Genomic DNA, 498,059 nt, shown 5'->3' with positions numbered 1-498,059 from the left:
CAAATTCCCACCCTCATTTAGGACACCATCTAGCACTCCTTGAGCTTCCTGCTCCTCAGCAATTGTTCTGCCTCATATTGATGTACTGGATTGTAGGATTCTAGCTGGTCAGACTAGCCCCAGATCAGGAAGATCAAGGCAGAAGAGAGGAGCCAGACCAGGCAGATGACGGCACCAGGCAGAAGTTAAAATAAGGCACAGAAGGGTCTGTGGTGATGACTGCAAATACTCAGGTCCACTTTACCCATACTGTCTGGTCACATAGCCTAAAGGGAGATCAGACAAGCACCATGGTGCTTTTGTATTTATTCCTCTAAAGATCTACTACCAAGAGGAAAGTGGATTTGTTTTTGTTGTCCATCTCAGGCCTAATATATAAAGGGTTGAGGGGAAGAAGACTATCAGTCCTCAAACTCATACTTTTCCCCTGTTACTTAGCATACCATTAAAACAGGGAGCAAAGGTTTTCATTATAAAGGCAGAGGCTGATTAAATACAGTGGCGTGAGATGACTTTGTGTCAAATTGCAGTTGATGTTTTAGATCTGACGCATTGTGATGGAGAACCTGTAAACTAGGGACAAGGACTGCAAAATGTGCTTTTAAAGTCAGGCTTTGGTGCTTGGGATATGAACTAACATGAAAATATCACATGTTCTCTACTAATTCCTCAGCTTTAAAAATGAATTTGCTTCAGGTACCTACCATAAAATTAAGAGCAAAGTGTAGTTGTATGCAAATGAATTTGTTCATTTGAGTCTATCTTTACTCCCAGATATTTTCTCTGGTTACTTAATTTAGTTAATTGAGGTATTTTGAGATAGGATCTTTCTCTGTAGCCCAAGCTAGGCTTGAACTCGTGAGAATCCTACCTCAGCTTTCTGAATGCTGGGATTATAGGTGTGTACCTTTGTTCTAGTCTCTCCTCTGGTTACTTTAAATGTCTTTTGTCTTCTGGGCCATCGGAAATGGGACTATAGGAAACTTATCTTTTGTACTTGAACCTCTTGACAAGGTTTGGGAGCAGAGTGGGAGTGAGGAGTAAGAGATATTGATTCCATGCAGAAGTTTCTGAAAACAAAATCCATATAGAACTAGAATCAAGGCTGAGTGCCAAGAATCTGAACTTGTAATATGTGCTGTCTGTCATTCTTATGCATGCTAAAATTCAAGAGGTCCTGAAAGAAAAAAAGAAGACATACTAGGTACAAAGTAAGGACTAAGCAGTGTTCAGCATCAGGGAAGGAAAGTGAATGTAGACACCTAGGAGGTTGGATGGAAATCCATTCCTTGAAGAAACCAAAGCTGTAGTTCTCTGGTCTGTATAGATATAATGAGATCAAAGTATAAAGCAGGATGGAGGACTGGCCCTCAGCATGCAGTCACTGAGACACATCACTCACAGCTCACCTTCTCTCAGCACATGTACAAGTCCATTTATTGCCTCAACCTTCTGATGACTCACAGGCCAGGTATAATTGAGCTATCATGTTTCTTCAGACTGCCCCTCAACATCCCTGCTTTTATATTCCATCTCATAAGCTGATGCCAGAAGAAGACACTAGCTATTATAATACTCAAAGCAAAGTGCAAAAGGAATGCATCTAGAGTAGCTCAGTGGGATCATTTGTGAAGTCACAGTCACACTTACCATTGAATGTCCTTTATTTCCCCATCCCTCCCAAAACACACTTCATGCCAAGTTAAAGTAGATTGTTAAATATAATGCCTTTGATGTGAAAGACAGTATCTTAGTTCTGTTTCTTTAACAAAATACCTGAGGCTGGATACTTTATAAAGAATAGAGAATGCTGGAGGAAGGAGGATGAGCAAATAAAAGTCATTTTCAGCTATATTAGCAAGTTTGAGTCCAGACTGAGGTATACAAGACACTGTTTCAAACGACTTCCCCTTCCCATAAACAAAGAGAAAACTTAAAAACAAGAACAAATTTATTTTGCTTCATGGTTCTAGAGTGTTGGTAGTTTAAGAGCATTGTACCTGCATCTACTTGATGTCTTTTGAGAATCTTTTTGTTGCATCATAGCATGGCAGAGAGCATCATGAGGTGAGACAGAACAAGTGAGTGAAAGCTTGCTGAATTTGGATCCAGAGCACTCCCCTGGATAGCCCATTAATACTGAATAGATTCATTTACCCAGCAGGACAGAGCCCCAAATACCGTCAAGATCTAAATTTGCCTATTAGGAAATGAAATTTAAAGGAAACATTTGAACCATAGAAGTTGATGGTTTTAATAAATCTGAGTTTTAAAATATATTCATTATTTTGCCTTTATAATCAAAGCCTTAACACATTTCTATAAAATTATTAAAGAGTTGAATTGCAGCTTATATGTTGTTACCTTCTATGGACATTAATGAATCATCTATTCATTTCTATTTTTAGGTTCATACTTTATAACCAAAGCTCCCCTCATCCCCCATGTTGCAAATATTCTTTTGGAAGTATTTGAAAGCACTCAGGGACTGTCCCAGAATGCACAGGAAGATCCTTAATGCTGGTGGTGTCAGATACTGGAGGGAAGCAATGAGAATTTTTTTTTTTTTTGGTTTTTCAAGACAGGTTTTCTCTGTGTAGCTTTGAGCCTTTCCTGGAACTTGCTTTGTAGACCAGGCTGGCCTCAAACTCACAGAGATCCACCTGTCTCTGCCTCCCAAGTGCTGGCATTAAAGGTGTGTGCCGCTGCCGCCGGCGGTGGCGGCGGCGGCGGCGAATTTATATCCTAAAATTGAGTCCCTCTTTTACTCTTCTTGCCCTCCAGGGCCTCCTTTAGCATAATCAGACTAGACATCTGATAGTGAAATCTGGACTATCTGACCTGCTGATTCTCTCTTTCAGTGTCTTGTGGAAAACTATCTTGATGTGGTGGCTGTCTCAATGACTGGCAGTCTATTCCAAAGGATACAGACCAGGAACACTCAGACCACATTATCATGAGGTAGTCACAAAGGTTATTGGAGGCATAAAATACCAGAATCAAGAGGCAAGAATTGGAGAAGGTTAATCCACTTGGGATGGGGTGCAAACACATGTACCATATGGATCTTGTGTTTCCAACAAGGAGGCTGTAACTGTAAGGACAAGAAGTGAGACTATGGAATAAGGCAGTCAGCATACCGAAAGCACCTGGAACCCATGTACTGATGTTTTACTGGAAGAGGCCTGGCCTGAGGCTCGCTTACATAGCTTATCAGTGCTCTAGGCAGTCATCTTTTATGTCAGAATTTCAGGGACAGAATAGGGTCACAAATAAACAAGCAATTTAGAAATAGCACACTGTTGGCCCAGAGGTAACATGATCAATACATTGGTTATGATGTGCTTTCCTGTTTCTTTCTACCTATGAGCCACAGTCTACTTTGTTTCATCATTTTGTAATATATTTTATTTATTCTAATTTCACATGTCATTCATTCAGCTTACTGACTTCCTATTTTTAGCACATGTTCTAAACTCTGCCAGTGCCTTACAAATTACTATGATCTATAGTTAATGTATCGTATGCGTTCTATACATTCTGTTTGCATTTTTTGTCCTCTGTGGCAGAGTTGAATGGTCTACATTGACAGAACAAGTGTACTATCAAGAGGGGGATGAAAAGGTGAGGATTAGGCTTAGAGACACAGCAGAAATTACTGACAGAAATCCAGGCCCAAACATTATTCATACAGATTACCCTATTCCAAACTTTGTTTGCTGTGTAGTCTCCTCTCTCCTGATCTGACCTGACCTTTTAGTCACTTGTCACATTCATGTGTTGGTTCATCTGCCCTTTATAACACATGTATCTCATACCACCTGTATTATCATCTTATTTAATTCAGCTTTCAGAATGTCCTATTAATTTTCAGGCAAATCCTCCTCCTCTATTTCTTCAGAATTGCCCTAGCTATTCTTGGGTCATTATTCTTCAATGTAATAATAATTTCATAAAAGTTATCCTCCTTGATTGTTTTCTTCCCTCTCTTTCCTCCCTCTCTTCATTCTTTGTTGTTGTTACTGTTTGTTTGTTTGTTTGTTTGTGGCAAGGTTTCATTATGTTGCCTAAGTAGCCTTCAAATTTGAGCTCCTACTGCCTCTGCCTTCCCAGTGCCAGGATTACAAACCATCACACTCTGCTCCTCTCCTTTGAATTATGAACAAAATTATTGCACAGATTAATTCAGGGAGAACTGAATTTGTCTGCCCAGTGAACCAGTTATATATATGGTTTGAGTCTTTGCTAAAGTTAATGATTTTCTCTGTTCTAGTTTATGTTTCATCAGATTTATTCCTCAGTAATTTGTGTCTCACTGTGTGTGAATGTAGCATGTTGGGGTGCCAAGCATTGCCTCTGCTCCTTTCTCTTGTCTCTTGTAAACTTTTCAGAGATCTTCCTGGTCTAACTTATCACTGTCCATGAATGTTTCAAAACTATTGCAAACACAACCTTCTGTTTAATTATTTTTTGTTGCTAATGTATGAAAACACAATTTATTGTTTTAAATTAATAATTAATATTTTAATAATATAGTTAATTGGTTTTTAGTCATTTGTATCTTAGTTTTTTGATGTCTAACTCAGAAAGGTTTTCAGATTCTTATATATTTTTATATAAATATGTATCTCATATATAAGTGTCATAAATATAGCATATATAAATATCTTATAAGTAAATGTACATATAAACTTTAAGTAAGCTGGAGAGGCTCCTATGCTGTGAAAACACCATCTCTTGTACTTGTATAGGTGAAACTGTTTATTAGAAGGGATATCATTAAAGACAGAACTGTATTAACGTCCAGAAAAGAGACCATAAAAGCAATACCTCATATTTCTCTTATTTTATCCAACCATGAGCCCAGGGCCACCCTATCAGTTTGGCCTCTAAAAACAACCAATTTATGAGTAAGATAATAAGTGGCCTCTGAGCTGGAGTCACACATATAATTTTTTTTTTTGGATGTATTAGGTCTGGGTCATTGTGGGACTAATCTTATGAAGGATGAACACAGCTTGTCCAAATGTTAGTAATGAAGGCAACTTGGGTGAGGCTTGCTGATTCTGGGAAGCAGCCCCCAAAGACCTGCTTTGTGTGAATGCAGCATGTTGGGATGCCAACATTGTCTCTGCTCCTTTCTCTAAATCTTTTCTAAACTTTTGGAAAATCTTTGTGATGGTGCAAGTCTAACTTAGCATGAATGCTCCAAGACAGCATCTGGGTTTCCATTAAAGCCAGGGGCTCCAAAGAGATTCTTGGTGCCTGAGGTCAGGGGACAATCAATTCAAGAAGACTCCAAGATGAAGAATTAATTCAAGAATACAGAAACTATTCTTTATAATGTCAACAAGGTAGATTAAGACAACAATTTACCTTACTAGAGAGAACTGGAATCCTCACAAGGGGCTCAGTCTTCTTACATCCTATATTGTATCCAGTTCCCTCCCCAATAGGCTATAAAGGGCAGGGACCAATCAGCCTGTGTCTGCAAATTCAAAGGAGGAGCTTTCATGACTAGTGTATTATGGAAGCATTAAGCCGGCTGTTTTAAACTTAGCTACAAAGGAAACATCTGTTGAACTGTTCTGACTTCACACAGAGAACTGCTCTATCAAATTAAAACACAGTGCTCAGTCCACTCCAGGATTTGGAAGAAAAGGGTGAAACAAAGCTTTCCTTCCTTCCCCTCCAAGATGGGTTTACAGCCTGCAAGAGGCTACCTTAGAGACTGAGAATAAGCATGGCTCAGAGATAGCCAAATTCCTGTGAAGTTCTGGATGTGCCCAGTGTAGCAACTGTATCCAAAATGTCCCCACCCTTGGGTTCAAGTTTTGCACACTGCTCAGCTGGGAGCCACCAGGGGATTCATGTTGGAAGAATAACAGCTGAGTGCAAGGACCCCTCCCTTAACAGTGCAGCTGCTGTACTCTGAGCAGAGAAGGCATTCTTTCTTCTAGAGGTAGCAAAAGAATTCCCCTTATCCCAAGACATGTCAGCTTCCTCTTTCTAGATTGGGGTGTGTAGGGGATTCGGAGACATAAATCTCCATAGCAAAAGTATCTTTCTGAGAACACAGAGCAAGTTTCAATTCACCCATCAAAGGCTCAGGGTGGTTTAAGTAATGGGGGAGGCTATTTTGTAACGAATGATGCTCAGGTTATATACTGCACAAACCAGAAGATTCAGAGAGACTGGAATCTATGTCGCTTCACATCTCACTTGGAGGGGAGGAAAAGAAGAGGAGGAACAGAATGTGTTGGTGACTGAGGGGTTCCCAGTTTTTATTTTGGAAAACTGACTAGAATATTCACAGGGCAGTTTTATGTTCTTTCTTTCTCCCATTTTCTCTTCTTATTTGATTTTTTCTTTCTTTCTTTCCTGTTTTTAGGCAAGATCTGAGCCAGAAGAAGAAAACTTTTTGTTTTCCAGATTGAGCAAGAAGTTGCCAGGAGAAATGACAAGGAGAAAAGAATAAAAGAGCCTGCACAGATCCATTCCCTCCCTCTCTGGGTGCATTCCCAGCATACAGTGTCAAAGCAGCAGGGTTTGCAGGGTGTAAAATAGGGATGCCAAATTGCATAAGTCTCTAAAAAGATCCATATGTCTGGGCTGAGGCAAGCCTGGAGCCCAGGGTGGAGCCGATAACATCATCTGTTGGACAGGAGCATGCTCTCTTTCTCAGGGAGGATTAAATGTCAGCTTGACTACTTAGACTCACCATGACCCAGGTTGGGAACTTAGGGTACATTTGGAGTAGGGAGGAAAGAAAAAGATCAAGGAGCAGAGCAAATAGAGAGATGAAGTTTAGAAGCTAGCATCTGGAACTTTGGGTAGGGACGCAGTTTAGAAACTCCAGGGCACTTTGGAGGGAGTGGTTGTACAGAATGCCAGGCTGTGTGCCTGTTTTGTGTGAAGTCTTGACTGCTGAGTCCCACAGTAAGCCTTCCAGAGCCAAAGACGAGCTCACTCTCTTCCCTCCTGTCTCTAAGCTCCAATTGCAGCTTCCCCAGTGGTGGAGAGTGGCAGATGGTGTGCAGCTGTGGGACACATCTGGCCTTGTAGGAATTAGAGGAAGACACAGTGGCCAGTTGTAAATTCAACAGCTACCCCAGAGGCCTATCTCCAAAACAAAGGAGTGGTGCCCCAACACTCTACCCTTATCTTCTACCAGGAAGAATCCATGTTTTTCCTTAGTCCTCATGCCTCCTCTCCACCCCAGCTTCAACTGGATCAGGGGGATATGATTCTGTGACAGTTGCCAAGCAGCTGCTTCCCAGATGTGTTTTCTCCAGAGATGGAGTATGCAAGCTAGGGAGAGCTGGCAGGATAGATAGAGTACCAGAGCCAAGCCAGAGAGGATTCGCTGAGGATAAATGTATGGATTTGGAAACTGACCATCAGAAGACCTGACAGCAAAGGCCTAGGAAGAGCCTAAAAATTCTGATTTCCTCTACAAAACAGCCCAAATGTATGAAATGACATACACGTGTGTCCCTGAAACATGAAAAAAGTATTGCTTTCCAGAATTGGGGGAGGGATCATCTGGAGCTGCCTTTCTCCGTCTCTTCATTGCTGAAATATCCTTGGCCTGTACTATGGCTCTGATTCCCTTAGCAGGCAGAGCAGCATGATTTAAATCAAAATTAACTATTGCATTTTCTTGCTGAAAACTCTTCATCGTAGCCTGCAAGACCTGAAAGGACTGGACTCCCACTGCCTCTCGCCCTTGACTATTCCTATCTTCACTATGCTAGCCTCTTCTAGTTCCTAAAAACTTACCAAGTTCCTTTCCAGCCTCAAGTCTCTAACCCTTTACCCAACTGCTCTTTCCTGCTCATTCTAAGCACACTGGCACCTTGTCATCTTCTGTTCTCCTCTGTCTTCTTTCTAGAAGCTCATTCGTGATCCAGTTTTACCGTTATATGGTCACATTTTTATTGCCTGTCTTCTCCATTTGACTGTAAAAAAACATGGAGAAGACATCAGGTATACTTGGTACCTTGGTACAGCGTAGACTAAAATTAAATACCCTAAAACCCAGGTGAGAAAATGAATGTTTTCATATGCTTCTGAGTGTTTTCCACTCTATGGCTTTAATATCAAGGACTGTGGTATATTACTGTATCTATTTCATAAAAGCAAACTCTCTTTTTTAAACCTCAAGAAGTAAATTTAGGAGAAAGCCCATTCCAAAGAAGCATGAAATATTGTGCCAGTTTTCCTCATTTTACAGAGAGTTTATGGAAATGTGGTTATATGCAGCCCCTGTCCTGGCTGGCATTTAGAAACATCAGCCTAATGACTACCTGGTAGAGTTCTGAGTGCAACTCTGGACATCCACAGTACCTAAATACCTGGACAAATCAGGGCCCCTCCTTGGGACTCAAAACTGATATTCCCATGATGACACAGGGTTCTCTGGAGAAACACAGATTGTTTCAGACCCCTAGCTCTCAGTGCACCCACCCACTCCTGATGCATAAGATGAAGGCAGAACTCTGCTGTCTAGAGAGGGAACTAGGGGGTAGCGCCATCCCCAGCCACAAACTACTTCTGTTTGGGAGAGTGAGGTAGCCATTTCCTTGTGTGAGGGGCAGCCAAGGGAGAGGGGAAGCAGCCAGAGTGGGTGGCTGATTCCGGTCTCTGACCCTTGGGGCAGTGCCTGCAGCTCCTGCCAGGCTCCCACACCTTGTCTAAGAATAGCTGCACTCTTTCCTGCTGGTCTGCAACCCTCTGGAGCCCAGAGGAAAGCATGCTAACTGTCTAGCCCCAGGCAGGGCTGTCCCTTCCGGCCATTCTCTCCCCCGCTAAGGATCAAAGGGCTGCCAGGGAGTTCAGTTCTAATTTCTGATGTTGCCACCCAGTAATAGTGTTATAGTGTGCAGGCATGCTAGAATTAAGGCCATTTTCTGAAAGGTAAGAAGCTATAGGCCTTGAACCTGAGAGCCAATGCTGGAAGGATTTGTACTAGAACAGAAAGCAGGTCCTTCAAGGGAAGGATCTCTCCTGAGTGGAGCCAAGACAAAGCCTGGAAACCTACCTACACTTCTAGCTAAAGCAGCAGATAAATACTACCCTTGGAGAAACAATTAAATGACCAGTACATCCTGGTCCTTAAATGAGAGATTGTTCTATTCTAGCTCCTAAGGACCATTGTATACCCTAGTTATTATAATTTATCACCAAAATGAGGCTTAAAAATTGCAGTAAAAGAGGATTTTGCTAATAAATATGCCAGGATGGCAAACATAAATGACTATCTGGTTAAACCAAGTCTTCCAGTTGTTCTAGCTACTGTCAATTGCTGGGCAGTCATGTTCCCATCTGTGTGGATGTCTTAAAAATGCAACATAAAAGGGAACAGATTAAAAAGTACCAGAAACTGAGGCACCACAGAAACCTGGAAATTATTGCCAAGCTTTCTTGCATTCCCGTGGGTCACATCCCTTTTGCATCAATCAAGTAGAAGAAAGTTAATTATAGATCTAGAGGAGTTAAGCTGCAGCAGGGGTGGGAAAGAAAGGAGACTGTTTCTCAGGAAGTTCCCTTGCTTGCTGGGAAGGAGAGTCTGGATGGAGAGATAAGCTGAGCCCAGAGGATCATAGCTGTTGCCTCTGTCCTTCATTTGCTGAAGTTGAAACCCTGGGCTATTGGTAAAACACAGACAGATCCCTTATACACCTTTCATGGAAAACAATCTTAGCACCCCTCAGTTACCCACCCACAATCTGCATAATTCATTTGAGTCATTAAGTCAGTGCCTGTGGATCAAGAAGCAAGGAAGGAGCAGCTGCTGTGTAAAGTCAGCTTCCGGAGCTGTATAAACAAGCAAGGCCACAGTCCTGTCACTCCAGGAATGCAGTTTAGCAGGAAGTCACAGGGCCAAGTGATGTATGACAAGAGGGAGAAAAGATGTGCTTTAGGGAACACTGTTCCAGAACTTTTCTAGAGCACTGAAGGCTTTTAGAACCTCCCTTTAAACACAAGGCAGTTGTCTGTATAGGAGCATATTCCTGAGGTTGTGAAGTTTTCTGAGAGGCCCTGGCAAACATTCATAAACATCATAGGTTGGAGAATCCATTCCCCTGAATTCAAATTCTAGTTCTTCTCATTCACAAATTGATTGTCCAACAAGTTTCCTCACTCTTTGGGATCTCCTAACCTACAAAAGGTGATCTTCATAAAGCATCTACTTCATAAAGCAGGACCCGAAAAATGTAATATATGAGCAACTCATTTGATACCATGTGGAAATGCAGATTTTGATTTCATAGATGTAGTATGTAACTCAAAGTTCTGCATTTGTAAAGCCTTTCCAAGCAATGCTGATGCTACTGGCCTGACGATCATACTTTGAACAGCAAGGTCATGGAACACTGGAAATGCTCCTATTTGTTAATGTGCTTATTTTTCAGAATGTTCTGCTCTTCTGACTTGGTCAAGAAATCCTTGGAAACCAGTTGCTACATACATGCCACACAGAAAGGGCCCCATCTGGATCCCATATGCATAGTTCACAGAATAGCTCATCTCTCAGTCATTGAAACCCTGGCATCAGGCATTTAAATGAAAGGATTTGTACATTGTTCCACCTCCCAGCTATTCACATCTCAGACAGTGGACAGCAGAAACTATATTTCCTGCTGGGTTCTGACCCACACACTTCACGAATGGATGCAGCGCTTCTTGTTTTATACCAGCAAGCTGTGCAGTGTTTTATTACTCAGCAATTATTAATTCAAACAGAAGCAACTTTCTGGCTTGAGGAAATATAGACATAATATTTTAAAATTAAAGTTTATATTGAAACTTTATTCACTTTCCATAGAGTCCATTATTCATTAGTTTTTTTAAAGTAAGCATCATTTATCAATACTTTTCTTGTAACTAAATTTTAATGCTGAGGTTAAGTATATCATTAGAAGAGGAGGAGTGAATAGAAAAAACATCAGGTCTGGCACATTAGTTCTTCTCTGTTGCTGTGACAAAAGTCCATGACAAAAGCAACATAAGTTAGGGAGGGTTTGTTTATGCTCATAGTTTGAGGGTACAGTCCATCATGGCAAGGAAATCGTGGCAGCAGGAATGTGAGCTGGCCACACTTACAGCTGGGACGCAGAGAGAGATGAACACTGGCAATTAGCTTTCTTTCTTCTCGTATTCAACCCTGGACCCCAGCCTATGGCATGATGCTGCTCACATTCAGGATGTGTCTCCACTCTTCAGCTGATGCTCTCTGGAAATGCCCTTACCAACAAGCACAGAAGCATTCCTCCTAGGTGTTTCCAGATCTGATAAAGTTGACAATCAAGATTTGCAATCACACCTTTACCATTGCAACTTTAAAACTGATTAGCTGTGTTTTCTCAGGAAACTGGGTTTATTTTTCTACAACTTAGTTTTTTTGTTGTTGTTAGTGATATGATATTGCATAAGGGCTGTGGGATATATTAAATAACTAATTATCAGACATAAGTAATAGCTGCTACCATTATTTTTAGAATGATTTCTTGAGTAAAAACATGCATTGGGTCCATGTAAGAATGGAACCAGAGGAGTCTATAATAGGCACACATGAAGGATCTTGAAAGAGCTGCACAAAAGTTAAATCTCAAAATGAGTAACAAAGAACTAGGTTAGATATTCTCATATTTCAGATTTCCAAACTTTCCAAAATCTGTTGGGCACATGTTTATGGAAAAAACTTTTTAAATTAAATTTTCTAAAATTTGAGTTTAAGTTTAAAAGCCAAAATGTTAATATTAATATCTATTCTAAAGGTACAGTAATTAATTGAGATAATGAATTTTGGAACAATTACAGATAAACTAAAGAATGAGATGGAATAGAATGTAAAAAACACACCCATGTATACCTCACCTGAGTTATACAAAAGTGACAACTCAGACTATGAAGAATGCGAAAGGGGTATGGAGGGGTAAAGGGAACAAGAAGAGTTATCAAAACCAAGGGACAAAGCAGCTTCCAAGAAGGGAGCCATCAAATCAATAACACCAAATATAACAAGTGTCCATGATCTGATAAATTGCTTTGAATTAACTTTCAGTAGATTGTTGATGCTTTAGATGAGCCCCCCTAGCAAAGTGGACCAGGAGCCTATTGTTGTTAGAGTGATGCAATAGAGAGAGGATATTCAGGCTGGGCGAGGAGGAATTAGGCAAGGAATTGACAGTAGGTACATAAGGGACAGAAGTTCCTTATTTCTGTTAAGAATAGCAGAGTCTTCAGCATATTTATAAGCCAAGAAGAACATGAAAGCAGAAAGAAGACACCTTCCAGAGATCTACATCACTACTCTCCAGAAACAGAATAACATTTTAGCTAATATCGATTGCTTCAGGTCCCTTCACCCCCATTTATATATCTAAGGTAACCTTTGTTGCTTAAAGATGTATTTTGAGGTATTTCAGGTATATATAAAAGAGGGGTAGCCGGGCAGTGGTGGCGTATGCCTTTAATCCCAGCACTCGGGAGGCAGAGCCAGGCAGATCTCTGTGAGTTCGAGGCCAGCCTGGGCTACCAAGTAAGCTCCAGGAAAGGCGCAAAGCTACACAGAGAAACCCTGTCTCGAAAAACCAAAAAAAAAAAAAAAAAAAAAAAAAAAAAAAAAAAAAAAAGGGGGGGGTGTAAAAGAGTAATATGAAAAATTTATGAACCCTTCACTAAGGTTAAGAAATGCAACATACCATGGTTCAACTGTGGCTGGGTCTGTGCTGAAGTCTGAGTCCTGCATTGCCACCAAGGTCACATAAAGGTCCAAGGTTAGGGCTGCAACCATTCCCACCTGAGAGGCCAGTCCCTTTACCCAGAGCCAAGATGTCACCAAGCTGCTGCTGAGGGCCACATCTGTGTCCGTGGTCCAGCTACAGCTGGGGTCTGTGTGGATGTCTGTAGCCTGTGTCACCTCAGGAGGCCTTAGGAACCATGTGAGATAAAATCAGAGGGTCATGCTGAGCTGGCCACACCCTTCACTGGCCCTGGGAAAGCTGGCTTTGCCTCTCGCTGGACTCTATAGCAAGAGAGCTGGCCCCTGATGCCAGAGAGATTGCTTCCACCCCTCACCACAGGCCAGGGTGAAGCTACCCTGGGGGAATGCATGTAGGGGAGCTAACTCCACCACCTTGCCTGAGGTGGGTGGCCCCTGGGGGCTTGGACTGACCAGCTGACTACCATCCAGGCCCACAACTGGGCTTTGGGTTGACCCACCCTAGCATCTACCCCATCTAAGACCTGCTGGAGCTGGTAAAGGGACTGGTGCTGTGGAATGATACCCTGGTGGCAGCCACAGGATATCCCCGAGGAGTTCCAGTGAGGATCCAGTGATGATGGTGTACCAGAAACAAGAAGCCTTGAACCAGACTAGTGACTCATTGCAATAAACACTTGCCAGTAAAATAGAGGGACAAAGAGGTGTACTATATGGCAGACTGAAGCCTCCATTGCCACCAGGACGAATGAAGAGGTGTTGGAGAAGCAGGAAAGAAGAAGAAGCAAAGATATTTTCCTGTTGAAGTGGTTTTTTTTTGTTTTTTTGTTTTTGTTTTTGTTTTTTTGCTTGCTCATATACTTTGATTTGTTTCCTTATGTGTGGCAGAGTGGGTGGGGGTGCGTATGTGGGTGGTAGTGGTGGTGGCAGGGATAAAGGGAGGATATGGGGGTACTGGAAGATGAAGTGCATGATGTGAAACTCTCAAAGAGTCAATAAAGTTAAAAAAAAAAAAAAGAGCTGGGCGGTAGTGGTGCACGCCTTTAATCCCAGCACTCGGGAGGCAGAGCCAGGTGGATCTCTGTGAGTTCGAGGCCAGCCTGGACTACAAAGCGAGTTCCAGGAAAGGCACAAAGCTACACAAAGAAACCCTGTCTTGAAAAACAAAAACAAAAACAAAAGAAAGAAAGAAAGAAAGAAAGAAAGAAAGAAAGAAAGAAAGAAAGAAAGAAAGAAATGCAACATAAAAAGAGCAAGGAGTATATGAGAGGATTTGGAGTGAGGAAAGGGAAGGAGAAAATGTTGTTATTATATTATAATCCCCAAGATAAAAGAACTAATTAAAAATAATAAAATAAAATCCAGAAATTAAAAAAAATTACAGCATTACCAATACAGTGGAGATTCCTTTGCCCTCATTTCTGAATGATTCCTCCTTGTCCCTCTACTTCCAAAGGTAGTCACCCCCTATGTTTGATGTTTATTTGTCTCAAAACCTCCCCACAACCCACTCTGAGTGTGTGTGTGTGTGTGTGTGTGTGTGTTATGAGACAGGATATTTCTCTGTTACCCAGGCTAACCTGAAATTCACTGTGTAGTTCAGCATGACCTCAAACTTGTGTCAATTTTCCTGTCTCAGCCTCCTGAGTGTTTGGATTACAGGTGTGAAGCATAGCAAACGGATATTCTGAAAATGTTTTTACACTTACATATATTTGTGTGTGTTTTTAAGCATTTAGAAGAGTGCGTATTTTAAATAAACAGCATGGTACTATACATGTTCTGTAGCTTGATTTTCATTTGTCAGTGTTTCATGATATTTATTTGTTGACATATATACATACCTCTTATTCATTAATCTTTAGTGGTGTGTGGCATTTTGATATATATGTTGAAATGTATCTTCTTTTTCAAAGTTATTGTGTGTTCCTATGCATATGCTTGTGCGTACACAAAGGCCAGAAGTGTGTGTCTGATGCCTCACAGCTAGAGTTACAGGTATTTGCAGGATGCCAGAGTTTCTATGATAGGATCTGAACTTGGGGCCTTATGATTGTACAACAAGCACTCTCTTTTTTTAAAGTTGCTTTCGTTTTTTTGATTTTTCAAGACAGGATTTCTTTGTGTATCATTGGGTGTCCTGGATCTCGCTCTGTAGACCAGGCTGGCCTCGAACTCACAGAGATCCACCTGTTTCTGTTTTCTGAGAGCTTATATTAAAGACATCCACCACCACTGCCTGACATTTTTTGTTGTTTTGTTTGTTTTTGTTTGTTTTGGGTTTTTGTTTTGTTTTGTTGTTTTTCAAGACAGGGTTTCTCTGGATAGCCCTGGCTACCCTGGAACTCACTATGTAGACGAGGCTGGCCTTAAACTCAGAGATCTGCCTACCTCAGCTTCCCAAGTGCTTGGATTAATTGTTTCCTGTTTTGAGACTGGGTTTCTTTGTGTATCCCTGGCTGTCCTAAAACTCACTGTGTAGACCAGGCTGGCCTTAAACTCACAGAGATTTGCCTGCCTCTGCCTTCTGAGTGCTGGGATTAAAGGTATATTCCACCAGGTCCAGTACAACAAGCATTCTTACCCTGAGCCATCTCTCCAGCCCAGATACTCAATTCTAATTGGGAAATAGTTGAGTTAAAGCATATGACTTTATAAATTTACAGTGAAAAAAATCACATATATGGATATTGTTAGCATTCTGCCGTCACTCCAGTTGCATGGCTACACATGTGCAGTTCAGCAGCTAAGCAAAGGGTCTTGCATCTTATATCATCAGTGAGTGCTGGTAATTATGTGTGCACAGCATGGTCCAGCAATGAGCACATGTGTGGCATAGCTCCATAAGCCCACCTGCACATTGAAAAGCAGGACACAGACTCCTCCCCTTCCTCTCTGTCCTCTCCTCCCCCACTATCTCTACCTTTCTCTCTGTATGTTCTCTGCACGTGCTTCTTTCCTAGGCCTGGTTCTTTTGGCCCCCACCACCCACACCTCCTCCTAATAATGGTCTGATACTGGGTTTTGTTGTGGCTTGTGACCTTTCCGCACAATAACCAGTGCCGCTTATCTTTAAAAAAAAAAAAATTGGTGCTGTGACTCAGATTTTTAAAATAACAGATATCCCAAACATACTTACAAACTTCCTGTTTGCTGAAATTATTCTTTAACAATTTCACCTAGACCTGGTTTGTCTCTCTCCACTCTTCATGGTTTTTTAAAAGATTGGGTCTCATGTAGACCATGCTGACCTCAAGATTGTTATATAGCTGAGTATGGCCTTGAACTCCTAATCTTCTCCCTCAATCTCCTGAAAGCTGGGATAGCAAGTATATGTCACTACACTTGATGTTGTGCCTAGATTACAGGGACTCCCAAAAGACCACCATGGAGACAAAATCCCATATGTAAATGCAAAGAGCCTTTATTTTCAAGCTCAGAGCTTGGACTCTCTGTCCAATGTAGCAGTGAGAGCAGAAAGCCCAGAGCTCAGGCAGGGTAAAGGTTTTATCATAGCAGAGGTTGGAGTGAGGGATTTCCAGGGTTTAGAACCCTGATTGGCTGATGTTTGTTTAGGGTACAAGGAATGTTTGGAATGTTAGGTATTTCCCCTTAGATGCAGGCCCCACTGGGTCTTTTCCTGGTTCCAGATGATGCTTGCCAGAAGCTGTGTTTAGGCCTCTAAGCCTGTCATGGCAGCTGTGTGGTCAAGCTGTTTTGGCTCCTGCGCACCCCCCTACACACACACACACACACACACACACACACACACACACACACACACACACACTGGCTCTGTCATTTTACCTGTAACCATTTTGAGAAAGAAAAAACTACTAGTTTCAAAACTATGTCTGTCCAGTTAAGCAAATTAATTAACTTTTATATGAAGTTAACATTGAACTTAAAGTTTAATTAACTGATAGGAAAGCAGCTCTTTCTCAGTTGGCAATCTTTTCACATTTTTCTAGTTATTTTTTATGCAATTTATAATGGTATCTATTACAATTAAAGTGTTGTGCATGTGGACTCATGTAAAAAGGCAAAAGTGATTTTATCGATTATATTATGAAAAGTCTTTATCTCAATTAAAAATCTTTAATTTAATTAGCTAAATCAAAGGTAAGCTTTCAATTTCTTAGAGTTATAAATTTGGCTCATTTAGACATAGTAAAATATTACAAATGAAAACGTAAATCACACTGTCTTTTTTTGGTCTTTTATTTTGAAATATTCAACAAACTTTCCTTTATAAGAAAATCTTATATTAGAATAAACAGGCTGTAAATCTTTGTAAAGCTCTTTCATGACTCAATAGAAGAACATTGGCAAAGAAGTCATGAAGCTATTAAATTCATTGTCTCCTACTTATTTCAACAGTTCTGTAACCCTCAAATGACTCATTGCTTTTGCATGTATACAATGAATGATTTAACAACAGTATCCAGGGCATACTTCATGGAGTCTGCTTCAACAAACAGCATAAATATTTTTCAAATGTATCATAGAGTGAAACAAAGAAGTAAAGGAAATACTAGTCTGCCTTTGAAAATGCCAATAAATATGAATTTTGACTGAACTTAGCTGGAAAAGTGTTTGCTGGGTTAGAAATTGATTTTTACTATTTCTCCAAAATTCTTCTTTGACAGGTGTAGAATATTTAAAATAACTGCAACATGAATTTGATAGTGAATAAAGAAATGGGTTGTAAATTAAACATTCTTTGGATTGAAACATGTCTAAAGTACTTATTGAACAATGTATTTTATATCTTCTCACTTATCTAAGTTTAAAACAAAAATACAAAACAAAACAGAAAGCCAAAAGCCCAATGGATTTTTGTTATTGTTCAGCTCTTACATTCTTTTTTCTTGAGCATGCATATACAAACGTGTGTGTGTGTGTGTGTGTGTGTGTGTGAGTGTGTGCGCTCGTGCATGGCCTGCACATGTGTAGGCATGTAAACAGAATCTAGAGGAACTCAGAGGTCATTCCTCAGGTGCTGTCTATCTTTTTTTTTTTTTTTTTTTTTTTTTTTTTTTTTTGCCCCCAGAGCTGAGGACTGAACCCAGGGCCTTGCCTGCTTGCTAGGCAAGTGCTTCTGTGACGGCAATACAGACCCCATCTTGGGGTAGGGCCCGCTGTACTGTGTTCCAGGAAGGACCTCAGGAATGTGCCATGACAACTCAAACAGATAGATACAGGACAGCATGCTTCTGCAGACATTCTGTCTGTGGTTTATGGCCCTTGAAGATATCTAGATAATCCTGCTGAGCAATCCAAATAATCCTGTTCAATAGGTTGTGGTTTCCCACCAAAAGTACAGTCCAATAGTTTCAAATGTGGCTTCATGAAGAAAGTCTGGACCAGTGGTTTCAGGAAATCACCTTGCCCCATATTCCTTCTACCCAATCCCAAGTTGCCAATTCCTGGCTTGTGGTTTTTCCCTGTAAAAACTCTGTACATCTGGGCCTGTGGCCACTGCCACATTTCCTTCTATCTGCAGTGCAGTGGCCCAGGTTGAACCTTACAATAAAAGGACCCTTATGTGCTTGCATTGGAAACTGGCTCCTTGGTGGTCTCTAGGGGTTTTGGGAAATGGGTCAACACTTCACCACTAAGCTAAATCCCCAACCCCTGCTGCCTACTGTTTTATTTCTTTCAGCATGCATCTTTCCTTATAAAAATGTGTAAGTATTTTATATGTACATGTGTGAAGCAAAGCACTTTAACATCTGGCCAAAGAGACAAACTTGGTTCTTGTTAAAACTTTTACATCTTTAAAATAAAAAAAAAATGAATTAAGTTATTGGGGCTGGGGAAATAGTTCAGTGTTTAAGAGCACTTGTTGCTCTTGTGGACCCAGATTTGGTTCACAGAATTCACATGGTGGTTTACAACCTGCCTTAGATTTGCTTTGGCAGGGGGTTCAGGTCCCAAAGAGGATTTGTGGAGTTGGTGGAGGGAGGGAGCAGGATGGGATGGGGATGACAGACACAATCTGAGGGTGAATGAATCGGGATGACTGCTAGCAGCCTTTAATTGAGAAAAGATTACAACTTTTATACTGTATCATTGCACATAGGATTAAATGGAAGACAAGGGGCATGTGAAATGGGGTGTGGCTTGAGATCAGGAGTTCAGGAATCTAGCATTGACCCTGACAATAGGCTCCAGTCGTGTGTTAATGAAGGGCCACAAGTTTCCTAGAGATAAGAATGACTACTTTATCAAGCAAGAACTTTCCTCAAGCTCCCAAGGGAATGGAGACCCTTATCCAAATGCCTGGCCTTGGGAAAAGGACTTCTGTGGAGCAGACCCTATATTGCAGTTCCTTAGTTTTACTATGGACCTGTTCCCCTCAAAAAGCTCCCAAAAGGGAAGGTCCTGATGTCTTACTCTTTTCTCATTATACAATACCATTCTGATTTCTCTGTATTTATTAACTGAACTCTTACCTTTAATGGCCTCAGACTCTAGATCAGAATTGTAGGCATTTCATCCTTGGGATCAGGTGTGTCTAGTAAATCTCTAACATTCCTGTTCTTGGTGTAATTAGGAGGGCACAGTGGAATTCCTGTTTCCGTGGTATTGCAGATTTTTTTTTCCAAATAATTATTTCGTTTAGAGGGGCTACCATTGTACACATTTTTATTCTTTACCAAAGCCTGCAAAGCTTTCCCAAAGGGAAATGTATTAATTTTGAGAATCATTAAAAATAAAGGTCAAAGGTGCTGCTGGACAAATGTGGTTTGCGATGTTGAAATGCTGGAACTTTGTCAAGCAGCAATGGTCACCATGCAGTCCACACCAACAACCATCTGTAACTTCAGTTCTAGGGTTTTGGCACCAAGTTGATAAGTATTGGATCCCTGGTTGCTGGATATCCACTGCCACCAATGTAATAAGCCAATCAAACCAAATTATTAAGCCCAGGTTTAATAAACAGAGCAAGGCAACTCCTGGGTGACTCTTGGGAAGGCAGGGAAGAGAGCAGGAGAGTACAGGCAGGCAGGTCTGGCAACCAGGTCTTAAGCAGCCTTAAGTGTGGCCTTGAGCAGCCCTAAGGGAGGAGCCGACCATTGGCGGGCTTTCTGAGGGGAGGGGTCTGGAATGGGAGGAGTGAGACCTGAGCGTGGACTGGAACCCCTAGCTGGAGATCCCCAACATCCCAATCTTTTTGGGTATATATGGATGCTGGTAGGGCTTCCACCTAAACAGGTGCACATATATAAATTGAGCAAAACACACCTATAAAAGTATCTTTAAAAATAAAATTTTTATATTTTTCTTTAGATATCCAATTTTAATAAAAGATTTTATCATTTTTTCTTTGATTTCTGAGAGTTTATCAAATTCACTGTGCCTTTGCTGAAAATGCCTCTTAATAAAATACATTTTATTATTATTGAACAAAATACACAGAATTAGCTGTCTCATTTTATTCTACTCCAGCAAATTACAGCAGCCATTCATTGTGGAATTTGCAGCATATCTCTGATCTGTAACACGAATCTTAATCGGTCATATAAATAAATGAAAAAAAGAAAAAACAGAGCCAGATATTGGGGTAAATTCTGAAAGATCAGAGAGGCAGAACAAGCTACAGTCAATCTCACCTCAACAACTCCTCATCAGATCCTGTTTCCTCAGACTGGAAGCCTCTGAGTCCTCAACCAAAAGTGTCTCTGCTGAACTGCTGCTAAAAAGCCTAAAAGCTTAAAAGCCTCCAGTTCCTGGTCCTCACACCTTATATACCTTCCTGCTTCCTGCCATCACTTCCTAGGATTAAAGGTGTGTGTCTTTCCCAAACAAAGACATGAGTGCTCAAGTGCTGTGATTAACCGCATGTGCCACCATGCCTGGCTCTATTTCCAGTGTGGCCTTGAACTCACAGAGATCCCCATGGATCTCTGCCTCCGGAATGCTAGGATTAAGGGTGTGTGCCACCCCTGTCTGGCCTCTATGTCTAATCTAGTGGCTGTTCTGTTCTCTGACCCCAGATAAGTTTTATTAGGGGACACAATATATTAGGGGACACTGATTCTTCTTCCCTTTTTCTTTCTTTCTTTTTCAGTTCTGTGAACATGGAATGTGTACAAGTGGAAGAGAAGACAAATTTGGCTTATTTTTTCACAAATGCCATCCATTCTGTTTTGTTAGACAAGGTCTCTTATTGCCTTGGGTCTCTTCAGGCACAGTAGGAGCTAATCAGGGATCCCAGGGACCTGCTTGTCTCTATTACCCCAGAGCTGAAATTACAAGTGTTTGCCATTCTATTGTGCTTGCCCTTTTCTACATTTTTATATGGGTTTGGGGGATTAAATTTAGATCTTCGTGCCTGTAAACATAAGGCATGCACATTAACAACTAAGTTATCATAACATCATAACATTATCAGCTGTAGCTATACAATTCTGCATCCGTCATGTACTTTGGCTTCAAAATTTAAATATGATTAAAATAATGTTTTTCATTCTTATGATTACCAGTTATTATTTGTATAGATGTCACTGTACCAGACTAGCATATTAAAAATATAATGTTATAAAGTAAAGAAATAATTAAATAATTGAAGTCAGTCAGTATGTAGACATGTACTAAATCAGTGATGTACATGTAACACTAAAAATAACATGTGCCCCACCATGTACACAATAAGCCACCATATGTGACAAGTGTTAAGCAAGATACATGTCCTGCAAAAAGGATTAAGATCTTTGGAAAAATATTTACACTACTTCAGTATTTACTCATTTTATTGTTGTTGTTACTGAGACAAGTGCTAAATATATAGTCTCATATTGGTCTTTACCTCGTCATTTTCTTCCTTCAGCATCCCAAGTGCTAGAATTGCAGTGTATATCATCATGCTCAGCTATTACTTCAGTTTTTAAAGTAAGTAAGAACATGGTGCCACAACAGTCCTAGCCATATTTCAAGTACTTCAAAGCAGGATGTGGCTGGTGACACCATATTGGAACACGCAGCCTCTGGTGGTATGTCAGTTAGATCTGATCATCTCCCAGTTTCATCCAAAGCCTGGATTAAAAAGCTTTAAGTTCCTTAAATAAATATTTTTCCTTTTAAAAAACATTTTTGATATTATAATTTAATTACATTTGTCCCTTGCCTTTCTTCCCTCCAAACCTTCCCAAAAAACCCTCCCTGTTTTTCTTCAAATTCATGGCCTCTCTCTCTCTCTTTTTAAAAAACTAATTGTTATTATATATTATATACATATGTATATTGTATACATATATTCCTAAATATAACCTGTTTAGTCCATACAATGCTACCTGCATGTATATTTTCAGGGCTCACCCATTGTCACTCTACAACCCATTGGTCTATTCTTCCCTGGGTAAGGCTGCCTTTCCCATATCTAGCTTTCCTCAGTTGTCTGTAGTTCTTTGTGTAAGGTTGAGGCCTTGAGGGCTTCTCTCCATCTAATTTTAAATGAACATTTTTAAACACACATGAACAGATGTTTTAAAAATATGGTTAACCTATAATTAATTGATGGTGACTCCTCTAAATAAGGATGCAGTAAAGTGAAATTTAAACTAACAATTAAAATATCTTAACTTTCACAAATTTGACTTCTATATATTCCATGTTTTTGTTTATTACATAGTATAGTAAATAAGAGTTCCATGTAAATCATTACTTAAGCTCAGTGTCTGGAACCTGATAAGACACATGCCTGCTTGATTTTTCTCTGTGACATCTGATTGCCAATGATTTTGAGCCAAAAGAGTATGGTGCTGTTGTCTTGAGCTGCTGCTGCTTAAGATAGGGGAGGGCTAAGAGTGAGCAATGCCTGAGGGCTGAGGCTAGACTTCCAAGCTGGCAGAGGTTCTTATGCCTGTTCCTTCCCAAGGCCTTGATTGCATCCCTTCGCTGTCTGAGTGGAGAGTGCTCACAAATTGGAGTCATCTTTTCAGATTGGTATCTTGCTATGGGCACCTTCCCTGGAACCACATGTGTAGGGAAAGCTAGATGCAATGGAGGGCCTTACTCAATGGATTGAAGAGGAACTCTAATGAAGTAATTCACTTGAAAGATAGAGAAATTTCCTTTCTCTAGGCAGTTCTTTGTGTTTTTTTGGTCAGGAACAAGGGTGTGTGTCCTCACCTCTCTGGCTCCATGGTTTACCAAGCCTTGAGCCACTTCCACAATCACAGCTGCTTTACTCTGGCCAGATGCAACTGTTAAAGATTACCATGTAGTGTAGGCAGAATTTTCTGTTCTGCCAGCTGCTCCTAAATAATCACATGGAGACTTAGTATTAATTTTAAAAGATTGACTAGTAGCTTAGGCTTGTTATTAACTAGCTCTTACACCTAAAATTAACCTATTTTTTTTAATCTACGTTCTACCATGTGGCTCAGTACCTTTTCTCAGTGCAGCATGCTCATCTTGCTTTTCCCCAGACTCTGCCCTTCTTCATCCCAGAACTCTTTCCCTGTACATAAGTCCTGCCTAACCTCTTCCTGCCTAGCCATTGGCCATTTATCTCTTTATTAAACCAGTGAGAGCAACACATCTTCACAGTGTACAAAAAGATTTTTCCACAACAATGTAGCCAGGTATAGTGGTTCTCAAGAGACAGAGGCAGGGAGACCACAAGTTAGAGTCCAGCTTGGGCTACATAGTAACACTTCATCTCAAAATAACAATAGATTGTCATATGATCTAGATAACTATAATTTGAGTTATAACTATAACTATAATTTGAAATCTCTATAGAAAGTAAAATTAAGGGATTTTCCCTTTCAAATTTTGATTTCATTCTTACCTTACAGTATATAAGTCTATGTTCAACTCTAGTATGTGGCTATTAATCATGCCAAGACTCTTTCTATTATAAGTGAAAAAAAAGGAGTTGAAAAAGTAAGAGCCAGTGTTTATGAGGAGCTTACTATCCCTAGGAATGTCATGAATCTACAAAGCAGCATTAGTTTCAATGCTTTTTGCCTATAATTTTGAGATGATGAATCTGAAGCAATAAGAAGACAAATAACTTGCTCAGGACACAAAATTGATGTTCAAGCCATCCTTCAGGCTTTAGGGTTAGTCATCTTTCCTTTCGCATACAGATGTCATATATGTCTACACAAAACATGTCTAGTTTTTTACTTTCATGAAACTCTTTTGAGCAGGAATCCTAGTTATCTACACTGCCTGTAGTCTACTCACATTTGTTTGTAAGACTGACACAGTACTTGTGCTATTTATTGGTATTGTTGCATTAAATGAATTTTCTTTTTTCATTTACAGTTTGAAGGTTTTCCTTCCTGCTCTAGAAGGGCTCACATATAATACAATAAGAGACAAGATAATTAACTGTGAAGTCCTGCAGCCTACATGGGAGGATGCAGTAAGAGAAGGCAATGAAGACAATGGAATGGAGCAGATACATGGTGATAAACTGACTATACACTTTTTGGGAGCCCAGACAAAAGCTTAAGATGTTGGATTGCATAGGTTTCATTTCCTGACAATCAGAAGAATAAAACTCTTCTGCCGACAGCTCAAACAGGAACTGATTGCATGAGTTCTAGAAGGGAAATTGAACAACATGGAAAATATCTCACTCTGGCTTTATTAGACACAGAAGAGTCATTTAGATACTGAGTTGTCATATTATTCTGAAATAAGAGCAGTGGCCCTTATATACTAATCTGCTTGTTAAATCCTTTCCACAAGGCTGAAGAGACACAGCATCACACTTCCTCCAAGGCCAGAAATTAAATGATTGGAGCCTGGAGAATGCAAACGGGTAATTTATGTGCGTCAACTCTCTCAAATACCAGATGCTGAAACAATCACCAGGCCCATATTAAGTATCTATAAATAATGAGAAAATTCTCTAAACAATACAGAATTTTTCTGAACTGTTTGTCTAAATGAGAGCTACATACTTTTAATATGTGATAGGAAAAAATAAACATGTCATTTGAATTTTCAGTCCTGGATTTGTCATCTTGTCCAGACAGACTGAGCACCTCCAACTTCCAGTGAGACTAGAGCCACAGGTCAGGAGAGGCAGTAACTACAGTCCAGGAAAGGCAACAGAACAAAGAATAATGGATTGTGCTGTGCATAAAAGTCTAGGAAGGAAATGGCATTGTTATCTCCATTCTGCAGGTCAGAAAACTGAGGCATAGGGAAATCAGATCCTAAAAGTATCAAATCTTCTCTTCCCTGATGACAACACTGGTCCCCAAAAAAACTGTAAACTGTGTTCCAAACTATTGATTAAAACTAGTCTGAAAATGCATGTGATCATCTAGGTATACCTTCCAAAGAGATCCTCTGTATTGCCATTGCCTGTCATTTTTTTAAAAAAGGAAATCTGTTGGATGTCAAAATAAGTAATATAAAAAAGTAACTTAGATAACAGAATGGTTCCATGTAGCTAGATGAAGTTGGGTGCTGTGTTCACATCTATAACTCCAGCACTTGAGAGGCTAAGCCAAGAGTTCAGAGAGTGGGAGGCCAGCCTGTAATACATAGTAAGATCCTGTCACAAAAACAGGCCAAGCAAAAAGTTTTTAGAAGTTTTATTTTCTCTTTGCTCCACTGGACACCTGGAGAGTGAAGCTGTTCTCATAGGACTGTTCTGAGCTGCTAAAGGAACAGAGACTCCTCTGTTGAGTCAAATGATGTCAACTTGACCAGGTATCTTTGATGATTTTACATGGTAGAGGAAACCTATTTTCTTTTTTCTTTTTCTAGTCTAGTAGTCTTAATAGACCTTAGTCTATACATATTTAAATGTACACACATGCAAAATAAAAGGTCGTTTTTTATTTTACAAGCATATACTGTTATTTTTACTACCTTATAATCTGAATACTATGAGAAACAAATACATTTATATGCTGAGAAGACGCAACTGAAAATAAATTCTTGTGGTAACCATGTACTTTTATTTGTTATTGGTGTATATTAATTATATCAAATAACAGGATTCATTGTGACATTTCATACATGTATACACCATATTTTGATTATCTTCATAAACATACCACCATTTAGCTCTTACCTGTCTTCTCTTCTGATCTTTTCTAATAGTCTCTACTTTCATATCATTTCCACCTCCAAGGAGTCTACAGATGAGGAAAAAACATGTACTACTTTGCTTTGAGTCAAGATAGTTCAGATGCTGATTTCTAGCTCTGTCTATTTTCCTGCAAATGACATAATTTTTGTGCTCTTTATGTATGAATAATATTCCATTGTGTTTTATTTAATTAAACATGGTATATTGCCACTTTACTTAATATATCATGTTTTATTTAGCCATCTATTGATGGGGATCTAGGTGACTCCATATCTTGACTACTGTGACTAATTTACAATCCTACCTACAGTAAATAACAGTTCTTCTTTCCCTCACGTGCTCACTAATGTTTATTCCCTAGGAGACAACATTCTGACAGGTGAGTAGAAATTTCAGTGTGGTTTGGATTTCATCAGAGTTTCCCTGATGGCTAAAGACAGTCAACATTTCTTCATATAATTATTTGCCATTTGAATGTCTTCTTTTCAGAACCATTTTCCAGTTCATTGTTCACTTACTGATTAGATTTCTTTTTCTTGGTGCTTTTTTTTTTTTTTTTAGTTCTTTCAAGATTCTTTATTAGAGCTACATTCCTAGACAAAACACTTTTGTGTATGTGTTTGCATGTGTATTTATTTGTGTAGGTAAATGCTCATATGTGTTAGAAGCTAGATGTTAACTTTGGGGGTCATTCCTCAAGAGCCATCCACTTTGTTTTCTGAGGCAGAGTTTCTCAGTGGGAGCTAGGGCTTTGTGATTTGAGCCCCAGAGATCTTCCTGTCCCCATATCTCCAGTGCTAGGATTACAGGCATGTGCTGCCACACCCAGTTTTTTTTTTTTTTTATATGGGTTCTGGGGATTGAACTCAGGTCTTCATTCTTACTTGGCAAGCACTTTATTGACTGACCCAACTTCCTAGTCCACAAAGTGCTTCTTAATACTAATAGTAGGACTAGGAAAATGGGTTTAGTTGAAAAGTGAGAGGTCTAGACAGAAGAGATGTGATATAGGAGCACTGGTGAAGCCAGTAATGACAGGAGCTCTAAGTTTAAATCATTCAGGCTGTACCACTATCAACAACAGCAGGAAAGTTAAGAACCATGCTTGTAGCTGAGCAGTGGTAGCACGCTTTTAATCCCAGCATTCCATAGGCAGAGGCAGGTAGATCTCTGTGAGTTCAAGGCCAACCTGGCCTACAGATTGAGTTCCAGGATAGCAAGTGTGACCCAGTGGTGGTGCATGCCTTTAATATAAGCATTCGGCAGGCAGAGGCAGGCAGATCTCTGTCAGTTTGGGTCCAGCCTTGTCTACAGATAGAGTTCTAGGACAGCCAAGGTACATGGAGAAATCCTGTCTCAAAAAAACAAAAGAAAAAAACCAAAACCAAAACCAACCAAAGAAACAAAAACATTGTGCTTGTTTTGGCAACACATATACTAAAATTGGAATAATATAGAGAAAATTAGCAGGATAGCCAGAACTACAAAAAGAAACCTTGTCTGAAGAAGAATGAGAAGAAGGAGGAGGAGGAGAAGGGGAAAGAGGAGGAGGAGGAGAAGAGGAAAGAGGAGGAGGAGGAGAAGAGGAAAGAGGCGGAGGAGGAGGAGGAGGAGGAGGAGGAGGAGGAGGAGGAGGAGGAGGAGGAGGAGGAGGAGGAGGAGGAGAACCAACAACCATGCTGGTTTAAGGGTGGTATGGGGACAAATGTGGATACTTGGGAACAGTATCATCATAAAGTGGATACTTGGGAGCAGCAGTGGTTCTAATAAACAGTCTCCCTACTTCCTTTGTTTGAGACCTGTGCCACCACTTACTATTTCTCATTAATACTGACAAATGTCAAGGGATCTTTAACCATATGATAAAGATTTGAATGGGATTTAAAAAGCATGATAGGATCTGATACACCTTTCACAATTAGCTTCAATGTGTTGAATTGTGGTAGGTCATCCATCCATCTATTCTTTTGCCTACTCAAGATCATTCAGCTGTGCAATCAGTCTGTGTTTCTGAGCCAATCACTGCAGGTACTATATTGTGAACATGAAGGTGGTTAATAATGCAAGATAGGGACAGCCTTATAAGAGACACAAGAACGGGGATAAGGGGAAAAGCATTATGAAAGATCATTAGAGAAACAGCTAACTCAGTCATGGTTAAGCACTTACATCTTTGCCAATGTTCAACACCAAGTTTCTAGAAAATTTAGGTAAGTGGCAACATATGTTTGATAAGGTATTTGATGCATAAGATGTATATTCTATAATGGAGTTTCTGGTCCCCTGAAAGGGTCCTTTTCCAGGGTTGGGCATTTGGGCAGAGACCCCTAAGGCTTGTCAAGGGCAATGCTGCCCTCTGGGCTCCCTCAGTCCCTGCTCACAAGTCACACTCCAACTCACAAGCCCCTTTTGCTCCTGTTCCCATTTTGGTCCTGGGGATCTTTCCCCTGTTGCTTTTCCTTGCCTTCTCAGGAGACAACTTAGCAGTTTGATACAAACTTGTTTTGTTTTTACCCCCAAAATGGCTATTTTGGTTTCTTTACTGAGCCCATTATCCATGATTAAAAAGTTTTATTTTGATACTGTAGTAGAGCTTCAATCAAAACTAAGCATACTTGTGCCACATTAACATCTCTGGCTTCTTGGGTCTGTGATGCCACTGTGGGGGCTCAGCTGTCACTGTCCTTGCTGTCCCCATGTGCACCCAGTTGGCTCAGGGAGAGGCCCAGGTGTCTGGGGTGCAAAGTTGGCTGCCTTCCTGCTAGGGGTGGGGTATCTACGGTGGGCATCCAGACCTGCTCTGAGCCCCTGTTAGCTTCTGCCTTCACCTTTGGCACAACCAAGCCTGCCAGCTGTGCCCTGCTGCCCACTGCCTCTGCCTTCCTCTTGGCCTTCAGCACCTTGTCCAGGATGGCTGTGGGGTTGGGTCTTGATGTTGCCTGTGATCGGGAAGGGGAAGCTTTGTCTTCTGAGTCGAATCCTGCAGAAGCCTGTGGTGGCGAGGTTGCAGGCTCGCGCTTGTCTTCCTCCTGCTGCTGTCACTGCAGCTCCTGCGACAGGCGGTGCTGCAGCATGGCCTCAAAGTCCAAGTGTGCCTGCTGCTGGTTCAGGTCCTTCAGCTCCTGCAGGTTTCCCAGCACCTCCATCTCCAGCTTCGAGTCCTTTGTGCGGTTCTCTAGAACCTGTATGGGTTTGGTTCAGCTCCTCAAGCTCACCCACTCCTGCACACGCTTCTTCTCCTCCTCCAGGAGCTCCTTGGCCTGGAAGTTGCATGTGGCCCCATGCTCCATGGTGTAGTCTGTGTTCTCTGGGTTTGTCTTGAAGGTGATCTCGGTCAAGCACCACGTGCACTTGATATAGAGGTGGAAGATAGGCAGGCCCAGGTAGGCTTCGTTCTGGACTGTTTCCTTGCATGCGTTGAACTTCTTCCCCTTGTAGATGTATTCTCCACATGTCTTACACCTCAAGTTGAAGGGGGGCCATCAGCCTAGCCACGTACTGCTGATCCTTGGGTAGCTTGAGTTTTGGGATCTTTGACAGGTCGAAGTCAGGTGGGTAGCATTTGTTTAGAACTTTCCGTTCTGACATCTCTGCTTCCTGTCCTTCGCATCAGGAAAGCAGTTCACTTTGGTCCTCTCCGAGTTTATCCAACCAGGTGCCGCAGTTCTCTTGATGTCACTTCCTTGGCTGTCTTACTGGCTTTAGTTTGCAGGCTTTAGTGTTCTCATTGGCTACAATCTTTGTCAATCAAGGTCACATTTTGGTCCTTTCCTGAGTGCCAGTAGACGAGGCAGTAAATAAAGGTTCTGGGAGTCTCTGGATCGTGTGTGTGTGTGTGTGTGTGTGTGTGTGTGTGTGTGTGTGTGTGTGTGTGTCTGTGTGTGTGTGTCTCTGTGTGTGTGTGTGTGTGTATGCCGGGTCAAGAGAGCATGAGAGCACACAGCAGGTATGGTAACCAGTGTTGTGGAATTATTATTTTAAGGTGTGTTACTTTTGTTTATGTTGCATTTAACTATGTGAAACTGTATTTCTGTGCTTGTCTAAAACACTTGATGGTCTAATAAAGAACTGGCCAATAGCAAGGCAGGAGAAAAGATTGGCAGGACTGGCAAGCCCAGAGTATATAGAGAAGAAAACTGGGAGAGAGCTAGCTAGCAGCCAGAGAAGGAGTAGGACTCCAGGGTCCAGCCACCCAGCTACACAGCAAGCCATGGAGTAAGAGTAAGATTTACAGAAGTAAGAGAATGATAAAAGCCAGAAAGGATAATTTAAGATAAGGAAAGCTGGCAAGAAGGAAGTCAAGCTAAGGCCAGGCATTCATAAGTAATAATAAGCTTCCATGTGTGAATTTATTTGGGAGCTGGGTCGTGAGCCACCTAAAAAGAGCCAAAAAAACAAACAACAACAGACCAGGTCTTAAGTAACCTGTAGGCAAGGTCTTGACAACCCCGGGAGGGGCTGACTCTTAGGCGTGGTGGGGTCTGGGAGGAGAGAGGGGGAGGTGGGGCTTCCACCTAATCATCCCAGAGTCCTTGGGTATATGGCACAGGCAGGGCTTCCACCTAAACATCAGTGACCAAGAAACTTTCCTAGAAGAGATGATGACCAATTGTTGACTGGGAGCACTGGGGAAGAACCAGCCTAGCAGCATGACAGGAACTTTTCAGGAGGAGTTGGGAACAGCTCAACATTGAGGTAAATAAGAAGATACAGAGAGAGTTGGGAGTAAAGGCAGACAGGAAGGCTGGATCATGATGTGTGTGAGTTTTATTCAAGGCCATATGGTGTGTCTCATGAAGGACTAGAAAGATCTCTTTCCCTGAAGTGTGAAGAATAAAGTGAGCCTGAAGCCTAGCTTCAATGACTGCTTAGTTGCTTTCAACTACCTGTAAGAACTTCGGCTTATACTTCAATTTGAGAGCATCTTGGGAATTCAGACTTTGCTCCAGAGTCAGCAAGGCAGACCTCTGTCTCAGATTCTGTCTTCTGCTACTTTGTTAGCAGTGCTCCCCAAGGTACTAACTGACCTATCATAGCCTTTTATGGCTTCCTAATGACATCCTTTCACAACTGTGATTATTTTCTCCATTCCACAGAGGAGGGAACTAAAGCTCAGAAACTTGAGCACCTTCCAGAAAGCACAAGAATGGCAGAGTGAAGATTTGAACCCAGGCAAAGTGACTAAAAAGTCTTACACGTGGGTTTATTTCTCTGATATGGATGTTCCTTATCTAGTGTTTGAAAGATGGAGTTATAGGTAGTTTTGTAGGGAAAATAATCTTAGCATTTTAGAGTATGCCATTTAAAACATTTTAATTGTTATGCAACCGTCACTGTCATCTATTTTCAAAACTCTTCCATTATCCTAAACACAGTGTTGTTATCCCTTTGAGCAGTGTCTTCTTATTTCCCTCATCTCTCTGATGCCAATGGCTGCCTTTATGTTCTCTCTGTATGAATTTGCCTAATCTAGATATTTTATATAATGACATATGCCATTTGTCCCTTTCAATATGCTGTACTCTACCTAATATAATGTCAGGATTCATTTATACTGTAGAATATATCTGAATTTCACTCTTTGTATGACTGAATCATCTTCCATTATATATATATATATATATATATATATATATATATATATATATATATATATGGTATACTTTGTATAACCATTCACCAGTAAATGGACATGGGTTTTCCCTCAACCTTTTTGCTGTTATAAGTAATGCTGTAATGAGCATTGATGTAATGTTAATCCTGCTTACAATGTTTTTAGGTATCTACCTCAGAGTAGAATTGCTGGATTGTGTAATGTTTCTATGTGTTTTTTTTTTTTCTTCAGATGTGTCTTCTTATGTTCAGGCTGGTCTGGAACTCCTAGGTTCAAGCATTCCTGTTTTCTGTCCTCTCAAGTAGTTGGTATGTGTTACTACACTCAGCTATGTTCAGTTTTTTTGAGGATCCTCAAATCATAGAAGAATGGAAACACAAGTCGTTAAAGATGGAAAGATTTTTGGAAGGTTAGCTCTCTTTCTTTATTGGCTTAAGAGGAAATAACAATTAAAAAAATAGTTACCAATTTGAGCACTGAACATATACATCAGCCATTTCTAATGTGACATTACATCTAACCTTTCTAAAGTCATATGGAGTGTTTACAATCTCAGTTTTACAGATAAAGATACTGAGAATATGCCTGGCCCTCACCAGTGACATATGGCAGACTCTAACTTAAAACTCTAACCAAGGGTCTTGCTGGAGGTATGTGATCATGTGGTTTTACTTGCTGAAGTTGGTTCTTAGTTTTGTATAGAGAATGTTGTGTTCTTGTGAAAGCTCATCATTGCTTCTTTATATTTATTTTCTATTTTATTGTGTGTATATATTTCATTACTTGGCTTTATATTCTAACATGTATCTTCATTGTGAACAATGTAACAGGCAGGAAACAAAATGTATTTGTGTGTGTGTGTTGTGGTGGGGGGCAAATATTATCATGCTGATATTCCTTTCCCAACTCTCTTCCAAAATCTTTCCCTGTATAGCAATGGTAGTGCATGCCTTTAATCCCAGAAAGTGAGCCTTTAATCCCAGGGAGTGATGGCAGAAAGCAGAAAGGTATATAACGTGTGAGGACCAGAAACTAGATGCTTTTGTCCTGGTTAAGCTTTTAGGCTTTTGAGCAGCACAGTTCAGATGAGAGGCATCCAGTCTGAGGAAACAGGACCACCTGAGGAATTGTCAAGGTGAGGAAGCTGTGGCTTATTCTGCTTCTCTGACCTTCCAGCATTCACCCCAATACCTGGCTTCAGGTTTGATTTTATTAATAAGACTCTTTAAGATTCCTGCTACACTATGATATGATCTATAATGAATATTCTCTAATCTGGATGCTGTTAGGACTTGGAAGAACCAATCTGTCATTTTGTCCTTCATGGGTGTGCTTATCACTCATCTCTTGTCTGTTTTCTTTTTCATAGATTCAATTTCCAAATTCGGGCTCTACCATGCCTGCAGCCTGTCTTTCCAATATTCTCTTCTGTTTAAGACCTCTCACACACCATTGTTTAAGCACAAGCATATTCCATATGCAGCCAAGGATAACATCTCCAGGACTTCTGCTTCTCCACTGCTTTTTAGGTAGGTGTTTGATTTCACTCATTCATTCTATTTAATGTCCCTTTTACACAACACATTGTGTTGTAGCTTTCTTTTTCCTTTTATATTCTAAGCAATTTAGTTGATCATTTGGGAGATGATATTGTTTTTATTTGTTTGGCTTTTACATTTTGTTCTTGGTGATGTTGAGAATTAGTCTATCATGTTTCTTCATCTGCCCTTTTCACCTAGAGACTGAAAGTGGACTGAATAGAACATATAGCCCTTGCAGCTTGTCTCAGATGATTTCTCTGAAAGGTACTTTTCCTCTCTGCAGGAGTCTAGATGCTCAAGTAGGGAATTTTACTGCTGTGGACCTATCTGTTTGCCCTAAGTGACCTGTTAGTTATTCTGGGGGGGGGGGGCAGGGGAGGGATGTAACTAGCATTTCTATCTACCATGGATTTCAGAAAGAACATTGAATTTATTGTCTGGCCTGAGTTTGACTTAAGTGCACTAAATAAGCATTATCATTTCTATTTGTAGATGAAGAACTAAGGTGTAAGAAAGTGATTTCCCTAGTTATACAAACTAAGCTACAGGGTTTTAATTTTTACGTGTGTGTGTGTGTGTGTGTGTGTGTGTGTGTGTGTGTGTGTGTATTGTATTGTTCTTGTTAAGATAAAATCTCATTATGTAGCCCAGACATGCCTTGGATTTCATGACCCTTCTGCCTCAGACTCCTAAACTCAGACATTAAAAGCATATACCATCATGCCCAGCCATTTTTCTTATGTTTTATCAACATTAATGTATAGTCAAATTATTTATGGCTTCTAGTAATCATATTTTGATTTAAAATATTTATAAATAAACTAATGGAAAATAAGAAGAAACAAATATCTGGAGAGAACAACGTGGGAAGATGAAAATACATGGATTTCAAATCCTCAGTCTGGACTGTGCACTTGTCTCCCAGTGCTGCCTAAGAAACCACCACAGGTGTAGCAGACTAAAAAGAACATTTACTTTATTTTATTTTTGTTCAAAGCTCTGTAGGCTAGACAGATTTTTAATCTAGAAGAATGTGTCTCTGTTCCCTGCTCAGAATATTAAAGCTGAAAACAGGATGTTGACCTGGTTGACTCTTCCCTTGAAGTGCTAGGGATGAATCATCTTCTAACTCATTCTTGTCAGCAGAATTCAGTTAGTTGTGGCTGTAGGACTGAGATCCTCATTTCCTTGCTGGTTGTCAGTTGAAGGCGGCTATTAGGTCCTTTAAGCTACCCTATTTCTTGGTACGTGCTCCTCCATCTTTGAGGATGGGACCTCAATTCCTCATGTTTCAAGTCCCCGAGCTCCCTTTCTGTGACCAGAAGGAATATTTTGCTTTTAAAAGGAGAATGACTAGGGTAGGGTCATGTAAATAACCTTTCTATCTTTTGTGTTTTTTAGGTGTGTGTGTGTGTGTGTGTGTGTGTGTGTGTGTGAGTACATATGTGTAGGTGCATGTGGAGGCCAGAAGCCAATAATGGGTCTCTTCCTTAATTTCTCTTTACCTTTATTTTTGAGACACGGTCAGGCTGGCTGGCCAGTAAACCTCAGGGGTCTGCCTATCTCAGCACTAGGATTGCAGGGGAGCCGTTGTACCTGACTTTAACATAAATGCTGGGGATCAAACCCATGTCTTCAGGTTTGTGGAGTAAGTACTTTACTGACTGAGCCAGATATCTTCCTAGCCCCTAATCTTCATATCTTAAGGTGAACAATGCCATTTAAATAACATAATGCAAAAAACAGAACTCATACTGAGTTCTGGGAGTTATGTATCATATGAATGAAAACTGTTGCTGGAGGGCTTCTCTCCAGGTTCCACCAAGCCCCGCAGTCCCACAATCCATGTATAAAATAATCACTCAGATGCTTATATTACTTATAAACTGTATGGCCATGGCAGGCTTCTTGCTAGCTGTTCTTATATCTTAAATTAACCCATTTCTATAAATCTATACCTTGCCACGCAGCTTGTGGCTTACCGGTGTCTTTACATGCTGCTTGTCCTGGCGGTGGCTGCAGTGTCTCCCTCCTTCCTATTTCCCCAATTCTCCTCTCTCCTTGTCCCGCCTATACTTCCTGCCTGGTCACTGGCCATCAGTGTTTTATTTATATAGAGTGATATCCACAGCAGACAACATCTGAGCACTCTGTTTTCCAGAAAATGCTATTCAGAGACACACAGGTTCCATTACACCCCACTGTCTTAGGTCACACCAAGGGCTGGGTACCATTATTGTAAGATCTGTCTAATATCTCTCCAACATAATTTATGGCTTGCTCCCTGAGCATCACTGCAAATGTCCATATTGGACTAACTGAGGCTCTCATCTGTTTAATAGTTCATTCCCAACTTTAGATCCAAGAATTCTAAATCTGTCTTTCATAGCACTCCCATCAATCCTCCTTCCTCGACCTCCCAAGTGAAGGATTTGAGCCACTATGCCTAGCTTTCCCATATGCTCTCTTAGAACTTTATTTTAGGAAACATTATGCTGTAGCTGTTGATTGTATTCTGCCCCCAGTTCCAGTTCTGAGGCTCTACTTACACATCCTGACACAATGCTAAAGGTTTCATAATGACTAAAACAATTCTTAAAGCATTTCACATGACACACATGTGGAAAAATCATCTGTAGTATGCATATTTTGGACAATACCAGTTTGCTTCCTGTGTGGGCACATGGGTGGGTGGACCTAAGTTGGGGATATTTTCTGAGGCTATGTGCAAAGGCTCTGGCTGGGCATCTCACTCTTGGGTGTGCAATGTATTTACATCTCAGAGAGCTTGGTTTAGCTTGGCTATTTTATTGCTCCCCTATGAAGGTTCTGCTATTGGGTCTGTCTTTTGTATCTGCTGACAGCATTCTTTCCTTCTAACAGAGCCTTCTCAGACCATGGCTTCAGAGGCTGAGTAGGGTTGGCCATGTACCATATCCAACATCCTGATTCAAAGACAATTAGTCCCTAGAACAAGCAGGTTGTATGAGGTGGGCTGGTATGAAAAATTCACTTATTAGAAGCAAACTGACTAATGAGTTCTCTTTCTTGGAAATCTGAATTGGAAGTTGTAGAAAGAACCAACCAGTTGGTGAAAGAGAGAACAGCAGACATAAAAGTGGGGCATCTGACACGAGAGTAACTAAGCCAGTTTTAGTGATGAAGCACTACTAAGGTTTGAATGTGAAAAGTTCTCCACAGGCTCCTATGTTAAATGCTTTTCTGTAGCCTATGATGCTGTTTTGGGAGGTTCTAGAAATTACATGAAGTGGAGACCAGCTGGAGGTGGGCCTTCAAAGGCCATTTCTGGCTCAGTTTCTCTCTGCTGCTCTGCTTCCTGCATGCCACAAGGAAGCTTCTTATACCACATGCTTTTACTGCCATGATGTCCTTCCCAAGCATGGGACCAACCAACTGTGGACCAACTCATCTGAAACCATAAGTAAAATAAATTTCACCTCGTTTAAGTTGTTCTCTCCAGTTATTTTCATCACAGTGGTGCTAAGTAATTAACAAGGCTCAGAACAAGGAACTTCCAAGAGGTAGCGACAAGATGACCCAGTGTGGAAAGTTGCCAGGAACTCCAAATCTCCTGATCCCTTTTTTCTCAGGCAGACTTCTCTTTCTGCTTGCATATTCCAGTGAGAGTCCACTCTCACTGAGTGAATCTAATTGGATATTTTGATCTTCAATTAGCAGAAAACCCAACTACAAGTGGTCTAAATATGGAAAATGTTTTTATCTCAGGTGGCAAGACAGATCCTAGGAAGTCATTGAATCTTGTGGCTCAATAATGTCACAAGACCCTCATGTGTTTCCTAACTTTCTCTCTGATCACCTCAATGTTATGCTTGTCTATCTAGCCTATATCTTTCATGATTGTAGAAGACTGCAGGAAGCTGGGCAGTGGTGATGCATGCCATTAATCCCAATACTTGGGAGACAAAGGCAGGTGGATCTCTTTGAGTTTAAGGCCAACTGTGTCTACAGAGTTAGTTCCAGGACAGCAAGGGCTGTTACACAGAGAAACTCTGTCTTGAAAAACAAACAAATAAACAAAAAGCAAAAAAGAAAGAAAAGGAAAAAAAAGACATTGAGAGACAGCAAAGGAACTTTCCTGTGCCTTATTAAACAGGAAGAAAAATACTCTATCAACTCCTCAGCATGTTTCTCCCATGGCTCCTTGGGCAGCATATGTTCATGGTATCCTATATTTATTCCTAACCACTCACTGGAGCCAGTGAAGAAAAATGAAGCCTCCCTGAAACCTAGGTACTCTACCCAGAAAAATGAGCCTACTGTCAGCTGAGACCAGGCAAGGAGCAGGGTCTATCTGTACCACTCACCACCTTAGGTACTTGTGGTGGTTTGAATGAGAATGGCCCCCATAAGCTCATATACTTGAATGCTTGGTCACCAGGGAGTGGAACTGCTTGAAAGGACTACAAGGATTAGGAGGTGTGGCCTTATTAGAATAGGTGTGGCCTTGTTGGAGGAAGTGTGTCATTAGAAGTGGACTTTGATGTTTCAAAAGCCCATTCCAGTCCCAGTGTTGTGCTCAATCTCCTCTCCTCCCCTTCTCTTCCTCCTCTCTCTCCCCTCCCTCCTCTCCCCCTCCTTCCCTTTCTCCTTCTTTCTCTCTCTCTTTCTTTCTCTGCCTATGGATCAGGATGTAGCTCTCAGCTATTGTTTCAGCATCATGCAAGCAGCCATGCTCCCCGCCATGATAAAAATGGACTAAACCTCTGCAACTGTAAGCAAGCCCCCAACTAAATGCTTTCTTTGCTAAGAGTTGCTTTCATCATGGTGTCTCTTCATGGCAACAGAACAGTGACTAAGGCAGCACTGAACATGATGTTCCCTTTCAGGAGATAAGTTGGTTGTATATGTTTTGTTTGTTTTTCTATTTGAAAGAGTCAAAGAGCATGCTGGTTATCGTTAGTAAGCTGAGGTCTTTGGCAGATACTCTTAGTGTTAGGACCTGAGTGGTTACACAAATGCAGCATTTCATGGAATCCTAAAAGTCCTCATTACTTTCTGATATTTTATAGAATCCTAAAGCTTTGCATGAGTGTAAATTTAACAGGAACTGAAGAGGAAACCTGTCTTATTTACTGTGAAGAGACACTCTGACCAAGGCAACTCTTATAAAAGAAAGCATTTAACTGGGGACTTGTAACAGTTTCAGAGGTTTAGTCCATTATCATGATAGCATAGCTGAGAGATATATCCTGATCCACAGGCTGAGAGAGAGATCCTGGGCCTGACATGGGCTTTTGAAACCCCAAAGCCCACTTCCAGTGATACTTCCTTCAACAAGGCCATATGCTGTGGGATGTTCTGTATGTGCTGTGGGAGCCCGTTCTTGGGTTCCTTGTGGCTTTACCCAGCAGGTCCGCATAGAGGATGATTAGGACCACGGGCCTGAGTGCAGGTGTCTGAGATGATCTGCACATGGCTGTGCTGGGGGATGGTCTGTATGTCAAGTTGCTCTGATTGGCCAATAAATAAAACCTGATTGGCCATGGCTAGGTAGGAAGTATAGGCAGGACTAACAGAGAGGAGAAATAAAAGAACAGGAAGGCAAGAGTCACTGCCTGGAGCCGCCACCAGGACAAGGAAGATGTAAAGTACCGGTAAGCCACGAGGCAAGGTATAGATTTATGGAAATGGATTAATTTAAGCTATAAGAACAGTTAGCAAGAAGCCTGCCACGGCCATACAGTTTGTAAGCAAAATAAGTCTCTGTGTTTACTTGGTTGCGTCTGAGCGGCTGTGGGACTGACGGGTGACAAAGATTTGTTCTGACTGTGGGCCAGGCAGGAAAACTCTAGCTATAGCCATATCTACTCCAGAAAGGCCATACTTCCTCCAGTAAGGCCACACATCCTAATCCTTCTAATCCTTCTCAAACAGTTCCACTATCTGGTGACAAGCATTCAAATATATGAGCCTATGGGCTCATTCTTATTCAAACCAACATGTGACCTATAACATTGTTCCTAACCTTCCAGCCTTTCAGTTCATTTCTTGCTTTCCTAGGCCTGTGAAGCAGTGTGCCAGCAGCCTGGTGGATGCAGGACCTACCTCTAGTATACACAAGGGCTTTTCTAGAATAGTAGCTTTCAAAACTTCCTTGTGCCTCACAGAATCACTTGGAATCTCCTTTGAACAGGAACTATGGGTCTCTATTGCTAGAAAGATGCTTTCTCACAGGTTTGAAGAGTTTGCTGCTATCCAGGATTACTGATGACCAGTCTCCCATATGAGAGCCTAGCTTTCATTTCAACTTGGATGAAACAGCCACTGCACAATTTCTACCCTCAATAAAACCTGCTTCACTGGCAACCACTCTACTACACAGCAGGGCTGGCTGGCCAAAGACATAGAGGACTTTCCTTCCCAGGAACCTTGGAGGTTGCAAAATTGCCAGGAAGACAGAAAGAGAAAGCTTTGGGTCTTAGATACTAACTAGGTGAACTGCCATGGAACCCCAGGCCTTTTCTGTCCTTTTGCTTCTTCTATCCAGAAATAAGTAGTTTAGTTACCAGCCCTGAAGGCTACACAGGAAGCCTTAAAGATAAGGAGGAGACTGGTTAAAAGCACCAGTAAAGGCAAAGCTCCAGAGACCTAGAGCCCTAGTCACAGTAGAGGTGGATGGGGGTGGAGTGGGCAGAGCTGTGTAAGAGTCTGTCCTGTGCTCCCTGTTAGTACACATGCTCTGAAAGCAGGTGCAACCATTAGAAAGCGCACTCCTAACTAAGCACGTAGGTATGCCTGTGGTTTTCTTTCACAAAAAAAACCACCACTGTCTGTTTCCTTATTTCCTGGTTCCTCCCACAGTCAACTCCGGATCCCAGCAAGGGCTGAGAAGCCTAGAGATGACAAATGGCGAAAGGAAGCTGGTGTCTTCCTGCACTGAAGGATGCAGCAGGCTGCTGAGCAGTGTCCTGGGAAGCCCTGACCATCTTTCCAGAGCTTCTGTAGAAGACACTAGGACTACTAGACAGCTCCAAACATTGTTCATAACCAGTGTCAGCCTTGGCCAGGTGCTGGCAGCCTTGGCTCTGTGTGAACCCTGTGGGCTGTTGGCCAGAGCAGCACGGAGACCTCTTCCTTATGTACCCACTTGTAAAGCAAGGGCTGTGACTCTGTGTTTGTGCCCAGCTCTGCCCTGTGGGCTCCCTAAGCTCGGGCTCTAGTTTGCAACGCACACACTGCAGGAATCACACAGAGAGCTTCTCCACAAAGCTGGAGCGCCCACCACAACATTGCCCTCTGTGCCCATGCAGGAGTCACCACAGCGGAGGGCAAGAAGGAGGTCCCAGATTTACTCAGCGCCTTTACAGTTGTACATGAACTCTGCACCCTAAGGTTACACTTGACCCTGGCGCAGGCGAGTAGGGGGCAGGCCAAGGAGCAGCACTGAGGTCTCTCTTCTGTTTAAGTGTTGGAGGGGGCTTGCCTGGAGGTCCTCTCCTGGCAGGGGACTTGGTTCTCTAGTGAGGAGAAAGACCTTTGGAAGAATCTTTAATCTTAGTTCCACCCGCCTGCCGTGTACCAGCTGTCCAGTTTTAAGAAATCCACTCCCCCTCTCTGTTTTCTTGAATATAACTAATTATAGCTACCATTCGAACTCTTAATTATTTTCCATGTACTTCACATATATTATTTTTATCTACACAACGATTTTGCAGGCTTGGTGTTATTGCCCACATTCTGCAGATGGAAAAGTAGGATTGTGCCCAAGGAATCTGACTTGCCAAGCTTATAGCACTGTTAAGTGGGGACACATGACTTGAATAGTCTCTGCCTGTAGGCATGGTAGATACTGTCTCTCCGGGAGAACACTGACAGTGTCATTCTTTTCTGCCCTGTCTTCTGGCCAGGTCCTGACTGACCACCCCTTGTGGAGATCAGAGTGCAAGAGGAAAGGGATTAGACTGGTGAGCAGTCAGTCTCACTCACCTTCTGCCACTGGAATGGAGGGTTCACTTCTCTCCTGTCAGTTCTATGGCACATTTACCAAATTGTTGAGGAGGAAGATATAGATCACTGTCGTGGAGTTTCCTGGCCCCGCCTAGACAGGCAAACATTTTCTCATTTCAGAATGGAAAGAGAGGAATGGACCAAAGAGGTCTATAGATGACTCTAAGGTCCTAGATCCCAGTCTTACAATCATTAATAGGAGGCCAAGGGTGCCTCAGTTTTTCTTTATTTTTCTTTAGTGTGTCTATTCACTTCATAGACAAAATGTGGAATACTGGGGAAAGGAGGGTGTCAGTGAAATCTGAGTGCTACTCTTGTAAAATCAAATCTGTTAATATTACCACCAGTCTTGCCTGGCCCACAAGTGGTAATACTCAAAGTGGATGATAGACAAATACGTGCTGTGGGCAGTGTAAAGTGCCTTGGAAATATAGATGAAGGTATTATTCATACAAGGATCTGGAGGAAATAGGAATATAAAGATGAATGCCATTTTGGAAACTTTCAGATTGGCAAATGAAACAAGAATGGCTACTCAGGAAAAAGGAGAACATTTATGCACCACTAATGGGAGTGTGAATAAATATAGTTATCATGGAGAACATATGGAATTTCCTTTTAAAAATTAGAAATAGAACTACCATTAGATACAGTCACTCTACTATTGGGTTATTATCCAAAAGATATTAATTTGTGAATCAGACAGGCATCTGTGTTATGATATATTGCACGGAGGACCCCGAGGGTATCCTGCATGTGCAGGGAAACATGCTGGCATGCTAGGCAGATGTAGCGGCAGGCTGGCAGGTGACCCTTAAAATGAGGTTTTTACATCAGGATGCAGGGCGGTGCCAAGGGGCAGGTCAGAATACTAACATTGGCTTCCAAGAGACAGGTTATTAACAATCTGCACATCTTGTTTATTACAGCATTATTAACAATAGCCAAGATATAGAGTCAACCTAGATGTGTAAACAGATGAATAGATAAAGTGAGGTGGATATATACAGTGCATGAAAGAATTACAACCTATAAATGTTACAGCAACATGGATGGAAATGGAGCACATTCTGTTGAATAAAATTAGTCAAGCAGAGAAAGTCTTTCCTTCCTTGGCTTGTTGCTCCTTCTTTAAAGCTAGTGTCTGTGTCTAGTTCACAGAGAATTACTGTACTATCTGTAAGTTCCTGTCCCTACTCTAAAGCTGTGTCCTCATTTTTTTTTAAGGGGCTTGTACTGGTTCATTTTGTGTATCAACTTGACACAAGCTAGAGTCATCAGAGAGGAAGGAGCCTCAGTTGAGGAAATGCCTCAATGAGATCCAGCTATAAGGTATTTTCTCATTTAGAAAACATTGAGGGAGTGTTCAGCCCATGGTAGGTGGTGCCATCCCTGGGCAGGTGGTCCTGGGTTCTATAAGAAGGTAGGCTGAGTGGGTCAGGGGAAGCAAGCCAGTAAGCAGCACTCCTCCATGGCCTCTGAATCAGCTCCTGCACTCCAGAATCCTGCCCTGCTCGAGTTCCTGTCCTGACTTCCTTCAGTGAAGAACAGCAATGCTGAAGTGTAAGCCTAATAAACCCCTTCCTCCTCAACTTTCTTTTTGGTCATGGTGTTTTGTCACAGCAATAGAAACCTTCACTAAGACAGGGCCTTTTAATTCCATCATATTGGGAGCATAGCATGAAGGTCCTTGTACCTACAGATCTCCAGAAAAACCAGGAATGTTGAGCATACAAAATTGTCTTTCCAATGGTAAAGATGAAAAACCTCTTCTCCCATCCAGAAAGCTGATAATTGGAGGTGATTAACTCCTTGGTGATCTGTGTAATCTGTTGGGCCAGGTCATATCAAGCTCTTACAACAAGACAGAAATGGCTAGTAATCTAAATGACCCAGATAGCCAGAGGCTGCCCCAAACTCTCACAACCAGGACCAGGGGTGGTTAACAGCTCAAATGACCTCTAAGCTATCTGTATGACAGAGACCAGGACAGACTCTTAGGCTCTTAAGCTAGTACATGTATCCTATCTCTAGAACCCATATTCTTGGAGGAAATGACATGTACACCGAGTGAGTTTCAATGTAATTATGCTTTCTTGTGCAACAGGGATTGTATTACACCAGGAAACCCCCCCCAGATTATACTGGACTTAAATATATTGGGAATAAACCACCTGTTATTAGACTCCTTGAAGTCTGATCCAGGTTGACGAAGTCAATCTACACCAGGTTTTCATTCTTATCTCTTTGCAGGGCTCACTTCCCTGTGTGACACCTTCAGGGACTCTCTCAATATCAAGCCCACATAGATACTCAAGAGTAATATTCCCATCTAAAGAGTCTTTTAAACTTTTTGTTAATATTCCTTGAGATTTACACATATATTACCTTTGATTATGCCCACCCCTGTCCCTGCATCTCTAATCTCTCAGGCTCTCTTAGCTTCATATACTCATTTTTAATTTTTTTTTATAACCCACTGAACCCAATTACAACTTCTCATAAGTATATGGGTGTAGGGCCATCTACAAAGACAGGGCAATGTTCCAGAGGCCAATTATCTGAAGAAAATTGACTCTTGGTTGGTTTCTTCAGCAGCTATCAATTGCCAATAGCTATGAGCTAGGTAGGGGTGGGTGGGACCTCAGGCCATCTCAAGATTTTTACTGCAATCTCAGTTATAAAGTTCCTTGGGCCTGATAAGGTAACATAGTCACAGGTACTAGGGACTAGGACTTGGACTTCTTTGGATGCATACAGGTGTGGGATGGGGTGGAGGGGGTGTGGGGGGTGTCGAGGGGATTCACATCAGCAAATCCAGAGATTCAAATAAATATTTAAAAAGAAATATATCTGGGTGAGATAGCATAGATTTATAATTCCAGTAATTGGTAATCAGAGACAGGGGACTGTGAGTTTGAGATCAGACTCAGACTGGGAAGAAAGAAAGGAAAGAAGGGAGGGAGAGACAGAGAAAGAGAGAGAGAGAGAAGAAAGAAAAAACAAAAGAAAGAAAGGAAGGAAGAAAGGAAGGGGAAGAGAAAAATAACAACAAAAAATTAACAACAAAAACAAGAAGGAAAACATATATAAAATGGTGAACTCTCCATCTTCAAATAAGCCACAGTGTAGCTTTCTCTATAAAGATTTTTTATTACATTTATATAACCAATAAAAACAGACTTCCTGCTATCAGGGAAGAAGCTATGGGCATCATCACACAATTAGGTCACACATGAGAGGAAGAAGAAACACTCTAGGTTGGGAAGTTATAATCCTATATGTGCCTCACTGAGGACTAGCTACAGCCTTTAGAAATTATCAGTGCCGAATAATTGTTCACAGCTCTTCAGCTGCTCTAATCTACAGCACTCTGGCTCCACGGACTTCAAAACATTTTTAAGAAATTAAACTGCATTTTGTAGAGAAGTTTCAGGTTCACAACAAAATTGAGCAGCAAGTACAGAGAGTTTCCATATACACAAGGCCCACACCCACACCCTCCTCCACAAAAAACATTTTAGAAAGCAGAGTTCTTGGCTTCTTTTCTTTTCCAAAATTAATACCAAGATAAAAAAAAATTCAAATGTAGCTGCTCTGACTGAAGTGGCATTCTCAGTCTCTCAACCTCTGTCAGACCCTAGTGTATGCTTTGAAATGTCTGTTTTAAAGTTCTTTCCATGAGTGAAATGTAGAGAATAACATAGGTTAGAAAGTACTCTCTGGACTACAGAAGTAAGAAGAATATGTTGGAAATTATTCTTCAGGCTGCAGAAGCAATAAACAATAATGTTCTGCCAAGAACTGGAAAAGAACAGGCTTCCATTCTGAGACTTGGTTTCCCATCTCTGCCACCAAGAACAGGCTCCTCTGTGCTATGAATCAGTTTATTTTAGCTACAAGAGCGAAAGCTGGAAAACTACAATTGAAACGTGCACCCCCACCTCAAGGTGGGTTTGATCAACTCACAAATTTAATGGGTTTCTTGTCATGCATTCCTTAGATGCTGAGGATAAATCAATTAGTTGTTTTGGTGGAAGAAGAGGGCCAGAGAAACAGAAATAAATGGTGAGCTCCCCTGGAATTCAGTGTTGGAAGAGCTTCCAGGAGAGGTACAGCAAAGGCCTGCAAAGTTTTCTAGAAGAAATGGTGTTTCAGTCAATATTTTAAAAAGCTAGCCCATTATAAAGGTTGGGTAGGCTGGGATCCTGGAGTTGAATGATCAAAACCAGGAGATGGAGAACAGCTAAAATAATTTTTGCGTTTTTTTTTTTTGTTTTGTTTTGTTTTGTTTGGTAAGCTGGGAATAAGTGGCACTTTAAGAAAAAGGCCCTGGCTTCAGTAGTACCAAAAGGCTAAACCCAGTGTATTCTAATACACCAATTAGAGTACTGGTAAAGAAGAGAAAAGGAAATTTATCTAAAGCGTTAGGAAGAGGAACAGATAAAGGGGCCAGTGACCCCCATGTCCATCTTCAAGATACTGACAGGAGCTTTAGGTTTAAATAGGAGAGGCACTGGAGCAAGAGGGGACAGATACTCCTCACTAAGCAGTCATAAAGATGTAACTTGGTTGGCCATCCTGGAATTACAACTCATTGGCCCCACATTTAACTCATCATCTCAGTTCTGGTTCTGAAAGGTGATCTGAAGAAATTGTTAGGGCCGATATCACTTGAGGTGAACAATGTCAGTCCTACAAGGTGATTACTTCTGCTCCAAGATGCATCCTCATCTGGGGGGATGAAATTTTCTGTTTTAAAAGGATTTGATTTTTTGGGAATCCAAAGTAACTGTAGTTTGAACAATAACTTCCTTTATGCCTTTATTCTCAAAAGACGGTGAGACAAATTTGGTACAAGACTCCTTGAATGATTAGCAAGCCTAAGCTAGATCCAGCAGGACTCCTTGAATGATTAGCAAGCCTAAGCTAGATCCAGCAGGAGATGGAGACAAAGTGAAATGAGAACAGAAATTCCAGGCTTTTCATTCAGCTTTCAGCTACTTTCTGGGCCCTGTTGAAGAGGTTTAACAAAAGCATCTTCCAAGTCCCTGTTTTAGGGGCAGATGTTGCCAACAGACCTTGAGACATATTTAACTGTGGGCCTTCTCTAAGAGCCAAGGCAGCCACTTGGGCTCCTAAAGGATAAATGGGAGTCTGATTTACTCTTCCCTGCTTTCTCCTGAATGATTGACCTTGGGTCCCTGAGCCTCTTTTCCTTGCTGTGACCATGAGCTATATAACATTTGCAGTCTCTGGGGTGGTGGGATTCTGGGGGCAAAAGATTGGAGTGACTTGCTCATTCAGAAAAAAAGACCATGGGTGGGTCTATAAAGGGCTTTCGGTTTCCAAGAGCCTCATGAGGTTGCAGACTGAGGTTGAAGGCCTCAGGGAAGGAGTGTTGAGAGTTGAAATGGAGTCCAGAGCCAAGGGCCAGGGTGGGGTGATCTGATAGCGGTTGAGGGCTGGTAATGGGGCAGCTGAGGGCAGGGATGGGCGTGCTGAGGACTTGGACTGGAAGTGAAAGCAAGAACCCACTTTGAGGGCCAAATTGGCTTAGAGCAGCCTGGAGGGTGTACTCCCAATCCTCACGCCTTAGTTTCAGCTCTTGGCTTTTTGGCTCCTCATCTGGAGCCTCTGGACCCCAGATGAGGGATCTTGGCTTGAAAGCCCTCAATCTAACCACTGTTTCCTCCTGGGACCTCACTCAGCGTCACTTCTCTGGAAAGCAACTGCTGGCTGCACAGGCCTGTGCAGGAGGTGGAGGTGGGGGACTTGTGCGCAAGCGCAAACTGCAGCGCCGGGTGGGCACTGTAGCTCACGTGCACTCTCTGGTGGCTGCTCAGAGCCATGACTTGTGGCGGAAGTGAAGATCTGCTTCAGGCGTCCAGCCAAATGCGGTGATTTTCCAGGTCCACACAGGCCAGGAGGAGAGGATTACAGGAAAAATAGACAAAAGTGCCAGGCAAACCGCCCTGTTCTGCATTGTTTGGGAGTCAGGTGAGAACAGTAACAGGAACCACCCCTCGCCCCTCCCAGCTTGGGCGAACCCTGACCTTGAAAGGGCACTGGGCCCAATAGCTTCCCATTTTGGAGGGCACTGGGGACAATAAGTCCAGATGGAGACTAGAGCTGGCCCGCGCTCCTCCCGGGCAGTGTACAGAGTACATGTCGTCTCTGCTCATTTTCACGAAAGGCATAAATAACATGAGGAGACACACTGCCCAAGATGGCCCAGGGCCTGCCCATGCTTAGCAGAAAGGTCTCCCCAACCATATGTAAGGCTAAGCTAGGAAATGTGAACCCACTAAATGATAATTACAAGTTGAGTTCATTTTTCTTCCTTAGCTAGTGCAGCTGAGGGCTCCTATCTCCAGACTCTTCGCTGTCCTTGCTTGATCTTCTTGGGTCCCACCCTATTCTGTCTGAAGCAGTCACTTTGGAATGTGTTTCCTCCAGCCTGGTATTTGAAGATTAGTCCTTAACATTATCACTCACCTTCTGTCCCTTTTCAAGGGTATGTTGATTATTCCATTTTTCCACCTGAATTCTTGAGTGCTGTCTGCTGAGAAATGGTCTCTTCAGGGCCTTCCCATTTTCATGTTATCTCTGGTCCAGACTATGTCCCTTGATGGCTGTCATCCAGTCCTCCAGGAGGACCTTTTTGTGTGAATTTGGGACAAAAGGAGAGCAATTTCAAAAGTGACAAGACTGAAAGTGGTCTCATCACTTTTGTAGAAATCATGCATTACATTCAGAGAGACCCCTTTCTCTCCAATATTGGCAGTGGCCACAGGTGCCTGGATTTTTGCCATTTATCTGCATCACAGGCACTGTGGGTGTGTAAGGCTCATGGGATGCCCTCAGTATGATGACACAATATCTCATGTTCTTCAAGAAATATCTAAGGACATGACCTCATTGATGAGCTGGCACAATGTTCATATTGCACAAAGGGATACATTGAGATCCAGATAGAAGGGACTGGCCTGATCACTCAGCAAGCTTGTGATACAGCTGGAATTAGAGCCCAGGTTTCCTGATATCCACTCCATTCTTTTACTGAGTTTTGGAGGCATTGAAACTTGGAAGATGTTTGCCAGTTATATAAGTCCACTCAGATATCATTAGTGGCTGTACCACAATGTGCTAGGTATAAGGCAACAGATATGCAGTTATATATAGTGAAGCTTCAATCACTGATGAACTCATATACAGTGGTGGTCTTTTAAGATTATGATGAATCAGTTTGGGAGGCAACTAGGCAGTGGGACCAAGTCCTGTGCTCATTGCATGAGTTGGCTGTTTGAAACCTGGAGCTTATGCAGGGACACTTGGCTCAGTCTGGGAGGAAGGGACTGGACCTGCCTAGATTGAGTCTACCAGGTTGATGGCAGTCCTCGGGGGAGGATTTGCCCTGGAGGAGGTGGGAATGGGGGCTGGGCTGGGGGTAAGGGGAGGGTATGGGAGGGGGGAGAATAGGGGAACCCGTGGCTGATATGTAGAACTGAATGGTATTGTAAAATAAAATTTAAAAAAATTAAATTAAATTATAAAATAAAAAAGAAAAACATAAACAAAAAAAAAAGATTATGATGAAACTGAAACATTCATATTGGCCACCATAGCCATTTAAATGTCATAGTGCAGTGTGTCTGTCACTCACACATTTGTCAAAAGGTAGTAAATAGATCTATCTAACTACCTTGTATAAAAGTATAATGCACATTACTAAGTTCAATGCATAATACTTGATAATAAATGATTATTTTATTGATTTATGTATTTATATTACTTCTAATTATTATTTTAGAGTACATTCGTTTTTAAAAGTTTACAGTTAAATAGTACACCAGATTTATCAGCAACAGTTTCATATACCATATGTTCACTGCTCTCATATCAAAGGCAGCATTAAATGAAGACCTACTGTAGTTGTATGTTTTCTCTGGTCCTGCCTGGCTCCTGTGGCCGTGCAGTCCCACAACCACTTTTAAAATAATCATTCAGAGACTTATATTATTTTCAAGCTATATGACCTACTGGCTCAGGTTTCTCACTAGCTAGCTCTTACATCTTAAATTAACCCATTTTTTATAAATCTATACTTTGCCACATGGCTTGTGGCTTACTGGTACTTTCCATCTTGGTTCTCATGGTGGTTAGCGGTGTGTCCTCAGCTCTCCTTTTCCTTCTTCGATCTCCAGCTGGAATGTCCTGCCTAACCTTATTCTGCCTCACCATTGGCCAAACAGCTTTATTTATCAACTAATCAGAGCAATATATATTCATACAGAACAACATCCCACAGCAAGCTACCCCATCTACATTTATATGAATACATTCTGTAATATTTGCTTGATGACAAAATGCATTTATCATGATGTGTCCCTGCCATGAAGCAATTTATGACAGTACATAAGGAGGATCTAGCTCCAAAAGCTTGTCACTCAGTTAGAGAAAACATGCCTCTTAGCATCTTTACATGTACTTCTATCATTTTTTATGTTCATTGTTTCCTCTCCCTGTCTTTTTCAAAGAGGAGGCTTATAGAAAACTAATCCTGAAATGATGCAAATCTTTTGCCAAAAGATATTTAAATCCACCTGCTGCTACTCACTTATTGATGGACATTATCCAGTGGCCTTGGGGAGTCCAGCCATGGCCTGTAATAAGAGAGACAACTCAGCATCCACCCTCCTGTGAATAATAGAACAAAAGCTACCAGTGCCTGCCTGCAGGATCAAAGCACATGGGCAAACACTGTGTCTCTCAGTTAAATAGATCCGCAAAAGGCACTGGAGCAGCGAAGTCATGGAGCTTTCTGGGAGGGAAGTCTGGGTAGTAGACAAACATGCTGGAAAGAGGATTTCTGTACTCTACCAGATGCTTCTTGGTGCCACTTTCTTGTGGACTTTCCCTGGAATAGGAGGGCTTATCCCTCTGTCCTCTTTCTATATCATCTATCTTAAAGCCCAGAGAGATGGAGTGGATGGAGACTTAAGATCTGTGACTTAGGCACACCAAAAGTTTCTTAGGGCTTAGTTTTCCCATTTGTAAAGAAAGGGAGAAATATTGGCTCAAGCTTCCTGTTCCTGTCAATAAGCCCATGTCTCTGGGAAGAGGAAGACTAGATCAGTTACTTTCAGGCCCCTGTCTGATTACTGACTGACAAGTAGAATGATGGCCATTTCTATTCTGGGTCTTAGTATGAAAATGCCCATTTCCTGGGAAATTTGGAGATGGCAGATCAGCCAATTTAGTTATTCTTTCTTCCAGCCTGATTACATTTGGCAGTAGACAACCTCGGAATAATTCTAAGGGCAAATACATTATTTTGATTTTAAATCTGAAAACAGTTTTTAAGATACTAAAGTTTGAAGCTGGAGGTTGGGTCACTGGTTATGAGCACTTGTTACTCTTGCATAGGGCCCTGGTTTGATTTCCAGTACCCACATGGCAGCTCACAACTGTCTAAACTCCAGTCCCAGGGTACTAGATCCTCTTTTCTGGTATCCATGGGCAACAACCATAAACATAGTGCACATGCATACATATGTATACATGCAGGCAAAACAATCATACTCATAAAATAATAAAAATTAAAGATTTTAAATCTGTGCCTCTGAGGGTGTGTATATGAGTGTTTTGCCTGCATATTTTATGTGCACCTTGTGCTTGCTTGGTGCCCACAGAGTTCAGAAAATTGTAACAGATTCCCTGGAACTGCAGTTGAAATGGTTGTGAACCTCCATGTGAGTGCTGGGAATGGAACCAGGTCCTTGCAAAAATGGCAAGTACTGTTAACTCCTGAGCAATCTCTCCAGCTCATGTTGACTATCTTTTAAAATGCTTAGTGGAAGCATTTAGAAACTTTTGGTGAGTTAAGTGTATTGCTGATTTCTCAAATGAGATTTTGTTCTTTATGTGAATTGTGATAGTTCTTTCTGTATTTTTGGGTATGTGCCCTGTGTCACATATATGAATTGCAAATGTTTTCTCCTGGTCTGTTGCTTGCCTTTTCTTTGATCTATTTATTTACTTAGACAGTGTCTTACTGTGTAACCCTTGCTGGCCTTGAACTCATTATAAAGACCCCGAGGGCCTCAAACTCACAAAGATCAACAACCTGCCTCTTCCTCCCTGCTGCTGGAATTAAAGGCATTCATCACCACATCGGCCTGCGTTTTCTTCTCCTTCTTCTTTTTCTTTCTTTTTTTTTTTTAATGTAATGCCTTTTCAAGACTAGAAGTCTTAAACCTTTGGTGAAGTCTGTTGATTGATAGTTTATATTGTGTCTGTTTTCTTTAATTGCACTGCCCCTCCCCATAAAAAATTGCTTATCCTAAGGTCACTAATATTTCTCCTATATTTTCTTATAGTTTCAGGTTTTATGTATAGATGGATGAGGCATTTTGAATCAGTCTTTGGTACAGTGTGAGATAAGAACTCAGTTAACTTCTTTTTTTTTTTTTTTTTTTCTGTAGGGATATCTAACTGCATTATTAACCTTCCGGAAAAACAGTCATACTTTATCAAAAATAGAGGGCTAGTCTTGGTGGCACACACTTAATTCAAGCAGAGGCAAGTAGATCTCTGGGAATTTGAGGCCAGTTCAGCCTACATGAGTTCTAGGTCAGCCATGGCCACATAATAGTAAGATCCTGTCTCAAATAAAACAAAAATAAATAAAAATTTGAAAATTGATAATATATTACTACAGTTCTACTCCTTGGCTTACTGCTGTGTTCCATAGATCTGGCTTTGCACTTGCTTCAAACTGCTTTAAGTATAGTAGCTGTTTACTAAGTCTTGAACTTAGATGATAGGAGCCTTGATCTAATTTTATTTAACATTTGATATTACTCTGTAAATTGTTTGCATTAAGTTTTATGTTATTTACCTGAGGTGAAATTATCACAGCCCAGCCTCCAGCTTTGGTCTTCTCATTATCGTGGGTATGCCACAATGTAGCTTCCATTACAATACAAACCTTAGAATAAGTTTGTTAATTGTCCAAAGAGAATTTATTTGGGATTTTGTGGGAGCCCATTCTCAGGTTCCTTGCGGCTTTACCCAGCAGGTCCGCATAGAGGATGATTAGGACCACAGGCCTGAGTGCAGGTATCTGAGATGGTCTGCACTTGGTTGTGCTGGGGGAGGAGGTCTTTTGCTCCACCCCTTGGCATCTCTATAAAAACCCTGGGGCAGAGACAGTCGGGGCCTGTTGGAATAGGTTCCAGGCCCTCTCGAGGCTATCCTTTATTTTCTATCTGTTTATCACCACAATATTCTCCACAATAAATCTTTCTATCTAATATTTCCTGCTGCTTGCACTCAAGAAAACTCTGGGGAACTGTGGGGGTGGTGGGTAAATGCCCCACAGGATTTTAACTAGTCTTATATTGAAGTTGAAGATCAGTTTGGAGATCTTAAAGATATTGAGTATTTTGTGCCTGAACATAGTGTATGTCATCACTTATGTAGATAATTCTTTAAATTTCTCATTGTCATTTTATAGTGTTCAATTTGAAGCCTTTTTGTTAAATTTATTCTTAAGTATTTTATATGTTTTGATGTTATTGTAATCCTTCTTCTTATAACATGTATGCTTTTAATTTCTTTTTCTTGCTTTACTATAGAGGCTAGAACTTCAGTAGTATATTAAATAAAAATTTAAAATAAGTATGTGGTGTACTTCAGTGGTCAAATCTTTTCCCAGCATGCTTAAAACCTTGTGTTCTATTGTCAGTACTACAAAGAAAGCAAACTAAATTTTTTTTTTTTAAATGCAGGTATCCTAACCTTGTTTCTGATGCTGAGAGGCTACTGTTATTGTCCTTCTTCCTTGACTAAGCCTGTGTGTAGGAAAACGTTGCTGTGGGCCAGCCATGATATGTGAGTACAAATGAGTGTCACTGCAGTAGCTTGAATGAGAATGTCTCCAATAGGCTCATATGTTTGAATACTTAGTTCACAGTTGGTGGAACTGTTTGGGAAGGATTAGGAGGTGTGTCACTTCGGGTGGGCTTGGAAGTTTCAAAAGCTCACATCATTACCATTTAGTTCTCTCTCTCTCTCTCTCTCTCTCTCTCCCCCTCTGACTCTATCTTTGGTTGTTGTCTCAACATGTAACCTCTCAGCTACTGCTTCAGCACTATGTCTGATGCTGCTCCAATGTCCTCACCATGATAGTCATGGACTTATCCTCTGAAACTGTAAGCAAGCCCCAGTTAAATGGACAGAACAGATAATAAACACCACATTTAGCTCTTTGTGCTCTGCTTCTCAGCAGCCATAGCTGTGGGTTCCTTCAGTCCTCTCCTAGGAGAAAGTGGGGTCTGAATGCATGGTAACATAAAGCAGGCTGAACAGAGCCTAACACACTGCAGCCTCCAGGTGCCCTGCTGACTTACATTTCCCCCTCCCCCATCTTGTAGTATTTATGCTTTTGGCAGTCCATCCTGCTTTATTTGTCTCTCTTACCAAGTACATACTCATGTAGACACAAGCACTCTTACACCCTCAAATATCAGAGACTTGAAATCTTGGAAGAGGGTTGGAGAAACACACATGCCAGTACACTAGAGGATAACACTAGAGAAGGGGAGCCAGGCATGATGGTGCACACCTGCGGTCTCAACAGTTTATAACTTACCAGTGCTATGGTGGCACATTGCTTCATTTAAAGCCCACAGTTGTATACTGTCTTTTAACATAGATGCTGCCTCAAAAAATTATCATAGATAATGTGGTAATATGGTGTGAATATGATTTGTACTTTTTGAATCTCATGCTGAAACTTAATCCTCTTGTAAAATGTTAAGAGGTAGGGCCAGATGGAACTATAAGGAATTAAAGATTAGGACTCTGCCCTCATGAGTATATTAACCCATCCACCTGACTAATAAATTAGTGGATTAATAGATGTGCTGGATAGTTTTTTGTCAACTTGACACAAGCTAAAGTCATTTGAGAGGAGGGAACCTCAATTAAGATAATAAGATCTGGGTGCAGGTAAGCCTATAGGGCATTTTCTTAATTAGTGATTGATGGGGAAGGGCTCAGCCCATTGTGGGTGGTACCATCCCTGGGCTGGTAGTCCTAGGGTCCATAAGAAATCAGTCTGGACAAACCATGGGGAATAAGCCAGTAAGTAGCAACCCTCCATGACCTCTGCATCAGCTCCTGCCTCCAGGCTCCTGCCCTATTTGAGTTCCTGTCCTGACTTCCTTCAGTGATGGACTACAATGTGGAAGTGTAAGCCAAATAAACCCTTTCCTCCCTAACTTGCTTTTTGGTTATGATGTTTCATCATAGCAATAGTAACCCTAATTAAGACAATAGGTATCTCAAGAGTAGATCTGCTATGAAAGTCAGTCTGGCCAGGTCTCTGGAGCCTTCTTTATCTCTTGCCATGTATACCATATACCAACTCAGGATTCTGCCAGAAAGAAAGCAGACACAGCCCTTGGTCTCAGGTAGAAACAAGAGCCTAAATAAACATTTTTATTCATATATTGCCTAAACTGTGAAACAGAAAATGGAAAAGATTGGCTTAAATAAAAGAAGAGCAGCTGAAAAGTAGATTATTACTGTGTAATCCAGTATATATTGAGATGTGGGAGACTACCACTGTCCTCATCCTTCCTTGATAAACACCCAGAATTTGTGAGATGAGGTGTGAGAATGGGGATGGCGCGCCAATCATAACTTATACTAACAAGTCTTTGTTGGACAAAAATGCTACTCATGCTACCAGGCTGTCTTAGTTAGGGTTCCTATTGCTGTGAAGAGAGACCAAGGCAACTCTTATAAAGGAAAACATTTAATTGGGGCTGACTTACAGTTTCAGAGGTTTAATCCATTATCTTGGCAGGAACTGTGGCAGTGTACAGGCAGACATGGTGCTGGAGAAGGAGCTGAGAATTCTACATCCTGATCCAAAGGCAGCAGAAGCAACTGTGTGTCACAGTGAGCGTAGCTTGAGCATAGGAGACCTTGTAAACACTGCAGCTCAGATGGTAAAGATATACTGGCAGTCAGGAGCCAAGGAATACCACAAAGTCACTGTAAGCATTGAAGCTCTGCTCCAGAAGTATTACAGCTCTGCTCCTGAAAGGTTTCCCCAGTGCAAGGATAACAGCTCTGCTTTGGTGGGGACTGGTTTCCAGGTTTCCCCAGCAAAAGTGTTACAGCTCTGCTCATCTAGCAGAAAGTTTTCCCAGAGAAAGTTGTTACAGCTTACAGCTCTCTGCTCCAGCAAAAGTGTCACACTGCACAACAAACCTCACTCAAGAGATTTATCAGAAGGGAAAAATCCAGGAGGGTGGTTGCCTCTGCTAGGGTGAGAAGCAGCAGCAAACTGAACAGAATGCAAGGCTTATATAGGGTTTCTTTGGGTGGGGGTGTGGAGCTTTTCAGGGTTGAGATTTCCATGATGGGGATGGTGGTATTTCAAGTCCTGAGCATGATGGGATTCTGTGGTCAGACTCTGAAACAAGCTCAGGGATTGGTGGGATTTTGTGGCCTGATCTTGGGGCAAGCTCAGGGACTGGTGAGATTTCAAGTCCTTGGCTCTGGTCTTGGGGTCAAGTCAGGGTCAGGGTGCTTTTCCTTGGCCTAGGTCTCAGGTCAAGTCAGGGGCAGGGTGTGCTTTTCTTGGCCCTTTTCACCCTTCAGACCCACCCACACATTGTGATACACTTCCTCCATCAAGGCCATACCTACTCCCAACAAGGCCACACCTCCTAATAGTTCCATTCCCTATGGGGGCTATTTTCTTTCAAACCACCACAAAGGCCACAGAAGTCTTTGGCTTTTCTGAAAGGGTAGAGAGTAGGTCTACTTTCAGGCACAGCTGGGTTCAGAACCCCAACCACATCATCAGGACTTTCTATGTTTTGAACATAGCAGCCTCCAGTAGTCTTGGGCTTTTATCCCATCAGATTAGCAACAGCAGAAGAATAAAGTTGCTTCTCCATTAGCTTTGACAAAAAAGCCCCAACAAAATATCTGATTGTTGGGTGTTGGGTCGTGTAATCATTCCTAATCCAATTATGTGTCACAGGACATGACATACTCTGATTGGTCAGCCAGAGTTCTGAGCACATCCCTGAAAGGTAAGTAGCTATCTCAAGCAGCCCACAGGGAAAGGATCTTTCACAGAGAAGAAGAGTAGTAGGGTTTCCATAGCACAGCAGCCTGCTGCTTGCTAAACTCCAGGCAATATTGACTATGTGACATTCTTGGCTTTTGTAACATTTACACAACTGAGAGCTTGAGGATAGTCTGGACTGCACTTGGGATGGAGAGGGTGTTCTTTTCAGTAGTCACTGGGGCACTACTTCTCTGTGGGAGGTTGCAGAGTATTCCCTGAGCCTCATTTATTATTTTAGTAACCAGTGTAGGCAAAAGATTGTCAATATCAAGTTGCCAAAGTCACCAGGAAGAGGGATCTCAGTGTTGACAGTTGTCCCTTCTGAAATGCTGTGACCATTCTCGTGGACTCAGAGCATTGACTCCAGAGGACAGAACTGGAGCCAAGTAGGTGGCTAAAGGCCATGCATTACTGGTTGTTAGCCCCCAACACCTTATGACAAGTGCAAATAAGACTACAGAAATCTTGAACATAGAATTCAGAACTGTGAAATGGTGCTTGGGTAGGGCCCTTACTTAGCAAGCAGGAAGCCTTGGGTTTGATCACTCTTTTAACACTATACTGGGTATAGTGGTACATACCAGTAATACCTGCACTTAGGAGGTAGAAACAGGAAGATAATAAATTCAAAGTCATCCTCAAGTTCCAAGGCTGGCTTGGCCTGCATTCTCATTCTCTCTCTCTCTCTCTCTCTCTCTCTCTCTCTCTCTCTCTCTCTCTCTCCCCCCTCTCTTTCTCTCACCCCCCCCACGCACCCACACACAAATGATAGATGATAGATAGATAGATATGTGATAAATAAATAAATTTGAAAGGTAGATATTAGGGATGTACCTAAAAGTTTTAAAAATACAACCCTGGGGGCTCATGATGGATTTGCAGGGAAGTGCAGGTACTAGCTTTGTGAGGAGTCTGGAGTTGGAGGTGAAGGGGGTGAGGGGTTGAATGATGGAGCCACCACCTGTGTGGAAGGGTGGTCTTCTTTACTTTCAGTGTTCACCCCTAGGTTGAATGGCAGGCCTGCACCCAGTGGTTGCTAAGGGGCCTGCTGCTTGGGATTCTATTTCTACCTTATGAGTTCCAGATCCAGTCATAGAATTCTACCATGCATGCATGGATAAAATAATCATACCATTAATACAGGGGGCACTTACTATGTGCCAGTCATTGTTCAAAGTGCTTTACTGTACCTCACAGCTAATAAGGACAGCAGTGAGATTTGGATTCATGTGCCAAAAGAAAGAATACGATACACACATTTTAAGCCTGAAATCAGAACATTCCCCATTTACTTGAACTCACCATATTGTTGGCAAAACTAGAAAGCCTGAACATCTGAGAATAAGGATCATAATAGGGGACTCAAAAAATAAATGACCATTTGGGCCTTTCTGTCTATCCTGCCTCTAAGGCTGGTCTTCTGGCCACACTGGGAAGTGCTAAGGATTGTGCTATCTAGGGGATAATTACTCACCAGTGTGCCCAGTTCCCTCTTCCCCTTTTTATTTTCTCTGGTTATTGTAATTATTTGAGAATTCACAGAATAATCCATCACCAAGTCCTCCAGAACAAATTGAACATCAGGTTTATAAAACAACCTAATAAAGCAGATGGCATCACCCACTGGTAAACCTCTTCTGCACCTCCTACTCCACCCTATAGTACTTCAGTGTCTCAGGAAGCTGGCCGAATATCCACTTACAGGCAGATTAATCCTGAACACTATAAACATGGGAAGAAAATTACATTTCCTTCTCTTCATAATTGGTAAGAAGGACACATTAATCTAGAGAGCCTGGAGGAAGGACCCATCTGCTTGTCCAGACCTTTGTGGGGGGTCTGAGAAACAGGGAACCTGCCCATCTGTCTGGCTGTGTGTTTACCAGCCTGTTACCAGTGACTGAAGCTGGGTACCTGCACCCTCAGACAGCAGCCCACTCTCCATGAGCTGAGGGAGATCAAGCCCCACATTCAGGAATCCAGGCCTGCAGTTGAGACTACCACTTCCTTCTTTCTTTTACTTTACAGGATCTGTGAGATTTGAGAAGTCTGTAAACACATCTCTGAAGTGACTCTGTAAGTTGGCCTCTTTGTCTACTCACTAACCTTTGAGAGGGTTCCAGAAGGAATTCACTCAATAAAATTCTGATTTAATTTCCTCACTGCTTTCTACTATAGCTTTTCAACGTTTAAAAATTAAAAATACTTTTAAAATATTTAAAATAACATTTAAAAATGCTTCCTCTCCCTTTCATTACTTGGGGCAGCTGTGAAGTATTATCTCTTTGAAGGCTTGTCAGAGCTGTCAAGAAATGCTTTACTGGCCAAGCCCTTTCTTCAGAGGCGTGGGGTAGAGGAGGGGTTTCTGAGAAAATTCTGGTTCAGAACTAAGGATCTCCTAAACAGACATAAAGCTGACTGGAACACATAAGCATTGCCCCTACTCCACCCTACCCCACCCCACCCTGGGCAGTCTCTGGCCATCAGGCTTGAGAAGACGTGAGGTAGAGATGGAACGAATATGGTAGGTGGGCAAATTTACCCAGAGTGGAAGAGTCTAAGGGCAAGTCCTGGCTGAATGAGAAATGGGACAAAGGAGAAAGGGAAGAGCTTGTCATCTCCCTCTGGCCTTGGGATCCATCTCCTTAGCATCTGTCGTCCTGTTTCCTCCAGAGCAGAGTCCAAATGCTGGCCTCTAGGCAAGTGGGGCACATTCCTGGTGTGATTATCTAGCAGGGTACTTATGCTCTGAATAAACAACAGAGTGTACTCTCTGGTCAATTGTGCTTTACAGTGTGCAGCTCAGCCACCCTGGGCTGCACAGGAGCTTCTCTGGGAATCTCAAGATGTGGATGAAATGGGATATTGTGGACTGAACTGAACTCCCTAGGCTATTTCTCACTACTGGGACTCCTTAAATGTGTCACAAAGGTTCCAGTCTATCCCTGGGCCTTAGGCTGTTTGTACAATTACTGTCCCTTCCTGGAGTTTGAGCAGAGCTGAAATGGGGCTGAAATGGGGCTTCCCACCATGTCCATAAGAGCCCTGAGATAGCTGGGCCACTCTTTGGCTTCTGTAACTAAAGAACTATGGAGAATGCTGAGTTATGTTAAACAATGCTTTCTCCTGTCTTGTAGGTATATTTTGCTTCCCCCTTTTCTCTGGAATGAGTTTTCTCCACTTCTTTGCTTTTTCCATCTCATCCTCTATATTATAAAATAAGCATTAATTGTGGGTTTAATACAATCCCAGTGTTACTATAAATATTAATTTTAGTTTCTTGCTTTCCTTTATTAAATAAATCATTAACTTCTACATATATATTTAAATTGACAATTACAATTTTAAAGGAGAAAAAGGATTAGCAACTCTGACCCCAGGGTCCTTCAAGCTTAAATGTAATATCATTCCATTTCATTGACTGGTTCTAATAAAAATTATTAAAACATGAATTATAAAGTAATGATATGTAAATTATCTAGAGAAACCAACAAAGCACTTAATTTCAGCCCTTAAATGTGGCCATTAATGTTGGATGTACATCTATGGTTTGAAGGGTTAGTCTTAATAGGTATAAGTTGGAATGTTAAAATGAGGAATTTTAATGCATTCTTATCTGAGTCTCAAACTACTTTAACCGATTAACTTGTTTCTGTCTGAATCAGGGTTTTGCACTCTTTGACTAGAGAAAGCTGAGTATTTAGTCCGTCTCTTCGTCTTCCCAGAGTTGCAAAACATGATCAGTTTTCCACATGTTGTCCAAAGACCAGGAGCTGTTTGTTGCCTTCTTATTTTATTATTGTTATTATTTGCTTTAATTTACAAAGTTCTGTCATTCTTAGAAGATACAGGAGAAGTAGATAGTGCTATTTATGATCTTGAACAGACAAGGCAGAGTGAGACTATATACCCTCCTGAAGATATCATTAAGACTGAGACAAAACAAAGCCAACTAGCCAAAATGAAAAAAAAATTCTTTAAATGTGATACAATATGAAAGAGCACTAGGGAATGAAGAACCTGGCTGTATATGGGTTACCTTCTCATATTTTTGACCCCTATAAATACTTTACAAAAAGTAAAATACCAAACATGGTTGATCACTGTCCTGCTTAGAGTCAGTTGTCAGTTTGACACAGCCTGGGGTCATCTGAAAAAAAAACCTTGATTAAAGAATTGCTAGATCAGTGGCCTGTGGGCAATGGGAAATTTCGATTGTTAATTGATGTAGGAAGGCCTGCCCATTGTGGCTGTTACCATTCCTGGGCTAGCGGTCCTAGGCTGTTTAGGAAAGCAAGCTAAGCAGGAGCAAGTGAAAGAGCCAGTAAGCAGCATTTGCCTATGTTTTCTGCTCTGAGTTCCTGCCATGACTTCCCTTGATAACGAACTTTAACCTGGAAGCTGAAAATAAACTCTTTTCTTGCCTAAGCTGCTTTTGTTAAAAGACTTTTATCACAGCAAAGGAGAAGAGACTGGAGTAAGAATCATATGTATCACAATTATACCCATATTTAACCTTTCGTTCAATAATTAATATACTTTGAAGATCTATGAACATACAGCAAAATATTTATGAAGTTACCTACTATAGTGTTATTTATGATATAATATTAGGAACCATCTGCAATTCATGTAAGCATAACAGATTGGCAGAATAAATCACTGTTTATCCATACAAGTAAGAATATTTCTGTAAAATGGTCAGATTTCCAGAATATATTTTCAAGTAAAAGCCATAACATGTTACATTATTATAAGAAAGATGATCAATTAAAATCCATAATGGTAGCTCTGATATTTTGTCATAAGTGATACTATAATAGATAACTTTATAACTTTTTTATTCCTTGCCAGAGAATGCTCTTCAAAGCTTTTGGACTTTTGCCAGTCTTGCAGATATCAAATGTATTGTTCTAGGTTTTCTGGCATTTTCTTTATTCTATTTCTCTTTATATATTTTATATATAAAGGCCATTTGCCATCTTTCCTTTTGTTGTTGTCCCTTAATTTTTATGAATTGTTTACACAGTAGGGGTATTAGCTGTTTATATTATGGTATACATTGAAATTATTTTCTCAGAATATAGTGTCTTTTATTTACTTTGGTTATAGTGATTTTAGCCATGAACAGTAAAATTTTAGATGTAGTTATATTAATCAAGATCTACTCTTGAATTTGGATTGTAAGTCCTAATGAGAAGATGTTCCCAATCAAGATGTGAGAAGATTCTCTAATACTGCTATGATTTCCTTCACACATTGAAATCACTAATCTGTTTGCAGTTTACTCAGAGGTGGAATGTAAGCTTTGATTCCAAGTTTATCCTTTTCCTAATGATTATCTGCATCCTTACTGAAAATATCTACATTTCCTCCAGTAATTTGAGATATAATAAACTTTTCATATAATAAACTTCCTGTTTGCTCAGTTCTATTTCTCTTTCACCTTTTTTCTGTTCATTTGTCTACTAATGCAGCACTCCCACACTCTTAGTTTGAGAGAGAGTTTCTGCATCTTTTTGGTCAGATAAATCCTTTGAGAGCTTGTTTGGCAGAGAGTGCAACCTCTGCTGCACCCTTGTCTGAAGACAGGTCCTCCTTTACTTGGGGCAGGTCATCCTCTTCTACGGAGTGCGCATCTTCAAGAGAGACACATATGGAGTGATGAGAAAAGAAGGAGACAGCACCTAGTCACCCAGATCAGCCAAGTCAATCTTGAAGAAAATAGGGTGATATGTCATAACCAGATCACCCTCACATCCAGATAAATCCCTTTATGAGTATTGTAATTCTACGTACTGAGTAACTATTTCTGTTAAATTGTTTTATGTTTTCATTTACTTCTATGTTACTTTTGCATTTTTTTGATTTTCATTGGAAAGTTCAAATTTTCTTGAAAGTTTTATTTTCTGTTTTTATTACTGAGTTATCATATCTAATTTAAGACCACACTTAAGTTTCTTTAACTTGGTATGTCTAAAGTTTGTAGTTTATGGTTATTAATATTCTTAAACTTTTTCAAACTTTTGTTTGATCCTTTCTTTTTTAGACAATAATAAACTTTACTAATACAATCATTTTTCATCATATTTCTCTTGAACTTTCCTAGACTTATTGTTTTTTATTGACATATGTCTAAGAGTTCGCTCAATGAGATTTTATATGTCAAAACTTTTGTGACCTCACATGCCTCAAAACATCTTTGTGGCATTCAATAGCCATTCCTCTTGGCATTCTTGGATGTAAATAACACTTTGGCTGAATATGAAATTCTGGGTTCAACATCCTTGAATATTTTGAAGCTATTTTCCCCTGATTTTCTATATCTAATACACTGCTCAGAAGTTTGGTAAATTATGTATTTAACCCTTTGCACAGTGTTTTCCTTCTGAAAAATTTTAGAGATTTTTTTTCTGTATGTCTCATCTTTTTTGGTCTTACTAAGCTGCTTTTGTTTGTTTGTTTTAGTTCTTCTTGCCGCTCATCGAGGCCTTTTGATTGGAGAGCTTTTGTCTCTTATCCTCCTTATTCGATATTTCCTGCCTTCCATTTTCTTCACTTTATCTTATTAGACTCTTATTCTTTGGAAATCAGGGCTAGTACTTACTTAAAACATATGACTTTTTTTCTATTTTTCATCTCTTTAGTTTCTGTTCCCATCCAAGAAAGTTCTTTTAGTTTTATTTAAAACTCAGTCCATTGTTTCCAATTACCCTGTTTCACAAAAGGCAAATGCTCAGTTTGTCTTCTTTCTTTTACAGTAGTTTTATTCTTTTGGGTCAGCTTATCTTGACCTGCAAACTTCCCTCAAAGGTCTCAGCTGTTTTGTATGGAATGAGTGGACTCTGAAATCCTAGCTGGGTACTTCCTGGTGAGCGTAAACTCAGGGAAGAATGAGCTCCAAAGCAGAGCATGTTGAAGTCACCTGGTTTGACACAGCCCCTCTGGTTTTTCCAAGAATATGCTGCCTGCTCCTGATTGAGGACTACATCTTAGTGGCTACTTCCTTACTGTGGAGACCTCTGCCTGGAATCTTCATTTGAAAGGAACAGACTTGTCAGTGGACCTTTATAGTAGACCCATCAGCTTTGTGAGTTGATAGGGACAGTAAGAATACTGAATGACTGAGTTGGTACACAGGGGAGCTAGAAGACCACAGTTGATCCCACTAAAGATAAGAATATCAGTATGACAGCCCAGCAGGTAAAGGCACTTGCTGTCATTTCTGACAATTTGAATTTGATCTGTGGTGTCCACATAGTGGAAGGAGAGAACCAACTCCTGCAAGTTGTTCTCTGATCTCCATATGAGCACCATGACACACCCCCAAACCCACATAAATAAATATAATAAAAAAATAAAAGGTAGAATATTAGTGAAGTTTTAAAAATTCTTCAATAGTGTTTGAATTCTATAGGTTTGAGCTATGATGCTGCTTGCTTATCTCAAACTGCATATATATGTGTACATGTGTGTGTTAGTGTGTATGTGTATGTATGTATGTATGTATGTATGTATTTGTATGCGTGTGTGTCAGTGGGTGCATATGTGTACATTTGTGTGTGTGAATGCAAAATTACTAATGTAACCCCATACTGCCCTAACATTACTTTGTGCCTGCCTGGTCACTTCTCAGTCTTCTACCCCCAACAGCCACATTCACCTTGGTGAGACTTCTGAAATTGTCCATGACTTTGGCCATGGCCTAAACATATTATGTAATGTCTGGAAGATACCACTGAGCCTGGCCAAAATAAAGCAGATATTGCTAGGCCACTCTAAATCCCTCACTAATGTAACCTATTCTGTTTCTGGTGCCTTTTTATCTCCTTGCAATTTCTCATAGTTTTATCTTTAGATTCTCAGATCTGTGACTTTTTTTGCCATTATTTCCCCAGGATAAATTTATAAGAGACATACAGCTGAAGTGATCATTTACTATCTTGCTAACTAATGGTGATTTATTCTTTCTGGGTAGAAGCTCAGCATTTGTGATGTTTCTCCCTGTTTCTAGTCCTTAGGCTCCTGGTCATTTGAGTTTTGCAGGAGAGGTTCAAGACCTTGTGAACTACCAGGAGAAGGATGTTTTGGATCCATGCCCTTCCACATGGGACAGATCTGGACTAGTGCCCAGCCTCTCGGTCCACTATGGGCCTGTCTGGCTATCTGGGACATTGTTCTGGTCCTCACCATTAGAATCTGAGGTCCACACTTGGTCCCTCCAAGGTCCTTGTCATCTCTGTAGGTTGTCATTAGGTGGGACATGTATCAAGGAAAGAGCCTCACTGCTACAGTGGCTGCTCTGTGATGGATGCCATCTGGAATGTGACTGCCTATGTGCTGTATTTCTCTTATTAGACTGGATGCCCACTCTCCCCAACCTACACCTTAGGGTATAAAGCCATCTTTCCAACATTCTTTATTTTTCTTTTTTTTTTTTTTTTTGGTTTTTCGAGACAGGGTTTCTCTGTGTAGCTTTGCGCCTTTCCTGGAGCTCACTTGGTAGCCCAGGCTGGCCTCGAACTCACAGAGATCTGCCTGGCTCTGCCTCCCAAGTGCTGGGATTAAAGGCGTGCGCCACCAACGCCCGGCTCTATTTTTCTTTTTTAGGCTTCATTTAAAACATACATATACATACACACATATTTCTTCTTTTTAAAAATTACATTTGTTTTGAAATTACATTTTTTTTTTTTTACTTATTTGAGGAGTAGGGAGGTGAATGCCACAGCATTCTTGTGGAAGTTGGAGGTCGGTTTGCAGGTCCCTCTTCTACCATGTGGGTCTAGGAGATCAAACTGAAGTTTGTTAGGCTTGGTGACATGTGCCTTAACCTGATGAGTCATCTTGACAGCCACCAACATTTTTATTTCTTCACATCCATTTAGATGTTTCTATAGTGTTTCTTTTCACCCAAGTCCATAGAGTTCTGTATAAACTCCCATTAACGCCACCATTCCCCTGCATCAGAAATGTTTATATTCCTGTCTACATGGCTAGGGTGTGAGCTCCCTTAGGGTGACAACCGAATCATACTTTTTCCTTGTACTGCTTGGTGTCAGGCCTTGGGCTCAGCATAAAATAAGCACTAGATAAATATGTTGAATTACACTGAATATTACAAATTAAAAAGAGACAAGTGCTTTAAAAGAAGTGTTTGGGGGTAAAAGACATTATTTCTGACACAGGGATGTGGAAAAGTTGCTTAACACAGTCACACTAGTACGTTTGGCCTGCAGAAAGGGAAGGGCTCTTGAGAAGGGAGGCAGCAGAGTGAAAGCATATGCATGAGCAAGCTCTGTTCCTTTTCCAGACAGGAATTGTTCCTCAGGCTTCTTTCTAAACTTTTTCTAGGTATAATGTCTGGAACTTGAGTGGTGCTGAGAATAAACTGCGTTGAGTGGAATAAAAATTTCTGTGTTCTCTTACATCCCTGGAGAGGTAGGCAAGGAGCTGGGGTGCCCAATGGTCCTAGATGACATTATAATTATAAAGAAAAGGCCTTTTCTTATTTTGGTTGAAGACACATAATCCAGTACTTTACAACTTTTAAGTCAAGGTCTCAGCAGGAAATGAATAACACACCAGGAAAGATAATTGAGAAGAATTTAAGTGAGGAAAAACTTACACTGAGGTGGCTGTTAAAGAAATTTAACCAGGGACAGCAGTAAGGCATCTCTGGATATGTAAAGTCCTGTCCCTGGGCTCATAGTGACAAAAGGGAAAGAATTAGCCTACCTAGCCTACTTCCCTGGGAGATGTAGCCAAATCATGTATGTGCACTTGTGTGTGCATGTGGGAGGGTGACAAGTCTTCCAGCCTCTTTCTCCTCCTGCACTCTGGGGTCTCTAGCTAATGTTTCCCAGCAACTAAACCCAACTGGAAATCTCCAGGGTGCAGAACAAGATGTGAAGAAAAGATTTTCGGATGTGGAACATCTGGTTCATACCATTGTCCTATTCATATCTCACAGTAGTCCAGTGAAGATGATTTTAATTGTTCATACATGTGAGTAAGACCAGAAAAGTTACTTTTCTAAGGACCAAATGGTACTAAAGGAAGACATATCTTTATAGGAACAACTCTTGTTGTTGCTAGTGGTGGTGACGGTGGTGTTAATGTGTGTGGCTCAGCAGTTAAGAGCATTTGTCTTTTTTTCCAAAAGGACCAGGGTTCAATTATTAGCACCCACAAGGTAATGCACAACTTCTATAATGCCAGTCTCAGCGCGCCCTCTTCTGGCTTCTGCAGGCACTGCATGCATGGAGTGCTCCACCACCTAAGCAAGCAAAACATCTACACATAAAATAAACTCATTTTTTTTTAAATAGTGACAGAGACAGAGCTAGAGATAGAATGTAAGCTCAAGGGTGAGAGAGAATTGGATACACAGCAAGACAGAGTCTTCTCTGCCACTATGAGAAGGGATCCAAGAAGTTTCTGGCTGGTGTTTGGGGATAGAAACTTGATCCTGGGGCTGAGACACAGAGGAAACACTAGGATGCCAGGCCTAAGAGAAGAGACAGTGGTGGGGAGGTGGGCTGGAGTAAGGAGTCATGCACTATATCATTCAGGCTGTCTTTGACAACCCTACTTCTGCCTCCTAGGTACTGGGATTACAGGCATGCATGGCTCAGCAGCTCACTTTTGATACTGTACTTCACCTCCATGAAAGCTACTTTTCAAGGTTCTTTACCATGTGGATTTGAGCCTTGTATATGCCACTGAATGTTGTACCTGAAAATCTGCTCATAATTTTTCCATTGTCATGGTTCTTTGATCATGTCTTGTGGGTCATGTATCAAGATTTGAAAAATGTGACTTAGCCGAGTTATTAGGTTTTCTAAATGTTGAACCATTTTAGTATACAAGATAGTTAAAAAACAACAACAATAACAAAAAACCACTGACCTCATCAAGGATAATTTCAGTATTGATAAGCTGTCAGGTTGATGGTGGGGAACTCATATTTTCCAAAAATATAATTTTTTTAAATACAAAAGTGTTAAGTAGTAGCATGGGCTACAAGTCTGCCAAATATTTTCACTAAAGTGACAGACTAAGTTTGTTTATTTTTGAGATAATTTCTACCAAAGACACAAATCTAAAGGACTAAAGCTCATCAATCCAGCCTTCAGAAAGGAAGGAAGTTCCAAGAAAGAAGTGGCTCCTGCAGCTCAAGGCTAGTGGTTCCCTGAGGTGAGGACTGACTTACTGTTTGCAGTAGAAATGTCACTGGTTTGCTTCCTGGTTCGTCACACGGCATATTAAAAAGATGTGTATTTGAAGGCTGAGATTTAGTTAAATTAATTATTTCCACTGATGCATAAAAGGCATTCATAAATAAAAATGGCTTAAAAACTGAATGTGTGGCAAGAAGAGGAGGAGGAAGAAGAGAAAGAAGGAAGAAGGGGGAGGAAGAAGAGATGATAACTTACTATATAATTTGTAGGGTGCTGACAATTTTAGTCATCACCTTTGAAACCTCAGCGCCAATGTCCATGCAGCAAAAAGGAGAAACACTGTCATATGATGATTAAAATGTTTTTACCCTGTGAATCTCTAAGTTGATCCAGGGAAGCTGGGGTGTATAGGAGCCACACAGAGAAGCCTTGAGTTAGAAAGAATTAATAGGGTGCAGGACTGCGAAGGCAGGTCTCTCAGAAGGGCTGTCTCTACCTTACCTTTACCAGTGGCTGGGCCTTTTCCACATCCTTTGGGGTTCACATATCAGAGGTGACGGTGTCAGAGTACTAGAATGGAGCCATCACCTCTAGAGCTTGTTTAAGTTTGGGGACACAGCCCTAGTGGAGAGTAGGGCTGAAAATGAAGCAGATTGTTTAGTGTAGATGTGTTAAAAGACAGATCTCCAGGGCCATTGAATGGACTGTCCTTTTAGAAAACCCTTCAGGAGGCAACTGGCTGTAGGTGTGCTAGGTAGCTCTCTGCCCTAGCCCTGTCTGATGCTTCAGGGCAGCCTCCTGGAGGCTTGGAGTTCAAAATGATTCCTGCTTAGTGACTCTATGTGGGAGGAAATTCATAGACTTGAAGCCAATGTAGATATTGATTTTTGAGGATTTGGGCTTGGTTCTATTTAAATTTAAAATTCAACACACCTATTACCTGTTTTTTAAAGTAGAATCCTCATACATACAACTTGAATAGAATCTTACGTCTGTTGACTCAGGGTTCCTACCTTTAGGTTTGTTTGGTCCATTTTTTCCTGCCTCCTTCAGAAACTCCTGACACTTCCCTCCTTGGAATTAGATAATTCAAAGCCTCTGGAAATCATTATTGTTCTATTCCTAACCCCAGAAACATTGCTCCATTTCCTTTGGTGCTGGTCCAAGTTTGGACCCATGGTGTGCTGAGTGTTATACTGAGGACCCTCTCTCTTCTTTTCTGTTTCTAGATCTTGCAGTAGAAGTCCCTATTTTCCCCCACCTTCTCTTCTAATACCCAGACTTCCAACAAGCCCTTTGTTACTGCTCACCAATCCATAACTTGTCTCTTTTCTATCTTTGCACCTTGACCACCACCCTGGTTCAAGCCTCCTATGCCTCCTGATATCCTACAGCAGGGCCTCTTTCTGGTCTCCTTCCAGCAACCACCTGCTAGAGTACAAGTTGTATGAAGGCAGACCTTGCATGGAGTAACCAACACTCTCTGCAGGGCCTGGTACAATGCCTGTCCCAAGGCATGTATTCACTGCTTAGTTTTCAATGAGTGGTTGGGTAGAGTAAGTGAAGAAATGTTTGCTCTTATGCAGCTGAAGTTATTGTGGTTTATTAAATAATGAGTCCATAACCTTAGAATTTCACTGTGAAAGAGGCCACGTGGAGCTGTAGCTATATGGGTCACTAAAGCCTATGCTCTTTCTACTGTGACTGCCTTTCACACTGAGCCATATATGCACTCTTTATTTTTAACCTATGTGCATTTTTTTATTTTTAAATTGACAGAATAATTGCCATATTTATGAGTACAATGTAGTAATCTGATATATGTATACAATATGTTATAATCAAATGAAGATAATTAGCATTTCCATTTCCTTAAACGTGTCATTTTTTTTTTTTTACCGTTGAAAGCCTTCAGTCTCTTCTTATAGTTCTTTATAAAATATGTAATACATTATTGTAAATTACAGTCATCCTACTGTGCTGTAGTGCATTAGAGCTTCTATTTTGGTGCTGTTATCCAACCTCCTACCTCACTCATTTCCCCTTCCTTTCCAGCCTCCAGTCATCACTGCTTGCTCCGGTTTGAGCACAGCTTGTCTTCTCCTCAACTCTTGTTGAAGGTCAGTCCCCACTGTGAGTTATTAATAGGATGGAAACTGTTAGGTGATTGCTTGCCTTGGAAATGGCTATGTTAGTGCACAGGAGTGTCTGTACACAAAGAAGTGTGTGTACGTGTGTGATGTCTGTGTCTGTGCACACTCCTGTGCTCCTGAGGAGCAGGGGGAGGCATGGCGCTCTGTGTGGGTGGCAGGCAGGACCAGTGGAGTACCTATGCTTCTGTGGGAGTAGGGGCTGGAACTAGTAGTGTCTGCTCACTCCTCACTTGACTCTTCTCCACCTCTAACAATTCTATATGCCACCCTCCTATGCATCATGAGCTACACAACAAAAGAAGACCAACAGCCCATATTTTGTCTTCTGTCCAGTGACTTCCCCTGACCCTCATTCCATGCACACTCTGACAGCCTGTTTGCTGTGTTAGACTGGCTTGCCCATCCTTGAAGCCCAACAGAAAGATTGTCCCCACTTGACGTTTGCAAATCCTGGACTGGTGACAATGTAATCCCCTTTTCAGAATCCCCCCTCCCACTCTATTGCCACTTTGCTTTGGCAGGTGTGAAATATTAATTGCCTCACTGGGGACTGGGCTTTTTCTGTCTGTCATATCTGACCAGAATATCATTCTCTCTTGCAAATATAATTACTGGGATGGGAGGGGCATGGGGGTGCTGCTAGGTGGGAGGGAGAGTCAGGCATGGGAGGACTATTGAGAGAGGGCTATGGCATTTTTTCTTAATCACCTCTCGTCTGTCTGTTAATTAGGAGCTGTGCTTTGCTACATGCTGTGATATTTTGGTTAATTATGAAAGAGAAAAGGACAAATTTGTCACATCTTTTGTTTTTGTTCCTTTAGTCTTACAGTGACAGTGGTGTGAAAACTGATGGACTGCTCAGGCAAAGGCACCAGATGCTGTCACCAAGGGGGCAGGGCTGGGGACTGGAAGGGCCCATCAGGCCAACTGGTGGCTCTGGACTGTCTGAGAAAGGTTTTGGAGTCAACTGGAGATTCTCATTCTTGACTGTGTATGTGGTAGGGTTGCCAAGGGACTCAACAGCAAAAGAGAAGGTGCTCAGACTGCCATGTACACTGTGTAGCTAGAGTTTTCCTGCCTTGTCCACAGTCAGGACAAATCTTTGCCACCCACCAGTCCCACAGCTGCTCAGACCCAACCAAGTAAACACAGAGACTTATATTGCTTACAAACTGTATGGCCGTGGCAGGCTTCTTGCTAACTGTTCTTATAGCTTAAATTAATCCATTTCTATAAATCTATACCTTTCCACGTGGCTCATGGCTTACCAGCATCTTTACATGCTGCTTGTCCTGGTGGTGGCTGGCAGTGACTCCTTCTGCCTTCCTGTTCTTTTATTTCTCCTCTCTGTTAGTCCCGCCTATACTTCCTGCCTAGCCACAGGCCAATCAGTGTTTTATTTATTGACCAATCAGAACAATTTGACATCCAGACCATCCCCCAGTACAGCCAAGTACAGACCATCTCAGACACCTGCACTCAGGCCCGTGGTCCTAATCATCCTCTATGCAGACCTGCTAGGTAAAGCCACGAGGAACCTGAGAATGGGCTCCCACAGGACATACAGAACATCCCACAGCAACACTGTCCTTTCTACTCTGATGTCCAAGGTAGGGGCTGGCCTTGAGTTAACACTCGTGCCAAGGAGATTGAAACTAAGATTAGTAGTCCAGCAGACAGGAAGCTGTGAGCCCTCCTATAGCTCTGAGGAAGTGGAGCCATGTTCATTGAACTGAGTATGTATAGTACAGCATTCTTTGAGAATGGCAAAGGGCATAGGAGCCACCACCCATTGTAGGAAGATGGATCATTCTCCCCACTGCCAGTGAGCAGTTAAGGCTTATGTGTGTCCCAAATTGTATGTTACACCCCACTATCACTGGATGAAGAGTCCTCATCTTTGGGCTCAGAGAATCACTAGGTTTCTGCTGTGTGATTAATTTTATGTGTCAGTTGGACCAGTTTATGATGTAAGAGATTTTTCAGTCAAATACCAGTCTAAATGTTATTAGGAGGATATTTTTCAGATTCAATTGGTCTTAATAACCAGTAGACTTTGAGTAAAACAGATGACCACCATGGGTGGGTTCAACCCAATCAATTGAAGCCATTAATAGCACAGATCATGGATTCTGATGATGGCATTCTGCTTCAAACTTGAAATTACAGAGACTCTGCCCCATTATTCCACCTGCTGGCCTGGCCAACAAATTCACTGTTTCCCACAAATACATGGACCAACTTCTTAAAATTAATATCTGTCTGTCATCTTTCTATATCTGTCTCCAATTGGTTCTGTTTTTCTGATAAACTTTGACTGACACAGACTTGCTGTAGCTCTCAGGCCCTGGTGTGGTCTTGCCTCTTTACTTTGTGTCTCCTGTACTAGAAAGTAAGGATAAAAGCTGACCTCAGCCCTGAAACCTACAGCCTATATTGTGCCTAGTACAGAGTCAGCCTGTAAGTCCTCAATACATATTTGTTGCATATTGAGAAAATTCATTTGGGAAACAAGAAAGACTTACATCCCTGAACCAACACAGACATTTCCTGACTTATAAAGAGCTTGCATTACAAACATTCATCTGAGTTAGTTGTCTGGATCTTTTTCCCATAACAGCAAGGATATCAGTGCTGGCAAAGCTCCCGGGCCAGTTGCCAGAAACCTATTTAACCACAGTATAGATTAAGTACTATGCACTTGCCATGAAAAATAGAAAACAACATTCTTGCAAGGCTAGTAATTAAATAAGAAATATCATAGTATTAGATAAAAATAGGTAAAAAATTATTTTGAGTGTTAGAGCTTGAGAAAAATAGTTAGAAAAGGCTGAACAAAAAGAGACCAATAGAAGATCTGAACAAGACCTCCTAAACATTTTCAAGGATCCTGGAAGTCAGTGGCATGGACTCTGTTCTCTTAGTTCAGGGCTTTGCCTCCCCTCCCATACTGCTATTTGATCTTAAGGGAGGTTGCTGGTTTGTTCAAGTATTTAACAAGAATGAGTAAAGGAGTAATGGGGTGCTTGGGCAAAAGTTAGAACGAGGGAGAGAGCGAACCATACAGCTCATTTGTGTGGGATGGCTGAGAGTGAACTAGATTGAGTTGCAAAGGATGGCAGTGGATGTCAACTCTGACAGGTGTGGAGGGACTTGGAAGACATGATGAATCATCATTTCTCCAGGTTAGGCACCAGGTGGTGCTGCGATTCTGCTACAGCTGAGATATGGAGAGGGCAGACTTTGAAGGTGGGAGTATACAGTGAACTTTTCCCAATTGGGGGCTGATCCTGCAAAGACTTCTGTAGTTCTAAGGATCCAAATGAGTAATGTGATCAGCATGACCATCGATGCAGCAGAGGGAGTGTGGATGGTAGGAGAATTGCTGAGGTGAACTAGGCCTGGCTTCTTGTTGAGCCTGAAGGCAGAGTGACTTGTTACTAAAAGGTAGGTCTGAGCCAAGTCTATGAAGGGGGCAGGGGATGTTCTGTTTGATACAAAAGAAATAACTTCATGGTATTGAATGAAGATGCTAGAATGGGGATGATGTTTTTCTGTTGGTTTAGTGGCTGCACATGAATCGTCCGTGGCCCCACAGCTCCCCAGTCAGTGCCCCACTGGTCACTCAGGCTGTGATCTGTCAGGGTTTCTGGTCCCACAGCCATGTCTCATGGCTGCAATATGTAGGTTTAAATTAAGTCTCTATCATTCTATTTATCAATAAGACTTGGGAGTCAAGGGCTGTGGTGAAAACCTGCTAGCTCAGAGAGGTTGAGTAACAACTATCTGACCTTGCTTTTTGGGTGGGGACCCTTCAAGAGACACATCTCTTCCCTTGTCCCAAAACCAAAGGGAAGCTCAAACTCTAGTCCCCACCATTTCCTTCCTGTGCATCTTCTCTATCCATATTCCTGGCTTCTCTGTGGCTAATTCTGGTCAGCTAGTCACTGGCTCTACCCCCTATTCAAGGTAAACTTTATTGACAATCTGGAGTGTCACAATATGATCAAATATCCCACAACTTGGGGAGGTTTTTTTGTTTTGTTTGTTTGTTTCCCAATGAGGAGGAACAAGATGCCACATTTTGAAACTCAAATGCCTTCCCAAGGCCTGTATTTAAAGACTTGGTCTTCATGACCCATTGTAGGTTCAACAGATATCCTCTCATGACTTGGGCGAGGTGATTAGGAGACCTGCTGTGTGACTATGACTGCATGGGGCAGTGAGCCATTTGAACTCCTGAGGGTAAAGTAGCCCAATTCCAGAAGAGTCTAGAACCTGTGCCTATTCATATCTTTTTATCTATATATACTACCAAAGGCTTGTGTGTGTGTGGAGGAGGCATACACACACATGTGCAGATGTATGCTTCTGGGCACACAGGTAGCAGCCATGGCTCTTCACCTTATTTTTTGAGACAAGCCTCTCACTAAATCTGAACCTGGGCTGGCTAGCTGGCTGGAGAATTCTCAAAACCTGGCTGTCTCTGTTCCCCAGTGCTAAGGACACAGACATTACAGCCATATCTAGTTTTGACATGGGTGCTGGTAATTTGAACTCTGGTCTTCTTGCTTTCACAGAAAGTGCTCTTACCCAGTGAGCCATCGCCCCAACTCTATAAAAGACTTCATTCTCTGGAAAAACCACAGATACTACTACCACTGAATTCTCCACTGAAGTACTATTTTCTTCAACATTCTGTTTGTTAGAACCAAGTCCCAAAGTCCAGGCCTCACTCAAGGAAATGGAGATTTCATAGAGCAAACAGCAGTAAAGAACTTGTGAGGTTGTGGTAGAGCCTTGACATAATTAAAATTTTTTTTCAGGAAAATGATTGAGACCATCCTGAAATGCCATTTTGATGGGTTGGATATTGGGCAGGTTTATTTCACTGTACTAACAAAAACAGGATATAGGAGGGAAGCAGAGAGCACCATGGGGATCTAGAACTAGAGGCATTGTAAAAGGCAGAGAGGTCAATCTTTTTCTATGGCCAGTCACCTACTCCTGTTGGCTGAGTGGGTCTGAAACTGAGTGTGGAAAGCCTGATAGGGGCATGCAGAGAAAGCTGTGACAGTAATAGGAGAGGTGAAACATAGATATGGGAGGAGAAGGGCTCAGTTAGTGATGAATTTCAGGATATTTTCTGTAGGGACAGGATCAGGAAATCAGATAGCTATGAGGACTCATTTTGTTTTGCTACTTGGCCCTGCTTGTAACAGAGGAATGGCCAGAGTACAGATGTCATTTCTCTTTGGTGAGAGCTGTTCTTTTGAATTGTGTTGGGAGCTTATTTCTAAGCTGATGCAGGAGCAATTGCAACTTCAGCTACAGGGCTGCATGCCAGCACAGCCCAATTTCCTGGTGCACTGATGGTGGTCTTTACTCAGTCAGCATTCTCTGCCTTCCCTGTTCCCCAGATCCATGAGTCAGTCATCAACTGGGTTTACTTTAGTTCTGGGTTTGTCAGTAGCAGCCACAGACTGAGATAGGAAGCTAACATCCCAGCTTTGGATGCACTGAAGATTGCATCTCCTGTTTTCTCTCTTCACATCCCAGATTTAGCAGTTATCTGAACTGGGAGTTCCCCATTTCTGCATAGGTAGATTTGGATAACACAGGTACTTGGGCTGGTTAGGACTCTCTTCTAAGTCATTTATTGCCTTAGGTGAAGTGTGTGTATGTGTGTGTGTTTGTGTGTGTGTGTGTTGTGTATTTATTGTCTCTTTCAATATTCCCAGATTTATTAGATAACAGTTATCTGACCTGACTTCAGTTTACTCTTCCAAAAAGCCTTCTTGGGTTAATTTTATATCAACATAATTTGAATTTAGTTGAAGGAACTGTGGTTCTGTGATACACTATACACCTGACTGAGTTATTTAAGTGTGAGCATTCAGTCTCCCCACCCAGATCATAAGCTCCCTGAGGTGCTGCTCTCATACCCACGTCTGCATCACTGACAGATAATAAGGCTGAAAATGAAAGATGAGCTTTTTTCCAATTACATGATTCCCAATGGCTCTGTATGACATGGGAAAGATTGAAGAGTGAGTCTAATTTCTAGTGTTTTCTTGTCCATCTTCCTACCTCAAAATGTGTGTTCTGGGATCAAGGATGCATGAAAAGATGTGTTTCTGATCTTGACCATGTGGCCAGGTCTCCACTTACCAAAATAAGTTATCAGGAAACAGAATAGTCCTTCTTCAACCCCCAGCTCTACAGAAAAAGGCCCTAATGATTCCAGAGACTAGTATCTCAGGACTATCAATGCCAGGATAGGGTGGGGTAAGGGGAATTTTTCTACACAAGGCCTTTTCTTTCCATTTATCCCCTGCATCCTTATTTGCATTCTGCAAGGAAGTGACACATTCTAGAAATAACTTCCCCCATTTCATTCCATAAATTTAATTGTTATTTCTGTGTTTGTGAAAGATAAAGGATTAGGGCAACGCTTCACATTACAGCACCATTTGTAAATGCTAATAATTATTTATGAAATTATCCCAGATTTTATAGCATGGGAGATAATAACTTAAATTGATGTATTAAACATGCACAATCATTATTTTAAACAACATGAAATGCACCTCTGTAAAATAATTATTTCATAAATATGAAGAAAGCATTCAGAAGTGGCACCTTAATTTAAGACTTTACAGGATTCATAGCACCCAAATCCCCAACCCTTTTTCTTCAAGACAGATGAAGTTTCTTATCTGGCTGCACTGTTCTTTCCTGAAGTGAAAATGAATTCTTAAATTAAAAGATATATTATCAAGGTAATTTTGGCAATGTGATGAAGCAGTGGGAGAGGAGATAAGACACAGGAATCCTGAGACCAGAACAAACTGAGAACACCTTATCTCTTCTCAGCTAACACCCCTCCACTTTCCCCACCTCCAACCTCCAGAGGCCAAGGGTATGGCATCACCAGCCTCTGGGATCTCTGCAGGGACTAAGGAGACTCACTCATTATTCCCCTTCAATGTCAGGGCTTGGACTGCTTTGAGCAAGGGAGACATCAAGAGAGAAGACCCAGAATTCCAGAAATAAAGGAGAGAATCAAGAGGGGAATATCAAATTTGACAAAGAGAGAATGGGAGAAAAATGCAGAAATTGCCGTCTGTTGTTTGTGTAATGTTAGTTGGCAGACACTGTCATCTGTAGATGGTGCCCTCTGCTGCTCACTTTTAGAATTTCAACACCACACATTCTGATGCCATCTGTGGATGTATTTGTACCAGCACCACTAGTAAAGCATTATTTAAGACTTATGCCCTGTGCTAAAAGTCTTAAAAATGTGATACTTCTTAATCCTAACAAAAATCAGAATGGTGAAAATGAGTTCCAGGCAGCTCCCTACGGGAGAAGTGGCCCAGATTAGAGGTGGGTTTTCCCAACTCAAAAGATCTAGATAAAAGGTGTGTCTGTTGTATGATATTTTGTTTGTGTTCTGACAAATAAAGCTTGCCTGAAAGATCAGAGAAGCAGAACAGCCAGCCACTTGTTACCTTTTGGAATCCTCAGACCAAAAGGGGAATGGATCCTGTCTCTACGAATCCTCAGACTGAATGGGCTCTGAGATCCTGTTTCCACCTGCCTTATATTCCTGTGTTTACCTCACTAGTGCTGGGATTAAAGGTGTGAACCACCACCAACTGGCTCTGTTTCTCTTCTAGACTGGTTCAATCTCATGTAACCCAGGGTGGCTTTGAACTCCTGATCTTCCTACTTCTTCCTCCCAAGTGTTGGGATTGCCTGGCCTCTGTGGTTAACTAGTAGCTAGCTCTGCCCTCTGATCTCCAGGCAAGCTTTATTTGTCAGAACACAAACAAAATATCACACAACACATGTCTTGCTACCTCAAAAAACTGGATTTGAAGTTGATCTTCTTAGTTCAAATTAATAAAAAAACCCTTCACAGGCGTGTCCCTCCATTTTTGGGTTTTATTTAATTCCAGATGTAATCAAGTTGACAACTAATAATGGCCACCACAGGAGCCAATACTAGAAGCTTAAATATTATAAATTTCTAAAACCCATACAATCTCAGAGGGCATGAGCTGAAAGGATTGCTCAATTTAAGGCAGAGGCAAAAAGGATGATACAAGCAAGTTTTGTCACTTGCTCGTGAATTGCAGCTCGTGTCCTCAATTTCCAGCCTCCCCTTTATCTGCACAGCACTTTTTCTATTACATCATACGATAGAGTTATTGATCATTTGCCTCCTTCCACTAGAGTGGAAGTGCCTGGCAACATAGTTTGTGTCTGCTTTGTATACTGTCTGTACCCTGTGGGAGAACGCCTCAGACATTGTAGTTACTAAACAAATTGGTGTTAAATGCACAAACAAGGACCAAGGGTACAGCTACTGACAGGGCCGGTCTGACATGTAGAAGGCAGCTCATGCACAAAAATGGTGTGCTGCTTGCTTGAAATTGCAACTTATTATGAGGAAGGAAGTGAGTTTCTATTTCCCTGTAAGTAGCACCAGCATTAAAATTATTGAATACTGAAGTTGTAGCAGAACAATTATTTTCCTCAGCTGGGGCAGCATACAGCTCATTCTGCTTACATTCTGCCTTCTTACCCACCCCATGTGCCTCAGTTTATTTGCTAGTTAGTCTTCTAGTCTCCATGATCCATGGCTGCTGTCTCCACAGGGACTCCCAGCTGAGCTAGTCTTCATCTGCCCAATGACTCTACTTCTTTCAACTGTGGCTTGAGATGATAGATCCAGATCAGGGCTGAGGGCAGAGGTAAAAGGAGACTAAGACAGAGAAAGCAAGAACTGCTGAAAGCTGAGGCAGCAGCCTTGAAGTGAGCCTGTGGCCTGCAGTGGGAGCTGGGAAGGATTGACCGGAGTGGAGGGGGAGCTCCCAAGACAGCTTCTATAAGGCCACCTGGGAGGGAAAGCAAAGAAGATCTCAAGTGAAGATGGGTGTGGAGGAGTGCGGGGCAGGGAGAGTCTCATCTGAGCTGCGGAAAATGCAGAAGGCCTCCCCCTCACACATACACCATTATCATCTCATTATTGAATCAGTTTGTCCAAACCTTGGTCTGCCTGTCTCATTGTCTTGTGCTATTGCAATAAAATACTACACCCTGAGTGGCTGAACAGAAGTTTATTCCCTTCAGTTCTAGAAGCTGAAACTATAAGGTTAAGATCCTGGTGAGCTTTTGGTTCTTGGCTGATAAACCTTCTCAGTCAGTAAGATTTTTTTCCTTCAGTACTGCAGACTAAACATACTATGTTTATTATGTATGCTATACAATATTCTTACTCATGCTATACAAATATTCTACTACTGAGCTGCCTTTTCAGCCTTCCTTTTATTTATTTTAAGACAGGATCTTACTAAATTGCCCAGGCTAGATTTGAACTCATTCTATTGCATAAGCAGGCTTCCCCCTTGAACTTGTGATCTCCTGTCTCTGTCTTCTGAGTGACTGGAATTGCAGGCCTCCATATCCAGGAACAGCTTCTTTTCTCTTCTTGCAAAGATATTGGCCATATTGGGGTAAAGAACTGTACTTCTGACTGAACTTTGCTTTTACTACCTCCTTACAGGTCCTGACTCCCAGTGCATGAATTTAAGAATAATGTAAACCATTAAATTCAGAACACTATTGCTATAGACTAAATGCTGTATAAATCAACATTTATATTTTTAAATCTTAAACCTCAAATGTAGTAGAATTAGGAGATGGGGATCTTTCACAAGTATTAGGTCTTCAGGATGGAACCCTGATGAATGAGATGCCCGTCCTTCTAAAAGAGACAGAGAGATTTTCCTTACCCACCCTCCATGTGAGATCACACTCAACAGGAAGCTAAGCCTCACAGGCTCTAAGTCTGCTGCCATATCTTGAGTTTAGGCTCCAGAGTCATGAAAAACAAATTTGTGTTGTTGATGACACCCAGCCTGTGGTATCATTCTACCAACCTGAATCTCTTAATACATCTGCCTAATTGGAGTCATTCCTTCTTATGGTTCTTCTTGGCCCTGGGCCCAGAGCTTTTGACTCAAACTATCTCCCTTTTAGCCTGAGCATAGATCTTTTTACTGAAATCAGGGTGTTTTTTTGTTTGTTTTTTTTTTTTAGGTGTAGGGCTTGGGCCAGCAACATTAATACCACCCAGGAACCCAGTCACAAACACAATATCCTGTCTCATGCCTCCTGAATAGGTATGCTAGGGCTGGGTCCCATCTCTCTGGGGGCATAACAAGCCCTGCAGTGACTCTGATGCAAACAGAGCTTGAGGGGGTGGGTTACTTCTTGAGTTTGTAGGTAGGTTTCCTTGAGAAATTTTCATTTCTGGGCCTTGGCATCACCCTAGTTGCTAATAAAAAACGCTGCATGTCACCCTCAGAGGTTTTGATGTGAGCTCTAAAGCAAAGCCTGATCATCTGAATTTCTAGTGAGTCCCAAGTGATGAAGTCTCCATGGCTGGTTCTGGAAGCACTAATGGAATGGATTCTTTTGCTACTTTTCTAAAAAGCTGCTTTCTGACTGTGCAGAGCCATCATTTTGTGTCTGAAATGTACTTTTTCCTTGACCTGGACTTGACTGTTCCTTGTCCCACCTACAGCTTCATTGGGTTGTTTCTCTGCCCCTACCATAGCTTTAGCAAAGGGTGCCTGCTGCTCTGTAGACAGAGCCTCCTAAATGACTGGCTGTCCCTCTAATCAGGCTTACTGGAGGAGGAAACTTGGCTAATATCACCCAGGGTCACTTTGGCTTTCTGTCATTGACCAGGCTATCTCTATTCTGTACTAAGTCTGACCCTCATCAGGGCACAGCCCAGCATCTGATTTTGGTTCTGTTCCCTTGCTGTTATGATGTGTTGTCATAACTATACTTTCTGTTTCCTAGCACCTGACTTCACACACACACCACTAGACATTTCTTTTGTTAAAATTGTTTTTTAGTAAACATACAACTTAAGAAGTTTCTGTGTGGTATTTTCATATATATGTATCAGTTTACTTTGGACAAATATTTTAATTTTTACTATGGAACCTATAGCCAGGATTCTACGACATCCTGAGATTGTCAGGCTTTGCCAACAATTGCCTCATGCTTCCCCAAATTTCTGAATATGACCTGCTAGGAGGTAAGTCCTTGGTTTAATGTCCATTTGTATCTTCCTCCTAAGTACAGCCTAAGGGTTTATGGAACCAACTTCTGCCATTCTCCATACCTACATCTCTTCTAGCTGGCTGGACAGTCCCCAGTACCAGCCCAGTTTTTACGGGCTGGCCCACCCTGGTAGGTGTTTCTGGCCTCGTGGAGTCTGATCTTTGAGCCTGTCCATCCAGCTACTGTCTTTCTTCCAGGCTGCACCATGCAATGGAGTAACAGGGCTGAGCTGTTTCTGGAGTGGTCCTGGCACTGAGAGATGGAGAGTCACTATGTTCCACATTTTGTCATTGAAGGATGGTTTGAATTATTGGCCAGGCTTACAAGTCCTTAGGATAAGAGACAGGTGGTGAGTTTTTATTATGTTGTTATCAATTATAGGGGTCCTTCAGAAATTACTGACTGGGATGAACAGATTGAAGAATCCTGTGGTTTTTGTCCTAATTTGTTTGCTTTTGGGGGTGGACCCAATGCTTGGGAACCATAGTGATTAGCCCAGCTGCAGAATTGGGCAAACATATCACATGGCTGTCACTGCTCCAGGGGGCAGGGCTGCTACTAGAGCCACTGGCTCTGATGAGGGCTTTTGTCAGCTTAGATCTGTGATAGTGGGAGCAGATGCAAAGAAGCCTCAGGGGTTGACCACTCAGCAGTTCCCTCCCATCCTCTCCCTTGTGGCTCTAAGAAAGAGGATTTAGGAAGGTAGAGGAACAGGGATGGCATGGCCACAAGCGGTGTGGAGGCTCATTTAATGGAGAGGTTGACGTTGGGGTTTGGTTCTCACTGAGCAGGGAAAGTGGAGATAAAAGAACATTACAGCCACATGCAAAAAGAGCCTATGCATGGTCTCAGAGCTCTGGGGAGAAAGCATCTGCAATTTGCCAAACCAACCTGAAAATTAAAAATATGGCCCAACACGCATGCTGAAGCTCTGGGTAGGAGTGTGTTGGCAGAAGTCAGAAAAGGGAAAGCTCTGTATCTACTGGGAGAGGGTCTGTATCAACCACAGGTACTGCCAGGGCTGGGGCTAGTGGCGTGCTCTTCCCTTATGTAAGGCTTATCATTTTCACCTGGAGGTGCATGTCTAAGGCTTGTCTCTGGAGTCAAATATATTGAGAGACATATACATCTCACAGCTTTCATAGAGGCCCCTGATTAGAAACTCAACACATTTTTAGAGATGATCTGAGAATTGGACTATAGTTATCCAAGCTGTGTACATCTTCCACCTTGACATCTGCTGCTACCAGAGAAATGATAAACCATGGGTTAATGAATGAGCTGGAGGTTCTGCAAGTTTCTCACTCATTAAAGAAGTTTACTCTGCACATGGACATCCATCCTGCAATACTTACATATATGCATATGTGTACAGGTATATGTGTGTAAGTGTGTGTGTGTGTGCACATGTAAAGGACAGAGGACAACTTTTGGTGTTATGCCTTCTACCTTAAACTTTTGAGATAAGGTCTCTCAAATGGTCAAAAGTTTACAAATTAGGCTAGGCAGGCTTGGTGAGTCCCAGAATTTGCCTTTCTTCTCTGATTCCCCAAGTGTGTACCACCATGCTTGGCTTTTTTTTTTTTTACATGGGTTCTGAGATTCAAACTCAGGTCCTCATGCTTGGGCAGCAAGCATCTTACCAATAGAGACGTTTCCTGAGCCCTGTAATAGTCCTTTAAATCAGGGCTGCTTGTGTTATGGCTAGAGAAACTCCATTTTATGCCAGGCATCCATCTTGGCACCCACCAGCTGTTTGCTCTGACTCTATTCCCTGGAAGATAAGTTCCCAGTAACCCTGACTCAATGACCCCCACCCAATATCTACAGCTATAACTATCCACTTGTTATGGTATGACTACTTGCTTTTTTTTTGCTTCTGTAACTTGCTTGCACACATAGCCAAAGATTGTTTTGAGTTTACTTAACAAATTAAATTGGCAGAACAGAACAGTTTTTGCTTGCTTGCATAGACATTGAAGGTCTTCATATGGTTTTCCCCTTTAAAAGTCCTTCTCTATACCCCTCTTCAATCTCAAAATTGTCTCAGAAATTGTTCATCCTGCTAGCAGCTAATCAATAAATCTTTTAATTATGATTGGTTTGAATCTATGATCTTTCCCCAAGGATAACAAACTCCAAAACACTTAAGCTTTTCCCAATTGTAACCCTTTTGCCCAAGAAAATTTTAAATGGCTTGGAGTACATGGATATATAAAATAGGTAATTAAATCAAACATTGACCAATAATAAATAACACAGAAGTTACTTTCAAATAAGTTTTTGGTATCCAATTTTACCATTTATTAAATTGGAAGCAAAATTGTATACTAATGAGATGGATATATTTGTTTTATTTTTATATAATAATTAAATCTTAGCTGCATAGGTCATACCACACAATGTAGATCTTCAACATCATTCAAAGTTGATCAATTTTTTCAACTTTTTAAAACTAAAAATAGAATCTTTTTTCATACAATACATCTCAACCACAGTTTCCCCCTCCACTCCTCCTAGGTCCTCCAACCTCCCCTCTCTCCCAGATTCACTCCCCCTCCATTTCCTTTTCACAAAAGAGCTGGTCTCCAAGAGATGACAACCAGACAGGACAAAACAAGATACAATACACAAAGTGAAAGCCTTCATATTGAGACTGGACAAGGCAACCCAACAGGAGGAAAAGAGTTCAAGAGCAGGCAAAAGAGTCAGAGACACCCACTCCACTGTTAGAAGTCCCACAAGAACACCCAACTAACAGCCTTTAACATATACTCAGAGGACCTGGTGCAGACCCATGCAGGCCACATGTTTGCTGTCTTTGTCTGTGAGCCCACCTGAGCCCTGTTTAATTGATTCAGTGGGCCATGTTCTCCTGCTGACTCCTACAGTCTATCCCCCCTCCACTCTTCTGAGGGATTCCCAGTCTCCGAGGGGAGGGACCCAATGGAGACCTCCAATTTAGACTCTCTTTCTGTGTATTATCTGGCTGTGGGTCTCACCGATCTGCTTCTGGAGGAAGCCTCTCTAATGACAACTGGACAAGGCAATGATCTATAAGTATAGCAGAATGTCATTAAGGGTCATTTCATTTCTTTCTTTCCTTTTTTTTTTTGTTATATTTGGTTCTATTGTAGGTCTCTGAGCTATCCAGTCCCTGGTTCCTGGCCATCCAGGCAGCGTATGCTAAGAATGCCACTTCGTATAAATATGTAGTATAAAAAGGAAGAAATGACTCTAAGAGTCATTTAAGAAATTGTTGGAAATTCTGTCCTAATCACAAATGAAATTTCATTTAATAATTTGTATTAGTTGGGCTTCTCTAGAGTAACAGAACTTATAGAATAAATCTCTATGTATATATATATATAGAAAGAGGATTTATTAGAATGACTTACAGGCTTCAGTCAACCTAATCCAACAATGACTGGCTGTGAATAGAAAGTCCAAGAATCCATTAGTTGCTCAGTCCACAAGGCTGGATGTCTTATTTGGTTGTCAGTAGATGCTGGAATCTTGAAGTAGGCTCCACTGCCAGTGAAGGACTGGACTTGCAATCAAGGCAAGGACATTCAGGCAAATAGCAAAAGCTTCTTTCTTCCATGTCCTTACATAGGCTTCTAGCAGAAGCTATAGCCCACATTAAAGATGTGTCTTCCAGCCTCAAGATCCAGATTAAAGGTATGTCTTTTCCCAGATCAAAAAATCTTGATTAAAGATATATCTTCTTGCTTCAAAGATCCAAATTAGAAATAGACCTTTCCAGAAAAGGCATTTGACAAATCCAACACCCCTTCATGATAAAAGTCTTGGAGCAATCAGGAATACAGGGAACATGCCTAAACATAATAAAGGCAATTTACAGCAAGACAACAGCCAACATCAAATTAAATGGAGAGAAACTCAAAACAATTCCACTAAAATCAGGAATGAGGCAAGGCTGTCCACTCTCCCCATGCTTATTCAATATAGTACTTGAAGTTCTAGCCAGAGCAATAAGACAACATAAGGAGATTAAGGGGATACAAATTGGAAAGGAAGAAGTCAAGCTTTACCTATTTGCAGATGACATGATAGTATACTTGAGTGACCCCAAAGATTCCACCCAGGAACTGATAAAGCTTATAAACACCTTCAGCAACATAGCAGGATACAAGATCAACTAAAAAAAAAAAAAAAGCCCTCCTATATACAATGGACAAAGAAGCTGAGAAGGAAATCAGAGATACATCACCCTTTACAATAGCCACAAATGACATAAAATACCTTGGGGTAACACTAACCAAGCAAGTGAAGGACCTATATGACAAGAACTTTAAGTCCCTGAAAAAAGAAATTGAAGATGTCAGAAAATGGAAAGATCTCCCATGCTCATGGGTAGGCAGGACCAACATAGTAAAAATGGCAATTTTACCAAAAGCAATCTACAGATTCAATGCAATCCCCGTCAAAATACCAACACAATTCTTCACAGACCTGGAAAGAATAATACTCAACTTCATATGGAAAAACAAAAAACCCAGGATAGCCAAAAGAATCCTGTACAATAAAACAACCTCTGGAGGCATCACAATCCCTGACTTAAAGCTCTACTATAGAGCTACAGTAATAAAAACAGCTTGGTATTGGCATAAAAACTGACATGTGGACCAATGGAATCGAATTGAAGACCCTGTCATCAATCCGCACACCTATGAACATATAATTTTTGACAAAGAAGCCAAAAGTGTACAATGGAAAAAAGAAAGCATCTTCAATAAATGGTGCTGGCATAACTGGATATCAACATGTAGAAGGCTACAAATAGATCCATATCTGTCACCATGCACAAAACTTAAGTCCAAGTGGATCAAAGACCTCAACATAAATCCAGCTACTCTGAACCTGCTAGAAGAGAAAGTAGGAAGTAGTCTTGAACGCATTGGCATACGAGATCACTTCCTAAATATAACACCAGTAGCACAGGCACTTAGAGAAACAATCAATGGGACCTCTTGAAACTGAGAAGCTTTTGTAGAGCAAAGGATACAGTCAACAAGACAAAGCGACAGCCTACAGAATGGGAAAAGATCTTCACCAACCCCACATCTGACAGAGGACTGATATCCAGAATATATAAGGAACTCAAGAAATTAGACATCAAAACGACCAACAGTCCAATTAAGAAATGGGCTATAGAACTAAACAGAGAATTCTCAACAGAGGAAACTCAAATGGCTGAAAGACATTTAAGGAATTGCTCAACATCCCTAATCATCGGGGAAATGCAAATCAAAACAACTCTGAGATACCACCTTACGCCTGTCAGAATGGCTAAGATCAAAAACACTGAGGACACTTTATGCTGGAGAGGATGTGGAACTCGGGGAACTCTCCTTCACTGCTGGTGGGAATGCAAGCTTGTACAACCACTTTGGAAATCAATATGGCACTTTCTTAGAAAATTGGAAATCAATCTCCCCCAAGATCCAGCTATACCACTCTTGGGCATATACCCAAGAAATGCTCAATCATACCACAAGAGCACTTGCTCAGCTATGTTTATATCAGCATTGTTTGTAATAGCCAAAACCTGGAAACAACCTAGATGCCCTTCAACTGAAGAATGGATAAATAAATTGTGGCACATATACACAATGGAATACTACTCAGCAGAGAAAAACAATGACATTGTGAGGTTTGCAGGCAAATGGATGGACCTAGAAAAAATCATCCTGAGTGAGGTAACCCAGACTCAGAAAGACAAATATGGTATGTACTCACTCATAGGAGTATACTAGATGTGGAACAAGGATGACTGGACTGCTACTCACATCACCAGTGAGGCTACCTGGAAAACAGGACCCCAAGAAAGACACGGGGATCACCCAATGATGGAGAAATGGATGAGATCTACATGAACAGCCTGGACATGAGTGGGAGCAATGAATGGCGAGGGTCGAGGGAAAGAGAGCGGGAGATCCCACCTGGATCAAGAACAGAGAGGGAGAACAAGGAATAGGAGACCATGGTAAATGAAGACCACATGAGAAAAGGAAGAAACAAAGTGCTAAAGAGGCCCACATAAATCCACAAAGATACCCCCACAAAAGACTGCTGGCAATGGCTGAGAGACAGCCGGGACTGACCTACTCTGGTGATGGGATGGCCAAACACCCTAATAGTTGTGCCAGAAACCCCATCCAAGTACTGAGGCATCTGGATAAAGACATCCATGGCTAGGCCCCGGGTGGAGCGCTGGGAGTCTAATTAGCGAGAAAGAGGAGGGTTTATATGAGCAAGAATTGTTGAAACCAAGGTTGGATAAAGCACAGGGACAAATAGTCAAGCGAATGGAAACACATGAACTATGAACCAAAGGCTGAGGGGCCCCCAACTGGATCAGGCCCTCTGAATAGGTGAGACAGTTGATTGGCTTGATCTGTTTGGGAGGCATCTAGGCAGTGGTACCAGGTCCTGGGCTCATTGCATGAGTTAGCTGTTTGAAACCTGGGACTTATACAGGGACGCTTGGCTCAATCTGGGAGGAGGGGACTGGACCTGCCTGGACTGAGTCTATCAGGTCGATCTCAGTCCTCAGGGGTGGCCTTGATCTGGAGGTGGTGGGAAAGTGGGGTGGGCTGGGGGAAAGGGGAGGGGGCAGGAAGGGGGAGAACAAGGAAATCTGTGGCTGTTATGTAGAACTGAATAGTATTGTAAATTAAAATAAAATAAAATAAAAGAAGTAGACCTTTCTACTTCAAATTAATAAAAAATTCCTCACAGGCATGCCTTTCATTTATGGATTTCAGTTAATTCCAGATGTAGTCAAGTTTACAAATAAAAATAGCCATTACACAATTTTCATTAAAATTTTTAGATTTATTTATTTGTTTGACTGTGCATATCCCACAGTGCAGCAATGGAGGCTATAGAACAACTTCTGAGAGTATGATCTATTCTTCTACCACATGGGTTCCAGGGATCCAACTCAGGTTTTCACACTTTGTGGCAAGTGCTTTTACTCACTGAGCCATCTATTTGGCCTTTATTTTAAAATGGTTTTAAAGATCATTTTTTAAATTTTATTTGTATGAAGGTCTGGCTACATGTATGTATGTACACCACATGTGTATCTAGTGGTATAAAGAGGCAACAGACCTCCTGGAACTGGAATTACAGAAAGTTTGTGAGCTGCCATGTAGGTCTGGGAACCAAACTTGGGTCCTGTGTGAGAACAGCAAGCTCTGCTAACTGCTAAGCCATGTTTCCAGTTCCCCATTTAACGCTTCTTCTTCCTCTTTTTTTTTCTTTTCTTCAAAGACAGGTTTTCTCTGTATAACAGCTCTGGATGTCCTGGAACTCGATTTGTAGACCAGACTGGCCTTGAACTCATAGAGATCTGCCTGCCTCTACCTCACAAAGCATGAGCCACCATTGCCTAACTCATTTAACTTTTTTAAAAATAAAAGTCAAATATTCTAATACTACATAATCCAAATATATACTGATTTGAAACTTACATGCTGAGGAATGATGGTAGGAAAATGTTAAATTCTGTTTTTCAGAACTAACTATTGGGTTTTTGTAAGAACAGAACATTTTATATGTAAAGTAAAAGCACGGCAGTTCATAGCATACAGTAGTCTTCAATCTGAACTGCAGGAAGTGTCCAGTGGTGTTGTATAGTGTGACAGACATATGCAGTGCATATTATGTGTTCAGAACCAAAATTGCAACATGGGCAAGCACTGCTGCAAACATCCTGGATTCATATGTGTTTGATTTTAGTTGGTTTTTGGTTGCTGTGTCTTTAGAAACGCTTTACTGTTGTCATTCGTGTGTGTGTGTGTGTGTGTGTGTGTGTGTGTGTGTATGTGTGTGTGTGTGCACTTGTACTCATATGTGTGCATGCATGTGTCCTTTAGTATAAAAAAGCTGGCAGTAAGTGAACCTGGTTTGCCCACACTTTAAGTCTTACTTTGGGGCCTCTAGATGCCATACTTAATAGCAGACAGCCTAGATGGTCCTTTCTGTCTTGGTATTCAGTCACTTGTATAACTCTTTCTCCCTCTGAACTGAGCTTACTGATTTGCATCTTAAAAATAGAATATAGAGGAAGTAGTATCATATCACTTCCAGATTATTGTCATTATTATTATTATTATTATTATTATTATTATTATTATTATTATTTTCTCAGATAAGGTTTCCCTGTGTAGCCCTATCTGTCCTGGAACTCACTTTGTAGACCAGGCTGGCCTTGAAATCAGAGCTCTGCCTGCCTCTGCCTCCCGAGTGCTGGAATTAAAGGCATGAGCTCTGATTATGTTTTAAGGAGAGTGTAATGTGCTTTGGATCTTTGACTTCCTGGTTCTTTCTGTCTTTTTCTTCAGGCATCATCAGCCCTGCTTGAGTATCCCTAAGCAGCCCACAGGGGGAGTAAAGCCCTGCAAACTTTTCATAGTGAGAATTCAGAATGAGATTGTTCCTCACACTCCTGCCCCATCTAACCTCTGTAAAGAGTCCCAGCATGGTCTTCAGTTTGAATCAACCTCACGAGAGATTTTGGGCAGGTAGCATGAGGGAGGGGCTCTAGAAAGCCTGTATGGAGCAAGCCTACACCCTTAGAATCTTCTGGTCTAAGGTGAGGAATAAAGATGCCATGTGGGGTTTTTGTCTCTCCAGTAGCACCTAAGGAACCCTAGACACAAAACCACCTGCAGAGTTTAGGCTCAGAGCCCACTGGAGATATGCATGGATGCCACACCTGCTTGGAGAAGCAGCTATTTCAGTCCCCACAGCCCTAAGCCAGCATATGGGACATCCTGTTAGCCTTTTATCACTGCCATTGATCTTGGGGAACTACCTCAACAACTTCAAACTTTATAATCTTGTGTAAGAAACCATCTCCTGAACCACACACATCCTGGACCTCTAACCTGCACCTGGTCTGACTTAAGAGCAGTAGCAAAAAATGAACTGTGTTACTTGTACAGGAAAGTTTAACTAGACACTCTGGCGAGACTTTCAATGAAAGCTAAAATAACCTTATCATGAGAAAATTCATGGCACAGTTGCCCTTCACCCTGTTCTCACAGTTCCCCTATCAATCAGGACTTTCCTGCATTTGTTCGCTGATGGATGGCAAATGGTTGGCTCATTACTTTGTGAAAACAAGCTGTTGTTTTCAGATATTTTTCTTTCCTTGTCTTTTTCCTACCCTGCCTCACTTAAGAGGCTGCATTTTTTAAGTCCAGTCAGTGTGTCATTCATTAGTATTATTTGTGGAATCTGAGTTCCACTACTAGGCTCTGGTAAATAGCTTTGGAACTGAGAGAACATTTGGCTTCATTTTCTCTGTTGTCTTGGTCTAAATAGCTCAATCCTTGAAGTAAATCAGAGGCCAACCTAAGGTTAGGCAGTTGAACCAGAATTTAATTCATCGGCTACTAATGACTCAAATTAAGTTCAGTTTTTCTGTGTGAGTTGGGGAATGCCCAGTCTAAGTAGGAAATTGCACATGGCATCCTTCACATTCTGTCACTGAGAAAATACCACACTAAAGGATGAGTTGACTGCTAACAAGAGTTGAACACTTTGCATACAGGAAATGTATGATCAAGATGGACTGCAAGGATAAACTAAGATTGTCAAAGCACACTGGAGGCCTATGTGTTCATTCTTTCTACTCACTCTCTCTGGTTGATTTCATGTATGCTCATACTTCATTCATCATCTATGAATACTGATACTTTACAAAAGATTTTTCCAGACCGTGAGCTCCCTGGAGGTCTGGACCATGCAGTTAGTAGTTCAGTGAACACCTGACCCTGAATGTCCCTTAGAGACTGAATGCTCTTCATGTTTAAAATTGAGCTTGATGTTTTCTGCCCAAAGTTGCCCCATACCCCATCCTCTCTTTCCCATTTTCTGGAAGCCCTTCTCTTGACTCAAGCCAGAATTATCGGGGTCAGACACTGTTCCCCCTTTTCCCTCACATTAGACTTGTGGAAAGTCACCACAATCAGTGAGTTCCATGTCTTGTTATCTCTGGAGGAGGACTCTTCTTCAGTCCCCACTGTCACTCCTTTTGTTTGTCCTGCATGACTCCTTACTGGTCTTGGCTACCAAGGTGACATGTGGCCAGCCAGTGCATCCTCCACCCCTGCCAGAGAGACTACTGTGAAGAGCCTATTCATAGCACTTAATACCTAGAAACCTTCATTGCCAGTGAACCGCTCAGTCTATGAGCATGGCTAGCAGGGCTCTGCCTGGATTGATCTGGCCCTGCTTCCCTCTCCAGCATTACAGGGTATTTTAGCTGTTCTTATACATAATTTCCTTCCCCTGAACCCTTCCTCCATCTCATTACTTTGCATGGGTCACCTCTGTGTGCTCCCAAATAGCATAGATGCCATCTGCTCTGAAAAAGTTTCCCTACTCCCAGGTCTGGCTGTGTCTTCCCTATGTTTTTGCAGTTCCTTGTACCTGCTCTACTATCATAATTGCTTGCTTCCCTGAGAGCAGGGGACAGCTACAGTATTGCAGGCCTTGAGACAGTATAGTATCTAAGCTCCAGGGCAGGTTAGTAAAGAAGTGGTTGGCCAGTACAGAATGTTGAAAGTCTGCCCAAGGGAAGTTTCTACCTTCTACCTGCTAGGTATATTACACCTACTAAAAAACCCACCTGCCTAACTCACCCACCAAGGAAAATCAACCCTTCATTAGAAGGGATGCCTGTCAAAATTTGAGGCTCTGAAGACCTATGTTTCAGCCCAGTTCTGCTTCCTCATAGGAGAAAATCTTGACTATGTAAGTCTCAGTTTGCTCCTCTGCAAAGCAGGGATTGTACCGTGTTCCAAGTAGAGCTGGTGTGAGGAGTGCCTGAGGCCATACTTGTTAAAGTGCCTCCCTCAGTGAACAATGGGCAAGAACTCAAGGTTGCCTTCTTTTCTCCCACAAAGCCTGTACTGGGGCCAATGAACTTGTGCTTTCAAGAATGGGGCTGACAGAGCAGACCTGATAGGAGCCTTGGTTGTTGAATATGATAATAATAATGTCATTTATTAATATAAAAGCCCACTAATAGAGGCAGCACTTTTAATTAGCCAACACAGCCATAGCATTAATTTTTATCCAGAGTTATTTAAGTCTAGAAGCCTTCCTCCCTCTTCTGTTAGCACTTAGCTACAGGGCGATTGAGAACATTTGTAATTGGATTTCTGTGCAGGACTTAATTATAAGGAAACAATAAAGTCCCTGAAATGCAGCAGGTTCTACTCCACTAACTATTATTTTCCAGAGACACACTCAGGCCAATGAACGCACAAATTCATCTAAATTATAATTTTTAAACTTAACAAAGCTTTGCCACCCCCTTTCCCCGGGCCCACTAGAGGAATCTGCTAGGAGTGCAGACTCTCTAGGAGGGAGGCACAGAGGCAGGTACTTCATTTCTGTAATCAAGTCTCTTGCTCCATGGGCCACTAAACCGTTTCCAGGCCCCCTGGGATCTCGGAAGTATATGTTCTTCCCTTGTCCAAATAGCTTATTAATAGAATTGGCTTATTTATATTTCACCCAGAAAAATCCCAAAGTGATACAGCAACAGGGAGATATAGAGCTAATTAGTAGTTGGGCTTTATGTAATGGGGGGGTAGTTATTAATTTACTGCCTTTTACCAGTAGTGGAGTTGATTCAGAGGAAACGAGGGAAAAAGAGATGCATGTGTTTCAGACCACCTGAGAAAACTCAAAGAAGCAAGGTTGAACTGTTCGTGCCTACAGCACAGCTGCCCAGCCTTTTGGGAGTGGCAGCATTAGGCCTTCTCTGGTCAACAGAAATGCTGTGGAAACACAGACTGTTCACACTCATCTCTACATCACAGTGGTCACTTCTTTCAGCCAGTCTGTGCATTTGTTCATCTGTTCAGTATTTGTTGTCTTCTCTCTCTGTCAGGCTTTAGACACACAAGGGTAAGCATGACAGAACAGGTTTCTCCTGAACTTCCTTGCCAGCTCAGTGGGAAGACTTGTCCATGGCCATCAGCCAGATTTTGTGCTTGGGCAGAATGCAGATAGGACTTTGGTAGTTCTGACCATGCCAAAGTCTAGGTATATTGCTTTCTTTGGGGGCGCTAGACCTGTGGGGCTGTAGCTTCCTTCAAAGCTCCCACTATGAGAGGCTGTGCACCCTTCCAATTATGTAGGGTTAGAGGAGGAAGAGAGATCACAAAAAGCATGACTGAGTTTAGGACCTGGGAGTAGAGGGTCTGCTGAGATGTGGGTGTGGGAGATGACACCCTGCCATCCTTGAAGAGTGGCTATAAGAAGCAGAGCTCAGGAGTAAGGTTTGCCTAAAAATGACATGCTGGAGGGAGGTGGAATTGATGGTAGAGAAACAGTGTAGCATGCATGAGGTCCTGGTTCATTTCCTACCCTGCATCACAAAAAAGAAAAAAATATTGGTCATTAATTGGTAAAAGCTGGGGGTTAGAAATAAAGAAAGAAGCAAAATGCACCCATGACCCCACTGTCTTATTCATATCAGATTAACATACTGTAATCAGCTTTACAAATTATTACCAATCCCTTAGGGACAATTTTAAAAGAAAATATAATATCCCATTTGTGGATATGCTATAATTTACTTAACTTTCCATATTGGCAGATATTTAATTTGTTTCTGCTTACTACTTAGAAACAAAAAGATGGAATTTTTGCTTATCCTTATTTTCACTTGCTCAGAACTGAAGTAGTATGATTTCAACAAAGAAAATGGGCATTTAAAGATTCTTAGGACTTACTGTCTTGTTGTACTGCAGAAATAGTGCAAATGATTATGAAGGTAGAGGTGTGTGAGAGGCCTGTTTCTCCCTAGTCTTTGCTCTGTGTTGATATTTCCAGTGTTTATTATTTGCAAGGGCAAAAATCATATTTCATTATTGTGCCTTTTTTCCACATACATTGATTGCACTAAAACATTTCAACATTGCTTTGTAATAAACCATCATTTGTATTTATTCCAATAGCCTATTCTTGTTCTTTGCATATTTGAGGGGGTTAGTAGGTTTTTTTATATTTATAAATGCTATTTCTTATTTTAAGACTATTAACTTTTTGATGTTTTTGTTGCAAACATTTTCTCAAGTTGATTTTACTATTTATTTTTACTTTCTAGGATGTTCTTTTATGGAGATGGTTCCAAATTTTTATGCAGCCAAACATAATTTTTTGTGATTTCTCCAATTGCTTTGCAGCTTAGAAATATAATCTCCATGCTAAGATAGATGTACAAATTTATATTGTACTCTATGTATTTTATGGTTTCATTTTTTAAACTTTTAATTCTTTAATTCATCTCAGGTCTATTTTGTTTTACATTACTAACTGAGGATTTAATCTGATTTCCCCCTGGAATAGCTACTCATTCATCCTAGAAGTTTATTAAAGAATGTTGTCTTGGATGCCACCTTTATAACATGATAATTTTTTTTAATGCAAAGTAGACTATTCTGAGCTATTTTATTGCATTCAGTTGGTTCTTCAGCTACAAACATACTTTTATTATTGTACCTTTATATTTCCATGTATTTTAAAATATGATAGACATGTTTATATGTGAAATGTAATATTTTTATGTTTTGGGGGAAAGATCTCTTACAATTACTTTGTTTTTAAGGGGGAAAAAGACTACTCCTGATGACATGTCTTCCAAAGGAACCTTAGAATTATCTTACCTAGATCCCAGTTTGTGGCGCAGGGGGTAGGGTGGGTGTGGGAAGTAGGGGGTTGGGGGGTTGGCAGGGTGGGGGATGGGAGAGTGGAGGGTGGGGAGGGACAACTCTATCTGGGGGTCTGGTAAGGGACTGGTTTAGTATGTGTCTTACATCCTGAAGTCACTGCATCTTAGTTTGATCTGGTCTTGTGATTAAGAGACGGCAGATAACAGTTTTGGGTGTTTCCTTTAGGGGTTGTTGTTTTTATAGGTTAATTCTGATTTAAATTGAAATTTCAGTGTACACTATTAAATGAGATGAGGATCGAAGGTGATTCTTTTTCAAACTGCCTCTTCTCCCCAGTTTCTTCTCTTTTTAATAAAAATGTGACATGTATTAGCATAAAAACAGATACATCGACCAGTGGAACAGAATAAAGACTCTAGAAGTAATGCTGGTCTTTGTCCAGGGTTTTAAGAACACACAACCAGTGCTTATCTTATATGTGTGTCAGAATCTACTTTAATCTGTTTAGTTCCACCATTGTGTTATAATCTTGTCTAACGTACACTACTTGATATTGCCTGGTTTTTTTTGCATTGATATGGGTATGGCCACCCCATCTAGATGGCCCCTGGAGTTACTTCCTGCTTCCTCCCCAAACAGGATTCATTTCCTGAATATAATCAGCACTGTGACCTAAAGTTTTATTATTATTTTTTAAATAGCTTACTTTTATTTGCTTAGCTTTCTCTCATATGGATATATATACATATATATATTACTTTAAGTATATTCCTCATACATTTTATCTTTCTTTTTCTCTTCATTCTTCTCTCATGTTTATTGCTTTTATTCCCTATACAGTTTCTTTTCAACTTTCATGTAATGTATGTATGAATAATTCTACATAACTATATAAAATCTTGGAACCATGAAAGAGAAAATATTTGTCTTTCTTAGACTAGTTAAATTCACTAAATATGGTTGTCTCCACTTGCATCCATTTTCTGGCAAATGATGTAATTTTGTTAATTATGACTGAAAAATTCTATTATATACAGATCAAATTTTTTTTTAATTTACTCATCTATTCTTCTGAGTTTGTACTCCTAGGTTGGTTCTGTAACTTGGCTATTGTAAATAGTGTTATAATAAACATTAATGCATTGATGTGCTACTATCTCTATGATCTTCTGACTTTAAGTCTTAGAAGCTATTTTGTGTCTGTATGTGTGGGGGTCTAACTATACAGCCCATGCTGCCTTCTAACTCACAGCTCCCCTGCCTGTGCTGGGGCTACAAGAATGTGTCAGTACTCCTCACTTACAGTCAGATGCTTTTTAGTGACCCAGGGAACTGACAAGCAGTTTAATGCCAGGTTCCCAGATTTGTCTTCAGAACATTCTTATGCTGGCTCTGCCCTTTCCTCGTTCAGCTCAGCTAGATATGCTTTTATGAGAGAACACTAAGCTCATATTCCCCCAGGGAAGAATGTGAGGCCAAGCATTTCAAGGGTGATGTAGGGTAATAATTAGGAACTAAAGACCTCTGTTTTTCTTAAGTGCTTGCTTGGTACCAGGCCTGCCATAGGGTATTATGTACATCACCTCTAATTTTCAGTGTCGCTACTTGAGTCAATACTGATTGCATTTAATAACAGAAGCTCTCCTTAGGGGGAGTAGGAAATGTACAAAACACTACCTAGCTCCTACATGGCAGAGTCCATTTCTCAACCCCACTATTTGAATTTCAAACCTCTGTGCCACATGTGGTTGGAACTCTGGGCATGTCCCTCCTCCAAGTATTCATCTGACTGTGGATTTATCACTTCAAGTGAATGTTTGGGCTCCTTGAGCTTTGAGGATTCTAACCCCCACTCTCCTTGGTGTAGAATCTGGTAAAGTCAGGTTTAGATATTCGAGGCTGTTCACCTGAACCACAGCCCAGGTCATTTCACCACCCAGACAAGTGAGGTCAACAGTCTTCACTGACGTGGAAACTCTGCCTTCCATCTCTTCCTCCTTCCTGGCTACTGTCTATCCTGCTGAGTTCCACAGCTGAGTGTGTATTGGGAGATCACTTGTATGGTAAGGATGGAAAACAGAAGTAAAGGCCTGGTTGGAATAAGGGAGAGGAAAAACACATTGTGTAATAAAGAATCTTGTGGAGTTGATTACTTCTGTCCAAGACAGTGGCTAAGATGACAAAAAAGCTAGAATTAAAAAAACTACCCCTCATTTATTGAATACTACTGATTATAAGTTAAATTTATCTGTCATTTTGGTCAACAAATTGTGTGCACACAGTCACATTTCTGCTCATGTAATCATTGGTTACACTGAAGCTTGCTTTTCTCCACTTGAAGTTACTATGTGTTCAGAGAGCTTTATTAACATAATTCTCCTCATTCAGATTTTTAATGAACTGTACATGACATCCCCAAAGGGTAACAATCCATAGTTTAATTGAAAGTCATATTGAGAGTAGTATTGAGTGGGCATGAGCAGACCAAAAGCAAAGGATCTGGTCATAGGGAGGGGAGATAAACTATTTCCTCTTAAATTAATTTATTGTTATTTATTTTTGTTACTGGCAGTGCGTATGTGTATGACATGTGTAAATACAAGTGTGTGTGTGTGTGTGTGTGTGTGTGTGTGTGTGTGTGTGTGTGTGCACCAAGATACACACATGGAGGTCATAAGACAGGCTTGTGTGGCAGGTGCTTTTTTTTAAACCTGCTGAGTCATCTCACAGGTCCCATTTATTTTTTAATAATACAGTTTTTAAAACTGACAAGAAGTGCCAAAAGAATAGAGACATTTTAGGCAAGCTTTTTATTACATTTAAAATCCATTATGTATTGTAATAGCTCAGAGAGGTGCTCACTAGTAATCTAGAACTGCTGATGCACAGGTTTACAAACTTGAAAAGTAAGTGAAGTACTCAGAAAATTGCAGATATAATTTAAGTAGTTAACTGAACACTTGAAGGAGACTGGCTTCAGGAAAAGAATTCAGCCCACTCTCTCCTAGTGAGTTTGCTCCAGAGTTTTTGGTAGCACCATTGTCTATGTTCTTAATCTATCTCCTACAATACTCATAAATCTGCAAATGTCGTAGAAGACAATTTGATTTAAGAGATTTGGGTTTGGGGACATGGGAAATAGAATAGTATAAAAAGTTGTTTTTAGAATCTTCCTTTGAAGAAGATATAGCCTGAGCTAGGGATTGAAGCACCCTAGTTCTGACCTTAGGTGCTTGTTTTTGCTTGTTTGTTTACTTTGTATTTTTCATATTTTGAAATGCTTTTGAAACAGATGAGGAGGATCTGTGTCATCTTGGGGCACTGAGGCTAGAGTTAACACTGTGAAGTATTGTTAAATACTAAGTAATATAAATGCTTTTAGGATTGCTAGTTCTGCGTTGAGCTTTCCATAATCTTGATTGTAAACACTCTTTTGGTGCTGAATATGAATGATTAAAAATTGTCAGTAGGAAGTCTTTTTATCAGACCTGCCTCATACCTGGCAGCCTTGAATGAGAAACTGTCCTTTAAAGTAGTTCCTTTAAGGGCAATTGGACAAACTGCCTTCATGGCAGCCCACCAGCTTTGGACATATTAAAATCACACTGAGAAAACTACAACCACAGTTGAAAGTGAGTTCTAGTCATTGAGATGCAAAGCCAGGCTGTGGTCAGGCAGTAACAGAAGCTAGTGTTATCTAATTGCCCCATCTGACAGTGTTAACTCACAAAGGCCACACTATTGCTTTTGTAGAGAAATAGACACATCTTCATAGCCATGGTGGAGCAGAGAAACCTTGCTCTGGGTTTGCATCTCAGAGAGAAGCAGAAGATGACTTAATGTTAGCAAAATGGGGATATGCTTCTTAGACAAGCCGCGCTATTGAACACAGTGCATTATTTCCACCCAGGCCCTGGCACTGTACTCTCCTCCCACTTTGGGGGAGATGGAGAGGAGAATGAGAGATGATGTGTAGGGGTATATACAAATACACTAAAATATTAGGGGTTGTTGAGTACTGGGTAGAAAACCTCAAGAATTATTTATTTGAACCTGTTGTGGTAGTATACACCTATAATCCAAGTACTCAGGAATTCTAGGCAGAAGAACCATGAGTTCCAGGCCAGACTGGGTCACATGATAAAATTCTGTCTCCTTTTCTTTTTTCTCTTTCTTTTTTTTGGACTGTATAACTTTTCTACAACTCTAGTATATACTATACATGTGCATATATAATTATGTAAGAATATCTCTACACTAACATGCTCTTGTTTCATGAGTACCAGGTTCCTTTGTGTGTACTGGCTGTCCCTACTGGACTGAAGGTAGAAGTCAGGAATACCCTGCTCACCAGAAAATCCTCCTGGTTCTGTGGTCTAAAGAAAAGGGCTGGAAACTTCTGTGTGCACTTGGCTGTGCACAGTCACCAGTAAGACGGTAAAAATGTCAAATGCCATTAGATAGCAGGATAAAAACAGGAAAGTAAGAGCAGAAGGGAGGGGCATATCACCCTTAGTTTAGAGGGAGTCCAAAGATTTCTTCCCCTCAGCCTCATTCCAGAACCGTGGAAGTTCTCCTGCTTCTGAGCTCTATTTCCTCTATTCCCAATCGAGGGCTGTCTTTATATTCCTCCACTGGGCTGGGTCATAAAGTACTCACCATCTTCTACTTTGTTCACTTTTAATTTCTGAAGCAAAAATGAATTTCAATTGACTTTTCTCAATGCCTAGCTGAAAGTCCTAAGTCTCTTTCAGAATCATCTCAAGAGCAGTGGGGGCAAGGGCCATGCTTCTCTCATCCCCATTTCATCCTAGCACTTAATCCACGATTGAGTGTGCTTTTAGGAAGGGCTGGTCCTAGGGGGTCTGTTTTCAGAACTGACTCTGGAAGCAGCCCAGCCTCCCTAGAGCAAGCTGTATTCTGAGGTCCTGGGGCTAGGGGGCAGTGTTCACCCACTGGTATGACTGGAATAGACCGTGCATGCAAGTGTATGGTGAAGATGGCTAGACATTAATGAGCGCTGGCTCCACGGAGTTTTCTCAGATTCATTCAAAACAACTCAGTTGATCTTTCTGAATATCTGCTTCTTATATAGTTCCAAAGTTGTTCTGTACCTGTGTGGCCAAACAACTATGTTTATTTGAAAATTTAAGGAGATTTTTTTTTAAATCCAGTAATCTTTATTTATATATAACAACAGTACAAATTGTGTCCTTGGCTTGCAAAATAGGAGTTTCATATTTACAATAGGTACATGATAATATATTAGATAACAAAACCCCGCTTTATTGGAACATTTTAAATACTTCATTTTATTACTATCTTGTAACACCTGTAAAAACAATAAAACCAGACAACCAGCATTGTACTTTCTTAAAAATAGATATAATACAGATTCCAGTGTGTCATGAGGAGGGGTCTGAGTAGGAAGGAATGAGGAGAGGCAGCTGGGCTCAAGGCCCTTGTGCCTGTATAAAGAGCTTGTCCCTTTCCCATACATTCAGGAAATTTGGTCCTGTTTGGTGGGGACCAAACTTCCTTATGCTTGAATGCCAAAATGGAGACCAAGAATGTTAGAGTGATGACATTGACTTATTTCTAGAAGAAGCTTCTCAGTTCCTTCACCGGGGCCCTATGGTACAGGCAGCATAGAGGCAGCTCAGTCTAGGGGGATGGTATGGGAGAGGAGAGTGACTTGTGAGTCTGTGCAAGACAGGAGAATCTCTAGTTTGCTTATTGTGTTGAGGCCTGTCTGACAGGCACTGGCTTTGATCATCTCTTAGGACATTCCCTGGAGTGACTAGAAAGTGCCAACAGAAACTTTACCCTTCATGATAAGCATCACTGGGCCTCAGATGCTAAATCTTCACTCTAGGAAATAAGCAGAAAAGATAGAAGGAAAAGAGATGTGGAGTTATGAATATGATGCCACTGTCTTCTCCAAGAACATTCCTGAGACAAGGCATCAGGAGGACCTGACTGTCTTTTCCAAGGCCCCCTCCCATCATAAGATCTTCCTCATGCCCTGGGTCCCTGGAGCCACGTTGCATTTCCTCACCCTCATAGCCCTCTGTATCTCAGGTCTTTCCTGTCTGTGTCCAGGTTGCAGGACTCTTAGTCATGACACAATGTGGTTGGAACCCTTTTTAGAGCAGCTGCTGGCAGCACATGAGATTACAGATGTGGCAGCTGTGCAGTACCTGGAACTGGGTGGCTAGGAGCCTCCTGCCTTCTCTGCTTGTGTCAGACCACGTGTGCAGCCACCATTGCTTCTATCTCATGATCAGCAGGGCCAGGGGCCTTAACTACTCATTTTTATCCTCATTTTGGTGGAATTGAAAGGACAGGAGCTTAAGCAACAAAGTTGTGCTGACTAAAGAGCTGGTGGCAGTAGAAATGAGAGCAGATCTCACTGCTAGGGGGCCTGCTCCCAGGATGAGGTAAGGTGTCTGGGTGGGCCAGCCTTCTTCCTTCATGGCGCCTCATTTTCTATGCACCTGGTGCTTTCTTCTGGGAAAGGTGGGAAGAACAGTCCTGCTGTATTGGTGGCAGAACTAGCAGCTTGGAGAAGATGCATTTGCTGGAAGATGGATCTTCTTGGCCTTATTCACCCTCTTTTTCAGAAGCTCTAAGAACCTGGCAGATGATTACTACTTATGAACATTCTCCAAATGAATTAATGCAGGACACAGTCCCCTCCTTTTGTCAGATCACAGTGTGCCCATGACTTGAATCAGTGCACTCTTTAAAGAGAAGGGGATCAGAAGGGGTTTTGAGAGTCAAACCATGGAAAGAGGTAGAACATCAGACACAGAAGTGCCTGACCCACACAGAAGGCAGGAGGTGGTGCCAGATCCAGCTGAAGGATGTCTCCCTATAGTCCTCTAGAATTCTGTCTTCAAACCTTCTACAATCCTGTTCCTTTCCTAGAGAATTAGCTTTTGTGTAGATCAATGAAATAAAGTAAAGCTGGGTAGGCCTAAGAGAGACTTCATGCCAAAGATAAATGGCTTCTTTTGGGGAAGGGCTATAGCTTTAATACTTTTTTTTTCTTTTTAAACAAAAGGTCAAAATATCCTCAAGTTGGATAATAGCAAGAAGAGTGACCAATCAACCTCCTCTCATCTCCATTCCCTAGGGAATAGACTCTATTAATTAATAAAAACAAAGAGCTAGTGGAAGGATAGGTAGAAAGCTAGAATGAAAACAAGACTCTGCAATCACTCACCATCCTGGCCTGGCCTGTCTCCCGCTGAATTTTCCTCCTTAATTCTTTTTTTTTTTTTTTTTTTTTTTTTTTTTTTTTTTTTGGTTTTTCGAGACAGGGTTTCTCTGTGTAGCTTTGCGCCTTTCCTGGAACTCACTTGGTAGCCCAGGCTGGCCTCGAACTCACAAAGATCCGCCTGCCTCTGCCTCCCGAGTGCTGGGATTAAAGGCGTGCGCCACCAACGCCCGGCCCTCCTTAATTCTTAACCATGCCCCTTGACTACTTCTCTTTTCAGCCCAAGTTGTCCAACTCGTGGAACCCTTAGTAAAGTGGCTAGACCACCCTTCGTGCTGGCCCTGCTCCCTTCAGCTACACTCCTTGAGTTGCTCTCTCCCATCATTCGCTCCATACTCTCCAAACATCTTCAGTGAAGCATGCCAGAGGCAGTGAGTGGATACTATCAGTGGCTGCTGTGAGAGACAGGTAGGCACACTAGGGAAGGTTTGGGTGCTATTGAAAGATGTCAAACATTTTGCTTTTTTGCTTCTTGATGAAATGACACTCTGGACATCAGCCTGAATGGTAGCAGCTGCTCAGAAAGCCTTTAACTGAACTGGAATGGAAAATAAGGTGGGCTGGAGTTTGTCCTGGGTAGTGCAGTCTTCTGTTCATATTCTTGTTTTGACTACATCACTTCCTTCATTCTCATAAATTACAGGCTCTAAGATGATAAGCTTTGGGTGCTGTGAAGAGCAAACACTTTGGCTTAGTGTGGAAGGCCAGTCACTAGTATTTTTTCCAGGCTATTAATATGACCCTGAAAAACTTTAACATGAGTAGATTATCAGAAGAAAAGTGGCCTTGGCATGGCTGGTTGTGAATCATCATAAAATCAGCAAGTTTCCTGAGTATTTTGCTGAACACTTTTCTCTCTCCATTGTCAGCTGCATTCAGGGAAGATACAAGCTGAACAGCCCTGACAGCATCTGCTGTGTGTGAGACAGCCATCTGAAGACATGTACATAGACTGGAAGCCACCTTCTTGACTTCCTTTCCTGACTGTGCTGGGAGTCACATCTGGTCAGTAGAGTCTCAGAAACTGGAATTAACTGGAGGTATAAGTTGAGGCCTGGGTTAATTGTGAAAGAAATAACCCAGGTCTGGTCTCTCTCAGGGTAGCTGGTCTTATTTCCCAGCCCTACAGCCTGGCATTCCTGACCTCTTGAAAAGCACAAGGCAAGAATGGGAGATCTCTTCGGCCTTTTCCTGTGCCAACTTTTGCCTTCCTCTTGTCCTCCTACTTTGAGACAGATGCTGCTTGCAAAGCTGTTGGAGTTGGCTGCTTGGGGACATACCAAGGCAGGAGGACTGAATTCCCTGAGGGCTTACCAGCTGAATTTCTTGTCCCGCTACCACAGAGCTTGCCTCTGGACCCAAGAATGGAGCCTTGGCCTCTGCTTGGAAGATATACTCAGGAAATCTGGCCATCTATGGCATTCAGTATCAGGAGACAGAGGGACGGACAGGTGCCCTCTAAGGAAGCTATCCACTTTCAAATCCATGGATCCATGACAGACAGAGATGGCAGAGATGATGGGACACCAGTCATTTCTACTCAGGCAAATGCACTGTGCTCAGATGGTCAGGAGCTTCTGGATATGAGTGAAGGTTGGCCTCCCCGCTCCAGGCACAAGAGAAAAGAAAGTATAATAATAAATACTGCTGCATCTTAAACCTATACTCTTCAAGTATTGCTTACTGTAAACAGTATTTGAGTTTATTTTCTTTTTAATTGCCGTAAACTGGTGGGTGGTTGGGTGAAATCCAAAGTCAAACACCTATGTTCCCCATTCAAAGGCCTGGTTTGTACAGCCCCTGTGTGACTGGCTTATGACAGAGGCTGACATGGGGCTCTGCTCAGAGTTCTCAGGGAGGAGGTGGCTGGTCTGGGAGAGGCTCACCTCTCCCATTTCTGATATCAACTCTAGGGAAACCAAAAATGAAAAGTACCAGAGACCAACTCCTCATTTGTTGAGGTTTGGGATTAAATGAAACAAACGAAAGATGTACCCACAGTTACGGGTCCTCAGTGGGTCCATTCCTCCTCTCAGGAGGTGAGGATACACAAGGGTGCAGCATGGAAAGTGGCTGCCTGTTAAGGTGGAGCTGATGAGCTTTCACGATTCCCACAAAGGTCAGCAGTTCCTAGGCTCTTCTGGCTGTGGTGGGATCCAGGCCTTCCTGGCCTGTTGGCCAAATGTTCAGTATGAGCTTGTGGTCCTTCTTCCCTCTCCTCCTTTTCCTTTTAGTTCAAAGGAGAGGAGGACATTTCCATACTGTTTTTTCTCAGCATCTCTCAGGCATTTTCTGACATTGAGAAAGAGATGTTACAGAAGGAAGGAGAGATGTTACTGAGAAGGGGGCAGAAATCAGATTAAACAAAAGTTGGACTGGTTGGACAGGGAGGCTTTATGTTTTGTTTTATTTCTGTTTTTTCCCTTTTTCTTAAAAAATTAAATAAAGTTCTCATTATTTCCCAATATACATCAAGTGAGTTTTCATGCAAAGCAGCAGTCACGGAGGCAGAACCATCAGGTTCAAGCCTCTCAGCTTGAAGGGCTTCCTCCTCCTTGTCCGTGGTGTCCTGAGCTCACACTGCGATTGGGTGGTGTTCACTGTCCTTCTGGCAGGAACTGGCTGTGACAAAACGTGGCTGGCATTGAGAGAGGAGCCTTTCCCTCTCCCCTCATGAGGTTTCAGTAGGCAGCCAGCTCTGGGGCTTGATACCCTTCTCTTGTCCCATCCTTCGTTTTGAGACACCAGTGTGATAGCTTGTCTGGGTCCCTCTTCCAGGAACAGGAGGTTCTCCTTTCAGCTCTCGATGGACATGGCATTGATGAGATGCTCCACCTTGTAGGCCAGTCGTTGCCGCCGGGCCTGCTCATCCTGCTCTAGTGCCCCGATGAGCTGGGGGGCAAAACAAAGGCAGGTGAATCAAGACTCAGCCTCAAAGGCACAACTTTCTGGAGTCATCAACCCAGCACCTATCCTTCAACCTTTCCATTCTGCCTTTAGGAATGTAATGTCAAATAGCTGGCATAATTAAATGAATAGATCTATGCATAGTCATGCTTTAGTTAGCCACCAGGACACTTTCTAAGAAAAGAGTCCTTACGTGATTTTTGTCAGCAGGAAAATAGCTCAGAGTACTCACACTCTGAATCAAGTACAGGAGAACACATATGCAATGTATGAATCTGCTTTTACAAGTAGGAGTATGCTCTAAACCAACAATAAAAGTGTAGCATAGTAAACACAGTTTATGCACTAGTTACACAGTTCCTTACTACTAAGAGCACAGACTGTACCTAGTTTTGTAAGCTGCATAACCAGCAGTTTGGTAGAATCATTTACGAAGCATGGCCATAGATTCATGGGTGCTCTGAGGTCACACAGGAATTTTTCAGCTCTATTTACTCTGGTGGGACCACTGTCATATGGGTGGCATGCCACAAAATCATCATGCAGATCACACATTTACAGACACATGCAGGAATATATGCATGTACATAGAGCTCTCATGTGCTCAAAGCATATGTAACAGCTACTGTGGGCTACTATTATTTTGCTACTACTTTCTTTAGGTTCAGTGCTAATGCATGGCCTGTCACCTTCCTGGTTAAGTTCTGTTCTTGTCAAAGTCCACCAGTCTATCTGAAAAATGATTGACAGGATCTGTCCAAGCACAAATGGATAATTCTATTTATTATTTAAGAAAGAATAAAATTAGTTATACAATACTTGAGTGAGAAAAGATAATTTACAGGGAGGAATTCAATGAATCAGGGGAGGTTGGGCTGTCTTGTAGAGAAAAGATGATGATTTGGGGTTCAATGACTATGACTATGCATTGTGATTTTTAAAAGTGACCCCTATTGTTGTTTCAGACCTTGATCAAGCTGTGAGTTGGTCTCTGCCCTTGAGACCCTGTCTTACCTCCTCACTATACTTGCTGACATAGGAGTAGATCTCGTTGAGGGCACTCAGCATATTGAACTCTGTGGCATGCAGGCGGGACTGCTCCGCGAGGTAGGCATTCATATCTTGGTCACTAATGGCTGGAAGCTTGGCAATATCTGCATAGTATCTGCCATGGACAGGACAGGCACATGATGAGGGTTGAGCAAACCTCTACCAATACCAACCCTGACCCAGGTCATGAGAACCAGAGGTCCCCACTGCTCCTTCTTTTCACCTCGTCTCTACTGTGGCCTCTGCCTCAAGCTGAAGTTTGAGTCTAGGGTGCAATCCAAGTTTCTGCAGGACAGTTCAGCCAGCTAAGAGCTGCAGTGTCCTGGGTAGTTAAGACTCTGGCAAAACTCCTTGTGTTCACTTCTCAGCTCTTCAACCTGCTAGCTGGTGACCTTGGGCAAGTTACATAGACTTTCTGTGTCTCATTCCCTCATTAGCAAAATAGGGATTATCATAGCAGCTATTTTACAACTGTCCATTTGGACATTTCTGTGAAACAACATACAAAATCCTTATAACAGTAATTCTTACATGCTCAGTAAATGTTAATATGTGTGATATAATAAAAGGTGATAATTATCAGACTTCCCAGGACACAAATTCTCCTTCCTTACCACAACATAGGGGGTATGAGGTCCTGGTCCTCAGTGGTCATGGACAGTCCTGGTCTTCAGTGGTGTCTTAGATGCCCACAGTATGTGTCTTAGGGGAAATACTGACCTTTCTACCCAGTTCTTGTAACTGGGGATATCCTTGGCATAGAGCAACTTATTGGAAGGTGAGTCTTTGCCCAGACGGTGCTCTGATGTGGAACAGGAATCCATGAAGGTCTGGGCTACCACAGAGAGGCAGGCATCTGTGATGCTGCCCTTGTGGATGTCAAATACAAACTGAGGGTTCTTGATGACATTCACCCAGAATCGCAGAGGGAGGCTGTAGGAAAAGGCAGAGTACCCTGAAGAATATACTTTGACATTGCCCCTTACTAAAACTCTTCCCTTACTGCTGAATGGTAGAGCAGATGTTCCATTCTAAAAGAGAAGGGAACGAACTCAGAAACTGGCCCAGCAAGGGCTGGTTACTCAGCTTATGCTGTTCCTGGCTGTAGGACAAAGCAAAGGGACTTTGGTCTTGTCACACCAGGGCATTGGTTCTGCTCCCTAATAGCTGAGGGGTGGGTGTGTCTAGGTTCTGCTTCTTCTTGACAAGCTTTCCCAAGGCCTCAGTGCTCCAGGGAAGGTCAACTACAGAGAACACAATTTTCCCAGGGCTTCAGACAAAGCCATCAAGCTCCTAGAGTGCCTCACAGTCCTCATGGCCACTGGAAGGAAGTAGGCAGGCAGTCCCAAGCACTGCTTCAGCGGGAGCACCACACACCCTCTGGATCCAGTGGGCCATTGAGCCACTTCCTAGGGCTGGGTCAGAGGACAGGCTCCTCATGGAGGGTATTTCTTCCAGGGGTCCCCTCCAGGGCTTTCTGTGTTTGGGCATGGCAGAGGGAAGGGAAGGAGATGTTTTTGGCATTCTGGGAGAGAATGGCTCACAGTGGCTCTGATTTTTTCCCAAAAGGAACCTAACAGCAGTTAGGAGACTGCAGAGGGGAATAGCCTTTGCTGTTTCTGTGGTCATAAGGCAGTACGAACATTGCCCCCCTTCAAAACCAGGACAGCTTCCATAGCTACTGTTTTGCTTCTTTCCAAAGTCTGTGTTCTCCAGCTGCCTTCTAGCCTTGACTCTTCTGATGCTTGTGTGACATGAACTCTGTCATGGGCTTGCCTTTCTAGCCTAAGTACTGTCCTTAGCTTTCCCTGTTCTTTTCTTTACATTCTGATGACTTCATCATCTCCACATTTTCCAAGTGCCTTTCTAATGCTAGACATTGGGAATGTCAGTGTCGGTCCCCTCTCAAGCCTCTGTTTGTAATTTTTGTTTGTCCTCAACCCACAATCCTTTCTTGAAACCTAGGAGGAGCCACCTCAGCCAGCATTGTCACAGCTCTTCTGTCCTGTCCTCCTCTGGCAGTGCTGGACACGTTTAAGTTCTTTCCCTTGGATATTTGCTCTATGAAGTGTGAGCCACGTGACTCAGCTTAATCACATTATCTCACTGGGGGAGGAGGGTGCATTACTGTTGCTTGAGTCTAGCCAGAAGGCACAGAGAATGTCCCCCAACTTCCATTCCCAGTACTGGGCTGGATATCCTACAAAGCTGAGGGGATGCCATGGACTTGCTTTGGTGGAGCTTACTGCATGTTCTTCACCTACTGCCACTGAACCTCTCCATGTCACTCCACTGTGACCAAAAATTGCAGATGAGGAGGGCCCAGTGGCCACAACACCAAGAGAATGAAGGTCTATTCCAAGACCCCATTGGCTCTTTCAAAGTATTTTGCTGGTTGCTAGGACTTTTGATTTCCAAATAACAGCCTGAGCCCATCTGTGTCAGCTCTGTTTTCTGGGGATTGCTGACTCTAGACAGCTGCGTGGGCTTCCTGCCCAATCCAAATGCCTTCCCCCTTTGTCCTAGAGGAAGCCTTCTTGACTCTGGCTCTTGGATAAGCTAGTCTTTAACATAGTCTGTGGTCCAGGCTCAAAAGCTGGGGGTGGGGTGGGGGTGGGGCTCATGCTAGGGGCTATCGGGGGCTGCTTCTCTCACCACTAATCTGGATGTGGAAGTGTCTTGAACAAGGATCATGCCTTCAAAACATCTTTTCTATTGCTTCTGTGGTTAAAAACTTGGCAGCCTTGAGGATGATGTTGACTCTGCAGTGTGTGTGTGTGTGTGTGTGTGTGTGTGTGTGTGTGTGTGTGTGTGTTTGTGTTATGTGTGATATGTTCCAGGACCCTCAGATCACCCAGTCCCAGCTGAGACCCAGCTACCTCCCATCTCTAGTCTCTGCTGGTCCCCAACACCCAGAGTGCTGGGCCTCCCCAGGTGGCACCCCCATTGAGCTCCCCTGGGGTTACCAGTTGCTTTTCCAGGTGTGCCGCACATCTGTGTCGTGGATACTGTGTCTGTCTGCCTGCTCATCCAGGAAATCAAACATGTACTTGATGGCTAGGGGGAGAGCGCTACCCCGGTGCACAGTGCTGAACAAGGTCTCAAACAAGTCGTCCACAAATTTCTGCAGGGTGCCCTGTGGGAGTAAGGGGGGCAGTGAAATGGTGGGTGGGTACTAGAGGGCAGCAGAAGGCATGCCAGATGGTGTCTTGCATCCATCCTACCTTGGAAATTTGTCTGAAGTGCAAAAGAGTGCAGATGGAGGGGCAGGAATGAGGTAGGTACTGTATGGGATATTGTGGAGTTGGGAGGGACTGACAAGTCTGGGAATCCACAGAAGGAATCTCTCTTCTAATCTGTGGCAGCATGCCCTGAAGGGATGGGCTCAGGGCATTTGATGGGAGGATAGGAAGTGCTCTGAAATGGGATTTCCTAGAATGAGTGAGAGGGCTCAGGCTGGCAGCAGAGTCTACATACAGAGGGTGTTCAGGGAATCGGACCCCTGGTAAGGGCTTGGGGGAGGAGAAGGTCTGACAGGAAGGATGCTTTAAGGTGTCAGTGTCAGGAGCATAGGCTTCAGATCTAGCTTCAAGAGAACCCAGGAACAGCCATGATCCACAGGCTTCATGGATTCTAGAGTCATCGACAAGCCTGGACCTGGGTCCAGACACACTTTGGGGACTAGTATAACTCCTGACTTTCTCTGATGTCTTTTGGTTATCTCTTATTGATATACTGGGCATATTTAACAAAGCAAGAATGGAGACATGAGTCTGATAGAGTTGTTCTGGATCAATCCGGGAGAAAGTCTGAGAGCTTTAAGCAACTGTGTTCGAGTCCCTGCAGCACTGCAGTGGGATCAGTGAGGAAAGCATTTAGAATCCGGCCTGAGCTCTAAGGTAAAGCATCCTTGAAAGCTTGGTTTGTTCTCTCCTGGGAAAGCTAGAGTGTGCTGCCTTTATCTCCTCTCAGCCTGAGATGCAATGGGTCGGGAGGGATAGTCTTTCCTTAGATTGATGGTTGAACTAGGCCTTTCTGTTATCTCTCCCACGGGACTAGCAAACAGGTATAAAAAGCAGAGATAGTGGAAGCCAGCAGGAGAATGGGCAGGAAGCACCTGTAGCATAGGTGTTTGTGCCAAAGTGTAGGGAATAGCTTGGCTTGGGTAGTGCAGGAGTTACCTTGGTGGCTAGAAGCCGGGTCAAGTAGATCTCAGATACCATTTTGCTGCCCCGGTCACCCTCTTTCTGGTCACCATGGTCATGGTTCTTCACCAGATGCCACACTTTGACACCACTCTCCAGGTCTGGAGTGATCATGGGGACCCGAGATCGGAGGCTGTCTGGGCTTCCTGTGTACCTGAAGGATGAGTCTGGAAGAGGGTAGAGGAGGCCAGAGTGAGGCAGGCCAACCTCCTGCTCGAAGCATCCTCTAGGAATCCCACCCAACTGCTGCATCTTCTTAGAATAAACATGCTTCACCTTGAAAGGACTCTTGGGACTATATATTTCATGAATAGTTTTAGGGATCCTTAGTTAGACAGAGGAGCCTACAATCTATTTCTAGAAAGAAGATTTAGAAATTTTAAGAGCTCAGACACCCATGAGATTTTGGGAGTCCCCTCTCTTCTGATGTTTCTAGCAATGAACAATAATCAAGTAAAATGTCGACTATATATATATACACGCACAGGCACCCTAGAAAGTTAAGATAGTAAGGGCTCAATTTGTAATGATTCTCTTTGTAGTTAACAGGTCCTGAAATATATTTTCTGAACCCTTTTTTGAGCTACTGTTTTAGTCCTATAACTTCTTTCAGGTGGGCTGTCTAGTGCCTTTGAGTGTACATGGAACCAAAACAAACAAAATAAGAGAGAATGAATCATGTTGCCCCAAGGAGACTGAGAGTGGAAAGGAAAGAATGATCAATTTTGTGTACAAACTAAGACACTTTTGAGAAAAGAGCTGTACTAGGCTACTCCAACTCCTTACTGGCCATAGACAACAACGAAAGGGCTTGTGGTGCTACCTGCTACCTCTTCTCAAAGGAGACACATGGCCCTTAGGACTCCTTAGGAAGGAGGCAGGTGAGCCAGTACCTTTGTGTAAAGGTGTGGCAGCAACAGGGGCTTCCTGACAAGGGCAGGAGCAGGTGTTCCCTGAGGGTCACAGAAGCCTAGATCTTGAGTTTCCCAATTGCATTCTGGCTGCTTACCATATCTGCTAATGGATGTCCGGGAGATGCTGGCAGAAGCGGGGATGTTGTAGGAGGAGGTCTGCTTGGGTACCAGAGCAACCACTGACCTGTCTGACACCTAAGATGGGCACAAAAGGACAACATGGTGGAATTCAGGTGTCTTGAGAAGTTAAGTACTTCTAGGGAGTGTGGGGTTAGTACAAGTTCAGAAATATTACCACAACCATTCATGCCTTTTATGTCTCTAGATCACCTGACATGTAGCCAGTCTCAACTAGGCATCTGAGTTCTCTCTCTCTCTCTCTCTCTCTCTCTCTCTCTCTCTCTCTCTCTCTCTCTCTCTCTCACACACACACACACACACACACACACACACACACACACACGATTTCAGAATACTAGTTTGAATGAAAGACTATAAATGATGTCATTAATTAGTCTTATATTGATTATACATTGGGCTAATTCTTTTAAGCTGAGTTAAATAAAGTACATTGTTAACATTATTTCAACAGTCTGTTTCTGCTTTTTAGTGGAGCTAATGAAAAATTTAGAATCACATGTGTAGTTAGCATTCTATTTCTATTGGACAGAAGGGTTAGCTCAGCATCCCATCATCTCATGTTATGAATGACTATTTTCATTTTACAGATGAGAAAACAGAAGTGGGGGGTGTGCTAAGTCACTGCTTCAAGCTCTTGTCATTAATATACTGAGGAATTGATATTTTTCTTCAGACCTGTACGTCTCCAGAGTACACAGTCTCCTCATTATATTTCCTGATTTTGGATTTTATTACAAGTCACATTGGTCTAAGCCCCATCTTTCCTTTGGCTCCAATTTCCTCCTGGCCTGTGTTGTATTATGTGTTGGCCACCTTGAATAGTTTCACCAAAAGGACATCTGCCCTTGGGAAGCTGTGAGAAAGATGGCACATTGCCCTGTCCTCTGAGAAGATGCCAGGCCTAGCACCGGCAGTTGGGGGAGGGCTGATGAATGAGGAGCCATAGAGAAGACATTTGGGGCCATCTTGATTTAAGATTGCCCTCCATCTAATAAAAACGGAGAATCCCCAGAATTGTGGTGATCCAATTAAACCCCTAACGCAGAGGGAATAAAACAGCTATAATAATGTTATGGGCCATAAAACATTCCTATTAAACCATTTTTTATTTTAACAATTTTTATGAACTTTGTAAGTTTGATTTATAGCCTCACCAGCCATAAAACCATCTTTCTGGGCCTTAAATTGTCAGTTCTTCTCTCTCACCAAAAAAGAATTAAATGTTGAGAAGTCAAACTATAAATGAACATTAGTGTTAACGAGATTCCCTGATAGCCAGCTTTAGTGGTGGTGTTTAATTTTACCCTCCTTATAAATCCACAGAAGCCCAGGCAGATTTTTACCCCTTTCCTGGTTAATTAAGATGATTTTCTTCTGCAGGGGTCCAGGCAAGTTAGCGAGAAGGCAGAGCGGGCGAAGCTCTTGGGTCCTGAGCCCTGTGCAGCCACCGTCCTTCCCAAGAGGTGCCAGCGTTCGCCTCCTGGCTGGAGAAGCTCTGGATCTGCCAGTTATTTGTACTATCAGCACTTAATCCATGACTGAGGAGAGGTAAGGGGCATTACCCCTATCTCTCAAGAATTCTTGCCACCAGCCACCCAGAAATGCTCCTCTGAAAGCTGGGCAAGGGTGGGAGTTTATACACCCAGCGAGGACAGATGACAGTATTTATGGTTTGTTGTCATCTATAGGGAAATTCATAAGGTGACTAACATGACTAATTCCAAGGTTGGTTACTAAAGATCCCTTTCCCCCTTTGTTTCTCTGTCTCTCACTCTCTCTTACTCTGTCTCTTTCTCCCTACCCCACCTATTTTATTTTGTTTTGTTTCTCTCTTTTAGTCAATAGGTGGTATAAACCCAAGCTCAAAATACCTGGCTGAATCTGACCTCAGCTCTGCCACCACTTACCAGTGAAATGACTTAGCCCCTCTGAGCCTTGGTTGTCTCATTTGTCACTGAGAATAATAATCATGTCTGGTAATCACTGTTGTGATGATTATTAAAGAAATTAAGACACATAAAGGCTGGTGAAGTACCTGGTACCAAGTGAGCACTCAGCATGTGTTGGTATTCATGTTGCCATTTGAATAATAACACCATCTTCATCATCTCTCAAAGGAAGGAAGATTCCCTGCTGCCCTTGTCACTCAGAACTAGAGTGTAGGAAGTGCCTGGCACTCAGTAAATATTTGAGGAATGAAGAAATATATGAACAATAAATGACATGAAGGAATTGGAAGTGTTTTGTAAAAGGAACACAATAAGAAATGGATATTCTAATCCTATTGGAAGTCACAAGATGGGTAACCCAGGAACAATCATTAAGGTATCAGAGATGGATGAAAGCAAAGGTCCTAAGCAAGCCCTTCAGGAACAGAAGATTTGGTGGCACAGATTTAGTCTCTTTTGCACTTTCTCATTCACCTCTAATTGGTTCATTACAATTGTTCTGGATGTACTTACCATGTAAAGATTGTTGTGTATGTGTGTTTACATGTGTGAATTAACATGGAGTGATTTGATTACTCCTGTTTGTATGTAAGTGCAAATGTTGAGTTTGTGCACTTGCTTCTGATTCTTCCAGCTACCTTCATGCCTTCCCTTGTCATAGGTGTTAGCTCCAGTGAACAGATGAATAGCTCAAGGTTGGGAGAAATTATAGAATCCCATCACCACAGTGGGTGTTAGGCTACAATACACCTTTAAAGCCTCAGTTCTTATTTACACACCTTCCCTCACTTGGGGCTGAGCTCTAGGTGCAGCATAGAGGATGTGCTGGGAGGAATACTTTGGGGTATCCCCAGTGCCCCGAGACTCTTTTGTGCTTTGAGGCACTTGGCCAACTCCAGGGCCTCCCAGTGGCTGGTCATTGGTAGCTCAGCCTCGCCAGTCAGTCAGCCCCTCTGCAGGCCTCTCTTTGTAAGCCAGGCACATAGGAGGATATTATTAATCAAACAGTCCCTTGGGTCTTATAGCCTGAGGCACTTCTTCTGGTTGGCTTAATTTTCCTCGGTGTCTCTCATTTCTAGCTCCTATTTTAGTACTTTTCCTGAATCCCAATCTGTCTACCTGTGCTTAATCTTACAGAGACCCCCAAGCTGTGAGTGGTTCCCATGGGACAAAAGCAGGGTGGAGTAGATGCTTATATTCATTTGCTGGAATTTTTATGATTGTTCATTTCATGTCTGGCAGTATTACAAACATATATTCCTTGTCACTTTCTATGCTGAATCTAATCTACACACCTGCTGGGGTATCCCATACAGGTAAAAAGAAAGTGCACTTAAGTAACATTTCCAGCTACTATGGATCTTCGGGGCTGAAGACAAGTCTGTGCCCTATTCTGCTACAAGCCAGAGAGCCAGTGGCATTAGGAAGAAGCCAGAGAAATGAGCACAAGGCACCTTTCTGGAGCCCAGACAGTTAGATCTATTCTGAGAGCCCATGTTTTGTAAGTTCCCCCAGTTAATCAAATGGGCAGCCACAGTTGAGCGTCCCTGTTCCAGACCCACAGAAGAAGAAAATGGAGAGAGGAAAGTACTTTTTTGGCTTTGGAGGCCTTCTAACAGAGAGAAAAGGGGACATTCTTGGGGATGAAGGCCACAGGGAGGGCCTGCCCTCACCTGGTAATGCATCAGCGTGTTAAGCCTCTTCCAGTCACCCTCTATCTTGGTGGTAATGTCTTCGTCTTGCAACACCACTCTGGCAATCCGACCTTGGCGCCACTCTGGGTAGAAAGGATGGTATGGGCGGCAGTGAGAGTGGCGGGGGCAGTCAGGGTCACCCTGTCTGTGTGTCCTCTAGAGATCTAGTAACCTTGTCCCCATTGGCTGATGTCAGTGTGGAGCTTAGAGACATCCAAAAGGGGGGCAGGGTGAGGCTGATGAGTAAGAGACTCACATCTGAGTCGACAAAGCCTAGGAAAGAAGAACTTCTCATGGCCAGAAACTAGTCATGCTCCAGTGGGAGCTGTGTACAAGGCAGAACTTCATATCCCTTTTCCCTAGCCATCTCTCTGGCAAGCCATGTTTCCCTCTTGCCCTCCAATTCCAAGGCCAGGCTTCCTACCCAGGTCCATGTCCACAGCCCTTGGCCGCTGGGAGTAGGGAACGTTCTTATATACTGCATCGAGGATCTTCTCCTTGACTTGAGTGATGGTGTCACAGTTTAACACCTTTACCGGTATCTCTGGGCTGTTCTCATTGTCAGGGTTGACACAGTTCAGGATCTGTAAGTAGGGGATCAAGGGTGAGCTGGACATACTTGGGAAGTAGTGTGGGAAGAAGCTGAGGCCTCAGAATCTTCTTCCAAGGTTTGCTCTCCTTATGAGAAGAATGAGGTTCTCTGTCCTAAGACTTGGTTTTCTCTTCTTCTTCCTGTCATCTAATGTGAGAGCTGAAGCCAAGATATTAATCCTTTCTCAAAACAAAACAAAACAAAACAAAAAAAAAGGGATGCTACTTCCTAGATGGTTTGGCGAAAGGTAATCTTGGGTGTGAGGCACTTGAGAGGGTTCAAGATAGATCCATGGGCATCAAGGGCTGGCCTCACATGTCCTCAAAGCTTTTACACTAGAGACCTACACTTGCTTTCTTTCCTTGCTGATTATGCAGTCCCTAATGGTGAGTAGACTTTTCCTCCCTCATTATCATCTAGGGTAAACTGAGGCACATGCAGCTCTTTTGGCTCATCAGTTAAGATGAGGGAAAGGTCTGCCTTGCTCTTCATATACTTGATATGCCCTTTGGATTGCCCCAGATTGGTCTCTAAGCCTCTTTTTGGTAGATGGCCTCATGGGCTAGAAGGCAAAGTAGGGACAATCACAGGTGGTACCGGGGCTGGAACCTGACTTTTGGCTTCCTCACCAGGGTCTTGTATTCGATCTGCTGCCGGATGAGTTTGTCTTCACTCAGGGAGTAGCGGGCCTCACCAGTGATAGCATCGATGGGGCCTTTCTCCATCTGCTGCTTGATTGCACAGTATAGCATGAAGAGCGGCTCCCCAGCACACTCCTGGAGGAATATCAGGGTAGAGAGTTTAGACCCTGCCTGAACCTTCCTTACTACCTCTGCAGCCAGAGGAGAGAACCCCAGACCTGCTTTGCTTAAGAGCATCCACACCAAGGAATCCTTGTTTCTGAGGGACAGGTCCCCATGCTGTTTCTAAGGCCAGGGTGTGTGGTTGGCTCTGGCCCTGCTCCCTCCCTCCCTCTTACCTTCAGGAATTTATGTAGAAGGAAAGCAAACCAGTTGGTCAGCATCTTCTCGGCCACAGACTCAGTCCTGGAGAAGGCAGAGGGGTGGGGGCCACCCTTTACACAGGGGTCTGGCAGTAATCTAGGCTTGTCTTGTGTGTAAGAGAGCATATGGCTAAGACTGGACCCTGGCAACCCAACCAAACTCCAGCAATAATTGGAAGTGGATTAGCCAGGAGTGAGCTCTTTCCCATAGGTGATGGGAATATGCCTGGGGGTCATTTCCCAGGATTCAATTTTCTGAGACTCTAGAAAGTCAGGACATTTCATCCTTGCTGCTCTGTGGTACCACAAACTGTGTTGGTGACACCTAATGTGGGTTGCAAAGGCTTATCCCACAGGCTGTGAGGATTAGTTCTCTACTCCCTCTGGTCTCATGGTGATGAAGAGAGTCTGTTCCTCTGTGGTTTTTGCATATTCAAGTATTCTGTGGTGCATTCCTGATACTTGCCTCTCCAAATACTCACAGGTTGCCGCTTGTTCAAATCTGGACTATATTATTTACTGGCTGTATAACCTTGGGCAAATCATTGGCTTCTCTGGGTTCATTCTCCCCATCATTACATGTACACAGTCATAATATTCACACTTTCAATTATTAGAGTTGGATGGGTTAAGATATTTAAAATGTAAAAGATAACATCTGGCTCCACAGTAAAACACTATGTAAATATGAATGATTAGTGCTGTGGTTCATGTGCTCTCTAGGCATGCAGGTAGAGAGCAACGCTTAAGAGTTTAGCCAACAGGGGGATCTGTTTCTGTAAGCACCGCCTCCTTCCCCTCCCCCACCCCAGGCTGCAGGTCTGGGAACTTGGGAAAAAACAAAGCAAAGCACTGTGACAGACCTTGTTGATGGGGATGCCAAGGGGTATTTTAGCTCCCTACACGTGGTGCAAATTATACCCTCTGGCTGAAGCAAACCCCAGGCATTTGCCAGGACTGCTTAGCAATCAGGGCTGGTAGAGTGACAATGGCATGAGAAATTGCAGCTTTCTCTCTGGGCCCTCCCAGCACCCTCTCCCAGCATTGTGTTTGAGATTAGCTCTAATTTAAATACAACAGTTCTTAATGAAAGCTTCCAATGCTCAGACTGGCAGGATGGGGGCTCAATGCTTATAAAACAAAGCCGCCCCATGTGGGGCCTGAAAATCCAAGACCTGTGAGCAAAGGTACAGGAAGAGCCTGAGTGGAGGTGACAGATTCAACCCCTGCTGCTCAGAGCCCTAGATCTGTGCTAGGCTCCCTGTGACCTCAACTGAGGGTGGGTGCAGGAGACAGAGGGTCTCTAAAATCTGTGTCCTGCCAGAAAAGTGGCAACTGAGGCAGTTGGTATATGCTAGCAATTCCAAATCTGCTCCTCATCTCTAGCCCAGCATATCTATCAGATCTAAGTATGACGATAGAAATGGTTTGCCAGTGCTGTCCAATATGATGGCCACCAAACACAGGGTGTCTGGACACTGGGAATATGACCAGCAAGATGGGGAAATTGAAGTGTACATTTCATTTTTGTTAATAGTGGCTACCATGCTAGGGCACACAGCTCTAGAAGCAGAGGCAGGAACACAGTCTAACAAACCACAAAAGGCAGCACCTTTGGTGTGAGGTCACAGAGACAAGCAGAAGGACTAGGGTTCATGCTGAGTCCCAAGACATGCCTATGCACATGGGGTGGAAGCCACCTCATTTCCCAGGACCAGTGGAAAATCACATTCCATACTGGGCTGATATGAGGACACAAGCATCCCTGCATGGAAGCCATTTCCGGGAGTGATGATATCCAGGGCCTATCTGACAAGATGTCCTGTCTGTAACTGCCTTTCCCCTGCTTCGGGTCAGACCTGCGAAGAAGCAGCTTGGGATGGTTCTTGTTCTCCAGGTTCTTGTCGATGAGGTCAGACAGTAGCTGCTTGAGGACATCTGTGGCATACTCCAGGCGGCCCTGAAGGCCTGTCATGATGAGAGAGGCCACATTGCCACGATCACGCATGGAGAAGCTGCGCTGCAGTTCCAGTGTGCGGATGAAGGTCAGCAGGAACACCTTGTTGTTGATAAGCTGGGCGAAGAGTTTCAAGGCTTTCTCCACATGCTGCTGTCCATTTCCCTGTACCTGGGGTATGCAGGATGACCTTCAGGGAACAGGCTCTGGATGTCCGTCCACCCAGGCCCTTAAGACCTGATGGTGATGATGCCTGCTGTAAGACTCTCTCCATGAGGGCTGCAGTCATTTTATCCCCCAACTCAGATTTCCCCTGCTTATTTATTTCCCTTCAATTTCTTCTTCTCTTGAGTAAATAAACCAGCAAATGTATGAATAAGCTCAGGGTCATTCTTTTTTCAAACCTTCTTAAATCCATGCTAGAATTAGGAAAACTTTAATTAATTAAGCCACTAATCAGAAAATGGCAATGAGACCCTTTCTGGTGATCCTAAGGCTGCTATGCTATTAAAACTACTGGCTCTTTTCCCTCTAACCCTATTCCTGCTCCCTGGATTTCCTGGGAAGCCTGGGCCTGCATCATTAGACAGGCAGTACCTCTAGCTCCCTCAGAACAGGGTGGTCCTCGATGCCTGGGAACAGAACTCTCATGGCGTAGGTGCGGTAGTCCAGGTAAGGGATTCCTGACCGGTCCAGGTCACTGGTTAGCTCATTGATGTCCGTCTGAAGCTCTGCAAAAGCTGTGAGGGTGAGTGAAGACAGGGAAGCTCAGAACGTGCTCAGGTGGGAGAGGACAGAGGGAAAAGCTTCTCTGAAGGAGGAAAAAAGCTAGGGAGCAGAGGTAGCAGGCCAGAGGGGTGTGATAACAAAGTCCTAGGCTGCTGCTGTAGGTTGTTTACTATAGGATTTTAAGGATCTCCCAAAGGCATGGTCCCCAACTTACCAGAGGTGGTAGAAATTTGAAGAGGTGGAACCTGAGGGGGATGTGCTTTAAGGGGATGGTGGGACTCTGGATCTCCCTCTTGACTTGGCTACATACTTTAACCACTGTATGCACCCTCACCACAGGCCTAGTAGCAACAGGACTGACTAATCACACACAGAAAATTTCCAAACCCAGCTAAAATAACTTAAAAAAATATGTGTGTATATATGCAGGCAAATAGACATGTGACATCTTCAGAAACACCATCTACCCCCTTTGAGACAGGCTCTCATTAGCCTGGAGTTTACAAATTAGGTTAGTGAGCCTTAGAGATCCTCCTATTTCTGCTTTCCCTGTGCTAGAACTATAAGCACATGCCACAATGCCTGGCATATTTTTATGTGGGTTATAGGCATCAACCTCAGGTCCTCATGCATGTGACTGAGTTATCTTCCAGCCATCCTCTTTTCTCTTTACTAGGTGATTAACTCCTTGATTTGTTATAGTAAATGGAATCTGGATAACATACTATTTTTATGTCTTCTATGCTTATCTGTAATTTTTTACTTCTATATTTGCAGATGTGGCTAAAATGTAGAGAAGAGAACATTATGATGTAGGCCCTTTGTAGGTGTCAGAAGCAAGGGGAGACATGCTGGAATTCAGGAAAGGTCAGAATAAGCAAACTGATCTCTTTCCCCTAGGAAGGAGATGAACCGAGATGAGAAAACCCTGGAGGGCCTTGGCTGTCAAATGCTTGCCCACAGGCAAGTCCAGGCAGTGAAGGGCTCCCAAGTGTCTTCCTGGCTTGCCAGGTCAGGGGTGATTCTTCAGGCTTGGTGCTGTGGTATGAGGAAGGTGGGAGGATTCTGATCCATCTCTTCCAGTACAATTTTTCCCCATTGTCCAACACTTGCCTGCTTGTGAAAAGCCACTTGCAGCAAAAGGAAAAATGTTTTGATTCCTAATTGAGATGTTTACCCAGACAGCCTGCCAGGTCCTCAGCCCTAGAGAATGCCAGGTATACTTGTCACCCTGTGGATGTGTCTGCGTGGGAGATGAGAGAAAACACAATCTCCACTCCTACACAAATTCACACCCAAGGCTGCCAGCAAGCATGGCCTTTGGAGCATTTAGTCTACAATAGTGATAGGAAACAAATCCTAGGAGATGATGGGCCAGAACGGAGGCGGGGCTCTCCTACTTTCTCTGCTGCAGCTTTCATATAGTGCAAAGGTACCCCTGTGACCATTAGTAAAGGGATCGGCACTGGCAATTAAAGAATCTGGTCTGAGATAGTAAGGCCTGAAAACTCTGACTGTGATGGCATAGTAGTCCTGAGGGGGAGGCAGCTGGCCAAGCTGTGGGCTGAATTGGGGTAGAGCAGGGACAGTGAACAATGCCAATGAACCTGTTTCCTCACTCATGAGTCTCCCCCTAGGTCTTCTCTAACCCCAGGAACAGGGAAGCTCCTAGGAAAGAGTAGAATATAAAGGCTTGTGGGAATAAGGTAGCAATAAAGTCAGGGTTTTTATGTAAGGAGGGCAATGAGGTTAGGGAAGAAGGAGGATTCCAGGAGGTGAGGATGCACTTGCACTCACCTTCCTTGCACTCCAGTGCCACCCTGGACTCCAGGTTGTCCATCTGCATTTGGAGCCGCTTGAGTGTGAGGTCATTTTCCCTAGACTTGCGCTTGTAAGCGATGAGGACAATGATGACGATGATAAGGAGGAGGCTTCCACCAGCTGCTATGCTGATGATGGCTGGCAAGGTCAGCAAGCTGTCGGAGATGACACTCACCGAGCCAGGTGAGAACACCATCCCGCCCACGTGAACCTGTGCATTGTACACATAGACACACACACAGTGCACAGAGGTGTAGAGCCCTGGCACGCCATCATATCCTACAGTATCACAGTTCAAGGAATGACAGGACAGACTACAGCAGTACAGTTTGTATTTGGATACTAAGTGATTCTTGCCTTGGGATCTGTCTTCCTATTTATGTGTTCTCAACTGCTATCCACTTTGATGTAGGACATGGAGATGAGGAAATATGGAGGGCATGAGTCAGGGAATGAGATGAAATGGAATCTTTCTTCATGCTTGCATGGTAAGGCTGGGCAAAGGAAAGAGACAGAAGAGGGTTCACTCACCATAACCTTGTGTTGCCCAGTGAGGTTGGGAGGCTCACAGAGCAGCTGCGTCTCAGACACGGTGACCGCACAAGGCGTCTCTCCAATCATTACTGTGTAGTTGAGTTTGGCCCCTCCAGAGGCAGGAGGACAGAGATTTTTGCCCTGTAGAGAACAGGTGTCTTAATGAGGAGAACTGGCATATGCAAGCAGAAATTAATTGACTACTTAAAAAGAGATAAAGGAGACAGGGTGGGGCAGCAATGCAAAAACCAAAAAATGTCTGCATGTCTGGTTTTTAAAGGAGACTTCAACCAGCCACAGGTTAAAGAAGACAAAAAAAAAAAGGCAAAGGAAAGTGAAAAATGGCAGTAGCAGATGTTTGGGGAAGGAGGAAAGGAAGAGGAATAAAGATGGAGGGGAGGACACATGGGGCTTAAGGAGGGGTGGGGTGCAACAAAACTCCTGGATGCAATCACCTGGAGATCTGGCCTCTTAAAGAGGGAAGGACCTGCAGCACTCTCTTCCCACCACTATTCAGGCTTCTCTCCACTCCTGTTTCCTACCTTCAGGATGATGGGTGAGCCTGGCTTCTGATCCAAGATTCCAGTGGGGCTGAGCAGTTCAAAAGTTGGGTTAGGGTAGTAGATGAACTTGGTGTCATTATAGACGAGTAAGGATTGGACATTGTTAAAGAGAAATCCAAACTCATCTGGCCGTTCCACGGTGTCCAGGCCTGGACGATAGTCACTGGTCAGAGAGGGCGCCAGACAGGTGAGGGTAGTTGTGTTTACCACTGTACACACCTAGGAGGCAGAAAGCAGCATTCTGACCACCCGGTGGGTGAAGGTAGGTCTATCATCTCCTCTTACCCTCTGTTTGCTTGACTTCCTTCACTACATGTGAAGCCCTTAAGACCAATGTGGTGATGATGCACTTAACCCCACTCATTTATTCATTAACACTCTTTGAGCACCTGTTTTCTGGCAGACACTGGGCTGAGAGTCTGGTGCACAGAATGAAGTAGTCTCAAGGGACAGCTCTGGATTAATTAAACAAGCATTATAAGCTAGTCCACAGAGAGCCTGAGGCAGCACAGGGCATGATACTGTGAAATGCATGAATGGATGAGGTACACTCTGGTGGGAAGGAGCAGATGCTCTGGAAAGTCTGTGAGTTTGCTTGGCCTGAAGCAGCATTCATGAAAGATTTCCTTCAGAAGTAGTGCAGGCCAGAGAGGGACAGTGCAAGAACAAGTTTCAGGGGAGAAGATAGTGATGAAAAGGTCTGGGGTTGAGGATGTAAGAATGTTGGAAGAAAAGGACAGCTACAGTGAGGGAGTATGTGTGGAGTAGAAAGCAGTGAGATGAGCATTTTGCACCTTGCATAGTGTTCAGCTAATGTTTCAGGACAAAATGATAAGGAAACAGGATCCTGCCACTCAGGGTCTTTCTTTTCTCTAGCCATGTACTCCTCCATCTGCACTGGGGTAAAACCTTAGAAGTGACACTGAGTTCATGCTATCCCTTGTCTCTTGATAGATCTCTGGTCTGCTATCAAATTCTATTGGGCATGCCCCTGCTTAGCACAGTCAGTTATTCTCTCCTGCAGTGGTTGGTTCTGAGGCTAAGACAGCAGCCACCCAAAGAAACTACTAACAGACCCACAGAAGAAGCTTAGAAAAAAAATGCAGATTCCAACTTGCCTTCCCACTTTTTACTCTGTACCACAGTTAGTTCAGTTTCACTGTGGGAGCTGGGTTGTCACAGGAACAGCCTAGGACACCTTCAAGAACTCTAATACATCCTGCAGGTCGTGTGTGTGTGTGTGTGTGTGTGTGTGTGTGTGTGTGTGTGTGTGTGTGTGTGTCTGGTCAACATATACACACTCAGGCTTTATGACCAGAAAACAGGTCCCTATGTGAAACAGATGACCTTAGCATAGCAAAGAGCTGATATGCAGAAGTGATGTCAGAACTTCAAGAATAAATCTTAAACTTCCCTAACAAAACAGCTTCTAGGTGGCCTTTCTGCTGTGTTAGGGATCGGTTCCCATTCTTGTCCTTTTCATTATACACTTCAGCAGCCCCTTTCCAATTTAATGCCCATGTCATGGTGCAGGTGGGGATACTGAGGCATAGGAAAAGCAGCAGGTGCTGTGTATAGTTAAGAGTTGAATTCCTAGTTCTGCAGGGAAGACTCTCAGCTCAGTGTGATTCTCCATTGCTGTGGCATCTTCCTCCTTATCATCCCAGTTTCTCTAGACACAAAGGAGGCTCCTATGTGAATAAGAAAATCAGTTCTAAACAAGAGGCCTGTGTGTGTTGCCTGCCCTTCTGCATCACACTCTGCTTGTCAACATCCCTATGCATTTTGTGGTTTTGTGCCAGCCTTCCTCACTATCTACTGGGAGCTTGGAACACAAGGAAAAAGATAACTCTAGGTAGGGTGAGGCTAAGCTGGGGCCCAAATGGACCAAAAAAGCAAAGTGCTTCCTTTCCCCATCCTGTAAACAGAGGCACAGCACAACACCGTGGGGCTATGTTCTAGGGACACTGCCTTCCCCTAAGCTTTCTATCCAGGCCTCCTAGCCTGGATACTTCCAGGCAGGTCACCATGTAGGCCTAGCACCCTACAACTCTCCAGAGGGTAGAACTATATTTTAGTTCCTGGAAATACTGCAGTCTATGGTGTGTAGTAATGGTGGCAGTGAGGAGATAGTCCTTAAGATGTAGATAAATCCAAAGGGAGGGGAGAAGGGACCTCACCTGGCCTGTGGCTTTTGCAGGATGTCAGGTAAGAAGGAAGCTCTTGCCCTATATTTTCTCTTGGAGGACAAAAGCTGTAGCTTTTAGGAGTCCCTTGTCTGCCTCATGCCAACATCATAGCATTCTCTCTATACTATATTTACATCTCATTTTATGTATATTTGTGCCTTGTCATATTGATCCTGCTACCTGGAGAGAGACTCATTCATAGTTTGGCCAATTCCTTGAGGCAGCAAAAGCCTTGCTACCAGCCAGCATTCCTTGCATGTAGAAACCAATGACAGAGCCAGTCCTACCCCAAACTACCTCATGTCATACTGCCCACATGCCCTAGACATCCCAAGGGGCTGTTTCTGGCTACTTGGTACAGCCAGAAACAGCCCCTCATGCCATAGAGACAACTGACATACACAAACCAATCCTCCGGCCCTGTGGCACCTGTCTTTCCTATGGAGATCAAGAGAAGCTAGAGCCAGCTTTTTCTTCTGCCCCTGTCTGAAGGACCCAGTTTTTACAGGTTTCTGCCTTGGCACGGGGCTCCCTTCTCTTAAGAATTGATCTGTGAGTTGTACTCTGGTTGGTCATGTTGGAATGATAATAAAATCTGTATTTTAAACCTGTACTTATTTATTTATTTATTTATTTATTTTTTTTTTTTTTTTGAGAAGAGATGGTTTATCTTCCCTGGGTGTGAGTTCAAGGTGTGTATTCCTAATACTCCAGGCCCCAGAAACTTAACAGAACAGCAGTGACTGGGAGCTCAGAGAAGATTTAGCTGTCAGTAGGTAGACAGGGTCCAGGCTCTTCCCATGATTCAAATTCCATACTTGGATGTAGGGAGCATGTGTTTATCTAGCCAAAAGTGCTGAGTATCTCTAGCATGATGGGAAGTAAGGCCCATGAACATTTCACATGGTCAAGTTATGAAGAATCTGGGTAACCTGAAATCTAGCATGAATTTGCCTCAAATCACCTGTGACAGGGGGCAAGCCATCTACCTATTTGGCCTTAGTCTCTTTGATATGCAAGGAAGGTATAGGACCTGATGATCTTCAAGACATTCTTGGTCCAGCCTAGCATTCTGTCATTTTGTGCACCTCTGTTTTCCAAGGAAGATTCAGCAGGCTGGATATGTGTTAGGGACAAGAGGAGAGGCATCATTTTCCTTTTTTCATCTCCATCTCAGCTTCATCAATATCCCAAAGGTCACAGAGTAATGGCAGTAATTCATGTAATAATAATGGTTACCACAGCATTTTCTGTACTATAATTATGAATACAATAATGTTCAGAAAATGCTTGCTGAAAGAGTGAGAGTGTGCTGCAGGAACAAACTGAAAACTTTTTAATAACTTATCAGACATTCTATTCTCATCAGAATAAAAAAAACTTTTTAAAAATCACAGAAATCCATAGCTAAAAAGAATACAATTATGCAGCTATGCAGAGGAGTAAAGAAGCTGTGATCATCTTGCCAGCAGGTCAGAATTCTGGCTTCAGTAGCTGACATTGAGTACAAACATTATGTCCATGGCTGTCCTGCTCTGAAATGGCAAAACAAGCCTTTCATCCATTCACCTGTGAAGAACACAGGATCACAGAAGTTAAAGGATTTGATCAGAGCCATACAGCTCATAAAGGCAGTGTCTTATTTCCAATACAGAAGTTTCTAAATGTGGTGGAAGAATTTATTTCCATCTCCTACACTGTTTTTCATTTAGCCTTTAAGTGAACATTTTCACCGAAGTGAGCATTACCCTTTTGTGCTCTATCAAACTCAGCAGCCACACTTTTAGATCCTTGCTGTATTGTCTTCTGAAATTATGCTGCTATTACATTAGTTTCTGGGAGGCTCAGCTGTTTGGAACCATGACTACAGGGTCAGGTTTTCGGTCAACTTTCCTGTCTAGTGTTCAGGTATCCATATGCCTTATTCCTAGCTCCTGGCCTTGGAAGATGTGGACAGAGAGCCATGGTTACTGAGGCTAGGAAGGGAAGACCAAAGGTTACTCACATTGACAGATTCTTTGCCATTAAACTTGACTCGGATCCTTGGCTCCTGAATGACATCCAAGTTGAAGCCTGTGATAGTTAGGGGTGTGTGGCCACTGGGAACAGGAAGAAGCTAGGTTAGGTTAAAACCCCCTTAAATTTGGTACAGTGAGCTTCAAAACCATTGGGATACTCAATATGAGCCACCTTGGGCTATAGGGCTTTTGCAACCTCATCTCCCTCTGGGTGAATTTTGTTAACCTCACCTTCCTCCAAATATACTCCACCAACCTCACTGTTTGCCAGATGATGTGTCCTGACCACCTCATATCCCTCCAGATGTACTTCACCAATCCCACTCACCTAGTGATGCTCCACTCTGGCTCAATGCGTTGGACCCGAGGGTCATCTATGTACTCAAACTGCAGACTGCTATCTATCCGGGCTCTGTCGACACTTACAGAGACAGGGACTGGTCCCAGTCCATTGGATGATGGGGGTGAAACACATACAATCTCATTCATTGACCTCCTGATGCGGAAACAGAGAAGGGTTAAGGGGGGCATGAGCTATCTTGAAAGGCATGTTCCTTATCCCATGTGTGGCCATGAATGACACATTCTGCTGTTTTATTGTTTCCTGTGCTACAGAAATACCCTTTACCAGTGCCCATCAGCATCTTCCTTTTACTTTAGCTGGATTAGGAAGGGAGCACAGTAGAAACGATACTTAAAGAACATGGGCAGTGGGAAGGCTTTACAGGATTTTGGAGAACTTTTTTTCTGGATTTTTCTAGACTCTGACTTTAGTCAGGTTATCAATACATGTTCACCTAATACCTGTCCTCTGTTGTAATAAACACATAGGGCTTGCTCTTGCAGAGTTTATAGTGAAAAACCCTCACATGGGCAACACTGGGCAAACTGGGGCCTCACCCATGGATTCCTTCAGAATCCTGGAGTCTGCATCCTCAGGGTTCATGGAAATGCCTGACAATATTAGATTTTGTTTTGTTTTAATGCTCAAGACAAATTTGTGCTTAACTTGCTGAGACCATGTGTTCTTCCATGTGAGTCCTCCATGAGTTCTAAGTCCCTATAATGAAACTCAGCCTGGGAAGCTACTGGGATCTTTCATCATCTGTTCTGATAGCCCTTTCCTCCAGTTCCCTTTAGATCTACCAACCCCTCTGATCTATGGGACATAAACTGGTAAATGGCCTACATTTCTAGCAACAGCTGGTATGTTTGGGCCAAGGAAAGGATCAATGACAAGAAGGTAATGGGCAAGTCAAGGCAACAACAACACATCATCCTTCAAGTTTACCTTACCCATAGAACTCGCAGGTCTGATTGCCCAGGTACACTGCCACACTGCTCCCAGCACCAAGGTAATGGCCTGTGATGGTCACCATGGTACCTCCTGACTCTGGTCCCCGGATGGGGCTGAGTGACAGCACAGAAGGGTTCTTTGAGAAGTAGAAGAGAAACATTCACAGCTTAGGTCAAAGGCTAGACCTAATGGTAAGAAGGATAATCATCATGCTGGGAGCTAAGGTACTTTTCCTGTCCTTTGTAGTTCCAAACATCACTGCTTTGTCTGGAGGGTTTGTCCAGGGAAGGTGAAGGGCTCCCATACATTGGGGTTAATTAACTCCCTGGGGAGTCTTGTCTTGTATTCATAACACTGAAGGGGAAGCTGACATGACACTGACTAATCTATCAATTAGTTTGAAAATTGAAAACAATTTGAAAATGCTATTTAATATAGAGCCTGTCTTGAATTTTTCGGCACAAAATCAATAGGGTTGAGTAAAATGTTCTTGCCTAAGTTGGGCAGCTAATTGACTATAGCCTCTATGAATGATCGATATATATGTCCTTCCCTAAGCACTGAGGACTCCTGGTGCCTCCAGTAAATGTTAAACATGGCCATTCTCTGATCCTTATTGGTAGATGAGAATATCACTTGCTAGCACACTCTCTAAGTTGTACATTAAGCTTAAAAGAAATCTCTGGCCTATGACATACCAATGAGTTGACCTAAATAAGAAAGAATTGCTTCTGCTTAGTGAGCAGTGATATGGAAAGTATTTTTTGTTTGTTTGTTTTTGTTTTTGTTATTTTGTTAGATAGTCTTATGACAGCTCAGGTTGGACTTAAGTTTGAGTGAGACCCTCCTGTGAGTGCTGGGATCAAAGGCATACAACTCCACACACAGCTTGGGAAGTGCATTTAGTTTAGTGAGTGGGTTCTAATCTGTACCAGCTCTTCACTATCTATGGCCCTGAGATGGGTCATGGGATTTTTCTGGATTTCAGTTTGCTCCTTGTCCATTGAGAAGGGTATGATGAGCCTAGGGGCCCTCCCAGTTCTGATATTTACAACTCTCTCCCTATCTTATCTTTTCTCTTTGCTTTCCAGGTCCCCTGGGAAGGAAATGAGGCACAGTGGCTGCAGACAGGCCAATCTGAGAGAGAAAAAGTACAAGGGAAAATGTAGCAGTGCCAAAATGAGAACACAGGCCTGGAAGTTCTAGACAAAGTAGTAAAAGACTTTTGAGAAAAGAGAATTTTGCGGCTTAATGATTTTTCAAAACTCTTAGCAAGGCTGGTTTGACTCCATCCACTGTTGTTAACACTTTTTAATGAGTACTCAATATGCAGAGTTAGGTAAGTTTTAGAAAAGGAACTTGAGGGCTTCAATGCAATGTATTGATTCAGGATGAATTGAGCCTAGGTAGACTCCAGGGTCTCAGAAGCAATTTATTGATTTGGCATGAATTTAGTGCCAGCCTCACAGAAAGCTTTGGTATCAAAACTGCCTGTTGTCTGAGCATGATGAAATGTCTTTAGGGCTGTGTGTACATGCACATGTCACCACACTAATACACAGAACTGCCAGTTTATATGTTCCTTTTCCTAGTCTTGTGCATAGAGGTACATCTTTGCCAGATTACAGTGACTCTTCTAACTCTGCCCTTAAATGATCTCATCAAAAACCAAAGCATATGGATAAATATTAACTAGTGTGTCCTCATTAGGCTGGAGTTAGACCACAATGTCACATTGGAGGAACAAAAGGGAGCCCAGTCTTCAATCTAGAATCCATTTTCTATGCAAGGCTTAAGTTTCTGCCTTATTTAGAACTCTGAACTATGGTTCTCTGGGTCTCCAAAGTCTCTGGTTTTTCATTTGTTTGTTTTAAGTCATATGACTATTTAACCCCACAAAGACAGGCTTCTAAGCAGGGAAGCCAGGAATTCCCTTTGCTAGTTACCATGGTCTGTCTGGCTGGGAGGGGCATATGAGATTTTCCTAAAGTCTAGAAAAGATGTGTGTCCTTGCTGGCCCTGTGGCCAGGCTCGGTCCCAGTACTTACCACAAAAGTATATTGCTGGTGGGAATTTGTCATGAACTCTTCATTGCATTCCCCAATGCACAGGCGTACAGGCCCAGATGTAGTGCCCATAGGGGCACGACCCATCTCACAGACGATCCTGAGGAGACAGCAAACCTTCCAGTGAAAGGCTTGACAAGGCTGCAACCCCTGCTCATTTGCTCAGCAGTCAGTGAGTGACCCATGTCAAAACAGTGATCACTGTCTTGCTATAGTATTGGACCTTGAGAACCCATGTGACCATGGGTATAGTGCTGGCTGCCTGGGCTTTGTCTTATCTGCACAGTGAGAGGTTAGATGTGATTATATATAAAAAGCTGTGGGTGCCTCTGATATACCATGTAGCCTAATTCTACTACCATTCCTGTGAGCACCTAGTGCAGCGTCTCACCATGGATCATTTCTAGGATTGGTGGAATAAGACGAACAGTGACTGAGGGGCAGTACTTAGATGGTGTTTTCTGCTATGCAGCAAGCCAAGAGCACAGGTGAGTGATTATTTGTCACACTGGCTGATTCAGCTGTAGTCTCTTTCCTGCAGTGAGCTTTCAAAGGGGCTAGATAATCTAGTGAGATAATGTGAGCATCCAAACAGCATCTTCCAGCACAATGACAGAAGTGCAGGCCTATGGAAGTGGGTGAATAGGTGGTAGTGGCTGAGTTCATTAGTGCCATGTGACACTTAATCAGGGCTAAGCATACTCAGTGGGTGACATGGCCTTGGTGAGAAGTCACATCTCACACTGGCAGGCAGGCTGGAGGAAGATGCTCTGTCCTTTCTCTGCAGGCCAGATCAATACCCCCCTGGTGATTTCCCTGGCTCCTGAGATAAGTTACAGAAGAACATTCAAACACTGGTCCTTAAAGTCACAATGCCTTACAGAAAGGGTGGGTTGTAGGGGATGAGTAGCATTGAGGAAATTAGACTTTGGGGGGTCCTTGCCTGGGGTCAGTAGGAGAGGGTCCTATCAGTCTCAGCAAAGGAGGCCAGGAAAGGACGAAAGAAAGCCTCTTGTTGCCTCCCGACACCATTTCAGATAGCAAGAGCAGTGTCCATACTAAGCTTGCTTAGTGGGAAGTCAGGAAAGCAAATCCCCTCCCCACTAATCTCCTGTATTATCCTGACACAGTAGGAAGACCTGTGTTTAACAGAGCCATGCTTATCTGAATAGTTTCTCTAGGAAAGAAGGTAACTAAACAGAGATTTCATTTCAATGTAATAAAACTTGCATGAAACAGATATCACACACACACACACACACACACACACACACACACACACACACACACACAGAGCGTGCCACTGGTCTCCATCTCCTTTTTAACAGTTAATCCTCAATAAGTACTTTGACTCCTGGTAAATATTTACTTAATATACAATAACTATCTTATTATGTTTAGCATATAGGATACAATAAGAAAGCACTCCATGGAAGAATGTTCTTCCTTTACTTTATCTATGAATAAATAAATTAATTATGAACCCACATAAGCATGACAGTAACAATCAATTAGCTTTGGCATTAGGAGCATCTGAGAAGCTTAATTTAAGGTGCTGTGTTTGGTTATTTTCATGCTGCTACTTGCTTGGAATGGCAACTCAAACACTGTTTATTTATTTATTTATTTATTATTATTTTTTTTTGGTGCTGTACCTTGCTTTTGTTTTGGGCTCCCTAATTTTCTACAGCCCACCCTTTAACCCCTAAAAGAACTCTAAAGAGTCAGCTAATTCTTAAGGCAGTGAGTGTGGGGACTGGGAATCAGATGAGCCTTCCCATTTCTTCTAACCAAGGGCTGATTCTTTCCTCATTCATGGCCCATGTACAATTTGTAGGAGAGATCTATCACAAGAAAGTGAGGAAGAAATTATTGTAGGCTTGAAGTTGTGGAAAAAGGAAATTGAAGGACCTGTTAAGGTTATAGGCAAGACTGAACTCTTGTTCTCATGCCTGTTTCAGAAAGGAGAAGGTCTGGTCTGCCTGTTCAACTGTCCATAGAGGGCTTAGGAATTGGCTGGGCTTAGGAATGTCTTTCTAGGTTCTGAACATTTTCTTGCTTGGGGTTCATGTTCCAAAAGCTAAGCTTTATTTATGGAGTACCTGGGAGAAGAGTGATAGAAGGAGATGGGGCCAACCCAAGTGTCTGAACTGAGTACCTGCAGTTGGCTCTGAATGCCATGCTTGAATGGGCCTGAAGCATGCTGTCCTCTTCTAGCAGCTGAGCTCTGTCTCACTTGGAGTGTGAATAGGGAGAGGCTGGGGTCAGCAACAGCCTATGTAAAAGGGTCTGCATAGCCATGTCCGAGAAGTTAGACTGGAGTTTTCAGGAAATCAAGCAGCATTGTGGGTGGAATGGAACTGTCCCCCTCTTTTCCTCTTTCACTTGTGAGCCCCATAAGGCAGGGTGGAGAGGACTTGAGTGTTCATAGGACACCTGTCTTAGCTTAGGGAGATGAATTACAGAAGAAGTAAGGGTGCTGTAGAAGTGAAAGGGATGTATAGAAGAATAAGGATTGTGCCACAGTAGAATATATAACTTAATGACAAGAGCTATAGCTGTGGATGGCAGAGGCAGCCTACAAGATGGGACCCCATGCAGCATCAATCCTCTGCCCCAGGAAGGGTCTTATTATTTCAGACTTATAGACAACCAAGATTCAGGGATGCTACATGGCTTACTTATGGTTACATTCCAGGAAGTGGAGGAGCCCTGATTAAAAGATAGGTGAGCTTCAATCTCAAGTTTGTGCCTTTGATCACTCCATTTTGTGGACACTGGCTTGCTTATTTTCTATCTATCTATCTATCTATCTTGGACAAAAACTCACTACATTTTCCAGGCTGGGCTCAAATTTCTGGGTTTAAGCAGCACTCCTGCTTCAGCCTCCCAAGTAGCTGGAACTATAGATATGTGTTATCTACACATTTGTCTCAGATGTTGGATTTAATAGAATACTCTGGATACTCTAAGGGAGGGACAGCACAGGCATTGTGGTAGTGACAGATTTTTGGCAAATATGGGAGACAACCCCACTCATTTCCTAAGGCTCTGAGAGTTAGTCACTTGCTGTCTCTTCTTCGTTATGGACTACCACAGGCAGTAGGCTATATATCACTTTCTCCCCAAGCCTCATTTGTATTTTCTGGTTTAATTTCTGGGAGGCTACCCAATTTACATGTCCTTTGTGTTCCTGGTAGCTCCTAGGCTCCCTATGTATTTATTAGGAGGCAATGACTAGTGATAATAAAATTTTACCCTTATAAAATGAGTTGGGCCAAACAACTGTCCAGTTTCCACTTGAAGATTTGACTATTAATTGACAGAGGGCTTCTGGAATCACATTAGTGCCACCAATAAGCTTTCTAGTTGCGTGTGGGGGGAGTGTTGCAGATTCTGAGTCATATTGCCCTAGCCTCCTGAGGACTACTTGGGGGGACTGTACACATCAGCTATTTTTAGTTTACAGATGGACCAGGATCAGGGAGCAAAGTGACTTGCCCAATGCTATTCAGTTCATTGGCAGCTGAACTATAGCTTGCCCCGCCCCCCCAGGCTCCTAGCACCAGCTCAGTTTTCTCATTATCCCCATACCACACCATCTCCCACAGACATGCATAACTGGTGGCTCACTTCCTGAATGGGAATCACAGAGATCCAGCACCCATCCAGCTGTGTTTGAGTTCACAGATAGAGCAGATGAGAGAGAGGTCAGATGAGAGCAAGTCCTTGTCTCTGGAGATGCTGAGTTGAAATTTGGACCTGCATTCCACTGCTCAGAAAATTTCCTATGGCTAAATCATCTTGCCCTCCATAGACATGTGGGGTGTTGATTGCAGGACTAATCAGGGCCTTTAAACCAATATTAACCTAATTGTGGAATGATAGATGGCAGACACAAGCATATGGTGAATCATTACTGCACCTGCTAATTCTGCTTTTGCCCAGGATTCTGTACAGAGCCCAGTTAGCCAAATTCATCTTTTGCAGACATCTGTAACGATTGCACCTGCTGCTCACTGCCCAGGATGGAGGCTTAATAATGTTAACGAACTCTGAAACCTTAGGAGTGGTAATGAGCCTGGCACAGCTGGAAACTAGCTTGCAACCAGTGAGGCTTGGGGTGGTTGGGTGTTGTTCACTGCTTCCTGCCTATCCTGTGCCTGAAGCAAGGAAAGGGGCAGCTTTCAGGGGCCACCATCAACCTCAACGTGCCTGCAATGATTGCCTCCCCAAGGTCTTTTCATAACCACACTTCCAGTTCATCTGGGTACTTTCTTCCCCACAGCCCTGGGTAAAGAAGTAGACTTGACTTCATAAACAGAACTAAAGGTTCTTGCAGTCCATCAGATGAAGGTCAAAGACTAAACAGCTTGCTGAAGTCTCAGGGCTGGTTAGTTAGCAGAGGAGCCAAAGTCAAAACAGTTTAATTCAAAACTTGGGCAAGTTTTGTGTCTAGCTGCCTTGAAGTTCACATTCCTCACCCTAAAGTCTGAGTCTTCCAACAAGACCCCCAAATGGGACCATGGCAAGTTCTTGAGGTCTAGGTGGATTTGGGGTCTGTGTGGCCAAGTGCCTGGTTCATCTTGGCAGGGCACAGAACTCTAGACCATGGGACCACGAGGCTTCCTGCAAGTGGTCCTGGCTCCCAAAGTGGTTACCTTCTAATGTGGTTCCACAGAAATACTTAGGCCTTCCTGGTGGCCTTTCTGTAGGCCTAGCCACCATTTCTTCAAAGCTCATTCCTTATGAGCTAAGGTTGTCAGTGAAGAACAGGACCTGGAGAATCAGAGGGATCAGGCCAGCTTTATTTCCTCCTCACCTGTGGCCAGTGGGAATTTACCCCTTCTGCCACTGACCCTTCCCTGAGCTATGCTAGAATCAAGGCCCTTTGAGGTTCAGAGCCATGGGTGATGGATGAATCATGGAGCCAGGCCTGAGCTAGGAGTTAGGAGATTTAGGGTTGGATTCTGCCATAGGGTTTACTTCCCAAGTGACAGGAGAAAAATCATTTCATGTTTTCCCAACTTTTGCTCTTGCCAGCTTTTACAATAATTTACTTGTCAGAGGTTAGAATAATTAAAAAAAAGAGATAGTGAATGGGAAAGTGTTCTTTAAACTAAAACTTGCTGATGGAAAATAAAGTGATGTCATTTTTATGGCTGCCATTGAGAACTGGCTCTGGAGAAGCCTGAGGCTGCAGAGGAACAGGGTAAGAGAGGAAAGCCCGAGTTCAAGTCAAGTTATTATCAACACACAGAACTGCATACTCAGTGGATGAAGGAGACCTTGATCCAGTGTCACATGACAAACCATGAAGAATGATCTGGTGGCTCTCTTCCTTTGTTCCTCCTCTTTCATCCTCAGCTTCTGGCCTACTTCCTGCCCACCAACTCACAGACTGTAATTCCCACTGCTTAGGAACACACCACATTGGAACATATGTCACTCCTGAGCTCACCCGCCTGCCCGACACGACATGCCTATTTTCTAATTTCCAGCTGACATTTCCCTTAGTGAAATAAATGAATCTGCTCCAGTGGAGGCCCTGTTCAGATTAAGCTGCTGTCAGAGCCCCATGCACGAAACAAATTGTTGCCCACAGCCTACCCTGTAGGATGCATTTCAATGGGGGCCAGTAGGAAGGGCCAATAGGTCCCAGAGGGGCTTTCAACATTCATGCCAGCTGGCAGGCAAAGACTAAATGAGGGCAGCATGGGCACCTGGCACCCTGATGCCTGAGGGGACTAGGAACAGGGAAGCAACTGGAACAAGGCCCTCTGAGGGCAGAACCACTCTAGAAAGGCTTCTTAGGGAATTTTCCACTGGAGGAAGTGATGTGAAAGATGCTTGGGAAAGTCCCAGAGAAGGAAGTACAGAGACTGTCCATTCTAAAGCTCACACGGACAAAGGCCAGCAGGGTGGACTCACTGCTCAGCGATGATGTATTCCCCTGGAAGGGGTGTGCAGGGCACTCCAGCCACCTGCACATGGTGAGCGATCTCAGAGAAGTCCAAGCCCAGGTTCACTCCATGGATGGTCACACGAGTCCCTCCTTCAGGTGGTCCTGATACTGTCAAAATCTGTAGGAGGGAGGTGGAGTTAGCCACTGACTGAGTCATCCACAAGAAAAGAACAAGGTTCCTTTCCCTCCCCAAGAGCAGGATGCTTAGGAACTATGATGAGACTCCTAGAATATGAGTGTCTTCTATTCTTTTCAGCTTGTGCAGAATACTGATCTATTTTACACCACTCCCTTGATCATTTACCCATCCATCCATCTACCTATCCATGCACCCATCCATCCATCTATTTAAAAAAACTCATCACAAAAGAGTTCTGAACTCTTCTAAGAACAGCACTGATTTATGTACATCTCTAATTCACTAGCTGACTGACTGTGATCAAGTTACATAATCTCTGTGAACTTCAGCTCTTTTTCTGTGAAGAGAATATTATTATGTTTACTAAGCTTTAGTGAGCATGGAAAACCTAAACAGAGTTAGTTCTTGAAGCTCTGTGTATACTAGGAGGCTTTGCAACTATGACAGTGTTGTTACTATGTGGTGATATATTGTGTACCCTAATAAACTTGCCTGAGAATCAGAGGACAGAGCCAGCCACTAGATTAGAAACAGAGCCAGGCAGTGGTGGCACAAACCTTTAATCCCAGTACTGGGAAGCACACACACCTTTAATCCCAGGAAGTAATATGGCAGGGCAGAGAAAGGCATATAAGGCATGAGGAACAGGAACTCACTCACTTTAGGCTGAGGATTTCGTAGAGGTAAGAACTAGCAGTGGCTGGCTGCTCTGCTTCTCTGATTTTTCAGCTTTCACCCTAATATCTGGCTCTCAGTTTTTTATTAAAAAAACCATCTAAGATTGGAACATTATTGCTACTTCTGTGCTGGAGCCTGTAGGATACAATGGTGAATATGATGCAGATTTGCCCTCAAGGAACTTATAGTCAGGAAGGAAGTGATAACAAAGACTCTCTAAATAATTCTAGTTTGGGGTTTGCAGTGGTCAGAGAGATACAGGGAAAGCAGTGGGCACTTGGGCAGATGGGAATTGGATGTGGCTGAGGGGAACATCACAGATTCATAGTGGTTACCATTGTTTCTCACAACACATGTTAGAGCCACGAAGTGACTTTAGATTTTACAAACCTTTGCTGGCTTCCTGCTAGCAAGGAGCATTTATTTATTTATTCATTCCTTAATTTCAGTTGCCTAATGGTGATTTATCTTGTTTTGCTTTAACCCAAAAAGAAAGCAGTGGCAGAATCAGATCGCCAAAGAATAAACGTCTCTGGAATCCAGTAAATCCCACTGAATACATCCATGCTTTGAAGTCTACAGTTACCTGAAGTGGGCAGTAATTAGCTAATCGTGATCCTGAGTGAACTCAGTTCCAAGGAAGAGAGGAATTCATAATTGTCAACCTAGGGGTAGAGGTGGGAGTGTCTCAGGGAATTTTATTCTAAGAGTCTCATTTTATAGTGAGAAGAATGAGAGCTATAGATGTTAGGGATGGATGCAAAATCTCAGGCAACTTGTATACAGCAATAAAAAGGCCTCTGTTTCCACTGCATTATAAGAAAGGAAAGACTTGATTGAGACAAGAGTTCACTCCGATCCCAGGATTGTGCCCCTGGACAGAGACACGTCTTTGTGTTCTTGGACACTGAACAAGTTCTTCCTTAAGACTGCACATGCTGGTTATCTTAGTTGGGGTTTTTATTGCTATGATGAAACATCACGACCAAAAGCAAGCTGGGGAGGAAAGGGTTTATTTTGATCACAGTTCTACATCATCAAAAGCAGTGAGGGTAGAAACTCAAACAGGGCAGCAACCTGGAGGCAGGAACTGATGCAGAGACCATGGAGGGGAGCTGCTTACTGGCTTGAACCTCATGGCTTGCCTAGCCTGTTTTTTTATAGAACCCAGGACCACCAGCCATAATGGGCTGGGCCCTCCCCCATCAATCACTAAGAAAATGCTTTACAGGCTTGCTTACAACCGATCTTATGGGGGTATTTTCTCAATTGAAGTTCCCTCTTTTCAGATGACTTTAGTTTATATCAAGTTGACATATAACAATTCAGCACAATTGACTCCTGTTAGGGCTGGAGCAGCAGTCAGTATGGGTGAGTCTGGGTGGAAAGGGCACTCCTCCTCCTCCTCCTCCTCCTCCTCCTCTGATGATGATGATGATGATGATAGTGATAGAGATATCCTGAGTCCTGCTACCCTCTCAGACATGGACTACCATGGCCTAGCCAGCAAAGAAGAAATGGAGTGTGGGTAGGGATAGTTCTCCCTTTCTCACTCTGGTGGCATGCTGATCAGACTTTGTTTTAGTGTGGTAGTAGCCAAGCTGGGATTGACTGAGTCTGCCAACTTCCCTCCCATTTCTATGGGCCTTCAGTGGTGCTGCTTCCTGAATTTTTCCTGTAAAGCCCTAAGAACACTATTCTGGGGATTGTTTTCACTAAGGTCACCTTATCTGTGACTCTGAATCCCTTTTCTTGGAATAAAATATTCAACCTTATAAATAAAACTAAACATATGGAATAGCTCAAGGGAGAAATCACCAAGGCATATCTATGTGTTGGGAGAGATGAAAGAAGGAAGGACAATGTGGAAGAGAAAAAGCTCCCAGGAGTAGGAAGCCTCTGTGACTCTTCTGTCTTTGGAAACTGAAAAGTCCAAGCATAGTGTGCTCTGGATATTCTGCTTGGCCCTAGCACAGTTTGTCAGAGGTCAAGGATCCTGCTTTGGGGGATAGACCATTGGCATGGGAGGTAGGGGAAGGAGCTGCTTTGCTTCTACCTTTGCAGTAGAACATCAATAGAAGAGAACACACTTTTAGCTCTGACTGGGTTTCCCGGTGTTCCATCCACCTCCACCCCAACCCCAGCACCTGCATGGCAGGAATCCACCCACTCAACGGGTTGGACAGAACTGTGCTGGTTGGTTCCTTTCCTCCCACTTTTATTTAAAAAAAAAAATACATTCTTTTGCTCACTGCAGTTAATTACAACCTTTCAGGAAAAAAAAACCTGTGAAATGAAATCTTTCTGGAAAGCCTAAAAATATTCTTGTCTCACAGGTAGCACATGCATACTTTGCCTCTGGAAGGTTTCATAGTGCAGCTCCCCTGTTGCTCAGTCATGATAGCAGTCTCTTCCAACATGGAGGGTTAGTTAGACACAGGTTACAGGTACTGGGCTGTGGGGTCAGTCTGTTGGCATAGAGTTGCTCAGAAGTGTAAATCAGCATAGAGAAGCCTTTTGAGTAAATTATGAGCAAGTGTTATAATCTTGGCATGAAGGTATACATCAAAGATATGTGTGAGTCCAGCTATCAGTTGCTGGTATGCAAATTGGAACTTTCCTAGATCATCAGACCAGATCCTCAGGCGTGGAAAGTGCTGGGGAAGCTGGGTATTCAGGAGAGTATTTTTATGGACTACCTCTTATATTGCCATCACTTGGAACAGGTGGCCCGATAGTTCAGAGTAAAGAACAGGTAAGCAGTACACAGCCTTGGACTTAAAGAAATTCATAGATTATAGTTTTGATTGAAACAAAACTTATCTGGAAAGGTTGGGATTTCCAAAATATAGATGAGCTGGTGATCATCTGATTTTGAGAGGTGTTCCCAAGGCCTCCATTACTGATAACTTACAAATCTTTGTTGTCAGCTCCTGAGCTTCAGTCATATATCCAATTGCTATAGGACATCTCCACTTCTACCTGCATGCCCACCAGGTGCCTCAAGTTTCACAATATCTAAAAATGAACTCTTAATTTTTCTTCCTTCCACCAAGGCCCAATTATCCTCCCAGATTTTCTTTCAAGGTAAATGGGATCACTATGCTCCTGGCCAGAAATTCTGCAAGCATCTTCAAGAGTTACTTGTCCTTCACCTGTCATGTATAACTAATAAGGTCAAGGTCCTTTTAATTCTCACTACCATGTGCTAAGCAGGCTTCATTATCTCTCTCACTATGACCAAAAGGGTCTCCATGTTCCTCCATGTAAGTCTCACAGCTGCCAGGGGGTCTAGCTACTTGGCTTGGTGGTTGTTATCATTACTGAGGCAATGTTCCCCTGGATTCTGTTCTCCCTGATTCCTTCAGCTGTATCTTCCATTCTATAATATGCCCTCTGTGTCCTACCAGAGATTAGTGGTTCCTATTCTAGATGCACTTTAAAATCTCTGTGTCAGGGCTGGAGAGATGGCTCAGTTGATCAGAGCACCTGTTACTCTTGCAGAGGTCCAAAGTTTGATTCCCATTACCCACGGTGGGTGGCATACAACCTCCTGTAACTTAACTCTAGACCTGACATCCTGTTATGGCCTCTGTAGGTTCCTGCACACACACACACACACACACACACACACACACACACACACACCAAAACAAAACAAAAGCTTAAAAACTCTCTATGCCTTTCAATACATTTGCTTTGCTTAAGTTCAAAAGTCAGAGAGGGTCAGGTTGGCAGTTTGTGCTTAGAACAAAGCAAAAGAGGAAAGCATCCTATATAAGCCTGTCTATCAGAATCTTTCCAGATGTCTGAGAAGAGGACAAGGCTATGATATCTATATGGTTCCTCCCCAGAACTAACTGTGCAGGGTGCAGGAAGGAAGCTTGATGGGAAAGATTTGGTCTTCAGAGAAAGAAAGAATAATGCACCTCCACAATAACATTTCAAACTAGGCAGCCGGCGAGTTCCCAGGCTTTTCCCCAGTAAGACTCTGTCCTTAGGGTTTTTCTTAAAAGTAGCATGAAATTTCAGGATGCCTAGGACATCACTTCATAAGTCTCGATGCTATTGGTATCCGAGTCTGGCCTTTTGTATGGGTCTATAGAGGTAAACTGCCTAAGTGTCCAGTTATTGCCTGCAAAAGCCCAGGAAAGGTCTTTCTAATCTAAAAGGAGCAGTGGGACTTCAGGGGAAGGTATGAGGGTGGTAAGAGGGCAGCAGGGTAATACTGAAGCCTCCACGGATGCAAAATAAACTCAAACATGGCTCAGATGTTGGGCATATTTGCCTATCTTGGCTTCCAGCTTCAGATGGCTTGTGTATTTCTGACTGTTCTGGGATAAGAAAGTGAGACCTTCTGGTACCCAGGCAGTGTCCGCAGCAAGAAGAGATCAGGTAGCCTCTGGTGTCTGGCAGACCCGAGTTTTGGAAAGCAGCTCTGATACTCCTGAGCTATGTGACCTTGAACATCCTCATCTGAAAACTGATAATAATGCTGGCCTCAAAGGGAGGATGCCAGGATTAAGTTAGCTAATATTTGGAAAGCTCCAGCATGTTAGTTCAGGGATCAGGTCATAACAATGTATAATTTCCTGCTCTGAGCTTCCCTATACACAGGACTTGCAGATGAGAAGAACACAGTATATAGGGATTGTTGGAAAGCTAAAAGATGGTATGCATTTTCCTGCTGATCTGGAAGGAGAACTTGTGGATCAAGGAGTCCATAGCAGATGCTGAGTAACCATGTGGGAGAATACCTGAGAAGTTTCTTGCAGGTCAAGCTTGGCCAAGAGTGGTGGTGCTGAGGACAGGACCTTGAGGACCACCTCAAAGACAGGATTTTCACTGACCATTTCACCAATGGCACATTGACTATCTTGGGACAAAGATGACTGTACTTTTCTTTTTCTTTCTTTCTTTTTTTTTTTTTTTTTTTTTTTTTTTCGAGACAGGGTTTCTCTGTGTAGCTTTGCGCCTTTCCTGGGACTCAGTTGGTAGTCCAGGCTGGCCTCAAACTCACAGAGATCTGCCTGGCTCTGCCTCCCGAGTGCTGGGATTAAAGGCGTGCGCCACCACCGCCTGGCGACTGTACTTAGCAACCTAATATTTAGCGTACTGGCTAGCTCAGACCAACCATCAACAAATACCCCCAATTCCCATTACTGAGAAATGCTGGTCTGTATAGAGTTCTAGAACAAATTGTGTTCTTTAACTATGACTGGAAGAAAGGGATGCCTAAGTGTTGTTTGGGAGTGTTCTAGTGTATTCCAGCTCTAGTTCTAGCGCAGGCACTCAGAATTCTTTCCTATAATCCTCTTAAATTTAATCCAATTTCCAATTTGACCCTTCATTGAGTGGAGAACTGAGCAGATACCTCCTCATCAAACATCTTTCAGAGACTGAAGATGGAACTTACACCCCCTGGCCTTCACCTCTGTAATGTTGTCTGCACCTCCTCTGAAGAGAGTTTTGGAACCTTTTACTGGGAGGGGTGGGTATTCTCTGCTCTGGATCCTGGTGTTTCTGTCATCTTCTCGGGCAGAATGACCTATACAAAGCTAGGGTTTGAGTGAGTGCTTAAGTAATCAATGTGCAGTCAGGAGGGCCTGTGATTACATCATTTCTCTGTGTGTCATACACACCATTAATGAGACTTGCTGTGGGCAGCACCTAGCAGAAGGTAAACCTTGGGCATATTTCCTATGGTTTGTGTTGTTTTTATCCTTGAGGTTTCTTTCCCCATTTAGAGAACTTTTGCTACAGGATTCTCTCCTTTGTGTGTGTGTGTGTGTGTGTGTGTGTGTGTGTGTGTGTGTGTGTGTGTGTGTGTGTGTGTGTGTTTTCTTTTGGTCAAGTTCTCATTCCTGTAACTCTGGCTGGCTTTGAACTTGTTAGAGATACTCCTGTTTCAGCCTCCTGAGCACTACTATCACAGGCAGGTGCCACCATATCTACTCTATATTTGCATTTTAATGGGGCTTTAAGTTATCCTGTCACCTTTTCTTAAGATGATTGGTATCTAGTTGTGGAGGGGAAAGGTAGCCTGTGCTTTGCAGAATCTAAGAGAAACACTTTGGGGCTCAGCCTAATAGCAATAAATCCTATCTATACTCTCTCAAACATGAAGTGGCTTAGCCAAGCCCTTGCCATGCACCTATTGATTAGCACATGTTAAGCCAGGATAATGGAGACTGCAGGGTATTATAGAAGAACACTAGCATGTCTTGGGGACAGCTCAAGGTCTCACAGTAGATGACTAATAAGAAAGTTCTAATTTTTTTCTGGACCTCTAAAACTTTTTGAACCTTTGGTTTGGTGATCCACTTCTCTACATGCTAAGACCTACCTCCACAGCTGTAGTCAAATGGAGCCTTGGTGAGCACCCTAGAAACACTTTAGCTCGGTTTCTAGTCTTTTTGGACTCTGTCCTGTTTGTTTTCCTTTGTGGGTGCCATGACCTGGAAAGCAGCACAGTGCTGTTACAACTGCCCTCTTTCTTGCGGCCACTAATTGAACATTTCGAGGGAACTGTGCCACAAGCTGCTCAAGGGCAAGAGCAGATGCAGCTGATTAATTACAGCTGGGGAGATCTAAGGGGCTGATGAGGAAGCAGAGTGGGAGGTGCTGGAGGTCTTAGGGGCTTGGCAGCTGAGGGAAGTGATTAGGATGCCACATACAACCACAGATGCAGGCAGGGCGTGGATACGGCCTTGGAGGGGCAAAGTTTGGGCCTCCCTCACAGTCAGAGGAGCTTGACAGAAGATTCCCAAAGCTTGGCTTGAACTCTAGAAACACTGTCTTCTTTAGGACTATCCTGGCTTATAGGGACAAGGAGTAATAAGACAAATTGTCCATCACCTCCAAGGAATGGGAGATTTCTCTGATAATGATGCCTGCTGTTTCTTTACTTATAAAGTGCTCAAAATGAGACAGAAATTTCACCCAGGACTTTATATATTGTATCCTACGTAGGGCTAAAAACAAGTTACTAGGGCAGAGCTGTTATTATTACCATTTCACAGGTATAGAATAGCATTCCAGAGAGGTTAGATAACCAGCTCAAGATTGCACATGGAATGACAGAATGCAGTGGATCTAGCCAATTGTGTATTTAGTCTTCATGTAACACAGTCTGAGCTAATTGTTTCCAACCCTGCAGAGACCAAGTCATCAACTATGAGCATCTGCCTTAGTCTCTGATCAGCACCAGTCTCTTTCTCTCAGCTGAGGCTGTGCCTCCTGTTTCACTAGGAGCCCTGTTGTTGGCTTTGATGTTCACCATCTTTTCTTCTGCTCTCTCCACTTTGTGTTTCCCACCATCCATCTTCTCCCTGTCCATACTCCTAATTTGGCTTGCCCCATACTCTCTACTCATGTATGCTTGGCCTCCCAAGATGATGCTGAGGGTGGGACTTCTGGCTTTCTTCCCATCTTAGCAGTGGCTGGAAGAGCTTGGTTTGGCTCCTTTCTCTCTTCTGTCTCTATATAAAGAATAATATTGTCGTGCTAGAAACCCCATCCAATGACTGAGGGAACTGGATGCAGAGATCCATGTCCAGGCCCCAGGTGGAGCTCCAGGAGTCCAATTGGTGAGAAAGAAGAGGGTTTATATGAGTGAGAATTGTTGAGACCAAGGTTGGATAAAACACAGGAACAAATAGCCAAATGAATGGAAACACATGAACTATGAACCAATGGCTGAGGGGTTCCCAACTGGATCAGGCCCTCTGAATAGGTGAGACAGTTGATTGGCTTGATCTGTTTGGATGGCATCCAGGCAGTGGGACTGGGTCCTGTGCTCAGTGCATGAGTGGCTGTTTGAAACCTGGGGCTTATGCAGGAATGCTTGGCTCAGCCTGGGAGGAGGGGACTGGACCTGCCTGGACTGAGTCTACCAGGTTGATCACAATCCTCGGGGGAGTCTTTGCCCTGGAGGAGATGGATATGGGGGGTGGGTTGGGAGGAAGGGGAGGGGGGGCGGGAGGGGGGAGAACAAGGGAATCGGTGGCTGATATGTAGAATTAAATTATATTGTACAATAAAATAAAAATAAATTAAAAAAAAGAAAGACAAAAAAGAATAATATTTGTCTAAGTGAGCTTAAGAGACAACAAGGATGATGCCCAGGTCAAACATGGGCGGTGTGTGTGTGTGTGTGTGTGTGTGTGTGTGTGTGTGTGTGTGCTGTGGAATATTATTTAACTATGTAAAGATGTGCTACATTTGTTTATGCTGTGGAATATTACTTTAACTGTGTAAAGATGTGTTACATTTGTTTATGCTGCATTTGTTTAAGGATGTAAGGATGTGTGTTTAATTATGTGAAGATGTGTTGGATCTGTTTCACCATGCTTGCCTAAGGTACCTGATTGGTTGAATAAAGAGCTGAACAGCCAGTAGCTAGGCAGAGAAAGGGTAGGTGGGGCTGGCAAGCAGAGAGAATAAATAAGAGGGAAAACATAGGCTGGGGGAAGAATGAGAGAGAAAGAAGGAGGAGAGAAAGAGAGAAACACCTGGGACCAGAAGCCAGGTAGCTGCAGCCAGCAGACATAAGAAGCAGTAAAAGTAAGATATACAGAAAGAATGAAAAATAAAAAGCCCCAAGACAAAAGGTAGATAATAAGAATCAGGTTAGTTAGTTAAAAGAGCTAGCCAGAAACAAGCCTAAGCTAGGTTGAGCATTTATAATGAATGAGAAGTCTCTGTGTCATGATTTGGGAGCTGGTTGGTAGTCCAAAAGAGGGGGGAGGGGCTCTGGAGTCAAGCAGCTGAAGGTCAAACAACTGATGTAACGTCCAGAAAGTTGTCACTGTTTACAACCTTCATCTTTATATTGGGTTTAATAAGAACTATCAATCAATATTGCATTCAGTGAGTGTAGCTATTATTGTTCTTATCACCATCTGAGAACTAAAAAATTCATGCAGAGACAATGCTAGCTTAGGGCTGAAGGAAAAATGGCTTTGCTTTTTATGAGCTTCCTAGGCAGATGGGCAATGCCCTTGGCTGGGACTTGATTCAAGTGCACATCCTGCCTTGTGGCATTTGTTGCTGTCTCTCTGTGACCTGTGCAGCCCTCGCTATAGTCTTCATGGTGTCAATCTCCTTTTCTGAGGTTACAGGAGGAAGGATAGACTGATGTCAGAACCTTGTGGGTGGAAGGGAGAAGTATTCCCACCTGTGTATTAGATGCTCTGTGTCAGAGATTGGGTTATAGGAGCAGAGAGATGGATATGTGTTGGTATATAGCCATCTCTTCCTTCCTGTAGCATTGTGTACTCTTGATGATGCCAACTGTACACATGCAAATTTCCATTCTACCCTGGTCTCCCAAACACATTTAGACACTGAGTCCCTGACAGCAAGTGATCATGTGCTTTTCCATGTTTGTGCGCACACATGTATGCATTTATGCATGTGTATATGTGTGATGCATGCATGCCTACAAGTACACATTCTTCACAATCACTATAGCTGACTGAGGAGCTCTGCAGGAATCTATGGCTTCAATGGTGCCAGCTTTCCTGCCTGGGGTGACTCCTTGCTAGCGCTGTCTTAGCTGATAGTACATTCAAAACCTAATTGTTATCTCAGCAGAGTAACTCCATTATTCATTCTGACACCATCCCCCGTTAGCTGTTTGTTGCAGTGATGTTATATTAATGAGGCCTGCAAATAAATGAACAGGAGATCAGAGTGCTGGCTTGTTTCTCAGGAAAGCTGGCTGACTTCTTTATTGGTAACTTTCCAATGAGTCACTCCAGCGCTGAGCAGGTGGATTTTGGTCTTTCTTAAAAATATGTGGTGCAGCTGTTTGGCTAAATACTTACAACTGTCATAGCTTTCCAAGCAGTTCCATAGATGCATTAGCATCTGAAAGAGTCCAAGTAAAAACAATATCCTTGAAATTTTTTGGCACATGGAAAGCAGGGGCAACAGGAGGGATGGGTCACCTCAAACTAGTACAATATCAAAAATTATTTATCCTTAGTTTTGGAGGACAATATATACTGTTTTATACTTGATTTTTCTATCCCAGTTTCATACCTGAGATAGTTAAATAGAATTTCTATTCCATAAGCGTGGACTAGTGAGGCTGGAAAAGTTACTGAGGTTGAAAATTTTAGTAAGTGAAATTTATACAGTGGTCAATGAAACAATTGCCTGGTGTCAGAACATCCTTACTGGGAAATGCAGCACACAGCATGTGGTTTTAGAAACACATAGGCATATTCTTTCAGATTTCAAGTGTGGTAGGTTTCCAGTCTGCCTGAGGTCCCACCTCTGTGACTCCTTCTGTCTCTCAAGACTTCTGTGCCTTGCTTAGCCTGATCTCTGTCCTAGCCTGCAGGTGCACACCATCTGGGTTCTATCCTTTGGGTTCTCCCACTAGATAGAGATGCCTCAGAGATCAGATCTCAACCCAAGGAACCTAAGATTCACTTCTACCAATATTGCACTGGTGGACAAAGACCAAAAACAATTCCATGTCACATAATACTTGGAGGAGGCATTAAATAAATGACTATGCCTAAAGGGAAAATTATGGTTGCTTTAAGCTCACATACACCCCAAATTCTCAAATTGTTTCCCACACTCATAGAAATGAGGTTGAACTTGATTATGTGTAGGAAGAAAATTAAGTACCAAAGGGTGCTGAAGTACTCAGTAAGTCTGACATCTGTTGGTGTCTTTCAAGAGGGTCTGACATCAGATGGGCACAAGATACCCTCTGCTGCAATGACAACAAAGGCCTAGTTTTCAACTTCTGTATTGTTGCTAACCAGATGTGTGACTTTTGTAAATTATTGACTTTTGCAAGCACCATTCCCCCAGCTCATACAATAATTACAACCAACTTGTTAGGAGGGTAAGAATGAATGGTCTACAGAACATAGTCATATTAAATGAAAGCTATCATTATTGTCAAGCCCCAAATTAGAATTTTGTCTCCTGCTTGTCTGAGGTGGTGTCTTCCTTAGCTCTGGATACACTACTCTGCTGTAGTTCTATTTTTAGAGAGGAGACAGTTGCCAAGGGTGCGGGTGAGAAGTTCCTTTTCTAGGCTCTTTGGAGGGAGCAAAATGGCCCATGGTGAAGGCACTTTCCAATATCATCCAACTAGCCAGTGCTCAGGTTGGGGCTGTGCTGGGGGAAGCTCTGCCTTTCCAGGTCTCAGTCAATCCTGTGGCAACCTCCAACTCAAGCACAGTGTCTGGCACACAGTGGGAACCAACTAAATATTCTTTGATGAGAGAATTTATTTCTCAGTGAGCTGTGACAATCTTTCTTAGAATTCTCATTTTGATGGGCTAAATACTCTCCTTTATATGTTGAAGTTCTAATTCCTAGCATCACCACAGATACGCAGAGAGAATGTCATCATGTGAACACGAGGAAGAGGTGACAAGTATATAAGCTAGTGTGTCATCAAAGCACCAGTATCTGGAAGAGAGGCCTGCTGCAAATCTTCCCTCATAGCCTTCCCAGGAACCCAGACTGATCCACACCTTGATTTTGGGCTTGTAGCTTCCAGACACCTGAGAAAATATATTTCTGTTATGTACACCCCCTTGTTTGTGTTCCTTTTTTAGGCTACTCTAGGAAACTAAAAGCAGAGACCAGGGTGGGGGACCTTCACTGCATTTGTTTCAGAGCCCCTTTAAATCTTCAAGTTTCTTTTCCTGAGGACATAATTCTCTTTTCCCTTTCTGCTGAATCCTGACAGTTCACAGTTTCTTGGAATACATCTCTAGTTGGGGGAATCATAATAATTTCATCATTGAGGTCCCAAAAGGCTCTGAGGTCCAGGCTGGGGAGAGTATAGACATGGTTGGGTAGGCATGCTGTAGGCTTTCTAGTCCTCAGCACATTTGTTCCAGGGGTTAACATGTGCACAGAATCCTGGGTGACAGCTGGAAACAAAAGCAACCTTGCAGGCCCTCCCATGGGAACAGAATAATTATGATGCCATGAGCTGGTGAGAAGGAGCAAACAGTGAGTCCTGAGGTGGTCCTAACCTCTATATGCAAACTGGCAAATTCAACAGGCTATACAACTTGTCCTGCATGAAGCATCTATAACAGATGGATCTTAAGGTATAGCCCTGGTTGCTATGGAGAGTAGGATAAGGAGGGTTAGGGAAGAACACAGCTATTCATATAACTGCTCATGAGCTCACTTCCATCTTTACAGTAGAGAATCTTTGAGGTCATCTCATTTATTTCTCTGTTCACATGCAGAAGAGCACCACTTGAAGCCATGCTTTGTTTCCACAGTTGGACATAGACCATCACAGATCTTTTTTTTCTCTCCGTTCTACAAGGATCATATAGTTAGTGGCTTGGGTTAGCTGCCTTAAGTGATGGTACTGAGAACAACATATTTTCTGAAGATAAGGGAGATATGTGCAACGATTTTCAATACACAGAAATCCTATAATTATGAGATTTCAAAAAAAAAAAGAGCTATGCTAGCACAAAGGAATCATCCAAGGAAGTTGAAAAAATAAGTTGATTCCTCTTAAAGATTACTTTAAATAAATTATTTATTCTTGCAAAAATTATGCCACAGAAAAGAGATTGTACTCTTTTAGGAGGGGGTATTTTATCAGGAGGTCTTCAGGGTTGTTTTGGTGATGTGAACACTAGTTTTTTTTTTTTTTTTTGGTTAAGGTAGGAGGATTGACTAGTTTTCCTCATTGAGAAGCTACTGTTGTTCCCATTGCAATTAATAATCTTGTGAGAAATAGCTCGAGATTGTGTAAGTATTCTATTTCTCATCAACTTTTACCTCATCTTTTCATCTAAGGATCATCCTTGCCTGAAACAGTTACCGCTATGCACATTAAGATTGTGACTTTCAGCTGGGAGCTGATGGTGCATATCTTTAATCCCAGCACTCAGGAGGCAGAGCTAGGCAGATCTCTGTGAGTTCAAGGACAGCCTGGTCTACAGAGCGAGATCCAGGACAGGCACCAAAACCACACAGAGAAACCCTGTCTGTCTTGCAACACCCCCCCCCCCCCCGCCAAAAAAAGGAAGAAGAGATTGTGACTTTCTTTTTTCCACAATTCTTTCTATATTTATTAGTTGAGATTCCAGTGTGAAGACATATCTCCCCTCCTATTAAATGTTTGTCTATTCACATCAGCAAGAACTGTGGATTCTTATTTCCTTCAGATCCCTCTTCAGGTTGGTTTCTGTGCTCTTTTTCTTTTAATGGTTCATGCCCAAAGTATCCAGCCTGAATTAAACCATTAAACATTAGGTAGATCCAAATTTAGGGACACTACAACATAACTGGCCTAGACTCTTTAATACCATGAAGGTCACGGAAGGGCATTATTAGGACTATAGATTAAAAGACTAAAGGGAGAAGATAATGTCATAATGGAACGTCACACTGGCTCCCTGATTAGACCTTAGATTGGATTTTTGACCAAAGAAAGGATGTCACTATGACAACTGGGAAAATACTAATAAGGCATGTATGTCAGACGACATTACTGGATCAACATTAACTGATAATTACATTATGCTTCTGTAAGATAACTTTGGAAAACCTGGGTAAAAAGGATATGAATGTTCTTTGTAGTATTTTTGTATCTTTTTATAAATATGAAATTATTTCATAAGTAACCAGTTAGAAGAAACAAAATGACTTACAGGTAAAGGAGGGTCTGGTGGGGGTAAGGGATACAACATCAAAGAAAATAGGACAGGTAACAGTCTAGTCATTACAGGCCTGGGTACTCCCTGCCATTTGTCCTATCTAGAGTGATGTCCCTGAGCAGGTTTGGAGCTAGCACGGGTCTGTCTCTTCCTAAAGATGCCCTTTTATATCTCAACATCCTCAACATTGAAAATTACCATTAGGGTCTTGGGACACCTTCTTTTGCTGATACATTCACTGGAAAAAAATCAACTATAGCCTAATTACCTCAGGAGGTTAATTAGTCTCCTGTAATTTGGGTGCCCTCTGTGAACCCAGCAGCCTGTCCTCAGTCTGTGAACAGGGTGGGTGGTAGAGGCAGAGGCTTCCCTGTGAGCAGCTAGCCTTAGGGTTTATAGAAGCTCCAGCCAGGCTGAGAGCAAACAGCCATCAGGCTTTGCAGTCTCAGAGCCTGTGGAGGTAGAAGGTGCTTGATGATGACAGAATCTCTCTGGATTTAAGCTCCAGACACCACAGGCACTGACAGCAGAAAGACATATTGCAAAACATGGAACAATAAAAGTTTTCAGGCTGGACAATGCCAGAAACCACTAAAACAGATAAGGCACAGTGCTCCAAGGATGTCAAGATGCTAGCTGTATGAGGGCAGGGCCTGAAGTGTGCCAGTATGTCAGTCCTCTTTCTGTTTTCTTCCATCAGAAAAGTCAGCGGGCCTGGTCACTGGCCACATCTGAATGTAAGCTAGTACTAAAGCTACTCCCTGTTTGTGGGCAGGGTCTACACCTGTGTAAGCTTATCCTGTCACAGAACAACACCATGAGGTAGCACTTCTCTCCCCTCCACATCAACTACCTCTTCTCCACAGACACCCACATACAAAATGGCACACTGCACTTCCTTCCCATGGTCTTGTGTTCAACTTCTGTGGAACTTTGGGGCCTCATCTTGGTGATTTGGGGGTTGAAGCACTTGGCACAGTGTCCTCTCACGTGGAGGTGGGGGCACAACTATCTGGTCTATACTAGCAATGGGCTGGATATTAATTAAGGTGAAGCACCACTAATTGTATATTCCTTTGGTAAATCATGAAGAATTTTCAAGTATCTTTGTATTGAAATCTGAGTTTAAATGCTGGTGGTGCCTCTTATCTGCTGTATGAATTTAGGATTAACTTTTCTCCTCTGTGAAATGGAGCTGAGAAAACTTGCTACAGTTGCTGTGAGAATTAAATATATCGAAGTCAAGCATGTTAAATAAATATCTGCTCTCTGTTCAGTCCATCTGAAGGCTACAACAGCCCTTGATCTTGAGGTTTTTGTTTTCCTTAAACTGATTAGGTCGGAAAGGAATTTAAGAAGTTTCCCAGTATTCCATGAGACAGGGAAAAGGAGCACAGCTTTGAGGGGAAATGATGCAGAGACAGGGACAGTGCATCAGCTCCGGGAAGATGAAGACAGGAACAGTTTCTTTCTGATATCATAAGCTTTGCAGACCACCATGGAACCTGCCAACGCCTTTGTTCTTAATAGAGAGTACACAATTTGGATTCAAAGAAAAGTAACAATTATTGACTGGGGAACAGGTGACAGCAACCAGAGTTAAATACAACCATGCCTCTCCAGACCACTCACACCCAAGCAGTTGTTCTTTCTCTCCCTATCACTAATTCATCTTCCTTTGCAATGTGCTATTTTGGAAACACCATTTTTTAAAAATATAATTAATTACTTTATTTACTCTCATGAAAATGCACAAAACAAATTGGGACCAAGAAAAAATCCTGAGAAATGGTATGTGGCTAACATATGGCCTGTCTCCTTCTCCAGTTTCCAATTTTGCACCTCTGAACTAGCTGTAGTTCCCCAAATAGCATCTTTAATGAGAAAAGCCAAAACTGCTTTCTGAAATCTTCCTCTACCGTGGAGTCAATGTCTTGTCCTTGCCTGGCTCAGCCTCCCTCATATGCATGGGTATACAGACATGTATACACATCATGCACTGCATTGTGGCATGGGCCATATTCCTGTCACTTATGCATGTTCCTAGACACACACACCAAGACCTTCCATATCTCTCCACCAAATATACCATCTTCAGGAATTCATCCATAAATACATTTTTTCAAAAGTCCCTGTCTGTCCCTATCTCTTTTGGAAGTTGGAGACTTACCTCTGTGATTTGGGGATTGGAGCATTTGACATTTTGGCTGGACCAGTCGAGCCAGGGGCTAGAAGTGCTGGGGCAGTGTTGGTGGAGGGTACATCTGCGCTCATCACTGCACCAGCCACACTCGAACTTGTGGTCAGCCTTGAGGCAGAGGCCACAGCTTTCCCGCTGGGCTGCACACTTGTAGAGATGTACTGCAAAGAGAGGGAGCTGTCATGGATAGGACTGCAGAAGCTCATCACATACCCTCTGTTTGTAGGTGTAACAGATCTCCCCAACCACAGACAACATCAGGGATCACCACGACAGCAAGAGTAAAACATGGAGAGTGAATAAGGTGACTGACTAGGCAATCATCAAGAGGTACAGTAGAAAATAATAGGTTAAAGGTTTCTGCTTGTAGACTGAATCATATCCCTGCTTTAATTGTGGCTTCTCTACTTCCTATCAGTGTGACAAAGTATTTAACTGCTCTGATTCTTGTTTATCTATCTCTAACATGGAGAGAATGGTTGGTTTGGGGGAGGTGAGTGAGTATTCAGCAATGCCTGTGATACACTAGATGCTATATACACACACCTATTATCTTCTCTTTGAACTCTAACAGTATTCTTAAGCTACCATCTCTCACAAATTAGAGAAATGGACTCATTTCTTCATTGCAGGTAAAAATGAAGTAAAAAAGAAACATATTGACTCTCCTAGCTTACTATGGGTACTGGTCTCAAGCCCGAATCCTGATGTAAACCTTGTTGTGCTGCTGATGGTGGGTCCTGAAAAAAGAAGAATCTTAGTTGGCACCCTGGATTAAAGAAAGTCCAGGTGGCTGAAGCAGGAGGCATGCTAGCAAGGAAAGTATAACACAGCCCTATCACAGCCAGTGTAGATGAAGAATGTGTCCCCAGAGAGGACAAACTAGTTCTTGATAGGTCACATGATCATTCTGCAAACCTTTTGCTTTGCTTTTTCTCTAACTGACTTAGAGGCCCTAGAGGAACTAGCTATCAAGCATAGTTGTGGCATGAACCCTGGGTTTAGTCCTTTCTTGTTAGTACTGGGAATTCAGAGCTCCAAGCAAATTCTCCAGATGAATATAATTAGCTCATGGATTCAGCATCTAAAAGAAGATACATCTGTATATGTATAGACAGATATTTTGTTATCATTACTTAATAACTAACATGCACAACTCTCTTCCCCACAATTATATTCAATTATACATTGTAAGTCATCTAGAGATGTTTGTGGTTAGGTATAAATACTATGCCATTCTGGAGGTTCCTGAAAATAATCCCATGGTGGATATTGAGCAATGACTCAGAAAGTCACTTTTCAGCTTGTCTAGCCAAGTTGTCCTAAGCTTTTTGACCTGTCTTTGTGCCTCTGCCGGAGGTCAGGTACATTCCCCAAGGGAGATGCATTTTTCATTCTTCCATGGCACTCCCTGATACCTCTGTTCCATCCAGCTTCCTGGTTCTAGCTGCACAGACCATTCAGCATCCTAAGTCTATGTACTCTTATGCCTGTGGTCCCCAAGGCACTGGACAGGTGAAGGGAATCTGAAATTGAGCCAGTACTTGCAAGGCATTTATAAATCTGGATCATGTAGTCTTTAGCCATGAGCTTTGCAAAAATCCTCAGCAAAACCTTAAGCAGTGGTCTTCCTTTCCTCTAGGGTCTGCGTGAAGACACTAGGATGTAGTCTAAACTTGCATGGTTCAAGTAGAAGCACCAGAAGTGGAACTTGGTTTGCTGAATTTGGGAACCTGAATACTTAAACACAGTAGCCCACTGAACCCAATTCATGTACAGCATTCTCAGACATTAAGGATCTAGTAGACACAAATGTGAAGGCATGAGGAGGCTGCTTGTGCACCTACAGAATCTTATAGATGTAACAATCTGGACCTGGACATTTTCCTCCAGGTTCTGGGTGCAACCTCTGGGATCTAACTGATCTAACGTGGCAAGGAAAATATCTCTTATCTTCTAGTGGTGAAAAAGATCTAGTCTAGGAGCAAGCAAACACAGACTACCTGTACTGAAGTCTGTCTTGCAATGTAGGTTGCATTGACTTTAACAGTGTACCTCGGACAAGAAGCTGTCTGTATTCCATAGTAGCTGAGGCATCTGCAAACCCTATCCTTATATTAACTGCCCTCCTGGTGCCCAGGGGGTGACCCAGGAGTTGAATCAGAGGCTATGATAATTCCATTTACTTGAAGCATAATAGGATATATGGCTCTCAATGGGGGAAGGGCTTCAAATCCCACTCAGAACCCAGCAGCAGTGGCAGTAGGTCCTCATCTTGTTGTGTACTAAGTTGCATGCCAGCTCTGAAGTCAGACTGTCTTAGCACTTAACTATATGACTCAGCTTCACCATCTATAGGATGGGAATAATAATAGCATACATTTAGAGTTACTAAGTAATAAAAAGAACTCAAATGAATTGTTTAATGAATGCTTTATATGATACATGTTCAGTAGTTGAGTCATTCTGAAGGGCTGCCCTGAGGGTGGGCCTGCCAGGACCTGCTTTCTGGATGAGTGCAATGAGAGCTTACAGGTTAGGAGCCTTAGAGTTTCCCTCTTGCTCTAACCCAGCCCCCTCCCCTTTCTGAGCTTCTTTGCTCCAGATGTGAGCCTGAGTTAGCATAGGAATCCCTCGCCAGTCTCAGGACTACAGTGCAGACGTACAAGCCTTCTTTGTGCTGTGAAAGTGACCAGGGCTGGGAACACGAGAAGGAGAGCCTGCATGAAAGCAGCATCTCCATATCTAGGGAAGCTAGCAGGATGCTCTGCCTGCTGGTCTCCTAGGTCAGGTTCCACAGATACTTCAAAGCTACTAGGAGCCAGAGAACAGTGCAGAAGAACGGGCAGCTGCTTGGCGGATGCTCTGGCTGTAATAAAACAGGGCTCCCAACAGGACTCCTTTGATGGCTTCAAATGTTGCTTTAGGAGTCTCTGAAGAGCTCTTCTGGCAGAGGGAGCGTGCTATTCAAGGCACAGCAGCAGTCGGCTCTGATCTCCCGAACCCCAGCCTTTCCCAAGGTCATGAAAAGATCAAACTTGCACCCAGAAGCAGCTGCTTACCTTTCAGGTCCTGAGGGTTGTCAATGATGAAGTTGCCATTCCACACCACAGCGAAGTCCACTGCTAAATTGCTGATGTCCATCCCATCATACTGGTACTGCAGGGAGATGACAGGAGCACACATCTCTCAAGGCTGTCTCTCATAGTAAGTCAGACTGCAAAGCAACTCCTCAGGCTGCCCAAAGGGACCCTATGTCATCTTGTCCCTGACTTGTAGTTAATAAGGCTACCAGGAGCTTTCCTAAACCTCTGGCTTAGCCTTCAGTTCTTTCTGAAATCTGAAAAAGCTCAGGTCTCCATCTCTACCCCTTTCTCCTGCTGAATTCATCAGCTCTAAACACACTTGCTGAAGACCCTCTCTGTATATTGGTTGAGTCTGCATCTCAAAAGGAATGTTGCTTTCTCCCTACAACTGCCACCCTTTCAGCTTACCCTTGTTCATTAAGTCTAGTTCTCATTCATCCTCCCTGTGTCCTTTCTTATGTCCCTCCCAGTCCCCCACACCCCCAGCCTTGGACTCCTGATGCTGCCATTTTCTGTCTTTAGTGTGGTACTTTCCAGGAACTACAATGCATTCTTTCATGGGTGCATTTATCCTCTTTAGAGTCCACTTTTGGGGACTCAAAGTTAATGTCCTCACTGGTCTCTCACACCTAGAGCCTATAACAGGACATGTGGCAACAGTTGTGGAGTGGCTGGTTGGTCTCTCAGGTGTATGGGATGAGTTTTTGATGTGTTTGTGTGTACAAATGTGCGTATGTGCATAATGCATATGGAGGCCAGAGGTTGAGGCTGGGTGTCTTCCTTAATCATTCTCCCATTTTCTGAGATTGGGCTGGAGTTCATAGATTTTGCTAGAATGGCTACCAAATGGGCTCCAATGATCTTCCACCATTCCACCCCCAGCACTGGGATTATAGTTGAGTCTTTGTGACCAGCATTTTTATGTGGGTATGGGGGATCCAAATCCAGGTCCTTCAGCTTGGGTGGCAGGCACTCCACTGACTGTGCTATCTACCCAGCCTTGTGCTTCCCCTCTGCAGATAGGTTTTATTGGATTAGTGTCTAATAAAGAAAGTGCTCGCATCTTCCTGGGGATCTCAAAGCACAGCAGAAAAAAATCCCTAGAGAGGCTGAGTCTTCTGTTCTTCGGACATCACAGAGGATCTTCAAGCCCTTCACAACCTCCTGGGTGGCCCCGTCCTCCCTGCACCCTGTTAAGTCTCCTGGGCGGCCCCTCTTTATGGCTGCCCATTTCTGGTCACTTAGCTCTGGAGGGCACGCCACCATTGCTCTCCTGCCCAGCCTTCCATTGCCTTCTCCTTTGTTGTGCTCTCTTTCTCAGCCTGGCTTCCTGCACACTTGGCACCGATTACAAATTCTATCAAACGCTTGTGACCCCAGAATCTGACAGCTCCCTGATAAGAGGCCCAGATTCTCTTTATCTCTCCCAGGCGAATTAGCTTCCCTCAACACCTTTGTCACATCCCTCATCTCTGAGCTGACCCCCCACAGTCAGAGACAGGAAGTTGGCAGATAAAAAGATCTTCTCTGGGCTGGAATTATAATTAAACACCTCCTGCTTTCTGTCCACCATTCTGGGCAGGATTAACCCTTTTGGCTCCTGAAATGCTGCATCTCTTCCCTCTCCTCCCACCCCTTTCTGCCCATTCTCATCCCAGTGATGCCCACCAGTGTTCTCATATATTGCATGTTGATAGGGTGTTGGTGGGGTTGATTCCTTTTAGCAGAACTTTCCCCAATGGCAAAAATGTGTTCTTTAACTTCAGAAGGAACCTCCAAATTTCACCTTCTGCCATTAAGTTCCCTTGAGAGTTCTCTCCTCTGAGAACATGGCTCACTGGCTCAGGGTGCTTACAGGTTTCTCTGTCCCTGGTAATGTGGCACTGCCTGTGATCCTACATGATCTAAGGTCTTGGCATGTGTGTGAGTTGCTTACCGAGCTGTTTTGGCACTGCACACTGGAACTGTTGAAGCGCAGGGCAGGGACTCGGTGTACAGCCCCTTGGATGTTGAGCACACACTCATAGCCCCGCTGGCCAGACTGGGGCTGGGGAAGGTTCCGGGCCTTGAGGGTGATTGGTTTCACTTCTCCAACTGGGATCAGAATCTCCTCCGTGGGCACAAGCTGGGGACAGTCCTAAGTGAGCAAGCAGAGAGCTCCATTAGTTCTCAGAGTTAAGCCCGAAGAGGGTAGAACCTAATGCCAGTCAGGAACTTCCTGTTTTCAGGTGGGTAGCCCATAAGAAGAGCTGCACCTTATTTAAGAGGTATGTTGAGTCAGTAGGGGATGAAATCTTTTCTTCCTACTGGGCTTTGATATTGTCAACACTATTCCACAAGGCATCCTAATCTTGGTGGTGTGTATTACAATTTAGGAATTAACTTTCAAACATCCTTATGGCAAACTGTGGGTTTTATCTCTGGAGACTAAATGAAAGAGCCTCCATGGGTTCATGTCCCCAGCTCAGACACCCCACCTCTGGTTTTATCTGGTTCCCCAGCCCCTTGGCCCTTTACATTGTCTGATGCCTGAGGCAGCAGTTATCTACAGCCTCAGCGTCTCAGTTCCAGCTGAGCCAGGCTTTCCAGGAGGGGGATCAAGTACCCACCCAACCCCCCAGATACGCTCTAAATCCTTGCTCTGGCCTTTTATCTCATTTCATTACCATGTGTGAATGCTATGCTGCTTTGGGAAACAAAATCCAAATAGGGAAGTGTGGTAGGGAGGGGCCATGAGGAGGATGCACGAGAGAGGAGAAGAGATCAGTTTTCCTCCATTGTGTCTGGAGGCAGAGGTCCAACATAACCAGTCTTGTTGCCTTCTCTGCCCCCTACAGGGGGGATGTGGAAACTCTTCACATGGAAACATGTCTAATATCCAGGGATCAGTTAGGGAGTTCTTGAAGGAGGCTCCACCTTCCCTGTTCTCTGGATACTAGTTCCTAGAGGGACTTTGGGAACATGTTGGGGCTCATGTGACTACAAGAGGGTACTGCTGGTATTTGCTGCCTGAGTTTCTGCAAGGTATGGACAGTCTCAAATTCCAGATAGCAGAAGCCATCCCTGTTGGAAGCCTTGTGTAACACAGGCTGTTGAGCAACTGTAATCTCTACTGAAGATCTACAGAGCTAGTCAGCTCCTTTGTGTGGACATACACAGTCCTTTTTTTTTTTTTTTTTCCTTCAGATTCCAGCTGTAAACCTATTATACTCTGGTCTGTATTTGCCTCTAAACCTGTTCATTCTTGTAAATCAAAGTCTGGACATACTGAACACATAGTTCTGTGGTGCCATTTCTCATACTAACACTAAACCTGGACCTTTATACATGCGTTTCTCCCTATCAAAGACTAACTTCTACCCACCACTGCCATCTTCTTCCTGCCCTCTGTTCTACTTCAACTTAATCAGATAGCTGAGCATTAAATACCCAGCTTTCCAACTTGGCTCAGGAAGGCTGGACTGGCCCTTTCCCACACTGGCTTCATGTAGAACTCTAGGTATTGCCCATGTTTGCACTGAATCTGCGGGGCGACAACTCCTGTGGATTTGTTTTTCTTGCTGGGCTGTAATCTTCTGAAGGACTGGACCTGAACTTTTACCCCACATTCCAAGTCTTCATCTTGTGTCAGATGTGTAGTGGATACTTAGCCATTGTTTGCAGAAGGGTGAATGTAAAGAAGAAAATAAAATAATAGACAAAAGAATTCTGTAGTTTCTTTTTCATTTTAAGTTTGGGGGCTGGTAAGAGATAAGGGAAACTTAAGAAGCAATTTGATTCCCAAGCTAGGACTATAGGTGGCCACGGTTTCTGGAGCTCCATAATTTCCTAAAGGCACAGCCTTATCTATTGAGGAGTATGACCATTTATACAGAGCTGAAGCCTGGGGAATTTCCTATTGAATCCTGTCTGGGAGGACTAGAAAGACTTCCAGGGTAAGTTGGCCACTCCTGCCTGCCAGTCACTGCATAGGAGGATTTCAGTATGCAGCATTTCTGAGAGGGACTGGATCAGAAGGAATACCAGAACAGATGGGTCCTAGTTCAGGTGCCAGTTGCTCAAGCTGCCGACTCACAAACCTGCTCTTTAGAGCTCTTTTACTTTCATCACCTGCAGGCACATTTGACAGAGTCTTTCACAGACTTATACCAGGAAACCCAGGTATCCCACCGAAAAGAAGACCATCCAGTCAGCAGCTAAAAATCTAGCCAGAATCTAACAGGTTAGAATTTATGATAGAAGTCTGATGTATAATGCTGTGGGGTGTGTGTGTGTGTGTGTGTGTGTGTGTGTGTGTGTGTGTGTGTGTGTAGGCTTAGAGAAAGAGAGGAGAGACAGACAGACAGACAGACAGACAGACAGAGAGACAGACACAGAGAGAGGAGATTAATTCAGATTTGGAACTATAAAAGACAAATTCTTGTTTCTCTAATGAGTTCAGAAAACAAATTTAAATTTCAGGAGGCCTAGACTCTTAAAGATATGCTTTTGGAAGTATGATGTCTCAGGTCAGCAAATAAGACTGTAGAATCCTTTAAACCTTTGATGACAAAAATTTTCCCATAATTGTCCCTCAGTATCCATTGATTCCATCAGTCAAGGACCAAAGATATTTGAAAAACAAAAGTTATACCTGTACTAGATATATACAAGGACTCCACTGTGATTATCTCCCAAATAAATAAAGAAGCTGCTCATACAGCATTGATACAGAGTGACAGATTCTGAGTAATCTAAAGATCATTTAAGATATAGGACAGAATGTGTATGGTTTTATGAAAATATCACATGGTTTAACAGAAGGGACTTTATATCTGTAAAAGGTTCTGGAACTAGTCCTTGTCCTCTATGACCATGGAGAGATAGCTGAATATACTCAATGTATATCGAGCTTAGAGGTTGGCAAGCCATGGGCAGAAGTTATTTATAAGTTACAGTTTTTCAAAGAATAGAATTTTAGAAAACTTCTGCATGCTCTTTTAGGTCTTTTAAAATTAGTTTTAAAGATGATGAATAGGCTCTTTCCTAATACCTAAACATGCTCAAGATTGGCCTAGTAGCAAAAGGATGCATTGGGCTTTGTTTATTTGGCAGTTGCTCTGGGGCCAGATAGAAAAGAACTTTTCTTCTATTTCTAGGGTAGAAAGAAGTGGTTGGCGTTCCCAGCACACAATTTGCATCTTTGGCAACAAAAAGGATGTAGACCTGGTCTGTGAGATGGATCCATGGGATAACTGATGAAGGGAAGGGGTAGAAATGACAACGGTAAGGCCAAGGGCAGAGGCAAGAGAATCAACAGCCAGGAAGTCTCAAGAGTTCTTGGAACTTCAGTACATCTGGGGCTTGGGAAAGTGACAGGTTCCATCTGAAGCCATTCTTGTGCCACTTGTTTCTGTACACACACACACACACACACACACACACACACACACACACACACACACACAATGGAGTGAGAGAAAGGGAGAGGAGGAGGAGAAAAGGAGGGAGGGAAAGAGAGAGGAGAGAGAGAGAATGTTTTTGTCCTAAGGACAAAAAAACAAAACAAAACAAAACAAAAAACAAAAAAACCCCAATAACCATAAATAACTTTTTTGTAGAATGTTAAGATATTTATTAACATTCTTAAAATACTGTTGGCCCTTGTTGACCCTGAAGACTTCCCAATAATAGCTTTAGGTCATCTTATCTCCTCTGTCTATCCCCCAGTAGAGCCAAGTCTTCTCAGTAGGTATTTCAGTTTAAATGAAGGTGAACAGATGCCCTGTTTGGGAACATCCCAGGGCTGGGTAAGAGGTAGGGCCACAGCCTTGCAGCCCACTCAGGTTGGGATCCCCCCTGATTTTGTGCTGAGGACGTGTTAGCTCTCAAAAGGACTTCTTCCATGTGGAAATGGCATTATCTTCACCCACTGGACTTCAAAGAGTGAGAGCAGCCAGCATCCTGGGAAGCTAATCGGATTTATTTGGTTCTATCTTTCCCTTGGGATGGGTGTAAAGAAGATATTTATATATCTACATCTCACTAGGTCTGTTCCAGCTGTGGAGGGAGATGAGCTTTCAAGGCTGATAGCTGTACATATTCCTGTGCACACTACCTGCTAACACTGTGTTGCAGGGAGATAGAGGTCTAGGTAGTCTGTCAGAAAGCTGGAGGGCTTTAAGTGGGAGAGGGCACAGTGAAGATGAAGCTTAGCACCTTCAAAGGGCTGGAGAGATGGTCCGGATGAAGTTCTGCTTCTTCATGTACAAGATGGTTTTAGTAATACCTGACAACTAGATTACATAAAAGAGGGTATGCAGTGATTGTGTGGTAACAGGCTGGGTTAACAACTGTTAATATGATTACTGTGTATTGCTTGTATATGTACATATGTGGCAGAATCAGAAGATTCTAGCTTGTTCAAAGGTACTTTAGATTGAGTTCTGACATCTGCATTTGTCAGACCATCAGAGGAATATTGAGCCTCAGTTTTGTCTGTTACAGAATCAGCTTAATAAATAGTCAAGAGTACATTAAATTTATTCACTAATAAGGTAAATATATGTTGGCATGCATACATGAAAAATACCCAATAGATGTAAGCTACTGTATTCCTGTTTCAGACTTGCATGTGCTGTGGCTCAGCTTATCAGTTCTTCCTTGTCAGGCCCAAGCATATTGGCCCAGAAGCTTCTGAAAACTGGCCCTTCTGACCCTTCCATGGGAAGTACTTCCATGTGTGGAGATAGATTTGTGTTGGTCCAGCCACAACTGAACCCTCATAACCAACAGCAAGGGGTCAGATCAAAGTCATGCCTGCAACCATAACTGTGGCCATGGAGACCAACATGCTCACAGGCCCCAATTTTCTGAGAGAGCAAATTAGTCAGTTTTTTCTGGATGCTGAATTCTCCACAGCCTTGGGCAATACCCCTAAATTGTTGGCATTCTGGTTACTACAGATGTCAAATAAGAGTTATATGAAAATGCATTCAGCTTAGAGAATCAACTGAAATGCCATCTGTCAATGGTTCTCAATCTTCAGCTTCATCTGGGATTGCACCCAAGAATTTGAATTTCTAGCAAGTTTGCAGGTGATGCTGATGGCACAGTCCTGGGAAGGCACACTGAGAACTGTGCCACAGGTGCAGAACTATGAACACATGAGGCGTGACCGTTGCAGTGCTGCTAATCGGTGGTGCTAATTGGCAGTGCTAATCAGTGATACATTGCTTCTGCAAGTATACAGGCATGAAATTTTGATTCAAAGTTGGAGGAGGAGCTTGATGGAATTGGAAAAAAAAAGATATTCCAGTAATCCCCAAATGATATATAAGGATTTACAATCCCTAAAAAAACTTGACCCAAGCTGGACACACACACTTTTGTTATTCTTTAAACTTTGGGGAATAGGGTCCCCTAAAGCAGAGGTTTGAACAGAAAAAAAAAGCTAAGCCTGGAAGCCACTGACCAGGAAGGAATGTGTTGTAAAAAGATTCAGTTGTATTTTAGGACTTTGAGAAAGCGGCCCTAAGCCACTGTGTGGGGAAACTGCCCTCCACTTCCTTTGCTGAGTCAAGCCAGCAGGATGGATTCTGGGCTTCCCTCACAGCCTCCATTCAGTCCTGGTGCTGTACCATAGCCAGCATGCATGAGGACAAGAGAGCAGCTCCCTACACAATCTGATGGGGAGATAAAGGGGACAAGAACAATGCTGCTTTCCAACCCAAGGCACAGACACCAAAGAGAGAAAAGTAGACTGGGGTTTGCCCCCAAGATCTTTTGGTGATCACTAACAGGGAGGCAGTGGCTTCTCTCTAGCCAGCTCTCTGGGACTTTCAAATCTCTCACTTGCTGCCCAGCAGCAGCCATGCTTCAGTGGTTCCTTGTGGTGAAGGGGGCTGGGCCTGCTTCCAATTAGCCCTCTGGGGCTCAGCCCTCAGGTCTCTCCACCATAGTTTATTTGTCTTGCTCCCTGTGACAATCTGCTTGCCCTTGCTCCAGCTGTAGGTCACTCAGGCTTGGCTCTGGATTTCTATCTGCCTGCTAGGGTGGCCTCCACTGATACAGAGTTGCTCTTGTCCTGATCTGTACCATCTGTATCATCTCCCTGGGTTCCCAGTTTTCTCTTCCAGTTTATGAAGGAACTTCAGAACTTTAATAGCCATGGTGAAGGTCCATTTCTAAGACAGAAAATGCTAAACTTCCACTGTCTAGATCTTGGCTCTTCTGTAGTGGCTTGCTTCCCATGCAATTCTTTCATTGGCCCCTAGGCTGTGTTAACCTCTGTCCCACTACCAGAAAGAAGACTAGTTTCAAACTGCCACAGAATCCCAAGCCTGAATTAATAACCAGTGTCCATTAAGATCAGTATAGCATTCCAGCAGGAGGGAGATATATCTAGAAAACTAGATACTAGCCCTTTGCTTGACTGTAGACTTACTGTGCTTCAATAGAACATTCACTTTCACTCTCAGCAGTATATGAAAACTCCATGGTCACTCTTTAATATTTGCAAGTTTTTCCAAAATACTGAAAAGGGGGAATTCTCATTCTCTCTCTCTCTCTCTCTCTCTCTCTCTCTCTCTCTCTCTCTCTCTCTCTCTCTCTCTCTCTCTCTCTCTCTCCTCTCTCCCCCCCTCTCTGTGATTATACAAGGTCTTAATTGTCTAGTCCTAATTGGCTACCCTTGGGCATGAAAAACACTAGACAAAAGGGAAATCGAAGAAGCAGCTTCATGGAGCTGAGGCATATTGGGGAAATGTGAGAGAACTAACCTTAGTGAATAATTACTAAGTGGAATATTCAGAGTAAAGGTGAACAACATGATATTTCACTGTGTCAATGACAAAGGCTGGTCAGACTTTAGGGAAGGCACTTCAACTAGATAATATAATAGGACTTTTGGCAATGCTTGGTGCTTTTTACCCGTTGGATTTCTCTGTCTCCAAGGCCACCCACCCAGTAATACATCAGAGTCAAAGAATCATTGAATTTTAGAGTTGGAAGAAAAGTTGGCATGAAAAGATGGTTGAGAGTGAATGTTCTATTGAAGCACAGTAAGTCTACAGCCAAGCAAAGGGCTAGGCTCAAAGAATAGACAGCATTCATTACACTCTCTCGGAGCATGGAGTCTGTTTGTTGGGTATGCTTCCTCTGAGCTTTTAGTTTCAACTGGCAGTCACCTTTACACTCTTGAATGTAGTCTTAGCATTGGGGGGCCATTGGTTGCTACTTTCTTGAGCTTCATAATATCATTTATTTATAACATGAAGAATCTCTGATAAGGTGACCAAGATAGGCCAGGACAAAAGATGGTTAAACCACTGGACAGACCATCTGCAGTGCAAAGGGGCTGGTTGTCTGGGATTGTTGTCATGCCACAGATAACCTTCTTACCTCTGAAACATTGATCCTGCCTTCCTGGAAGGAACAGGTGGTGGGGTCGTGTGTGCAGAGGTTTCGGTACTTGCACCAATGGCAGCGGAAGGCGCTGTTGACACAGGACAGGCACCTGCAAGGAAGAGACAGTAAGAGGGTCATGCAGGCCTGTCATGAAAGAAGGCTGTTATCCTTACATCCTCATCTCACTCTTGGGAGGGTAAACTAGTGGAGCATATTATAATACTGAGAATTGTAGATTCTGCATCTGAGATGTTCATGGGGCCAGGCAATTGGGAATGAACTGGGACTTCAGTGAGAATTTTTTTTTTTTTTTTTTTGGTTTTTCGAGACAGGGTTTCTCTGTGTAGCTTTGCGCCTTTCCTGGAACTCGCTTTGGAGACCAGGCTGGCCTCGAACTCACAGAGATCCGCCTGCCTCTGCCTCCCGAGTGCTGGGATTAAAGGCGTGCGCCACCACCGCCCGGCCAGTGAGAATTATTTAACCTGTAAAACAGTAGCAGTAGGTGTGCTAGTTTATATTTCTAGGAATTTTGCAAGCTAGATTTTCAGTCTGATGGGCTGAAATTGGCTATGGTGGAAGTATTTAAATTATAGAAATTGGTAAATGCTATGCATTATATTTTTAAAAATTTGATTGCTGATAGTTAATGCCATCACACCATTGCTTATCAGTCAGGGTAGCTATAAGAGTGCAGAGGAAGAAATTAGGCAGATCTGATTATAGTCTTGCTCCTGCTGCCAACACCGATGTCAGTTTGAGTAAGTCACTTGCATTGTACATTAAATTTTTTTCATCTGTCTGTAAAAAACATTCCTGTGTGGTCCACAGGACTGTTTGGTGTCAAGTGAGATAATAAATAGGAAATGGTTTTGGAAAGAATCATGTTAAATGTGATTATAATTTTGAAGAAGTTAAATCACCTATTATTTTAACCTCTTGAATAACATTAGAGTATTAGTAATTTGGTTCACATCACCTATGTTATTGAGCTTGGGAAAGTTACAGTATTGCATTTGCTCCATATCTCTAGTGGTCCTGGCATGGAGCAATAGCCTATGCCTATGGGATAAATGTTCTTTCCACAGAGAGCACTTCCTCCTCTTTGGGTTCACCTGGAGGCTCTGTGTATGTGCAAACCACTCTAATGGAAACATACTGAGAGTTCTGGCCTTCCTCCTCCTCAGCTTCTATATATAACAACTTAGTACAGTTCTGCTTTTCAGAACTGTACCAAGCTGTTAAGAACAGAAATAGGTCTGCAATCTGGCGCCACCTGGTGGGGTTCTTATTAAGTCTGGGTGGTAGGGGCTTCCATCCAGGGGTCTCAGACTAGTGTAAGGTATGAGGTGTGTGAGGTGATTTGGCCCATATATACCCCAGAAAGGATTGTTTTCTAGTCATGCACACCCCAAGTCCAGTCATGTCTAAAATCACCTTGTTTCTGAGTTTGAGTCAATGCTATTTCATGTACTGCATCAATGATAGATTCTTGATACTATCGTATGATTCAACAAGTAAATAGTGAATATCAACCAGGGTGAAAGAAATGGTGTTTGTTGGACCCCACTAGGCTCTTCCACTGGCTGATTTTGTCAGTCATTGTAGCACTTATTATCTGTGGGCCTCAGCTTACCATATTAAAAAGAGGGAACTGAACTTGATACTCAGACTTTTAATCAAATTCCAGGAGTAGAGAAGGATAAAACAATGTTGAGCAATAAAATAGAATCTTAGCTGTTTAGGAGGCCTGCTTTTTTTCTGCTAAAACTTGCTGCCTGTGCCAATATCTTCCTTGCCATAGAAATCTATCACTGAATGTGGTGACATCACACTGGATTGCCGTGGTAATACAGGTACTCTCACAAACAATAGATTCTGTTACCACTGCTTTAGATTATGAAGGTTGACAGGTCCTCCCTCCAAGAAGCCTGCAATTCCCAAGCAGGTTTATCTGGGATTGGGATATAGTGGGTAGTGATCATTTTTACCCAGTTCTGCTTTAGTCTCCTTGCCCTGCCTTTGTTGCATCTGGCCATTTCTACCTCTTGTTCCTCTTGTCTGTCTTACTCATAATATATATTGAGGAGGAATATGTTGCACACTGAAGTTAAAGCCTCTTTTGCATCTTCCAGCTCAGGCCCTCTCATTGGATGCTGAGAGAGGTTGCTGTCCTTATGTCTGTCCTCCTTTGTGCGGATATTGGACTCCTCCACACTCACTGTCAGTCCCTGCCTTCAAAGCCACTGCCAATTGGCTGAAGTGAAGACCTCTTCTTACAGCTCCTAGGTCAGGACCCTTCTCTTGCCATTCTAGCTTTAGAACTGGAGGTAGAGTGTACTGAGGTGAGGCCAAAGGAATGAGATAAGGAGCTGTGGTGAGTGAGACTGCCATTCAAATGAGCATGTACTACTCCCCCTCCCCCAGAGAGACTTTAATGTGACTACTGCACAAGTCTTGCTCTAGCAGGAGGAAGTGGAACCCTATACTCATATCCAGACCCAGGCAAGGATCCTTCTGAGGCATGCTTACAGTTGGTGGGCACTGCAGTTATAGAACTTGAACTCGGTGCTGACAAAGATCTTTCCTGTCTCCTTGGATCTCAGCTGCAGCTCTAGGCCAAACCAGTCTGCAAGAGAGGACAGAGTGTGAACCTGGGGTCCAGTGAACACCCTGAGGGGAAGACCATGTCATAGAGCCTCCCAGAAATATAGATAGAAAGGCTGCTGAACATGCTTTGCCTCTGAAAATCCCTCCCAGACTATCCCTCAGTAACAGATTCCATGAGTTCCTTGGCTTGGTTAGGCATACTCAATTACTGAAAGAATTTCAGAATATTAGCAGAATCCTTAAGCCAAGTTTGGTGGAGAGAGCTCAAAGTAATCTATTGCCTGAATCTCACCTGTTCCTAGAAGGGACAGGAAGTGGGCACAGTGCACATTATACATTCTCAGCCCAGGAGGAATGAACATTTTCCTCCTTGAATCTCACTTAGGGCATACCACAGTGATTTCAAACTCAAACAGTTATGTAAGCCAATATTAACATCTTGTATGTGAAGACTGGTCAGGTAGCTTCATGTCTGTATTTGTGACTCCTATGTTTACCATGACACCAATGGCTCTTTTTGCATATAATCCTTACCTTGATCCAGAGGGATAACAGGGACATCCTTGGGCCCAGGTGAGATGCAGATGACTTGGCTCCCAGACACCTGTCCCTCCACCTCAGTCAAGTTCCCAAAGGCACAGGCGATACCCTCAGAGAGGTTGGGGGCATCATTCACAACCAAGCTGAGCTGTGGGGAAAGCAAGAGCTCAGGAGAACCAGGCCCCAGGCAAGGTTCCCTGCCAGGACCAATTGCTCAGGGATCTCCTTGACTTTGTCTATAAGAGAAGGGCATTGGTCTAGTGATCTTTCATTTTTGATGCTGAGCAATTAGAATAACAAATGTTTGTGTGGTGTGTGGGGTCAATGGTTTTCATAAAGATTGTTACTGTTAATCTTCAATCTTGTCTAGCATCAGAAAGCACTTGGTGTTTAAGGAAGTAAGGGGATTTGTACTAATATGCATCTTAGACCCTGCTCTATCTGATATGGAAATTAATTGCAAAGCACATATGCAAGTGAGTCATAAGCTTGAGACTTAATCCAGGCCTTAGTTTGTGCTCCTTGTAAGCTTCATCAGGATGGTGGAAGACAGCAGATCCTTTCCCCAGCTACCACTCACCCATTTATTTGGAAGCTGTATTCTCCAGAGCTTCTGCTCCTCTATTCCCTCTGTGCTTTCTACTTTCCAGCAGTGCCATGGTGTGAGGCAGGAGGCTCACAAGATGCACAGGGGATCAAAGAAGGGTCACTGATGGCTAAATAATGTATGCCACCTAAGAACTCCATCTAGAACAGCAGTCTCTGGCCTGGCTAAATTTGCAGAGCCTCATTTTAGTGATAAAACAAAACAAAAAACAAAACAAAACAAACAAAAAAAAAAAAACACTAGACTTTCAGAATTTGGAAAATGTTCTGAATTCTGGCCACTTTTCAATGAGTTTGTCCTCTACTTCCACAATAGGCACAACCTCCCTGATTGTTTCATTAGCATCACTGGAGCCCAAACCTCCTGGTGGGTATGAATGAACTGAAACTATGGAAGGTTCATTAACTAATTAACATTCATGAATGCTCATAAAACCTTCACAATGAAATTTCAGTCAGGGCCTAAGGACACAGAATATTTTGGGTTGTATCTTGACAGGTGGCTGAGGGCTATTTTTACTTTGTTTAATATTCTCTTTAAGCATACACTTTGAACAAGTCTCAGTCTTTCTTTAATCTCTCTCCTGCCCACCAAACACAATGGCAAGCTAAGGCTTTCTTGAATAATTAACAAACAGAAGACTAAAATCATACTATGTCCTAAGAATGTGTTGTTAGGTATTGTACCATAGGGTTTTTTTTAATTATTATTTTTTAAGCACTGAAATTCTGATTAATATGTGCAGGTATTAAAGAAGTGTGCTCTGTGTCCCCATCCTCCCTGCTGCATACTCACCAGCCGGCTGTGATCTGACACAGAGATGCTGCTGGGGTGCACCTCAAGGCTCATGCACTGGCTGATACTGGCAGCGAACCGATTTGCTTCCCAGGCCCGTTGGCATTTGTCCCTTCGGGAGCACCTATATGAACACAGATTCATAAGAGGTAATGGTGCCACTGTCCCTGGGTAATAGAGATTTGCTGCCCCAGCACTGTAGCCTATTGCTTTGTGATGATTTTCATTGTATTCTCAGGTGTCCACTATTACATAAAGCTAAAGATATATCAAGGATAATTTCCAACCTAGGTGGTGGTTAGGTATAAAGAACACCATGCTAGTACTAGGGAGATGCTCAAGTAAGTAAGTAAGTAAGTAAGTAAGTAAGTAAGTAAGTAAGTAAGTAAGTAAGTAAGAAGTTTGGGGTACTTGAGAAGCAGGGCTGTGAATATGAACTCTGCAGCTAGAATGTTAGGCTCTAATATCAGGCCTGTTACCTGATAGCTGGATCCCACTGGACAAGTTACTTAATCTTTCTCTTCTGTTTCCTAAACCTTAAAATAGCAAGGATGATGATAATACCCTATCTTGTAAGGCTATTCTAAGGTTAAAGTGAATTAGTACTCAGAATGCAGCCTGGCATTTAGTGGATGTATCCCTGTGCTAGCCCTTGTGATATTGATATTAATAATAATGATTAATAACATTATCACACACCTCCAAGGTGTTAGTAAGCAGGAGAGGGTCTTAGCTGTGAGATAGGACCCATGTGATCTTTGGCTGGATTAATGGCTCTTTAAAGGAAGATACCATGTTTTATTCAACAAAATATTCTGTCACAAGGTATATTTTAAATAAATGTTTGTGTCATGAAATAATACCTTAAGTCAAAGAGACAGACAAAGCATGTGTCCAGGGCTGCCTCTGTCAGAAAGCCCATGTGGCCATTTCTCCTGACATCTTCATCTTTGGCTCCAGGCTCCTCATTCCATGCTGGCAGGTAAGTAATGTGAAGCTTGGGGCTACCTCATGCTGTGTTTTATGGATCAGGTTCAGTGCTGGTGCAGCTCCAAACCAAATAACCAAACAGGACATAGGACTACTGTAATCCACAATCAAGCAGTAATTCCTACCCTGACTCCCCAAGCTCCTCCCTTCTTCCTCTCCAAGTACATAATGGATCCAAATATGAGTGCTGTCAAAGGAAAGAATTATGGAGGTTTAAGTGAATCCTTACAATAGCTTTAAAGTAGGCTGTTGACTAGAGCCTTTATCTCATTGACTCACTGAAATGGTTCTTTTTATCTTTTCTTTTTTTAATCATATTATTTGTGGCTACAACCCTAACAGAGATATAATAGTCTGGGAGACAATAACACACTTGCAGGGGCAAGTCACACAGAAGAGACAGGAAGGTTTCAGTTCCCCTAGGACCCAGAGGCTCTCAGTCATCAGACCATTGCATCAATTCTCTACTTCTTTAGAAGAGCTGGCTTTAAGGCCTGGGGCTGAAGTTGTGGGTCCTCACTGCCCTGCTAGCTGGGCAGTATGGGAGGGTAGGTGGAAGGAAAGTCAAGAGGGTCTGCTGAAGATGACAATGTCAGGTAATGAGAAACCTGAATATGAAAGGTGCAGCTCCTGTCCCCATGCAAACTTGGTAGGTAGAATGGCTAGAAGGTGCGTGTAGTGGGAATTCACTTCGCCCATGACCTTGGTAGAGGCAGTGCTTCTTATCTGCCACTTAAAAAGGAGGAGAAAGGGGGTCGAGCTCTCTTGGGCGGTTAAGACCTGATCAGGTGGCATGAAGCAGCCTATGATCGGTCCCCAGCTTTCCAAGGACTTTGCAACTGGATTTACCTTATCCTGTATCAGTGAGTCTGTTTTCCCCATAGAACACCTTTATATATATATATATATATATATATATATATATATATATATATATATATATATATATATATATATATACCATTGAGGCTCTCGTTACAGGTGTGAACCCAGGTAGGTGGGGAAGATTCTCTGAAGACAAATGAGGAATTCAGTGGGCAGAGGAAATTGAAGCTATCTTGATGGGACTCAGTCATTCTAGAAGACACAGCTGGCCTGGACCAAAAGGAAGATGAGGTTTTCTAGGGTAACTGAGAGATGGGTTCATTATTGATCCATCCATAGTTGCAGAGAGAAGTTGGTGAAAACAGTGCTCTTGCTGTGAATAAATAATAACCCCAATCTGTAATTCTATTGTGTTCTTTCTGTATATGCAAAGTGTAACAGGCACTGAAGCCTGGAGGATGAGGCAGGGAGGGAGGATGGGGAAGGAGGCAGATGGCACAGGTAAAAAGTGACTACTGCAGAGTGAGAGGGCTTAAAGCCTGGGACCTTCTCACAGAGCTGTGAGTGAGCTGTCAAATTCCTCAGAGAAAGAGCCTGCAGATTGTTGGGTCAGCCTCACTGAAGGCAGACAAATTCATTGGCTTTTCCATTCCTCAGCAGAGTGGCTAGCTCTGGCATCTTGACCACCTGTCTGACTTACATGAAAACATACTGTCCAGGTTTTGTTGAGGTTGCTTGTGTAAAACTTTTTGAGAAGTCTCATGCTTCCAAAAACCCAAGCAGGGACTCAATCCTTTGTCAGTGGGCTTAAATCCAGTCCAGATTTTGCATCTGTGAAGCCTCCCTTCCCTCCCTCCAGAGCCCTCCCAACACCTGCTGCAGAGGCTGAAAGCCAAGAGCTATTGTGCAGGACCCTGAACTCTGGCCCTCTGCCTCCGCCTCCACCCCAAACCCAGCACATTTCATAGAGACGCTTTGGTAGCTGGCGTGGCGCCATGGAGTTTCCAACACTATTGGGCAACAGAATCCCTAGCCAGGCCCCTGCTTTAGGGCTTTCACCCTTTTCTCTTCCTCTGGGCTCTTCGAATTAGGAAGTTTAAGTGTGATTTTGCATTTCTATTGAGCTGTTGTTCAATGGTGGGGATGTATCTGAATAGGGATATGAGGCCAGTTGGATGCAATGCAGATTTCTTGGAATCATGAAATAATGAGGCCAGAAGGGTCCTCCTAAGGGTACAGAGTCCTTAATAATTATTTTGATTTGTGTTGCCTTTTCTTTATTTCCAAAGCACTTATTATTTCATTTAGGCTTTGCTATTCACCTGTGAAATAGGCACTTTCCTTGTTTAGCAAAGGAGAAACATAGACCTGGAGTTGTCCAGGCACTCACCTAGGGTCACACAGCAGCTAGCTGGAGTGCAAATTCCAAGTTCTTTGCTTTACCATCTGGTCTTTATGCCCTATCCTAGCTTCTTGTCCAGCCACTGCAAGAGGCTTTTGGAAAATTTAGGGATTCTACAGCTGCCCTGTGATTTCTCACAATGACATGAGAACATAATCATGTGTTTTCAAAGTAGCTGAGAAGATGAGCAAAGGACTGAATTCAGGAAGCAAACTGTGTGGCCTCTTCCTGTCTTCCACATTGTGTCTCATTTATAATCGCTACTGTTCAAAAGAGGGAAATTCCTCTACTGTCCAGTCCATCATACCAGGAAACCTCCCAGTCTTCTGCATCCTGGGACCACCTCTGGAATACCACAAACTTACATGTTGTGCAGGGCACACCAGCCACAGTGAGGATCCCCTGAGCTTAGACACTCTCCACAAGTTGTGTACTGTTCACATGATTCAACAGGGACCCGGGTGACCTGGCAGAGAGAGGAAGGTCAGGTTGTGACAAATTGAAGGTGTGTTTCAAAACTCTCCTTTATCCATGCCCCCTAAGGTGTTCCCATCTCATTTTGGGTTGAGTCTGAAGAGGGTAATCCTAAACAGAAAGTGTCTGAATGGTAGCTCAGGACTCCTTTAGTTTACCAAAGGTAGAAAGGAAATCCTCTAGCCTGTTCCTTCTTTCCACCAGTGTCTTTTTGAGAGCCCAGCAAGTCCCTGGCAAGTGTTAAAAATGGTTAACTCTGCTGAAAGGCTATTGAGTGGCACAAACTCATCTCTGAAGAGCTTTCAGCTGGGCTTGGGCTGAGACATCCTTCCTGCACAGCACACATGGGGTGGGGGGAGAAACTTTTCCCATCAAATAATATTCATAGCATGGCACTAGCACTTTATAGCTAACCAAGTGTACCACCTGGATCCAATTATCTCATTCTCTGAAGTCTGCATTCAGTTTCTCTAGTAAATCTCCCATTCTTTGAGAAGTCTGGCTTAATGGGAACCTCCACAGAGAAGCGCTGCCTGTTTGATTCTGCTTTGCCTGACTAGTGGGAATTTGCCCTGCCACCCCCCAACCCCCGTAAAGCACAGCTTTTGAAACCCCTCCTGGTTTTCTGGAGGGGCTTGGCAAGGGCCTGAGCTGTGTGTGTGTGTGGACACCACTCTCCTGCACCTGCCCAGCACATGGGACAATAGAGGCCAGGCAAAAGGGCTAGATGACTGAGTTTTCCATTTAACAAATCTTAGGTGTCTGTTGTTGGCTAGGTAAGAGGCTTCTGAGTTGCAAAAATGCATGCTGGGTTGGAAATACAAGCTTATTTACTGTGCCATATAGGACAACCACCTGCTAGAAGTGTGAGCCCAGGTGAACACATGACACTTGTCCAATGATAAAATGAACATTTTGCCACTGGCAGGAGACAATGATGTGAGGGGAACATGTTTACAAAATCCTTCCCAGAGGGTCTGAATGGATCCTAACGTGGTAAACTCAGTGAAAGCTTATTGAATGTCAGCTCTGTGGTGGCCTTGATGTTCAGCAACAGAGAATCCACTGCAAATGGCACAGATTCACCCAGAGCAAAGCCCAACAGTCCACTGGAATTGGCAGTCCCCAACTGATATTTACTTTGTATGTTGCTCAGCACTGGAGTCAGGATTGGTGTGAACACCTAGTGCCTTGGGAGCTCAGATGTAGGGGCATCCAGGCTAATTTGTCAGGAAGATGGAGACAGAGGTTATAGGCGAGTCTTCAAGGATAAGAATGTATCCAGCTGGGCATGCTGACACATGTCTGGAATTCTAGCACTTGGAGTATTGAGTATGAGCTGAGGTAGGAGCATTATCTATAAGATACCTAGCCTGGGCTACCTAGTGAATTCCAGGCCAGCCTAGGTTACAAAGTAAGACTCAGTCTTATAAAAATAATAGGAATAATAGGAGAAGAAGGAAGGAGAGAAGAAAGAAAAGGATGATGAAGAGAGGAATCATTAGGTGGAGAGACCCAAAAGACTTTCCAAGCTGAAGGATTATCATGGGCAAAAGCAGTCATGGAAAAGTTCATTCTAACTTGAACTTGCAGGCATCTTTTCTCATTCATTCACCCTTAGTGCATCCATAACAATACAACTGAGTGACATGCTCAGCTTTAAAATCAAACCTCTTCAATAAGGAAATAAAATGTAGGGAAGGTAAGCATAAAATCTGGAAATCTGTCTTAAAAAGTAGATACTTTAAATGTAGGTTGGGAATTAATTATTGCTTTAAAAACCTTAAGCATAATATACCTGAGGGTTTGGGTTGATTCTAAATCATCCCTGTGTGAACTAAGAGGGTGATGTAACAATTAAAGAGGCTAATGATATCATGGACTACCAAAACAGACTTACAGTGTCAGCATGAGGAGCCTTGACATAAGAAAAGCATAATGCTTCCTGGTACCACCTTCCATCTTGCTATAGGAGCAACAGGATTCTAAACCATGCCACCAAGTCCAGCTTTACATGGATTATAGGGATCTGATCTCAGATACTCATGCTTGTACAGTGAATGCTTTGCCTACTGAGCCATCCAGCCCGACACTTGTACATTTGCCATTTGAAAGACAACATCCAGCTATCACTATAAAAGAATAATCCTTGAAACTTGCCCACAGTCAGCAATACCTACAAGAAGCACCTTTCTGACAGGTGCCTCCTAGAGAAATAGGTCCCAAGCCCAGGCCTGATGATTCTCAATCTCTCAGGATATCTGGGACCCCAGTGCCCAGTAGGTGTCTGTTGGACCCCTCTGGTCTATTCCGAAAGGTCTAAGAGCAGCAGTCTAGTGCCCATTCCCTTTCTTGGGTTTTGGGCTCCTTGTGAGTGATGTCTGCATCTGGCTGGAAATTAAAACAACTGTCTGCATTGCATTCGGCCCGTCTGTCAAAACACAGCCCGGCTCTCAGCAGCTGGGAAAGGGGGCCCTGAATGAAAGCAGTGTCTCCAGCAACAAAGCCCACTTTCATGCCAAGTGCCATGGAGATAGTGAAACCCTGTTCTTCTCCAAACATGAAACCAACAGCACAACTATTTTTCCTATTTCCTGGGCCCTCCTGGTGGGATTTTTTTTAAAAGGCAGAGTAAAGTGAAACAGGAAACTTAGAAAGAGGGCAGGCTCGAGAACTTGCATTATTCTTTATGATCTACTAGCTAGGCACAAATCAGAGGAACAGCTGTCACAGTGACTGGAAGGAGACCCTTAAAGAAAGAAGCGCTCGTGGACCTTCCCTGTCCCTACCTTCATGTAATTTTAGTTTCATTCAGTTCCATTAGCTAGCACTTGTTGATCTGATGCTCCATATAGGCTGGTAGTACACATTTCAGGAGAATAAAAACAAACAGTATTGCAACACAGCTACTACTTCAAGCTGTACATGAGCTGTTGTAAGACCAAAGTGCTGTATTCTAGGGTTAACAAGAAAAAGAGGCTGAGGGATTCTGAGGAAAGAAAGACTTTGGTATTTATACTGACTGTCTAATAGGATCACCATTAGCCCCATGTGGCTGTTGAATATTTGAGAGTACTAGTCCAAACTGAGGTGTGCTATAAATACCCAATGAATACTGATCCTGAAGATTTAGTAAAGAAAAGAAAGCAAATATCACACTAGAAATTTGATACTGACATCTTCAAAAATTAATATTTTGCATATAGTAGGTTAAATGAGATCTTCTTGCTGTTTGAAATATAGCTACTAGGGAAGTGGCAACCAAGCCTGCAACTTCTGTCTATGGCCCACATTTGTTTTCTTTCTACTTGTGCTGCCAGGAGGTTTTTGTGTGAATCTGTCATGGCCTGAGTCTTATAGGATGAATATCTTTAACATATTTCAGAAGGACAGACCCACAACCCAGGAAAGCAGAATCCCTTAGGAGCCTGTATGAGGACAAGGTGGTAAGAGTATGAGTTAGAAAGGTGGTCCTGGTACACTTGGGAAGGCTGGGGAAGAGTTAGATTATCTCTGAGCTCTTTAGCCTGTTATTCACAAGCCAAAAGAATATCTTTCATAAATAGGTGGCTGGGAGGCTACCAAGGAACTGTGGTTCTCAATGCATGGTCCTTGAACTGCAACCATGTTATCACCTTAAGGTTAGACAACAAAGTCTGGGTCCACTCAGGCAGAACTGCCACCTCTCCAGTTGGTTTGCAGCTGTGCTGAAGTTTTAAAGCTTCTTAGGATATCTTTAAATGGCAGGTCTTGGGGTCAGGAAACCCAGGCCCCCAACCAAACTGCCCTTGGGCTATGCTAGGAAGTAATGTTTTAAGAGCCTGGATGCAAACAAAAGAACTCTAGGGACCTCTTTAAGCCCAGGGAGAAATGGGCTTACCCCATTAGATTTTATGTTTTATTTTAGTTGTTTTGTTTGTTTGTTTGTTTGTTTTCAGAGAAGGTCTTGCTATGTAACTTAGGCGGGCTCTAAAATTTCTTTCCTCCTGCCTCTGCATGCTACCACACCTAGTTTAAGAAATCAGGTTCTTTTAAGTCCTAGTCCCTAGAATCTTCAAATAACCAAGTTCAATCAAACCAGGGGAGTTTGAAGAAGCCCTGTGTGGAGCCCCAGGTGGCAGTCTTGTACTTGCTAGGACCAATTGGGACCAGGCTTCAGGCCATAGGAGAATGGGCATTTTCTCCTAGAGTGGCCATGATATGTGGAGGGCAGGGCTTTTCTAGGGCTGATTCAGAGTTTAATGAAATACTCCTTGATTCTTTAATCTGTGTTTGCTTAATATTTCATTTTAACTAGGCCAAAGCCCCTCCAGTGAGTGCTGAGATCTGAGATTCCTGGGTTGTCTTAGGAGATCCTAGATGAGTTGCATGGGAGAGTTCACATAGAAGGACATCATCTCCTGCCTCTGCCTGCCCACTGCCTCCCTGGCACCCAAAAACTGCCTCTGACTGGGTTCCACCCTCACACTCCACATTCTTTCCTGTTCGAGCTTATGTCTTATAATTACACTTCTAATGACTATAACTGTCCTATTAAGTCATTTACTTAAGAAATACTCTTAATTAAAGATGACTCATGTTCTTGGCTCCTATGGTCCAGGGGCCCTGCATCCTTGGTGTCTTCCGGGACCTTATTTAGTAGGGCTAGACCCATGTAAGAATGAATCAATGAGGTGCATGTGGGATCCTTTACCCCAACTCTCTTCACTCAGTACATTGGGCACCCATCAGGGACATCCTAAGATTATGATTGGCTATGGGGACAAGTCTCTGGGGAAAGCTACTGGAATCTGCCTTGTTCCTGAAGTTCGTGAAGACAATTCCTGAGGCAGGATGACTCTGTGACCTTGGTAGAACTGTCACTCTCACACTTGACAGAGGCTCTGATCAGTTCCTGTCCACAGAGAAATGCATAAATCTCCAGATGCAAGAATTCCCAGAAAAGACAGAATACTAGTGCTCATTCCTGTATGAAGACCTGGAAAGAGCAAAATGGTTCTGATACCTGGAGGGACCTTCCAGAGAAACACCTGACTTGAAAGTAGAAACCCTCTAGGATATAGATGATGCCCGAATCCTCGGGTCTCTGAGGCGATAAGTGAGCCTTTGGGTCATACTACTTTGTGAGACAAAAGGGGTGCATTCTCTACCCTACTAAAGCTCATAGTTCAGTGGGAACCAAGACTCATTGCAGTGAAGTAGATGCTAGAAGGTAAAATCAAGGCATAGTAGTGGCTGGGAGGCCACAGCAGTACCTCACCACTTGCTGCAAGGGTAGCAGCTGGAGTTCAGTGTTCAGAGTTTTGCAGGATTCCTTTGGGATCATGTAAGTGAGATAGAGAGGAGGAGGGAAAGGATAAGGGAAAGCTGTTCCCCAGACACTGGGCATCTAATCCTCTGCTTCCCTGGAATTTGCTTGCCCCCTGCCAGATGGGACACCTGTCCCCACATGTGTGCCCTGCTATGACACAATGAAAGGAACACAGGCCTTCTCCATGGCTGAGAGCCAGGTGACAGCGTGGGAGGTGTCATAGACAGCTTGGCTGGAGCATGCAGTTGGCCTAGTCAACAACCCTCTGGTCCCCAGAGCCAGGGGCAAAGCACACAGCAGCTGAGACGGATAGAACTGGCTCCCTGGCCTCTCCTTCCCTTTTGCCATTTGTAGCAGTCCTTCCCTACAGATTGTGTTACTCAAAGTTTGCAGGATTTCAGCTGAGTCCATTTTCTTCTCTTTCCCCATCCCAACCCCGACTTTGAGAAATTATCTGACAGTCATTGATATGCAGGCGATCACACATTAGAGAATGATTTCCTGGGTGCTGTGTAGATAAAGGCCCACAGCACAGTCATAACAATACCGCAAAGGGGGTTCATTCACAGGATGATCTCATTTGATCTGCACAACTCCCCAGAGATCAGGCCATTGGGTTTTATCATATATTATGATCCACACTAGATCCAACAGAAAATTAAGGTTCCAAAGATCTGTCTTCACTGGGTCTCACACTGAGTGGACTTTTACTCCCCTGGGACAAGCTGCATAGGCTCCTGCTATGGGTTAGAAAAGGTCAGTTCCAGAAAAGAGAGGATGGCCAGATCTGAGGCAGAATCAGAGTAGGTCCAGGAGGTTGGAGGCAACCTGCAGCAGGTGCTCAATGGTGCTAGCTGATGCGTACTTTTTTTTTTTTTTTGAGGCTTGTTTGATGTCTTGTTGGCACTGTTGCAATTTGTTGCAAAAACTATGAAGAGCCCAGTGAAGATTATACCTAGCAGCTAAGGATCTGTCCTGCTTTTACACCTGATGGTGACCAAGGTCCTTATAGACACCAAAAGACTGCTAGTGGTCAGGAAGGCCCAGCCTAGCCTCTAGCCCTGATTCTCTCAGGTACACATGGGATAGCCACTCTTATGACCAAACTCTTGACCTACATTGTACTACAGTCTCCTTGGCCTGTTATGTCTCCATCCAAAAATAACCACATGTCTCTGTTTTCATGTGCAGGGACAAAGCTGATTGAGTACTGGATATCCAAAGCTACCCAGGGGTAGGGTAAAGGTATGGATGTCCCAGACAGATATGTCTCTTCCTTGGATCTGTTCCTCACCACAGGGAAGAGGGGTACTGGGGACTCCCACTGGTGGCTCACAGATTGCTGGATGACATCACCTTGCTCTGCGCTTAGGAGTTAACACAGGTTGTACAATGAAATAAAGCAGCAAAAACAATATACCAGTAGCTTCTGCTGACCTAGTATCTACTGCATGCCAGGCACTTGGCCTGTTACCTCATTTATCCCCTACACTCACCTTGTAGAGACATGCTTTTAGTCTTGTCTTCCCATTAGAAAACAGAGTCTGAGATCAGGTAACCTGTCAGGGTCACATGTCTTGTAGGTGGCAGAAACTGAGTCCAGTTCTGTCTGCCTCCCACATAAAGACAGAGGACAAAAGCAAGAATTAAAGGAAGGTTCTCCTTCCAGGCTGCTCCATTTCTGGCTTCCAGCACATCCTTCCTGCATGCCTCTCTGCTCCTTTGCTTTCCTGCTCCCCTGCCACCCTCCAGAGACAGGGTACTTTATGTAGCAGCCCTGGCTGTCCTGGAACTTGCTTTGTAGATGAAGCTGGCCTCCAACTCACAGAGATCTGCCTGCCTCTGTCTCCCAAATGCAGGGATTAAAGATGTGTGCCACCAGTACTCAGCTTACTTTCCTGCTTCTTTTTTTAAAAATTTTTCTTAAGATTTATTCATTATGTATACTGTATACAGTGTTTTGCCTGCATGTATGCCTTCAGGCCAGTAGAGGGCACCAGATCTCATTACAGATGGTTGTGAGCCACCTTGTGGTTGCTGGGAATTGAACTCAGGACCTCTGGAAGAGCAGTCTGTGCTCTTAACCTCTTAGCCACCTCTCCAGCCCAATTTCCTGCTTCTTAACAAATGTTTTAGTTGGTGAATCAGAAATCAGACAGCACAAAATGAGATAAGTTAAAGAGGGAGATAAATTGGGGAAGAAGAAGGTTTACTGCTGAGGTATTTTCTAAGCTGATCATAACCAGAACCATAATGGAAGAGCCATGAGCAGATCCTACCCATATGAAACTCCTGAGAAAGATCTGTCTCTTAAAAGAATGCTTTGATTTATGTCTGGCCTGGGATTTGAAGTGTGGCTCTAGGCATTTGTGATGACCATATCAAAGTGGGGTAATACTACCAGACCAGATGATCTTGGGAATTCCCCAGCAGCCATCTTTCCTTCCAATCAACATCCACTAATGAAAAGAGATCATTATTGTTTATCCTCATGACTAGATCTTTTTCTTTACAAATCAATAATCATGTCCAGATATCTTTAAAATTTCATAAAGCAAATGCCACCAAGGCCCTGCCTATCCTGTAAATTATGAAACTCTTGTGAACATTGCCACTAAGAAAAAGGAGGTACAAATTCCAGCAACCCAGAACTGGTCTCAAGCCTCTGGCCACAGATACAGAAATACACAGCCTCCTGACCCAGAGCTGACCTGAGGCCATGTCCTAAGCCTCCTGACTATCTCTAGATCTGAAAGTAGAGTGCAGTTCAAAGAGAAAATCTATTTTTAATGACTTGGGTGAGAAGGGTAGAGTGGCTGAGTAATTCAGAGTAATTAAAGCTATCTATCACTCAGAGAGAAGTACAAAGTTGGTTGAGATTTTCAGAGACATTTCCCCCTCTTTCATAAATTCCAGCAGAGGCCCCATAGAAGTCAAGATGGAAAGAACACAAGTACCAAGCCTCTAGCCTCAAACAGTACAATTTAACCTTCTCTGAAGTCCCCTGAGCCCTTCTCTGGTATTGCAGCCAGGAAGGCCTTGGCTTCTCTAGGAACTCTCTCTAGAGCAACACACCATGTATGCTGGTTAAGAAGTAGTTAGAAGACAGTCTCATTTCAAGTTCAGATCCTGCTCTCATTACCTATGGGGTACGAATCTTATACATCCTTGAGCCTTAGTTTCCTTCCACACAATGGAGATAATAGTATCAGTTCAATTTTGAGACATATGTGACATCTCTTCACAAATGGCCTTGTACACAGTTGGTGCTCAGCAGTGGTATCAGCCAACTCATTCTCCAACAGCAATCCTCTTGAAGGTGGCAGCATGTGTCAGGAGGCCGTGGCTTTGCAGTGTTGCCAGTGTCTTTGAGCATTCCACCTGGCCTTTCTGGGCTAGAACTGCTTCTCTACCTTAAATGGGGAATACCACGCCTGGAAAACGGTGCATCCCCTCCAACCACTGATTCCTGATATAATCCCATCATTGAACTCATGTCTAGGATCAAAATGAAAATGAAAATTAAACTAAGCCTCCTATGGGTGAAGAGAAAACAGGTAAGGGAAAACAGAGTGAGTAGAAAGGCAAAGGGCAAAGCACAAGCCCCAGCGTCTTTTAATACCACACTGTTTTTTCAGCAGGACTCCTGGCTGGAAACAATAGGGAGGTAGAAGTGGGGCCCTTTCTAGTTTAGAATTCTGGAGGGATCTACAGAGAATCAGTAATGCTGGTGCTGTGTTGTCTCCATGACAACAGTGGATTTATTCAGTTAGGGAAAGCAGGTGGGATAGGAAGCGGGATGAGAAGGATTGAGGAAAAAAGTACCCAAGAAATAATGCAAACAGATTTTCTACCTGGGAGCCAGATGCCTGGGATTAGCAATGTCCTAGTTCCATATAGGGCTAGCATCAACTCATGACCAGGGAGGGGAAAGGCAAGTGGGAGGGATGAAGTAATGAGGTAGCGACACCCCCTTTACCTGGCCATTCCCCTCCTTGTGCTCCATACTGAAGCCTTGCCTAGAATTGGCTCCAGTGAAGCTCCTGGTCATGGGGTCCAAGTCCAGCTTTATCACATTGAACTCAGCTTTATCTATGTTGGGGTCCTTCCCACTTAATAGGCTCTGGGCTCTGGCCTTGCCTTCTTTATTCATGGACTTCAGTCACTAGGAAAGGATGAGAGAAAGGGAGGCTATAAAGCTAAATTTGTCCCCAAATCACCTTTAAAGGAGAAACTGCCTATGGCCTTTGGTGTAGGAAGGTGAAGTTAGTGGTCAGACATGCCAAGGAAAGGACTCCAAGGCTAGTCAGGGACCCAGGGTAAAAAACGTCTCTGTAGGTGACTAAGGAGAGGCAGACTTGGGTGTCTAAAATCAGCTCTTTTTGACAAAGGTCCTGGCATACTTCTCAGCCACGTTCCAGTTTCTGCCTCTAGGTGCCTAAGCTGAATTTCTTGTTGTGACATTGGCACTTGAAGTTACTGTTACACACATGTGTTCTCAGAGGATCCTTGTTTACAAATCTTCCAGCCCTGTTCCATTCCTGGGATTAGCTTTTAGGGTTTGAAGGAATTCAGGCTGAGGTTCCTAGCCTGTCTTAACAGAGAAAGATGATCCTATCAGATAATAAAAATGGAAGCAGATTTTTCTCCAGCCTAGTCTCCCAGGACTCTAATGTATTCCCCACCCACCTTTCATGTTCATCTTTATATACGGATGGCTCCTAACTTACAATGATGATGATCTAATTTCACAATGATACAGAGGCAGGGGCTCTCAACAGACACCATGCTACACTTTCCAATTTTGATCTTAGCTACACTGGTGATATACAGAAAGCTTTTCACAGTGTGGAGAGGGCAGCAAAGTAAGTTTCCAGTTAGATGTGATTGAGTATGGACAACTGGTATTTCACAGTGGAATATGTTACTAGTGGTATATATATATATATATATATATATATATATATATATATATATATATATATATATATATACATACATATATAGTGATATCTATATGTATATATATAGTGATATCTATATGTATACATATAGATACATAATGTATTCTTTAAAAAGACTCATCTATCTACAAAAACACCCATCTGTGTGTCCACCAGCTATTCAACATCTCATTACAAGATAGTTCTGTGTGAGATGGATTTTGCTCAAAGGCAGGCTCATGTGGGTATCTGGAGAACATTTAAGGTAGATTTATCTAGGATCTTCTTCCTTCTCTTCCTTCTCATCTTCCCTCCTCTGCTTGTTCTCCTCTTCTTCTACCTCTTCTTTTTTCTTCTATTGCCTCCTCTTTCTCTCCTTCCCTTTCCTTTGCTTTTTTCATTTTCTTTCCGTTCCATTTCTTTCTTTAGATGAGAGAACAGGATCTCTCTCTCTGCATAGCCCAGACTGGTCTTGAACCTGTGGATAATAATCTTCCTGTCTTAATCTTTCAAGTGCTGGGATTACAGGTATGAACCAATATGCACAGGACTACATGCAGTTTTGATTTGGTACATCTTTAATCTAGGATGAGCCCATCACAAGTCCAGAAGCATCTGTATGTCTGGGTCTCTGCTTCCTTTGTCTTCCTCTGAGGCATTCCCTATAGTCTACTTTAGCTCTTTATATACTAGAATGCTGTATATGAGTGCCTGCTGGGAAGTGAGTCATATGTGCCCAGCAATCCAGGTTTTATTTTAAGCTCCTCAAGTATACTCTCTCTGCTAGAGACCACCATGTTTGGCTGAAATCCCCTGGAATTTCCCTAGGATCCATGAGGTGACAATGTTTTCAACAGCAGAAGCACATGCTGTCATAGAAGGGACAACGGTCACCGTTAGAAGCATCAGGCTCAACCTCAACTCATTACATGCTCAACTATGCTGATTGAGTCACTGACCCTCTCTGAGTTTCTGTTTCCACATCTGTAAATATTATTGGATACTAAAATTAAAACACCCATCAAGGTAAGTTACATGGTGGCAGAATGTTTGCAGTTGCTTGGGATTCAGTTTTAATTCCATTTCTTGTCCAGGGTCCCCTGACACAGATTAATAACATAAAAGGTAGAAGGAATAAAAAGGAGGACATTGTATGAGCTCTTGGAGGAAGCCCTTGGAGTGTATGCCTGGCAACACTTCAGTAGGACTCCTTGGAAGGTTTGAGTGTTGGGACAAAACAGGCAGGAATCAAGTAGGCAGGTGACCAAGGGACAAGAGGAGTTTGTAAAGTCACTATTCTCCCCACCCACATGGAAAGAAAGGCTGACTTGGTTATATCTTTAAGTCCCTGAAAATCAGGAAACCTTCAGAAAATCAGGGCAGAGGGAAGTGTTGTCTGTAGGAAAATCATCCTACTTGGTAAGAACTGAAGTTATAGATGCTGTGGGTACCCCTAAGATCACCAAGTTCCCAGCCATGAAGGAATCAGAGACACTGGCCAGTTGGAGACCATGGAGCTCTTTGTGATAGTCTCAGCAGTACCTCCCTGATCTCTCCTGACCCTTTCTCTGGAGAGTTCAAGACCAGCAGCTCAGAAGTAGGAGTAAGGTGTGAAAAATAGCCATAGCAGGTAGGCAGGGAACATACACCAGGCCAAGTCCTAAGGTGGTGTGAATAGGGACAAATGTAAACTCCCATCAATCCAGCTTAATTCTGGTCATGAACTGTCATCTTAACCTTGAACAGACATTGTGTTTAAGATCAGACTTAGGGTTAAGGGTATCTTATTACCCCAGGGTGAGCTTCTTGCTGTTCAACCCTATATGAGATCTGTATGACTCTTCCAAGATGTACCCTCTGAAGGGACAGTGGGAGTAAAACAAAGTTACATTCAGATGTATCTCACAGCATTCTTAGTGGCAAGATAATAATGCTAACGATTGCTGTTCCTAATGCATATGGCCATGAGAGCCACAGGAAATGAGTAGCAGCAGGGCATAACATTGCTCACCAGACTTGGATCATGGATCAGGTGGACATAGCTGTTACTTCTGGGTCCTGCTAACTTTGTAATAAAATGACTTAATATTGAAGAAAGTTTTGGGTGTCAACTCTTAGCTGGTTTTGAGACCCAGTTCTCAGACTACAGGATCTTCCAACAAATGAATGGCTTATACAGTCTTTATCCACTAAAGTGACTGGAGATTTTCAGAATTAATCCTGAGTGGCCTCTTGCCTCTTTTGCCTCTGTCTTCTGGAGCTGTGAGTGCTAGCTTTCAATAGGACACCTGCTCCTGGAAAAATGAAAGCAAGGCTGAGATGAGCTGACGGAGGTCAGGAGCCTTCTGGGTGCTACCTATGTTCATTCATTCAGGTCAGGTCTGCGTGTTCACAGGTTAGTTTTGCAGTATCTCTTGGTGGTGGGGACTATTAGAAAATCTTTGTGTTCCTCACTTCTTTCCTGACTTTTGTCAATGGCTAGTTGAACTGTAATCTATGTTTTCAAGCCTCTGGGGATGACAAGGAGTAAAGGAAGCTTAGGAGACATGGGAGACAAAAGATCCCCCCCCTTTAAAAAAGTACTTAGGAAATTAATTAGGGAAAATAATCACCAAATCACCTGAGTATTTTATTTGGTGCATGCCGGGTCTAGTTGAAAAAAAAGCAGAATTTTAAATAATTTTGGAGTCATAACTGATGTAATTAGGAGCTCAGTGAGCACTTAGCATTGAGCTGTGCTTATTAAAATTACTGTTTTAATCAGAACATTGCCAGAGAATCATTAATAATACAATGGCTTGATTCCCTGGAACTCTAATTAGACCTGGACTTTAAACCACCCAAGTGTAATCAGGTTCAGTCTGGCCATGCACCACGGGTGATGCATTATTGTTCGTGGGCATGAGAGACTGGAGTATCAGTACTGCTACGTAGTGACTGCTGGGTGCTCAATTTTGGAACAGGAGAAGGAGCTGGGAGGGCTAAAAGGTGGTGGTGATGACTGACATCTGTAATGGCAGAGAGAGACCCCATTCCTTGCTGGGACAAATTGAACACACTCCTCTAAGGGGAACAAGTGCTAGTATTGGGACTAAATAAGAGGCTATATTTCTGGTGCTGCCTTCTCACATACAACCTCTCCTAGCCGCAAGACAGCTCTGGAGAAGAGTGCAGTAAATCCATTCTTCACTAAGCTAATATGAGAGGTTAATCTAGTAGAAGACTGGCCATTTCTTATTTCTGTTGTCCAAAACTCTGTGTCACCTGGCTTAGTTTCTCTAGAACTTCTTCAGATTTTAGAGACATTTCCCCACAATGAAGTCTAGAGTTGGAGAGAGCTTGGTGGATGTGCCCATGTGTTGCTAGACACCTGGTGGAGCTGGCCTTTTGGGAGAGAGGTCTCTAGTTGGGTATATGGCTCTGAACACAGAGCCTGGGCATCTGCACCTTCAGCTGACATGTCACCCAGAGTATCACCAGAACTGATAGATTTCTGTGTGGCATATTCTCTGAAGATGGGGTGATGGAAAACAAAGGAAGCAGACAAGTGCTTTCTCTTCTGGATCATACTAACTAATCAGAAGGACACAACAGATGTGAAAAAAGACTGGAATACTTAAAAGGCAGATGCTACACGGTGAAAATTAGCGTTAGAGAGGGCATGTGTACTGAGTGGAGATCAGAGTGGGTGAGGAAATGGTCAGAGTGGGGTAATGCTAATTAGAGAGGGTGTGGCAGTCAGTGGTCGGAGTGGGGTGACACTAATCAGAGCGGTGGTGGCAGTCATTAGAGGAGAGTGGTAGTAACCAGAGAAGAATGGTGGAGGTCAGTGTGGAATGACAGTGATTAGTTGGGGACACTGATCAGAGAGATGGTGGCAGTGGGGTAGTACTAACCATAGAGGACACAGCACTTTCTGAGGCAGGGTAGGGGATCTAGACTTCATCTGCAGAGGCTTGGGGTAGATCGTATTCTTGGTATCTTTCACTAAGTATTCTCCTGGCTACTTAGCTTACTGAGCACCACAAAACTAACAGCATACGTTTGCACAGTTTGATAAAGGTGACTCTTTAGGTACATTAAGTCCTATGATAGGTGAGGGCCTATTTTAACCCCATTTCCATCTTAGCCCAAACTCTTATATACTACACAACTGAGTCATCATATCTTGCAACCCTAATCCTAAATCCTCTAAAGAAGTAGAATGCAGAAATGTAATTGGTGAGTACACCAGAGGTTCTACCTCATTGACCCAGAGGGAATATTTTTACTGCTAAATATTATGGTGCCTTCCAAGAGGAAGTGGGATGTGCAGAGAGTCAGGAGTCAATTGTGGATTTGGGAGCAAGGAAGCATTCAGGGAATAGTCTAGACATAAAAAGGGGTTGGGTGCAAAGTGTTCTGAGTATGAAAACACCACAGGCCAAAGTGAAAATGGGTTGTGAGGCATGTTCTGGGGAAAGGAGCATGCAAAAAGGATGTCCTTGCTTGCACTTCTTTTCTTGTTGATTCCTTAGGAATGTATAGTTCAAATAATAATCAAATAAATGAATAATTATAGGATTGTTCAAAGAAGAGGAGTCAAGGGGGCAAGCTTTCCAAAAACCAGTATGCTGGAATGGAACTGTCCATCCTTGTAGAACTGATCAGGGGTTCTGGGTCATCAGTGAGTGGAACTGAAATCCAATGGACCCTCTAGCACCAAGCTGTCCAGCTCCCTCCCCTCAGCATCCCTCCATGAGTCAAGTGGGTGTCAATAAATAGTGGAAGGCCAGCTCAGAAACAGTCTCTGTGCTTTAGAAGCACATAGTCAGATCTTAATTCAAGAATGCTTGTGTTTCTAAAGAAAGGTTACCATATGTTAAGGCTTCTGACACACCCACATATGCACTCCATGTATTCAAGATGGTATACAAACACATATATATCCCTACCACATACTCACAATATACAACTGTGACTATACATACATACATTCATACATACATATATATATATATACATATATATATATAATATACAGCACATACCTCCACTGACTTACCCCACCCATATTCATGTCACACACACTCAGCACATACTGGTGTGCTGACTAATTATTCTACCTTGTCATGCAAGCATAAAATTGTGAGAAGAAAAGAGCTACTAAGAGTTATCTCCCTTGGCTTGTCCTGAAGAAGGATTGGATTGACCAAGATTAACAGAGGAGTTAAAAATGATAAACAGATTTTTAAATGGGCTTAGAGTCTTAATGAAAACCACAAGGATATATTCCATAAATGGCCATAAATATCAGACCAACAGATGGTACCCTAGGTACTGCAGTCTTGAACCCCACCATATTTGTTTATTAGAATAGTTCAACAAATAATGTAACCCAGTCCAGAAACTTGGGGTCAACAGAGCTTCAGAGGATGTATACTGAGGACCAGCAAGCAGGCTTGATTCATTCTTGCCCTGGGGCAGCTGGGTTCTCTTAGTCATGTGAGTTTGCTCACTAAGTCTCAGTGTGTTCTATAATTCTGTATATGCAGTGGATTATTCCCTTAGAGGGTTGTTGTGAGGATTACAATAATATCATAGCTGTCTATAACTTAACAATACTAATGATGTATTGTTATGGCTACTTTTAATTTTCATTATCATTATCATCTCTCTCTCCCCCTCAGCTTCTGGGGGCAAGGAAGGCCCATGCCTTGTACACATTGCATGGTGTGATTGGCAGGGAGCAAGGAAGAAAGGAGATGGGACAGAAAAAGAACAGGAGAGCAAGGAGTGAGAATGAGGACAGCAGATCCCACAGAGGCCACACACAGTAGCCTCTCCAGTGTGGATGTGTCCTCTAGGCAGAGTGTGCCAGGGGAAAGAGAGGCCATCAGGTAGCCAGATGGTTAGAGCACAGTCTTCTTAAGATCTACCAGGATTTTTATTAGTATAAAGTTCTCATGTCGCAAAATTCACTGACTCAAAAGTGTTTAGTATATTCATGTGAATAAAATAAACAATGCCACAATTAATTTAGAGTACTTCCTTCAGAACTTCCCCAAAGGATAGCTCATGTCCATGAGCAGTCACTTCCACTTTCTATGTCTCTAGCTTCTCCATTCCAGGAAACCCATTGGTTGATTTTTCTGTCTGTCTCTTCTATGTACTTCCTATTTGTGGAACCATCCAACATGTGATGGGCTTCTTCTCACTTAGCACGGTGTTCTTTTAAAATTCCACCCATAGTCTGGTAAATATTAGTAACTTATTACTTAACTAAAATCCAAGAAAGTGCATGAAAGAGCTTAGTACCCACTTATGAGTGAGTTTCATTATTCAGGCTACCCAACTGTTCACCCCAGAAGCCTCACTGAATCACAGTTGGTCATTAACTGGCCAGCTTAGGGATCCTGCAGCTGGGGTCTTTCATTTTTTACCACAGGGGAAACCAAAGCACTGTGAAATGATTGTGTCTTGTGTGTGGGCTGTTTATAGCCTATGCACACTTTTCACAAAGAAAGAGCAAAATGGGCTGTAATGTGAGACTGCCTGGTGTGGTTTATGATTTAGATTTAATGTTGAGAGACAAATAAAATTCTCTTGGTAGTCTGTCCATATGTCTCTCTCTTAGCTCTTAAAAGTGACAATTCCCAGCTCAATTTTTACAGTGTAAAGTCTGATTCTCCTCTAATGGTTATCTGTCATTGCTTATGCTTAAAGTAATTTTATGTGCTAAAGCTGTAGCTTCAGGATGCAAGAGGCAGAAAGCAACAGCTCTGGACCAAGGTGGTGTGGAGGACACCTCAGCAACTGGTTGGAAAGGACCAGCAATGCCCATCACAGTTGTTCAATAATGGAAGCGGCATGAACTTGTTCCTTAGCAGCTCTCCTGAGAATTACAGGAATGGCAGGATATCTATTCCATCCACATGTGAGAGGCACATGAAATAGGAAACATTTACAGGCTGTGTGCAGCCTCATTTTCTACGATGAGGTCTATCAGCACTGCCCATGTGGCCACTAGATGTTAGTCTAGGGCCACAGGTAAAAAGAAACTGAAAAACATGAAAAGTAGAAACAGAGATTGCTCTGACTAATATATATGACTTAGGCAAACCCAGCTAAAGATGATTGAGAATATGCTTCCTGTATGTGTGAGGCCATCTTTCATTACTATAACTTTCAATATTGATTTAGCTTGAATTATAGGGAGAGGAGTTGCTGGTAGCTAATCCAAGACAGTGCTACTACTCACAGTGGCTTGGAGGCTGTGGCCATGGCAGGATGAGGCGAACTGAGTAGAACTCAGGGAATGGCCTGCAAGCACACAGTTTGATGAATGCCAGTCACTTCCTATCTGGGGTGTCCAATAGCTAGTACCTGCAGCCATCTTAAGGGATTCCATGAGAGTCTCACAACCATATTAATTTTTAGAAGCAAATTCCTTTCAAAAACATAAAAATAACTAACTATATCAAATGGCCTTTTGGGGAGGGTCTTATTTCATGAAATAAAACAATACAATATCACCGCTCTAAAAAGGTCAGGCATGATTAACAATGCCCCAGGCATCTCATTACATCCAGAGTGTCATTATGTGCTTGCATCCCAGGGAAACACCTATCCCCACTTCTGGACCACGGGAGCAGCAGCAGAGGCCTTTTTCCACTAACTAATGGAAGCCCCTGTCTAGTCTCTAGGCTGCCTGCTCAGAAGGCTGTTGCCAGTACCCAGGGGCTCCCTTATGCACCCTGTCTAGAAGAGCACCAGTCAAATTTCTGTTGCTCCAGAGTTCCCCCTTGTCTGGAAATTTAGTCTTGGGTGCATCCTTGGCAAACAAGTAGGTAATCTCATAAGGGAAATAGGAGTCTGGAGAAAGTGGGGGTGCCTAAGGTTCCTCCATTTATCTAGACATGCTCCAATTTGTACTGGGAGCATAAATTTGCATGTTGAATCCCAGAAGCACCAAATTGTACAATATTAGATAAAATAAAATTAAATTTTGTAATCCTCCATGATCATATTAAAACCCAATATTCTCAGCTTGGCACATGGAATAGGTTTGCCCACCTGCCTTCCTACTGAAATTGTTTCTCAAACCCTGATTGAGTCTTCCTGTACAGCTGGCAATGTAAGAGGTTGGGGTCCTGGCCTATTTGATCCCCTATTTGCCTAGAGCCTAAAAGGAGAAGAATACAAGTGTATCGAGGTCAGAAGGCAGAAGACTGTGGTTATCCCAAAGAGCAGACTGAATGGTTTTGAGTTCTGCCTGGTGCCCAGGTAGAAGACAAAGAGGAGGTAGCAAGCAAGTACATTGCCTTTCCACAAGATTAAAGCCCTGCATTTTTCTTAGGCTACTTTATGTTGTTCCTCTTCTAGGAAGGTTGGTAGAGAGAACTCCATGAGCTAAGATGGTCAGCCACTGTGACAGCATAGGACACAGGGACTTGAAGCAAGGCACATGAGGATGGGTGATTTCTAGGTGATGTGAGGTGGAGACCTGGCTACAGCAGAGAGTAGGAGTTCAGCTTGATGCCCTAAAGAATCTTCTAGGTCTTGGGAAGCAACTTTCACCTCACCAAGCATGAGGGTTGATTTTTTCCCCGGGTCTTTTGTGATCTTAGGCATCTCCTGTGGTTCTAGACATGGCATCAGATATGGGATGTGTAGGTTTTGTGTCCTTTGAGGATGTCTATAATAGTGGGAGACATTTCATCAGAGCTAACGTTTCTCCCATTTGCTGTATGCTAGGCGCTGTTTCTAAGATTCTTTTTATACCATCCTGTTAGTCCTCAGTGGAACCACTTCTCAATTACTTGGACCTATGAGACTAGGCAACCTGGGGGTGGCAGAGACAGGTCTCACATATACCTAACAAGGCTGACTTGTCCTGCTGCTGTCCTCCTCATCTCCCTATTTCAGGAATGAATCTTGAGAATGAAGCTCATAAGAGCTACAGGCACATCATGTCCTGGGCCCAGGGACAGGTGACCTTTCTAATTCAGCACCTTTATAAATCTTCCATAATGAAGTTAAGGGGGGGAGTATTAATGAATAAATGAAGGTTAAATCATTCCCTGCAGAAAACTGATGCTAACAGTCAGATCCAAGAAGAGAGCTTAAAAATCCTGAAGCTGACTTGCACAAGGGTTTTAAAACTCTCTTCCTCAGATGGGAAGATGGAAGTCTTGCCAATACAGGTAGTAGAGGCCAAGAGAAGACCTAGGTAGATGGCCTGAAGAGTAACAGTTTCTTGGAAAATGTTCTTAAAGCTGATTTGGGACTGCTGTAAAATACACACACACACACACACACACACACACACACACACACACACTCCTGCAGCCAGGTCTATCTGGCTCATCCCTGGACTCCTGAGGACCTCTATGTCATGTTTTCTTGTCAGTACAGCTGTTACTTCATGTCCTTGACACCACTGACTATCACTACCTTCTATTGTCTGATCCTTGGTTGCATACATCAGTCCAAGTGGCTCAGAGAAGTAAGGCTAGCTCAAGAAGTAAAGAGACAGAGAAGCAGAAATAGCCACAGCAGATCAACTCAGTGTAGAACTGATGTGAGAGTAGATGCAGAAGGCACATGAATGAAAGGGGAGGGGGGTACCTTGTGAAGCTTAATAGAGAAATTCCAGGAGGCAGGCTGGGAGGAAGATGAAGAAGGCTGTTGAATCCTTGAGTAATGCTGGAGCACATGGCTTGCTAGCCTTTGCCTCACTTTGCATCCTGGGCTGTGGGACAAAATAAATGGCTCTGGTTCACCTGTTCTGCACTCATGGGCTTTAGGAGTCTGGTCACGATAGCAGTGATGCTCAGAGGACATAGAACAGCTCACCCACTCTGCAGCCTGGTAAGGAACAGGATTCAGGAAGACAGCACCAGGCTGCTGAGGGTGGGCTGGGCACTGGCAGAGAGACCCAGAAGAAGAGACTCATATTGAGCAGTAAATCAAAGGTCAGGCTGATTCTTCTTGGCACCCAGGAGATGGAGCAGGAGAGCTCTGCTGATGGCAGGCTCTGACAACTGGTAAATGAGCTTCTATGGTTATCTGTTTTCCTTCCTTAGTCTTGTCTCCTAAGACATAGGCTAGAAATAGTTGCAACTGGCAGATGACTTCAGGATAAAAAATGAGTAACTTGTTAGTCGGGGACTTAGTGGCTGAGGAGGAGCAGCTCAGGAGCGAACCAAGGAAACAGGTAGGCCTGAGTTGCATCCATTCTATAGGCTTAGCTTATGCTGTCTCAAAAATCCTATATGGATCAGCCATTTCATTTCCCAGCAACCAAAATGGTGACCATTATCACTGTCCCCACTTTACAGAAGAGAAAACTGATGCATAGAGGCTAAGCCAGGCCTTAGGGAAAAGCAGAATTGCAGAGCCCAGATCTGGATACAGGATGACCTGCCTACAAGGACCTTCCTGCTACCATAGGAAGCCTTCTTGCATAACAGCCTTCTTTCTCTGTTTCTTTGGCTTCCAGCCTACATCAAGCACCTAATAATTAGTGAACATTGTCATCTCCTGGGGAAACAGAAGCAGTCCAGCCAGACAAGGTCCCATTAACCATCAATATCACTGAAAGAAGGAACTACAGGCAAAGGGGAAACATCTTTATCTTCATCCCATAAACTGGCATGGCTAGAAGCCACTCTTATCATACAGTAAGGGACAAGGCTGAACCTGGGCTGTTTCCTAGGTGCCACCAGCTGATGACAACTGGTGTTCTCCCATCTGGTGGTGAATTCAAACCCCAACCTGTTTACAGAGAGGAGCAGGAAGTGGGGACAACTGGCAGGTGTGGGCAAGGAAGGTTACCTGATGCAGAGTGGCAGATGCTCAGGGAATTGAACCACAGAGCACCAAGTAGAGACCCCAGGTTCCTAAACTGGGCTCAGAGAAAGAACAAAGGGCTGGCTACAAAAATAGAGTCAAGTTTGAGTCTGAAACAGTGAAAGCCAAGCCTTGGAGGAGAAATGAGAATCCACACTACTCCCCTGCAATAGCACAGAAAAAAAAGCCTCCTCAGGAGAGATACTGCTGCTCATTCATGCAGGGATAGTCATTGCCCTCACATTAGTACTCACCAGTATGGACATGCTCACACTCAGGTCAGCTTCCAAGCAGTGTGACCTTTGAAAGAATTCATTTCACAATGGGGAAACTAAGGCTGTAATTATCCTTGACTCAGCCACCCAGATGATTCACAAGGCAGATGCATCATCTTCTGCCATTTCTCTACCTACATTTCCTTGAATTCCTTTACAGACCTGAGTTTGACCCTAAACATTCTCTCTTGGACAGCCCTTGAGAGACTCATTGTGTGTAAGCAATATGCTAGACTCACAGGTATTTGTGAAGACAAGCTCCAATTTTTATGTGAACTTGTACAGCTAGCTACTTGTAGATGAGGAGTGAGGTCTTGAAGAACTCACTGGAGATCAGCTTCCTACCTCTTAACGGCATCATTCATAGGGCCTGGATCAAAGTTCCAGGAGTGTCTCTGAGCCTACATCACTTTGAATGAGAAGCTTGTGTGGGTAGATTATGCTGTTCCTGTCCCTGGTTTCTATACAGAGTCCTCTAATGTACAGCTTGCACACCTACTCTGGAGGAGGCCGAGGACTGCAGCTCTACTTCTTTCTCTTTTACTCCCTCTCTCTTTGGCTGATGAATGTGCTTCTCTCAACACCTATGAAACTATCTTCACATCACTGTCCCAGCCATTGGCAGATAGAAGTAAGTTTTTTTTTGTGACAGGTTCTCTGATGTTGCCCTCTCTTATGTTGATCAGAACAAATAAGACTGTTGGTATCTAACTGAAGCCTAATTGGAAATCCAAAGTGGCATTAAATGTTATGGTCTAAATCAAACACATTCAGTTACCAAAACTAAATATTGAGAGCAAGAGTGTCAGTGTCAGGAAGGGCTGAGCAGGAGAAGGCTGAGTTCTGGGCTGTCATCCCACCCCTTCTCCACCATGTGTCTTGGTAAGGCCTTCCTGAGCCATAGGACTCTAGCTGGGACCAGCAGCTGAGTGAATCCTGGCATATCTGTTCCACTCCTGGGTGGTACCTTAGGAGCTGAGTGAGGCTTAGCTGCATTATTTCTTGTATTCTGCACTTGCCTTCCTTGCAAGGGTTTCCTTTGTTGAGTAAGCCAGGTTGAGGACAGGGTTGGAAGGATACACAGGGAGTCATGAGATCACATTGGGGTCTCTGAATGGCATTGGTGGGGATGGGAAGGGCAGCAAGTCCAAAAGGCTTTACTGTTGCCCAGACTTGCACCTCACTCATAGCTCTACCCTTAAGAACCCTAGGAGCACCTTGTTTACATCATTAAACATCCAGGGGCTTACATTCCTTATTGGTCTGACATTGGTGATTGTCTTTCAGGAGAGAGTATTCTTGGAAGGACACTAGTCTGCTATACACTACACAGGGCAGTGGCACCAAACTCCTTGGACAGGATGCTTTTTTTTCTGTCCAGGGGTATTTCTTCTGCTGCCCCTTGAATGAGTCTGGGCTCTGGAACGATATTGGCATTCTTTAATTGGGTTTTTAAACAGACTCCCACCTCCTTGAGAGTGCCAGGTTAGGAGGGGCCTGCCTTTCCTAGAGCCTGGGGCACTTGATGGAGAGATTGCAGGATGGGAGCAGGCACAGCAGGGGGCACTGTATTCAGCACAGTGAAGGAGCTTCCACTGAGGAGGCCTGGTGCAGAGGCCCAATGCTGCTGTTTGCCAGCTTTGCTGCTCTGGGCAAATTAGCAAGCCAGACTTAATTTCAGTTTTCTTATCTATAGAAAAGTCTGGGAAAATAATACTCATTAGCTGAGGTCATGTTTGTAAACTAAAAGAAGAAAAACATTGGCATAAATGTTAGATTTCAACACATCTTTAGTAAAGCAGAGCTGAGAGGCCAGGCAGCCAGTAGAGTTTACTCTATAGGTGTGGTTGTAAGTTGAGTCTTGCTCTGCAGGACTTGGCCTGGTGATAGGCATGGGACATAACCATAAAAACATAATTACAATGCTAACATGTATTAAGCAGGCATGCCATGCCAGGTGCTTCTCTGAGTGCTTTTACGACATTAATTCATTGAATTAATTCATTGAACACTCAAGCAGAGTCCACAAGTATGCCTGCCCATTTACAGATGAGGTTACTGAAGCAGAGAGGTGAAACAGCTTGCTCAAGGCCTCAGTGCAGTTAGTGGTGGAGCTGGACTTAACCAAGTTCTTGATGATAACTGCTCATAGTAGGTGACTGTCAGCTTCTTTAAAGGTATATTCTTTGTTTTCAAAGCCACTTCTGAGATCTAGGCCCCCTTTTCTGTGAAACAAAGGGCTGCCCTTCTCTAGATAATCTCTAAGGCTCACTAGTTCTGGATCTGTGTGTCAAGACAAAGAGATCTCTTCTGGAGACTCTAAACCTGAAGGAATTAGTGAGAGCACTTCCTGAAGGGCTCAAGTTGCTTCAATCACTGAGCACCCTGCCCACATTCTCTCTGTAACCTACTTTCATTCCACTCCTTACCGTAGAATTTGATGACCCTCCCTAGGGTAGGTATCCTGTTTTTTATCTCTACACAAAACTGATACTTAATAGCACTGTTGTTATAGTGAAAAGAACAGGAAGAAATCATAAGGAGACTATCTCCAGGGCAGACCTATTTATAAGATATTTGCTGGACCATTCCTTAGAAAGACAGCCTTGTCCAAATCTGCATATGCAAATGACTTACCAGTGGACAAAGCTATGCATTATACATGGTAGACAGTTAATGGTCTACTGAATGAAAGAGGCTGTATATGCAAATGATATGCAAATCTCTCCTAGTTTAATTTGACTCTTGGGAACATCTTCAGTGACTCTCTGGGGCCTAGGTTGTTTAAATTTTTTAAATTAAAACTTTGTACACACAACCAGTGCTTCCTTTTGCATATGCTGAATGAAGCCATGGTCAAGTAGGTAAAGGAATGCTGGGCTGAGCCAGGTTAACTAGCATTAGCCCTGGTTTTCCTTACAATTCAGATTATAGCCAGGGCAAGCTAGTCCTTTCTCTTCTCTGGGCATCTGGAATTAAGATCCAGTAATTTTCCCTCCTCCTGTCCTTGGAGGATCACTATGGGCAGTCAGGGTGTCAGCCATCAGCAGTTACTAGAAAGAGAAATCAAAGCCCCTGCCAAAGCTCAGAGGACAGTCCCCAGGTCCCTGCTCATTTAGAGCAATGCAGGTTTTTGGCACCAGTCTGTCCAGCCTGAGCATTGTGTTTAATCACTTCTTTCCAAACCAAAGGACTTTAAAATAAGAGGCTGGAATTCTCTCTCTAAAATACAGCAATCCAAGTGTCTGATTAATAGGGTAGGTTAGCAGTTCTTTTCCCTCAGGTGAAAACATTTATTTTTAAAAAATGCTCCAAGAGAATATTAATAGCCAACAATGATCAGGGTCAGCTTCTGGGCTCCTTGATGCTGGTGATGAGGGAAATCAAAACCCGGGGGGAGGAGGCCACTGCTGGCTCCTTGTACTGTGCTGCTGGAAGCAGGATTCTGCCCTTTCTTTGGGAAAGACACTGATCTGAGTGAGACTCAGCTCCCAGGCCACATGGGGTTCCATATCCTTAAACAGAAACATGTGTGCACCAAAGGCTTGGATTGAAAGTGACACATTCTAACCCAAAAGTGCAGCAGAAACTCTCTTATCCTCACTTTCCTAATCCTCAAACTCCGTAATTCATCAAGTCCCTCAGGCTCAACTCTCTGGCAACCCCCAACTCTATTTTTACGTTCCCCCTGTAGCTGAGCCAAGGCTCTCAGGCCAGAAAAAGGGGGATGCCTATGATAGACACCATTTGCCTTGTAAAACCACACTTAGGCATGCTCTGTCTACACTCAGGAGTCTTCTCTCCTGGACTAAACAAATAACCACAACCAAAATTAACAGTCTGAGGTGTCAGGGTGCAGGGGACAATGAATCTGGAAGTGTCTTCAGTTTTTGTTTCCCTTACAAGGTACTTGGGTAACTTAGGGGACTTAGAAATTCAGCCACTTTGGCTACAGGCTTACTATCCCAAGTGTGAACATAGCTCTTTTGAAAATGGTTATTTTCGGTCCTAGAACCAGCTTTGTAATTATTCAAAGGGACTCCTCCAGACCAGTGAAAACAAAATTGGTTCTCTGGTGAAGCTGGCTGAGTATTGCCATCTCATAAGGTAGGAAACTGCTCTGACCTCCAGGTTCTTTCCACACACACACAGGGAAAAGAGTATGTATGTTGGGGGAATATTGGGGGGCAGAGATGGAGACAGGAGAGCTAGTTCTCTGCCCCCATTGGAAGGGGGTGCTTCGTAGTCTGTGTCTGATAACCCCAGGGTGAAGTTCTCATTGCCCTACCACTTGCAAACTTCTTAAGACAGGGTGGTGAACCTGTTAATATCCTCCAAGTATGCAGAGTAAGGAATACTTCTCCGTGTCACAGGGGAGAGCTATGCCTGAGAGCTGGGACAATGTTGTCACAGGAAGGTCCATATTTTGACTAGGAATGTCCCTTTACTGTGACCTGCTCCTGACAGAGTCCATTTTCCAGAGGCACTTTTAGGGCTAAAACCGATGTTTTTAGCCTTTTTTTGGGACTCACATAACCTCAGCCAATAAGCAGCTTGATGGAAAACCATTAGTGTGTCCTCACACACTTGTGCTGACCCTGGATCTAAGTGCTGGATGCTTGCAATACTAAAAGTACCCATAGAGTATTTCTCATCTGGGATCAGAATAGGCCATCTCTCAAGTCTTGGCCAGCTCTGGTGTTCTGTGGCCCATGGCCCTGGCAGACAGGGAATCATGCAGTTGATCACTCCATAGTCTTGTTTCTTAAATTGTATCTATGGACACACAAAAATCTCTGGGGGTGATGGTCACTAGAGAGGAGGCAAGTAAAAGAGATGAGGAGACTTCCAAAGCTAATCCAATTTCTGTCTTATTTGTGGGGGCTTCTCATTCTCAGAGTCAACAGCTAACATGTCAAACATGTTAGAGACTGTGTCAGAAACTGTATTGGGATTGCCATGTTTTAAGGATGCCCAAAGCACATGTATTGATGCCAGTCCAGTCAAAAGTCCAGACAGTCTTAGTCCCTTGTTTATTTTTAAGTTTCATGTATGTGTGTGGTGGTGGTAGGGGTGTAATGCATTTGAGTACAGTGCTGGTGGAGGTCAGAGATGATATCAGATTCCCTGGAGCTGAAGTTATAGGTGGTTGTCAGCTGACCATCAGGAGGGCTGGAAACTGAACTTAGGTCCTATGCAAGAGCAGTACATACTTTTCGCTGAGCCATCTCTCCAGACATCCTACCATCATTCTAGTTACTCTAGCAGTTTATGTCATTCCCCAGGCTGTGAAAAGATGTCTGTGTTATCTCCATAAAGTTTGAGGTGGTTTGTAATATAGTAAACAGAACAGTGTGCCAATACCACTGGTATATATAAGGCCACTTGGATTGGGTCTGAGTGTTCACAGGCAGAAGAGGTTTATTCTGTCTTTGTCACTGAGCTTGGGGCTTGGTTACATACTTGGAGAGGCCCTTGGAGGTTCTCTTCAAAACCAGGCGTTCATACATGTGGCCTATGGCATGAGGATAATCTAGCTGGAAACCTCTCCCTCCTCTCCACAGATGCTTATATTCTGGCCTCTTGGCCTCATATATAGGCTGCCTCTCGGTGTTCTGAGAGAGGGACTATTTAGTCTACTGGGCACATTGCTGGCTTTTAAAAATAAATAACAGGTTATGAAAATGCAGCCCAGTTTGGCCAGGCCAGAGTCTTCTGGTGGTCCACTGAGATGACGACAGGTTGCAAGCTGTTCTTGGGAGCAGGGGTTTCCCCAGCCATAGTTTATAACAAACACTCTGGTCCTCTCTGAAGTACCAGGAAGTTTTATTAAAAATACCATTGACGATGAAAGTCCAGACTGCATGTTGGAGACACACAAGGCACTTTACATCTGTTATCCTCAGAATACAGCTTTATTAGACCTAATACACAGGTAAAACAACTGAGGCTTAGAAGAAAATTACATAATTTTCTAAAGTTACGTAAGTGGCTGTGCAATGGTGGTGTCGTTCATATACACCAAATCTTAAACTCCATGGGATTTGTCCTCTCTAGGCCTCCAAACGAAGAGTAGAATCCCAGGCCCCCCGCCCTCTCCAAACATGTCACCCATCTCTAGCCCTCTGCTCTTCCCAAGGCTCTCTCCAGCCTGCATGGAGCCATTCTGCACGGTGACTCTCCTTTTCCATTTCACCCTTCGCTGGATCATTTTATGCCTCTATTCCCTCTGCTAATTCAATCTAATTAAAGTATAAAATAGAATAATTGCTTCCATTCCTACACTCTTTTCCCATCTACCCTGAGGACAGAGTGGTATTCCCTTTCTGGGAGTGGCCAGCCTGACAAGCTGGGTTGGAAGCAGGCTGTGCCTCTTCTTTTCATCATCTTACTTGCTGTTTTACTTGGCTCCCAGCCTAACGTTCCCAGCCTTGCTGACTGACTTCCATTAGACACTGAGGGTCTGGGAGCAAGTGGTATTTCTGTTCATGACATCTGCTGACTTACTGCTGAAGTTGGGGTAGCTTTCTAGGGAAGAGCTAGCCTTCTCTTGATGGAACACCTGGGCAATTAACAGCAGGACTAGATTTTTGTTTCCAAGTTTCCTCCTGGGACTGGCCAAGCCATAGATCCATTAAGAGTACATTAACATTGACTTGTTAGGCAGTGGCACTAATGACTCAACACTTCTTACTAGTACTATGTCTTAATTACATTTAGTTAATTGACACACACACACATATACATGAGAGAGAGAGAGAGAGAGAGAGAGAGAGAGAGAGAGAGAGAGAGAGAAGAAAAGAGAGGAGGAGGAGGAGGAGGAGGAGGAGGAGGAGGAGGAGGAGGAGGAGGAGGAGGGAGAAATATCTGAGTGCGAGATTGGATGGCTCTAGCTTTGCACAGAGATGGAAACCTCTCAAGGTAGAATTGGAAAACTGATTCTACTCTCACATTGTCTCAAGGATATAACAGGTACCACATCTTTGGGAAAGGGTGAGAGAACAGGAAGATAGAGGGAAGACATAAGATTACATTGCCCATATGCAAAGGGTCTAGTCCAGTCCCATGCAGGTTCCACAGCTGTTGGTACCAGGCTTTGCTGACTCCACCAAGGGAGAATTTACCCTTTTGGAGGAGGGGATGAGGGGTGGGTGGGTGGGTGGGTGGGAAAGCGGGAGGAGGAATGAGAGGGGGATCTGTGGTTGGTACGTAAAATGAATAAAAAATTTTTTAATAAAAAAGATTACATTGCCCATAGTGTATTACAAAGTGAAATTATCAAAAGGATCCTTCCCATCATGTCCTATGAAATTTGGATATGTCTTGAGTGTGCTTCACAAGCCTGACAAGCTATAAAGTACTGTAGGGGCTTTAAGGGGACTGATAGTGGTATGTAATTAAATCATTGAAGGTGCTGTCCTTGGGGAGATACTGGTTCTTACAAAAGTGCTGTTAAAGAGCAACCCTAGCTCCGTCCCCAGCTCTCTGGCTTCTGGTCTTATCATGTGATCTCCCCTTCTCAAGCATGTTCATGTCATCGATAATTCCTAAGATTCTGTGACACAGGTAAGTGGTCCCTACAAGAAATTAGACCATGCTGTTTTGACTTTGGCCCACAAACATCTTCACTTTATAAGTTACCTAGTCTTAGATATTTTGTTACAGTAACAGGAAACATACACTTTCTTGGCCCATGAACATACTCTCTGATTACCAAATTCCTATTCAGTATTGTGATCATGGATAAGGGAAGATACTTTTTTCCCCTGAGACAGGGTTTCTCTATGTAGTTTTGGTGTCTGTCCTGGATCTCACTCTGTAGACCAGATTGGCCTCAAACTCATAGAGATCCTCTGCCTTCTGAGTGCTGGGATTAAAGGCGCGCACCACCACCACCTGGTGGGAAGATACTCTTAGGAGCACTTGGCTGCATCCATCTTTCCTTTAGAAAGATCTTGCAATCTAATGTCAAGCTTATCTATGTTGCTACTGAGTACATTATTTGCAGAAGAACATGAAAATTGATCTATGTATGAGATGTGTTCCAAAACTGAGAAAATAAAATTCAAATTATAATGAAGTTATCTGAAAAAATAATTTAGAAAATTATTAATGTATTCTTCAATAAACACTTTAAGTAGCAGAAGAGACACTTCATGACAATAACCTAATTATGGTCATTTCATCTATTATGACAGTGGTTCTCAACTTTCCTAGTGCCGAAGTCCTTTAATACAGTTCTTCATGCTGTGGTGACCCCCAACCATAAAATTACTTTCATTGCTACTTCATAACTGTAATTTTATACTTTTATGAATTGTAATATAAATATCTGTATTTTTCTGATGGTCTTAGATGACCCCTGTGAAAGGGGTCACAACCCACAGGTTGTGAGAACCACTGTATTAGAATATCAGTTCTGTCCTCCCAAAATGACCATAGAAATCATACAGAGTTAAATGAAAAAAGAAACAATCATCCAAAATTCACCAATAATTGATGAAAAGGTATTTTTTATTCATGATGTAGACACATTATAAACTGAGCAAAAAAACACCAACGAAAAATTACCAGAACCCCAGGGTTATTCCTAAAGACTTCACAGCACAAGAACTATCCAAGACATATAGGAAAAGAATAATATTGAAAACTATAAGAAAAACACAAAGTATCAAGGAAGACATATATTCTGTTGATTCAGCAATAATAAAAATACATTTATTTCCAACTTTATTTTTAAAAGTCCCAAGCCAAGACCTTGCTAAGTCTTGCTAAGATCTGGGAGATGCCAGAATTAGACTGACACCTCTGTCTTGGAAGTTTACCTTCCCAAGTCCCTGAGGAGTTAATAGACCAGCCCCCTAGGAAACTGTTGGTAGAGTCAGGACTAGAGGCTCCAGAACCTGGGCCTCTTGGCTCAGGCCAGGCCAGCTATCTCTCACACGCCATTTTCTTCATCCTAATAACCACACCTCTATGTACCTAGTAATGGGATTATAGAGAGTGAGGGCTAGAGGTGCCATATGGAGTCACATATGGGTATGTATGTGGCCTTTGATGCTGAATAAGAAGAGAGTCTTCATTTGTTATCTCAACTGATCTCACACTTTTCTGCATGAGATACACTAGATTAAGTGACTTGTACAAGGCAACTCAGCTATAAAATTGTGAGATGGGACCCAGGACTTGGGGCTTCAGAGATATCTCATTATTTGATTCACATCCTTTAATTAACAAAGGCATAAGCTAAGGTTGTGGATAATGTAAAAAGTAATGGCAAACACTGGGAGAGAAAACAGGCTGCCTGACTTTGTTCTTACTGATTGTCCTCCTAGCACACATTAAACTGTGTCCTTTACGAGGCCATACTGAGTGTCAATACTCTGCTCCATGGCCTCAGACAGATGGGCCTCATGAGCTGCTCCTGGCCCTCAGCCCTGGATTACCCCTGCTGAAGTCACCTGGCTGCTTCTTCTGCATGATTTACAGCTCCCCAGGTAACAGGCTTCTGAGCTCCATCACAAATCCCTCTCAGCCTCCTGACTGCCCCACTCCACTTGGTACTGGGAGCTCCTACTAATATCTCACTTGACCAGATTCAGCCCCATGGCATTAAACCCAAAGGCTTCCAGTTTCAGCTCCCCATGGCTGGCTGCTACTCAATCTGTCTGGTTCTGACTATAACAAGAACAGGGCATCTGATGCAAAAGACAGGAGGAATGAAGGAATATTTATAAATGAGATACGTGATGTGGCTAGGGCTGATGCTTTCAGATATGGACCAAGGGCTCATTATGTACTTGAAGCCTACCCAACAGCCTCATTTCTGACCCAGCCTCTCTTCTCAGCCACCTGTGCAGTGCGAGAAATAGGATCCAGGACTTGAGCACATCAGGCAGGCTCTCTGCCACTGAACTACACCCCTTTCTGCCTGCATTTTATCACATTATTTTCAAAAAGCATCCCATTTAAGAAAGATATGCTGCCGGGCGGTGGTGGCGCACGCCTTTAATCCCAGCACTTGGGAGGCAGAGCCAGGCGGATCGCTGTGAGTTCGAGGCCAGCCTGGGCTACCAAGTGAGCTCCAGGAAAGGCGCAAAACTACACAGAGAAACCCTGTCTCGAAAAAACCAAAAAAAAAAAAAAAAAAAGAAAGATATGCTACCTTTTTTTCCCCCTCACCGTAAACTCTCATTGGTCATTGCTATTTTTACCTTGGTTTTCATGTGTCAATAGGCTCAGGGAACCCAAGTGTAAGTTCTTGCCCAGATCTGTTTGGTCCTTAGGCATACAGAGTGTCTGAAAATACTACCAAAGCAAGGTCTCTTCATCCCGTGTGGCCACCCTTTCACCTGGCTCTATCTCTCTGTCCCTCCATTTTGCTGTCTGTAGGTAGTTTTGCAGAAGCATCTGGGTGTTGGCCATATGGCTACAGGGTGTTATATTTTGGACAGGAGGATTTGATGAATTGTGATTGTTCTTAAAATGTAGTGCTTGGATTTGAATGAGAAACATCTACTTTCTTATTTAAAAATAACCCTTTGGGGTTGGGAGAATGGCTCAATCAGTAAGTGCTTGCTATATGAACATGAGGATCTGAGTTGGACCTCCAGACCCATGTAAACAAAAGAAAGCTACACATATATAACCCCAGTAGTAGAGAGCATAGTGAAGCTAAACCCTAGAACTTACAACCTGTCAGCCTAGTTATTTGTTGAGTTCTAGGCTAGTGAAGGACACTGTCTTAAGAAATAAAGTGGATGGTGCCTGAGGATTGACAAGAGATTGGTCTCTAGCCTCCACACACACATAACACATGCATATACACATATACCTCCATCCAATAAATACAAAGAAGTTTCTGCCTTAAAAAAAAGAGAATAGGAAAAAAATGCAAGCACCCATAGAAATGTATCTGATGGTACAGATCTCTGGGGACATGTCTCCCTCATTAGATTGTAATCAATTTAAGGGTAGCAATCAAGCCTCATTTGTTCTGATATTTTCCCAGTACTTTGTTCCCAATAATTATCTGTCCAGTAACCCTTTTCCAAGACCCATTGGCTATTTTATGGGCTAATAGGCCAATGTTTATTTCTAGGACTGCCTTACCCACTCTGGGTTGGCAAAGCTTCCCTCAGTTCTAGTAAGTTCTCAACTGGATCTGTTTATGCCTCAATTGCAGGGGCCACACGAATAAAGGTAGAAAAGACAGGTGGGTTCAAGAGGATCTGGATGTAATTCGCATGCAATTAGCATATGATTTGTGTCACCTATTCTCAAGAAGTAATTTTCAAGTTAGAGCTGCATCACTGCTTTCCTTAATGCCACCATGCACCCATCCCCTTTTCTTCATTCCTGCTCAGCCCCTCATCTGTCATCCCTTGATCCAGATTCTTTATCTCTGAAAAGAGAACACACAGAACTCTGGGAAGGGTGAAACTGACCAAGGACACTGGAGTCTTTGAGGAACATTCAAGAAAGACATAGGAGATACCTAGTGAAGGGGTGGGTCCTCCAGTGTGGTTGTCTTCCCAGTCAGTAAGCATAGCCTTAGCTCTGAGACAACCTCTTTCTTTTTTGTCCTCCTCAGGAAAAGGGTAATACCATGGCTGCTGCTGATCCATGGTTATCTCCTGATCAAGAGGATAAAACAACCAGCCATGCTTTCTTAGAAAATTGGGAATCAATCTCCCCCAAGATCCAGCTATACCACTCTTGGGCATATACCCAAGAAATGCTCAATCATACCACAAGAGCACTTGCTCAGCTATGTTCATATCAGCATTGTTTGTAATAGCCAAAACCTGGAAACAACCTAGATGCCCTTCAACTGAAGAATGGATAAATAAATTGTGGCACATATACACAATGGAATACTACTCAGCAGAGAAAAACAATGACATCATGAGGTTTGCAGGCAAATGGGTGGATCTAGAAAAAATCATCCTGAGTGAGGTAACCCAGACTCAGAAAGACAAATATGGTATGTACTCACTCATAGAAAGATGCTAGATGTGGAACAAGGATGACTGGACTGCTACTCACATCACCAGTGAGGCTACCTGGAAAACGGGACCCCAAGAAAGACACGGAGAAATGGATGAGATCTGCATGAACAGCCTGGACATGAGTGGGAGCAATGAAGGGCAAGGGTTGAGGGAAAGAGAGCAGGAGATCCTAGCTGGATCAAGAAAAGAGAGGGAGAACAAGGAATAGGAGACCATGGTAAATGAAGACCACATGAGAAAAGGAAGAAACAAAGAGCTAGAGAGGCCCACAGAAATCCACAAAGATATCCCCACAAAAGACTGCTGGCAATGGTCGAGAGACAGCCGGGACTGACCTACTCTGGTGATGGGATGGGATGGCCAAACACCCTAATAGTTGTGCCACAAACCCCATCCAAGGACTGAGGAATCTGGATGCAGATATCCATGGCTAGGCCCCTGGTGGAGCGCTGGGAGTCTAATTAGCAAGAAAGAGGAGGGTTTATATGAGCGAGAATTGTTGAAACCAAGGTTGGATAAAGCACAGGGACAAATAACCAAATGAATGGAAACACATGAACTATGAACCAAAGGCTGAGGGACCCCCAACTGATCAGGCCCTCTGAATAGGTGAGACAGTCGATTGGCTTGATCTGTTTGGGAGGCATCTAGGCAGTGGTACCAGGTCCTGGGCTCGTTGCATGAGTTAGCTGTTTGAAACCTGGGACTTATGCAGGGACGCTTGGCTCAATCTGGGAGGAGGGGACTGGACCTGCCTGGACTGAGTCTATCAGGTCAATCCCAGTCCTTGGGGGAGACCTTGATCTGGAGGAGGTGGGAATGGGGCGTGGGCTGGGGGGAAGGGGAGGGGGCAGGTAGGGAGAGAACAAGGGAATCTGTGGCTATTATGTAGAACTGAATAGTATTGTAAAATAAATAAAAAAATATGGAAAACAAACAAACAAACAAAAAACGACCAGCCATGGCTAAGCACTTCACCTAGTTTCCTTCCTCTGAGGATCTGGTAAACCCCATCATCCCTTCTTCCTTTTCTTCCCATAGTTCCCTCTTCATACACATGGAGAAAAAAATATGAGCTGAAGAATAATTCCTTCCCTAGGTCTAGGAAGATAGGCTTGCTCAGTTGCTACTTTGCAAAGGATTGAGGCTTCTCTTGTGGGGTTTCCAACCTTTGTAGGTAGTTTCAGCTTTCCAGAACTGACCAGCTCCATCCTGCATCCAATCTCAGATTCAGGACAAGATTTGATTTCCTTCTAGGGCCCCATCTCAGTCCTGTCTTCCAGGAGCCAGCCCAGCCTGAAGGCCTAGATTATTTACACCTCTTTGGCTCCCATGAGCAGCCAACTCTGTGGGCCTAGGAGCAGTAAATCTACCTCCTAATCACACCATGCTGTGGGGCTCAGTCTAGCTTTTTCTTGCAGGGCTTTTTATCACTCATGCAGACAGGGGCTGTGGCCTAGAGAGAAGCCTCCGGGAAGAGGCTGGGCTTGCAGCCTCCCTCTACCTCTCTGCAAATGCCATAGGGCTCTGCCTTTCTCAGAAACCCTGCACAGTAAGCTCAGAGTCTCTGTCGTAGGACAGAATAACTTCTGACCACAGCTGATAGGCTATCAGAGGTTTCCTAGAGTTTGGAAAGGAGAGATGTGTATCAGCACTTACCTGTCTCTCAGACATGACATACAGGTAGAGCTGATTGATAGAGAAGGCCATGTCCCGGAGGATGGGGCTCCCATCTTTGAACACAGAGACCATCTCATACTGGACCCCTCCATGGGGGGGACCATCAGCTCGAATCTGCAAGAAAAACAAATTCCCCTTAGTACTGACACTCAGCCTTCTCAGTGACCATCTGCTTCTACTTGGAGGGGTGGCTTACAAAAGACATTTGCTACCCCTTCAGGTCATTGCTTTGAAAGAAGTGCTACTTATGTTAAACTCTTAATCCATTCTCAATCACTCTCAGTGTGCAGGGCCTGAGATTTCCCTCCTACCCTGTTTCCCCCTCTCCCTCTTTCTTCCCCCTCCCTGTCTCCTTTTTTTCTCCTTTCTCTCACATATTTGGGGCCAGGATTACACTGTGTAACCCAGTCTGTGCTCTAACCCACGATCCTTCAGTTTTTCCAATTCTTGGATTACAGGCATGCATCATGCATCACCATGCCCAGTTTTGGTCTGGGATTCCTAATGGTGGTTGAATTGTCTTTGAATGCATATGAAAGAGCCTGACTGTCCCTGTGCAGTTGTTCCTGTGTGCATTTACATCTATTTACATTATTTGTGATGTGCCTATGTAAGTGAGTGTCAGTATCTATAGATTGGAGAGTCAGTATCTATATACAATACCCTTGTCTTAGGCTGACATGGGGGGGGGGACAATTATGCAGATCATCAAAAATCTTGTTGTCATCATTGGGAGACTGAAGATTTCAGGCCTTGTAAATCTTTCTGCCCCTAGATGTCAGTTGGCTGTATTTGTAAGTTACATAGGGAGATGAAGTATGCTTTTTTTTGTCTTTTGTCCCACCCCAGGACAGTAAACAAAAAGGACCTTAATGTCATCATTTACCTAAAGCTCCTCTGCCCAGGCTACATACTTGAGCTTATCTTGTGAGTTTTTAAAAAATGTGAATTTCAGAACTGGACCCATGAATCAGAATCTTTGAGAGTATGGTCCATACCTAATGCTCTTATCCTGCCACACTCAGAATTACTTGGAGGGGTTGGGAAGTGTGTGGCTGAGCCAGACCATAGCCTCTGTTTTGGTGGGAGATTCCCAGTAATGCTGAGGCTGTTTGCACAGAAGGTGGAGAAAGACTAATCTGGCTGATCCCTATATGTCCTCAAGGAAAGAATTTCATGTAAGGAGTTGTTGGCAAGGAGTCCTTGGTGTGAATGGGCTCCATCCACAGTTCCATCCCATATCAGCAGCTTGCCATTCACCCCCTACCCATTCTCCTACTCCAGCTCCCCTGTCCCGTTCTACCTACATACCTTCTGACTCAAGTCTTGCCTCCCCTGAGAAGGCCCCTGCCTTCTGATAATTAATTACATCAGCTGGTGCCCTTTTTTTCTATTAGACATGTATCCTAAGATTATAATCAATTGATTTGTTCACTGTATCTGTATTAGCTAACATGTATTGACTTACTACTTGAATTGTTCTTTAATTGCTTCCAATATGTGTAGAGTCATTAACATTGTGAAGGTGGATATGTGTTTTCCACTTTCCCTATATCCCTCTGAGGACCTGCATGAGGCTTAGACACAAACTGTGATAGATACAGGGGAATGCTTGAGAAACACCTTTGAAAGGATATGAACTATGATCCAGCTGACAGATAATTCTGATTCTTTAGTGAGATCCAAAAATATTTACAAGATAGGTAGAATTGCTTTGTTTTCTACACCTTTCCATTCTCTTCTCTTTAACTGTTTCTTTTTTCTATACAAGTAATCCTCATACTCTGAGAGTTTCTAAGGGTGGGACACCATGATGTAGTTATTTCAAGGGTTCACCTTGGACCTGATACTGCAGTAACATGGAAAGAGAGTGAGCAGAGGAGAATTCAGATCTGCCTGGCTAGGTGGGGAGGGTCAGCTACAGTATTTACTAGAGAGTTGAAGGAGTGTGATGCCAACTACCATTTCCACCTCTGCACTTCCTGAGAGTGGCATAATGAAGGGGCCTAAGATTCGTTATGGCATGTACCTGTTGGGATGGGCTGGAGGTGAGGGTAAATAGACCATGAGCCTATTGAGGCTGGGTGCCCAATGGCCTGAGGCCTTTTACCTGGATCTCAAGGACAGGAACTGGGTTAGGGTCTGTCCTGGGATCCTATGCTTCCACTGCTTTGGCAGGTAACCTGGGAGCTCTGGCTTGAAATTGCAGGGGTTAGCTCAATGGAACTAAGAGTATTCTTTTAGCCATTGCTATTCATGGTTCTTCCTCTGTGGGTTGACTCTTCTTTCCACTATGCTCCACCATCACCCCTTTTCTATCACTTTAGTAGTCTCTCTCCATTAAAGGCAGTTAATTTGACAACTGTTACCAAAGCTCTTCCTTCCAGAGGTGAGATGAGGATGGGCATTTACTTCATATGACTGACGAAAACACTGAGTTAGTCATGATGTTACAGGGCTGAGATATCCACTTCCTAACCTGGAGATTTAGGCAGTAGGAAGAACTAATCACTAGTCTCTACATGGTATCACCCCCAACAATTAAAAGGAGCCTCTTTACTATTCAAATCAGAATTCTCATTTGGATCAACAGGCTTAAATTTCTAAAAGCTGTCACAAAAAAATATAGCAGCTTTAAGTTACAGAAGTTGTTGGGCCTGAAGACAGACATGATCATTATATGACTTCCTGTTGACTTGGCTCAATTTTGTCTCCATGACATAGAGTACTCTGACTTTGGCTCTTGTATGAGTCAGCCAAGTGTCATATCCAAAAGGAAATTTCCCTACCCTCATACCAATTCTTCTCTCAAAGAGAGCTGTCTCCAGTTCCACTCAAGAGCTGCAGAAGCAGTCCCTTCCCTTTGGCCAGGCCTTGAATATCCTGCCTCAGGAAGCTTGTTTGCCCTTGTCAACTTGAGCAGCCACCTTGCCCATTCATCTGAATTGGCTACAAGCCCCAGAGCAATGTCTGGACATAAAGTCAGAAGAAGAAAGAATAAATACAACATGTCCCCACCTCTGTAGTCCCAGGGACCAAGTAGTACCATGCAAGGCAACAAGGTGCATCACACATGAAGTTATGTTCCATGATGGCTAGTCCCTTACCTTCCCACTGTACTGGAGACCTAGTGAGATGCTTTGAAAATTTCCTTTCTGCCACCATAATCATTTAATGAACCAGAGATACCAGAATCAAGTCTGTATAACTCTCAAATACCAATGCAAAAAAACAAACTAGAACAGAAGATTCTGAGCAATCACCTGAACTAAGCTATAGTTCATTCTGTCCAAATCCTAGAAAGAAAAGTATTGGTCAATAAATCAGCACTTTCTTAAATACCCATCTACTCCCTGTTATCAGCCACAAGCTTAGGTAACCCTTCAAGAAACTCAAAGAAGGCCAGAGAGACCAGAAGGAGGGGAAAGGGGGGCAGGTCTGCTGGAGGTAGGAGGTTAGCTGGCAGCAAATGCCTTTCCCCCTGGAGGTGGCACATTAAGTGGGCAGAGTGTGGACCTGGGACTCAGGTTATTCCCTTCTGACTTTTGATAAGGCACAGAATACTTTTAGGGGAGTCACCTCTCTGAGACTCAGTGAAAACAAGAATAAGCAATCTGCCCACTCAGTATCTGACACAGAGAATCACATTCTTAACTGCCTTCTGAGGTTCAAGACTTTGGGCCTTGACAGTTCAGGGATGCATACATTTAACACAGAGACTGCTCATTAGCAAGCAGGGGAGCTCTCACCTACAGAGTTGTCCTCCATTGATACCAGGCACAAAATGGCTAATGGCAGGAAACTGCTGGGGTATACCAGGACAAAAGTGGGATTTTAATATTTATTTATATTTTATGTGTATGCGTTTTTTGCCTGCATGTATGTCTGTATATCCTATTCTTACAGTGTCCAAAGAGGCTAGAAGAGGATGTCAGATCCCCAGGGACTGGAGTTATAGGTGGTTATGACCTGTCATAGGGGTACTGGGAAATGATCCTCTATCCTCTGCAAGGGCAGCCAGTGCTCTTAAATGCTGAACCATCTCTCTAGCTCCAAAAGTGGGATTTTAAAGCCAAGCAATTTGGTCTATTCTGTGGTGTCCCACAAAGTGGCAGCTTTCTTTAGTATTGTATTCCCAGGGACAGGTTTAAATAACCCAAAGGATACTAATAAGTTAAAATAGACCATTTTTATAATCCAATCAGAGTAGACCACGTAAGAAGTTCTTGACATCCTGTCAGTGGAAAAGCTGAGGTGGGAAAGAAGAGGGAGGTAATATGGCAAGGTAAGACATACCACCAGCTCATGTTTTCTAGTAGTACAACATCTCTCCTGAGAGAGCTCAATCTCAATGGTCATGTAGACATTACTAGGCTGTGCTGCTTGCTCAAGGTTCAGAAAGCATATAATTTAAAACTCAGTTTACTATAGTAAGAGACAAAATGTACCTAAATTCACGCAAGGACACTGACAGGTGCTTCAGTAAGAACCCTTTCCATAGGGACACCTAACTGTAGACACCTAATAGCCCAAGAGACTAGGCTATCCTTTTCAGGTTCTCAGTACAAGGTACTCATTTTGCTTCACATTTAGGTATAACCTTGCCTGAAGGTAGGACAACATACTTGGTATATGTCAGATTGGTGCTGTTGACCTGGTAGATTATTGATAGCTACCACTTGTGTAGCTCTTAAAATGTGCCAGTTACTGATTAAAACATAATAAACATGAACTAATTTATCCTTACAGGTTCCTCTGTTGTCAGTCCTAGTTTAATTCCCATTTTATAGATGATAAATCTGAGGCTAGGAGAGTTATGTGACCCCCATGGTCACACAGGTAAGGGGATTCATAGAGCTGGAGTCCCACCATAGGCTGGGGTGGGAGGGGGCTTCTCACATGAGTGTCAAGAGGACAGCATAGCTGAGCAGAGTAGATGGAAGACCTGGAATCCAAGTGTTCCCTACCTTCTCATCTTTCAGGCCTTCCTCAATCATAGTAGACTGTTACCTATTTTCTAAGGGACAAAATAACTCAGAATCTAATTGGAGGGATTTACTTGGGGACCAAAATTCGGTTTAATACAGCTGGCTTTGGGGCAAGAGTGAGTTGGGTAGGGCTCAGGGGAAATACAGTGTCTGTTCTTGGAGGGCAAGGGGCAGGGAAGAAAAGACTTTAACACTATTATTTCTTTCCTCTGAATCATAGCTGTTCTGAATAGAAATGAATGGCAACCCCTTTCCCTGAGCATCCCATTCAGACCAGCATGCACAGCTGACTGGCTTACCTATGGTTCCTCAATTCTTATGTATCAGTCTCTTTTCTAGTTAATTCTATCACGGAGTCTGTCTGTGAGGTTTAGCAATCTGTTAGTAGCAGAAACAATGGTCATGATAGCTTACAAGAGCTATTGGTCAGCAGTAGGATTAGGGATCATCTAGGAAGGAAAATGGGTTTGACAGACATTGCTGGGGCCTAAGATTCTGGTGATGGCAGAGTCTAATCCCAACTTTCGTATTAACTGGTGTGTGGCTTGCAGCAAGCCATTTTATTTATTCATATAATAGTTTCTGTAGCTGCCAGATGAGAGTGGCTACTCTTCTCTCTCAGCACAAAAAGGATATCATGGAAATGAAAAGAGTTATTAGCTAATATTTCCAGTACTACCCTCTATTTATTTATTACATGTCTACCATGAGCCAGACTGCACTAGGGAACAGAGGAAACTGATAAATGATATTGCATTTCTTCAGAGAGCTCAGGTTGGGGACAGGAAAGCCCAAGTCATCTTCACAAACTAAAGATGGCAGCTCAGGATGGGGTGGCCCATCTGCCTTGAGGGGGGCCCTGAGGAGAGGCTTTGTGGAGGAGATGAAGCCTGAGCACAGATCTAGGGTGGGAATTACTTCTATGGCAAATGTGAAGTGTACTACAAAAGTGAAGGTAGCATCACTGGGGTTGAACCCAGATCTTTTGAAAATCTGGTTTCTAGGACCTTAGCACTTAGGAGAGGAAGGGAGTTCAGATGCAAAGTGATTGAGGTGCCATAGTAACTTGAGCAGACTCACAGCATCTTCTGTCCTAAGGTTATTACTGGCTGGCTCTGGCTCAGAACTCTGGGCTTGCACCATACACACATGTGTGTTATGTTGTGTATGTGTAGCGTGGTATATCTGCAACTGTATGTGAGTATGCACAGGCAGTGTATTACATAGTTGATATGTAGCATGGTGCACATTTGTATCTCTGTGTGATATGTGTCATATATTTGTATGTGTGTAGTATGGTGTAACTGGTGTGGTCTACGTGTATTTGATGTGTGTGTGTCTTTGATTCTCTGTGTAGTGTCTCTATGTCATGTATGTATGTGTGTGGCATATATGTGTTTGGTGTGTGATATGTCTGTGTATATGATGTGTGTGTGTGTGTGTGTGTGTGTTATGTCATACACATACTTTGTATGTGATGTGTATGCCCCTCCACGTGTCTGTGTAGCGTTGTATATCCATGTGTCATGTTGTGTTTAATGTGTGGTATGTGTGTTTGGTACATCATGTGTGTTCTGTGTGTACCTGACAGGTGGTGTTTGTGTGCATATGTGTACCACACATGCACGCACATTCCAGTCTTTGCAGAGGTGGGTGGGGTGTCTGGTGCTGCTCTCAGAGTTCAGACTCTGGTGAGTTAATGAGTGCACATCTGCAGCTGTGCATTTAGTGCTGTGAGAGAGGATTCAAGCTGAAGTTTATTTTTGTAGGACTCCATGACCCGAATTATTTATAGATTGAAGTCTTTGGTAATTCAGTCTCTGAAATCTTCCCTCCCTCCTACACATACAGTTACACACACACACACACACACACACACACACACACACACACACACACACACACACACACACACGAGAGGGTGGCAGCAGATCCCAGAGCACCTTGCAGGTCTCAGCTCTGTCCTCAGAGCTCCAGAAAGGTAACAAAGTGTGCAAAGTCAGAGCTCATTGGGCCGAGGCTCCCTGAAGGATAGTTATGTGTCTGGCCCCAAATATTCTGATAACTGGTGGGGAATTCAGCAGCCTGTGGGTTACACTGAGCCAAGGGAAAAGAAAAAAAGGGGAGATGGGGTCAAGAATCCCTCGTCTATGAAAAAGGAGGCAACTAAGACATCCTGAGCTAAGATGCCTGCTGTAGTATATGCACACTCCCAGCACTGAGTATCAGTCAATCACAAAGGCTTTTTACAGTGGAGACTGCCATTTTCTGATATAATTATTTCAGTTTCTGTTTCTGTTATAAACTTCCCAAGATATTCAATGGAGAATAGGAGGTGTAGCAGAGGGGTTCACAGGGCTAGAGGCATCTGGATTTGGGGGTGGGGTGGGGTCAGGATATGATGGGCTTCTCCCTAGGATGCAGAAAAGAGTTCTTCAGATTCTGGCATCTTGGAACAGTCTGACTATTAACAGCCTGGCATGTAAGGTAGAAGTCAATAAACATTTACTGAGCATTGCAATGAATAAGGTAAATATGCAGTCTAGATTGGAGAAAGTGGCTGAAGAGTGGATAGAACACTGAAGGCCAGGGTTTTGGTCTAAACTGGGTCTTCTCTGCTCCTCCTGGGCCAAGGGAGGACGGCCAAACAGTCGCTGATAGACGCCACTTCCAGGATGAGATGTGGGCTCTGTTCTCTCCTTTCTATGGTTAAACTCAGATCTTGCTTCCTAGAAGCAATGAGGTTCCCATCCTGGGGCCTTTCGCTTGAATGCTCATGGGAGAGTGACATTAAGACCTGGCAGCAAAAAGAATCTATATCCTCGGTTCTATCCTCTTCAATGGGTTTGAACTACAAAAACCAGAAGGAAACCAAAGCAAAGTCCAGTTGAGGGGCTTTTCTAAGGGCCCAGCCATGTACCTTATACAAAATGCTACAACCCTAGAGCTGGGCAGGTCTGAGGAGTTAGAAACAAGAGACACTGTCAGGCATAGGAAGTAGTAGAGTGTTCTGGGAAACATTAAGATAAACACAGCAAGAGTCAGCTGAAGCATTAAGCAGCCACAGATGAAATCACATTATGCAGAGGCAAAGCTATAATTCACACAGTGCACAGAATTGGGAGGGCTGAGGAGGGAAGGAGGGAAGGCAAATTAATAAAGAGTAATGAGGAACTTCTGCCAAGACCAAGGAGTCTTTGTTTACCCAAAGCTCATGCAAGAATCTCTATTCGCAGTACCACACACAGGTCCTTTTCCTGGGGATGCCCAGGCATTTTGACCAAGAAGTGACTCTGGGGTCATGTGGAGGGCAGGCCAGCGTTCCTCAACAGGTGTTGGAATGGGTGGATAGCAGGGTTAGGTGTAGGCATATTGAGAAAGGCTGGTTTCCTTTCCCTGAAGGAGGTAGGACAAGGAAGCCAGCACTTCCACATACATATGCTTTGGAATAGCTTTCTCTCCTTATTAATTAATTTAACCGTATTTAAATTAATTAATTAATTAAACCGTATTTGTATCTATTCTATCTCATCCACAGTGTTAAAGGTTGAGGGTGTGTGAACATGAATAATCTCCCAAACTCCATGAGGTAGGCCCCCTCCCACTTTACAGGGAAGAAATGTTAAATGTATATAGCTGATCACAGCTAGAAAGTGGCAGAGCAGAACCTAAAGTTGGTTGGGCCTGGTTCTGAAACTCTCTTCCACTCTGCTCCTCTGTGAGGTCTTGTCAAACAAGAGGGGACTGCCTTCACTTGGACTAGAAACTGTCCTACACAGTATAGTGCTGAGGACCTCTGGAATGCTGTTCAGGGAAGGATCACACAGCTGTTTCCTGCACGGTGGCAAAAGACTATCTGCAGTTTTGAAAAAGAGCAAAGGGTAGGGAACTTAAAAAAGGTTATTACCTTCTAAAATTAACTCATTCTTTTCAATAGTCTGTGATTGCCCTACCCTGCATAATCTGGAATGGTAATCTGCTCTCTTTAACACCAAAGGTGGCTTTTGAGCTGCAGGATGGAAGTCTGGGGCTTTGAGCACTATGACCTGACCCAGGGCCTGTGTCTGGATGCAGAGTGACCACCTGATATTTTAAAAGAACTCTTAAAGCAATATACATGGAGTGTGTGTACCATGGTGCAGAAAATGTGTGTGACCAAGAGAAATGGAGACTATATTCACACATTGTATGTCTCGTCTCTTTGCTAACTACTGGGTCTGGGTTTTTATTGCCTCTTATCTCTGCAGCTGCAATAACCTGAGAAGTCTCCTTGCCTCCAGCATATTCATTCTCTAATCTATTCTACCCAACACTGCCAGATTAATCTTCTTAAAACACGTATTTGATCCTGCCTTTTCTGTATGCAAAATTCCTTAAATTTCAGATGTTTGTAATTTTCTTTCTCTTGCTTGTCTCTGTCTCATAATTAAAAAAAAATGTTGAGTGTACATCACTTTTGGGATATTGAAAGAAATCTCTCTCTCTCTCTCTCTCTCTCTCTCTCACACACACACACACACACACACACACACACACACCTTAATTTTCCCCATTGATAGAAAAGTCTTCCCAGTTTGTCACTGGAATCCAGCTAACATGGTGTTCTACCCCTTTCCAATTACATCCCCAGCTTTTTTGTCTTTGCATCTTTATTTTACAATTTGGTCTACCTTTAGGATACTAATCTTCTTTGGTAATCTAAACCCAAAGCTACCTCCTCTTGCACTGATAGCCCTTCAGCCCCATAGCTGCTGGTGTGTCTCCCAGTGAAGTTACATGTGTTTAGTACAGGTCTTTCCTCAGATTAAGGACCTAGGGAAGATACTAGGCTGCATACATCTCCAGCCTTTCCAGGCTTGGTACTACTGTGTACCCTGCCAGCTCCTCCTGCACTGCTTGCTAGCCAAAGGCCTAGGTCCATCTGCTGAGAGTGGTGGAGGTGGACCCAAGTTCTGGGGGAGAAGGAATGGACTGCTAGGGCCTCTACAGGGTCTGTGCTGGGGACCAGAACATTGAGGCAAATGGACCCATCAAAGGATGGCAGCATTCTGACTCTGACCCTTTTTACTTCCTGAAAAGGAGTAAAGTGAAGGGGTGGCTATAGTACTTCACCCACAAAGAAAGCAGCTGAGCAGACCTGCCCACTTCTAATCTGTGCTTTAGAAAGAGCTGGCTTTTGTGCCAAGCACTAAAGCATCCCCCCCTCTGCCCCTCCCACATCCCCATTCCCCCTACACTTGCTTCTCTTAAAAGAGCTCTATACCTCTCCTGGGGCTGCGATCATTAACTGAACAGCACTTTGCCTCTTGGTGCTTTTGACAGTTTGGCAGTGAGCTGGGAAGTACCAGAGAAGCTGCAAAGAAGCATGAGAAGGAGGCAGGGGTATGTTCAATGGACCAGCCTTGTGTGTACTGACTCCTAGTTCTGTATCTGGCTACGTTGGTTCAGGACATACTAGGAGAGAGTGTCTGAGAGAAGTGGGGTCATATGGATTCTCATCTCAGCCCCTTTGGCTGTTCCCTGGAGGCTGCAGGGCACTGACCTGCAACCACTCCAGACAGAGATTCCTTTAAGAGAGGTGGGAATAAACATTATTTTGTCTGATATCAGAACTTCCTAGGGACAATAATGGAAAGGGCCTGAAGGTTGAGGGCTGGGTAGCCTGTGAGGATGTCCAGGCAGGAGAGACCTAAACCATGACTATTCAGCAGCACCCAGGGCCTGGGTCTTTTTCAAAGAAGGAAATAGATGGATCAAAAGGAAGTCACAGATACCTATCAAGTTATAATATAAACAGATCTAATGTTGAGGGGGAGGTGAGTTCTGGCTCCTGAGGAACCATCTATGATAAAGTATCTCCAGAAATGGCCTTGGTAAGTCCTAACTATGAGGAAGGAGATGGCTCAGAAAAGGAAGTAGGTTCCCAGCTTCCCAGAGAGCTCTGCACCTCCTTGCTTTTCTCATGGCTCATCCTACTAACGCTAAAAGCTGTCATGGGTTGGGTACTGAACCAGGCACCTTACACTGACCCTCACTTTACCACCAAACCCATATCACACACCACCAAAGCCTCAGTCTAGGGTTCAGACTGGGGAGGCAAATGGCCACAAGTCATAACCAGCCAGTCCTAGCAAGGACCTGAACTTGAGGCAATTTATTAGTCTCCCTAAAAGATGCTAACCTTTGTCTTTTGTGTGATGTTAACATCTTATTCTTTCATTTAACATGATTCTGCTGCCATCTTAGTCTTAATCTAAGTGCCAACATAAATTATAAATTTCTAGAGGTAGACGTTGAATCCATATAGTTCATTTTATGCAACTTTTAGCAGCATGCCAAGCTCAGCAGGGTACTTTAAAAATTGCATTCTATCCTTGATCAACTTAGAACTCAGGAAAGTCACAAACTGGGACTACAAAATCTTTTTTTTTTCTTTTTAATTTTTTTCTTTTATTTTTACGTGCATTGGTGTTTTGCCTGTCAGATCCTAGAACTCGAGTTACCAACAATTATGACCTGCCATGTAGGTGCTTGGATTTGAACCCCGGTCCCCTGGAAGAGCAGCCAGTGCTCTTAAACATTGAGCCATCTCTCCAGTCTTGGACTACAAAATCTGAACATGCAAGTTCACTTTTCTTTATGGTCTTATATGCTTTTATTGTTTGTTACTCTGTGAGAGTACTTCCTTGAATACTGGTTGTTGCACAGATCTCACAGCTTTGGTACTTAATGAGGGGTTAATATTAAAAATTGACATTTAAAAGAAGACTCTGAATTTGGATGTTAAACTCTTGTCCTGGATTCTGTACAAGGCCTCACATGATCATATATTATATGTAGAATATAAAGTCTGGGAATAGTCTTTTCTGGAAAATGGGAATGAGTCCTTCCACCAGAGAGAAGAGTTTTTTGGCTGCCAGGAACCTCAGATCAAATCTAACCTTAGTCCTGAGCCTCTTTTAAACTTAGTAGTATATTTCCTTCTCTGTCTCTGTGAAGGAAGGGGCGTGGATGTTCTAGTTCTAAGTTAGGTATTGCTATGTTGTCCAGTATTTTCTTATAAATTACCTTAATTCCTTTGAAAAAAAGTGAGGTTGAAAATGTGCAAATAATAATGCTCACATCTTCCCTTTACACTGATCCTCACCTACAGTGTTGCTTTGGCTCAGTCTCGGTCTCTGGACTGGGCATGTGTGCAAGCACCCTTTGTAGGCAGCATTCACCCAGTGGGTATTTCTTAGTGAGGGCCTGTGATGGTTTAAGGATGAGCAGGTGGCTTCAAGAGGTAGGAAAGAATTCTCCAACTGGCCTGGTCTCCTCCACACACTGACAAAAGCCTCAGGACTAACTATGGGTCAGCCTTTATTGAATAATCAAGTTTTTAACAGTAAAAGTTCTGGGTGCATTTGTAAAGTAAAAGAATGAATGAATGAATCACTGAATTAATGCATTTATGAGCCAAGAGAGTCTTCTCAGAGAGATGATGAAGGCTGCAGGGCAGAAAACCCTTTCTTTGGGCCACAGAAGACACCCAACCTCGATCATTGAGGGCTGGGCTAGCACCCTGTTTTTGCCACAGCCAGGTCTCCAGCATTTGGCACCTGCACCTTGTGTTGCAAAACTAGATCAGTATGCTAGGCATCAGAGGAGAGCATGTGGGGAGAAACAGAGAGGAAGGCAAAAAGGAGGGAGGAGGCAAGCAGGGTGCAGCTTCTGCTTGTTGACTTCCTTCCAGAAGGGCAACTAACAGGAATGCTAGCCTGCAAAGTTATGGGGGTAATAGTGTCTACAAACCAGTCTTGGTTTACAGGTCACCTCCTTCATTTCCTCCTTGTTTCTTTTTCTCCTCTGTTCCCCATCTTCCCATTCTCAGTCCTGGAAGCTCTCCTTGCTCTGTTTTTGCTTTTCTTTCTGTGTACCTCTATCTCTGTCTGTCTCTCTCTCTGCCTCTTCTGTCCGCCCACCCCCACCCCATATACACATCCTTCCAGATCACCAAGAAAGATGCTCTTTTCAGTGATATACCCACATTTGTCTGGAACTCAGCATCAGCCATGGCCAAGAGAAAACAGTCTCAGAACTCAGAGCATTCCCACCACCCACACTGACCTCTCCAACCGAGACTTTACTTCTAATTCCATTGGCTTTGCTGACATCAGGTGGGCTAATTATTCCCTGTAATTAAAAGGGATAACCCCCCCATTCTTAATCTCAGATAATTATCTTTCTGATTGCCTGTGCTGGGCAGGAAACTTAGTGTTTGGAGAGGGATTTGGGGCAGACAGATTAGACAAACACTATTCAGGAAGCTGTACTCTGAAAACACACTGTTCCCAACGAGTTTGTTGTTAAAGAGATTTGGGATGGGCAAAAGGGCCTGGCTTCCTCTAGGTGGTCTGAGGTGCCTTTCACCTCATGGGGTTTTCCAACAAAAGGGTAGCTTGGTTTGGTTTTTAGAATCCTCCCCAAAATGACAGAGCTTGAGCTCACTTTCCAGTAGTTCAAGCCAGTTTATGGTGTTCCCTAAGCAATTCCTTCCTGTTCTCTGCTGGATGAGGAACCAGCAGCCCCCAGGCATACCCACTCCCACATACTGGATAGGTGTTCAGAAATTAACAAAATACGACAATTAACAATAAAATGGTCATGATTCCTTACAGCCAAAGCCATGGGATGATGCAAAGAAAGTGGGGAAATCCCTGCTTGGAAGCTTTAAGGGATGACACCCTGGAGCTAGCTGGCAAAGCTAGCTCTGGGCCCTGTAACAGGCCTTATGTTACAGATCTGTTATCTGTGTTCTCTGCCCTTGCTGAGGAGTATTTTGGTCATGACATTTTGTTTGTTTGTTTGTTTCTCTATCATCTAATTTTCCTTCCACGATCCTCATGTTCATCCTGAGAGGAAGGTGACTTCTCACAAAGGAAAATAGTCCTGGAAAGTCAGAAAACAAGCCATGGCAGAGCCAGTGCCAGGCTGGGAGCAAACGGTCCTCCCTGACCTTCATGTAGTATCTTGTCCTCTAGTTCTTGGCTCCCTCTGTCTCAAGAGTTTGGGCTTTTAGGTGTTGGGGTGATAGGCAATGGAGGAAATTCAGATTGCCAACAGCTGGGGGCTAGTTGACTTCTGTGGGCTGAGAAAGCCTACTGCTAATATACCGGCTGGCTATCCAGGTTTCTTGCTGTCATGGAGCTGGCATTCAAGGGCCCTAAAAAACTAGGCATGGCTTGGACTCTGTTGGCATTCCTTTTCCTCCTGCCCTATTCAAAGTCTTCAGATCAGATCACAAAGGAAGGGGCAGGACCTGAAGCAGGGACTGTGCGTAGGGCCTGAGCTCTCAAAGCAAGGAGGGGGCAGCCGGGGCTGAGAGATGGCACCTGGAGGATTTATACAGCCTGATGGCTGAGGTTCCTGGCCCTGCTCCTCCCCTGCAGCTCCACCAAAAGATCAGTATATGGGGGAGGGGACCTGGTTATGGATGGATTCCAGATGGGCTATCAAGTTTGCCCACAGTCGACTGTAAGACTCCTCTGGTCTCAGCATCTCCCTCAGCTCTGATTCAGCTGCCCAGCAAAGGCCTGTAATGGAATGCCAGTGAAACCCAACCCACCACTCCCTAGTCTCCAGCTTCCACCCTTCTGCTACCAGGGACAGCACATGCATTTCTTCTGTCCCTCTCTTCTTCATTAACACAAACCTCCCAGAAGTAGAAAGGGATGGAGCTAGAATTTTGGCTGATAGCTGGGCCTCTTCTCTGAAGCTCTGACCCATATTTCCCTGGGATGAAGTAGCAGTATAAGGTTGTGGGTTCAAGTTCTGGACATTTGAGAACAAGGTGCCTGCCTGGAAAGCCATCAGATAGTGGCAGAAACTCCTCATGTTCCTTTCATTATCTGATCCATCTGGTTGGTAGTAAGCCAGGCATGGGACAGAAGACAGGAAGATACAAGAAGTGGTAGAACAAGGGACAGGTGACTCCTAGCACCCAACAACTCCATGTCCCATGGTGTTCTTTTCATTTACCATGTGGATGGCTATACTGAGGCTTAGGTGGTTTAAAGTAGACCTGAACTTGGTCTATTGTACCTTGCTTCAGACACAGTGAAGCTCTACTGTGTGCTGGGGACAGTGTATGCTCTGGAGGATGGCAGCAAAGGCAACATGGATCATGCCATACCAGCTGGTGCTGTGGGCCTGCTCATGTGAGTAATACATTGACTCTCAAAGAAGGCCCAGGAGGTCTTGAGATGTGATAGGTTTTGACATATCCTTACCCACTCACCACTGTTTAAATAAGATCACATTTTCTTTTTGCCTCATAGAGAAATTGATTAATTATTCCAAGCTGCATGAGGTATCACTACAAAATATCATGATAGGTATAACATTCCTCAGTTTCCCCTATGTTGTCAAAGTTGTTTGAATTAGGAGCTTCTAGATCCTTCCATCATAGTTTCCTTTACCCAGAACTAGTGCTCCTAGGCTCTAGGGTGTGCCCTGGCAGGCTTGAGGTACCCTGCCAGGATTGATTAGCTGGGATGAAATTTGCATTTTACTTCAGAAATTCAGTTTGGGATCTATGACAAAGAGCAACAGGGCTCCTACTTCAATGGCAAAAGCCCCTGAGGCCAGGCATTTGAACTAACCACAGAGGCCTTTCTCCCTTTTCCTCTACTTCCTCACCTCTCTCACCAGCAGGCTGGCTAGCTACAGCAAAGAGCTGTCTGAACACTCTTGCAGGAAAAAAGCTTTTTTTTTTCTTCTTTTTCTTCAAAGAAGATGCAAAGCTCCCTTCAGCCTCTCTGGAGAATCAGTGAGGGAACAGTCTGTCTCAAAATGCCATTAAAACATCTCTCAAATTAAAAACAGTCCTGGAATGTACAACTTCATGAGAGAGCAGCTCAATGATATATGAAAGTGCTCTCTGACTACCTACGGGTGTGGAGGGTGTGGGCAAGCGTCAAACACTCTCCCAGGGCTGGGTCCCCAGCTCTGTCCAATGATGCATGGTGGGATATGTATTTATTCAGTCTCCATGAGCCTCAGTTTCACCCCATTAATTTTAAAAAGGTAAAAGATTGTTTTTCTTTCCTACCTTAGTTTTGGTGTGCTTCAGCAAGAACTGGGTCCAATATTCTCAGAGACACTGGCCTTGCCATCTTCTGACTTACCTCGCCTGCCCTTCCTCTTCCTACACTCATGGTGCTATTTTAAGTTGAGGCTTCCAGCCAAAATCTGTACTTTATTAATTACATGTCAACTACTCTGTGCAATGTTTAATGCGCTTTCCAGATTGCATCAAGTCTGCAGTGAAAGCAGGCGCCTGACTGCAGCCTGGGTGCCCGGCAGGCTGGGTGGTGGGCCCACTGGAGCGCACTGAGGCTTGTTCTCTCCCCTTCTTGGTCTGAACTCTGTGTTCAGACCAAGCCCAGATTCTGCCTGCAGGCCATTTAAAGACCGTACAGCACCTCATGCTAAGCAGAGCACTCTGACGGACAGGTAGGGAAACTTGTCTCTTTAGGAAATGCCAAAGAGCTTAGGGCTGCTGAGACTAACCAATGCAGAGGGTTCAAGGTGGGACTGATTGGGAAGTGACCCAGAGATACTCTAATGAAGGCTGGAGACATGACACTGATCATTTGCTTTGCAAAGAGGAGATGGAAACAGCCTTTGTATTGAGCAGGAAAGGTGGGTGGGAGCCCCTCATGGTATGTTCCTGACAGACTGATTTCTACCTTTGTGATTTGTGCACATTGTTCAGCTTCTTCTTGGCCTCAAGTTCATTATCTATAAAATAAGCACTAACTACTCGTGAGCTCTTAGAAACTTCCTCATTTTATCTCCTTTCTTGGAAGGCTTTCTTGGGAGATACAAAGATGGGTTCTGCTGGCTTCCTGGCCTGAAGAAAACTATGACCCAGCAGGGAAGGCAGAAAGTAACAAGGAATAATGGACACGTATGCACCATCCCACATACTTGACCTGGAGGAAAACATTAAAGTCCCTAGCATCTCTGTGAGGTAGGTAGCTACTGCTGTTGTGATATATATAGAGAAGGCAATCACAGAGAAGTTAATTGACTTGTTTAAAATCATACTTCAAGTACATGGACAGAGCAAAATTTAGTAGAGCCTCTGATGTTCCTCCAAAGTCTAGGGCACTCAATACTACACATTGCAGGAAAGAAAAGAAAGAAAGAAAGAAAGAAAGAAAGAAAGAAAGAAAGAAAGAAAGGAAGGAAGGAAGGAAGGAAGGAAGGAAGGAAGGAAGGAAGGAAGGAAGGAAGGAAGGAAGGAAGGAAGGAAGGAGAAAGAAGGAAGGAAGGAAGGAAGGAAGGAAGGAAGGAAGGAAAGAAAGAAAGAAAGAAAGAAAGAAAGAAAGAAAGAAAGAAAGAAAGAAAGAAAGAAAGAATATATAAGACTTTGATATACAAGGGTAGCTCTTCTCAACCATTGTAACTAACTAGAAGAAATGTAGGATTCTGGGGGCAACAACTATTCTAATTGGGCCAATCTGTAAAGGCTTCACTGGGGAGGTGGGATCTGAGTTAAGCCTGGAAGGATAGAGACTTTCTTAAGCAGAGGTCAGGAGACTGGCATGATCCAGGGCTTTGTGGGGGGTTGGTGGCTGTGGAAGGTGGGGTGGAGACTATGGATGGAGAAGAGAACCTAACAATGAAAAGAGAGACCTGTGGTAATATATTGTGTACCCTAATAAACTTGCCTGAGGATCAGAGAACAGAGCTGGCCACTAGATTAGACATAGAGGTCAAGAAGTGGTGACACACACTCTTAATCAGTTGGGAGGCGGAGATCTGTCTGGATCTCTGTGAGTTCAAGGCCACACTGGAAACAGAGCCAGGCAGTGGTGGCACACACCTTTTATCCCAGTACTGAGAAGCACACATGCCTTTAATCCCAGGAAGTGATATCTGTGCAGAGAAAGGTATATAAGGCATGAGGACACAGGAACTCACTCTTTTTAGGCTGAGGATTTCATAGAGGTGAGAACTAGTGGCTAGTTGCTCTGCTTCTCTGATCTTTCAGCATTTACTCCAATATCTGGCTCCGGGTTTTTTATTACAAGACCTTTTAAGAATTTGAACAACAGAGACCAGCAAAGCCAGCAAGGTATTGAGCATGGCAGAGGTAGTATGGAAAAGGCCTGTAGGAGCAAGTGTAGGTGTTTAGCAGATACAAGTACCTTGCTCAGGAGTTGAGCTATATCCTAAAAGCTGCAGGGAGCCTTTCAAGGGTTTTTAAACTGTGGAAGCTAACTTGAAGGAGGCAGAACAGGAAAGCTAGTTCAAGGTCAGAACAAGATCATGAAAACCTCCTTGAGGTGGGCAGAGAGGTAGTAGGAGGTAGGGTGGGATGGCTAGAAATGATCTGCAGAAGACAGACAGACAGATAGGATCTGGTTATGAGTTGACTGTGGGCAATAAGGGTGAGACACAAGGAAGGAGTCACAGGAGTGAAGTCTACTGCTCCTGATGAGAGATGTGCACAGAAAGCCCAAGAGGCCTGAGGTGGAGCTTTTAAACCATGCATATTAGAGTCACAGAGAGTTGGACCAGCATGCACAACCTAGCTGAGATGTCACCTCCCCAGGAAGCCTTCTCTGTATAGCACTGGCTCCCTAGTTTCTGCTCTCATTCTGCTGGAGGGACTTTGTAACTCTTTCCAATGCTGGCCTCCACTGCAATAGCATCCTTTCCCCCACTATCCTGTGAGCTATTCACCCAGTGTCACACGGTGTCTAGCACACTTACACTTCTATGCCCAATACATGCTGCTTAGATGAACAGCTGCACTCAGCCTCTGCTGTGTCCTTCTGTCACCCTTGGCTGTTGGTGTCCTGACTTCTCATCACCACCTCCCAGGGGGTTTGCACCTCCCCACAGAATACAGGGAGGCAGATGCATTCATACGTTCACCTGTCCACTCTCCCCAAGCTTATGGCTTCTGACACTTCTGTACATTGCTGCTGGATGGCAATAATGAACAGTTTAGTATGGAAATTGGCCTTATCAGGAAGAGGCTGATTATATGTGTATTAGAGAGTATTGGGAATGGGATAGTCAGCCTTGAAGGCTCCAGGGGGAGAGAGCTCTCTGACTTCCCTTCCCAGCAAATCTACCATATTCCTTCCTTGCTCCCCATACTCTTCTCTGCTCGATTATTGACAGCATTCACCCTCAGAGAGGAAGAGGGAAAACAGTCTGCCCTTGCCCCAGAATTATTTCAGGATTGGGAGGTGTTCCTTGTTCCCACCCCAATCCAAAAGAGAAGAGAGACAGCTGTGCTTTCTCCTATAATGGGGGATTCGCCACCAGTGGCATCCTGGGGTGTCTAATTTTGACAGCCAGTTTCTGACATCATGTAAGAAATATTTGTCCCAAATCCCAGAGGATGATGTGGGATAAGAAAATGTAGGAATATCTGATACTCTAAGAAACGGGATGATTTGGCTCTTTAAAGCATAAGGGCAAGGGCAAGGGCAAGCATTGTGTTTTTAGCCCCAAGACAGAGCATGAAAGGCCTTTCAGAGTGGAGCTGACAGACTGCACATGTCCAGGCAGCCTACCTGCCTGGTCTCTGATCTCTGGGCATCACATGCAGTGAACTCCAGGAGGAGGGGGCTCCTAAGGACCACGCACTTAGCAGTCACCACCTGACTCTAGCGGCACTAATGGGTTCTGTTATCTCATAGAGACCCTTGTCTGCAGATCAGCAAAGCGGAAGGAGATGGCAGGTTAAAAATACTCTGTTAGCAGAGGCTTAGGTAGGGGGCTGTGTTATGGGGCTGTCAGGGAGAGAGAGAGAGAGAGAGAGAGAGAGAGAGAGAGAGAGAGAGAGAGAGAGAGAGAGAGAGAGAGAGAGAGAGAAACAACCTCAGGAGCAGGAACTGAAGCCTCTGGACCCTCAGCTTCTCTTTCACCTATAATTTGAATTAACCCAGTGACTGGCAAAGGACTGGGGGCAAGAGATTAATTCTGACTAGGCAGTTATAAACTGGGTCATGTGGCCTCCCCGCCACAGCTTGTTGTTGGTCATTAGTGTGGTGGTATGCCACAGGCATCTATGGGAAGCTGATTTATTTTCTATCTCATACCTCTTACTCAGGAAAGGCAGTGGGGCCTAAAGGGAGGAGACATTTATACACTCCCTTCAGAAAATATTTGCATTGAAGTGTGTGTGTGTGTGTGTGTGTGTGTGTGTGTGTGTGTGTTGGGGGCGTCTTCCACACACGGCCTTACTGCAGCCTTGCAGTGATAATTACTACCCAGGTCTGCATTTAGGGGAACAAGACTTTGAGAGTTTGAGACTACCCACAGAAGAGACAGTGGGGAGCTCCAAGAGAATCCTGGAACTTCCTGTTAGAGCTCATTTTCTATGTCTCTCAACCTTGTTCTCTTAACCCTTAGATCAGGGAGAACTCATAGGGCTCTCCCTACTAGCCTAGGGTAAGATCTCTCTCAACTCCATTAGTCTTCATATCCTACAGACACCCAGGTGCCATTCTTTTGTCTAGGGCTGGCCTATGGCTGGTCTAGCACTAAGCTGGCTATAGGATCATTTGTCTCCATGACCACGATAAGGACCAGAGAGAGGAGGGGAAGTTCACAGCTTTCATGTCCTTAGGTCAGGCTCAGGACTGAGGCCAGAGGAACCTGAGGCTTTGAGATGGGACTTTATACTTTCACATGTGGGCCAGGTCACCTGGGTCTCATTTTTCAAATGGAGAAAGCAAATGCTCCTCAAGTCAATGACAAACCCTCAGGGCCAACTGTTTCCCCTGTTGCTGAGAATGGTCCCCCTCAGACTGACTGAGGGCCATGAACTGAGAGCTGCTTTTTTGTATTCAGTCTCTTCTATGGTGGTCCAAGAAGAGACTCTGAAAAGGAAGCCCCCTACCTATCCCCCACACACCCAGCACACAAGAAAGATGGTAAGGCCATATTATATTTTTCATGTTGAACATAGAGCATGGAAAGGAACCAACCAGAAGTAGTGAGATTTTGAAAGAGAAAATCAAACCAGAGTAGCATAGGAGGCCAGCAATTCGACTCTGGAGTTTTATTCCCATTTATTTCTCTAAGGGCTTATGATCTAGGTTGCTGCCTAGAAAAGAGGCATTGGCTGGGGGACTCACTGAGCATCAGTAGGCCTCCAAAAGATGGGAAGGCATGGCTATGGACCTGTTGGAACTTGTGGGGGCCTGGAAAGGCCAGGCTCACTCATCATTTCAAATGTGCCTGAATACCTCCTGTACAAAGTATGGTGGAGGCAGAGTCGACTAGGGTGGCCCCTGCCATAGCACCTTCTATTGTGAGTGAATGACACAGATACCCATGAAGCTCAGCGACAAAGGCACATGAAACCTTCTGGAAACCTTTTGACTGCCTATCTGTAGTCAAAAATGAAAGACAAAGTACAAGGGTCTGGGGTTACAGAGAGGAAAACCAACCAATGTATATAGTCATATAAGGAGGTTTGCAGAGAACACAAAATAAGGGTTTATGCAGAGAATTAAGAATTAACCAAAGGTACAGGGCTGTTGATAGAGTTGGAGGAAGGTTAGGGATGCAGTTGGCATTGACTTAGGAGAGGTTCTCTTTCCCTTTTAACTCTATGGATGCTGACCTCTGGTTTTAGTTCCTCCCCTTATGTGGCCTATTCACACACTCTGTTCCCCACACCCCCAGTCCTCAGCAGAATAGGATTCTCTATGGTGCTCCTTCAACTCTGCATAGCACCAGAGTCTGCACCTGGGGCACTGAGTGAGAGAGAGTTCCCAAAATAGAGAGGGAGCTTGGGGCTATGGTGGAATGTGTGTGCTGACTCCATGTGTTTCTAGGTCACCGGGGAGCATCAGTTAAACAAAGAAAATGCACATATAACTTCCAAGCTTCTCATCTCGTGATGCTGATTTTAACCTCCTCTCTCACTACATCTTGTCCCAGAATTACTAATGCAGACTGTCCCAACTATTCGTTTGATAGAGCTTCTGAATGAAAAGAGCTCAGAGGGAGAGGAAAGTAAGCAGGGAGAGGAGAGTGAGGGAACTGTGCCCTTTCTCCACACCCACTCCTAGCAGAGTAAGCGCTAATACATTAATTACCTAAGTAGTTTTGAATGGACTCCATCACACCTCATTGTCTGTAGCTGCCATTCCCTGGAGGAGCTGTAATAGACTCAGTGTACACTATATAATTAAATAGCAACACATGTGTCCCCTGCCCAGTGCTGGGATGCTTGTTTACTTGTGCTAATGAGAACTGGCATGACCTTGCTGATGTGAGGCCTATCAAGGCAGGAGACAAGCCATGAATCTCCTAAAGGGGAGGGGCCCATACCCCAGCCCTCCCTTTTCTCATGATACCCACCCTTCCCCACCTGCTGCTCCTGGGAGAGCATCTCATACTGGACCCCCCAGAAGTTTCTGACACAAGCCAGGGTACCGTGGATCCCTTGTCTCTAGGGATAAAGCTGCAGTTGGCTGCATGTGCAGCATGATGATTTTGTTTCTGTTTCATACAAATTTTGGTTATTTAGCAGGCTCAAATACCAATTCCCTACTGAAATTCCTGTTGTTTAGCCTTCCTCCACAGGCTCAGCAGATGCAAATTCAAGCACTTGGCCACTCCCCTAGCCTGGCCCTTCACAAGATTGTGTTCTGGCTTCTGTGAGGCCAGGTTAATGCCACTGGGACAGGTTAACAATGCAGGTGTTCTGTGTCAGAAGACTTCAGTGCAAGCCCTAATGTTGCTGCTTACTGGCTGGGAAAACTTGGTTACATCCTCTCAACCTAGAGCTTTCATTGACTTCTGTCTCAGTAACTTTTCTATTGCCATGATGAAATACCATGACCAGGGTACCCTTTAAAAGAAAATAACTAATTGGGCTTATGGTTTCAGATGGTTAAAGTCCATTATGGCAGAGCAAAAGCATGGTGGCAGGAACTCCTGAGAGCTCACATCTTAAAACCCCAAGCAGGAGTCAGAGAGAGCATACTGGAAATGATGCAAGTCTTCTGAAACCTCAAAGCCCACTCTGTGATGTACTTCCTCCAACAAGGCCACACCACTCCTATTCCTTCCCAAGTAGTTCCACCAACTGGAAACCAAATATTCAAACATATGAGCCTATGGAGACCATTCTCATTCAAATCACCACTACTTGTAAGGAAAGTAGGGGCAACAAATACCCAGGGGATGTCAGGACTGAGCACATTAACTGTGGAGAATGGTACTTCTGAATGTTTGTACATCTGTCCCTCCTTGTCCTCTGCAGATGGGGTCAGGAACTCTGCCTAGGGGAGAGCACTATGTGCCCTCCCTTATTCTTGGCTTTTGGTTAGCAAGTAGACTGTTCTAAAGTAAGACAGATCACTGTAATGCATCTGTGTTCTGTTTTGTTCTCTGATTTATCCTGAACTTTTAGAAGAATGGCCAGCATGCAATAAATGCCCAGTAAATACTGAATAACCAAATGCCCTGTTTCTCTTACTTAATACTATCATAAGCCCTTATGCTGAGTACATGGGTCTTATTTTGAAGAAGTGTACATCAACTCAGAGAAGTAAATGTCTTGCCAGGTGTCTTAGTTTGTTTTCTGTTGCTGTGATAAAATGCTGACCAAAAATCAACTTAGGGAGGAAAGGGTTTATTTTAGCTTACAAGTTACAATCCATCACTGAGGGAAGCTCAAGGCAGGAACTGGAGCAGAGACCATGGAGTAATGCTGCTTATTGGCTTACTGGCTTGCTTAGCTACCTTTCTTATACAACCCAGGACTATCTGCCTAGGGGGTGGTACCACCCACATTGGGCTATGCCTTCTTCCTTCAATTAGTAAATAAGAAAATGACCACAGGCCAGTCAAGAGGAACCAATTCCTTGATTGAAATGTCTTCTTCTCAGCCTATTCTAGTTTGTGTAAAATTGACAAACTAACCAGCACACCAGGGCACATGACGGTCCTGGGACAAAAACTAAAGTGTCTGAATTGAATGATTTTTTTTGTTTGTTTTTGGTTTTTTATTTGTTTGTTTTGTTTTTTTCTGTTGTTTTTAGGAGTTCAAGAGCTGGGGGCATCTTGATTTATTAAAAAAAAAAAGGAGGGTGAGTAAAGACAGAAAGAAGATAAGCAGTGTGATTTTAAAGTATGCTAGACCATGTTATGGAGAGGTTAATGAGTTTGAACAGATCTTAATTGGTTCTATGTGGACAGATAGGGGCACCCCAGTGAGTCTAATTTCAACACATGGCCATAAAAGCAGGACTTTGAATTCTCAGTAGATACAAGAGGAAAGACCTCTGGGAGGCACGCCAGGCTCCCCCAGGACCATGGACTTCAGACTCTACCTCATGATCATTTAAAAGCTGCTTGTCTCTTCATTGGTTTGCTAGGCTAGCTTGCTAGTTTGCACTCTGTACAGCGAATTCCCTAGAGAGGGTCAGAGTTGTCCTCCCTAAGGACTGTGAGGTTCCTGGATGGAGGCATTGGTTTTTAGAACAGTTGGGTTGGGGGATAGATGGCCCCTCCTTTCAAGAACTCCCACTCTGATCTTTGGAAAAGGGTCAGATTGGAATGACAGGGCACACACACTCAAACACTGATAAACATGGACAGATGGATGGACACTGCAGACCCAGACATACATACTCAAACACTGATAAACATGGACAGATGGATGGTCACTGCAGACCCAGACACACATGCTCAAACACTGATAAACATGGACAGATGGATGGACACTGCAGACCCAGACACACATACTCAAACACTGATAAACATGGACAGATGGATGGACACTGCAGACCCAGACACACATACTCAAACACTGATAAACATGGACAGATGGATGGACACTGCAGACCAGACACACATGCTCAAACACTGATAAACATGGACAGATGGATGGACACTGCAGACCCAGACACTCATACTCAAACACTGATAAACATGGACAGATGGATGGACACTGCAGACCCAGACACACATACTCAAACACTGATAAACATGGACAGATGGATGGACACTGCAGACCCAGACACACATACTCAAACACTGATAAACATGGACAGATGGATGGCATAACTACAGGGCCTGGAAGAATTTAGATTCCAGATAGGTTGGTTATATATGGTCAGGAGTCTGGACCATTCATTCACCTTTCAGGGTAGAAAGTTAAACTCATTATGTTTTTTGGTCCTCACAGTGGACTGGATATGCCAGAGATATGTCCCAAACTAGATTAGGGTTGGATGTAAAAGTATATTTTGGGTGCACCTGGATGTGCTTAGGCTAGGGTCACTGTCTTAGAACATAGGCTGAGGCATGGAAGCCAAGGTAGACTGGGTCTGAGGTTCCGGCTGGGGCTCACAGGGGCAGAGAGGTTGGGATGGGATTCAGGAAGGAGAGAAAGGAGACAAAGTAGCACATGTGTAGGAGAGCAAAGGGACCTAGGTGAGCAGAGGAAGAGGAACCTGGAGCCTCTTTTAGTGCTGCTGCATCACAAAGCAAGTCACTTTCCTTTTATGGCCTTGGGTGTCAGAGGGTGGGGGAGGTGGAGGGGTGGGAAGAGCATTCAAGCCAGAGCGCGAGGGCTTCAAATTGAATGAATTCAACAATCTTTATGACTCTTAGGAAAAATCCGGAATTTCAGGCTGACCACTCCCTCCCCAATATCTGAACTGTGCTAGCCACTAATCATAGAAACTAGGATCTGTGCAAACTTTTTCAGCTACATGTGGGGCATGTGTGACTTCTCATCAGATATTCCCTGACTCCTCTCAGTCACAGCCCTTCATTTCCTCAAATGCAGATGGCTTTGTTTTCCAAACTTGATAGATGCTGACAGGTATATTGTTCCCAGCATCTCCAGACTGCCAGAGGCTGCTTAAGTCAAATGGTTTTCTTTCCCCTAATAACTCAGGTTTTTTTTTCCCCCTCTCTCTCTTAAAAAAAAAAAAAAAAAAAAAGGTCTTTTTAAAAAGTGCCTCTTTTTTACCTTAAAGAGACAGAGTGTCATTTATCTTCCTCTTTGCTCAAAGTCAAATGAACATTAAACAAAGCCCAACCTGCCTTGAAGCAGTCATTTGTGACTGGAGGTTGGGGAGGGAGAGGAGTCTGGTAGACCTTGGAGACCACATCCTGGGACTGGTGACTGACAGAGCTAGGCGAAGCAGGCATGTGTGAATGCTTTGCACAGTAGTCCGGAGGAGAAGCACAACCACCCACAGAGCAGGAGAAAAAGGGCCCAGTGAGATCGGACAGTAGCCAGGCACAGGAGGTGGGACTAGCCAGTGGGTAAAGGGACTGGTTTGACCAAGCACAAGAAAAAGGGACAAATCTGATGTTATAGCCAAAGCCCAATAGACCTCACAATGTGATTCTGACATCACAAGATCACTTTAGCCTTTAGGATTGCCCTCAGTGCTGATAAAGCCACCCTTTACTTGGTTAATATACTCTGTTTAATGAGCAACAAACCATTATTGGCTGATTCACCACCCAGTTCCTAAAGCACTATTTGAGTGATAAATATCCTAGTATAAAAATAGTCTTTGTTCTCAAGAATTCCACAATCTAACCAAGAAGAGACAGGAAAAAAAAAAACACCTAATAAGGCATGATGTCAGTGAGCTGATACCTGATGGAGATGTGAGTGTTGGGGCTCTGAGACATCAGTGTGCCTGGGGAAGCATGGCTCCTGGGTACTGTCATGGGGGGCACCATATCAGGCTGCAGTATGGTCTATTATCAAGATGGGCTACAATATGGATCATTGTAGAATATGCGGCAATGTGGACCATCTCAGCATAGATTGTAATCAGGACTGCCATCTGAAGATGGTTGTAAAATACACCAAGGACACATAGATTAAGTGAAAATAAAGTTATTCTGGCACTTGGTCCTAACTAGAGAACCATGAAGATGGTGATGAGCAGCTGCCATGCATAGCCATATCACTACCAATGATGGAACTTACAGACCAGTGAGATCTGATCATGCTTGGGAAGTCTCTTTCTATCAGAGGTGAAGGTGGTAAGGCAATCTTACTGAGACCTAGCTTTTACTGAATGCATATTCTGGAAAGCTATGACTCTGTTTCTGCATATCCCATCAAATCCTTGAAATAAATGTAATCCTTAAAATATGAGTTACCTTCTCATTTTAGAACTGTGAAAATAGAGAAACTACTAGTTTTAAGAACTTGCCTAAATTATATTCTAGACTGTTCTCTTTAATTATAAAATGATAACAGCTTTTAGAATCCTACAGATGAGGATTAAGTAAGCAAATGTGTGTGAAGTGGGCAGCACATTATCCAAAATATAGATGGTAATTCATAAATATTGGCCATTGGCATTGTGACCTGGGCCTGAGGAAATGATGCAAAGTATGTGCACAACCCTAAGACAAGCAGAGTTCTGGGTCTTTGTTAACTCACTTACTGTGTATGCTGAGGGATGAGCACTTAGAAAGGTAGATGAAATTCTTCTGCAAATAGCCAGGGATAGCTGTGTTGGGCTTTGTGAAACAGTGTGTTCTGCTCCTTTCCCTATTTTTACCTCACTACTTTGACACTGCCTTCAAAAAAACAATTCCAGTGTCCTTCCAATCGTTATTTCTTCCTATCTCCCCTGCACTGCCTACTGGACATGCCCCCAGCACTGCCCAGCTATGACTGGCATCTAGGGCTCACAAAGGTCTGAGCTTATCTCAGGCAGCTGATCGAAGCACGTCTTGACACTTACCTCACCATGTGGAGCCTGGCTTCTGAGTTCACTGGTTGCTGACTGTTCCATTTGCTACCACCTTCTCTAACAAATCCTAGATGTCTGACAGGCTGATTACAGCATACCTTTGGCCAACACAAACCTTGTCTATTGATTCTCATTCACAGATGTGGGACTGAGATTTGGGTCTCTGGCCTCACCCTGGAGTGTGGGGGTCCTTTGGGAGGTTACACAGAGCTACTGTTTGTATTCAGTGGAACTTAATAGAGGTATAGGAGGTAAGTTATTCAAGCTGACTAGATGCAAAAGAGTCCTCTAGCACCTCAAGTGAGACCAACTGACCTAGTGCTGTGGGCAGAGTCTGGTGCCTTAGGGTTTCTATTTCTGTGAAGAGACAATGACCACAGCAACTCTTACAAAGGAAAATATTTCACTGGGGCTGGCTTACAGTTCAGAGGTTTAGTCCATTATTGTCATGGTGGGAAATATGGTGGCACACAGGCAGACATGGTGCTGGAAAAGTAGCTGAGAGTTCCACATCTAATTCAGCAGGCAACAGGAAGAGAGAGTGATACTGGGCCTGGCTTGAGCTTCTGAAACCTCAAATCACCCTCCTATTCCCACCCCTCACCCCATGACACACTTCCTCCATCAAGGCCACACTTCAATAATGCTACTCCCTATGAGTCTATGAGGGCCATTTTCATTCAAACCACCACATCTGGTGAAGAGTTTAACAATAAACAGAGGGCTTTGAGCAATCCTGCCCTCTCTGAGTATAGCTGTCTTACTGGCTCATGCAAGAGGTGTTGCTCCAAATGGCTAAGAGCAGAACCCAGAGCCAAGCTCTCCAAGTTGGATTCAGATTGCTGGTGCTTATGGAAACTTCTGAGCAGCTATATCTAAAGTACTCAAAATATGAGCTGGTGCAGGAAGCATTAGTTGTGTTTCCCAGCATTGCTGCCTTATTTCTATGACATCAGGGACATGGGCTTGGTGAGGCTTCTGAAGAGCTCCTGAAAATCCTATGGTTCTAGTTTCCTGCACTGTGAGCCCTGGTTAGATTTTAGACTTATCTAGGATTTGCTGAATGCTTACCACATGTGAATTTATTATCTCAATTATCTTATTTAATTATCTTGAAACAAGCCCTGTGAGCCTCATGTTATATTAATCAAGAGACAAGACAAGGAAGGCTCAGAGAATCCCAGTGAAGTTCTCAATATTGCACAGCAGATATGTGGCACAGCCCAGGATCTCTCTGCAGTAGGACAAAAGAACAGATTGACCTTTGATACAGAGCTGTCTCATCTGCTGAAGATGCAGGGACAACTCCTTGCCTCCCACTATTCAGGCATATCAAGGGCTGGGCTAAGTGTGTGTGCTGAGTCCATCTCAAGGGTAAGTGGAGAGCTTGCCAATAAAAATGTTACCAGCTGAACCAGCATTAGCCAGCCATATTGGATATGAGATGAAGGGAACTAGCGTTAATCCTCTCATTACCAGCCTGACCTGCAAGAGGGCAGCCAGTTAGAACTCAGGCAACATCTGCTACTGCAGCCTGCTCAACTCTCATTCTTGGAAAATATTGCTTGAGCACAAGTATTCCATGATGCAGGATGTGACGGTGTGCATGGAAATATTGTGAGACTGTTTGCATCCATGCAGATATTGTATATAGGCACTATATATATGCAGACACTATTTTTGCATGTACATACATGGAGACACAGTGTGTTTGCATGCATACACTGTGTGCATATATGTAGATATTACATACATTTCATATGTGAAGACACTGTGTGTACACATGGTGACAGTGTACCCGTGTTCAGATACTATATGCATATATGCAGACACTGTGCATGCATATGTAGTCATGTATGTGAATAAAGACATTTCATTCATACATTTAGACACTATGTGTGTGCACTGTGGATAGTTGTAGATACATGTATGTATAGAACATTGAAACACATACATCAGAGAAAGTAGAGGACCAAAGCTTCAGCTTTTTGGAAAGAAGTTAATGGAGTGCATGTGCCATGTCTCTGAGTCAAGTGTCTCCAGGGAAGAGTCCTTGGACCAGATGCCAGTCTTACAGTTACCATGTAGCTGTTTTTTTTTTTTTTTCAAATGTGTCCATGGCTTGCCTAGTACTGCAAGGGCTGTGCCTACCAACTTGTCCTAGCTACTTTTAGCAAGGAGCTTGAAATGTGGGAAAGAAGGAGGAGGTGGAGACTTGAGAAGGCCTGGCAATTATTTGTATGGGGTGTTGGGGAGAGGGAAGACTCTCCAGAGTGCTGGTGCTGTTCTATTCTTGCAGAGGTGCCAGGGGGAGAGGAGGAGGAACACAGAAGGTAGAGTCATAAGGAGCCCCTGTGGGTAGAGGTAGGAGGAAGTAAACTCTTAGAGAAGGGTAGAGGCACTGTCCAGCTCCCTAGATGGTCATCAGCCAGATGTGAAGAGCATATGGAGGAGATGGACTAGCGAAGAGCGCCGAATGGAGGTTTTAAAGGAAGAGTGGAAAAGACAGGTGACAAAATCTGCATTCCTAAGCCATTCAGTGGCAAGTGAGAGGATTGTCCATGCCCTTGTTAGGAGGATGCCAAGATTCCAGGGGTTGACAGGCATTAAGCTGACTGGCCAGTAAGCCCCAGGGATCTGCCTGTCTGTCTCCACATCCCCAGTGCTGAGATTACTATCACGGACTGTTATGCCTGGATCTTTTATCCATATGTGTTGGTGATCAAACTCAGGTCCTCATGCTTGTAAGGCACATGTTTTACTGACAACTGAGCCATCTCCCCACTCCTTTGCTTTGAGTTTTCCCCTGGCCTATACCCAGCAGGATACCCTACTCTTTAGTAACCCTTCAGCTTCCTCTTTTCCAGGTAAACAAGCTGGTGTCTCATGGTCTTCCTCAGCGTCTTTGAGATACAAGGGGAGTTGGTTTTGGCTCCTGCTGATCTGAAACCTACCTGGTGCTGGGAATTCTCTGGCCAGGTTTGGCCTGTTACTGTTTTGCAAAACCTGGGACAGCTGGGAGCCAGCTGTGGTTAGTATGTTGAACACTAGTGGCTCCTGCTTGGCTTAGGAACAGATTTCCATGGCTGTCCACCATCTCTCTACAGAGGAGATGGCTGACTCAGCAGAATCTGGGAGGTGAAGGTGTAAGATAGGAGACCCTTCCCTGAAGAGGGTATGAAAACTAATGTAGTGCTGCATTGAGAGAGGGCTGAGGGGAAGATAGAGAAGTGCTGATGGAGAAAACACACTATGTTCTTACTATGTTCAAGCCTGGACCACTAATCCCAGCTGAGCATCTCACAGTGAGACAGGGTCTCAAGCATAGAACATGGCCACTCCATCCTGAGGAGGCACCTCCCTCTCCTCTGCTGCATTGCTTCAGCACTGGTAGGTCTTACGAACAAGGACACAGAGTATCTATAACCCCTAGGAAGGGATAGAAGTTACTGACTTGAAGGAAGGAGCTATAATGTGGCCTCAGAAAGATCCTATCAGGATAAAGAAGGTCCCTGAACAACTAGACAACTAGTGAAGTCTCTTGTCTCCATGGTTCTGCCCTTGGCCTAGATGCCTGAAATGGAGACCTGAAGCAACTATGTCTTTAACAGTAACCAGCATTCTCCTGGCAAATGGACTGGAAGCCTGAGAAGGCTGTTCATAGACTCACTGGGGGACAAGGCCCTGGGGAGCAGAGCTCAGCCTTTATGGAGAGTTAATAAAGGTAGTCTTCCTGAGAATGTGTAATAAAACCTGGCAACCAGAGAGTAAAGCCTTACAGTTGAAAGATACCTAGAGGCTTAGGTGGAGTTACAGGGTGGACCCAGGTTAACACTATTCATTGTATTTCTGTCCCTGTCTGAAGCAACTGTGCAGACCCTTTCCCCCCACTCCTGTTGGCACTTTTAAGTTTACAATGGCTTTAGTTTGATCTAAGGTCATAGTGACCACTAAATATACGAGGAACAAAGGAGCCCACCATTTCACAAGTGAGAAGGTGGAAGTCAGAGGAGGCTACCTCCAGAATTAGTTTCTATAGCATGTTTAATCAGAGGACAGGGCTAGATGACTAAAATTTATACTGAAGAAGGGTCCTAATACCTGAAACTAACTCTGGGACTATCCATAGATGGTGTCTGTGACCCCTATATTTCTCCAGGCTTGCACATGTCAAAAATCTGTCTTACCTTCTGAAGCAAGGAACTTAGCCACCCTGAGTTTGGGCTCTGAGACTGTATTACAGCATTGACTACAGCTGTGATGGGGTCAGGGACATAGGCTCCAAACAGAATGGAGTGTCATTGCCAGAGTGTTGATGGAGGCAGCAAGGCTTTGAAAAGATAATGTTCCCAGGTGGGCAAGACCATGAAGAGACTCTCTGTGCAAATAGAATGTGCTAGGGAGAGTACCTAGACTTCACCAAGAAAATACAAGTGAGCAAAGAGGCTAAAATCTTGGTGTGTCCAGAGTGTAGCCCATGCTGAATTAAAGGCTAAATCCTGGAGTTATCTTTCATAATTGCACATCTGAGTATGCCCTTACTTATTCAAAGAACTCAGTGGTTCCCCTAGGTTACAGACCTAGCATGTCTTTCAAGATTGCTAATAGCAGGGCCCTCAGCTAGCCTTTGCAGCCAGCAGCTCCTCTGTCCTTCAGGTCTGGGCTGCCCTAGCTCCAAACTATTTGTGGTTTATTGGACCTGCTGGGTTTGAATTCACACACAGTGCCTTTGCACAGATTGGCTGCTGCCAGAGAGTAGACTTCAGTTTATTCTCCAGCTCTAAACTCCTTGGGTTTACAAGTCATGCTCAAGTGCCTGATTTTCTTTGATGTGTTGATGACTTTCATAGGCTGTTATTCATTTCTTGTGCTTCCAGCTCTCAGCACTGGTACAGATATCTGTCTTGATGCTATCCTATGGTGCTCCTATTGTTAATACATGGTAAGGCTATGAGTCAGTCACCTTTCCATTTTCCCCAGCTAGCCTATGCAGAATCTGAAACAGGGCCTCTCTGTTCACTGGGTGCGAACCAGATAGAAATGCAGATTTTAGAACAAGACTGCCTGGATTGCTAGCTTGCCCCACCTCCTGCCAGCTATCCTACCTTAACATCTCCCTGCTTTTTATTGTCTTGTTTGGAAAGTTTGATAACACCCTCAGGGTTATTATGAAGATAAGGAAAGAATATATGCTGAGCTCTAGGGAAGTGGCCATGAGTAAGTCTCACAAGAGTGTTTACTACAATAACCACAACCTTCTGAATGAAAGTTGACATGGAAGTTGCAAGCTAGTCACATTTTTCCAAAGTGGAAAAAAAAAAAACAAAAAAACAAAAACTCAGAAAAAGTGCTACCTGGTCCAGGGACAGGCAATGCAGTTCCAACAAGTGACACTTTAGAACCAGCCAGCAGTTAGCCAATGGCCTGCAGAATAAGGTCTCTAGGCTAGCAGCAGTGGCCTCATCTAGGAACTTGCTAGAAATGTCAGTTCTCAGTTCCCACCCCAGGCCAGCATATTACATTAGAAACCCTGGGGTGAGGGCAGTTAAACTGTAAAGTGATTCTGACAATCTCTCAAGTCTGAGGACCCCTGGGCTAGATGCTGCCCACTTCTTGTTACCCACATGTAGAATGTGCCTTGAGATTTCTATTCTGTTACTAAAAATAATCATGAATTTCTCCTGCTGCTTGAACACATCCCAGGTAGAACTTGCTCCTGTTTCTGGGATATAACATAGATGCATATGACTGCCTCTACATTACACATGGACTTGCATGCCAGTACCTGTGTTCTTTTTTTTCTTCAAAGGGAAGGCAGAGAAAAGACAGACTATGGACACTGTTTTTGCCAAACAATCCCTAACCTTCTGGAGCAGAGGGAAAGGGAAGTCATTGCAAATAGCCTTGGAAAGCCTGGCTTCAAGGTGCATATAATGTGCATATGGGTGTCTGTTAGGTGTGAGGACAGTGGGCATGGAGATAGTGCCACTCTGCTGTGCTTGAAGCTCAACTAGAGAAAGGAACAGGTGGGGGAATCATGAGAGTAGGCCTGACTGTGGGAGGAGAGTTTGGCTGGAGTCCAGTGTACCCACAAAGGCTTATGTGGTGAGTCAGGCTGGCTGGCCCCCCGCCTCCTGGAGAAAGCCTAGAATGTCAACTGAGGGAGTAAACCCTCAGGGTGCTGTGTGCCCCCACTTTCTTTATAGAGGTCCATATGTGTAGAACTAGAAACATCCTCCCCCCACCTCACACTGCACCTGGGCCCTGGGCCCTCTTGCTAGGAACTCAATTTTGAGTGTATTGACAGGCACAATGTAACTCTGTATCTATGAAAGTGGGGGATTAGAAGAGTTCCTGTAACACTCTTTAAATATAGCCAGTTTAGGATGATATAGGGAGAGCAGTGTCCAGAGACCTGGCTAGCAGCATCATTGTTAGCATTATCCAGAAGCTTGTAAGGTTAGCATTAGGAGGTAAAACACCCAGACCCCATCCAAGACCTGGTCAATGAGAAACTCTGGGGTAAAATCCAGCATCTACATCATGTGTCTTGCAGGAGAATGATGAATGCCCACACTAGAGGCTTAGGGCATGGATTGAAGTCTTTTTCTTGCCTTGAGTAGAGGGGCACATGCTCCCTATCACAAAGGTTCCTCCCCCTTGCCCTAGCATTGACCCCTTCCATCCAGTATCCACACATGGTGATGGAGGGACAGGCCTGGGCAAGGGAGTTTCTGGTGACATAAATGGACAGCAGTACTGAGGGTAATAATGGGGAACAAGAGGTGGGGAGGCTGCCACAGCTCATTTTCTCTTAATACAAAAGCCCAGGGGAGGCCTAAGCCTCCTTGCCATTGAAACTGTTAAATTACAGGATGATGACCGTGATATTACCAATAATGATGATAATAGCACCAATCAGGCAGGGTCAGACAGGCACTTTTCCATCCTGGGTCATAGGGGAAGGTACTAGCTTTGGGGTGCTTGCGTCTGAGTTAGAGAAATCCTGGATTCTAGCCAGCCCCACTCCTATGCCAGGTGTGCAGCCGGGGCTCCCAGTTCCCTATCCTCTCCCCTCCTGCCAGCTCCACCCTATAGTCAGTCATCCCTGGGCTAGGTGATGACTGGGGAGGCAGCTGAAGCAGCAGCGACTTGATTCTCCTCTGCCTGACTATTCTCGGGGTCACAGAGTGGAAGTGGTCTGTCTTGGAAAGTGGAGGACAGCCCTGGCAGCAAAGGGAGATCTCCACTGCAGGCAGGTGAGGGCCCTGGAGCCCTGTTAGCCTCCACCAGTGGGGCAGGAGGATTCAGCCATCCTTAAGTTACTTGGGTTAGACTTTCCCTTGCTCTCTCCCTCCTCTACCCTCAGGCGTAGAATAGAGGTAGCCAGAATAGAGAGCCCTGATGTCTGGAGAAGAGATCTGGTATTGCCTTCTACCCTAGTCCTCAGCTGTCCACCCTGGTGCAAGAATATTGTTCTTATCTTTCAAGTGTTTGCCCTGCATGAAATACTTCCCCAAATGTTGCAGTTTCCAGAGGAGCAAAAGGAACTGATCTCTTCCCTCTGGCTGCCTCAGCCCAGCCCCCACTATAGGGCTTCAAACAGGAGGAAATTAGCACAAGGCCCCCTGTCATCACAGGCAGTAACTTGTGAACATGTGCTGAGGTTGTTTCTTCTGGACAACAGAGCTTTAGAGCAGCTCACTGGGGCTTGTATTTTCTTCTCTTTTAAATAACTGTGTATATGTTAAAGTCATTAAGGGTGGAAAGGGGATGGAATGGGGAGTAAAGGCCATTATATGGGAGGAAAAGAAAAATGACCTGTCTTCAGGCTGTCAGCAGAGGAAACGCCTCTGCATCAAGCGGAGAGGGGCCAGGCAGAGGCAGGTGCGGAAATCTCTTGAGTGCAGGGAGGTCAGAGAGGAGGCCCTCACAGTGACCATCACTCAGCTTCTCTGGGACCCACCCAGCAGTGGCCATGGCTAACTGTGAATGGACTGTCCCCTGTTCATGTATTAAAGAACCACCAACAGAGAAGATGTCTGAGCAAAAGTAGCAGAGAGATGATGTTTACAGCCCTTCTGAGTGTTGGGGCCCTACAACATACTCTGTAGTCACTTTTGCAGTGAACCTCATACACAGGAAGGTATGGTTATCACCCCTATCTCACAGAGGAGGAAACTGAGTCACTGCTTAGATATTCTTCCTAAGCCACACAATTTGCATGTGGTAGGATAAGGATGGAGATATAGGTTCCTGGCACTATATCTGAGTCTTTAGAGACTCTGCTGTAGTTAAGACAGGCTATGGGTTGGTGCCCAGACCCCACTTCATAGTAAGTGTGAGGAGTTAGTACAGGCATCCAGGTGTGAGTATAAGGAAGACTGTAATAAGGGGAACAGGAGTCATAGATAAAAAGAGCAAGTGGCTTGTGTAGGTCAGCTTGGGTTATGATGTCTCCCTCTATGAGCTGTGAAGGATGATGAGGCTGGTACCTTTGGAGCTCCAAACTCAGCCATGTGAGCATTCCTACCTAGCACATAGGAGATACTATCTTCTACACCTGAGTCTTTAAACTCTTCCCTTTAGGAGAAAAAGATAGAGGTATTGAGGGCCACCAGAGATATCAGAGCAGCACCTGCCACTGAACTCCAAGGACCACCATCTACTCTATGTGCCAGCTTCCTCACTCCAATCAGCCAGGCCAAACAAAACACTCTGAGGATAGGCTGTCTGTGGGTCCTTTCCTGGAGCCGAGGAGAGACGGACAGAAGTAGATAAGAAAAGGTGGTGGTGTCTACTCATCCTTCCTAAGGTATGTATTCTTGAGGGATATGTCTTTATTCTCCAGGACACATGTTCCCAATCACAGCTCAAGTGACAACTCTCCTTTGAGTGTTAAAGCAGCTTGGAAGGATAAAAGTCCAGACCAGGGCAGCTCCCTAGACTTCCCCCACCCCCAGCTCCTCTGCCAAAACATACTGTGAAACAACCCTTGACCTCTATCTCATACTTTCTCTGTTTCAGCTCCTGTCAGCCCTGTTCACTTCCCACCTCCCTGAGGGGTAGACAGCTCAGTAATTTAAGGATCACCAGCAAGAAAGTTGCAAAGGTCAGAAGTCAGGAGGGGATGAGAGGGGAGTTCTCCTTCTCTCCTGTATATGATGAGGCATTCCTCTTAGAGCTCACTTCTTCTTTATCTGCAGACCAGGCTCCTGTGAGCCTAAGACCACTGCCAGGGTAGCAACATGGTCTGTGGATGAAGGCTATGTATATCCTGAAAAAATAAATTTCAGAGTGCAAATGAACATTTTAAAGTTTATTCTGTTTTGGAGTCTTGCTAGAAAGGAAATGCTGCATTCGATTGCCTATAGTTCTTCAACTAAGGGAGTTCCTGATTGGTTATCCAATCCCAAGTGACCAGTCCTACAGACATACATATAGGCAACACTAAATAGACTGTGTGTGTGTGTGTGTGTGTGTGTGTGTGTGTGTGTGTGTGTGTGTGTGTACACAATAGTAAAGAAGAGGTCATTAATTTGGGAGGGAGTGGGAAAGACTTGGGAGAAATTGAAGTGTAGAGGGAATTGTGAAAACAATGTAAATACAGTATTTATGTATAAAATTCTCAAAACATTAAATAAAAAAATGAAAGGAAATGCTATGTTCCTGGGAGATCTCCAATTTAGGAAGTTCTTTCTATTATCTCATTCCCTTTCTGTTATAGCTGCTATAGAAACTAAAGCTAGTTTATTCTTTACCTCTCCTTTCTCCCCACATTAACTGTATAGATTAGTTTAGCTCATCTCAGTCCCAGAGCTTAGAACCTGGGAAACAGCAATATAAACCAGCAGGGAGAGACATGGCTATCTATCTCTTCTTGAGCTCAAAACCACCCAAAACCCTGTAGAGGTTGCACAGCAGCTCTCCAGAGCTTACAAATGTTATCTTCTCCATGCCAGCAGAGGGCCCAGAAAATGACACCTCTGACATTTAGCTCTGGAAAGGCCTTGTTATACAATCTCATCATTGTGCACATAGGGAAACTGAGGCATAGGTGCTATTACTTTACAAGTTAGTAGCTAAACAGGAGCTCTGTGCTCTCTTCTGCTGAAAAAATGAAGCAAAGGAGCAGGGAGTTTTTGCATCTAATACACTTGGCTTCCAGGCCATTCCTAAGGTGGGCAGCTCAGTCAGAGGTACTCAAGTGGCAGGCCTGGCCAATGAATGCATGTTCAAAGCATGTGGTCATATCCCTGGCTTGGGGGACAAATAACGGCCAGGGGGCTGAAATCAGAATAAACAACAGCTTCTTTCCCACCAGGCTTTTTCCACATGTGGAGTTCAGTCAGCTGCCAACCTCCTGGCCTGAAATAGTTGTTTTTTCTTCCCCATTTACCCAGAGGGACCCAGAAGAGTTGCAGTCTCAGGGGAAAGCCTATGCCATTCAGTCTGGCAAAGCCAGGGAGAGCTTTGCTAGGGCTCCTCCCTCCCCAAACTAAGGGTGAGGTCAGAAGAACAAAGGTCACAGATGGATCTGCCTCAGTTTGGGAGGAGGCACATGTGTTTTTATGTGCATGGGAGAGAGGCAGATTGGGGACTGGCATGTCAGACAGGGGAAGTCACCACTGGCTTATAAGCCAGACAAGGTTCAACTTGCATCTGAAGAAGGGCAGCGAGCCCTCTGGAGCCACTTTCTTGAATGTCACCAACATCTCATTTCACCCTCACTCTGTCTTCTGCTCTTTTTTTTTTTTTCTCTTCTTTCCTCTTTGACCTTCCTCCATAGGGAATGGGGGAGGGAGGAGGAGCAGAGGGAGCTGGAAACAGGTCTGCAGAGCCTCTTGGACTCTGCTGACCATCAGCAGCTGAGAGTCCATGTTGACAGAAAAGAAATGAGGAACAGAGGTGGGAGGCAAGCAGATGTAGGCAGCTGTAGCCCCATTCCACTAAGCTCCTGCCTGGTCCCATGCTGTGGACCTGGAGCAGAGGCCAGCTGCAGGAATGGTGTGGGGCATCCTGTGGGGAGCAGGGGCCTCACTCTTGAATACTGTGCCCCTTAGAGCCTTTTGCCCATGAAACAGATCACAGAAAGGGCCTGTGTGATGCTTGGGACTGGGAAATTGGGCTTCCTTGGAGGCAAATAGGGAAACTGTTCTGTGACAATTTACAAAACTATCCTTTCTGCCTGGGCAGCTGAGGGGTGGAGAGTACTTTATGAGGCTACAGTGGAGTCCTAGTTTTTTAAGTTGTTTCTACATTACACTCTGGGATGGTAACAGTGCAGCCACTAACCACACAAAGCTCTTTACCTTTAAGATAAATGAAAGTAAATAAACTAGGAATTTAGACCCTCAGGTGCATGGACAAATTCCAGTCTCCCAGTAGCCACTTATTTGAAACAAAGTTCAGCGCTTTTTTTTCTTTGTTATAGAAAGTTATCTAGGACAGTGCCTTTCTCAAAAGTTCTTACTAAACAATTAAGAGAGAAGACAGTTTACAGACTAGGAGAACATCTTTACCAGCTATACATCTGACAAAGGATTCATATTTATAATGTACAAAGAACTTAAAAAATCTAAACAAGAAGAAATCAAACAACACAGTAAATGAGCTAATGAAATGAACACACAGTTTGCAAAAGAACTATGAAATATCACCCACCATCAGGGGAATGAAAATTAAACTATAGTGAGATCGCATCTCACCCTAGTCAGAATTTCAATCATTAAGAAACCAGAAAATAAGAAATGCTGGCAAGCATGTGGACAAAAGAAAACCCTTATGCACTGCTGGTCAGAAAGTAAATTAGAGCCAGGCAGGCAGTGGTGGCGTAAGCCTTTAATCCCAGCACTCAGGAGGCAGAGGCAGGTAGATCTCTGTGAGTGCAATGCCAGCCAGGTCTACAGAGCTAGATCCAGGACAGGCACCAAAACTATACAGAGAAACCCTGTCTTGAAAAAAAACCAAACCAAACAAAACAAAACAAACAAACAAACAAACAAACAAACAAAAAAACAAAAAAACGAAAGAAAGTAAATTAGTACAGCTACTATGGAAATTAGTATGGAGGTTTCTCAAAAGCTAAAAATAAATCTTCTATATAAGACAGCTTATCCTACTGATTATTTACTCAAAGGACACTAAGTCAACACATCACAGATACAAGTACATTAGTGTTTACTGTAGCATTGTTCACAACAGCTAAGTCACAGAACCAACCTAGGTGTTTAGAAAAATGTGGCATATACACAATGGAATTTTTCAAGCATAAACAACAACAAAGTTATGTCATTTGTAGAAAAATAGATATAACTGGGAATAATTATTAAGCCAGTCTCAGAAAAACAAATATCAGATGTTTTCTTCATTTGCGATTCCTAGATTTTATATGCTCATGTATGATCAGGTATGTATATATGACATGAAAGTGAAACTGTCTATGGGGCAAAGGAGACTATCAGGAAAGGAAGGGGAAGAAAAGGGAAAACAGAAGAATGGGGAAATATGCTCAACACACAATATATACTTGTATGAAAACTTCAAAAATGATTTTAAAAAGAAAGTTCTTACTGGAGTCCAGCTTCTAGTTTTCATTTCTCCTAGATATTCCCAGTGTGCTCCTGAGAAATGAAGCACCAGTAACCCTGAGGATGAGTGTGGGTGGACTGAGATGAGGAGGTGGGAAAAGGGTATAAGAACCTTCTTTCTGCCAGCCTGCATGCTTTCTTTAGCCCACGAGTCTCTTTCCAATACTAAACTTTTCAACCCGCCTGGGAGGAGCTGAGCTGTGCACAGCAGAAGAGAAATTCAGCAAGAAGCTACAGCCAAACAGGTTTTGCAATAACATTTTGCCTCCCATCTACACCCCTGCTTAGAAAAAGTCAAAGAAAGTATAGCAAGCCCAGCCCTAGATAAGGTGGGTGTGGTATCATTAGCTAGCTTACTCATTTTGCCCCTGGCCTCCGATGAGGCAGTGTAAGCAGGAATGGGCTGGGGGACCCAAGCTGAGATGAGGCAGTAATGCTTCACTTGGTTTTGAGAATTGTTGACATGATGGAGATGGAATGAGAGATGTCAAAGACAGGTACAGGACACACCCAGCTAAGCTGCCTACAGGCAGGGACTACTTACCCACCCAAAAAGTCCCTTGGTGGAGAGAAAGCTAGGAGAGTGCTTACACAAGTGTGCATGCACATGCATCATGGTGTTCCAGGGAGATTTCTGGAAAGAATATTCCTTCCAATTTCTCAATAAGCCTCAGCTGTTCCTACATGCTCCAAGAGACCAACAGATGGTCTGGCAAAACAGGCTCCAGAGTTTCTAAAATCAGGGTCTGTCTGTGTTCCTCCAAGGTCAATAGTGCAATTGAGCCTTTTTCCCATGGGTGGGGGAAGAACAAAAATGAATTTGAGGCCATGCCTTTCCTTATTTCAGGCACCCCCACATTTTCAAAAATAGAATGCTTGCTCTTACACTCTGCTCTGAAGATGGGGTTACCCAGGGACCCCAAATTCCAGGCAATTCCCTTTAGGTTCCAAGACCCAACTGAATAGTTAAAGGAAAACTGGTGGTACCAAGCGGGGATTTCAGTAAGTAGGCTTTGTCCAGGAGGAGTACTAGGTTTAGGCCAAGGGCATGGCCACCTCTCCTGGTGCTCCCATTTCTTTCTCCCAGGGTCCGAGACGCTGCAGGGAGATCCCAGGTCAGGTTCCTATTTCAGAGGCTACTTCTCTTCCTCACTGCATAGCTAACTGGCATGCCTGGCATAAACATATATCCATGGAGCTCTCTATAAATATACAAATCTTTAGCTATATATATCATTTCTTCTAAAGACTTGGCAGGAAATCCCCCAGAAATCTTTTCCTTGACACAATAGAAAACCAGTGGAGTCATTGGTTTGATGGATCCTACAAACACAGCTAGAGTTGACCTTTGCAGAATTGCCATCAGGAACCCAAACCCTCCAACCCCTAGCCTCTGGCAAACACAACTTAGTTTCTTAAAGCTGCTACTTTATTCCTGTTGGTCTGTGTCTGAAGGATTTTTAAAAATCTATTGCTTTTGACCCATCACCTTAAAAAATAGCAGGCCTTGTATCTGAGTTCCAGCTGATACCACGAGGAAATGAGCAGGACAATGGAACCACATGTGGAGAGACTGGTGAAGGCAAGGGTGGGATCCTTTGTGGCTTTACAGTGGGTGCCATATCTTGTGGGTGGATGGATGGTAGCATATACAGAAGGTAGCTATCAAGTTTAATCACCATTAGGATCACAAGCAAGGATTTGGTAGGTCTCCTGATGAGGATACCATTGATAAATAGGGGAGGTACTAGGAATACAGCTCAGAGCTGGGAAAGTGACCTTGGCAATGGCTTTCAGAAGGAGTTATCTATTTTCTTTCAGTGCAGATTTTCACTGTCTTCATTGCCCTACATCAGCATTTGTTGGAATGAGGCCCAGGAAGGGAGGGTGTAAGGGCTGGGTTGGCTCTTCCATTTTCTTTACTCTCTCCACCGTTAACGCCTTGGGTGGGTGGACACAGCCCCTGTGACTTTTCTTGGAGGAATTATGATCCTAGCCACATGTTGACACAATATTTAATCCTGAAATGGGTTTTCTTCCCCTGGTTTTCAAAGTGGGAGTTCAGAGAAGGAAATTCATAAACAGAGGGTAGAAATGCAAATGTATGTATATATGTACATATATATATGTATGTACATATATATGTATATATAAAACCAAGAGAGAGAGACACAGAAAATGTAATAGGAGGAAAAAACCAATCAGAAAAATAATAAAATGCAAAGCCTGTTCCACTTCTGTGGCCTTCCTCATTTCATATATTTTCCTGTAAACTTGGACTGTTATCCTTGCTATGGAGAAGGCAGCAGGTGTCATGTCAGCTGTTGAGATAGCATTGAAAATGTCTTCCAGGAGGGTGACTTGGAGGCAGGGGGTGAGGGAAGAAGCAGGATGTAGCCCTACACCTACAGAGAAGTAGCTCAAGAAAGGAGTACAGCCAAGGAACTGTGCTGAGAGAATGTAGGCACACAAGACAGTTTTCTGTGTTTTTTGTTTGTTTTTAATTGATGTGGAATTATAAGCAGTTTGATGCTCTTGGGTAAGTCCCTGCACACCTTAGCTTGGCATCTCCAAGCTTTCTTTATTGCTGGTGACCATCATGTCAATTAAATAAAAGGACCTAGAGACCCTGGAGAGAGATCCTAGCAGAACTCAGGAGTGATTAGTCCTGCAATTATTCCACATCTGGAAAAGGTAATGGTTCTCAGACTGGGGGGGGGGGCAACAACCAAGAAGAGAAAGATGGTTTTTATTACCTAGCTCAGGAAGGTTAAATTCCATTCTTTAGTCCGAGGGAGATAGTAAGAAACTAGGCTCCCAATTTCAGAGATAACAGCAACAGGGCATGAATGCCTGTCAAATAAAATGCCATGATCATATAACATCAGAATATCTGTCCCACTCAGCTTCCACTCTCTAAAACTGACCTCATCAAGACAAGCCTGAAGAGCTCCCAGCCAGATCTACCTAAGAGAGATCACAACAGCCAGAGCTATGGAAAAAAATGTCAGCAAGGTGCTCTGCTCTCCTTCCTGCTCAGACAATGACCAAGATAGGAGGAAAGCTCTTGGCATATTTGTTCTCCATTTATGGGTCACTATCAGGTCATAGACTCTTTGGACATAGCCTGCTGATGGCTGATCCTGTCTCTAAGGCCCCAACAGCCAATATCCTTTCTTTTTTCTTTTTTTTGAGTCAGGGTTGGTGTCTTTTTCCACTATCACATACATGGCACATGCCATTGATGGGGAGAAGGACACATGATGCTGAGCAGCAATCAAAGTATATAATTGAAACTGTCTTGACCATAGGACACAGGGACAAGATGCAACAGTGGCTAGGTGCTATTCAGAAAGCTAGGGAAAATGAGAGCAAGAATACTGAACCCTTACTCCTATTCATTGTTGTGAGTGCCAGTCTGCTAATCAGAGGGCTAAGGAAAGAGTGAGCAAAAACATTAATTCCTTACTTTAATTAAGTGGTATTTGGGTCAAGTCTTTGTACATCTAATCTCATTATTTCCACCCCAGTGCACTACACAGAATGAAGAGTCATCAACATCCTATTGGGGTGACTTCCCCAAGATCAACCACTGTCTGGTTGGAGTCTTTGGCATCTGATCCCCAGGCTTCTTCCTGCTGCATGTGTCACTGCCCCAGCACCAGAATGTTCCCTTGAAGGGTGCACCCATGCCCTGTCTCTAAGGAAGTGAGAATAAGGCAAGAGGGTCTCATGCCTTCAAGTAGATTGTCAGTGCTGGAGGAACATGCCTGCTGGACTATGCTTTCTTCCCCCATTACTAGGGACTTACAAGTTTACACACAGGGTACTGAGAGGGCACGGTCTGAATAATGCACCAGAGAGCTGTCAGGAAGAACAGAGGAAGTACTGACTGACAATGCTGAAGCTTTGTTCTAGGCTACAATGCTAATTTACCAAACAATCCACTGAACTTTGTGTTCCATTGTCAACCTGGACATGAGATGCTCAGTGCAGGTGATATGACTGAGTGGAAAAAGAACTATGAAATTGTGTGCTCACTATAACATGTGAAGTTGGGACCTAATTCTGAGTGAGGTACCAAAGATAAGGTAATGGGGAGATGGGAGCTCCTTTCTGAGGTTAGAGCACAGCATGCCCTCCTAAACTGGGGCAATGGGTGAAGTGTGCTGGGAGAATTGGCCATATTTGAGTGGCAAAAGATCTGCATGGCTAGCTCCTTTCTCTTTCTAAAAATCTTCCATGAGGTGTGTATAGAAAAGGTAAAAGCAGAATGGTGAGGATAGCTGCTAGGAGAATGTATCTACATGAACTGTACCAGCCAGGTGATGCCAACTGATCTCAGGAGAAGCCTATAAAAGAGGTCAACCAACACAGCAACTCAGCTCTTCCACGCTATTTCTCGACTCTGTCTGGTTACTAAGAGTTGGGCTGTGATGACTCACATGCACATGGTCATCCTTGGGAAGATCGGGGTAGCTGTGACCTGAGTCACTGACTCACCACAAATGCAAGGCATATTGCTTGGCTTTGGGGTTGGCTCAGGTGTCTAGGTAGACTCAAAGCAGGAAGGGAAATTTACTAGTTACATTTACCAAGCCTGCCAGAATAGTGCACGGGCTCCTACTCACACCTCTAGGCCTGCAAAAAAGAGCCAACCTGAGGCAAAATGATCAGTTTACTAGCACGCTCTCTCTATCTATATCTGTCTCTCTTCCTCCATCCTCACCCATGTGCCTGTGCATGTGTGTTCTTGTGTGCTTGGGTACACATGTGTGTAGACATGCACATGCGTGTATGTATGCACTCATGTGGAGAATAGAAGACAATTTTGGGTGTTGTTCCTTAGGATGCTCTTTACATTGTTTTTTGAGACAGGGTACCTCATTGGTTTGGCACTTGCTGGTTTGGCTAGGTTGGCCAATGAGCCCCAGGAATCTTTTGGTTTCTGTCTCCCCATAACTGGGATTAAAGTGTACCACCATACCTGGCTTTTTCACGTGGGTTCTGAAGATCAAAGTCAAATCTTCCAGCTTGCATGGCAAACACTTTACTGCCTAAGCTATTTCCCCAGCCTTGTAAACAGCTCTAATTTCTGGAGCTCTCTCTACCCAGCATCACTATCCAAGAACATACTTGGCCTTGTTAGATTCTGTGAAGCAGCTCTGCAAGGTGGGTATAATCATTCTGATAGACCAAGAAGCCCAAACACAGTAAGATCACCTGATTTGTTCAATATTGTCTACTTAGCAGGTAATAAGGATAGGAACTACGCCAAGAATGTCCGATTCTAGCCTCAACCCTCTTTCCCTAGCACATTCTGCCTCTGCCCTTCCTGCCACCAGTCACGAGCTTCAGAAAGAGGCCATGCTTACTTCAGTAGGCCCAGAATCAGCATCAGCACAGGAAAAAGCCCGAGGCTGTCTGGGAACAGATTTTTTTTTTTTTATCAAGCATTTAGGATCAGGACACATATATCTACCTGATTCCCAGCCAGGTATGAAAGCTTTCTCTGTATGTAGGTCTGTCTCTCTCTCTGTGTATACATGTGTGTATGCGTATGTCGTATGTGTCTATACAGTGTGTGTGTGTGTGTGTGTGTGTGTGTGTGTGTGTGTGTGTGTGTGTGATGAATATTTGGTGGGAGGGTAAAATCTCCAGCTAAAAATCATCACTGATAACAAAGCCAACCTGAAGCCAAACCCAAACCCTCCAGGATTCTGTTCACTGCAGTGCATGTATGGAAAGATGGGGAATGAGAGGGAAGAAGGTGGAAAGGAGTATCTTTTTCATAGATAGTAGCATTTATAAGCTATGTGCACCTTCCAGATAGGCACTCCCCTCTCACTTATTACCTGATTCTTTTCTGACCTGGTGTGGCGATCTAGATGTCTAGATGATTGCTGGGTAAGCAGAGAGAGCAGGCACATGACTATCTTTTCAAACACAGGACCTACTCAATTGTCCAGTAAACATATCTTACATGAATGAATGGGAAACAATTTCACCTGGAGTCTTAGGTGTCTTCTCTGGAAAATTAAGTCATCTTGGTACCTATCCTGTGGGTAGAAAGATTTATGAGCAGTGCTTGGAACCACGGCTGGCACATGGCTGACACACAGAAGATGCTTGTTCCTTCGAGCGGGACTTCTAATCTTAGTGCTGTAGGTATTATGGCCCAGATCATTTACTGTGGGTGCTGGTGTTGTTCATCGTAGGAAGATGAACCCTGGCCTCTATCCACTGTAGGTCCGTGGAATCTTTTATCTAGGATATAACATACAATACTGCAGATCTTACCAATGTCTACAAAACCAGCCTCTGGTGAACCACTGGGTTGATACATGTGAACAATTGCTATTGAAAGCACAATGGCAGAGACTCATGGTTGAATCCTTTTTTCCCCCTCAAGTGAGTAAATGAACACGTCAAAGAACATACTAAGGAGTCAAGGGCACTCCAAGGCACATTCCCAGCTTTCTCTGGGATTTCATCTACTTTTTCAGATCCAGATTCTCACAATCTATATCTTTACAGCCCACAGCCACCAAAGATTTGACGGTGCTCTCCACTTGCCACATGGCAGACTCACGTAAGTCCAGCTGGTGTAACTTTTTGGCCTGATCTAGTTCCTTGGACCCAAACTTGGACAGCTCATTAGTCTCCCATCCTGCTTGTAAAACCTCTGATTTGGCTCTATAGCCAAATGCCTGACCAAGCTTCTATCTCTGGAAGGGACAGTCTTCAGCACTCAACTTGGTCCACAGCTCTTGTCTGGGACCAGGACCCTGGGCTCTATATCTGGCTTCTTGTAGGTTTGCCTTTTTCTCCTGAAACTGACATCAGTTTAGAGATGGGGAGTGTTTGTATGTGTGCCTAGATGTATGTGCAAATGCACATGCATGTGTTTATTGTGTAAGCATGTGCATACAAGTGTATGTGCACATGTATATACATGCATTTACACATGTATGTGCGTGTGTACATGGTTGGTAGTAAAGTGCTCCTGTTACCTGGGGTACACACTGTGTGATGATCAAGCAGGCCCAACTTTTTATTATCTGTCATTTGAACTTTTTCTTTAAATTTTATTTACTTTATTTTTAACAAAACCACCCTGTCATGAACCTTGAAAGCTACAGCAATGACCTTCCTGGTGAGATATACCCATTGGTGCAATAGAGACATAAAAGTTATCGAAGTAACCAGCCCCTTTCTGATTGGATTTAAGGCCCACTTCATGAAACTCATACCTGATATTGCCAATGAAGCCAAGAAGTTGTGGCTATATAGGCCACAGGCCCTAGGGGAGAACCTACTACTAATATTCTGCTAAATAGACATAGCATTAAAACAACTCCTAATGACTTATTGTTATATCCACAAAGTAGTGCATCTCTCAACCCTCAACAGAGAAGCTTCTAGGAATAGATGGCAATTAATATAAAGACTCCCCAACTGGTCAACCCTGGTGTATTGTCATACTCCAGGACAGGCCCCTCACCCAAGAGTACTTGGCCAACACAAACTGGACTCCATGGGGTTGGAGTAGATCTAGAAGGAACTGGGTAAGAAGGATAAACATGATCAAAATGTATTGTGTGAAACTGTCAGAATTAATAAAAACATTTTAAAAATTATATTCTTATCCTTGATATTTAAAACAGATGAGAACAAGATGCTTTCATTGAAGGATGGAATTGGGGAGATAATGCATCTTAGTTAGCTTTGTATTGCTGTGATAAAACACCATGGCCAAAAGAAACTTGCGGGAGGAAGGGGTTACAACCTGTGGTCCATCATCTAGGGAATTCAGGGCAAGAACTCAAGACAGGAACCTGGAGGCAGGAAGCCATGGATGAGTGCTTCTTACTGACTTGTTCCCCATGGCCTGTTCATCTTGCTGTCTTAAAGCACATAGAACCACAAACTAGGGGTGGTACCACCCAGAGTAATTTGGGCTTTCCCTCATCAATCATCTATCAAGAAAATGCAGCACAGGCCAATCTGGTGAGGACATTTTCTGAATTAAGGTTCCCTCTATCCAGACGACTCTAGCTTGAGTCAGGTTGACATAAAATGAGGCAACACAGAGTGGTCAATTGGCCACTTCCAAGACACAGTATACAAAAAGTATACTACTGACAAAGTATTTTAAGATGTTGGGGTTACAGACAGCTTTGAATCTGATTAAATTAATAAGCCCTTTATCCTAAATATTTTATATATAAATCTTGGCAAATAATTTTTTCTTTTGGTTGTATCATTGCCACATGAATTCTGGAATAAAAGTCAAAAGTAGTGGGTGTTCAGCTACTGTGTTGTGCTGTGCTGTGCTTAGGCCTTCCTGAAGGTTCCAGCTACTCAGTACAGTCAGTGATGAAACCCAGATAGTTCTGGCCTTGCCTCTTCCCCTTAAAAAGAGTGGAAGCTTAGACATGAAAGCACAATCATCATCTCTGTCAAATTTCTGCTTCAAGAGCTGTGGTGTTGATATTAGATTTACACTGACCAGGGACCTAGATGTGAGAGAATTATCTGTGTTTCAGTTTCCATACTGGCCCTATGCTCATGAGCTGATACATCTAGGTGATGATCATAGTGAAGAGAGTTCTCGTACCTGCCAACATTGGTGATGTCACTTGCCTACTCTGAACCAGTTTCTTCTTCCATAAGGTCATAGCCCACATGGTTATTAAGACTGCAAGCTGAGTTCAAAACAGATGACAAAGCCTTGAAATATCTCGGTGTAACTTGAACCCCCTCAACAAGGGTAAGGGTCTTTATCTTAGCCCTGAGACTATGACTAGGGGACTCATGCCCATTTAGTGCCCTCAGGCCTGGGAGCCAGGGAGAGAAAGAAAAGTCATTTTTATTTAAAAGTGGCAAATCTTAAGATTAAAAAAGGATGGGGCTGTAGAGATGGTTCCACAGTTAACAGCACTGGCTGCTCTTCCAGAGGACCTGGGTTCAATTCCGAGAACCCACATGGCAGTTCACAACTTTCTGAACTCCAGTTCCCAACACCCCCACACAGACATACATGCAGGAAAAACACTGATGCACATAAAATAAAGTTTAAAAAAGATTTTAAAAGGACAGTGCGGCATGCCACAGCTTACAAAACATAGCTTTGGTCTTGAAGTCATTTGCTTTGACTTCTGGGACTCCTTTCCCTCAACCTAGGAAAAACTGAAACCTTTTGACATGGTCTGAGATTGTATGTGGAGGTTTGGACCCTTGTCGGCTACAACATGCAAATCGATTTCCAAGTTGCAGTGATGGCAGACTGGAAGGACCTTCCTAGGATCTATAGACTGCTAATAAGCTTATCTGAGAGAAGGCCCAGTGAGAACAATTGCTAGCCAGAGTGGCCCAGGCAGCAGCCGACTGGGGATTTTATGCAGTGTTCAGGCTGCTAATGCTGGGGGCCTGCAGGCAGGTTTATGAGATTAAAGCTCAGTGCCCAGTAAATAATTTAGCAGCTTACTACAAAAACATACACAAAGTATAATAGCTTATCTTCAGCTGTCTGATGTGTACACACGTTTTAAATGCACATCAGTTTCCTCCACATATTTCATTTGATGTAGAGTCTAAAACCAAATAAGGAAAAGAAAGAGAACACTATCCCCTCTACTCCCTCTGAAACCCTGTCACCAAGATTGGACAATGGGAAAAAACCCTCATCCTATACACTAATTATTCAGGGTTCTGGTCTGGTCTCCCTCACCCCCACACTTTCTCTTGCCCACTCATTTTTCATTTTCTATCTCTGTATTTTGAGAGAATCTAAAAGCTCTCATCATTCATTCAGAAGTTGGCTTTCTTCTTCCAGGGGTGTCTTTTACAGAACAAAGCTGGCCCTGGGTGCTATCTCTCACAGTGTCACAAGTGACTTACTTATGTGTGCAACTCTAGAGCTGAGATAAATAAATATTACTACCACAACACTAGAGTCCAAGGTGAAGTTTTAATGATCCAGGAGAGGTAGTGATGGATTGGAAAGGTTTGGTCTTGGCTGTGAGAAAGAGAAGAGTACCGAAAGGAGTAATGGAAGAAGATGGAAGGAGGAAGAAGCTGGTATGGATGCTGCAAAGAGAGTGGGTGGAAAAGGGCAGAGAAATGAAAAAAGTTGCTCCAGCATGTAGAAGCATGGACAAGAAGTGAGAGGCATGCATGTATAGAGAGCATGTCTGTACAGCCCCTTGAATGAGTAGATAATTCCAAAGGAAATTCTTCTTTCCTAACTGTAAACTGTACCAGTTCTGATTAGTTAGAGGATGCAAGGCTTCAGGTCACCAGTATGAGGCAGAGTGGAAGGAGTTCCCTCCAGCCTTTGTGGAGACCTGGAGGGTTATATCATTCAACACTGTTACAGTGGCCCTGACTCTTTGTGAAGGGCATGGACCCTAGGACCTCAGGTCCACACATCACCAAACTCCTCCCTCCCCACATTCTGAACCTCCTGGTACTTGGCTTTGGCTGCCAGTGGCTGTGGTTTATCCCCTGCTGTTTACGGCCTGGGACAGGCTGCCATGAATAGCTCCCCAAAGAGTGGGGGAAATGCAAGCATCTGCCATTCTGTGAAGCTCTTTCTAGAAATGAAAAGGACAGTCATAAAATGTTCCGGGTGAGGTAGGGGAGGTGGGTAACATGCATCATAAAAAGTGTAATGGACTAATGCCGAAACAGACTGGCTGCAACCCAGGGGTGTCTGCTGAGCTCAGACATAAATATCAGGGAGGCACCAAGGAGACAGCCTTTTTATTTCTATGATTTGATGGTTGTTGGAGGTTGGGCAAGCTTTTCCTCTCTTTCTCTGTCTGTAGTCATTCCTCTGGGGATACCACCGATTTGCCTAAGACTGAAGCTGCCCACAGTTTACGACTTCTGAAGTAGCCACAATTAGATTACTGGAAAGATTGGAGGAAAGGGGGGAGGATTTTAGGGTACCTAATACAATCATTTAAGATAAGTCAAATTTAGGGATTCTAGCTGTACTATCCAAGACCTTGCAAGTGGCAAGATAAAAAAGCAAAGTGAGTAGAGCTATGTGGAACATAGGATGGAACACATGTGATAGGCACTGTGGACTTGTCCTGCACCAGGACAACTTCAAACATTAAAGGGATCAAAACCAACAGCTATCCTACAATTATCTGACAGAAATCCCATCTCTGCTCAACATCATGTATAAGGGGAAAAACACTTGTGTGGTAAATGATAAAATTGTAAGTATTAAGCCTGTGAAGATCTGATAATTTCTCTAAAAAAGTATCTCTAAAACAATTCTGTTTCCCAGAGGTTAATTAGCTTAGGCAAGGCCACATCCTCAGCAAATAGGATAAGAACTTGAACTCAAACCATGGTCTTCTCACAGTGACTGAAAAATACAAAGGAAAAAAATCAATAAATGATGGTTGGGAAGAAAAAATATTTTCAGTTTGAAGGTCAAAAGGGCATGGCTAATGCAGCCCTTATGCCACTGGGGCACATAAATATTGTAAGTGATACAGGGTCATCACACAGAAGCTATTGGGAAAAGTTGATAATTCTTGTGCATGAGTACTCAGGCAGAGGGTGAATGAGGCATGTAGTGTCTCTAGGGTAGAACTGTGCAGTTCTCAGTGAAAGCCCAGTCTCTCCTGTGACTCAACATGCTGCAAATCTACCTGGAACAAGGCCTCAAACATCCTCTTGAAACCCTCCACTGTGCCCAAAGGGCTTTTTGATATGAGATTTCTAAGTTACCTGTGTCCATGGATCTCCCTGGATGGGATTGTTGGAATTAGCTGTGAGTGGAGGAGTCTGTCCCAGTCATCCACTTGGAAGTGATACCCCCAGATGGGTCTACCAGTAAGGTATAGCTAATGATTTTCCAGCTAAGCACAGCTCTGACCACAGTAGTATCTCGTCTCTGGGTGATGTCAGGTTAGATTGAGATGAAGACCTTCCAGGGAGCTGAAGTTTGATCATGAGCAGCCTAGTTTACTTTGGAGTGTCATGGCTCAAAGAGAAGACACCTGGCTGCTACCTGAGCACTGTGTGGCATCGCTCTCTCCCCAGGTTCACCTTTGCTCACTGGCATTTCAGTAAAGGCCTAATACAAATATAGAATGTATAATTTTCGCATCACTCCTGACAAATCCCAGGTGTGTCCTATTAGTAGCATTCCAAGGATGCCATTTTCAACCATGAGAGAGACGCAGGACATGGTGGTACTTAGCTTAGGGCCCTATTAATAGCAATCCTAATTATAGGTCTGCAAATTTAATTCATAGCAATGATTAGTGTCAGAATCAAAGGCATCAGGCATCAATATTGATGGAATTGTGTAAGCCCCATAAACAAAGATTGAACATTCAGGTCCATCCCCTCAGCAGTGGTCTGCTGTTAACTATTGCATTAATGTCTCTTCCAATTTGCTAAATCAAAATGACTCCATTTCTCAGTGTCCTCTTCACCCACACTGAAACCTTTGCCCAGTCATCTCTGAATGGGTATGAGTGGCACATAAAGGAACCTAAATAATGTCTTTGAAGAAGAATGGGGGGGGGGCTCTCTGAAGGATGCATGGGTAACAGGCCAGGCCCCTTGCCCTACCCAGCAGCCTTTGGCTTTGTCAGTAGCTCTCTTTTGTGTCCCTTTCAGAAAGCTCTGAGCAAATAGTGATGCTTGGAGAAAGGCAAGTCAGCTAGAGATTGTATGTGGCACAAAAGGCTGTCACCCCACCCACTGTGAATCCAAGGAGGAGGCCTGAAGAGAGTGAAACAAGAGAGTGTGCTGAGCTGACAGCTGCCATGTTCCTGGTTTCCTGGGCACCTTTGCTTTACAGAATGCAAAATGTTTGTCTCCACCCCCTCCACTTCTTGCAACTCTATGAAAAGTCAAGGGGGAGTTGTGTAATAGTTTCCCCTGGACTTGAGACATTCTATCCTACAGGGAAGCTTCTTAAGCAGAAAGATATAACTCAAAATAACTTTAGGAAGTCCCTGAAACTTACCAGATTCACTAGCAAAGTTGCCTGGAAGAGGTTTAGACTAGAGTTACTTGGAAAGACCACTTTTTAACCTGTTGAGCTGCTTGTAAGCTAATGCAGTGTGTTCCAGGTTTCCCAACTTTTGTGGACTGTCACCCATGCTAGGATGGGTCTTGATAATGTAGCTCTTTGAATCATTTCTGTTCTTGTAAGTAAATCCTCACCCACACTCCTCTTGGACTTTGGTGGTACCTATATTTTGGTCTGCCATGGGATCCCTTTCTAGGGTGAGAAATACATGTAGTGTCTCTCTGAGAAAAGGGAAAAGTCTTGTCATACAAGACTGCAGCTGGAAAAATAGATTCTTAGAGAAGGTCAATAAAGTGTGAAATCCAGTGGTTAAAAGTACACATCTGGGGCCGGGCGGTGGTGGCTCACGCCTTTAATCCCAGCACTCGGGAGGCAGAGGCAGGCGAATCTCTGTGAGTTCGAGGCCAGCCTGGACTACCAAGTGAGTTCCAGGAAAGGCACAAAGCTACACAGAGAAACCCTGTCTCGAAAAACCAAAAAAAAAAAAAAAAAAAAAAAAAAGTACACATCTGGATTTATGGAGATCTGAATACAAATCCAAGCTCTCTGCTTTGTAGCAAAGAAACTCTGTCATTAACTTTGTTGGACCTCACTCAGTCTGTTCATATGTAAAATGGACATACTAATTTTTACCTGATAAAAGTTGCTGAAGCATAACTGAAAAGACACTCAGTTCAGGGCTTAGTATACAGGAAGTGCCTAGTTTATAGTAGACAGAGTTGCTGGCTTATCATGTATGAATGGAGAGTCCCACTGCTGTAACTTGTCAGGATCTCTCAGCTTTAGGGCAAACATTTGGTGGTTGAGAAGCCTTCCTGATAGACAGACTCTGGTAAGAATTCCAGACACGTGGAATGAAGGGTCAGAACAGCAGTTCACTCTAGGGCAGGCTACATGGTCAGGCCTGGCAAAGGCTATGTGGATCCCGCTCTGAGAATAATCCCCAGACCAAAGTTGGGTTCTGCTCAGAAAAATGTTTGCTTTCTAGTGAGAAGCAGCAGTCGATCTAATGTTAGATGCAAAGGAAGATTCTTTCACTGAGAGAAGGGCCCAAACCCAGACTCCAGAATTTCTTTGTTACTAAGAACTTGTGTGAGTTTGAGTAGACTACCCTAACTTTCAAGACCTGGTTAGCTTCTTCAGAAAATGGAATGATACATACATCACTGTCCAGGATCTCTAGATTAGACCTTGTTTTAGAATCTCCTCTAGCTGCAAAATTCATTTATAGTTACAAGAATGCTCCTGATATTACTTGATAATGTCAGCTTTCTTCTTGAAGGCCCTGGCCCCTCCACAGCTCCCAACTCGGTAGTCTCTACCCTTGTCTTTGTTGCCTACTCACAAACCCCAGAACACTCGAGCAAAGAACAATCTGATTTGTTACAGAACCCACTGAAGCTATGTCTCCTTCCAGGGACAGTAACAATACTCAGCTGGTAGCACTAGCTTTGGAATGGAATCCAGAAAAGTAGGAGAGTAGTGATTGGTTAGGATACGTTGGCATTAGTTCCTCAACTTCTTTTCCACTTTGAAGCCTAAAGGACTTTCTGAAGGCTGAGACAGGATTGGGATAGACTAGGAGGCTCAGAACTCCAGGTTCATTCTCTCTGCCTTGCATCTCACTGGACAGAAGGTATGCTAACAGGGAGGAAAGAAAGAGAAACCTAGCTATTCCAGGAGCCAGGACCTTTTCATTTGATCATTGTGGTTTTTGCAAATTACTTAAATATGTGTGGGGATCATCTATACCCTAAAATGTTTGTAATTCTGTCTCCGATTTCCACATCTTCCCTCGATTAGCCATATGACCAGAAGTGTACGGACTATTACCACATGCAACAGAGCACAGAACAACCCCAGTTCTTGAGCATCTAAGAACGATGATAGAAACAGAGAACTCAGACCTCTGAAAGAAAAACAGTGACAGTATAGGGGTGACTAAAGCAACACTAGTAGTGAGGATGCCAGTGGCAACAGCTGCTGTTCACTAAGCTCCCTTAAACTGCACACAAGGCTCCATGTCAGATATTCTACATCCCTCACTTCAGACACCCACAGCAATCTGGCAAGACAGACAATGGTGGTCCAGTTGAAGAAACTGCTTCCTGTGTGGCAGAGCTGTGTAGCACTACAATATTGTGGTTGGCTTGGGTGCAGGCATCAAGAGAGAACAGTGCTGGTTTGGTTAATTCTGCAAAGCAGCAGGCATAGATCCTCACTTCCTGCAGCTCCGCCCTAGGGAGGGCCAGCACATATTGTTTGCTCTCACTGGTGACTAATGTAGCTGGATGCCAAAGTCCAGTGGGATTAGATTAGATGGGTTCAGCTGGGCCAGTCTTCCAAATATTTTTTTTCCCATGACTCAGGACTAGGGGTCGGGGGCAGGAGTGTCTTCCTCTATCTGACCTTGCAAACATGTCACTAAAAGGAAGCCTGATCTGATAGTGTCACTACCTCCAGGGAAGCAGGGAAGAAGTAGGATTTGAGGGAAGTCTCAAAGATGTCCATAATCACAGAAGACTCTTCTGAAACAGTCACTATTAAGTAATCTTCATATACTATCTTTTTAATCCTTATGACAAATATCCAAAGTGTTTGTTGCTACCTTATTCTACAAAACAAAAGAAAAAGGCCACACTTTGTGACTGTGCCAAATTCTGCCCTCCCTGCTTCATGTGAATCATTTCCTTGACTTTATTTTTCCATCGGCACTTACCATCCACACAAGCTAGGGATCATGCTCACCTCTGGCTTCTGTCTGTCTTCCCACAGTAAGATGGAATCTCCATTAGGAAGAGGACTTTTGACACTAGCTTCTGACACATCTATTGCTATGATGGGGCACCATGATCAAGGCAACATATAAAAGAATTTATTGGGGCTTACAGTTCTAGAGGGTTAGAGTTCATGACCATCATGGCAGAGAACACAGAAACAGGCAGGCAGACATGGTGCTGGAGCAGTAAGCTGAGAGCTTACATCTTAAATACAAGCACAAGGTGGAGAGAGGAGAGAGAGAGAGAGAAAGAGAGAGAGAGAGAGAGAGAGAGAGAGAGAGAGAGAGAGAGAGAGAGAGAGAGAGAGAGAGGAGAGAGAGAGAAGAGAGGAGAGAGGAGGAAGGAGAGAGGAGAGAGAGTCAGAGACAGGGCCTGGCACAGACTTTTGAAACTTCAAAGCCCATCCCCTATGAAACCCTCCTCCAACAAGGCCAATTCTACTAATTCTTCCCAAATTATTTCACAAACTAGGAACCAAGCATTCAAATATACGAATAAGCCTATGGGCAGGGGTTGGGGGGTATTCTCATTCAAACCACAACATTTGATAAATACTATTCCAGTAACATAATTTCATGGAGCAGGGATAAGAATCACCTTTGCTTTATAAGGACAGGTCACTGCAGAGATCACATTGCTGTCAGGTTGTATTCAGAACTAGATCACAGGAAACTTACAGAATTTTCATTATGTATATTAGTCCTACCCCAAAGGGAAGGAACTGGAACAGTTGGTCTTTGGAAGTCCTTTCTGAAAGAGACACTTGTCCATGTCCCTGTTCATAGGTAGGCAAGACCTAATTGCCTAAAGGACATGTATGTATCTGGTGGGCACTTTCCTGAGGGTGTGACTTCTACACATTAGCACCTTGGCCTGTAGCAAATTCTATAGAACCTATTTGGATCACCTGAATGCTATGAGGTTGAATCATTATCTCCAATCTCTTGCTCCAAGGCACAGTTCCCTGGTTTCTAACATTCTTGTAATAAGTCCCAAGTTGCAAGGACTCATTCTTGGACTAGGAACAGCCAGCAGAACACTCTGCTTTATGCCTCAAACAGGAATCACTAGGATTGAACTGTACAAGCTGCACAAAAGATGCAAAAAATAAATAAGCCCTTAGCTTCCCATTTTCAGAAGGGTTCTGGGAGACTGGAAGCCCTTTCCCTGGGCCTGCTGGGACTCTGGATAGAGCTAAAACCCTCTGCCTACATCTGTCATGGCTGAGTAGGTTATACATATGGGGGAGGGTATCTGTAAGTATAACTTATTCCTAGTGCCAACCAAATGCCTCTTTTCCCAGCTTTGGGAAGACCAGTCCTCTGGACCCAAGGGGTCCATAAAACAACAAAACAAACAGTGAATTTGGTGGCAGGAGTCTGGGCAAGGAGCCAGTCTCATTACAGTGATGTGGCAGTGAGTTCCAGAGCCAGTACCCCACCCCTGTGATGCAGGCTCTGGGGAGGTCAGAGTATCCACCGGCCCACCACCACTCCAGATTTCACTCAGCATTGCTGGGATGCCTGGGGATGCCAGAGGACCAGGTCAGATGTGTCTAGTCTCAGGATAATCACCAGGGCTTCTGGAACTGCCTCCCCAGCTCCTATTCCTGGTTGTTTACAGGATCAAGGATTCATGCAGAGAGAGAAGTGAATCATTTCCACTTTGAGGAACCAGTGGCTATTGTTCTTGTTCCATGGGATTGGCAAGGAAGAAAGTCATGTTTCCCAGCTTTTCATGCAACTAGGCCTTTCAGCTGCCACCGTGACCCCACACCAGAAGGGGAGCCAAGTAATAGGCTAGGAACTCGGGTGTTAGGGAGGAAGTCTGTGTGAATGTCAGTATGGCCATGTGGGAAGAGGGGTGTATAAATCTGGACATATTACTTTTATCAAACCTCTGTGCACTAACTCTGGGCCCTGGGAAGGAATTCTGATCAGTTCTTTAAGGCCTAAGATGTTAATGCAAGAAGTACACATTTTTTCTGGCTTTGCTTAAGGGATCAGTTGTGAGATTACAAGAAGATGGGGTAGGGATGTCAGGGCTTCTGGTAGGTGGAGACTAGAAAACTTACCTTGGTGTATTCCTTAGAAAAGGCAGGAACAGTTTACCTTTAAAAACGTTGGGAATTTCAGGGGTTACTGTTAGCTAATTATTAAAACAGCCAGGGTCATCTCTAGAACTTGAACAGTATTGGTGAATTTGCAAAAGTGTTCCAAAGCTTAAAAATCAAAGGGTTGCTAGAGGAACAGTGGTTGCCTGGGTCTCTGCACCTGCCTACTACAAGGTTTCCATCTAATCCAGGTGAGGCAGATGGCTGTGTGTGTTATTCCAGGGTCTCTAGGCAACACTGGAAATGCTGTCCCCTCCTGCCTTACCGGCTAATGTCTCAGAGCACCACTACTCCCTCTTCTAAATACTATCAGCATTCTCTTCCTATAATCCAGTAGGAGTTCTTCTGTTTCCATAACACCTTATCTGCTGCCAGCCAGTGAACCTGCTCACCCATTATGAATACTGTCCTCTGCAATAGCCCCATCCATAAGAGTCACTCCTGGCACCCAATTCTATTCCAATTATTAAAATGGGACTTGGCAGAGTACAATCCAGTACATTTGAGGTTAGCTTACAGAGTTCCTAATGTGAAGTATTTTATCTGGCAGTGGGGTCAGATGCCTGGGGTATGTGACAGGCATTGCCCTCAATGGTTGAAGTGACTGGGTAGAGCATGTGTCACAACTATTAGGCAATAGACACGTTTTCTAAGAGGCCAGGGGCAGAGAAACAGCAGATTTTACTCCTGGTTACATCCTCAGTTCCAAAGACTGGAGGTTGAAGCAGAGTGCCACCTTGGCTTCTGCAAGGGCACATGGCAGTGTGTGGAACAGTAGGGTGGGCAGGTGGGCAGAGTTCTAGCAACTGTGAATGGTGGGAAGGAACCAGAGCAGCAGCATCCTGAAACTTGAGCTACCCCCCCACCACCACCACCACACACACACACTCCTGTCTTCCCTGATTTAGCATGGCCCCAGGTTCTGTGTCCCATTAACTTTGCTTGCACTGCATACTCTACTCTTCCCTGGAATCAGAAAAACATCTGAAATGAGTTTCTTGTTCCTGCCACCACTCTTCCTTTACCTGCTTGGGCATTGTTTCTTTTCTCTGGATTCCTACAGTATGCTCTAATCAAATCAGGAGGATGTCATGACAGGGGACAGTGTTCAGGCTCCAAGGCACCATACATTCCATCCCCTGTGTCTTGCCCCAGGCACCCTTATCACTTTGGCCCTGCCCTGCCCATACCCAACACCTCTTCCTGACCCTGAAAAACTTTCAGCCATGCTTAGGGCAGGCTCGACCCAGCTTGAACTGCAAAGTCCTTATCTAGGGTGCCCTGACCTTCTTGTCTTTGTTCCCATTCTCTGCTGTGGCCTGTCTTTCATTGTCACATTGTCTTAGTTACTGTTCCATTGCTGTGAGGAGACACCATGATCTAGGCAACTTATAAAAGAAAGCATTTAATTGGTGGCTCGCTTACAGTTTTGGAGGGTTAGTCCATGATCGTGTCAGGAAGCATGGCAGCAGGACAGGCAGGCAGGATGAGGGAACAATAGCTGAGAGCTTATATCTTATCCACAAGATGAAGGTAGAGAGAGACAGGCTGGGCCTGGCATGGGCTTTCTGAAACCTCAAAGCCACCCCCTAGTGATACACCTCCAACAATGTCACACCTCCTAATCCTTCCTAAACAGTATATAAACTAGGGACCAAGCATTCAAGAGTATAAGCCTATAGAGGCCATTCTCATTCAAACCACCATATACATGTTCCATTGAAGGAATCAGAGTAACCCATAGCAGTGACATCATGAGAAAGATTCTGTAGGTGGATGCAGGGTTAAAACTAGGGTTAGATTAGAGTTAGTCCTTCTACAGTACCCCTTACTGGATGCATCTAATGACCAGGTATTCATTCCCTAAAGTAAGACAGTTCGGTTATAACAAATCGTTCCCTATGTTATGGGAAAAGCTGGTTTTGCAGCAACTACATATAACAGCCTCTGCAGCCACAATGACTAAGCCTAATTCATCTTCTACAGGTTGATGGCTAAGCATGCCAACAAGTGAGAATCAAGTCTGGGCTCAGTCATGAACTGGACAAATCTCTTTACCTTACTTTGCCTTTATGTCCCATCTGCAAAGTGAAGTTGATAACAGCACTCACCTCAGAGTGGCTGCATCAGAGTTCAGTGAGTTAGTAGCTGCAAAGGACTTGACATAGCACCTAGAATATAATAGGTGCTCAGTACATTGCATTATCTGGAGAACTGTCTTTATCTACTCAATTTGCTCCTTTTCCTTGGGTTTTCATCCTTGTTGAACTCTATTTAACACAGCATGATTCCCACATCCTTGCTGCCCTTGTTTATCTCATACTTGGTTTCTTATACTCTGTTATATTATCTCTCTCATAAAGAGGAGTCAATGCTGCTCATGATCTGGAAGCTGTTCTTCTGCTTCTGTGGTGATGACTAATTGATTTTGCTGAAGCATGTACTACCACACAATTGGCTGGGCTCTAATCCTGAGTCCTTTTCTTACATTTCTCTTTGGGTTCAGAGCCATACTAGGCTCTAATTCACCTTTTAAAAGCATAACCTGGTACTCTTCCTCCTTATGAGACCTTGCAGGCTGATCCCACATTTATTGCTTGAGCTGTTGCTTGTACCCTGTGGTGAAGCTTTGCCTGTCTTTCCACATCCTGTAAAGCACAGCTCTTAGTCCTACATGTGCTGCACCTTGGCTTTGAGGTCTCCGTCCTATTCTCCCTGTTCTTTCCACCTGCTGGTGCCTCAGAAGACAAAGGCCTGGTCTTTGGGTTCCCTATGTGTATGAGCACCTAAGATCACATTGTGGTTATGCCACTTTTGGTGAGTTCACTTCCCCACTCAGGGACATCCTGTTCCTACCAGCCTCTGTAGATGAGGGCTGGACCGTCTGAGAGACGCCTGGCCAGGCAGGGAAGAAGTGAGTAGCTCTGACGCACCCAGATTCCCTCCCCTTGCCTGACTCTTAGCTATTTTTTCTTTATTTTCCTTCCTGTGTTGAAAGAGCTATGGGGCCTGGACCATGCTAGAATTTCCTGGGGACATTCCATAAATTCTTCATGGGCTTTCTCTCTGGAGAGGGTGGGGGTGAGTGGCTTGGTAAGTGAGAGGCCACTAGGAGCCAGGTATGGATATCAAGTACCCCAAAGTAGTGTGGGTGGAAGGGAAAGGTGAGCTGCTCAGAGGGAAAGAATGGTGATGTCATGAGTTCATAGCCAAAGGAATAGCACCTCACAGTAAGAAGACAGACATCTTGCAGGTTGGGACATGAAGTGGGTAGCTATGTCTACAGCCTTGCCCTTGAACTTGCTACCTCCACAGGGTTCCTACAAGGCCCAGAGAACTTGGGCTGTGTGTGTGTGTGTGTGTGTGTGTGTGTGTGTGTGTGTGTGTGTGTATGTGCATGTGTGTGAGACATGAAAAGATGTATACTGAGTAAGATGCATGAATACTAAGGGGTCAGCAGATGCAGTTACTCCTTTGAAAACTGGCTGGGCCATTCTTTTTATCTAATAATACTGATGTCTTAATTTAGGTCTAAGGTCAGAGTAAGTAGAGATACTAGCCCTTGATTAAACTCTGTAGCAAGTCTGGGCCTGAAAATCACTCTCAACCTCCATCCCCCAGCTCCACCGCTGCTTCTCAAAGTGAAGAGTGCCAAGTTTGGGGGTCAGGACAAGAGACAACTAGCCTTACATCTCTTTATCTGGATCAATCACTCTATTTCTCTAAGCTTCAGTTTCCCTGTGCAACAATGAGGGTAGTAGGCTAGATGATTTCAAGGCTTTTCAGAACACAGTCCTATTTTGCAAGGATGGTTCTACTTTGTTAGGCTTATCCTATGAATAAAACTTCAGTGATGGGCTTAAAGAGAATTAGTATGAATAGACCATCCTTTAATAGAGCTTCCAAGATAGTAAAGAAGACAGAGTCTGGACCAGAAACTGGAGATGAAAGAAAGATGGATAAAGTGCCAGGCACCAGCCCAGATGCTGCTTTTGCTATACCTTAGATAACCTTTGTACAATTTTAGAGAAAGGTACTTCCTTTGGCAGGCAGATTAGTAATAGAAGCTTCATAGGCAGATGTCTAAGAATGGCACATAGCCTGCCGAGGATTGCGTAGGTGGTATTCCAACTCTCCCCCTTGCCCAAGTTCCATGTGTCAGGCAAATGTGCCTAACTAGATGAGGTGAGCCTTGCTGAGCAAGGAGGTAGACAGCCTCAGGCATGCAAGCCGAGATGTGACCAGCAGAATATACCACTCCCCAACCTCAGGGAATACCACCTCTCTCAGGGAACAATTCTCTTGTAGGGAATGACTCCTGCCCTCCCCAGCTTTAGGCAAGAAAATGATAGGACCACAGTCACCCCTTCTTCCACATGCTGAAGCCAAGACAGGCCCATAGCTGTGGGGCAGAGTGATGGTCCAAGACAGAATCAAGCAGGAACATTTCCCAAGAGCTAAGAAATGGTCAAAGGGATTTGGAATTACAAAGACCAGAGAAGTCTGGAAAGTTATCTATCTTCTCATAATGCTTGCCACCTCCTCTACAACAACTTAAAACAAGAATATGGAAATTCTTCCTCAGATTCCCCTCCAGCTCTCTTTCTTCTACACTCCCCAACAATAACCTCCCAGGGCTCTAAATGGATTAGGAGGAAGGAGCCTGGTAATGTCAACATCAAAGGATAAGGAGCAGCCAAATCTTGTCTGTGCCTTGATCCACAGGTGCTAGGACTAGTGAGGGGTGGCAGGAGAGTAAGCTTGGGGAAAGGGGATTAGCTGGGACAGGAAATAATGCAGCTGTTATAATCCCACATAATGAACCAGACTGTGCTCCCTATCCACACCCTAAACACTCAACAAGCAGGTACAAGCTATTGGCTTCAGCCTCCCTCATAAGAGGGCCCCCTTGTTCCCAGTCCGAGACAGCCTGTTCTCTCCAGCTTGTAGGGATACCCAATGAGGCCTAGAAGATATCTCCTTTCTCCTGGCTGCTGAGATTTGGGTAAGAAAGTGGGGAGGGCAGTCTACAACTGCTGGAAAGATGGGTAGCTGGTCTTATACCTAGGCACCAATCATGTACCTTGATGCTAGCATCCACCACTACAGCTCTTAGGACCCAAAATCTGTCCTAGCCAACTTCTTTCAGTTTACAGCCAACAGCTGGTCCCAGGTAGAGGTCACAATGCATATCATTCACAATGTGGATAACAAAAACAACAACAGCAACAACAAATAAGTTCTACTTGATTTGGAATTTGAGAGTGGTTTTTATCTTTAGGCAAAGTACCTTCCCAATACCTTGATATTTGACAACATTGAAATGCACTTGTATTTCCTAGGTACTTACTGACTCATGGCTGGAGGAAACAACTTAAGGCTAAACCACAAAACTGATCCCTATCTTCTTCCTCATTCCATTCCCTTCCCCCTAAGAAAACAAGAATTTGCCTATAGCTAAATCTTTACTGACCACTACCTTCTAGAAGAAGAGAACTGAGAACTCAGTCAGGCTACTGATTCTTACCTTCTTCAGCTTGCCACTCTTAGTCCCCACAAAAACCACACTGTAGCCATTGTAAACATAGGAGGCCACAGAGGTCAGGCGGTCCCTGCTGGTGGTGTACAAGGTCAGTCCCTCTACTGGAGTGGAGCCTCCCAGAGGTTGGTTGATGTCCAGGCCACAGAAGTTATCATCAATGGGGACTGGCTGGAAGGACAGGAGAGAACTAGAGTGAATCACAGTGAAAGAATGGCAGGGTCACTTCAAACTACCCACCCATTGCTGACAGCCTAAGAATACCAGGCCTCAGAAAGGATCAGGCCTGGGATCAAAGGTCTAATATGTTAGAGACAAAGCTCATTGTCACCTGGCCCACAATGACATCTTGGCTCCCATGGGACCAGACTGTGAGTGACTAGCCATCTCCACTCTCCCAGAGTCACATGCATACCTTTTACCTTTCTGCCAGGAAAGCCAGGCTCAAGTTGTCAAGCTGACTGAACTCACCTTCTGGTTCTTTTCATGTCCCCTTACACCATGTCTGTGAAGATCTGTCTATTTTAACAGGGTTCCCTCAAAGGATATTCAGCCTAGAGGCAACATTGTAAGATTCCACAGGCGTAGAGGTTTCCTGTTTGTTCTTTGAGCAAGCTAGTGTTTCTTGGGCTGTAGAGTTTTTTCCTTGAGGCATGAGGAATTTTAAGCCACTAAACCATCACTACTGACATCCTGAGGACTCATTGAAAATGTCATGATAATATTGGATATTGTCTTTTGCTTTGGGATTTCTTTATTTATTAATCTTTAGAGTTCTGGGGGGGGGGGTGAATCTGGGGCCTCCTGCATGCTAGGCAAGTGCTCTACCACTAAGCTACTTCATCAGTCCTCTTTTTACTTTTTATTTTGAGACAAGGTTCACTAAATTGCTCAGGCAGGGCTTGAACTCGTAACCCTCTTGACTTAGCCTCCCCAGTAACAGATTGCAGGCCTGTACCACCAGCCTGTGATGGAAAATTTAATCTACATTAGATTCTTCATTTGGAATGATATACTTCCTCCCCCACACCTCTGGAAAGAATTATAGAGGATTAAGTGAAGCAATGTATGTAAAAAAGACTTTTATCAGTGTGTGTCGCTATCTCTTGCACGTTATAGGTGTTCAAAGAGATTTCTTCTTATTTCAGCCTTTTGAAGGGATTAGTGGTGGGCCAGGAGGAACTGTGTCACTTTGAAAGAAGGCTACCTTCAATAAGTGAGAAAATTTGCTGTATAGAGAATGAGAAGATTCATTCTCACCCTATGTTCTGGCTAAGTTCACTGGGGTCACAGCATCCTCTTCTGGAATTGTCAAAGGGAGATTGGATGGACAGTGTTGTGTTTGAATGAGAATGCCCCCCATAGGCTCATATATTTAAATGTTTGATTCCCAGTTGGTGGGCTGTTCAGGAAGAATTAGAGAGTGTGGCATTGTTGGAGGAGGTATGTCACTGAGGGGTGGGCTTTCAAGCTTCAAAAGACCATAGCATGCCCAGCTAGATGTCTCTCTGGGTAGAGGGGGCAAGAAGGGAGGGAAATGCATGACTCTTGAGGACAGGGGTTGCATACTGCCTGGCATGGGGCTATATCTTGATGGATGCTCCAAAACATCCCAGCTAACTGCCCAGCATGGAATCTCGAAGTAAAGGCTGCAGATTTCGGACCAAGAAAAACCTTAAGTGCTGAGGGAGCTGTTCCCACCTGGTTGGGAAAAGGCTTCTTAGAAAAACAAAAGACATAGCAGTGAGCATCACAGAAGCCTCCCTCAGTCTTACTTTTTCACCCTCATCAGGGAGGAGCAAACTGATGCTTCATTTCCTTAGAATAATTGGTTAATAAGTAAGAGCACATTATTTTTTTCTCAAGCTTGTATTCCCTCCTCAGTCCTGAGGTAAACTAGGACATGTCTCTGTGACCTTTGTACTTGTGGACAGCTGCCACTCCTGCTACTGGCGGGAGTGATGGTGCTAAAAAAAATACATGAGTATCCCATAAGAAAGAACACCAAGTTTTTAGAGTAAGAATGGCCTTGAGCTCTGGTGGCAGAGTCCACACTACAGCTTGGGAGTAAAGGAGCCATTGTATGCTAGTGCTAGCTCATGAGAGATGTCTATGTACACATCTACATCCAGTGATGTCACTCCTGCTTAAAGCCAGCCTGCATGACAGTGTTTACACCACAGGAACTGCCAAATACTGTAGAGCAGGGCTCTCCGTCTTCCTCTGGTTGTATGGAGTCAGTCGCTTACTATTTTCCAGCGTGTTACTGGACAGTGCCAGCAGGTATTTACTAGGCACTGCTCTCTACCCTTGGTGTTTCTCTTTCTCATCCTTGTTCTGTAAGTAGTAGCTGCTCAATAAGAGTTAGGTAACCTAGATTTTGCCCTGTCCTTACTGTATCAGCCCTTATTGTTATGTGCCCTCTCTGGGTCTCAGTTTTTCCTTCTATAAAATAAAAGAGTAAAGTTAGGTCATTGTCAAAATTCTTTATAGTTTGTTTTCATGGTTTCATATTTTTCCACCACTTTGTCCAGGGGCTGGTAGAGCTGCAGAGTTGTGACCTAAGCCAGTTTCTGAGGTACAGTAAAAGAAGTGAAAAGCCCTTGCTGGCAGCTGTGGGTTTCTCTAGATTCTTCCCGATGCTAGAGTCTTCAGAACTGCAAAGGAAATGATCTGTTCTGAAACTAAGCCCCGGGGTTCAATGGCAATTTCTTCCTCAATGTCTTGTCAGGTATTCCCAATGCCTGATGTCCCTTTTCATTTGCGTGGACAGCAAGTGACTGAAGTATGACTTTTCTCAGAGGCAGTTGCCCACAGATCCTGCATCTGGAGTCTGTGGGATGCCCTGAATTCGGACCCTGCTTTCTGGTTCACAACTATATGGATTTAAGCAGTTTATTTTACATTCTCTAAGCCTTTGTCTTTCTATCTGTAAAAGGGTATGATAATTAGTGCTTTACCTGTGAAGATTAGGTGAGATAATAAACTGCTCAAAACAGCCCTTCATGTGTAACTGATATTCTTGAATGATGGGTCCCTTCCTCATGCTTTTTGGGGGCAACAATGTTAAAATATTTGACCTGAGAGTTACATGTTAGTCCACAGACTATGGTAAAGTCAAGCTCAGGGCCATGACTTCTCTTTGATCTTTAAATTTCTTAAAGGCCACTAAATCATCTCTGGTCCTTAACGCTGAGATCCTTTGGACTATAAGAACCAGAGGAGACTACCATTTTGCACATCCAGTTGTTTTGGTGCTTGAAATGGCATTTCTCCAGGGGATGACAGGAAGACTTTTTTCCTATAAGGCAGTGGTTCTCAACCTGTAGGTTAAGACCCCAGGGGGTCACACATCTGATATTTATATTATGATTCATAATAGTAGCAAAATCACAGTTATGAAGTAGCAACAAAATAATTTTATGGTTGAGGGTCACCACAACATGAAGAACTGTAATAAAGGGTCGCAGCATTAGGAAGTTTGAGAACCACTGGTTATAAGGCACTTGTCCTTTTAGCAATCACCAGTGTTTCTGATGTCCCATGGTCACTAGTCAGGACTTGTCTCTCTGCAGCACCACTGGAGCACAGCACAGTGTCCTCTTCCTTTTAATTTTGGCTAGAAGGCAAGCAGGAATCAGCAGTTTCCTCCTGACAAGACCATGGGAACCAGGGTGGATGCTGCAAGGGGTTAACCCTTACATTTCCTCTCCACTTCTCTTGTTTGAGGAGGATCTTTGTTCATAAAACTTTAGTGCTATGAAGCAAACTGGAGATAACCTAAATCCAGATTTCTCATTTTATGAAAGTAAGATAATTGGCAAATAACTAGTCCTTCATTACTATGATTAGCAGTGGTAATCCTAAATGCTCATTTACTGAGTGATTATTGTATGCCAAGCATTTTATTTTCATAAGTTATTTATCCTCATATGACATGATCCTGATAATAAAAAAGATATTATTATTTCTATTTTAAAGATGAAAAACGTAGCTCAGATAACACATAACTTGCTCAAGGACACACAGAATATTGGTGGAAGAACTAATTTTTAATCTAATTGATTAGATTCAAATCTTGAATTCTTAACAAGTATGCTGTGGTACCTTCTCTCATGCTTGAATCAAGCTGTGATTCCTTGGTGTTCATATTATGCTTAGGCACGCCCCAAGTTCTCTGCACTTGATACCTCTCTCTGGAATGCGTTTTTTTTTTTTCTCTCAGCCACTGCTCCAAATACTATTCTCTCAATGGTAGATATTCTCTAGTATTGTTCTCTGCCCTGGTTTATTTTTCTCTACAGAAAATTTACCATTGGCAGGCAGTATCATTTTATTTGTCTGAATCTTATGTAGCCAGGCTAGCACTGAACTCACTAATGTAGCCAAGGATGACTTTGAACACCTAACCCTCCTACCCCCAACTCGTCCAAGTGCTGAGATTACAAGTGTGCACCACCACACCGGGCTAGGCTGTTTTATGTGTTTGTTTGTTTTGCCTCACTAGTAGTTAAGCTCTCTGAGAGCATGTAGCTTAGTCATGCGGCTTAGCAGGCACCAAAAGCAGTACCTGGTGCACTGTAAGCATACAAAGGCATGTGTTAGTATTGATTTAATGAATCAGCAAAATTATCTGAAGAATGCAATGGAGGCAAGACTCTGCAATTGGTAGTCATCACCTGATTGCCTAAAACCTATTCTTCTCCCAGGCTCTTATTGGCCCAGAAGCTCAGGATACAAGGGTACAGAGAAATCAGGAGCAAAGTATATGGAGGTTCCTTACCGCCTTGGTACACTGCACATCCTTTCCTAGCAGCCAGTTGAGCTCCAAGTTGCCCTCTCCATGGTAGCAGGACTGCAACCGCTCCTTGATCTGCAAGTTGATGGCCCGGATGGGGAAGGCACAGAGGGCAGAGTCATCGGGTGGGTGGTGGTACTGCTTCTGCCCCTTGGAGAAGATGGCAAATAGCACATCTTCATCGCTGCTGATGTTGAAGGCCTGAGCTAGAGCTTCCCCAGGCTTTGCGAGGTAAGCTGCCTGCAGGAGGCGGTATTCTACCCCAGCACGTGTGCAGCCAAAGGGCAGGGACACATAGGAGTGGAACTTGGGGTCATCCTTGCAGAGACGCACGATTCTTGAGGTATAAAAGAGGTCTCCAGCTGAGTTGATGGCCACACCCTCAGGGGTCTCTGGCTGGACAGTGAGAAAGTAGACAAAACCGCCACTGGCAAAGCCATAGATGTAGAAGATGTCAAAGTGGGAGACCAGGGCTAGGGTGTCCGAGGGGATCTTAATGAGGGAGGAGACAAAATCACTGTGAAGCTCATAGTCTAGCATGGCTGAAGACTCAGGATCACGGGGTAGCTTGCGGCTGGACAAGGTAGGGAAATAATCCTGCTTGCCATCCACAGCAGTGCCGATAAAAAGTTTGCCATCTTCCCCCTCAGAGCGCACAATCACACCATACATGGTGCCCGTCTTATTAACGCTGGACAAATAGTGCTCCTTCTTGTGTGATGGCTCCACCAGGATGAAGAGATCATCAAGCCGCAGGAGCTTGCAAACGCCCTGGTAGAGGCTGCCACAGGCAAGCAGGCGATTCTCAGAGTAGTCAATGATCAGTAGTTTGTTGACATTGTTGGTGAGTGTGAGCACCTCACTGCAGGGCTGAACAATAAGGGGTGGGTAGCAGGCCTTGTTGTCCTCTTCTGGCCCTGTCTTGTGAGCCACCTGGATTGTGAGGTTGCCTGTCAACTTGTAGACACGGTTGATGGCCCCCACATACACAGCCCCTGTTCTTCTGTGTACAGTCAAATGGTTGAAAGTCCAGTCACGGTTCTCAGAGTGGAAAGTGCTGAACTGAGGCATACCTGTGGTTCCACGAGCTAGCAGCAGCCAGGCCACTGAGAGCAGTACCACAGACAAGTTGTCAGCCTGCATGGCCCACAGCTGGGACCTCTTCTGCTCCATCCCGAGAGGGACAAGGCTTGCTGGGACAGCTCCTCTGTGTGCTACTCCACTTCTCTGAATCAGCTCTCACATGGTTCTGAAAAACATAAGGCAAGGGGTCAGACTAAAAGTAAGTTCTACATGAACTGTGTTGCTTGACCAGGATTCTCAAATCCAGCTGGCCCTATGGGTCTCTTTTGCTGCATTTCAGCTTTTCTATTTTTAACATATTTTCCCCTCTGAGGGATGCTAAGGGAATCCCATTATCATTGGTCTTTAGCCATTATGCTATATAATACGCTTTTGTTTGTATGCTTTCTTTACATTGTACAAAGCATCTCCATTTCAAGGCATCAATTTTATTTCTCAGAGAGGTTAAAACTCACTCAGTCAGTGTTGATGTCAGGACTGAAATGTCTTCCCCACATACTCACTTTAGGACCCCTTATTCTAGTATGATATGCCAATAACATTTCATCTTATCTCAGACTCCCTTTACCTCACACTCCTGGGATCCTATACTTTCTTTTCATGCTCTGATATCCATAGGAAAGGAGAAGTGTTGGTCACCTCTGGTCGTGTTCCTCATTGTCCCTGAGGGAAGGGTATTTATGGAAAGTATGCTATTCAAAAAAGACTGGATTCCTAAACCTGCCATCCCAGAACCTGAAAAACCCCCTAAAATGGTAGATGAGCCTATTCCTCTGTAGACCAGTCATAGCCCCTGCCTCATGAGAAAGGAATAGATGGGTTCTAGGAACCCCTAAGCTCTTTTCTCTGTTGAATACTTGGGCAGCAGTAGAGGAAGAGGATTAGGAGGGTCAGTTTTATCTGGTCGCTGCTGGAGAATTCTGGCTGTTCAATCATCTGTGAGTTTAGTTAGCCCTGGGCTTTGATCACAGTACTTCAAGTTCAGCCTCCACTCTTGAATGCTTTGATCCTGTCTGCATTCCAAGAAGCTGTCCAGTAAGCAGAAAGGACCCTTGAGGACACCCACTAAGACCAGCATGGGGAGATCCCAGGCAAGGGGACAGAGATCAGGAAACCAGTCATCCCTGGACAATCTTGCTTCCCATGACTTTTAGGATGTACAGCAGTTACTTGAAAGCTGCATCAGAAGAGGCAGCAGCCATTTAGCTAAGAGAGCCTTTCTCAAGCTAAATAGAGTGTCTGGGCAACCTTGTTGACAAGTACTGACAGAACTCTGGGTGCACTGACGACAGGAATGGAAACACTCCAGCTAGGAAGAGAATTTGCTCCCAGGTAGCTTAGCAGAGGCTTGCCTGTTCCCTCAACTCCCCAGTCTGGCTGGACGGGGTTATAACTAGTCTGACACCACCCCCACCCAGTTTTTCCTTGTATATTTAGAGATTCTCTTTCTTGTCCCTCCACTCTGCAGCACAGGTCTGTAGCCAGCACAGTGCCAAGGTGGTCTAACCTGACTCCGTTTCTCCAGGGGGATTCTGATGGGTGTTCTGGAGGTGATTCACGAGGTCCCAGGCTTCCTTGGAAAGAGGAAGGGCAGCGCAAGGCTGGGGCTGAGCTTAGCTACTCTAACACAGCCCTTCCGGCTCACAAGCAAAGGCTCCCAACTCGCCCAGATTTCAGTTTGAAAAGCAAGTTATTTTTAGCTATGTCCTGAGGCCGGTAGCAGGACGTGAATTCCTCAAGAGGAGCTGCAGAAAGGAAATAACAGAATCCTCAAACTCTCCAGCTAAATGGGGAATTGCAGGAGGCCACACTGCATGGTCTTCTCTAGAATATGGGCCACAGGTGGGCTCCCCTGGGACCACAAGCGGCTTAAGATGGAGGATGCAGCATGAGAACAGATTGTCCATTCAAGACAAGCTTTGCAGATGAGGCTGCCTGTCACCATTGCAAGTATAGGAGCTTGCAGGATAGAAGTGCTCTCTGAAGCACAGTGGCACTGCATGCTCCTGCCTTCCCACTTCACACATCATACATGCCTGACCCATGCACACCAGGAGGAGTCCAGAGAGTAGAGATTAGCATCTGAAGACACAGTCAGCCATCTCACTTCCCTCCTCCATGACATAGTTCAGTAGTAAGTGGCTTGAGGAACAAATCTTGGATGTTAGCCTGATCGAGTCCCTAGCTCTCTGGCTGTCATGGAAGTCAGTGTGGTATTGCAGGGGAACTTCTTAGCCTCACCACTGGTACCTGTTACAATATCACAAAGGCCTCTGATGGGAAATGGCATTGGAATCCCTGACTTCTCTTCTTGCTTATGTTTTTCTTTCCCATGGATGGGCATTATGTGGGGAGTGTTGATCCCCTTGGTCCCGTGGCAGAGCTTACTTGGAAGGTTAGCAATAGGGAAAAAGAACAGACCCAGGCTAATTTTCTCTGTCATATTGTTGCACAAGTCTCAACACAGCCTCTCTGAAGACATCAGGGAGGCTGCTGAAAGCTGGATTCTGAGTGGAAAAACTGGGCTAATAATTAGAAGGCCTGAGGTCACAGAGCAGAAAGAAGTACAGAGAATTCAGGAATACTGGTCCAATGTCTGTCACTCACAAATTTTATAGTGGGTATAGTGGTCTAGCATTTTCCTGAGTCTGTTTCCTGAGCTGTCATAATTAGCCAGTCTGTAAATTCCTCCTTCTGGATGAAATGATGCCTTGAGGCCCATCTCCTTCAGTTCCTAGAGTCTGGGTTAAGTAGCCACAGAGTTCCTTCTATACTGCCTGTGTAGCTGACAGGCTTTTCCAGCACATCTCTGAAGCAGGCCTGTTTTCTTTGTACCCCTCCAACTGCATGATCCTGGTGACTAGTCAGGAAATTCACCCCCAGACCCAGAGGCTACTCACCCCAGCAGCTGCTACTGGATACTGGGGTCCAGAGGAGACACTGTCTCCTGTGGTAAGGGATGGAAAGGTTTGATATCTTGAGGGCCACAGATTTATATGCCAAGATGGATGGAACCAAGATATGCTCTACAGCGGGTTCAATGGTCAAAGGTCGGGCCACCCAGGTGAACTCAGGGTAAGGAGGGCAGCTACCGTTGTGCCTGTGAAAAGCAGAGTGTGGTATGCTTAAATGCTGGGATGAAGGACTCAGATATTTGATTTTAAGCAGAGCTTCAGCTGTGTGCACCTGGTCAGAGCACCAAGTCACTCTGGGATGCTCTTTCTCCATCTACCTGAAATGGGCTTAGTCCTGGAACCTGCCATGCAGGATTTGCATCACTGCCACAATCCCTCAGCACAGCATCAACCATGTGCTCAGGAGGCCATAACCTTTATTACCAAGTGATATTTCCAGCTTCTTGCTTTCCTCTACCATATGATCAGTCTCAGAACAGATATTCCATCCTCAGTTTGGCGGAAGCCTGTGACACTGTACTTTCTCTGCTAGTGCCAAATAAGAGTTTTCTTTTAATAAAATGCCCCTCTTTGCATCACAGTATCTCTCTGTGTCTAGTTCATGAAGTCAGCTGTCATATTCTGGGACTTTTTTCTTCTACCAGTTTTCTTCTCCCTTCCCCAGTTCTCCATCAGGGATATACTGTCCTAGAATTCTGAGTCACCCACAGAACTTCCCCAACATCTTCCCCATGGATATTGTGATACCAAGTAGAGTTCACACTTGCTTCTGGGTAAAGCAGGTGCCACTAAATATTTTATTTGCAGGTCTGATGACACCATCTTTCTGATTAGGATCCAGGCAGCAGGTGCTGGGTGACAGCCACCTAAGGCATCTGATACCTTCCTGACCAGCTGGCATAAGTGTCAGTGGCAATCTAGGAAGGAAGTGAAGGTGAGTCATTTCCACCTCAGCTCAATGCAGGATTCCCTCCTCCCACCATTATTGCCCTTCCCATGAGCTCTAGGTGCATATGCCTCCATGTGGTCACTAACCTCCCTTACCTCAGAGGAGATGGTGGCAGTAGGAGTTAGAATTGCATAGAATTTTGTGATAGAGTCAAAGTGCATGCTAGATCTCATGTCACAGGACCCATGGGTAGTATCACCATCTCCACCTGCTCCATCCCTGTTGTAGCCTCCAGCATCACCATGGTACTGACAGGCCTCAACTGTTCCCACTCTCTCCATCACTGTCATCACTGTCACCTCTGGAACCATTGCAGTACTGATAGAGCTCCATCATCCAAACACCCTTGCTATCACAGTCATTGTTACCCCTAGTCACCTCTAGCACTGTAATATTGATAAAGTTTAACTGTCCGCATGTTTTCCATCACTGCTGCCATTGCCATCACTGTTACCTACAGTACCATATGGTGATAAAAGAGCTCAGCCTTCCATACCCTACCACGCATCACTGTTATTGTCATGTCATCTCTAGTGCCATCACGGTGCTGATAGAGCTCTACCACCCCAGATAGAGTTCACCATCCCAGCTTCTTCATCATTTTCATCATTGAAACCTCCAGCACCATCACAGTGCTGATAGAGCTCCACCATCTTCTCCCTACCCATCACCATCAACACTGTAATCACCACCACCATCACAGTGCTGATAGAGCTCCACCATCTTCTCCCTACCCACCACCATCAACACTGTAATCATCACCACCATCACAGTGCTGATAGAGCTCCACCATCTTCTCCCTACCCATCACCATCAACACTGTAATCACCACCACCATCACAGTGCTGATAGAGCTCCACCATCTTTTCCCTACCCATCACCATCAACACTGTAATCACCACCACCATCACAGTGCTGATGGAACTCACCTTTTGCATCACTGTCATCATTGTAATAGTATTTTCTGTCACCACAGTAGTAGTGATGCCTATATCGACCAGTCCTCAACTGGATGATATACCCAGCAAAACCCAGAGGATCAAAGGGGAGAGATGGAGCAGGATAAATCTGGTGGCTCAGGGACTCCCTCATCCTCTTTCTTCCAAGGCAGAGGATAATCTATTCCCTCTCTAGATCTCTTTTATAGTCGACTGGATTTGAAAGCTTTGTTTCAGGGTGGGCATTAAAGGACATTTTAAGGTTACTCTAATCTACCACTTACCTCTGTTTTCACATAAAAAAAAAAAACCACCACCACCAACAAAAACCCAACCAACCCCTACAGAAAGGAATTTACTTGTTCAGAATGATGCAAAAATCAATCAGGGACAGACTATCTTGTAACACAAAGTTAATATTTCTCCCCTCGATGTCGGAAGTGGGTCCTGGGAGCTGGTTATATTGTTTTACCTGGAGGCTGTGCTGTCTAGGAGACAGAAGGTATCTTCCAATGTTGGATCCAGCACATGGCAGAAGGGAATGTGGTGCTAGACTTGGCCCAAGAGCTGGTGCTGGGGACAGATCCCAAGAAGCCTAGGATGAGGGGTAGAGAGTCTAAAATATATGATTAGAATGGCCCCTGTCCAGCCCTGGACAATAGCCTCCTCTAGCCTAGTCAGGCCCTGGTAAAAGTCACACCCAGGAATGGCATCTAGTTTCTGTCTTGGGAGCTCTGATGTCTTCAGTGTCCCACCTCTTTAGGTTATAGATAATTCCACAGCTGGACCATATTTACTCTCAGCACAGAAAATTCCTTCTTCCAACAGAGTTAGAGCTGCAGCAGAAGGGACTGAAGTTTTTTGTTTGTCTGTTTGTTTTTTGTTTTTTAATAGAGGGTCTCTTTATATAGCTCTGGATATTCTGGAACTCACTACATAGACCAGACCAGGCTGGCCTTGAATTCGTAGAGATCCACCTGCCTCTGTGATCAAAGGAGTGTGCCACCACACCCAGCTGAGGTAGGATATTAAGGGGATAGCCCATCCCTAGGGTAGACTGCAGAAGAGATTGTGGTGGTTTCTGAAGTGGAGTATCATAAAGGGCTGTCAAGGGATACCCAGAGGCAAGGGTTTGGACCTGCGATGGGCTTCAGGTTTCAATGAATTAAAATCCAGGAGGAAGAAATTTCTGAACTAGAGATTTTGATATACATTCTTCCCAATCTTCCCTTGGCACAATGGGGTTAGTGCAATGGAAGGACGGAAGGGTGGCCTCCCTCATAGTGGGCCAAGCTCACATTCCAGCACCAACCTCAGAGCTAGTCCAGGCATGTTGGTAGCACAAGGTGAGCAAGAGGGTGAACTGCCCTGGGGACACTGATGGCTGAAAAGCCACAATTAGACTGAAAGAAGTTATCTAGTATTTAAATAATTATCAGATTGAAGGAATAATCATGGGTTTGAGCCGATTTTTCCCCCTACTGTCACCCTGATGGAGCCTATAATATTATTATTCAAATGGCCATGATTCTCACTGAGAAGAGACCATGGAGAAAGGGAGAATGGGGGAGGGGGAGGGATGTGATGGGGTGGGGAGAAGGCTCAATGAATCTCCTAGTGACAGGACTGCAGGAGGTACGATTAGTCTTTTTCTTATTTCAGCTGTCACTCACATAGAGACACCAAGATTGTTATTAGCGTATTTTATGCACAAGATTTAAAGGCAGAGGGGGAGGGAGGAGGGAAGAGGAAGAATTTCCTATAGAAAATAACAGGACCAAAGGAACAATTTAGATGTCACTGCTGTACCAGCTGCATGTGCTTCATTACTGGAATGTCATTTTCCTCAGAGACTCCAGTGTTATTCGAAGCTAAGTGGCTAGCCCTGGCCCAGAGCAGGGAGGAGAGGAGAGGGGGAAATCAGGGCTCTGATTTCTTCTTATCCCCTAAGAAGGTAGTCTGAGTGGTACTGTAGGCCCTCATGTGTATTTCTAGAAAAACTGAGGGTAATAGTAACTACTCAGCCTTTCCCTTTCTCCTTCAGCTTTACTTTCTATGAGATGGAGTTGGGGTTAAACTAGATCTAGTCTCCATAGTCAAAAAACCAGAGGCAAGGCAGGGAGCAACAATGGGTTGTCTGTCCAGCATGGTATCCTATGCTCTAGTCTTTCAAAGTCCCCTGGATTCCATCAAGCTGTGTTTCCCTGACACTGGAGAGAGGCTGAATAACCAGGCACCATCATGGGGACTCAATTCAAGCCAGAAGGATGGGATAATGGGTTAAAGTCCAATTGTCTTTTCAGCCAATATTCCCATGTTGAGGTCCTAACCTCAAAAAACTTCAAAATGTACCAAAGACTTCTAAATATATTTGAATGAAGAGTCTCTACTTCACTAACTAGGTCAATAGAAGGATAGAGGTTGGGTTCCAATCAATACAACCAGTATGTTCATTAAAAGGGGAATGTAGGAGGCTGGAGAGATGGTTCAGCAGTAAAGAGCACTGTCTGATGTTCCAGAGGATCAGGGTTCAATTCCCAGCACCCACATGGCAGCTCACAACTGCCTGCAACTCCAGTTCTAGGGGATCCAACACCCTCACATAGACATACATTCAGGCAAAATACCAATGCACATAAAATAAAAATAAATTATACAAGAGGAGAGGGGAATGTAGACACAAAGAGTGGCATGCATAGAAAAATAACTGAAAGATATGTAAGGATAAGACATTGTCTCTGATTGACAACAGAGGCCTGGAACAGTCTTCCCTCACAGTCCTTGAGAGCAACACCTGTGAAAGCTGGATTCTCTCAGTCTTCAGAATGCCCTAAAATATGTCATTGATCCCACCAGCCTGGAAATCTTTGCTACAGCAGATAGAGCCAACCAATAGCAGGGAAGAGTCATGGATTTGAACTTTTTGGCTTAGGAATTCTCTTTATTGTTTAAGGTGTGTGTGTGTGTGTGTGTGTGTGTGTGTGTGTGTGTGTGTGTGTGTGTGTGTGTGTGTGTGTGTCTCATGTTTATCACTGGGACAGGAAATGCAGAGACACACAGTGCTGAACAGGCATTCTGGAAATCTGAGGGCAGCAAGCTATGTCCTGCTTCCTACCTGCCCTAAGCTGTGTACAGAAGACCTACTGCTCTGCAGCAGAGTTTGGAATGAACCCCAGGATTTGCTAATCTGTGCTCTTTTGCTGGAGTAGGTTTTCCTCTTTGGGCCTCTCTTGTTCCCATCCTCCACTCCTACCTAGACAGTGCTACTGTTACTTGCCAGCCCTCAGAACATGATGGGACATGGTGACTCCCAGGGATGGTTGCTATTCATTTCCACTCCAGTTCTTTCTCACTGTAGATCCTGTCCCAGGACCACTGTCCCTGACACCAGGGAGGGTTTTCTGATGTTTTCTTTCCCAGGTCTCTCTGAGTGTTCTGACTGAGCCCTGGAAACCACACCAGCTCTCCTGGGGCCTTAGCAAAACATCCACTGTTTGTCCTTTCCTCACATAGGCTATAAAAGTTTGAGTTGTCTTTCTGACTTATGAAGGATCCCAAGATGTGCCCTCATTTGAGGGGTTGGTGTGGGATTGGAAGGTGGGGGTTCTGTTTCTTTCTGGGGGTACTGACTGGGCTAGCTTTGCAAAGTCAAAACAAGATTCATTACCCTGGGGCCAGGAGCAGGGAGATACACTGCCTGACCTTGCAGACCCGCTCCATATGTCATGAGCCTGTCAGAAATCTCCCAGAATTCCCTTTATTATCTAAAGGTCGCCACCAGGGCAGAGCTGAGAGAGCTACATGGTATTAACTAAACTACAAGAGCAATCAATTTCAAGCAGCTGCCTTCCCTGCCACCTAAACTGCCCCCCCCCCCGCCCCACTTCATAGGGCTCTGCCCTCTTCAACCCCCTTTGGGGAAAGGACAGGGAAAAGCCTGTCTTGGTATGCCTATCTCTTGCTGGATGGAAAGAATCAGGATACATGGGCAGGTTCTGAGGCTTCGGAAGCTGATCCTGGGGGTACATCCATCCTCTGGAATAAGGGTGACCAGAAAAGGTGGTCTACTGCTCCCTTGATCATAACTGTGCCCCTGTGGAAGCTATCTTAGCAGTGAGTTGATGCTCTTGTAAGTATTACTAGGTCAAAGCACAGAAAGAGAAATTCCCAGGGTCTTTCCAAAGGGAAAAAAGTGTAAGCATGGGATGATGCTCTTGCTAGGTCAAATTCATGTTAGGAGACATCAAACCCTAAGGGCCATAAACAGGATGATCACAGAAATAAGACCAATGAAGGAAGAATGGCCACTGCTGCGATTCTTTATTATTCACCAGCTATGTTTCCTGCTACTGGGAATCTTGTCATCTTAGGTTTGTGGACTGTCCACAGTTAGCAGATAAAGAAGCCAAATTGACCAGGCTGAGCACCTTGGGTGGTGTCCTCAGGTGGAAGACCCAACTTCACAGGGCCAGTGTGTTTCCCCCAGACTTCCAAGTGGATTACATTTCTAAAATTTACTTTTCATTTAAACCCTCTTGTCACAAGTCTTGGGAAAAAAAAAACAACTCACCAGAACATTAAGTAAAACTTGGTAAGTATTTTATCTGAAGACTACACAGTCCTCTTTAAACTTACCCTTAGTGGTCATTTATTACCTGTACCTCAGTTACAGGTAGAGTCTGGAGTGTTCTGTGGTGAAAGGCTTGATAACAGGCAGTCACCGTTCAGAGCAACCCAATATTTTCTAGTGGGGAGTGAGAGACAGTTTCCTTCTTGCCTCTCTTTATTGTATAGGAAAAGCCTGCATCTCTTAGAAGAATGAAACGGGGCAGGAAAGCAGGGTTACAAATCCCCCACTTTCATGATGAAACAAATTGCAGTTATTCTACATAATACTATATTATGCTGCCATTAAACATAATGTTTTCAGAGAATGAATGACATAATTTCAGTCCACACCAGCAGGAGAAGAGAGAAACAAAAGGTCAGGAAAGAATAAGCCAGAGAGAGTACCTGGCTATCACTTCATACTCTACCCCATTCTCTATTGACTTGACTAGAAGACCCATAGTTATGATCCCAAAGTTTGCCACAGCTCTTTCTTCCAAGAGGATAATGTTGCTACTTTTCCTCCCAGCCCCTTCCCACCAGAGGACCAGGTAAGGCACTTTTTGCTTCTTCTCACAGACCATTCTTTCTGCCCTTGGTGGCCTCGGGCCTGATGAATTCCAGGAAAAAGGAGCTTGTTCCATTCCTAATGCCTGTCTTTATGTTAGGAACAGTGGCCATCATCACTGCTGGTTTAGGGTGTCCACATACAGAAGCTAGGGCTCTCCAAAGTCCAGAAGGGTTGCTTCAACCCCTGAAAACCCAGCATTGCCTTCTCCAGGATATTATTTGTATAATAGTCATATCATTACCACCCAGGCCTTCCTCTGTACCAGACTCTACTGAAAGCCACCTGCATCTAAGACCCAGGCTCACACATCCTACAAAGGGTCCTGTGTCTCAGAGCTCTTGGACCATACTGCCAGGCACATGGGCAAAGCAAGGGACTCACTGTGGAAATACCTGGCACAACTCCCCACTGCTGCCCAGAAAGGCTTCAACTACTGGATGCTCACTCAGGTTCCTGCCTCTCCTGCTGGCTGCTCTGGCCTTTTTTTTCCCCTCCAACCTTTACTGCCTACCTCTCTGAGAGTGATTTCACTCCCAACAGTATTGGTAAAATTATTAAGGCTACTCCATGTAGTTAAAAGGAGATTTATTTAATGGTGTAACTTACAAATGAAGGAATAGGTAGGTTGAGGGTTCTGGGAAAGACGCAGCAGTAGTTTATCAATGTTCTCTGGAGAACTCTCCTCCTTACACCTCTAGCGTCCAGGCTCCCAGCAGCAAGAGGGGGGCATGTCCCAATCTCGGGTCTGCAGGCCCTCCCTTGGCCCCGCCTTGTGGGCGTGATAGTTACCAAAACCTCAGTGGGGGTTGGAACTTCCAGACCAAAGCTATGGCTACCCACTACATCTGCCATTTTTTGTCTAAATAAGAAGGTTCTAACTTAATACAAGACTATATACAAAGGAATGGTTATTAAATATTTTCCAGGAGTAATGAGGAATAATGACCTAGATAAGATGAAACTACAATCAATGCGAACAATATCAAGCAAAAAACACATACTAAAATGCAGAGAAGTCTAGAGTGTAGGTAAATGGTATGTTACAAGGATCATTCCAAAGGGTATCCTATCCTAAAGAACCTGAATCTAATACTTAATATGTTCTATCTAAGATATGTACTATACTGCTGTATAACTGCTAATCTTCAATCCCATCAAAGACCTGAGAAGGAATATAATGGTACCTCCCTATAACCCTTGGCTCAGTTTGTTTTCTAAGGAGCTCTCTTCCCAAACCTCCCTCCACATTCTGTATCACCCTATTCACCTTTCACAGCCCTTCCACTCATCTAAAGACAGTGGGAAAATCTGGTTTCAGCACCTACTACACCCATCAAAGTACAGTACTGACGCCTTTGTGTGTGACAACATCCGGTCTCTCCACTGGGATAGACATTCTTTGAGAGCAGAACTTATATCTGGTACTTGCTGGACTGCTCTGCAACACTGGCATGCACAGAAGCTTCCACTCAGAAATGCACTCAGTGTGATCCTGAACAGTGAAGAGAAGGAAATGAACAGTTTTTCTCAGCTGACACTATCCTTGATAGTCTTCCTGGAGAAATGGTTTGATCTATCTGTCGTGCTTGGTTCAAACATTTGTCAAAACTGATCATTTGGAGCTCATGGAGAAATAGGTGAACAGTTTAGAAAGGATTCCAGCTGTTGTTCACCTTGAACTTACGGATGAGAATCACTGGTTAGGTGGAGAAAACAGAGAGGAGAAAGAATGGATCATACTAGCCTGTGCAAAAAGTCTTGGCAAAAGAACTCTAGTGCTATAGGCTATAGAATAATACAAGAAGTATATATTGATAAAAAATATGGCAAGTTGGTCACACAAAGTGATCAAGAGCAGAATAGTGAAGGGAAGGTCCTCTAGGAAGGTTCAGAACAAAATATGTCCATGAGGAAGTTACAGCAACTCACTGTGGTACTTTCTGCAGAGAAAATGCATGGTCTTTGGAGACAGACGTGTTCAAATCTTACTGCCTACCTCTTTGAGATTATTTACATAATTAAATAAATACAATTATTTACAAATTGTATTGCTGATCTGCAGCACCAGCATCCAAGACCACGAGTTAGCCAAGAAAGAGTGAGCACATACTTATCACGGGTCTATTACTCTCTCTAACTGGGTTATCTTGCACATGAACCTTTGGAGGAAGAGAACCTTACTTTACTCTCTGTAAAAAGGTAAGAGGGTTGTGGTAAGAATCAAGGAGACAAGGATAAGAGGTGTTTTATAAACTCTCTAGCTCTAAGTTATTATTTTTTGTGTGTGTTTTTGAAGAAACATTGCCATCCCATTGGCATCAGTGGCTCCTTAAAGGTCAAGATGCTGCATTCCAAACTGGGTGAGAGGTTATCACCTAGCACTTTGATATGGAGACTAACCCTCTTGGACTTAATCAATGTTGCAGGTCCTATCCTTCCTGCCCTGTTGACAGTCTTCTGGTTGTACCATGTCTGGTTCACCCTCTCACATCCTCATGGCCTTTGAATGAGTCACGATGGAAGAAAGGAGGCAGAGGAGGAGCTGAAAGGACAGCCCACCAGGCAGGAGCTCACATTCCCTGACCTCTTCCACACAGTGTTTGCTCATTACATAAAAGAAATTTCTTTTTATCCTATCTCCCCAGCCTCTCTTCCCCAGTGTTTTTTCCTGAACCAAGAGCCAGCCTTAGAATAGGAGTCAACTCTTTCCCAAGGAAGCTGATTATACAGCCTGCTCCTTCTCACCTTCAGTTCCCATTATTTTTTTTCCTTTGAGGCTCTGGCTCTTGCAGAACAGATACTGTCAAGCCAGCCTGTCTTAGGTAGCAGACAAGTTCACATTCATATACCCAGCAGAGGAGGTAACATGAAGCTAGGTAAAAGTGATTAGTGGAGATGGAGGGATGGGTGGAATTCCTGGCAGAAGTCTGTCTTTTTTTTAGGATCTCATCTGTGCCAAAATACACAGGTACCCAACCTGGAGGATTCTTCACTATCTGCAGTGCCATCAGTTCTTGGTGGGAACAGGGAAACATACTTTGGATGCCTTTGAGGCCTTATCATTTCTAGACAGACATATCAAGGTCTAGGGCCATGGGAGAACTTGGGGTTGCAAGGGATGAAAAGAACTCCCTAGTGAGGAGCAGGAGAATCAGGCCCAGGATGATGAATGAGGTGTGAGAGAGAAGCCTGGAAAAGGGTAAACAGGCAGGAGGTAGCCTGAGGGATGGGGAGCTAAGGGTGAAGAGAAATAATGTGCCAGGGTCAAAGAGCAAAGAAAATGCCCCTGCCGTGACAGCCTCAAGATCCAGTGTATTATTCCCAGGCAATGCTTGTGCATGGATGCCGCTTCCCTCACTCCACATGTGTGCAAGTCAGCCCTCTCCCAGACACATTCAAACCCTTTCATAAAACCTTTCTTCTTATGAGTTGTTCCATTTCTCCAAGGAACTCTACTTTGCAAAGTGATTGCTGTTCCTTGAGACACATCACCCCACTCATATGCCCCTTATGTAAGTCTGTGAGGGCAAATGGCCTTAGCATCACCACTTTAGAGGTAATATGACTTGGGGATAGTCCAGGTTAACTGTTTTGGTTAAGGTTCTAGGTGTGCATGAAGACTTGGACTCTAGGCTTTGAGAGTTACATACACCATCCTGTTTATCCAATACCTGGAGTGAGTGCCAGCAACTGGCATTTCTAAGAAGAAATTACCTTCTCTAGGGGTTACCCTATAGTTCTGGGTAGGCAACATTGTGTCCAGAGTTGGGGATATCTGTAGTTGAAGCTTTTCTCTGGTCCTGCCTGCCCTCCCCGAAACCACAACCCCCGAGGTCCAGATGAATCTCTCTTACTTGTGGTCCTGCAGCCACTTGGACCCAAGTAAACATATAGAGGCTTATATTATTTACAAATTGTATTGCTGATCCGCAGCACCAGCATCCAAGACCACAAGGTAGCCAAGAGCGAGCAAGCACATACTTATCACAGGTCTTAAGGGGTCCCCATCTCGGTCACAGCAGTTACCTGCTGCCTACTAGGGGTGGTGCTTCAGGGGTAAAGCACAGACAACCATGCCTACAGATACCTTGCTACCATCCTTTGGGAATGAGGATTTGGTTTAAAAGGTATCACTGAGTTGAATTCTTAGGAACCTCTGAGAGCTTCTGACCAGCCATCAAATGCCAGTTGGCCCAGATCTAGCTGATGAGAAGAAGCACTGGAGTTGCTGGGGCCTATAGAAAATCCCAGGAGCTGCATGGGTGTTGGTGGATGAAAAGAGTCCAGATGTACTAATGCATGCACTTGGAGACTAGTGTGCCAAATTCCCTTCCTCAGCCTGACTTTCCCTGTGGGCAGGAAACCTGCTGCCAGCTCCTTTCTGAAGACCAAGTCTCTGCAGCCAGCCTAAACTGGAACAGCTCCTGCCTACTGCCCTGGGGCTTCTCTCCCCATTCACCTCTCCTAGCTCTCAGCCCCACCTCCTGCTTTTCAATCTCCAGACATGGCAGATCACTGATTAATTCAAGGCTGTTTAATAACTCTTCTATTTCAACAAGAAACAAGCTGTCTTGTTTTCTTTATTTTTAACACTGACTCTCATTTTTTTGCTAAGCATCTTACTGTCATTTAAATTTCTCTGTCTCCAACCAAGCTGATAATAGACTGGAGTGAGCAGCTGCTTCAGTCTTGTTTATGACAATGATTAGAAGTTAGAGCCTGTGCTAGCTGAGAATTGACCAAACCTCAGTTCAGCAGCTCTGCCCCTGCATGTCAAGAGAGTGCTAATTTTAACATGATTAGTAGAACTCTGGCTCCAGGGGAAACCAGGGTTAATCCCAGCCCAGCCTTCCTATCACCCTGCTCTAAGGCCAGGTATGGTGGCAAAGTTGTGAGAACTAACTCTACTTACTTGGGAGTTATGGTCAGTAGCTGGGGATCAGTTGTTTGGACCTGAAAGTTCCCTGTATTTTTCAACAGTCTTTCCTCCAGTTAATTTACTGAGCAGCAAACAACAGACTCCTGCTTGCAGGGCCAGAAGTGGATAGAGAACTCAGCAATCAGCAAGCTTGCCATTCTATCCTGCCTTTCACATACTCAGAAACATTTCCCAAATATTCTATACATGACACCTATTTATTTTTTAATCCATTAAAAACAACTCATCACTGGAGACCTGGTCATCTTTTAACTGTAGCTTGGTTTCTCCAAATGATGCAGATCGTGTCCTCTATGGATGGCTTCTTCCTGGGTTGGATGGCTGATTCATGTCTCTCTTCTATTTTCCTGCAATATCTATAATTGTATTGTATGTGTGCACATGCTCTCTCCTACAACACTGTCAGCTCTTCAAGAGCCAGAGTGGTGACTTACCTTCTTTCTATCAGCCTATGGCACATATTCTGTAAACATTTGTTCAATCAAACTCAATTAGGCAGCACCATGTTCAAACTCCTTGCAAGTAAAGTATATTTCTCCTATCTGGATAGATCCTTGCTGAAGCTTTCATTTCTCTCTGGATCAAAATTTTGGCCCTTCCAGTGCACAAGCCAGCAGTCAGGGGCCTCAGCTTCCCTTAGTTCCCTACCCCCAAGGCTTTACATCACAGCTAGGGAACACTGTGACAACAATGTAGGGGGTATGTAGCAGAAGCCAGAGGTCTGAACCAGTCCTCTGGATTATATCTCCCATCCATCCCCATCTCTAAGGGCCAGACAGAGCTGCCTGGGAAAGCCTACAGATACAGAGGGCAAAACCTTGTGGCCTGACACTCCCTGCCTCTTGCTCCTCTGCAGGCAGATCCCTGAAGTCAGAGCTCTTGGCCTGTGCCTCCCAGCCAGCAATCTGCAGGCAGCTGCTGGGGTCATTGTCTCAGCCTCTTCAAGTTGTGAATGCTGAGTCTATAGAGACCGAAACACAAACAGTGCCCACAGTGCCTCTCAGGAGGGAAAGGCCGCCTGGCCTTGCCAGAGCCATTGACTGTGCAAATAGCAAGACTGGAGATGGATGTAGGAAAGCTGGTTGGAGCTATTGAAAAGAGGGGGAGTCTTTCTCCCCATACTGCTCAGTGCCAGTAGGAGCTGTGGATGTGTGTTAAAGGCCAGCAGATGGGCAGAAAAGAGGCGTGGTGAGTTCTCCCGAGGATACTGCCTCATCGTGAGCCGTGTGTCTAGCCAAACCCGGGAACAGAGAGTTGATGATGTCACTGAGTACAGGATGGGAGCAAGAGGCTGGAGAGAGAAGTGATCAGGTAGGCAGGTCCACTGGGAAGGGACAATTGGAGTGCAGTAAATAATGACTTGCTGTGTGATACAGGGCAATCTACTGCCCCGTTTGGTCTTAGGTTTCATAGCTGTTATTTGAAGTTAAGTTAAAACTATTTTCAAATACTCAGACACTTCCCAAGTGTTCTACACATCACATCTGTTTATTTTAATACATTAAAAATGTCTAGTAAAGAGAATTGAGGCATCATGTTATGTCTGTCCCCATCTTCTGAAGTAGGCCTTTGTAGTCATGTCAAACATGCAGGGATATCTTCTCAATGCCACTATCCCATGTTTTATACTCCAACATGGAATGAGGCTCCTGCCCAGCTGGGCCATGGGAGAGTGCACAGGTCTAAGAGGGCACTACAAATGATGGGCAAAGGCAAAGGATTAGACCCAAGCTTCTGGGCCCTCCTAGACCTGCCAACACTTTTCCTATTGTGCTTGCCCTGTGTACACTATTTCAGTATGAGACAGCACCTCCTAACTGCAGCCAGGCATTTGCTCTTTCCCTTCTGGAGGTTGACTCTCAGAACAATGCCAACTGACTAGGTCTAAGACAGTGTCCTTCTTTACTCCTAAGAGTTGAGGGTACCAAAACCCCAAACACAGCAAAGTCAGAATTCAAATCTCAACTCTCATATTTAAATGCCAACTATAAACAATGCCTATGGCCTCACTGCCAAGGCTCCCATGGATTTTGCTTTTTCCAGATTCCACTGAGTATCCAGATCTTATATTCTAATCCCACACATTTTCTTTAAGTAAGATCTTGCCTTTTCAAAAAATTCCAAATAAATAGAGAAAACTGGGGGTGAGGGGTACGTGAATAAATTGAAAACATCCCTGGCTTCATTCTGCTCTAGACTTTTAAAATGATGTTTCCAGTTGGCAGCAGTCATCATTTTTTCTAACTCTCTTAACATCATCTTCTTCTGCCTAGCTCTAGAAACACAGGCAAGTGAAAGCTCTTGAAAATTACAAAAAAACCTATCACAAACACAGAGGGAGACAGGGGTGCTGGGCAGGAGGGAGGAGTCAGCTCACCAGAGTGTCAGGCATGCTCTCATCTCCCTCCTGCTATAAGGGAACAAATGGAGTTATGGAGAAGGTCAACAGGTGAGAAACCCTCAGGAAGGGTGCAAAAAGTGTGAAGGGAAGTCCTTTGTTCTTCCCTTGTTCTTATGTGGCAGGAGCTGTAGGTGACACCACACTCTTCCCGGCCATCTGTCTGCCTCTTAGTAGGCCTCACACCCTCTATGTGAGGCTTCCTGGTGGCTTTCCAGCTACACATGTGGTTTATATTAGTCTATAAGAGCTTGAGTTGGAAACCTGGAAGGATTGCTACCCTGGGTCACTCAGATAAGAACTTCATTCTTCTGAGGAAACCTGGGGGTGTTGTCTGGTGCTGTAGGCTTCTGTCACTGACAGTGAAAGGACAAATTAGGAACCTCCAGGCAGGTTGAGGCTGAGGATCAGCCATCCTATCCTAGGTCTATAGACCCCCTCAAAAACAGCGGCAGACTCGAAGCAAGGATGCAGAGTGGGGTCCTGCTGGCTCAGGATGGATCTCCTGTCTACAGATGGGGAAGGGGCCTGGGTTCTACTGAGAACTGGTCTTCCAGGGAGTTCAGAAACTAGGGTCTTCTCCTTCAGGTATTTTTGTTACTTGGGACGAAATGTGAGGAAGGGGAAGCAGACATGGGGGACAGGCAGGGAAGGTGGGAGGTCAGAGGCCAGTGTAATATTTACCCAGCTCAGTGGAGGCCTTTCACTTTTAGAAGCAGGAAACAACTTCAAAGCTGTAACATCCCCTTGCTACTTTGCCAGCAGGCTGGTCCTCTCCACAGGCAGGCAGGGCTATAATGGGTCAGAACTAAGAGGCCAAGGTGCCAGCTGCAGTCCAAGGCCTGGACTTGAGTGGTTCTTCACAATTATCAGTCCCCTCTTCAAGATACCCATCCATATACCCACACAGATGCTCCAGGGCATAACTGCAAAGGCTTCTCAGGTCTTTTGAAGCTCAGGCCTGTTCCTCGTCTGGGACACCCCAGTGCAAGATCCTCTTACCTAAGGTTCAGGAAGAGTTCTATTTCCCATGGTGGGATGAGAGTCCTCAAGGGAGATGACATCTGCCCCCTTTTAATTCCCCTCTGCTGGCCCTCCTTGGCCTTCATCTTTACTAAACACTCAGCTTGAAATAGGGATGAGCAGTGAGTGACATTTCCCAGTGAACCACACTAGTGTTCACATCTCCAGCTCTAGGATATTGGGAAGGAATGCCACAGAAAAACCTCTCCAGACTTTGGCTCTGGGAAAACGGTGCTGTAGGAACTGATTAATAATTAACAACTCCAGGGCTGCTAGCCTAAAACCCATGGGAGAGGGGTGAAGGGTAAGGATGACACTAAGAGGAAGTCAGATGGCCCCTCTTAATAGGACCCTCAGGTAGGATTTCTCAGGTACCCACTAGTTTCTCCCAGGAATCTACCATGCAGTGAATGACACAGGGTACAAGCTCTGAGTGACACCCTTCCTTCCCTTCCTCTGAACCCCCGCCCTGTCATCTCTGACTGGTGCCTGGGGGTATGTGGCTTGTGCAGTTCTCTCCCACAGCTCCAGATGCCGTGGTTGTGGTTCCTTGAAGGTAGAAGCATTTGCTCTTCTATCCTTGGGCTGTGAGTTACCACACTCTTGGCAGTACACAAGTGATCGATCTCTATCTATTTAAACCCGAATGGATTCCAATTCCTGCTTTCAGCATCTGTGTGGTTCACCATAAGGGGCAGAAACAGCAGCTCCACGACTCAAGAAATGTTCTCTTAACACCCAAAGGAGAAACCAAAGCTGCAAGGTAGGCTGTCTACACACAAAACAGAAAGTCTGTGAGTCTGAGTCCTCACAGAGAGTAGAGAAGGGCAAAAGTAGGTCTGCCAGAAGGCTGGATGCTCAAGGCTCACAGAGCCTCTGGGGGGGTGTAGCTCTCTCTCTTTCTCTCTCTCTCTCTCTCTCTCTCTCTCTCTCTCTCTCTCTCTCTCTCTGTGTGTGTGTGTGTGTGTGTGTGTACATGTTGGGGGTCATAGAGGGGAGACAGTCATTTAACATATATTCAGTCTGTGCTCCAGGGCCCCTTCCTACCTCTGTTCTGAAAGACAAGTTGAACTTACTGCCTTTTCTCTCATCCTGAAAGTAATTTGAGGCAAGGAAAAGCAGGATTAAACTTTCATAACACAACACATTTATCTTATTTTGCTTCTTTCTTTCCTCTGTCCTCTCTCCCCTCCACTCTTGACCCTAGGTAAGTTTGAGCCAGAGGGAAGCTGAGATTAAATATCAGGGGATGGTATCAGATCTGGAGAGACACTGATCTCTGGTTCCCTGCCCATCCCCAAACTTCAATATTTTTCTATCCTCTGTTGGACAGTTATTATCTCAGTGGATGAGAGAAGCCTCTGCGCTCTGTGCGTGTTCTCTCTCAATATTGTCCTCTGTTGAAATGAAAGGGGGAATTAGAATTCAGAGACAGGCTCCCAGGGAGAGTACGAAGACAAAGATTAAGTCAGTGATACAACGTTGACATGCGTTTAGTTCCTGAAAGGTCTTTTTAAAAAAGTCTCCTCCAGAGCAGTGCTGCCACTGCTGGGACTGGCTGGAAATCCACGTTAGGGAGTGAGAAGAAGGGAAGGCCTGACAGGAACTTGGGGATGGGCCAGAACTTTACTTGCTGATAAAAAAAGAAAGGAAAGACACTCTTGGTGAGGCAGCCAGGACTGGATCGCCTGCTGTTTTGAGCATACACTCCTTCCCCTGGCCACCCAGACATGAACTGTGTGGGTCAAGCCTCTCTCACCCCCTTCACCCAGACAAGTCCTATGGGGCTGGCCTCTCATAGTCACGCGCGCACACACACACACACACACATACACACACACACACACACACACACACCTCCTATGAGGCTAGCTTTTCCTGAAAGCCTGGTAAACACTGCTTAATGAAGCCCACCCTTACCACTTGGCCTTTTCTCTCCTGACCCCACCCCTCTGTGCCAAACAGCAGTGAAAAGTTCCAGTTCTGCCCTCTGCCATTCCAGTTGTGGTCTCTGGGTAGTGATGGTTGGGAGTTTCTAAAGTAGCCTCCCCTCCCCTCCCTCGCCCCCCCCCCAAAAAAAAAAAAAAAAAAACAATCCACAAAAGCCAGTGTTTCAGGACAAGTGTGGTTTTCAAGAGTTCCCTCTAGTGGAGATAACCTGCTACTTTTCCTTCCTGGAGCCCAGAGCTTCATGCTCTGAGCCCACTGAAGGAGACTGTGCGTGCCCGAGGCTCAGTAGTTGGCTCTCAGCTCAGGTTCTTGGCTCTCCCACCTCAGTACACTGTCAGTCTCTATCATTATCTTCCCTCTGTCTCCTGTCTCTCTGTTTATCTGAAACCCTGTCTACATCCTGGCTTCTATTATCACCGCACGTGAGCCTTCATGCCTGTGTCTTGAGCTGCACTTTCCATCCTCCTCCTGCTTTTCTCTGGACTTCAGCAAGGCAGCTCTGAGGGGCCAAGTGCTTTGGAAAGACCTCCTATCAAGTGGCTTAACCTCAGATTTCCAAAAACAGCACTACAGGTCAGAGGCATTCAGAATCTCTTAGTGAACCATGCTTCAGTAGGAAGAACAAGAGGCTTTGTCCAAATTTCCTCTTCCACCTTTTGCTACCCCATTTCCAAGCGAACTCTGGCCTAATGGGTTGATCTATACTTCCAAAGCTACCTGTGCCCAGTTTGCTTGGAGTCCTGTGTGAACCCAATCCTCCTTATCAGTTCGCCCAGCCCTTGCCTGCTTCTCAGTCTCTGACTGCACAGTGCCATGTGAGCAGCTTGCACAGCTTGGGCAAAGGGACAGATAAAGAGAGGGGAGTGCTTGAAGAAGGAAAGCATGAGCAGGTGGGGCAGGTACTAGCCAGGGGCTGTAGGAAGACAGCAGGGAGGGGTAACCCCAACCACTCCGCTGGGAGAAGAGAGACATCTGGAGAACACCTGCTGGTTCTCAGGGTTTCCCAGAGATATCCTGCCACCCAGATGAGGGACATGGCCAGACCAAGTCAGGTTAATGGTTAACCAGCTGCTGGAGCAGGGAACTTTCTGGAAGAGCTCAGTTGTAAGCTATTTTCTTACCACCCTCCCTCCCTTCTCTCACTTTATACTTGAACTCCATAGGGACTCTGATCTCCAACAAAGAATATTCTCACCTCTATTCCTGCTTTCCAATTCAAGATGGAGCAGCGTAAAGTTGCACTGAGGTTCCATATGCCCAGATGCCAGGGAATAGAGCCCAAAAGAGTTTGGGGGCTGAGCAGAGGAGAGAGGGTGGCCCCTTCAGATCGGCCATCCCCCACAGGCTCCTTGGGACCAGCTGTTTGACCCCGGGAGGAACTGCCTTTCTTTTTGTCTCCATGGGGGTTCACCTTTAGAAACGACAAAAAAAGCAGGGGATGGCACACCCACCCCTCATTTACTCTAATCAGGCATGAAATCTTTGTAACTATGTGAAAAAACTGTTTCCCATAAGGGAATCAGTTCCATTCATCATTGTTTGAACTGAGCATATGCGATGGGGAGAGACAGAACACTCACATAGAATGAATTGATAACAGACAGCCCTGGGGGAGGGATAGTCGTGGGGGAAGGGGTGGTGTTGGGGTGCTGTACATATGAGCTGTAAAAACTCCATCCAGCCCCTCAAAGCCTGCTTCTCTTGCTTCCCTGTGGGCAGTCCTGGATTATTCTAGCTAACAGACTGTGTAACACAATGCTCCTGTCTCTTTATGATCTGCATGGGGTTGGGAGGGGGGTTGGCTCTGTGCTCCTTGCCTCTCCATTTGCTATGATGGACAGAAGTATATTGTACCCTAGTCTTTCTGTGCAGAGACAGCTGTGTAGCAATGCAGGAAGACAGCTGGGGAGAGGGGTCTGGAAACAGGAATTGCCTCCCCCACACCAAATCCTGTATCTTACAGAGGCAATCAGAAAGCAAGGTGGAACAGAAACCATACAGCTCTACAAACAGTGATGACTCCAGCACCACAAATATTTCAGATTGCCTGCGCTGGCAAGCTTAAAGCTCCTGCCAGCTGCTGTCCTGTGTATTTAAGCATGTCACTGGCTTCCCCTCCTGCTCCTGTGTCTCCTTGTAACATGCCCATGAAATAAAGATTAGCTGAATTATCGGGAGTATTTGTAATAGGCCTGGGAGAGGGGCCTAGTAGAGGCTATTCTTTGAGGCTTCTTAACCTTATTTTGAACATAGAACTCCTGCAAAACAGATGCTGAACTTAAGCATCTACCACATCTGCAACTTCTCTTGGTCAAGAATGTTGGAGGGCAATCCTTCATTGGCAGTCTGGAGACGGGGAGACAACATTCAGAGCTGCTCTGACAGGGACCAGCATTTCTTGGGGTGGTGTGGCTTTGAGCAATAGTCATATGATATCACTGTCTGTTCTTCCTTTAGACTTAGGCCAAAAGGTAAGCAGCTCTTCACCCCTGCTTGGATCCAGGGTGTGAGGGTCCCCTGTCCCTATGCCCTGCCAATGAAAAGGGTGCAGCTGAGACTTCCTTGCCAGGCTGTAGTACCTGGAAACCATTGAAGACTTTGTCATTTCAGGGCTTAGTGCTCTTCAGCAGAGTCTTCCCTGTACATGGGCCAAAAGCCATGTCCTTTTAATTGATTTTCAAGACTATTTGCCCCCATTCTAGTGCAGTTTTCTTAGGACAAACAGTAAGAGAATAGAGAGGGCAATCTGTCTTTATAGCCCCTCCTTTATCAACAGGTTTCTGGACAGGATTAACTGTGAGAAAGAGGAGACAGGTTCTTTAGGTATTCTTTAGGTAATACTATCTAGTGGCAGCAGAGGCAAGTTGCAGGATGGGTGGGGGCCTAGCACTAAGGGAGATGATGACAGGTAGATGACAGACAGGAAAACAATCTCCTGGGGTATGGGACAGATTCCACTCTGCCTCCTTGGTTCCCTGCCCTCTCTCAATTTTCCACTCCTAGCCCCCCAGCAGAGATCACAGGTAATTACTTCTGACAATGCTCTGTGAGAAGAGAAGTTAATGAATTCTTCTATCTTCCCGCCTGGAGGTCAGAGGATAGAGGGCTGCGAGCAACTCTAGGAGCTTTCTGGGGTGATTGCACAATAGTTGTGCATTTCAATTAGGAACAGCTGAATTCCTCCAGCCAGGGCTAAGCTCTTCTGGGGATACTGGTGCTCACTGGAAGGCCCCAACATTCAGAGCTGGTCCAGAGGGAAGAGTGAAGTTTCAAGATCTGGAAAGAGGCTCGGTATGACAGGCCTGCTATTGTATGGAATGTCAGAGAGCTGAACCTGACTCTAGTTCTCTTGAAAGTGGCCAGCCCAGTCCTACCTGTGGTCCAGCCCAGATAGTCGACTGTATAGACCTGGTCCGCTGCAAGGATGGACGTGTCTCAAAATGTCTAATCCTCCACAGATGAGCCTTCAGAAGACATCTGGTAGCCCCACTCCCCAAACCCACCCATCTCTGTCTGTTCTGCATATGGGTGGCTATGTTGTCTATGGTCTGGGTTCTCTACAGAACTGAACATTCTTGCCCTCAACAACTATGAGCTCTCCTTTCCAGACTGTGGTGATTGACCTGGTATCCCAAGTCCCCCACCCCAACCCCCCTCCTCTCCCTCTTATCTCTGCCTGAGCTGTTTGAAGAGGTAGCTCCTCCTAGGGCAAGGATCATGTTAAACAGGTGGACATTTTTGAGGTCCCTAGAATGACAGTTTCAGGGGACTCTTTTTGACCATTCAGATCAAGATGAACATTTATGAAGACTACCCGTGAGTAAAAGAAGCTAGAATTTTCTAAGACCCTATCACTTCGTGAGGTGGGGCAAAAAAGAGTACATAGAGGGAAATGAGCTTTAAGGAGCCTCTTGGACTCTGGACAAACTCCCACTTCAAACCAAGGGGGCCGGGCCCCAGCTGGGCACTATGCCATGGGGGATGGGGGCAGGAACATTTAACCACAGTGCTTCCAAACCGCTTTCAGGGCTTCCCGGAACCCGCGCAAACGATGCCTTCTCCTTCCCGATTCCCAGTCCACTGAACCACTGGAACCGCCAGCGGCCACCCGGGACCACAGCGCCGGGTGAACGCCCCCTAACCAGCCTCTGGCCACAGTGGCCCCAGACTATCTCGCTAATTCTACTGAGGCCCTCTCTGGGCTCCAACCGTGGGACAACCTCACCACCCAGGCGCTCCCCAGAGCTGCAGACCGCTGGCAGGTGCGCGTTGCAAGCGCGCCACGGAGCGCCAGAACCACCGGAGCCTCCGGAGTCGATGGCCCGGAAGCCCGAGCAAGAGACCATAGCTGCGAAAGTGGCGGATCACGCGCGGAGACTCGCCGCCACTGCCTAGCCGTGGTCGGGGCCGGGACCCCAAGGGGACCTGGGGAGGCTGCGCCGAAGAAGCCGCCGCGGGCGCGCGCTCAGGGAGAGGGCGGAAGGCTCCGCTTACCCAGCTCGGCGGCGTCTGTCTGTCCTTGCGTCTCCGCTTCGTCTGACTCGGCTGGCGGCTGCCCAGGGCAGCGCGCGCCCAGTCCCTGCCTGACCCGAGTCAGTCGGACAGCCAGGTCCACATGCAACCCAAGATCATTAAAATCCACGGCCCGCGCCGGCCGCCTGCCTGTATTCCTGTGGTGGCCCTCGATTAGGTCCGCGCGTCTTCTCCCCGGTCGCCTGAGCCCAGGGACCCGGACGCGAAGGGGCGTGGGGTCCGGCAGGGTCCCTCCGGGGAGGCGCAAAGCCGGCTGTCTTCAGGTTTCCCCGGCGCGACTTTCCGGGCTGCTCTGACATCAGCGATCCCGCGCTTCCTTCCCTTCTGCTCCCGGCCCGCTCGGCCCCATTTTCTCCGGGAACGGCTGCCAGCTCTGTCTGCGACCGGGCCGTACGCTCCCCGCAGCCCCGTGGCTCACGAGTCCACCGGATCTGATCGCTAGTCCTCGGCTGAAGGATCCCAGCAGCTGCGCCCGCCGCCCCCGCTCAGCTCTGCGCGGACAGTGCTGCGCGCGGCGCGGCTAGGCTCGGCTCCGGTGGCGGCGCCCTCAGCCGGCCTCCTATATTACCGCGCAGCTCATTATCATAGAGGCCGTGTTAACCCCCTCCCCGCCCACGCGCCCCGCCCGCGCAGACCGAATCCCCCAGCCTGTCCACTCAAGAACCGGGCTGAGCTACAGTGCTCTGGGCTTTCGCCTCGCTCAGCGGACACTGTCAGTAGCCAGGGGGCCAGAAAGGTGCTTCCAGGGTCTGGGGACTCAGGTTGGGGCCTGGTGAGCCAGCTGGCTCGGCCTCGGGAGGGGTTCAGAGTGACGAGGGCAACCCATCCCCTCGCGTGGCATCACCTGTCACCGAACACAGCCTACCCACCTCCCCTCTTCACTTGTGAGCTAGGGGTGAGTTCGGAGGGACCTGTCTTGCTGATGGGGTTGAGATAGGGTCTCGGATTTCGGAGGAGCAAATTTCTCTTCCTTATAAATTCCAGAAAGCCAGCGAGCTGTCAAAAGAGGTTTGAAGTTGTTGATAATTATTATTTCTACAATGCGAAGAGGAGCCTGGCTTTTCGTCTCCGGTTTCCTGCTCCATTGGGAACACTGGAGGTAGGGCAGGACCTGAGTCTGATAGGTGCTGTGGAGACCGGAGGAGCAACATCGTTTGCATTATCTAGACCCGCGAGCCTATCTCTTAATGGAGGCGGGGGTGGGGGTGGCTAAAATGTTAAGGCAACTTTAACAACCTCAGAAAACAGGATTTTCAATCCCGGGGTGCTTTGGTGCCCTCGCGGCCTCGATTCCCTGTCTCGTAGTCTGTATTTGCAGCAGTGGCCACGGCTTTCCCTTGAGGGCCTGAGCAAGCTAGCATGGTCTGGACCCCAGCATGGTCTCAGGGTCATCCATTTCCTTGCTGGAGATTGAGCACACAGAGTTCACTCAACACGTCCAAGTGTCTGACAAACGTCCCCTACTGCCCTCTCGTGGCCACGCTTTTTCAGTGGTATAAAAAGAAAAAAAGGATGTGGGATTATTGCCTCTGAAACCAACTGTTTTGTTGGCTGAAATTCTCAATAGCAGGGACTTAAAAAAGAAAGAGAAAGGAAATAACTCTCGTCAACTATCTCAGAGATACTGGATTATTGAATGTAGGCCTCATTTAGCTTTTTTTTTGGGGGGGGTATTGTTTGAGATAGGGTTTCACAATGTATCTCCGTCTGTCTCGAACTCATAGAGATCTGTTTGCCTCTGCCTCTCATCAAAGGTATGTGCCACCATACCATGCCTGGCTCAATTAGCTATTCTTAAAAAAATCTGGTTAGCTCATTTAAAAGCTCTTCTATTAATTAATTAATTGGTTTAAATTTGTGTCTAGTAAGTATCACTGGCTATTGCTGATTTTGTCCATTGGAGCCACAAAGAATCTGAATTCTGCAATGTACACTCATCTTGTCCTTTGAACTTATGTAGCATTTATTTTTGTTAATACTCCAGGTGATTCTCACATTTATTCTTCCTATATTATTGTTTAAGTCTGTATATAAGTGGGTCTTATCTCCCTACCCAAACAGTTGTGTTATCCTCTTATGTAAATGGACATTTCCTGTCCCAAATAACTGACTCACAGTTTGAATATGAATTATAAATGCTCAGTTGATGGCTCAGGTTTGTTACTAGCTAACTCTTACATTTAAATTAACCCATATTTCTATTTATGCTTTGCCACGTGGCTCATGGCTTGTTACTTCATTTTTTACGCATCCTGCTTGCTCAGTGGCTGGCTGGCATTTCCTGGACTCTGCCCTGCTTCATCCAAGCCCTTAGTTTGGTTGTCCTGCCTAACTTTATCCTGGCTTGCTATAGGCCAATCAGCTTTATTATTAACCAGTGAGAGTAATATATATTCACAGTGTACAGAAGGATTATCCCACAGCACTCTTATTTCTAAGTACACTAGATTTAAGGCACAATTGTTAAGGAAGATTAAAAGAAGACACTCACAGATTCTGGTACACGTTTGGCATGTGTTTAATGAGAAGAGCATCAGTCTGACCAGCCTCACATGAGACCATCCTTAGTAGGACTGAGGTAACTAACCGATAAGGCTCTCAGTTGGATATCAGGGCCCTTTAATTCTAAACCAAGTGCTACATAACTGTATGTTCAGGGGGTGGGGGTGTCTTATCTCTGTCTCTTCTTAGTGCCTCAATTTAATCTCATCTTGAGATGATTACAATACAATTTAAATAATTTCAGATACAAATCCCCACCCCCTGTGATCCAGAAATAAACCCTTAAATGAAGAATGAGGACACATTAAATGAAAGTGACTCCTCCACACATACCATCCTGTTCTCCACTTCTCATACTTGCCCTACCTGTCATGAATAAAGGGAGAGAAAGGGAGAGGGTGGGAGAAAGAACACCTACAGATAGATCACACTGCACACAGGGTGACATGATGCCACCCTACTCCCACAATACCACTGAGAAGCATTTGAAATTGAGCCAGTACAGGGTGTGATCACAGAAGCCTGATCTAGGGGGTGCTTGGATGAAGCACTCTTGTCTTCCCTAGACCTCAGCTCCCCATCTCTAAGATTTCAACTTGAAATCTCCAGGGAGCTAGAATGTTAAAACCAGATGTGATGGTGTTTAAAGATTTGATACTTATCATTAGTTGTGTGACAATGCTTCTTCTGGTAAGGGATGCAACACACATGTCTACTCACCCAGAAAGGGATCTAATGACAGACCAAAGTATGGAACCACCAAAGTCCAACTTTCGAACCAGTGGGTTTTATTGGGGTTACTTACAGCAATATGGGAGAGGGGTCACTTACAGAAGCAGAAGTGACTCAAAGATGGCTGGATCACCAAGTTCTACCCCAACATTGGTGACAGCTTGCAAAAACTGGGAATCCCAGAACACACTGCACTGCCTGTAGGCAGCCCAACAGGTTGGAGGGTGTCCTTTCCAAGTAACTCTGGTCTAAACCTCTCCCAGGCATTTCGGCTGGTTTTTGTTTCTTCCAGGCAGCTGATTTAGCCTCAGAGACTTTGAGTCTTCTTTGTAGCTCAGTTTCTTTCCATCTGAGGCAAGCAAGCTCTCAGCTTTCATTGCTTGCTCTGACAGGTAGGAACCTGGTGAATCTGGTCACATTCAGGGACTTCCTGAAGCTATTTTGATTTGTTTACCTTCCTTCTTAAGGAGCTTCCTGCACGATGGAATGCTTTTTATCTTGGAGCAAACTGTTACACAACATTAGTTAAGCATACTTTAAGAATTAAGACAATCAGTAGAACCCATTCCTGACACTGCTCTGGTGGCCAAGAACCCGAGACAAGATAGGCCATGGGTCTAGGTGAAAACCAAATAGTATTTGTTCTTCTCAAGGAACATAATAATAAAATTACCCCCAATGACACTCTGTTATACCCATAGATCAGTGCCTCCTTCAGCCATCATCAGAGAAGCTTCCTCCTGCAGTAGATGGGAACCAGCACTGAGACCTACAACTAGACAGTATGCAGAGAGGGAGACATCTTGGAACACAGTCCTAAATGAGATGTTTTTATCAAACCCCTCTCTTCAGAGCCCAGGGTGCAGAAGAGAAGGTAGAAAGATTCTAAGAGTCCAACAGGATGATGATACCAAAGGACCTGAGCACATTGACTCACAGAGACTGTAGTAGCATGCACAGGGCCTGCACAGGTTCAAGCCAGATGGGGTCCTAATGTGGAGAGGAGAAAATAGACATGCATTCCCATCCCTAACCTTAAGAAGCTATCTCTAATTGACATCCACTTGCAAAGGAAAAATTAAATTTCTCCAATGGAGCTTCATGGTATATTGACCATAAGGCCCCATGTCCAGCAGTAGATGGCCAACACAAAAGGAACTCAATTTTTTTTGTCTTACCAATCTTTTGCTTTTGTATCATGTGTTCTATTTTATGTTTTAATGGGTTTTTTTTTTTTTTGGTGTGTGTGTGTGTTTCTTGTTTGTTTTTTTTTAATTCTGGTTTTTGTTTGTCTATTTTTTGTTTTCTGGAGGTGGGGAGTTGGGAAGGGTTTAATAGGAGTTGGGGAAGAGGAAACGGTAATTGGAATATATTTTGTATGAAAAAATTTCAATAAAAAAAGAATTAAGATAATCACTTTAGGTTCCTGATTTTTACAGGTGACAGTAATGTCCACAGCCTCAAGCCTTTAAAGGGCTGAGCTGACCTATCTTGACCATCATTCATTTGGCCTCAACATATTTATTAAAAGCAACTTTATTGCCTGGCTGTGGTAGCACACACCTTTAATCCCAGCACTCAGGAGGCAGAAGCAGGCAGATCTCTGTGAGTTCAAGGCCAGCCTAGTCTACAAAGTGAGTTCAAGGACAACCAGGGCTGTTACACAGAGAAATCTTGTCTTGAAAAACCCAAACAAACAAAAACCCAAAACAAAAAAACAACTTTATTACATTTCTTCCTTCCATAGAACTATATATTGTACATAACTAAAATTGTAAATCAGAACATTTACAATTTTAGTTGATACATAACAACTGTACATATTTATATGGTGCAATGTGACATTTCACTATATGTTACATGTCGTGATCAGCATAATTAGCATATTGCCACCTCAAACAGTTATTATTTATTTTGCAACACATAATAAATTATTGCAACTGTAGTAGCCATACCATGCTATAGACTCTGGAGCTTAGCTCCCCCATCCAGCTGTAACTATAACTTGCTAGCCAACTCCTCCTTCATCCTCCTAGGTTCTGGCAGCCACCTTAGGACGTTATACATCTATGAGGCCTTTACATGAACCTTTCTGTGCCTAGCTTCACTTGCTTGACATAAGTGCTCTGAACACATGGACTATCATAAGCAAGAGGCTTCCAGTCTTTTTAATGGCTGAGTAGCATTCCATTTCTCAGTACATCAATAATGAACAGACTACACACGCCCATGTTCTGCTTACTGCCTTTCTGAGGACTCATTTTCTTGTATCTGTCTGGCCTTCTAGTGTTTCCTTGTCATCACGCCCAGCTGATGTCAAATCATAGACTATTGCATGAATCCTAAATGGTCTTATAATAAAAAAAACCCTGGAGCCAGATATTGGGATAAATGCTGAAAGATCAGAGAGACAAAGGAACAAGTCACAGCTACTTCTCACCTCGTTAACTCCATGAATCCTCTACTGAATGTCTGAGTCCTCAGCCAAAAGGAGTCCAGCCGAAAAGGGCTTTAGTTCCTGTCTCCTTACACCTTATATACCATTCTCCACCAAGCCATATCATTTCCATCCTAGTACTGGGATTAATGGTGTGTGTGCTTCCCAAATACTGGTAGCAAAGGCATGAGCTCTCAAGTACTGAGATTACAGGTGTGTGCCACCACTGCTTGGCTCTGTTTCTCTCCTAGACTGAATCAATCTTATGTAGTCCAGGGTGGCTTTGAACTCAGAGAGATCCAGAAAGATCTCTGCCTCCCAAGTGCTAGGATAAAAGGTATGTGCCACCGCTGCCTGGCCTCTATGTTTAATCTAGTGGCTGGCTCTGCCCTCTGATCTTCAGGCAAATTTTATTAGGGTACATAATATATCACCACAATAGACCTTGAGAGGACTGGCTAGTTCCCTTATTTCTATCCAGAGGGACAGTTATAGCCCAATGCAGTTTTAGGCGAGTGGCAGGTATTTAATAAATATCCATCAAATAAAAGATGTTCTTTGGAAATTGTTGCAAGTTCCAAGGGGTTCTTATCCAACTACTCCACACAGTGATCCTGAAGCCTTATCCTGGCTACATTGCTGTTCTTCTTCCCAGGTCTCTTTCCCTGTCACCATGTGACTGGCATTGATGAGATGATGAGAGAAGTAAGAGAGAACAGGAAGCTGTGTTCCAGGGAGGGACCAGCATTCCTATGAAAGGCATTAGCAAGGAAGCCTGTATGCAGGGGAAGAATGGTTCCAAAATAGGCAGCTAGCCCATTTCCAAGGGAGTCCTCTATGTCACAGCAGCAGCTTCAGCCCCACAAACAGATGCCAATTTGGTAGCCCCTTACATCATAGGAGGTATTTTTGGTCCTGGAAGCCAGCCACACTTTGGCAGGCTTTCTACATTAAGTCTGCTCCTTTGCAAGATGGGGGTGGCAAGTGTCAATGTTTAGCATGGGATTGCTGCCTGGAGAGAGAGAGAGAAAGAGAGAGAGAGAGAGAGAGAGAGAGAGAGAGAGAGAGAGAGAGAGAGAGAGAGAGAGAGAGAGAAAGAGAGAATCAAGGGGCCTGGAGTGGGATGGGGACTGGAATTAGGAACTATGTGTGGACCTTGGAGAAGGTGAGTGGGCTCTTGCATGATGGTGTCAATGGCCATCTTTGGGCAGCACATCAATTGTCTTCAGTCTTGCTTCTGTCTCTCTGAACTGAACCTGACATAGCACTTCCCATTTGACCTATCTCTGCCCTGAGATGGGTGTCATTTTTCTCCTGCTCAGATCCCAAGCCAGCAGTAATATGGCATCCCTGTGGGTGGGCCTTTCATGTCAGGAAGCTGTACTTTACTTTCACCCTGCAGACATTGTCAGGCAGCCATAGCAGAAGTAGCAGCATCCACCCCCCTCACATGCATACTGTTGGCAACAAAGGCATCCATCTGAGAGGCCAAGTCCCATGAATGGAAGTGAGAGGCTGCTGGGCCACTCTAGTGGAAGGCCACTGCCTGGGCAATGGGGCTCAGGGCCAGGGGCATCATAGGAGCTGGGCACCTGCTCTGGATTCTCAGCACCATTCATAAAGACTTCTCCCTGCCCCACTCCTCTCCTCCCTTTGTAAATCTTACTTTCCTGTGCACTTGAAACAGAGGCAAGCTTTTTAAAGCTCCAAATCAAACACAGTGGGCTTTCTCTCTCCTTTTTTCCCTAAACCTTCCATGAGCACAGCTCATGTCCCTGTATATTTCATCCTCTTTCCCAACCTCCTTCCCTCGTTTTCCCCCATTCATCTAAGTGCAGCTCTGAAAGCAGAGCATTCTCTGTACACCTGGACAACTTCCGTTAGAGCCTCCCAACAGGACCCTGGGAGTACAAGCCAGGTCAGAGGCTGCAGAATGGAGGATGGACTACCTCCTGGTCTTTGACCATAGAAGGTGAGGGCCAAGACTTAGGACTTGGCTGCTGTGTGTCTGGCACAGAATCTGAGAAGGATCCTGTGCTCTGGTTTTTGTTTTCTGAAAAGATTTCCCCCTATAGAAACTGATCATTCAGTCAGATATTCCCAGGATAGCTCTCTTGGTGCCTGTTTCATTTCCTCATTTGTAAAGTAGAAATATTCCTTCCCTGTGTATCTTGCAGGAATTCAGAAGAAACAACCAAGTTGCCGACTGTGAATGGACTTCTCACACTGGCAAGTGTTACATGAATGCATGGTGGTGTCTTAAAATCTGAAATTCTAGAGGTAAACTGCTTCCCATCTGCTACAATGTACTTCATTCTCTTGCTTGGTTTTCTGTGGAAAACAGCTTGGCTCACCCAAAATGTCCCTTCACATATGCTTGCCTACACTGTCTTCCTTATTCCACCCCTGGTGCTTTAGTTTCCTCCTCTAGTATTCTTCCTGGTGAAATGTAACCAAACAAAGAGATTCCTACTAGTCACCTTGCCTTGTGGGATCAAGAAGTATGTCTGTGCTGTAATAGTCCCTGTGGCCAGTCAGACCCTGCCCCTCAGTAAGCACGTTTTGATTGCATAGGAGGCAGAGGCCTGACCCTCATGACTGACAATTCCTGAGTTGCACCTTTGGAGTGCTTCCCTGCTCAGCTTCCTCAGCAGCTGGGATATTATGGGGTCACTGTCCTTGGGTGCCTAACCCATGTTAGGTGGCAGCTGTTCTCACCAGTCAGTGGGAACTGTGATCCAGGGCTCTAATGGGTAGGCCCCTCAGGAACCTCTGGGGCAGGGGAAAGCTAGATAGGACAAAGCCAACGAAGCAGATTTCTTTGAGACAGGAAACTTAGATCCAAGAGGAAGTGGTCATTTTTTTTTGCTTCTTCATTTAACAGGATATAATCCTTTCAGTTGTTGTTGTTACAGTACAGCATGGTACTGCATTGTCCACTCAGTACCATTCTATTGTTTAGAGTCTTACAACTCTAATGCCAAGGACAAGTCTTTCCACCCCACCTTACAAATGCAAAACAGATAGCAGGCAGCCAATAGGTGTAGTTTAGTTGACAAGAGTTCATATCTAGCACACACTAAGCCCTGCTTTCAATCTCCAGTACTGTATAAACCAGCATATCAGTGTACACCTACAATCCTAGCACTTCAGGCATGGAGGCAGGAAGACGAGAAAATCAAGGTTATGCTCATTACATAGTGAGTTTGAGGCTAGCCTGGACTATGTGAGACCTTGTCTCAGAAAAAAAAAAAATTAAGCAATACCCCATGGTTAATAAGTAGCAGGGAATAGCTAGCTATATGTGGAACCAGGTGTCTGACATTCATCTTTTTTTCTTCTTTGCTCACAGTTAGGTAAGAAATTGTGATGCAGATGAAGGAGCTATTCCAGGTTCAGGAAGTGGGAAGTCCTGGGCCTCATGCTCTCTTAACCTTCAGCTAGCAGAAATCCAGAGCCCTGCCACAGGAGGGCTCTAGCAGATTCATCCTGGGTCCAACAAAGCCTCAGAGCTGCTTTTCTACTGAAGGCGAGGACTGTCATCTAATCACAATAAAGAACATGTTATAATTGTTATCGTGATTATTATAAACAATCATACTAATGAGGTCAATTCACCCAGATACAGGGTGTGAGTGTTTAACAAGGAGGGTTGTTTGTCCCTGGCAGAGAAGTTGCAAACACATGCAGATCTCCAGTAGCTTAAGTCACCTTTGCACCACACAAGACCACATTCATGGCCTTTCAAAATAATGGGATAATTGGGGTGCAATGTGTGGCACCCCCACCCCTTAGAGTGAGTGTGCTAGCTTGTCTTTGTGGGAATCCACAGGGAGCCCAGTGAGCAAAACGCTAAGCCTGACTTCACCTTGATTACATCCCTGCCCTACAAACCCCAGAAGAACTGAGCTCTCACTCCTCCTAATTAGGGGAGAAAGAAAGACAGTAACTACAGAAGAATTTCCTCTGCTTCTGACTGCAAGCTCTTCTGGGACAGAGCATTCAACTCCCCCTCTCTTAGCTCCCAGCTCCTCCTTCCTGGCTGATATCTGAAGTACTCACCCAGTGCTAGGCCCTCCCTGGGACCAGAGCCCTGAGTGTGAGTAGAATGACAGACAGCAGGACCTGGTTGGAGTGGCTCCACTCTGCTTCAGGAATCTGTTTCCAGTCTGCCGTGAGGCAGTGCAGAGCTACAGCTGGGGAGGCAGCCAGACAGGTGGGGGCTGAGCAGGGCTGGGAGGTGTGTGGGGGTGCTGGCCCCAGGAGGCTGGAGAGAGTAAAGTCCCTCACCCCATGAGAAAATAAATAAATATCCCGCTTAAATAAATCAATACCCTGACACCCAGGTGCCAAGCACAGAGTCTGGCTTCAGGCTGTAAATTTAGGACAGGGTGTGAATTACTAGAGATTTAAAAAAAAAAAAAAAAAAAATCCAGAGGTGGCACAAGTTCTTGGCAAGAGAGAATCAAGCACATCATTACCAACAGTGTAAAATAGTTAATTGCTATGCTACCTTGTTGCCACATTTTCAGTTTTGTGGGTACCTAGAAAAGTCCAGTCTTAAGCCTCTCCTTTTTGCCAGTTAAATATCAAGCTCAGCACTATTCCTTCTGTGAAATGGTCTCTTGTAGGAGTGCTAGAGAGGTGGAAAGACAGACGGGGAAAGGCAATTCTGTTTCCATTCTTCAAGTGCAGCTTTCCTCCTTTTTCTTCCCTTGTTGTGGTAGCTCTGTTTATTGACTCAAAAATCAACACAAGTTGGAAGGCAAAGAGTGAACTGAAAAAAAAAAAAAAAGTTCAGCGACCCTAGACTGAGAACTGGGAGGCTAGGATGTGATTCTTGACTTTGCCATTGTCTGTGTGACCTTGCACAAGTCTCTTTTCTCCCGACACTGTCCCAAAAATCCAGGACTGTGACTCCATGCTCCTACTTGGTCGTGACCTTAGCCTTTTCACGGAGAATAGAGAAAGCATGCCAAACACTCAGAATATCTTCCTGTGGTGTTTGAGAAAGCTTGGTGCCTAAGATATGGAAAACAGAGTAAGGGCAGAGCTGAAAAATAGGGTCTTGCATCGGAATCCTCTCTAGCCGTGTGATTTCTCTCTCCTCTTGCCTTTGATAAACATTCCTGCACCAGGCACCACTGCTATGAATCTTCCTGAGTCATAGGAGGCTGCAGCTCCTTCGATCCATTCTGCTGACAGTATTGCTCTGTGTTTGAAGGGACCTGAATGTGGGGCCATCCAGTAACACATACCTTCTCCCCTCTTCCCACACCTCTTCTGAGCAGCCTGTCCATCTGTTTCGAATTCCTGTTTCAGCCTTGTGGCACGAAGTCCTGGGATGACTGAGGCCTAGCTCTAACTCTTGAGAGGATAGTGGACAACCTGGACCAGAGAAGATGCAGAGAACCTCAGTGGTCTCCCAGACACCACACCATCTAGTGGCCCAACTGGGATTTTTTTTTTCTGGCTCCAGAAAAGCCAGGCATCCTGGTGGCCTTCCTTCTCCCCTGTAGCTGTCAATGAGGCTAATAATTATTACTTCGTGTTAATCATGACAATGCAAGAACTTCAGCCCATTATTTTGAAATGATCAGCTCCAGTCAATTACGACTTATAATAGCAGAGGGGAGCATCAACTCCAGGGAGCTCCCATGTAAACCGGGAGTTCAATGAGAGAACAAGAATAAAGAAGCATGGGTTTAGTTCCATTTCCCCCCTGAAAGGGCCTTGTTGAGTAATTTCCCCTCCATGAACCACACCTCTTCATTATTTACTGTATCTTCTGGGGAGAATAAAACAAGAGGGACCCCTCCTCCTCTTCATGCCCTCTGCTGCCTCACCCTCCCCTCCCTGCCTCCTGTCAATTGTGTCTTTTTCTGGAATTTGGCAAACATAGCCACTTTCCTCCTGCTGTGCTTTCAGAGGAGCTGAAATGAATGTGGCTCTAGTTATTTTTTCCCCCTTAATCATTCTTTCTCTTTTTTGCTGGAAAGCATTTTCATGAAGCACAATCACAGAGGGACAGAATGTCCTGATGTTTGGGTGAGTAGCAAACATTCTTTTCTTTATTCTTCCCTTGAATAAAAATAACACTCCATAACCATAGTATTAGAGAGATGAAGGCCATCTTTTAATGCCTTTCATAATTTTGGTCTACCCTCAGGACCTGTTGCATTTCTCAAAACCCTTCCCTCAACCCTCTGTCCCTGAAAATGGCTAAGGTCACCTGTCTCCTCAACTTCTCTCATGTTCCTCTTGCAGTCTGGAAGGCATCTTCCTCTATGCACAGGTGTCTAGGGCTGGAAGCACTTTAGGACCTTCTCAAGGTTGCCTCACTAAGGATTTACCTTTCCAACCTGGGCTTTGATGTTCATCCAGTTTATAACTGGCTGAATGTGGTGGTGCAGGACTATAATCCCAGTACTTGAGAGGCAAAGGATTGCACACAAATTTGAGGCCAGCCTAGTTTATATAGCTAATTTCAGGCCAGCTAAGGCTACATAGTGAAATCCCTGTCTCAAAACAGCAAAAACAAAAAAAAAGTTCATACCTGGATTTTTTCCATTCTAAGTCTGGTGCAGAGAGAAGTCACATAATAAATGTTGAATCACAGTATCTGCTATTTTTAAAAAGCCATTTCTGAGACAAGAATAGTAAGGGTACTTGGGAAGGTTAAGTGGTTTGCCTATCATGCCCAGTAAGTAGCATCAAGTAGACTGGGACCAAGATGTTTTAAGTTCAAGACAAGCACAATTGCCCTCGGCTAAGCTGCTTCCAGCTACAGTCTTCCCTGACTCCACTTTCCAGGAGTCAATGTCCTTAAACCTTGGCACTTCCTTTTTCTTAGCATCTTCACTGGGGAAGGATTGGGCCTTATATTTCTCTTCTGCAATGAAAGTTGGCAATCAATCCTGGAAACAACTCATCCGCTCACTTGGTTTCTCTATGGAGCCCAACATCAGAAGGTTTGCTTTTGGTTCTGAGGGCCTGGGATGGTAAATGCTAGGATCTCTGTTCTTGTCTAAGGTGGGTTCTAGAACCATTCATCTCGATCCACTTATCTAGGCTTTTGCTCATCCAGAGGCTAAGGCAAGATATCTCCTTTGGGACATTATAGATACCTTAGGTTCCTTTGCTGCTCGGTCTCCTTCAGGGTGTGTTCCTACCCCTCAGCCTTGTTTAAATACAGCTCTGTCCTCCATTCTCTGTGGACTGATGAGGGCTCTAATTCAAAAGTGTGACACATTGCTTTGCACTTTTTATGCTTTCCTCTCCCAGGGCCCACCAGTGTGCTTCAGATGAGCTATACAGTCAAACAGACCCTCACTTCTTCTAGTGTAATAATTATGCTTAACAGCTAATGTTAACAATCAGCACAGTTATATGTATAGTAAGCTGCCACTGTCCAGGTTGTCATGTACTAAAAAGACTGCTTCCTTCACAGTGGTGTTTGAAGCAAGGGTCTTATGATGGTGTCTTAGTTAGGGTTACTATTACTATGATGAAACACCGTGACCAAAAAGCAACTTGGGGAGGAAAGGTTTATTTGGCTTACACTTCCACATTGCTGTTCATCATCGAAGGAAGTCAGGACAGGAACTCAAATGGGGCAGGAACCTGGAAGCTGAGCAAGCCATGAGGAGGAACCTGCTTACTGGTTTCCTCCTCATAGCTTGCTCAGCCTGCTTTCTTTCTTTCTTTCTTTCTTTCTTTCTTTCTTTCTTTCTTTCTTTCTTTCTTTCTTTCTTTCTTTCTCTCTCTCTCTCTCTCTCTCTCTCTCTCTCTCTCCTCTCCCTTCCTTCCTTCCTTCCTTCCTTCCTTCCTTCCTTCCTTCCTTCCTTCTTTCTTTCTTTCTTTCTTTCTTTCTTTCTTTCTTTCTTTCTTTCTTTCTTTCTTTCTTTCTTTCTTTCTTTCTTTCTTTCTTTCTTTCTTACTTTCCTTCCTTCCTTCCTTCCTTCTTTTCTTTCTTTCTTTCTTTCTTTCTTTCTTTCTTTCTTTCTTTCTTTCTTTCTTTCTTTCTTTCTTTCTTTCTTCTTCTTCTTTCTTTCTTCCTTCCTTCCTTCCTTCCTTCCTTCCTTCCTTCCTTCCTTCCTTTCTTTTTATTTGTTTTACATACCACCCACAGATCCCCCTCTCATTTCTCCTCTTGCTCTCCCCCACTTCTCTCCCCTGCCACCCTTCATCCTCTCCTTCAACAGGGTGTGTGCTCCCATGGGGGGACAGCTAAGCTTGGTACATTCAGTTGAGATAGGACCAAGGCCCTCCTGGGGCTTATCAGGGTTGAGCAAGGTGTCCGACCATAGTTAATGGGATCCAGAAAGCTGGCTTATGCACCAGGGATAGATCCTGATCACACTGCCAGGGGCCCCTCAAACAGACCCAGAACCTGATGGAAGCAGATGCAGATATCCATAACCAAGCACTAGGGCCGAGCTCCGGGAGTCTAGTCGACGAGAGGGAAGAGGGATTATGTGAACAAGGAGGGTCAAGATCATGATGGGGAAATCTACAGAGACAACTGAACCAAGCTCAAAGGAAGTCATGAACTTTAGACCCACAGCTGTGGAATCTGCATGGGACTGGACTAGACCCTCTACATATGGGAGTTAGCCTGCTTTCTTATAGAACCTAGGACCACAAGCCCAGGGATGGTACCACCCACAGTGGGCTAGGCCCACCCCCATCTACCACTAATTAAGAAAATGCCCTACAGGCTTGCCCACAGCCCAGTTTTATGGAGGCATTTTCTCAAGTGAGGTTCCCTCCTCTCAGATGATTTTAGTTTGTATCAAGTTGACATAAAACTCTCTGGCATAGATGGTTGATCCCCAACTTTGGGGCTCATTCCACTGTGGTCTCAGGAGCTCCTTAAATTCTAACTTCTTTAATGCCCTCAACCAGAAAATAGATCCAGAAAGGAGACATCATAGAGTAACAACTAAATGAGAAGCTTGCTGTAAGTAGTGTATTCAGCAAGGAACACTGATACTTACAAGACAGTCACTATCACTGCCACTATTATGTCTCTAGGCTCCAGTCAGGTAGGGTAAGGTTCTTCTAAAGACACAAGAGGTATTACATATTGATATAGTTTGGTTTTCATAACAGAACATTGAATGAGACAGGTCACCATGGTTTTGGTCACCACCAAAGGTACTCTCAGAATGTCCATGTCTTTGTTTATTACATCCTAGCTCTGGTTTTCATTCTCAGCTGGTACAGTGATTGTTAGAAAACAACTTCAGAACCACAGTGCTGGCATCAAATGACATTTTCTTCCTACCCATAGGTTCTGAAACTCTTTCAACAGCAATGTAATTGTCCTTGATTTCAAATGAGAAAAGTGAGGCCTGGAGGATGAAATGCTTTGATTAAAATCGACAATTGATCAGGTAGAGCCAGGGGAAACAAAGTCTGTTGCTTCTAGTCCATGCATTGCACATAGGAAGGCCACCCCTCTTAGATGTCTCTGGACACTTGTGTCCTTGTCCTCAGGGCACAGGGCATTTCTGCTTTGGACACTATTTTTTTCTTTTTTCTTTTTTTTTTTTTTTTTTTTTTTTTTTTTTTTTTTTTTTTTTTTTTTAAGAGCTTGCTGGCAATCTGAATCCTGTATCTCAGTCTAGGAGAAGATGGTGACCTTGAGAGTGGACTCAGGGTGCTTTACTACTGTTCTCTCTGCACTATCCTGGAAAATCTTGCCTCTTATGGTGTTAGTGTGTACCATCTGTGATGGGGTTGGCTTAACTAATTATGTTGGGTTGAACTAAGCTTCTTAAGTCATGGATTCTACTTGATAACTCTGGTACCTTAGTCTGGCTTATGACCAAGAAGTAAGCACATATGTAGTTTTTCTTTGTCAAAGGAAAAACAAAGGGAACATCACACAGCAGAAGTTGGCAGCTTTGGCCATGTGGTTCTGACTTTAGAGTCAAGGATACTAGAAATGGATTGTGGAATCTTCTTTCATGGATTAGGAAAGCTGCTGAAATCAGGTGTGTGTCAGGGGTGTCCTTGCATGGAGACTCAGAGAGGCAATTTCATGAAGGTGAAGCCTGGATTGTGTGGCCTTGTTGCAGTATGTGTGGCCTTGTTAGAGGAATTGTGTCATTGGGTATGGGCTTTGAGGTTTCAAGAGTACAAGCCAAGCCTAATCTCTCTCTCTCTCTCTCTCTCTCTCTCTCTCTCTCTCTCTCTCTCTCTCTCTCTCCCCTCTCTTTCTCTCCCTCTCTTCCTCTCCCTCTGTCTCTCTGCCAGTCAGGGTGTGGCTTTCAGCTACTTTACACCTGCATGCCATCATGCTCCTTGCCATGATGATAATTGTCGAAGCCTCCGAAACTGTAAGCAAGCCCCCAGTTAAATGTTTTCTTTTATAAGAGTTGTCTTGGTCATTGTGTCTCTTCACAGCAATAGAACAATGACTAAGACAGGAACTCACATGTAAACGAACTTCAGCTTTCTCCAGGAAAGCCCATCTGGGGTAGGATCTCTTAATAGGAGCTACTATGATTATCATCCTCCCTACTTCTCCTCTTAGCTGTGTATCCTGCTTGTTCATGATGATGCTGTGCACAAATGATACTAGGAAGATGTGTATGTACAAATCCTCAGCAAAGATCTCCTCTAATATAGGACTGCAGTTGCCTGTGATTGGCTGTGGTTGTAAGAATCCCTCCAGAACAGGGAGCTCTTCCTCCTGTATTTTGGCATGCTAGGGCTCCACAACAGATGACACACTTGGTGGATTAAAGGAACAGAAGTTTATTCTCTAGTAGTTCTGGAAGCCACAATCCAGAAATATGGTTCCTCAGAAAACTCTGGGAAGAATCTTGCTTGACTTTTATAGTGTCTGATGGTGGCCACAGTGTAGGTGTTTCTTGGCAGTAACCTCTTATAGTCACATGTAGCTGGAGTTTTCTCCAGTCCTGCCTGGGCCCACAGCCACTCAAACCCAAACAAACATACAGACACTTATATTAATTAAAACTGTATGGCCTAATGGGTCAGGCTTCTTGCTAGCTAGATCTTACATCTTAAATGAACCCATTTGTATAATTTTATACCTTGCCACGTGGCTCATGGCTTACCAGTATCTTTACATCTTGTTTCCTCTGTGTCTGCCTCATGACCCCTGACTCAGGCTTCCTGCTCCCAGCATTCTCCTCTCTCTTTATCCTGCCTATACTTTCTGCCTGGCTACTGGCCAATCAGCACTTTATTTATTAACCCATCAGAGCAACACATTCACAGCACACAGAGCGATATCCCCAGCACTCACATACCTGTTTTTCTTTTATATGGTGTTCATATGCCTTCCTGCTAGGATACCAGTCATCAGATCTAAGGGTACTCTAATGGACCAGGGTCTCATTTTAACCTGATCACATTCATAAAGACCCTGTTTTTAAATAAGGTCACATCTAGAGATGCCAATATGAAGTTGAATGTGCCCTTTGGGACAGTTCAACTGTACTATGCATCCATTGTGATAATCCACACTGGGGGTTCAGTGAGTGGTCATTCTTCATCCTTAGACTCATCCAATGAGCCAGTGTTTACCAGATTACCACTTTTAAAGAGTCTAGAATATATTACCAATAACTAAGAAAATTATTTTAGTTTTATAGTTATTTTAGCTTTAGAAGAATCTTCGTTTCTACCATGTTTTCTTTTTTAATTTAGATCTGATGGAAGCAGTGATTTCTCAGAAAGCCTCAGGGAGAGGCCTTTCTACCACTGATGTCTCTTCTAAAGGAGACACAGTGAGCAACTCCCATGGCCAACTCCCATCTCATCATAGTTTAGTTTGTATCCTAGTGAGAGAAAGACCCAGAAGGGTTTTTTGTTTGTTTGCTTGTTTTTTTGTTTTGTTTTGAGACAAGGTCTTACTATATAGCTCTGACTGTCCTGGAATTCACTTTGTAGACCAGGCTGGCCTTAACTCACAGAGAACCGCCTGCCTCTGCCTCCTGAGTACTGAAATTAAAGGCATATGTCACTATGCCTGTCCCAGAAGGTTTATGATTAGCATTAGCATAGGACTCTGACTGAATAGCCTCCTAGCCCTTTCTTAGGCCAGTCATATTTATGCTCATCAGTATGTCTGCTCACCCCCTCACATCCTTGCTTTTGTGTCCTGAACAGATTTTTGCTCTACTTCACAGGGAAAACGCCAGACAGGCTATAGGGAGCCCTGGAGAGAACAGAACATTGATATAGGTTCTGTCTCTGTCCCTGTCTCTGTCTCTGTCTGTCTCTCTGTCTCTGTCTCTGTGTGTGTGTGTGTGTGTGTGTGTGTGTGTGTGTGTGTGTGTGTGTGCTGCTTGAAATTCAAAGAGATCTTCTGGGTTTATTTTTTTGCATGCTATTACTATGGTGACCCACCTCCCTTGTACTAGTCACTTGTGCCAAGGGGATCTCTTCCAGTCTTTGCCTTTGGCTTGAACTGTGAGGAAAAGCACAGGGAATGTCTAGAAGTATGTGGAGCTGCACAATAAACCAACTCTAAGCCTCATTTCTATGGAGTCCATTGCCATCCCTGTCCACTAGGACACCAATTAAACTGGGGATAAGAGTGAAAAGGCAGACTCAGAGAAAGCCAGTTGTGCTGCTACGTCAGGGGAATCCTACCTCCAGCCTTTCTGTCCACCCATTGCCTCTCTTCACTGTTAGAAAATCAAGAAGAATCAAGCAAGAGAGCTCCTTTAAAGTTACTTGAGAAGAGGAGATAATCCTTTCCTAGTCCCCACCTTGCTCAGTTCGTGCTGGATGTGACTTCTAAGACAACTTGTCTGAGAAAGAGAATAGCCATTGTCCTTAAATTCAGCAAGCACAGTGAGATCAATTTTTATATTTCAGAGTTTCATAAAGGTGTTATTAGGCCAATTGCTTGAGACTAGGTGTCAAGGACTCCAGCTTGGCTTTATTTATGCCATGTCCAGTGCACAATCCTGGAATTCAAGAGCAGCTAACGCTGCTTTGTTTCTACACAGGATGGTCCTGGGCACAAGTCCCTGCCAGACTGAGCACTCCTGTGAACTGCCTTTGGCCCACAAAGAATCCTACCCGAGGTTAAGAAAGAGCCCTTGGATTGCTGTGGATATAATTCTGTATAAATAAAATACTGATTGGCCAGTGACCAGGCAGGAAATATAGGCAGGACAAGGAGAGAGGAGAGTTATGGGAAGTGGAAGGCTGAGGAGGGAGACACTGCCAGCCGCCACCATGACAAGCAGCATGTGAAGATGCCGGTAAGCCACGAGACACATGGCAAGGTATAGATTTATAGAAATGGATTAATTTAAGATGTAAGAACTAGATGGTTAGAAGCCTGAGCCATTAGGCCAAAGAGTTTAAATATTATAAGCGTCTGTGTGTTTATTTTATAAGTGGGCTGTTGGGCTGTCGGGGCTTGGTGGGACCCGGAGAGAAAACTCTCCAGCTACATTGGATGGACCTGATGGATCTTACTACTGGTACCCTAGGATTAGAAAAAAGGAAGTAGCTGCTTTGTTAATGGTAGACAGAACTCTGGGCTAGAGCAGTAGTTCTCAACCTTCTCAATGCTGTGACCTTTTAATACAGTTCCTCATGTTGTGGTAACCCCCAACCGTAAAATTATTTTCATTGTTACTTTAAAACTGTGATTTTGCTACTGTCATGAATCATAATGATATCTTTTTTTTAAATGGTTGTTTGACCCCAAAGGTATTGTGACTCACAGGTTGAGAACCACTGGGCTAGAAGATAACCAAGCTGGTTTTCTCCTTCATGGTGATAACTGTAACATTGTAAGGGTAATTTAACTCTGATATGCAACCAGTTCTCTTCTAAGGGGGAAAGCCCACTCTCCACTGTTCTTATGTTTTCTCTGAAGAAAACCATCAGGAAAGATAAAACAACTAGCTAAGTTTCCCTTCTGGTTTTGCCAGCAGAATTGTACCATTTCAAACAGATAATGAGAAAGTCTTAGGGAAAACCTCTGTGTGTGCTGGTATGTGCTCAGTGTATGCCGGTTCCCAGGGAAGCTGTGCTTATGCAGGGTAGCTGTGCCTTTTGGCCAGTGGCTCACATATTCCTGTATCATAGAAACATGCTTTATAATTTAATTTAGGTCTTGGTGATCACTTCTGGAGAGTCAATGACTCATGGATAGAACTTGCCAAATTGTATTTTACAAAAGCTGGAAAAAAACATGTAGGTAATTTTGATTCTTATGCAGAGCTAAGAGACATAGATTTATGCATCCAATTCAACTAATTTTCATTGAGGCTGTGGCTGTATGGAATATGTTTTAAGAGTATAAGGGTTATCTGGTCTTGTTTTCTAGGAAATCTTAGCAATTTTTTTTGTAAACAATGGAGGCAAATACAAATTGAAGCATTTTGGGAGTCTCCAAGTTCTTGTCTTTTTAAAGAAAGAATTTGATCAAAGTACATGGACAGTTTAAGCAGAAGTTTATTTAATGAAGTAAGCAAAGAAAGCACTCTAAAGAAAGATTGGAGTGAGATGCCTTGAGGCAGGGAGAAGCCCAGTGTATTCCGTACTGTGGGTTTTAAAGAAGCTTTTATGAACATTTCCTTGCTGTCAGCTGGGTATCAGAGGGATTTGTAATTATATGATACTCAGGTACTAACATTCACAAAGAAGAAGCAAGCAGACAGAATGAAGCTCACTGGAAATAATCAGTGTGGCCATGTTACTATTAGGCAGGATATGTTTCTGTATGGAGTCAGTTTGAGGAGTACTCTGAGCCTTGACAAATCAGTGGAAGAAAAATATATCTGTATTTGTTTAAGTCATTTCATAGGAAAGACAAAGCAATGAAGTATAAATCATACCAGTACCATTAACTCCCAAAAGCAGGATCTAGGAGTATGGTGGCTAATTTTGACTGCGGGCTTAACTGGAAAATAGTAAGGTGCATCTCTAGGAATGTCAGAGAAGGTACACACAGAGGCAGTTAGGTTGTGAGAGCTCTGACCTAATCAATGGATTAAGTGGATTCATAACATGATAGTATTATTGGGTGGCAGTGAAAGGTAGGAGGTGGGTCCTGTCTGGAGAAAGTAGGTCTCTAGGAGTGAGTGGTTCTTTGGCATAGTCCTCATCCTGGATCCTTCCTGATGTCACTTTTCTCTGCCTCCCCCACTATGATGAAGCTTCTCTTTCTTATAGTCCTGTTGCCAGAATGTTCCTCCTAAGTATATGTGGCCCAGTGACAAAGAACTAAGCTATCTGAAACTGAGCTAAGCAATCATTCCTCCCTTATGTTGCCTTCCTGGATGTTTTGGAAACAGTGATGTGAAGCACCTAAATAGTGTTTCCTGAAGACATTTTTGATTTCAGACAGAGAAGGAGGCATACAAGGCAAAATTGGGCATTGTCACACCAGGACACAGTAAATATCAAACAGGATGAAATATCATGAGGAAGGGACGTGGGAGCCAGATGCCTACTGATCAGAGATGGGATAATTATAGGATGAAAAAGGATAACATTCACAACAAATATATCCATGTGATGAGTTTATGATGTTGTTTCTATAGGTCATTGAAGGAACTCTCCCACTATTTTAAAAACTGATCATTAAATCAAGCTTGAATCCTGTATCCTTTAAATCATCTTTATTACAGAAAATAAATGAGGGAATTTCTTTTTATTAACATTCTGTAGGCAATGAATAAAGGAATATTCAAATTAAAACAACACTTTGCAATCTTTACCAGAATGAAGTTCAGCAAATAAAGACATGAGGATTCCTAGTTAAATATAAATTTCACATAAGCAGTAAATAATTATGTAGTATAAGTATGTCCCATAAAACATTTGGACTATTCTTACTATATTAAGCAGTCATTCATTGTTGATCTGAATTTCAAATGTAATTGGATATCATATATTTTATTTGCAAAGGCCATTGATGTTACCACCATGCATGCAAGAAACTGATATAGCAAGCAAACTCGATAGTCCTGACATAGACATGACAATGAAGCAGTCTCCTCAGGTTATTGAACATGAGATCTGATTACCAATCTATAAGAACCTCAGGGTATAGAAGAACATATTAAATTATATCATATAAATAAAATACAAACCATCAGAAACTGGCCAACAAATGATTTAATTTCATGATTAAAAAAAACTTGCTAGGGGTAGATAAAAAGAATTGAAGAAGATGCCTACACATTCAAACAGAGTTAAGGAAACATTAACAATCACAACCTGTAGACTTTTTTCATCTGTTTTTGAGGAAGGAGGGAGACAATGACTGCTATTTAATATTAATACTTTTATATTTTAGGGAAAACAGCTGATCTTGAAGCTATTTTAAAGACTTATTTTTAAATGCACAGTGAAATGTTAAAAATTAATAATTTCCTTGAAATAATTAGATAAGGGGTTAAGAGCACACACTACTCTTACAGAGGATTCGAGTTTATTTTCCAGCACCCACAGTGGACAGCTCACAACCAACTGTAACACCAATTCTGGGGGATTGATGCCTCTTATGGATTCATATGTGCACATACCAAAACCACACACATACACACACACACACACACACACACACACACACACACACAATCTTAAAAATTAATCAGAGATGTGGATAGGGTTGGTGGGTCCATGGATAAAGTAAGGATGACCAGATTGTACATGTTGGTGTATGGGAGGCAGGAAGATTGAGGCAAGTTAGAACCCAGTCTGGATTCCAGAGTGAGGCTCCTTTCAGAATAAAAACAAGCAAACAAAGAACTGAAAACAAAACAAAATGAAAGAAATACCATGTGTTAATCATTGTGGAAGCTAAGGAATTTGTTATACCATTTAGATGTATGTGTGCTTATTATGCTAATTATGCTTTTGCATATATAATAAAATTATTTATAGTAAAACTTTTTTTAATGAAGAGGATCTGAGATGAAGTAGAAATTTCAAATACATACTACCTATTTTATTTATAACATTTCATTTTAGTTTTGCTGGTACTGAATAAGCTAGGTATTTTCGTTATTACTGTTTTACAGAGGAGAAACTGTAGCACCAATGGAAAGGTCAAGTCATTTAAGGTCATCTAAGAGGAAATTGGTGAATCAGGACTTGAACCTAAGAAGTCTACTTCAGTCAATCTAAGCCCAAGAATTTAACTTCAACTCTTTTCTTTAAGCTGGCTTATATGTGTTGGTGCCTGGTGTTACCTCTTGGGTCACCTGACCCTGTGCAGCCAACAGCTCCAGCTGTGCTGTGAGTAGCAACTGCCTTGTCACTGGTGACAGGCTGTTCATATAGGCATTTGTTTATGAGGCAGGCTTTAAGATTGTGTCTAATGAACCGTCTGTGGGTCACATAGTTGTTTTTCCCACCAAAGTGAGTGCCCTGAAAGGTTTAGATAGCGATGCTTCCCTTCAGGGGCTGTTAAAGCAGCAAGGAGAGAAATCGGCAACCAAAATTAGAGCAGCAAAGGAGCTGAATGTAAGATCTATGTAGAGGTGAGTAAGTCATGGCACCTAGAATTTCACAGGAAAGAGCCTCCTCCCTCTTACCAGCTCTTGCTCTGCCAATAGATAGCGAGCACTCCATTTTTTTTTCAGGTCAGGTTATTGTCAGGACTAGTTCCAGAATGTTTTCATTATGGTTTTCTTCATGATGACACACTCCACTCACTAGGATGTAGTCAGTGCACAAAGATACCTTGCTTTTTAACAGCACAGGTTTCAAAGCTGCACCAAATCATCCCCAAACTACAATTTTACCAATTTTGTAACGTGAATCTCTTGCAGAATGAAAATAAAATTCCCTGCAGGCAGCCTTTCCCTTCATTCTGCAATCTTCCTGTTCTTTTATTGTACACACTTTTCTGGGGAGGATTTCGGAACACATTCTAAGAAGCAGGGCAGGTGGCTCTCAGTGTTAGTGTAGCTGGTTTTGTAGTTGTAACAGGTACATTGCCTTGAACAGTGTCTTAGTCAGGGTTCTGTTGCTGTGAAGAGACACCATGAGCACAGCAACACTTATAAAAGAAAGCATTTAATTGGGGCTTACTTACAGTTTCAGAGACTTAGTCCATTATCGTCGTCGTAGCAGAGAGCATGGTGGCATGCAGGCAGACATGGTGCTGGAGAGTAGCTGAGAGTCCTACATCTGGATCCCAGGCAGCAGGAAAAGAGAGACACTGAGCCTTGCTTGAGCTTTTGAAATCCCAAAGCCCACCTCCAGTGACACATTTCCTCCAATAAGGCCACATTTCCTCCAACAAGACCACACCTAATCCCTGTCAAGTAGTGCCATCCCCTAATGACCACACATTTAAATATATGAGCCTATGGGGGCCATTCCTATTCAAACAACCACAAACAGTTAAGCATAAGAAAACAGGTTCATGTACATAGTTACTTTATTCAAACTGGGGACAGACACAGGGTTAGCTGTTACGTAAGTATTGTTCTAACAGTAACTTAGAACCATCTTTGGAACTGCCAAGAGTCAACTCCAATTCTCTGTTTGGATAAGATGGAAGCTTCAAAGGAACATTTTCCTTGGCAAAATGAATGTCTTGGCTCTAGGAGCCCAATGATGAAAACACCCAAGACCAAAGGCAAGGCAGGGCTGCTTCTAATTATGGGGTTGAGCTCAAATGGGAATAGCCTTGTGACAGTTTTGCATTAGAGGCAGACGGTGTTTCAATTGGCAAGCCCAGGAAGATGAGAGATTTATTTCTCTGCTATTTGGTAGACTTTTCCAATTATGAGATGGTAATTTAAGTCTTTGGTGATTTTGGAAATTTTCCCATTGGAAAATTCCCATGGATTTTTGGTATTTGGCTTATTTTGGAAATAGTGAGAATATGCTAAAGGGAGCAGTGACTAAGATGTTAGAAGAACTGATAAGAACTTCAGCAAGGGCTGGTGGAGGGATAGCTAGGTTGGTAAAATGCTGTGAAAGCAGGAGGAGTTGAGTTCAATCTCTAGAACCCACAAGCATAGTTGAATGCACTTGTAATCCCAGCACCAGGGAGGCAGAGATAAAAAAATCCCTGGGGCTGCTGGGTAGCCCGCCAGACCTTATATCAAAAAAAATTTAAGTGGTTAGCTCCTGAGAACAAAAAAAGAAGTTGACCTCTGGCCACTGAATGCATGCACACACGCACACATGCAAGCAAGCAAGCAAGCAGGAATCACAGGCAAATGCTACCAGTAAAGAGAGAAATACACATGCACTGCACATACATGAATCATAGGCAAAAGGTACCATCAAATTCACACGTGTACACACACACATACATATCACAAGCAAGTTGTGCCAACCAAGATTTTACCCAGGACTTCCATAAATGCCTCAGAAACAGGCTCTTGCTTCTCATATGATTTGAATTCATAACCCACAAAAGAAGAGCAGCTCAAATGATGGCATAGAACAAATAAGAAATGTCTCTAAGACTGAGAACTCAAGAAAAATTAACAAGTCAGTACAGAATGACTAGGAAAGAAGAAGATGAGAGGATGGGGTGCAACAATGGGGGAATGGGGAGAAACTTTAGTGGGGATAGGAGGAACTTTAGGGGGTGGGGAGGAACTGCAGGGGGTGGGGAGGAACTGTAGGGGGTGGGGAGGAACTGTAGGGGGTGGGGAGGAACTGTAGGGGGTGGGGAGGAACTGTAGGGGGTGGGGAGGAACTGTAGGGGATGGAGAGAACACATTCCTCTTTTCATGAAGGTGTTTGCCTCTATTGGTGATCCTCTTCACTATAAGGTAGCTGATACCCTCTGTCTGGACCACTCATCTCATGAAGATCAATGTATGTGTTGTTCTTTGATACTTCTTGGCATTTTCTCTGAACATCATACATTCTGAGAGATTTGGGTAGAGCTGAAATGAGAAATCTTTGACTAAATGAAGTTCTCATTTTTAAAAGGCTTATCTATTTTAATATCCTAACAGTGACAACTTTCTCTGCAGCTTTCTCTACACCTTGCTTTCTTCCCACCTGGGTTCCCATCTCCTTAAGAAGGTCTTAGACTACCCATGGTCTGCACCCATGGCTATTTTCATTAGCACTCATGTGACTCTTAATAATTCTAAGTTGTCTCAACCACAGGGAAAGGAGGCAATGCTTGAATGCCTTGGGACTCCTTTTTCTAGTGAGTGAAAACACTAATTAAATAAGAGAATGGCCATCTTATTAGCATCTAAGACATGCTCTTTACAAACCTATCCATGTCTAGAGCACTTTCTTGGTCTCTTTGCCAGTGGGTATTATCCTGATGAGTTGTGCTGATTGTTTCTTCATGGGCTGCAAATGGTTGAGATTCCGACTCCTACCTTCTTCTTGGGATTGATTCCTAGAGAGATCTCACACCCAAAACTATCTAACTGAGAAAATGGAAGAGTCTGTCTATCAGCTCCTTTTCCACATTCAGGAGCCAGGGCATCCCCAAACAAAATTGCTGGAATCTGTCCTTCTGTGGCAGCCAGCCCCCAGTTCCCTCTTTCCATCTTGCTTTCTGCAGCAGTGGGGAAAGTGTATGGGAGAGATAAGGCATTGCCCAGCTGAGAAACTTCAAAGTTAATTTCCTAAGTGGATACTAGTAACAATAGACTCTGAGTGACAGAATGTTTCTCCCAGAAGTTTCCAGAAGGCTACAGTGCTCCTAATGCAAATAGAGGCTAAGGGAGAAGCAGGCTAGGGCCCTCAAATCTAATGTGAGGAGCTGGTCAAGCCCACTGTCACCATCCACTCCTTTCTCTTACCTTCTCTTATCCTGGATAAGGGCTCCAAGTTTAAGCATCCTCCAAACTTCTTCATCTTCCTCCTTTCCCCATCATTGAGCCTGTTAAAACATGCTTGATTGGGACTCACACCCTCTGATCTGGTTGGGGGGGGGGAGCTTGGTGAGGTCAATTTTCACATATTCAATACCCTGTCTTTCTATTCTGCCAGGACATGTCTTCCCAGCCTGAAAGCCAGATTTGATTTGTCCTCTTAAACTCAGATCAGTCTGCAACATCCACATTCACACAATGGCTCACAGTATCACAGAATCACCCAATTGCCTTATGATCCTTGGAAAAAAAGAGGCCCAGAGTCGGGAGGGAACATGGGGGTGGGAGAGCCCTGGTAGCAGTACCTGCTAGCCCTGGGAGCAGCTCTTCTGACTGTACAGCTCCTTTTACAGGGACTTTGCTTTATCCTTCTGGAGGCTTCACAGCCTCCGCCAACTCTGCACACTTCCAGCACACTGTGTGCTTTTAGTTGTTTACATTATTCCATCTTTATGAAAACACTTCCCAGAAGCAACAGCTGCTGTCACCGCAATATAATTGATCCCTTTTACAGATGATAAAGCCTTGATGCAGGGAATTCAATGGCTGGCTCAAGGACACCAAGACACGAAAGTGCATGTGGGAAATAGCAGACTCTGGCACAAAATAATAGCAAAGACAGTAAGTGATTGTTGCCTACTTGGGAAGGTGATGGGTGCCCATGACTCAATGTGCCCTGCCTTGTTCTCCTGTGGTTCTCTGATGTTGTGGTACTTGGTCCTCTTATATTTTTGCTTTAGAAACAGTGGTATTTAGTGTCAGGCTAAGACAGGAAGAAAGGACTTACCATTATTAAATTCTCCCTACCCAACCCCTTTTCACATGCTAAGTCTGGGCTCCTGAAGAAAGGTGGGATGGAGACACAGAGAAGGAACATAACCCCTTGTTGAGGGAAATGGAGTCACATATTTTGAGTCTGTCACCCAGGATCTACCACCTTGTCGGCAGCCTCTGGTCTGGCTGAATTGCTTTTCTGCTTCATGAGACACATAGCACAGCAGTCTCGAGCTTCCTCTCTGCCTCACTTCACCAGTGTCGGCTGTAACCCACTTTGCTCTCTAGCACATTTATCATATTGATCGTATAAGAAATAGATCATAAGCAGAATGAAATTACGAATGCAATGATCTGGGGCACCCTGTGGACCAGATCAATCTTGGGGCAGCTGGGGGGAAAAAACAGTCTCTTGCTGTGACGTTTTCCCAAGTTGATTTTCATTGCAAATAGAAATTTCCATCAGCTAACATACCCTGTAGGGGAGAAGTCTGCCATGCTGATAAGGTGTGTGTGTGTGTGTGTGTGTGTGTGTGTGTGTGTGTGAATCTATATGCATGTATACATCTATGCCTGTATATGCACATAGTATGTCTCTGTGGACATATGTGTATGTCTGGGGTGTGTGTGTGTGTGTGTGTGTGTGTGTGTGTGTGTGCAATCTGTGTCTGTGAGTGTGTTATGTAAAGAGGCATGATTCTAACTTGTTTAAGAGACTTCTTAAGGACCTTTCAAATCTGGTGTGAACATCTGGAATGAGAGCCACCCTTTTGTCATTGTGAATGGTGATGATCTGGCTTGTGAATCTGCAGCTCCAGGAACTGGGATTGTGGCAGTACAGATTTGTTGATAGGCAGCTACTCACCAGCCTAAGCTCTCTCCTCTCTTACACCTCAGGCCTCAGAACTGACCTCTGCTATCCTTATAATGCTCTCTCTGTCTGGAGACAGGGCTGGTGAGTCAGCTGAGGCTGGAAATCCAAGTGAGCAAGGTTCCTGGCAGCCTGCCACCACTTCAGACAGAGATAGAAGCCCACAGTGGGAATGTGGTCTGAGGCCCCAGCCACCCCTTCCCGCTGTGAAATCTATCCCCAGACACTGAGGCTCGGTGCTATTGGCTTTGGCAGCATTTGTCATGCCAATAAACTCATTGAAATTGAAGAAGCCAGAAGGGGAATGAGCACAGAGAATAGAAGGGGTGAGGAGGGGGAGGGAGCAGGCTGTGTAAAAAGCAAGGAAGGAAAAGAGTTGCCCAGAGACTCTCCAGCAAGCTTGAAGGAAAGGACATCACATGCCAAATGGCTGAGTTCATGAAGAAAAGACAGTACAGGCAGGAACAGACCTCTCTCAGCCTCCAAACTATCTCTGCCCAATCTCTGTCACCACTGAAACTTCAAGACTGTGTAAACATCTCTGGAAACCCTCCCATGGGGTAAGTGGCCAAGAAAACACACCTATGCACACCCAAACACTACTGTCATTGACACAGAAGATAAAAGATCAAGAGATCAAGGAATAGAGAAGGAAGTTTTACAGACATTGATTGCGTAAGCTATTAGAAGGAACTAATACTGTTAAGAGCCATTATTTAAATTTAGGAGGTGTCTACTTTGTTTCAAAAGGGAATTTATTTTCTGAACACAGATTATTCTAATGAGTTCTAATTAGCCATCTAATCTATGTTGCTGCTTGTCACTCTGCTGGCCAGAAGTGTAGATACCTCATGTAGCCCATCCCCCAGCATGGAAAACATGGCCTGTGGGCTGAGGCTGGGTGCCTGCATTCATGTTGGGGAATGATGAGGTATCTCACACAGGGATCCTGGGGGACTTGGAGCACATGTGCCCTGTGTAGGAAGAGCAATGTTCATAGTATGAGCCAGCTGGGCCCAGAGACTCACAAACATGAAGGCCTGGGGGTGGGATAGAGGAATGTTCCCCTAGTGACTCCACAGGAAACTTTTATCAGCAGGGGGTTAATTTGAGACAAAAGATTGGTGCTGTGAGGGGGATTCCCAACCTGTCCTGGGCCTGATAGATCTATTCTCTAATGACATGCATGCAGTTTATTTTTTCAACTCTAATTACATGAAGAATGAATGTCAGATTTTTTATCCTTCTGCTATCCCTGAACTCAAGCCAGCTCCACAAGCCTTACATATACTGAGCTAATGGAGCTTTTATTCCAATGAGCTGGGAGCCAACCCACCTTTGTAGAGAGGGGAGTATTAAAAAACGAAGAAATACTTAATGTTCGTCTAGCAGATGAAAAATTTCACAAGATAAATTAAAGTGTTTTCTGGATGAACAGAGAAACCAGGGCAGGATGGTGGAGATAATTTTCCCAGGGCTCAAAATGATTTATCTTATCTTTGCATTCTTTAGACAAGAGTTTCCATTTATTTAGTCATTTATTTTATTAGTTTCTGAAGATCCTTTTCCCACCCCAGACTGCCATCACAGACACAGCCATTGGCACAGGGAGCTCAGGTCTGGGCAGGGAGACAAGGATTGTCATCTTGTTATTCACTCTCTCCCTCTTGGACCAGACTCAGCTGTGTGCTGGAGTGACCACAGTGTTCAGGTGGGATCAGTTCTGCACTCACAGACTGTGCTCTTAGTGGAGACCCAGCCTCCTGGGTAGTGGGGAGACTCTAATATGGTGAATGCTGCACTCTCACAGCCCTCAATATAACCCACACACCTATAAATGGCTTGATGAGGTCTCAATATATCCTTAGTTTTCAGCAGTTCTCAACAAAGATGATTTGACCACCAGAGGCATGTAGCAGTGGAGACAGTCTTGTTTGGCATTTTGTTTGTATAGTGAGCTGCCATACAGGCCCCATACATCACTGATGTCAGTGGAGGACTCTATTGCCATCCCTCTGCTCATTCAGGCCTCTCTTGGAGATCTCATGCCTCTATGGGGCTATGCTCATGCTTTGTGGAGTGGGCCCTGGAGAGGTGTTTCCTTCCACTGTGCTCTATCAACTGGAACTAGAATTGCCTTTTAAAGTAGCATTAATGAATAAAATTGTTTGTGTGAAGTGGTAGAAAAATCTTCAGGAGAACATCTAAAATTCAGAGTAGAGTAGATGAAGAAATAGAGCTCTGTCACCTCACCCCCTGCCACTTCTTTGTGGATCTTGCTGATACACAGGACTCCTCTCTTGGAGAATTAGTGGCAACAATTTGGGACTAGGCTGAGTCCTTAAACGGTTTTGCTTTTACAGGCCTCAATCATTACCCAGAAGTTTGTAAAAGACTCTGCCAGGGCTTTTTCTTCAGATCTGCTTGAAACTGTGTGTTACATACCATGGAGTTCTTTTTGAGCAATTAAGGCTCCCCATGCCAGGATTTCTCATCGTCTACCAAAGCCATTTTAAAAGGGCCTTGTGTCTGGCTTTCCCAGAGAAACAGATGGCATTTTGGGTACTGGCAGGAGACAGGTGTGAAGTTTCAGGGGCCGGAGGGCTTGTCTGGCATCCTATGTAAATTTGGCTCCATTTTCAGCCCTCCCAGGAGCTGCCACCAAATGGAGTTTCTATATCCATGTCACATGCTCAAGAGTGTGTGTTAGGAGTGGGGGGAGAACAGAGAAAGAGAGAAGGAGGGAAGGAGAGAGGGAAGCAGACACACACACCCACACACCCACACACCAAGATACAGAGGCAGAGAGACAAACAGAGATAGACACACACACACACACACACACACACCAAGATACAGAGGCAGAGAGACAAACAGAGATAGACACACACACACACACACACACACACACACACACACACACACACACACCACATACACAGAGGCAGAGAGACAAGCAGAGATAGAGACACACACACACACACACAGAGGCTGTGAGGAACTGTGTATGTGTATGAGAGAGAGACACAGAGACACATGAAACATAGAAACACAGATTGACAGAGACTGTGACAGAACTGTGTGTGTGTGTGTGAGAGAGAGAGAGACAGAGATAGAGACAGAGAGAGACAGAGACAGAGAGATGTTGTGACAGAAGTGTGTGAAAGACAGACACAGAAACAAATCATCAGAGGACACACACTCACACACAGAAACTATGATGGAAGAGAGGTAGACAAAGAGACAGAGAAGCTATAATGGAAATGTGAGCACGTGTATGTGTGATATGATGGAAAGCATGTTTGGGCACTCAATGTACATTTTTCATCTGAGAACAAAACAATTATTAGGTAGCATATAAACTGATGCTTTATTATGTTCTAAATTGTATGAAGGGTCAGCTCCCTGGGATGACAGTGCACAGTTCTTTCCTTAAGTCATCAGCCTCTGAGTCTGTTCCTTGCCTACAGGATATTGAAACCTGGGAGCCAGTAGTTTAGCAGTGAGGTCATCCAAGGGCTCAGCTGAGGATGCTGACACATCCTTCTTACATGGTCCTGTAGTTATACTATGGTTGTAATTGGCGATCTGTGTTAATTGGTTTATCCCAAGTGTATGTTCTGCATTTCTCTTTAGAAGGGGTACCGTGTGAGGGTCCACATGCCAAAGATATTTCAGGATTGGTCTCTTTTAAATGCTTTTTCTTATGTCTCCAAAATTACTTGTCAAGTCATATGTTCAATTTTTATATTTTGAAAATACGTTCCCTGTAATTTTCAGATTATTTTGTCATGGAAACAGTCTTCATTCCCAGCACCCAGGATCTAGACAAACAAAGCCTTACCTCTAGTGACTTTCTCATTTCTGTTACATTGTCACTGGAACCTAGTAACACAGAAGTTTCAGGGTGTGGATAATTTGATTGTAAATATCTAGAACATACAAGGTATACTTTCTTCTTCCTCAGTGAAGTTGGAGGAGGCACAACTGTTGATTTTTGTAATTGGTTTTTAACTTTCTTTCACTCAAATTCCCCAAACTATCAAAGATGGGTCATTGATGACCCCCAACTAGCTAACAAATATCTTTGTATGGGCTTAAGAAAGAAGTGTACTTGGTTTGGTGGAAATAGTCATCATAGTTTGGCCATATCATATATTAGTCATAAAAATGGCTGCAGTTTACAGAAGACATCCATCCCCATGAAGCTCCTAGGAAGATGGAGAGTGTAGAGAGGAGTAGATCATGTCTGCTGGGGTTGAACATTGAGAAGCTCTAGAAATGTTAAACAAGAGAAGGTCCTCTCCATATAGGCTTGTTGTTTTTAAGGCTGAGTACAGGGACAGCAAATCAATGTTGACCTGAGTCTCACCCATCAGTGCTCAGTGTCTAGTATATATACACTTATGAAGGCCTTCAGAAGTGTCTGTATATACATGACATTTCAGGCATTCCAACAGAGTGTAGATAGCAAAGGCCATGACCTTCCCTACCTTTCAGTAATAGAATTAACAGCATCTATTCTACAGTGATAACATCCCAAGATGAAGACACAAGTGGACCACACTATAGGCTTATCCATGGTGTTCACAGATCTACATGCTGTGTCCCCAAATCCCTTAACACTGTTGCCTTCCACTGTCTTTTGCCAGTTGCTCTCTACTTGAACAGTGAGTAGTGTTTCTCATCCAAATCTGGACTACCACTGTCCCCTGGGATGTTGTCTCTTGTCTCATCCCCACTTTCCCTAACTTACATTCTATTGAACTTTTATGTACAGGGATGATACCAAGACTGGAAATCAAGTTTAAAGGCAAATAATAAAGAATATAACATGAACTGCTAAGGAGGAAAAGGTGGTATGGATGATTTCATCAAGGCATTTTTGAGGACATTCAGTGGACAAGCCTCACTCAATGTCATGGGTAAACAGGACTGCTGATGAAGTGATCTCAGTCCATGCTTTGCTATAGGGGACTAGCGTCATTTCCAGTTCCAACATAGACCTAGTCTCTATTTTCTGCTTCATTGTCGACTTGCAGTTGTTAGAATACTGTAGCTCTTTGCAAGAGTTGAGGATCATGACAGTCCCAGGGCTCTCCACAGAGATCTAGGGAGCCAGTCCAAAGTTGCTCAAATGCCTCCAGGCCCATGCTAATACATACCTGCCACAAGGTGATATGATACTAGATAGGCCTTTCTTTTCTTTTCTTAATTCCACAATGTGGTGGTTTGAATGAGAATGTACCCCATAGGCTAATATATTTGAATGTTTGTTTCCCTGTTGGTGGAGCTGTTTGGGAAGGACTAGGAGATGTGACATTGTTGGAGGAAGTGTGTTACTAGGGTTGTGCTTTAGTGGTTCAAAAGCCCAACTACATTAAGGCTTGCCCTCTCTCTGCAGGCTGACTTCAAATCAGTATATTAGCTCTCAGCTACTACTCTAGTGCCATGCCAGTCTGCCTGCTTGCTGCCATGCATCCTGCCATGACTAATCCCCTGAAACTGTAAGCAAGCCCCAATTAAGTGCTTTCTTGCTGTGGGATGTTCTGTATGGCAAATATGTTGATAAATAAAACACTGATTGGCCAGTAGCCAGACAGGAAGTATAGGCAGGACTAACAGAGAGAAGAATTAAGGGAACAGGAAGGGAAAGAAGAGACTGCTGGAGCCGCCGCCAGGACAAGGAAGATATAAGGTACCAGTAAGCCATGAGCCACGTGGCAAAGTATAGATTAATAGAAATGGGCTAAATATAAGAGTAAGAGCTTGACAATGATAGGCCTGAGCTAATGGCCAAGCAGTTTAAATAATATAAGTGTCTGAATGTTTATTTTGTAAGTGGGCTAAAGGACTGCCGGGGTTTGGCGGGACCGGAGAGAAAACTCCAGCTACACTTTCTTCTATAAGTTGCCTTGGTTATGGTGTCTCTCTTCACAGCAATAGATTAGTAACTAAGACACGCAGAGTCTCTACTATAGAAATTGTTATGACCACTAGGAGCTGGGCATGTTTGTTGGGTCTACTGAAGTGAGAGAGCTCCATATAAGCAAGAGGCATATAAATTTAAATCATGTCTGTGTCCCCAGAGTACTTCTTGACACAAAGGATGTGAGGCACTACTTGAATGCAAAGTGTTTTCATAGGCAGCTGAGAAAGTTTGTAAGCCTCTTCATTGTGATAGACACTTGAGATTGATTTTGGTGTGTGTGTGTGTGTGTGTGTGTGTGTGTATGTGTGTGTGTGTGTGTGTGTGTGTGTGTGTGTGTGTATGTATGTGCAGCTTAGATTTTAAGTGTGTTATATGTATTATGTGTTATGTGTACAGAGGTCATTATAGACTGAACGGAGTGACTAACTGGATGCTCTGTTGCCATTTTCCCTTTAAGGACTTAGAGTTTAGTCCCCTTAGCACACAAACTTCTCAGAATGTCACAATAAGTGGTGTAGCTGAAGATCACCTGATGTTCTGGCTTCTCCCCTACTTTCTTTATAGCTCTTTTCTTCTTGATCTGTTTTTTTTCCTCTCAGCATGATCAATTTATCTTCTCTGTGTTGAGTTCCTTAAAGACACATAAAACATCAGTGCTTTGGGGTTTCCAAGACTTCAGACTATTAAGCAAAGAGTGCCCTTTGAATCATCATTGCATGATATGCCCCTGTTAATGAGCCTAGAGGGGTCCATGTGATGTCAATATGAACTCTGAGAGGTGTCCTTACTTCTTATGGTCACCATTGTCATTCATTAAACAAGTGTCTCTATTGCAAACTTCTGCATCACGTGCTGTGATAAACTCTGGGACAACTGAACTGAAAAGGGTTCAGTTCTTGCCCTGAAGGCACTCATAGGAGAGAGATACATACGCACGTAACTGTGACAGAGTATAACAAGCAACGGTCAAAGTATTGGTCAAGAGCACAGAGGAGGAAGGAGGCTGTGCAGAGAATGTCTGTCAGTATCTGTACCTCACTAATTTCAATGCGTGTCCTTAGATGGAACAGACTTAGGGTGAGGAAAAGCATCTTGACAGCAGGAAAGTAGCTCATGCACAGAAGTATCACCTGGAAGTGAAGAACACTGGGCACTGAGTGACAAGTCAAGCAGCAGAAAGAATCAGCTATTGTCTCATCAAGTACAGCTATGCAGTCTTCGACACTCCCCTACATGTTCCGTATCTACTCAAAATGTGGATAGTAACATTCCCTTTTTATTAGCTATGGGGTAAAGTCAGGTTACAAATATGAACTTACTCTTGGGTGTGCAAGTGATACATGTCAGGCATTATTTCATGTACTATGGGATGAAATGGTTGAGAATAGACCAGGATGTTGAAGATAGGCAGGCCCTATGTGATGGAGAATGCTGGGAAGCACACAGGGGCTCATTGATGCTGAAGTTTCACAGGTATAATGAGCTGGCAGGTGCTCCACAATTCATTCTGGTCTGAAACATCCCATGTTATAAACTTGGTAGTATGGCTGCTGACAGTTTAAAAGAATGACTGCTAGGCTTTGAGATTGAGTAGCTGTTGAAAAGTAAAGGATCATTTGATTTTTGTTTTTTTCCTGTCAGAAAGATTTAGACCAGGAGAGTTTTTTCTGTAAAACACATGTGTAGTGTGGGGACAGTTTGTCATCATTGTGGCTTCTGGTTTTTACATTGTTTAGCTCTTGTCATGATGATGAGAAAATTCAAGGTTACTTCTGACATTCAGAACAAAAGGAGGCATAATTATGCATCATGGTCTTTATTAAACTTGTTTCCTGATGGAATGGAGAGCTTGCTGCTATTGATTTAAATGCATTCAGATACATTCAGGAGTTTTACCTCTTTCAAGGGTCTATATTCTCCTAGAAGGGACTCTGTGAGCCAAACAGTGACCCTGAGAAGGCTGTGGTGTGGCAGAAGAGTCTAGTATTCAGGCAGACCCAGGTGACATGCAGAGTCAGGAGACCAGAGTGGGCAGAGCAGGCTGAGTTGTACACAAGTAAAGAAGCAAGGGGGAATGGTAGACCTCAGTGGGAAGCCAGGAGCTCTGGGTCCTTGTATTATTACAGAGTGTGAACTGCACAGAGGAAAATGGACCAAAGAGGGTCAAGGACCAAGACTGGGAGGAATGCAGGAGGCACAGGGCCAGCTCACTGTGTGTCTGGATGGAAACACAGTTCTAAGGATCACTTCCATCATGAGTGTGGGTCTCTTTCTCTTGGTGTTCTTACAGCCAACATTTCTCCAGTGCCTGTTACCTGGCATTACCTAAGACCTCTGAGATGGATTAATGATGAAAACTCAAATATTTCTGCTGTCATTGGGTTCACATCTCTCAGGGTATGAAGATAAAAAGCAAATGGTAAACACAATAAAGAACTAGGCAGTATCCTGTAAAATGACAAGTGCTGTGGAAAAGAAAAAAGAAATATAGGGGAAAGGGTGTTTGGAAAAGGGCATGAAGATGATTGCATCTTCCCCAGGATGCTTAAGGAAGATGTAAGACCCCTGAAAAGAAGTATTTGAACAAAGACTTCATGTAGTGAGGTAGAGAACTAAGGAGATTTCTCAGGAAGTATTTTTTAAAATTAAATGAATTATTATTATTGATATTACTATTAGTGTGTGTGTGTGTGTGTGTGTGTGTGTGTGTGTGTGTGTACATGCCATAGTCCTTGTGTGAAGGTCAAAGGACTCTTTATGGAGTTAGGTTCCAGGGTAAACTCAGGGTGTTAGGATTGCCTGGCAAATGTCTGCTAAAGCATCTATCTCAATGGCTTCTAAGGGCAGGTTCTATTCTAGTCAAAAAGAAAAGCCAGAGGAAAGCCCGTAGGGTGGATGCAGTGGTAGAGAATTTTAGGCTGAGTGGAGTAAGGGCAAACAAAGGCCCAGATATTTGTAAAGAACGGGCTCAAAGGGTAGAAGGAAAAAATGGTGCAGGGTTTACAGACCACTGCAATGGGCTTTTGCTCAAGCTAAGTGCTGTCTGGTTTAAGTATCCTTAAGTGCAAATACTTCTAGAACCAAAACATCCTTGGGCTACTAGTTGTCAACTTAAAAGCTTTTGTCAGAGAGCATGCCTTTGTTGATCGATGGAGCAGAGATACCAAAGACTTCTTGGCTGTGCCAGAATGCTGAAGAGAACTTAGAAATGCAATCCTAGGAGAGCAAAGCCTACACTGGTCTACCTCACTTGCAATTTGTTTAGGGACTGGAACATAGAGGCTTTGTTCACCTGTGTTTTGTTTTAGGAATGAGGTACTGGAGCTCTGCGGCCTTCCTTCCACTCCTGTAGCAGGTAGAAGATCCTGGGTGGCCTGTAGCATATTGCCTGGCTGTGCCTACTGCTCTACTTTAATACCAACAGAAGCTGTACTTGTTAGAGATTGTAACTAGAGAAACTTTGCTTAGATATAGGAAAATCTTCCTAGTAAGGCTTGTCTTCTTGCCTCCCCTCTAATTTGGAAACTTTTAGAAGGGAAGGGCCAGGAAGGAGGGCACATCTGAGCAGGGTGCTGGCATTCTAGCCTCTGTCAAGGTCAGCAGTGGAGCCGGCTAATACCATGTGTCTTTCCTTCATATGGAAATGTGTATCCTCTCCAGTTAGCATGATGTGAGAGAAGGTAACTAAGGTCATTTTCACTTTAGAACTTGTGTTTGGTGGTTGTGAAGTAGTGATATCCAATTAGGGATGGAGAAAGAGGACAGAATTCATTTAGGCTACAACTGAAGGTGTCTACAGAAGTCAGGAGGCCTGGAGGAAGGAGACAACTGAATCTCTTCATTTTATTAGTTGGACTCATTCAGGACTCAAGTCTGGGAACACATTTTTGTTTTTGTTTTTTTCCCCACAGGAATATGTTGGAATATTCTAGTTTTTCTTATCTAATGTTGTTTCAAGTACATAAAAATGGTAACTACTAGTGGATGTTAATATTCTGATCCACCCCTTGGTGCCACCCTGAGTCCTGATGTAAAAACCTCATTTTAAGGAAAAACTCCTCCCCTTCCTCTTTCTCTCTTCTACTCTCTTTCTTCCCAGCCATGAGGTGTGCACCCTCGACGCCCCCTCTCTCTCCTTTCTGTCTTTCCGTCACTTTATCTTTATATTATAATAAACTCATTTCTGTGCAGATGCAGTGCCTGGGGTGTGAATGAATGTCCACCTGCCACCACCGCCACTGCCATGGCCAAATGGCATGTCTTGCTCACTGCCACATCTGCCCAGCATGCCAGCATATTTTCCCTCACTTGTGGGACTCCCTGGTCTAGCCAGCTGTCGGGGGGAGGCCACCGCATGCAATATATCATAACAGTGAATCTTTAGGAAGTCCTGGAAAATAAAATGAGGTGCATCATATAAAGGTCAAGTGCTCCAGATTAAGTGAGTGTTTCTCTGGAAAGCCTCCTTGTTTATTTCTACAGGACCAGGCAGGATTAAGAGAGCTGATTGTGTGTGTGTGTGTGTGTGTGTGTGTGTGTGTGTGTGTGTGAATGTGTGTAACTGTGTATGTGAATGTGTGTAAGTCTGAGTGTGTATGTGAATGTTATTAATAATCTTCTAAATTCCCTCACTGGGAAGGTTTTCCTATGTCCATACAAAATTTTTCTTCTCTTAGTTACAACCCTTAATAAGCAAAGTTTATATCAAAAAAACAAAACAAAACAAAACAAAAAAACCAGAGTGTACGAGAGGCGTTCCAGTATTCCTTTATACCAGCTTGGCTTCATTCTATGGAGCTGAGATAGACATTGTTATTTGAGACATCCCTGACCCCATGAATTTCCTCTGTGACCTATCACAGTGCTCTAAATAGCATTACAAGCAGTTCATTTCTTTGCTCATTGAAGCCTTGTTAAGAGACAGGCTATTAAAATGTAAATATCTCTGAGGTAGGGAGCCTCAAGTAATACTTTTCTGCTTTGTCATGATAACTGGTTGGGGTTTATGAGATCCTTCAGGGATACAAGCTTGGAAGTTCCCTAGACTTGAGTTTGAATCTTGACTCTGTCATTTAAGAATTGGGTGATCTTGATAACAGCTTTAACATTTCTGTTTTCTCTTAAAAAGGGGGGAACATTGCAATATTAGCTTTCATTTTTGCTAAAGGAGAAAGAAGCATTAAGTATTTTATCTAGTGCTTAGAATGGGATAAATACCTGAGGTGGAATCTAGGATCACAGAGGAAGGAGTGTTAAAAAGAATTGACAGCAGATGCAAAAACTTGAAGGGAAGAGAGGTCAAAAGAAATTGTTCTTACTCTTCCTTCTGGCCGAAACTTCTTCCTTCTGGGCCCACTAGGCAGGAGAATGAGCTAGAAAGGAGGATGTGCTCAAGGTTGCTTCTTCCAGACTCCTATATACTGCCCCACCCCCTCCATCAGTACTCCTTTCCTCCCACATTACTGTGGATTGCTTTGCCTCCTACCCAGAGTGTACGAGAGAGAAACTTGGCTTTCAGCACCAGGCTCCCCTCATGTGGGCAATGGGGCAGCCAGATGCCAGTCCTAGTGCTGCCTCAGAGCTGGTGAGACTCGGGCATCACGGCCCTGGCACAGCCTGGACTCGAGTGTGCCAAGGCTCATGCTGCGCCATCATACCACTTCCTCTTTTGAAGTCTGCTACATCCACAGATTTAGGAACCAGCTTGATGGAAGGGAGTGGGCACTGGGGAGTTTTGGAGCATCAATCCATGCATGCCATCTGTAGCTAGCTTTATATAGAGCAGGGGGAAAGGACAGGCTACAATGAAATGGCTTGCTTTGTTTGACTTCTATATAAGGAGGTGCAAGAGGAACAGCATGCTAAAATTGCATGGGTGGAGGTGATACTAAGACCCCCCCCCCCACAACACATATATTTTCTTTCCCACTATTCTGGAATAAATTTAACTTGGGTTCCACACACTTCATCACCACCACAGAGAATTTTTTCTGCTGGTATGATGGTCATGAGAGAGATGCCAGCTTGAACCTGTGGGCTCTGAGATAAAAAAGAAGGTGCTATTATTGCTGAATAATATGGAAATTAGGAAGAGGCAGAATGCAACTGCTGGAGAATATCAGTTCATCTTCCTTCCCCACAGGTATGAAATGAATCCATATGAACGAAGAATGTTTGGGAGGAGAACTGTCTTCATCATGTACAAAAAGAAAAGGGACACACACTGTAAGGATGCCTTTCAAGGTGATGTATTTGCTATTTGGACCTCTGGCCATCTAATCTCAGTTCTACAAATGAAAGTGTTAATTCTCTGCCACACAGGAGATTGCTACTGTGGTTCTTTGGTTAAGAGACAGCTCAAGACAAAGAGTTCTAGGAACATGTTTGCGATAGAATAGATAGAAGTGAATGTTACACTCATCTTCAAAACCCTGCTCTTCCATCTCCTCTCCCAAGTAGCTTGCTCCTCCATGGAGAGTATCAATCATGTTTTCCCACTTCATTTTTCTTCAGCACTGGCTGCCTGCTTCTGTCCTTGCATATGGTACTCTGACTTCTGGGTGTTTCTGTGCCTTTCCTCTTGCACTCTAGATCTTCAAGTACTGCTTTGCCTTGCTTATCATTGTATCATGGTATGTTTGTCCTCACATTTCTTTGGAGGATTGTTTGTTTTTTTGTTTGTTTCATTCTCCTTTACAGCCTCAAAAGATACCATTACATTCAAAATGCAGCTCTCAGGCCAGTGGAGAGATTCAGTTTCTAGATCAATGGAAGGTAAACCATTCTCCCCACAACCCCCAGATGTATACCTTTTGGGACACTTGAACCTGATTGGGAGGAGACTTGTGATTTGATCCAGGAAAAATAAATTCTGTCAGCTGGCAACCGACTCTCTTCAAGCTTTGGTTTGGAAGTCACTGGCCTTGTTTCCCAAGCTACTTCTTCTATCAGGTGTGAAATAAGGAGCTGGTCTTAGTGGGATGGGAAGAGGCTGTGTTTATACTTTAGTGCCTTTATAATTCCCCATGTGACCATGAGCTCAAACTCCATGTCTATGGGCCTCAGTTTCCTTATTTATGAAATAGTAAGAACAAGCAAGAACCACTTGCCATCCCTACTCCAGAGCAACCAGAAGTCAGATCTGGTTCTTCTGATAAGATTGGTTGATATTGGAAGAAATAAGGTTGTATGCCACGGGCCAGACTCATTTCCTCCACTTCTTGCCGTTCTCTCTTGTTAGCTCTTCGGTGACCAGGCATGTGAATAACACCAACAGAACACAGGTTGGATTATAAAATATTATAAAAGTGAGCCCCACAGATAAGGGTCCACACCCATTCTTCTTCACACATACCTACACCGTGACTGGCTAGAAATGGCATTTGGACCATTTGTTTATTTGGGTTATTGATGCTATTCCTTTTTTTTCTGATAAGATAGGTGATAATTGCTTCCAAAGTAATTAAGAGTTGGCAATTTCCCCCCTGTTCTTTCTAGGTTTTAACAAAACACACATGCAAAATAGTGATGTGTACACACACACACACACACACACACACACACATACACACACCACAATTGCTCATGTTATGTGGAACCTGTTTTAGGTAGGAGAAGTATTTGTTATCTATTAAGCTTCAGCAATGTGCCAGCATGCATGTATTTCAGGGCTGGGAACATGGAACATGAAATTGCCAACCACTATCCTAGGAATGCTATTGGGCAGCCTGGCAGGTGGATGGTGTCTTAGTTTGCTTTCTCTGTGGATGTGATAAACACCATAATCAAAAACAACAAGGGGAGAAAAGTGTTTATTTGGCTTACAGTCCATCATCAGAGGAAGTCACAGCAGTAGCTCAAAGTAGGAACTTGGAGGAAGGAGCTGAAGGAGACCATGGAGGAATGCTGCTTACTAGTTCATTCTGCATGACTTACTTAACTCGTTTTCTTATACAACCCTGGCCCACCTGCCCAGGGGTGGCAGTGCCCACAGTGGGCTGGACCCTTCCACATCAATCATTAATCAAAAATTCCCCACAGACATGGTCACAGGCCTGTCTGATGGAGGCAATCCCTTAGTTGAAGTCCTCTCTTCCCAGATGCCTGTATGCTAAGTTTACAAAAATTAATCTTCACACATGGTTTTCAAGGCTGTGAAGCTTCGGAAGAAGAGCTGCCTAGGGGATGATCTCAAAGCCCAGGTAGGAGAACCTCATTCAGCCTGAAGGTCAGGGAAGGTTCCCTAGAAGAAGTGATCTGTAACTAAAGGGGGGTGCTTGGAAATCTGAAAGGGATAGATGAGTAGTGTGCCACTTGTTTAGGATCCTGAAAGGGAAGAAAGGAATGTATGGTTATTAGGGACAGTAAGCATCCTCTTATGGACGAAGTGTAACATATGTGCACTAGGATAGGGATGAGCAGAGTTGAAGCTGGCAAAGGAGTCAGGAGCTTGCTAATGAATGGCCTTATTACAAGGCTTTTGGATTTTATCCTGAAGTCAGTAGGGAGTCATTTAAGGATTTAACAGGGAGTGATATGAACAGATCTAAGTTTTAGGAAAATCACTCTGCCAACAGTATCAAATCTTAGGGGAGGGAACTAGGCAGGAGACCAGTTACAGCTGGCTTCCCTATTCTTTCCAAAACATGGGTCCAGCAAGGGATTAACCACATGTCCTGCTGGGGAAGCGGCACTTTTCTTCCTCCTGTTTAAAATGTCAGATGAGAGAGTCTATATAAGCAGCTGGGAATCACACAGTGGAGTTTTGTTTCCAGTCTTAGTCCAACTGTAACCTTGGACAATATATTTCTCTGGACCTCAATTTGGGTTAAATCAGGAAAGGCTTTCACACTGCTGCTACTTTCTCCTGGGGTGAAGGAGGTGGTGGATACTCCTGGAGGACTGAGTTTATTAGCTGGTTTCTGGTTGCCACAGTACCCGAAGCCAGTCAAATCATCAAGGCTCAGCTCTCTGCCTGCCTTGCCTGACAGCTTCTACATTGGATCTGTGAATGGTGGTCCCAGGTGCTCTGTGAAACTCTGTTTTTCTCGCTAAATGAGGCTAATGGTTAATTAATGAATCTTTGGCCTGACTAAGAAAAACAAGTTTGGGAAGAGATCATTCTGTTTCCCGAGTCCCTGGAACACTGATCAGGAGACAAGAGCTTGAGCTCTTCAAGTAGCTTCAAGTTTTTAAAACAGCTCATTGCTATGACATTTTGCCCAAATGTTTCATTTTTGATGCTGGCTGCAGCATCCACCAGTCATCCTAGTCAAAGAGACCTTTTGGTCATGTCTAAGACTCCCAGCTGGGATGGTAACCATGGAAACCAGACACCTCAGGGTGCTTGTCCAAATTATATTATGTGGCATAAATTCTCATCTCTCTGGGATAGTTTAGCTCAAGTTTCCACAGAAGTAGGGGCAAGTCCAACTCTACTGGATCTCAGTAGCCTGAGGGACTCTAAGTTTAATTCTTTGGAGTCAAAATTACAAAGGCTCTTGGTACAGAAGACAGGTTTTAGAAGAAAACACATTTAATATTGATGGACTGTTCTCAGCCTTATATTAGTCCATTCATTCTCAATACCATTTTATCTACACTGTTTGAACTAGGAAGTCATTGAGAAAAGACAAGGAGTTGTCCAGGGCCACTCAGCTAAGAACTGGCCTATACCCCAATGTCGATGGTGAATTCTCCTATGTGGTGTGATTCTGCCTCTTGCTCAACTCCTGAACACAAAGCTAAGAGGGCCCTCTTGATTGCTAGGTCCAGACTTGTCCCTTAGCAGTTATGATTTTATTATATTTTCTCCTTTTCTTTTAAAAAGCCAAGAGGGGCCAAAGGGTTGTCAGTTGTTGCTATGGAGATAAGGGCTTGATTTGAGCGTTCCCATCTGAAAGGTCAGAGGGTGTCATGCTTTGCTGCTCCCCCATTTTATCATAGCTAAACAAAGCACCCCCTTTTGGTCTGTCCTTATGATTCCTTTTCTCTATCTAATATGATAATTCACATCTCCAGATTACCTAAGGAACATGGTGTAGACTTAGTTCTGTTTATATTTTATTTCAAAGAAAAGCTTGTCAAGACATCCTTCCTGTCTGTGATTAGTTGGTCTCAAATGGGGCACATAAGTGGACAGCATTCCATGGATTCCTTCTGGGTCACACCCTACCTTGACCCTAGCCTCTGGGGAGTAGTAGCCCCACTTGGAGAGAGGTTTCCAGTATTGGGGGAGCAGTGAACCTGACTTATGAAATAGAATTTTGGTCAGTGTTTTAAACTCCTGATTCCTGTTCATACTTTAAGTTAGACACAAGTTCACACAGCCAAGATTGATAATATTTTTTTTGCTGTTAATTTAAGGTCATGTGCACATAATCAATAAATTGACAGGCATGCTCATACATTCATATACAACACACAGACATACATATGTACCACATACAACATGCAGACACATGCATGCCCATACATGTGTAAATTTAATTTCCCCCTAAAAATCTATGTTGTTCTATGTTCAACTATGTTGAAGATTCTCCAAGGTCAATTACCGGTTAGAATGAGATGATTGTGGAGCATTGAATGCTGCACATCCAGAGCTAGAAATATTTTGGGCTATCTTTAGCTAATGGCCACTTAGCTTCTACCTTTTATATCTAACCCAACATCCTTCTAATTGTCTGATAAAACCTTTGGAATGTATTAATTTAGCAGACTACTAGCTCCAACCATTGAGTAATATCTGAAGCCGACAGCAAGAGTTTCCTCACTTTGCTGTAATCCACTGTCTTGTGTCCTCATTGGCCCCTTGATTTATGAATTTTCCTTTGTTCTGTGACTGAACATTCACATCACCATTTCCACACTAGAAGATGCAAATAGGACAACCAGAGTCTGTATTTCTGTGGCTTGTTCACTCATATTTGGCTCAGCATAAACTATTTCTTAGTACCTTTAAGGTAAGAGCTGTGTTTTTGCATCAAACCATGAACATACACCCAAAAAATGTGGGAAATAGACAGATTCACTTGCATCTACACATGGTGAATACACACACACACACACACACACACACACACACACCACATGCACTACATATTGATATACAGTCACAACACATGTGCACATACAGGCACAACACAGAGTTGTGTATACATGCATCTTTACACAACATTATGCTGATACATGTACATACACCCATGTACACTCATATTACACATGCATATATACCCACAATGCAAAACACTGACAGACTTTTACTCATACATGCACATATATACACACATGTAAAACACTGGCTTACACACACATGTGCACACATATACATTCAATACACAGCACACTAAAACATGCATGCACAAATATGCACATCACATTGACACACCCACATGTGCACATATGTGTATACATCCACACCTTCCCTCATGTGTTTATTATGATAAGCTACTCATTCCTCTTCCATGGGATGAGATCAATCTAAAATGACAAGTAAAGTCATTTCCCAATGCTCTGAAGGGATATGTTAACTTCCCCTGGGTCCTTATCTCTCAACAAAGCCATCTCCAAAGCTGACTGTTCCTGAATGGTGCATGTCCAGGTGGTGGGTCACCATCCACAGCCTTGGCTCTCTCCTGCCTCCTGGTCTTTTCCTTTGGTCATGACTGACAGCAGGAGGAAAGAGTAGAAAAAACAGATTGGCTGCTGTGCTTCACATGCTGGGACATCTCTACTAGATAAATCTGTGAGAAACTTAAAAAGCTCAGCTTGAAGTACAGAAAACTGATGACATTAAGGCATAAGGGTGCCCTTGCATCTATCTCCACAACTACATATTAGCCAGTCACCAAGGTCCACTTCCAGGATGGCCCCTATCACTCCTTCTTTCCACCGTGCCCCAGGCCCACTTTAATCCAGGTGGCCATCATTCCCTTCCTGGATGTCTGCAGCTGTTTTCTGCTGACCTCCCCACTACTGTTCTAGGCTACTCATGCTTCATTCTCCACTGAATTAGCAAAGAGATCTTCATGAAGTGAACCAATCCAGTCTTCTGCTTAATGCTGGTGCTCAGTCCCACAATGAACAGCTCTGTGGTGACTTCTGTATATGTCCTGTCACCAGATCCCTTATACACCCTAACCTTCCCAGCCTCCTGTTAGTCTTGCTCCTGTTTCAGAGGCCGTTGGACTTGTGGCGCTTGTGTCCTAGCACTCTTCTCCTGCTCATTACATGAATTCATTTTCCTATTTCAGGTCTCAGATAAGTGTCCCCTCCCCTGAGATAGTTCCCTTCACCTTCATGTCTCAGTGTCAGCTCTGCCACTCTCCATCAGATCATCTTCCTGTGCCCTCAGCCCACATCACCATCTATCAATGCCTTGTGCAATTATTCACATAGATGTAGTTACCAGCTCTGATTACTTTCTGTATTTAGAAATAAGCTTGATAAGAGCAGGGTCAATTTTGTTTGCTTTACTGTTAAATCTCTAGTCCTAGAATTTCAAGACATTTATTAAATATTTACTGAATGAATGAATGAGTCACTTTGACTCTGGGTGAGTGAAAATTTGGAAATCTTGCAAGATCTGTTGAATGTAGGTCATCTGTTAGAAAGCTAACAAGAAGCAAATCATTTATGGAGACACTTGTTAGGAGTTCTATACAGCCTAGAGATTCATGTATTCTAGTTCCATGTGTTCTGTATCTATCGGGTACCTCTGTCTTTCCCCTTGGGGCCTCACCATCTCCTTCACCTGTGAACTTGATTTCCTGCTTGATAACACCCCTTGCAGGAAAAATGAATTTGTTTCTAACTCTAGCAATGAGCATGATGAATGTACTCTCCCCTCAGTTCAAGACCTCAATTTAAATTCTTTCCTGTTCTTTTCGATCAGGAAGGTGTCTGTATCTGTGCTGAGACAAATCTCTGTGCCCACAGAGTCAGTTATTTCTCATGCATTGGAGACTCCAGGCTGAGGAAACTCCTAGTCTGGATATAGCCTGCCTCGTTCCAACAGGTGGGAGAGGGAGGAATGTGCTCTTCACAGCCACTGATCACACAGAGGGCACATGGATGACTTCCTATCTGATTTATTCCTAACTTACAGCCTTTTCTTTGACTGTCTACTATGGTCTGCTGGACATGCATCTGATACACACACACACACACACACACACACACACACACACACACACACATACACACACACACACACACACACAAAACAACAACAAACAAACAAATAAACCACCAGGAGATTCAAGAAATTCATGGGGATGATGCAATATTTTATATATGGAGCAACCTGCCTCCTAAAATGCAGTTTAGCATCAGTCTGTGTAGGTTTAAGTCTTATAGGTGGTATCTTGGAAAAACAGCTTTGCCTATCTGAAATTAGTTTGCCCATCTGTACAATGAGTATAATAGCTACCATGCCATACAATTCTGTGAGGGATGTCTGACTCAGATTGAACTCACAGCGTTTAAGCAACAAAAAGCAACTTTCTTGACTGAAGGTGTATTTGTTAGGACATGAGCTTTATTATAACACAAAAGCTCTGTCTTATAATACCTCAATTTCTACATTCAAAGAGTGGATATAAAAGCACTTCCCAGGCTGGGGGCATGAAGCTCAGCTGAGAGAGTGCTTGCCTACCTAGCATACACAGAGCTCTAACATTAAACCCAGGTGGGATTGTGCACACTTGCTATCCCAGCAGGTGGAAGGAGGAAGCACACAGGAGGATCAAAAGTTCAAGACCAATCTCAAGTACACAGCCAGTTCAAGACCAGCCTGGACTACACGAGACCTTCTCCTACCTCCCACCCCACAAAAAGCACCTGTCACTCAAGTTATTCTAATATTTAAATAAGTGTGAACCATAAATAAGATGGTGCTTAGCACAAATCAACCACTTAGAATAAGATCTTTAGCATTGTTGTTTTTATACCATTTGTTTTATTATTACTATTTTCTTTGCTATTTTATGTTCTCTGGAACTTAGCATAGGATTTAGACTCTGGTAGACACTTAGTAAATGTGTAAGGCATGAATGAATGGAACAGGGGAATTTGGGTCTTCTGACTTGCAGGTTTGTGGGTTTTCATTTAGATCATACATCCTCAGCCTTCTTAAAAAGTGTTTCTCCCCAATTTAAGCTATCTCTAGTAAGCCACCATGGACCAACCATGAGTTATTGCTGATCCTCCTCTTCAGCTCAAAGCCAAGCTTTTGCCCTTGAGACTAACTGCAGCTAGTCCTGCGGGTATGTAAGTTGGAGCTCATCTCCCTGTCTACCTTAATCCTCCTCAGGCTACTAGGGAGTTCATTTATTCTCTGATATTCTTTGTGCATTTGGTCCCAGACTCTTGGTTAATTCTGTAATTGTAATGGTTAAAACTCATGTCTCCTTTCTCCTTTTTATCTCCTTTTCTGGTTGACTCCATGCCTGTATGCTGTATATTTAATTTGGTCCTGCTAAATGGAGGGTCTAGCTAAGCTCTGGTCTTACCAGATCCTCTCCTGGACCCTTATCATCTCCTCTGTGCATCCTGTTTTCTCTAGCCATGCATCCACTAACTTTATAATTTCACACTAGATCTCATACACTCTCCTTGAATTCCCACCCCTGGGTCTAAACACCTCCTCCCTCCCAAATTCATAATATATTACATGCACACACAGAAAGCAATCCCCACATGGCTTTAGAAACTTCTAGAGATTTTCATTTTACATATTATTAGTTTAGATAACATAATTCACAGTTTCTTTTGGTGGAGAACACTCTTTGCTCTTTGTTCCTTTCATTCTTTCTTGACCTTGACTCTTGCTGTTTTACTATGCTCCAGGGAACAGCAACAATGGTATCACCCAGGTACTGGATAGATATGCGGTCCTGCTTCAGAACTTCTAATAGCCTTAAATGGCTTGTATGTATTTTAAGGTTTCCCAAATATTGTCTAGCTGTGTCCTGCAAACTTCAGTGTGAATGAGATTCCCTTTATTTCTGTTAAAAGGCAAGTTGCTTTATTCAGAGGGCCTGGCTCATGTGACTGGGATGCCACCTCATGACTTGTGCTTAGTCAGACAGCTGAAGATTACTGTGACTCAGCTAAGACCACTCTGATTTTTACCCCATCTCCAGATTTTAGGATAGTAGAGAAAATGGTAGACACTTGCAAGATTTGTATTTATTTTATTTTCTTAAAAGTTAAAACAAGGGGAAAAAAAAGGATGTGGGCCAGAGGTGAAGAGTGTCAGTTTAATACTCCAGCTGCTGGTTGAGCCTATAATTCCTTTAGATACCAGTTAATGAGCCAACCTCTTTGTGTTTTCTTAATAGCTTGTTAAACACTTGTCTGGAATGGGTTCTATGCTCGTCTGAGTTTTCATGTTTTCTGTGAGACAGATAATATCAAATAATCATATCACAATTTTACTTCCCCCACTTAAAACCTATCACCAAATTCCCCAATGGGGCTAAGAGAGCACAGAGTGGGCCTGTGTGCTCTCCCTTCTGGCATCCACACTCTCTGGTGATTCTTTGTGAGTTTGGACAGGATCTGCGATTTACTTTTGTCCACTGGAGCACAGCAAAGAGATGGGATGTCCCCTTTTAATCACATACCCCACAGTGTGATTATGCTAAGCTGTTGCAGACTCTGTTTTGATATCAGACTCTAGATGTCTCCTCCTTGTGGTCTTGAGGAAGTAAATCTGGAGTTGGTAGAGTCCACAGGACAGGGAGATAAGAATGACCTTTAGGGATGATAGCCAACAGGTGGTATATAAACTGAATTCTCTGCTAACACCATCTGATTAGGCAAGCATGTTGTTATGGTTTGAATAAGCCTCGAGAGACCCTGAGAAAGTCCTGCTAGGTTCCTGATCCTCAGAAACTATCACACAGTAAGTGGAGGTAGAAACTTACATGTTTATGGTTATCTGTTCCATAGCCATGGAAACTAATACTCTTGTCAGCTTCCAGTGACATGTATGAAACAACTTATCATAGGTAAGTGGGAGGCCACTACTGAGGAGAGTCAATGCTCAGGGAAGAATTGCACCTCCTTTGGCATACCCATAGATTTTTCATTAGGTGACCGACATCAAAGCAGTTCATGAATTGGAGATATATCCTTCACTTCCTCACTTATGACCTTATCACTTCTTTCACACTGCCTTAGTTCCCCCAACCCCCTGCTTCTAACAGAAATCAAATGTTTCCACTGGGGCTGACAAAGGCAGGTGATAGCACAGGTGACAACATCTGATATTCATGACCTATTTAGCAACTGGCACAAAATTTGTTCTCTAAGAGAAACTTTTTTTTTCCTTTTTAATCGATTAATGTTTTTCCCGTGACATATAACATTTCTGTAACACTGTCTAGTCTTTCAGCTTTCTTCTAAAATCTGCTGACTCAGGCTTTCTTGGCAAAACCAGACACTCAAAGCAATGTAAGTATGTTTTTTATCCACCAAAAAGTATGGTTTAGAGCAAAGAGATCATCATTCTTATCCCTGCGAAGACCACATAGATGCAGTGTGTTCCTGTGGAGAGTAACAAGCCTCCGTGTGTGTGTGTTGTTTGTGTTTACGTGTGTGTGTGTGTGTGTGTGTGTGTGTGTGTGTGTGTGTGTGTGTGTGTTTACGTGTGTGAAATCTTGGTCAGTAATTCATCTGGAAGTGCTTTCCCTTGCTTAGTACTCCTCTGCTCAGCTTCTTGAGATCTCTCTAGTCATTGCATTATGTATATTTAATTGGTTCCCGGACAAAATTTGTTCACCCTGAAAACAAGCGGCCTCCAGGAGTAAATGTCAACAGGAACCAGGGAGGCATCTGTCCTCAGCTCCGCTTAGATTGTCTGGAATGAAAAGATGATGGCAGATATGTTTCTTCCCTGGCAGAGCCACAAAACTCTGCCCAGGCTTGACAAAGAATAAGTCCAGAATCTGCTCTTCAAATGTAAAAGGTAAAATGACTGTGCAATGCTAAGCAAGAGGCGTTTTAATGGGTCCTGTAGGTGGAACACACTGCCCCTCTGCAGTCTCTCCTCACATCTGCCGGCTTATGAAGGAGACCTTCCAGGTGGCACTCTCCTGCCTCCCTCCTCAGAGTGTTTGAAATGGAAAAAGGAGAGGGTTAATATAGAAGCTTTCTGAAAATAGTTTCACTGCTCCCACAATTAATGTAGGATCCCAGGGTAGAGTCTTACAGGATAAAAAAAAAAAGTTTTAATAATGTATAAACATGAAGAGGAAAGTTAGCAGATTTGGTGAAGGAGATGTTGGAGAGAATGAATAGCTGACAAACTCATCCTGTTCCTCCCAGCTGGGAAAAGCTTTCCCCTTGTGATTGTCCAGGGCCTGCCCATCCCCATCCAAGATGGGAAGACTCAAGACTGTGGATGCATGCAGAACCCACATTCCCCATTCTTCACATTCAGATGTGATGGCAGGAGAAATCAGCCACCATTCCCAGGCCCTTCTCTAGCCCTGGAAAACTTCTGCCTTAGAGGCACTGTACTGTGATGCTTTAATAAGGGTGGGTAGGTGAGGGAGAGGGTATTCTAGGGAAAGAGAAAGCATAATGGTGTAAGAACATGCCAAGCAGATTGTAGTAGATTGATCAGTGTAGTTACTGATCTCACCAAATGATGTACTCCACACAGAAAAAGCAACAAACGTTGCTGGCCCATTTCCTGCCCCCTTTTTAGAACAGAGCACTGAGTTTAATTTTCCAACTTTTGAATTCTACTATTATTTTAGACTTTTCTATGAGAAGTTCCATAGTTTCTCAGAGTTTAATCAACAAGCACAAAATGCCTACTCCTAAGTGCACCACAGATTATCCTAAAACAGTGGTTCTCAGCCTTCTTGATGCTGAGACACTTTAATACAGTTCCTCATGTTGTGGTGACACCAACCATCGTATTATCTCGTTGCTACTTCATAAGTGTAATTTTGCCACTGTTATAAATTGTGATGTAAATATTTGACATGCAGGATATCCGATAGGCAACTCCCAAAGGAGTTGTGACCCATGGGTTGAGAACCACTGTGCTAAATTGAAGGATGAAGCTCTGCACACTGCCTGACATCAGTTCCTACCCTGAAGAAGCTGGGGGTTTAGGGAAACAAGATAGAGTGTGGACACTGTGAGAAAGAATGGACTAGAGATTCAGGACTTTTTTTTCCCCTCATGGTTTTAGAGCTTGGAGAAATGTAGAGTAAGAGAGCGAATGCAGGCAATTCCAGGAGAGAAGCAGATAGAAGTGTACCAGGGTTAGCCCAGCACTCACACCAGGCCACATCTGGAGACAGATAGGTTTCATAGGGTGGTTCCACTCCCCACTCTGCCCTTCACATCTTGACTTGGGTGCTTTTGTTTCCCGTCTCCAAGCATCCTTCATGCTTAGTTGCATTAAACTCTCTTAAGGCTGCTCTCCTTCAGGACTTGGTCCCTTACAGAAACAAGGGGTGCCCAACTACTCTAGCCTTCTGAGGCCCCCTAACTTTTCCTTTATGACCCCAAACCCCTATCCTACCCAGCTGCATGAAAGAATACTTTTCTTTGGGTCTTCTTTTCTAAGTTGATGTGTGGGTGTGTGAATACATGTGCATCTACATGACTCATTATCTTTGGCATGCTTATTATATGTGTGTGCATGTGGTGGTAGCTCTGGGAATGCTTATTGTTTCTAGTGTGTGTGTGTGTGTGTGTGTGTGTGTGTGTGTGTGTGTGTGTGTGCAGGTGTGAATGGCAGGTGTCACTAGGCATGTTTGCATAGTATAGAAAACCATTCTGTGTGGTCAACATAATCTCCACCCCATCATGCACACATGGTTGGATATGTAGCACCTTCTAACTTATTGCTACCACGCAACTGGTTTGTTTTGTAGACTAGTCTTTTCTCTGGCTAACATGTTGATTAAAACTAAGGTGTAAAGGCAACAGAAATTATAATCCCAGCACTCGGGAGGCAGAGGCAGGTGGATCTCTGTGAGTTCTAGGCCAGCCTGGGCTACCACGTAAGTTCCAGGAAAAGGCGCAAAGCTACACAAAGAAACCCTGTCTTGAAAAAAAAAAGTCAGAAAACTTAAAACAAGATTCTAGGCGGCTTAGCATCTGTAATTTCTAGAATGAGACTTTTATTACATGCTCACTCTTGTCCCAGCTTTATTCTTCTGGTCTTCTGTTTTCCTAACCCCCTTTCTCTTAGGTACCATCATTTTAAAGGGACATACCTGCTCTCACCATGTGAGTGCCTTTGTTTATTTCATAGTGGATTTTAGGCCATTCAGAATTCTCTCAGTTTTCATAAGTGAAAAATCACTTTTCCCACCACCTCCCCAGGAAACATGGCCATAATTTTCAGAAACACAAATATGTCTACAATGAAGGGTGGTGACAATTTTGTAGAATAGATGGTACTGTCCTTGTCCTGAGTGTCCCTACTGGATATTTCTGAATGTTTCATGCAGTGTCCACTCCACAATCAAGGGGCTCCCAGCCCCCAACTATGAATATATAAATATTTAATTTTATCCAGTATGGATAGTTCCTTACAGCCTTGAAATATTAATTTCCTGTGCTTCTGGCTATCAGTCAGAAATACAAGGGTCTTTTCAAGGTCTGTGCCCTCCCCATTAGCTGTATTTCATCTTTAAGGACTCTCTCCAGCTCAAACAGCCTGTGAACACTTGGCTCTGAGAGGCTTTCCACTTGTAAGAGTCTCCACTACTCTGGCTTTGGATGACCTTCTTTTCCTAGGGTATCTAGGGAGGTGACAGAAAATGTTTCCTGGCTAGTCACCTGATGGCTGTGCCCAGGGTCAGGCTAAATGGGGCTGGTCTCCAGGCTGCTTGATGACCGTATATTCATGGACATGTGTGGGGAGGCGGTTGAGAGTCCTTGGGTGCCCTCTCCCTTGTCACTTGCATGCTTTCATTTTCCTTCTATCTTTACCTATTCTGGGAGCAGTCAATCTTTGCCTGTATTTGCAGCCCCAGCAGGGAGCCCATTTCCATCTGAGAGAGGACTCCTTTAATAAATCTGGCTCATTTGTGTAGCAGTGGTGGAGCCATTGATTAGAGGGCTGATTGGAGCTGTGACTTTCCCTAGGAAGAAAATTAAGAAAACAGATTAAAGGCAAATGATGGGAGGCTTTGTCTTCCTGGGGAGGGGGTAGGGAGAGATTCTCCCTATACTCTGTGCCTCACCTATGAGTATTCTGCAAGATGAATTAACCCCTTCAGGCCATTGTGATGCTCCCCACCCCATAAGGTAGAAGCTGCAGTCTTGGAGCAGAGGTGGACCTTGCTAGTCATTTATTTTAAGCCCTTCATTTTATAGATGAGGACACTAACATAACCAGGGTCAAGTAGGTGGTAGGTGTGCGACACAAGCTCCAGGCTATGGGAAGTCTCTGTTTTTGATATCAAAATATCTGACACAAAAGCACACTGGGTGTCAAGCAATTGCAAACCAAAGATAGTTCCTCAATTTGAAGTGGATCTGCTCTTCAATAATGGTCTACACTCACCTGGAAGTATACATTGAAAAGCAGGCCATTGCCTCTTGCTTGAACACTTCCAGCTTAGTCTCACCTTTACCACCTTCCCTTGCATCTTTCATTCTGCCTCTCTAGTCATACTCATCCTCTTTCTATGCACACTTTCTTTTGGCATATGCCTCAGTCAATGTTCTGTTGCTGTGAAGAGACACCATGACCATGGCAGCTCTCATGAAGAAAAGCATTTGACTGAGGCTTGCTTATAGTTTCAGAGGTTTTAGTCCATTGACATCATGGCAGGGAGTATAGCAGCATGCAGGCAAACATGATGCTGGAGAACCAGTAGCTGAGAGTTCTACATCTAGATCTGCAGGAAGAGAAAGCCACTGGTACTGGCTTGGGCTCTTGAAACCTTAAAGCCTACCATCCAGTGATATACTTCCTACAACAAGGCCACACCTCCTTATCAAAATAGTGCCCTACCCTAAGCAATCAAATATTGAACCTATGGGAGCCATTCTTATTCAAATCACCACAGCATACATCAGTAGGGTAACTCTCACCTTTTCAAAGCATCTTAGACAGACACTTGGGAGACTTTTATCCTCACCTGATTGCTCCTCTTCTTCCATCTCCTCTTCTTCCTCCCCCTTCTCCTCCTCAGCCTCTTCCTCTTCCTTTGAGGCAGGTTCTCATGTAGCCCAGGTTTGTTTCCAGCTCGCTGTGTAATCAGAGCTGCACTCCCTATCCTCCTGCCTCTACCTCCCAAGTACTGGGATTGCAGGTATATTCCACATGTCTGACTAGCCCTACCAGCTCTTGAAGCTGATTTGCATTGCCATTTGCTTATATCATATCTAACTACAAAATAATTAGATGAATGCTAAGCAAACAGTAGGTGCCTACTTATGACCTACTCTAAACTGAAAGAGAAACAGGATTATACTATGCATTGATTGGCATTTCTTGAGTGTAAAGGAGTTTAGCTTATATATACAGTCAAATGACATTTATTGAATGAATGAAGATCTGAATGAGATCAAACATACGAGTATGGCATTTAACACCATCTGTTTGACACTCTAGAGTTTTGAAATTCTTGCTGCATTGGTCAATGATTTTTAAGGTCCTTTATAGGAGCTGCATTCAGATTTAATTTATTAATCATTCTACTTCTTTACAGAAAATAATTTTTAAGTTTACTTTGAAAATTTGTGCCCCTGAAAACCTATTGTGTATACAACTTTTGTTCTTCATAGCAATATTCTGAAGAGATTGTTGACATTTCCACTTTACAGATGAAAAAACTGAGTCCTTGGGAGATTCTCCACTTACATAAAGTCAAGGTGATTGTCAGAGGAGAGAATCAATACCATTTTCTGATGCAGAGTCTTATACCTTTTTACTATTACATCCTGTTCCCCAAATCCAAAACTGTCATCTGGAATATTGCCTTCTGATTTGATTTCCTAGAGTTCTAAAACAATGATAAGTCAACTCACTTTCAGAAAGAGAACTAGCAAAATTATGCTGAGTTTTCTAGAGCCTCTAACATAATTTTCAGTGATGTGTTCATTCATAGAAAAAATCAGTATTCTGAATAATGGAGGTTCTATTATAAAATACAACTTTCCAAGTATGTGTACTATTTTTCATAGATACAAACATATAAGAGATGCACGTGTGTGTTCTCAAGTATGTATAAACATCTATGTTCATACGTCTGTGTCTATGTGTGCCAATGTGTATGTATGTGTGCATTCTTTTGGGTTAGTTTGAGGTCTCTGAGAGCCAGTGAATAAGGACACTAGTAGCACACCATATTTTATATCTTTATATTAACCTGTTTAATTTTCATCTCACTGCTAATAAATTAACTCCTGGAGATTGGGGAGAACTTCAATCTCCATATCATGCACAACAGACCAGTCTTCCCAACAGCTGGAGGGGAAGTGGGGAGAAGATAGGCAGAAAGAAAGTCAAAGCATTTCTCTGCTTATGCTGGAGGAACACAGTGGCCCCCAATTGGCCAGGGTGCCAGAGTTCTATTTGCCCTTTGCTAATTATGCTGGAGCTGGCACTGAGCCTGTGTGTGAGAGGAGTAAAAGAAACAAGTTACCCTGATTCTGTTTATATTGGATAAAAGCTTTGATGCTCGAGCATAATCTGTATCTCAGCTCTATTTACTTTGCAAATAGAATAAGAGCTTTACTGCTCGTACAGAAGAGCGATGGAAACTGGCAGGAGAGAAGGGATGGAGAAGTAGGAGGAACAGGATTGTTGTGTAGAGTAGATAAAATGATGCTTGATCTAGAGCCTAGACTTCTTGTTCTTCCCCTGTCACTATGTCTGTGTGACCTTGTGTAGACCACTTCCCCCCCCCCCCCCCCGAGCTTCAGTTTCAGGGTCTGTAAAAATTTTCACGTGAAGCTGGACTTCCACACTATCATCTAACAAGCAGATTTCTGGCCTCACTCAATAGGACATGCTGCTGTTTAAAACACAAATCTAAAAACTAACTTCTACCAAACACATTAGTAGACTTCTCTCACATAGCAGTTTCTAGGCCAAACTGTACCTTGTTTGGTTTCTTCCTCCTTACCCAAGCAGCTGAGGCAGAGATAGATAGATGAGTTTTATTGAAAATACCCCAACCTGGGGTGGGGTGCATGTCAGTGGTAGAACATTTTCCAAGTATGTGAAAAGCTTTGGAGTTTGATTCCCATTTCAGGGAACAAAAAGGCCACAATGATTTGGTCGATCTACTAAGCTCACCCATGTTAGAATCTAGATAAACATGAGTGTGAGGCATAGCATGAAATTTTGAGGATGAGACCAGGCTCCAGAGACATTTGGCCAGGTAATCCTTATTCTGACTGCCTACTGTGCTACAGATCTACTCGGGTGCCTCAACTTCCTCCTCAGCAGAAGGGTTTTGTTCCTGGGAGGCTAAATGAGCCAGTGTCCCCGAAGAACAGAGAACACTACCAGACATGTTCTGAATGACCAATGGTTTATCAGACACTGAGATTAACTTTATTTTTCAATGTAATAGTTAGGAAATTTTCTATGTGTTCACAAATTGTCTTGAGATATTTAGCCAACATTTTCAGGGTAAGATCAAGTGTGGTGTTTTTATTATTATATTATTATTATGAAACATATTAATCATAAAACACAAGAGCTAACACAGGGACCATTGAGGGAATCTTTCTAAACAAATAAATATCTGAAGCCAGCGGTTCCCACGATTTTGTTTATCTATAAACCTGTCATCTGCTAGTGAGCCACTAAAATCCTGTGAAAAGCTTTGCTGACTTCATACAGTCCCATTCCGTATTTTATATTTCCAGGAGAGGAAGGAGTCCCATTTCTCCTGGCCTATAGGTGTCTTTGCCTTCTGACTGACTTTGTCTGGTAGGAATGTATTGGACCAGTTTGTACTTCTAAGAACATTGATGTTTCCGTCAATGAAACCACAGGTCAGGGAGAATATGCAAAGAGAAAATTCATCAAATATAGCAAGTAGATTCCCATCTGCATTTCATGTAGCGTGAAATAAAAGTAGATACAATTAGAACAGGAAAGGGAGTGTAATGCATGCTCTCTGCCTGTTGCTATGACCTATTAGAGTTTTAGTAATAAGCATGTTTATTTTAATAGTGTGCTGATCACACTCATCAATGCAATATTTGAGACTCCTAGCAGACAGATTCACAACCTGGTTCATGTGGCCATACTCGTGTGTGCAGTTTGATGGCTCTGGGAAGACTTACTTATGGTATCTACTCCTCTAAAAAAGAGTTTCAAGGGGAGATCAGTCTTCTTTGAAAGCAAGAAATGGGCAAAGAATGGGTATGTGAGTCTCCCTTGAGTAGAGACTCTCTTCTTGACACTGCTGCTCTTTAAGCAGAGCAAGCTGATAGAGACACTGGACACTGTGACAGGCAAGTAATTAACCTTACAGATAAGGACCACAGTTCTCAAAATGAGAGAAAAAGAAAAGGGAAAGAAGTAAGGCATGTAGGGTCTCTGAGGTTGTTAATCACAGCTTCCAGGGTAGAAACCCTACCTCTTCTGAAGTTACCCCTCTGTATTGTTTCCTTGTTGGAAGGGCTATAGGCATAGTGACTTCTGATCTGATTTTGGAGTTGAGACCTCCATGAAATGTACAGAAGGGCTCACAGTTAGAGGTCTGTGTCTCCTGGGCTTTCAAGATTGTAAAGCTATCCTGGCCTCCCCCTGGTCATCTCTGCTGCTGGATTGTGTCTTATGATATATAGATGAAGGCAGGGGCTCTATGTCCTTTGCTTGTGTTCCATATATAGACACTTACTTTTCTCATTTGGATGGTAGTGACATGTAGGGTGGCTCTGTCCTGTGTTGTGTGATAGGATGGTGAGAAATCATCGTTCCTGCTTCAGCCCACTACATGTTGATGATAGCCCACATGATTTAATATGTTCCTTGTTCCAGGAAATCTAACAATGACTGAAGAAGAAATTTACCACCAAGGACAGAGTGGTGCTTTCTCTCTCCCTGATACTCTTTCCCAACAGAGAAACAAGACTTTATTTCATTGGAAAATTTGATCCAAGAAATTAGTCTTTCACCTCTCACACTCAGACTTGCCTGTTTGCAGAGCTGACTCAGGGTTTTTGGATTGGTAAACTTCATGAGAGGCCAGGGTATTCTTATAGCCTCTTGGTGGGGAGGCATGTAAGATGGACAGCAATGGAGGTTGGCAGACAATTTGGGGGGAAAGAACTTGTTTTTATTTATTTATTTATTTATTTATTTATTTATTTATTTATTTATTTATTTATTTATTTTTGTTTTTTCGAGACAGGGTTTCTCTGTGTAGCTTTGCGCCTTTCCTGGAACTCACTTTGGAGACCAGGCTGGCCTTGAACTCACAGAGATCCGCCTGCCTCTGCCTCCCGAGTGCTGGGATTAAAGGCGTGCGCCACCACCGCCCGGTTGTTTTTAATGCTTATAAAAAATGCAGCATCCTGACTCTTCTTCCTCTTCTACTTGAGAGGGGGAGGGAAAAATGAGTTACTTCCTGAGACTTTGGAACCCTGGTGTCAATTTGACAAATGGTGATCAGGCTCCCTTTCCAGCTTTCTGCCCAAATTTATTTTTATCACCTGGTTGATAGAAGAAGGCAATGGAAAGGAGCAGCTCATTACCACCATCTTTGCAACTGCTGGGAAGACCCTTTCAAAGAGACATCAACACAACTTCATGATAGGCACACATGATGAAGGCTGGGCCCAACCTGTGTCCTAAGAAGACTCAAGATCTCTTGCTCTTCCTTGCAAGCTCTTTCTGAGTCCAGTTGTGTGGGGAGTTACAACAGTTTAATCAGGTTAAAGACTCCTTTCTCAGTTCTGAAAACAAACTGAAGAGAGTCTCACCCAAAGAGAACAGACCCAGTGGAATAAAAAGCAAGCCTCTTCTGGGTACCAAAGCAGCATCCCTAGCTAGGATAGAGAATACCATTTTGCTTATAGGATTTTGGTGGCCTGAGGGAGGAAAGAGAAGCCCTGGATGTTGCCCAAGCTGAGAGTCAGAACAGCTTTGTCCAGTCCAGGGCAGGAGAGCAATTTTTAGAGTTGCTCTTGAGGCAGAGCCTGAGATAGGGGTCCTTGTTCAAATTATTTTTGTAGGATAGCTCTTTAAGAAGAAAAATAAGGGAAGAAAGAGAGGGTGATGGAAAAGCCATGACAAGAATATGACATTCTTTTCAGGAGCTATCAGCAGGCAGCACCCATGGGAGGCCATAGAACTCAAATTAGGAGCATAAATAGGGTTAACCTTGGAATCTGCTCTGTCTGTTTTTGTACCTCTGGAGGAGGTGGTAAAGAGGGTACCTCAGCATTAGGGAAGCTCCTGTTTAATAGTTAAAGACTGTTATACAACTGTGGTGGGCAGTATCTGGCCATGTACATTAGTAGTGATGGCTGTGGCTACAGGTGGAGAAACCTAGGCAGCCCTAACAGCATCCACTTGATGGGGACTGCAGCACTGTTACAGTAGAGGTTCAAGCCAGAGTCTCTTCTTTGTACTTTAGACAGTTCCAGGAAAGGAGCCAAATGACTCCTTTCTGGAGGGGGAGCTGGTCTGGGAAATGGATGTAGTCATGGCTCTTACCAGGATGGGTCAGGCATATAAGCCTGTGCCACCAGCACACATATAACCCATTGGTTCTCTCAAACTTTTGTCTCTAAAACCTTCTTTCATATTTGTCATTCAAAACTAGAAATTTATCTAAATACAAACCACAATATTTACAAATAAATCCCAGTGTATTGCTTACTTCTTAAAGGACACAAGCCTTTCCAAGGACAAGGGAAAACTGGCAATTCCCAGGAGCGACATCTTCACTGTTAGCATTTTCTTAGAGGATTAGTACCCCATGAGTCACAGCTCCCTGGAATCATAACAGGAGTAGAACCCTTCTGTGTTTGCTAGTCAGTGCCAATGCCAGGCCTAAATAATGTGCAAAACCTAGGTCATTATGACTGTTTGGAGTGATTCCATGACATTCCACAGATACTCTCTATGTATATAGCCCTGCTAGTTTCAGAGTGACCAGAGTCCTCTTTGATCAGTGACATTTCCTATAAGGACCTCATAGATGACATATCCCTCCTCTTGGTCTCTTTGCTTTTTACTTTTAAGATAAATTAATGGTGATAGTGTTGTTAGGACCAGAATGGATAAAGATTTGAAGTTCATTATTCATCTTCACAATTATGCATGCTCCTTTACTGGGCTTCCTCCTGTCATTCTATGGTGTCTAGGGTTCCTGGAGCATCTTTGCTCCATCCACCCTAATCCAGTGACTGTGCGTTCCATCCACCCATTAGGTGCTTGTCACAAGCCCTGCCTGGGACCTACATGGTTTCCACTTATCCTGTCAAAGCGGCTTTCCCTTAGGTTGCATTCTCTTTGGGTCCTGCTTGCTGTTAATGTGATGATACAGGACAACACATTTGCATTTGAACAAGACCAGCTCCTAAATAAAATGCCTCTGCCCCTGTGTGAGACTTTGTCTTGGTTAACATTCCAGAAATGAGGCTGTGGAACGGAGATATGCAAAGCAGCTGCTGGGCAAATGTAAATAGGAGAAACACATGCAAACACCAACCTAGGTAGGGTGAACTATTGCTTAGGGAAGGAAAAGGAGAAACAAAATTGTGTAGGTGGAAGGCTGAGAGGTGGGAAGGGAACCCACTGTAAAGAGGGAAATGTCTGCCATAAGAACATGAGGGAAGCAAGCTGAAAATTGGACAATGCACTAGAGAAAGCTGACTAGAGGAGCCAGAGAAATATTTGGGGTTTTAGACAAAAGAAATATAAAGAAGAAACAATGGCTTTGGGATCACAGAAGAGTGGTGGAGGTTTGGTCCAGCAAATAGTAGCTGTGTTTAGTATTTTCCCTCTCCGTGGCTCTGTTTGATTATCTTGCATGGTATGGGATATTAGTGGGGGGTTTGGGAGAAGGTGGACAAGCTGGTCCACATAGAACCCTGAGAACAAAGTTGCTGAGAAGCACAGCTTTGTCTTCATATAATCCCCATTCAAATTCAAGAGTCAAATTTAGGTTAAATGAGGGGTGGTGGTGGTGGTGGTGGAAATGGAAGACATGTTAGATGTGTGAACAATAAGGAAAAATATTAGAGTTTCATACCAAAACGAATCATATCCTGGTAAAGTTTCATAGTACCAGAGTGTTGAGGAGAAGATAACATGTGCCCGAATTTGGGATTGTTTCTGGAAATTGCCATTTAGGTCTTGCTCCATAAGTAACCTGTTACGAAAGATTACAAGAGAAGTAGGGTACAGGTAAGGTAAGAAAACTATTCAATGGCAAAACTGAAGGCCAAGGCTGAGAAAGGCAGGGCAGTTTCTAGAGATGGCTGAAGTCTGTGAATGATGAAGTTTCAAATTTCCAGTCTGTGATCAGCTGCAGGGTGGTCTCAGTACCTCCAGGTGCCTAGATCTGGGTCTCAGTGTGTTCATTAGCAAAATAGGGACAGTGGATATCCTGGTTTCTTCATAATGATGTGAAGGATACGTGAAGCAGTACATATATCACTAATGATAGACACACTGCTAAATTCTGAAAGTTCCAGGAATTCTAGGTATTGACGTCATCTGTAATACCTTGCATGTTCATGAGTCCCTATGTGGTGCTTTTTGTTCTTCTGCACATATTATGTATGGTGCCAGGGATGCTGGGGAGATGAAATGCATCGTAAGAAGAAAGAGTAAAATTTAGTGAGGTCCATAGGGGCTTAAAGGAAAAAGCAGAGAGGTATGAGAAGGAACAGTGTGGAAAATCATTCTGTTGAAGTACATAGGAACAGAGATGTAATGAGTAAGGAGTCACCCAGGCTAAGTTTGGGCAAAGAAAAATGGAATGCACAGTGATTGAGGCAGGGAAGACCTTGGCATGTTGGAGATTAGAAAAGAACAGCTTGCCTGGAGACAGTGAAGGAGGAACCAAGGCAAAAAGTGCTGGTGAGGCAGACCTGATCATATCCAGTCACAAGGTACTGTTAAAGACTTTAGACTTTCTTTTTCTTCCTTCCTTCCTTCCTTCCTTCCTTCCTTCCTTCCTTCCTTCCTTCCTTCCTTCCTTCCTTCCTTCCTTCCTTCCTTCCTTTCTCTCTCTCTCTCTCTCTCTCTCTCTCTCTCTCTCTCTCTCTCTCCCTCCCTCCCTCCCTCCCTCCCTCCCTCCCTCCCTCCCTCCCTTCCTTCCTTCCTTCCTTCCTTCCTTTTCTTTTTCTTTTTTCGAGATAGGGTTTCTCTGTGTAGTTTTGGTGCCTGTCCTGGATCTCACTCTGTAGACCAGTTCGACTCTGGCCTCAAACTCACAGAGATTCACCTGGCTATGCCTCCCAAGTGCTGGGATTAAAGGTGTGCATCCCACTGAGAACAGTGGGATGCTGATGAAAGGATAATGGCAAAACAAATTGCCCTCTGTTAGGTTTATTTACCTGGTTCCAGAAGGCTCAGCCAGCTCAAGTGTTACAGAAGGGAGGAGGCCGCAAGGGCTGCTCCCCTCACTCCCCAATACTCTTGGCTTCAGACTCTGGACACAACAGACTGACAGCTGATGGGAGCTTCCTGTCCAGGTTTGGATGCAGATGGTTGCTTGTGGCAGGTAGCAGAGTGAAGACACAGAATGAGAAGCAGGTGGACTTGCTCAGGGTTGAGATGTCCTCTTATCCCAGGGAATCTCCTAGACCCACAGAGGTAAAAACATGTCCAGGGCAGCCAGCAATTTTTTTTTTTTTGAAGGATTGTTTCCTAGCAAGAGGCATGCAAGCATTTAATAGCAGAGTCAAACAGCCACGAGCCATAGTTTTACACATATTATTTTATTTAATCTTCACATGATCTTACAAATTTTTTTATAATGAAGCCCACTTTATGGATGAGAAAATTAAGGACCAGAACAACTAAATAGCTTACTAAGGGGAAATGTCTCATTTGTTGTGGAACTGGTTGTGAGTCTCTTTGCCCTCCGGCATCCCAGGTGATGAGACCCTGAGATTAAATTATCCTAAGTTATTGTGTACTTGAACCTAGGCTGTTTTAAGAGAAAATAAGAAAACTGGGTGAAATCAACTTTAATCACTATCTGTTTATCTATCTATCTATCTATCTATCTATCTATCTATCTATCTGTCTGTCTGTCTGTCTGTCTGTCTGTCTGTCTATCTATCTATCTATCTATCTATCTATCTATCTATCTATCATCTATCATGATCTCTCTATCATCTATCTATCCCATTTATTATGTATGTCTGAGCTTTCATTCACATATGCCACAGCTCACATGTGGCAATCAGAGAACAATTCATGGGAACTGATCCTCTCCTTCCATGATGTGGTTTCTTCGTGGGCATCAAACTCAGTTTGTTAGCCTTGGCAGCAGGTGCCTTTACCCTTTGAGCCATCTTACTGATCCTGATCATATATCTTATTTAACCCTTATTTCCAAAATACCATTTCAGTATAGAGTCAATACAAAATTGTCAATTAAGAATTTTATATACCTTTTTTTTTTTTAAAAAAAAAATTCTAGTCAAGTCCAGAGCATTTTTATATTCTTACAATGCTTTTTAAATTTGGTCTAATCCTATTCAGATACTGAGTTGGCATATGTGGCTGATAGCTACTGAATTGTGGAAAACAGATTTAACTGAAACCTGTCTAAAGTAGTAGTATTGACTTTCACAAGTTGTGAAAATTGAGAAAAAGTATATAAAATAGCTAGTTCTGTGCTTGGCAGCTGCCAGACCCTTTGTAAATTCTCTCTTGGATTCTTGCCCTTAAGTCCCTAGATGTGGAAAATAGCTACTTATGAACCTGGTCTTTCTATTATCCACATTATATTCAGGAAACTTAGTACACTTATGTAGATGTAACCAATCGTATTATTAAAATAAGAAACACAGAGCCAAGGTAAAAGAGAAAAGCCGAGAGGTCAGAGCTCAGAGATAAAATCTTACCTCCTGCAGTGCTCCTAGCTTCCCCGAGAGAGGGAGGTACTTCCTGTGTCCCTGTTTAAATAATCTTTCTGTTCTGCCTTCTCATTGGTTGTAAACCCAACCACATGACTGCCTCATCACTGCCTGTAAGTACCGCCCTCCAGGTCTTAAAGGCGTATGTCTCCAATACTGGCTGTATCCCTGAACACACAGAAATCTACCTAGCTCTTCTAACCACCACGCTCTCACTATGGCTCTAATAGCTCTGACCCCAGGGCAACTTTATTTATTAACATAAAATTAAAATAACATTTCAGTACAAATAAAATATCACCACATTTCCCCTTTTCTATTTTAATAAAAAGAAAAAAGGCAAAAGGTTATAACTAACAAAAGAAAAACTATATACAAAAGTACAATAACTATATACAATATATACAAGTAACAAATACCTAAACGATGTCTAGTCCATTTGTATTTGACAAATCAGAGAAAATAATTCCCTTATCTATCCTATTTTAGTAAGTCCAAAATGTATCTAATTCACTTTCTATCCTAATTAATCTTCAACTATAACTAACTAATCTTCAACTCCCTCAGAGACCCAAGAAGGAAATAATATTAGCTAACAAAAATAAAAACAGGAAGTGCACAAAAGCAACTTCCAAAAATTTTGTGAGTTGACAGAAACAGCCAGCTGCCTGGACAGTCACCTGAGGTTTCTCCACAGTGTTGGGGCATCATCTTCAGCCTATAGGCTTAGCGTATCTGACAGACTCATTTGTGAAGTAGGTTGTACACAAGGTCAACAGTTCAACCTCACACTGGGTGAGAGCAGTCCATGTACCAGAAACACCTGAATTCCACTAGTGTCATGTCATGATTCAGGATTTTAAATTCTGGAAATTGTTGATGGTTTTTGAATTCAGCTGTCCATTCTTCTTGGCTGTGTATATATGGCTTCATCTAAGCATCCCCTTCTCCACATCCCTCTATTAAATGCCAGTCTACTATTGAGAGGCGTGAGCTTTCAGTTGCTGTTCCATTGCACAACAGAAGCCATCGGCCCACTGCCTGTTCAGCTGCCTTCTAAGAAAAGGGTACTGTACCTTTTCCAGATTGTGAAGGCGACTTCAGGGATGGTGCCATATTGTCCTGGCCTCAGAAGATGCCTTTTGATAAAGCCATAACCATACTTGTTTTGGCAGGAATCGGTAGTCCTTTGTTTCGTGTTCTGTCTGTCCATTTTGTCCTGTTGATTTGAGGATACTTTGTTGTCCAGTGGCTAACTTTTGCCACAATGAAAATTAACTCCATATGCAGTTTCTTCAATGCCCATATTTTCTCTGAAGTAGATTGGTACTGCCAGGAGCTGACATGTCTCAAAAAAGAAAAATTTCTAAGTTATTAAAATATTTTAAATGCCATATTCGTTAGATCTCTGAAGGGTTTGAAGATGACCTGTCTAAAATATATCTGCTCAATTTTTAAAACATATCTAATATGACTACAATTTCTATTGTAATGTCTAACTACTAACTTTCATTTCTTTATATCCTAATAGTTGGTAATAATGTAAAGTATTTAAAACTAGTAATTGTCTTTTTCTTTTTTTTCTTTTTTTTTTTTTTTAAACAAGAACCTTAAATCTAATCTCCTTTGCTTAGCCTTTTTCCTAACCCTTGACAACAACTTGTAACCAACCCCCCTAAACAATTGAAAATTATCCCAGACCCAAAACCCATTAAAAAAACCAAAAAACCACCCGCCCCACACCACTTCTTTGGCAATGTGGGTGTCATATTCTTAAAATTGCTTCCTGCTGGGTATGGGTGAAGTTATCTTTATCCTGAAAGAAAAATTTAGGTTAATTGTCAAATTCTAGGAAAGGTAACTATATCCTTCATTATTATCCAGTCTGTGTATAAAGCCAAAGTTCAGGGTTTATCTCAAGTCCTTATTCAAGTAGTCTTTGAGACTGGATCATCTCAGCTAGTCATCTCAAAATTGTTCTGAGCACCTTGTAGTTCAAAGCTGATCTGTAGATGATGTTTGTCAGCTTAGTGATATTATTATTGTCCACGTGGAATTGTTGTTGTTGTTGTTGTTGTTGTGGGGCCCCATCTTCTTTCCGGAGACTTCAGTTGATGTTAGGCCTGGCCGTGATTTCCTGCAGAAAACTGATAAGAGACTCGAACACAAAGACATATATATGCAGCTAACTGAAGCCTTTTTTCTAGAATTAGTTAGTACTCTATATGACCATTCATATCTTAACAAAGTTTAAAATGTATATATATATTAATCTTGTAAATTTTGATATAAAATTTATACTTTAAGAAAAGTTTAAAGAATCAGAATAGAATCAAAGAGTTGAGATTAGTAATAGAATAGTCCCTTAATTAATTTGGCTTTTGTCCTGTCCCATAGCAGAAAATGGCTCTTTTATTCTGTCATGATACAGGGAGTTTGTATTTTCATTTTAACAACATGCTTGAGTTTAAAGAAGGAGAGAGCCATTCTCCAACTCCAAAGTCAGCTTTAAATTTTAATTGAACTGGGACTATTAGAAAACCAATAGTGTTAAATCTTTAGAGAAAAGCAGAAACAAACATTTAAGAAGACATAAAATTTTTTAGATAATATATACCCATATGCCATATACTCCCATATACTCTGTTTCCTGGGATAGATGATTTGTCCCTTTTCTTCAGTTGTCTCATTTGTCTTGTGTCCTTCAGATTCCTTAACCTTCATTCTCCTAAAAGACAAAAACAAAAACCTTCCCCCAAGACTAATTTTGGGGATGTTCCTTTTTGGCAAGTTATTATCTGATTAAATGAAAAGACATGTGTTACAGGTACAAGTTAGTTTAAATTGGATGTTCATGCTGGTTGATGAACTATCACCTCCTCTAATTAAGAGGTTTCTCTTGTTCAAATCGAACCTTTATCAATTTTGATGGTACCCACAGCTTATCTTCTCCTATAGAAACAAAAGCAAAACCTCGTCCCCAACGTAATACATACCCTGGCTTCCATTCTGAGGTCAGCACATCCTTAAAGTATATAGGCTGATTTAATTCTGTAGTTTTTTCTATTACCCAATGTCTCTCTGCAGCTGTTGTTCCTTTCTCATTGGCATTCAGAAAATTCAAAGTTAATAGAGCATTATGCAGTCTATTTCTGGGGGTTTTTGTTACTCCTTTCTGTTTATTTAGCATATCCTTTAGAGTTCTGTTTGACCTTTCTATAACTGCTTGACCTGTAGGATTATGTGGTATACCTGTAATATGCTTTATATTGTAATAAGCAAAAAACTGTTTCATTTTAACAGAGACATATGATGGAGCATTGTCAGTTTTGATTTGTGCAGGTATACCCATAATGGCCATAACTTCTAGCAAATGAGTGATTACAGAATCAGCTTTTTCAGAACTCAAAGCAGTTGCCCATTGAAATCCTGAATAAGTATCGATAGTGTGGTGTACATATTTCAGTTTTCCAAATTCTGCAAAGTGAAACACGTCCATCTGCCAGATTTCATTCCTCTGAGTACCCTTTGGGTTACATCCTGCTGGTAATGGTGTTTGATTATAGAAGGAACAAGTAGGACATTTCTTTACTATTTCTTTGGCTTGTTGCCAGGTTATGGGAAAATCCTTTTTTAAACCTTTACTATTGACATGATGTTTTTTATGAAATTCTGAGGCCTCCAGCACATTTCCTATCAATAATTTATCAATCTCATCATTGCCTTGTGCTAGAGGGCCTGGCAGACCAGTATGAGATCGGATGTGAGTTATATATAAAGGATGACTCCTTTTCCTGATTGTATCTTGTAATTGAATAAATAGTGAAGTTAATTCTGAAGCATCAGGGATAAATTCTGCAGTCTCAATATGTAATACCACTCTTTCAGCATACTGAGAGTCAGTTACTATGTTGAGAGGTTCTGAAAAATCCATTAATACCAACAGAATAGCATACAATTCTGATTTTTGCACTGAATTATAAGGACTTTGTACCACTTTACTTAAATTTTCTGATTTGTAACCTGCCTTTCCTTGTTTGTTGGCATCTGTATAAAATGTATGAACTCCAGATATGGGTTTTTGCCGTACAATTCGAGGCAAGATCCAATCAGCTCTCTTTATAAAATCAATTCTGTTGCTTTTGGGATATTTGCTGTTAATTTCTCCCAAAAAATTACTGCAAGCTCTTTGCCAAGGTTCACTTTCTGTCCATAATTTTTCAATGTCCTCCTTAGTTAAAGGTACGACAATTTCTGCTGGGTCTATTCCTGCTAATTGACGAAGTCTCAATTTTCCTTTCCAAATCAAGTCAGAGATTTTTTCCCCATAAGTTTTTAATTTTTTATTTGGTTTATTTGGTAAAAATATCCATTCCAATATAATATCTTCCCTCTGCATTAATATTCCAGTAGGGGAATGCCTAGAGGGTAAAATAACCAAAATGCAATCCAGCTTTGGATCAATACGATCCACGTGCCCTTCATGTACTTTCTTTTCTACCAAGGCCAATTCTTTCTCAGCTTCAGGTGATAATTCTCTTGGACTATTTAAGTCCTTGTCACCTTCTAAGGTTTTGAACAAATTAGTCAGTTCATCATTTTTTACCCCAACAATAGTTCGTAGATGAGAAATATCTCCAAATAATCTTTGAAAGTCATTAAGAGTCTGTAGTCTATCTCTCCTAATTTGCACCTTTTGGGGTCTAATTTTTTGTAGCTCTATTTTATATCCTAAATAATTAATAGAATCTCCTCTTTGTATTTTTTCAGGAGCAATTTGTAATCCCCAGCAAGGCAAAATTTTCTTTACTTCTTCAAACATTCTTTCTAAAGTATCTGCATTTGAGTCAGCTAGTAAAATATCATCCATATAATGATAAATTATAGATTTAGGAAATTTTTTACGTATCACTTCCAATGGCTGTTGTACAAAATATTGGCACAGAGTTGGGCTATTTAACATTCCCTGTGGGAGGACCCTCCATTGAAATCTTTTAACCGGTTGAGAATTATTATAAGTAGGCACTGTGAAAGCAAATCTTTCTTTGTCCTTTTCTTGTAAGGGTATTGAAAAGAAACAGTCTTTTAAATCAATAACTATGAGAGGCCATCCTTTTGGTAACAGAGTAGGCAAAGGAATTCCAGATTGTAGAGAGCCCATCGGCTGAATTACTTTGTTAATTGCTCTAAGGTCTGTTACCATTCTCCATTTACCAGATTTCTTTTTAATAACAAATACAGGAGAATTCCAAGGGCTGGTTGACTGTTCAATATGCTGAGCATTTAACTGTTCTTCTACCAGCTCTTCTAAAGCCTGGAGTTTCTCTGTTGTTAAAGGCCATTGCTGAACCCATACAGGCTTGTCTGTTAACCATTTTAAAGGTAGAGCTGTTGGTATTTTTGGAAGATTATCAGTTGTTGTGCCCTGTTCCTGTATAATATGGATGGCTGGTGACCACTCAAAATAATGCCTTCTAATATTTCTCTCAGAAACATGTGCTAGTTTATGATTTGTTTCTGAGATTGGAGGGATTTTAATCTGAGTATTCCATTGTTGCAACAAGTCTCGACCCCACAGGTTCATAGCTATGTTAGCGACATATGGTTTTAATTTTCCTCTCTGTCCTTCTGGACCTATACATTCCAGCCATCTTGCACTCTGTTTCACTCCAGATAATGTCCCAATTCCTAACAGTTGAACGTTTACCTCCTGAAGAGGCCAAGCTGGATGCCAAAATTCTGGTGCAATTATGGTAATGTCCGCACCTGTGTCTACCAGACCAGACAACAAAACACCATTTATTTTTATCGTTAATTTTGGTCTCTGTTCATTAATAGAAGTTTGCCAAAAAATTTTCTTTATGTTTTCTCCTGAATTTTCTATTCTCTCTTTTTCATCATCCTGACCAGCCTGATTTATTCCAATAGTCATTTGGTTATTTAATCGCTCAGAGCAGGGATTTCCTCTACAGCTGCAGGAAAGGTTTGAACTGGTTTTGCTATGGGGGCCTGCATGAGGCCCCTCCGGGAGTTTCCCGAAAACTGAGGCAAAGGATTACCCTGTCTGTCCTTTGTTGATCTACATTCGTTGGTCCAGTGTTTTCCCTTACCACACCTTCTGCATACTCCAGAAGGAAGGGGCATTCTGTTGCCATTGTTCCTTGAAGAAACATTGCTTCTAGGATTGACCTGTTTACAGTCCCTTTTAAAATGTCCTTGCTTTCCACACCCAAAACATCTAACACTCCTCAAACCTTTTGAAATTACTTCTCCTACCCACGTATCATGCTCATCAACCTCAACATTAATTGTTTCTCTAATCCAATCTTCCAAAGGTGCAGATCTTGCCCTTAACGGCCTGATTATTCTTTTGCATGCTGCATTCGCATTCTCAAATGCCAAAGCTTCAATTATTGCCTTACTAGCTTCTGATCCTGAGACCATTCTGTTTACTGCTGAAGCCAGTCTTTCTAAAAAATCTGTGAAAGATTCTTTAGGGCCTTGCATAACCTTTGTGAATGACTCATGTTTTTTTCCTGGTTCATCAACTCTGTCCCATGCATTCAAGGCTGCCATTCGACATAAAATTACGGTTTGAACATCATATAAACATTGTGTTTGTATTGAAGCATATTGGCCTTCTCCAATAAGCTGATCCTGACAAACTTGTATTCCTTTATCCCTCCATTGTGTTTCTACGTTTCTAGCTTCCTCCTTAAACCAAGTCAGAAATTGAATTCTCTGGCTGGGTTCCAGAACAGCTTGTGCAAGGTCCCGCCAGTCCTGTGGTATAATCCTATTATATGTTGACCAAGAGTTTAACATTTGCTTTACATATGGGGAATGCATGCCATAAGATACTATTGCCTCCTTAAACCTTTTAAAATCCATCAGTTCAATTGGAGCCCAGATATTTTGTGTAGCCATTTGATCAGGCATCTGCTGTACGGTTACAGGATAAATTAAGGATGATTGTGTGAAAACAGGCTTTCTTTCTGTAACCTTATGATCCAAACTTGAACCAACTTCACTGTTAAAATTAACAGGTTTTTCTAAAGCTGTTATCCTGGCACTTAAATCGACTATCTTTTTAAATAGTAAAATGAGAATAAGCATGGTGATTAACTGCATAATTCCCATAATACTAATCTTTTCATATAGTTGTTCCATTGTCAGACTGCCTAAAATTTCAAACAAAACCCAATTTTCTTCCAATGTACACAGGAAACCCATTTTTTTAAATGTGGAAAAAATTTGTCTTTTAAATAGTTTCCTTTATGACTTACCAAATCTGCGTAGAACAGTAGAAATCCGAGCGAATTTCAAAACAGCCACCTAGAGTCCTAGGTGTAAATCCAGAGAGAGAGAGAGAGAGAGAGAGAGAGAGAGAGAGAGAGAGAGAAACAGAGAGACAGAGAGAAAGCAAGAGAGAAAGCAAAAGCGAAAGTGAAAGTGAAAGTGAAAGTGAAAGTGAAAGCGAAGGGGTAGCCGGCTAAAGCTTAAAGCCAGCCACTTGTTCCCTCTGAGCCGAGTCAAGGCTTGGCTTTACAGCCAGGGGCCCTGTTTAGCAGGGCAGGCCTGAGCTGTTTGTAGCACTGGCTTTAAGCAAGCAGCTCACAGTCTGGCCTGAGCCCAAGCAGACCTGGGCTGGGGCTAGGGAGCCGGCTGCTCCGGCTAGGGAGCCGGCCCCAAGCAGTTTTTAATGGATTCTTGTCACGTTGGGTGCCAGATGTAGATGTAACCAATCGTATTATTAAAATAAGAAACACAGAGCCAAGGTAAAAGAGAAAAGCCGAGAGGTCAGAGCTCAGAGATAAAATCTTACCTCCTGCAGTGCTCCTAGCTTCCCCGAGAGAGGGAGGTACTTCCTGTGTCCCTGTTTAAATAATCTTTCTGTTCTGCCTTCTCATTGGTTGTAAACCCAACCACATGACTGCCTCATCACTGCCTGTAAGTACCGCCCTCCAGGTCTTAAAGGCGTATGTCTCCAATACTGGCTGTATCCCTGAACACACAGAAATCTACCTAGCTCTTCTAACCACCACGCTCTCACTATGGCTCTAATAGCTCTGACCCCAGGGCAACTTTATTTATTAACATAAAATTAAAATAACATTTCAGTACAAATAAAATATCACCACACACTTATTTCCATATTGCATTGTTGTGCTTTGTGTAGTTGAAGGGCTGAATATTTTCTTATGTAATTATGTATTTTTTGAGCATAATCCAGAAGTTTTTCTTTTTCCCTCCTGAGTCTAGAAATGGAGGCCTAAAGTACCCTCGGTGGGAGACAGTAAGGTGATTCCAGGGGCACAGAGGGACAATTAGTTTAATCATAGAGCATCCACCAATGAGGTCAGCAGAAGGTAGCTTTCCTATTCTGTGTACATCAAGGACAGGGAAAACTGCTTATATGGGTGGTACCATCAGGACAACTGCACATGGGCAACTGGTTTCTTTGGGGAAGAGTGGAAGACACAATGAATAGGTGAAAGCAACCTCCTTCATTATGTGATCAGTGTTCTCAGAACATGATGGCACAGGTTGTAACTGTGAATGGTAATATTCTCCATGTTCTGTTTATTTAAGCTTTTCGGACATTACTGTTCAATTCACATTCACTGTTTCCCTCTCTCCATCTACCCACTTCTCCCTCCTTCCTTTCTTCTTTTCTGTTTTGGAGCCCCCTCCTCTTCATTATGAGTTGACTTCATGTATCTGGCCAGTGGCCTTGAGTTCCAGTTTGCATTAGCTGGCTGGGCTGACTTCCAGAGTATTACCCAGTGCCCATGAATTATTGCAGAAGCATTACTGCTGTCAGCACATTCCACTCTATACAACTTTCTGTTATTATTATTATTATTATTTTGGTTGGACAACACTGAAATTTTAAACAGCTCAATCTTGCTTAAGTAATGAGAATTTGGTGGCTCTAAAAATGACTTTCTGTCTCATTAGTGAGAATCTGCATACTGAGATAGAAAGGCTCAGATGCAGAGGAAGACAGTGGGTCTAGTATAAATGGAGCCTTGAGATAGCTTTGATTTGTGTTCCCCAATCAGATTTCACCCACTTCCCAGCATCACTCCTTTGTTTATTGTCAATGGCAGGATGAAGCTTCTGAAAGTCTAGGTAATGCAGCAGAGGAAGCTGGGGATGAGTCACTATGGCCCCAGCAGAGTCTTAGGACACTGTCAGGTTTCTTACCAGAGAATTGAGAGCCACATGTTATTGCTGTGTTCCCCAATATGATTTATATGGACCCTATGTGTGTCCCTGTGATTTATATGTGCTGTGGGATGGTCTGTATGTCAAACGTGTTGCTCTGATTGGTCAATAAATAAAACACTGATTGGCCAGTGGTCAGGCAGGAAGTATAGGCGGGACTAACAGAGAGGAGAACTGAGAGAACAGGAAGGTGGAGGGAGATACTGTCAGCCACAGCCATGACAAGTAGCATGAGAAGATGCCGGTAAGCCATGAGCCACGTGGCAAAGTATAGATTTATAGAAATGGGTTAATTTAAGTTGTAAGAACTAGATAGCTAGAAGCCTGAGCCATTAGGCCAAACAGTTTAAATAATATAAGCATCTGTGTGTTTATTTTATAAGTGGGCTGTTGGACTGCCTGGGCTTGGAGGGACCCGGAGAGAAAACTCTCCAGCTGCATATATGGAGCCTATGCTGTGACAGAGAATATAGACTAAGTCTGGAATCTCACAAATAAAATTAGTTTTGTTTCTTTTAAAACTCTGTCACAAAATGTATCTTTAGTCACTCTAGAACATTGTGTGTGTGGGGGGGGGCAGGCAGTTAGGGTTGTATAGTGGCAGAATGGGAAGTCAGGTGCTGGTGCCTAAGGAGAGGTCAGTCAAAATTAGGGTATGTTGACAAAAGAGCTGGGTGTACTAATGGCCATGTCCAGCCATAGGCTAAGCACTTGGACACAGAAGGTAAAAGGAGGCAGAAACATTTAAATTCAGAATAACAGACTTAATTGCAACTCAAAGAAAGGAAGGAAAACAAGAGGTAAGGATGTGTGGTGGCAATAATAAAGCTTGGTCAGGTTGCTGAGGCAATCTTGGGTTTCAATTCTATTTCTGTGTGGGCAGTAGCAGGATGGTGGTCAAGGATGTGTGAGAAGAGGCAATGAGAAGAACCGCCTCAGGCTGAATGAGGAGGCAAGGGAAAAATAGGCTTACATTCTGCTGCTACCACCCAGCAGACTGTAGGCTTTAACAAACTCTGGAAACTGTGTCTATCTTTGTTTCTCTTCAGCATTACACATGGTTAGTGTCTTATCATGGTGAACTTAGGCTATCACACACTGCAGTGACATTAGAGTTCTGGGTGATTTCATGACTACAAACTTTATCTAGCTGTCACTCACTCACTCCTCCCTTTTTCAGCTGGTTTATTTCGAGAGGGCTCCCATTTTAGTTACTGGGTCATGTTCAGGGACATACGGAGGTCTTTTGGCTTATGTTGGATTGGGAATAGAATTTACTCTGCGTGATCTTAGGTCAAAAGTTCAGCTGTATAGATTCCTGTCTTCTTCTGACACTCTTCTAGGTGAATCTTCAACACTGTGACCTACGACTCATCTCTGGGGACTTGTGAAAATCTCCACTCTGTAAACTGTCTCTCTGTATCTAACATGGGCTTGATCCATAGGGCAGGCTTCTGCCTAAGGTAAGGCTTCCTTGAGGTCAGCCTCACTTTTACCAAGGGCCTGTCATTAGGATAAAAGCCCTTTTAAACTTGAACTAAATTTATTCTGTCAGCTTTGATGTGTGTGACATTGGGGCATTAGGACATGAGGCAAAGAGAGTGGAGGTAGAGACTCCTTTTTGCTGGTCCCAAGTCCAAGACAAATCTTACCAATGACCATTTTTGATGGTTGTTATAATTCTACCTGCAGGTGTTTTTGCCTTCTATTAAAAGCTCTATGGCAGCTGAAGAGATGGCTCAGAGGTTAAGAATGTTTGTTGTTTATGCAGAGGACTAAAGTTTAGTTCTCAGAACCCATGCATGTTGGCCTGCTCACAGCCTCCTGTAACTCTCCTTCTAGGAAATCTGACACCCTTAGGCATCTGTGGGCATATATACACATGTGCAAACATACACACAGACACACAAACACACAGAGAAACACACACAAAAATAATAAAATAAAATAAAAAATTAAAAGCCCTCTATCATATGCCACAGTATCTGGTTGCTGCTTTGGCAAATTAAAACACTCTATCTACTTACCTGGAAAACAGAACTTGATATAAAACTGTGGCAAATGTCATAATTTGTGTATTTGGAAAGGGACTCTTGAATCTACTGAATTAAGACCAAGGATAGAAAAGGAACTGAGATGTGCAGAAAGAAAAACAAAGACAAGGCAGTGAAAACATGGTCAGTCTGGCTGTTGCAACAGTAGCAAACATGTGCCAACCTTGATCCTAGAAAAAATGAGTGCATTCTTGTGAAAGAATCCACACTTCTGGAATACTAACTGTAAACTACAGGTTATTTTCTATCCTATGTGAGTATAAACTAGTTTGTTCTCCGTGATGATGCTATAAGCAGATCTGCTTGATGCCAGAGGTGAGGGAAAGACAGATGCATTTGAAGGTAGTTAAGGCAATGAACCCAAAGAGTTCACTGTAGGAATGTGTTTACTAAACTGTTTCATTATGTTGACATTCAGTTCATAAAATGTTTTTGGATATTAGCTATGCCTTGCATGTTTGTCACTGGTCACAAAGCTATGATGAAGGGACATAGAACTTGTCAAGTCCTCTGCACTTTTCACCATAGGCTTTCCCATGCAAGTGTTCATGAATTAGGTTCTGCCTGAAAGTGGATATTGGTTGGATATAGACAGGTTGAGCATGTTCCACAGGTGATTCCGAGCCATGAACTTTCCATCTGAATCTAGAGGTAGGACAATGAAGGCAGAATAGAATTATCAATTTTCCTTTTAGGGGGAATATGGACATTCTTCCTATTTTGCAGACTCTCTGAATATTGGCAGATTTCTTTTGCATGTATGTATGCATGTACATGCTTGTGAGATAGCAAAATAGATATGTGCTCACAGGACCATACTATGAATGAAGACATAAAGAGAGAACCTGTCAGAAGAACCCAGCTCCCAATTAGGACTTCAGAAGGTAAGAGCAATGACATCTATCTTGGTCAATGCTGGGGCCTAACAAGCTTAGAGAGAGGTCTCGAGGTCTCTCACGGTATCTATGACATAAGGGGGTCTTGAAACAGCTGTATGCACTTTGAAGTATTGGCCAAAGGTGGGTTAAGTGTGAGCTGGAGACAGATTACACTGTGACAAATTCCAAGGCCCAGATATGACTTACTTCTCAGGATTTTTTCACCTTCATTAGATCAGAAAATGAAGGAAGATTTTCTGTCTCTTTTTGAGTGTTTTTCTGACTTTCTCGTGTTTATCTTATTGCATTTCTATTTAAGTAAATAGATACATCATGGAATGACTCTGGGAGTATAAATCAGGCTTGTGGGAGTTGACGGAATATCACTGAATAGTTCTGCTAATACAGGATTCATGTTGTCTTAAAAAAACACACACATATTGATATACATAAACCCCTCAAACATTACCTGTGTGAAGTTATATGGCATTTCTAACATTTAACAAATGTAATCCTCCCCATGAAGCTGTTCTATAGCAATAGATGATAAAAAAAATGCTTTAAAAAGTATCACCAACACATTCTTGACAGATGACACTGGAATGAGCTACTCCTGGGGCCCATTCATTCTAACAGGTAGTGTAATGCAGAGTGCTTTGGTCTCAGCAAGTTCACATATTAGCAGGGAAATGTTCCCAACTGTGGATAGAGGTGTGTGTGTGTGTGTGTGTGTGTGTGTGTGTGTGTGTGTGTGTGTGTGTGTGTGTGTATGTGTGTGTGTGTGTGTGCATGTGTGGTGTGTGCATGTGTGGTGTGTGTGTGTGTGTGTGTGTGTGTCTGTGTGTGTCTGTGTGTGTCTGTGTGTGTGTATTGCAGAGTTTCACAGGATGATATCCAGAAGACTAATGATGAAGACTTCATATCTGTTTGAGTTTTCCGAAAAGTTTGGTAGATAAATCCAGCCACTCATTGAGCCAATGTTTTCATCCATCACTTTACACACAAGGAAACAGATGGGGTCAGAGCCAGGGTTCTACCTTTATCAGGCTTATAGGTTCTTTTATGACTTGGTAAAGTTGAGTTAATAAATCCTTAGAGTATTTCAGAGAATACTATGCTTAGGGCTTTGCTTTTCTGTCTGGCCAACGAATATTTGTTTGTTTGTTGCTTGGTTTTCAATGTTGGGGATCAGACTCAGGGCCATATACATATTGAGCAAATGTTTGACTGCTGAGTTATATTCCTGGCCCTTGATTTATTTTTAGACAAGGTCTCTCTCATAAGGTAGTCTGATATTAAGTTCACTATGCTGCCTCTGCCTCCTGAGTACTGGAATTGTATGTGTGGGCCACCATGATGGGAGTAAATATATTTAATAAATGAAGAATTCTCAGTTACCTATGTCTCAAGTTAGTGTATTTTATACAATTTTGTGAAGCCTTGATTGACATTATCCTATGAATGCATGAGCTAGACTAATCTACAAGTGCTGTCCTTGTTTCACAAAAGAGAAATGGAAAATGATAAAAACCATAGATGTTGGTCTCCATGATTATTCTTAGAAGATAATAATGTTATTAAGCTGATAGTGATCACATAAGAATGAGTGCCTAAAAGCTGGTCAAGCAATCCCTTCAGTTTCTTCCTTGGCATTTTTACAGACTGGCAGACTATGGGTAAGGATAGCATAGACACAGAGTGATGTAGTGAGTTTAATGGCTGACTAAGGACTGGAAGTACGGTGTGTGTGTGTGTGTATGTTTTACAGAGGCTAGGATGATGTTGCTCAGGGGGTCTGTCTTGAAGATGATATTAATGGGACAGACACATCTACCAACTTCTAGAGCTCTTTTCCTGCCATATTCCATGTGTTTCTCATCGGCTTGAATGGAATATCAGTCATGTGCTGATTAGATCTGTGATGACAAAGGGCAGAGGTCAACTAAGTGACAAGCAACATGAACAAGTTTCAAAAGATCTGATATTCAGGAAGATGGGCTGATATTAACAAGATAAATATGAGAAGGATAAAAGTTAAGTCTTGACTTTACATTTGAAAGACAGCTTGATTTCACAAATAGAGGATAGGAGAGTACTGGGCTGAGTGTAGACTTTGTAAGAGATGGCATTTTGGTTGACCATACACTTTACCAGGCCACTGTGGTAGACAAAAAGGTTTTGCATATCATACACAGTACTACCTATCTTTAATCTATCATCTATTATTTATGTTATCTACAAATTATATATCAATCTATATGACTATCAATCATCTATCTTTATCAATTCATCATGTATATGTATCTACATTTATCTATCATCTGTTCATCTAATTATCTACTTACTGTCATATATCTCTATAATTAATCATCAACCATTTACCTATCCATCAACCATATATATGTATATAACTACTTACATACTATCTATCAATCTCTATAATCAATAAATAATCATTTGTCTATCAATCATAAATATATATAAAACTGTCTATCATCTATCATCTCTATAATCAATCATATATAAATCATATATAAAATCTATCATCTATAATATATGTATATTTATATTTATATATATTACATCTGTATGAAGAACAAATCACCCTCCTTTATACCTGTATACCAGGTAGAAGTCTTTAAGAATGCTGAAGTCAGTTCTGGGCTCCTTGCTCTGGAGCAACACTAACAAAGAGAAAACGGATACTATTGTAAAGTGTGCCCGGACATCCCTTCAACCAAATGCCGCTGGGGAAGTGCATTCAGGACAGCGTGTTTGTGGGGTAATGACAATTAGCATCTGATATTTGAAAGTCTTCTGAAGAAGATGAATTAGATGGATCTGTTGTTTTATAGTACAGAGATGGTGGGGTGATAAATGATGTGACAGAAATATATGTTGAATTATGTAAAAAAGATTTTAAAAATAGTTAAATATATCTGGACATGAACATGCTAACTCCTGTATTGGGCAGCTTTGATCATTGCTAGCTCTGACAGTAGAAGTTGTACAAACACTGGAGGATTGGTGCTGCTGCTGAGAGGGTTCTGGGTAAAATGGCAATGGACCAAAGGATCTTTGTGGCTATTTCAAATTCAGAAAGATGATGGGTAAATGAATAATAGAGGAGATATAGATGATAGGTGAATATAGCTATTAATATGTGATAGAGGAGAAATAACAAATAAATGGATGATAGATTAATAGATGATAGATATATTGTATATAGAAGATAGATGATGGATATATGAATGATAGTGATGGAAGATAGCTGATAGATGATTGATAAAGGATAAATATATGGATTATAAGTAAATGATAGATGAATGATAGAGGAGTAGAGGATAGATAACATGAACAGTAGAGGATAAATGATAGATGATGAATGAATGAAGATAGAAAATAGGTAAATGATAGATAAGATGGTAGATATGGATAAATAATGATAGATAAGCAGGTAGGCAGACAGATAGACAGACACATACACAGATACATTGTGTACAAACAACATGCTTCCAACTCAGTGAGACTGGGCCTGCACAGACTGACTTTCTACCTAAGTGGGTTTTAGCCATTATTATGGTGTGGATATAGTAGCCACTGTTCCTCCCTCCACCCATCCCCTTGAAGGAGCAGATAGAAAGAAGGAAAATAAATGTCTTTAAGCGGAATCTGTTTCTTTCAGCATCTCAGCTCTAAGACTTACAGAAAGCAACTACCCCTCCAGACAGCCCAGATGCCAGAAAAGATTTCTGAACTTCAAATGAAAAGGCAAGCGGCCACTCCTTTGAAGTACATGAATCAAAGCTCTAATAAGAGCTAATAAAATTGTTATGTTGGGTTCACATCTCCAGAGAACATCAAGTCAAAGCTTCCCTTGGGGTAAAAAACTGTGACATAACTAGTCTTATGAGTTTTATTTTTTCAGAATGAATCCTTAATTAAAAGACAAAAATTATTTTGCAGTAATTGAAGAATACTAATTAAATCTCAATGAATGTTTTCAGATTTTATTTGCAGTCATAAAGATATGCTGTAGTGGCTAAAACTTGAACAGGAGATAGATTCCCCCTGGCAAGTTACCTGGCAGAGGGAGTATGTCTCCAGCTCCCAATGTCTTTGTCCAAATCTTCCAGCAATGGTAACAGTGGGTAATTTCATCTGTGAAGCCTTAAAATTTCCAAAGTGTTTTGACACAAGAAGAGACAGATTCTACAAGCTCCTGAATGGCTTCTAGTCTGTGAAACAAAGGCTAGGATGTATGTGAGGAGTCAAGGGTGGAACATTGAGGCTGTGTGCCCAGAATCAGTGATAGCCATGCTGGTTTCTGACACATTGGCAAGGAGAGTTCTGTTAAAGGAAAAAGGATGTGGGTGAATTACTGGTGTCTGTGCCAACTGTCATGCCAGAAAGTGGCCTTATTTACTCACAATTCCCAGCTGAAGAACCCAAAGTAAAATCATAGCTAACATTCACTCTAAGTTATACCAATTAAATGGCAGTGCCGAGATTTGATTCTAGTGTGGTGGGTCCTCACTGTACCACACAGCCTGTTAGGGAGGGTATCTGTTTTCAGTTCAGGAAGGAGTGGCCAGCAGGCCTCCTTCCAGCTGGGGGCTTATGCATTCACCCATAAAAATATCTTGAATACTAAGATTCCATCTGCTATTCATGGTTCTTCAAGGAGGAGTAGTGATGTGCAACCAGGCAAAAGAGGGGTTAAAGCCGGCAGAATGTTAGAGAGGAGCTGTTCACAGGGAAAATGGGAACACTCTCTTACAGAGCAGAGTGTGAGTGGAGCTTAGGGCAGAAGAGCAGTGTCCAGGATCATACAAGAAGGAGGGATCAGTGTCTAAAAGCATCAGGATAGTCGGGCAGTGGTGGCGCACACCTTTAATCCTAGTACTCAGGGAGGCAGAGGCAGGCAGATCTGTATGAGTTTGAGGCCAGCTGGTCTACAGAGTGAGTTCCAGGACAGCCAGAGCTACACAGAGAAACCCTGCCTTCAAACAAACAAACAAACAAACAAACAAACAAACAAACAAACAAACACCAGGAGAAATGAAGACAGGAGGGCTCCTTTCTGATCTTAACACTCAGCAGAACTCTTGGTGATACAAACACCTCTGATGTGTCCTATTTATGTGTTTAAAGTTAAATAAGAACTTAATCTTTTCTGTGTCCCTTAGATAAAATGGAAATAAAGGTTCTGCCCGGTTAGCATGGTCTCATAGTTCAAACTGAGGGAGGAAGGGCTTCAGTGACTAGATCTCAGGGAGCTGGCACACTCACCTCCACCTCCTGGTAGTTGGCCAGGTTACAGCTATCATCTGAGCCAGAGAAGCCTCTAGCCTTGGAGATTTTCTTTCTCAATCTCCTCAGTTGCTGCTGTCACTGTTGGTTTAGGGCCAAACTGTCAGGAACCAGGTATCAGTCAGATCTTGGGGAAGGAGGCTATGTTCCAAGGTCTTACTATCATGGTAGTCAGGAAGGTTGCCTGCCCAAAGTGTACTGTGGAAAACTAGCTCTTGTTGTTCTGCTCACAGCAAATGGGAAGTAGCTGTCAGACCTCTTCTTCATGCCAATCCTTTGAGGTGTTTACATTTTCTCAGTGCTTACAGGGTCATCTGGCAGCAGGAACAACACAGTTCTTGACAGACTAGAACAGACTAGTCCCTGAGCTGTACCATAAGCCACACTTGTGCCACTCTGAATGATGAATTGGAACGACCAGTGTAACAGCCACTGCCAGCACTGGTGGAAATAATGACGGAAGTAAGGAATCTTGAAGAAGTCTCCATGTTGAGTCAAGTTTTTGTATATCTGCCTCTTTGGGGGTTCCATGTTCTCCCCAAAGACTGGTAGCACAGGCAGCTGTGATCATCTGTCCCCTGGCCATGCTTTGTGCTAAGCTGCCTGAGCTTGCCTGCTGGTCAAAGTGGAGTGTTCACAGACTAATCTTGGGAAAGAGTGCTTGATGTGTGCTTCTGCATGAAGAATCCCAGGCACGTTCATTTGCTGTCAGATGGCTGTGAGCAAAGGGCCATCTGCCACATGGAGCCATCTTGTCCTTATTAGTGGAGTTTGGAGCTGTGGTGCAGCCCTGCTTTCCAAGCCTTGGGGAAAATACAGGAAGGCCCTCATCAGTCTTCTGCCACTCACCTCACGGTACCAGGTTGTTGGGGGCTCTTCCCTTCAACTCCATAAAACTATATATCTTCCCCACAGGCTTCCGTAAGACCATATCTGCCAGTTCTCAGCCATTGGCATATATATCCTGTAAACACGATTGGTTCTGCCAAAAGAAGTGTCTTTCTGAAACTCGTGGTCCTCTAGGGTAAAGAAGAGCATGCAGGCCCAGGCCCACTGCAAAGCTGAAAAAGCACATGAGTCACAAGTATGCCCTGCATCTGGGGCTACCTCTCTATACCTTTTGACACTAGTAATAGGGTTGAGAACTACCCTGCACACAAAATCTTACCGTCTTGTTTGTTTGCTTCATTTGGCTTTGTTTTGGGGACAGAGTCTGTCTAGGTAGCCCAGGCTGGCCTTGTACTTACAGCAATTCTACTGTTTCAGTCTCTGAAGTGCTGGCCTACACCACCATGCCAGGCAAAGCAGCTTGCATCTGATACCTTGAATATTTAAGCCCCAATCCCAAACAGCAACTAAAATTAAAACACTTGTGGCTCAAGAGGGTTAGACCCAGGATTCTAGAGCAGACTTGGGTAGTTGGCAATCAAGTTGTCTAACCCTTTATGACTCAGTTTCTTTTCCTATAACTCTGAGGGTGTTGGATGCATTCATTAACTTTTTCATGTTTTAAACATACGTTAATATAATATATAGTTCACATCCACCAAAAAGAATCGACAGGGTTTTGTAGCAAACACAAAGGAAATGAAAAACAAGTTTGTAGAACATCCTCCTGAACAGTCTTTCTATTCAGACTGTGTAAAAAACTGACAGCACTGAAGTCATCAGGATGCTTGTTAGAAATTCCAAGTCTTGGGTCCCACTTCAGGCCACCAATCAGAAGCTGTATCTTAACAAGATCCCCTGGGTGACTTGGACTCCCCCATGAAGGATTGAGAAGCACCAATTCCACAGGTGGTGTTTTTTCCTCAATTTTTACATACAATATCACTGGCAAGCATCCTTTCCCTCCAGGAGCTCACTTCAGGGATGAGAGAAAGATTTTGACTCTGACTCCACAAAGTGCTGAGTGCCTTTGTAGAGGCAGGAACAGGATGCTATGGAAAGTTAGAGCACTCAACTGTGGAGTGTACCATTCAGTCAAGAAATGCTTGGATATTTACTATATGCCTGGAACTCTCCTACAGGCTGGTGAAACACAAATAAATCTAAAAGAAAAGTATTAACAATTTTAAATTTTGTTTATTTATTTACTTATTCTCCCTCCCCCCTCCCCTGTGTGTGTATGTGTGTATGTGTGTAAGTGTATGCCTGTCACAGTATGAATGTGGAAGTCAGCGAACAAATTTTGGGATCCAAATCTCTCTCCTTCCACCATGTGGGCCCCAGATCAAATTCAGGTTGTGAGACTGGATGGCAGGCACCTTTACCCACTGAACATTCCTGTTGTCACAGGGAAATACTTTCATGGAGTGTACTGTCTACTGTCTAATATGGAAGATAGGTAACGAATAACTTTTTTGTTTGCTTTTGTTTTTGAAACAGGTTTTGTGTATCCCAGGCTGGTCTGAAACTTGCTATTTAGCAAAGGATGTTTTTGAACTTGTGATTCCCCCCCCCCCCCCCCCGCTTCTTTGACCTTCTGTAGTACTGGGACTATAGGCAGGAACCAATATGCATAATTTTATGCAATACTGGAGTTTGAATTCAGGCCTTGGCATGCTCTGCGAGCACTCTACCAACTGAATTATATCCATAACACATGAATAATTTCAGGTGTTGATGAGCACTGTGAAAAGGATAAGCAGAGCTGGTGGTGGCTGGGAGCTATGTTTGGTGGTTTACCCCTTGGAGAGCTGAGATCTACATGATCAGGACATGGTTCTTGGAAAGCTTGGGCTTTGGGGCTTTGGAGACAGGGATAAAAGAGAAGGATGACAGAAAGGCTCTATGGAGTGAATAAGTGACTTCTTGGTGGAACAGGCACTCAGGTGAATTTTGTGACAAAGGAAGTTTTATGTGTTAGTAGAAGCCATTTTACTCTGGGGTATGCCCAAACAGTATAATTGCAGCAAACTATACTGATTATGTGTAGAGCAACTACATTTGTCTCTATAATGTTAGGTTACAGAGAATAGGCTGGAAAGAGGCCCTAAAAGAGCTGCCAGTGAATGAAAGAGGTAATATGGACAAAGGCAGCAGATGAACACAAAGAAGGATGGAAAAATTTAGGGTTTATTTTTATAGTAGAATTTATTAAAACAACAACAAAAACCCTAATCTCCATGCCAGGCTCCATCAAAATCCTAGGAGTATTTTAAAGGGGATGATGAAATAAACTTTGAAGATAACCAGGAATCCAATAGATATTAAAAATTCCAGGAGTAGAAGCCCCAAGGCATATGTTTTGGATGAACAAGGCCATGGTGTTCAGAAAGAAACAACAACAACATCACCATCAACAAAAGTATACATTATGTGCACTTCTCTTCTAGTGCAATTCTTTTCATTTACAGTGCCAGACTTTGAATGGGTGGTAACATTCTTATTTCTGAGTAGGACTCTCCAGATCCTTCTACTGCATCCATATTACAAATGTTTGGTCTCTTGGGAAGGCTACTCCTTTTCTTTCTAGTAGATCAGATATCAGTCTTGGCTCTGCTCATGTATGTCTACTTCCAGAGAAGACTCTCTTGGTCTTCTGAGCTCTTAAGTTTTCAACTCCTAGCTCCAGAGCTTCCCCAGTTCAATCAATCCAAGCAGAAAAATGAATGTGAAAATCACTAACTCAGCAATCTGGCAGCTGAGGATGGTCCCATTATGTCAATCACCATCAGCAGCTCACTGTAACTGGTGTCTGTCATCGTCTTGAAGATTAATTATTGGGATCTGTTGTCTGTATTAATAGATCATTTACTCACATTGATCTTTCACCCATTGATCTGCATGTGCTTGTGGCCAGGTAGCTATCATTCTTGTGATCTTTCTGAGGCCAAGCTTACTCTAAAAGCCCCTGTGATTTCTTCATAAGCATGGCAGGCCCCATACAGACTCAAGGTCTATAAAACTGCAGTCAATTTTATTCTGTCTCTAGACAACCATGGCATTCTGTTGTTTCCCACTATCCTACCATCTCATTTCTGTTATCCTAAGTTCCAAACCTGCAATTAAACAGTGTCATGAGGCTGTGATTGGAGTCCTAAGTGGAATAGATATAGCCCCTTGGAAGTATGAGCTTCTTTCTCATCTTTGTACCTTCCTTGTGTCAGTTGCTATCACTGGACCAGATAGTCAAGGTTACTTTAACCCTTTAATTTACTGATTCTTAGCTACCTGTTCTGGGTGTTCCCCCAAATCACACAGTCTTAATAACTAATACCTCAGAATGTGGCTATATTTGTGTTTAGGGCAATAAAAGTGCCAAGTAAAGTAGTAATATGAGTAGGTCTTAATATAAGATGGCAGGTTGTCCTTAGAAGTAAAGGAACTTCGGGTGACAGATATGTATAGAGGAGGGTATTGGAAGAAGACAATCTTCCACCTTGGATGGAACCAACTCTGCCAATGCCTTGGCCTTGGCCTTTCAGCTTCCAATGCTGAAAAAATAAATTGATGCTATCTATTTGGGCAACTCAGCTTGTGGCAGTTAATGGCAGTTTGAGCTGACAGTAATCCTCCTTCAGATATCACCATAAATGCACGTTTGCCAAGAGGAATTACCCAGTGTTTACATTATCCTGGGCTGCCCTGCTATCTGCTCCCACTTTTGTGTCTCAGTGATGCTCCAGTAGCAATCACATGGCATCATAGTTTCTTATTGAATTACTTTGTAAAAGTCTACCAGCTTCATAGCCATGGATGTCTGCCATGTTCACTGCTTTATTTGATATGGGAAATAAAAACAGATAAGCCTCTAAATCACAGTAATGACAAAATCAGGGAGTACTCTCATTCCTATCACAATCCAATGTGGGTTCAGGATTTAAGGTTTTTAACTCAGTATCTACTTCTCTGAGATCTTTGAAGGGATCTCAGTGTAGCTGTGGATCTGTGAAGAAAAAATGGTCTCTTTGGGGAGGTTTCTCTAAACCAGATGAGACAATAGAGCTTTTTATTTGCTGACACTCTTGTTCACTGGCTACAATCCAAGTCATGTAGTTTCATCTAACTGCAAGAAAAGATTGTAGATGTAGTCAACTATGTCACCAGGAAGCAAAGAAAACAGATATTGGTAAACATTAGCACTTTAAATTGCAACCACTAATCTCTAGCCCTAGTCACAATGGCTGGCTCATAGCTTGATAAATATTTCAATCAATGAACCCTACATAGATAACTCACTTAGCCATAGGTAGAACTAGGATGGCCACAAATTGTCATTGCTTCAAGGGGCATCTCATTAAATGATGTTACCTTATTTGTACATATTTGGAAGTCACAATCTTCTAATCTCAAAAATCTTTCAAGAAACAATCCCAACCAAGGAAGTTATTTCCTTTCCATTGCCTGAATACAACCAGGGAGCTCAGGTGTGTGATTGTTACCTTCCTCTGATCTAGATTCCAGGTTCCTGATCAATACATGAACCATCTGGGCCTTCTAGTCTAGAACTTGGGACCTGGAACATCTTCATCTTCTCTCCCAGTCTACAATTACTGAGCTTTTATTCTATGCTATGTCAAGTGCTTCACATCCATGAACTTATTCTATTGTACTAAGAAGTTGCAACATTTACAGTCATTTTACATCTTGAAACCTGGTGTTTGAGACAACGTGAGACAACTTGTTGGTTGTAGAACTAGCAAGTAGTCAAAGCAGTGGGTCAAGGTAGAGACTTCAGAGCCCATCCTTCTACTCCATGCTGCCACTCCTGTGTCTGCTCTTTAGATGAAATGGGCATTGATTGTGGGCTTCAGAGCTGGGTTGGCTAATCTTGCAGCTAACCAGGGCTTCACTGTCTAGGTCTATTCTTCTTTTCTTTTTTATTCCTCCTTTTTTTATTAAGAGATTTTCTCTTCATTTTACATATCAACCACAGATTTCCCTGTCCTCCCTCTTCCCACCCCCCAGCCTTAGCCCCCCCCCCCATTCCCACCTCTTCCAAGGTAAGGTTTCCCATGGAGGAGTCAGCAGAGCCTGGCACATTTAGTTGAGGCAGGTCCAAGCCCCTCCTTCCTGCACCGAGGCTGTGCAAAGTGTCTCACCATAGGCACTAGGATCCAAAAAGCAAACTCATGCACTAGGGATAGGTCCTGGTCCCACTGCCTGGGGGTCCCCTAAACAGTTCAAGCTAAACAACTGTCTCACTTATCCAGAGGGCCTAGTCTAGTACCATGGGGTCTCCTCAGCTGTTGGTCCACAGTTCATGTGTTTGGCTAGTTGTCTCTGTACTTTTTCCAATCATGTCTCGATATCTCTTGCTCATAGAATTCCTCATTTCTGTCATTGATTGGACTCCTGGAGCTCTGCCTGGGGCTTGGCTGTGGATCTCTGCATCTGCTTCCATCAGTCACTGGATGAGGGTTCTATCATGACAGTTAGGGTATTCAGCCATCTGATCACCAGAGTAGGTCAGCTCAGGCACCCTCTCAACCATTGTTAGTAGTCTATAGTGGAGTCATCTTTGTGGATTCCTGGGGACCTCCCTAGTACTCTGCTTCTCCCTATTCCCATGGTGTCTTCATTTATCATGGTATCTCTTTCCTTGTTTTCAATAGAAAGGAACTAATAGAAGGGAACAGGCTGTGTAGGCTGCTCCCAGAAGTCTTAGCACAGAGCTTCCATGGAAGATTCTCAATGTATCAATTCTTCACCAAGCTAATGAAGGAATTCCACCAAATAAAGGAGTGGAACAATCCATCTGCCTGTACTGGCCAATGTAAGAGTAACCCCCATTCCTTACCCTGCCAAACCACTCCCTCTGGTGCTCCTCCTCGGGTGGGGGGGGGTCCCAGTATCCTTTGTAAATGAAGGACTCTTGTTTACGTCTCTGGGAGTGATTATACTAGGAGAGAAGCCACTGGTGGGATTTCCAAATTAAGGATAAGACAGACATGAAGAACAATTTCCACTAGGATGGAAAAAGTAAACTGGATTTCTCTCCCTCTCAGCTCTCTTATTCTGAGCTATTTTCACTGACATGTCCTGGGACCTTGTTCTTGCTGTGGAGCCAAGAAGTCACTGTGCTTGGAATACTGTGTTGTCATAGTTTCTGAGAGGCCCATCCCCCTAGTCTTTCACATCCACCCCACAGGCTGCCTTGGATTGAAGAAATCCATTTGGATGCATGTGAACTTCCTTTAGTTACTCATTTAATATTTTAGTTCTAAAAATGACATTTTGCCCAGGATACTTTATTAGTGGGCTTTCCTGGCAAATAATAACCTGAAAATAAAACAAACAGTGTTCTTTTTGCATGCATTTGGCACAACTGAAGACCCCCTCCTGTGCAAGTGCTTGGCTGAAGTATCTCTGCCTCCTGGCTTTCCTGTGCCTACCATTGCTCAGCTGAAGTTAGTGAAAGTGGAAGTCTGAGTTCCATGGCATGATGGATGAGTTCCATGATGCTATGCCTCCCTCCCATTCCTCAGTGGATGAATTTCTGGCCTTGTGACAGAACCACTTATAGAAGGAGGCTTTCCAGCATGTTTGAAGGAAACCCAGATTGGCCTATGACTATCCAATATATGATGAGATCCAGCCCCCACACCCTCAGAATTTTACAGTGCTTCTCAAGTTTAAGATTTCTGTCTGAGGTTCTACAATAGGCAGGAGTCACTTGGGAATGGGAAGTACAGAGAAGGCTGAAGAAAGACATAGTCCAGTCAGCCTCAAGTTTATCTTCACTGCAGGCTGAAGGCTGAGAGGGAGGGCTGTCTCTTTCAATTTATGTGCACGGAGGCCATCCATACTGACGAGCTGCTCTCCAGGCTTTTTGCTTGCTGATGTCAGAAGGCTGACTGCGGACTTCAGGATGGTTGGAAGGCTGTCTTGCCTGCTAACACTGATTTTATGATATGCTAAACATAACATTCAATAGCTATTACTTCTACTGTCAGAGAAACAACTTGAGCCATCTATCTTCTTCCTCCAACTATATTACATTTCTCTCTACAAATGACAATGCATTATAATATCTTTTATTATAATATTACTTATTTATCGCCAAAGGTTTTCCAGCATTAAATCTGAGGGCTCTTGTCCTTTATCTGCTTTTTGGTTTGTTTGTTATGAATGTCACATTTTATTTAGCAAGATGGGCTCTGCTCAGAATTTGTGGAGACAGTGACTCTGATTTACTTCCTATGCAGACCTAGGCTTTTATCTCATTAGATTTTTCAGCATAGAATGGGGACAGGATGAACGAGATGTTCTGCTTTCTTGCTTTGTCAGAGATGACAAAGGGGAAGGACCAGGCTGTGGGATTCTGGGTATGAGCCTGGATGGAAGGCACCTGGGGTCATCTGCCCAGCTCCCTCTCTTCAGGCATGATGCTCATTTTGACTATTCAGTTCCAGCAGAAACACTGCAGAATCTTCTTGTGTATAATTGTTTCTGGTAACTTGGAAAATGTAGACAGTTCCCCTTCTAGATGCCTCTACTCATGAGGACCAATTTCTAGTTCACTCAAAAATGTTGCATTCTATTGAGATCTTCGATATTTTTGAAGGGTACTGGAAGGCTCAGTACAGAAAAAATTTTAAATAGTGTACACACTTCGAGACAAGTATTTGTTGAGAGACAGAGAGAGAGAGAGAGAGAGAGAGAGAGAGAGAGAGAGAGAGAGAGAACTTTTGAGCTGATGCTTCCTTGCAAACTGAACCCTCTCATTCTTAAGTAACTGTATACATCATTAGTGACTAGATAGAAAGCTCTTTCTATTTTACTGGTTGGGGTTGGTAGATATGAGAACAGAGAAGATAAAATTAAAGTGCCAGGCAGCAAACTTATATTCAGTGCAAGTCTAGTCTAACAGAATTTCTGTATAGTCTTCATGAAAAATAGAGATGTCTTTACATTGACAGATTGGCATAAAAAAACAATTCATATTTTACTTTGTTAGAAGGTGATAGGGTTCTACTCGGCTTGAGAGTTAAGCGTGATTCTGAATTTCTCTAGAAATTTCTTGCCACCTAAACACCAGCAAAACACCCAGAATCTTGGTTATCTCAGCCATGAGCAAATGATAAGAGAGGAAAACAGAGTTCTTTTTTTTTTTTTTCTCCAGATGGTTCCTTTGCTTTGAAAACTGCTCCATTTCACTCCAACAGTTATCACCTGGACACCAAGAATGGCAGTTTTCTCTGTCTAGTTCTTCATTCTCCTGAGAGGCTAATGGTGATGAAAACTGAGGCTGGTTGTGTTTTCATAGCAATATGTTGAAATGCAGTCTTGTCATTACAGTGATGACATCCTTGGGTAGGAATGTAGATGTCATGTCAGAGAGCCTGGTGGGAAACATAGGCGCTCAGATGCTTTTGCCATGGGTCCAGCTGATCCATCCCTTCTTCTGCCTTGCATCCCAAGAGCTTCTCCGTTTGGGCAACATATTAAGCACAAGACAAATACAAAATGCCAAAGCCAAGCAGAGTTGGGTGTGTGATGTCTACACAAAATTACTCCATGTGCTTTCAGTAGGATATGTGATCCTGGAATAAAAGGCTTAGCTCTGAGTGTGAGATGGACTTGGAAGTCTTACAGCTGCTGTTCTTGTCCACATATCTACTGGCCTAGCCTGGTCATCTAGGATTTCAAAGTAATGTCCCCACAGACAGGGTTAGAGCAGAGGGGAGGTCATGGGAAGGCTGGCTGATTGCAACTCTTCAGGTATTGTTAGGAACTCTATGCATGATTGTGTACTGTCCCTTGAATCCTTGAGCTAGCAGCCTGGTGAAGGCATATTAGCTGGCTCTGTGAATTATTCACAAGGCATAGGACCTCATCCAAATCAATGGAGACCTGTTTCTGAAATACAAAGTTTAAGATTTGGAAAGTGGGAAAAAAGGATGTTGAAACTATACATTTTGTCTTAAGGCTGGCTGTCTTATAGCTTATTCTTCAATGTCATTTTACTCCAGGTTAAAAAATAGGGCATATAAATTGAGCACAGGGGTGCCATGACCAGATGCCCTTGAATTTCTTCCCTATTTTCTAACAGCCAAACTTCTGTTCTTTCTTTTCCTGCCCCTTCTAGTGAGTTTGGTGGGAGAAAAGGCCAGACCATCTTCTTCTTGGCTGTTCCTGGGCATCTCCTGCAGGGAGATGTAGTTCCCAGCCTGCTGTTTGATGGTGCTGTTTTCTCAACAATGGGCCAATTTCAAGATGTCTTGGAAAGACTGCCATGCTGAGGACTGCCCATCATTTTAGTTCACTGTTTAAAGAGAATAAAAACATCACTATTTATAGGCTATTATGGTTTGGGAAAATTTGCATATTGTTTTCTATTGACCCATAACCTGTCTGAAGTGTTAGTGATCTCTTCAAGAGAGTCAAAAAGTCTTTCTCCATGCCTTATGGTCCACCACCAAGTCTGCTGTGGCTATATGGCTGTATTGATAGATTCTATTAGAATTATTTCACAGTTCTTTATTTGAGATGCAGCTTAAAGTTCTGTCACTGCCTCTCCAAAACTATTCCCTTGATGACTTCTGGGGAATGATGTTAACAGGGTACAAGCGTATGCTCACCAATCAACTAAGAGAGTAAACCTCTGGGTGTCACAAAATCTGTTGTAGTGGCAAAGTTCAAGAGATTAAGTAAATGTGATGGCTTCTCTTCAGTCTGATCAAGGGACTCAGCCTATGTCCTCTCTCTTCAACAACTTGATTCCCTGAAGTAACAAACTAGAGATAGTATTGTTGATACCTGTCTCTCTCTCATCTCCCATACTCAGGGCATGCTTCCAATACATTCTTTCCCCCATACCTGCCCCCACAGCAACTTCTAGTCTTGTACGTTCTTATTCCAACTTCCATCACATAGGCATAGAGCTGCTTTCAAATGAAAATCTGACCCTTTCAGTTCCTCAGTTGAAATTCTTTTAATCACGTTTAGGATAATATGTAACTTCTGATTTCACTATTTCTCATCCTCTCACCCTAATCCCAAACCAGGAAGCATGTATCCTTCACTAGGCAACATGTGTCCCTACACAGGCAGCATGATATGTCTCTCTCTGAGAAGGCCTTACGTAGTCTTCTTCTTCCAGGAATCCTATCTAAAATAACCCCTTTCCTACTTGGCTAGCTTCTGTGTATCCTTCGGGATTCACCTGGGAGAGGTTCTTCATCCTGACATACATATGATGACTTACGAGGAGAACACTACAGCTAAGTGCTTGTTTTTGGGTTGTACATTAGCTTTGGGCTTACTTCCAGGGTAGCAGAATTTCCACTTGTCTATGGTTCTGTTTGATTTCTTATTTGCCTATAGGCCTTAAGTGAGACAGAGATTATGACTTAGTAATCTTTTTAACTTTGGTACTTGATCAATAGAGTAGGCACTTAGCAAATACAGAATAAAAATAAATGCTTGACATATGCTGAAGGGCTCTTCCTGTTCTTCCTGCCTTCCTTTTCTCCTTCTCTTTCCTTTCACTATGTCTATTCTTATTCCTGTCAACCTCCTTCCATTTCCTCTTCTTCTCTTCCCCTTCCCCTTTTTCTCTTCCTATTTTTTTCTTCTCTTCTAATTTGAGAGAATTTTTTTGCTGTTGTTGTTATGTGTAGTACTTCACTGGATTTAGCAGGAGACTTTTTTGTGGCAAGTTTTACTGCTATTATCCCTCTGGCTTAACTAACACTGATCATTGAATCACCAATTTAATATACAAGTATATTTATTTTCCAAATATATATATATATACATATATATAATATTTAATGTCATCTACAAATGTACATATATACAAAAAATGTATGTTGTGATCAAAATAGCCATATTCTCCTTTGCCCCATTCCTGAGGAGTGGGTAGGTCATGAGGCTAGGGGATGAGGGTCAACAGAAAGACTTGCTGTACTCAATGTCAGGGTCAGGCAAGGTTCCATTATTTAGGCTTTTAGCTGTCAGTTCCCAAATTCCTTCTGAGCTGAGACTCATCAGCATTGCCCATAAAATATTTCCTAGGTACTTGAGATTGGCCTAACTTTCTTGGAGGAAGGAAAAGATAGATTCCAGAAAAATCTAAGGTATGACTCACCAAGCTCAAGTGGTAACTGCTCTGCCAGTTTGGTTACAGAGTGAAGGGCATGATCACCTTTTACCATCCCATACTGTAGGAGAAATGAAGTTCACTCTTAGCCTCCCCTGATTTGTCCATGGCATTACTGTCAGGAGCTGAGACATGGCTTCTCCACAGTAGATGCTCCCTAGGAAGACCACATAGTACCCTTTCTCCTCTATCTTTTGAGCTCCATTTCTGCTTCCTCTGGGGAGCAGCATCTAGTCCATGACTACTCCAATGCAGAGTGTGCTCCCTGCTGCATCTCTGGTAAATGGGAGCTTTCTGGTACACACAGGACTGGGGCAAGGGTGATGGAGAGAGAACTGTGCTGCCAGTTTTATGAGCTGATAGATGAATGCATTCCTTCCTTCCTGGAATGCTATCCCTGAAATCATCTCCCTTGGTTCTTTTGTTTTGTTTTGTTTCTTCGAGACAGGGTTTCTCTGTGTATTTTGGTGCCTGTCCTGATTCTCGCTCTGTAGACCAGGCTGGCCTCGAACTCACAGAGATCCATTTGGCTCTGCCTCCTGAGTGCTGGGATTAAAGGCGTGTGCCACTATCGCCTGGCTCCCTTGGTTCTTAAAGCAATCTGTATTGTTTATCTAAAAGTTGTAACAGGAAGAATTCTTACAGATTCACCCAGTGATTTTGGATCTTCTTTTTCTGACTGGTCCTGTTTCCCTGTGATTTTTTCACTATGCTGTGGTAGCAAATATACAAGTGACCCTGTCTTGAGTCATGACTGTCTTGGTGAACAGATATCCAGTTCAGCATGATCCAGTCATATGCTTTCTTTGGCCAGGTGTCAACCACAAACCCATTACAGCTTCCTTAGGACAGCTGCAATGAGAAGAGAATGAAGAATAACAAGCAGCCTACACAACTCACACTCAACCCCATAAATGTTACCCTGAAGATCCTCTATCCAGGCAACCTAGAGTTAATTTCCTCTCACTGTGTTTGCAATTACAGTGCTTTCTCAACCTTCCTCTACTTTAGAAGAAGTTAATTAGAAAGGGTGAGGGAAGGTGCCTTAGGTCTTATTTGCAAGAATTGCTTTTGATAGTCAACTCTAAGAGGAATCAGAAAAAACACAAACTGAAGGAAAAATTGGGGCCATAAAAAGTCAGAAGAACATTGACTCACACCACTGGACCCCACAGGACCCCACAGGCATGTGTAGCTTACCACTGACTTAAGGGCTTTACCAACAAGGAGATGCTATTAATGGAGATCCCAAGTAAACTTAGTGATGAAGCACCTTTGTGATCTTTGGTTTTTCAAGGCAGTGATGTCTAATTCACTTAAAAATACAAAATATGTTAATTGTTTTTAATGTTCAAAGGGTGAAACCCAAGTGTTTTTGAAAAAGTCTATTGAAGTAGAACAGAACATGTTCCCACAGCTGGGTGGATGAGGTGTTCTGTATTGTTTATTTTGCTGGTATGCACACTCTTTGGTAGGATATAACACTTGTGAAGCATTTTGTAAATACTAAAACACAATTCAAATATTCTCTGTCATCATGTTTTTTTGGGGGGGTGGGGGAGTTGGGTGACCCTGATGTCCATGGACTCTTGCCTCCCCAGGCATCTGAAAAGAGCTGTTTAAAATTTAGAGTAAACAAGGCTCCTCCTTGGAGTAGCTTGTTAGAAGTGCAGATTTCCAGGGTATATTTTGATTCAATAACCTTTTAGTAGAATCTGGAATCTGCATTTTAAAATAAGTACCTCTTTTTCTCAGTGATTTCAACACAAGACTTAGACACACAAGTGCATGCAGGCACATGTGCCACACACACCACACACAAACACACACACACACACACACACACACACACACACGCACACACGCACACACGCACGCACGCACGCACGCACGCACGCACAGCACAGCACAGCACAGCACAAACTCCTGTATACTCTCCAGTTGGTGTCAACTTCCTTGGGATAGTTCCCTTGTTCACACTTAGTCTGAGAAAAAAGAACTCACTCTCCTCCTGTACTGTGCTACAGCTAAAGTACGAACCAAGAACAGAGGCTGCAACTCATAAAATAAAATAGGATGTGGTTGAGGTGACCAAAATAAGTTAGAGGAGAAAAAAGATTTCCTGAGTCAAGTTTTAGGTAGTGGTATAATTAGAATTATTATCCATTATTTATGTGGAGCATGATGTTCACGATGTACTTGAGACTGTTAACAGCTAGTGGTTGTGCTGAAGGAGAGCATGACATTGGCCTATCTTTCTTTCCCTTCCCTCTCTCTCTTGCTTCCCACTTCTGTCATTGTTCTGTGGAGCTCCAGCTAATGGCACTTTTGGTTGAGAACTTGTTAGGACTGGACAGAAAAGTGAAGTGCAACAGCTCATTTGGAGAGTGTCACCTTTTCCCTCTGCTATGACAATTGGTAGTACTGCTGTCTCTGGACCAATCTCAATGTGTTGAGAATGACCTCACTTAAGTCTAACAACAGACTTCCGGAGGAAAATCTACCTCATCTTTATAGATGCAAATCATGGTTCAAAGAAGTCAGATGACTAGCCTACAGCACAGTCAATAATGAGTATAGTCAGGTGACCTTGAGTCTAGCTTGCAGGGCCTTTGTGCTTTGTGTCAGAGCCCTAGGCTCCCTGGAACAAGAGGGGAAAGTGCGCCAGGGCTCTTGGTCTTTTAAGTGCATTGCCCTCATGGTGGTCAACAGGGCCCTTTCCTGCCTGGGCATATCTGTTTAGTCTTCATTTCTTGTTTCAAGACTTTGACTATTCATTAAAAAGGCATTTTTGGTAGAGGAGGGGTCAGCATTGACCTGGAGGTTTCCAAGGACACAAAGCACATGGATGCATCCATCACTTGAGCTCAGTGGATGAACCACATTGGCTTCATTAATGCTTCCTTGTGACAGGTGATGGTTTCCTCCCTCACCTGGATACAGCTTTTTGAAGAGTCAACTTGTGTCATGTGAGGTTGGCATATCCTAAAGAAAGGGTAACTACAGAGCTGAGAACAGCCTGTCAAAACAAAGGGCAATTGGACTGGAAAATCCTTGCTCTTCTGGGGCAGTGATATCCTCCTTTAGTGTAGCAAGAGTTCTCACACCCAGTGTCCTCCAACAATCTGATTCTAATGGGGTTACTACAGTAGGGTAAAGCATTTTATATGGAACCAGGTTTACATTATCCTACTCTTTAGAGATCTTGCTTGCAATGCTGTTCAAATCCTTTAATCCATAAATAGGATTCCAGACAGCACTGGGCTGCCTTCCAAAACTGTAATCTTCCAGTATATGAATTATTACCAAAAGATTAGGGTGTTTCTAGTAATAACATTTCAAATAAATCAGCTTTCATGGAGGAACAACAAACTAATATTGGAAATAACAATATAAAGACATTTATATAGCCACTTGCTAGAATAACTTCCCTAACCAGGGGCTTCTTTTCTCATTTACATTCATTCCATTTGAAAAGTCTTTTTTTCATTTATCACCAGCTGCGGGCTTTAGCCTTAAAGCATGCCACATGTTCCCAAGTCCTGGAGCTCTTGGAAGCCTGTGAAATCTCAAGCCTGTTTACTAAGGGATGGCCAGAGATGGGGACTATTGTCCCCAGAAGCTTCCGGCCTTCCTGTTTGACTTTGAGGAAATATATAGCAGGAAAAACATAAGCAGTGTTCAGGCTGGGAAATACGGTTTTGGCCTTTACACCAAAGATCATCAATATGACTGTGAAGTAGAAAGAAGAGTACTTTGCAGGACCTTGAGCCCTGCCTGATGGTGCAGCTGTCTTTCCTAATTATCAGGATTCACCTGCACGTTTACACCCTAGTAAGGACCCCAGGTTGCAAGATTCAGGGTGAATGGACTCTGGCTCTGGTGCCTACCTACTTTGGAAATTATTGGTGAGCTGATCTCTTTATTTCTCTGTTCCTGCATTTTATCATCTAGGATATGGGGAGTCTTACAATCTTATAGGGTTATTGAGATGAAGCAAGACTATGGTAACATCATCACTCTGAAATCCTAGTTCTCCCTCTCCTTCCTACTGTTCTTTTTAAACCATTTGTATTAGTGCCTGGTGGCTGATGGGAAGCATGGGGTCCCTCTTTTTCTGGCATACAGATAGCTGCTTTGAGCAATGTCCCCAGCTAGAAGCAAATACTTGTTTAATGCTGATAACTGGCTATGACCTTGAGTGAGCTGCCACATTTCCAGATCTGCATTATATCTTCAACTTCCAAAAGTGTCTGGCTCCTCCCTATCCCATAGAGTATAAAGGCAGTAAAGCCAACCTACTATGTAAGATCCAATTTTAAGGAGACATTTCACAGCCATAGAATTTTAAAGCTGGAAGGGCTATCCAGGAAGGGAGGAAATTAATTAAATGTATAACTATTCAGAGTTCTTCTTGTACTTCGTCATATTTAATCCTAACAGCCTTGTTGGGTAGAGTTTTTCCCAATTTACAGAAGTTGAAACTGAGGTTCAGAGTCATTCCCAGGTAGTCTCCTCCAAGGCATATAGTAGAAGTGTGGCAGAAGACTCAAACCCAGATTGGCAGGACTCCAAACCATAGGGCATGCCGCTCTACTGTTTTGCTATTCATAATTGCCATTTTAGAGGTGACCAAAATAACTGGGGGTTAGGAGATGCTGTTCACTGATGGGCCAGGATGAGAACCCAGGCTTCCTCATTGCTGTCCCTGAGCATTGCCTCTCCAGCACTGGCATAAATGGGTCTCCCTAATCTACTGACTACAGTCTTTCAAAGATGTTTTGCTTTCATTCCTGATGGATTTTTGACAGAAGCTTCTAACATTTTTGTTCTATGACTCTCTTCTTATATAAAAAGGTTAGAATGGTTGATTTCTTTAGTTCCTTCTAGCTCAAAAATTCCATTTCTTGTATGACCCTCCATTCCCCATCATAGTTAATGATCTGTGAAGAAACGCTTAAATGCTCAGGTTTACTACCTTCTCAGTCTGCAAGGGAGAGAGAGAAGCCAGCTATTATTTCTCTACTTCAAAAAGGAGATATGAGACCCATATTGCTTGAGCACTTCACTCAAGGACATAGATGATCAGTAGCTGCTTTGGGCCTGGAGCGCATGAGGGAAGATGCTTCACTCACCTTTTAACCTCAGCACTTAGCAAGGGTCTGGGACAGAGTATGTGTTCCCCATAGAATCCAAATGTTCTAATGAGGTATGAGTGGAGGTGAATTCAGGCTTCTCTGCTCCCAGGGTAAGCATCTGTTAGCTGTGTTCTTTTTCCCTAAACTGTTTGCAGAGGGGGCATGGCAGGACTTGGTTGCTAAGTGCTTTGCATAGTATATTATACTTTATCAAAACAGCGGGACCATAGTATGCATCTGGAATAGAGAACTTTGTGGATCACAGCAGCTGCAGTGTTGGCTCAGAATTCAGACCTGTGAGGGCAAATGAGAGAATTTGCAAGTGCCACTCCAATTCCCTCCAGTTCATTCTGTTTAAGTCAGCATTAGTGTATTATTAATAGGATGGGAGAGGGGATGCCTGGAGAAGAGATGTTTGTGGACTGTGCCCTCAGATTAAAAGAGCTTTGAAATAGAAAGCATTACCCTCTGATTACATGAGGCCTGCACTTCACATTTTGGACTTTTAACTGAAAAGGTAAAGAAAGAGGAAAACCACTGTGTGTTTGGAAGCTTGTGTCATTTTTCTCTCTTTGCAGCCCTCCACTCAGCTGCCCCTGAAGGCACGTGTTGATAAATGGTTTGTACTACACAGGGGAGCCTGTGGGCACACATAGGCTGGTGCTGTTCCTGTCAGGACTACTCAAAGGGAAGGCAGCACTGTACATTAGATCTAGCTCTCCTTTTCTCCCTAAACAAATGTTGTTTTAACTGAAATGGTCAAAGATTCAATTACAGAGAGAAAGGGAAAGAGAACAACCGTTCTTTTTCTCATGTCAAAGTGAGATTGGAAAGTACAGATAGGCTGCTCATCAGGCAGGGGTCCTTGAAGCCCCTTACCCAATGACTTCTGCCTTGGTTTCCATAAAGGTCAAGACGAAAGCAAAGCTCTCCTAGATGTCCTGTGGCCTAGTGCTGTGGGATGTCTTTCTGTATGCTGTGAATATCTGTTGCTCCCATTGACTAATAAGTAAAACTGCATTGGCCTATGGCAGGGCAGGATGGATCCAGGTGGGAAAATCCAAGAGAGATAGGGAGAGAAGAAAGGAGAGTGAGAGGAGACACCAAACCTCTGTCCAAGGAGCAACATGTAATGGGACACAGGTAAAGCCACAGAACATGTGGCGATACATAGATTAGTAGTTATGGGTTGAGTTAAGTTGTAAGAGCTAGCTAGTGAGAAGCCTGAGCCAATAGGCCATATAATGTGCAATTAATATTAAGCCTCCGAGTGATTATTTTATAAGTGGCTGCAGAACCATGGGACGGGGCAAGACCAGAGAAACTTAGGGCTACAGCCTGTGGTTGGACTGTGTTTGCAATTAATCTGCTGACAGAAAGTATGTGTAAGGGAAAGAAGGGAGCTCTGTGTGAGGGCGGCTTTGTCCCTTAACCCCATCACTGTAAGAGCTATGGATGCATTGGTCAAATGAAGAAGATGGAGACTTATAAGTGTAACTATAACTGTTGGGTTATCCCAACACTATCTATGATTTCAGCTAGCCTTGGCCCCATGGAAAAAAAGAAATATGAGATCAGTAAATGGATAAGTCTTCCATATTTCTAAACACCTCTAAGGTAGAGCTAACAGTAGTCCATATATGTCAACCTCAAAGTGGAAAAAAAAGTGGAATATGATTTAAAAAAATCAATTTAGGATCACTTTGACCATATATAAATGTTTAGAAATTAGGCAAAACCCCAATATTGTTATGTGAGGTTACTTGCTGGGAGAAATATATGGGCTAGAAGTCCTGATATTTAGGTCCCATTTTCAATTTTGGAACTAACCAATTAGCTTATCTAAATTCATTATGTTGTATGGTAGTGAATGCTAGTACATTGGCTAGGGGGAAGCCTCATCGACTCTCTGTATGTGCTAGGAAACACATCTCCTCATGGATATAGAGGGTTTTATACAGCAAAAATCTAGAGGCTATGAAGTTCTCTAGACACATATCTCATAGGTATGAGATTCCATTATTCTATTCTATTCTATTCTATTCTATTCTATTCTATTCTATTCTATTCTATTCTATTCTATTCTATTCTATTCTAATATATTCTATTCTAATATAATTCTATTATATTATAATAGCTCAGGAAGAAAACATAGAACAAGATTTTAATTCTGTGTAAACTGTAGTTTTGGTGAAGGAATATTTCTAAAGAATGAAAAAATTATTCGTGGCATCCCCAACACCAGGTGTTTCTCCTCTTCCTTCCTGGACTGCCTCTGTTAGGTCCTATGTGGAATTTCCCAAAGGCCCAGGCTGGCTGCAGTACTGATGTGGTTTTTGTCCTTGGGCAAGGGCAATGGAGACAAGTGGAAATCTTGCCTTGGGAGATATAAAGGAGAAAAGCTACCCAGACTTTTGAATCTGAAACAGGGAAAATAGTATCTGCATTAGAGGAAAGAGAAAAATATTAAGATATGTATGAAAACAATGTATCCAGTCTCCCCTGTCTGGCAGACTTGTCTACCCTTCAGGACATTAGGGTCTCTCCATGTTGTTGCTGCCTTATTCTCTGGCGTGTGGCATCTCTCTCCTCCTTTGTTTTATATTTTTGGCATCCTTTATTTCACCCCAGGCTTCCCTATAATCAGCCTGTGATGCCAGGTGACTCTCTCCCCTTAAGCGTAATTAAGCCTTCACATTCTTGTGAAACTTGAGCCCCTTCAGAGCTGGCCAGGCCTGGCAATTAAAATGTCCTCTTTGTCTTTAATCACTTCATTTAACATTTAGTGCAAATGAGATGCCCTCTGCACCGATCTGGAGCCCCATATGACTGACAGGAGGCACCTTCTGCTCACAGCTCAGAAAGATTTGTATTTAGGGGCTGTGTGCCTATAAACTCCTGCCATCCTTTGCCCACTGAGCTTTTCTCACTTGCTTGGGGAATGTGATTTTAATTTTCCATGTTTTCCTGGGCACCTAGTGGAGTCAATTCCTGCCCTTCTTTCACAGAGTCAGTGGAACTTCTTGAAACTCTCATCCTCAAACAGCTTGTGAGAACCTGCCTGATCCAGGTGTGGAGGCATGAGGAGGAGCTCTGGATGGAAACAGCAAAACCAGAGGTAATTGCTGGACCCACAGACCTTAACGGTGACTTGAACCAGCTTATTTGTGTGTGTTTTCAGTTGTGTGAAGTAGCATATATGTGTGTGGGTATATATATGTGTGTGCACAGTACGTGGAGACCAGAAGAAAACCTTATCTGCCTGAAGTCAATGTCTTCAGCATCCTGTGGAGAGCAGGGGGTAGACACTCTTGTTCATAATTTAATTTGAAATCTTGATCAAGGGATATGATGGCTAGCTTTAATTGTCAACTGGATACAACATAGATTGGCTGGAAAGAGTCTTAGTGAAAGATTATCAATATTGGGTCGGCCTGCCGTCTGTGGTAGATTGTCTTCACTTTCTTAACTGTCATGGGAAGACACACCCTAAATGTGGGTGGCACCTTCTGGTAGCAGTCCACACATAAGGACATGGATTTAAGATGAATTGCTAAATGGTCTTATTAATTAAAAAACCTGGAGCCAAATGTTGGGGTAAAAACTGAGAGACCAGGGAAGCAGAAAGAAGCCAGCCATGTTCTTACTCCTAGAAAGCCTCATTCAAAAAGAAACCTACTTTTTGTATACTCACGTTTATATGCCTTTCTGTCCCTGCCCTCTTACTTCCCCTCACTGCCCAGTTACATCACTTCCTGTCTGTCTGTACAGACCTTCAGACCTCCATGGTTAGTGCTGGGATTAAAGGCATGTGCCACCACACCTGGTTCTGTTCCCCGTGTGGCCTTGAACGCTCAGAGGTCCGGATGGATCTCTGCCTCCTAAATGCTAGGATTAAAGGCATGTGCTACCCATTGCCTGACTTTTATGTTTAATATAGTGGCTGGCTTTTTTCTCTGATCCTCAGATAAGCTTTAAGGAGGAAAGTTTTTTCATTCTTTTTACTTGTTTGGCCTTTACTCTTACTGGCCAGTTCATCTACATTGTTGTTGCCACTGCTAGTATAAGAACCAGCTTTGCTGGGACTTCAGTGTGAATTGAAGACCAGCAGCTCTCCATGAATCTCTCAGTTCTTCAGTAACAGACTATAACTGCTGAGGTACCCAGCCTTGTGGCCTGAACAACTACTAGGTTCTCAACCTCTCTAGTATCAGACAGCCATAGCTGGACTGCTCCAACTATATAGTGTAAACCAATTTTTATGTGTGTATGTGTGCTATAGGTTACATTACTCTTGAGCACCCTGAACAATACAGTTGAGTAGGACATGGGGAAACCTTTGAAACAATTCAGTGCTCATGGGAAACCGATTGAAATTGTGCTGATGATTCTAAGACTGATCAGCCTGGAAGTAGAAGAAAACAAAGTCAAATATTGTCCCATTTTATTACTGACAAATAACAATTGTATACATTTACAGAGCACAATGCAATGTTTTAATACATATGTACATTATGGTGTTATCAATACAGCCTAGCATAGTCATTGACTCAAATATTTATCATTTCTTTGTGGTGAGAAAGTTTATTGAGTGTTTACTATGTTCCAAGAGTATGTGGTGGTCCTTGAATAGTGAAGGAAGAAAGCCAGTTGTAGTACTATTAGTTGGAGTACTTGGATTAAAAAGAAAAAGGAGAGAGATGCCCAAGAGAGAGGAAATGAATCTTTCAGATATTGTATGTTTACCTCAGGGTTTCCTGAGACAACTCCTTTGTTCTCTTTTCTATGTCTTTTCCACATGGTCTCAAAAGTGGATCTGAGGCTGCAAACCCAGGGCTCCAGCACCCACTCTCAGCACTGGCAAGGGGCTCTGTGGAGAGTCAGACAGAGCAGCTTATAGAAGAAGGGTGCTCGTGAATCTGTATTCATGGCTTCTGGGCCATTGGTACACCCATGATTCAACCTGCTATATCCAGGGGAATTGACAGTAAGGTCCCAGATTGTCTTATGTATTCTACTACCTTTTTTTTCTCACATGTGTAATTTCCAAATTTTTTTCTTTCTTTCTTTTTTTTTTTTTTTTTTTTTATTTTCAAGACAGGGTTTTTCTGTGTAGCTTTGTGCCTTTCCTGGAACTCTGTAGACCAGGCTGACCTCGAACTCACAGAGATCCGCCTGCCTCTGTCTCCCGAGTGCTGGGATTAAAGGCATGCACCACCACCACCTGGCTCCAAATTTCTTGACAAAACAATCAGCTATGGCTGAAGCTTCAAAGAGAAGCATATAGACCTAGAGTCAGATTGGATGAGTTTGAATTTTGCTTCTACACCCTGGTTTCATTCTGTCCTTATGGAAGTTATTTACACAGTTCTTTTCCTCAATTACTTGTCCATGACAAGGGATAATAAACAATCATGAAAGAGGAATATTAGAATGGAGCAGAAGGTGGGCACTGGGAAGGGAAGCTGTTCTATTTATATTATTGCACACAGGCATACATTTTCCCAGCCTCTTCTCATTAGCTGAGAATGTGATGTCCTAGCCTGCCATTGCATCCAGAGTTGATGTAAAAAAGGCCACTTTATATGATCACTATCAATAACTAGGTAATACCTATTTGTTTCTCCCCTGGCTGCATATCAAAAGATTTAAATGATTCATTTGATCAATATATAATAATAGCAGACAAAACTGAAAAATTATGACAACAACAAATGAAAAGTAAAGAAATGAAATTGCTATATTTATTTCTACTCATAAAAGGAAGTAAAATATTATTGACATGTCACCTATCTCATAGCACAGCCTCTCAGCCCTGCAATATGACTATCCTTTCTATAAGTGTAACTTTTCCTTGGTGATGAAATGCAGAAGAAGCCAGAGTCATCCAGGCCTCTTTCTCAAACAGTGTCTTTCTGCAAAAGCTAATGTTTTTAAAGCACAAGCTTGAGTCTCATGAGCAGTCAGGTATATAAAAAATAAAAAAGTAACAATTTGCCCACAGCTGCAAAAGTTGAACTGTCTCTCAGTGGTCAAAGGCTGTGAGAGTGCAGAGCCTGTCCCTGTGGCATGTGACCATCAGATACCCCTGTGCTGATATCCACGCCCCCCAGCTCTGACTAGTATGTATAGCTTCTCGATTAATACCTTAATTGTTGGGGTTTTGGCTTGTGACTGTTCAAACTCGTAAGTTCCCACTGCATTTGGAATCAGTGGAGAAGCTGGCTGAAGAATAAAGTACAGGTAAAAGTATCAGTTTTTATTGGTAATACTAGAGTTTAGAATGTGTGTTTTGTACATATGGTCAGACTTGCCTAAAATTAATGTCTTGTCTGTTAATCTTTGATAATTAGATTATCAGACAAGATTATGAGACCACCTAACACCCAGTCCTCCTTTGGAGGTAGAACTGAGAGCCACCAGTCTGTGAGCAGACTATTCTAATCACCCAGGGCTGCCCAGTGAAAAAATCTGGGTATGAAGGTTAACTTTAACTGTCAAACTGACACAACCTAGAATCAACTGGGAAGGAAGCTTCACTGATTTGATTGTTTGCATTGTATTTGTCCATGGGCATGTCTGTGGAGGACTGTCTTACTTAAGTTGATAGATGTGGAAAGACCTAGTTCACCAAGGGTGGCATCATTCCCTAGGGGTTCCTGAACTGTGTAATAATAGAAACATGGAACTGAACACAAGCAGTCAAGCAAGTGAACATATAGGCATTCATTTCTTATCTTCTGCTCTTGGATGTCATGTGACTAGTTGCCTCCAGTTCCTACTTTGACTTCCTTATAATGATGGACTGTAACCTGGAATTGTAAGCCAAATAAATCTTTTCTCTCCTAAGTTGCTTTTTGTCAGGGTGTCTTATCAAAGCAGCAGAAATGAAACTATAACACTGGGCTAGCAATCACCATCAGACCAGCCATTCACTTTGAAACACACCAGTAACTGATATGGAAGGAAGAACAAAAGCAATTTTGCTAAAACTAGAATAACTGAAACTTATTAGTTTGGGCTCAAGATAGAAGTTTGAGGATTCTGTCTTAGTTAGGGTTTCTATTGCTGTGAAAAGACACCATGACTCAGGAAGGAAAACATTTAATTGGAGCAGGCTTACAGTTTCAGAGGTTTAGTCTATTATCATCATAGTGGGACATGGTGACATGTAGGCAGATACAAGCTGGGCAAACTCCCAAACTCTGAATCTCCATGTCTAATGTCAAAGTGCTTTCAGATCTCCAACTCCTTTCAGCTTTGTTGACTGCAGAACACTTCTTTCTCTTGGGCTGGTTCCACTCCCTGTTAGCACTTTCCTTGACAGGTATCCCATGACTCTGGCATCTCTAGTATCTTGGGGTATCCAAGGCAATCCAGGCTTCACCTTCACAGCTTCATGAAATGGCCTCTCTAGACCTCAATTCAGGGACATCCCTGATACATGACTGGCCTCAGAAGCTTTCCTTAGTCATGGAGAAAGATTTTATAACCCCTTTCTTCTATCCTTGGCTCTAAAGCCAGAATCATGTGGACAAAACTACCAAGTTCTGCTGCTTGCTAGGGCTGGAACATGGCCCCTTGTTCAATTATATCTTCATCAGCTTTCTGTTTTTGATGATTTACTTCACTGCCTAAGCTTGGCTGTCCTGAAACTGGATATGTAGATGAGGCTGGCCTAAGACTTAGAGATCCACCCACTTCTGCTGTGGAGTGCTCAGGTTAAAGGTGTGTACCACCACACCCAGCTCTAAGCTTTCCTTAAATTCCTTCTTACAAGTTGGAAACTTAGCTGGATGGGATCTTGCCCTGAGGTCACCACTCCCTTTATTCCATTTTTTAATTTATTTCCTTGAACACAGGACTTTACTTCATTCCATTTCCTGGGGCTCCTTTTTTCCTCAAATTGTACATTTTGTATGTTTCTTTGCTTATCTTGCTCCCTTTCATTATATATTTGCATTAGGGTTAACACTAATAACCACATGACAGAGTCTATACTAGGCTGTTTTGAGATTTCCCCTGCCAATGGAATTAATCTAAATCTCTTCGCTTTAGCCTCAGGCAGATGCTTTGGACAAGGGCAAAAAGCAGTCACATTCTTCACCAAAATATCATAAGAAGGATTTCTAGGCAACATACTAAAATTCTTCCTTTCTGAAACTTCTTGAGCTGGAGACCCCACAGTTTAAATCTTCTACAATCTTACTAATATGGCCTGTTAAGCAGTGTTTAAAGCATTTCACTTCTTTCCTAATCCAAAGTACCAAAGTCCAGATTCCTACAAACAAAAATATGGTCAGGCCTATTACAGCAATATGCCAGTCTCTGGTACCAACTTCTGTCTTAGTTAGGGTTTCTCTTGCTGTGAAGAGATACCATGACCATAGCAACTCATAAAAGAAAACATTTAATTGGGGGTGGCTTACAGTTTCAGAGGTTTAATACATTATCATTAGGGTAGGATATGGCATGCAGGCAGATATGATGCTGGAGAAAGAGCTGAGAGTTCTACATCTTGATCCCATAGGAACAGGAAGTGAACTGTGTCACTGGGCATAGCTTGTGCACAGGATATCTTAAGGTCCATCCCCATAGTGACACAATTACTCCAACAAGGCCATACCTACTCCAACAGAGCCACACTTCCTAATAGTGCTACTCAATGTGGGGACTATTTTCTTTCAAACTGCCATAGATACTGGGATATTAGTTTGTGGACTTGCTCTCAATAGGTTATGCAGCTGTACAAGGTGCTGCTTAAAGGTCTATAATTCTCACACCTGCAGAGGATCCTCATCTTTGGTTTGGTATTAGCAGTGAGTGTAGCTAGAGTTTTCCTACCTTGCCCACAGTCAGGACAAATCTTTGTCACCTGCCAGTCCCACAGCCGCTCAGACCCAACCAAGTAAACACAGAGACTTATATTGCTTACAAACTGTATGGCCATGGCAGGCTTCTTGCTAACTGTTCTTATAGCTTAAATTAATCCATTTCCATAAATCTACACCTTGCCACAAGGCTCGTGGCTAACCAGCGTCTTCACATGGTTCTTGTCATGGCGGTGGCTGGCAGTGTCTCCTTTTGCCTTCCTGTTCTTTCATTTCTCCTCTCTGTTAGTCCCACCTATACTTCCTGCCTAGCCACTGGCCAATCAGTGTTTTATTTATTGACCAATCAGAGTAATTTGACATACAGACCATCCCACAGCAAGTGATAGTAAGTATTTCTACTTAAGCAGATGCCTGGGACAGTGTCAGCCTTGATACTAGAAAATGGGAAGCACTTGGCTTTCCTACGGGCCCTTAGCCATTGGCAAAGAAATAACAGAGTGCACTCTTTTAATTCCTTAGCCTTCCAAGAATTTAGTATCAGGAGGAAATAACCGTAACTGCTTGGGTCTGATCCAATACTCAACAAACCCACAAGCTCCTATTGAGACTGATCCTGTGCCTACCTGCCTCCCCCACTGTAGTTGTTTGTTTTATTTTACTCTTTGCTCTTTGGGGGCCTGCCACTCAGCTCCCAAATAAATACATGGAGACTTATTCTTTCTTATAAATACCAGGCCTTAGCTTGGCTTATTTCTAGCCAGTTTTTCTTAAATTATCCTGTCTACCTTTTCCCCTCTGGGCTTTTGCTTTTCACTATTTCTGTATATCTTTTCCTTCTTATTCTATGTCTGGCTGTATGGCTGTGTGGCTGTGTGGCTGGCCCCTGGCATCTTCCTCTCCTCCTTTTCTTGCTCTTCAAACTTCTCTTCCCAGATTTCTCCTCCTATTTATTGTCTATGACTGCTAACCTCACCCATCCTTTCTCCTGCTTATCTATTGGCCATTCAGCTCTTTATTAGACCAATCAGATTTTAGACAGGCAAAAGTAACACAGCTTCACAGAATTAAACAAATGCAACCTAAAAGGATGCAACACATCTTTGCATCATTAAACAAATATTCCACAGCATAAACAAATGTAGTACAACTTTAACTAATATTCTACAATATCTCACAGCTTTGAAAATCTCATGTTTTAGTGGGAACAACATATGTGGTTGGGTCATGCTGGCCCACACTCTTGCCCCTTACCCAGCATTATGTATGAGGTTCTTCTGCCCCAGAATCTTCTACTTTTATTGGGAACCAAGACCTGAATGGCATGCAGTAATAATCCAGAGGGGAAGTGTGTAGTTTTGCCAGGGATATCAGGGATTGTTAAATGGGGAGACAACACAGATTTACAAAAAATTTGAAAGAAGGAAATAAATACTATGTTCTCTGTAGGATAATCAGGGAAAGAGCGAAGAAAAATTGTTGGGTAAAATGAAGTGTGTGTTTGTGTGTGTGTGTGTGTGTGTGTGTGTGTGTGTGTGTGTGTGTACATACATGGATTTTGTGAGAATTGAGAGGGGGATGTATAAATATATCAGAAAAGAAAAATACATATTTTCCCAATAGCTATAAAATACAGACTGTTTCATATCTTTCCTATCTGACCTGTCTGGGACATCTATGGGACTGCTAATCTAATTTCCATGCTTAGAGAGAACATAAATTCCACAGAAGGTTTTTATTTATATACCAATTCCCAGACACAGAAAATGCTGTATTAATTTGATTCATGAGCACCTTTCATTATAGCATCTTTCCAACATACAAACATGTGCACACCTCCCCCACACAAAGCCCATCTCCATACCTCTGTCTCTCTTTAATGATTTTTAGGATGTAAGGGAAAGCAGTCCTTTCTTTGGGCCTTAGGACCCCATTTCCTTTTATTCCATATACTAACTTCAGCTCCCCTATAGTGAAAAGCCCTTCTTTATGCCTTTATGTGGAGATAAGATACCTGACATCTGACGTCTAAGGAGTAACATACCCATCTATGGTGGTTTAAATTAGATATTTTCTATAGTCTTGGGCAACTACATACTTGGTTCCCAGTTTGTAGCACTGTTTGGGGAGGCTTAGGAGGTGTGGCCTTGTTGGAGGAAGTGTGTCACTGGAGGCAGGTTTTGAGACTTAAAAGTATCTAGCCATTTCTAGTTCGCTTCCTCTGCTTGTGTTTGCAATTCAAGATGGGAACTTTAGCTTCCTGCTCCTGCCAACAAGTCTTTGCTCTGCCATTATAGATGCTAACCCTCTGGAATCATAAGCCAAAAACTCTTTCCCTTTATAACTTACCTCTGTCATGGCATCTATCATTGTGATAGAAAAGTACCTCATATGCTCTCCCTCTACTTGACCCCCTGACATACCCCAGTCTCATTTCTAAAGTCATCTGTTATTGGTCTCACAGATTCCTGCAGTCCCAAGCTTTCTTCTCAAAAGAAACACCATTACTGAGAATCTGGACTTTGGTGGTCCCACAGATAAAGACAGGCTTTGGAGATGGGAGAGGCCAGGGTAGTGATGTAAAGCTAGCTACGGAAGTGAGATCCCAGTGGCATTTTCCAGGTAAAGATTTTGGATTAGCTGTTGAAGAGGAGATGAAATGTTTGAGGGGGCTTTGGTGCTTGGGGCCAGGGAAGACGTAATTCTTGAAGGAGTCAGCAGTGGTTGGGATGTTTTACTGGACAGCTCCTGGCTTGGATACATTGAGCTTTTGGGTGCATGATGGAGGTTGATTTCTCCAGTTTCCCACAGCCTTTTGGATTTACTGACTGCACTGCCAATAGCAAATGACAGAGATATTGCTTTCAGCAAAGAGAACTCACCCCTCACTCCAGTCTCCCTTGAAACTCTGCCCACACTGAGCAGCTCCATTGCCTCCCACCTCTCAATTCTCACCTCCCCAGGGCATTTTTGCTTCATTTTGCCCCTCACCCCTTAGTTGAAGGATTTATCTGATGTAAGAGTGAAAGGAGCTACTAGGAATCACACGGTGTGTCTTCATCAGTGAGACCCTGAGTTGACGATGTGGAACACAGTGGGCGGGGGAGTGGTGGGTACCATTTTTAGGAGAAGATGATGTTAAACCAACCACATAATTTCCAAAGTGCCACCTCTCAAAATCAGCTCTGACCAAGAATATTTTAATGATGAAATGACCATCTTGGAGATTATTTTGCAAGTAATTGAGTAGAATTCCCTGGTGAATGATGTTTGGCATCCAGTTCTTGAAAATGCTTCCTCATTTTTGTTCCTAATGGACAGACAAACACTTTCTAATCACATGAAACACAACTCTCCTTCCCAACCTGCAATTATGGCATGGCCCTGGAGAGAGGCTGGTTAAAGACTCTGTCAACTTGTCTGTTAAAAGAGCTGGAGTTCAGTGGGGGTGGCCTGTGTTTGCTTTCTTTCATTTTTCTTTCTTTTCTCTGCGTGAGCACAGATCACAACCATTTCCAGTGAGGCTGAAATTTGGACATGGATTGTTAGCAGGGGAGTAAATGATTGCCAACTAACTTTACAATATTTAAAAATGAAAGAAATGCTGCTTTGATTTGGAGGGGAACCAAATTGTCCCTGTAACTCTGACTACATTCAATATTTGTGCTAGTCTGGAATCTGGGTTCATGCTTGCTGCCAGGTTGATAGGAAGGACAGAGGGCACTTCATCTCCTGCTTGGAGGTATCAGGAAAATAGTCTTCTAGGTTTGTGCCTAGCTAAGGAACTAATTTATCCACCCCCTTTTTCTTCACTGCACTCAGTTTCTTTCATTTGTTACCAGCATCCTCAACATGGGGACCTTGCCAGGTTTTTAGCCCAAACATCCCCCAATTAAAGAAAAAAAAGTCAATCTATATGCCAAGGATTATTATTCAAAGCACTTCTCCGTCTGTCTTTTCTATTGAATTGCTTCTGTTCAGACCCAAAGGGAACATGCAATTTTAAGAAAGGAAAAGGGTGGTGGTGAGGAGAATGGTGTCACTGTGGTCACCCAGGCTTATGTAGAATCCAGTCATGGAGGGGAAGCTCTAGGGAGGTGAAATAGAGAGCAAGAATGCCTCATGAAGATAAAACAGAGCCAGTGTGTACCTCTGTTCTGTGAGGCCTGAATGGCTTACTTCTTAAAAACTCCAAGTCACCCTTGTTTACTGAGTGACATATAAAACCCTGGCCCTGGTGGGGAATTCAGGACCAACTAAGGAATGGCCTTGACAAGGTTTTCCACCCTGCTTGTGTGTGCACCCCTTGACTCTCTCTCTCTTGCTCTCTGGGCCAACTTTCCTTACCCCATGCCTTATGCATACTGCCTGCCATGATGCCGTTTTTTTCTCTTCCATACCCAGTCAAGCTCTGTTAGATTTTAAATAGCCTTCATCACTAACCATCCCTGTATTTGCCAAATACCATCCCCCCTCGAATATTCTTTCCTAATTCAACCAGCTCTTAGCCCCTCTCCTTCCTCTGAAAAACCCTAGCACATTATCCCTCCTCCACTAACAGTTTGTATATTTGCATATTTTCCTTATATCCTTCTAGGATTATGACTAACATTTGCATAATCAGTAATACTTAATTCCCAAGATGTTTTCTGCTATGTTAGTGTGGCAGGCCAATTCATTTTTGCTTATTCGGGGAGGGGGGTTTCTGATTTCCTTTCATTTTTAATGATATCTCCACTGAAATGGATGGTTAATATAATCAAAGAGCCCCAAGAGAAAGGTAGAGTGTGTCAGTCTGCTTTCCCCCACTGTGTCAAAGTATCTGAGGTATACAACTTCTAGAGAAGAAAAGTTTATTTGGCTCACAGTTTCAGAGATTTCAGTCCATAGTCTCTTGGCCTGCTCACTTTGGACCTGCTTTTTGTGAGAGAGAATTGTTTAGCAAAGAATCCATGGGAAAGCATGTGGAAGTAGAGCAGCTCACTGCACAGGGGCTGGAGGGAGGGGGAAAGTGAGAGGGAGAGAGAGAGAGAGAGAGAGAGAGAGAGAGAGAGAGAGAGAGAGAGAGAGAGAGAGAGGAGAGAAGAAAGAGGAAAGAGAAAGAGAGAGGAGAAAGAGGAAAGAGAAAGAGAGAGGAGAGCCAGGGTTCTCCCAAGGGCACATCTGCAATGACTTTTAACTCTCTCCCTCTAAATCTTTAGTTTCACCTCCTAATGATTCTGGCATCTTTTAATAGAATCATAGGCAGATGACCAAGCCTTTGACACATGGCCTTGCAGGGCATTTTGATCTAATCTGGAGCAAAGCCCCAGTTGCCTCCTATTTGGGCAGTTTCTGGGTCTACATATTTCTCCACCAGAAAATATATCCTTCAACCTTTGCTGATGGTTTGGAATTTCTTGGCCAAAAATAAAAAAAAAAGGTTCTTGGTTTCCCTGTGGGATTTGCAGCTCCTGTAAGAATGCAACTGGAAGGGAGATAAGAAGTGATTTAAATTCATACTAGGCAGCAAATGGCCCATATAAATTATTTGTTAAGAACACATTGTAATGGAGACAGTGGCTCTGGATGCTTAAAAATGAGAGTGAAACAGAAGTGTCTGAGAGAACGCAGGATCTGGGAGTCACTGATATAAACTAGATTTCTCAACATTTAGCATCTAAGTTAGTCTTTCAACAGACAGAATTTCAGATGATCCTGTCCATATGTTAAGACTATGTAAGTCCTGAGTGACCAGGCAGAACTAGATTGGATGCTATAGGAGGCTGTGGGATGCATCAGAGAAGAAACCTCTGATAACCCAGCTCCTGCTCCCTTAATTTATTGGAAGGCTATAGTCTATATGAAAATAGAAATACCTCTGTTGTTTCTACTTTAATAATTTTTTTTAAAAGCAACCTTTGCCTAGAAAAGGGTGAGAGGAAGGAGATTCTCAAACCATTCAGTAACCCAAAGCAGAGAAGCAGTAAGTGGGCTGACAGAAGCCCCTCCCTACCCCTCAACAGGCTCTTAGGCACTTAGACAGCTCCACTGTTTCTTTATCTGGGAGATAATGCTTCCTTCCTTCTGTCAAATTTCCACTCGGATTCAATTTCAAATTGAACTCCCTCCCACTTTCTCTTATTCTAACCCAGAGGAGATGGTGAGCAGCTGGTCACCATCTTCCTTATGATAACCCTTCATATGGTGCAATTTTATTTCCTTAAATTAATGACAGTGTGTTGGGTGCCTTCCATTGCAGACACGTTTTAATAGATGCTTTTAACATACGGTGGGCTGAAGGAGAGAAAACAATGCCTCTGTCATGTTTGGGCACATCCTATATTTGAACATCATTAAATTTCAACGAAGCTAGTGGCTTCTGATTGGAGATGGAGTTTATGGAATTTTGCACATCACGGAGCCTCTGTGAGTAGTCCTCATGGTGCAGTTCAGCATTGGCTGCCCTTGAGAGAGGTGTTATGCATTGTTCAGTTCCAAAACCCAGTTTGGGATCAGTTATTCACTAACTTAATATTGCTATTTTGGTATAGGAACACTACAGTGAGTAAACTCACACCCAACACACTGCCACTTGCATACCTGCTAGGAATCTATAGCCTTGTTGGGGAAGTTGGTAGTATTCTCTGAAAAGTATAGATTTCCTGAAATCTTAGAATTTTATCCACTTCAGCTTACACTTTATCAGTCTCTTAGCCCGCTTTTTCAGAAGTGTCTGGGTTTATCCTGTTTCTGCAGCTGTCTCCTTGCCTCCATGGGCTTTCATTATTTTGCTTTTAGGATTTTGTGATATATTTTTTAAGGCGTGGTCTTTTCTCCTCTGTGTGCAAAAGGCTTTTGCTGTAATATTTTTTTTCTCCATATATCTTGCCCTCTCTCATTTTTATTGCTTGTCCTTTTCATTGGTTCCTTAGTCTTCTACCTATAGGAGACTATAGTCAGATCATTTCCTGGCAAATGTATGGACTGCAAGCTTGAGTCTTAGTGTGCTCACTTATTGTACTTTAACACAATTCCACAGGCTAGCTAAGTTATTCTGCCAGTAGTTTTAGAAGCTGGGAACTCAAAAAGCAAGAGGCTGCATCTTGTATGTCTTCTTCCAGGACTATGACAAGGCTGAAGATATCACAGGACAAGGGAACACATTGGAAAGAGAGGAAGGAGATGGACTGTTGTCTCTTATATTTAAACCACTCCTGAGACAGAGCTCTTTTTTTTTTTTTTTTCGGTTTTTTTTTTCGAGACAGGGTTTCTCTGCGTAGTTTTGCGCCTTTCCTGGAGCTCACTTGGTAGCCCAGGCTGGCCTCGAACTCACAGCGATCCGCCTGGCTCTGCCTCCCGAGTGCTGGGATTAAAGGCGTGCGCCACCACCGCCCGGCGACAGAGCTCTTTTTTAAGATAAATTAATTAATTAATTTTTTATGATGATGATTCCTCCTACCCTAATCATTTCTTGTAAGCCCTACTGTACCATGAATCTTAAAGGTACTTACTAATAAAAACAAACCTGAGGCCAGTTATTTGGGTGAATGCTGGAAGATCAGAGAAGCAGAATAAGCCACAGCTACCTTACCTTGCCATTTCCTCAGCTGATCCTGTTTCCTCAGACTGGAAGCCTCTGAGTCCTCATCCAGAATGGGTCTCAGCTGAACTGTTGCTCAAAAGCCTAAAAGTTTAACCAGCCAAATGCTTCTAGTTTCTGGTCCTCACACCATATATATCTTTCTGCTTTCTGCCTCACTCCCTGGGATTAAAGGCTCACTTTCTGGGATTAAAGGTGTGAGTCACCATGCCTGGCTGTTTCCAATGTGGCCTTGAACTCACAGAGATCCAGAGGGATTTCTGCCTCTGGAATGCTAGTTAAAGGCGAGTGCTACCACTGCCTATCCTCTATGTTTAATATTGTGGCTGTTCTCTTCTCTGACACCAGATAAGTTTATTAGCATACACAATATTTTGGGGAACACATTACCACCACACCCTACCTCTCAAATCTGTTACAAAGGCAGTTAAATTTAAAGGTATTTTCTAGAAGAACATGCAAGCTGCAGTGTCCACACTCTGGTGCTGCCAGTGCCAAGCCTAGAACTCTTGGTCAAGTTTCCACCCCTGTACCTTGGCTTCCCTGTGTGTAGGATGGAGAGCTGGAGGGTTAACCTTTCAGGGTTCTTTACCGCTCTGATTCTCTGAGGAAGCTTCCCCAATGTCATGCTTGCCACTTCTTCATAACCAATCCGAAATGGCATCCCTTTCCTGTGCCTTGTCTGATGCACAGTTAATGAAGTCCCTCTCTTCTCTGAACTGACACATCCCTTTTGTGCATGTTGTTATATCTTTTTAAAAAAATATACCTTTTATTTATTTTTTAATTTTAATTTTTAGAGAATGTCATGCATGAGTATCGTATTTACATTATTTTCATTCCCTCTCCCCTCCATCTCCTCCTGCATCTCCCATTTCCTCTCAAATTATTGAACTCTTCTTATTTATTATTGTTACACACACACACACACACACACACACACACACACACACACACACGCATACACGCACACCCACACGCATCCTCCTGAGTCAATATACTGATGCTCATATGTATATGTGTTTAGGGCTGAAAATTTGGGATTGGATAACCTATTGGGAGGCTCTTCCCTGAAGAAGACTGATTCTCCCTCTCTCAGCTGCCATAGTTTGCCTATAGCTCTTTATCTAGGGGTGGGATCTTATGAGATTTCCCTCCTCTACATTGGTATATCACATGATGTTGTCACTGTGTAGCTCTTGTTTGGGTGACACTTTGTTAAGGTTTCATGGATGCAAATCTCTGTCATGTATAGAAGACATACCTCACAGCAGATGCCTTGGTCCTCTGGCACTTACAATCTTTCTAACCTTTCTTCCCAACTGCCCCTGGATGGTGACCTCATGGACCATAAAGGAAAACCTGCTACTGTTATTTTCTTAAGCCTGTCTAATTTCTAAATGCGTTCTAAATGTTTATCCTTATACGTACAGATAAGTGTACAGATAAGTGTAGTTCTCATCCATCATCAACGGAGCTTCTTTGCACAGCAGATAGAGACACAAAAGATATCCACAACTGGTTAAAATGCAAAGAACAACAGACCATGAGGTGCTCAATCTCAATAGACACATATACAAAACAACTTCCACACCTAAGGATCAGGGAACATGGCATGTCCTCTGTCATTTTCTGCTTATTTCACCTTGTGTCTTGTTTTTAGGGGGAGACCTACACCTTATGTGTTCTATATCTTCTGTTCCCCCGACCAGGGCCTCTACTGTACTCAACGTTGGCATTCAAGGTGTGCTTGGTGATCTCCCCATGGGCATTGTGGGGGTTTTCTGTACCCAGCAGCAAGATGAGAGCAGTTATGAGGTGGAACTCACTGGTTTGGACCACAGCCAGAGGTTAAGTACAGAGCTGAGGGAGGCAATGAGTGTGGTGGGAATCTATGCCCTTCTAGGAAGGGGCCCATCTGTACTGGCATGCTGCCTGGCATACAAGATGTGCATCATAAATACTGGTTGAAGCAGCAAGAAAGCCCAAGATATGCAGTCCTTACCTTTGTAATTCATTTGCTACTGGACTTTTCTAGATGCTTTCCAGTTCTCTCACATTTGATCCCAAACACTAACCTGGAACAAATGCCACTTACGCACTTTATTCCCATTTTATATATTTGGAGGTTGCATATTTCATAAACTTGATCAATGAACTGTTTAACAGCCATGTGTTGAAAACTGAAGGTACAAACAATAGAGGCCCTTGCTGTCTGTGAGGGAGGTGACAATCTGTAGTGGAAGGCAGCTAGATAAGCAGTCAAAAAGAGCTAGCTGCTATCATGTGGCATTATACTTGCTGTCCATGCTCTAGAAAGCCATGATGGTCTAGGAAAGTTCAGCAATAGGCATGAGTAAGATAAAGTGTGGATAGAAGGAGGGCTCAGGAATCTTCAACTCCAAACCCAATGTTATTTCTTTTGTGGAAAATTCCCAAACTCAAAAATCATTTTAAGTTTGTAATTCAAAGTCACACTTTGGTCTTCAAAAGGCAGTGGGCCTACACTGTGATCTGGGGAGAGGCCAGTACTGTGAACTGGAGTGATCAACATACAGGTAATTTCTTAATGTAAAATTCATGACAAGCTGTGGAGACAGGAAGGTCCCTCTGTAGCCAGACTGTCTTTGTAACTCCCACTTCTGTGGCCAGGCCTCTCTATTAGCTCAGACAGCCCTAGGAGCCTCTGGTTTAAGAGACAGCCGTTAAAGACTTGCTTCCAGCTGGTGTGTTTCTGTTGGCTGGGTCTGGGCTGCCACAGTCTGGGCTAGAGAGACAAAGGGATGAATGGTCAAGGGTGTGCAAAGGTGGGAAAAGGGAGGCGGGCAGAGGAGGGGCTGGTGGCAGGGTGACTGACTGATTGCTTTGTACTGTGGCAGGAGGCTTTCAGCAACAACAGGACGTGAAGCTGTTGCTTAAGTGCTTTTCGTCATCCTCGCCTCTGTCAATCCCATCAGCTGTTTCCATCAGCTCATTGCTAGTCAGGGGCCATGGTGTCACAGGCTCACTCTTGTTTGCAGCTATCTCTCTCCACTTTCGTATCAGGCCAAGCCCAATTCCTCTAAACCCTTTTGCTCTGGCCATTGGGACCCAACCTGTTCCTACATTTGATGGATCCATCTCTTTGGGACCTGCCTCCCCCCCCACCTCCACTACAGTGAGAGCTAGACCCTGCTGTTGCTGTCCTGAATATGTAGTTTTGTAGCTCTGTGTACCCATAACTTTAAATCTCTTCCTATCCTAGAACTGGCTCCACCTCTGTGGGCTTAGGTTCCTGTGGTGCCTGGATCTCCTAAAGACAAAGGAAGTGATTTTTTACTAGCCTCCTAAAATAGTGAGTCTTTCTTCTGCCCTAAATGCTGAGGTTGTATCAGAACTCACTCTGATTATGCTGAAACTGACCATTAAAGGAGTGATGATGCATGCCAGGCAGTGGTCTGGTACCACTTGTGTGTCCTCTGATGTGCTGAAGATACTCATCTCCAATTCACACACAGAAATCTAAGCTTAGGGAGGTTAAGTAACTGAACTCAAATCATGTGAACATGACCTCATGTTGTCCTCAGAGCTGTAATTTAAGATTGCCTGTGTGGCTAACTGATTTATTTCTTAATCACTACTGTGAAAGAGTGATACAAAGACTGGATTTTGGAATGCAGCAAAGCAAAATTCCTGCTTTACACACTTAATAAGTTTTAGTTGTTAAATTCTGTTGGCTCTCAGCTTCTAATCTGTACCATTTAGATTGATATCTCCTTTATTCCCATTGTGGATGAAGTGAGGTAATATATAAAAATGCCTAGTGCAAAATCTTTAAAATAAACAGTAGCATCTTGTGGATTTACCTGCCCTTAAGGATCACAACTGGGAAAAAAAACTCCTGGGCTTGCAGGAGGTGACTGTTGCTTGCACAGTTCATGTTTCTTTACTTTTGTGTTGGTGATCAATAAGGGAAAAAAAGATAAGTGACATCACAGTAACAAATAGTCTCAAGTGTTACTGGCTTGCAACAACAAATGCTTATCTCCCTCCCTGTGCTGTGTGTCTTAGTCTGTGTGGGCTAGGAAGTAAACAACAAAGCAACAAACATTCATTACCCACAGCTCAAGAGGCTGGGAAACCTAGTATTAAGGTTCCAATAGATTCAGTGTTGGGTGAGAGCCCACTTCCTGGTTCATGGAGGACATCTTCTGTCTCCATGCATGGAAGAAGAGGCAAGACAAATATCTGGGAGTCCTTTTTGAAAGAGGACTAATCTCACTCATGAAAACTCAAGCTTCATGACACGAACCTCCCTCAAAGGCTCATTTCCAAATATCGCCACCTCAGGGGTTAGGATTTCAACATGTGAACTTCAAAGAGGAACACATTCTGGCTACTGTATGGCATGTCCACATCTCAAATTGGCTGGGTCTCTATTTTGTAGTCATCTTTACTCCAGGTCCCAGGAGAAAGGTGTCTTCCTGCCTAGGATACATGAAGCAGAATTGACAGAGCAGAAAAACATGGTGGAGCACCTCTTATTTCTGTCCATACATCATTGGCCAAAGTCAGGTGAATGGTCCAGTGCTTTTGTTTGTTTGTTTGTTTGTTTGTTTTTAAATAAGACCTTACTCTGTAGCTTGGGCTGACTTTGAACTTGGTGTGTAGCAGTCTGGCTTCAAACTGTCGATCTACCAGCCTCAGCCTCACAGTGTTAGGATTATAAGCATTCACTGTCACACCAGGCTACATGGTTGCTCCCAAGCTTAACACTTGCTTGTCTAGGAGCCTCTCACATGGAGGGAATTGGGATCAGAATAAATAACGAGTAAGACAATCTACCCCCAATTTTAAATGGAGCCAGCTTTGATTTTGATGATCACTAATGGATTTTGGTCTCATTGTATATGCGTCTCAGATTTTCTGGGGTTGTTTAGGTTTGCCGGTTTTGATGAACCAATGTATTACCTAAAATAAGAAAACACACTTAGGTACAGTGGAAACAACTTCACTGCTAAAATTCCTGTAGGGAATATAACGTTAGAGTGTATCTAAAAATCTCTAGAACCAGCCTTTTATTCCCCATTAGAATAATTGCTTTTGTAATGCTATTCTTGATAATGTGATATTTCTTAGGAATGCATAGTTTTATAGTAGAAAAGAGTACTTTTTCATTTCTTTTTTTTCAGAAATATAAGTCAGAATAGCTTATGGTTGTCCCATGTACCAGAAAGAGGAAGTGGGGAAGCTTCAAAACCCCATTTCTATAAATTCCATAGTCTTTATTCACACATGACTTTGCCTGCATCTCTCTTGAACCATTTATCACAATTCTGCTGTTTTTTTTTTACTTATTTACTCACTTACTTGTTTATTTATTTGCACTCCTGGGGACTGAAACAAGGCCTTGTGCATGTGAGGCATGCACTCTACCTGCAAGCTGCACCTCAGCCCGATTTGTTTATTTATTTCTTACAGTCAGCTGCTACATTGTCAGTTCCTGTAGGGCAACAACTTTTTCTTTCTTATCTTTGACTTTCTTCTGGTCCCTGGTTCTGCTGGAAATAAACATCTTTGAATTGACCTGGGTAAAAGCAAGAATTAACATTAATACAACATAAAACAGGCTATTTTCCTCCACTCCTTGGATTAAAAAAAAAAAAGCTGTATGAATGATTTTTTCCTTTCCTCTATGGAAAAAAAGTAAGGGTTTGCTAACCATTCCTAAGGGTTATACCTTTAATTGGCCTTAATTTGTTCCTTTTGAGTACTGTGCTGACTCTGCAGGTCGCATGCTGATGCTTTTTCTCTTCCAGGGTGCAGGCCACAGTTAGAAGTGTCATACCTATCTGTGTTTTCCATGGTGGGTGTGAACATGGAGGAAAGTGAGGAGGGAGTAGAAATCACAGGCAAAGGAGCAAAAGGGAATTGTATATACCTTGCAGAGTGCAAAACAAAGAAAAGCATTTTGAATCTTGATAGAATCTGTAATATTAAATTGAGAGGAAATCTTTCTTTCTCTGATTTTCTGGATGAGTCTTTGGGTCAGCAGAGCAGAACCCAGTTTTAACTGGTAAGATACCCTGTCCAGATCTTGTTAAACACCAGCACAAGAGACAAAGACTAGGGAAGAGCCATAAAAATGGCTCTCTGTTGCTGATCTGTGGGTGCCATGCTTGAATCAGAAGCATTTTCTAACCCTGGTGACTGAGAGTTTGTTATAGCTTTTAGTCTGTATGTTTATCAAGGCAATGCTTAGAATTGAGCACAGAATTCTGAAGGTAGCTTCCAGCATCCCTGGCCTTACTTCTTTGTCTGTCTGAATATTCAAGGATTACAGATCCTATGCATACACCCAGATGGCCATGCCCTGTTCCCTGGATTCCCATCTCCTTTCATCAGCCCAGACTGTATTTCCACTAATCACAAGATACATCCTCATTTGAGTTTTCTGGTTTCTGGATTAGATGAAGTAAATGCACAAATCTAAATTGTTTTGACAGTAAGAGGCAGGAGGAAGTTAGAAGAGGGACACAGAATGGGACCTGGATCTTCCATTTCCCGGTCACAGGCTGTTTTGAACTTCTACAAAGACTTCAACTTTCATTTCATCATGTTGTATGGCATCAAAATTTCTGCTTTATGATCCACAAGCTTGAATTCAAGCTTGGCTTTTGTATTCAATTCTTTTAACTTATGTATTAAATAGGTTTTGAGAGATTCTGACCCTGTGCAAGGCCTAGGGTGACTCAAAGATTAAAAAGCCACTGTATCCTTCCTGGCCTTTGAGAGATTCAACATTTAATGGGGAAATGCGTAAAGGGTGTGATAAAGATACAACAGGATGATGTGCCTAAAAAGGTTTAAATTTTAGATATCACCTAGGAAATATGAGTGAGTACAAATTTTCTGCCTTAGTATTGCTTTCAATATTTTTCTATTTTATTATTTATTTTGTTTTTGGATTTCATAACAATATTTTTTATTAATTTTTTGAAAGTGTCAAACAATGTATTTTGATCATATCCATTATCTTCTCCCAACTCCTCCTAGGTCCCCCACCCACTTAAACTTACACAATATCTCTCTCCTTCTCTCCCTCTCTCCCCTTCTCTTCTTCTCCATCTTTTCCTCTCTCCCTCCCTTTTTTTATCCCTCCCATCAATAATACTCTTGGGCATGGGGCCTACCCTGGGGAGTGGTTGATATATCAGGTGTCCACCATTATTTTTTATAAACTTTATTATAAAAACTTTCAAATAAATAAAGAAAACCAAACTTCCCCTCTCCCAGTAATATTCAAATGCCAAAAGCTCCTCAGCAAGGGGAGGGATTTCATACCCAGCTCCCTTCTTCCATGCTGGGATTGTGTCTGGTTTGAGCTTGGACAGGTTTTACACATGTTGGCATAATCCCTGTGAGTTCATACATGCATCTGTTCTGTTGTGTTTAGAAAACACTGTTTCCTTTAAATCATCTACCACCTTTGGCTCTTACATTCCACCCCCCCACCCCCCCACCCCCCACCCCCGCATAGATCCCTGAGTCCTGAAGGTAGGAGTATGATACAGATATCCCATTTAAGGCTGAACATTCCCAAGTTTTTTTTATTCCCTATACCACCATTGACCAGTTGTTTCTCTGATGAGGGTTTAGCAATGCACCTGCTGTCAATATTAATATTTAGTGCTAATAGAGCTACATTTGCTCAACTATAGTGTCTCTCAAGTAAGTTTTTGCCTGGGGGTTAAGTATGGACAATTTTCTTTGGGCCAGAGATCTAAAGGAAGAATGTAAGATCCCTGAGTGAGAGGGCTCATGGTGAGAAGCTGGATGAGGGAGGCAAAAAGTAAGGAAACACAATCCCTAGGAGAGGGTCAGTCCACCAATTAAGGCATGTATGACACATGTGTTGCTGGGGGAGTGCTGGAAGTGGGATGAAGCTTGGCTAGAGTATAGCAGATTGAATGATGGGAAGTAATGTAGGGTCTCAGATATGAGTGGATGAATATGGATTTCATTCCCTTTGTTATAGGGACAAACAGCTTTTCATATATTTCAGATTTTTATTTTCAGAAGCTGACTCTGTCTTGGTAACTCACCAGTCAGTGCATGGCTGATGAGCACCCTTGGCCTCAAGGTTTTCATATCTATGAATGTGTAGCCCATGACCTGCACATGAAGTCAGAATGTTGTATGCCCATTGAGAAATAAGGATTCCCATTCACAATGCTATCTTAAGCATATCATATAACATGTCTCATGACCTCCAGGACTTTGTTTATACCACACACCTCTTTCCTACTTGTCAGTACAGCTTTTTCCTACCTTTTGTGATTTTCTTACTATTTTCAACTTCTTCTGGTTCAAACTCTGAATACTTCAGCTTTGAGAAGCTTTTAGCATTCTAAAAATCTTTTCTTTTGCTTAGCAATAATTTACAATTAGCTTAGTGACTTAAACAGCACCATTATATTATCATTAAGTCTTCAAAAGGTAGGAAATCAGAAGTCTCTTCATGGTTAGGTGTGTCTTCGGTTCAGGACCTTACAAGAGCATGGCGGGTCTGGCTGTACTCAGGGTCCTCAGGTGCATAAATTCGTCAATATGGTCTCGTTCTTGGCAGCTGCAAGATGGAGGTCTTTACTTTCTTGCAGATTACCAATCTGGAGCCTCTCTCCTTTAGAAGAAGCTCCCCATAATGTTCTGCCACAGGGTCTCCTCTGCAGCAGAGCAGGTTGTATTCTCAAGGCCGGGAAGAGAACATGTATGGTACTTTATAATCTGTTTTTTTTTTTTTTCTTTCCTATTTGTAAGGCCCTCTGGGAAAAGAGCTCATTGTAGGTCAGGTCCACCTACTCTTAAGGAGAAGGTATTCCACAGGGCATGCACACAAAGGGAACTGTCTTAAAATTCTGATTGTATAACATCCTTCACTATCCTAAAGTAATTTACTTTCTTGAAATTCCTAAAGTTCCTGTGTGGTCTGTTATCAGCTACTCCACAAAAGCACTTAATCATGCCCTGCCTCCTATTAGACTTGAGTGGCTGCAGACTCATTCTTTACCTACTAAAGCAGAAGACAGAATCTTTTCTGTCCTGTTCCTGCTTCTTCTCACTTTTCTTCTTCTCTTCCATCCTTCCCCGCCTCTTCTTTTTCTTCTTTCTCTCTTCCTCTTCTCTATTTATTCATGTCATCCATACCCCCACCCCACTCCCAGCTTGCACTCTCAGTGCTGGGTAGACTGGGAACTTGAAGATTATCTTTGGTTCACCTTTGGTCTCACACTGAACTTTTTTGTGCATATGTTCTTTATTGCCATGATAATAATACTCAGAGCAATGACCTTGCTGTGGAGGAATGTTCCAAGCCTTAGGAAAACCCGCTGGAATTCTATGCCACATGATATCTCTATGAGCGCCAGTCAATATACTCCTGTTGATTAGAGATACTGAATTTTGGAGCCTCAAGGTAACTGGAGAAACAGCTTTATTTCTGAACAAGGATAACTTCTCTCTCTCTCTCTCTCTCTCTCTCTCTCTCTCTCTCTCTCTCTCTCTCTCTGTGTGTATGAATCACTCTCAGTTAATGTTGAGCAGAAGCTTAACTAAAGCTTAAGTTTGCTCCAGGAAGTAATCCACCTTTGAACTTAGTTTCTGTTCCCCCCCCCCCTTGGAGCCCTGATTTTAACGGTAGGCAACTTGCTAAGCTTCAAATCAGCCTCCATACATTTCCTCTCTTGGGAGTAACCTTCTAAAGAAGGTGTAGTGTGTTTGGAAAACAAATGCATAGTGAATTCTGTTTGAGGCAAGCCATGCCCACTTAGGTGATAGGGCTTGACAGAGTCCAGGAGAAAATGAACCACTGAATTCTCTCCAGCACACAAAACTCAGTGCTGCGTCTCCTGAACAACTGCTATGGCACAGCAAAATCACTCACTGACTTTTGATGTTGCATTTGCAAGAGAGTCTAGTCCTTGTTTATTTTTTCTCATTTTATGTTATGGCAGGTTGTTAAGACAGGTCCATGAAATGTATAGGTGCATGGCCTTGTCCCAGCCAGGTTCAAATATAAGCCACCCACATTGTATATATAGATTAATGTTTAAAGGCAGAGTCTGGCTGTGTATATCCAGGGCAGATAGATGCACTGTGTGGATAAAGAAAATGTATACAATGGGCTACATTTCAATGTATACACTGAGAAATACACACTCTGCATGGTTGCTTCTTGGAGGAACTGGGCTGAGTGTCAGAGAATGAAAGACAACGACATTTTAGGGCCTCATTACTGAGCTATTCTGAGTGGAGGAAAATATCTGGTGAATAGAAATCTATCAACAATTCCTCCTAAGCTTAATAGTTTTATTATCTCCACAGAGCTGCTTATAAGAATCTAGAAAATCTAGGACGGATTGTGACCTATTTGGGCTGGTCATTGTAGGAATGATCACAGTGCAGAGGACCAGATAAAGTGCCAGCTAGGTATGGGGCTGCATACACATGTGCACATAGGTCTGCACACACATACACACACAGAGGGATAATACATATATGAGCTTGCACACACATATACAATCTTGTACAAACATGCACATGGCTTACACAAACATGTACATTGACTTACACACACATGTATATAGGCTTGCATGCATAAATGGCCTCTCACACACAAGACTTGCACACACACAGGCTTGCAGATATACACACAGGCTTACATATGTACATATACACAAGATTTTCACACATATGACAGAGCTTATACACACAAACACAAACACACATAGACTTGAGCATGCATTCAGGCTTGCAAATATATTCACAGGGGCTTGCAAACATATGTATAAGGCTTGCACATGCACACGATGCACATGGTTTGCATGCATCACTTCTACACACAGATTTATGGACTTGTATTTGCACACACAGGCTCACACACATTTGTATGAACTTGTGTATGCCCACAGACTTGTGCACAGATCCATAAAGCTTTCAAGCACACCAGCTTGCACATGTTGTACATATAAGTTTTCACATACATACAGAGGAATTGTAAGCATAGACTCTGGAACAGTCAAATGCATACACTTGCACATGCATAGAGGCTTGCATAGACACATGAGTTTATATAAGCACATAAGCACACACACACATACACAGGGTTTTGCACACATTGACTTGTATGTGCACATAGGCTTGTATGGACACATGGGTTTGCACAAGTGTACAGACACACATAGATGCATGGGTCTTGCACAGATACAGACCTTAATTTGCACTTATACTCACATGCTGGCTTACACGTGTTGAATAACACAGTGATGGTCTGATCGACTGGAAAAGTAGGAGGGTGAACCATCACTCTCTTCTGCTGAAGATTTGTTAGAATTCATAGGAAATCAGATCTGAAAGCAGTCCTAGGGATTGTCTCACCAAATCTCTCATTTTGCAAATGAGAAAACCACAAATATTCGGAGAAGCTAAGAATAGCTTGTGTAAGGTCAAACCATCAGGTGGGAGTTAAGAATGGCCTGGGGCTCAGCTCTCTCATTCCTAGTTCATTCAAATATCCTTCCATGGTCACTCACACAGAAAAGAACTTCAAACTCCACTCTCACACAGATTGTAAAACACTTGGTAAGTGTTTATTGAGTGGCTACTGGAAGTGGGGCTAGGCACTTCACTTGTCGGGAGCAACTAAAAAGCACACAAACAAAAGATTTCTCTTGCCCCATGTAGAGAAGCAATTTTCACCATCTTTCTGAAGTTTCTTCTACTCTTGGAACTGCCAGAAATGCTGACACAGTGCTCCATCATTTAATTTCAGACATATGCATCTATCAGAATAAAGTTATCTTCAGAAGAGGCGGCCACCTAATCATTTTCTCTCGGATAGATGCTTTCCCTATAGCCCTTTCTATTGTAGAAAGAGGCATCAAGGAATGCCAACAAGGCTGAGAGAGGAGAGGCATCAAAAGTACGTTGTTGGTGTTGAAAAACAAATTTCACTGAATCTTACAGGCTTTCAGGGTTAGCTTAGTAGTAAATGCTGACTCTTGTGTGTGCGAGAATATGGAGAAAGGTGAATGGCTGAAGTTTGTTGTAACAATGACCACAATTATCTACCCCTTGAGTTTGGGCAGGTTGTGAGTTGCTGTGGCCAATAGAATATGTTGTAAGTAATGCACTAGTTTTGAGCTCAAGCCTAGAAAGATCTTGTATTCCTCCTCCTGTCTTCCATAGGTGTCCCTATGACTAGTGTCAGGTGAGCAAACCCTTGTAGCCAGCTGGAGGATGACAGACTGTGTGGAACACAGCTGAGCCATTAGCCAATAGTTCTGAGACCATTAGGTGCATTTGGCTGCTCTGTTGTGTCCTGTCAAAACCCATGCTGAAGTCTTTACTCATGAAACCTCAGAATGCCCCTGTAATTAAAAACATGGTCTTTAAAGAGGTAGATAAGACAAAGTGGACAGTAACCACATTCTTTGCAAGGAGGGAAACTTTAGAAAAAAATCAGCTTTGTGTTTGACTTAGAGAAAATGAAATTTTGTTGCTAAAGTTATTAAAAGTGTGCTTTTGACAGCCCTAGCAGATGATCATACCTATTTAGCAACAAGTCAGACATCCAAGGTCAGCCAAGGCCACTGTTAAGATTAACAGAACCTCCCAAATAGATACCATCTTAAATTCCCAATCCATAACATATTAATATGGGCAAATGATCTTTCTTTTAAATCTCTAAGTTTTGGTGGTAGCTCTTCATGTAGTAATGGATACTTGGTACAATAGTGAAAAATCTATAGGTTTTCTGTTGAAAATGTGTAAGTGTTGACCTGACCTCAAAACTCTTATCAGTTCTCACTGCCCTGTATGTGGCTGAGGTTATGGATGGATGCTTATGAGAGCAAAATATATGCTGACCTGAGTTAGCCCCATGGTCTTCTATTCCAAGTTCCAGCACCAGCAGCAAAACCAACTGAGATATGGCTGCTGCTCTGATGTTTCCTACCCTCTCTTAGTTGTGTATGTTCTCTGACATATGGCATAAAGGGATTTCCACTGGGACTAGACAACTTATTTAAGTTGCTAGAGCAACCATCCAATGCTAGGCTATTAACCCTGAATTCAATAAGGAGAGTGGGCCAACATTTTGGTACATAAAAGTGAGCTTATATGTAGTACTAAACACTTCTGGATTGGGTTTGTACAAGTAGGGATTCATGTGTCTTGAGTGAAGGTCTTAACATTACTTTCTTATATAAACAACTGGCTAATAATACACAATTCCAAGACTGATGTCACATGTATTAAATTCGCATAACTTTAAATAGCTCAGCATTATGAACTAGTTAATGTATGTCAATTGTCTTCCAAAATTTTCTAACATTATTTAGAGGTTCAGATCCATTTATTCACCTATGTTTATTTAGTGCTACCAAGTGCTAGGCACTAATTCAGGCTCCAGTAATACAGCCAAATTGTCTATGCTCTCATGGACAGAGTATATTCTGCATGTTTTTAGAAAAAGGGGTCAGAAGGTTCCATATCTGAGTCTACCTATCTACCTATTTTCATCTATTAGTATTTTTTGTTTTTTAGTAGTGCTGGGCATTGAACTGAAAGTCATGTACATGCTAGACAAGTGCTCTGCCGCTGAGCTTCATCTTTCATCCTCCATCCTTGTCTATCCATCTTTATCCATCAACCATTATCAATTGTGGTGCACTGACAGGCAGTGAGGGTGTGCTCTCATCACTTTAGTTATAATCAGATCAGTTTTTCTTTGATTTTATTCAGAAGTTGGACATCTAAGTAAAGTTTGGTTTTAAGGGAAGGTTACTTGTTTAGGTAAATTAAAAACATTTGAAAACTTCTCCACATGTTCATCTGCCCTAGGGAATTCTATGCTTTTCCTCATGTAAATAATTTTACAAGTTGATTTGAGCTTTACTTTAAATTGACAATGCCATAAAATATATAGACTTTAAAAAGGAAAAATTAAAAATATGGCAAACTTCTCTTTAAATTAAATATGCTGAATACAAAGTATATTGACCACGACGCATGCTTTTCTCAGTGGTTTTGATATCCACCTTCTCTAAAGCATGGAGCACCCAGCGTGGGATTTCCTTAGACATTTGGGTTTCTTCTGACGTTTGAAACCACTTTCTTTTCTTTTCAGTTTCCCTGTCCTCTTCCTACAGCTTTTTACTGAAAACATCCTTTTTTTTTTTTTTTTTTGCTTTCACTGTCTGTCAGAATAATGCCTCTTGCTCACCCAGTATCTGTTGACTGCTTCTTCCCTTGAAGATGACAGAGCCCCCAATTTTGTATCCCTGAGCTCATTTACTCCGGGGAAATAGATTCCTTGGCTACTTCTGTTAGCTTACCTTCCTGCTGAACTCATGCCCAATGGCCTAGCCTCTGGTGGTTGTGCTAGCAGTCTCAAGTAAGTTGTTGAGTCTAGGTAAAGAAGCTCTTCACAGTAGCCCAGAGGGTCCAAGGCCTTATCAGCACAAGAAACCTCTTTCCCATGTTTCTTGTAAGTGCCCCTACTCCTGCCTTCCTCGGCTGTGCAGCATATTATCTGTCTGTCAGTTCTCCTGTTTAGACCCTTGGGGTCCACATCATCTAATTCTGCTCCTTCATGACTGGCTGCCAGGCATTTTCAAAGAGCTGCTGATTACATTGTATAAATTATAATTTCTAATACCCTGTCTTAGGACCTCTGGTATGATTTGGATTTGAAATATATCTCAGAGGCTTATATTTTTAATGTCTGGTACTGCTACTTTGGAAGGGGCTAGAAACTTTGGAAAGTGGGTATACCTAAAGGAATTAGATTACTACAGCTCTGTCTTGATCATAATATCTAGTCCACATTCCCTTTGCTTTCTACTTCCTGCCTACCAGGAGGTGTGGAAACTTCACTTCCCTTACCCCCGTCACTGCATTCTGCCCAAGAACACAAGGCTGGACAACATGGATTGAACCCTCTGAAACCTTGTTCTGGAAGCATCCTTCCCTGTAAGTTGTTTAGTACAGACATTCCATTACAGCAATCAAAAAGTAACTAAGAAAACTTAGTTTTCTGCAGGTTTGTTTTTAAAGTGTTTCCCTAAAGCAGGGCTTTGGTTCTATTCATTATATATTACAAACTCTTCACAGCTTTCAGAGGCCAAGAATAAATTCCAAATTTCAGAGTGTATCACCCCCTTTCTTTGGCTCCAGCCTGCCTTTTTACCTTGCTTTCTGTTTTCCATTTGCTGAGATTCTAGTCTCCTTTAAAGGTACAACTTTAGGTGCTATTAGTAGGGGAAAGCTGAGTACCCAATATTATTTGCCTCCAAGCCACAGACACAGAGGTTATTCACACTGCACATATTTGTCAAAGCGCTTGTTTGTATCCACCAGAACTTTAATAGTCACTTCCAAGGTCACACTTCATCACTGAGGGTGATCAGGGCAGGCGCTCAAGACAAGAACCTGGGGTCAGGAACTGAAGTAGAGGCCATGGAGGAACATTGCTTACTGGCTTGCTCTTCTACCTTGTTTATGCAATCTAGAACTGCCTGCCTAAGGTGGCACCATCCATGGGCTAGGCCCTCCACAGCCCAGGCCCCTCCTTATCAATTAATCAAGAAAATGCCCCAAACATTTGCCCTCAGGCCAGTCTGATGGAGGAAATTCTTCAGTTGAGATTCACTCATCCCAGGTAACATCATTTTGTGTCAAGTTGACAAAAACTAACCAGCACATAGTCCATTGATACGAAATTCTAGAATGGCCAGAATTAATGTCTTTTTTGGAGCAAACAAATTGGTGTTTACCTGGTTCTGAGGAAAACAGGAATTTTATCTCTCAAAAGAGCATGTGGATACTTTTTAGGCTGATGAAATTGTCCTCTATCTTCTTTCTTTCTTTCTTTCTTTCTTTCTTTCTTTCTTTCTTTCTTTCTTTCTTTCTTTCTTCCTTCCTTCCTTCCTTCCTTCCTTCCTTCCTTCCTTCCTTCCTTCCTTCCTTCCTTCCTTCCTTCCTTCCCTTCTTCTTCTTCTTCTTCTTCTTCTTCTTCTTCTTCTTCTTCTTCTTCTTCTTCTTCTTCTTCTTCTTCTTCTTCTTTGATTGCAGCTAGCCAAGGATAATATAATTTTTCAAAGCTCACTAAGGTATGTATCTAAAATGGCTGTATTTTTCTATGTACAAATTATATTGCAGGGAAGCTGATTGCTAAGTAAAAACATCTCACTACCTGTGATCTCTGCATTAATTCGCCTAGCACTTCCCCACCATCACTCAGAAACATAGCTTATATCTTTATCTTCAATAAATTAAAACTCTATCTACTGCAGTGTTTCCTAGCTGAGATGAGATAAATATCTCATAGCCCAAACTCTTCAGCCAGGTAGTGTGGGCTGAGGGCTCTGCTGCTTACACTTGGGAAATCATTTACCTTCTGTGCTTCAGTCTTCTTAGCTGTTAGGAGTAAGAATGAACAGCACTGTTAGTGTCACTGTGTTGTCAAAGAGAATAGATATGTTCTATATGTAAAATGCTGACTTGAATGTTTAGGATTCTGTCAGTATTATACACACTGTGTATATGTGAACATGTGCCCTGGCATTGCACCCAGGACCTTTGCAGTCTATGTATATGCTCTACCACTGAGCTACTCCAAGTCTCACTGTGTCTTCCTACAGACTATGGTTTTCAAAATGTTCACCACATTCTGACTTGAATTGGTGATATTTGTCCTTATTTTTGAAATCAAAAAACAACTTCAACATATATTTAAGTATACACTATAGAGAGAGGCTTAAAAAAGATGGTATATACACTCAAAGGATTCATAGACTTCCTTAGACAGCCACTGAGCACTGGATTGTGAGTCCCCAGGAAACCAGGGCATGTTTTGTTTTTGTTGTCTCCCAAAGGCTCTGCCACAGTATTTTAGGTAGTTCATCAAGTTTTTAATTAACTATTAGAATGTGTTTAAATGTTGACTTAATTCTAGAAACTTCTCAACTGTGAGTGTTGCTCCTCAGGAACATATAGCATTTTATCTCCAAAACAGTATGGCAAAATAAGCATTATTGATTCTATTTTTTTTGAAACAAGGTCTTATCATCTAACTCTGGCTGACCTTGAACTCACTATGTAGACCAGGCTGGCCTCAAACTCACAAAGATCCACCTGCCTCTGTCTTCTAAGTGCTGGGAGATTAAAGGTGTGTGCCACCATGTCAGGCTTATTTATTCCATTTTGAATGAGAATATCAGTGATAGGAGAGGCCATGTGGACAGGTTTTCATGCTTTCAGTGTTTAAGAAGGTTGTCTGTTCTTGCTAGTTAGCCCACAGTGGCTCCATTCTGTGTCTTTGTAGTTCTGATCTTTATGTTGGAGTTTTCTTTTTTCTTCTATCTTATCCCAACCCCCTCTGTTATGTCAGACTTTTCATGTAATTCAATCTTGTTACTAATGGAATACACCACTATCCCTCTCTACAACTAAGGACATCCAGTTGATGATAAATATTGATGATAGTGATAACTGAGACTGTCTGTGTTGTTCAATTTATTGATCCTATGAAAAAATACCTAAGAATCAATTTTATATGGTAGAAAACCTTACCATGGCTAGCTCATGGTTTCAGAGATTTAACATGGTTATGTTCCCCTTAGGGTGGTAGTGAGGGGGAAGATCATGGGGAATGTGTAGAGGGAACAATGCTATTTATGTGATGACTATAAAGTAGTGCAAAAGGGGGAGGAGGAGGGTTCCTATATTCTCTTCAAGCACACACTTCCGGTGACCTAATTTCTTCCCCACCTTGTCAGTGTTCTATACTCTGAATAGAGCCACAGACTAGCAACCAAGCCTTTGGGGACTTTCTGTAGAACTCAAACTGGTAATATTGTTCCAACTTCTAGAATAAACAGGTTCTGTTTGCAGTCTTTGCCCATTCCAGAGGCTGTATTTTCTCCAAAACCCAACACATCTCAGGAAGGAACATGCCTTTTTGAGTATCACCTCACCTCTTTTTGCCCTGTTACAGACATTCTTTCATTCTTACCTTATTCCTTTGATCTGCTGAAAATGTCCTTCTCCATGCTTCTAATTAAAATGAAATTAAACTTGGGGAGTAAGCAGGGGTAGCTGGGATGTGTTGCCTGAGATTCTAGCTGTCTTCCAGCAACTGAGAGATAGCCTGGTCAGTGGGCCACTGCAGAAACAGCCCCTGGGAAGGACTGGATAATGTGCCCTGAATGGACCCCAGCTTGGTGTTTCCGGAGATGCAGTTGCATTTGGAGGATTGGAGATTTGGAGAGAATTTGAAGAGGATTGGATTTGGGGGATTTGGAGAGAGGGCATGACTGAGCAACACCTATACTGCCTTCTGTAGACAACAGGCTGGACTCCCCCTTTCTCTTCCTTTCATTTTACCAGTGATGAGGGATGAGACAAGAAACTTCAGCAGATTCGAGTCTCTTTCTTTTAAAAACCATGGCTCAAAAGTATGCTTTTAAAAGGGAGCTGGAAAGGTGCAGAGAGTCCTGTCAAGTAAGTTTAAAACTAACCCTGACATTAGCCCTGATGAGGTCCCGTGTGGGAATACCTCAGAGCAAGTCTGCACCATTCTTGACAACTGTTGCTTTGGGATGTTGGAGGACACAGGCCCACACAGGTAGCTCACTCTGCATTCTTTCTTTGGCTTAAGATAGGCCCAGTTTCCTTCCTTGGGGTTATTGTCTTCATTAAGGCAAAATGGATCTTTGGAAAGACTTTCTTAAATGTTAGGAGGGAAGAGGGGTGCAGGAATCCCAGAGAATTAAAATTATCTCTGAAATATCCTGACTCACTTTCTGTGTGGGTTCCTGATGCTTCCATTCTTTCTGCTCTGAAGGCCAAGGTTTGCTGTTTATTACCAAGGTTCTTACAAATTCCAATGGCCCCTTGCCTGAATTCTTACCTCTTATGTCTCAATCCTCATCAGCATGAGAGGTTTGCAAATGGATGAAAATGACATGCCTGCCCTCTATTAACCTCTGTTGCACACCAGACACTCAACACAGTGGGATGTATGCATTAGTTTTCTCTTCCCAATAATCTTGTGTGGTGGGTATTAACCCCATTCTACAGATAAAGAAACTAAAGCTCAAATAAGTTAACTAGGTCAAGGTCACACAAACTAGTAAGTAGTGGAATCAGATTTTTTCAATTGTATAGTAGTGTTTATCACTATCATAATCAAATAAATAATTGCATAATGAATTGTTTAACTCCTGATATCTCCAACTGAATACAACAGTCTGACCATGAGGGGCTCTGTCTCTTTTTGCATTGTGTTCTGAGGGCATGGCAGGAACTAAGCCACGGAAGGTTATTTGTGGGGAAAATTTAAATTATTTCACCAAGAATACTGAATGGGTCTGGAAAGACAGTGATAGATGCAATGCCCCAAAGGGCCCAGGTTTTATAGTGCACTGGTGATGGCACCATCTTGGGCAACTGGGGATGTTCACATTCTGTAGCCTTTCAGGGCCCTCCTCCCAGTTACTTTCTCTAGAATGAGTGATAGGACTTTTCTCCTGCTAGCAGTCCCAGAAGGCATCTGGAGCCTCACAAACAGGGTACAGTTTTGCCCCTGATACCAGCTATATAGCAACATTAGTGTGAATTATCAAAGCAGGCACAGTAAAGGAATTGTGCAGTTGACAGGTGTGTGTGTGTGTGTGTGTGTGTGTGTGTGTGTGTAGGAGTCACTGCTGCACAAGGTGACTTGACTTCATGCCTTATGAAGCTTCAGCATAAGATCCTTTCAGAAAAAAATACAGCAGTGCCTCTCAGTAATTGACTGGTTTGTGCATAATCACATTGAAATGCATCTACTCTGCATGAATAATCACTATAGTAGTAAGGACAGATACCACTTATTGAATGCTTACTGTGTACCTCAAACTTTACATGAACATTTTAATTTATCCATCAAACCTTGGCAAGGAAGCCTCATCTTCACTTTAGAACTGAAGAAACAAGGCACTTTCTGTGTCTGCCAAAATGGACATGCAAGGAAGGTATACATGGCTTGGTAGACTTAAGAGGAATGTGTGTGTCCTTCAATTGCTTCAATTTACTTCTACCATCATATTATTATTGCGAACGTGTGTTTCTTATTTTGAATAAAATTTCTGACAAATACTTGTAGTTTTTTAACTTGATGCTTTTTGTGCGACATTGCTCTTCAATGTTATCAAGCATCTTTCTAACTTCACTTCTTCCTTAGTCTGGTCCTTTTGGGGCACCATATCCATCACTATTTTTCCAGACCCCTTGGTATTCTTGTTCAAATAAATCCATTTTTCTCTACAAATATTCTGGATATCTGAGTTCCTTTTAGACCCTTAGAACACAATGCAGAAACAAATAGACTACCCCACATGTTCATATTATTGTATTCAGTTGGAGGTATCAGGAGTTAAAGAAATAATTATGCAGTTATTTATTCAGTCAAAATAGTGATAATATAATAGGAAGGTATAATTAAAAATAGATTTTTTAAAAGTTTACTTTCTGTTTGTAAAACACTCAGGATGGTAGTACAGTGCTTCTGGCTGCTTTAATTATTTAATTTCTCTAATGAGCCTTTGAGGGGTGCTCTACTGCCATGCAATAGATCAATAAACTGAAATACAGAGAAGTGAAATAGTTGGTTCAAACTCCCCTACTCTGTCCATGAATGTTGGAACTGGAACCATTAAACAAAGAGCTGTAAGAAATAAATGTGAGGCATCCTAAGGAATCATTGCTTTCAGCTACTGAAACAGATGACTGACAGGGTGGTAGGAGAATGAAAGAGTGAGTAAGGAGCTCAGTTCATACACAAATAAGGTGTGTGTGTGTGTGTGTGTGTGTGTGTGTGTGTGTGTGTGTGTGTGATAAATGGCTTTGCACTTGTTGGGACTGACTTTTTTCTTTCTCACTGAAGTTATCTGGTCAGGAAGCTGTTTTATTAGAGCATTGATGAAATACATGGAATTGGGAAATGTGCTAATAATTCCTACCAGATAGACTCAGCTCTACAGTTCTATAGCACATTGACCATCCCAGGCTCCCCGACACCAGCCTGCAAAGATGTCATGATATGCTGGCTATTGAGACTCACAATGTACATGTCCACTCCATGGAAAATTCTTTTCCATAGAACAGCAGGTACTGGGTGGGGGTCAGGTGGGGGATAGGATTCTTCTATAGTTTGGCCTCAGTCATGTACATGGACTGATAAATTAGGGGAAGGGACCTGAAATGTTTGAATCTGATATTTTTTAATTAATTAATTTATTTTTCTATTATCAACCTGATACAGTATAAATCTGATTTTTAATTCAAACAATTAATAATGAATTTATTTGGCATCTAACCTCTATCATCACATCTGGAGTATCACAGATTAAAGGCTCTGAAATAAAATTACAGTTTATATAGAGAAGGGCAATCCAGTGCTTATTAACCATTTGGGGAAGAGGTCTCTTTGAGTATTGTAACATTTTGATCAAACATATTCTGAGTCTGAACTGGTCCTTATGCTGGCTAGTTTATGCCAACTTGACACAAGCTAGAATTATCTGAAATGAGGGAACCACAATTGCGAAAATGCCTTCATTAGATCCAGCTGTAAGGAGTTTTCTTCATTAGTATTGATAGGGGAGGGCACAGCCCATTGTTCATGATGCCATCCTTGGGCTGGTGGCTCTGGGTTCTATAAGAAAACAAGCTGAGAAAGTCCTGTATGTTGAGCAAGCCAATAAGCAGCTCTTGCCTCCAGGTTCATGCCCTGCTTGAATTCCTGTTCTGGCTTCTTTCAGTGATGAACTATGATGTGGAAGTATAAGCCAAATGAATCCTTTCCTTCCCAACTTGCTTTTGGTCATGGTATTTCTTTGCAGCAATAGAAACCCCAACTAAGACAAGTTGGTACCAGGATTGTGGGGGTTTTACTATGTCAGACCTGACCATGTTGTTTTGGGGAGGATTGTGGAAGGACTTTGGAACTTTTTGCAAGAAAAGCCATTGAGTGTTCAGTGCTTGGTGAGCTGTTCTGTAGGAGCTTGGAAGATAAGAATGTTGGGGAAAGATGGAGGCCTGGCTTGTGAAGTTTTGGAGGGAAGTTTAAAAACTCTATCAGGGCCATTAAGTATTTTACATTAAGATTCTATGGTTCTGGTTAGCTAGGGCTGTAATTTACAAGATACGGGAACTACTAAAGTGAAACTTTTGCTTTGCTGGGATACTTAATGCCAGTCAGCTAGAGCTGAGAAATTAGTGGTGATTAAAAAGAGACCAATATCATTGAGTTGAAATCTTCTAGAAAGTATTTTCTGAGAGTCAGCACACAGAAGCTGTGTTCCAGAGCTGGCAAAGGTTGTACCTCACACTGGCAGGAGACCTTGGTGGTGTAAGAGTCACTCAGGTGGTACTGGTTTAGAAGGCATGAAAAGGTTATGGAAAGCAGCTGAGGCTTTACACTGAGAGGCCAGGAGAAGCCATTGGTGAAGGTGCAGCCTCAGTGGCAGTTGAAGGTCCAGGATTGAAGGGGTCATGAGGAGAAGTTGAGGCTTTGCACCACGAAGAGAGCCTAGGAGAGGCTATTGGTGAAAGTACACCTTAGCTGCAGCAAGGAACCCCAGCATTTTGGAGATGTCAGTACCATGATATGACCACCAAGAACAGCAGCAGCAGTGGAGTGGAGCCAGCCAGAGCCTAGAAGACAAGCTGTGTGTACTGCAAAATGTGGAACCAGAGAAGTGACCCAAGCCCTTTGGAGGAGTCTAGAAGTCCAGTAAGTGAATCCCAGGCATTGGACATTGAGTTATTTACATTGTGTCAGAACTTGATTTTGCTTTGTTCAGATTTTTGAAGTAAGAAAGCACTTAACTTATTTTTGATTTTTGTAGGAGACCACATTTGAGAGACTTTAAAGTTTAAAAAAAAAGAGATTTTGAAGTTTTATAGAGAATTTGAATTCTATCTAGCCATCTTTCTTCCTTCCTTCCTTCCTTCCTTCCTTCCTTCCTTCCTTCCTTCCTTCCTTCCTTCCTTCCTTCCTTCCTTCCTTCCTTTCTTTCTTTTTTCTTTCTTTCTTTCTTTCTTTCTTTCTTTCTTTCTTTCTTTCTTTCTTTCTTTCTTTCTTTCTTTCTTTCTTTCTTTCTTTCTTTCTATCATCTATCTATCTATCTGTCATCTATTTTCATCTATCTATCTATCTATCTATCTATCTATCTATCTATCTATCTATCTATCTATCTATCTATCTATCTATTATCTATCTATCTATCTATCATCTATCAACTATCTATCTATCTATCTATCTATCTATCTATCTATCTATCTATCTATCTATCTATCTATCTATCTATCTATCTAACTTATATCCTGGCTGCAGTTTCCCCTCCCTCCTCTCCTCCCAGTCCTTTCCATCCATAACCTCCTCTATTTCTAACCCCCACCCCAATCCACTCCTACACCTTTTTGTTCAGGAAAGGGCAGGTCTTCCATGGATATGAACAAAACATGGCATTTCAAGTTGCAGTAAGACTAAGCACCTCCCCATGTATTAAAGTTGGGCAAGGTGACCTAGTATGAAGAGTAGGGTCCCAAAATCCAGTAAAAGAATCATAGATAGCCCCTGATCCCATGAATAGGAGTCCCACAAGAGGACCAATCTACACAACTGTAACATATATGCAGAGTGCCTAGGTCAGTCCCATGAAGGCTTCCTGGTTGTCAGTTCAGTCTCTGTGAGCCCCTACGAGCCCAGGTTAGTTGGTTCTGTGGGTTTTCCTGTAGTTTCTTTGACTTCTCTCATTCCAATAATCCTTTCTCCCCATCTTCTGCAGGATTCCCTGAGGTCCACCTAATATTTGGCTGTAGATCTTTGCATCTGTTTCCATCAGTTGCTGGATGAAGCCTCTCTTATCACAATTGGGCTAGGCACAAACCTATGAGTATAGCAGAATATCATTAGGCATCATTACATTGACTTTTCCCCCCCTTCAGTCATGTTTGGTTCAATCCTAGGTCTCTGTGTCATCCAGCCTGTGGGTCCTGGTGCTCCAGGCAGTGTCAGGGGTGGGGTTACTCTCCTGGCATGGGTTTTAGGCTAGATTAGTCATTGGTTGGCCACTACCTCAATCTCTAGGCTACCCTTACCCCAGCACATCTCATAGGCAGGATAGACTGTAGATGGAAGGTTGTGTGGCTGGGTTGGTTTCCCACTCTCTCCACTTGAAGTCTTACCTGGTCATAGGTGATGGTCAGTTCAGGCTACCTATCCACTATTTCTAGGAGTCTTTCTATCAAAAACTAAAGTGGGCCAATTTTCTTTTTCTGCTGTGATGAACTGCAGTCTTCTGAAACATAAGCCAAAGTAAATATTTCTTCCTTACATCATTTCTTCTAGGTATTATGGTCATAAGGATGCAAAAACCACGAATACAAAACCCTTAATTGTAAAGTACCTGGTGAAGACACTTGTGTGGCATTTCCCCTCCTGGGTAGAGCATGATGACATCTTGGACTAGAGATTAACTTGATTTTGTAGCCATGGCTACTAATGAGCAGAACAATATAGTGATATCCAGGTCTGTGGTAATGATAAAAGAGTAGTAGAGGGAGGAGGGAAAGCCATAAGATCTTCACCTGGGATTTCAGCTATTCCTCTTTTCTACCCACCACCCTAGCTGCAGGTGATCTTGGGACATACTAGAGTATACAGAAAGTAAAAATTCAGCTGTAAGTGGGACTTCAAATGCAACTTTCATGAGGCCATCATTTTGGCATGGGCCTTTGCAACAATGCAGCTGTTTAGGGGTCACTGATATACCTGTAAGTAACTCCTTATCTGTGCTCTGTAAGTAACCCTGATAAATTCAGTTTTGCCAAGCTGGACTTTGGTGGAATCATGCATTGCTCTGTCATTGGTGCCTTATCTGGGGTAAACCAATGTTTATTGTGTTTCCCCAGGAAAAGTTAACAGAGTAAAGCACAACGCTTCACACTCTCCCCAATGTCAAACTACAACCTTAGTTTCAAGTGTCCTGTTTTAAGCAATTGGAGAAACTGTGTGGTTGTCATGGGAGAGTCAGAGCTTTGTGAGCCTGTCCCCCTCTAGAGACAGCTCTTGAACTGCCTTGCCACCTGCAGTTGTTTGGTCACCAGTCGGAAAGGTGCATTTCCTTGGACCTGTAGTCTGTGTCATTTAAGCAGCCATGAGGCTGAGCTGCTGCCCCAGAGGCTCGTTCCCCTGTGGTCTCTCTGATCCTTATCTCTGTGTGTCATGTCTTTTACTGGTGAATCTAATGGGAGGTCATGGTTCTGTAGCTCTGCAGTTTCCTCTGAGTGTTTTACCACAGTTGAGGCCAGCCCTCTGGGAAGTGGGAAGCGCGGGCTGTCTCCTCAGACTCTTGCTCAATGGAGCATGCATTCAAAATAAATTTTATTCTCCCTTCAAAACTGTGACCTTCACAATGCTCTGTTTAATCCACAGAGAGTACGAAGGCCAGCAGAAATAAGATGTGGGTGAAGGGTCTACAGTGGGCACCTGTGGTTTATACTGGTTATGCCTGGCATGCGAAGTAGAGGTATAAGCTGAGCTGGCACTTCTGAGTCTGGCATTTAGTCCTTGGATGTTTGCCTATGATTGCTGAATGGAGTTCAATAGTATTGCTCAAATATTCATGTGACCTAATTTGAAAATAGGGTCTTTGCATGTGTACTAATTAGAAATCTCAAAATGAAAACTTATTAAATTTTTGGTCGTGTCTAAGTCCAGTGACTTGTGCCCTTACAGAAAGGAATGCATGGAGAGATAAAGAGAAGAAAACTATAGGAAACTAGAAAGCAGAGATAAGTGATTCCTTTATAAGCCAAGTGATACACAGAGGACCAGGAAGCTTGAAGCAAGAGAGTCTTAGTGACATTTAGGAGGATCTTGGCCCCAGAGACACCTTTATTTTATATTTAGCCTTTAGAGCTGTGCAAGAAAGCATTTCCATTGTTTTATAGTACTAGTTAGTAGTGCTTGGTAGTATAGCATCCCCAAGGAGCTAAAGAGCCTCTCTTAGTTTCTAAAGATGCTAGCTGGTTAACTCCTACATGGATGAAGATCTAACTCCTCTCTATCTTGGAAGTATCCAGTGAGACATTAGTGAGGTACTGTAGCTGCTAATTTTAGAGATTTTCAGAGTTGGAAGAGCTAATTTGTGGAAAGTCAGCAAGTCATTTACCTTTTCTGTGAACTGGAGTCTGTTCTCCTTTCTTCTTGAGTTCATGCCAGAACTTTAAAAATTTCAGTGGGCAAGCTTGTGAAGAAAACCATTTGCCACCCTCTACACTTCTCCTTCTTCCATAACTTAGCTCAGAATCCAACTGGGATAACCCTTCCATAATAAATCCATCAAATCTGCCATGAGTTGGATGTCAGGCTTTTCTCTTTTCTAGACTGTCAGTTACTTCAGGTAGCTCATTCATACTCAGCCATAGCTGATTCAGAGTAGAATATTTTGTCATGTCCTCATTTGTAATTCATTCCACACATTATCCATTCTGAGAGAATAGTTCAAGTCCAATGTAAATGCTTAGGTAATGTGCTCATTTTGGTATTTTTAAATGGCAAAGAGCAATGTTTTCCCCATGAGGTTTTTCCTCTTCAGTCTCTCCACAAATGTCACTGCATTTTGGTTAAAATTATAGAAAATCATCTGCTATTGTGAGTCCAAATCAGGCTTTAGAATTCTACCAACTGGTTTTTCATCCTTACTGTACCACATACTTCTCATACAGCCGTGAATACAATCAATAGTGAATACCATTAAAGCTGGAATGCACACACCTGATGACTCCATCAGTAGGAACAGTGGGTATTATAGATGGTAGAAAACAGACAGAAGGGACAATGAGACCTGGAAAATATTGTAAGTACTGCAGATTTGTGTTAGCTGTCCTTACTCCCTAGGTGTTTTTACTTGGTTTTGTTTTGTTCTGTTTTAAAGTGGAAAGTGGGCATATATACAATGCAGAGTGCAGTTTGATATGTGTCTGTCTATCCATCCACCCATCTATCTTTTAATCTTCTACTTTATATCCTACTATGTGTGAACCAATGTACTAAGTTTTTACATGCGTTAGTTTCAAAACACTTATCCTCCTATTTAACACGTGAGTAGAAACACGTTCCCAGTTCATCAGAGGGATATAAGAATGGGAGTTTAAGTAGTCTGACTCCTGGGTCTGAGATCTCACTCACTATGAATGCTACATTCAAGTTTTTGACATAAACAAGCAGAATAACATATCTCCTTACTGAGTAGCCCAGCTGGAACTCAGGTCTACTTTGATGTTGTTTTAGTCAGTGACAGAATATTCACAGTTGATCTTGTAGAATGTTTTATATTAATCATGAGAGTGCTGACAAAAACCTCATATAACTTACTAATACTCACAGTTTGCTTTCTTTTACTCCAGAGTTACTCCAGTAAAACAGGTGCATGGGGTTGGATACAGGCAGCACTGGGTTTGAAAACACTGACTCAAGCTAAAGTTTCAATATTAATTTTTTTCTTTGGTAGAATATAAAAAGTGCCTGACAAAAATCATACATACTGAACAAGACTTTAACATTATATACCCATGTAGCTTGTTCTCATGACACAATGGTATCCCACAGACACTTTTGCAGTCATTAGCTCCTTCTAACTAATAATGAGAACATGAAAATTGCTACATGACAGTTCCTGCCTTGTAGATTAAAGTGTAATAAATGTTGTCTTTGTATTTCTGCCACTTCTGCTTTGAGTTTCATGAGTGTCTTGAGGAGGAAGGAGAGAGTTAAATTGATTGGTGAGGAGAGATTTTTGCACAGCCTAAAATTAGGAAGAAACTATCAGGTGTGGACTACAAAATGGAGGGAAGTGGGGGTTCTTGGCACTCTTCTGGTTCCTTGTGTTAGAGGTAGAGGATCTACTTGTCAGTGGTGGTCACCTCGGAAGATGGGAGGTTAATCTCTAGCAGTGTTTAGCACTGTTGGTGTGTCTTGCTATTATCTATACACCTTATTTTCAAATATGCATATAAATGAATGCATACAAATATATGCTAATGCACACATGCAAACATATATGCATGCATATACATACATATTTCAGATATACATACATATTTATGCTAATACATACATCTATACACACATGCAGTATTCATACACTACTGGCTTTTGTAAGATCATATGAAGGCATAACTGAATTCATGATCATTTCTTGTACATTTCTTAATCATCAAATGCTAAAGGATGATTGGAGAGAAGGGAATTTTTTCTTGATATTAAAAAGGGTACAACATGCTGAAAAATATCAGCAACTCTTATTCACCGATAATGATAAGGGTTCTTACAGAATAGCCATTTCTGTCTTTTTCTCAAGGTGGTAATCTATGCTGGGGAATATGGTCTTGAAAAGGGAGTGACTGAGACCACAGGTTGATGACAGGAATCCTGGTGAGTCTCTGTGCACTGGGGTCAAATCTCTCACAGTACTGTGGAGGGACATGCCTATATTTCTGTATGTACAGTCATTTGCAATGAGATTTGTTAAAGTGGTGTGGAAGCTGTCAAGTCAGGTCTAACTCCAAGGATAGGGGCTTACAATAGTTGAACTAAGGGGCAGAGCCTGTGGCAGGATGGGCAATGGTTTGAATACATCTATGAGGAAGGAAGGGACAATTAAGGACTGGATCCAGAAGATGAAGAGCTATATGTTGTGCATCAAGGATTAGCCCAGTGCCCAGGGGTTCCTGGCAGTATTTCCCAGTGAGCTTCTATAGAAATTCAAAAGAGCTTGCTATTTCAGAAATGAATGGTTCTTGATTTTCAGGGAATAAGATATTACACCTCAGAGCTGAGCAGCTCAAGACCAGCTGGAAAGAAGAGATAATTTGTCTTCTCACTATCCTGTGCAGTGGTCACCCATTTTCTGCACTCCATCTTTAGTAACACCAGTCCCCTTAAGGAGTGGAGTAAGGTCAGATTCCACTCAGGAAAAGAAGCCTTTTTAAAACTGGAGATGGGCTTCAAGGGCATGCAGCAATGTTTCTTTGATGGTCACTTGGAAGGAGGCAAGAAGATGTCAAATGTTCTGAGTTAAGATCTGGTAAATTTTGTGGATTTTAACAGCATATATATATGTGCATAAAATAGTTTCATAGTGTGTGGGGGAAGGGAGAAGAGAGGGAGAGAGGAGGAAGGGAGACTGATTCAGGACTAGAGGCTAAAGAGATTTCTTTTTAAGTATCTCATAATTTGATATCCCTTAGAAGACAGAGCCCAGAATACAAAAGTCTGTTTTGATTCCATCCTGGAATTTTCTTACTCTTCTTTTTGTCTGTTTTTAGTATTTTAAAATTTAGTACACTTAATTGTGCTTTATTTATTTTTTGGCAGGTTTATTTTTATTTTATTGTTCTTGCATCTGTATTCCTCCTCTCCCACTCCTCTTTCAGCTCCCCAAATTTATGATCACTTCTTTAATCATTATTGTATATACAATGAATATATATATAATGAATATATACAATGAATATATATATAATGAATATATACAATGAATATATATATACATATATATATATATATTTATACAACCTATTGAATCATTTTAGCTTTGCTTATATGTACATGTGTCCAGGGCTGAGCACTTAGGATTGGACAACCTATGTGGGAGCTCATCCGTGGAGGAAATTGTTTTCCCCCCTCAACATCCATAGACCACCTGTAGCTTGTCATTTAGGAGCAGGGTCTTGTGCGATGTCCCCTGTCTGTGTTTGCAGGCCACCAGCTTGCATTGTGCTGGTCTTGTTCAGGCCACCATATTGTTTAGAGTTCAAGAGTGCATTTTTCTGTACTGATTAGGGGACACTATCTAACAGAAGATGTCATGGGCCTGTGACTTTTGCAATCTTTCCATCTTCTCTCTGCAATTCCCCCCGAACTTTATGTGTATGTTTCATTGCAGATGTATTAGTGGGACTGAGCATCCCATAATCACTTATTCTCTGCATTTTGACCAGTTGTAGATCTCTGTAATAGTCTTCATCTGTTTTTAGCTCAAATCATTATGCATGTATGTGGTGCCAGCTCTGGGTGAGGTGATTTAAATATTATATAACACCTGGGTGAACAACAGGGAGTGTCATCCATGTTGAAGATGAATAAAACATGGCTCAGTCTCACAAATGCCTCTCAAGCCACAGATTCAAAGGAAGCTGAACAAGTGGTAAACCATGTTTGAGTTGGTTTCAAAGTATGTGTTTATAGCCCCCGAATACATTTCTTTATTTCTGTGCTTCCTAAGCCCAACCGTACTTACATATTAGAGGCAAGAATTACAGTCTTAGAAGTCTTGTCCAAACCTTTCCCCTAAATTGCATAATTGGATTGCAAATTTAACTTCCAACCTAGGACAGATATGCAAAAGAATAAAATATGAGATTTTATTTTTGTCTGTAATTAATTTGATCTTTCTCCCAAACTTCTACTTAGTGAGTGGAATAAATGGTCAGATATATCTGTAGTCCAATTTTAACAGTTGAAAAGTTAAATAATTCCTTGAGATAATGTTCAATCTCTTTCTAGAAAAAGGTGAGTCTCATTTTGTGGCATATAGGGATAGGTGAGAGAGGTGTATGGCTTGGCATTATGATGGTATTAAGTCAGGATACACCATACTGTCTTCTATAACAGACATCCCCCGCCCCACCCAGGAACTTAAGTTGAGGAAAAGCAATTCCTTCTCCATCTCATTGTGTAATGTGGGAAAGATGGTTTTTCTGTAAGTAACTGCTTAATGATCAAAGCTATTTCTCTGCCTTCCCCCTATTCCAAGCACACCCCACTTCAGTGGGCAATCTGGGTGCTTTGCTGTGAAAATGAAAGAATGTTCCAGAATTATGCATGGTCTTGATGTTTAGGCTGACAGATCCTGTGGAAGCTCCTGGGTGTGTACAATTTCTGGGCCTTTGGAACTACCCTGAAGTGGTAGATAGCAATATTGTAATACTGCTCATATTGTGCTTACAAGGATCTGGTCACTTGGCCCTGACCTAGTTGTGCTAGATAATTTTTATGTCAACTTGACACAAGCTTGAGTTATTTTGAAAGAGGAAACCTCAAGTGAGAAAATTACTCCCACTAGATTGGCCTGTGGGCAAGCTTGTGTTGCATTTTCTTGATTGACGATTGATGGGGGAGGGCCCTGCTCATAGTAGGCAGTGACACTCTAGATGGTGGTCTAGGGTGCATAAGAAAGCAGGCTAATCAAGCTATGCAGAGCAGCCTAGTAAGCAACACTCTTCCATGGCTTCTGCTTCAGTTCCTGCCTCTAGGTTTCCACCCTCCTTGAGTTCCCTGCCCTGACTTCCTTCAATGATGGAATATGACATGGAAGTGTAAGCTGAACTAAACCTTTTTCTCCTTCCAAGTTGCTTCTAGTCATGGTGTTTTGTTAAGCAACAGAAATCCTAATTAATACATCAGTGAATATAGTTTTCTCATGTGCTTGAGAAAGGGAAGAGCATTGCTGGGATCTAGCGAGGATCTGCTAGAGGAATTTCACTACAGTCCTCTTGCAGGTTCTTCCTGCAATGGCTAGTGGTCAGCCCTCTTGTCTGCTTGGCTTCATGTGTTTCCGAAGCTTCTGTAGAAGGCTGGTGAGAGTCAGGTTCACAGCCTATGGCTCTGCCAGCACTGCAGTCATGTCTTGACTTCACTGCCGCCTTACTCTTGGGCCTCACACTGTCTGGGTCTGTCTGCTGGTCAGGAAGTTCACTCCCAGGCCCTATTTAGGTTCACCTTGCTTCTTGGCAGAATCTAGTGATTTTCACCTCAGCTCTTTATACCTATCTAGGAACTCACATGAATCAGTCATTCTAAATGTTGGACTGCCCTTTGTCACACCACAGGCATTTTTCTTGGCCAAGCCCAGGCTGGTAGGAGGTAGGCTGTATGTTAGCAAGAGCCATCTCATACTCTCCCCCAAATAAGAGAACAGAAATCCCTCCTGTTAGTGTTCTTGTTAGCCATGCCTATAGAAAGCCTAAAGTATTTTCTAACTAAGCCTCTTTAAATGAAGTGCTTTCTCACAATGGAAAATAAAGAAAAAACAATACACAAGTGTATGAGATATGGGACTAGGACAGGTTTAAACCTAAAGGATGTCAAGTATGATACTAATTATTTATACTAACATTAGCCATAAGGTAAAAGAAATAGGATTTTAGTTGAGATAAAGCTTAGGTATGTAGAGATTTGTGGGGATCAGCAACGAACGTTGTAAGGATGATGTACAACAATGATGCTGGTGTAAGAGCCAATCCATGGTTGCTTGTTTTTCCCCATGACAGAACTGAGTAGAGCGTGAACTAAAATAAAATGTTCCATTATGGGTTGGCTTGGAAGTGTTGACAGTTGCCCTGATTCCTCTAACAGTCTTGTCTTCATCTTAAGTATATGCTTAAGTATGTGCTGATTTAGCTTAAGAGATCATTAACCCCTGTTAATCACCATCAGGCTCCTGTATATTGATGTCAGATAATTGCCAATAATAGCTTTGGTACTTCTAGAAATGTGTATAATTTTGCAAAAATAATGAGACCTTTCTTCCTCTCTTAGAACCTATTCTATGCTTCATTCTGCTTACCACCAGCACAACCTGAGGAAGCCTCAATGAGAGAACACTGCTTCATAAAGCAGAACTTCCAAGTCTTGGGTGTTCAGGGCCGAGATTCCTTCTTACCCGAGTCCTCTGTGAACAGCTGCCTGGCTGCCTAAGTATTTGGCTTCATTGGTTTAATTGGTTACACTCAACGCATGCATAGTCAGTAAGATGTTTTCCAAATTACTTCTAATTAATGCTCTAGTCATTACAAATAGGCAGTCTCAGGTTGATTCCAATCCCTTACTCAATGGTCTGAGTAGGCTGCACAGTCAAAGTGAGGTCACAGGCACCGCAGTCACCCAAGAGGGTGGAATTCCTGCATAGAATCATGTCTGTATCTGCTGCTAAAGTCATATGGTGTAAATGGCAGTTTTTCATAGTTTGAGAAATAAACACAATATACCTTATGGACATTGACATTATTCTAAGAATATGCAACTCACTACAGTAGCTCTGAGGCTCATGTGCAAAGTCCTCTGGAGGGATAACATCAACACCTGGTTGCTCAAGTGCAGGAGTATCTTGCCAACACTGAGCCTTGTCCATACACACTGACTGAAACTGTCTTGGTCGTATGAGAGTTGAGGCTGCAGGGACATTTTGAATTAACTGATTTTATAAGAAGCTTGTGTTGATTCCACGTTAGAGCTTCCATCTAGAGCTAGATAGGTGTCCGACAGGGTAAGGACCAGGGTAATTGCTTTCTTTAAAAGGCTTTGCACTAAGCTCAGGAAGAGTGTGTCTTCCTGAAGTCCTATTCCTCTGATCTTACCTCATCTATACTATCATCCACTGGTAGAAGTTGCTATTCAGAGGTAGTCACTAATATTTGTATTCTCAAGACAAAACAAACTAACTGGGCAAAAAGTAATACAGTTTTCAGAGTCAATAGCCCATATGAGAGAATAAATCTGGCTCAGGCCATGCCTGATACTAATGCTGAACCTGAAGGTGAGGTCCTGTTGCAGGACACCCTCAATACTCAGCCTTACCAACAGCAGTGGCATCCTATTATGGACTGCAATTAATACTTAGTGCTGTCTGTGGAGATGAGACTCTGTGGTGGTATTGTGTTCCCCAAAATATTGTGTACCCTAATAAACTTACCTGGGGTCAGAGAACAGAAAAGCCACTAGATACTTAGGATAGGCAGTGGTAGTACACACCTTTAATCCTAGCATTCCAGAGGCAGAAATCCATGTGTTCAAGGACACAGCCAGGCATAGTGACTCATGCCTTTAATCCCAGGGAGTGGTGGTAGAAAGCAGAAAGGTATATAAGGCATGAGAACCAGAAACTAGAAGCATTTGGCTGGTTAAGCTTTTAGTTTTTTTTTTTTTTTTTTACAATCTCCATGTTGACTTTATTTATTTATTTTTTTATTAAATTTATTTTACAACATCATTCAGTTCAACATAATAGCCACAGATTCCCCTGTTCTCCCACTCTCGCCCCCCTCCCCCTCCTCCCACCCCACCCCCCATTCCCACCTCCTCCAGATCAAGGTCTCCCCCGAGGACCAGGATCGACCTGGTAGACTCAGTCCCGCCAGGTCCAGTCCCCCCCTCCCAGACCGAGCCAAGCGTCCCTGCATAGGTCCCAGGATTCAAACAGCCAACTCATGCAACGAGCCCAGGACCCAGCACCAACACACAGCTGCCTCCCAAACAGATCAAGCCAAATGACTGTCTCACCCGTTCAGGGGGCCTGATCCAGTTGGGGGCCCCTCAGCCTTTGGTTCATAGATCCTGTGCTTCCATTCATTTGGTTATTAGGTTTTGAGCAGTACAGTTCAGCTGAGAGCCATTCGGATATGAGGACACAGAGGCTTCCAGTCTGAGGAAACAAGATCAGCTGAGAAGTTGACCAGGTGAGGTTAGCTGTGGCTTGTTCTGTCTCTCTGATCTTCCAGTGTTCACCCCAATACTTGGCCTCAGATTTGATTTTATTAATAAGATTCTTTAAGATTCATGCTACAAGACTCACTTCCTAACAAATAGTAGACACCATGTTGTCACCAAGGGACACTGAAGCTGAGTTGTGCAAACACTGAAGAAGCAAGTATGGAAATGTGAGGCGAGAGCACTCCAGGGCACAACTTGGACAAAAGTAGAGAAGCAAGAGGAGCCACTCAACCATAACTGGTGGTTCATTCTGCCACAGGGTTTGTACATCAGGAGGAGTGGAAATGATCTTTAAAGACAGAATCCACTGGGTGCTGGGCCCTTGATACCGTGAAAGACATCAAGAGAAGTGAGACAATGAAAAGATGAAAGGGACGTGGCCCCTATTTTCAAGGAGCTCATGAGTCACAGGAGTTCCTATGTGGTCATATCATAGTAGCTACAGTTTGCTGAGGTAGTTGGTATCGCTGGGTATGCAGGTTTCATTTCTCTTGCTATGACAAATTGTAACTTTGGAGGAAAATAGTTTATTTGTTATCCGACTCCAGGTCATAGTCCACTATTGAGAGGAGGCAAATCAGGAGCTCAAGTCAGGGCCTTGAAGTCAATGTGGCCTGATTGTAATTACAAAAGCATTACCTTCAGCCAAGGAACTTGCTTCACAGCTATGGAAGTGAAGTGTGACAGGATTATGGAGGATGCTGCTTACAAGCTTATAGACAGGCTTATCCTCATCTAACATTTTACATAGTTCAGGATCACCTGCCCAGGGAATGGTGCCTCCCACAGTGGGCTGGGTCCTCCACAGATATGTCTACAGGACAATCTGATCTAAGCAATTCTCTGACTGAGGCTCTTCTCTCTAGTGACTCTAGACTATGTCAAGTTGACAGTAAAAACTAACCAGGACACCTGGTGTAGTGTTCTAGAAGAAAGGCCATGCACATCATGGTGGAGAGACCTGTGCTTCCAGGCTCTGGGATTCCTAGTGTGGAATCTGATACTGACACTGTGAAGGGACCAAGGGTAGGGGCATTCAGCAGTTCTAGTTAATTTACTTACCAACTGAACTGCTCCCCAGACACTTGGCCAGATGCTTTTGGAACCATTTCATACTTGAGCTGGTGGAATGAGCAGAAGTAGGGGGGATAGGGGGACTTTGTCCTGTCAGTTAAAGGCCTAAATATGATTAAAGGCTGTGTAAGTCTAGACAATTCACTTTATCCTGGCTACTTGAACTAGGACAGTGATCTTCTTTAGCTTTGAAACTTTGATAGAAAACTTGGATTCTCTTTGGTATCTAGCCTGCTGGGTTTGTCCTAAATCTTGAATAGTTGCTTCTCCTGGTTCTCAACTATTTGAATTTGGACTTGAACTCCACATTGGTATTCCTGGGTCTCTAGGTTATTGACTGCAAATACTAGGATTTTGGGCATTCGTAACTCATCATAACTATCTATACACTGTTCCACTTACTCTCTTTCTCCCAAGAAGTCCAACCATACATAAACTCCATCAGTAAGCACCCACCAGCCTCTACTTTCAAATCCATCATTACAGGGATCCTCAGTTCTAAGCAGTTTGCAACATTATCATTTCATCCTTGATGTGGCCTGGCAATCAGGATATTCCTGCTGCAGGGAGAGAGGGTGATGGTAGATGAGATATGCAACCCATTTTTGGCTCTCAGCCTCCAGAACCTCTGCACTTCAGCCTCCTTTTGAGGGAAGATCATAATATAGCTTTAGTTCCTGGACATAGTCAGTCATCTTGAAAAGGAAACTTAGTGGTATTGTGGGGAACACTGTCAGAGATACCTCATCACAGACAATGCCATGATGGGAAGAAAGTACTCATTTTCTTTCTTTTTCTCTGTGCTAGTAAAAGGTTTCAATTGACTAAGGGTTTTTGTTGTTGTTGTCGTTTATTTTTTAATTTCTTGCCAACCATAGTCAATGAAAGTAAAGGTAAAGAAGTCTCTTCAGGGTACAGAATGTACTTGTTAGCTTTTTGCACTGGAGTTTCTATAAAGAGTCTCAGCTCTACCTATGCATATCCCTAAGTCACACAGAGAAGCATGAAACCATAGGGAATTATGTTTCCATACATTGTCAAAAGGTTGTGGTCTCTATTTGGTATAGCATAGGCATAAAATTCCCATGTATTTATACATTCTTTTCATCTTACCCTAAGTGCTATTCTTATTGGCCTCATGTCTATTATCTTCTCTGAGGCCTTGAAGTGAGCAGTAATATGGATGATCCTTCATATGCAATATGGAGAATTTCAGGATGAGGTATATTAAGAGATGCAGTGTCAGTCACACACTGTGGAGTCTCACTTGTGAACTGGTTCTTCTTCTTTCTCTCCCTTGTTTCCATCTCTTCATCTTCTTCTCTTGTCTCCTTCATCAGACATTTGTAGGGAACTAGGTAGAACTTTTCAATTCCTACCTCGGAGACATCTTTGGTAGAACAGAGGTCAACTTATACATTCACTCAGCAGGAAATGAAATGTTTGGGAGTAACTGGAGAGGATCAGATAAGGCCGTGGTTTCCCATGTAGAAAAGGCTAAATTATAGGAGTAACATTTTTATATTAAAATTATTAGAAGTAACATTTGGCTTAGAGATAGAAGGAATTTATTTTAGTTATGGTTTCTTTTGCTGTGAGAAGACACCATGGTCATAAGCAACTTGGGGAGGAAAAGGTTTATTTGGCTTATACTTCCACATTGCAATCCATCATTGAAGGAAGTCAGGGCAGGAATCTGGAGCCAGGAACTACAAGTAGAGGCCATGATGGAATGCTTTCCATGGCTTGCTTGGCCTCCTTTCTCACATTATCTAGGCCCAGCAGCCCAGGGATGACACCACTCAAAATGGTCTGGGCCCTCCAATCTTAATCACTGATTAAGAAAATTCTCTACAGCCCACTTATAAGTCAGTCTTACGGAAGAATTTTCTCAGTTGTCTTTCCCTCTTCTCATATATGTCTCCAATTGGTAGAACCAAACCAGAACAGAGGTTTGTAGGTCAAAGAAGAGAAGCTTATTCCAGGCAGGACAGAGAGAATCTGTGTACACACAGGGCCTGGCACTAGGGCTCCAGTGCCAGAGAATCACAGAGCAGTTCAAGTCCAAGGTTCATTTTTTGATTCTGATACCAACTTCCAACAGGAAATGTAATCCCTCCAATCATAGCTCAGCCTCAAGAATAGAGTCCAGGGAGGTCATAAACACTGCTGACATAGATTAATCCTCCTGTCTGTTGCCAGCCTTTGATAGCTGTTCCTCTTTCTTCAACAATGAAGAGAGCCATGTCCATCTAATGACTGTCATATTATCTCCCATTAACTTCATTATTGGACACCGTTCCCAGTAATAACTCATTCATTGGTAATGACTTGGTGTCCAATTCCTGGATAATTACTGTCACCAATGCGATCAGACGAATGTTTCTGTGGCTGTCATTGTCTGGGATCAGGCATATCAATAGAGGGCTGCAAGATTGTAGGGGTTTCCTGGAGGTAACAGATAAAAACTACCTTGAGAGTGACGTAGTGGAGATGCTGAAAACCCCAACAGATTTTACCCTCCACTGGGGCTTCTGTCTGGCCATACTAGTGAGTACACACACACACACACACACACACACACACACACACACACACACACACACACACACACACACACCTCTGCAGGACCATTGCTCAGTGGATACTTTAGGCCCTTATCTCATTGACAAAACATTGAGAGCTGGCTCTGGCCTGAGATTTCTGATAGATTATATTTTATATTCTTCGATAGAGACTTGACTTTGCCCAAGCTCCACTCTGATTATCCACATGTATATTGTGAGCTGAAATATGCTACTTATTTAGAAAGCTGAAGAACAGCCTTCTGAAACTGCCCATGGCTGGGGATAATGCTATAAACAGGAATGAAATCTGTATGGAATGAAAGGCTAGGCTGTTGTGAAATAGTGCACTTCAGAGGTTGAACTGGTAGAGGGGAGCTAACACAGGTAGGTGTGGGAAGCCCTCACTGGGAAAGCCTACCACTTTGGGAAAGATAGCTTCCAGTAGACACAATCTCACTGCCCAGAATCTCAGGCCCGTCCAGAAATGGACCAGTCTCCATTATTCCACACAAAATTACAGCACACCTAGATCAGACTGTCAAGCTAAGTTTCTAGACATATAATTAACAAATTCTCCTTTTCTGAACATGGTTAACCTCATATTCATGAATTGGTTTAGTAACAGTCTTCAGTTCATGTTGTGAAATTAACTAAGTCATTGCAAGAAGTATGTCTTGGTAAATTCTGTTACTTCTTACAGCTCTGATCTGATCTTTGCTTTCATACCCTTTCTTCCCTACATTTCATGTGTATTTTCAGTGACTGTATTGGTTTTCTGTGTTCACTTTAACATCTCATAAAAATCAAAGTAGCTTTGAACACTCCAAATCATCTCATAGAATTCTGCAGTTCAGAAATCCAGCAGGCCTGTCTATGTTGCCCAAGGAGACCCCCTCCTTCAGAAATTGAAGTCAAGGTGTGAGTTGGCATTGGTTCTTCCTAGAGGGCCTGGAAGACAAACTGCATTCCTTGGTTTGAAGTTCCCAATCCACCTTCAAAGCCAACAGTGGCATTCTGGCTCTATCCTGTGCTTAAAATGTCATTCAAAGGTTCTCCAGCCTGTCCTTTGTTTCCTCTCTGCTTTCAAGGATGTGGTGGTTTAAATAAGAACAGCCCCCAGAGGCTCATGTATTTTAATGCTTAGTTATCAGGAAATGGCACTATTTGAGAAGGATTAAGAGGTGTGGCTATGTTGAAGTAGATGTGTCCTTGTTGGAGGAAGTGTGTCACTAGGGATGGGCTTTGAGGTTTCAAAAGCCCAAGCCACACCCAGTGGCTTCTCTTTTCCTGCTACCTGGAGATTTAGATGTAGAACTCTCATGGTACTTCTCCAGTACCATGACTGCCTGTGTGCCACCATGCTTCCACCATGATGATAATGGACTAAACCTCTGAAACTGTAAGCAAGCCCCCAAGTAAATACTTCCTTTTATTTTAAGTGTTGCCTTGGTCATGGTATCTCTCAGCAATAGTATAGTGACTTAAGACAGGGTCATGGATTCACTCCAATAATATAGGTTAGTCTTCCCTATTATAGGGTCAAATTGTTAGTTATCTTAATTGCACTTATAATCGAGGCCATATATATATATATATATCAGCTTACAGTTCTGGGGACTAGAATATAGAATTTTCTTGGAAGTCAATGCCTATGTAATGACCTAACTTTTATGTGCTTATTTCATTTCATTACTTTGCACTTTCACTCACCTAAAGTTATAATTTGAGATATATACCACTCATGATTGTTGATCAGTACCTACTTCCCAACTAGCAAATGCAACAGGCAGAGCACACAGTGAACCTGTGTGCCTCCTTATATTTGTCATTCCCCTGGATACACACCCAGAAGTTTGACTGCTGGCTGGTAAGGTGAAGCATATCTGACTCTACTCAGTGTGTCCTGGTATATGCTACACTGCTTACATCAACTTCCCTTTAGTTATCCACAGGTATGACTCTTCACCACATCCTTAGGGGTACCTGGGACTGAATCTTAACTCTGCAACTTGGGCTAAGATACTTAATACTCCTTCCCCTGGTTATCTTATCTGCAAATGGCAAACCCTAGATTCTTTTCACTAAGTCTTGTGAGGATTAAATGAGTTAAAATAAATTTTGCTAACCTATACTTAGTAGGTACTGGCAGTACTATAATTTATTTTCAAATGCTCATGGTATCATAGAAAAAAGGTAGCATTTTGTTTTAATTTGAACTTTTCAATTATTGTGGTGATACTGTCCAACTATTTGTTTTTCTTCTTGTGACTTACCTATTTTATTTAGTGAATAATATGTTCTACTGTTTCATGGCCAGTGTTCATCACAGTTAGGGGTATGCATTTGTTTTTTGTCTGGTGCATCTCAGTTTCTCTTAGTCTGTGCTTTATCTAGACAAGTCTACTACCCCTACCATCTGTTATTTCCAAAAGATAAAGTGTAGAAATTGGAGCTCTAATCTTCTAATTCTGTCCCAATGGCTAGAAAACTATGTAAAAAGCATAAGTGAGAAGCACATTAAAAAACAAACAAACAAACAAACAAACCAGGGCAGGGCTATTATAAATGGCCTAGCCCATCTACAAACTGACAAATGAGATTTTCTAATGGGCAGAGAAGGTACAATTCATGGCTGAAAAAAGCAGAGGAATTTAATTTGGTAAAACATTTTATGGAGCTTGAGATCAGTGAATTCAAACACCATTAAAATAATTAAATAGTCTCAATTCTTAACTCAATTGGACTATTATATGTTACTTTTTAACTGCTCATTACAAAGGCAGTTGAAATACTGCTTTTGAAAAATTACAAATAGGTTATAGTCTGTGGTTTGTGAAATGTCCAAGGGTAGGTAATCCTATTGTTTAGCATTCTTTCCAATTCATTATAGTTTTTATAGTTAATGTTTACTGTTTTGGAAATTTTTAAATTAAAAGTAACTACCTGAAAAGGCTAAGGGTATAACTCAGTGGTAAATCACTTGCCTAACATGAATGAGGATCTAAGTTTGATCCCTAGTCCTGCAAAAATAGAAATAAAAAAAAGTAAAAATAATTAAACAAAGAATGACCTGGTGCAAGGGGCAAGTTTCCCAGAGACAAGATGTTGAATGATGGTGGTACAGATGTTGGGATGGTGTTGGCTGGGCTGGGAGTTTGAGGCTGTGGTTTGAAAGGGTGGAGGAGAAAAGATCTGCTGTGTTTAGAGTGAAGCAAACCCCACTAGACCAACTGGCACTCAAATCAGGCCTGCTGTTGGGTACAGGGAGTGGACACAGAGGCCCTGTCCTCATCCATATGGGCAGCTCCAGGCTTCAGAGGTCTTCACAAAACAGCTTCTGACTACAAGCTAAAAGGCAGAATTGTGTGAAATCTTCCTGGTTTCTAGCATCATAAAAAGAGTTTTCCTCCTATACTTTAATAGCCAAGAAAAGGTATCACTATCTACTGTTTAGGGCACATGTATACAAACAGATATAGGTATTAAACACTGTGGAGGGTAGATTTTCCCCTTTCTTCCCAATGCTATAGTGAGAGAGGAAACAGGTCTGGTAGGTCCTGCCTTAGGATTCCCCTGAAGACTTGGACCTCAAGCAGCTTGGTGGCTGATGAGACCCCTCAGTTCCTAATCCATGTTTAATACCCATGGTAGTTCACTGTCTTGTTCACTACTCTGTTGCTGTGATGAGTCACCAGGACCAAGGCAGCTCTTATCAAAGAAAGCATTTAATTGAGGACTTACTAACAATTTTAGAGGTTTAGTTCATTATCGTCATGTTGGGAAGCATGGTGGTACATGGGCAGAAATGGTGCTGGAGAAGTGGCTGAGAGCTACATCCTGATCTGCTGGCTGAGAGAGAATCTAGGCCATGGTATGAACTTTTGAAACCTCAAAGTCCACCCCCAGTGACACACTTCCTCCAACAAGGCCACGTTTCTTAATCCTTTCAAATAGTACCACTCCCTGGTGACCGAACATTCAAATCTATGAGCCTATGAGGGCCATTCTTATCCATATCACCACATAGACCTTATAATCTGTGTGGCTTTTCCAATTTACCAGTGCAACATCTTGACTAATGAATCCTGTCCTGATAAGGAACATCTGAGAAGTTCTCCTACAGTCAAGTGATTGACTTCTGTCTTAAATGATCTCCAGGTACAATAAAATTTGCTCCAATTTTACCAGAGGGATTCTTCTAACCTGTTCTCCTAACTTATGGTAACACAAAATGTCTGCTTTTATTTTCCACAACAAATCCTGGAGAGGAGTGATTGATGCATCCTCGAAAGCCCTAGTTGAAAGGACTGGAGGAATCAGCAACAAAGAAACAGCAGGTGTGTCCATAAATTATAACCAAGAACGACAGGCACAGCCAACACTCACTGGGTAACAGACACATTAGAACACTGTATTAGACTCCTTATATGCATCATCTCACTTCACCTTCCCAATGACCCATGGAATATGTCTCACGGTAATTGTTTCCATTTTACAATGAAGAAACTGAAATGTGGAGAGGAGCACCAACAACTTGCCAATTGAAGAGATTGTAATTGAGCTCAATTGTGCAGGATTCCTGAGCCCAAGCTATCAACCATCACTGTCGTAACTGCTGCCATAGCTGAGAGAGCATAGGTTTCAGGTTTGTGAGAGATGCCAAGGGGGTAACAGTTGTCTGCCATGAGAATAGAGGGTGGTTTAGTGTGGTATTGTGTTCCCCAAAATATTGTGCATGCTAATAAACTTATCTGGGGTCAGAGACAGAACAGTCACAATATTAAACATAAAGGATAGGCAGTGGTAGCACACACCTTTAATCCTAGCATTACAGAGGCAGAAATCCATCTGTTCAAGGATACAGCCAAGCATGGTGACCCACGCCTTTAATCCCAGAAAGCCAGCCTTTAATCCCAGGGAGTGATGGCAAAAAACAGAAAGATATATAAGGTGTGGAGACCAGAAACTAGAAGCATTTGGCTTGGTTAAGCATTTGGCTGGTTAAGCATTTGGCTGGTTAAGCATTCAGGCTTTTGAGCAGCAATTCAGCTGAGACCCATTCTGGATGAGGACTCAGAGGCCTCCAGTCTGAGGAGACAAGACCAGCTGAGGATCCGGCGAGGTGAGGTAGCTGTGGCTTGTTTTATCTCTCTGATCTACCAGCATTGACCCCAATAACTGGCCTCGGGTTTGATTTTATTAATAAGAACTTTTAAGATTCATGCTATAGTTTAGATTCTAGGTACTTTGTGTTTATAGGAAGGGACAATTCTGTGGACTGAAGTTTTTAGAGAAGTTATTATGGAGTAGGTGAGCCTCAAAAACATGGAAGATGGTTGAGACTTGTCTTTTTAATCAGAGAATATTTCTTTATAGTAAGTAAAACTGAAACAAAATGCCCAAGACTCACATGAAAACATAGAGAAGGCAAGAGTCTTGTGGAGTTTCTTTGGACCTGTGGCTAAAGTAACATTAGGGGGTCCTGTGTTGCCTCTTTCTTGAAAGAAGCTGATATCATTTATCTCAGAAGACAGGGAAGGTTATGTCTTTGGAAGATTTGTCTCAAAGTCCTCATTCTATAGCTTGTTGCACTGAAAGTAGTCATATGCCTAGGTTGTTTTTCTCTCTCAACACTTGGAAAGATTCCAAAATAGCAGCTACCTGATCTATGACACCGATTCAATTTTATTTAAAGGGGGTAACCACATTGGACAAACTAACTTAGAAGTGAGACTCCAGGAGAACCTGGGCCATGGATAGGAGCATAGTTCTTTCCTTCTGAGGGAACTAATGCTATGGAAGTGGCTCTTTACCTTTGATGGTAAGTTTTGACTTCCTGTCTGAGGCACAGTCTTTTCTATCCTGAATTACCAGGTGATATAACATGCCTAGCATGTATCCAACAGTATTCATTATCATTATTCATAGTGAGTGACCTGAACTCAAAATGCTCACATGGTTGTAAACTCCAACAGAGTAAAGAAATTCCATTTATCTGTCGTACATTCTTGGGTTAGTCTTCTTCTCCATTGGAGCCCCGTTCAAAGATATGTGGACTGCACATTGAACAAGATTGAATGTGACTTTGCAAAAATAGAATGCCTGGTCTCTCCTCTTCCCCTCTCCATTCGACAATGCAAGATAAATTCACTCTACGGGAACCTTTTGTGGGTTGTACTTCTCAGGCAATTTGCAGTTTTCTGGGGAAAAGGCAGCTCACGCTACATTTATCACCCCCTGCCGCTGGCTACAATTCAACCCACTTCGAGCCACTGAGCAGAGGTGCTGATGGGGGCCCTGGCATTAGAATTCCACATCATAATGGAAGTGCAGGGAAGCAAAAGACTGATGAATTAGGGACACTCAGGTCTCTACTGAGAAAGAGGTCAAAATGTACATGACGCTGGATGACAGGGACCCAAGATAAACATACTGAAATAAAGAAAACAAAACAAAAAAAAAACATAGTTGTTCACTTCCTCTTATTTATATTTTTTTCTTTTTGTGATCTTAGTTTGAAAAATGAGTTTCCTGTTGTTATTGAAATCATCACTCACATTGAGATGGTAGCTTCAATTTCATTCTACAATGCTGTTCAGCTCTACATACCCAAAGTAAAAAAAGATCCAATTGATCTGCCTTCTCTTTGTCTATTTACTTTACACAGAGGTGTGAGTTCCCTACAGAAACAACTGGCAACAGCCACAGAGCTTCAAAGTGGAGTGAATGGGTGAGTTGAAGTCTGAGTCAAAATAAGCTAGCATGTGCTACGGAAGTGAGCAACCCCGAATCTCCCCAAACAAAAACGTGTCTATCTCATGGAAGGTAGTGATAGCTCAGAGTACATGGCCACATGGTAGCCCAGGAGGGCAGAATGCATCTTTATGACTACACTAGCTAGCACATATCTCACCAGTCTGACAAAGAGTATGCAGAGAGATCTCCCACTGAGTGAAGTTCTTTGGCTCCAAAGGGAAACAGATTCTTTGCATTCACAGTCTACTGGACAGAACCAGTCATGTTGTCTTTATAACTGCACAAATTCAGGAGAGTATAGTCTTCTTTGCTTCTAGAGGGCGAGAATTGGTTGTGGGTAAGTTGCAGAAGTTTCAGCAATTTTTTTCTGCCTTCTGTTGATTGGCTTGGTGAGTAGGCACTAGTGGTGTGGTAATGCACCTTCAGGTTTAAAGGAAATCAATGTATCATTTATTCGACAAGGACACTTGCAGATACAGTGTGTCTACGAATGGTTATAGTCAAACATTTTCACTGTCAAAGACATGAAATCAACCCTTCACTGGAAGAATAGGAAAACAGACCAATCTTGGTGGTAAGTTACCTACATACCCATCATCATTTGAGACAGATGATTGTTAGGTCTAATGCTTCCCATGGTGTCACAGAACTTTTCTGTTATTGGATTGGTTTTAGATGGTAATTCAGTAAAAATATGACCAGAACAAAAGTGAGAATCTATGAGGACCAAGGGTGGAATAGGAATTGTAAGACTACACTTAGCATTAGCACCCAGGGCATTCATTGTTCTGATGGAATGGACACAGTTTCCATCATTTATTCTTGCTCTGACTGATGCCGTTGTTTCTGAAATATTTACCATAATATTAGTGATAAAATCTTTCTTCTTGGTTCACCTCAAAGTTCATGGTTGGGTCTAGAGCCTTGTATGTGCAGAAACATGCCCTTTCTTCTAAGATTTTCATGTTGGGCTCATGGAGAAATGTCATTATTGAGCAGTGTGCTAGAGTAAGTTTACTGAGCTGCTTAGCTAGCTGCAAGCTCTACTTGCATTGGGTCTCAGCCTGGTTACCTAAGGGCTGAGCACTGGTGCCTTAGCATACAACCACCGAACTGTTATACATTCTGGGAAGGAGACACAGCTGTCAGGTAAGAGTCCAGAGCTAGACACGGGTCCTTTTCCTGCCTGGAAGAATTTGGGACAGAATTACGTCCATATTTATCTATACTGATTTGAATATTTAGAAATGTTGGTTGGATGTGAATATTAAGAGGGAAAAAATCACTCCCCCTTGACCTCACTTGAGACTCAGGATGTCTTTTTGAAAGAGTCAGATTTTCAGAATTGTTTATAGAGAGTTGGAATGGATACCCATCCAGTTTTAGCTTGTGACCCTGGGGTGCCATTTGGGGCCCATCTGGAGGCATAATGAAGCCATTTTAAATAGATATTTCTAGTATAAAGTGTGTAAGAGATCAAATACATCTAGGCTTCTGCAGGTTTCAGAGGAGGCAGAATGGAAAGCCATGCTGATGAAACACGGCTCACAGGCAAATGTTCTCTTTTGCCATGAGGTGAGCAGCTCACGGGGTCTGACTAGGGAGAGAATGCTTTGGTGGCTGGATGGGTAATGAGCCTCTGCTGGGAATACCTTGTGTGCATTGTTTGTACCAATCTCTGAACAAAAATAAAAGTCCCTCCCTTGATGGTGTGGGGCTTGAAAGAAAAATAGACTGCATTCCATTGGAGTAAAGGGATCTGATCACTGTCTGGCCCCATCTTTTTTAGTCCTTTATAATTCTTTTCTATGTCACTGTTTGACACATATCATTACAAAGCTGCCAGAATATTTCTTCTCTCCCTTTCTACCACAGGGAGAATTCTGTTAAAAACATTAAAAACAAGGATGCTAATGTTTTCATTGTGTATGTTTGTGTGTGTGTGTGTGTGTGTGTGTGTGTGTGTGTGTGTGTTTGTGTGCCTATTTATATGTGCGTGTATAGAGATGGAATTGTCTGTGGAACACAGATGGGGGCCTGGAATTTCATTCTAACACATTTACTGACTCTGGCCAGCAACCCGAAAACTGCAGAACAGACAGAAGTAGGTCAGGGTGGGAATTGTCCTATCTCAGCATATTATAAGGTAGGTGTGACAAGCGAGTGAGTTGTCAGCTCAGAGACAGAACTAGGAAACCCAGAGATGGGTGGATGACCGTATAATTTATCATCTATGCCGGGACACCGTGAGAATGAAAGGGAGGCTGCTAATAATTACACTGGAACAACACGTGTATTTGGAGGCTGTCTCAGGCAATCTGGAATGAAGAGTAAGCCTGGGGAAGGGCTGTGTGTCAGAATGCCAGAAGAGCAGCCAATCTTCCCATTAATGAAGGCTGGAGCAAGGCCAACATTGTACACTGTTACAAGATAGGAGAATGTACAAAACAGAGCAAGAAGGCGGAACACCGAGGCCTTCCATGGCCAGTGCTGACTTAAAGGCCAACAAGAACAAACAGAAATTCTGCTAGGGAGGTTAAAACAATGTTGGCCTTCTCCAATCTAGGGCAAAAGGCTGTTTGTTCCTTTTGAAGGCCAGTAGCAGTCTTCTTACCCCGTGGAAATCTTTTCATCTCTCTGAAAGCCAAAGTTCCCTACACTTGACACCTGTCAGGAGTAGGCAATCCACATTAAATAGAAGCTGCCCAAGATTACTGTGTTGAAGGTTGGAGGGCAGGGTGTGCAGAGAATTCTGGTAGAAGACTGTCATAAATGGAAGGGTTACAGCACTTGAGGGACACTCCCTCTATTCTTTTCTGCTCTGTCTTCTGCCAATAAAATGGGTATTAGATGTAATAAAGTAAGATAACAAACAGCCTAAGAATATCTGTGGGATATGTTTTTGAAGCACACTTGAAATGAGGGAAGAACATTATTAAGAATTCCAGAAGCATTAAGATTTTGGAAGAAAACATCTAGAATCATCAAATTCCAAAATCAAACAATATATACATTTATCATCTATCCATTCATCTATCATCCACCTACTTATCCATCATCCACCTGTTTATCTATCATCTATCTACCTATCCATTCATCCATTTATCCATTCATCCATCCACCCATCCATTTACCATAAACAGTTCATATAAACTGCGTACCTATTATATGTAGGTACCAAACTTGGAACAAAGGAGACATAGATAAAATAAGCAAGATTTATAATGTGAAGGACTGTTCAGTCTAGTAGAACCAGTCTAAGAAATTACTCAGTAATATTATATTGTTGAAATGGGAAGGGATAACACACTCAGATGAGTTAGGGAAGTAATATTTAGGGCCCGTGCTTATAAAGTGTGTTAGAATTTGACAAGTATATAAGGTAGAGAAGGAATTTTTGCTTCCTAAGAGATAATTGAGATTCCAGCAAAGGTATAGAGTGAGAAAAGAGTCCAGTTGGGAAAAGAGCAAACAGCTGGGTGGAAGGGCCCAGTGCAGAGAAGGAAGGAGTGGCAGAAAGTTCACCCTGGCCTCTTATAATGGCCAGTTATCTAAGTGACCATTAACATAAGACAGACTTAAGGAGCCTCCCAAAGTGAAAAGTAGAATCTAGGGAACTAACAATCTAATAAGAAAATAGCCACATACAAGGGCAGTACAGAGACATAGGCCCCTCTGGAGAGGCTAGAGTAGAAATCCCCATATCTAATAGATGCACAGCGCATCTTCTTTAACCCATTCTGTGGTTAGAATTAGCTGAGGCTTCTGGGGCCAACGGGACTCAACACAGATCGTTGGATAAAACACCACAAAGCCTGCATGAAGAAACTGACCCAGGCATGGCTGACCTCCGGGAAGGTTCCAGGAAACAAATAAGATGGCTTTCTGTGCTTTAACCTTCAGTCTTAAAATCAAGGAAAGTATTCTTTTACCCACCCCTGCCCCAACCCTTGGCCTAAGAGGACAAGTTCAGTGCTATGATGGAAGCCTGGAGCCCAGTTCTTGGCAGTCCTGTGGCAGGACTTGAAGTAGTGAAGGAAATCATATTATTAACATGCCTAACTACCTGCTGACATAGAGGAGAATGAAATTGTGTGTGTGTGTGTGTGTGTGTGTGTGTGTGTGTGTGTGTGTCCGTGCATGTGTGCATACACAACCATGTATTGAGGCCAGAAGAAAACCTTGAATATTGTATTGTTCCTAAGAAAAGGCTCATTTGTTTTTTGAGACAAGGTCTCTCATTGAGACCCGAATCTCATAAGTTAAGCTAGGCTGGCTGGCCCACAAATGATCTACCTATCTGCCCATTCAAAGCAGGGATTAACTACATTGCATACCACCACATCAGGCTTTCTACCTGAGTCCTAGGGATGGAACTCAGGTCCTTACAATGCATAGAAAATACTTTACTGACTGAACTCCTCAGAACCCTGAAACAAGATTATTTTTAAGTTAAAAAAGAAGTCTCTGGATCCTGAGCCACATTTTGACAAGAAGTCCTCCTGCCTTGGGTGAGTTTCATCAGACTAGCTCCCTGGCTAACCCCATAGAAAGGAATGTGGCTCCAAAGCCCAGTCCAGGCCTATCATTATAGAATGAAACTCAGATCTACACCATCAAACAAGCATAGACAGAAGAGCATATTTATTTGTTCATTTCTCAATCCCACTTCCTTTGGAAAAGCAGATTGTTGTATTTAGCTCAGTTGCCCATGATTGGGCTAAAGGTCAGAGGCAACACACCAATCTGCTCTTTCAAGCCCTCTCCAGACTGGAGAATGCTGTGAACAAGAGAGAAAAACGTTACAAAGGTTTAATTCAGAACCAGAAGATCCATTTTACTTACTCCCCATAGAAACACATCACTGGAGAATGAGGCTGCTGCTAGGCAAAGGGGTACGAGATTATTGTGCCCACCCTTTATTGCAAGGGTGGAAAGACCTGCCTCATTCATTTAATATTTTTGAGTCATAATTATTTCCAGAGGAATGCCAGGAGTTCTAGAGAGTGACAGACCAAATGACATGCCTGGGTAGGGTGTAACATTTTAACAGGGACATAGAATCTTTTCTCATACAATATAATCTGAATAAAATTCCCCCCTCCACTTCTCCCAGTTCCTTCTCACCTCCTTTTCCATCTGGATCTACTCCCTTTCTGTCTTTCATTAGAAAAGAACAGGCTTATAAGAGATAATGAAACATAACAAAATAAAATACAATAAGACAAAACAATAACCATCATATTGAAGTTGGATACTCCAAGCCAACAGAAAAATAAGAGTTCCAAGAGAAGGCATAAGAATCAGAGACCCACTCATTTACACATTCAGTAGTCCCATAAAAGTACTAAATTGAAAGCTATAGTATATATGCAGAGGACCTAGTATAGACCTGTGTAGGCCCTGTGATTACTGTTTTAGTCTCTGTGAGTACATATGAGCTTTGCTCAGTTGTTTTAGAGGGCCTTGTTCTTCTGTGTCCTCTGTCTCCTCTTTCTCCCTCAATCCTTCTGTCAATCAACAATTTTATTCTCTTGTTAAGAGAATAGAGCTAGGTGTGGTGGTGCCTGCTTGTTTCAAGCACTCGAGAGGCTGGGACAGGAAAATTCGGAGTTTAAGGCCCATCTTGGTCGGCATATTGAAAGGCTCCCCATGTCAAATAAACAAATAACTAGAGAAAATGGAAGGCAGGATGAAGTAGAAAATATAAAAATAAGGGAAATAAGCCAAAAAACAAAAAGAAAGAAAACAATAACTTTCAAAGCAAACAGCAACAAAGTGAGAACAAACAAACCAGAGGGTTTGTGGGTTTGTTTTATTTCCATGAGCCACAATGATGAGGAAGAGAGAAGACATAGACTCCTGCATCACTATAAGAGACTACTTAGCTCAGATTACCTCAGATACATAGAAACTGAGAAAAGAGCAAAAGAATACAGTGAACAACTTCCTGAGTTCATTCTCAGATGATGACAGTGAATTCCTTAAAAAGTATGCATGTAAAAATATGTAAATAACCTCAGACTAGGTACAGCTCAGCAGCAGGGCACTTGAATAGCATGGGTGAAGGTAGGTCCAATCCTTAGTGCCACAAACAACACAAAAACAAAACAAATTGAAATAAATAACCCATGTAGTCCCATACCAAGTAAACTGATAAACAGTTTATTCTTTACCATATGGCTACAGTTTCTGTACTTTTGATGCAGAGAGGCTCACTAGTGAATCTCTTAAATATCTAAAAAAGAGACACTAATTCAATATAAACCAGCCCAGCTGAGGAAGAGATAATTCTAGCTCACTCTTTGAGGATAGAGTTTATACTGGTATCAAAACTAGATGGAAGTACAAGAGGTTAAGGAAACAATAGATTAATACTGAATATGAATATACTTGTAAAATTAACACAAATTTTTTGTTAAGTGCAACTGGCCAGTATGTTAAAATCTACCTCAAACCAGAGGAATTTATGAAGCAAAAATATTTTAATATCTAAACATCAACTAATGGGTTACCAAGGTTCAGAAGAAAAAGTACATAATCCTGCAAACAAGGATAGAAAAATCATGAGACAAAGCTAACATCCATTCCTGAGAAGACTTGACAAGTTGGAAATATGGGAGTGAATTTCAGCCTGATAAAGAGCCTCTGCCAAGACACTGACAGCATCCTACTTAACACTGAGGACTGAATGCTCCCCCATCAGAATGTAACAGAAATGCCCATTCTTGCCTCTTTAGTTCAACATCACTGATTCTGACTACACAGGTTAAAAAAAAAAAAAAAAGCCAAATTGAACCAAACCAAAACCAACCAAGCCCAGCAGCTTTCCCACCTCTGCTGGACACTTTCCACTCCCTGACCCCTTGCTTTGGTAGCTGCTCTGTGTGTGATAGGTCTTCAATAGCATCTATGGGCCTTTGTCCACTAACTAAAACTAGTACCACCCCACCGAGAGTTGACAATAAAAAGATGTCTAAAAATAATTAATTTATTTATTTTTCTATTATCATCTTGATAGAGTATGTATTCTTATCTTAATAGTGAGATGTTTCATTGAGGCTTGCTCAGTAATTGAGTAAAACCGAAATTGATTATAAGCCACAGTCATCCTAGGGACCTCCATGCTATATATATAGCCTCCATGGTTCTGTAGGTTGTAGTCTGATTGTTCTTTATTTTATATCTAGAATCCACTTATGAGTGAATACATACCATGACTGTCTTTCTGGGTTTGGGTTACCTCACTCAGGATGATTTTTTTCTAGTTCCATCCATTTGCCTGCAAATTTCATGCTTTCATTGTTTTTCTCTGTTGAGTAGTACTCCATTGTATATATGTACCACATTTTTTTCATCCATTCTTCTGTTGACAGGCATCTAGGTTGTTTCCAGGTTCTGGCTGTTACAAATAGTGCTGCTATGAACATAGCTGAGCATATATCTTTATGGTATGAATCAGCATTCCTTGGGTATATGCCCAAGAGTGGGATGGCTGGGTCTTGAGGTAGTTTGATTCCTAATTTTCTGAGAAACTGCCATACTGATTTCCACAGTGGTTGTACAAGCTTACATTCCCACCAACAGTGGAGGAGTGTTCCCTTTGCTCCACATCCTCTCCAACATTGACTGTCATTGTTCCTTGTCTGTGTATCCTGGATAATGGGCGTTAACAGCTTAGATGCAAGATTGTAAAACATCAGTAGCGAACTTCTGCCCTCCGGGGTCCTCCCATTGTGCTGTAAGCCTGTAATTAAGACCTCCTACCCCCTTCAAGAAATGAAATGACATTCGACATTTAAAATTATATATATATATATATATATATATATATATATATATATATATATTTGAATGAATACTGCGAATGTAATCTATGAATACCACAAATGTGATTAATATCATGAGTGTAATTTAAAAAATAAATAAAAAAAATGTAATATCATGAGTGTAATTTAAAAAATAAATAAAAAAAAGATGTCTCCAGGCAATACTACTTGTTTGCCCATGAGGATAAAATCTACTCCTGGTTGAGAACTACTGATAATAATAAATTGGATGAAATCTAAAAAAAAATAAAATAAAATGAAATAAAAATAAAGCCCATAGACTGATATAAGATCAATATGCAAAATAATTGTTTTTGATATGCTAGCAATGACTAAATGAAAATGAAAATTAAGTAACTGTCATTTGTAAAAGCATGGAACATGAACAAATATGACAAAATAATCTAAAAATGTACATGTTGAAAACCAAAGTATTGTTGAGAGACATTAAAGAAGACTTAAATACACGGAAAAACACACTTTAACATGCATTAGAAGATTCAAATTAGTAATGTTATCAACTATTTCTAAAGTGCTCTATAATCAAAATCCTTGAATGCTTTCCTGAAGATTGGCAATATGATTCTAAAATGCATATAAAATGTAAAGGATCTAAAACAGCCCAAGCAGATTTTAAAACAAAGTCAGGGCAGATACCACCTGGTTTTAAGAAAAAGTTGCTATTCAATGAAGAAAGAAAGAAAAAAAAACACCTTTTGTCCAGTGAATTGTTTTTAGCAAAAGGAGCAAATAAGATTCAACCTCTGCTCTGAACAATTCTGAAAACTTAACTCAAATTAATCATAGGCCAAATTATATAAAATTCTAGAAGAAACTATGGAATAATGTATTTGTGATCTTGGATTAGACAGAAGTTACTGAGGCTGGGGAGATGATGCTGCAGTTAAGAGTGGGTACTACTCTTGCAGAGGATGAAAGTTTGATGGCCAACACACTGAGAGATGCTCACAAATGCCTGTAACTCCAGGAGATGTGATGCCTTGTTTTGGACTCTGCAGTACCTGCACTCATGTGCACATACTTATACTGTTATAAAACAGCATCTGGCAGCCTTGGCAAGTTTAAGCCAAGGTGCCCCATGGTGGGTGAGAAAGAGACATACCATGCAGACATGGCATCCACAGAAAAAAAATTTTATTAGAGGGGGAAGGGAGGAGGGAAGGGGAAGGGGGGAGAGAACAGGGGTACATGCCTTGGGGGAGAGAGAGAGAGAGGAGAGGGGGAGGTTCTTTCCTCTTAAAGGGGCCTTTACATAGGATGTGTTGTCAGGAAGCTGGGCAAGCCAGGGTATTACCTGCTTATTGGCCAGGACTCCAAGAAGTGGGTCTGAATGCTAACATATACAATGACACATACACATAATTAAAAATAATAATTATTTAAATTACAGACATAAGACAAACCCCAGCAGCCAGCAGGTTGCGGGCAGGCAGCCTCCACCGCTGCCACCCACTGTACTCTGTTCCAAGACCCAGTGTTATGAATTATACACGTGTAGGAGTAGCAGGTGGACATTCACAGCCCAGATGCTACATCTGCCCTCTCTGGCAACATCAGCAGACCCTATAGGCACAAGGACCACCCACACCAGTTGGAAGAACAGATGGGTAAACGCTAGTATAAGAATATATTCAACAACATAAAGGGCAATATGGCACCATCAGAACCCAATGGTCCTACAACAGTAAGACCTGAACATTCCAATGCAGATGAAGCAGAAGAAAATGACCTTAAAAATAACTTTATGAAGATGATGGAGGCCCTTAAAGAGGAAATGAACAATCTCTTTAAAGAAATTGAGGAAAAGACAAACAAAATATTGGAAGAAATCAGGAAATCAAGAGAGCCTAGAGAAAAACAAACAGGTGAAGGAAGCAATTCAAGACTTGAAAATTGAAATAGAGGCAATAAAGAAAACACAAACCAAGGGAATTCTTGAAATGGAAAATCTGGGTAAGTTAATAGGAACTACAAATACAAGCATCTCCAGCAGAATATAAGAGATGGAAAAGAGATCAAAAGATGTTGAATCTCAGGTGTTGATGATAACAATAGAGGAAATAGATTCATTAGTCAAAGAAAATGTTAAATCCAAAAAATTCTTAACCCAAAACATCCTGGAAATCTGGGACACCATGCAAAGACAAAACCCAAGAATAATAGGGATAGAAGAAGGAGAATTCCAGCTCAAAGGCACAGAAAATATATTCAACAGAATCATAGAAGAAAATTTTCCCAACCTGAAGAAGGACATACCTTTGAAGCTACAAGCTTATAAAACACCAAATAGAGTAGACCAGAAAAAAGTCTCCTTGCTACATAATAATCAAAACACTAAACATACAGAATAAAGAAAGAATTTTAAGAGCTGCAAAGGAAAAATGCCAAGTAGCATATAAAGGCAGACCTATGAGAATTATACCCAACTTCTCAATGGAGACTCTAAATGCCAGAAGGTCCTGGACAGACACTAAGAGATCATGGATGCCAGCCCAGACTACTGTACCCAGCAAAACTTTCAATTTCCCTAGATGGAGAAAGCAAGATATTCTATGACAAAATCAGATTTAAACAACATGTATCCACAAATCAAGCACTACAGAAAGTACTAGAAGGAAAACTCCAACCCAAGGAAGTTGGCTGCACCCATGAAAACACAGGCAACTGATAATCTCACACCAACAAACCCAAAGAAGGGAAACACACATACACTACCACCACTACCAACAAAACAAAACAAAACAAAACAGGAATTAACAATCACTGGTCATTAATAATCTCTTAATATCAATGGACTCAGTTTGCCTATAAAAAGACACAGGCTAACAGAATGGATATAAAAACAAGATCCACCCTTCTGCTGCATACAAGAAACACACTTCAACTTCAAAGACAGGCATTACCTCAAAGTAAAGGGGTGGGAAAAGATTTTCCAATCATACAGACCTAAGAAGCAAGCTGGTGTATCTACTCTAACATCTAACAAAATACACTTCAAATTAAAATTAATCAAGTGATGGAGAAAGACAGTTTATACTTATCAAAAGAAAAATGCACCAAGATGAAGTCTCAGTATGAAAATTTATGTTTCAAATACAAGGGCACTCACATTTTTGAAAGAAAAACTACTAAAGCTTAAATCACATGTCAAACCCCACACATTAATAGTGCGAGACACCCCACTCTCACCAATGGATAGGTCTGCCAGACAGAAACTTAACAGAGAAATAAGGGAACTAACAGATGTTATAACTCAAATGGACTTAACAGACATCTACAGAACTGTTCACCCAAACACAAAAGAGTATACCTATCCTCAGCACCTCACAGAAACTTCTCTAAAATTGATCAGAGAGACACAAAGCAAATCTCAACAGATAACAAAAAATTGGAACAGTCCCCTGTATCTGAATCAGGTCACCATTGGTTAAAGTTAGAATTCAGCAACAAACAGAGACTAAAGAAAGCCTACAAACTCATGGAAACTGAAAAACTCAAATGAATTACCACTGGGTCAAGGAAGAAATAAAGAAATTAAAGACTTCCTAGATTTCATTGAAAATGAATGCACAACATACCCAAACTTAAGGAACACCATGAAAGCAGTGCTAAGACGAAAGTTCATAGCACTAAATGCCTACACAAAGAATTTGGAGAAAGTTCACACTAGCAACTTAATAGCACACCTGAAAGCTCTAGAACAAAAAGAAGCAAACTCATCTAGGAGGAGCAGAGTGGCAAGAAATAATGAAACTCAGAGCTGAAGTCAACAAAATAGAAACAAAGAGAACAATATAAAGAATCAATGAAACAAAGAGTTGGTTCTTTGAGTAAATCAACAAAATATGCAAACCCTTACCCAAACTAACCAAAAGGCAGAGAGAGAATATCCAAATTAAAAAAAATCAGAAATGAAAAGGGGAATATAACAACAGACACTGAGGAAATCCAGAGAATCACTAGGTCATACTTCAAAAAGCTGTACTCTAGAAAATTGGAAAATCTAAAAGAATGGACAATTTTCTTGATAGGTACTATATATCAAACTTAAATAAAGACTAGACAAACAATTTAAGTAGACCTATAACACCTAAAGAAACAGAAGTAGTCATTAAAAGTCTCCCAACCAAAAAAAGCCCAGGGCCAGATGGTTTCAGTTCAGAATTCCTCCAGAATTTCAAAGAAGATCTAATACCAATACTCAAATTGTTCCACACAATTGATGTGGGATGTCGTTCTATATGCTTTACATATGTGTTACTCTGACTGGTTGATAAATAAAACACTGATTGGTCAGCAACCAGGCAGGAAATATAGGTGGGGCAAGCAGAAAGAAGAATTCTGGGAAGAGGAGGGCTGAGTCAGGAGTCACCAGCCAGACACAGAGGAAGCAAGATGACAAGGCAGAACTGAGAAAAGGTACCAAGCCACATGGCTGAACTTAACTAAGAATTATGGGTTAATTAAAATCTAAGAGCTAGTCAGTAATAAGCTTGAGCTAATGGCCAAGCAGTTATAATTAATATAAGCTTCTGAGTGATTATTTCATAAGTGGGCTGCGGCACCACAGGGCCAGGCATGACCAGAGAAACCTTCTGGCTACAGTTGTAGATGAATTTCTAAACGGTCTTATTAAATAAAAAACACAGAGCCAGCCAGGCAGTGGTGGTACATGCCTTTAATCCCAGCACTCAGGAGGCAGAGCCAGATGGATCTCTGTGAGTTCAAGGCCAGCCTGGTCTATAGAGCAAGATCCAGTACAGGCACCAAAACTACACAGAGAAACCCTGTCTTGAAAAACAAAACAAAACAAAACCAACAACAAAACATGAAGCCAAATATAGGGGTGAAAACCTGAGAGATCAAGGAAATAGGGAAAGCCACAGCTAAGCTCACCTCACCAACTCCACAGCTTCCAAAGGCGAGCTACTTTCTATCTACCCATGCCTATATGCCTTGCTGTTCTGCCATCTGATTTGCTCTCTCTGTCCAGCTCCATCACTTACTCTTCTTTCTGAGCTCTGTCACTTCCTGTCTGTACAGACCTCCAGACCTCTATGGTTAACTAGTGTTGGAATTTAAGGCATGTGCTACCATGCCTGGTTCTGCTCCCAGTGAGGCCTTGAACTCACAGAGATCCAGACAGATCCCTGCCTGCCATGTGACAGGATTAAAAGCATGTGCTACCATTGTCTGACTTCTATATAGTAACTGTTTTTTTTCCTCTGATCTCCAGGCAAGTTTTATTTTATTGGGGTACACAGTATATTGGGGGACACAATGTATCACCACACACAATAGAAACAGAAGAAATGTTACCAAATGGTTTTTATGAGGCTACAATTATGCTGATACCCAAACCATACAAAGATGCAACAAAGAAAGAGAATTACAGACCAGTCTCACTCATGAACATTGATGCAAAAATACTCAATAAAATACTGGCAAATCGAATCCAAAAACACCTAAAAAAAAAATCTACCATGATCAAGTCAGCTTCATCCCAGAGATGCAGGGATGGATCAACATATAGAAAATGACAATGTAATTCACCATATAAACAAACTGAAAGATAAAAAGCACATAATCATCTCATTAGATGCAGAAAAAACCTTTAACAAAATCCAAAACCCCATCATTGTTGCTGGAGAATTTCTCTCCCGCTCCTGCCAGTCCCAGAGCCCACTTATAAAATAAACACACAGACTCTTACATTATTTAAACTGCTTGGCCATTAGCTCAGGCCTATCATTGTCTAGCTCTTACTCTTGTATTTAGCCCATTTCTATTAATCTTTACTTTACCACGTGGCTCATGACTTTAGTACTTTATATCTTCCTTGTCCTGGCGGCGGCTCCAGGCGGTCCCCTCTTTCCTTTTTCCTTCCTCAATTCTCCTCTCTCCTTGTCCCAACTATACTCCCTGCCTGGTCACTGGCCAATCAGTGTTTTATTTATATAGAGTGATATCCACAGCATATCATGATAAATGTCTTGGAGAGACTAGGGATATAAAGGAACATACGTAAACATAATAAAGGCAATATACAGCAAGCTGACAGACAACATCAAATTAAATGAAAAGAAATTCCAAGTGATTCCACAAAAATAAGGAACAAGACAAGTCTCTCCACTCTCTCCAAATCTATTCAATATAGTACCTGAAGTTCTAGTTAGAGAAATAAGACAACAAAAGGAGATCAAGGGGATACAGATTGGAAAGGAAGAAGTAAAACTTTTGCTATTTGCAGATGATATGATTGTATACATAAGTGACCCCCAAAATTCAACCAGGGAATTCTTACAGCTGATAAACACCTTCAGTAATATGGCGAGATATAAGATTAACTTAAAAAAATCAGTACCCCTCCTATGTACAAATGATAAGTAGGCTGAGAAAGAAATCATAGAAACAACACCCTTTACAGTAGCCACAAATAATATAATATATATCTTGGGCTAATTCTAACCAAACAAGTGAAAGACCTATATGACAAGAACTTTAAATCTTTGAAGAAAGAAATTGATTAAGATATCAGAAAATAGAAAGATCTTCCATGTTCATGAATAGGTAGGATTAACATAGTAAAAATAGCAATCTTACCAAAAGCAATCTACAGATTCGATGCAGCCTCCCTCAAAATCCCAACACAATTCTTCACAGACCAAGAAAGAACAATACTCAACTTTCATATAGAAAAACAAAAAACTCAAGATAGCTAAAACAATCCTGTACAATAAAGGGAACTTCTGGAGGCATCACCATCCCTGATTTCAAGCTCTACTATAAAGCTATAGTAATAAAAACAGCTTGGTATTGTCATAGAAACAGACATGTGGATCAATAGAATTGAAGTGAAGACTCTGACATAAATCCATACACCTATGAACACCTGATTTTTGACAAAGAATCCAAAATTATACAACAGAAAAAAGAGAAGACATCTTCAACAAATGGTGCTGGCATAACTGGATGTCAGCATGTAGAAGAATGGAAATAGATCCATATATATCATCTTATACAAAACTCAAGTCCAAGTGGATCAAAGACCTCAACATAAATCCAGTTATATTGAACCTGAAAGAAGAGAAAGTAAGTAGTCTTGAATGTACTAACACAGGAAACAACTTCCTGAAAAGAACACCAGTAGCACAGACACTGAGATAGACAATTAATAAATGGAGCCTCCTGAAACTGAAAAGCTTCTGTAAGGCAAATGACACTGTCAATAAGACAAAACACTAGCCTACAGAATAGGAAAAGATCTTCACCAACCCCACATCTGACAGAGGGCTGATCTCCAAAATATATAAAGAACTTAAGAAACTAGACATCAAAATACCAAATAATCCAATAAAAAATGGGGTACAGATCTAAACAGAGAATTCTCAGCAGAAGAATCTCAAATGGCCAAAATTCACTTAAAACTGTTCAACATCCTTAGTCATCAGAGAAATGCAAATCAACACAACTCTGAAATACCATCTTACACCTGTCATAATGGCTAAGATTAAAAACACTGATGACCACTTATGTTGGAGAGGATGTGGAGTAAGGGGAACACTCCTCCACTGCTGGTGGGAGTGCAAACTTGTACAGACATTTTTGAAATTAATATAGCAGTTTCTCTGAAAAAAAAAATGGGAATCAATCTACCTCAAGATCCAGCTATACCAATCTTGGGCATATATCCAAAGGATGCTCAATACCACAAGGGTACTTGCTCAACTATGTTCATAGCAGCATTATTCGTAAAAGCCAGAACCTGGAAACAACCTAGATGCCCCTCAACCAAAGAATGGATAAAGAAAATGTGGCACATTTACACAATGGAATATTATTCTGTTGTAAAAAACAATGACATCATGAAATTTGTAGGCAAATGAATGGAACTAGAAAAAAATCATCCTGAGTGAGGTAACCCAGACCTGAAAGACAAACATGGTATATACTCACTCATAAGTGGATATTAGGAGTAAAGTGCAGGATAACCAACCTTCAATCCACAGCCCTAGAGAGACTAGATAACAATGAAGTCCCAGAGAAGGATGCATGGATTTCCCTAGGAAGGGGAAATAGAAGAGATCTCCTGATAAACTGGGGGCAGGAGTGGGGAGGATGGGAGGATGGGAATTTGAGGGAGTGAACTGGGCAGATTGGGAGCAGAAGGTGTGTTGGGGGCAGGACAGATCGGGGAGAGTTGTAAAAGAGATGTCTTGATTGGGGGTCATTGCAGAGATCCACAGCCAAGCACTGGGTCAAGCTCTGGGAGTCCTCCTGAAGAAACAGATTATATGAACCAGGGGAGTCAAGGTCATGATGTGAGAACCCACAGAGACAGCTGACCTGAGCTTGTGGGAGCTCAGGGACTCTGGACCAACAGTTAGGGTGTCTGCATGGGACTGGACCTAGGCTCTCTGCATGTGTGTGACAGTTGTGTAGTTTGGTCTGTTTGTAAGGCTCCTAGCAATGAGATTAGGACCTGTTGCTGGCACTTATCTTGCTTTTGTAAACCTGTTCGTCATGCTGGATTACCTTGCCCAGCCTTGATGCAGGGGTTGGAACTTGGTCCTACCTCAACTTGATGTGCCATGCTTTGTTCAAGCCTGTGAGAGGACTGCCCCTTTCTGTATGGAGATGAAGGAGTGGATGAGGAGGGAGGTAGATGGGAGTAGAGGAAGAGGGGGGTGGGAGAAGAAGATAGAGGGGAAACTGAGGTCAGTATGTAAAACAACTGGGAAAATATGTTAAGTAAAAAGAAAAAAGTTAGAGACAAAATAGTAAAAGTATAATCTTTATATAAAAACAGCTAAGTTGGCTTTATGAAAGTTAAAAACTTTTTCTTCAAAAGATATTGTTAAGAGAATGAAAAGACAAATCAAATTCAGAGAAAATATTTGTGAAGTATGTATTTATATTTGAGAGAGGACTTACATCTAGTATCTCTTAAATCTCAATAAGGCCTCAACATCTTGGAAACTGGTGCTTCAAAGAAAGTTACAAGATAACTCTTGAAATAGTATGAAATTTTCACAAATCATACGTTTGATGAAGGATTTGTACTTAGTATCAAGGACATGTGCAATTCAATAATGAACAACAAACACCCCAATTTAAAAATGGACAAAGGACTGTTTTCTAGGAATATATTAAAATAACCAATAAACATATAAAATAAAGATGTTCCACACTATCGGCCATCAGGAAAATACTATTCAAAACTTCATAGAAACTCTCTTGATAATTCTGCTTGTGTAGGTACGTACTATAATTTCTCCAAATACTCTACTCCTTTCTGTCTCTTGCTGGGGATGCTGTGAATGTGTTGCTATGATTGATTGATAAATAAAGCACTGATTGGCCAGTAGCCAGGCAGGAAGTATAGTATAGGCAAGATAAGGAGAGTAGAATTCTGGGAGGTGGAAGGCTGAGTCAGGAGACACTGCCAGCTGCCGCCATGAGAAGCAGATGTTAAGATACCGGTAAGCCACAAGCCATGTGACAAATTATAGATGAAAAGAAATGGGTTAATTTAAGATATAAGAACTAGATACCAAGAAGCCCTGCCATGGCCATACTGTTTATAAGTAATATAAGCTTCGGAGTGATTATTTTATAAGTGGGCTGTGGGACTATGTGGGCTTTGTGGGACCTGTAGAGAAACTCTCCAGCTACTGTTTTCTAAGAATATATTAAAATAACCAATAAACATATGAAATAAAGATGTTCCACACCATCAGCCATCAGGAAAATGCTATTCAAAACTTTATAGAAACTCTCTTGATAATTCCCCTTGGGTAGGTGTGTACTATCATTTCTCCAAATACTCTACTCCTTTCTGTCTCTCCCTCTCTCATCCCTTCCTCTTTCCCTTTCTCTCCATGCCTGAATCTGTTAAAACATATTGTCTTTGCTTCAAAACAAAACAAAACAAAAAAGAGTTCTTAGATCATGCTACTAATGTGTCTACAGTGAGAAAGGGAACACAAGGGACGAACAGAACCAGACATTTCAGAATGATTCCTTTCCAGTATATGAATTATGAAATGATTCAAGTCTTTAGAAAACTGCCTATCAACTTCACAAAGTTTTGCACTTTGGTCTACATCTAAGTGAAATGATAGGATATATTTGCATGGAAACTCTAAATAAGTATTCACAGTATCTTTCTCTAAACACCCTAAAATAGGAACTATGCAATTGTTTACTAAATGATCCATGGACAGGTAATGAAGCTTTTGCTCTATGGCAATACTATGGAATGTAATTTGGCACTGAAGAATGAAGTACTACCAATTATTAAAATACAAATGATCATTGAAAAATCTGGCTACAGAAAAGATGCCATTTTCAAAATACCATTTTTGTTTGTTTGTTTGTTTTATGATTGCACTCATATGAAATGTCTAGAATAAGCAAACCTCTAGGGACAGAAAGTATATTAGTAGATCAAGAATGATAAGTTGTAACATGTATGGTAATAAGTAAGGAATAATATGTGAGGCAATGAAATTTCTTAAACTTAGTTGTAATGGGTATAAAATCTGTGACTATATTAAATATAAATCTTATATCCTAAAGGAGGGCATTGTGTGTTATATATGAATTATATCCAAATAAAGCTATTATTAAGTATGCACACAATCACAAATGCACACACACATACAAAAATCACACATATACACACATGTACACTCATACACAGTGAAGATATACATGCATACATGCAAATTCACACATACATACACATACACAAGCAGAAGGATCAGCTGTCAAAAGGAGGAAGGAAGGTGGAAAGATTGAAACCTATGTATCAGTTGTGCTGATACTTATTAAAGTGAGCAAATTTGCCAAAACTCATTGAAATGTATATAAATTAATTCCACTATGACATTGATTTTTTTTAAGTCTCATAATGAAAGAAAAATAACCTAATTAAAAATGGGCAAAAGATTTGGAGTGACAGAAGATACACAGATGGTAATAAACACTTGGAAAGACCCTCAATTAGTGAATGAATAAATCTACTTAATGGAGTCAGGAAGCCTCAGTGGAGGAAATGCTTCTGAACTTGCTCTGCAAATCTGAGAACTTGGTCACACCAGATAGAGACAAAGTAGTCAAATCTAACTGAATATTGAAAAAAAAATACAACCTGAGTAAAATTAGTTAATCTTGGTGCCTTAGGAAAGGATAGAATGATACTACAAAGGTGCACCACTTCCTGTGAGTTGTTGGACATGGTGGGGTTGTGGGGCTGGGCTCCCCAGAGCTTCTGCAGAGTATATGCATACTAAGGGCTCCTTAGCTGATGGAGGGCAGGCAGTACCAGGCTCCTGTAAGCAGATGGAGGGTGTAAGGGTACTGAAGCCCCTAAGATGACTGTGCTAATGGTTTCAGCACAGACCAGTCACTCACTTTATTGTAGTTTCTTGAGCAAACCTCCACTACCTGACCTAGTCATTCCATTCAACAGAAATGAAAACATGTCCACAGGAAGACTACTATAAAAACACTCACCAGCTTTATTTGTGATTGTGCAAAACTGGCAAGAATTCAAATGCCCATCAACAAGTAGACAGGTAAACACTGCCGGCATTTGATGCTTGGCTATACAATGTTATAAAGTCCATATGGCCAGAGTCCATGTGTCTGAAAAATGTTAGGAAATGCAAACAAACTCAGAGCAACAGAAAACAGACATTGGTTGCCTAGGGAGCAGGGATGGCAAGTATGTGGTGGGTACAAGGAAAATTTGGGGGAGAAATAGATATGTTTATTATCTTGATTGTGGTGATAATTTTATGGATGTATACATATGTCAGGCCTTATCAAATTGCATGCTTTAAATATGTGTGGTTTATTGTATATCAATTATACCTCAATAAAACTGTAAAAACAAAGATAATCCATTTAAAGTTCCTGGTTTGCAGTAACAGCTTGTTTTCTCTAATTGCTCCCTGGCTCCAGACAATAAAATTATAGACAGAAGACTCCCACCTGGCTGGAGAGGCCTCTGAGACACTGTGCTAAATGGTTTTTGGGTGGCACTTTCTCCCCAAAATAATTTGTTAGGGAAAGGGGTCAGCAATGGCCCCTCTGGTCTGCAAGCATGGCCATTGTCAAGCCAGTTGTCTATCCTCTTTGCTTTATTGTTTTTCTCTCCTTGTTTCCCTTCTTTTCTTTTACAGTGATGGGAATTGACCCCAAGGTCTAGTGCATTCCAGGCAAGTTTTCTACCACCTAGATATGTTCCTATTTTCAGAATGTCTCTTGCCTCACATGAGACTCTCTTGGGGTCTTGGCTTACAGGATTATTTCACCACTATTGGTTTTGTTGTGAATTTTCTTATGGCCACCAACACAGATTAAAGCATCCATGGAACTCAATACGGAGTTTTTCCATATGGAGTGTATTGAGGCATGGCACACATTAAGTCTACAAACAGAAAAAGAAGCCGAGAGGCATGGGAAAGAGCCCAAGCCTATAAGGGCCTCCTAATACATAAGATGCTAATGACTATATCCAGTGGTGGGATGGTATTCAGATGAGGGACTTACAGAGACTGACATGGGGATTTACAGAGATAAATGCATCCTGATTCCCCACTTTGAGTTTTGTGGCCCCATCCTAATACCCCAGCTCTTTTCCTTTGCTGTCCCCAGATCCATCTAGTGGCAGAAAGCAAAGTATTTCCTTGCTGGCCAACTGCTTGTTGTCCAGAAGAGCAGAAAGATTTCAAGCCACCAGGCATCCAACAGGGCTGGCATTTCCTGATAGCCTGAGCTTCTGCTCTTCCAAAGGTCTACATTTGAGCCTACAGTTAGGATTTACTTCCATGTGGCACAAAACAGTCACTCAGAGCTGCAAATATGTGAGCTGTATAAGGAGGAAGGGGAGCAGAGGCAGACACAAAGTCTCATATCAGGAGGTTTTGTGTTATTGCTATGCTCTTCCTGAAGTTCTTGGGTAGCTTTTGTGTCCTGAGCAGGTGTATCAGAAGCCAGGGAGCCATTTTGATGGGATGGTGTGTAGATGCAAAGGAACCCTTATAAAGCATGTGACTGTGGTCCTGCAGATGCCTTACAACCCAAATGCTGCTATTGGAGGATGCCCCTCAGTACCAGGCCAGACAGAATAGGTCTGCAAAGTTACCAAACCTGCATCCAGAAGGGAATACGATGCAAGCAGCTATCCAGCCCTGAGAGTCTGAGGACTATAGCTTTAGGCCTGGACTACATTTGCTGTTTCAGGTTGTGAAAACATTTGCTCACTCAAAGCCTATTTAAAAACAACAACAGTAATAATAACAATGCCTGACTTTTTAGGATTCATGGGAGGTCCAAGGGAAACAGTTTGGTGGTGGTAGCTCATGGCCTTTAATCCCAACACTTGAGAGGCAAAGACAGGTGAATCTCTGAGTTCCAGGCCAGCCTGGCTTACAGAGAAAGTTCCAGGACAACCAGGGCTACACAGAGAAACCCTGTCTTGAAAAACCAACCAACCAACCAACCAACCAACCAACCAACCAACCAAACAAACAAACAAACAAACAAACAAACAAACAAACACAGGAAGGCAAAACATTGGCTAAGGAAAATAATCTTTAGCTGCCAAAGCTATTTCCTTGGACATACAAACCAAATGAAAGTCAGGTTGTGGTAAAAGACAAACAACAACAACAGAAAAAAAACAAACAAACAAGCAACAACAACAAACCACACCCTCAGTGACCAGAGACTTTCTTTCAGATGTAAACCATAGAGAACAACCAGGACTAGCCAAGATTGCCTTGCTTCCCTGTTTCACCTCAGTAGAATGAAATGTGCACTGGACAAAAAAGGAGGGTTTGACATCAAACTAAACAAAAATCTGCTGCTTCCAGGTATCAAAATGACTTCTATGAAAGTGGGGCACTCTAGACACTGGGATTTTTTTGTGTGTGTGTCAGAACTAGGGGAAGATAATCACTGGGATACTATGATGCTCTTGTTGTGATGTTTTCTTCTTTGCCAAAGAAAATGTCTCTTTGTAGCACCAGATACATGAATCATTCATGACACTTTTCATGAGAGCACAGGACAGTTATGCAACCATTCCCTTTTCTACTCCAAAAACCATAGTGAGATCAGTTCTTTAAAGTTAGAGTGTGTGTGCAAAAGAGGAAGCCCCTGGGTGCCTTGTAAACTGGCATCTTCTTCAACCTCCTGCAGAGCTTTTTATCCCACATTTACCTGTCTGCCTCTCCTCATGGTTGTTTATAGCCTAGCAATGGGCAGGGGACATCTTTGGCCTTGACTGTGTCGCCTGATTTTACTAGTCCTTTAATACAATGACATTATTTCCATTGCTGGTTGAGCCTTCACTGGGTATTACCTGGGCTTTTGTTCATTTTGGGTGTCTTCTTCCTTCCTTTGAACATCCAAACGTAGGACATAGAAAATGTTGGGTGGGAGGAAGCATCCCTATTCAACAATGCTGTTGATACCTGCCTTTGAATTTCTATTAGTTAATGAATGAGGTTTAATGTGCAGAGGGGAGTGTCTGACACTCACTGCTCAACATTGGTGCATTTATCTATCATTATCATTACACCTGAAAAATACAACCTTGGTGCATAATTCTCAAATGACTTTATGATATCTTAGTCTAGTATGTTTCTTAAGGTTGCGATTTTTTTCCCTTGTACAATGTGGAGATAGCTTACCGGGATGCAGGGGTGGTATAGATAGGACTAGTTCAATTGTGTATGTGCAGGGATTTGGGCTTTCCCACCCTTTCTAGATGCATTGTTTGGAGGTCATCCTCTGACCCATGTTGTACAGTAGCTAGAGCATAGTAAGTACCTGATGCATGGAAAGAGCTGGACTTGTTGCAATTGTCCTTGGGAACCTGGTCCAGGCCAGGCCTTGCTGAGCTGCCCTGCCCAGGGCCCTAGTGGAGCCTTTTCAATAGGCTCATGCTCCAGGAAGACATAAATTACTGCTCCAGAAGAGCACAGGGACATATCCTCCTTAACTCTGTCTAGAGCCTACTCTAGGAGGCATTGTTCCTTCACCTGACTGCTTGATGCTGGGTAAGCATTTTGTACTAATTCTCTTCTCTGTTATGAATCTTTTGTTTAATATGCATTGGCCATTGTGACACCAAGTTCTCTCATTTGAACAATGCTTCCTATAATTCAGATCAACTTCTCTGCTATTCTTTTATGTGTCTTTCATCACAATTGGGTCACAGGCATGTAAAGACTACCAGCATTTCCACTTTATAGATACACAATGAGGCATATATGTATCTAATATCACATAGCAGAGAAGCAGCAGAATTGAAACTAAAATTTAGCACTTGGTCTTCAGAATGAGGGTTTTCATCACTGAATAGTTTGCCACAAAAAGCAGCAGATGTGGGGGCAGGAGGGAAAGAACCAGTCCCAGGTTGCTAAATCCCAGGGTTTCTGGGGAAGAGCTCTTAGAAACAGCTGAGGGAGGCAGCAGGAAGCCCACACTATCAGGGTTAAGATGGCAACACAAAAGACCTCTCCAGCTAAATGAGTAAAGGAATGAATGTATCTGAGAGAACTATATGTATTAGACCCCTTTCTGAGGATGGGCACATATGTTTACAATCAGTTTACTCACCTTAAATAAAAGGATTTGGCACCAAAATCAGCTACCCTGTGATATTACCCCTGGGGTAATCAGACAATGCATGAAAACACAGGGCCTGAGTCTAAAGTATAAGGACCAGAGATGCCTCAAATATCCTACAAGGCACAGCTCCCTCAATGAAGAATCATCCAGCCTGAAAGTCAGTATAGCTGGGTTAAAAGACTCACTCTGAAGAGTCAACAGGCTCACACTTGACCACATTCAGTGTGGACAACCATTTTGCCACTGGTCTTTTTATGGGGTGTTGACTACTAAGCCATGATGTTCTTAAGAAAAAAAGAAGGACATCAATAAATGTACCGATTTAAACAACGGCTCAACCAACCTTCTTCCTTTCCTACAAAATGGGCCTTCTCTTCTGTGTTGGTTATAAGGAAGTGATGGAGTCAGTGAGGGTGATACCATATGGAAGCTGCTCCCAGTATTAGAACATAAGATCTGAAATAGTGTTGCTGAGAACAGTGTGCTCCACTAAAAGCCAGAAAGCTTGCTTGAGAACTGGAAAGAAAGATTAAGAAGTTGGGTTCCTTTCACACTTGGAGAAACCCCATCTTGAGTCTTATGAATATGTTGAGACCCAAACCAAGTAGGTGAGTAAGTACTGAAAGGATGCTGCTGTGTCTGGCCTATTTGAACAGAGTCAACTCAGTGTCTAGGGCTAGGTCAGTTGAGACAGGAAGATTTCTGGGAAATACTGTATTGAGAGAAGTGAGTTCTTTGGTATGATCTTGGCAAAACAGATCTCTTCCTACTGACAAGTGACCCAAATGTCTTAAATGTCTTCATTACCTTCAAGTTTATATGTACAGTATTCTTTTTCCCTTTTCCCCAAATTATCCTTCCTATAACAGTTTCACCTTTATTTCTGTAAATCATTTTTGGACTGGAGCATGCGCGCGCGCACGCATGCACACACACACACACACACACACACACACACACACACACACCTCAAATAGAACACATCTCTGCACACTGCAAGTTGTTTTTATGCTTTGCATGTATTTCTGTTGAACAGTAACCTGTATCATGTTTGGCTTTGTGGAAAACAATAAATAACATCCTTTCCTTTCCCTATTGAATGCAGAATCAATTGAGAAATGAGACACAGTTGTCAAACACATGGAAATACAAATATAAACTTTATTGGCAAAATTTATTGTAGAATATGGTTCAGTTCTACAGCCAAGTGCAGAACCCTCATAATTTCCTCCAGTGTCAAACTCACCTACCCAGCAGCACACAGATTAGAGCATGTTGCAGAGGGCTGAGTGAGATGATGGAGAGACAAGGTCTCGACTATTTTCATCCAGGAAGTTGGTAACGTTTTTCCTTTCCTGGGACTAAATATTTCAAAGTTGACATCAAAATACAGAATCTGGTAGATTCCAGGAAGCTTTGGGACATGGTACTATATGAGATTTGTTTGCTCAACTCCAAGTTCAGTGTCTGGTACATAGCAGGTCTGCTCAATGAATGACATTAGACATACTCTGTGTGTCTCTTTCTTCTGCCTCATTTCATTCCTTTTAAACAGAAGGTTACTGCTTAGCATCCCAGGTTCTATACCACCCATGTATGCTATTCAAACCAATGTAACAGTGGCCTTGGAAGTGGTTCCATTTCATCTTCTGCAGGGAAAACACACTGAGATATTTGGCAACCTGTATGGTCATTCATCATCCAGCAAGTTGTGGAAAAGCCAGATTCAATACTGTCTCACCCTTCCATGGTATGCTGTGGAGCATTACACTCTGGCTCATAGCTCTCTCTTTTCCTATCTCACCCCTCAAATTCTCAGGCAGTCCTGACCAAGATAGGGACCTTGAAGAGACTTAATTATTCATCTGGTTAATTTGTGATTTTAACATTTACCTGGGTTCAGTTGGTCACTATGGGAATTGTTCTAGCTGAACTATGGCAGGGTACTGTTATGGAAGGCAACCTCAGGCAATGTATAGGCCTTATACAACAGATCACTTCCCTGTTTTTCAGAGCCCTCTTTCAAAGTTTCCACCTGTTCAAGACCATCTTTAGGTTGAGAGATGTGCCCTGAACTTAGTACTACTGGGCAACTGTGTCTCAATGAGGACTTATTCCCAAGTATTAGTGATTGATCATGTACCACATTTATTATTTACTGAGGTGTTAGGCATGGCTGGTTAGGACCTCATTATCCCCTCTTGGGAAACCCAGGAGCTTGCCTAGACCTTCGACTCTGTGTCCAGCTGTCCCATCTGTCATTCCAGAGCTGGCTTCTGGGGCAGGATTCCAGGGTCTCTATGAGCTTTGGTGAGGACTTTGGTGAGATTCTAACACATTCTTTTCTTTCTTCTCTCACAGAGAATCACTTCTTATGGCCAAGACCCACGATTCATGAGGGAGGTGGGGGCAGTCAGGTTTCATAATTTCCCTCTTTGTCATATGAAGATACTGAGCATGAAGGGCTGGGAAGTTTGCCTGAGACCCCGTCGGGCAATTGCTCTAGAATGAAAATGAGGGTGTGCCATCTCAAGCCCAGTTCTTTCTCTTCACTGTGTAGCCAGAGTCTCCTTCCTGGCCTCTATGAGGCCCAGTCTCTTTATTAAATCAGAAATATATCAAATGAGAGGAAAGAAAGAACAAAGAAATGACAAAAATCGTTCTCAATTCAACATAGTGCTAATCTGACATGACAAGGCCAAGTCCATATTTCTACAGTGCCAATTACTTAAAGGGCACCAATGCCATGGCACCATTAAAGCAATAGCAGAGATGGATTGTAGGACACTGTGGATCAATGTGCTAAGTGTTGTTCAACTTGTTCAATGAAATAAAGCATTGGATCATTAACCTTACCAATGTCAATGTGTTGTCACTATCAAATTCCACTAAATGGAAGGCCGCAGCCCTCGTTAAAGGTGTACTTGGAGGCAGCTACTGTATTAATACCTTATTGGCTGATGGTGAAGGGGAAGACACTTCAGGACAGGGCAGAGAAGCTGGACTAGAGCTAAGGACACTTGACAGAGAGTGATGGGTATAGATGTAGAGATGTGGGCTGGATCAAGGATGGTAGCAGCAAAATAAGGAATGTACAGAGCTATGTGAGCCTTTGCCTCTACCACAGACCACTCTGGAGTGGGCAGACACTGCAGATGAAAGTTTGTTAAGTAAACTTAAAGAGGATATCTTCTTGGCTCAGACAGGGTTAAATGACCATTGCTTTTCCTTAATTCAGTTCATAACCTTTAAGCCTGAGAGACAGCCTGCACAGGAAGCTGGGAATGGGCTTCCTCTGGTAGAAGCTCATGGATGACATTTGGTATTGGTGGTCAGGACTGGGAATCAGGAGATTTAAGGTCCTTCTACCTCTGCTGCCTTTAGTAAGGCTTTAGCCAGGCCTTTCTACTCTGAGGCTCTGTTTCCTTATATGTAGAACAAAGAGCTTGGAAGAATTTGTCAGTGATTCCCAAGCAAGCCTTTCTCCCACTCTGGGTCTTAAGCATCTTGAGGTAGGGACCACTGAGGGGAAACCATGATAGACAAAAGAAGGAATCTGACCCTCTCCATCTGCCTAGAGCTGCTCTTCTTCATGCACTATGTATTAAGATGCACATGACATTTCATTAGGAAAAATGATCCCACTGCTTTTCAAAAACAACAACAATAACAACAACAAAAAAACCAAGTAAACAAATGAATTTGGAACAAACACCCTAGATCATGAAATCCCAGTCATTTAATAATTTTTGACACCGAGTTTTCCTCTTTCCAGGTAACTCTAGGTTTATGTCAAGTTGACAGCTAACTATGCATAGCCTCAACTCTTCTCTTCATCAGCTGAGTTGCTTTGTTGTGCTCTTAGTAGAAGACTGCATCCTGATAAATGTTACTGCTTCAGGAAGGCTCATGCTAGTTTGAGGTTTCTGTGCTTGCCTTTCAGAAGACCTTTCCAGAGTGGCTTCTTGTCCCTCTCTGCCTGCCCCAGATTGTTGACAAGTTACCTCATTTGAACTGCTGTCAACTCACCTTTTGCCCCTGTTGGACTCTAGGATCCATGAGGACTTTTCATCACTTAAGGGCACACTAGGATGGGACTGGGAGCACCAAAGGGAGTAATATGGATCCTTCTTTTAGCATCTAGGGAGGAAAAATAGGAGCAAAGATCAGGGTTGGCTAGCTAGTGTGAAAGTGCAAGAAATGGTTAGTGTTAGAGACAGCAAAGAATGCTGTAAGAGCTCACTGAGGGACCTCTAACAACCCTGGCTACAAGGGGCAGCATTCTGGATCTACTTTGGAAGCTGTTCACGAAAGACCAAGCTGGATTGACATCAACATGGAGAATAGGGCATTCACCGAAGCAACCTTTTTCCAACTGAATTTTCTGTACTCTCATCTGAGCTCCTTTGTATTAACCTCTTACACTCAGGGAGGAGTTTTTGCTCATCCTGAGTACTTACTTACTTTTCTCTTGTAACTTGTTGTATGAACTTGGAGGAGCCCCTTCTCTTTTTTCCTTAATATCTCAGGTTCTTGGAGGGTTTTGAAGAAAATGACCTTCAAAGTTTATTCCAGTTTTCTATTCTGAATCTCCCTGCAGCATACACCTTGCTGCTTGGCAAACTGAATGTTTCTGCTGTGTTATTGGTATATATAGGTGTGGGAGCATCCATGCATGCAAGGAATTTCTAGATGTGACTGCTTTTATTATAGAGTTAAAACTATATGTTGGAAGAAGAGCTGTGGGCCTTTTGTCAGGACACAATACAGTATTCATATGTTTATGTACACATATACACAACCATAGCACAGATAAACACACATGCACATACCAGTGCACATGCATACACATAACCTCTCAAGAATATAAACAGCCCAAAAGAAGCATAGGGAGGGGAGGGTGGGTGACGGGGAATGGAGCATGGTGCTGTCACAGCCATGGCTTTAAAATGGCTTGAGTTGCAATTAAAAAAGGAAGGGGCCAAAGGTCAGTTCCTGGCATTTCACTCTGGGTGGATAATTTTAGAGGGTGATGTGCCTCTGCTTGTTGAAATATTCTGAGAGACTTGTAACAGCTTAAGTCTAGCCAGCCTGAAATAAAAATCAAAGGGGCTGACACCTTCAAAGCCCAAAGAGCCCAGCAGCACATTGGCAGATGTCAGTGGGGGAAGAACTCGGCTTGACTGGCACTGCTCTGGGATTCTTAACTTCTGATTAACAGTAGAGATTGGATAACTTTAATTATTAATTATTTCCAGAACTCACACATGATGTCAGGTGGTCTTCGAGTCTTGTCACTGGGAAGGTTAAACATTCTCTCTGCTTGGTAATTACCTAATCACCATTACTCTTTTACATTAATTCAGCCCCAGAATTCATTATGGCTGGGCTGGGTTATTAAAGCTCATGTGGGAAGATATAAAGCACCCCATTGTTTGCATTGATTTAGGAGCGAATGTGATGCTTTGCTAATATCAAGCTTAGCCAGAGTCTCTCCTGCTGGTGTGTGAAATCTGCTCCAGGGTTTTCTTTGTGTGACCACCAGCAAGAGACTGGAAGAGTCAAATGAACTTCTACAAGAGGTGTATGTCCAGGAAGGGGCTAGCTGGAGAAGAAGGTGGTTAAAGCTGCCATTCCTCCCAGAATGTTGGCACTCCTGGAAGCTAATGTCTTCCCATGCTCCTCCTCATGGATCACTGCTAGCAGGTCTCTCCAGTGAACACTACCCTGAATTTTGTCCTCTTCTGAATAACCATTAGTGCCAACAAGTCAGACCAGAAACCCTCAAGTGGCCTTGGCCAAGGCAAGAACTCATGACAAACACAAAAGGGACAAATAAAATTACAATCACAAAGATAAGTGTGGCATTTACAAAAGCTGATACATTTAGTTGAAATTACATTGAGTGACAATCTCATGTGAAGGCCAGAGAGGAGGTAAACAGAGAATCTGATGTGTAACTATTTGAATCATGTCTGTCAAGACAGCTTTTTCAGAGGATAATGTAGTAAAATGAATTAACAACTTTAAGAAGGTTAAAATCTTTTCAGTTAATATCTTTATCCTAGGAAATGCATGAATATGTATGTGGAAACATTAAACTGTGAGTGATAAACATACAGGTGAAATTATAGCATTGACTGGGTTGTGGTTTGGAGGATGTGACAATCTGTTCTTTAAAGACTAAGTTATGAACTACTTGTTTACGTTGGAATATGGTCCTCATCCTCCTTTAATTTCTAGGTTACAGAAGATTCAAAAATGGACTAAAGAGATGGCCCAGCTGTAAAGTGCCTGCTGCATAAGCAGGAGAACTTGATTTTGGATTCCCAGCACCCACATTAAAAACAAAATTGAGCATAGTGGTGTGGCACATGCCTGTAATTCTAGCACTAGGGAAGCAAAGAAAGGAAAATCTCTGGAGATCTAGACTTGCCAAATCAGTGAGCTCCAGGTTGTAGGAGTGACCCCATTTCTCCCTCCCTCCCTCTCTCTCTCTCTGTCTTACACACACATACACACACACACACACACACACACACACACACACACACACACACACAAGGGGATTAAAGAAATGTAAACCATGGTAATATTTTATCTAAAACGGCTCATAAAATGCATTATAAAAATATGTACGGACACACATAATCGTGTTATTAATGATGAACTTGGACTGTTAACCCTTGATAGTAGACATTGAATGGTAGACCCTGGATGGTGGATCCTGGGTCTGGACTCCAAATAGTGGATAGTGCAGATATGGACTGTTTCTACCACTGCATGAAAGGGCTGTGGGATGTCATGTTCAGAAGCTTCCTATGGCAACCACCCTGATGCACTCAAAAATTGACATGACATGGAACTTTCAGGTGCCTTTGGTTGCCACCACTTACCTCTCATCTTCTGCGGAGGGATACTACATCACTTTTTTCAGTGGCACAGGCAAGTATTCCATACTTTAATATGTCTAGTCTGGAGCCTCAGGAGAGTGATGTCTGTGGGCTATTCTTTGATTAATATAGAATGGGAGTCAGGGCTAAACGCCCTGTGCATTTGTGACATTCCTAGAGTATTTAGAAAAGTTCTCAGAAGATTCAGGGAACAAGGCAATAACTGCCCACTGCATAGGGCTGGAAGCACACCTGTCTTGACTTACCCTCTGGCCAGGTCTCATGTTCTACTTCAGAATCTCTGCTTCTTGGAGAGTTGGAGAGGGAGAGAGAGAGAGAGAGAGAGAGAGAGAGAGAGAGAGAGAGAGAGAGAGAGAGAGAGAGAGAGAGAGATTGATTCTGGTTCATACCTACAAATGCTTCAGATTTCTGTCTTGGTCTCTGCTGCCAGAGAATATAGACTAAAAGAAAACTTAGAATAAAATGTTAGGGAATGTCTCTATTGCTAATTAGAAGGAGAAAGGAGAGAATAATTAATAAGTGGCATTTAAATATTAGCACACCATTTTGGAAAGAAGAAATTTACATCAAGCACATAGAAATTCTACATGAATTAAAGATTTAATCACAATTTTTAAATGCAAGGCTGTAAAAGCAACAGAATAAAATATCAGATTTTTTTTTTATAATCTTGGCCTGTGGAAAGCCTTGTAAGTAGAGATTTCAAATAAATAAAAAATGATAGAAATAATTAAAGTTTAATAGTTTGCATAGAGCAAAAAAATCACCACAAAATAAAAAGCAGCATCTTAAGAAAATAATTTAAGAATATTATAGGGAGTGGATGAATTTCCAGAATTGAAGATTCCTTATAAAAGCATCTTTCTTAGCCTCAGCTGACAATTTGACACAGCCCAGAATTATCTGAAGGAGGTTTGACTTGATCAGATTGGCCTCTGGGTATATCAATAGGTCGTTTTCTTGATTGCCAATTGGTGTAAGAGGGCCCAGCACACTGTGGGCAAACCATCCCTAGGCAGGAGGGCCTGGACTGTATAGGAAAGTTAGCTAAGCATGAACCTCTGGGTGAGCCAGCAAGCAGTTTTCCTTCATGGTTTTGGCCTTTCGCACTGCTTGATCTCCTGCCCTGACTTCTCTCAATGATGAACTGTGATCAGGACATGTAAACCAAATGAATACTCTTTGCTTTCCGAGTTGCTTTTGGTTATGGTATTTATCACAGCAAGAGAAAAGCAAACCGAGACACATTCAAACCCATTTAAGCACCAGAGTTCTGACTGGCACATTGTGGGTGCTCTTTGACTATTATTGGATAATTCAGTGACCAAAGTAGAAAACAATTAAATAGATTATAAACAGATTATGTTCAACTTCAGTAGAAATCAGAGAAATGCCTCTGAAACAGTAAAATTTTCTTTTTTCTCATGAAATTAGCATAAAGTATTAACAAGCACCCAGTTTTAATGAAGATAGACAGAAAGTTACCAGTTTTGTATAGCATTTGTGGGTGTAAAAATGGATGTAATTTTATGCAACCTTACAATATCTATCAACATTTAAGATCTACATATCCTTTGACCCTTTTCTTAACTTCTTAGAATAAATCTTTCTTAGTTTGTTTGGGCTGCTGTAACAAAATTCCTTAGATTGGGCAATTTATAAACAACAAAAATCCATTGCTCAAATTCTGGAGGCGAAGTTCAAGATGAAATTAATAGCAGATGTGATGTCTGGGGACGGTTAGTGCTCTGCTTCAAGCAGGAGGGATAGACTGTGTCCTCATTTGATGGAAGGGGTGGAAGGGACTAGGGTGTCCCTTGGACTATTTTATAAGACTGAGATCAGGGTCTCTCACTGAACCTAGAGCTCACTAATTGACTAGACTAGGTAGCCACCAAGCCCACAGAATCTTCCTATCCCCATCTTTTGGGTGCTGGGATCCCAGGTAAGTACCATCATACCTCTATTTTTATAATGGGTGCTGGGATCTACACTCAGATCCTCAAGCCTGGGCATTAACCACTTTACTTACTAACTGAGTCATTTCCTCAGCCTCTAACTAAGAATTTGTATTACATTACTTGTAAGTGTGGTAGAGCATTGAAGAAGACTAAATGCATGTTATTTGACAGGTGGTTAGGTCACAGTGTAATAAAGCTGTGGGGGATTTTATGTAGCTGCTGAGAAACTGAAGTGTATTCAGCAGGGTGCATTTGTTTTGATATTGCTATTGCTTGATTTATATTGTTGCCAAAAGTACATTGAAGCTCCACCCCTATTACCTCAGAGTATGTCCTATTGTGGTTTGAGTATGAAAAGTCCCACATGATCAGATTGTCAGTGGTATACTGGATCTTCATTTGATGGTGCTAATTTGAGTGGGTCTGACAACTTCAGGAAGTGGGACCTACCTGGACTCAGGTCCTTTGGCAGTATTGTCCTTGTTTCTTCTGATCCCCCACCTCTAATTCCTGTCTACACCTAAGTGATAAAACTTCTTAGATACATATTCCCACTGCTATGGTGTTCTGCCCAAGCATATGAAGCCATCAAGCAAGGGAAAAAAACCCTGAAACTATGAGCAAAAGTAAATCAGTAAGTTAGTTTCATCATGGCAGAGAAAAGTAGCTAATGTGGGCTTTATTTGGAAAGAGGGATTTACACAGTCTTACAAGCCAGGACAGTCAAGGCTGGGGTGGGGGTCAGTGAGGGTAGACTCTAACCCAGTGTCACTGACAGGTAGCCATAAAAAAAAGGTGAAAATTTAGACGCTGAGGTAAATGACAGAAGGATAGACAGAGGAAAGGTAGCCTGTAACTGTCTGTGGAAGGGAATACCAAAAGTTGTTGACAAACTAGAAGCCAGAAGAGTCAAGAAGCATTTTCCTTAGAGCTTCAGTGAGAACACAGTCCTACTTGATTTCTGACTCTGAGCCTCTAAAACTGTGTGTGAATAAATTCCCATTGCTCATGCTATATTGTTTTTAGTACTTTGCTATAGCAATGCTTGGAAACTAAGACATCGATGATCTATCATGGAGTAAAATACAGGTGGTAGACAGTAAATACAATGTAAATTTATATTGTTCAGAAAAAAAGCTATATACATTCTCCCATGCTTTTTTGTACATAGAAAATACTCTAGAAGGAAATCCACAAGGCAACCAGGAGTAGGGGAATTAAGAGTTTGGGGCATGATGAAGTGTCTTGCTTCTTCATACATTCTTAATTTGTTTCCCAATGAGCATATTATGACTGAGTCTACTCCCTGTTAATGGTCTGGCTCTGCAATGTCTCCCAAATGCAAAGAGCTTGCTTGTCAGCTGGTGGTGTTATTAGGGTTGGTTAAATCTTTAGCAGGTGTGGTATAACTGCAGGTCAGCAGGAGAATGCTCCAGAAGGTGTTTTGAGAGCCCTTGATGTTCTTTGTCTGTGTCTCTCCTAGCTGCTCTGAGTGGGAAGTTTTGTTGGGCCACATGTTCTTGCCTAATCACAGGACAGAAATGATGGGTCAAGTGATCACAGACTGAAGCCATGAGTCAAAATAATTATTTCCTCCTTTTAAGTTGGTTATTTCTTGTGTTGTTTGACAGAATTCTGACTGGCATATTCTGTATTGCAATGTGCAAGTCCCTTGCATACCCAGGTGCCCCTCTCCATAGAGTGGAGGCACAAAAAGAAGAGGAGGAGGAGAAACACAGCAGAGGGGCATCTGGGTCCCAAAAACATTTCAGGGAAACATCTCTTCCTTAGTAAACTCTACCTTCAGTGTAATCCCCAATGCTTTGGAGCTGCCAAGAGCTAAAATAATTAGACTTAATCATGGTGGAGGAAACACTCTGTTTTTCACTGAGGGGAACCCTCCCCCAACTAGATAGCCAAGGTCTTCTGTGTTCTCACTATGTTAAGGATTAGCTCCTGAGTCCACATTAGCACTATTTCTAAGTGTCCTGAGACTTCTGCATTTCTGGGTATCACCAGCAGGTCTTTCTACTGGGAAAAGTGGCCACAGAGTCATAGGAAACCCATATCATCATACTCCATTTTCTTTCTGAGCTCTCAGTAGCCCCAGGAGCCAGAGAATTATGCATTATGCTGCAGGCAGGGGAGTGGGAACAAGAGCAGGAGTGGGCATAGAGTTTCTGGTGACTGATGGAGAGCCAGCCACAGCAAAAGCC

The 498,059-nt window shown here is 42.8% G+C and overlaps 1 protein-coding gene, 2 long non-coding RNA genes and 1 pseudogene across 6 annotated transcripts; 2 read left to right on the top strand and 2 right to left on the bottom strand.

Moving 5' to 3' along the window:
* Positions 1–27,617: 27,617 nt before the first annotated feature.
* LOC102928044 (splicing factor YJU2 pseudogene) lies at positions 27,618–29,994 on the bottom strand (annotated as a pseudogene).
* Positions 29,995–46,812: 16,818 nt separating this feature from the next.
* On the top strand, positions 46,813–112,316 carry LOC121821423 (uncharacterized). The gene is made up of 5 exons (XR_006062254.2): positions 46,813–46,946; positions 52,742–52,844; positions 58,135–58,182; positions 69,345–69,409; positions 112,197–112,316. It is a non-coding gene; the product is annotated as an uncharacterized LOC121821423 (long non-coding RNA).
* Plxna2 (plexin A2) lies at positions 103,979–302,745 on the bottom strand. 4 transcript variants are annotated; one of them, XM_076548301.1, is made up of 34 exons: positions 302,170–302,745; positions 282,659–282,781; positions 280,285–280,484; positions 276,287–277,550; positions 271,492–271,674; positions 207,629–207,763; positions 172,488–172,588; positions 168,906–169,029; positions 167,498–167,651; positions 166,886–166,982; positions 164,351–164,465; positions 156,906–157,106; positions 154,946–155,042; positions 151,854–152,044; positions 135,160–135,311; positions 129,211–129,328; positions 127,162–127,298; positions 126,194–126,361; positions 125,853–125,946; positions 121,638–121,877; positions 121,093–121,236; positions 120,538–120,772; positions 118,609–118,751; positions 117,914–118,182; positions 116,031–116,097; positions 115,681–115,827; positions 114,884–115,043; positions 114,439–114,542; positions 110,771–110,870; positions 109,738–109,928; positions 108,523–108,692; positions 106,277–106,489; positions 105,521–105,671; positions 103,979–104,491 (listed from the first exon to the last, which is right to left on the bottom strand). In XM_076548301.1, exons 4-34 carry the CDS (start codon positions 277,472–277,474, stop codon positions 104,396–104,398), a joined length of 5,685 nt encoding a protein of 1,894 aa, XP_076404416.1. In that variant the 5' UTR covers positions 277,475–277,550; positions 280,285–280,484; positions 282,659–282,781; positions 302,170–302,745; the 3' UTR covers positions 103,979–104,395. The 4 variants fall into 4 exon arrangements, with proteins under 4 accessions (XP_076404416.1, XP_006986816.1, XP_076404418.1 ...); XM_006986754.4 differs by lacking the exons at positions 280,285–280,484; positions 282,659–282,781; XM_076548303.1 differs by lacking the exons at positions 280,285–280,484; positions 302,170–302,745 and having other exon boundaries at positions 282,659–282,764.
* On the top strand, positions 166,241–171,123 carry LOC143266741 (uncharacterized). The gene is made up of 4 exons (XR_006062253.2): positions 166,241–166,301; positions 166,489–166,642; positions 168,856–169,054; positions 170,877–171,123. It is a non-coding gene; the product is annotated as an uncharacterized LOC143266741 (long non-coding RNA).
* Positions 302,746–498,059: the final 195,314 nt, after the last annotated feature.

This window comes from Peromyscus maniculatus, chromosome 11 (assembly GCF_049852395.1).
Source record: "Peromyscus maniculatus bairdii isolate BWxNUB_F1_BW_parent chromosome 11, HU_Pman_BW_mat_3.1, whole genome shotgun sequence".
Taxonomy (NCBI): Eukaryota; Metazoa; Chordata; class Mammalia; order Rodentia; family Cricetidae; genus Peromyscus; species Peromyscus maniculatus.
The sequence above is the reverse complement of the archived record's forward strand: the minus strand, read 5'-3'. Positions and strand labels throughout refer to the sequence as shown.

Bases quoted from the DNA above. Each gene is read 5' to 3' on its own strand.
- Plxna2 (XM_076548301.1), bottom strand. From the start codon at position 277,474: ATGGAGCAGAAGAGGTCCCAGCTGTGGGCCATGCAGGCTGACAACTTG. The intron at 127,299-129,210 runs GTAAGTACTGGG...TACTTCTCAAAG, and splicing joins ACCAGCAATATACTTTTGTG to AACCCTTCTGTGCTGTCACT. The intron at 116,098-117,913 runs GTCTGACCCGAA...TGCCTTCTCCAG, and splicing joins CCCAAGCTGCTTCTTCGCAG to GACTGAGTCTGTGGCCGAGA.